This window comes from Anser cygnoides, chromosome 9, assembly GCF_040182565.1.
Source record: "Anser cygnoides isolate HZ-2024a breed goose chromosome 9, Taihu_goose_T2T_genome, whole genome shotgun sequence".
Classification (NCBI taxonomy): Eukaryota; Metazoa; Chordata; class Aves; order Anseriformes; family Anatidae; genus Anser; species Anser cygnoides.
Genome location: NC_089881.1, coordinates 26332755 through 26840339, shown reverse-complemented (window position 1 = coordinate 26840339; position 507585 = coordinate 26332755). Strand labels below are relative to the sequence as shown.

At 46.9% G+C, this 507585-nt stretch overlaps 19 protein-coding genes and 4 long non-coding RNA genes across 86 annotated transcripts; 10 read left to right on the top strand and 13 right to left on the bottom strand.

Moving 5' to 3' along the window:
- The first annotated feature begins 31680 nt into the window (after nucleotides 1–31680).
- On the top strand, nucleotides 31681–57477 carry TSC22D2 (TSC22 domain family member 2). 7 transcript variants are annotated; one of them, XM_048059479.2, is made up of 5 exons: nucleotides 31682–34325; nucleotides 44666–44739; nucleotides 48468–48539; nucleotides 54816–54867; nucleotides 55907–56148. In XM_048059479.2, the coding sequence occupies exons 1-4, from the start codon at nucleotides 32341–32343 to the stop codon at nucleotides 54854–54856; spliced, it is 2172 nt and encodes a 723-aa protein (XP_047915436.2). In that variant the 5' UTR covers nucleotides 31682–32340; the 3' UTR covers nucleotides 54857–54867; nucleotides 55907–56148. The 7 variants fall into 7 exon arrangements, with proteins under 7 accessions (XP_066858174.1, XP_047915436.2, XP_013054753.3 ...); XM_013199299.3 differs by lacking the exon at nucleotides 44666–44739 and having other exon boundaries at nucleotides 48468–48576; XM_048059480.2 differs by lacking the exon at nucleotides 48468–48539.
- A 7508-nt stretch (nucleotides 57478–64985) lies between these two features.
- On the bottom strand, nucleotides 64986–65791 carry SERP1 (stress associated endoplasmic reticulum protein 1). Its single transcript, XM_067002342.1, has 3 exons — nucleotides 65599–65791; nucleotides 65347–65422; nucleotides 64986–65250 (listed from the first exon to the last, which is right to left on the bottom strand). The coding sequence occupies exons 1-3, from the start codon at nucleotides 65680–65682 to the stop codon at nucleotides 65210–65212; spliced, it is 201 nt and encodes a 66-aa protein (XP_066858443.1). The 5' UTR covers nucleotides 65683–65791; the 3' UTR covers nucleotides 64986–65209.
- Nucleotides 65792–65883: 92 nt separating this feature from the next.
- On the top strand, nucleotides 65884–80522 carry EIF2A (eukaryotic translation initiation factor 2A). 2 transcript variants are annotated; one of them, XM_067002332.1, is made up of 14 exons: nucleotides 65884–66025; nucleotides 67912–67981; nucleotides 68418–68492; nucleotides 69166–69284; nucleotides 70489–70588; nucleotides 71002–71084; nucleotides 71780–71853; nucleotides 71997–72141; nucleotides 73074–73190; nucleotides 75302–75873; nucleotides 76732–76848; nucleotides 77731–77859; nucleotides 78942–79007; nucleotides 80061–80522. In XM_067002332.1, exons 1-14 carry the CDS (start codon nucleotides 65998–66000, stop codon nucleotides 80124–80126), a joined length of 1761 nt encoding a protein of 586 aa, XP_066858433.1. In that variant the 5' UTR covers nucleotides 65884–65997; the 3' UTR covers nucleotides 80127–80522. The 2 variants fall into 2 exon arrangements, with proteins under 2 accessions (XP_066858433.1, XP_047915431.1); XM_048059474.2 differs by lacking the exon at nucleotides 65884–66025 and adding an exon at nucleotides 66610–67042.
- Nucleotides 80523–81188: 666 nt separating this feature from the next.
- SELENOT (selenoprotein T) lies at nucleotides 81189–88482 on the top strand. The gene is made up of 6 exons (XM_067002341.1): nucleotides 81189–81378; nucleotides 82241–82351; nucleotides 83471–83597; nucleotides 85073–85160; nucleotides 85984–86135; nucleotides 87670–88482. Exons 1-5 carry the CDS (start codon nucleotides 81230–81232, stop codon nucleotides 86106–86108), a joined length of 600 nt encoding a protein of 199 aa, XP_066858442.1. The 5' UTR covers nucleotides 81189–81229; the 3' UTR covers nucleotides 86109–86135; nucleotides 87670–88482.
- Nucleotides 88483–89391: 909 nt separating this feature from the next.
- Nucleotides 89392–93547, top strand: LOC106047689 (glucose-dependent insulinotropic receptor-like). Its single transcript, XM_048059576.2, has one exon. It carries the CDS (start codon nucleotides 92567–92569, stop codon nucleotides 93524–93526), a length of 960 nt encoding a protein of 319 aa, XP_047915533.1. The 5' UTR covers nucleotides 89392–92566; the 3' UTR covers nucleotides 93527–93547.
- Nucleotides 93548–94074: 527 nt separating this feature from the next.
- Nucleotides 94075–103589, bottom strand: ERICH6 (glutamate rich 6). 2 transcript variants are annotated; one of them, XM_013199288.3, is made up of 12 exons: nucleotides 103324–103589; nucleotides 102881–102996; nucleotides 100586–100632; nucleotides 100360–100476; nucleotides 99409–99510; nucleotides 99173–99330; nucleotides 98112–98179; nucleotides 97067–97281; nucleotides 96892–96977; nucleotides 95942–96094; nucleotides 94944–95175; nucleotides 94075–94673 (listed from the first exon to the last, which is right to left on the bottom strand). In XM_013199288.3, exons 2-12 carry the CDS (start codon nucleotides 102990–102992, stop codon nucleotides 94410–94412), a joined length of 1554 nt encoding a protein of 517 aa, XP_013054742.3. In that variant the 5' UTR covers nucleotides 102993–102996; nucleotides 103324–103589; the 3' UTR covers nucleotides 94075–94409. The 2 variants fall into 2 exon arrangements, with proteins under 2 accessions (XP_013054742.3, XP_047915388.2); XM_048059431.2 differs by lacking the exons at nucleotides 102881–102996; nucleotides 103324–103589 and adding an exon at nucleotides 102594–102874.
- Nucleotides 97165–100866, top strand: LOC106047690 (uncharacterized). 2 transcript variants are annotated; one of them, XR_007161626.2, is made up of 3 exons: nucleotides 97165–97252; nucleotides 100320–100526; nucleotides 100728–100866. It is a non-coding gene; the product is annotated as an uncharacterized lncRNA (long non-coding RNA). The 2 variants fall into 2 exon arrangements; XR_001213899.3 differs by lacking the exon at nucleotides 97165–97252 and adding an exon at nucleotides 99401–99521.
- A 2312-nt stretch (nucleotides 103590–105901) lies between the features above and the next one.
- On the bottom strand, nucleotides 105902–116516 carry SIAH2 (siah E3 ubiquitin protein ligase 2). Its single transcript, XM_048059575.2, has 2 exons — nucleotides 115994–116516; nucleotides 105902–107395 (listed from the first exon to the last, which is right to left on the bottom strand). Exons 1-2 carry the CDS (start codon nucleotides 116399–116401, stop codon nucleotides 106838–106840), a joined length of 966 nt encoding a protein of 321 aa, XP_047915532.2. The 5' UTR covers nucleotides 116402–116516; the 3' UTR covers nucleotides 105902–106837.
- An 8108-nt stretch (nucleotides 116517–124624) lies between these two features.
- On the bottom strand, nucleotides 124625–133759 carry MINDY4B (MINDY family member 4B). 3 transcript variants are annotated; one of them, XM_048059506.2, is made up of 12 exons: nucleotides 132977–133759; nucleotides 132709–132736; nucleotides 131538–131684; nucleotides 130639–130758; nucleotides 129546–129637; nucleotides 128785–128950; nucleotides 128289–128354; nucleotides 127672–127742; nucleotides 126758–126830; nucleotides 126379–126483; nucleotides 125788–125968; nucleotides 124625–125140 (listed from the first exon to the last, which is right to left on the bottom strand). In XM_048059506.2, exons 1-12 carry the CDS (start codon nucleotides 133090–133092, stop codon nucleotides 124998–125000), a joined length of 1308 nt encoding a protein of 435 aa, XP_047915463.2. In that variant the 5' UTR covers nucleotides 133093–133759; the 3' UTR covers nucleotides 124625–124997. The 3 variants fall into 3 exon arrangements, with proteins under 3 accessions (XP_047915463.2, XP_066858435.1, XP_066858436.1); XM_067002334.1 differs by lacking the exon at nucleotides 126379–126483; XM_067002335.1 differs by lacking the exon at nucleotides 131538–131684.
- Nucleotides 133760–135781: 2022 nt separating this feature from the next.
- LOC106047680 (uncharacterized) lies at nucleotides 135782–143087 on the top strand. 3 transcript variants are annotated; one of them, XR_001213892.3, is made up of 5 exons: nucleotides 135782–135878; nucleotides 137684–137826; nucleotides 140058–140170; nucleotides 141959–142116; nucleotides 142222–143087. It is a non-coding gene; the product is annotated as an uncharacterized lncRNA (long non-coding RNA). The 3 variants fall into 3 exon arrangements; XR_001213894.3 differs by having other exon boundaries at nucleotides 140058–140216; XR_001213895.3 differs by having other exon boundaries at nucleotides 135791–135878; nucleotides 137697–137826.
- Nucleotides 136852–147720, bottom strand: CLRN1 (clarin 1). Its single transcript, XM_013199268.3, has 3 exons — nucleotides 144303–147720; nucleotides 138440–138619; nucleotides 136852–137936 (listed from the first exon to the last, which is right to left on the bottom strand). Exons 1-3 carry the CDS (start codon nucleotides 144553–144555, stop codon nucleotides 137671–137673), a joined length of 699 nt encoding a protein of 232 aa, XP_013054722.1. The 5' UTR covers nucleotides 144556–147720; the 3' UTR covers nucleotides 136852–137670.
- Nucleotides 147721–147767: 47 nt separating this feature from the next.
- Nucleotides 147768–293393, top strand: MED12L (mediator complex subunit 12L). 22 transcript variants are annotated; one of them, XM_067002328.1, is made up of 46 exons: nucleotides 148471–149939; nucleotides 154053–154615; nucleotides 154737–154841; nucleotides 156655–156846; nucleotides 158251–158410; nucleotides 161743–161912; nucleotides 162651–162761; nucleotides 163144–163413; nucleotides 165613–165762; nucleotides 166291–166390; nucleotides 167442–167578; nucleotides 178735–178866; nucleotides 180015–180141; nucleotides 182272–182486; nucleotides 183662–183766; nucleotides 184802–184978; nucleotides 244989–245136; nucleotides 245728–245846; nucleotides 246995–247138; nucleotides 247689–247852; nucleotides 248346–248477; nucleotides 249589–249816; nucleotides 251858–251999; nucleotides 252852–252972; nucleotides 253709–253810; nucleotides 255758–255871; nucleotides 259104–259303; nucleotides 259874–260062; nucleotides 261016–261090; nucleotides 261213–261403; nucleotides 261728–261889; nucleotides 264525–264636; nucleotides 265884–265973; nucleotides 268181–268290; nucleotides 268790–268925; nucleotides 269501–269668; nucleotides 271084–271446; nucleotides 272497–272653; nucleotides 273886–274109; nucleotides 276865–276915; nucleotides 281078–281167; nucleotides 281834–282054; nucleotides 283066–283222; nucleotides 284090–284167; nucleotides 288431–288515; nucleotides 288954–291109. In XM_067002328.1, the coding sequence occupies exons 5-46, from the start codon at nucleotides 158338–158340 to the stop codon at nucleotides 289004–289006; spliced, it is 6093 nt and encodes a 2030-aa protein (XP_066858429.1). In that variant the 5' UTR covers nucleotides 148471–149939; nucleotides 154053–154615; nucleotides 154737–154841; nucleotides 156655–156846; nucleotides 158251–158337; the 3' UTR covers nucleotides 289007–291109. The 22 variants fall into 22 exon arrangements, with proteins under 22 accessions (XP_066858415.1, XP_066858410.1, XP_066858412.1 ...); XM_067002314.1 differs by lacking the exons at nucleotides 148471–149939; nucleotides 154053–154615 and adding an exon at nucleotides 147768–148030 and having other exon boundaries at nucleotides 288434–288515; nucleotides 288908–291122; XM_067002309.1 differs by lacking the exons at nucleotides 148471–149939; nucleotides 154053–154615 and adding an exon at nucleotides 147769–148030 and having other exon boundaries at nucleotides 288954–293393.
- Nucleotides 186230–187744, bottom strand: GPR171 (G protein-coupled receptor 171). The gene has a single exon (XM_067002340.1). The coding sequence runs from the start codon at nucleotides 187742–187744 to the stop codon at nucleotides 186764–186766; it is 981 nt and encodes a 326-aa protein (XP_066858441.1). The 3' UTR covers nucleotides 186230–186763.
- On the bottom strand, nucleotides 194908–201066 carry P2RY14 (purinergic receptor P2Y14). Its single transcript, XM_013199267.3, has 3 exons — nucleotides 201027–201066; nucleotides 197810–197908; nucleotides 194908–195939 (listed from the first exon to the last, which is right to left on the bottom strand). The coding sequence occupies exon 3, from the start codon at nucleotides 195919–195921 to the stop codon at nucleotides 194908–194910; it is 1014 nt and encodes a 337-aa protein (XP_013054721.2). The 5' UTR covers nucleotides 195922–195939; nucleotides 197810–197908; nucleotides 201027–201066.
- On the bottom strand, nucleotides 213901–228746 carry GPR87 (G protein-coupled receptor 87). Its single transcript, XM_013199266.3, has 3 exons — nucleotides 228524–228746; nucleotides 216274–216406; nucleotides 213901–215019 (listed from the first exon to the last, which is right to left on the bottom strand). The coding sequence occupies exons 2-3, from the start codon at nucleotides 216305–216307 to the stop codon at nucleotides 213974–213976; spliced, it is 1080 nt and encodes a 359-aa protein (XP_013054720.2). The 5' UTR covers nucleotides 216308–216406; nucleotides 228524–228746; the 3' UTR covers nucleotides 213901–213973.
- Nucleotides 235947–238299, bottom strand: P2RY13 (purinergic receptor P2Y13). The gene is made up of 2 exons (XM_013199264.3): nucleotides 238146–238299; nucleotides 235947–237626 (listed from the first exon to the last, which is right to left on the bottom strand). The coding sequence occupies exon 2, from the start codon at nucleotides 237611–237613 to the stop codon at nucleotides 236582–236584; it is 1032 nt and encodes a 343-aa protein (XP_013054718.3). The 5' UTR covers nucleotides 237614–237626; nucleotides 238146–238299; the 3' UTR covers nucleotides 235947–236581.
- P2RY12 (purinergic receptor P2Y12) lies at nucleotides 241187–244043 on the bottom strand. Of its 2 annotated transcripts, none has more exons than XM_067002339.1 (2): nucleotides 243907–244043; nucleotides 241187–243190 (listed from the first exon to the last, which is right to left on the bottom strand). In XM_067002339.1, exon 2 carries the CDS (start codon nucleotides 242207–242209, stop codon nucleotides 241187–241189), a length of 1023 nt encoding a protein of 340 aa, XP_066858440.1. In that variant the 5' UTR covers nucleotides 242210–243190; nucleotides 243907–244043. The 2 variants fall into 2 exon arrangements, with proteins under 2 accessions (XP_066858440.1, XP_013054717.2); XM_013199263.3 differs by having other exon boundaries at nucleotides 241187–242227; nucleotides 243907–244039.
- On the bottom strand, nucleotides 291782–308475 carry IGSF10 (immunoglobulin superfamily member 10). 7 transcript variants are annotated; one of them, XM_048059481.2, is made up of 7 exons: nucleotides 308229–308475; nucleotides 306781–307027; nucleotides 304715–304844; nucleotides 303030–303420; nucleotides 297492–301901; nucleotides 295951–296851; nucleotides 291782–294186 (listed from the first exon to the last, which is right to left on the bottom strand). In XM_048059481.2, exons 2-7 carry the CDS (start codon nucleotides 306972–306974, stop codon nucleotides 292278–292280), a joined length of 7935 nt encoding a protein of 2644 aa, XP_047915438.2. In that variant the 5' UTR covers nucleotides 306975–307027; nucleotides 308229–308475; the 3' UTR covers nucleotides 291782–292277. The 7 variants fall into 7 exon arrangements, with proteins under 7 accessions (XP_047915438.2, XP_066858407.1, XP_047915439.2 ...); XM_067002306.1 differs by lacking the exon at nucleotides 308229–308475 and adding an exon at nucleotides 307807–307947; XM_048059482.2 differs by lacking the exon at nucleotides 308229–308475 and adding an exon at nucleotides 307263–307500.
- LOC106047695 (arylacetamide deacetylase) lies at nucleotides 292323–363039 on the top strand. 3 transcript variants are annotated; one of them, XM_013199307.3, is made up of 6 exons: nucleotides 292323–292456; nucleotides 314596–314692; nucleotides 355082–355304; nucleotides 356419–356488; nucleotides 360076–360247; nucleotides 361152–363039. In XM_013199307.3, exons 3-6 carry the CDS (start codon nucleotides 355109–355111, stop codon nucleotides 361758–361760), a joined length of 1047 nt encoding a protein of 348 aa, XP_013054761.3. In that variant the 5' UTR covers nucleotides 292323–292456; nucleotides 314596–314692; nucleotides 355082–355108; the 3' UTR covers nucleotides 361761–363039. The 3 variants fall into 3 exon arrangements, with proteins under 3 accessions (XP_013054761.3, XP_066858437.1, XP_013054760.3); XM_067002336.1 differs by having other exon boundaries at nucleotides 314596–314696; XM_013199306.3 differs by lacking the exons at nucleotides 292323–292456; nucleotides 314596–314692 and adding an exon at nucleotides 348993–349198.
- A 4919-nt stretch (nucleotides 363040–367958) lies between these two features.
- Nucleotides 367959–373441, top strand: SUCNR1 (succinate receptor 1). The gene is made up of 2 exons (XM_013199253.3): nucleotides 367959–368770; nucleotides 370707–373441. Exons 1-2 carry the CDS (start codon nucleotides 368768–368770, stop codon nucleotides 371652–371654), a joined length of 951 nt encoding a protein of 316 aa, XP_013054707.2. The 5' UTR covers nucleotides 367959–368767; the 3' UTR covers nucleotides 371655–373441.
- Nucleotides 373442–414045: 40604 nt separating this feature from the next.
- Nucleotides 414046–492914, top strand: MBNL1 (muscleblind like splicing regulator 1). 21 transcript variants are annotated; one of them, XM_067002748.1, is made up of 11 exons: nucleotides 414057–414303; nucleotides 437272–438071; nucleotides 465482–465652; nucleotides 470087–470287; nucleotides 476318–476575; nucleotides 477452–477505; nucleotides 478561–478714; nucleotides 483595–483630; nucleotides 484329–484423; nucleotides 487831–487905; nucleotides 489520–492914. In XM_067002748.1, exons 2-10 carry the CDS (start codon nucleotides 437898–437900, stop codon nucleotides 487885–487887), a joined length of 1200 nt encoding a protein of 399 aa, XP_066858849.1. In that variant the 5' UTR covers nucleotides 414057–414303; nucleotides 437272–437897; the 3' UTR covers nucleotides 487888–487905; nucleotides 489520–492914. The 21 variants fall into 21 exon arrangements, with proteins under 21 accessions (XP_066858863.1, XP_066858849.1, XP_066858864.1 ...); XM_067002747.1 differs by lacking the exon at nucleotides 414057–414303 and adding an exon at nucleotides 422031–422166; XM_067002746.1 differs by lacking the exon at nucleotides 414057–414303 and adding an exon at nucleotides 422268–422423.
- LOC125182282 (uncharacterized) lies at nucleotides 419685–421837 on the bottom strand. The gene is made up of 2 exons (XR_007161721.2): nucleotides 421088–421837; nucleotides 419685–420156 (listed from the first exon to the last, which is right to left on the bottom strand). It is a non-coding gene; the product is annotated as an uncharacterized lncRNA (long non-coding RNA).
- On the bottom strand, nucleotides 442480–450311 carry LOC136791482 (uncharacterized). The gene is made up of 2 exons (XR_010833713.1): nucleotides 449731–450311; nucleotides 442480–443045 (listed from the first exon to the last, which is right to left on the bottom strand). It is a non-coding gene; the product is annotated as an uncharacterized lncRNA (long non-coding RNA).
- Nucleotides 492915–507585: the final 14671 nt, after the last annotated feature.

Here is a 507585-nt window from a genome sequence, read left to right as displayed (position 1 = left end):
AAGTGGTCTGGTGACAGGAAAGCACCAAGCAAATCCACCAGAGCTGAGACTGTTTTTATTCTTCATTCAAAGCAAGCAGTTTTCCTTGGAGAGGTGAATTTGTATCCACTCGCGATCCTCTCAGTGCTCAGGAGCTGTCTTTGGCATTAATAGGCATCTAATAAGCATTAAATACCATATTGACAGAAAGATGAAGTGTCCCCCAACCCTTCATCCTCCCACACACAGTCCTGCCTGGCAGTGAGGGACAAGCCAGGCAGGTGGAGGGCGGCCAGCATGATGCACGAGGAGCCAGGTAAGCGTGGAGGCAGGAGCAGCAGTCACTGCAGACAGCATCTGGGATGCCCACGTTAACATCAAGGAGCAAGGAAGGAAGGCAAGAAACAGCACAATGGAGGACAAAGGTGAAGCGGAGGGTAAGGAGGAGAGGCAGAAGGAGCACTGTAGTCTTAGGGTGAGGAGAGGTGCCAAGAAAGGGAACATGGTCATCAGATATATGAAAATTGTCCTCTCTGTTGATGCATTCCAGACTTTTAAGCTTCACCACTCATTTGTGCCAAGGCTTTCCCCTTCATCCTCTCTATGAAGCTGAGCCTAGTCCTCCTCCTGAGCACACTCACCAGAGCTAACAGGACCTGTTGTGCCACCAGCTAAATGCACATCCATCCAGGAGCCAGGCTTTTATTTGCCTGTCCACAGTGCAGTCAATAAGCAAGGGAGGCTAAGGGATATTAGCAACTGTCAAACTGCCCGGTAAATCTGCTAGTTTCAGAACGAATAGAATTGCAAACTATACTAGGGCATGCAGCTCTTCAAAAGTAAACATTCATTTACAGCAGGATCATAAAAATCTTTGGGGAACTCAAGAGCAAGGTTGCCTATGGCTTTTCACCCATTCTATCTCCAGGAGCTGTTGCTCAATGAGGGAGTATGTGGTGTTTTGTGTGAACTGAGGGGTAACTGTGAACAGCTACTTAAATAGCCCTGATTATATTTGGAGAAGGCTGTTCCCTGAAAGTGGCTAGAATCTGCGAATAAACATGTTGCCACAGGTGACCACCTGATCCGTGCATCTGGGCCTAAAAAAAAGCCAGTTTACTAAGTTTAAATACCTCAAAATAAAGCTGAGCAGACACCAGACGCCAGTAACTGTGCCTGCTCCAACACTTAACTTAGTGCAAGATATAAAAAGCAGCATTGTACAGGGGCTTTGTAGTGGCAGAGCACGTGGCTGGGGTTCCTGTGGCATTGCAGACTGACCACATAACATTCAGTCGGTCCATAAGGCACTCCTGGGGAGACTGGTGGGCTTTAAAAATAGGCATTAAATACCACATTGACAGAAAGATGAAAAAGTGGTGAGGCCCCGTGAAGAGAGGGATGGAGAAATACAGTGGCTTATGTTATTTAATGTTTTTGCAAATACAGTGAATGTCTGCTTGGCAGGTCATGCTTGCAGGAGCATGGTCCTGCTCCATGTGCCGCGTGAACACATGGAGGGACGGCACCATCCTGCTCCACCCCCAGACCCAGGCTGGCTGCTCAGCCCTCAGGGATCACTGGCATGCAGTAGGGTACAGAGCCTGCACGAAGCATGGGGCACCCAAAATGTGCTTTCTCTCTCCGGTCAGGCTCTCTCGCCACCCAAGGCACCTACCAGGAGCCGGCTGAGCCATGTGCTCCCCTCCATGAGCTCTGGCAGGACCCAGAGGGCCAGCCCCACAGATGGGAAGCAGGAAGAAGCCACCAATGCCCAGGCCTTCCTTGCTGCTGATGGGCAAGGAGGGGGTGGGTGGGCTCAACCCAAACATTTCAGCTTACACGCTGTGCCTTTTGCACTAGACTGCTGAAGTTTTTGAAACAGCCTGTGACAGAGGGGACAACACTGAAGCTGTTCAGCATCTGTGAGAGTTGAAAAGTTCACGGTGACAGCTGAGATAAAGCCACCCAGGCTCCGCGCCCTGCCTGCACACCCAGCCTCACGGGGCGAATGCCCCACAGCCCTGCCCCGCCACTGAGCGTGTATGGCTTGAGCCTGACTTAAAATTAACATCTCTGTGTGAAGTCAGTACATCATTATTGTTTATTATGACAGGGAAGTAGAGAAGGTCTAGAAATATGCCTTGTGCTTTTCTGAATTAACCTTGTGGCTTTTTGAACATGCAGACAAATTTCTGAATATTGGTGGCAGTCATCACCCTGTGCTGCCCTCCCACCTGCACAGAACAAGGATCACCCCCAAGGTCCCTGCGCTCAGCGAGGGCCGGCAGAGCTCCCATGCTCTCTGGGCCGCCCGGTACAGCACAGGTTTGCCCGTGTGCAGCGACTGCTGGTTTGGCACCGACAGCCTTGCCCCCTGCCCAGGCCTGCCAGCCGGCTGGCCGCAGCTGCTTGCTCCCCCCCCAGCCCCATGGGCAGACGCTGTGTCTTGCTGCTGCTTCTTCCCCAAGAGGTTGTACCAGTGCCAAAGCCTTTCTCAGCCTCCACACGGACCCAGCTTCCCCATCAAACTCCTCTTACCTGGATGTTTCTCGTCATTGCTTCCCTCTGGTATCATTCCAGAGTTATCTCTGAACTTCAGCCCTGGTTTGCAGATAGCAATGAACTGTTTCAGAGAAGCAGAGGGCAGCGGACTGTACCTGGGTCGCCTCAGAATCTGTCATAGTCCAGTCAATTTAAAGATATTTTCCAATGAAATTAGGGACAGCCAGTTTTGAGTAAAACGTTCAACGGAGTATTTCTGTCAAACCGGTGCCCAGCAAAGCCCGGGGATAATGTGGGCCCAGCAAGCCGGTGACACCACCTATGTCACTGACAACAGCACCTGGATTTTGCCAGTCTGCTGGACGGGGAACACCACAGCAGTTTTGTGAGACCCCGCACATGGAGGAGCAGACAGCAAGGACATGAGATAAGCGAGAGAAAGGGAGAAACATTTCGAATACTGCTGGACAACATATTCTGGTCCTGCATACCTTGGGACCAGAGCCCATGTGTGAATGCCTGTAACATACTTCACGCCCCAAAATACATTTAAAATAGCTGTAGGAACTCCTTGCTCTGTTTTTTGGCAACAGAAAGGTCAAGCATCTATATTTTCAGATATGCTGAACTACAGTTACCTGGGATCTCTGAAAACCAGGCCAAAGAGAATCATTTCACTTGTGGGCTATCTTGCTAAGGATTCATTTTTGCTTATGAAAGGATTATTTAGATTCTGCTGTTTGCTGTTTGGCCAGCAATCAAGTATGACTTTTACCCCCTGACTGCATGCTCAGAGAGAAATAAAAGGTTTTGCTCTCAGAAATGAGGACTAGCTATGCTATTCAGAGTGAAGTCTGGACTTGCCCAAAATTTATCCTATACCAGTTTATTGCCTTGCACACAAAAATTGCAGAATTGTCAGCTTTAAGTTCTTTCTCTCTCTCTCTTTTTCTTTCTCTTCCTTCCTTCCTTCCCTCCCTCCTTCCTTCCTTCCTTCCTTCCCTTTCTTTCTCTTTCTTTCTTTCTTTTTCTTTTTTCTCCCTCTCTCTTTCTCTCTCTCTTTCTCTCTCTCTCTCTCTCTCTCCTTCCTTCCTTTGCTTGTAAAAGAAGATCTTAGAATCACAGTTCAAAATATACTGTAGACAAAACTTTCTAGTAGGAAAAGTTTTAAGAGCAATTACGGAATTACTGTGGAAGTAACTTAGGAAAGAAATATAGATGGAAGGGAAAAAAATTACATAAAAATAATAATAAGTTCTTTTTATGCAAGATAAAACTATGGGAGTAGAAGTGAGTTTTAGGGAGATGAGGAATACAAACCTGAGAGGTGAAAGGTGGGCATAAGTTATCTGAATGATCAGAGTTTATGAGGGTCTTCAGTCAGGGCAGCCCTTGCATCTGGAAAAACTATAGGCTGTTGCAACAGATCTGGGATGGATTCAGATCAGTGGAGAGCTGTACTGGTCTGAATTATGAAGGTTACAGCTCATAGCTCTGAGACTTTTGCAACCCTGTTATCTTGCTGCTTATGTCTTGAAGAGAAGCCAGTATCGCTCAGGCTATAGGAAGAAAGAGTCCATGAAATCAAATTGCCTCTTCACTAGACAAAATCCAGAAGTCTCATGCCTGAAATGTAAGGATTTTCCTGACAACTTCTAAATAATTGATAATTTTGTGTCTGAATACCAATCAGTGGATTTCCTAGATAATAAGTAAAGAGACAATTACTCATATTAATCAAAATATTTGTTGCTTTCTTTGCACACTGCAGAAGCTTTCAGCAGAGCCTTTGTGTAGCATTGCACCACACAGGAGAACTGTGTAATTCTGTCATCTACTAAAATCTGTGCTATTAGAGGACAGTTGAATCTCCAATTATATTTTCATGAAACTATACTGAAAAACATGTAGGATACCAGAACACAGTCATATTCAGTGAATATGCAGAAGTGAACCCAATGTACTAGCACAGTCATGATATAAATAAGTATACTGTTTAGCAGGACATCTTTTTTGATGCTATTCCTGAGACTAGAGACCTGTGTCATTGCAGTCAGCATATGAAAGCAGATCTGTCTCTCTTCTTGTTTACAGAGACTCTCACATCCGTGAGTGTTAGTGATCACTCAGAGCAGTGGCTCTAAATATCCACAACCAACACCACATCCCTCTTGGAGAAGTGTTTATGAGACACTCGTCCAGACTTTTCAGCAAGGAGCAACAATTATCAGAAGGGAAATAGCAACACAAAACTAGAAAAAAAAAAAAACACACCCATGGTGGAAAGAGTAAACTAAATGAGTCTTCAGCTCCATGTCAGAGATTTGTTTTGCTCTTAACAGATTCTCAGCAAGATTTCTACAGGCAGAAGGATGAGAGACTGGTTGTGTTTTAATGGCTTTGTATTTCTTGAAAGTTTAGTCTTGGGGTAGCAATTGTAGCTGTCTCAGCAGTGACAGGCCCATGTGGTGCCAAGCTCTAATATGATTCTTCATGCATACTTTGAACCCAACCCAGAGGCATTTTATGCTGCCTGTTCCTGGGTCCCTGCTAGAGATCAGTCTTGTTTTTCTTTCCTGGCTTCTCTGTAATTGCAGAGTGTGAAGCCGGTAAGTGGCACACAGGATCACTGCTGGCCAATTCCCTATGCTGGAGATGTGCAGGCAGGGGCTGGGCTGCACATACCAGCTCTTGCAGGGCAGAGGATGCATTCAGCTCCTCAGTTAATTTATCACGGTGCAGTTGGATGCAACTCGGGTGCAGCTGTGGAGTGAACTGCATGCCCAAAGTTCTTATGACCAGTAACTGCCTTCCACATTGCTATCTTGGAGGCTGCTGGACCTAAAGCAAGCACAGATGAGTAGGACACACATCAGTCTCTGAAAAGCCACACTCGATGGTCAGGTGTATGACATAACATAGACCATGCTGCATCAGACCAAGCTGCTGTGAGTCCACTGTTCTTAGCCCAGCTGTAAGCAGATACCTATAGAACAGTAAGAGAAGGGCACACATATCTGCCATTTTCCCTCAGTAATCTCCCTGCTTTTGATATTTTCAGTTCAGGATATTTTTATGAGCTAGTTGTAGCCTTTTTGGTAATTCCTACCAGCTCTATTCTGTGTACTTATCCTTTTCCCCTTGAGTCTTGGGAAATTTTTGCATGCTTTTGTAAATATTCTTTGCAAATCATTTTGCAGAGCTAGGACAGCTCTTTGAGGAATGACTCAGAATCACAGAATCATAGAATGGTTGAAGTTGGAAGGGACCTCCGGAGATCATCTAGTCCAACCCCCCTGCCAAGCAGGATCACCTAGAGCACCTTGCACAGGATGGCATCCAGGTGGATTTTGAATGTCTCCAGAGGAGACTCCATAACCTCTCTGGGCAACCTTGCTTTGAACTTGGCTCTTGTGACCCTTGGCTCCTTCTAGGCACTATTATCTACCCTCTCCACACTGCTTATTGTTTTGCAGCCCCGTGCAATCTTCTATCCCACCCTACCCCTCATTTGCCAGGCTGAGGAGTCCTGACCAGCACACTCGTCCTCCACACAGAAGCTGTTTGGTGGCTTCCAGCATCCTTCTTGCCTTTCTCTGCATCTTTTCCAGTTCTAATTCTGCTGTATTGCCCTCTTAGTCAGTTTTTCTAGGTCCTTACGCATTTCTTCATAGTCAACTCTTACCGCTGCAATATATTGCAGTAAGTGCTAGTTGCTTAACATGCTGGGCTGTAGCTTCACTGGGTCGTGAGGTGCTAGAAGTTTTCCCTCCAGCATTTTCCCTCCAGGGTAAGTAACATCCAAGGGAGTCAAGGCAGGATGGCTACAGTGTCAGTCATCTTAGTTTAATTTACTGTCAGATGTAAATCAACACTTTATTCCCATATATTGTAATAAAAAATCTTTATGATCTCCACAGTGCATAAAGCTCTTTGGTCAGGCCACGTAGCCAGTCACTACAATCCCCTTTTCCATCAAAGTAGCACAACTGATTTTGTAACCACTGTATATATTAGATCACATGAGGAAATCATTCTCCTATAACTTTAGCTGCAACAGAAAACTTACTTTGGGCTCTGCTAGTATACATGATGGGGTTGTTGGTTTGCTTCATTCTCACATCATAGACTGCACTAACACATAACATACAAAGCTAAGTTTCTTTGTGTACTGTTTGTTACATGTGAAGAAAAAAGATTAGAATAGCACCTTTCTAAAAACTGATGAGCAAGCATCTTGGTTTAGATGAAGACAGGAAGTCTTGTGGTTAAACGCCCACATAGGAGCCACAGGACTTGACTTGTTTCTGGTACCAAACAGACTTTTTTATATTATCTTTGAGCCCCAGCTTCCCCATTCAGGAATTCTGTGAAGTTCAAGTGATTCATATTTCCTAAACTGATTTCTCTCTTCCTCCTGTAATCATTTTAGCTGAGTACGTTCGCTCTTCTTTTCTTGTAACAATTGGATTTAAATATGAGTCAACCTGGAAGAAATCAGTAGCACAGGATGCACTAGCTTTCACTGAAAGAATACGCCAAAGTGCATGCATTTAAAAAATTATAGTTTAATTGTGGTGTTATGGTACTGTCCACATACAAGATCAACTTCACTCTTCTCAGGTGTTACAAATCCATTCGGCTCAGAAAAGCTGGGGACTCAGAAGACAATCATTAAGACAAGATTTGTTTCCCTCTTGGGTAGGGATGTGCAAAGCTGTTGTAAAGTAATGACTAACATGTTCTCCTGGTGCGTTAAAGCAGCTTTCCAAGGATTAACCCATTCGAACAAGAGAACTCGTGGGGCAGATAAGAAGCCTCTAGAATGTCTCTAGATCCCTCACTTATTCCCAGGAAACTTTAGTACTTGTATACAGTGATGAGAACCTCCATTACATTGCTTCCTGGCATATTTAACAAAGGATATGATTCAGAGATGGCCTCTTATTGTGGACAGGATGGCATTTCTTAGCTTTCACAATCGACTGCCATTAAAACATAGATGACTATACCAGAGCAGCCCCCCCCCCTTTTTTTTTTTAGTGGCAGTGATTATATTTGGCACATACATTAAGTTTCCAACAAAAGAAGCCCTCATTACTTTATACCAGAGTACCGCCTGTGCTTCCCTTCCCTCCTAGCTTGCCCATTTCTCACCTGCTTTACAGTGCATGCCAGTTGCTTGCAGTGGCTTTGGGTACTGCTGGCGGGGAATGCATCCCCAAGTGGCTGTTGGCACTGTATATTCAAGCCCTCCATATCAGCACATCAGGGTTTGTGACAACACAGATAAATTAATAAGGCCCCAAGTCTGCAGACCTTGAGTGCAATCAATGAATAAGTCTACTTTCAGTAGCTCAGTCTGGCTGTTTTTTTTTTTTTAAGGAATCAAAAACCCTGTCTGTGTAGTAAATATCTTGAGTTACTATGCAGAAAAGGAAAAAAAAAAAGGAATAAAAAGGAAAGAAAAAAAGCAACAATCACCTAGCCAATTAATTGGGATGTAGAGTCTTGAAAGTGTAAATGAGGTGGAAGCAGCATGACTCTCGCCTGGCGTACCTCAGTGCGTTTGCTGGTAGCACGCACAGTTGTGCGCTGCTGGTTGGACATGGGCCAAACCCACAGCTGCTCACCTGCCAGTCGCAGGATCTCTTTTGCTCCTTCCGGCCACGGGAGTAGCAGGGGTGTCTTGGTGGGACAACTGCCAGGCAAGAAGGAGGATCACTTAGGTGTATGGTTCATTTCATGGCCAGGGAGTACTTTATCCCCAGGTAGGAAGCACTGACTGCATCCAGTGTTCACTGTGGTGTTGCAATTGTCTTCTCAGGAGTGTGCTACAGTGCTTCACACAATGTGGGGACCGCCAACGGGAATTCAAAGAGCCAATGAAGCACATAAGATGACTGTCACTGAACTTTTTAGGGGAAGCAATTTTGGTACAATGTTGACCACCTGTATTTCAGAGTCATTCTTTGCAGCTAGGCAATGTAGGCTGGTAGAGCAAGCGTTCACATATGTATTGTGTAGGTCCGTTTGGCATTCCACAGGAGAAGCACATAAAATGAGGAAAGAGAGACTCAAAACTAAGTCGCAAGGCTGAAAAGGGCAGGGGGCTGGATCCAGCCGTAACTTTGACATGCAATCTGACAGACTCCATATATTTCAAGGTGCAGAACTTCAGCTTGTCATATTTCAGTTTATGAATGCTAGAGAGTGTTTTTCATCTATCACATTTCATCCATCGTATTTCATCTATCAGATTTCTCAGTTTTATTAAGTTTCCATCAGGGAAAATTAAGCCCCTAATTCGCTGCCTTTCCTCACTTGTAAGTGGATGTCAAGGTCAGCTTTGGAGAGGTGTTGTGATGATAATGTTGGAAGCAGCTGTGAAGTGCCCCATCTGGTGAAGTCTCAAATGAAAGACAGGATGGCTGTGCCAAGCATTATGAAGTCTTTGAAAATTAAGATAGCAACCAGGCATGTCCAAATGTGTATGTGAGAGTCAGAATTGCTGCTGAACAGCATTTTCATCCTAATAAAGTGCACTAGCTGCTACAGCTGCCGATCAGTCCTTCATTTCATACCAAAGCAAGGGGTTTGCTCCAGTTCTTGGACTCCTTCACCTCAGTGTCATCAGGATTTCTGCTACACAGTCATTGACAGCTCACACATACCTGCCACACCTAGCACACTCATCTGCATTCCTCACATGTTCCAAGACATGCCCTGTTCATGTACTTGCACTCGTGGAGCTCACATTTGCTGTCTTTCTTTCTCAAGTGGCACCAAGTAGTCCTACAAAGTGCTGCTGCATTACAGAAATGATGAATTTAGACCATAGTCTCAAAAGCCAAGTGATCCTGTCCTTGTGAGAACAGATTAAGGGTACATTATCCTGCCACCTAGCCAGTAGTTTCTTGAAGTATTTTACAACTTACTTAAAGAAAATAAATGCTAGAAATATCTGATCTGCAGCGATGACCTCTGGAGCTTAGTACGCATGTAACAGAAGTCCTTCGCTTAATGCATTTTGCTTTGATCTGTGACCAGCATATGCAAGCTTTCTCCTAGCCTTTTCTCAGTTTATAAAGCTTTTCCTACCGTCTTTTATGTTTACCATCGCCAGTTCCCAAGTGCTGTTCAGATTTCAAACTCTCAGAGTTTCTCTGGCAGACAACTCTGTCTTCCAGGTGATGTAGATTGGATGGAACAAAGCCTGAGGCCACAGCGTCTCACCTTGAAGGTACTTTGAGCCTGGACTCAGGCAGAGAGCAGCCAAAAAATGGTTCTCCCTTGCCCCCTTCTCCTCATTCTCCTCATGCAGCAGGGCAAATCAAAACATCAAAGCTGCAAAACCCCCATCGTTGCTTAATTCGCAGTCTAGAGGGGAAAAAAAAATCAAGCTCCTTATTTCCATACAGCAAGTGGGAACCAGTACTGGCTGGCAACTCTCTAGCCTTGGCCAAGGGCAAAGGAAATAGTTAATCTATCACTACTTTGAAACACAAATCTGTTTGCTTCTGTGATTGCTTAGGTTGATTTAATTTCCCATTTTTCTGTTCTAATCTCAAATCTTATGCCTTGCTTTTTAGTTTAATCCTTTACATTTAAGGTTTGCCTGGCATCAATTTTTTCTTAACACAGTTTATGTCCATTAAATAGACTAATTAACTGATGACTGAACATGTTACCTGATTATAATTTTTAAAAAAAAATCTGTTCTGGAAAAAAATCTATGAAGTGATCTCTCAAAAAGCGTTTGTTAGATTTGTATGGTAAAGAAGGTGTCCCTGAGCTCTGGGTGGGAAGGTTGTGTCACTGATCACCCTCGTTTTCTTCCAGTCACCTTCCTGCACATGCAGGTTCTGCTGGCCATCAGACATGAGAATTATGATAGATTAAGGTATATATTTTGAGAACCTGATTATAATAAATAAATAAAAGTCCATGATGTGACAAAGTTGTCTAGGGTAGTCAGAGGAGCTAAGGTATGGTGACACTGAATGATCGCTGGTAAAATGCTGTGGTTTAACGTGAGCCACACCAAGAGGTAAGGATGTTGCTGACAGATTCTCCTCAGACCCTTTGCACAAGCGCTACATTTAGGAGAGATGCATGGGAGGAGGAATTAAGGTGCACGGCAAAAGCTGGAGGCTGGCTGCTCTGGCAGAAAAGGATGTGTTGTTGTCTACGTGAGAGTTTGCAGTCCTGCTGCACTGTAGGTAATCTGCAAGCCTTCCTGAGGGCAGGGAAGGATTTAGGGAATGAGCTAGTGGTGGGAAAGGGGACAGATTAGGATCTCTGGGACAGATCCCAATCCATGCCTGCTTTGAGGCTGTGGATTTCTCTTGTTGATTTACTGCAATACTGTTTTGACTTAGGAAACTGACACACCTTGCGATATATCATATCTCTGATTACAGTAGAAGCTCCTCTGATTACACACCAGTGCGTGGCTTTCTTGCTTTCTCAGTTTTATTTTCTACACTGAGCTTTGCAGCCTTATGTCCATGCTATATTGACATACACAAAAATGCACTTTAAAAGTGTCCATTACATTTTAATTGAAAAAAAAAATAAAATCTATCCCTCTGCTGTTTTATAGCATCAGTCCCCAGAATGAAGTCCCTAGCACTGGGAATGTGTTCTCCACTGATGTGCCAGACAAAAGTTCATAGCTTTGTCTTACTGAAAATGAAGTCTTGACTATTCACACAGTTCCCAATGAGTCACTCCACACCCTGGAATTATTTCTGACAGATGTAAAATGCCTTCTGCTGAATTCCTACTCCAAAGAGCCTTTTGCATGACCGGTTTATCCGTGAATGCAAGCAGACTCATGATTTACAATGCTTCATCATCATGGCATGTGTAATACTAAACATGATGACTAGGGAAAACAGACCCACCTATTTTTTCTATAAGTTCACAGCCTGAAAAATCTCCCAGCAGCCGCACAAGAGTAGTTCACCCAGGGAAGGTGTGCGCACAGGGAGACCCTGCACTAGCTATATTAGACCCTTTTGATTCTCAACACAGCTATGAAGTTGAAAGAAAATTGATCAGCTGAGGGTATGTGAATTCACAGGCAGAGAAGACGTGCAGATCAAAATACTAACTTGGAGATCAAAATAACTAAGAAAATACTATTTCTGTCACTTTTCACTTTCTCGCTCTCTTTTTGCTGCTAAGAGTATGCTTACCACTGACTAGATACTCAGCTCTGATTCAAGTAATGCATGTTGACTGTCCTTGTTTTGAGCAATCGGGACAAGACACTTCCAGCTGAACTAGAACTCAGCTCTGTTCCTTCAGCCTGCCCCTGTTGACCTCCTTCGAGCTGGAAGCACTTTTTCTGCTGTGTTTACCCACAAACACAGCCCGCGAGCGCCATGCAATACACAGTCAGAAGACATGCACAGGCCATTTCCCAAAGCTCCACAGCTTCTTCTTGAAATGAGGGCTCCCTAGACTGCACCTGAGAGATTTTCACAGATCTTTCTTCCACAAAGAAAAGCGCCTTCAGGGGCTCCAAACTGGGCAGAACCTTCTCTGGAAGAGAACCTTCCCCAGAGCAAGAAGGCAGCTGCAGTAAGGATGCTTGGAGGGGTACCAAGAGTTGGGAGATCCCCTTGAGACCTTTTGTTGCTCTCAGGTGTGCCGGCTCCATTATGAAGCAGGAACATATCCATGGTAACTCAATCACTAGCTTTGAGTTGGTACTAATGCCAGGAGGTTTAGTGTTGATGTGGTCAGATGTAATCGATATCCTGTACGTGCCACTGCATGTGTCTCATGAGAAATGGTGTGGTTTCTCATTAAAGGGGAGCTCTATTGAATAGCTGAGTACTCACTGTAAGAAAAGACTGTGGAGAAATCACAATTGCCATACCTGCAGTTAGTGAAAGGAACTGATGTGCTTTCACTGGTGGCTGCAGTCATTTTGACGACATTCCCTAGTAGTTGGCCAGTTCTAGTATAATGCGAGAATGAAGACATTACCTCTGTGATGTGAGATTTTAGGCTGTGATTCCACATTCTTCTCCTATGGAAATCTCTGTCATTCCAAAACAAACCAACAGCACCCAACACCATGTTAAGCAGTTATTTTTAGCACTTGTGAAATAAATTATTAACCTGAGTAATTAAAAAAAGAACCACCACAACTCACTAGAACTTACAACTGTGAATTTTGTATTTCGAAAGTTGAAATTCCCTCCTTCTCTTTATTCACAGATAGTTATGATACCTTTGTGCAATACCGAATCATTTTTGTGTCAGGCTTGACTTGTTTTAAGGAGTTAAACTGAGTGTCTCTTCCAAGAAAATCTGTGATTGAAATACAAATCTCTGTGCATCAGGGCATGTGTGAAAGACTCCCAGATGCATGCAGACAACCAAGTATATGTTTTTAAACATATTTTACTACCTTAAAGGTAGTAAACAGGACTTCAGTAGAGGCTGATGTATCATTTCTATGCCTTGTCACTAGATGCACTGGATTCTGACAGCTGAACAGAGCCTATTAATTAGAACTGTCGTTTTTGTCAGTCTTCTGTCATCTTTACTAGTTCATTCAGTTTCATGCATTTCAAGTATCTTCAGCGGGAACTTGACCAAACCTTTTCAGTTAGCCCCTAAATTCTTTGCCTCTCTTTATGAGAAGGAGGATTTATTCTCACGTTTCTCACAGCAGTAGCCCCTGGCACGCTCCTGGGGGTCAGTGTGTTGCAGTGCCACATTAAGGAGCGCCTTGGCTTGCGCTGACTCCTCGGGAGAGCAGCCTCGGGCAGTCTGAGGCTGGGAGCAGCTGTGCAAAGGTGCTGGTAGGAGTGGTCAGGTATTAAACTCCCCACCCTCATCAAGGTTACAGAGGATAATGCCACAAGTTTTGCTGGAATACAGAGTCTTTTTTGTGCTCTTCTGAGAAGGCTCTGTGCTAGAATAAGCAAACAAAAATTGGACCTGATTTTGCATCCCTCTGCTCCCACAGCTATCCTCACTGGAGTCAATAACACTGCTCATGTGAACATATGATGTGGTATAATAACTCTCAGCTATTCATTCTTAAAGGAGAAGTGTTATTTTTGCAAATAACTATGACCTATTTTTGAATTTTGCTATATATACAAACTTTCTCTTCATAATGTATCAATGAATCATTTGAAATACATGTGATGAAGAGAAAATGATTGGACCTTACAGGCATATTTAGAAGATGCCAAGGTTTTGTTTATTTTACATGTTTTAATCATCTCTGCTTGTATTACCACTGATCACTTTCCACAGTAGCTTTTGAATATTGGTTTGTCTGGATATTCAATATTGCTGAAAAGCACTTAAAAGGTCAAACACAAGAAGAGAGAGCCATTTATTTTTTCACACTACTACAGCCTAATACAGATTTGAACCATGAGCCACCTTGTTACAGCTTCTGAAATCAAAGTAAAGTTAAATAATTTATAGCACAGCACAGACATAGCCTGTAAAGATAGAGGTATCTTTCATGAACCCATGCCATGCAAATGAACCGGCCTTATGATGTTTTCTCATCGCATTTTCAGTACATGTTTCCTTATGTTTCAAATTAATTAAAAAAACAAACAAACAACAACAACAAAAAAAAAAACTTTGGGGTTGAGATACTGGTTTAGGATGAGATGATAACCTGTAGTCATAATGCACGGGTCTTTTACTATACTGTTTATTTTCTGAATTATCCTCATCGGAACTTTTCCTTAAACGTCTAATTTTTTCTGGTCTGCTCCGCTCCCCAGACTTCTCCAGTAAGTGGGGACTGAACTGGGTTAGTAAATGGGTTCTTATGGAACATAAAAACAGTTGCTGGAGCAGAAACAACATTTTTGTCCCTGTAGCTGCACCCTAACAATTTTATAAATTTTATTTTTTTTCTGTAAAAGATTATTTATTGTAGCTGAAATAAAACCAATAAAAGATTCCTATTTAAACACGATGTGTACATATAATTCTGTTTGATTTTTTGCCTGTAGAGGTTTTTACTCAATCTCACCAGAGAAGGAAACTGATCTAAAGAAAATCCAGAATAAGATATTGTTTAAACTGGCAAAAGCATTTGGGGAGCACACCGTCATCAAGCTGTAACAGCCCGTGCAGAGACAGACCATTCCCCCCAAGCCTGGAGCCAGCTGGGAGCGGCACGGCGGGTCCCTGCCCCTCTGCCCGCAGGCACACAGCCCCTCGGCAAGATCAGCTCAGACGAGTGGCATTTCACCACTGCTCACTTACGCAGAAGGTGGTGCAACAGCACTGACCTTCCCACGCGCCGCCCTCTCTTTATCCCCTCCTGGAACACCCTCTGCGCATCAGCAGCAGGGAGCTCTCTCTGGCACATTCCTGGTGGGACCTTAAGTATTATAATTGATAGAACTAATTATATTAATTAATAGAATTACTCAGGGGTTGTAATATTCTTACATAATATCTGTGACTACCATCAAAGAGTCTACGCCTAAGTGCTGTTGAAGGTGGCCTTTGAGCACACAAGGAACCTCAGCACCTTGCTCTGAACTACCTACACCGTAGAAAACTGGAGATAAACAAGCTGAGTCAAATCATTTCTACCTTTCAAGGCCAGCTGATGCTTCCCAAGCACCCAATTTTATAGCAGAAAACAAAGATATATGATTAGATGTTAATAACCATCTTCTCACTGTCCTGGATTGCAATAGCAATCATTGCATATGGACAGCTTGTTCAACCACATACTGCTCATAAACAGATGGGTACTCTTCAGAAACTTATTCTCTGTCCAAACAGAATAAAAGGATATGTCTTCTTCTTCAGGAATAATGTCTGTTCAACTTGGATGCCAGAGATTTGCCTCTGGGGCCAACCTGAGCTGTGATAGAGAGGGTGGACGAAGCTGGTTTCAGGTAAGACTGTACATGCAGTTTATACACTCATGACATTGGTCACTGCTAGATTTCCATGTGGAAGTAACACCAGGAATGAATGCTTTTAAAAAGGAATTCCTATGGTGGCTTCCACAGGGGCTTCCACAGCAGAGGAAGCTCTGTAGGCAGGTAACTGGAGTCTCAGACATTCACGAGGGTTTTCCCACAAGCTCAGCTGTATTCAGGTGGTCTTCCCTAGAGACTCTATTGCCCATCACGCTTTTTCCTCTGCAGTGTCCTCTGCGTAAGTAATGGGGTAGCCAGGTTTTCTGTTCTGCGTCCCTTCTCATGGGCCTTCACCAGGAATGAGAGGCTCTGGTCCACCTTAGGCCACCCCTTGGGTAAGGGTCAGCTTAGCTGAGGAGCTTGCTTTTATTCTTGATGCAATGTTGGCATCTCATAAGGCCACTCGCTGCCAACTGCTGCACTGCATGATGCAGCGTGAGGGCTAAGCATAATGCTCAATGACAAAGTGGCGTGAATAAGAGCATCTGCCAGCGTCTGCATATATATGAGGTCAGTGAGGCTACATTCCTTCAGATCAGGAAACAGAGCCAGCCTGATCTCATCCTCATGCCAGTTTCTCCACATTACAAGGTTACCACAAGACGTGACGACACGTTCCTGCGCTGGGGGGGATGGGTCTGTGGGCTTGTCTCCACTGCTTGGTGAAACCAGCTGCAAGGAACAAATGTGCACAAGCAATCTGCAGGCAAGAATGCAGCAGAGAACAAGCTCTGGTTTTCCCACAGCATGAATCAGCCAAGCTCATGGCATATACCTCCCCAGAATCCTCATATACCTGGTCTTTACTATGTTTATACCATACTTGTTCATGCTCCTTAGCAAAACTACACCTTATTTATCAGGGGCTGCAAGAGCTCTGTGACCACATGTATTTGGTGCTGGCTGCCTATTTGGGAACAGTGGTCTACCACTTCAAAGTGATGTGTGCAATCTGGTGGTCAGCCCTGATGATCACAGAGGAAGATGAAAGCAGAATAGTGGAAGGCAGTTATACAAAACCTCCACATAATAATCATATTTTCCTACTCCCCATTTGTTATTCTGTATGGTAATGTATTAATTCCTTCACTAAACTCTTTTGATTATTTTTATAACCCTTCATGATGTCACTCTGAATATTACTGTTATCCTTATAAATACACAACCCCCTTTCTGAAGGAATTTTATCCATCCAGCCAACATGCCCTATGACTTTGAAATGAGAACAGTAAATTCATCAATTGAATTGAAAATAAGATTAGGTTTTGGATGAAAGCTACACTACATACCCCTAAGGCTTATAAATTTGCTCTGGTCCAAGGCATTAGTAGATGTCTCTGAAATGAGTATCATTCTGATGGGTTTTATATTTTTCTTAGGCAGAACTTGACAATTTTGGAGACATATATCTGTAGGCAAAACGAAGTTATGGTTATATTTTCATCGATACACACTAGGAACTTCTCAGGTCCTTTGTTTTACCAAAAGTCAAATTTTACAGAGTCAGAATGTGCATAGTTTCTCTGTTACTTCCATTTGATAGCACAGTTGTTCCACGTAGGTATCAACGGAATTGAAAACAAAGTATGACTTGCTCTATATTTAGAGAATTTGGAAGTAGACTTGACATCAAATTTCTCTGCAGCTGGTGTTTTCTTTTAAGCACCTATACAATGCACTATTATACATTTAAACTAAACTCATAAAATATATGAAGAAAAACACTGCTGAATTACTCTTCTCATTTTAGAACATGTGAAAATAAGCTTCTAAAACTCTAACATATCTTTCACTTCCACACCTTTCAAGATATTCTGATACTTTTTCTTTGCCACATAGCATGGAAGAGTTTGAGGACAAGTGCTTTCAAGTTTACTCATTATCAGAGCTCTGATGTGAGCTTGTAATTCAGGTTCTGTGTCATCTGTGGGAAAAATTGTAGAATGCTCATCTCTGCCCCTTGCACCCACCCAGATGTTGTATCAGATTCTGATCTCTTTAATTGTTAAAACTTATTATTTGATTTTGCATAGTATCTACGTAGGCTCATTATAGACCAGAACATTACTATGCTATATGTTCCCATCTTTTTCTGCTCTGTATTTGTAAACTCCTGAATGGCTTCAGTTGCTATATGATGTTCCATATAAACCTAACTTCAAAAATAAATGAAGAAGGATTGTCTTGCAGTCATGATCCTACCACCAGCACTGTCATAAAGCTTTTTCTGTCACAGCTGAGTGGACAAGTGCCCATAGCTGATGCACAGTGGAGTTCACCCAGACCGGGTGAGGGTCAGCGGGGACCATAAGGCTGCAGTTTTTCATTTTACTATTTTTGCAAGATGAGTTTGAAAGGTATTGTAATGATTTGCAAAAGAGAACATAGGGTTACAGGGTTCCTATCTACGTGTGACTGTTTATGAGTCACGGAAGGAAGCAACACACCTCACACATTCTAGAGGGTAAAGTCATTTGAACTTGTCGCTTGGGGTTTCTCGGCACATAACCCAAGTTCCTGCCGGGCTCCTGTTACTGACTTTTTCCATGTGCTACAGCTTAGCTACGTGTATACTGGCCAGCCTAAAATCCCAGATCTAGCTACCGCTTTCAATTATGCTCACATGACCTAAACATAGTCTCATGTAAAATCTCTAGCAATCCTTTGGGGCAGCAAGAGTTTGGCTTGCAGTCCTCAAAACACTCTGTGAGAGCTTGGATGACCGAGCACTAGGCCACCAGCTCCGGGAAGCCACTGCAGCCCCACGGAAGCCAGTAGCACTGACCACCAGTGGAGAACCCTACACCGCAAACCTGGCAAATTTCCTCCTGCTGCCACGCATGCAAAGGAGAAAGCAAATGTGATAGGGAAAGATATAAACAGAAAATGTGGGAGGGAACTCAGAGCATCGCCCTTCTCCTCACACAACTGTATCTCCTGTTTTCCAAGTTTCTGCTCTGCATCACCTCTGTTATAAGCACAACCTTGTTTCTCTTCTAGAGAACACGTGAATGATATGCTCAAAATCCTTTAGTAATTTAAGACTCAAAATCATTTTCCCCCCATATCTTGTGCATTGTCAACACATTTGCAAAAACACATACACAGAAACAACAGGCTAGTGCAGTGTGTATTATACAATCCACATACATGCTAAAGTTAGTTCACACAATACACTGTTTAGTGTTCACAGTACTAGGCAGGAGATCAAGAAATCCTAGATTTTAATTTTACTTTGGCCACGCTGACTGTGTCTGCAACTTTGAGTGAATCATTTGCAATTTAGGTTTCAGTTCCTTACCTAAAAAAAAAACGGGAGATTTCAGGAAATTTCTCTAAAATCTGTCTTTTAATTACATTTCACCAGAAGATGAAACATCAGTGCATGCCGTTCTTATATGCTGCACTATGGAAATGGACGCTACATGATCCAGAACATGGCATATTTCTTTTAATAATTGGGTGTGTGACAGCATAGAAGGCCTGGTTATGTGAAGTACACTGGAAGAAAAGTAGGTATTTTCTTAGGCATCTAGCTATAGGCTGACAAATTTGAACATACAAACTTTCTTGAAAAGAATCATTTTTTATTATTACGTGCATATTGTCATGCCAATTTGAACAGCATGCCTGCATGTACATTTTAACTTTTAAAACATCTGAACCCCCTTTCTGCTACTTGTGTGTACATCGCCTTTACATTCCTGCAGAGCTCACCTTGGGGTGAATAAAGAAAAATAAAGGGTAGCTGTAAGAACATAGAGGGTAACTTTCCCATATGCTTAATCTATCATACTACATATTTACTTCCCATTATAAAAGTCTTTTACTACATGAGTAATTATTGAAATATTAACATGGGTTAACGATGATATTGGCCTACAAAGAATAAAAAGAGTTCCATCATACTGTTATTTTGTATTTCCACCCGTCTCTGTCCCCTCCACTTTGTTCTGACCCACGCGTGCTTGTTCAGACCCTGCCGGCTCGCTAACCTTTGGGCTGGAGCAGGCTGTGACGGCAGTGCCCCCAGGGAAGAAGCTCCGGTTAACTGAAGCACGAGAGCCATCAGAGCTAGCTCGCAGAAGAGTGATGCCCTGTGTCTTTCACTTAAGGCAAATGCTTGACACAGTCACCCTCAGCCCATGTAGACGGGCACGGGAGCACGACCCATCATCTCCCCGCCATCACCGGCAGGGCAAGCCCCCACGCTGAAACAGAACGAGGGCCGCCCACACCCTGACAGCAACGTCTTCTCCTAGCCCACATCCTCTCCTTCATAGAACTCCCACTTATAGTTCACGTCTTGCGCTCAGCGTGTTTTGCATTGGTTTACACGTATTAGCATTCAGATAGCACCTCTGAGAAGCACCGGTTATTGGGTAAGAGCCCTGCAGCTCGCAGGCAAACTGTCCCGGCAAGGGGCCTGAGGTCAGGAGGGCTGCTGCAGGCCTGCGTTCAGAAATCTGCCAGAGACACCGCGGTGCCCTGCGCAACCTGCCCGTTTTGTGGGAACGGGGGGGAATGCTTCTGATCTCGCTTCTCATCTCTGCCCTTTGTTATTGGCACAAGGTAAGGAATAAAAATATATAAATAAAATAAATAAATAAATAAATAAACACAAGCTCTAAGATAGATGGAGAAATGTCCCAGTACTTAAAAAACAAACAACAGGGTCTTTGGTCTGAGGGGAAAAAAGTGCGAAACTGAATGGTTTTTATATAGTTGTTACTATGCAAATGGAAGGCACCAATGCTGAAAGGCTCAGGGATTCAGAAAGAAGCTTTTCCCTTTTCCTTCAACCAATCTGCTCTTTATCTGACTATCTAAAAATTGTGTATGACAATGCTGAAAAGAAGCCCCAAACCACTATAATGGAGAGAACACAATGAAACTGCTTGCAAGATGAATTAATTACCAGCTGTTGAAGTGAGTTATCTGTAGAGTGTGAGTATCAGCCAGTACAAACAAGTACTATAGTCCGAGAAGGGAAATCTAAACCACTCATGATATTCAGTGATCAAACCCTGCCTGTCTACTACCTACGTAACACAGATGATTTTTTCCATTTTCAATTATTTTATAAAAACTGGAAAAGAAAACAAATGGAAAATATGGGCCAAATTTGTGCTGACCTATAATAGGGTTACGCAAGTGGTAGTGTAACTGCAAAAGCATTTCAGAGCTATTCTCAAGGGAACTACGTTTAAGTGAGTCAAAATTGTTATTGTCTACAAAGAAGAAGGGAGAAAAGGTGAAAAAATAGAAGTGAATAGACATGTGTAAGATTTACTAATTCAGAGAGAAATAGTCCACATTTTTTTCAGAGGGTAGATTTCCTTAATAATAGATAATGCATGGCACAATAATTGCCTCGTGTCTCATTTTAGGAAGGTGGCTCATTCTCAAATGAATGTATTTTGTCTTTACAGGTTTATGACCACAACATTGAAGTAAAAAGAAATCTTGTGATTCACTTCAGTTAGAAGGGGAATGACCTCTATATTTTTTATTGCTTTCCTAAGCCATGTTTGGTTTTAATATAAATGCATCTGATATGTTTTCTAGTATTTGGAAGAATATTAAAAGAACCAGTCACAACAATCTGATGCCTGCAACTTAAGACAACTTTCAGACTGATATTTAATCTCTGTGTCATCTCCTGCCAAAACCAAAACACAATAGCACAATGTCATAGTATGGGAAAGACAATAAGAATCCATTGTGCTCATTGCAGTTCCAACAACTGCTATTACATATGTTACGTTTGAACACTCTGGGTGTGTATTCATCTTAATTTCAGATCCAATTAAAAACTTCTTGAGAATTCCACAAGCTTTAATCAGGCTTTGTCAGCAATTCAGGTTTGAGTTACATCATCAGCAGTGCCTGCACTTGACTAGCATTTTAATGAAAGAAAAAACTATGAATTTATATATCGCACAGTGTAGAGTGTCTACAAACTGTTCCTCACGCTAACAGACATCGACAAAATTTGCTAACTGCTTGCTGACATCCATTTCCGAACTGGATTTTGATTGGAATACTGCTTGAACAAGGATTTCAAGCTTAATTCCATATTTCATGTACATCTGCTAGTATTAATTTCAGTTACCCCACTCTGTAAATTTTTAGTGGAGAGCAATACAACTTCAAGACTCCACAAGACATTTGCACTATTCAGTAATTTTTTCTACAGATAAGAAAGTCATACCTTTGCTTCCATTTCTATCACTAAAGAACCACATAAGAACCACATTTTTGATGTTACAGAACTACTTTTTGGGCATATTTTATACAATAAATGTATCTGTTTTCCCTTGCCAAAATTTTTTGCTTATTTTTAATGGCTTTGTGTGTCATGTTACAGCAAAATGGTAGCTTCCTCTTTTGAAATGGAAGGATAGCAATTATATTTTTTTTTGTTTTATACACCAATACAGAATTATTATTAGTAAAATGGTCTCGCCCTTAATTTTGTTTAGTAGAAGAAGACAACCAGGAAGGAAAAATATTCTCAGTCACGAAGATTTGTCAAGCCAGGAACCGTATTTTGTTTCTCCATGTTCTCAGCACATTACTATTTGCTTTTGCAACCATTAATGTAAGTAAATTTAATTCATACAAATAGAGTAAAAAATTAACACCTGTACCTGAAATCCACTGCATGATTAAATAATCCTTTGATAATCAAAAGGAGAAAGCATAGCTGCTTATTAGAGTAACCTAAAACAAATGTCTCCCTTTTTGTAATAGAGTAATGTGGTCTGACATTAACAAGCTCTGGATGTGAATACATGGTTTTCCTATTAGGATTACACTCACGAGTGGGAAACAAATGTTTCTTTCTAATAAGTATTTTCCTCTGTCCCCTGATACAATACTTGCTGATGATCATAAAAAATGGGAAAATGGACTCACGTGCTTTTGTCTTGCTGACACCAGCTACAAAAGAAAGCCAGTTACCACTTCTCCAACCAGCAACTTATACATAAACCTGTGTTAGAACTACTGTGTTTCAGTGACTACAGTAAATGGCAACGGATCAGGAAATGAGAGAGTACTACATTAGGGGACTATTTCTGGTAGTGCAAAGGAGAAATGTTGTTTTCTTATCGGAGACTTCTGGACAACACTGTACTGACAGAGTGCTGTTCTGCCTTTCCCTTGATTCTGGTCCCGGTACAAAGCCTGCCCCAAGATCTCTCTGTGGCTTTCCAGCTGAGCTTCTGAGATCCACAATTACTATTTTGGGAATGGCAACAGAAAACAGTTTTTTTTTTTTTTTTTACTTTGTTGTACACAAAATGGGAAGGGCCAGGGACGATAGTGGTGTCAGTAACAGCAGGGCTCAAGGAAGAGAAGACTGCCCCTGGCACCACAGGTGGCACCTCGAGAACCTTGCCGGTCACCTGGCACTGCACGTGTAGCGCTGGGTGCATCCCAGATGCACGAACCCCGTGTTTCTGACGCCGCTACTGTTCTTTCCTTTCTGGCTTCTGCTGTGGCAAGGACGCTCGGCCAGCTCGGCACGGAGAGACGGGACATGAGCCCCATGGCTCAGGCTCTCTGACGATAGCGCTAGCATAGGGTTTGCTTTGGGGTGAAGCCAAAGGTGCCACTCTGCTGTGTCTGCACCTGCTCAGTATCTATTGCATATATTGTGCACATCCTTCCACAGTTACACTTGACTGCTGTGATGTCACGTTTGCTACAAAGCAATGCTAACTTTGTGCAGTCATCTGCTACTTGGCTTTAGATGCTGGCATACTCATTCAAGCATCAGAGAGCGTGGATGTGGCTGGAAAAAAACCAACAACCACCCCTCTCTTTCTGTAGGAGGGAGGAAGTCCCAACGATTCTCCACAGAGACCACAGCTCCTCTTGGTGACCCTTCCATACCTACAGTCCTCAATGATTCTCAGGTGCCTGATGCCTTAACAGAATACAAAGCCCATGAAGAGCAATGACTGATGGTCTTAACTAGCAAAATTTACAACCTAATTCTTTTACATTGGGAATTACATGTATTTATAGTGCAACTGAGAAGAAATACCCTCTTCCAAATGAAAATGCTGCCAGTGAGTTTTTTAAAGCATAGTGATATTTTTCATTTAATCCAGAAGTAAATTTGTAACACTTCCATTGGTTCACCCTGACAGGCTTTGGAATGCTCACTTCCCCAAATATTCTGTTCTCCCATTTTTCTCAGGCTCCCAAGACAGAATTCTGAGACCGTTTTGATCTGCACACGCAGATATACAGACAGATCACTTCTGCCACCCTAATGATGGACAAAAACTTGTGTCTGTTCTTTTAATCATGTTTATAATGCAAGTGTTCCATTATAAAATAGTAATTACAATACAAAATTTAGATCATCATAAACAACTATCGCTTCTCTACATCTAGCATTTTTGTTTTTGCTGAGGAATCCCTCAGTTTCACTAACAATTCTGTTTCAGTGGATTTCAGCGGAACTACTTATGTAAGCTTTAAAATTAACAGCATAAAAACTGAGACTTATGTGAACAGAATTTAGTTTTATACTCATCATGTCATTTTAGTGCCTAACAGCATGAGTATTTCAGAAAGTGTGAAGTCACAGGCTTTTATAGTATCTCTACAGTTTGATTAGAAAAGCAAGAACTAACCACATGAATATTATGGAGGTCTAGTGTTTTGGATACAGCTTCCATTTGGAGTCAGAAAGTCCATCAATCCACCATCCAGAACAAAAATAATGCTTGTGCTTTTGTAGAAAAGTTGCAGCTATTGCAGAATGTAAGTTTTATGTAGCATGTTTGTAAGAAGAAAAAAAAAAAAGCAAAAAAAAAAAAAAAAGCCAGGGAACCAGTTTTTGCTAATCAGTATCCCATGACATGGTAGCAATACATCTGTCAAAAATTACTCAGAACCTAAATATGCAGAAATTTTCACACACCTTTATTTATCTAGCTCTAATCTTTGCTCTTGAATGCATGCTTACCAAGGAAAAGGGGGAAGAAAAGGCATTGCATGCATTTAAGTGAAATGTGAGAGGCATAGATACAGGTCCACCTTTGAACCTGCATATCTCAGGTATTTCAGCCAAATGAATGTTGTCTCGGCTAGAGTTACAGAGCAGGCATCACCACACTGAAAAATCGGGGCTCCCTGGAAAGTCAATTTAAATATTTATTATTATTATTATTATTGAGTTACAATTGCTTTAATGCCTACTCTATGACTGTTCTCTCATCTTAGATAGAGATCTGTTCTCTCATCTTAGTAGAGATGATCTACTTTATACTTCCTTACTCTTATGCTACAAGTATTACATAAAGACCCTCACTTTATGAACTCAAACTGCAGACTGGTCTATAACTATAGTTCAAGTCATGCCATGGGTTATTTAAGTATCTGACTAGCTATTTGGAATTTGTGTTCCAAATGTTTTGTAGTCTTTACTCGATAGGAGTTTGAAATGTATGAGAGAATATGCTGCCGAATTCCTTGTATGATATCTGAAACCATTCACATTGCACTTTTAACTAGGTTAAATGAAACCTGATCTAGATTCCACTTGATCATAAGACTAGAATGCTGAAAATGCCATAATCTATTTATACATCAAATTGAAGACATTTTAAGTATCCTTAAATGTCATTGGATGATAGTATGTTAAGCAAATATCCATAATTTACAAAATGTTTCATGTTCATACTCAGAAAGAAAAGACATACCAGCCTGACGTATTTATCGTACAGCCAGGATTTATTTCTTGACTTTTAAACTAAACACTGAAACCAGGTCTGCTCTATGCATAACAAACAAAATCAGTCATGAAAACTTGAGAAGAAATTTTGCTACCATTATCAGTTCATATAACAAAAAAAAAAGCTAGATGATTATACTCTCAGCTGGTCATAAGAATACCTCCCTAGACTTAGAAAGTTACAACTGGATATGTAGGGTGATGGGGATATTCTACTCATCTCAACATGCTGAGTGGGTGTAATACCATAATTTCCTTTGAATAAAATTGTAGAAGTGTGAGCAATTTTGGCTTAATTCTGGACTTTGAGCATGTTGTATATGACAGAGATGTGCTGAAATAATTTTTTTTCTTGTCCAGCTGTTATCACATATCTATAGTTGCTCCTTACCAAAGGTCCTGAAGGATAAAATTTTGTCTTAGATTTCAGTGAACCCAAGAATACAGCTGTATTGCTGTAATGCTTTACAGGAATTACAGATGTTGCCTTCCCTGAAAGTGTTGTTCCTGAAGCAATAATTCATTGCTGGAGCCAGCACATGGGAGCTGGCTCATAATCACATCAAAATAAGTTTATTACTTTTTAGCATCAAGAACATACTGCAGTTCCAAGCTGGATTTACTGATCAGATTTGACTTATACTGCTCTTCTACCTCAAAACCACAAATGATTCAAAACACAGCTAAGAGCAAGGTTGAGAACAGCTATGGAAATATGAATAGCCAAATCAAACAGATAAAAACCATGCAGGGGCTTATACAGCCCAGAAGTAATTGAAAATAACTAGCCTACTAACAGACAACCTCAGACTCCCCTGGTGAAACAGAGCTCTTCAGGCAACAGTTCCATACTATGCTGTAATTTGCCTAAATTATTTACATAATGCTTTAGGTGTGCACAATGCTCTTTGACACAGTAGGCTGAACAGAGGAAAAGTCCTGCCCCAGACCACTCCCAGTCAAACAGCACAATCACGTGCAGCACAAAATAGTACGGAAAAAGTAAATGTATCCCTCGTGAAGAAGAGAATGTCACACTAAAGACCTGTCCATTAATTTGTGCAAATGTTCATGTTAGATTTTGACATATCTTATTTAAGTAAAACACAGATGTCATTGACATTTAATGGGCTTTGTGATTGACTTGAAAGGGGTCAGGATCAGGCTAACAGTAACTGGTGAGATTTCATATAATTTATTCAATTCCAATTAAACTTGAAATGTGTTTCCATGTGTGTAATGGTTTCCGCCTGTTCTCAGTTGTTTGTCATACTCTTTTTTTTGTTGTTGTTGTTTAGTTGTTGTTTTTAGTGCCTATTATTCTCTATATAGAAAACAGTGAACACTGCAAAGACAAAAAAGAACAATTTTGTTAGGGTCAGAGAAAAAGGAAATTTCCATGATTTTTGTCACATGAGACTTTAAGAAGAGCTTGAAGCTAAATACTGTTCACTGGTTCTCCTGATAGTGGCCTTTATAAATGCAAAAATCCTACTTAGACATTCAGCTAACTCATTTGCCCTTTTCTATGCCCTTCTTCCCTCCAGCAGTCTGTAAACTGGAATTTGTCTCCTATGTCTTCCAGTCAATGTCTTGCAGCTTGAAATCCAAATTACCATCACATCTCGGTGCAGTTTGAGATTGTTTGTGGTAATTTAGACAAGTTTTAAAAACAAGAATTTGGATGTACGTCTTACTGTCTAACACCACTAGCTTAATAAATTGTAAAATGTACAGTTTACAGTAAAAGAAAGAATTTTCTGATATGCCTGTTTATTTTTAAATTTGAGATGTTAACTTAGGATCTTCATAAAAGAATCACCTGAAAGGGAGTTCACTCTTAAAATATCATACTGCTAAACTTAATGTATGTAAAAGTTTAATTTTTAGTAATCCCTAAAATTCTGATCAAATTTCAACCTAATGATAAATGTATTTGCCACTTTTTCACTATTGCGCCAGTTTGTTACTATTTCTGAGACTATCACATATATGATATGAGGCTTTTGGAGGGGAAAACAAAAAGGAGGCACAAATGGGGGAAAAATAACTTGTAAAAGGCCACACTGAAGATAAATACCAGCGTCGGTGTAAGACCGAGGTTAAGACAATGATCCCCTGAACTCTTCCTACTGACTACCACAAAAACAGTATTTTAGCCTGGACTCCCGATGTGTAAATGCCCTATTTGTTAGAGCACACTGCTTCCCCAGGCTAGTTTTTAATCTTCTACAGTAATCACCTAATGTTATTAAAGGCTAGGAAATTTGAACCCATGAACTCTTTATACCAATAAATGGTCTGACTCCCTTTGGTAATTCCTATAGCTTTCTTTTAAAAGCATTGTATTTTTGATGTTATCATTAGGGATCTTCAAAATTCTAAATTTACATATACACTCGCTAATATGCTTACACATCTTTATACACACATGCATACATCTATAGGTGTGAGAGTGTGTATGTGTGTGTAAACTCTGTAAGTTTGTAGGTTTTTTAATGTTCAACTTGCATAACTGCCTGGATGATATATAGACTTCAGCCACAATCAGTGGGATGGACTGCCTTTTGCCCGTTTAAAATCACATAAACAAACACACAAACAGAACATTTTAGTACCATTTTCACTGAATCCATACATGTGGTAAGCGTCTGAATCCACAGCTTATGCTCAATAGAGGAGCTTCTTTTGTGGTCTTCTGTCATCTGTGATAACGTTTCAGCGCGTTCAGCCTCCAAGCCGGAGAGATTCTGTGAAAGAAGCATGTCCTTTGCATGACTGGCACCGGATCCCTAAATGGCAAAACATGCGAGTTCGCCTGCAGCCCCCAGATGGTAGAACCTCAAGTGTGGAAATTCACCAACTGTTCTCGTTGCTGAAGCTCTGCCAAGGGATCCTCGTAGTGAGACGCACAACGGCAGAAGGAGGTGCAGACCGTGGAAGAGTCGCACAACGCTGTGCGCAGCGCAGGAGCACTGCCAGAGTCTGCCCTCACGGCGCCTGCTGAACCTGCCCGTGCCAGACCTCGAGAAAACAGGGACATGCGCACACGCACACGGAAACCATTAGGACCCCATGCAGTTGATGCTCACAGGAAGTCAAATAGAAGTCATGTGGGAATTTCTTTTAACTAATTGTGGCAGATGTTATTATTGCAGGCAAAAAAGGAATATACACATGCTTGACGCTTAATAAAAATATCAGGATATTTGTGCCCAACATACTACAATATTGTTCAGCAATAATTCAACCTTGCAAAAATATTATCAGTGTAAAGCTGCCAAGGCCATTGTGTGGATTATTTGTGTGTATCTTGGCCAACCTGGACATGGGCTGCAGCAATTTTTATACTTGACTTTTCAGAAACCTTTCTGTTTTGTTAGTGAATCAGTTTATCCTGTTCATTCTTGTTCGTCATCCCTTGCCTATTTTACCTTTTATTAATTTCCAATTCTCTTTTGCTAGACCGCTCTAAATGTCAGCCAAATAGTCCATTCCTCATTACATTTTAGGTTCCATTAGAATGTTCATATATATGCAGTTCATGAATGGAGTGTTTAGCAAATGACTGCTTCTATACGGGATTTATAATTTTATAATTGCAAGTGTTAATTTATTCTGAACAGGACCGAATTAACAGACTTTAAAAAAAAACATCTTTGATGGTTTAAATTTCAGATGCATCTAAATCAGAAGACCATTAAATTTTACAAATACACATTTTCATACACTAAAAAGTAATATAATAATTGCATAAAATGCAAAGAAAATAACTCTTAATTTTGGATTACTGCACTGTCAGGAAAAAAACTTCTGTTCTTACAGCGTAGCAGCCTACTGCTGAACAGCTTACTGGTAGTCATTCAATACTCAATGTTGAAAAAAGCGTTACCCTATCTGTCATGGGTTTATACACCTATGTGGTGGGAATGAACTTCACCCCACTAATTACATATCCTTCTTTTAATCATTTGAAAGATCACACGTAGGGGTAGACCTAGTAGAATAACTTTTGCCACTGTTTTTAAGGCGCCCTTGCAGGTTTTTAAAATAACACTTCCAAAGAGAGTCTTCATCAGTTTCACTTGTTACTGCAGTGAAATAACCACACACCAATCCAATAGTTGGTCAATAAGAACCTTCACAACTACCTTATATCTTTGTATATTTAAGACGTACCACTTCAAAGTGAAGAAAATGTTAATGTTTGGGAGAGGTAAAGGTTGTGACACTTTTGTTCACAATAAACAGTCCTCCAAAGACTTATTGATTAAAAAGTATTTGTTGGGTTGGCTCCCTATTATGTTCTGGCATCCTGCATCCTTCCACTGCTATGCACACATTGTATTTATGTATTGTGCTATGCACACAGTATTTATCTGTGTCGGGACAATGTTTTAAAATTTATTGCTATCCAAAAAATGATGCATTATATGCTGTCCTGAATGTATTGTATTAATATGCCCAAATGCTTCCAATTTAAAAATTAAAAAACTTAAAAAATCTATATAGAAAAATTATCTCAAGTCTTGACTGTTTCCTGTAGCTAGCCATTACTTGCCCTTAGGAAATCCTCCCCAAAGATGATCACCATTTATAGATGATCCATGTCCCATACAACCCCAGATGCTTTGCCTCGCTACAGCTTTCATGATGACCTGAAAAAAAAACCAGAACAGAATTCCTGCTCACCCCATTGGTATCTGTGATATAAACGGTAGTACCATATAGTATACTGCACTATTATATACCGTCAGCCACATGACTTTCTCTTACCTATTTAATCCACCATTGTTGTAAGTAATTCAAAAACTCCCAGACACATCCAAATGCTGCCTGTTAAAACGAAACTTGTCAAATAAGCGTTACTCTCTCTTCTCTAATACAGAGTTCCTTTCTTTTATTAAATTGTACTCGATTAACTTGCAGAATAAGGAGTAATAGTTTTGGGGCTAAAGGCAGGTTTAAGGCCTAACACCTTATATCCCATGCCAAAAATAGACATTCTCATGGACAAAAGACATTTCTTAGACTGAAATACAAAGGTTTAACATTGCAATTCATTATTGAGATGACATTACGCATTTTAAAAGATCTTGCACCCTCTGCGTTACATTTCCTTTCTAACATTTGTATATCTGAAATCATACTGTGAAGAGAGTACTGGAAGCAAAGGAACGTATGTCGGAGGGAATTTGTTTGGGAGGAAGTTTGGGGAATTGTCTTCTTTCCTCTTCAAAGTCAGGGCTGAATATAAAAGACGAATTCTAAGAATGCAGGTTCAATCGCAGGGCTAGAGGAAGTACAACAGATGGCAGCAAACAGAAAATAGAGAATGTGTTTTATCCTCCAGTGGATACCTGGTAGAAGCTATTCCAGAAAGAGCTGCCTGGTGGAACTCATCTCATACCAAGAGGGAAAACTCCTGTCTACCAGAAGAAGATCCAAGAATTAGAGATGGAGTTCAGATGGGAATTCAAAATCATCAAGGGGGAAAAAGGAAAAAGGATGCTGCACTCTCAGCTCATCACCTCCTAACATATGCAGAACAAAGAAACTCTAGAAGGCAGACTTTGAAGAATATGAGGACAGGAAATAATGAGGGACGAGTTAGTGCAAAGAGAAACAGAACTGAGAATAAGGTTCAGAGTAGCGTAAAGAGGATAGGCAGAAGACAAAGTGCTAAGTAGTGAAGAAAAAAGTCTCAGCACACTGTATATGCCCAGACGGGGAGAGCAATGATTTTACGTATGTAAGAACCGATGAGGCTCCGCAGAACAGGCGGCTTTGCAGGGCGGGGTATACCCCGCGGCCTGGGACCTGAAAGAGACTGCCCAGTGCGTGTGGTGAACAGGCAAAGGGACGGTCCTCTGCCAGAGGAGACAGAAGATTGGGGGTTTAGTATCTGCAAGGATGTAGGCCGTGAAATGTTGGCTTGAGGCTAAAGGCAAAAAAAACACTGGTTATTGTGTACATGTGGTCAGGGACACTGCCGCTTCCACAGCTGCTGAAAACGATGGCAGTGCTCAAGGAAACGGGGACTTGGGTGACTGTCAGCAGAGTGCTTTCGCCCCTGAGAAGGCATGAGGAGACGTGACAGGACAACGGGGGCCACAGAATGTCCGGGGACGGGGGCTACGAGGGTGTGAGGCGTCGGGCTGCCAGAGCACGCTGACACCGCGGGCGGACAGCATCGCAACAGCTCCGCCGCCTCCCTGCAGCCGGGGCTGGCACAGCCGGTGACAACGTCGGGCCCAACACAGCGCCGGGGACCGGCGGCCCCGGCCCCGCCGCGCCCCTCGCAGCGCGCCCCCTGCCGGCGGGGCGGGGCGGGGGGGGGGCGGGGGCGGGGGGGGAGCGGCGCGTTCCGCAGGGCCGGGCCGCGCAGCCCCGCCCCGCCCCGCGACGGCCGCCCGGCGTGCGGCGAGGCGTGACGTCACCGCGCCGCGGCGTCGGGGGGCGGGGCGGCGCCGTTCCCGGCATGCCGCGCGGCAGGACTTGAGCCCCATCTTGGGCGAGGGAGCCGCAGTCGGAGCCCGCGCGCCCGGGGCCGGCGCAGCGCAGCGCAGGGAAGGGGCCGCCCGCCCGCCCAGGGGCCGCCGCCCGCCTCCGCCGCGCCGGCCGCGCCTCCTCCGCCCGCGGGGCTCGCCCGCGGCCGGTTCCGAGCAGGATGCGCCTGGCGCTGGTCTCCAGGTAGAGCGCGGAGCAGGGCGGGGGGACGCGGGGCCGCCTGGGCCTCGCCCGGCCGCCGCGGGGCCCTCGGGCGGGGCGGGCCGCGGGGCGCTTCTGCGGCCGCCCCCTGCCCGCGCCCGGGCCGCGCCCTGCGCCCCCCACCCGCCGGGCCGGGCCGTCCGGCAGGAAGCTCGGAGCGGGGCCGCGGCGGGGAGGAGGAGGCGGAGGCGGAGGCCCCGCGGCCGGCGGCGGGAGGAGGGCTGCGGCCGGGGAGGAAGAGGAGGAGCGGCGCCGCCGCCCCCCGCGCGGCCCCCGAGCGGGAGCGCCGCGGCCGGGCCCGGCCGCCCGCCGCAGGGCAGGAAGGCGCCGGAGGATGTGCGGCAGCGCCGGGGGCCCGGCCGGCACGCCGTGACAGCCCGCGCCGCCCCCGGCCGGCGCCGCGCTCGCCGCGCCCCGGCTGCCGGAGCCCCTCCCCGCGGTGGAAACATGTCCAAGATGCCGGCCAAGAAGAAGAGCTGCTTCCAGATCACCAGCGTGACCACGGCGCAGGTGGCCAGCAGCATCACCGAGGACACGGAGAGCCTGGACGACCCCGACGAGTCCCGCACCGAGGATGTGTCTTCTGAAATCTTCGACGTTTCCCGAGCCACCGACTACGGCCCCGAGGACGTCTGCGAGCGGAGCTCCTCCGAAGAGACTCTTAACAACGTGGGCGAGGCCGAAACTCCCGGCAGCGTCTCTCCCAACCTCCTCCTGGATGGGCAGCTGGCTGCAGCTGCTGGCGGGGGAGCTGCCGCTCCGCCAGCCGTGGCCCCCAATGGGGGGGCTGTGCCCAAGAGCTCTGCCGTGCCCCTGCCAGGTGCTGCCCCCGGCGCTGCCGTGGCAGGAGGCAGCGGTGCTCAAACTGCCTTGCCCTCCACAGGGCCTTCTGCATCTGCTGCCCCTGGGACGATGTCTCAGACAGTGGCTGCTGCGTGCAGCTCACGCTTCAGGGTGATCAAGCTGGACCATGGCACAGGCGAGCCCTACAGGCGAGGACGATGGACGTGTATGGAGTATTATGACCGGGACTCAGATGGTGGTGGTGTCCTGGGCAGGACTGGAGATTGCATTAGGCACAGCAGCACCTTCGAGCAGGCCGCTCAAGAGAGGGACAGTGGTCTCGGTGCCACAGGAGGTTCCGTCGTGGTCTCCGCTGTGCCAGCATCGGCACATGGCCCTGATTCCATAGCTGACAGTTCCCTTACTGCTGTGTCACAGCTGCTCCAGACAGAGAAGATGAGCCTACAGCAACCTAGTTTTGTCATTGGGCAACAACAGCAGCCGCAACAACCCATAGGTGGGGCCATGCCTCAAAGTACCGCTCAGCCTATGTTTTCTGGGGCATCAGTAGCAAATCAGCAAATGATGGTGCCACAGCAATCGCAGCCACAGGTGAATACGCAGAGTGTTGCGCAGGCTGGACCCAATGGCAAAGGCATGGCACCTCCAAGTGTAACAATAGGCCAGCCCAGCATGCCTGTGGCACAGCAGCAGGTGCAGCAAGCAAGCATACCAGTGACTCAGCCTCAACAATTTGCTTATTCTCAGTCCCAGATTCCACCACCCGTACATCTATTGCCGACGCAACCTTCTGGTCAGTCTGAATACATGCAACACGTGACAATTATGCAGTCTCAAGGAGCTATTCAACAAGCTACTGCAGGCTCTGTTCCAAGTACTGTGGCTTCCAGCCTCCCTGTGGGCCAGGTGACTGGCCAAAATCCCTCACCTGTGGGAGCACCTGTGATGGGGGTGTCAGCACAGCCGGGTGAAGCGGTCGGACAGGGATCGGGAGTAATGCAGAGCAGCCAGACACAAGCTGGTCAGACTGCCGTTCCGCAACCAGGGGGTGTGGTGCAGCAAGGGATTGGACACGCGGGGGTTGTGCAACAGAAATCTGTGACTCAGCATCAAATGGGTGGAAGCAGTCAAGTGTCTGGAATGCCTGGTGCTCCCCATGCCGTGGTTTCTGGAGTTCAGAACGTGCCTGCGGTTGTGCCCGGTACAAGCGTGCCTAGTGTGTCTACCACTTCTGTTACTATGCCAAATGTCCCTGTTACGCTGGTCCAGTCGCAACTGACTAGCCACACTTCTGTCAGTAGAAGTACCGGTGTTGTCCAGCAGCAGCATGTCGGACACTCCTTAATACAAGGCGCCCCTAACGTACCTACGAATCTGCCACAGTCAAACCTTGGACAGTTTCAGACTCAAGCTCAATCCATAGTAGGCCAGATCGATGATACTAGAAGAAAATCGGAACCCCTACCTCAGCCACCACTTTCTCTTACAGCTGAAAATAAACCTCTTGTGAAGCCTCCCATTCCAGATGCTCTAGCAAACCCTCTTCAGTTACCTGCGAGTACTCCTATGAACAGTCTTGCCAGCTCTGTGTTTGGCATATCTATTCCCGTTGATGGTGATGAAGACAGGTATGAGTTATTTTTTAACGCCATAAAAATACCTTTTAGTAAGGGGGTAAAAGAATCCTTCAACTTACTGTCAAGTTTTGTATCAGTTCATATTTTTCAAAAAGTCTTAACTGAAACTTTACTTTTTTTGAACTGTACAAAACTTAGCAGGGTGTTTAGGCAAGTAGCAAACTGTAGTTTTTCTCGGGCTGTGATTGTGATTATTTTTCTCTCAAAGTAGGGCAAAAAACAGCAAGAAAGCTGCCTAATGCACAAATAATTCATCTTCTGAATCAAAGTGACTGAAAACTGTCTGCCCTCCTACACATAATTGCTCAGTGTGTGGAGAAGTCTGTTCGCTTCTCTCCTTTCCCCTGAAATTAGTATAAAATAGCCAAATGGCAGCCAGGTTAGAATAACGCTCCACTGCTATACTGCACTGTGCCTTGCTGTCTTAGGGCCAACCAGTTGAGGTGTCTCAGAAAATTTACAGGCTTCTAGCACTGATTCCATTTTCTTAATTATCCTGCATTGTACATTACCAGTCAGTAAGGCAAGTACTTGCATCTGGACGGGAATGTAATGTGCTGACGTAGTGGAAGCACTACAGATAACAGCTCTTTGAATGAGAAGGATTACCACTTACTCTGCTTACTTGAGTGAAGATGTAGACACAGTGGAAAGTAAGAAAATGTATTTTGAGGTTGTAATCGAAAAATAATTAGGAACTGTTGATTTTAATAATGTAGTGTGGTGTGTAATATGAGAAGGCTTGCTGAAGGGCCTGAGAGAGGGACCATAAATTTCTTTGATTCTCGTAGACTTGTCAGACTGTTCTGGAGGGTAGCATGATGACTAAAGCTGTTCTTACTGACTGCTCCTTTGAGAGAAGACTTCCAAGGAAAGCAGAGTTTGAGCATTGAGTTAATGTCATTAACATTTATTGTTGGGGTTACTGCATTTCGGGGGAATAAAACACATGGGTTATACTTGTTTGTATCTTCAAAAATAGGAATAACACCTTTATGGAAAGGTCTGATGTGCCTAAATTATCCTTTAGGCCTTCCCTTCCTGTGGAAGAACACCAGACTGTGTGATAATGCTGTGTTGCTTCGAGTGCTTTTTAGTAAAGCTGCTGCGTGTGTGGGGTCAGGATGTCTTGGATGGAGAAGGTACCCCAAAGACAAATTAGTGTTTTAAGAGTTAGTTCTGCAGTAACAATGGCCTTGTGCTCACTGGAGCTTTGCCTAGCTTCGTTTGAGGTGGTAACCTTACTGATACCTTTATGCAAGCAAGAGCTGGCTTGAAGGCAGATGAGTTCTAATTAAAGCCATAAAAGACTTAGTTATACAGTTAAATTTTTCTGGTGGTCGTGCCTACCTTAGGAGGGTTCCTGAGAAACTCTTCATAGTGCCAATAAGGTTTGATTTCAGCCTGGTATTTTTAATAGCTCAGTATATTATCAGAAAAAAAAGCACGTTTTTAATCATGTTAATGACTTTCATTTTGCATAGCTTGTAATACTTAGTGTTTATGTAAGTGCAGTAACAGGCGTGACGGTGACAAGTGAATCCCTTACCTGATGGTGAGGGGAAGACTCGTGTGACTTAGAGCTGTAACCTGCAAACTCTGTGTTGGGTACTGGTGAGACAGGTCTTGGTAGCCATGCCCTGAACAGTGATTTTTAAAAGTTATTTTCGTATTGTTTTATTTGAGGTTAAGCCACCTTGCAGCACTGCTTCGTACATTGTTACCTTCTGAAGCTTTCTCAGAAGTGTGGCCACGAGAGCCGCGAGTGAGAAACAGGAACGGATCGGAGTGCAGCGCGTTCTTTGTACGTGCTGCCTTACGACGTGCAGTAGGGAAACTAACTTGTGGTTATCTTGAAAGAAATGCGTACTTCTCAGTTGTCTGCTTCTGCGCTGGGTGATAAAACCTAGTCATTTGCTGAAGTGGTGCACTGAGCAGGAGCTCTGTGGTGCGTGTCTGCCAGCTTGGAATAGCTTTATTTAGTAGCAATGCTGGTAAGTAATGAAAGCTTACTCTAAGCAGGCCTACGCATCGCACAAAGTAGAAGATGGAGATCTAAGTTTTTACTTCCACTGTTTCCAGACAAAGGAGAAAAGCCTAACAGCTTGTTAAATGCTGTTTTACCACTTAATTTATATTTGCTGTAGTCGCTGAGCAGGCTTTGTTATAAAATAACTGCTTGTTTGCTGTTTTCCTCCTTCTCCTGCTTTTTTCCTCTTTCCAGCCATTTAAATTACACCATTACTCCCCTGGGCTTATTCCCAGCTGCTTAATGGTCTGAAACCAGTGGTGAAATAGTTAATGAAGACCTTCAAGTGTCATTAATAGGCTGAGGGTTGACACTGCGATAAAACTAATAGGGCGCAAAGGGAGCTTGCACATTGTGAGTCACTGCTTCAGGCTGCCTGCGGGTTCAGGAAGTTAACGCTTGGGTTTGTGTAGAGAATTTACTTTGTGATTGCAAGAGCTAGAAATTCTGTGGAAGGCATTTTTCTTTTCAGGCTTAATGTGTGACATTAAGGTTGTAGGTAGGTGTCTGCATTTCTTCTGACACCTTTGACTATATTTAAACATTTTTACAGGCTTGAAACTTCACAAACTTGTATAGATTATTCTTACAGTACTCTTCTAAAATAATGATTCATCGAGGAATACTGTATAGCTCTAGATATCCTGAGTTCATCTAGTAAGTCGTTCACCACTTCAAATATGAAGAGGAACTATTTGGTAAAATAGTTTAGGAAGAGACCTCTTTCAAAACAGACCAAGAGCTATAGTAAGAGACAGAGGCCTATATAAAATGCTGATCAGCTCCAATGTTGTTTGAAAAAAAGTTCTTTGTATTATTCCTCTCTTATGGTCTACTGTTTTAAATTGTCCTACGTCTAAAATTGGGGTGGAGGAAGTGATGCATACACACATTGAGGTGTGAGGAGATGATACATATATAGAACTATTTATCTGTAGATGTAGAACTGATTTTTTTGCAAGATGTGTTGCCTAAAAACCTTCAATTTCCTGCCTTGATAGTCCATTACACTTTTATGATAATATAAATGAAACTGCAGTTCCTTGTGTTGACCTGCTGAATAATGATGAATTGAGTAACCATGAAATCTTACCGGGGGAGAGGGAGTCCAGAATAAAAAAGCCTTTGACACGTCACAGCCTTCCTTTAAAAAGCAAAGCTCTGTTACTTAATTTAGGTATCTAAATTGCTGAGATGTTAAAAAGAGAAATATATTCTGTACAAGTTATGAAGGATCTACTGCATAACAATTTTTTCCTCTCTGTGTGTCTACAAGTAGAATAAACTGCAGCAGTATGCAAGGATTGAGGAAATGCTACTCTTACTGAGCTAGATGTGGACATTGCAATCCACTTTGAGTTTAATGTCGGCCAAATACTATGAAAACAGAACTGGATCTTGTGTTCATATCGACTGGTCTTTACGTGCTGGTCTTTAACAGCGGTATGTTTCAGGATCAGTGTATGTCAGTTCCTCATTCACCTTTATGTCCATGTATACCCAAATTTGTAGCTGACAGGCATAATGTTCTAGCTGGTTTAATATTTTATTTTGGCTCTTGGGGGAAAAGAAATATGTTGCCTCTGTTAAAAGAATGTTACTGAGAAGGCTTGTTCAAACCTCCTGCATGTTTGGCAGGCTTTGGGGGCAAAATATTACTAGGCGTGTTGGAAAAGGAGCAGAGTATAGATCACTTTCCAGAGATAGCTGACCAGCTTGAACTGTGCCGGCTGTATTCCAGGAATGCTAATGAATGGCTGCAATTGTGGACTGTCTGCTACAGCAGCTAAACTGTTGAAAACCTGGCTATACAGACCTCTTCACAGCATACGTCTCTCTGCTCAGTTAAATCACTTTTTTGTGTAGTGTACTAATTGTTGCTGACAAAGTATAATTGTTGAAACTAAGCTCGTGAGACCTTAAGGAAGAAAGAAACGGCATAGGCATGGACGTAACTTTGGTATCAGCTTTTTATGTATTGCCCTCGATGCACATTTTGTTGTACTCCTGAAGAATGAGTGTTCTGCGAATGCATACCAGTAAGCAGTACTTGAACTGCATTATTATTGAATTCTGTCCCTTTCTTCACTGTGTTTGTGAACTTATTAAAACTCTGGACTCCACTGCAGCTACGGATCTGAACGTTTTCATCTCCCCTAAAGGGTTCTGTGTAAGAGGGTTTGCAGAGGCAGGTGAGAATGAAATGCAGGTGTGCTCTCAAAGCGAGTGCCTTCGGGTCAGTGGCCAGAACTACAGCACTTGGAACACAGTTGACATGGGACCTCTGAGGTGAACGGTACAGTTGGTGATATCAAACGATAGTTAACGCAAATAAAGCTGCAATTGGTTGTATTCATGTCTTGTACTTTCTATAGCAAAAATTCCATAAGGTAACACTAACGCAATGTTTTCTAGATTATGGAAAACTTACCATGTTTTGTATTCTTGAGTGTTGAAAGGCATTTAAACAGAAAATTGTGATTGCTTGTTTGACAGTGCTGTTTTCCAGCTTACACTTTTAAATGCCTTTGTTAAGGGCAAATCCATACAGTCTTAAACCTAATGAGGTGTAATTGTTTCAGATGAGACGGTTATTAAAAGGAAGAAAGGGGGAAAATACTTGTTTAAATTTGTGAAATTTTTTCAATTCGGCATGTTTTGAAGACTGCAGTATACCAGCTCTGAAATAAATGGTTCTCTGTACCTTATACTCCCAAGTATTTTGCTCAGCTGCTGTAGGTTTGTTTTTTTCTACTCACTACAGCAGAGTGCAAGTTTTCCATAGTCAGCCTCTTTCTCAATGCTGTTTTGTATGATAGAAATAACAGCATATGTTTCATGGGAGCTTTTTGAAAGCTCTTATTAAAAGCTGAATATTCAAGTCTTCAGGTTTGTTGAGCTAGGCAGGACTACTGAGCTACTGCCAAACTACCGGAACTGAAATTGCTCTCTCAGACTGTGTGTCCTCCCGAGTTCCTGATAATCCCTTACAGCCTAAAGGGACCGTGAAGGGAAAAGGAATTGTTCCCTGTGACTGTACTGGATATTGAGTATCAGCCTGTTACATTTTGATTTTTTCAGTTATAAAGCTGATGATTAATAGCTCCTGCTGCTCATGAAAAATACCAATTTTGTTTATGCATTTTGTGTGTTAGCAAAGATTCTTTAAGATTCTGTGAAAATTTTACTGCCAAAGTATGAGTATTGTAGTCCTGGTAGATAAATCTAGATTGTCAGCACAGGTTGCTTGAAGTGCAGTGTCTTCATTATTCGTCTTGAAAATCTCTTTATTTTTAAAATTAAATTATAAATTCAAACGTATTAAGTTCTAGTAAATTCTTTGCATTACAGGATAATCTATTTTTACTCACGTAAGGCAGGTGAGTTGCCTATTCTGCCACATGAAGGACAGCTAGATGCTTCTCTTCTTATTTTGCCTGAAAAAAATTATTCTGGGAGGTTTTTTGTATGTATGTTCACCCTTTGAAGCTAGGAATAATATTTGTATCATGACAGCTTGATTGAATTATTTTCTCAGTGCAGTGAGAAGGTGGCAATACTAATCAGTATAACAGAGTGCTGTCAGCTGTCTAGCACAATGACAGCTGGCCTGTTGGTGTGGTGCTCATTGGAGTTTACAAACTGAAAGAGATCTATGTCAATAGCAGAAGACAGCTACAGAAAGGGACAGGCTGGATTTGGAGGCACCTCCAGGTCCTTCTGCCCCAGCAGGGCTGCCCAGGGCCACGTCCTGGCAGCTTCTGAAGGTCCCCAAGGAGACCCCAGCACCCTGTGGCACCCGCCCTGCACAGAAGCATTGCCTGGGGGCCACAGGGAGCCTCCCTGGCTGCGGTTTGTGCCGGGGCCTCTGCCCCTGGTGCTGGTTTGGAGGTTGCAAGGTCCTTCAACACCTTGACCAACCTTACAGTGCCTCTTTAAAATAATGCCTTGAAGCCAAGTGGTAGCTCTTGTGCTGAGTGTGTGTTAGTTATAACTTCAGCTGAGCGTGTGCTTGCATGAAACAGGTTGTAAACAACTTGTAAATGGTGTAGAAAGGCAAAGAAGTAAACTTGCAAACTGTGCCATACATAGTCTAGATTCTAATATCTGCTTAAAAAGCTAAGTACTTAAACCTGTTCGCTAAGAGATACTTTCTTGACCCATGTCACATAAATAAGGACAGGATTGTGCTGAGTCTCCTTGAAAGTCTGTTTTCCTTTACTTTTTTTTCTTTCTCACAGATCTTGAAATAAATATTGTTGTCAAAGAACAGGAACTACTAGTATTTATTGGTAGCTAAAATATCTTAAACTGCTGTACTGTAACTTCACATGCAACATAGTTGGGGATTTCAATTTTGGGCTGTTTTCTATGAAAATTAATGTTCTCAAGCAAACTGTTCACTCTGCAATGCCTCTTACGTCAATAATCAAACTGTTTTTCCTTTCATCAATAGGTTTGATGAAATCTAGTTTGTGGGCAGAGCAAGCAGTAGGAGCCTAATCCTCCGTAGTAATAAGTTCGTATGTATTAATAAATGCTTTCTTCTTCACCAGCCAAGCAGAGAATAGTAATCAAGTAATTCTCTTATATTGAGAACTGAATTAGTATGAAAGGAATAGTTGAGTTTCAGAGTATTTTTCTTAAATGTAAATGTAAAAGGTGAGCACTACTTGAACTCTTAGGCAAAGTTCCCTCCAAGAATGATTGCTAACCTAGTGCAGTTACAGACCACTGTTATTTAGTTACATCTTATGATGAGGTGCCTCCCTTTTATCAATTCACAGCTCTGTATACAGGAAGCGTGCTGTCCCACTGTCCTCATTAATTTTTGCCAATATAATTGAGCTGTAACTCTTCCTTCATAGAAACATTCATTCATGCTTTCAAAGATTGTAATAAAATCAAGAGAAGAGTCTCCCTTTTCATGTTCCTGTGTTCTACTGATCTTGTATATACCAAAAATTTGGCAGGCAAAAGCTACAAAGTGAAATTAATCAGAAAAAGCCTTGAATTTACTGGTGGCAAAACTTGGTAGACCTGAGTGAATACTTAGGTATAGTTGCACCTAAGACATCTCATCTGGTTAGCTTCTGTAAAGCAAATGTGCAACAGACTTGTAGGTATTAAATATTAAACTACTTAAATCAGTTTGAATTTAATGTTGCCTCAAAAGGTTCTGGTATTTTAGACACGATTTTCCAGAGTTGGTAGTCAAATTCTTTAAAAAATAAATAAATAATCCTCACAAACAAAAGAAACACCACCATAACAGAAAAAAGGCATGAGAAAATCAACCAAGCAACCAAAGTGTACACGGGGAAAAAAACTTCCTATTTGATACTAATTGAGTGCGGAAGTGAGGCTGGGTCACCTTTTGTCTCACAAACCACTATCACCTCAGGTGTGTCTGTTCCATAATGCTATGAAATGGTATCTGGTCTACTTTGGAACAAGACTATCAAGGACTTTGAGTATGTTTTAAAATGTAATGGTGAGTCAAGTAGAAAAGTGTTTTCTGCAATTACTCATTGCTGTAACAAGTAGAGTAATTGTTGGCATCTCTCCTGTGTAACTCAGGAGAATGGTGATCCTCCTTGGGAGGGCATGGTGGAGGTACCAGTGACTGCCTTGTTCAGAGCTCTGCGCTAAATGCTCAGATTATTTGCTGTATCCCTCTGCTGTGACCATTATTAATGTTGATCTCACCTGCTCAGTCCATGCTGTATTCTCACTTTCAGTTCTTTTAAGTGTTTTTACTCTTTTTCCCTAGCGAATGTCGGGACTGAAGAATGTTACAAGTGTGTTTCAGAGATCCAGGCCCCCAGAGCAAGGGCAAGCTAATGCCATCATTTCAACAGACCAAGTAGATGGCAGTGAAATGGCTCTGTCAGACTTGCTTACTACGACCGCTTGACAGTCATCTCATTCACTTTCTCCTTAGAGACCTCTAGTCAGTACAAAAAAAAAATTCCAAAATCCTCTTGGTGGAGAAGATATGGGCTGCTGCTCTGATCTTTCCTATGGAAAGGAATAGGCAACTCTGGTAGGAAACTGTAGTTCTTTTCTCATACTTTAAATCCAAACATCAGGACTTTGAGATGCAGCTTAGTTGAAAGAAAGCTGTTAATGTCAGACTGTTGCATTTCAGGTGATACGTGCTTTAGCTCATTAGCTGCAGTTTCATCATTTCTGGAAGAGTTGAGAGGGAGTGCACAGCTTGTTTGTAAAGCATCTGAAGCATTGCTGGTGCTGCAGACAGTATCCTGATTGCTGCTGTACAGTACATCCGGCTGTTCTTTCATCAACATCTTAAATTATGTTGCAAAACTGCTGTTAAGCATGTCCTATGTTAAGTGATTTTTTTTTTAGCAGTTAAATTTGTTTCTCTTGATTTTTCTGGTGGAGGTCATACCTGTGCTGAACGCTTTGTTTCCACTTCATGATACTTTTATTCACAAGTAGACTATGAACCAAAAAGTCCATGGTGGTTTGGAGCCACTGTCCCAAAAACAGTCATGCAGGCTGCTAATTTAGTCAGCCTTTCCTGTCACAATAGTTAAAATGCATCTAAAACTGAATGCAACAGTCTAGTTCTTGCTGTTTTTCTCAGCATATGTATTTCAAATATAATGGCTTTAAAGAAGGATGTCAATGGAACTACATAATTAAACACGACTTGATAGTTTTAATCTTTTTTCTCCTCCTTTAATTCCACATTGACTGCCCCAAGTTTAATATTTGCCAAGTCTCTCATGTAAGCTTTGTACTCTGGTTACTATGTTTTGTAGGCAGAATATCAGGAGATCCCACAGTTGATTTATAGTAGTATAAATAAGAAGTGGAACAGTTTTTGAAAGAGGAGTGGAGAAGGAATTTTGTTATTAGGCTAAACACAAACTTAAAATACTATAAACTTTGCGGGGAGTTTCCTGATAAGCTGTTGTCAAGTGACAACAAAACCCATGGTTCAACTCCTAAAGAAACCACCCCAACATCTGAACAGCAATTGTAGTCAGTCCTTACAGGTTGTAGCTACTAGTTACATAGCAAGCTACTAGTGAAACAGCCTTTTGGTGATCAGTACAGCATGTAACTGAAAACTAACTTCTGTTTCAAATGCTTCTAGGCAATATAATCTTGTATAAATTTTAATTTTTTTCTGTGCTTTGATAAGTATGGCTAAAGAACGGTTTTATTTTACAGATGCGTAGTCAGGTTCCTATAAACTTCCGTGCAGAGGATAAAGAAAGAGAAGCTTGCTGCTGTATTTCCCATCCTTCTGATGCAAGAGCATTACTCTATAATTAATGACCTTCTAAGAACAGGAACACAAGAATACAGGATGCTTTACTAATACTTTCTAATCTTAACATGCTGCAATATGAGCTTTCTGTGCAACTAAGAAGCATTTTATGTTAGTGATCATTCTTCACTTTCCACCAGAAAAGTAAATGAATTGTACAATTGAAATGAAAGGCAGCTTGGTTTCAGAGTATAAACTAGTCTTTCTTTACCTCTTTCTATTCCGTTTCATAGTTAAATTTGATTCCTGTAGAAATTGATTCTATTCAAAGGAATAACTTTAAAGTTCTTGCTAGTGATCTCATGAATTCTCAGAGAATTGTGAAAGATGGGCCAATGGGCTCATCTGGGGCTTTAAGGGCCTGAAATCTTTTGGAGCAATGACTATTTGATCTCTTCTAGAATCACCAAGGATGGGAATTCCACCAGTACTGTAAGAATTCTTTTCCATTCCTTACTGTTTGCGTGGAAAACAATTCTGATGTGTAATATAAACTTCTTCTGCATGTTAAAACCCAAAAACTCATAGTATTTTTGTTGTGCTTATACCCAACAAGTATGAGATTTTCTTTTCCTTTGCAGATATTTTAAAGTACATGAAGCCTAGAACTGTTTTCCATCTTTCTTCAATGCTTAATTTCCCTACTTGTGATACTGATTAATGGGGGGAGAGGGAGGGAATGGGGATAACATCTAGTGGTCTTACCTGAACCTTGGTAGGTTTGTATCCTTCTGGACAGTTTGCAACTAAAACTGTAAGAAATCTAAGTTAGGGGCCAAATGAAACAAGACTTCAGTTAGTATGTGCATAGCTTGTGTAAGACTGAAGTATCACAACTTCGATACTTCTGCAAGATGTTTACTTCTGCTTAGATTCTCTTCTGTGGAATTGCACTGAACTACTGATTCCATGTTTTGTAGTTGTGCAGCTGATTATTGCTACCAGAGCATAATACTTCATGCTTATCCTTATTGAATTGCATCCTTTTTATTTCAGACCATTGCTCCAATTGGGCAAGATCTTCCTGAATTCTATTCCTGCTGTCCAGAGTGCTTGCAGATCATCTGCAGGTATAAAGATAGTCTGTACTCCACTGTCCAAGTCATGGATTAAAGTTTCTTATAACAGACTCGGAGGAGACCCCTGGAGAGCTCTGGTTGATGCATCCTTCCATTCTTCCACTGAACTATTGGAGAGCCACGTGTACAGAGTAGTTGATTAATTGTGGACCCACTTTGAATAAGCCATGATCTTAATTACAAAGATGTCATGCAAGGTGGCATTAAAAGCACTACTAATCTAATAATAATTAGATCTTCTGTGTTCTTTCTATATGAGGCCTGTTAATTTTTTTTCATAAAGAATTTTTGTTTCACATAAGCTTCTAAAATGGCAATCCGTGCTGGTTTGCTGCTGTATAGGTAATAATAGGTGGTTCTATTTTGCTTTGATTTTCATGTGAGGTATTGAACATGGGTTGTTTGACCTGTTAGTTTCATGTTCTTCACCTTCACAGATGGGTACTTTGGCGTTTTTAGTCTTCTGCATCATCCCTGTCCTCAGTTAATCACTGATCTTGAGACAGAACTGTCTGAGGTGGAGTGGTATGACCTTTTATTTCGACACCTTGAAAAATTCTTGGTATTCTTCAGGAATTCCTCCTTTTGTGGCCTTTAACTGCTGCTGTTGGCCAGTAGTTGGAACATGCTTGGTTGCGTAATAAGCAGCGATGCTCCTAGTCTTCCTTCGGAGGTGGGAGCTGGAAACAAGGCCTCTGTGGGTCGTGTTGGTAACTGGTACTTCCAGAGCCAGTAGCCTTATTCAATTGAAAAAGCATCTGTCTGTGTACCTGAAAATTTGCCAGCTTTCATGGGCATGCTTTCTAGCAAAGCAGAGCTCTCTCGAGTAAAGTTTCAATCTGGCACATGCTTGCCCTGATTAACAGCAGTGGGAGCGAGGATACCCTTCTAAATCCTTCCAAATGTGAGGTGAGAGTTTGGATATGGTTTAGACTTCTGTTTTAAAGGGACAACTTGATGTTTCAGGTATGCAGAGAACTGTTAAAATTGTCATCCTTTAAATTTAGATCAAGTTTCTGTCATGCTAAAACTGTTGTTAAAAATGGTAATTCTGGAGTGTGTAGAGAACGTTGGAGTTTGTGAGCGTTCAGAGGAAATAAATCTGCCGTAGGACTTGATCATAGAGAAACAGACTCTCACAAAGTGAGATGCAGTTTGAATGTCTAAACTTGCTATGCTAGTCATCTGTCATAGTCTCTGGATCTAGAATCAAGCCTTCCTTGGGAACACCTATTCTCCAACCAGAGATGGAGAAAGAAATGCCTGGCGTACCTCCTGTGGAAGAGGAGGGGGCTCCTCTGGTGAAGCGCTGGGGACCCCCTCTCTAGCTGGCTGTTGGGCCCCGCTGTGCAAATCTGCCAGCAGCTGGGACTGAACCGTGGTGCCTGCTGCTGGGGAGGGAGCCTTGGGAGTCGGCGTCCCTGGTCCGGGCCGCCCCTAGGTGCCGTGGGGACGGTGTCAGAATGACTTCTGGTGGTGTCAGAATGACTTCTGGTGCTCCGGCGGTTGCGCTGCAGGGTAGGCTGCACTGCTGCTGTAAGCAGTTTTCTTGATTGTTTCAGCAAGCTGAAAGGAGTTCAGATGCCTCAGCAGTCTGGAACTCAACCATCAGCTCAGACCTGCATGTCAGACATCAGTTACCTCTCTGGATTTGCTTTTTGGATTGAGATAGCGCACCACCCCCCACTGACATCTTGTCGAGTGAGATATAGCTACAGAGTAGAAAATGTTAGTTGTCTAAGGTAATATACCCTGCTGCTGAGATTTTTTTTGTAAAAATGAGAATTTAACAAGAAAACTTGCTCATGCTTTTCCAGATATTTTCCAGATACTTGCTTAAGAATTGTGAGAGTATAGCGCATATAGCGTATCAGTGCAAAAACAGATAGTGTGAAATACATGCTGTGTGGTTGTAAGCCACAACCTTTCAAAGCTAACAATAGCAATAGGGTTTTGTATGATGCAAGTAAATTTATCTTGGGAGATAAATGACTTTTTGTTTACAGTCAATTTATGAGGAAGAGACTTTTACATATGCATCGGATAACTTAATTAGAAGAGGTTGGGCCTCATCCTTCCTTTAAGCAAAGGAGTGCTGTTGTATCTGCAGATGTCAGTTGCTTTCTATGTTATGTCCCTGTATCACTCATATGTCCTTTACCTATTGTGCTGCTACGTACTGCTTCTCCCTATAATTACTTGAATTAATTGTCACTCAAGTGTGTAATACTTAGGAAAACATAAGTTCTAACACGAAAGCATGGTGTTTGGTCAGTTTGATCAAGCAATGTCTGTACCAGGCTTTAAGCTAAATTCATGGAGGGTAGAGAGTTGAAGGTAGGAGATGGAGTGACAAACACCACAAGCAAGTGATTCCTGATCTTTGCTGAGAGATGTGCGTTATTAACTACTAACCTTGCTAGGCTGTTTGTATACAGCTGTCATGGGAATCAAATTACTTCAGGTTAATAGCGTCTTATGGTGCTGTTTCTGTGATGTTTTCTTATGATTTCAAGTATACATACAGTAGTTGTGCTTAAATGGAAATAATTACCTTGAAGACAGTTGTTTTAAGAAGTGTTCTTGCTGCAAACTTAGAAAAGGGATGGACACCTGTGCTTCTAATGTTGGTATAAGCTTCTGATCTTAAAACTGCCTTCAAAAGGAAGCTGAGCCAATACTAGCTCTTCTGAAGATTGTTCAGCTAAGCTGTCAAATTCTTCTCCAGGGCTGGCATAGCTACACCAGTGTCAGGATAAACAGCAGTACTGATGAGTTCCTAAGCTTAGCTGTAACACTCTGATACAGCTACTAGCAATGGAGAGTTTTGACTTCGTGCTTCCTCTAGTATCCTATAAGCAGTAAGTCTTCAGATGAGTGTTTGGATAATTATGGTCTTCAAATTACCCTCTTGGTATAGCTGCTATCTGTGGGCAAATACACACCAAACAAGGAGGGTCAGGCTGTCTTATGGGTTTGGCACTGGTGACAGAACTTGTGCCACCGTGTCCTGTGTTCAGAAAAGTTACCAGTCTGCTGGAGCTTTGCGAGAACCAGGGCAGCAGCTGGTGCACTCAGGTTTACGGGTCGGCAAGGGGCCCCTGAACAGCAGTTGGCCTGTTGTACGTCAGGGGAAGCGCGAGGACAACTGTGACAACCGCTTACAAAGTGAGCGATATCTTAGATTCTGTATTTCAATTTTAACTTAACCTGTTTTTCAGTTTTAACTTAATCTTTAGTAGGTTGAACGTGGCCTATTTAGCTCTGACTTGGGGTCCAGTTAGAGAACTCCTGTGTTTCTAATATAAAGCAGGGTGTTAGGTAGAACAGATACACTGGGTAGTGTTCTAGAGACATTTTGTGAAATGCCTTGAATTTAGGTATGTATAGCACTAGGGTGCTATACAGGTTACCTATAGGAGACTGTCAGCATTCTATGAGATGTTTCATTAATAGCTTTTACTGTATAGTCCTTTACAGAAGCAACTTGAAATAGCATGAAAATTAGTAGGAAATACGGAATCAATGTGTCTTTAATGGAAACTCATAGAAACAGTAAGGACTTTCAGCCATTGAACTTCTAGGGATTCTGCAAAGTCTAAACATGTGGACAAAAACTTAACCTGTCTGGATAGCTAAATTATTTTGGTAGAATAAGAGTTAGTATTTATATTATATATCCATTTTCAATATCTCTGTTTGATTCTTGGATCTCATAGGAATCCGTCAACTGCATTCTACCAAGCGTTCCATTTCAACAAGTTACGTGAGTCAAAGACCTTCTGGGATAGGTATGAATGCTTAAATATGGAATGCATACATGCTGAGGTATGCATGAATGGCTTTGCTCTATGCAAGTTTCTCGTCATTTCATTTGCGCAGAACTGTTGCTTGTGTTCAGAACTTCATGTTGGAACTCTGCCTGGAAGTCTGAAAGCAGTCATGGAGTTGAAATATCTGTAATGAAACTTATAACTAAAGTCTGAAATGCTATTTTTCTTCTTCCTTTATTATGCATGTATAATAAAGTATAAGCTGAAAGAGTTTAATGCTGGTCAGCTAATAGCTGGCCTTCAATAAAACATTTTACAGCTTCCTTTTCAAAAAAAAAAAAAACCACAACTTTGACATTGTGACTCTTAAGTCTTATGTCAGAAAAAAGGTTGTGAAAATGTTGTTGATAAAGTTAAAATTTTTCAGGCATGAGGCCAGGAAAGGAAGCTTAGTGGCTTGTTTTCATTCTGCTTAAGTTAAACTAGATGGGTAACAAACACGAACTGTGACGTGGTATGAGGACAAAGTAAGCTTACTAAGTCGGCTTTGAATTCATGGCGAGAAACTGCAATGAAGTGCAACAAAGTCATATTTGTTACAGATATGACTCGCCAGAGATGCATTACTAATTCGTCAGTAGCTGCAAATGGTTTCTTTCCTGCACTTTAATGATTTTGAAGGTTTTTTTTTATTGTCAGCATTAAGTCCTAGTGATTATGTGACTTAATGTTTTGCGATGCTCTGGCCTGTCACAATACTGCTTAGCAAGCTCTGTGGAGTATAGATCTTTTTTTTTTTAAGTATTGGTAACAATTTCATCACTGTACTGGCTGCATTTGACTTGAGAGGCTCTTCAACTTGCAAAAGCTTAACTGAATCCTTTTAAAGTTTGCTTGGCAATAATTTGTATATTTTACAACACTGATGCTTAAAAGTAATGCTAATGCATCCTGCTGTTTTTTGTTAAAATGCTAGCTTTAGGCCAAGTTTCAAAAGCACATCTTTCTTTTCTTGTACAAATGAGTATTTCTGTGTTAAGCTCTGGATGATGCCATTTCTATGTATTTACGGGACAGTGGTAGTATTTATGTTCAAAGACTTATTTAACTGAAGCAAACTTCATGGCCTTGAGTACAAGTTTGGTACATAAACCAAAAATGCACTTTAAGGTCTATCATTTATTTGTTTCTCTTATTTTTGTCTATAACTTGAAATAATCCTTAAGATGCAGAAGTGGATTCAAAAAACCCAGACAACTAAAATTGCTAGTGATTACAACTGAGACAAATGTTAGATTCCTGTATAATGTTCAAAACAGGCACAGGAAATGTGGAATACAGGAGAAAAAAAGCAATATAAGTGGCTTCTGAAAAATAGTCTTGTATCTTTGTTGAACACTTCATAGTGAAAGCAAGCATTTGTAAAAATGTTGAAGTAACTTCATCAGGGTTGGTGCAAGTATTTCCAGTGAAAACCTGGCAGGGGAGCTGAAGCCCAGTCCGTGCTCCCTCTCTGGGCTGTGGGCACGCAGAGGGAAGCCCCAGCAAGGATGGAACCGGTGGGCAGGGGCAGCCTCCAATGCCAGCAGGAGCCTGTGCTCAGGCCTGAGTCGTCTGATGGCAAGTTAAGTGTTTTGGGGCTTCTGTGGTCTCAGGTTTGTGAAAGACGTCTCTGCTGCAAAACATGGAAGTCCTTCTGAGTTCCTCAGAGTCCCTGTTTCCTCATCCCAAAACTTAGGGGCTCACATACTGCGGAACATAATGATCTTAAACCTGGTCGTAGGCTTTTTAATTACCTTCTGCAGCTCCTTCAGAAACAGTCTGTGAACCTCAGGGATTTATCTGTTAGGAGAATTTAGAGCAAACGTAGAAGAAAATCTTCCTCTGTAACTGTAGTATTGTTCTGAACAAATATGGATTATTCTCCTGTGAGCAGCCATCTCCTGGGACTATTTGAAGCCAGCAAAGCTGGCTACGTGCGATCACAATAGATAGATATTGCTAAAAATTCTTAACTAAAATAGAGACAGGTATTTCTCACTAATACACGTTGGCAGGGAAGAGTGATGGTAACATTCAAACTGTTAAATGTTAGTGAAATGAGGAGCCCTGCAAATGTTTTCCCTTCTTAGTTTTCACCTAGGCACTGCTCAGGGCACGAGTCTCATCAGTCTTTTTGACTGGCACTATTACTTCAGAGGATTAACAAGAGGAGTAATGGCTTTTTGGCATATCCATATGAGTCTGGATGATTGCTCTTCTGGGGCATGGTTTCCTTTGTGTGGTAATGGTAGCATAGGAGCTTTATATGGATTTGCCTAAAACAGCCATCGTTGTTGGTAAACTTTAATTCCAAGCAATATGATTAAGTTTCCATTGCGTTTTTATGTGAAGCATTAAACATTCATGAATTTTAAGTGTTGCAGGAGATCAGTTAAACATGCCTTAACTCCTTAAAGAATAGATAAGGCTTCTATGGGTGGACTAAATAGCTTGGCTAGTGGTAAGACATCAAGAGGGGCATAGTTGACTATGGTAACTCCCCAGTGAGGGGAAAGAACAAGTTAACATGCGTATTGTTTTAGTTTGAAATTCACTGACAAACAGAACAAATACGGGTGTGCTTTGAAATACCTTACTTATCCTTTCAGAAAGGTTACTTCAAAGTTTCATTTAAAGTGGTAACAAGGAAGGAGCTAGGGGAGGTCACTTAGTTCAGGGGTGTCTCAGATTGTGGTTTATGATGCCATCTTTTCCAATTTCAACTAAAACAGGATAGATGTAGTGCTAAAGGAAGAGTTACCATGTGTTAGCCATGGGACGTGACTTGCTACCATCAGGGTACCTCTTGCTGTTTGTTCTGCAGGTAGTCTTTCCCGCTCTCACACAAGCTTCAAAATTGGCTTGCAACATCCTGTCACTAGGACTTGCAGTCTCATTTAAATGTGGGGTGCTATTACCTAGTGTAGTACTTGACAGTGCCAAAGTGGGACTGTTTATAACTCATGTTCCTAATGCATTTAATTTCGATATAAAATACGTGCACTACTGAGGACTGGAATCTGTAAAAATGAATGTTCTTTTTTTAAGCATACAGAGTGAGTTAAGTTGTAAATGCCTTTCTTTTGAAACTTAGATTCTTAGTCTTTCTACCTAGTTTTCAAAACGAATTTCGAAGTTGAGTACAAATCTCTTGGAAGGACGATGGGTCTATCTAAAGTCACTAATGGTGAAAATACTAGATTGACCACAGTGGTGCTTGTTGAATTCACCATTGAAATGGGTTATAATGCATACATATGTCAGGTAGTGCTGAAGGTTAAATTTTCCTCCAACCATTAATGAAGTCAACGTTAAGGCATTAACTTTTTTTGCTGTCTCCCGATCCACTGATCCTCAGTTTTTACATCACTTATTCACTTTCCTTTGAACAGTGTCATTCAACTTTTTGGAATAGTCTATAGTAAGCAAGTTTTCATGAACCATAGAATTACACTTTACAAAAAAAACACTTGTTTGATCACTATGGAATACCAATACTTCCCGTAATTTATATACTGGCATATGTTGTGCTAAGAGGCCTACCAAAGACTTGTTTCACATTATTAGAGCTTGTTGATGATACTGAAGCCTCTTCTTAGTAACATTTTTCCATACTTGTGGGATACCATATCTCCATAGGAGAAATTTTTGTAGCAGTGAAGTCAGAATTACACCAAGGTTTTAACAATGCACTGCATTGTGGAAAGTGCAATTGCTCTACATTAAATATAACGTACACTAGAAATCAGATGTGCACTTAGACTTACCAGTTCTCTTCTTGTTTTCTTCATTTGTATGTACATGGTTGTCCAAAAGGCTTCTTTTTTGTTTACAAGGCATTTGAAACAGAATAGTGCTGTTCTTGAGTTGTATATATATGTTAATATTTTTCCTATGTAAAGAATTATGAGGTGCAAGCTGTAAGTATTGGATAAAACACTTTTGGTCCAAAAGCTGCATACGTGATTGTGTGCTATAGCTAAGCAGTGTTATCAGTCAAATCTAATTTTGCCCACGGTCTTTTCAAAATAAAATGTGAAAACTATATTTAGGCCACCAGGATTTTTGAAATCATCTAAATGAGGATTTCTCAGATTAAGCAGGTTTTTGTCTATCTGCTGTGTATGATAGAAGGGCTTTTAGAGATAGGTGGTTAAAAAGCAAAACTGTAGCTGTGAAAACCGACAAAGATTACTGCAAGTCTCACCTTGGTGCGGTGACCTTCCCTGGCCGGTTCCCTCACCGCCCGTGGCAGGCCGTTACCCTCCACCCGTTCCAGGGGTCTCCCGTTCTGCTGCTGGAAATACAACACAGCAGAGACATCTGGGAAGTTGTCTCCTGTGAGAGCAAGTGCTAGCGATCGTGACGCTTACAGCTGCTTGTAGGTTATTTTCTCTGCTTCATCCTGGCTGGGTGCTCTGTAACGTACTCCAACCACGATATCTCCCTTACAGGCCTTTCCCCTGACTCTTACCCAGGGACGCTCGGCCCTTCCTAATGCAGAGGGCTACCCCACCGCCTCTCCTTCCCTGCCTCTCTCTGGAGGAGCCTGTAGCCATCCAGCTCAGCGCTCCAGCTGCACAAGCCGTCCCACCGCATCTCACCAAGGCCTAGGATATCGGAGCCCTGAGACTGAGCTGAAAGCGCCACTTCCCCCCGCTCTTTTTCCCCCTGCTACGTGCATTTGTGTAGAGGCATTTAAGTTGAGCCCCTGTACAACTGGAACACATTTCTTGTTAAATACGAGTTCAAGCATCGTAGTTGCAGATTACAGGCTTTGTTTACTTTACCAGTAGAGGCTGTTACTTTCTCAGTCTCAAAAGCTAATTCCCTTTACTTGTAAATGATTGGTGTTAGGTACTGGCTGTTTTTGTGGGACTCTGTAAAATGGGCTTCTCTAAATAGTGACATTCTTTCAGCAGCGAGGCTTTGTTTCATGTACGTAACTCATATTTACGACCACCTTGCTGATACTCGCTGTAAAAAGCCTTAAGTATTTTTTCTTAGTGTGTGGTATCAGCGAGTGTTACGTATTCTTAATGGGCAAGTTTCCAAGCCTGACTGAAAACCTTCCATTTTTCCTGCATGTTAACTTGTTTTTTAACGTGGCTGCACACTACTGATAGCAACTTCCTCCTCTGGTGGAGCGTATCAGTAGATACAACTAGCAGGCCTGGCAAGTAGTCCAAGAACTGCAGTCTTGTGTCAGACGTGGAGCTGTGGAGTAAAGTCGGATCACCAGGACCTAGTATAGGAGGTCAGGCAAGGAGAGTAAGGGATGACAGAAAATGCACGTGGTTTGAATTTATTCTGTGGCTGCTGTGGATGTGTTCCTCTGCTGAACCCTGTCGTATCCCCTGGGGTGGGCTACGCCTCTTCTCCACCTAGAGAATCAGTCTGGAGGAGATCAGGGGACACCCCCTGATTTGTGTTTCTATATTGTGACTTGAAAACAGCCAGCCTGCAAATATTAAGACCTGAATTGCTGTAATCTGGTATGTAAAGACGTAGTTCAACATCTTGTTTCCCACAGTAAATACCTGCTTTCTTGTACCGATGACTGAGATGTTTTGTCGGGCTGCACTGCATTAGTGTGTCTTTTGGAACAAGACTGGCTCATAGCTGTAAGCAGGCAAAGGGCAGTGCATTTTTTTTAGATCGTTAAACATGATCCACTGAGAATTCACTGAAACTGAGTAAATGTTCTTGTGGAGTTCCGGGTCTCTGGACATGTCTTACACTCCTATTGACTACTGCTGCTTGGTTGCAAAGTCGTAAAGACAATGCAGATCCAATTATTTCCTAATGGGAAGTAATCTTCAAGTAAAGCCAGAGAACAAATACTATACTTCTTTTTCTTCAGTGCTTTATAAAAGCAATTTAGCAGAAATTAAACTAGAGGTAAGGACCTCATGAATATCCCATGTATCCCTGTTTTCCGCAGGACAGAAAGCTGAAAAATGAGGCAAGGAATTAAAGTATTTATTCTACTGTCTATTCAAATGTACTTTCCTGTGTGTCATACATGTAGTCCAAGAAATTACAGACTGAAGGAGCAGTGTCTCTCAGGTGCTCTAACTGTACTAGGCAGTACGGCCATGGGGACAATATGTGATTATGTATTGAACCTTTGACACCGAAGCTCTAGCCTTTCAGAAAACATGTTCTAGGAGTCCTCTGGGTGCCAGTAGGTGCAGAGTTTCAACCAAATGATACGGTAATGCTCACAAAGTTTTCTGTTTATGTTTACAGTGCATCTGGTGCAAGTGTTGTTGCCATTGACAACAAAATAGAACAGGCAATGGTAAGTAAAGAAACCCAAGCTATTATTTCTAATAGGTTCAGCAGTTTGTCGTTGAGCATAAGTTTCCAGCTGTGTTGTCTTTCTACGAGTCAGTAACTTTCCTTCAGTTGGGTCAGACTGAGAAAAAAGGATTTGTTTGAAGAAAGGATTTTCTATATAAGCTATGGGATGACCACAAACAAGGTATTTCACTTTAACTTAAAGTGACATTTTGCTTACATACTTGTCACTTATTGTTGGCCCAAAAATGTTCTTAAATGAATTTTTATATAAATTTCTGTGAACAAGCTGAGACTGAATTTAAAGCAGTGCTGAAAATAGCACGGGTTTCTTATTTTAGTGATGTTCATTTCTGGTTTCTTCATCGTCAGTTCTACTGTGCCGTCCTTCACAGTTAGTTCAGCTTCAGTTAAATTCAGTTTGATTTTTTTCCTTGTGCTGATTTAGGGGCTTTCTTATTTCTTGATTTTCCGTACACCTCAGTGCTTGGGATTCAACACTGGACTCCTACCACCAGGTCAAAACTTCAGAGCTGATGCTTTCATTCTGGGTAGCTGCATAATTCTAGGGCTTTGTCTTCAGCGTGACTGAGGTGACAAGGCTTCACGAGATGGCAGGTGATGGTTTACGTGTACTGCAATCCTGCCTGTCAAAGCTGTTCATGGGAGAGAGCTTCATTTAAGCAGTTAACACAGGCCTCTAAGGCCATAAGGATAGGAAAGTACCGGAAGGTTACTGTTAACTTTGTCAATATTCCTTGTTCTTCAGTGGGGGGTGAGGTGGGATAGAAGTCAGTTATAACAGAAACATACTTAGGTTGCTGTGTGCTAGAACTTAGTTATTGTTGAATGCTGCAAGCAAAGCTTTGGATGTATGGGCCACTTTATAGTGAATTAAAGCGCTAGGTTAACTGTTCTTGAAGGCTAATTTGTTCAGGCTAATTATAAATTATTACTTATAGTAAAGCAGTGAATTCTGGGCTTGGGGTGGAACGGAACTGTTCTTTCAGTTGGAGTAACTGTCAACTTGTTCTTTGCAGGATCTAGTGAAAAGCCATTTGATGTATGCAGTAAGAGAAGAAGTGGAAGTCCTGAAGGAACAAATAAAAGAATTAGTTGAAAGAAACTCTTTACTTGAACGAGAAAATGCACTGTTAAAATCTCTTTCAAACAACGATCAGTTATCCCAACTTTCAACCCAACAGGCCAATCCTAGTAGCACTTCACAAGCGCAAGCAGTGATAGCACAGCCTCCACAGCCAACACAACCTCCACAGCAGCCGAATGTCTCCTCAGCGTAAAGCTTTCTTGCCTCATTTAAAAAACAAAAAACCTGAGAGCAGTCTGTCCTTGTGTGCCACTGATGTTCTTTCCACTTTATATGAAAGCAAGTAGCCATGCTTCTGTTGTGTGTTTGGCCTTTTCAGTATTAGACAATCATTCTCCAAGAGCTTTCCCTCACAGATAAGTTATGAAGTGCAGTTGGTGTCCATTATGTCATCAGTGCACAAGGGGAGTGGTAGACAGAGTTGTTAATGCAGAGGATGCATTTGCTTGGTGTGCCGGAGTGAGGTCTTTAAGAGCTTTGGTGGCTCTCCGAGGTTTCCATTACCCATGGATTACTTTGAGCCTTGCTATCTCGTAAGTAGTAACAATTCATCTTAAGAGCCACTGTTCTTTCAATATAAGTAACATTTGCCTACATTAGTTTCATTTATTTGTTTTATTTATTACAGGGCTGCTATTTTCATAATGTACATGAACAATGTCACAGAACTTTTTTAATTTTTTGATAAATGTATGTATCAGTAAAATGATAGATGGGATTGCGTTTAATAGATAAAATGTTTAGGCAATAATTGAACAAAAGAATCCTGGCATATTTCTAACACTAATGGCAATTTACCTTTGGTATTTATTTACGGTAGTAAAGATCCAGCTTGAATGTAAATTTTGTATAGAGTGTAAGTATGAAGACCATAGTGCATCTGTACAGGTAGTCACCAGTTATTGTGATATAATAAATAATTGATGGGCTATTTTGATGAAGAAAACTTCGCTCATTTCTGTTTCTACTTTCTAATAGAGAGAAATTGCCACGATTCCTCTGCTTTTTGACATTTCGTATAATTTTTTTTGGGTGGGAATAAAAAGCTGTGAAATTGTTCAACCTACTTTGTAACCAAAGAAGCAAAGCTGTGTAATTGAGTTTTTTATTTTATAATGCACATTCTTTATGTATTTTTATTTAGTGTTTTCTCATTCACAACTTTCTTTGCTGTCTAGCATGATCTGCATGACCTATAATCTTTGAACCACTTTCGTACCTCATGTTTTTATCCAGCACTCTTATTGTAATATGTAATAGTCTGTGAACAATGTCAAATAAAAAAGAAAGAACAGCTGGTGTTGGTGGAGCTGAGCTAGTGTGCTATGCACTAGTTTAAAAAATGAAGTGAGCCATCTTTTGTTCATTTAAAATGGTGTTTTGAATTTCGTATGCAGAAAACGTTTTGTTACATTGCAGATTTTAATGTATTTAATAAATGCAACATGCAGATTAAGTGCAGTGTATACTGAGTATTTAAATTAAAAATGTACATTTCATAAATACAGTTTCAAGCGAGACCATCATTTGTGTAAACTAACACAGTGTGTCAAATTGATGTATAAATATATATTTTAACACATTTTCTGAAATTAAATTGCAGTTTTGAAAATTTGTGGCTGTAGATGTGGTTACAAGGTAACTCTATTCTGTAGTTTTTTTATATTCTGTATTTTTTTAACAAAACAAAGACAACTAGGGAGCCAGTAATGGAATAATGCTGGCATTCTAACTGCTTTTCTTGCAATAATCTTGCTGTGGTTTTTTTTTGGTGTGGCTTTTGAGGGGTGTTCTGGGAAAAGCATAATTCTAATGCGGTCAGTGACTCTACTGGTTTGTTCTTGTACCAATCACTGTGTGCTGGGGTCTTGAAATGGTTTGGTATCTTGGTGACATAAAGCCAATAATTTACTTTTGAGAAGGTTCTACGAAGAGCACGCTGCACAGCGCATCTCCCCCAAGAGCAGTGTGGGGCACAGCTGCGAGCTGCTGTTCCAGAGCAGGCGCTCTGGTTCGCTTCTGGGCCTGCGCCTGTTCCTCAGCGTGCCAGCATTTACCTCCGTGTCCTCACCCTGTGTTTGTCTCAGCTCTGGTCAGGTTCATGTGTTAGGGGAAAAAAACAAAACAACACTGGAAACTGAATTTTGGTGCCTTCCCTTCCCTTCCTCTCTGGTGTTCGACGAGTTGACAGCACCACCCCTTTCTGGTAAGCATCTGTTCACAGCACAGTTCAGAAAAGGGTGTGTGTGCGTGCGTATAAAAGTACGCACTGGTGTAATACACTAAAATATCTTCAGTTGTAGATTGGTGCTCTTGGCCTGCTATAAGCATGCATGTAGTAAAATAATAGCTTTGCATACAAATTGGAAAAAAATATTTTAGTAGCTAAACTTATTTCCCTCAAGTGTGAGCAAAAGCTCTCTGGCTACACAGCAAGGATACGGATGTCTTGAGTTCCTGTCTGATATGATTGGCTGGTAAAATAGACAAATTTTAGGAATTATTTATACAGGAAGTCCCCCCTTCAGGTGAGTAATTGATTCAAACTTCTGTGAGGGGAGCAAACTATATATGCGGTTACACTGTGTTTCCTGTTCTTAAGGATTGTAAGCAGTAAGGAGGCACTTGAAACATTGGAGTTGTCGGTGTCCTGATGATGGTAGAAGTAGAAAAGCAAGCCTTTTGGACTGAGAAAAGTCCTACTCATTTCTGCATTCGCTTGGAGCTGGTTTCTATACATCTCTCCTTGCGTAATTCTGTAATCCTGTTGCGTGGAGTTGCCGTTGTGCGAGCTCTGCCTTGAAAGGACAAGTCGATCCACCTATGGGCAGGTGAAAAGAAAAAAACATGTAGTAAGGTTGCTGGAAATGGGGGGTGAGACAAAGGTTAAGCTGATCCTGTTTCTAATCCTTTGCTTGCTTTGCTCCGGTTAGGGGTTTTTGTTGTTTGTATTTAGCTTTTCTCCTGGTGTTAAGTTGTATTCAGCTGTGAATACCGCTGCTTGCCGTACTGAGAATGCTATAACGTGGCAGAACCGAGTTCGGAAGATGGTCTTTGAATTGCTGCTTTCTCTGGAGAGGACGTCTGAGGCTGCTGCCTGGAGAGAGGAAGGAGCGGCGGCTCCTCGGCGCGTGATGTTCGTCTGGATGTTGTTAAACGTTTGGAAGAAGGCCTCGTTCACCAGCGATCGCGTTGCTGTCGGGCCGTGCGGGCTGCGGCGCCGCTGTACGGACAGCCGCGGGCAGTCGGCTCCCCCCTGCTGCGCGGCCCCCCCTCGTCTTCGTGTGACCGCGGCAGCGCCGGCACCGCGCCGGCACCGGGGGCTGCGGGCGGGGGCAGCGGCGGGGGCTGCGGGCAGCGGCTGCGGGGCTGCGGGCAGCGGGCTGCGGGCAGCGGCGGGGGCTGCGGGCAGCGGCTGCGGGGCTGCGGGCAGCGGCGCGGGGGGGCTGCGGGCAGCGGCGGGGGCTGCGGGCAGCGCGCGCACGGCTGGGCCCGGCGCCGGCGGCCTTCGGGCGGCCTCGGGGACGCGGCCGCGTTAAGGGAAACAGCTGCGCGCTGCCGGGCGCCTGGGAGGCGACGCCGTCCTTCGGTAGGAAGCGGCGCCGCTGCGGTTCCTCGTCTCGGGAATTATCCCGTCGCTTCAGCGTAGCGAGTAGAGAAGTGATTCGGCGGCTGGACGTGTGGTGCGTAGAGGTTAGACGGACCCTGTGGCTGTGGGTGTGCCTGGCGTGGGTGAGAGGAAGAACGGTGTCCCCCTGCAGCGAAAAGCGTGCTAGAGCGAAAAGGTCTTAAAGCGACGAGCCTTAGTTTTCTGCCAGTTCTGAGTTAGTCCTGGCATCTCAGAAAGGAGGTGATAGAACGTGCAAGGAGAAGCTGCAAAAGTGATGGAGGATGTGGAGGAAACGCTTGCTGAGGAGAGCTGAGTGCTAAGGCAGCAGAACGTGTCCGGGGCATCTCCAGAGGTGCTGAATGAGGTGAGTGCAAACAGGGATTCACTGAAGCTCACGTATGGGGAGGAGGAGCACTCAGTGAAACTGGCAGGAGACTGGCTTAAGAGAAAAAGCAAGTTTTCATTTATTTCTTTATTTATTTTGAAGTAGCAGAAAGTGAACTTGGGAACGGGTTGCTGCAGGGTATGGTTGGAGGCAGGCACTGTGTTCTGAAACAGCTTAGACAAAGTCTTGGATAGCAGGTTGGTGAAAAGGGATGCACCCTTATCACCCCTGCGCAGCACTTGTGGCTGTGAGGAAAGGAGCAGGAGGGAACTCTAAAGGCTGGCGAACTTCCCTGCTCTTAGTAACGTTGCCTACTGGCATGGCGTGCGACAGCGTACCAGGCTAGCCAGGCCAAGTATGTAGCTTGTAGAGAGCCTATCTTTTCTGAAAAAGTTTTTCTCTTCAATAACGTGCTCACATTTTGTGGGCTCAGGTAAGATTTCAGTCAAGCAACAATCTAGTAAGTCACCCCCCTTGAATTTGGGGAGGAACAAGACTCATTGCATTTCTACCACTAACATGTCACAGGAAAGCAAGTCCCTGCAGTCTCTGAGGATGCGGCAGTTCTGACTCCCAGTCTCCAGTACAGCCATCTTTCCTTCCTCTTTTTCCCGTGAGCATGCAAGGGAATTTTTCTGCTCTCGTAGTTAACAACCGTGATTTTTATTTTTTGTACAGCCTGTGTTAGCAATACCCTGAGTCTTCCGCTTCCTTTCTGCAGAGCAGCGGAGAAACATCATCCCGCAGGGCCCCAGCTCCGCCGCCTCGCTGCAGCTTCTGGGCCAGCTCTTCCCCGCTCACCGCTGCTGCCGCCGGGGGGGGCGGCTGGGCCCGGCTGGCTCCCTGCTGCGGGCGCAGCTCCGGCCGCCGGTGGCCGGGGCCCAGCCGCAGCCCCGCTCCCTGCGCGTTTCCGCGGGCTCTTCGCCGCCGGTCGGAGCGATTTAACGCCTTAACGGCACCGGGGCTGCACCGGGCTGCCGGCAGCCAGGGGCCTGCGGCGGGGCGGGGCGGCAGGCGCTGCCGCCGGGGGAGCGGGGGCCGGAGGCAGGCCTGCGCTCGGGGAGAGGCGGAGGCGGGAGGCGACGACTGCGGCAAGCGGCAGCGCCGGCGCTGCTGTGCGGGCGCCCCGCGGCCTGCTCGGCGCCCGCACCTCGCTCGGGAGGAACCCCCGGGGCGCTCGGCCCGGGGCCCGCGGGCGCCGCCGCGCTGTGGAGCCGCCGGCCACGGGGCGGCGCCGCGCGGCGGGGCCGGGGGCTGCGGGCTGGCGGGGCCTCGTGCCGGGACCGGGACCGGGCCCCGGCGGGCGGCGGGCGAGAGGCGGCCCCGGGCCGCGGGGGCGCCCGCGGGAGCTCGCGGCAGCGCCCGAGCGGCACCGGCCGGAGCCCGGCGCAGCGATCGCCGCCGGAGGCGGGCCCCGCCCCGCCCCGCCGCGCCCTGCCCCCGGGGCGCCGCTGGGCGCTGAGGGGCGGTGCCGGTGGGCCCGGCTCCCGCACACCGCGGGCGCCGTGCCGGGGCCGGCCGCTGGGCCGGGCCGGCGGCTCCGCAGCACCCGGGTGGCAGCGCCCGGTGGGCACGGCGGCTGCGGCGGCCTTTCCGCTGCTGCGGGGCTGCGGGCGGGCTCGGAGCCGCGGGGCCGGGCGGTACGGCACCGGCACCGGCACCGGCAGCGGCGGGGCCACCCGCGGGCGGGCAGGAGGCGCCGGGCCCGCTGCGTGGCGGCGCGGTGCAGCCTCGCGGCCTTTGCGTGATTTGCCGCGGAGCCGCCGCGCTGCGGGTGCCGGCACAGCGCCCCGGCGGCACGGCCGGCTCGGCTCCCGGGGCCCTGGGTCCCCGCGTCGGGCCCGGGGGTTGCTTTGCCGGGCCGAGACGCCCCGGCAGGCCGGCGTGTCCCGGAACTCGCTTCCCGGGTCCTGGAAGGGGGGGCTGGAGCCCCGTGAGATGGGAGGAAGACGTGGGTACGGCCCGTGGGGAGCCCCGAAATAAAGGAGCCCGGCGGTTGTGCTTAGTGCTGCGGACACGGAGCAGCCGAGGCGGGGTGGCTGGGGCTCCCCGGCCCCCTGCCGCGCTCCCTGCCCCCCGGGCCCCTCTGCCCGGCCGCTGCCCCGGCCTGGTGCCGCGCGGGGCCTCGGGAGGGCCGAGAGCCCGGCCGCAGCCCGCCGTGCCGCCGCTCCCCCCTCCTGCGGCTGGCCCGCTCACCGAGCAGAGCTGCTCCACGCTGCCTCGTGTCCGCAGGGCGCCTGGGCGTGCTCTGCAGCAGGTTTCCTTCCATCAGCCCGCAGAGCAGCCAGCCTGCAGCTCCCCGGATCCTTTGCCTTGCCCATCCTGAAGACAAGAGGGACGATCGCTTCCCTCCAGGCCTCAGGAACCTCTCCCCTGGGCGCACCCTGTCAGGTCCCGTAGACTTGGGCCCCCGTTTGTTCGGATATCCCATAACCGGTGCCTCCTGCACCGCCGCCAAGCCTTCCTTGCGACATCGCCCCTGCGGCTGGTGAGAACACCGGCCTCACAGGGCCGGGAAGAGCAGGGTGCTGTTTGCTTTGTCCTTTCAGATCACGTAGTGTCACGCACTGCGGGATCTTCCCAAGTACGTAGAGTCTGCTGGTCGAAGGAAGTTTTTTAGCAGCTTTATACGCTGGAACGGAGTCAAGTTTTTTTAGCTGAATACGAAGTTGTTATGAAATAAAGACCCGTTCCCTGGAACCAACGACAACAGGGTATCAGCGTCTGCTTGCTTGTTGTTACCTTAGCACTAATACCACTCAATATTGTTTCTAAAGACAAATTACTCAAAGCTGGAAGGCCCACTATCAGATGGCCGACCACACGTTGTGATAAAGCTGGTCTCACAAATGAGCATCGTCCCTGAGCATTTGTTTGCAGGCTTGTGGGGTGTACAGGGCTTACCCTGCATCACGAGGTGTAGGACACCCCAATGGAACCGGGCAAGTAACGGAGGCTGGACTCGCAAGCAGTAATTGCTGCAAAAGGCAAGGTGGCTTCCTTGCCTTTCTGTGCTGCAGCCCTCTTTAGTTGTATCTTCCTAATATTTAATACCACGTCACCTGCAAAATGTCCTTGCTCTTGTTTTGCCAGCTGATCACTAAAGAAACCATTAACCATGGAGCTTCCTCATCCCGCACGTAACCAGGTCTGTTCTTGGCTCTGACGTTTTTAATGTAGAGAACCCCCAGCACACTGGTTTAAATCCAACGGCACTTTCCAAAGGGCACAACGTGCCAAGCCGTAATTATCCCACAGAGGTCATCGCTGGCACCAGCTCTCAGACAAGGACTGCTGCTCGTGCTGTACTTACAAGCAAGAGCAGCTACTGCATGCCCTCCCATTTAGACATGGCTAACAACATGCTTCTGTTTTTCTGAATCTGGTGATGCTAGAATTCGAAAGAGCATGCTCAGCTACTAGATAGGCAAAGCATCACAAACGCTGATGCGTTCTGCATTTGCACCAAAGCAAGCAGTCCTCTACAAATTTAATCAAACTCTGGGCACGTGGGGGGCCAGCACGGCCCATTCTGAGGCCGCCCGAGCGAGGCTTTGGGCAGAAGCAGGACCCCCGACGCCTGCCCGATGTTTGCGCAGCACCTGCCGCAGGGGCTGCCCTCGCCGAGGGGGGACGGTCACCGAGCTAAGGCTGGCGTGACGCGGCCCCGCCACCCAGTAAGGCACCAGTTTGCCAACCCCAAAACTAACACAACTCACATTTGAGAAGAACTTTATTTAAAATAAGAGATTATACAGACTTCCCCTCCCCCACCGGTTACAAAATATGAGCTTCCAGGAACAAGGAGCATACGTTACGCCACATGGCTGGAGTCTGGGGCACGGTCTGGGCCGTGCTGGTTTACACCAGTTCCAATGACTTCAAATGGAAACGTGACAACTCATACCAGCGAAAGGTCTGCTCCTTCACAGCTAACAGACATGTAATTCATCTCTACAGAAACTTTTTTCTATTACTAGTAATGTAACCAGATTTTAAATGTCTTCTAAGAAACCTGAAAAAAAATAATCTTTCCTTTAGCAACTGCATGCAACAGCAGGCCGATTTAAGACTGCCTTCATTTACCGCAATAGACACTGAGAGGCCGCCGCAGAGCCGAGGCCATCAGCAATAAAGTATGATCAATAGCAGCATTTCTATTGTGATTTTAAGTTACATTCTTCTATACAGGCAGGGAGGGTTTCGTTTGGTATTTCAACGTTACTAAGAAGGAATTGTGACGATCCACAGGGAAGCAGTTTAGCAGTGGATCCATCGTTAGAGGAAACAGAGCTGAAAGCAGGATTTACCTTAAACACGATTAGAATATATATCGCAAGACACACCACGCTCCGCAGATGTTAGGCATAAAAGCAGAACTGTGGGTAGGAGGGGCAGGGTCGCTGGTACCTGCACGAAACATCCCCGTACAACATTTTAAAATTTAAAACCACGACTTGTTGAAGGTTGTCCAAGAAGTATTTACAGCAAAGTCACAGCCTGCCGCCGGGAGAAGTTCAGTAGCTCTTGCCCTCGCTGATAAACAGTCTGTGAAACCTCAGCATCGGGTTATGTCAGGAACAGCTGCTGCTTGGTCACGCTGGCCTCTAGTTAAGTAACTCCCACTAGCTATACAAACAAGCATCTTCTATTTATTAGAACAAGAGGTATAGGATAGAGTTTTCTGTCACGATAAGCATTTGAGCGCTAGCGCACTGCCACATGCTGCAGTGCTGGTCTACATACACAGAGATGACGATTCACTTAGATAAGCAACAGAACGCCGTGCGGCCCGACTGCTTCGGTAGGAACATGCTTTAAGTCTGTACTCCGGCTACTACAGAAATCCCGGCTTCCGACTTTAAATAAAAGCATTTCCAGCTATACAGAGGCTTACACAGGTCTCGAGACCGGCGTGTACAACAGGTGCCGGATCCCAGGTCTCTACATTGCATACAGGTTAGCAGGTGCACACAGAACACGAAAGTAAGCTCTGCTGAATAAGTACGTCCACGATTGTAGATCAACAATAGAATTTTATTGCTTTATACATGTGGTGCTTTTCAAGGCACTGTGGCACGGACTAGAAAACTCGGAATGACTTGTGAGGGGACCTGGAATGAGGCATGGCCGGCGCCGGGCGTCGTCCCTCAGCGGCTGCGGGGGGGCCGGGGCCGGCCGGGCGCGGGGCACAGTCCGTCGCGGTCCTCGGGGGGCCGCGGTGGCGGCGGCAGGCGCCTTCACATGCCCATCCTGATGCTCTGGATGATCTGGAAGATGGCTGCAAGAGAGCAGACGGGCGGGCGGCTGCGCTCAGCGGGCCGCGGGGCCGCCTGCGGGGGGCGGCGGGGCCGGGCGGCGGGGCCGGGGGGCTCACCTGATCCGCACACCACGAAGATGAACAGCGCCAGCAGCCACGGCCCGACCGACGCCTTCTCCTCCGGGGCCGTCCTCTGCGGGCAGCGCGCAGCGTGTCAGGGCCGGCCCGAGCCCGGCGCCCGGAGCGGACGGCACGGGACGGCCCTCAACGGCCCCAGCCCCCAGCCCCCTGCCCCGGCCCCGGCCCCGGCCCGGCCCTCAGCCCAGCCCCGGCCCCCGGCCCGTCCCCGCCCCGCCGGTCCCCGCGCACCGAGGTCTTGGCGACGTTGCCGCGCTGGGTGATGTTCTTGCTGTGCTTCTCGTTGGCCATGCGGATGCGCTGCTTGGCCACCATGGTGCGGCCGCGCCGGGCCGGGCCGGCTCCGCTGCGCTGCGCTCCGCTCGCTGCGCCCCGCTGCCAGCGTCAGCACCGCGCGGCGCCGCCCGCCGGAAGCGCGCCCCCGCCACGTGACGCGGGACGGCGCCCGCCGCCAACCCGCGCGCCCGCCTCCGGCGCTTCCGGGGCCGCGCGCGCCGCGGCGGGCGGAAGCGCTCCCTCGGCGTCACGTGCCCGGCGGCGCCCCCCCCGCGCCGCGCGACGTGGAGCTCCCTGCGGCCGCCGCGCCGCCGCTCGCCCGGAAGCGGAAGCGCGCCCGGCCCTCGCGCCAAGATGGCGCCGCCCGCGCCGCTGCTGGCAGGTGGGCGCCGGGCCGGGGCCTGCGGGACGGGGGCGGCGGGGCCGGGAGCGGGGCCGGGTCCCGCTGTGCCGCCGGGCCGCGCCCTCGTCGCTCCGCGGCCGGGCCCTTGGGCCGCGGCCGCCCGCCGGGAGCTGCCCTCGTGCGCCCGCCCCGTGCTCCCGGCCGCTCCCCCCCCCCCCCCTCTTCCAGGCCTCGCTTCCCGGCCCGCGGCTCCCTCGGCTCGGCCGCCCCCGGCGGAGGGAACGGAACGGGCCGGGCTGGGCTGGGCCGGGCCGGGCCGGGCCGGGCCTGGGGGGGCTGCGGGCCCTGCGGGCTGCCGGAGAGCCGCGGGGCGGGGCGCGGTGCCGCTGCTGCCCCTGCGGAGCCGTCACGGGCCTCCTCGTGGCCCCCGTCCGTGCCTTTCTCTCCTTTAATTCGTTAAAGCCGCCGGTAGCGGGAGGGGTACCGGCTTCTGCCTTCCTCCGTTGCGAAGCTTTAAAAGCAGGGCCCGTTGTCTTGGGGTACCGGGGGCTACAGTTGTTCAGGCTGGTCCTGGCTCTGCGGTGCTGCCCGCGATCTGCTGTAAGGTCAGGTCCTGGTTTCTCTTTGGAGCCTGGTGCGGGAGCTGGGCAGTAGGCTCCAGCAGAGTGCTCAGAGTGCTGGAACGCACCCCTTTGGGGCACACGAGGACGTGCAATCTATCCGTGCAGTGGTTTGGCCAAACTAATGCTCTCGTGATTAAAACGTTCTCATCTTGAGCATTTCCGAGGTGCTGGGAGAGGGATGCATGGGGATGCGCAGCAAGTAAAGGAGCAGCTCTGGGGAGCGGTGTGAGGGGGGCGGCTGCAGGCAGCACCGGCTCCCAGCGCTGCGCTGCTATAGCTGCGTGAGGACCCCGTGGTGTGGCTCAGTACGAGCTCGGGAGGCCGAGCGGGAGCACTGGAGGTTTCTGGGCAGGCCCCTGCGTGCCGCCGGACCTGGTGCTCGCTGAGATAACCCGGCGGCAGCGTCTGCGGCTGTGCTGGAGCTGCTGTGAGGGTTGGTATCTGGAGTCCTGTTGGTGAGGAAAACGTTTTTCACCTCAGCTTTCATCCATAATTTGTTCAAACATCAACATTTTACACAGGCTGTAAGCCTTAGCTTTTAAGACAGAAGTGCTGTACCTTTTTGGTGTATACGTAGAGATATTTTTTTTTTTTTAGCTTTGATCGTTTCTGATCTAAAAGCCTTACATTAAAAGCTACTGTCTGCTGCTGCTGTAGGAATGCAGAAGTCAGGTTTGATTATGAAGCATGCCATAGATCAGTTGCTTTGATCAGCATCATGAGATTGAATCTTGTACCTTTTTGGACTTCACCTGTAAATCATCCACATGAGGAACTTTTACTGAAATGAGTAGGATCTCACCTACGGACTGCCTGAAACGTTTGGACTTTTTGTGAGAAGCATTTAACGTACAGTAGTTCAGACACTTGCTGGAGACGGTGAAGAACTTCTTATTTTTGTTAATCCCTGTTCATCTGAACAACCTTGTACTTTATCGTTCTGTCCCGTATCGAGAGTGGGGGGCCCTGCCTCTGACTCCATCCGACACACCCGGCTTTGCCTCCCCCTGCCCCGGCACTCAGCGTCTGTTCCCTTCTTTGCCATGGCGCCGGTCGCGCTGCGGGCGTCTGACTTCGGTCTGGTCCCTGTTATTTTTTTTTTAATCCTGCAGTTACCCTGGATGAAGCCAGGTCAGCATCTGATATTCCGAATGTCCCTTTACAACCTTCATTTTTGCTAACTTTAAACTGCAAGAAGAGGAAAAAGTACTTACGGGTTTCAGGGGTCACAAACTAGATTACGGTTTTTGTTCGGGCAGTTTTCTGAAGTTGAAATGAGTATACTTTTGTTTACTTTTCCAGTGAGAGGATCTGAAGGGCTTTACATGGTGAATGGGCCACCTGCTTTCACAGAGAGTACGGCATTTCAAAGGTACTGCTGTTCCAACAATTTGTGACCTTTCGTACAGAAGAAATACTCTAAGTTGGAGGAAGGGACCCACCAGGGCCATTGAGTCCAAATCTGGACTGGTTTCTGTCTTTCAGATTTTCTTCTGAGAAGTAAATGCAGACTAAAATTGAAAAATGTATGAAAAAAATGTGTTTTTTTTCCTTATTGTTCAGTGAACCTCAGTGGCTTTGAAGCCTTTACCCTTGCCTGACATCTAATTGCCCAAACAGTAATCACTGAACAGTTAGAATAGCGGAATTGGAAGGGACCTTCAGAGATCGCCTACTGCAGCTCTCCAGTTGCAGAGTAGATCGCTCTGTTACGAAGGGCTGCAGGAAGAAACTTGAGTTTCTTTTACTTTTTTTTGATACCTTATGCAGTGCGTTTTAATACTAATGTGCATTTCTTATTTCTCTAGGGACTCTGGAAAAAATTGCAAAGCTGTTACTTTTAGCAAGGACGGTTCCCTCTTTGCCTGGTGCAATGGAGAAAAGTTGGTTCATTTTATGATCCTAATCATTTAATTTGTATAAAGTAAATTGAGTCAGTTATGTTACGCTTACCTTATGTGTGTGAAGGCTATTGCTATTAATGAAAGCACTTGCACGTGCCTTAAGTGCAATTTAATTTGTATGTTGTTTGCAGTAATGGCTTTGTTTTCTGAATAGTTGATGAAAAAATTAGTTTTTCTCATATTTATAATGCTCCCATTTCTGTGGAATCTTGATATGACTTAGTTGGGGTTTTTGTTCCTGTTTCCTGATACCTCCCTTGAGACCTTTAAAAAGACCTTTAAAATATGTGGTCCAAATGCATGTTTTAATTCAGTTAGATCTTTGTTGGCCTTTTTTCAACTTTAACACTGGAAGCACGGATGGACTCTCCATGGACAGAGTATACCTGGTCTCCGACTCAGAGCCACAATGTGGCAGATCAAAATATGTGATATGTTTTGACCAGTGTTTCATGGAGCCAGTTTCTGTTGTGCTTGGATATCTGGTCTTAAAATGCGTTCTTTCAAAAATTTGGTAAAAGCGAGAGGAAAAATCAGCTCTTCAGCCAAATCTGGAACAGATCTAGGAGAGTCAAATACGTGAAAAGTTACCTTGGCAGTTAATTAACTGTTGTAAGCATGTTTTATTGACAATATCATTTTTTGGTTCCAGAGTGAATATTTTTAATGTTACCAGTGCTGAATTACTGCCTTCCTTTGATCTTCCAAAAGTAGTTTGCCTTGAATTCTCACCAAAGAATAACGTTCTAGCAACATGGCAGGCCTATACAAGTGAGTATTTTACCCACTATAAAAGTATGCAGGGTATGTGCATATTTTAATTTTGTTTGCAGACTTTCTTTTACCTGATTTGCCACTGTAGCATGTTCACTGCCTAAAAGAGCAGCGTGGAAAGTGTACACAAAAAGCTTGTGGTTAATCAAATATATAGTGGGGGAGGGAGGGACAGCATCTTCTGAAAGCTTCTGGTATTGACCGTTTCTTACCAACAGTAAATCGGTGCATGTACCAGCTATTGGTCTGTTAAGTAAATGGCATGTTCCCAAAAAATGCAAACTGCTCTTAGTGCAGAGTATGTTTCAGTAACACGCCGTTCAAGCAGCTTGTGTTTGTGTATAGACAAAGGCAATCATAAGCTGTCTCAGGAGTCATGTCCTCTGCTGGGCACAGCTAACGTAAGTGTTCTCCTTTGTCCAGAGGGATTTATTCTCTCCTCTGCCTCTGTGTGGAGTTGATGTTCCTAGTTTAGATATTCTCGGTCTTAACGAATTACGTGTCTAAAGTGCATGGTGTAAATGCTTCCTGCGATAGGAGGAGCTGGCCATGAGCTAGGCTTGTGGGAAGTGGTCTGGGACAGGCTGTAGGATAAGGTGAGGTGGTACTAGTGGCAGAACTGATGCCAGCTGTGGACTGTTAGAGAACTGTTAGGAGGTGGTTTTCTAATTGTTGGTAGTAACAGGCAGGTTGTAGCTGTAATCTGGAATGAGTTAAAAAAAAAAAAAAGTTTAAAACAAGCAGAGCTGTTTTATATGGCTTATAGATACAGCTGTGACTATTAACGTGTTGGACAAAATGTGTTGGATTCTTGTGAGAACACAGTGTAATAGTGGAGAATATACCTTCCATTTTTTGCCAAGAGAGCATATTTGATTTTGATTTAAAAACTAACAAACAAAAAACAACACAAACATGCATTTAAAAAGCTGTCCTAGCGTTGGTAGCCATAGTCTTGCAATGGGAGTAGAAACCCCATGCTTCCAAATGTTAGTTCTTTCTGCACACTGACAGACTGCAAGAAGACTTACGTTAATAGGTAAAGCAATTAATAACCTAGTAGTCTGTTAGGGAGTGGGATGCTTCCTCTAAGAAGTTTATGCGTGTTTAGATGCTTGTAGAATCATGAGGTGGAATGTTGTCGTGGTGAAGCAGATTTAATCCCAAGAGATCACCACTTTAATACATGTTTTTGTTGCAGCTGCTAAAGATGGCACAGCAGGGGTGCCCAACCTGCAACTTTATGATGTGAAAACTGGGAAGTGTTTGAAGTCTTTCATCCAGAAAAAGATGCAGAACTGGTAAGTAACTTTTCCCGGTGCTTAATGTTTGCAAAGAAATGTGGCTTCCAAGTTCTCGTGCTGGTAAGTGGAGCTTTTGGTGCGGTGTTGGCTTTCAAAATGTTTCCTGCTACTAGCTGAAAGTAAGTAACTGTGCTTGTTAGTACTTCTTACACAGTTATAGTTGTGTATTTCTTAGTGTAGATCCCCTATCATTTGGCATCAGAAAAAGAAAGCTGGGCAGGTGATAATCATAAGTTGAGCTGTATATTTTTTACAAGGTAAATTGTATATTTTTCAGATGGCAAGTGTCACTTGTCCATCTGAAATATATTGTGATTGAGCTTATTTAGATGTAAAATAGGAGGAAAAAATGCTGGACTGCTAAAGATGAGCAATGCTCATTGTTCCTAATTTTTTTTCTTTAAATGTAGGTGTCCCTGCTGGGCAGATGATGAAAGCATTTGTGCCAGGAATGTAAACAATGAAGTGCACTTCTTTGAAAACAACAACTTCAGTAAGGAAATGTTTCTATAAGATAGTTTAATTATGTTCTGTGGAGGCATCTTCTGTTTTTTTCACTTTCCACTTTTCCCTCTCATTTCTTCTGTTGCTTGTTTTTTATTTGAAGTATTGTCTGCATTCTATTTTAATTCTGGAAAATCAAAATCACTACATTTTAATGAAGTATGTTTTCCTTTTTCTTTAGTTTATCTTTTTAATACCTACTATGAAACACATTTTCAGATAAAAAGGCTTGGTTTTGTATTTTTACATTTAATGAGATTCAGGAAATAGAGAGTAGAAAATTGAGAGGAAATTCTCAGTAGAGAATGTTATCAATGATTACTTCTTTGTGTTGTGTGTATTTTGTCGATGAACTATTTGAAAGTGGCTCGTTAGAAAACTGATATTGATGGCAAAACTGAGGCTGTGAAGCTACGGGTATTTTTTCTTTCCCTCAAAGAATTTCACTACTATTGGTGGAATATTTGGATTCAGTAGAGGGAGACGTCAATAAAGAAAACAGGTCTAGTCAGACCTCTAGTTTATTGAAATCGGAAGTTAGTTTGCCTAGTGGAATAAATCCTTTGTTGTTACATATACTTCTCTTTGTTATCCATGATACAGACTCATGAGAAGGTATAGCTGAGTAATCCAGGCTGATGTTTTGTCATTAATGTCATCACATCTGTGACTTCTTTTTTGCAGACACTATTGCAAATAAACTGCATTTGCAAAAGGTTAATGATTTTGTGTTATCTCCAGGAGCACAGCCAACCAAGGTACTTCTGATGTTTTTCCAACTTTTTTTTGGTTTTCTTCAAAAAATACTGCAATTTTAGTACAGTGTATGAGTAATAAATAGACCAAGACTACGTGCTACCAAGAATATAGTCTGCAATAAAATCTCATGACTTTGTTTTAGGTTGCTGTGTATGTTCCAGGCAGTAAAGGTGCACCGTCGTTTGTTAGACTCTATCAGTATCCCAACTTCGGTGGCCCTCAGTCTGCACTAGCCAATAAAAGTTTCTTTAAAGCCGACAAGGTGACAATGCTATGGAACAAAAAAGGTATAGCAGCTCTATATTTAAACCTGGCATTCCGTTCATTTGTGATTTAATTACTTTGTTTACTGTGTGGGTTTTACATTTTATTTGCATATGCAGATGAATACCAAAGATAGCCATTAGTGCTAATGCAGTGTTAAGGTTACAATTCCCAGTACCCTGAAGAGCTCATAATTTTCCCATGTTGACTTCCATGATTATTTTTTTATATCATAATCCAGAGTATTTTATGTGTTGGAAAATTTTGCAATTGAATAACAAATTCAAATTTAATTTTGTGTTCTGTGGTAACATATTTAAACTGTAAACGTGAGATTATCTCAGAGTGTAAACTGTTCTGTAAAATTGTATAAACAGATGTAATCATGATTGAGATGACTTGCACAGTCCTCTGCATGCTTTGCTGTTTGTGAGCAACAAGCTGAATAATATTAAAAAAAAAAAAGTTCTTTAGTTCAACCCATGTTGTCTGGAATACAGGGAAGGTATTACATAGCCCACGTGCGGTTTCTGTGTGATTGCATAAAATAGACGTACATACAAAAGCTGTTGATGATACATTTTATTCAAGGACTGATGGGGATGCTTGTTTTTTGCCTTACATGAAAAGCATTAGACGCTGTTGCTGCTACTGAACATCTTTTTATGGCTGCAAAAGTTTGTTCACTTTCTTATAATCCAATAGTAAATGAATAGCCTTGGCCTGTACTCTTAATTTGAGAAAGGAAAATAACAGTTTTGTTTGGGTTTATGAAAAGTTCATCAAAGAATAGAATGATAAAAATGATAATTATGATAAGAATGATAAAATCAGCGGTATGCGTGCAACTGATTGTAAAGTTCATTATCAAGTTAATGTCTCTTTGTGCATGGTAGTTAGTGAAAAAGCTTGTTATTTTTAGTAATTGTATTGAAATAACTGTCTATTCTATTAGCCACAGCTGTACTAGTCATAGCTAGTACAGAAGTTGATAAAACAGGTGCTTCATACTATGGAGAGCAAACTCTGCACTACATTGCAACAAATGGAGAAAGTGCGGTCGTACAACTACGTAAGTAGCTCTTGGGAATTTTTCATTGTATTAGAGCTCTCAGTAGTGGGAATTGCTGCTTCACCAGCTTTTCCTTAATGTCTGATGGTGTTTTTTGTCAGTGTAAAGTAGTATTCTTTACAAAAATGAAGTGTTCTTTAAAAAGCAATATTATTTAAAAAGCCTTCTTTTAACCCGCAGTATGTTTAAATAATCTACTTGTGAGAATGCACAGGAAGGGAACTGTGTTTTCTTTCTGAGGAAGGACCTGGACAACAGAGGCAGCTTAATGTTTGAGGATCCGAAATAGGCAGGAAAGTATTTTACCAAATGGAACAATCCTACGTGCAGTGTTAGGCATGTGATTGATACTGTCAGTAATGCCCATCTGGAAGGAGCAAGCACTCATTTTCAGTGTCTTGTTTGTACTGAAATCTTCATAAATTTCCTCTGGGTAGTATTTTTTCCATTATCTTAAGTTTTTGCTGTTATGTTAAATACTTGTCTTGTTTGGGATTATAAAGAAGCTAGTTTGTTGTGAAGATTTCAAAACACTGGGGATGTGATGATGTAAACAAGTAATACCTAAGTGACTTTGGAAGAGAGATTGTGACTATGTTCCTTTCAATACTAGCGTTGATCAGGGTAACATCGCCAGCTTGCCTTCTGTAGTAAAACTTGTGGTTGCAAGTACTATGCCCTGTTTCTCTTTGTTGCTAACTTGACTGGAGGGAAAAATAATCAGTTATAATTCAGTGTCTAGAATCTCTCTGGGGGCAGTTTACTGCATTAAGAATGCTAGTTCTTAAATTCCATGCTTATTAAAACCTTCTTTGACCTTTGAAGTTACTTACTTCAAATGCATCTTTATTTAACAAGAGGTCTGTCATGAATTCTAATTAAATTCAGCTTCTCATTTTCAAGGGGGATAAAGGGTAAAGCTTTTTTTTTCTTTCCTAAGGAAAGCAAATACTGAGCACTTGGAGTGAGTGCTGCCTCATTTCCTATGGATCTTAAAAGTCTTTTCCAACCTGAATGATTTTATGATTTGAATCATCTGGTTGCTTTTGAGGTCCAGTTTTGAAGCTTTTTTTCACAGAAGCATGGGGGGGGGGGGGTGTTCAGTTTTGATTAATATGTCCTACATCCTTTGCCTTAGCTGTTGAAGCCCATATAAAGCTGCCATAATCTCTTCAGCTGCTTACTGTCATGAAACTTGTAGGAACATAATTTTCTTTCAGACCTCTATCTCTGCAATTGCATTTGGGTAACGTTATCTAAAAAGATTTAAGAGGGAAGGCACGCAGTGTGATTGCACAGCTGAAAGATACTGAGGTTCCTGAAGATACTGAGGATTTAGAATAACAATAAACGGTTCAATTCAGTTTGGTATTTTGAGGCAATGTTCGAAGTTAAGAATTAAGAATTAATGCACTTGGCACTTACCTGAAACGTACGTAAAGGTAATCAGATTATGAAGTGTTATAATGACCTATGGGTCTTATTCATTCTTCTGTATCTTACATGAATTGAGATCACTAATCCATCATTTTTTCAGTATCTCCTAATGCTCTACCCCCCAGAATAGCTTCCAATAATATCAAGTTTTAGTCAGTATGCGTGAAGCCATTTTTTGTCCTCTCCCACTTCAAAATCTGTCTTAAAAAATACCATGCACGAGCATGGTACAAAGGTAACTTAAATCAACATTTTTAGCTCTACAAAGCTGAGCTATTTTATAGAGTAGAAGAGGAACTAGTATCCAGCTGGTATAAAATTCCTGTTTTTGCAGGTTTCCAGTGGGAAAGTTTGAGATGGTCCTGAGATACCATTCTTGAATAACAAGGAAAAAAGATAAAGGATTTTTTTTACATGAAAACATATGCTTAAAGTGCTGATGCTGACCCCAGAGAGGTAATTTGGACTGGCTACAGTTATTGTTGCAAACCTTAACTAAAATTATGAGACAATTGTTTGTTTCTACTGTAATTGTTAGCAGAATTCATTTTCAGTCAATAATTAGATTATAGGATTTTAGCAAAGCGTGGAGTTAAGAATCATTGGTATCTTTTCGGTGCAAGTGAAATAGTATAATCTCGTAACAATGGCTGCATGTTTTCCTTTTCCTTTAGCTAAAAATGGTCCTATTTATGATGTTGTTTGGAACCCCAATTCTGTCGAGTTTTGTGCTGTGTATGGTTTTATGCCTGCCAAAGCAACAGTTTTTAATCTGAAATGTGACCCTGTGTTTGATTTTGGAACCGGTCCTCGCAATGCTGCTTACTACAGCCCCCACGGACACATCCTAGTACTAGCAGGATTTGGAAATCTCAGGGGACAGATGGAAGTGTGGGACGTTAAAAACTACAAACTCGTTTCCAAACCAGTAGCCTCGGATTCCACATACTTTGCTTGGTGTCCTGATGGGGAGCACATTGTAACCGCTACCTGTGCTCCCAGGCTACGAGTCAGTAATGGCTACAAGATATGGCACTACACTGGCTCTCTTTTACACAACTATGAAGTTCCATCAAATGAAGAAATGTGGCAAGTTTTCTGGCAGCCATTTCTGGATGGAGTGTTCCCAGTGAAAGCAGTGAAGTACCAAGCAGTTCCAAGTGAATTGCCAAGCGCTGAGCCAAAACCTGCCCAGGCATACAGACCTCCGGCCTTGAGAAACAAACCTGTGACAAGTTCCAAGCTTGTAAGTAGACTGCCATATATGTACTTAATTGATCTGTTTCATTGTTTTGCCTGTCTTTGAAGCTTGGTCTCAAATATGCGTATATTTTTTTATAAGGGACACTAGAAGAGTAACCAGAGTGACAGGAGTATTACATTTTTCTTGAGAGGTTTTCTTAACAGTCCTCTTTGACCAATTATTTGCTCACTGTTTGCAAGAGTTTGTGCTAGGAACAGAGTTTTCTTTCATCCAAACACTGTTCTTTCTCAAGGTGGTTTGCAGACTTTTAAAACCGTTCTCTACATGCACAAGAACAATAAACTATAAATTTAGTTTACAGTGGAACTTGGTACTTGAGTTAGGATAGGTCCCACCTTACCAGCCTGCTCTCTGCTCCCAACTTGTCATATGTGTTAACTGTTAATTGAGGAGGTGGGGAGGGGGGGCTAAAGAACTTCCTCTTTCCACTAACCAAAACAACAACTGTAAAACAACCCAGTTGTTTTTTCTTTCTTGTCACAGGGAGCTTGATTAAAAAGTTCTCAGCAAAAGCAAAACGCCAAGCTGTTCTATTCCTGTTTGATTTCCGCTCCTCCACCACCTCCATAAAACATGATGATTTTGCTTTTTTGCTGGACATATGTAAAATATTCAGGAAATATAAGACAGTACCACCTAAAAGGGAAAACTTGAGAATGGAGGAGTTTAAACTCATTTTCACCACAAGCCTTCCACTAGGAGAAAGGGCATGTACTTTTTTTTCTATCACAGTTCACCTTTGTCTATGGTGTTGTCTTAAATAAATTTGGAAGTGTTTTTTTCCTTCTTTGTACTAATATGGAATAGAGGTTTCAAAACTTAATTTTGCCTGTCCTGCAGCATGAGGATGAGCCACCTCAGAACATGAAACCACAGTCAGGAAGCAGTGAAAAGCCACTCTCTAAAACAGCTCTCAAAAATCAAAAGAAACATGAAGCAAAGAAAGCTGCTAAACAGGTACTGCAAAAGTAATTCTTTCAAGGATAATGTTAAACTAATTTTCACAATGCCAGTGATCAGTCTCAGAGCAGCGACATTAGTTTTACTGAAAGCCATCCCCACAGATTTTGCATGTGCTCACTTCTGGGGAGGGTGGTAGATGTGTTAATTATCCTTTCGCATCTGCCTTAGTCATACTTAAAAATAACAGCTGTGGTTAGTTGCTGCAGGTGTTAGATGAAATGAATGTCAATATGCAATTCTGCCTTTTCACCTGCAAGGTGAATCTGCAAGGTTCTTTCCAGACTTGGGTAGGAAGTGAGAATGGGCTTGCTCTGCAGGTCAGGGCTGAGGGGTGTTACCAGGGCAGACCAAAGAGAGCTTGTTCTTCTGTTTCATTTCTTTGCTGTTCTTCACCTAAGCAGATAAAAATCAGCTTTTGGTATTAGCACTCCAAATTTTACAGACTTCTGAAGTAATAATTTATTAAAATAAGAGCTTAGGTTTCTGAATTTATTACACTGTCTTTGAGCCTTTTCTTTGTCTTGAAGAGATGATGACCTGCCAGTCTCCTTTACAAAATATTTGTGTATATGTCTGTCATGTCATCCTTACTGGTGTTTTCCCATGCTATGTATGGTTGGTGTCTTCATGAAGTAGAAATTAAAGAAGAAACAAGGTGAGTGGCATTCCAAGGAAAACCGTTATCTATATAATAGGTAATACAAAATAGCATAGCAAGTCATATACAAATTTTAGAGAATATGAGCAAATCAGAGGAGGAAGAAATATTAAATGGAGCAATTCAAATGATGAAAAAGATTTTTCAGGCCTGCTGTAATCTAAGGTATTTCCTGTAGATAATGTGATTTATTTATTATTTTTTAAATCTGCTTACAGGAGGCCAAAGCTGATGGCAACCAGGAACCTACGCAGTCCTCAGCATCCCAGAGCACACCACGGAGTGCTGTGCCTGCTGTGACATCAGGAGATCCTGAAATTGATAAGAAGATAAAGAACTTAAAAAAGGCAAGGGGATTTCTTAAATGAACATCAGATTTTTCTAAGAGATGTTTTTTAAAGTCTAGTCTGACTGTAAGATGACCTGAGCTCAACAGGGTAGCTTTTACTTAGATCGTAATTTCCTGAATTTGTAAACCAACTTCCTTGGCTTTTTCATTTACTAAAATAGTAGAAGTCATCACTTGCCAAGACTCCTAAAGATCTTCTCAGTCTAGACAGCATAGAAGCCACTGAAAGGTGCATGGAAATGCATTCCAGCCTGCGATTTTGAATACTGTTGGATGTGCGACAAAATCCTCACAACTGAGGATTTTGAATCCTCACAACTGAGTATAGCTGAAATGCCTTTACGCTTATAAAGGCAGCTGTGGGAGTTTCTTGCTCTTGCTGCTTTCACCAGCCCAAGATGATCTGGGAACATGCCTTGATTCTAAGCAAGACAAATCTACTTTCCCTAATCTTAAGGCTGTTTTGTTTTGGTTTTGTGTTTTTTGAGGGAGAGAGAGTGAGCTTTTGAACATTGTTAAATCTTGAATCTGAGAAGGGAGCAGTGATATGTGGCTTGAGTTTCTTCCTAACCTCTAAGTGGTATGAGTGCAAAGTTTACTGCCAATTTCATAAGTTCTTGGATTTAAATAATTTTAGAATGGAATTTGCTCAATTAAGGCTAGAGAATCTTCCCCATTCCTGCAAAATCCATCAGGGCTTTTTTTCCTTTTCGCCACCTCCTGCTATTCATGGTCCTCTGTTACGTCCTGGGCCTCAAAGGAAAATATGTGGTGAAGAGGGATACCGATGCTGTAGGTGTCATTTCTGAAATGGATTTGGCCCTTCAGTCAGATGATGCATGGTGTTCTGGTTTCAGAAACTAAGCATTCCTGTTCTCTAGGTTGTCTCGTTCTTGGAAAAAAAAAAGAATCTCTTTTATTGGTGGGGAATTCTGGATTGAGCATCTGGAGATGCTTAAAGAAAATGTCCCTTCCACATTGAGAACTGCCTCCTGGTAAATTTAGCAATTGCAAGTGCAGGAACTTTTAAGACTGTTTTTTCTGTTCTTGGTTCACCTATATACATATTTATTTTCACAGAAACTAAAGGCAATTGAGCAGCTAAAAGAACAAGCAGCTGCTGGTAAACAGCTAGAGAAGAATCAGGTACTGTTAAGATTTGGGTAGCTTGCTTGAGTTGGATTTTTACCCCTGTGTTTGGTGTGTGTTGCTTTGTGATGATTATGCTTACGTTTTGTAAGATTGTGATGTGATGCATCCTTTCAATTTCAAAATCAGAGACAGTTCCTAGCAGCAAGCATTCAACAAAACGCACGGAGAGCAAACCTGATGTTTGTTTAGTTGGTGTCCCCACCTCTGTTGCTGTACCCCCATCAAATGACCCATTTGATTCATCATGTGGCCATGTTTGCTATTACCACCGCTCCTGTGTGTCATGTGGAAATGAGTACTAACACTGACCAAATGATGCCAATGTACAGTGGCCAAACAAGTGTGAGAACTCTCCTATGCTGCCCCCTCTGATATCCCTGTGCGCTTCTTGCACATGGGATCGCTTCAGCCTGCAGTACCCCTTGGCTCAAGCATGGAGTCAGGCTTTCTTTGAACTAAATACTGTAGATGTAAGGGATGATACCATGGGATAAGGCACCAGGTGTGCGTTTGTTGCTATACTTCTAGCTCTACTGGCTAACTCAGAAGTTGCCTAGTGGTGATGGCCATTAGTTTCCTGGTTTATATGGCAAGGATTATGTCATATTTTGGGAGATGTTAGATTGCGGCAGGACAATGGGAAAGAAGGGCAATGTGAGATTGGGGCAGAGATAGCAAGAAGATGAAGAACAGCAGTCAGTGCTTGGGGTAGTCTCGGACTGAGTGCATTACTGAAGAACACGCTGCAATGTAAATGCTCAGATGACGAAGTGTGTTGTCTGTGGCAGCCTCTCCTGTCTGCCGCTCTCCCAGCTAGGTGACACCTTCCATCAGATGGGCAGTGAGGCTGTACAGGCAGGATGTGACAGTGTTTGTTTCTTTGTCTGTTTCATCATCTAACCCAGTTTCCAGTGATTTTAAGGTTTATTTTAATCTCTCATTCCGCTGCAGAGCGGAGTTATACATAACTTAGTTTTACCTTCATAAATACAGCTTTTTTGATTTCCCATATAATAAGCTGTGTTACCTTGTGCTTTTTTATTCTAGTTGGAGAAGATTCAGAAAGAAACTGCTCTCCTTCAGGAACTGGAAGACTTAGAACTGGGTCTCTAAAACTTCATGGAACTCCAATGTGCTGTTAATAAAAACTTCATGCAAAATCTAATATATATTGGACATAATAAAAAGTTTCAGGAAATGACTGATGATGCAGAAGTTTACAGATTTCCTGCACGCATTCATTTTTAAAAGCTTTCTGAAAGATTTGTGCACATGCGAAATTGTAAACAAGTAATATCACAACAGCCAGTTCTGTTGCTGTTCAAGCCAGAAATGTGCTCATGTTCGTAAAGTATATCAAAAAAAATAAAAATCGGAAGCATTCTGTTGGGTATAAGGAGGGAAGGCGATGCGGTTTACCTACTTAATAGCTTTATTATATTTAAAAAGACATGATCTTTATGCAATTATGGGATGTAGATAAAAAATAAAGAGCATTTAATAATAAAAGTAGTTCTGTTCTTCTGTTACAAGGGAGGAATGTTTAAAATAACAAGGCCGTGCCACCACAATCAAAAATAATGCACCAATATAATGCATTTCCAGGTACTGCAGCAGCAATGATGCTAGTCTCTTTACTCGTGACTTTATTTTTCTTCCAATTCTCTTTTTCCCCTTTGCTTTTTTCAAGTCTTTTTGGTTTTTTGTTGTCTGTTTTTTAAAGGTCGCAAACAAAAGTCAAAGTATGCAGGGGAAAGGCGCTAACGGCTTTTACGCTGTGTCGTCCAGCGCCCAAACCCCAGCTGGGAGGGTTTGCTGACCACCAGGGGCGTTCGGGGCCCGGGCCGTGCCCCCTTCTCCCGCGGCGTCACGCCTCGGGGCCAGCCCGGGAGGTTTTTCGGTCCCGCAGCTCCGACGTCCGCCGCCCTCGCAGCGCACGGGTGGCGCTCGGAGCGGGCTCTCCGTTACCTCTCGAGCTGCTCCCCGGGCACAGCCGCGGGCCGGCAGGAGGGGCCGCCCGCGAGGAAGCGGGGCGCTCGGTGCCGCGTCGCGGCAACCCCGGCTTCGGCGCTGCAGCGCCCGGAGGGGCGGCGGCGGCCCCGCCTCGCGCGGGGCCCGGGGGCGGGGGCGGGCCGGGGCCGGGGCCGGGCGGCGCCTGCGCGGATCCCGGCGGCGCTCGCGTGACCTTGGCGCGGCGGCGGCGGCGCTGGGGCGAGATGCGGGCGGCGGGGCCGGGGCTGGGGCTGCTGCTGCTGCTGGCGCTGGCGGCGGCGCCGGGCGGCGGCTCGGCGGAGCAGGGCGGCCTGCCGGCCAAGAGGCTGCGCATGGCCTACGCCACCGGGCCGCTGCTCAAGTTCCAGATCTGGTGAGCGAGCGCGGCCGCAAGATGGCGGCGCCGGGCGGGCCCGGCCTCACCCCCCCCCCTTCCTCTGCCGCCGGGGCCCCGCTGCTGCTGCGGCGGCGGGTCCCGGCCCTCGGGTCCCGGTCCCGGTCCCGGTGGCGGGGCGGGGGCCGCGGGGGGAGCCCGGGGCCGGCGCGCGGGCGGCGCCCGCGGGCCTCAGCGCGGGGCGGGCCTGGGCTCGGGGGGGCCGCGGCGGGGAGGGGGCTGCTGGCGGCCCCGGGCCGTCAGCGGGGCTCGGGCGGCGCCGCGGCGGCCTGAGGGGGCCGGGGGGGGAGGCGGGGGGAGCGCCTCGGGGCTGCCCGCCGCCGGGAGCCGTCGTCCGGTTCTCAGCCGGCGCAGAGGCGCGGGCGGCCCGAGCCGAGGGCGGCTCTGCAGCAGCCAGCCCGGCCGCCCCCCGGCGGGGGTAACCGGGCCCGGTGCGCTGACCGCGGGCGGCCCGAGGGGCAGGTAAAGCCGAGGGCGTGAAGCGGCGCGGTGTCGCCCCGCGTGGGGCCGGCGGGCGCGGGGCAGGGCGATGCTGAGGCCGGCCTCGTGGCCCGGGGCTCTTCCCTGGGGACACGGATGAATCCTCGGTCACCGGCCTTCGGCGGAGCGCTCGGCCTAGCGCCGGTGGGCGACACGGCTTTGGGTAAGAACCGCTGCCTGGCCAGCTCTCAGGTCCTTGGTGTGCAACTGGGTTGCAAACAGTTTTCTTTGGCAGGAAGCGTTTTAGTTTCCTTTTAAATAAAAGCGATTCGTGAGCTGGGTGAGTTGTGGTGATGCCAGGCTTGCAGCGACCTTAGCACGGAGCGCTTCAGTGTCGGTGACGATTCCTGTCTGCGTTTAGTGTCTCCTGAGGCTACAGGCGGGTGTTTGAGGAGTACATGCGGGTCATTAGCCAGCGGTACCCAGACATCCGAATCGAAGGGGAGAACTACCTTCCTCAACCTATATATAGGTAAGCAAATCACGAGCAGTGCTTCTTTTTTTTTTTTTTTTCTCTTTTCCCCAATGTGCATGCTCATGGTGAGTGGTGAACGTGTGCCTTTGCAGTTAAATAAAATTGAAAATCGAAGCTTACAAAAGATTTTTTTTTGCTGCTGTGTTTGCTTGCAAGCATGGCGTTGTCTCCCTTCCAGATGCGTATGTGGTAACGTGTGTATGGAAAACTGAGGCGGTTTCTGTGTTACAAGGCCTGGTGTGCTCCAAGGAAATCTAAAGTAACCCGCATAGTCCATGTTGCTCACAATGAAGTTTTGCAGCTTTTCATCGTATTATATCTGGATATAAGTTCTTGTTTGTTGCTCAGGCTTGTGCTCTTAGTGTCTATTTCTTGCAGTAGGTCAAGGTTGCAGGGTAGGGAAAACCTGGTTTTTATCACGTAAATCGGGGGAGAGGATATTGGGGGATCTTAACCACAGCGCAGGGGGAAGGCAGGAAACCCCAAAGAAATCTGGAAAAATGAAAAATGAAAACAGCATTTACCGCTGTTATCTAAACCATCGTGTACACACTAGAGAGTGGTGCCATAGTTACTGTGGTGGCTTCTGAGCCACTTCTTGACCTACTTACCCCTAATAAGCACAGTGGTAAGATTGGTACGAGACTGAATTCCTCAGCGCTCGTTTGCGCTCTGGGTATAGCTCTAATTCCTGCAGAGCACCGTGGAGTTCTCTGCACCTGCTGGAAAGCTGCTTTAAGAGGAAGTAGCGCATACCAGTTGAACACATCTCTATAATATGGAACAGCTTCTTCAAGAAACTAAATGCATTCTCTAGTTTAGATGTATGTAAGTTGAAATTTCTGTTTAAGGTCTGGTTGGGAAAAAAGAACAAATCTGTATGTGTGGCATACAACGCTGGTATCCTGAGAATGCGTGTTTTTGTTCATGTGTGTTGCTTTTATGGGTTACAGGTATTTTTAAAGACAGATAAGTTTACTTGAAAAATTGTATATTTCCTCTGAAACTCTGGACTGTACATTATGAAAATTATTCTAATGAGATAAATCATAGCTATGTGCAGTAAAGTTGTAATGGGAACGTTCTAAGTCACTCTTATGTATTGTCTTTTGATAGGCATATAGCATCCTTCCTGTCAGTCTTCAAACTAGTATTAATAGGCTTAATAATTGTTGGCAAGGATCCATTTGCTTTCTTTGGCATGCAAGCTCCAAGCATCTGGCAGTGGGGCCAAGAAAATAAGGTAAACTGTTTGCTTTCATCTTTTATTTTTGAAAAGCAGTTTTAGAATGGCTTCATGAGGGTGCTGTGGGGGAACTGAACGTTGCTGCTGGCTTAACGTAAGCACGCTGTAGTCCTATCAGAGCCTTCAGGCTTCTGTAACTTTTGGTTTAATTCCTGGTATTTCTCTTTCCAAGCTGATGATGCTGTAGAGGGACAGATGAGGTCAACATTACTGATAAAGATGTAACACTGGTTGCTAAAGAAACGCCGCAGTTATTAAGAAGGCACTCTGCAGGTTTTTTTTGTTCTGGTTTGTTTTTTAAGGGCTCAGGTGGAGTTTCAAGCTGGTATTGTTATTAAAACTACAGCTTCCTTTTTCTGTTGTCTCATGGCTATTTTGCAGTGGTTGCTTTTGTCCAATTTTAATACATTAGGCATACAATTTGATCGTGGTTAGAAAAATCAAATTGAAATTCTGTGGGTTTTTTTTTTTTCAGAACTTACTTGGGTATGACAGACTCTGACTTGTGGGTTGAATATCCCCGTCAGTCAGTACTGATGATACTAACAGATCAATGGCATTGTACTCTGATTTATAATAACCCTATTCCAGATTTATTCTATAAAGCAAAAGCAACGTATAAGTCTGTTAACCTGCATACATTTCGCTTGTGCACAGACCTCAAACAGCTACCCAGTGCAGCTGGTCTGCGTGTGTCTTCAGTCAGGTTGAACGTACGGAGGCTGTAACATACCGCCTTAGTGAAATGGGCCAACTGCAGGACCGAGCTGGGCTGGCTGTGACGTGCCCGTGGTGTCCTCAACAGCTGGCATCTCCCACGCTAAATCCACGGGCATCGCAGCACCCGGTGTGACTGTGCCCTTCTGCATGAAGAGGGAATTAAAGCGGTGGTGGCCATGGGGTGAGGTGCTGCATTGCTGGAGATAGCATCAGTTCTTGCGGAGGCACCAGTGCACAAAGAAAATTCTAAATTATTAGTTTGAAGAAATGCTCCAGGGTTGGCAATTGCTGCGAGCAAGGCAGTTTGACTTTGCTGTGTGTCTAGGCCTGCAGTTGTTCAATTTCTGTGTTAGATTTAAGTGTTACTCTGAAAATGACAGGCAGTGTGTAGGAACATCTGCGTTCCCTTGTCATCCTGCAAGTGCCACCTTAACCACATACTTCTGCAGACGGGCTGTTGAGATGTGCGGAGATTTGTGGAGGAAGGGAGAAAGAAGGTGCAACTTTGCTTCCTTGAATCAGAACTGTGAGCTGGGTGCTTTCAGAACAATTTTCATACCTGTCGTTGAAAGACAATGTGCAAAATCTTTTTACAGAGAGGACGAAGGGATGATGGCTGTGCCACTTTAAGACTACTTAATAAATTGCAAAGGGGAGTACAAAGATGCCTGTGAACTTCAGCACTTACAAGTGAATAAAATGAGCTGTGCTTTGCACGGCCAGTGTCTGGGATTCTCTCTGTTCTCTTCCAGGTTTATGCGTGTATGATGGTTTTCTTCCTGAGCAACATGATTGAGAACCAGTGTATGTCAACAGGTGCATTTGAGATAACTTTGAATGGTGAGGCACGAACTTTCTCTTCTGGGAATCCTGGTGCATGTGTACACGGATCTGTGAGAGCGGTTTGTCAGCTGGGAGGGTGAGGGGTGGCGTTACGAAATGGGTGGGTTCCAAAATGCGATGGTGCGTGTAATGCCTCCCATCCTCAAACTTCAGATGTTACATGTCACAATACATGATGAAAATTGTGCATGTCTTACAATACAGTCAATTACATGTATTTAACAATTGCAGTGTAAAAAAAACATAGGGGAATTGGAGTAGCTGTATTGTGTTTTCTTTGTGTGTGATGTGCGTTAGGGAAGAAACGATCAACTAGAGGAACAGTTTCCAGTTAGATGCTTTCGCTGTCCAGTTTTTAAATACGGTTTAGACTTGCAGTCATGTTAAGTCTATTGATATTCCCAGAATTTCCAGTACTGGTAGACAGCAGTACTGATGTCTCTGATTAAGAGTCTGTGGACCTTCTGCCTTCAAATAATTCTATGGTTTTAAAGATTATGTAAGCTTGATGGTACGATTTTTTTCAGGCTGTAGGTGCAGGTCTGTAATCTAGTTCTGTGCTTTGTTTCTCAATTTATAATTGTGCAGGGTGCATTTCAATGTAGTAGTTCCTAAGTTGAGCTTTATACTCCAGAACCTTTGTAAGGACTGACTGCATCGTATCAGAGTAGTTGAAGCAGTGTTGATCCAGGTATTTCTCTCAACAAAAAATTAGTACCAACCTGCGTAGATTCCTAGATCTTTTAAAGTTTGTGTGTAATCTAGCCCTACATGTTTCCTTGTCAATTTAACTATGTTTTCTCCATGTGTTTTGTGGTAGATGTTCCGGTGTGGTCTAAGCTAGAGTCCGGCCACCTTCCTTCCATGCAGCAGCTTGTACAAATTCTTGATAATGAAATGAAGCTCAACGTGCACATGGAGTCAATGCCTCATCATCGATCATAGCCCCATCTAACAGCACTGAAACTTCTTGTAAGTCTTCTTCCAGTCGCCTGCTGCCTGTTCACTTGGCCGTAAAGGGCTGTATGTTGCAGATTGAACGCCGTATTTGATATTTGTTCATTTGAAAGTGTTTTACTGAAGAAAAACCCCAAACAGTTCTAGTGACTTTCAGTTAAATGACTTCACAGGTACTGTTCTGGTGGGAGGTTTTGTTTTGGGGTTTGTTTCAAAACTGGGAGCTGGTTTTCCTTTGGCCAGAAAAAGCCTCGAGTTAGTGAACTGTATTAGACATCAGAAAACACGCTTCATTATGTGCCTTCTGATAGTCTACGTGCGAAGGATTTGTCTACACTTTGTAACCTAGTTGAATTGCATGACCCTAGAAAGCAGAACATGCTTTCTTGCCTTTATCTGTGTGCTATACTGTTTTAGCCTTTTGCAAACGTTCCTGGACTGTTAGTAGCAGAGGTTGAGTGGTCATATCCATGCTTCTGTGCTTTATGATGGGCCGGTTCTGTGTTTCGGCATCGGTTGTGTCTTTCAATACATTTAGCTTACGGTTCTTCACAGGAACAGCGATGTGCCAGGAAAAAACTGTCTTGGTGCAAAAGTGAAGAATCTACATTTAAGGGACCACTCGTGAATTATTGATTGAAAAAACTGGGGTACAGTTTTTTTGCAAAAGAATGCTTCGGATTTGGAGACTGATTGCTTGGCGTTACCTTGCCAGCAGACACCCCACTCTCAAGTGACAGACCGTGTGCTGCCCAGCTCTTCTGACCTGTTGATGCCTCCCTCCACAAACACTTGCACAGCTTCATGAAATGGGGAGAGCAATTCAAGGAGGTTGATGCATCGAAGTAGCAGTGCAGGGAATATGAGAAACCATTGACTTCTGATTTTTGCAGACATACCTTATTTATTCAGTTAAGTCCAGTTTGTCTGCTGGTAATACAGCAGAAGTCAATTTAATTGTGAAGTTGTTTTGTATTTTAGAAATGTCATTATTTAAAAGTTTGGTATTTCCAGTACTTTTTAGATCTGCATGCTGAAGCCCGACATCCTGTATGTACAGATTTTACAAAGACAGCGTTCTTTGTGTTGCAAAGTAGATTTTGGCATTTTTAAGCTTACAACACGTGCTAAGACTGTTCTTTTGTAGAGTCCTCTTTAAGAGGATGTAAGTTTCAATATAAAACAGAAAGCCTTCAGTGGTGTTTCTATCCACATGGAAAATAACTCTACATGTCGAGATGACTGGTAGTGAGGCTCACTGCCTGCGTTCTAGTGTCTCCTTATGTAATTGATACTAACGTAGTATCACTCTGATCGTATCCTCGTAGATAACTGTTCAGAATAAAATAATAATAATCCCCTCTTGTCATGAGTTACAACCTCACAAGAGACACTGCTTATAATTCAGTTTTTTATTACCTGAAGCACACAGAGCCTGCCTTTCTTCCTACTTTACAGCAAATGCATTCTGTTTGGGCAGTGCTGACTACGGGCTTGCTAGTTTAACTCGGGAGTATTTTCCTGCTGTAACACTTCTCTCTATTTTCAGGAATTAAGTGGTGATTTCCAAGGGCCGCGTGTCTCGGACCAATGAAGGCCTGTACTGAAGACAGCTTGCTGTTGGTACAGACTGGATGCTTCTCTTGCAGTCACGTTGTGCCTCCTGAAAAAACCTTAATGAAAGACATCTTTCAGTGCTGGCGTGTCTCCAGATACTGCACATTCATGGAGTGCAATAATACTGTATAGTTTTTTTAAGATTTCATTCGACCAGTTCACAGCTCAACAATGCAGGCATTACTAATTGTAACTTATTTTATATTCATGTTTCACACGATGGCAGATTGAGTTGATACCTAATTATCCCTTGGAAAAAGTTTGTTTAATCTGTTGTATTTTATATGGATTTATGTTCTTTTTGTAGTTTAAAATGAAGTTATAGGAGTGTCTGATATTGTCCTAATCTGTTAAGTAATTGACAGCTGTCTTATCAAATATCTCTAATGTGGTTAAAGCAGGGTTGTATATTTTTCAAAATATATGGCAGAGTTGAACAGTGCATATATACTAAATTATATGAACAAAATTATATGCAGAGTGATTGCATCATTTTGTGAATTCAGTAAAAATTAAGGTCAACTGCTTTTTAAATTGTGTTGGCCAGCTGAAGAGGTTTTCCTGTGACCATTCTGAAGAGTTGAAAAGCTGGGCCTTTCTACTGTCCTAAATAGAAGCTAAGGAAATTAATTTAAATAAAGAGTTCTCATTGACTGTGTGAAGTACCTTGTTTGAGTCACTGATGGTGGTGATATTCTTAGAATTGTAACCGAAAAATACATAAAGAGTCCACTTCCCAAAGTCAGTGGTGTGTTCATTGTCTTCTGTGAGTGCCTTACAGCATCTGTGTCCTGTTAGGATTGTTGTGCACAGCTGTTTTCTCCCCACCGGTTCCAAACAATGTTTGCAAAAGCCAGACTCTGTCAGTTCTTCACTGACAAACCCACCTGTGCTGTGCCCGGTGCCTGCGTGAACCAGGGGGTGTTGGGCAGCCTGCATGCCACGGCTCTGGGAGTTGTGATCAGTGAGAGCTGCTTGATGTTTCGGGGCACTGCATTAAGCCGTGCTTCATGCCTGAGTTTTGAAATGTGAAGCAGAGGTCGGTGCCACGCTCGGGATGAAGGGTGGGATAATTCCACTTCCCACAGAAGTGGTGTGGGGTCCCTGCTGCCCAGGCCCCTCTGTGTGCCTGCTCCCCCAGCCTGGTGCCTGCGTGGGGCCACGGGGAGGCCGACAGCCTGGCTGAAGCTCTGTGGCACCCGTTCCTCGGGTCTGCCAAGCCTCGGTTATGATTGTGGTGCGGGTGCTGTGCTGGAAGAACCTCACTGGATTAAAGTAATGTCTCAGCTTTCTGGGGGGAGCTGAGGGTTCTCCTCAGCTGGGCTTCCTGTGTCAGTGTGACCGGTAGGTGTGCAGCCCCTGTCACCTGGCAGAACGAGCACGGTTGAAACCTGCAGCTCATCTTCATTTCATCTCCTGACCAAGGTAGGTAGCTGCTGGGGACCCGCTGTGGCCGAGGGGGTGCTGCCTGGCTGCTCCCGGAGGGCACTCGAGCTGCGTCCCACCGGTGAGCGGTGGCAGCCACCACCCCCTCCACTGCGTGTGGCACGGCCGGGTGCGGGGTGGCATCCACCAACGTGAGGCGCGAGGAACCACAGCGCTTGTGTGGGGATGGGGGTTTGCACGTGTTGGTTCAGCCTCCTGTGATGGCACCTCTGAGGGGGCTTCGGGGAGCTCCTGTCCTAAGGACCAGGCGGAGGCTGTAAAGCCCAGGGCTGCCATTTTACACCGTGGCAAGGAAGCTCCTGAAAGTTGCTGCTGCTGGAGAGCTGTGCAGCGAGCGCTGGGTGGCTACAGCAGGTGCTGGGTGGGATTAGGCTTCTGTGGAAGCTGCAGCTCTCCGATTGTTGGGGTGTTGTCCTGGGGCTGTCCTCAGGGCGGTGGCATCGCTATCGCTCCAGCTCGCCCTGCCTGGGAGGGAGTTGTGCCCGGGGCCAAGTCCTCTCCCTGAGAATAAACGTGCTCAGGTTTCCTGCTGGGTCTGAGCTGCGGTAGCTGCAGGTCCTGCTCTGGCCCTGCTCTTTCAGCTCGTACTGAGCCCATTCTGCCATCAAAACAGGCAGAAAACTGCTTCCAGTGAGGCTGCACAGCTGGGATCCTCAGGGCCGTGCCCCGCTGAGGTAGAGACATCTCATCTCCCACTCTGCTTTTTGTTCCTGCTCTGAGGTACTGGGTTTTGTCCCCCTTGTAAAACTAGTTAAAGTACTTCCCAGATCCTTCTTATCAAAAAATATCTTTGGATGGGGAGCTGAGGCTGGGAGATTTTCTCTGTTGGGGCAGTAAATCAGACAAGAAGGGAATCTGCAGAGCTGTCATGAGGGCAGTTGCCATGGTTTGTAAGAGCAGTCTTTGACCCACCTCAAGACTTTAAGGAATGCTTTAAGTAATGTTTCAAATAACTTCAAAGCTCTGTCCACCTAGAGGAAAGAAAAATTGACACCAATTGCTATAAAGGTGTTGCTAATCCCAACCATTAAACATACAATGGCCTCTTCATTCTATGATGAAATAATCTTTTTAGGTAATCCATAAAATATCTTCTGAAATATATTAACCAAAATGTCTAGTATGGATAGAGTTTTAGTTTCTCATTAGATATATACTTCAAACAGATCAGACAGAACAAATAAGTGCACAGATGTGTTGCTAGGCTATGACTTTCCGTGAGCTGTTTGTGGTATCACCCTGGTGATGTTTGCCCATGATCTGCTCGCTGCCCACGATATTCCTCTTCTTTCATCTCTGCAAGATTGCGTAACAACACGTTGGAGTTAGGTACGTGAGAACCTGGGCTGGTGTTCTTTAAATACACCAGAAGCACAGCCCTCTCTGCTTTTCTGCTAGGGGAGCGCAGGCTGGCTGTGTTTCAGTCATGTCTGTAATTGCTCTGGGTTGTAGGGTGCACAGAGCAGATTTGTTATTATGGGCTGGACCAGGCCTCATGAACATTAGTCATGGATCATTTCCAATTGAAAAACTGAACGACAAAATGGAAAAAAGAGCCTTGCTAGTCACTAGTCAGCAATATCTGACAGCCTCCCTGCAAACCAGTTGCCAAACACCAGATGACAACTCAATATTTGTGGCACTCCAACCAGGAGGACGTATTCAGCCTGAAGTCCGTGCTTCCCAGAATTTAGCTTCAGCACAGCGGGATGGGTTCAGACCATGGGTGCCCTGAGCCTGGGAACCCATCTCCAGCAGCAGCCAAGAGGACGTACCTCAGGCTGAGCGTACAATGTTTCCCGTTCACCCTCTCGAAGCTCTCAGCCTCCAAAAATATTCAGTGCAGGGCTTTCTGGACCCTCTGCATTTTCCGTGTATTCAGCCAGAGGGTACGTGCTGATACCCCGTTACCTCTAGTGCTCTGAGGACGCAGCTTTGCCCAGCAGACTATGTTACAGCCTTTGGCATGGGTTTAAACCTCAGTGATTCTGTTGAACATGCAGTACCTGCCCTTTCTCAAAGGTCCTGCACCATGTTTACACCATGGCGATGAGATGAGAACAAGAGCAGGTTACTGAGCGTGACCGATACCCTCTGCTTCCCTTTCCGCCCGGACGAGGCATTTTCCCAAGGCGGGCAGAGCCTTGCGGTGCTGTGCGTGACTGCCTGGCTGCGACAGCACGGCACGCACTCCTCCGCAGCAGTGTTTGCAGTGCCATTAGCAGAGCCATTGTGCCACTCATTAACAAGAGCTTGCAAGTAATATCTGTCTTGAACTGGTGAACTTAAATTCCAAATCTGTCATAAATGTGAATTTAATGAATATAGTATGTTTATCCTGAGCCTAATTTGACATAAATTGGATTTAGTATTTTTGAACTCGTTTACCATGTCACTTCCAATTAGTGCTGCATTTACAGCTACATATAATAAAAGCTAATTTCACACAAGCGTCTTTTCTGACCCACTGCCAGGAGAACCCGACAAGCCGTGGGACAGTGAAGAACTGTCCAGGTATTGCCATGCTCCCCTGGTATCTCCAATGCTCCCTTGTTTCTCATGGTCTCAGGTAGACCCTCCAAAACCTGCTGTGCTGGTCAGGGCCACCCTGCTGCCCAAACCCCGCGGGGCCGCGCGCGCTGCCCGGCAGCACGGGCAGAGGGGTTGCTGCAGCCCAGGCAGCCCCGACAGTCACATCTGCCATGCTCTGGACTGCAAACGCCTTAACAAAAGCATTTACTTAGGGTTTAAAATACTACTATGCAAAGTGCCAGGGCTGGTCTGCGGGCATCAGGAGAAGGAGGCTGCATGGGACAGAGCTCTCGGGGGCCTCTTCAGACCTCTGCTGTGGGCAGAGTGGCCTCACACCAAGTTCCTATCCCCCCTGACCACGGGTGCCCGGGAGCAGCTGCCATCCACCCGCTTCGGCTTTGTTTGGAAAGCTGCTCCTTATCGCTGTGCGTCACGGGCGTGCTCAGGAGCTGGCCAACCCAGCCAGCGCCCCTGCAGCACGCTCCTCCCTGGAGAGTTCACCCTGCAGCCACTCACACTGAGCATGGATGAGAGCGGCAGCTCTTCTGCATCGCTTGGAGCACCCTTGCGGGTGTGGAACACAGTCAGATGGGAAGAAGAGAGGCTGAAAGTGTTGAAAAAAACACTGGCGACTGGCGGCAACTGGGACGGTCCCAGAGGTCTCCTGGGATGGACTAAGCGCCTCTTAAAGGACTGACTTAGATGCTGCTGGCCTCAATCTGCAGCTGGAGAATCTGAAGCACTTCTGTCCCATCCCACCAGCTTGGCCACACATCTCCTCACGGCAGGGTTTCTTTGTGCTGGGGTCTGTTTATTCTGGGCATCTGTTACGACCCTCCTCATCGGGGAAGATGGTCAACATCCTGTGCACGGTGCTGCACTCCCTCCTGAGCTGCCTCATTCCCCCGGCCAACCTGCTGGTGATTGTGGCTGTCTACCAGCTGATGAGGAAGCAGCCAGGCACCAGCTACATCTACATCCTCAACCTGGCCACCGCTGACCTGCTGGTGGGCGTGATGTGCATTTCTGAGGCGCTGGACGACATCCTTGATGGGGATTTTGACCGCAGCAAGTCCTTCTGCCTCCTGCGCATCTCCATGAGCATGACGCCGTGCATCGGCTCCATCCTGACCCTGCTCCTCATCTCTCTGGACAGGTACCTGGCGGTGAGGCTGCCGCTCTCCTACCCCACCCTCCCAAAGAAAATGCCTGTGGTCCTTTCCCTCACTGTCCTCTGGATGCTCTCCTTCCTTTTTGGACACTTGCCTCTGATCTTTCCCTCTCTCCAGCAAAGCAACTACACAGGTTACTGCGGGCTCCTCTATGCAGCCAAGAGTGAGTATCTCTACATGATCTGCTTTGGCATCTTTGCTCCGTCCCTGCTGGTGCTGGTGTGCCTGCACGTCTCGGTGGGCAGCATCGCCTACCTGCAGCACAAGCGGCTGCAGCACGCCTGCGCCCAGGCTGGGAGCCTCCGCTCCCGCCTGCGCCACTTCAAGGCGCTGCGGACCGTGCTCATCGTCATCATCGGCTTCAGCCTCTCGTGGGGGCCGTACCTGGTGGGGGGCACTGTGCAGGCCGCCTGCAGCTCCTGCAACCTGTCTGACCCGCTCAAGGACGCCTTATTCCTGCTGGGCGAGACCAACTCCCTCATCAACCCCCTTGTCTATGCCCTGCACAGCAAAGACATCAGAAGCCACCTCGCGAAGCTGCTCAAATGCAGGGCAAAGTGGCGAGTGAAGCCCCTGGCTTCCAACGTCCGAACCGTGGGGAGCTGGGACGGGGGCTGGCCTGAGGCACCCGGATCATGAGGCGTCCACGTCCCGCTGCCTCTGCCCGCACTCCTGCTGTGGTTGTCGGGCCCTAGCAGAGGGTGACACGTGGTGCCGTGCGGGTGTGGAGTGGGGCCTTCCTGGTCCATCAGCTGCTCATGAGCTGCTGCCAGGGGCTGCAGCTTGTGCGTGCCGTCTGGTGTCTGCATTAACGGCCCACTGTCCCCCCACCCCAGCACTGCTGAGGCAGTGCCTTGGGATTGCTTTGGGTGAACTGTGGCCTTTTGTCTCCCTCTGCATGGGAGAATCGCTCTCATAGCTGCAGCAGGCTGAGCTGCCGTAAGGCGCTCCCTCCAGGGAAGTCCGGACATGCCGGTGGTGCAATGTCCTCGGCAAATGCTGGCTGCGCAGAGAGGTGCCTGTGCAGGCAACCTCTGAGTGAACACCTCTTCCCTGCCTTCCTGTCACAGGCTGTGCCTTAGCTGTGCTCTGCTTGTTTTCTTCTTTGTGCCAAATTTATGGGCTGAAATGACTGCTCAGCCTGGGCTGGTTTCTTCTGGGAGATGGAAAAGAAGCCACTCAGGAGCAATGCACCAACCTCAAGCATGGATTTATTGTACCCTGAGCAAAGCCCCTCTTCAAGCCTCACAGACAAGACGTACTTCGCCATGAGCTCACACCAAAACGTGAGCTGGTGCTTCTTGCACCACAGCCTCACTTACGCTGAGCAGGCACCTGTCAGGTGGGAGGGCCACAGGAGAGTGGCTGTGCAGAAGGGCTGCAGGCTGTCCTCGGCTCCACACCGCAGCGGGGTAAAGCTGCAGGTGGAACCCTGCTGAGCACATGCAAGCGCCACAGCTTCAGGGGCGTCTCTGTCTCTTCCCAGGCTCGGCTCGTTTTGCCTTCACACCATACATGCTGGTCAGACTTGAGCACTTAGTATCGCCCTAACTGAGCTGCGCAGCTCTTCACTTAGGTCAGAAGTTGTGCAAAGGTGTAAGATCTTTAAAGTCTGTGTCATAAGGTATGCTGGAGGCTTGATTTTGTTCCATTGCTCGTTGGAAGGAAAGCTTAAGCATCCGCGCAGTTTATCGAAGAGCCGCAGGATCCTCACCCTGAGGGCCAGCAGCAGGAGGTCGTCCTCACTCAGCGGGGTGGGCGGACGCAGCCGGCTGGCCGGGCTGACCTGGCAGGAGCGGAGGTGAGCGGTGTCAGCGGAGCCGTGGCCACGCGCTGGCTCCGAGGAATGAGGGCTTGGGGTGAGGCCTCTCGCCAGGAGAGAGACCTGCAGAGCTGGGTGACCCTGGGGCTGCGGGGCAATGCAGGGGGCACCCACCATGGGGCAAGTGTGATCCGTGGGCAGGAGCTTCCCTGGCTGCCCCGCTCCTGCTGCGGGGAGCAGCTGTGTGTAGAGCTGCCTGTGCGCTTGAGAAATGCCTGCGCGCTTGAGAAATACCTGCACTTTGGTTCCCACGTTGAATTTTGCTTGTTGTCCCATGGCGAGGAAGGAAACAATGATCTTGTCCTGGCCCACAATCCTGACCCCGACGTGCTGGTTCAGGGAGATGAAGATGGGGCTCAGCGGGACGCAGGGTCCTGATGATGTTAAGCTGTTTGGCCACGTCCACCGTCTCACCCTGCTGCCTGCCTTGTCCAAATACTGCCCTCCCTGAACATTCATGTTTATCCTAAAAGAGAGGAAAATCAAAGCTCCGCACCAAGATGGTGCATCCTGCAGCCTCCACTGCCCATATCCCTGGCACCCCACAGGGACAGGATCTCAAGTCAGTGCTCTGCAAGCCAAGGCACAGCCAGTTTTCGGTTTAAACCCCCCAGAAAACACAATGGGGAGCAGCTCTTCTCTTCACGGAGGCTCCCAGCACAAGGCCACAAGTTTGGCACCCCAACAAGAGTGCTGTTGGGCTCAGCCCCTGGAAACTACCCAGGCTGCAGCCAGGATACAAAAAAAAAAAAAAAGCATAAAAACGAGAGGCCAGTAGCACACTGAGTGCTTTCTCCTCCTTACCTAACTGTTTGGAAAAAACAACAACAACAACAACAACAACAACAAAACAGCAGCCAGTTTCAGAGTTTTGCATTTCTACACTACTGTGGGCAAATATTTCTCTGGTGCGGGGAGAGGAAATGGGTGGGTTTAATCTTAATTTCGTCCGGAATACCTCTGAGCCAAGGCTTCCTCTCTTCATAGGAAGAATTTCCACGGAACAAGGGGCTGCTGCATCAACTTGGCACACGCTGTGTGTCTCTGAAAGACTGCTTTTTCCCAATGGCATTACGAGTCTGTAAAACACACTCGCTCTCTCTACAGATCGCACCTCCCCTATGCTATATCTGCCTTTTAATTTCTGAGTGCTACTAAAAATACATTTTATGACCTTTGAAATATAAAATGTGCAGTGGACAGAAAAGATGCTATGATTGCCACAAACATACCATACAGATCCGTGTGGGTAATAACAAGTACTTCTGCCATTGGACTTAAATACTGCTTGTATTTCGGCGTTATTGTGCTTGTCTTCCTGTACTATGCAAATAAACCATTTTCTTTCTTGTATGACAATGATTGCCAGATTTCCAGATGGATAGCTATCGTCAGATAAGGTGTTCACAACGCCTTTGTTTGTGTGTTTGATCTGTTTTTACATACTAAATATTTCAGAACACTACTTTGAAGTATAAAAGTTGCTGTATTACCTGGATTATTGTGTTAAAGGCAGAACAGTGGTGTGCAGCCGGTATTACCTGGGAAAGGGCCAAAGTTTGTTTTCCTACATTAGTTTTCTGTACACTGACAAAAGAAGTGGTCAGAGTACACTTTTTTGTTGTTTTTTAACCAATAACCTGGGCAGAATTGCTTAGAAGCCTTAACGACACATCCGTGGAGCCTGTAACGCGTATTATTGAAAGTACAAGCCTTGCAACATGAAACGACCAACTTAACGTGAATGAAGACAGAGAAAGCAGGGGCAGGTCTCACACAGCTTACAAAAAAAAAGAAAAAAAAAAGTAACAACCAGGGGAAAAAAATGGCCCTAGCCCCTGAAACCTGACTTGAATGTATCTGAGCAGCAGGTATTTTGTGTCTCATTGGGGCTGGCAGCAAGGCTTCCATCCATGGGACCACAGCTTGGGAGTGGGTCTGAACACCAAGCTGGCATGTCTAAGCTGAGTATTAAACACACGAGTGCCATTCCTTCATCGGAGTTACTGGCTGATCTGAAAATATTTTACACCAAGGGCTATTTAAGCTGTTTCACTACTGCTTTTTTTTTGACAGTGGAAGTGGTGGGCCAGGTTATTCTGTGATAAAGCAGGCTAGAACACACTTAAAAGTACATTTCCAGCCCTGGACTAGTGCTGGCAGGTAAGCCCCGTAAGGATACAATAACTGCGCTGTTCCATCTGGAAGCATGGTAAGAAATTTCCCTCCATGTTTGTAGTATCTTTCCAACAATTCATTCTTCACTACCTAAGATTGGAAAAGAAACAATAAAATGAATGACAGAAGTCCTGCACACAGCTGCCCCTTTAAAGGCACCAGTGCAGGGCTCCAGTTACTCTGCAGTGTGGGTGCAATCCAGGTGCAGCTCGTCCCATCAAGCAGCAGCTACTTGCCCTTCCGCCCACAACGGTGAAATCGCAGCAGGTGATGCTGTAGGAGATGGGCTCCTCTTTGGGCTTTGCTGCTCTTTCACCAGGTACCAGTGTCCAGCCTGTTGGAGATGGTGGCTCCTGAGAAAGCAGGTAAGAAATCACGCCAGGTTGTCTTGAACCTAAAGAGGAAAGGGAAGGGTTTGTGTGCATCAGGTAGGGCTGGTACCTCTGACATCAGGGCTGCCTGGTGTCTCTGCAGGGAGACAGTAATTTGGTGGAATGCAAATCTCTGGCTGAAATGCTCTATCCTGGGAGTGTCTTGGGGTACTTTTATATCTAACAAGGATTGTCCTAGCTGTTCAGCTACTTCAGAGTCCAATTTTCTACTTTTATATGTATGTGTGTGTAAATAATGACATTTTTCAGAAAGCACTCATGGCTCCGTGCTCTAGAGGACTGAGAATAAGCAACCCTTGGTGACACAGCAACCTTATTGTCTTGACATCTTCTGTGGAAAATATGCCCATATTTGAAATCCCATTTACCTGTTCTTAGTCAAAAGGACTTTGCTATTACTCACCAGATCCCCAAAGCTGCTCAGTCACCTGTAGTCTGAGCTAGAAATTCACTGTTCACTTTATTAGGTAAAACCTTGATCACCTTAATTCTGAGAGTTCCTACCTTCCAAGGGGTTGGCTTTACAAGCTTATTGCTCTCTAAGGTCAATTTCTGTGTATCTCTGTGGAAACTTTCAGGTAGAAGCACTGAAAGTCATAGTAAGGTAGGTCCTCTCTGTGCCATGGCCACGTAACTGTTCTTGCTTTTTTCATGTGAGAGATTAAATTAGATGTTGCTATATTAATTAATGGGATTGCACACTGGACAATGAACTAGCAAGTCACTGCATAAATCTTCCTATCTGATTAGAGATCATTAGAGACAAGCAATTCCACCAAATTCATTGTTGTGATAAATAGATAAATAAATACGTAGATAAATGCAAACTCACATTCGGCTACAGTTGTTGGCTCAGCTGCCAGGAAAGCTAACTGTCTGGCCATTTGTCTCTCCTGCTGCCTGGAAAATCAAAATGTTCATGACACACACTTCATGTATCCTGTTTTAAATGCTAGCAGTGCTGGATATTGTTGCAGTAGGAATGTAAGTTTCTGAATCTGTTTTTCTCTCCACTACTGTAATTGCAAATAACTATTGGAAACAATGGCATATTATCAATCTAATATCCCAGCAAAGACAAATTTTTCCCTTACAGAGATTTCAGTGAATGAACTCTGTGATTGTAATGGTATCAACTGTACTAATAGCAAAGCTTAACATGTTAATGAATTTTATATGAGGATTTTTATGTAAAAGGAGTGCTGCCCGCTAGATGAACAAGACAGGTGATGTGCAAGAATATTTCACTATTTTTTCTTGCTTAGCTTCTTATAAACTTGACTATGCCTAACAACGGCTTTGGTTTATGTTCTGTGTATAATTTGAGGTAGTCACACCATCAGACTGCAAAAGATCTTTAGGGAAACTAGCAGTTTACTTCTAGGTGTGCTGTGTTACTTGTCTTTAAGCCTATGCCATACACTTAGCAGGAGGCCCTAAGTTTATGCAGGTATCTAAAGAACTCAGCAGAAGTCAAACTCAGAGTTCTTAAGGCTTCTGCAAATTGGAATCCAAATGCATGTCATGGTTTATGCAGCAAAATAGGGAAATAAAAATTCAAGCATTGTTTTGGCACATGGGGCAAAAGTGAGACACAAATATTGTCCCTGCCATAGTTGCAGTTACATTTTGGGCCCTTCCCGTGTCTGGGTATGTTGTATCTATTACGAACAGCAAGCACATGCTTTGCCACCCTCTCATACAAATTAGTAAAAGAAAAGCCAAGAGGGTCTAGATAGAATATAAGTGCATGTTGCCTGACTTTTTTTTCTTCTTCTTTCATTCCCCCATGTTGTAGTTTTATTTTCTTGCTACTTCTTCTCCCTCCAGAGTAGCCTATTGTTTCTTATACAAAAGCAATCCTTAGCTCTCTCCATAGCTGCTTCATGGTACCTCTGGTACGCTCTCTCCTTTGACAGGCGTCTTTCAGCTTCAGTGCCATGGGACTTGTGGGGTTTGATAGCAATGGGAACATTCCAAGCACTTTCGCGATTCTTTGTCTCCTTTACGATGAACTCGTAGAGGTCTCGATTCTGCTCACAGCAGAACTTCTGGAAGGCAGAAGAGCAGTGTCACTACAGCAGGACTTTTCACAGTAAACATCGGCTGATCCTTTCCCACCAGCTTACTGATTCATAATCCTGTGACTCTGGGCAAGTGTCCTCAAAGGAAGGAAATGTCTTCAGCAGGCTACCACAGAACTCACACTTTGGAGTGCAGTCCTCCTCTACCTGAAGTGGAGGTATGGATGACAGAAGCATAGTATCAGCACACAAATCCTTGTTTTATATTGGGGAAATAAGGCTTTGCTCGAAATGCAACACTTTAAAGCATGTGTGTAAGAACAGTTAAAACACATCTGTGTCTGTGATATCTTGGAACAATTTAAATCAGGCCATTAGGTTCAGGAAACTACTAAAAAGAAAAGCTGATCTGTAGCAATTAAGAATCTTAGTACTGCTCAAAGAAATGGAATTAATGTAGTGTTTGAGACCCATCCATCCCAAAGAGAGGGAAAGCTTTGGAAGGTGCAGAATGCTGCAGTTGAGCACTCTGCTGCATTAACCCTTTCAAATGCACTGCTTGTGGTTTTGCAGAGAAAAACCTTCCTGACTGCAGCTCTGTTGATCATAGAAGAATCTGTGTGGGATTTCATTAGGAATCACCAGCAGACTTGCCGATTAAATAAGCTGAACATATTTGACTAGATGCAAGTCATAGCTGTTGCACTGATGCACTTTAAGGATGGATGCTAGATATTTTGAAAGACTGATCTGTTTTTTGAAAACGCATTTTGAAACTGATGTATAAAAGATGCAGCTGCCAAGAGCACCTGCTAAATGTAGTGTTTAACGCCTCTGCTCACAAAGGCAGCACACCTGAGCTCAGCACTCTTCAGAGAGACAGCAGTTGTCCCCAACAGTAAGGGGTGAAGGGGTATTTGCTATGGCCGTTTGGCAACCACACTTTATTTACTATAGCACATGTTTAGCACTTTTGAATCAATCTTTTTCTGACCATATAATTTTTAAATACTTAGCTTCTCTGGAGCATGGTTTCTGGAACTGCCACTGACTCACCTCAATCTGCATGCTGTCCCACGATGATTCAGGTCTGTAGGCCAGAATAGTCGGCAGGCCAACAGAGGGGAGCGTCCGTAGTGATTGCTTGAACAGCTTCACAAAATCTTCTTTGAACTTGAAGAGGAAAAAGAAATAGCAGTATGGAGTCATATCTTTGTTCAAAGGTAAAAACACTAAGCATAAAATTCATATATAAAAAATACAAAACTGGGTGAGTACTTACCTCCAAGTTGCACAAAGTATCTAAACTGCTGAACTTGTCTGGCAGGGCTGCAAGTGATAGCAATAATGAGAATTATTGAACAGCAGTGCTGTGTTCCCAGAAAAAAGATCTCCTAGACTCTCGCATATCTCCTCTCTTCCAGCACGCCATCCTTTTCTCACCAGCTACCTCAGTGGCCTGAGACCTCCTCAACGCACACCTTTCTACGACTTCAGAAAGGCTGCCCGGGAGCTGAGGGTGACCCTTCCTAAATGCCACAAGGACCTGAAATGGGCTTGACCTTAAAAGCAGTCCCACTGAAGTCATGGAGATGGCTTATTGCTTACAGTCAATGACTTGTAGCACTCAACTAATATTGCATTGCACTCTAAAACATTTCCAGTCTCTGGTTCTGAGAAGTATGAGTCAGAGAGGCAATTGTTTTTTCTCATCTCCAAGTGCAGCCCATGCTGTGTGGGTGCAAGGAAGAGAGTTTTGGCCTCTGAGGCAGCAGGAAAAATCTCTTGTGATCGGGTCTCTGTCACTGTCCTCAGCAGCCCCACATTCACTCCAGGCAGGTGGTGTTACCAACACCCAGCTGCCCCAGGTGTGCATCTTACTGCTGCTCCATGTGCATCGCTTGCTGTTTTAATACTGATGTGGTCAGCGTGTGAGCTGCCATTGCTTCCCCTCCAGGCAAATTAAGCAGTTTCCTTGTTCTTTTAAGCATGATTTTCAGTTCCTTTTGCTGCCACACAATTTGTCTTGTCCATTTAAGTAAGCTCATTGTGGCTGAACGTTTTCTGGAAAGCAGATAAAGAAGTCCTGGGTAGGCTGAAATACCAAATGCATTTCTAAGTCCTTCTCTTCTGAAAATATGACAAAATCCAAGTGTGTAGTTGGAAAGGACGAGGTAAGAATCACAGCAGCCTCAGGTCAATTCCCAGGTCTGCAATGGAAGCTGCTGCTTGGTGACATGTCTGGAAGTGAATGCACTAGCGCAGGAGGAAAAGCAGAAAGCAATGCTATAGGAGTCGCATATACTTTTAAAAGACTGAATGATGTGGCTGATGGCTTGCTTGAACTTTTTTTTTTTTAAAATTGCAGTTCAAAGATATATGTAGTTATCAACCTCTGCGATCATGCTGCATCGCAGAGTGTAACCGCTCTCAAACCCCACCCAAGAAGTGACTTCAGGAGGGCAAAACGCAGCAGCAGCACTGTGCAGCCTGGGCATAGCCCTGCGTGTGCTGCGGTACTGAGGGCTTGCCAGGAAGCCCAGTACCTGGCCACAGTGCTGGGGGATATTCCCCCTCCTTAACCTGCCTTCTGTATCATCTCTATCTGCTGCTGCTATATTCAAACACAGGTAGATGATTTACTGCTGGCACATGTTTTTTTTTTTTTTTTTTCTGTACCTTGACCGTGACAGTGACAGTCATGCTGCAAAGATGTGAACCTCCACTTAAAGTAAAAAGTCTGTAACACTTTTCCCCTGCAAAGACATTCACAGTGACTTTCCAAATGTTCTCCAAGGGTTAGCAGAGAGCATTCTTTCTCTGTTGTAGGCTGTGCATGCCCTCTTTCTATTGGGATGGATTTGCACACAGCTTTCCCCACTACTTCCAGGTGGTGTGCTGTGTTTTACAACCCAGGTTGCTATTCCTGCTCCTGGAGGCACAGGAGATGTTCCCCTGCAGAGGACTGGATGCCATCCTGCACAATGTTCTCTAGGTGATCCTGCTCAGCAGGGGGTTGGACTAGACGATCTTCAGAGGTCCCTTCCAACCTCATCCATTCTGTGACTGCCTGGCATTGAAAATGAAGCACAAAGGATGCTCGATGGGGTGCTCAAACGGGATAGTTTTAGTTTCTACCTTATCTTAACACATTGCCTGCTAAAGTACAACCTGCTTCACCCAGTAAGTGAAGGGGCTGGTTACTGAGTCACACGTATGGTATGGATGACTCAGCTGAGCAGGAGGAGAAAAAAGGTTGATGTATTTTCAGCTAAGAGGCTTTGAAGTACCTCTCAAAAGAATACAATGAGCTATTCCTGCCATCTGCTGAGCACTTCCACACCCACTGGCTGGCGCAGCATTCCTGCACACGCCGTGGAGGCCCAGAGGTTCAGCTGGAAGCAGTTCTGCAGCGGTTCGTGAGGGGACTGCTGGGGCCGCCCCTGGGCTAGTGCTGGTGTGCAGAAAGATCTTGAGGAAATAGCAGGGTCCTCTACAGCAGGCATTTGGGCACCAGGCAGCCTGTGTGAAAGAATGCAGGTGAACAACCTGCTTCTTGAGAAAAGCTGTTGCTTACGTGATTTTTCGTAGGCATGTTCATAAAGCCAGCTAGCTTCTGTTTGCACGGACACTGAAATTCCTGGTGGCTTCTGCACACTGGTGGGATTGGTAATGCCTGACGTTTCCATCTCCCTTAATTTAAGACAGAAACCTGCGTATTAGTCCTATGCAATGACTTCAAAGCAGTTGCCTTTGAAGAATAAACTAATAAACAAAACTTCTCCAAATGTATGTAACCAGAAATTAGAACGGTTTAGACATAGGAAGTGGGGCTTGACTCTGGCTTTTCTGCTGTTGGCCAAGGACACCTGAAGCGTCTGGTCTAAAGGCTGCAGACGTGCCCCGAGTCAGGCTGTGGAAGGCTGGCACATGGCCTCACGGTGCCCATGACCCCGCTCTCTCCCGCAGTGCCTGGGATGCCCTGTCTGGGCTTTCGCTGCCCTGGCATCCCCAGGCTACCTCAGCACCGCTGCCCCGTCTCGCCCGGGTGTCACCAAGTGCCCGGCTCGGTGGCTGCGTGTGTCACAGCACCGGTGTCGCTCATCTCGGCACTCCCTGCAGGTGACGATACCGGCTTCCTCGGTGCGCCCCTCACGCGAGCAGGGCTGTGGGGCCGGCCCTCAGCCAGCAGCGCGGGGCGCGGCTGACCCTGTGCCGTACGGCTCGGCCCCGGCCATGGCGGACTCCGGTCTCTGCGCGGTCTCCGTGGTGACGCGGCGGGCGCAGGGGCTGCCGGGCTGCCCCGCCTGGGGCCGCGTGCCCTGGGGACGGTGCCAGCAGCGTGAGGCGAGCCCGGCAGGGAGCGGTGCCCGCAGCCACCGCTGCCACCCTGGTGGTGTGGTGCGGCCGTCTGGCGTGAAGGCAGCCTGGGGCCGCGGGGGCCTGGGCATGGTGGGGCTGCGGCCGCCTGTGTGAGGGGAGCTGGACCAGGGCTCACAGAGCTTGGTGTCGCTGGGGCGTTGGGGCGGGCGCTCCGCCGCACTGGGGTGCTGTGTGGGTGGCACAGCTCTGTGCCGTGTTTGCTACGGGCCGTCTGCCACAGGCGGTGTTAGAGCCAGGCTTGAGCTTTGACCCGCAGCAGCGTGGATGTGCTCTGCTGTTTGGACGTGGTGTCTGCAGCTGCGGTGACCTTACAAGCACTCATGTTACGCAGGATGATTGAGATGTACTCACTTTTAAAAATGGAGAGCGTGTTGGCAATAACACAGCCACAGGGTGGAAGAGCTTAGGCAGTGCCACACTCTTGTGGTGAACTCACTGGTCCCTCCAAGTCCTTGCATTTTCCCGTTTGTTTAAAGTGGAAATGCTTTTAGGAAAATTCTCAACAATATATTGTATCAACTCAACAGAAAAAAATTCCAAGGTGCAGCTCCTGATGCCTCGTATCACCCTGTCACAAGCTGCAGTCAGGTAGCGTTGGCAGCGTTGGCATGGCCATGCCGCCATGCCTGCTGGCACTGCCACGGTGCGGGACGTGCCGGCGCGGCCACGCTGCAGGGCCTGCAGACCATGGGCAGAGCTCTCCCCCAGCTGGCGGCACTGGCCCTGCAGTGGTCCCACTGCTGCCGGTCACCTCGGGTGGAGTTTTCCCAGGCTGCGTTTCTGTCTGTTTCAAAGTCAGATTGCTTTATTTGTGGTCAGGAGTTTTGTTAATAAAACCAGGCTGACTTCTGTAATGTTTTTGTGGGTATTCTGAGAAACTTCCTTAACTGATGTGCTGCTGCTTTCCTTGGCAATGTGCTACTGTCCTGCCCCGACCGTGGATGTCGCTCTCGGGACGTTGTGCCAGCTCCTTTGCACCCAGTTTTGTAGGGAAGGCAACAATTTCATCAGGTGTCGGAACCAACGTCACATGTTCATTCACTGATCTAAAGGGGAAACACACAACTTACTGGCAGTACAAGCTGAGGTACTCCTTATTCTAAACTCAGTTGTAAGAAAGATACTGGGTGGTGTCTCTTTTTCTTTTTTTCTTCTTTAATGTAACAAAAAGTATCTGTTCCTTCACAAGAACTGAATGGTGTAGGAAACCGTGGTGAAACTGTGTTAAATTATCTATTGTGGGTTATTAGCAACATTGGACTAATTAATTTCATTTCATGAATCCTGCTACAATCAAAGACTTGCTTCAGAGTTTTGTTTTACACAAAAAGCTCTTAAGCCCAAATTGTCAGTAAGAAAAATTGTCTTCCACTATAAACGTTACTGAGATATGGGAAAATGAATTAAATTCTTAGGAACACTTGCTTAACAAGTCCTGCTAAAAGCACAGGTGTTAACTCTTGTGAAAGCCAGAGCTTGACTTTGATCCCGCGTGAGCAGGAGTGAATTAGTACATTTGGCTGATGCTGCTGGAGTTCTGCCAGCACAGTGTAAATGAGATCAAATGTAGGATCTTTACAGGAACTGGATACAAAAAGATTACGGTAATTCCTTGTGTGTTTTTTTTTTTTTTCTCTATGATCACTTCCAAATTCTCAAGAACAGAACAAGCTTCCCCCTCTCTGATGCTTTTCTTGTAATTCTCTTGTGCTTTTCTATGGACTGCTGCCAACTGCTGTGTGATGTTTGCATAGGACTTTGTGTCATAACTCGAGAGATCTCTTCCCTGAATGCATATAGTTAGGACTGTTTTTCTTCCCCATGTATTATTTTATATTTATTCACACCAAGCTTCATCTGTCACTTATGTAGCTTTTCACTATCGTGAGGCTTACAACCTCTGAGTAATTCAGCAGGCTGTGTAACCTCACAACATATTGCCTCTTCCAACCGGCATCTTAATACTCTGCAAAGTCACATGCAGACCTAGTATTTTTCTTGATTCAGACAGAAGGCTTCTGGTAGCAGAGGGGGATTCGCAGGCAGATTCAGCTCCAGTGGCACGCTGAGATTTCAGTTTGCATGAGTCAGGCTAGGAATCAAATCCTGCAGCCCCTGAGTGGCTGGAGGAAGAGCTCAGCGTGTTCAGCGAGGCAGGGAATACCGAGGGACCTGGAAGCAATAGCTGCTACCACACACGCGCATTAGTGCAGCGTAGTTTTTGCAAAATATTTATTACAAAATAAAAGTAAATATGGCAACAAAACTTAAATAGCAAATGACATGACACTGGCCATAAAGCTCTTGCTATATTATTCTAATCAGTCTTTTACAATAATCAAGTATGTCTCCAAGGGAAGCTGCATGTAGACAGGTTGAATATATTTCTATATTATTGGCTCTAGCTGTTTGAGATGTATTAAGTCGTGTGCCTCCTGCTTTCACTAGTATCCAGCTGTGAGCTGCCGTGCCTTGTGCTGGGCTCCCTGTTCTCCCTAAAATGGACCAGAGCAGGCAATTCCCATGCTCTGTAAAATCTGCTATGCTTCAGCCATCCTCACTCCCCCTTTTTTTGAAAACACAGTAAATAATCTGTGCCCATCCCTTTTTAATATGGTAGCAGGAGATGGAGTAGCAACACTGAAGTACCTATTGATCTACTTTGAGCCACAACGTCTCTTGGGAGGTCTGTGAGAAGCTGCTTGGATTTCTTTCTTTTCCCACCTACTAAAAACACTTAAAAGTCACCAGTGAGAGTAAATCTGTTTTCAGACAGACTTACAGCCTAAATGCTGAAAGGGCTTTCAGGTGCACTCCAAACAGGAATGCAGTCCTTCAAGTCTTTTAAGTCATACGCCTAATGGAAGCACTCTTTAAATAAAATATAATTACATTTAAAAAGGTGTCCGTGTGGGGGGAAATCTTCCTAAGGCACCCAAGAATTTAAAAAAACCTTTTCTTGCTTATATTACTTACAGGACACTTTTGTTCCTCTTCTCTCCAAACTTAAAAATGTTGGCTAGTTAGGAACCTTAACATACACGAAGACATGGTTGAATATCATTTAAAAAAACAGAACAAAAAGAAAATTATTGGTAAATGTAAAGCACTATGTCAGACAGCCAAAGGTTTCACTAACTACACAAATATATCACGGACAACATGTAGAAATGGTCACATTAATTCCAAGGTTTCCGTTGTCAGCGAAAAGGTGTGCTATAGCTGTATCGAAAACTAGGCAGTCACTGTTGAGTATGGCAGCAGACACCCCGTCGTGGATGGAGCGGGGAGTTGCCTCCCAGGTCAGCCTGCGGCGGTTGCCGTTCAGCTCCAGTCTGTATGCAAAGTTCTCCGCTTGCTTACGGGTGCCGATGAGCAGCACGATAGCGAAAAACTGCTGATGACCTTCGTACTTCTCTTGTTTCTCCAGCACCAGCATGAAGTGGTGACCAAAGCATGACTGCATCATGACCCAGTCAACAGCACCTGGAAGGTTAATGTCTGTGGCAAGAAAAACGATGTCTTCTCCCTGAAGGGTGGTAATGCTTTTGTGGGCATGCATAAGGTGGGACATCACGGCTTCCAGAGATCCCTGCCATTTACAGGAGGCTCCAGGACATGGGCAGGAGTAGGGACGATACTCACATATGTCTTCGTGTTCTGGCTTTTCTGTGTGATGTAGTGTCAGAGAGCAGCCTGTCGTTGCGTACTGGAAAAAGACCAAAGACAAGGCATCAGGAAACACGCCCAGCAGAACTGTTCATTGCTCCCACCTGTGATCAAATAGAACTCTCGTTTTCGTTGCAAATTTTACATTAGATACTTTTATTTAGCTCTGAATTTAGAGCTGAGCTTATTTTTTTCCTCTTAAAAACAGGTTATTCCTGTACTTTTTTGTTGTTGTTGTTTATTTTTAATGCAAGCGCTTAGATAAAATGGATTATAAGGTTGAGTTGTAGATAGATTTGCTGTTGTAGTTAGATCTGATCAGCTGAAGTGGTCCTGGTATGAATTTTTCTTTTCTTTAAAATGAAAAAGGATGCTAGTTTGGGCAAACAGCTACTAGAGTGGTGTATTTTTAATAAATATACCTAATTACCATCACAGAGCAAATGCATTTCCATTAAACTAAAATGCAGAATCCCAACAGCTTTAACACTGGAACAGTTTCAACATTGCAGTTGTGAGGAGTGGAAAGACAGATGATGATTTTTTTCAGTGAGCATGAAGCCGGTGCACAAATAAGTACCATGCGACTTCTCTTAATGTCACTGGGCACCTCTGAAGGTTAATCTGCTTTAAACAAACAGGGATGCTTTTTCTCTTTCTACAGTGAGTTCAGTGGTCTACACTGACTACATTGCTTCCTCATTACCTCTAGAGAGAAAAAAAAAATCTTTCCTGTTCTTGCCAAGAGCATAGCTCCCGCAGCCTATAGATAGCTGTGGTGTTACCTACAACACTGCTAGTACTATCACGAAGGTTGTAACTTGTGCGCGTGGCGGCTTACAGATGCTACAACGCTTCCTTGAGGACAGGCATTCTTCTTTGAGACTAAATGTGAGGACCACGTTTGCCATCCTAAAGAGAACGTCTGAAGTGACAAAAGGCTGGCCGAAAAAAAAACAAGTCTGGATAGAATTTTGTTTTTTAAAAAGTCAACAAAGGAAACTCAAAATTAACCAACATTTAAATGCTTATTTTGGGGTTAATGCAAGTGCAAGAAGTTTCAGCTCAAAGGGTTACATGCCTGAGATGCAAAAAGCCAGAATCTTCTTCACTTCTGGCAAATCACCCAAACTGCAACATGGTGCTAGAAGTACTAGGACAGAAACTACAGCTTGGGCTTCTGTAGGAGCTTGTTTTATAAGCCATAATATGTTAACGTGAGCCTTCATTTACTGTGCCTGCCCCTGCTGCTTAATCCTCTGCTGGAGGATTTATTCACATATGTGAGCAGGAGAGCAGAGGTGTGCTGCAGTGGAATGAGACCGTCCTCCTGCCGAAGAGAGAAGCCCCATCAGGCAAACACGGATCCTGTGCCAGCTGCGTCGTCACCGTACATTTCTCTCACCGTTCTGTTTTCTCCCCACGTTCATCCCACTGTTGACACTTTAATCACACTGCACTGTGTTGAACAGCTGCTCTGAGTCTAACCTGATTAACAAAAACATAAGTAAGACTACATAAGCTGCTGGTTAGGCAAAACCAGATGTCTACATAGACCAGCATCCTGCCTCAAAAAGTGACCAGTGGTGAACATGGCAAGAGCATGAAGTAAACACCGGTGGTTTTTTCCTTCACTGTGTGACATACCTCCTCTCGTTTGTTCCTGAACACATTGCTGCTGGTGACATTTGGCAAGCCCTACTGACAATGCGAGATTGTGAACAGAATTATAGAATGGTTTCATTTGGAAGGGACCCCTAAGGATCATCTGGGAACAGAGAAAACTTGCTGTCTTCATGCTGCTTGGCAAACGTCACTGATATTCACCGTACCCCTCATTCAAACTGAAAAGTCTTTAAGTCTTTCCCTGTGTACGGGTTATACAATACCTTTGATCTACTTGCCCCTTCTACCTTTTCCACTTCTACTACATCCTTTCTGAGACAGGGGAACCAGGGCTGCATGTGGTATTAGCACACGTGTGCCACTAATGCCTGGGTTGATGTGACTGTTTTATGCTTTTTCGTTGCCTTTCTCCCCATTTCTAGTATACCAGTTTTTAAAAGTATTATGTACTTGTTTTCACAGTGTTTTATTTAGCACCATATTTGCTTTCCTAAGAGGAAACAGACAGCTCAGAAGTTATCACAATATATATAATTTAGCATTCCATATTTTTGCCATATACGTCACTTCACACGTGTTGGTCTGGACTTCACTTTTACAGGATATCTGAGTGTCTTAAGGCATTCTGAAAACATTGTCTAAGCTTGAAAGTGCTTGGCAGGGACAGGCCAGTAGTGCTGACCTCATAAATGCAGGCAGGCAGGGACACAGGATTAAAGTAACTTGTCTGGAGCCACAAGGGAAATCAGTAGCAGAGCTGGGAATAGACTGCCAAGTCCAAATCCCTATCCTGCTCTAGCCAACAGACTCTCCCTGCAGTATACAAGTAGCTTGAGATATAAATTAAGCTTCCAGGAAAGAAAAAGCCTTCCTGCTCCTGTATGTACGTAGAACAGCAGTGTTCAGGGCCCCAACAAGGATTTACACCCTCTTGTGCTTTTCCCTCCTCCTGTGTTTTGTAGAATATCTATCCCCGCTTTGAAGAGCCTTCCAGCCTTTCAAAGCATTCATTCAAGCTCAGTGACAGACGCTCAGCCCCATCTAGCAGTGATGCTAGTGAGATCTGCTGGAGATACACAGCGGGGTCCAGTCCGCAAAGCAGTGAGCCTCTGTGCCTTCCAGAGTCTTACGCGTGTGAGAAGGAACGTTTGGGCTGCCTTTAGAAACTCTGCTGTGCTAGCAGTGCTGTGTGTTCTGCTACAGCTCACCTGGAAAGGGCCAATGAGTGTTGTGCCATTAAATATAGAGTGCACAGGCTCTGTACATGTGCATATAGGGAAACATAGGCAGGCCTCCGTGTGTAAGGGCTCTCTGATCAATTAAAGACATTAAACAGTAAATATTAAGCAAAATAAACATGTATTTTTATCAGAAAGACCACTTTATTAGAGTTTATTATGTCTTAGAAATATGTATGATCTTGTTTTAGTTTGTTGAAATCTTAAAAATGATTTTTTTTTTAAATTAAGAAAACCTCTGAAGAGGCTGTATAGTAAGCATTAGATAACATACAGAAATTTACATACAATAATAACATAAATATGCAATTTGTCGGCAAGTGGTTTGCTTACGTAGCAAGCCTGTCATTCTTTCCCTTGAACTGATGGTGTAGCAAAAGTGGTCTAAGGACATACAGCATCTCTGCCTACCTCCCACTAAAGAAAATCTGAGGGAGTGATCAGTCTGATATATTTAAGACTTTTCAGTTTATATACAACCTTACCTCACCGTCCAGTTTTAAAATCCAGAATGTTACTACTGGCTGTGAGGTGCAGAAAGACTTTCAATTTACTGCTTCAAAATGGAGCCTAAGAGTACAATAAAATGAATTTACTGGATTCCCTTTTCTTCAAAGGATCAGAACCATCTGAAGACTCAGAAATATGGCAATACCTCTAGTTAGAGATGGCTGTATTAAAGGATCTTGGATGACCCTCTTTACGTGAGGTACCTCTGTCCTAGATCCCAAGATACAGAGAGACCACTCCTAGGAAAGCTAGAAAGAATGATGTTTCACTCCCCCAAAGAATCAAGCCCTACGTACGCAGATTTTTTCATGTATGTAATAACTAGAAAAGCCAATTTCTTTGTTATGTATAAGACATCTTTAAGTTGAATTAATCACACCACTGAGAACTCATTGATGTACCTACCCATGAGGGGTCACCCCCCCCATTATGCATTGCTAGATGCAATTCCACAAACCTGCCCAAGAGGGCTGCTAACCGTGTGTGAACAAACACAGATATTCTTGCCTTGCTGTTGAAGGTAAGTTCTACCATAAACTGGAACACAAACAGGAACTGCCTAGAGTTTTACGGAGCACAGATCAGGAGTGGCCGTCTCCATGTCATTTCCACGGCCACTGCCAAGGTAACTCAGGCATGAACAGCTCTGATTGTCAGGTCCCATTACAAAAGGCTAGCAAAACACGGCAGGACACAGATCTCAGCTACTACATGTGGTTATATGAGGACTGTAGTTCTGGAGATGACGATTAAGAACATTTACAGCTCTACTTGCTTTCTAGTATACTTTGGATTAAATGGTTAAATATAAAAATGCCTCTCCTATGCTATATTGCTCAGTTAGCCAGGTCACAGTCCCAGCTTTTAGCAGCTGACAATCACAATATATCTCACAAGATTGCTGTAAAAGTGGCTTTTGATGTCTGTTCATGAAGCCTTGAAGTCACAAGATTTTTCATAGCCAGTTTTGGACAAAAAAAAATCAATGTCGCAGAAGAACCTATTTACAAATTAAGTCAGCTTCATAACTAAAGAGCACCTTTACGTTATTCCACTTGCACTTATTTAAAAGATGAGGAAAAAATACTGTAGTATTCATTAATTAGGCGTTTGTGTGTGATTATGATTGCGCTTAATTTTCTGTATATTGCTTTGAACTCTAAAAGCTGTATTTTCAGTAACTTTACTGTGATTTTAAGATTTAAATCTCCCACAGATTTTTTTCCAGAAGTCCTGTAAATTTCAGAACTGCATTAACTGTAATTCTTTCTTAAACCATTTATGAACCCTCAAAGTGGCTGCAGCCACAGGCAGCACCAAATCCCCATTTTCTGTCAGCGCTATCATGTCTCAGCCCTACTTATTCTACATATTTCTAGTACCACTCACAGAGTTATTTCGAGAACTACACAGAACTATTCTGGAAAGACAACTGCTTTTATTTGTTCTTCCATGTCTTCTGGGGCTCTGTTTTTTTTTTTCTTTCCTTTCTTTTTTTTTAAATTAAAAAAGATTCCCCTAACTTTGTTAAAAATCCTGGTGATAAAGCAGGACCAGCTCCTCAGCACGGCAGAGCCGCTGCCTGCCAGCCGCAGCACGAGGTGAGGCGGTCCTCACCCCGCCGCCGGGAGCTGCTGCGGCGCGAGCCCGGGTGGGACAGGCCCCGCTGACCTGGGCGATGCCCACCTCCGCAGTGGGTGCTCGTGGCTTTGCAAGCACTAATGTGAGAATTAGTCTTGACAGTCTCCTTGCTGTTTCTGGGTCTGAGAAAGAACAGTGAAAACTATTAACATATGCTAATTTCACTTTGCTGCTCTTGGGAAAAGTGAAAGCAGCAGAACGGGAATTACTCATGGTGGAAAAAAATCCACATAAAAGAGAGGGCGTGAGAAGGTAGGTGAAGCAGAGCCTTGTTCGCCTCTCTGCCTCCACAAGGCACTTCCGAGTGCCCAGAGAACTGGGGGCAGAGAGACCTCGAATGGATACTGGCGAGTACGAAGGAAGCACGCTCCTGCCTGGGGCAGGGCCGGGACGCTGGCCGGGACCGGGCGGGCGCGCTGCCTGTCTTACCCTCTGTGCGGCCTGAGCTACACAACTCACCTGAGCGCAAGCACAGCCCTGTGCCAGAGGCACGCGTGTGGTCCTGGCAGCGTGGCCAGGGGCTGCTGGAGACGTCCAGAGCCTGCCTGCAGAGCTTGCCCAGCTCCTCTGTGCTGGGCCCCAGAGCCGCATGGACACTGCTGCCATCCCCGCACCGCTCCAGAGCCCCCGCCGTATGCTGCGGCTCCCAGATGGGCTCTGGCCTCCTGCTGGCACAACGCCTCATGGCAAAGCATACCAACCGCCGCTGGTTCAACTCTCACGTTCTCCCAGCTCTGCGTGAGGCCTCGAGCACCGTACCAAGAACCCAGACAAACCCCAAGTCAATACTAACCCAGCACAGTCAGTCCTGCGCACCTCGGTGGGAGATTCTAGCACAGAGCCCAGTCCAGGATTGTTTCAGAGACCACCAAACCACTGCTGGCTCAGTCTCCTCAGGGGAGACAGAGTCAAACCACTCCCAGTCCCGTAACCAAAAAGCTGAGCTATCTGATGCCCTGGGCTTCCTGCAGTCACTGCAAACCTCCAGCCTCACTTGCGTCCCTCCTGTCTGCAAGCTACTGCTTTGAACAGCATGACGTTAACCACAGAAGTAACACTTGGAAGTACTTTTGGAAATACTGCTTTCTTAATTGGTTTACATGTGCTGGTCTTTTTATTATTATTTATATTTAGAGAATGCCCATCTGCAGAAGTGTTTATAGCTGATGTACCTGAACCAAAACTTGACTGACAGTTGGGTCAGTTCTTGGGTTAGGCTCTTTTTTTTTTTTATTTTTTTTTTAATTTTTCTGAAATGTACTTATCTTTGTTGGTTTCTATTCCTCTACCCATGGAGAAAGAAATCCTAAAAGGGTGAACAAGCCAATCCCATCAATTAAGGGCTTTAGAAACCTGTTACCAATGGCGTAAATTAAAGTCTGACAGGCAAAGTTAGGAATGCCTTATCCTCTTTAAGGCAAGAGTCTGTAGGCTTTTTCTTCTTTTCCCCATATTTGTTTAACTGTATCATGTGGGTCAGAGCAGGTGTCCTGCCTGGTGGTTCCGCTGCTGGGCAAATTTGCATGCTGCATCTATCAGCGTTGCGTTTCAGTGCAAAAAACAACCGTAAGGATTTGGTCAGAGGAGCTGTTCCAATGTTGATGCATCAGTTTCACTAAGGATGACTAGAGAATACCAGTTGTCACAGGTTAGACTGACGAGACACTTCAGAAAATGAAAAGTAGGCCAGCATTTGTCCTAGTGGAAAAAAAAAAGGCAAAACAAAACCCAACAACACAGAAATGCCCTGACTGCTCTTATTCCCTTAGGCTCAGAACCAGCCACCGCTGGGCACCTGACCCGCTGCCCTTCCAGCAGCGCTTACCCGCGAGAGGACCTGCGCACCAGCACTACGTGCCGTCTGCTCTTGCCACCACGAGACCGCCTCCCACGCAGGAGCCGAGCGGTGAAACAGCCCCACACTACCAAAAGCTCGGTGCGGTGCCTGCAGCCATCCCGCTCTGCCTTGTGGCCCAGCCAGCTCTCAGACAGGTGCTCTCTCACCACCGCCTGCGCCTACAGAGCTGCTGGAACTAACACATGATTCACTCCGGAGGTGCCATTATTCCCGTTGCATCGTTAATGACTCCTGGCTCCTGCGGGCTGGCTAGAGAAAGGCTGTTTAGGGCCTGGCTTTGGCAGGCACATGCGATGAACGGCTGCTCCGCGGGCAGCTCCCACCAGAAACCTCAGGACACGGCTCCACCAGTCCTGCTTGGCTGTTGCTCCCCACCTTGCCACTGGCAGCTCCCTATTTTAGATCTTCCTTCTCATATTCCATGTCAACGATGGCTTCGGCAGTTCCTGTGTCTGTCCCACCATCACTCCAGCCTGTGGTTTTAAAGTGCTTTTGCAACTGTGGAGGCCTAAGCGTTGAGGGACTCCAGGAAGACGTAAAAAGGGCCCACTCAGCACTGCCCGCACACAGCTGCCACCCTGATAAATGTGCACTAGGAAGGACATGAACTCTACAGCAGTTCACCTTGTTCTTTTAAACAGAACACTTACTTGAAAAAAAAAGACTTAAATGTTTAATCTGAATACTTGAAATAGTACTGAGACAGAATGGACTTTAAAAAAAATAAATTCAGGCATCATTACTGGACTGACAGCTTATCAGACCCTGTCCTTCCAAAGGAGGATTGCAAAGAACTAATGAGAGGGTCGGGAACAGGATTTCTGCCGCCTCCATGAAACTTGCTCTTTCTCTCAACTAAGCATCACCATAGGTTAAAATATCTGGAAAACAAAAAAAGTTCTAGTCTTAGTAATTACTGATTATGCCAAACACTAGGACAAAATTTAGACCAGGATTTACAGCGAATTAGAAAGACTCATTACAGGTTTGTTTCCAAAGGCTGGTGATTCTCCCATCGCGATGTGTCACTTCAGAAATCTGCACAAACGTAGAACAGGCCAGCGGAGGCCAGCAAGTACTTTCTTTTCTGTTCTGTGTTCACGATGGGGAAGAAATAAAAGCTGGGGATGGGACAAAGACCAGCACAAAGCGCAGCCTTTGCAGAGCTGCAGCTTGCTTTGCACGGTGGCTCAGGACGAGGCCGGGTGCAGGAGGGCACTAACTCCCGGGGCAGCTGCAGGGAGCGCGCAGCCACCCGGCGCCCCCCCACCGGAACGCCGCCCAGCGAACCCGCTCTTGCTTACTCCGGGTTTCTCTCAGAGAGCTCCTTAAAGCCCTCTCACGTACCGTAACGCCGCTGGATGAGGACGAGACACGCACCCGCTGAGGAAATCCCGCAGCGGGCTCCCCTCGGCCTGCTGGCTGCTGGCGGTCCCAGGCGGTTACACCGGGACGTCGGCACCGCTGCGGGCCGGGGGCAGGGGGCACCGGGGGCACCGGGGGCACCGGGGGGGCAGGGGGCCCGGGGGCACCGGGGGCAGGGGGGGGGCAGCAGGGGGGGGGCAGGGGGGCAGGGGGCACCGGGGGCAGCGGGGGCAGGAGGCCGGGGGCAGGGGGCCCGGGGCAGCGCCGGGCCGCCCCCAGAGCCGCGCTTCTTCCCTCCGCGCTCCCGGGAGGGGTCCCGAGCCCAGGGCCAGGCTGCGGGCACGAGCGGGCCCCCGATCCCGGACGCGGCGGGCCCGGGGCCGGTCCGCCCGTCCCTTACCTTGCAGGGGAAGAGCACGGCCGAGGCCACCTTCTCCATGGCCAGGTTCCTGATGCTGGGGGTCAGGGAGCCCCGGCAGGTGGGGCAGAGGCTCAGCTTCTGCCGGCATTGGTTGCAGACCAGGTGCCCGGCCTGGCACTGCAGGATGGGCGGCAGCACATAGTCGAAGCACACGGGGCACTCGAAGAGCGAGGTCAGCTCGTGGTGCTGCGGGGACACCGGCCCGCCGGCCCCCGACAGCACGGCGGCGGGCACGGCCGAGGAGCCGGCGCCGGACGCCGCGATGGTGGCGGCGGCGGCGGGAGCGGCGGCGGCCGGGGACGGGGCGTGCTGCTGCTGCTGCTGCTGCTGCTGCTGCTTGCCGCACGGCTTGCTAGCGCCGGGCCCGGCGGAGGACGGGCGGCTCATCGCGCCGCGCGCCCACCACCATCGGGCCGCGGCCGACCGGGAGCCCGCCGCGCCCGGCCCCAACGCGGCGCTGACGCAAGAGGCGGCGGCGGCTGCGCGCAGCCTCCCCCGGCGCGGCCGCTCCGAGCATGCTCCGCTCCGCGCCGGGGCTGCCCCGCTGCGGCCCGGCCCCGCGGGTGCCGGAGGGCGTCGGGGCCGCGGGGGCGGCCGCGCCCCGAGGCGAAGCGCGGCGGTTTCGGCGCGGCCGCCGCCGCCCGGCCGTGACTCGGGCGCTGCTCGGCCGCCGGCCCCGAGGTGCCGCCGGCCCCGCGGGCGTTGCTGCGCGGGGACACGGGCACCGCGCCGCGGCGGGGCCGAGCGGGGCCGAGCGCGCCGCGGCCGCCTTGCGGAAATCCCTTCGGCGGAGCGGGCCGGGCCGCGGCCCCTGCGCCGCCTTCACCCGGCGGCTCCGCCGGTCGCCGTTCCGCCGCGCGTCCGCCGCGCGTGACGGGCCCGTCCCCGAGCCCGGGCGGCCCGCAGCCCTCCGGAGCGGCGCTCCGGCAGCGGGCGAGCCTTGCGGAGCCGCGAGCGGAGCCGGCCGCAGGGCGGGCTGTCGCCGGGCGGCGTCGCCCCGCGCCCGGGCGCGGCGGGCAGCGGCCTGTGAGGCGCGGGCCGCGGGACGCGGGGTGGTGGCGCTGGGGGGCCGGCGGGCAGCGCGCGGCGGCGCCGTTATCTGCGGGGCCCCGGCGCCGGAGCCTCGGCGGTTCCCGGGGAGCCGAAGGCGGCCGCCGGCGTGCGTGAAGGGCGGTGTGCGGAACCGAACGGCCCAAACGCGGCAGCGGCCGGCGTAAATGAGATCGCCCGGGCAAACGTGAGCGTGCGTGTGAGCCTTAGGGGAACCGGGCGCGGCTTGATGCCTTGCTTCAGGAAAGGCTTGTAACGTGAAAATGTGAGAAAGAATAAAGGATAGCTTTATTTAAAAGTGGTGCTTAGAGTGAAATACTCTCTTCTGCAGCCCTGTTTTCTATGTGAGGGTCAGATGGGGAAATAAGTTGAGCAATTTTAGTTCCCCAGACAAAAGAAGTTTGAATATAAAATGTGATGTTATAGACATCCTGTGTTTTAGAAGCCTTGGAGAAGTGAAGACAGTCTCAGGACAGAAAGCTTCCAAAGTCCTTTTTGTTTTATAGCAAGACCGAAGAAAAAATAAGTGTTTTCTTGTAGATGGCAGAGCTGTAGTTAAATGTGCATATTTTGTATAAGTTTAATAGTCATCCGCCTCCCGTGATTTTGTGGCTCTCCTTGCTCTGGGATTAGATGCAGTTCTGAACTTTCGTACAAAATACTGCTTCAGTGCCCCTGAGCAGCACAACCGATCTGCATGACCGTAAGTGAGTGCCGTAATACAAGGTTATTTACCCTGTCAGCAAAATATTCCAATTACACACATTGCTTTTGCAAGAGTTCTCCTTGTGACTTGACTCTTCATGTCCTTAAATGAGCAATACTTTCTTCTGATACCCACAGCAAGCATTATTAACACTTCCCTAAAAGGGTGTTATTATCAAAGTTCCTTTAGCATGTGCAACTGCATGACTCATTCGTGACTCTCAGCCTTGTGAAAATTGTAATGAAGGCACTATCTGTTCTCAACTTTCATTAAAAAGAAAGTGCCTTATTATCAGAAGTCTGTTTTTTTTTTTTTCTCCTGTTTGTGAAGTACTATTAAACCTTGCAAGATGACACAGCCCAAGATACCAAAAAAAAGAAATCCTTTAGTATGTAGTTCAGGTGATAGTGGTTTTTTTTGTTGTTGTTTGTTTTCCCTTTGTCTGGTATTCTGAGAAATCGTTTACACAGCACATTCAGACATAATGGAAAGTCTTGCACTTCACAAGAAAAAAATTAGCAGTGTTGTAGGGTAAACCTCACCAGGGAACATGCACCTGAATTCTTGCTGAATTCTTATAGGTATTAAACAGGCACTTCACTGGTTGAAGCCTGTGGTAGCCTTCTCTCCATGGAGCCTTAGAAAGCAGACACCACTAAGGAAGGATGTGGGTAAGTAGACGCCACTGAGGAAGGATTTGGGAGTTAACACTGAACAGTTTAAAAAAAAATCACAGGCAAAGAATGACAGTATTTTGGCATCTTGGAATAAAATTACACGTAGGATCTTCACCAATGAATTAACAAACTGGGTCTGATTAAAACTAAGTTCACAGCAGAAAGCCATACTCTTGATAGCTAACTGCTGAGAGGGGAGGGGAAATTGAATAGATTCAGGCATAGTACAGTTGAAATGCTTTATTTTCAAACCTTGTACCATTTTCGCCTGAAGTTATATGACTGAAAAAGGCTATAGTTAATAAGGTTTCAGTAAGTTTCCCTATATCTTCAGAAATTTTGCCACAGGTGATAAGTGTTTCTTTTGAAGTTAGAGAACTGAGGTTAATAGGTTCTGAGATTCTAGCCTTCATCCTGGTATGCTGAGTCCTTTTCTGACCACCCTCCCGCCCTCCCCAAAAAACACAAAAAAAACCCCACAAGCTCCCCACCCCCCAAAAACAAGCAAAAAAAAAAAAAAGCACCAAAACAACACCCAACCAAGAAAACAAACAAAAGGGAAAAACACCGGAACAGGATTGACTGAAATCAGTAGTTTATGAAAGGAAGCAATGGTAGCGCATATATATATAAATATATATATATACTTACCCTGTCCAGACTGGAACAAACCTGTATGAGGATGTAAATAACCACTTACGCGTGCGTGGGATGGGTGGAAGTCCCCAGAAGAGTGGTTCTGTGCTTGTGTTGCCTTTCTGTTTGAAGTGGAAAATCTCACACGTGCATTTTTGATGACTGATACCCAGTGTGTCAACCACCTTCTGGTAATCTTTCATCAAGTTTCCCGTGGTACCTGATTTTCTAAATTTTTTTTTTTTAATCTTTACTTATGTTTTCTTGTTTTCTCCTGAATTATTGGTGCCTGTTCACATTTAAGGACTTTTCTCCACCGTTAGGACAGTCGAGCACCGGGCTGCCCCTGGCCTGCCCTGCGACGCTGTGCCGCGTCCATCCCCAGGGCTTTCAGGGCTGGGCTGCAGAAAGCCCCGGGCACCCCCGGCAGCCCCCGAGGCCCTGCCTGGAGGCTGGGCTGCAGACCTGCCGAGCCCACCTCCTGCCCGACCTGTGCCTGGCTTCTCTGCAGGGCTGTGCTCTTCTGCCTCGGCCATGCCAAGCTCCTGGTCCGTAACGCTCACTGAAGGGTACTCTTACTTACTCATTTCTGAAGCTAACTTGTAGGTGTGACGCAAGGGCTTCTTTAAGGATTAAATTAGTGGCTGATGAGATGCAAAAAAACCAAGAATGAGTTAAGAGAGTCTATGAAGAAAGAGTGATTCTCTGTCCTGCTGCCGCTTTTGTTTTCAGTATGCATCAGCAACACACGGACATAGGCGGAGAGTGGCCGTGTGCGTGATACTGCTACAGGTGTGGGTGACCTCAAATCCAATCACTCTTGCAGTATTTAGGAAACCCTGTCCAAACACTGGGAGCATTTAGATAATTACAGAAATCGCATCAGGCTGGAGGGTCACCACAGGACAAAGGTGAAAAATGTCATCAGCCAAGAGGACTGAGGAGTCGCGGTGACGGGAGCGGGAAGCGTTGGGCAGGAGGCTGGGCGCCACGAGCAGAGGAGGTCACAGGCGAGAATTTCGTGACCCGCTGCTGTGCGTGTGCTTCCCTGGCCTGCGTAGCACTTTGGGTTCAGCATCCAGTTTGGAAGACCTGGAGGTGGTTGTCAGTTGGATAAACCCAAGGGGTTTTCTTTTCTGAGTGAAAAAACACAAAGCTGTTTTTCCTCTTAAAGGCTGCCAGCCTCTGGTGCTGTGGTGAGGTCTGGCAGAGCAGATTGTGTGGATGTGCTGTTTCCTGCTCCCTCCTGTCTTACACAAAGATGAGAGGCGTTAAACCTGGCACCTCTTACAGAGATTTAGGGGAAAGTTTATCTCAAGAAATCACAAGGTCAGGAACTGAACTATCTCCTTGGCAGAAAACCTCTGGAAATCTCATCTAGAGCACAGTGAAAGCATGACGTGGTTTTGATTTGTGGAAGAACTCTACAGCTCAAAGCAAATGAGTTATAAAGTAGCTATGTGGTTTATTTCGGCGCTGGGCGCATGCGGGATAGCTCCCAAAGGCATGCACACCCCAACGCGGCAACTTGCCTTCGTTTTATGCAGTTAAGAGTTACCTATGCATGAAGTTTCCCAGTACTCCTATACATATGCGTAACCTATCCCCAGTTTGAATTAAAATTAGCTCCAAGAAGTCATTTCCATAAACTCCTCCCATCTGCGCTTGCGCAGTGCCTTCTGGTGGTGGTCGTCAGGGGGTCGTGGGGATGAAGGCTGATAACTCTTCATCACCACTAATTGACCCCCTGCCTTTGTACAGACTCAGCTGCTCCTTGGCTCTTGTCCAAGCCACAAGGTCGGTCTCAGCTGGTTTTTGAGACAGGTTCCCCATTTTTGTCAGGAAACATCCTCTGTGAGGGGCCCCGAGACTCCTTGTTTCGGTTAATTTGCACAGTAGTAAGCAAAGACACAGCAATATCTACTTTTAATGCGATAAAGCAAGCCCCCATTCTTCCATTCCTGGCTTTAATAATAACGATTGTTTTATTTAGAAATCATCAATGAGATTAAGCAAGACCCCATTCTTCTATCCTTGGCTTCAGTTTATTTTTAGTTTATTTGGGGCTGGGGGCTTCTGGAGCCACCACAAGGCATACGTGGGTCTCTGCAGATCCCGGGTGTCCTTCCCCCGAGAGGTACTGCCCGCAGCACCGCGAGACGGGCACCTTCTCTGCTGCCACTGGTTCCTGTAACAGCTGTAAGAGAGGAGCAGCTGGGGCCAGCGTGAGGAGAGCAGCGTTCCTCTCCCCTCGAGCCAGCCCGGTGAAGACCGTGTGCTCTGGGGGCCTGCGCGTGCTGCGCACCCCGAGCACGCGGCCGCGCTGCGGCTCGCCTCGCCCCTCCGCCTGTCCGCGGAGCTGCCTGGGTGCCCCGGTTCCCTCTGGGGAACGTTTGTGCATTTTAACAGTGTTTAAGACTGGCAGATTGCCTCTCATCTCATCAGAAAGGTGTGCTTCATTTTGCTTTGGACCTAGGCCCTTATAAGAACCCTTTCACAATCCTGCACGAAGCGGATCTTTATTGTAGATTTTCTTCCGAGTGCACTGAATTTACCGGTTTGTTTATGGTTGCATTTGGCTTTGAATAGGGCCATGTTTCATGAAGCAGTCTATTAAAAAAAAAAAAAAGCCATTGGGTTACATTTTCATGTGTGTTAGTTCAAGAGCACATGTACGTAACGTGCGTGTTACTCAGAACCTGGACGATGCTATTTAAGGTCCATTTGCATTGCTATTAAGATGCTTCCGTAATCAAAGCCACCGAGTTTAACCCCCAAACGCGGCTGGCAGCTCCCAGCAGCGGTGCGAGGGGCGGCTGCGGCGTGCTGGAAGCGCCCAGCTGCTGCCAGCCCGCTTGCGGCCGGTCCCGCCGCGCCGCCGCCGATCAGCGGTGGAGCAGAAGGAGGGGTAGGCCTGGCTCAATAAGTAATGGTAAAAGTCTGTCTGAAGCGTGCTGTTTGGAAGTCCCCAAATACATAAGACCACTGCAGAATAATTTTACAGTGGCCTCTGTGAGTTAATTTAGGCACTGTCTGTGCTGCATGGTGCTCCTGTGCACCGCGCTGATGCTCCGTGCTTGCGTTTTAATTTGTTCACTGGATTAAATTTTAGTAGATCTGTAGATTTCTGGAGTACTTTTGTGGCACAGATTCTGCCACCACTTGCCCGTGACCAGTTTATCTCATGGAAATACCGTGGTCTTTCAGCGGCACTGTGGGAGCTGGAACTGGCTTTGGAGAGTTCCTCCAGGCTCCCGCAGCCCACGGCTTGGCTGGCTGCAGCAGAAGTATTATCGAGGAAATTGATTCCACAGCCGGGGGTGAAAACAAGGCGAGGATATTCCTACGGTCTTGGGGGAAGAATCCTCTTGCTTGTTTTGTGGTTTGTTGTGTATTCTGTGGCACAGGGAAGAGAAAAACTAAGAGCCTTTTCACAAATAGACTGGAATGGTGTGGATGTTTATACAAAGATTTTTTTCCCCAATACTGAGTAATTTTAAAATACATTATTTTTGTATATGTATATTTACACGTTAGAATGTGGCTTTTCCACTTTTATTTTTATTTTTAGCACTCCAAAGCCTCCTGTTAAATAAATAATGTACAAAACATCTTTGAGAAGATGGTTGTCTGGTTTAAATATACCCTGAACAGAGTCTGTTCTTCTGCTTGGGGCGGGTGGGAAGGCGCATGTCGGCTGAGCTGACAGGGCAAGTGCCAGAAAAGTACAAGGCATCCACTGGCGCAGCAGGATGCTGTGTCTAAGCCCTTGCAGTGACTGTTTCCAGCAAAACGATGCTTTATAAAGCCAGGACAAATGGAGAAAGGAGCCCCTGATGAGGATGGGGCAGTGGGGCGGCCCAGGGGCAGGGTGCTGCATGGGGTGGAGGTGGCCGCACCGCGTTGCTGCAGCAGCATCTCTGCGGATGTGGACACGCATTTCTTATTTCACGTGTAGGTTACCGGCTTTTCAATTTCAATTTAAAAAATCTGCGCCTCATGTACAGTCAGGCTCTAAGCACTCTGAAAAAGAAAAAAAACGAAAGAAAGGGTCCCTCGGGAGGCCCTGTGTGGCACTCGGGAGCCATTTCACACAAGTAATCCCATTTCCCCTCCGTGTCCTGGTCTCTTGGAGGCAAAGTCCTGCCCCTTGTCCGTGAGCTTTCAGGGGCTCCCATATTTCTTGCCTCTTTGAGATTGACTCATGCAAGGTGCCAAATTGTGGCATGAGTTTCATCTGCATGTCTGGATTTGTGTCCTGCATTTCTTGCCAATGTGTTAAGCAGTTTCTCAGGTAGCCCCTGCCCCCCCAAATACTCCTTGTTTCAGTGCGTGACAACGCTCCTGAGCATGTGGGGTGTGAGAGGGGTTTATTTGTCTTCTGCAAATAAATTTCTGGACTAGAAACAAAAATCTGTAGTTGTGCTCGCTGTCACAAGTACAGAGCTTTCTGAGGTGTCAGAGCTGCTGAATTCCCCCGTCCCTCACCAATTTTTTTTTCCAGCCAAGTTTAACTAATAGAAATGAGCAAGAACTTAGTTCTCATTGAGGGGAATTAGCACGTTGAATTTAGCCTTGCACTGCAGTTATAAAAAGACATAGAAATGTGGGGGAAGAAGGATGAAAGCCCGAGGGAGGCAGCGAGTGTGTTTCATCAGTCTGGTGAAGCACGGCTTCTGCTTTTTTTTTTCCTTTCTTTAGAAATCACGCATGCATTTCTGCACCTGTGTTCCTGCGTGCACAGGACGCGGCGCTGTGGGGGCGGGGGGCAGAGGCTGGGGCCAGGACCTGCTCGTGATGCCCCACGTCCCGGCCCGTGCCCAGCATCCCCCAGCACGCTCACGGCGAGGGGCCGCGCAGACCCGGCTTACCTCTGGAGCGGGAGCGCGCAGGCTGCGCCAGGCAGCGACGGTCACCTCGGGGTGCTGGGAGCAAGGCGGCCGCAGGCTCTGCTTCATCGCCCTGGCAAACTGCTCCAGGTGCTGTTGGCAGGGGGTTGGAACTAAAGGGGCTTTAATCCCTTCCAACCCGAGCCATTCTGTGTTTCTGTGGTTCTGTGAAGGGAGCAAGGACAAGTGCGGATCCCACGTTAGCTTGCTAACCAGCAGGCTCCTCTCCCGTCCCAGAGGCGCTTCTGGCTCATTATGGACCCTCTCTCTCTCTATTTTTTTTCCTCTTCTCTTTTGTCAGCTAAGAGTCCAAGTTTCGGGATCACTTGCAGAAAGGTTTATTGTTCTCAGTACAGTTGTGATTAGCAACACACATTTTGGTATGACTAACAGATCTTTTTTTGGGCAACGTCTAAAAAAGGAAGTGGAAGGCAGTCAGTGCGTGCGAGCAGCGGTGCGCCCTGCCCGCCTCGGCCGGGCTGCCTCGGGGTGCCAGGACCCCGCGAGTGCTGCAGGGGGTCTGGGCTCCGCCTGCTACCGAGAGCAGAAGAGAGGGAGCCACACACACAAGTCACAGCTGGGAGAGCTGGGGAAAAACCTTTCTTGTTGCAGCCAGATAAACTAGTTACCTACGCTGGATTAAATAAATTTGATGCACACAGTATTGTCAACACTCAATATTGTTTTCACTTTCACTGTGTTCAGCACATTCACAGCACTTCCTTTTTTTCTTTTTTTTTTTTTTTTTAACATCTCCGCCTGGAAGGAAATTGTGTTGCCATGCTCTTTTCTTTCCTCTGCCAACTTTAGTGAGAAGCAGACTGCATCCCACCACCCAAAAATCGTGTGCAAGGAGGTGTCGTCGCCAGTGATTGCGCACCACTGGTGCAGGCTTTCAGAGCAGGTGTGACGCCCCGCGCAGCAGGGCATCCGCTCGGCGTCCGCGCCTGGTTTTGCCGGTGGCAGCGCCCTTTCCCCCTCAGACCGCAGTGCTCTGTGGCAGGAGGGGGAGACGCTGGCATGCCTCAGAAGAAGGGATCCGTCCCGTTCCAGCTGACAGCCGCGCCTGGCCACCTGGTCCTGATTGCCATCTCTAGAGACGGAGACCTCTTCCCTGGGCTGCTTGTGTCTGCACAGCGGCCCTCTTCCCAGTGATGGGAGTGAGTGTCTGGAAAGGAAATGCAGTTAAAAAACACCTAACCCACACGGTCATCCCCTCCCCCCCCCCCCCCCCCCAAAAAAAAAAATTTAAAGGTTAAAAGCAAAAGAGCTGAGCTGCTGCAGGTGGGCTGCCCACCTGGTGGGGGGGGGCTGCGGAAGCGCTGCCCTGCAGCGTGTTTGCAGGTCACAGTTCTGCACAGGTGCACGCAGCCGTCTGCGGCCATGCTGCGTACTGTGACAGCGAATCTCGCTTCACCCCTCTTTCCTGCAGGCTCAGCCTTCAGTGTGATGTTTTTCAAGTTTCTTGTTTTTAAATGCCATGGTGAAAGGAGAGCCGAGGGCTGGGTGTTCAGGAAGTGGAGGTGACTGCGCAGTGCGTGGGGAGCACGGAACGCCCTTCCTGAGCGCGCCGCTCGGAGCAACCCGCACTGCCTGGGGCGTGTGAGGCTTCAGGGGCGCCTGGCAGCACCTTGCTCTTGGGCAGGGAAACGCAAACACGTGCTGTATGCATGTGTCTGTATCAGTGCACGTACACTGCTCCGTTGGGTTGTGTATGTAGGCAGATACACGCAGCGCTGTGCATACGCAGCTCCACGCACGCCTGTACGTGACACCTGCAGCTCGGTGCCCCCCGGGGTCAGGCTGAGTGCTCACCTACTGTGAGGTGGGCTGTTCTCGTCTGCCCTCGCTGCCCGTTGTAGAAGTACAGATGAAAAACGTGCTCCATCTTCCAGTCGGACAGGAGCAGCCTGTTGGTGCTGAAGAGGACGCTGTGCATCCCATTGATGCTGCACAGCCAGATAGGAAATTTAGGGGTTTTCAGCACGCTCCCAACCTAGGGGTGGAACGGGCAGTTCAGGTCTGCCTTCACTGTCAGCCGGTGCTCAGCATCGTCAGAGCTCCCCGGGAGCTCAGTTACACTGCTCTGGGTATGGATTGCCTTGCAGCGCTGCTGCCTGCTCGTCCTCATTGCCATGCAGGATGAGCAGGAGCCAAGGCAGCCCTTGTTGCCCAGCTGCAGGCCCCCTGAGCTGGCCGGGGTTTGGGAATGGGAGCGGGTTTGGGGATGGGAGTGGGATTGGGGATGGGAGCAGGGTTTGGGGATGGGAGCAGGTTTGGGGATGGGAGCGGTTTTGGGGATGGGAGCAGGGTTTGGGGATGGGAACAGGGTTTGGGGATGGGAGCAGGTTTGGGGATGGGAGCGGTTTTGGGAGCGGTTTTGGGGATGGGGTGCACAGGGCTCACCGGGGGCAGGCGGTGCCCGGCCTCCTCCCGGCTCCAGCACAGGAAGCCCACCTCGCAGCGGCGGCCGGGGCACGCGCTGCCCGCCAGCACGACCTGGAGCAGTGGCTGCAGGAGGGGGCCGCGGTCAGGCTGGAGCAGCGCGAGGGCAGGCGCTGGGAGCCCGGCCCCGGGCCCTGGCCCCGCACAGCGCGGGGCGGCCGCGGGACCCCTGCCTGCCCACCGGCCTTCCGATGGCACCGCCGGCAGGTCACAGGTAACGCCTACAGCAAATGTCGCCTTACGATTTTTTTAGGTGATTAACAGGTGGGGGTGTTTTCGAAAATCAAACATAGGAGGAATAACAATGACAAAAACACTTGGAAAGTTAGGCTGACCTTACCTGTGTGCAGATGACAGTTCCACAACTGAATTCTAACAGATGAGCTGTCGTGCCACCTAAATCTTTTTGGACCCTGTGCAACCAGACACAAAATATCGCTGTAATGTCCAGGTCAGTGACTGGAGCTTTATACATCATGTCTGACTAACAAGGAAAACAGAAAGAAATTTCACAGAATCATTTATTTTTCTTTTTTGAGCACAGCAGTAGTGTCCTACTACAGTAATTTTATGCTCCTCCTGAGCTCTCGCATTTCAGGCCTATTTCTGTTAAAATTCAAAGCGAGGGTCGGACTCAAACCTTCTGCAGAATGGAACAGAGATTTCAGTCAGTGCCTCAGTTCCACCCAAGTTTAACCTGGATATAACTATTTGAAGTAGCACTGCAATTTTTTTGCTAACTAGCCATCAGTGTCACGTTGGTATGAATCACTGGTGCAACTGTGCCTCTGTATCTCTCTATAGCATCTTTACACAAATGCAATTACATTGGTTGTAGAAAGACTGTATCAGCTTCCTTTGCTAATAAAGTTATGCTGATGTATTTTTCCTGTGTTTAAATAAACTTCTTGTTATTTTCGTGTTTAAGTTTAATCAGCTGTAACTCTGATTACGATTATCGGTAGAATAACTCCTGATTTGGTACAGTGCATTGTTCTTCCTGTGTGTGCAGCCAGGCACATCGCCTCTCTGCTGCTCCCTCCTGCCTGCTCCTGGACGTGTAGGCACGAGAAGGACACACATTAACGTACAATATCAGCCTCTTTCCTCAAAATTCAGCCAGTAGCTCTACATTCCTCTGACTGTTGCTTGTCCTCATTAGTCTAAGAGTGGGCATTTAACTAAAATAAGAAAAAGACTATTTCATAAAATATAACTAAACTAGAAGAAAATTATTAAAAAAATGAAACATACCTTTCCAGTGTCCTAGAGAAAAGTAAACTGTATAAAAACAGGATCAGTCCCTTACTTCCTTCGCTTTTGAACTGGAAAAAGAAAAAAGTAATCACAGGGAAGGAATTATGGCACGTATGTGATGCTTAATTAAAACAATTCCTCAGCTTAAAACGACCCTAGATAAATATAATGAGCCAAATGACTATGGTATTAATGTGGGGAGGCTTTGGCTTTGCTACTAATTCTGTTGAATAGGACCAAGCAAAAAAAACAAAACAAACAAAAAAAAACCTCAATTTCTTGACTAACCTATTTTTGTACGTGTTTTGTGTTTTTCTGTTTGTTTGTTTTTTTTTTTTTTCTTCTAAAGGTGCAAGAAACCAATTTGAATAACGTACAAAATGTTGCGCTGTTTGCCTGGCATCTGTGGTGAGGTTCCAGTGACTGCAGTGGCAGTGGGATCGTTTCCCATAGTAAAAAAAAAAACAAACACGGAACTCCCTGAACAACTGGGGCTAACAGCCTGGCCGTCCTGCTGAAGGCCCTGCTATTGAGCTCTGCAAGGTCCACTTCTGCGTGAGAGATCAGGTGCAAGCAAAAAATAACTCAGAATAAAGCAAATATTCCATACGTACACAATTTATGTGGTCGAAGATAAATTTCTGAGCTGCTGCTTTCTCAAAAAAGTTAAACAGCTGAATCTGTAGGGCAAAAGCATAAGGTGAGAAACCAAAAAGGAGACATTATGTCAAGAAGCAGAGCTTTTTAATTCAGTGTTTCCTTCAGACAAATGGAAGACTAACACAAGAAACTACTCTGACCACTCCTCAACTGTGGAGTTCAGGTTTTTGCAAATAGCAAAGGAAAGGCTTTAAGTCAACTCTTTTTTTTTTCTTCCAGAAGAAAGATCAGTCTTTAATGAAAAAGAATTACAGCCCCTGGATTCACCTAAAGCCTTCACAAGGTGACAGAAACATCTTCCAAGCTCCAGCTGGGATGTGGGGCCTGTGTGCTTATAATTTGTGATGCGTCGTAAGTTAGGGAACAGGTTTATGAGATTTTTTTTTTCTAAAATCTTCAGGCCAAATATCTTTAAAAAAAATTGTTTACAGAATGTGTTTTCATACTCACCCGTTCAGTGAAGTTGTCTGCTTTGTAGTCTGCGGTAGGGACGAAGTGGGAGGCTGCTGAGATAAGGCAGACGGTGGCTTCCCGACCTTCTCCTGCTGCCCAGAGGCTGTCTGCCAGGGCTGCAGCCAGGGCCTCTCCTTGCTCCTTTTGGCTTATTTTGCACAATCTGCAGAGCAGGGCAGAGCAGAGTGCGGCAGGCAGGCGGGGGCAGTGGCAGCAGGGGGTCTGTGTCCCCATCGCCCCATGTCCCCTGCAGCTGCCTGCTGGCTGTGTGCCCGTCCTCGAGAACATGCAGAGTCCCCACACCCTCAGGTTGGAGTGGTCCCGCTCACAGCCAAGCCCCCAGAGGCCCTGTCCTGCCTGAATATCCTGAGTCAGGCCCACGCTGCTCTAAGGAGCGGACCTGTAAAGGCAGCAGGGCATTCAGGAGGGGAGCCGTGCCTGCAGCTGTGCCCATCGCCCCCGGCGCTTCCAGCGGCACAGGGACCGTCCGAGTGCTGCGGGGTGCCCCGCTGCGACCACAGCACCGGAGGTTGTGCCGAGGAAACAAGCACCACTCCTGCAGCAGCGACGGTTTGGTGGGAAAATCCTTGCCTGGGAGCCCGGTACGGCGTTCCGGCAGGGTGCAAGTCCCCATCTGTAGCTGCAGCCCTGAAGTTAGTTCTCATCTGGTAAAACTTGGAGGCAGGTGCTAGTTGTATAAGTTCTAATAATGCAAGGAAACAGTTTTTGTGTTTCCCCAGGAAGGCTCATCTGCTTACCTTTCCAGGTGAGTATATTCTGTGTTTCTTACGAAGAGCAGATATTTAATGATGTTCCCTTGTACAGCCATCAGAATGGCTCTCGTTCCCCCCTAGAAACAGAAAGCAAACACTTGCCAGTGCTAATGAGCCCAAACAAGCTGAGCCGTGCAGGTCTTCTGGAAATTGCAGCCTTCTGACCGTCTGAGCCATCCTGCTGCCAGCATCAAGGGCAGTAGTGTTTCTTTTCTCCCTGGTAATTCAGGATGGCTGCTGACTTCTGAGATAAATAGAAAAGTAAGTTGAAAAAGATGTTATGTGCCTAAAAATAAGAAGTCTCTATGCAAGAAGAGCCTGTGGCGGCTCTGTCGCTCTGTTCATGCAGGGAGGATGCCCGTGTGCATCCTGGCGAGGCGGGGGTCCCAGCCCCAGAGAAGAGGCCAGGGTCAGCACCATGGGCTCTGCCTCCTCTCCTCCGCCTCGTGGCAAAGGGACCAGGGGCTGGCAGGAGCACGGCTCCAGCTGAGGGGGGGCCGCATGCAGGGCCCTGCCTGCTGCCCAAGGCAGATCTGCCTTCTTCGCTGCACTCAAGTGTCCTTGGACCTCAGGGAGCCTCACCTGCCTTTGTGAAAAGCATTTTAACCTCCTGGCAGGTCAAGAGTATTTGCAATTTTAAATGTGTATCTTGGTCTGCTGCTTCTTTGGGGGGTAGTATTATGATGGCAAATAAGGAAGAATAGAACCACCCTATTTTAGTAAGATAAAATGCAGATAAATTCACCTATTTCACTTCCAGGTGGGGCAGTAAGTAGTGGCTGACTATTGCCCCAAATAAATGGGCGAGTACGCCTGTACGTGCCCACCCTCAGCAACCCTCTGCTTGTCCCTGGATGCATGTAGTGCTGCGGTATTTTGAGATTGTGTCTGCAGCACGCTGCTGGATCAGAATAGCTGTTCCACTGAAATCTGCTCCAGTGTTTCCACCGTGTGTCACCAGAGCGGGTGCGGGAGGGGTGTGTGCAGGTCTGCAGGTATACGGGTGTGCGCGTGCGCACCTCTGGCTGCCACATCCCGTGGGCTGACCCGGGGCGAAGACGCGGCACTGGAGCATTACCTTGTCTGCCTCCAGAGCGTAGGCCAGGTCGGAGTGCGGCTCGCGAAACCTGAAGTGCGCTTGTGCCCAGTCACGGCTGAAGACGCGGGACGCGTCTCCGAACAGCACCTTCCGCAGCCCCTGGGGATGGAAAGGTGCCGGGTGCAGCTCCTGCAGGATCCGCAGCCTCGGAGCAAAAACACTAGGCACATATCCCTGAGCATGCAAGTTGTTTGCCCTGATCCACGTGATTTGTGAGTGGGGGCCCCTCATGGAGCAGGTGGAATCCCGTGAAGCTGACCCTAAGGGCGGTTCTGTGCCCACATCTCTTCAGGACGGGACCTTTTTTGGAGGTGTGCTCAGCCCGGCAGCCCTCTTCAGGCTTTTCAAGCTCTTGAGCTTTTTATTATGTTTGTGTCACAGTGACAGGTGATGGGTTTTGTATTGGAGGGCACAGGTGGCAAGGTCGGCACTGGGGACCCCTCTGCCTTTCCCCTGCAGAAAACCCGCCGAGCTTTTGGTAAAGCCCCTTGGTAAAAGCCCAGGGACGGCCGGCACCAAGCACTGATGCTCTGCAGACCAGCCATGTGGGCAAGCAGAAAAACATCCTCCTGCTCTCCTGAATTTCTGCCTTCTGTTCTGAGGCTATTCCCTAGGAACGCACCAAGAAGCAGGGACATTGTGTGCCTTGCCATTGGACCTATTATCTAACGTGAAGTATAGTATGTTGGTTTTGAGGTTGTGTTACAGCCGTGTTCTTTAAAAGTCCCATAAATAAGTAACTACGATGACGTGCTTCTGTAACCGATAGCCGCAGGCTGCAGCCCTCGGCCCGGCGAGACCAGCTCTGGACGAGGCTCCCGCGCCCTGTGTCAGGGGGACGAAGGCCGGCCCGTGCCCGGCTCGGCAGCCCTGCTCACCGTCGCCATGCCCAGCGAGAGGGGCTGGCCGCCCCGCCTGGGGGAGGCCGGGGGAGGCCGGGGCACCGCGGGCGGGCAGCGAGGCTGCGGGGTCCCTCCGGCACCACCTGGTCCGTGCCCTCCGTCCGTCCCGCAGCCCGGGCGTCCCTGGAGGAAGGGAGAGAGGGGCAGGTGCTCGGAGACGGCTGGCTCCTGGCGCGCTCCCAGGGTCTCCAGCCCCCAGCACAAGCACAGATGATGGCACACGGGGCCGAGGGGCAGCAGCAGGACTGCCCATGGTGCCTGGTGGCAGCAGCTTCGTCCCCTCACCCCGCCAGTCCCCGCACCACCCGTGCCCCGTGTGCCCTGCTCGCCTCCTTCCCCGCCACCGCCGCAGCGCGCTGCTTTCGGCTCTGCCTCCACCGCACTCCACTGCTGGCTGTGGGGATGGGCCCTGCGCAGCCGGGTTTTCCTTTACAGCCCCCTTCAACACTAGCAGGCTAACAGCAACCGGGGATATTTCTGCTTAAGTCAGGCCTGGGTAAACACGGTCAATTTTTAGTTACAAATTGTTTGTTTTAAAGGTGCATGATATTTACTCTCAAATATCAATTTTATGCTCCTAAGTTGTTATACTATGTATAAACTGGTGAGGGTGTGAGGCTTAGATATATTTCTGTTAGATAGATAAATGTGCATTTGTATATTTCACTTCCAACTAACTTTAACTAATTGTTAAAAATAACTCCCACACAAGCAAATGATTATAGTGTAGAAGAAGAATGTCGTGGTTGTCCGAATTTCAGGAAATAAGCTTCAGTGCTTGTCAACCTAAGGATGGAATAGGTTCTCCAAATACTTGTATTTTATGTTCTTCACTCACTATCTTTTTTTTTTTCTTCCCTGTCTTCTAAAATTGACCATTGACCATGAAAACTGTTATGTTTAGACAAAAAGGTCAATTTATGTTGAAATACTTTGCTATTTTGATTCAGATCCAGAAAACATCCCTTTAAATACCTGAAGAAAATGCATGTTTCTTAGAAAAGGAGCACAAGAAATAAGTCTCTATGAAGGCTGTTTGTTGTACTGCACACTCGGATGAGTAATTTCTGCAATAGGATAATGTAGCAAAACAATTGCAAAAACTGGTAGACAAGTACAAAATGTTATCTTTTAGAGAAATGCTTACCTGATGAGTAGTAGTACTGATTTCCAAACTGAAAAATAAAATATAAATCAAAAAATAAATTAGAAGCATTGTTAATGCATTAAGAAACAGGAGACTAGCTGGAGAAGAACGCCAGAAGAGAAGAGGAGGAAAAGCTGTTGCACTCACGTTACTAAGCACCTGAAGACCTTTTCCGCATTCACATAAGTCTTGTGATGAAATATAACTTAATGTTACAAAAAGTCTGGAATTTAAAATATGTGATAATGAAGGGGGACAAAAACCTTACCCACGGAAATGAAAGATTTCTCTCCATTTGTTCAGATCCGAAATTTTGTTGCAGATCTCGTCCAGCGCTGCCTGCGCCCCGGGGTGCCCGGGGTGCCCGGCTCCCCGCTCGCCCATCGGAGCCGTGGCCCCAGGCTCACCGTCACCTCCCGCTGCCACGTCGTGATTAAACTTTCATTAGTGCTGGTCGCGGTCTGTTCTCCTGCTCACTGCTGACGGCCCTGGCGCTTCACCCGAGACGCTGCTGGCTGCAGCCGGGTGCCCGCGGGGGCCCAGCGGGGGGACGCAGCGGGGCCCAGCCGGGCTGCGAGGGCTGGGGCCGCGGTGTGGGGCCGGGCACGAGCCGGCTCCGCAGGCACCTCGCAGCCACCGGCTCACGGGGAGCCCGGCTGGGGACGGGCGAGCTGCAGGAAGGGGGATGTTGGTCGGTGCCTGCCGGCTGGCCAGAAGGCCTGTGTTCCCAGGGTCAGCGGCTCTGCCTGACGGAGCTGTGGGAAACTCACTGGTTTCACGCCGCTGCGGTCAGGGACATTTCGTTAGTTTCCTTCTGTTTCGGTTTGTGGTAACCTGTAGACCAGGGCTATCCCTCTGAATTTTGGTGGAAAAACATGCGGCTGAGCTCACGTGAACGAGCTGAGGGGAGCGCGGGGGAAGCCGCTGGGGGAGCGCGGGCAGCGGAGCCCCGCTGGCAGCATCCCGGGGCTGGTGCGGGCCTGACCGGGGGGCGCTGCCCGGTTCTGGCCCCAGACTGGCTCCAACTTCACTGTGTTCTCCGCAGGATCATCTGAAATAACTCGGATTGCAGCTTGGTTTGTTAACGCTGAAGCTATCCAGGCCAGCTGCGCATGAGGCGCCCACCAAATGCTGGAGAATTTCCTTCTGGCAGCTGCCTCCGCCTCGGCCCCGGGGGAATCCCACACCCACAGCAGCGGGGCTCTGGGTTCGGCCCCGCCGGCTTCTCCGTGGTGCAGGACATGCTGCGAGATGCTGGAGGGGCAGCTGCACGCTTCCATTAACACCTTCTATCGCATGGCTCCAGCTCCACAACTGCTGGGGGCAGAAGGACCCCAGCGGGGGCAGCAGCAGCACCCCCCCCCCCCATGGCGATGCTGCCTGCAGGGACCCGGAGGCCTCAGCACCCCGCCAGGGCACCAGCCGCCCCTGCAGGGGTCTCCTCTGGCACCTCTCCCACTGCACCAACACCTTCATTGCTCCACGCCCCAGCATCTGCAGACACGTGTAATTTCCTGGCTGTGCTCTTTAGAAAAGTTTCTGCAAGTAGGTTTCAGTTTGGATATGCTGCCGGTGCCACAGCACAGAAGCTGACTGCATTTACTCTTTAAGCGGGTGCTGCATGATAAATCATCTGCTTGGCGTAGTACCTTCAACAACAAAAAAAGTAAAAGTGGACCTGTTTCAAAAGAGTCCGCCAGCAGAGGCACCGGTGCAGCCCTGGCTCCCCTCACAGCCGTGCACTGAAGCGTGGGGTCACCAGGCGCGGAGCACCCGCGTCTGCAGCACCTCTGGGTCGGCATTGCTGGGTCAGCGGTATAAGCCTCATACACACCCTGTGTAACATGTAGTGCACATGCTTGTGTTTATATGTATGCTCACTGCATGCACACACACACAGACACACATGCGTAGTATTTTTTTTATTGTGATAGAAAAAAATCTGAATTTTCAAGAACCTTCAAAATATATTTACATATTTCTCCTAACTGTATATATGTATTTTTTAATTGTGAAACCTAGTAGTCTCGAAATGATGCAGAGCAAAACTTTAGTTGATGCTCATGGATTAAAAGTGATCTGGTACATGCTGGTGTTGATCCAGGAGCATGAGCCGAGCACCTCATGCTCACTGCAACTGTTGCTTTCAGCTGGTCCAACGTAAATGTTGTCGAGATTGTATTTTGCTAGTAAGAAGTTATTATGTTTGCCTTGGGAAATGGACAAGCATGGCTTGAACAGCTGGCCTCCTACTTGAGAGTGGGCTGGGAGGGGATGGGGTGGGATGGAGAGGAGCTCTCTGTGAAGCGGCTCCCCAGAAGCAGGGCCCCTCTCCTCTGCACAGCAAACATGGTGAGAAGGTTGATCTTCTGCATTGAGGCAGGTCCGTGCAGTTCTTTGCCTTACAAATACAGGCTTGCTCCTTCTTCGGAGCTGGCCAGGGTCACAGGGCAGACGCAGCGCTGAGGGCAGCCAGTACCTCTCACCCCTGAGCTACCGGCCGCCAGCGGGGCAGCAGAGCTGAAAGCAGACTGGTTTCATAAAACACCAGGAACGAGGACAAAACTTTACTTCTCATTACTTGCTCTATGGTAAGTAATACAACAAAATGTAATGCAAACTATGTATTAGAAGATACATTAATATTAATTAACAAGAAGACACATTAACTCAGAAGAAAATTATGAAAAAAATGTTGGTGGTCATGGAAACTTGCAGTAGTGCTTACGCATTGTTAGAAACTAGGCGTATATGATACAGCTTGGGAGGCAGGGTTGTTCTGTACAAGGCTCGGTGGAGCAGGAACGTAGATGACACACCTTTCACAAAAATAACCAGCAGTCAGCATGGTTGTTCTGCCACTCATAGCAGAAGTATAAAAACTGGCCTAAATGTCAGCAAGGCCATCTTGTAAGATGCTGCAGCTCGAGGCACAAGGCTGGCAGAGACACAAGGTGACTCCAGGGGTGATGAGTGGGATTGCTCATTGCTTGCAGCTGCACCTGAAGCGGGCAGCAACTTCGGCAGATAAGTGGGCAGCTGGTGCAGCCCCCCCTCCCCTAGGGCACCTCCTCTGCTGTTAGCTTGGAAGAGCAGTTCTGTGCCATGCAAGGGGAGCCTCGTCTCCACGGAGGTGGTGTTTGCTGAGCTGAAGCTCTTTTGACCTGCCTGTAAGTAACTGGGCTGACGTAGCTGTAGCTGGGGTGAGTGGCCTGGTTGCTTTACCCGACCTGCAGAGGTTCAGGGACACAGGGGCCGATGCATTCATCCCCTCTGGCTTCCTGTGTGTCTTGAGTTGGAGAGCCTCAGGTGTTTCCCCATCAGCCTCTGCTGAGCTGCAGCGTGCCGTGTGAGTGTGTCCGATGCCTCTTTCCATTGCTGCTGTTTGCCAAGAACTTTGACTTTTGTTTATTTGCACTGCTTGATGAGAGAGCACTTACTGGCTGTTTTCTGGGCAGAGCTCTTTGTAATTGTGACAATGAGGCTTTGTGTGGATGTAGCACAGTGCGAAAGGTGCCTGGTTTGGAGCTATGTTGCTGTGCTCCTGGCTGTGCTCTTTGCCTTGCTGTGTTGCAGAGTGGCTGTTCAGCAGTGCTCGGTCAGGCTTCCTGCCTCATGTGAGCAGGAGGGAGTACTCTGCATCTCCTCTACATCTTATATTTATGTCCTGATTTTTGGCTAGGATAGTCAATTTTCCTCCTAGTAGCTGGTAGGGTGCTGTGTTTGGGATTTAGGATGAGAATAATGTTGATGTCCCACTGATGTTTTAATTGCTGCAGAGCAGTGCTTACACGAAGCCAAGGACTTTTCGGCTTCTTGCTCTGTCCTGCCAGTGGGCAGGCTGGGGGTGCTGCAGGAGCTGGGGGGACAGGCCCAGGACAGCTGACCCAAAGTGGCCAAAGGGGTATTCCATACCATCTGGCGTCATGCTGAGCAATTAATATGGAGGGGCTGGCTGGGGTGCTGCCCAGGGATGGGATGGGCATTGGTCAGTGGGTGGTGAGCAACTGCATTGTCCATCACTTGCTTTGTGCGTGTTATTATTAATTTTCTGTCCTAATAATCTGTCTTTATCTCAACCCATAAACTTTTTACTTTTTTTCTGATTCTCTCCACAATCCTGAGGGGAGGGAGGGGCGGCGAGCAAATGTCTGTGTGGTGCTGAGCTGCCGGCTGGGTTAAAAAACAACAGTTTGCTTGTGTAGGCCTTTAACCAATTAACCAAAGGCATGTCATACCTGCAGCTGCAGTGATTGCACTGGGGAATTCAGGATCAATGAATTATAGTTTGGGCTTTTGTAGTTTGGGCTTTTAAAATTAAAAACTCAAGAGAGGTCTATGGACAGAAATAATGGCATTGCCACAAATGACGCAAGCTTAAAGTGCTAGTGGTGGGTTCAGGTGCTTGGGTTTTGTCTGTGAGCCCTTGCCATAGCCATGTCTTCCCCTCTAGCGGGGTTTCTGGGGCAGTGCCTGCTGCCTGAGGCACAAAGCCCGAGGGCTTTCTCCTCTTGGCCCTGCTGCTCTTTCCCCTTGTGGTCTGCTGCCCTGATGTTGTGATGGTTGCATCGCGGCTCTTACAACAGGTAGAGGTGAAAACTGTGCTGCTGGTGATAGCAACCTCTTACATGGTTGACTACTTATTTTACTATCTAGATTCAGTTCAATGCTATTGATTAATTTTGTTCATACCACCTAATTCTAAAATAAGTTCCTGGAGGAAGGAAAAGTAGATATCTTGATAAGGCTTTACTCCAAGAAAGAAAAAGTATTTTGATTTAGATACTGCCAAATAGCAAGTTATCTTTTGTTTACTGTATATGTCACATTGACATTTATCTAAAACCTTCTCTTGTTTTTAATTTCTTTAGAGCTAATCATTTAAAAGTTAGTACGCTTGGTGGTTGTTGAAGATAGCAGTGATAAACCTCTTTGCTTTAAATGTTAATAAATTATGTAAATCTAATACATCAAGTCAACTGCTCCAGTGGTTGTCGCTGAATCCTTCGATTTTGAAAAAGGAAATTCAAATCCAGCAAAGCGGATCAAGAGGGCGTTCATGAAGTGCACCAAGGAGCAGCCTAGGATGATCCAGAAGGAATCTGCAAACTGTTCACTGTGAGTCTTAAATGTAAAACTTCCCTCTTTAAAATTAGCAATTTTTTCTGAAAGGTGGTGGATCTTCACCTCTGAGGAGAAGAGAATCAGGATGAGACAACCGCAGGAACCTGAAAGAGCATGAGAGATGCTCGCCACATCAGAAACCCTGGCAGCAAGGCTATATTACATCCATCACAACGAAATGCAGTATTGATGGTGTTATTATGGCCATCATGACTTAATTTTTACTGGGAGCTTATTTCTAGACCCCAACCCCAGGCTGTGTGTCACAAGCAGACCTCCCCACCTGTCTCCCTGTGCCGGGGGCTCACTGCCCACTGGCTGTGCTGGGGTCCCCATGTTCCTGACAGGGGACAGGGCAGCCTGCCCCATCTCTCTGCTACCTGCTGGCCTGTCCCGCCACCCACTGCTGTGGGGAACTTCAGCATTTGTCTCCTGACTCCAATTTGGAGGAAAGCCAGGTGTTAATACAGCAAAATTATCCACCTCTCTCCTAGATTTAGTTTGTCACTTTGGAGTCAATGCAGCCGTAGTCCTTACTAGTCTCCAGTGCTGATAAATCAGCCAAAAAAAATAATCCCAAATTCAGGTAATGTGGAATGGTACTTACATGCAATGAAGGTCCAGAGGTACAACCCTACAGGGCCATGCAGGGTTTCATAGGGGCTGCCAAAAGCATTGTACATGAAGAAGCCTGTTCCCAGCAGAGCAAAGACAATCAGCACCGTGCAGAAGAGAATGACACTCACATGGATACTTGCAGGGATAATTTTGAGCAGATCTGGAAAAACTAAAAATTATAAGCAATAATAAATACATAATAAAAATATAAACAATTTGCTGCTAATTTGTGCAAATTACTTAAACTGTGCTTTTCCAAATGCAGCAGATCTAGTCTCAAGTCTCTCAGAGGCTTGGCCAAAGATTTGTCTTTCAGGGAGGTGGACAGCAAATCCAGAAGTAAACTCCCTGCATTTATGCTCATGCAGTCTTACTGAGGGGTAAATTATATTTCCTTAGCTCATTCACTGACTGGAATGTCATTTGTATTTATTGCTTTGCCCAGACCCTTATTAGCATCCAAACTTAGTTACGATTGATGCGAGTGTCACTTGTGTGTCTGATCTTGTCTGGAGTGATCAGCAATTCATACAAAACATGTCTCTCGGACTGGATTGTTCTGGCCAGTGCAGTTTGTTTTCCAGAACACACACGCAGACAGAATGAGATGACATTGCTTACTGCGACGCAGGACAAGAAGCACCTTGCTGAGCGCTGTCACTCTCACAGGTGCGCTCTGAGCTGTGCCCGGAGCACCAGTGGGCCCCGTCCTGCAGGGGGGCCAGGGCGAGGCCAGGCTCTGCTGGTGTCCTGCTGGTGTCCTGCTGGTGTCCTGCTGGTGCAAGCCTGGTGTGGGGCGTGGGAGTGACAAAGCCCCAAGGAATGCCGTGGTCCTAACCCTGCAGGCATGCGAGGTGATTGTTGGGCGGGTGTGTGGCAGGTTCTGCTGTGCCTTGGGTATTCACTGGGTCTGGAATGCCACGTGCTATCCGTCTGTCTGAAGCGTAGAAATGTGAGGCTTTGGCTGCTTTGTCTGCTAGGAAAGCAAAGAACTGCTCCCAGCCGTAATGTTGGTTTCTATTACATCTGAAAGCAGTGATTCCACCTCTTTGACTCGTGCAAAATATTCACTGCTGTTTTGTTAAGCTTATACACGAAGAATTTTGGCTAAATGCTTTTTTTAACTGAAAATCTTAAGCTATAAATATGTTAATTTAAAGGTCCACATTTAACAATGAAAAAGAAAACATTAGTAAACCTGTGGTACTGACATACAGGTGGACTGCAGTGTGATCTGTTTCTGGGTGACATTAAAAGCTGCAAGAATGAATGATATTTGGGGGAAGGTAATGTGTGTGGATGTTTACAGTATGGAAATAATGGAAACTCCCTGTGAAAATCCATTAACAATGCCAAAGATTTGATTTGAAGACACCTAAAAGGATAGGTTTCCTATCACTTGATGTTTTTCTGTTTTTATTTTTTTATTAAAGGGTATATTCCTGTACTTACCTTAATCTCTTAAAGTAGTATCTTATTTCACTGTTTTAAAATAGAAGTTGTTCATAAAGGTTATGTCATAGGAGTACGTGCCACAAACTCCGAATGAAACTTTGAAAGATGCAGTGTTTTGTGTGATCAAAGTTTTTTCCCGTGTATTTCCACAGGTGAAAGATTTGAGGGATGTTTTTTTCTGGAAGCATATGGCCAAAAAGATGATGAATTAATGAGAAGTGGAGAAGTCCTACAATAAGACAGTAGGATACCAAGATAAAACAAGGTGTCAAATATTGAAGTGTGTGGCTATGAAACCCAGTGTTGCTCAGGTCTGTGCTGGTTCTCCTGCTGGCTGGCAAGATGCTGCTGCTTTTGCATCAGAGCTTTGCTCTGCAGGGTCAAGAGGAAAAACATTGTTGGTTATGTGTGAGCAGTGCCTGTTAGGCAGTCCCTGCAACGGGCTTGCTCTGTGCTATATAATTGTTTCCAAAGCCTGTGTTAGCACTGGTTGCATTTGCTGCTATGTCGCTTGCCCCAGCAGCCCACCCTCGGGAGCCCATGCAGCACAAGGAGACCCTCACAGGGGGAAACAGCAGCCATGCTGTGTGTGATTTGGCATTTACAGTTAATTACTGCTGCCTGATCTACCAGAGGCTGTGCTGAGGTTCAGCCGTGTAATGGCCTGTGTGACCATCATAGGCCAAATGTTAGGAATCATTTCAAATATTTTTTTCATGCAGTTTTTTAGCTATTATTTCAGAGCGTGATCCTGCTTGGCTGGGGCATGGGACAGTTGATCAGCCTTGGTATAAGAGTAATCTGTAATCATTCATGTTTGTTTAGCGACAATGGATATTTCAGAAGTAATCATCAAACACACTTAGCTGCTGCTGATCCACAGGGGCATGATTAAAGCAGGGTAATAACACCTTGGAGCTGCCTCACTGCAGCTGCAATGTGCTGGGAGGAATAAGCCTCATGTAAATTAACCTACCTTGCAAAATGTTTACCAGCAAACATTTTGTAGCCTGCAATGCAGTAAATACAGAGAAGCAGGTAATGTGGTGTCAAGCCAATTTATTGCCTGACTGAACAAAAGGGAAATTAATGGCACAAATGTTTGTGCATTGCTCCCGAAGCTGTGTTGACTGCCACTTTGTGCTGCCAATATCTGCTGAGAGCAGAGAGGGGCACTGCGGGGCCTGCGGTGCATGCACAGCCCTGTGGGCACGCTGCAGTGCGGTGCTCGCCCTCGGCTGCCCCGTTACTGACTGGGCAGGTTTGCCTGGTGTGCAGGGAGAATCTCCATGCGTGGAAGGCAGCTGCTGCTGACGGCCATGTATTGTCCAGTTGTTGCTGATGGCTAAATTGCTTATATCATCCTAGTAAAACAAAGCAGGTTTTGGAAACTAGACCTTGTGTCTGCTGGACTGCAAAATACTCCAAAAAGTTACAAATGCTATGTATTTACAAGTGTAAGGAACAGCTGTACTGCTAGTATGCTATAAAGTACAATTTTACTCTTGTACTATTCAAAATAGCCAGCAAAAGGCTGAGGAGTCCTTGCTTGTGCAGAATTTGTGCAAGGAATAGCAAGGGATAGCATTATTTCATGCAACACTACCTAATCCTTTGGGAGAACATGAAGAACTTACATAATAGTACAGATTTTTGTTTATTTTAAGCAAGTATGCTACTGCATTGTGCTGAATCTTTCCCTTGGCACCTGCATTTATAGTTTTTGTCATTAAAATTTTATAAGCGACATATTGGGAAAAATTAATTCCAGTAACAATGTTGTCTTGAAAGAAAAACATTCCTTCACTGTAATGAATGAAATAGTGTTTTAGTATGCATGCCAGTGACCTTTAGAAAATGAACTGCTGACCTAGAAACAGATGAGAGTCAGCAAGAGTAAATGAGGCAGAAGGCTTTCCCCAGCCTAACAGGGCTTGCTGGCAGAGCGAATTCATTTTACAATTAAGAGATACAGTGGTCAGAGGGGAGCGTTTAATGGGAACAAACATAGAACTAAATCATTTAGCCTATTTTCCATGTCTTTTCTTCTTAGACATGCTGAAGTGCACTTCAGTGCATTAAACGACAGACGTGTATATTGTACGTGGTGGTTCTGCTTTCTGGGACGCTCCCAGGGAGTTCTGGCTCAGGCTGAATGGGTTTCCTATAGCCTCAGGGAGTGTGAACCGGCCTCTGTGTCTGGTCTCTAAGGTGAATGCTTTTGGTAGACGCATACTTCGCTAAGCCACCCAACCATTGTTTTCTAAATATTAATTCTATTAAAATAACTGTTGCATTTGCTTTTTAATCTGAAAGATCTGAGAACAATTTGTGAAGAGGACATCAATGCTTGCTGTCAGTTGTCGGTGAAAGCAGGGAGGTGAAGCCGGGACCTGCTGCTGGGCTCGCGGACGGAGCTGTTCAGGCTGTGACTGGGCAACGGTTCGGGTGCACGCGCTGCCGGAGATGGCCTTGCAGCATTACCTCTTCAGCATGTGCTACATAAAGGATTCCAGGGCAGATAAACAACCTACAACGTGCTCGTAACATTGCGTGGGGCTTACTGAAGTATTTCACTACTAATGCTTGACTTGCATGAAAGGAAATTAAAAGGTAAAAGAGTGCCCTTGCGCAGGCTGGGCAGGCTGCTTTGGGTCTGCCGAGGCTCTTAGGCTCCGCTCAGACCTGCTCTCGCTGCTGCCCTGGGTGATGATCTGCTGTCGGTGGTGGGCTGGGCCACCGGGCACCTGGAAGGCAGCCTGCTCTCTCTAGGGGGGGATGCTGCCCTACCACAGGTGTACCACAGCTTCTCTTCTGGCCTGGGGGGTCTCAGGCATGAGATTAAATCCAGCATTAGGTTCAGATTCTGAGAACAGGCATTAAAGCACCTGCTTCAAACCTCATTTCTCCATGTAAAAAAAAAAAAAGACATTTACTGATGTTGAGTGAATTACTCTTCCATTTTTTCTTTATGGAATTCCTGAAAGCTTTGAATGCCTGTCTGTTTTCAGAGAAACTATTGGTAGAATCACCCTAGCAGTACATTAACATGTTTTAGCCATAACGCGATGAACTTAAGAAAGCAGAAGTGTACGGACAGGAGCTTGAGCAAGGCAAGGAAATGTTTTCAAGGTCCGGGAGTCTCAGCAGCGGATAAGGAGCAGAAGCCAGCTGCCTGCCCCTGGCTCGGGGTGGCTTTCCCCGCAGGATGGGATGCCCGGGTGGCCACTCAGCAGCACCAGGGCAGGGCCCCTGTCTGAGGCAGGCGAGAGCCCCATGGTCCTGTCAGCGCTGGCCAGGGGCCCCAGCAGGTCTCGGCCACAGGGCTGGCAACTGCTCACGGGAAGGGACAGCTCGACCCACGGTAGGAAACGAGTTCCTTGGGGCTCCGTGGACTGCTCTGAAAACTTTCTGCAGCCTATACCTGCAGGGCAGCGCAGCTTTCTTCACAGCCACAGCATGCAGCGGTACCGAGAGCTTCCAGCTAGCTAAATAGATTAGTAATGGAATTTAATTAGAGAAGGTAAGTCTTCATATTGTATTAAACGAGTCTAGTCTACTGCTTTGAAAAAAATATTATGTAGTAGACCATTTATGATGCCTAATCTGGTAACCTTACTTTGCCTTAGATGACTCATGTAAGCAATTTGCCAGTGCTGCTTTAGCAGATTGCTTCCAAATTTTGTTTTGTAATAATTTCAGGTGGCATACAGTATGTATAAGAAATGACTGTTTATCATCTGTTTAGTGTTGCTACATGCAAAATGTCTTTGCTTGATCACTTCATTGATCTTCTTATCCTTGAAGATGAACAGGTTATGAATATTACATGTAAAGCAAAACCACTGCTAACAGTCTTCCATAAGATATTGAATGTTGGTTACTAAGTTAAATTTACAGATCAATTGTCTGAATGTCAGCTAGTATCAACCAGATATTTTTCCAATTAATACAGCAAATTACTAATTTCTGTCTGCTTTGTTTCTCAGCAGCAGCAAAATGCTTCCACACCCCTATTTCTTTCATGAGACTCCTGCTAGTTTATTTTTCTTTCATGACAGAGTAGAGGATGTAATGTTGACACGTGCAGGAAGATGATAGAGATTAATTGACAAACAATATATGCAATTACTTTTAAAAAATATATCTTTTGAAATGTAGATATCTGTGTAATTAAAACACAAACTGCTGAAAACATTAGTCTGGCTTTGCTAGTATCAGAAAAGAGTAATTTAAACCCGAAGATTGAAATGCTGTAAGGGTAGCATTAGGCTTTAGAAAATTTCATGCCTGTTAAGGTCTGCGTACAAACAAGGGGGTACCAGGGCAGTTATCTCCTGGTTCCCTTAGCAGTGAGCAGCACAGTGCTAAATAATTCAAGCGCCTTTCTTACTCACATGAAAACTGAAAAGGTCTCCCCCCGAGCCCGCACTGTCTCACTCGCTCGCCATAGAAAAGCCCGTACTGGATTTCCCCGATAAACTTCTCCAGCTCCTGCCCGGTGGCGTTGACGAGCAGGGCTCCGGTCTGGCAGAGGATCGTTCCTCTAATCCACAGCTGAGTGCCGATGGCTGCTGCAGTCCCCAGGGCACAGGCGAAGCTGAACACCCCAGCTAGGCAAAAGATGATTCTCTTCTGCTGGGCTGGCATGGTGGCACGCGAAGTCCTTGGGGCGATGCAGCCTCAGCCAGGCAGCGAGGAGCTCTCCATCGCCCTGGCGGGCAGGCGCTGGGTGCCCAGCCCAGCCACGCTCCTGCCGGCAGCCCCCTCCTCAGAGCCCCCTCCTCAGGGGCTTCGGCAGTGAGGCACCGCAGGGCGCGCTGCCCTGCCAGGTGCTGGGGACGTCTGTGTTTTCCTTATCCCCTTCTGTCTACTGTATAACTCCAGTTTGCACGCTCCAGCCTGGAAAAAAGCAGTTTGCAGAGTGTTTCAGTGCATCCTGTGTCACTTGATAATGGTTTAAGATGACAGAAGGAACCTCTGTAATTCGAGGAGTGCTCTGTTCCTCCCTTGTCTGCCTGGCTGACCCAAGGATTTCAGGACCGGGCTTGGCTGCTTGTCTGGTTATCCCCCATCCAAAAGTAAAGTTTTTAGAGGGCTTTATTTTTCCAGGAATTCTTCTAGAGCCAGCAGTGTTGAGCAGCTCTCTCTCCCATTATGGGCGCTCCTAACGCAGCGGGGAGGCAGTGTGTGGTGCCCGGGCTGGGCCGGGCAGCCCCCCCTGCGACACCCGCCTGTTTCTGGGTGTTTGCTCTGCCCTGGCACGGTGCTGTCTGCTGGATCTGCTCCCGCCCTGGCTGCTGCATGCAGCAGGATGCTTCGGCAAACTCTTCCACCTGGTTTTCCAGGCCACGCAGGTGGGGTGCCCATGGCTGGGTCCCTGCTGCTGCTGCTCCTGGGGCTGCCCTGGCATGCTGCCTCACCGGGGCATCACCTGGGGTCAGCCGTGTGGCCGGCAGCATCGATTTACTGGCTGCTGGCAGTTTCTAGGCAACACAAGGGTTTTTCTCTATTTTCCAAACCAATTCAGCTAAGTACTTTGTTATCTGGATGCATGTCTGTGGAGGGAATACTCTTCAGATGTTTTAAGAGTATCATATCAATTAAGCTTAAAGGTGACTAAGTCTGCTTTAACTACATATGTTTTTAGACAAGCTTAGAATTAAAATGAAGCAAGGCTGGGTACAGACGTGGCTTTTTCTAAGCTAAAGCTTAAATAAAACTGCCTCATGCATGATCATGACATGTAACCAAAAGATGGCACTGTCACTGGAATCTGGCCCCTCTGAGCTTGCACAGTGCATGATGTTGAGCAGTAGGTTTGGAAATACGCTTATTTTTAAAGATGATTTTGAGCACCTACACAGAATGCACTTATTCCCTGAAGAAGTGTAGCATTTCAGCATAACCATCACCACATGGTAGCAGTGAAAGCAAGACTTGAACGTATGCATGTACATGCAACAGCCTTCTTCCCACCTTCTTCCCTTCCTAGGGCTTTGCCCTCGGCAGTGGCGGGTGGCGTGAGGGCAGCAGGGGCGTGGGCTGGAGAGAACTTTGTGCACAGACAAGCTGGAAACTGAACTTGAGAGTGGTCCTGGAGTTTGCTTTGGAGCAACTTGTCACAGGAACTTTCATTATCAGTTACGGATTCTTACAGACTTGTTCAAAAACCCTTTGATACGTATCTTGGTAGACAGTACAAATCACTTTCCACATCTAGCTGCTGAATTCCGGATTGAACACTAAGGAGATATTTACAGGATCTGTTTCTTCGTATTTGCACAGTAAAACAATGTTGCTTTCTCCATGGCTAAAATGATATTCCCTGGTACCTGGGATGCTTTGTTTATCAAACAAATACAGGAAAGGAAATTCACATGCTTTCATGTTAGACTGGCAGAAAAGGAAGGTCTCTTTCAATAAATGTTTTGACAGGTTTTTGTAACATCTTCCCTCTTCTAGAACACACAAAGGAAATAATTGGTTATTTTATCCCTCAGGTATTTAACTGAAAAAAGTGAAGCTGAGGTATCTGATGATCACAGAAAATATTTTATTGCAAATGCTGCATGCTCCACCACAGTGAATACTACATTGAATATATGACAAAACCAAAGAAGATGCAACAAGTGAAAGATAAAAAGGGGAAACAAAAATATTTGGTTTTGTTTTTTGTTGCTTTTTCCTCAGAGGCACTAGGCACTAGATTCCAGGCTTTCTGTTAATGTCACACTGGAACAAGAATTAAGGGAGTCACTGTTCGAGGCCAAGGTTAAAAAACAAACAGAAGTAACCAAGGAATATTGTAAAAGCGCTGCTGTGGCTGGTTGGCACAGGGGCAAGGGATGATAACTAGCAGCTGGCCTGACTGCCTGGATGCTCCTCCCTGAGGCAACGCATCTCGCAGCACCACGAACTGTTCTGCAGGCTGTGCGGCGGCCTCAGGTCCCCCCCGATGGTCCCCTCCCTTGCACTGGAAAAGGGCTGCCTTCTTAAGCTTACTTGTCCCGTTCAAGTCCTGCCTGGCTTGCATCCCGTTTGTGTGAGATGACACCAATTCCGTTACCGTTTTCTCACTGTTTTCAGTGTTGGAAATGACCACCCTCCTTGCCAGGATGGCAGGAGCCTTCGGGACTTAGCGCCGTGTGCCTCTGCTGCTGGTGGCAGCTGGAAGGAGACCGCGGTGCTGAGCCATGACCCGAGGGCCATCCCGTGCTACAGCCCGAGCGTGGACAGGGTGACTGCGGGCGGAGGGCACGGTGCCCCCGCTGCCACCTGGTACCTCCGGGAGCGGGACCGGGATCCCGGGAGGCACCAGGCAGGGGAGCGGGAGGGAGCGGGGCCTGCGGCCCTGGGCCTCGCTCCGTCGGGCGCGGGCCAGGAGCGGCAGGAGAGGGGGCGGCAGCTGGGGGCTCTGCACCCTCCTCAGGCGCCAGCTGGTGTCCGGGGGCCCTCCAGCTCCTCCTGCAGAGGCCGGAGACCCCTCGCCCCCTTGGAGTCACTGCAGGGATGCTGCGGAGGGGCTGCGCAGCGCCTGGCCTGGCTTTTGAGGGCTGCCCCGGGGCGGCAGGGGTGGCCGGAGCCCGCCGTCTGCGTGGAGCCCTGCTCGGAGCCGGGAGGCGGCCACATCTGCCTCGTCTGGGCGACGACTTCTCGTCCTTGGCCGATTACCCGTGCGCTACAAGTAACGATGCTACCAAGGGGAAGCCGGCTCCGTGCACGAGCGCGGGGCTGCGGCCGGCGCTTGGCACCCCGCTGCGGCGGGCAGCGCCGGGGGGCCGGGGGCGGCACCGCGCCGCCCTGCGCCGCTACCGGCCGCCGCGGGAGGCAGCGGGCGAGGCGCGCCGGGCCGAGCCGCCCCCGCCCCGTGCCCGTGCCCGTGCCCGGCCGTGGCGGCGGCGCGCAGCCCGCCCCCGGCGCGGCGGGGGCTGAGGCGGGGGGCGAGCCGCCGAGTGCTGCTCCCTGGCGCTCGGAGCCCGCTCCAGCGCCCGCCCGCCCGCCGCGGCGGCGAACATGAGCGATCATGGCCGCCTTCGGGCTCCTCAGCTATGAGCAGAGACCGCTCAAGCGGCCGCGCCTGGGGCCGCCCGACGTCTACCCGCAGGACCCGCGCCAGAAGGAGGTGAGCCCGGCCGTGCCGTGCCCGGCCCCCCAGCCCCCGGCGGGCCGCCGCCCTCGCCTCCCGGCCCGGCGCCTCCCCCGAAACTTTTGAGCGGCGCCGGGCGGCCGCGGAGCCGCCCGCTGACTTGCATTTTCTGCGGCGAGGCGGGGGCGGGCCGGGGCCGGGATGCCTGCGGCGGCGGCCCGCGGGCGGGCAGGGCAGGGCACGGGCTGGGCAGGGCACGGGCAGGGCAGGGCCGGGCCGGGCCGGCCGCGGCGGGGCGGTGCTGGCGGCACCCGCTGACCCGCACCCGCTGACCCGCACCCGCCCTGCGGGGCGGCGGCGCGGCCCGGCCGGCTCCCGGCTCGCCCCCTGAGGCCGGCCGGGCGGTGCGGGGCAGCGGCTGCGGGCGGTGCGGGCACGGGCGGTCCTGAGGGGCCGGGCCGCGTCGGGGGCCGTCCCGCCGGGGGCACCGCCCGGCCCGGGGCGAGGGGTCCGGCCGCCCTGAGGAGAGCCCCCCCGGGGGGCGCCGCCGGCTGCCGAGCCGCCCTCCCTGCGGCGGAGGGGAGGGGAGGGCCGGGCCGCAGGGCTTCGGAGGTCGGGAACGTCCCCGCAATCGGAGGGCCGAGGCTTGGGCAGCCACGGCCCGGCGCGAGAGCAGCGCCCCGCCACGGCTCCCGGCGGGGACCAGGGCCGGGAGCGGGGCGGCGGCGAGGCCGTGGGGTGGCCGCAGCCAGGCCGCCCGCTCCGCGCTCCGCAGGCGCCGGGAGGAAGGCTCCAGAAAGCCCGTGGGGGTCCCTGGGGTGCGCCCTCGTGCCTCGCACGCGGGGCTGCGGTGCCTCGTGCCTCGCACGCGGCCTCCCGGGGGGCTTCGGGCGGCCCGCGCTCCTGCTGTGCCTGTCCTGGCCGACTTCCGTCCCGCCGGGTGCGGTGCGCGCCGAAGACACCAGCAGGCCGGGCTCGGGGGTCACCTCCAGCTCCAGGGCGAAAGGCAGCAGGGCGCAGCGCAGTGTGCTTTGTGCTTGGCTGTCTGAGTGTTGAGACTTCCAGAAGGTAGGCCGATTGAGGCTAATTGTTAGCTGTTTATGAGAATTATCGTCTAGTTTGCGTTGGCCAGCCGGTGCTCATCAGAGGGCGACTTGGTCAGTGCCATAGAGAGGGGCTTGGAGTAACGTGCAATGAGATGTGTGTCTTTTAGTCCATTGCTAATCTTTCGAGCCATCTCTGATTTTTTTTTTTGACCTCAAGCATCTTTCTGCCTTTTTCACCCTTATGCCGCTGTTCTTGTTGTACTATAATAAAGTTGACAGTTACAGCACTTAGAAATACTTGTGTAGCGTGTATTTTTCATGCCTGATCTTGACCAGGCTTGCAGAACTGCTTCTGAACTGAGCTACGGCAGTGCATGGAGATTGGTTTTCAGCTCTGGACTGTTTCGTGTTTTTAGTCAGGTGGCAGATCGGTTCTTGTAGACACGTTTATAATCATGGTCACTTACAATACGAATGGAAGTGGCAAGTGCCCAGGTGGTTAATATTTAAAATGGGTTGCATGGGTGTGTCAGTGAGGATAAAATAACTGCAACAGGCTTATTGTTTTTTTCCTGTAACATAATTGATTGAAAGATGGTTTTGGGAAAGAGTCTTTATTTCACATGTACGTGTGGAATTAGTATGTATTGCATCGAGCATTTACAGAATATATGTTGTTTCTGGCTTTTTTTTTTGGCGAAGTCTGCCTATCATTTGAAAAAGGAGACAAACCCATAGCTGCCAGTCCTAGCAGAGGTAGGAACGGGCTGTCTGGTGATGCTGGTGTGGCAGACTGCTGCCCTGTGCCTCTCCAGATCCCTGCTCTGCTAGGAGCCAGCACCTCCAGCGACCTGGTGAGCTCCTTCTGCAAGAGTAGGCCAGCTCCAGAGCCTGTCCAGGTGAGCTGCAGGTGGAAATCTGGGTCCTTTGCTAGGTCCCCTCATGAAAAGCTTGGAGGTAACACGTTGCCGCTGAGTACTGGCATGTGCCACGTGTTTGAAATGTTCTCTGCAAAAACAAGGGGGTAGCCGAAGAGAAATCTTTGAATTGCATAGCACGTCACTTGTTCTTGGATGCAGGGTACCTGCTGGGGTTGCTTCTAACACCTGACACTGCTCTAAAAGAGACAGATCAGGAGGAGTTAGCTTTCCTTCTCTTTCTGTAATGTGTTTTCATTGAACGTTGGACAGTGCTTTGCGTGTAATTTCTCTGTATAATCAGTGATGCCTGCTCTTGATTTGGAGTAGGTTTGGAAATCATGACAGGAGCATTTGTAGGCAACTATTAGAATTTATTTATTTTTTTTCTAGCGCTTCCTATACTATAAATAGTTATTGACTCCCGAACTGGATAAAATATAATGGAAATCGTGTTTATTTAAAGACAAAGATATAAATACTGAATATACCATATCATCAGGGCCAGATCCTGATAATTTTACTCATGAGTAATCCTTTTAACTTCAATTTAATTTAGATTCAAAACATGAGAAAGCACAAACCACATCATTTTATGTTGAGAAATAGCCTTCAGGTAAGGAATTTCATGGCCTTCTCCACGCGTGGTGTACAGCGTTGCAGCCTCCCACAGCTCAGCTCACCAACACCTACCATCACGGACCGCCTTCTCACCTGGGCCGTGGTAAAACGGTTGAAATTTCTGGATATTTCAGTGGCCTCTCCAGTATTCCTTACGCTGGTTGGGAATGTATCTGTCTTTCTAGGCCCTTCAGTATTATAAGAGAAGGGTGTTCCTTTGAGCTCTCGCTATCCGTTCATAGCGTGGCCAGTATGTCATCCTCCTAGGCAGTGCAGAAACTTGCCCGTGCGCTCGGCTGCTCGGTACGGCTCGTCCTTGTTTGTGGTTCCTGAGCTGCGGGTGCCGAGGGGACAGTGCTCCTCTGAGCGCGGCGATGTTCTTCCTCATCCTAACGAATCCCAGGGTGCTTGCTAATCTGTAACTGGCACAGTATTTGTTGTACACCAGTCTCTTTTAGGGAGCTACTTTTTGATCTCACCGTTCAGAAGGCACGCACCGTTCAGTGGTGTAAGCCTACCCTGAGTGCAGGGTTTTTGGCACAGCGGTTACAGCACAGGGTAGAAGGCTGGACCTTCCTGCACAGGCTTTAGGCCTCCAAACCAACGCTGGTGTAGCTCCAAGCCGCTGAAAGTGGATGCCCTCTTGTAATAAGGAGACACAAAGCAAAAGCTGGAGCTTGTGAGAGGATCTGAAAGGAATGACTAAGTTAAGATCAGTTTTGTTCCTTTCATGAGTTCATGAACTTCTTTTAAGTTTCTCTTCTGAAGGAAAGTTTTGAGGTTAGGGAGAAAAAGAATGTATTTCAAATATTCCTCGTTTTGACTGTAAAATTGTGGTAGTGTAGCTCTGTACATTGTCTGCTCGGTTTAGATGTCAGAGTAAACTGGCCAGTTCCTAGTTTTTCAAAAATAGCTTTCCATTTTTCACCTACTGGCTGCAATAAACAAGCGTTATAAGTAATAAACAAGTAATAAGGAGGTAGGAAAACGTTTAAGTTGCCGGAGCTCATTTGTTAAAAGCAGATTAATCAGAATTACACAGTCCAGAACACGCAGCGATAATGCCTCGGTGCTTGATCGTTGTGGCAGCTTCGCTGGTGTAGGTGTGAGTGCCCTAAGCACGCCGGGCTGCTGCGTGCTGCGGGTCGCCTCCTCGAACAGGCTTTGCAGGGCTCGCTGCTGCGATGCGGGGAAGTAACGTGTGCGGGTTTAGTTTGGGGTCTGACTTCCTGTGGAGTTGCTGGTGCTCCGTGCCCGTGAACATTGGTCTGAACTTGTTAGGCTTTGTTTCTGTAAGGGTTGTGCGTGTTGGGTTCATAAATGCTCAGCAAAGGAAGTGCTGCAAATATATAGGTAGCTTTTAAGCATTCCACGGGAAACAATTAAAATGCTTTCCAAAGGAAATTAATACAATTTGGGCCTGGGTGTTCATTTGGCTATTTAAACTTCAAAACCATTTAAAGTCTTGATTGGGCTCGCTTGGGGCCCTGCTTGACGTTTGGAAAGAAAGCTCGACATCCATTTGCAGATGACACCAAGCTAAGTGCGTGTGTCGATCTGCTCGAGGGCAGGAAGGCTCTGCAGGAGGATCTGGATAGGCTGGAGCGATGGGCTGGGGTCAACTGCATGAAGTTCAACAAGGCCAAGTGCCGGGTCCTGCACCTGGGCTGCAACAACCCCAAGCAGAGCTACAGGCTGGGAGATGAGTGGCTGGAAAGCTGCCTGGCCGAGAAGGACCTGGGAGTATTGGTGGATAGTCGGCTGAATATGAGCCAGCAGTGTGCTCAGGTGGCCAAGAGGGCCAACGGCATCCTGGCCTGCATAAGAAGCAGTGTGGCCAGCAGGTCGAGGGAAGTGATTGTGCCCCTGTACTCGGCTCTGGTGAGGCCGCACCTCGAGTACTGTGTTCAGTTTTGGGCCCCTCGCTACAGGAAGGACATGGACGTGCTCGAGCGAGTCCAGAGAAGGGCGACCAAGCTTGTGAGGGGTCTGGAGAACAAGTCTTACGAGGAGCGGCTGAGGGAGCTGGGCTTGTTCAGCCTGGAGAAGAGGAGGCTCAGGGGCGACCTCATCGCTCTCTACAGTTACCTGAAAGGAGGCTGTAGAGAGGTGGGGGTTGGTCTATTCTCCCACGTGCCTGGTGACAGGACGAGGGGGAATGGGCGAAAGTTGCGACAGGGGAGGTTTAGGTTGGATGTTAGGAAGTACTTCTTTACCGAAAGGGTTATTAAGCATTGGAACGGGCTGCCCAGGGAGGTGGTGGAGTCACCATCCCTGGAGGTCTTTAAAAGACGTTTAGATGTAGAGCTTAGGGATATGGTTTAGTGGAGTACTTAGTGTTAGGTCGGAGGTTGGACTCGATGATCTTGAGGTCTCTTCCAACCTAGAGAAATCTGTGAATCTGTGAATCCCCGCAGGAGCGCGGCGGGTCCAGCGCAGATCGCTCAGCGACAGCAGCGTGCCGTGCTCCTCTGCTTGTCGTTAGGAAGGGGCTTGCGGATCGAGCCGAGTGAAAGCATGCCTAACCCTCCTGCGTTCAGCGCTGCACAGCTTAGCTGTGCTGGTGTCCCTGCTGCTTCGTCTAGGAAATGTTCCCCTGCTAGAACAGCTGTGCTCGTGGAAAACAACCCTGAGCCATTAGTGGGGCTGGCGTCAGACGTAATGAGAACTCCTGCGAACATTCGGCTGAACTTTTATTGTTGATTTGTTTGTATCTCTGCGTGTTGTGTTCATGGGTGGCATGTCTATTAATTTAATTTGTAGTTGGTGTTTGGTTATGCAACTGTCCTGTGTTCCATGTTTAAAATTTCTGAACTACGGCTGGAGGCAGGGAGAAATCTGAGCCAGACAAAACCAAAATACTGCTGTGTTTGTGTTGTCAGTCCATCCCCAGCTTGCTCGTACAGTAACGGTAGCTACAGCAGTGCCACATACAGTTCTCAGTTATTCTCAGTGTAGCTATATCTAGACAGATTTTTTTCAGAAGAGGAAGAATTTAAAGATAACAGAGCTGGGGTCATCTGTGGAAATGGCTCTAATAGTAACATATATCTCCATCTGTTTGCCATTTACCTTTTATTTATTTACTTATAATCCCTTTGATCACTTTCATCTCTGCCTTCATCTGTGTTTTCAAGGCTGTCTTGGGGATAGTGTGGGTGGAGGAGTGCTCCAGCACTTCTTGTTGATTTCATTTAAAATTTAGATGAGGCTTGCTAACTTCATAAACCCTAGAGAGCTAAGATTTCTTCTAAATACAGTGCTGTCTTCTGCGTTACTCACAAACTTTGAGAAAATACTAAAAAGCGAAATGCATTGCAAAGCACAAGAGAATAAACTCAGTGGAAGTTTCTGGGTCATTATTTTTGGGGACAAGGTGCCCAAAACCAGTAATCAAATCTTCTAATAAAGTTACTACATTCTTCTTCTTTTTCCTCCTCTTTTATTTTGTTTGTTTGCTCGGTTGCCTTTCAGTTGCTCTTTGTTTTCATGGGTCGTTTCATAGTCATCTCGGGGACGGTTTTTACATCTCGTCTGCTAGAGGTGGTCCGCGGACTGCAGGCTGGGCTTGATGAAAGTACGCTCGGTGGCAGGTGGCTGATTTGCCGAGGGAGTTTTCTGCCTTCTCTTCGGGAATAGACCAAGGACGAACCAAAGCAAGCTCTCCGGCCTGTGCAGCTCTGACCCGTGCTCGCTGAGGGCTCCCGCGAGGCCTCGCGGGGCGGGATGCGTGCGGGTGCTGTGCTCGGCCCGGTGCTGCTGGCTGCCCCGGCTCCAAGGCCCTCGTGCCGGCCACGTGTGCAGCCGCGACGGTGCCTCCGGATAAGCCAGAGATGATTCACTTCCAAGGAGGATGAGCCTTGTTTTCTGCTACCCTTTCTGTGGGCAGCACCCCTCCTTCAGCAGGACGGTTGCCATCCTTATCAAGTTATGGCCTTGAAGTCTGTAGTTAGGAGAACACTTAATGGGGACCGGAGAATAGGAGAGGCGCTGCATTTCCCTTCGCTGGAATCCTGCACGTACAAAGCATTTCAAGGGTTAGTCAAGTGTGATGGACTAGCGTACAGATAACACTTCTTTGTAAAAACATGCTTCTCAGAATGATGCGGCTTCTGAAATTGTCATTTCATTTTTTCATCCTTAAAACACTCTTTGCAGGATGAACTTACTGCAGTGAACGTAAAGCAAGGCTTCAGTAATCAACCTGCCTTCTCTGGAGATGAGCATGGGTCTGCTAGAAATATCGTCATTAATGCCTCAAAGGTAAGGCCTGGCTTTTTACCTGGAGTATATTTATTTAGCTTGCTACCAAGCTGACAATGGTTATACTTGGTTCTCGACTTCTTTGCTTTCTAGCTGGAAGTCTTCATGTTAAAGTTAATTACCGAACTAATACAGGAACACTGAGCTGTGGTCCTGCTACCTGGTGTTACCAGTCTTCAGAGGAGGACACGCATACTGAGAGCAACACATAGCTATTGCACTTCGTTGTAGAAGACATGTTAATTTTTGCTCCTGTTCTTTTATTTGCTTCACTTACAAAGCCGTTAGTGACTCTGTCCCTGGAAGTTCCTAGTGTTTACAAACCATTACCTTGCTTTGGTCTTGTATGAGTTTCATCAGACTGTTTTCTATTATATTCTCGGAGTGTTTAGTGAAACTTAACCTAGCTCTCCTCACTTAACCTAGCTCTCCTATGTTTTTTTGAGAGTTGAAGATATCTGAGATACAAAAGAGCAATGAAAATCACTAAAATATTAGCTATTATCTTCCAAACTGAAAGTTATAACTCTTTAGGAAAAAAAAAAAGGAGTAAGGAGTAAGCTATCCAGATTTGTATACTCTTTTTTTTTTTCTGTTGGAAAAACACAAAGAAACAATTTTGAATGAGAAATTTATCAAGAAGCTTAAAAAAATCTTTTCCAACAAAGAGACTTTTAAAATATATGATGTTTTATGGCTTATTGGAACATTTGAATTTACTTATTACAGTGATGCTCTTTTATTTTAGCAGAGCATAAATCTGAAATGAGAAGGAGTGATACAAGTAAATGACAAGGTTGTTATTGTTGAAATGTTAAAGGTTTTTCTGTTACGTACTTTGTTTGCTAGAATTTCCACCTGCAGGTACTTTTTAATTAGTCTTGTTTTGACTATTGAACATAACTGAAAAGTAAACCAAATTCATAAGGAATTGCTTATAGATGTTTGGAAGATGTAAGTGTAGAATTACCAAAATAAGTTCAGTATCTCATTAAAAACTTTTCATAGGTTTTAAAATTACCCAACTATGAATGTATTTATTTGAAAGTCAAACACCCGATTCTTACTGACAGGTTTAAAAATTAATTAAAATTTAATTTGTATTATAGTGATTTTGGTATGTAAATAGCCTAACACAGTAACTAAAACCTCTTTTGGGCGCTTCCCCCCCCGCTGTTTTGGTATTGAAAGTGCTCTGTAAGGAAATCTTACCATGTTTTCATTCTGAAGGTAGTGAGTGGAAGTGGAGGCATTTTGAATAGAAGTCAGGAAACTTACTAGCTTATGCAAATCTTTGAAGTTTTGCCTGCTGTAACTGACAATGCAAAGGCAATTGATACAGTTCTTGTGGCAGTGTAGTTTGTTCTTATTAGAAGTGAACAACTGGTATATACACTTTATGGCATGATAAAATGCTGACACTTGTAGAATATGCTGTGTCAGGTCCTAAGTCTGAGATACTCAACTCCTGGAGTGAGGTGCCTCTGGTGATTTACAGTGAAGTCATTGTAAGTGGTGGCTGCATTTCTGTTGTCTTTGAGGCCTGGTCTTCTTTGGCTTGGTTTTGCTGGCCTGCAGCTTTTATAACAATATTGCAAAAGCGTTGCACAGTTGCTTTAATATCAGGGATCTCTATCTGTTAGCTGCAGGGCTTTAAAGTGTAATCTTATTAGGCTGATAGCCTGGACTAGAGTGATGACTGCATCTATTCAGATAAAGACTTTATGTGCATTAATGTACAATAGATGCTTGCTAACTGGGTTGTCATATGTGTTATTTTCTTCTTTTTTTCCCTCCCTTTTTTCCCCACCAGATTGGCGCTTACTTTAGCAGCATATTAGCAGAAAAGCTAAAACTTAACACGTTCCAGGACACAGGAAAGAAGAAACCACAAGTAAATGCCAAAGATAACTACTGGCTGGTTACTGCTCGGTCTCAGAGTGCAATTCACAACTGGTTCACAGACTTAGCAGGAAGTAAACCACTGACTATTTTAGCAAAAAAGGTATAAAAATACTCCTTCCCCTATTTCTTGGATATTGGGTTGCACTGAATTGGTCTGTAAGGACAAGGCGATATTCATAAAATAAGTTAAAAGGTTAGAGCTTAAGCTATATCTGTTTTTAAAAAGATGTTTTATTATTTTGTGTTTTATTTAACACTAGAAGTAGCTTCTTGAAAATCAGAAGTGGGATGAAAGGCACATGGATACAAATCGGCAACTCTATAAAAGAAATGTGGCTATTGGGGATGTACCTTTTTTACTGAGATTAGGGTAATGGGTAATTAATAAGAGTTCCTATGAAATAATGAGATTTTGCTGCTGACTGCAAAAGAAATAGTAGTAAGATCTTAAATTCTATTTCCTGCTTTTGCATTCTGCAATTTCTCAACAAAGAGGAGGAGAGGCAAGCATACCACCAACTCTTAAGTTTCCCTATAACTTTATTAGAGGTTAACTTTCTGAATAAAAGCACCAGAGAGATTTCTTTTGATATTTATGATTTAAAAAAAATAATAAAAAGGGGCTTATGGACATACATAAGCGTGTTAAGAGCCCTTTGAAACTAATTGGGTAGACTAGACCTTAGAATGACTACAAAAGAGCATTACCGAAAATCATCTGTGTTTGGTTTGCTGTGCTTTTCTGCATTGATGTGCTTCTGTTCTCCAGGCACTCCCTTAGAAAGGTTGAAGACTCTTGAAGGAGTAATTAGTATTTTTCGTAGGCGGACAGCAAGCGTAGTATTTGTGCCTCCACTCCCTTCTATCTCCACTGGGTGCGAAATGTCTTTTACTCATGTATGTTGCTTTAAAAATACATTAAAAAGTTATGCGACCTTTATGCAGAAGGGCTTAAGGATTGCTGTGACGGAACAGAGTGGCTCTTCACGGGAAGTTTTGTGGGAGCAGCCCTGTTCTGTGCTGGGCACAGACACGTGTCGCAGCCGGCCACCTTGTTTCCCTGGTGCACTCCATTATTTTGGGCTCTGAGCCAGGGGCACCCAGGGTACTGACAGCACCTGTGTAACCGAACGCATAACCAAAATCTCAGTACGTGCTTATTTTCCAGAAGTTCTGAGGATCACCTTGCAGGACCCTTTCTGCACTTCGTATGTCTTTGGCTGTATTGGCAGGTTTGTTAGTGGCCCTGTAGGCACCTCAAAGATGGGGAAGGATGCTCCTGGTGTAACCTGGGGAAAGTGTGGGGCAGTACCTTTCTTTTGTTGTGCCTCTTTGTGTGTGCCTAAACACGAGGCTTTGTCAGCTTAGTGGTTTCCCAGGTTGCTGAAGAGGTCTGCCACTGTCCCGCTAGTTAGGGGTTGAGGAGAGGAGGCCTGGGCTTAACCCGCAGGTGCTAGCTGCTGTTTGGACTGTGTGCTATAACTTGCTTCCTGTTTTATTTCAGGTTCCAATTCTCAGTAAAAAAGAAGATGTTTTTGCTTACTTAGCAAAATATTCTGTGCCACTGCTACGAGCGGCATGGCTGATCAAAATGACGTGTGCCTACTATGCTGCTATTTCTGAAGCTAAAATCAAGAAACGCCAGGCCACTGATCCAAATATAGGTAAATAAACAACTTTAATGTCCAAATGAATAGTAATAGCTGAAAGGACCTGCTATTCCTGGTTGTGGCTTTTGTGTTACTGAATGTCCGGAGATGAATCTGTGTTGTGGGAAGGGGAATAAAAAGTCTTTTTAATTGTTTTTGCTTAGAATTGTATGTCAAAGAGTACAAAAAGCCATGCGGCATAAATACAGCCCTGTTAGCTTGTTTTCCTCCCGGCTGGTTTCTCCTTAAATCTCCATGCACGGTATCTGAGGAGCCGACTGCGCTGTGTCTTAACCACTGGTGCCAGTCTCTGTGGGGTTGCCAGGAGTGGCAAAGGCTGTGCTAAGATAAACGTTACCAAGGAGCAAACTGAGCTGCTGATTTAGAAAGCCTGGAACAAAATGAATTTGCAAGTGTATGTGTTAAAACATAGGTGGTAATGTATTTATTTTAAGTATTAATGTTAAATGACACTGTCTGGCACCAAGCCAGTAGACCGAACAGTGAGCACCTTTTAGAGATCCAAGGTATGGTAACTATTAGCAAAGTTGTAGTTCTACTCTCAGTTTGTATGCAATAGCTGCAACTCTTCCACTACGTGGTATGAACTTTTTCCTTCATTGTCCTTAAAGCATCTGTGATCAGATGCTGTTGTTTAGCAGCATCTCCATACTGCTGTGAGAAATTTTTACATGTTTCTACCAACTCATTTTGTTGTTTCTTTCACTTTGCTTCTTCTTGTTTGTTTGTTTTTATTTTTAGGCTTGAAGCATTCATTTTCACTTTGAATTTCTAATTAAAGCCCAAAAAGCATTTCCCAGCGAACATTTTACACCTATTTTTTCCTTATAGTTACAGATGTGGGGTCCTTGTGGCACGGTCTTCTGAAGTACTTGCTGAATATGATGTATTTATCCCTTGCTCAGTTATACGGGGGCGGCTGCAGTACTGACAGGCTTCCCTATGAGCATCTTTTGGCTTCCCTTGTGTGAAGTTTGCTTCTGACCTTGCCCTGCTTTGGGACAGGAGGGAGTCAGAGAGCCTCGTGGATTCAGTCTGGTGCGTGCCTGTAGCTGGGCAGTCCTGTGTGGCGCAGTGGACAGGGAGGCTGATACCTGCTGGTTCTGTTTCTCTCTCTCTCAAGGACTTGGTCTGGAGGATCTTTGTGCAAGCCTGTACCGTGCTGCTGGTGTGGCCTGTGAGCTGCTGTCCTTTAGGGATAGTCCTGGCTGGCTTGGGTGTATCGGCCTGCAGTTCAGCAAGTGGCATTAGGCATGCCCTAAACTCTGTCCTCTTGCCTTTGTTTTTTTCCCTTCTGTTCTCTTTAACCTCCTAGGTTGTCTTCCTTTTCTGTTGATTCACGTGAGCATTTTTTGGGGTAGACCCTAGTAGAAAACTTAACAGGTGGTGAGAGCAGGTGGATTGCTTTCCTAATCTGTCGTGAGTAGCACTGCTAAGGGTGAGAGAGCGCCTCTGACTGTGCTGGGGGACAGAAATGGTGCTGCTGGGTAGGAAGACTGGTGATGTTGCTTTGCTTTGGTTGCATGCTCATTAATGGTGTCGTTAAACACTCTCTTTCCTGGTTGTCTTGGAGTGGGGGAGAAAGCAAAGCAAGCAGGTAAGGCAAGCTAGGTTTGCCCACTCCGTTGCGGTAGGTACTAGGTCATCTGGTTTGCTCTCCTCTGAGCTGTAGCTCTTTTCTTCCTCGGACAGTGAAAGGTGGTGGTGTGTGGTGGAGGGGGGCACAGGGACTCCTGCTCCGGCTCTGCTTTTGGCTGGCCTGACGGTGGCATCTGCTTCACAAGGAGAACGGGTGAGGCCAGGGAGTACTGGTGGGCTGAGGGGCCTGTGATTTTTATCAGCGAGTGTTCTGAGGCAGATTTCCACTGTAACTGTGCCAAAAGTGATGCTGAATATTATGTCGTCTGTCCAAATTGTTAGGTTACTTGGAATTTTTGGGGGAAGTAATTTGATGTGTATTACTATGTAGTCTTTGACATTCCCCAAAATGTTCTGGATCTGTCCCCTAGGTAACAGAAAGGTGGTTGTGTTGTTCTAACTCAGTAGCACAGAGATTTTGGTAATTGCTTTGGGAAAATTATTCTTTCATACCGTGACATGAAAACAAGCGTGATATAGTGGATTTGGAATTGTTTTTCCAAAAGTGAGTGAATGTTGGAGGTAAATCTAGTTAGTACCTATATGAAAACACTGAAACCCACTAGCTTCATAGAGAAATTTCAGGTTTGGTTAGAAAAGCATTCAACGAATATTCTATGACAGAATATTCAGTTAACAGAACTGTCAGTTAGAAATTCAAAGGGGAAAAAAAACATAGAAGGAAAGCACTAGCTGAAATCTGAGGTGGGTAGCAAACAGTAAGAATAGTTGTGTTTGAGCCCTAGTTCCTGTAACTCTGGCAGTGAACAGGCTTAGGTTGTCAAAGCAATTGCATTACGCATTCGTGAAAGTGTGCTCTTCCAAAATACGCTGCATGTTGATCACATGCAACTCTGTCAGATGTTTGTGAGATAGTAACAGCTATCCTTGGTCGTCCCAGTTACACTGTTCAGAGTATGCCTTCTTTACAATTCCTATTTTCCCAAAGCTTTCTGTGTACGATCAAGCAATTTACTTTAGTTTACTAATTTCTCGCAGTTATACTAAGTATAGAATCACTGCTGGAGCATAGAGAAAAGCTGATAGTTCTGGGTAGGTTTGTGTATTTGGTGAACGGTACCTACTATCTTATGTATCACAAAGAAAAGCGAATCAGTCTTAATTGCAAACCTCCGCACTGTGCAGGTCAGTTTGACCTGAGGAGCTGCCTCTGAACTTCTGCATTCTCATCAGAGGAAAAATCCGGAGGAGTTGTCTGTTTCAGTGATTGCAGAAAGAACAATCTTACATCCCATTGCTCCTGCAAAGCGCTGTTTAGTGTTCTGGTGGCTGTATTTGGAGGGGGAGGGAAGAGGGGAATAAACCTCCGTATGGAAGCAAGTAATGAAGTATATTTATTTGATCTGTTTCAAAGCTGTTTAGTGGTTGAATGCTGAACTCTGATGAAAGAGACAGGTGATTCCCTGAAGGCATAGCTCGTATCTGCGCTTTTTACGTCACGCTAAGCTAGCAGGCTGCTTGCGTGCCTGACAGTATATATATGTGCTTTGGGAACAGCGCAAAGGAGAGGCACATAAAAAGCCCATTAATTCACACTGGGTGCTGCATTATGCAACCATGTGTTAATGCTTTGGAGAAATATTTTTCAACATGAATTTGTTTCAATTCTCACTGTGAAAGAAACCTTTTGTCATCTGAAGTGTTCTAATTGTGAACTTATTCTGTAGAATGGACTCAAATTATAACCAGATACCTTCGGGAGCAGCTGGCAAAGGTTGCAGAGTTCTACCATGTGACATCCAGCCAAGGCAACGGCTCTGTGGTGATGCCTCAAGAGATGGAACAGGCCTTGAAGCAGTGGGAATATAATGAAAAATTGTCATTTTACATGTTTCAGGTAATACTTTAAGAAGTGACTGGATTTTTTTTTGAGGTCACTGTTCTTGGAAAGTTGAATTTTAGATATTACTGGTAGTTTCTGTCATAAGGCTTGAATAAATTTTAAATGCTAATTCATTTTAGAGATCTGCTAGCTGAAGAAACTTTGATTTGCTTATTGTCCTTGATTGTGATTGCAGCAATGTACTCAATTATTCTTTCTCTTCCTATGTTATCCCATCTTTTAAGGGTGTGTTTAATGATTGTGAGTCAGGCTGCGGTCGCTGTGGAGCACGAAGCCTTGGGTGTTCGAGTGGCGACCTGGCTGTTCAGTTCCATGTTGTTCTAGCCCATGCCCACCTTTGCAGGCTGCACGGGCCAGGGAGCTGGGACACCTGGGGTCCCCAGTCACACAGCCTTCAGCTGAAGACATGTTGTGGCTTAGTGTAAGCAGAAGTCCTGCTAGACACTGACCCAAGGTCATCTGAGCTCGAGCAGTGACGGTGGTAGAAGCCTCCAAGGAAGAATGCTGCTTTGTTCCTGGAGTAGAAATAACTCTGAATCCCGGTCACGGCCCCTTATCCATGCGGATGCTGTGATGGTGGTTGTTTCTTGCATGTACAGTGATGTATGAGCGTCCTGGTAGCTGCCATGGCTAATGAGAGTTAAACCAGAAATGAAATTAAACTTGTAATTACACACCTTCTTGTTTAGTGCTCCCAGTTAACGAGTGATGCATTTATTAAAATCCTTTAAGGAAGGAATGCTCGAGAGACATGAGTATTTGACATGGATACTGGATGTTTTGGAAAAAATCAGACCTACTGATGATGATCTTCTTAAGCTGTTGCTGCCGCTAATGTTGCAGGTATGTGCGTGGTTTAAAGCCATGTGATTTATAGAATCAATGTAAGCATGACTTATACATGTTAAATGATTGTAATATTTGTGGTGTTAAAATCTGTGTAGGGATTTTTACGTAAGACAGTTGGGGAAATACATTGCGTGGTGCATGTTTGGAATATATAAACACCTTTAAACTTTATAATCCTTCTCAACTTGAATTGATAGGAGGTTTCTTTTTCTGTAGCTGGTCCTGCAGGACAGATGAAATTTTTAAAGAGACTGAACTACAGATTTGCATTTAGGATACTCCTTTGTAGTCCCTTGTAGTTTATGCATGTTATGTGTTAGATTGTTAATGAAAAATGAGTATGTGGAGTAGTAAACTCATTTTTTTTTAATTTCAGTATTCAGAAGAGTTTGTTCAATCAGCTTACCTATCCCGTCGCCTTGCTTACTTTTGTGCCAGACGCCTGTCGTTATTGTTAAGCGATGGTCCTAACCTTGTAGCTGCACATTCTCCTCATATGATAATTGGACCAAGTAACCCTCCTTTGGCAGCCCCAAGTCCGACCGCACCTGGTCCTGCGGTGAGCCCGGTACAGCTAGCCTGCTCAGATTTCCTCTCCTGCCCACAACATCGTCCTCTGGTGTATGGACTTAGTTGTATGCTGCAGGTGAGCCGGTGCTTTGTTGCTCCTTGTTTGTAAGGCTGTAACCATTCAGTTTGTTGGAAAACAGCGTGCTCCTGGGTTTGACAAGGTGTGGTGATCGTGGTCTGAAATGCAGCTGCATCAGGTAACCTGAGAGGACTGAGCGGATCTGGAGGGAGCTGGAGGGTGGATTCTTAACGCTGTGTGAGGAGCGGTGGCAGAACCGCCTGCAGACTCGGGCTGTCTGTGTGTCTGTCTGCACCTCTGCCACGAGAGGGAGCAGCTCTGCTGGCAGGAGCGGCCAGGCCTCCGCTCTGCGATGGAGTTTCTGGTTGCAGCAAGCTCTGTGCAGCTTCTTTTCATCACCAGTGAACCTGCTCATTTATGCCAGACCCAGTTTGTCTTTGCTGAGCGCAGCTGGACAGAAGACAGCACCATACTGACTCCTGCAAGCCCTAACCTTTGAGGATTTCCTTGCTTCCTCCAGCTTGTTGTGGGTGCTTGGTGCCTATGCCGACTGTTCAGACTTTGTCAGGGTTACAGACGGTTTGTTGCCTTACCAACTTTTGCAGTTTTTAGGACAGTGGGGCAGAAGAAACTTCATTTGTGCTTATTGGTCAGTGATGCTAGGATTGTCAGGAGTAGTTCTTTCCTAAAAAGGGTTTGTGTGATGGTCTGCTGCTGCTGTTAGCCTTCCTGCGGAGACTTCCTCAAACCCTCCTGCTGTTGCCTGCTCAGTGTCTGCCTCTGGGGATTGTACAGAGCTCTCCTAGTTGTGCTACCAGGAGTGTGCTGATGATTGTGGGATCACAAGATCGCAGCGTGGGTGAGGTTGGCAGGGACCCATGGAGATCACGTAGCCCATCCCTTTGCTTAGGCACAGTGAGCGAGAGCAGCCTGTCCAGGACCATGTCCAGTCGGGTTCTGAATACCTCTACCACTTCTCTGAGCATCCTCTTCCAGTGTTTAACTGCTGCCACAGTTTAAAAAAATAAAAATGTTTTCTTGTGACAGGCAGCTCCTCCTCGCAGGGCTGCTGCTTTCTCACAGCCGTAGCACCACCCGGAGGTTAGAGCCTGGAGGCTGAGCTGCACGCAGGGAAGGCTCAGCCAGTGCTATCTGAAGCATGTAGGTGGGGAGCACAGCTTCTCCGCCCCCCGCCACGGGTGTACGAGTGCAGAAAGTTAGATCCTGCCTGACTCTAAGCATTCTGTAACTTCTTTTCCTATTGAACGTAGATCTGTCACAGGAGCATCAGCGTTTGTCTCCATCATGGGCTATATTGTGTATTCATTTGGCAGCTTTACAGCTTTTCTCTACTAACAACACAGTGGGTGATCATTCTGCTCTTCCTGTACTATTCGTTTTATTTTTTTCTTTTGTGTGTGTGCTCTTTGTGGTTTTTTTTCACCCCTTTTTCTTGTGCTACCAAGTGGGTCCAGAGGACAGCTCTGTTTCAGATAAGATCTTTGGTTCTTCAAAGGACCGTTTCTCTAGGCAACCTTTTTGCTAAATTACTACTTTGCAGTTTGGACTGGGAGAACATCCCAACAAGTAATCCAGCAGTTTCAAAAATAATAATCCATAAGATGAACCAACTGCCATCACTTTAGATGATATTTAATGTCTGACCACAAAACATCAAAGCTTTCTGCTTTTGCTCTGTACATTACTAGATGCTAAAGAGTAATAGGTATCTGCCTTCAAGCTGTTGTAAAATGATTGTTTTGAAGCCTGTCAACGCAAAATCTTTCTTTTGAGGTAAATGTTAAGTTACTGGTGCATTTCAGTGACTTGTGGGTTTTAGAATCTTGAGAGAAGAATTCATTTTAATTAATTTCTTAAATTTAAATTTTTCATACGTAGCTTCTTTCTGAAAGCTAAACACCAAAAGTCCTTTTTTTCTGAAGCCCATTCATGTGTCACAGAGGGGATCTGACTGAAATTCACCTTTGGTGATGTTTTTCGGTGGCATTATAAAAGCAATACAAATGGGAATTGAACATGCATGTATTTAAATACAAGTTTTAATAATGAAGAAGGAAAATAACATAGTAATTTAATTTCTTCAAATGGATGTTTTAAAGTGATTGTGAATAGGATTGTCATTTGTTTCTTTCACTGTAACAGGCCAAAAATGGTTCTAGTCTCATGGACTCTTGTTATTGGTATTGTTGGTCTTGTCTATCATGTACTACTTCTGTTTTATCCTATTGCTTACAGACTGTAACTCTTTGTTGCCCAAGTGCCTTGGTGTGGAATTATTCCACAAATGAAAATAAGAACATTAATCCAGGCTCGCCTCTGGATTTACTTCAAGTTGCTCCATCTAGTTTACCTATGCCAGGTGGAAATTCATCATTTAATCAACAGGTAAGCTCTTTTTAATTTTCAGTTTACTAAGATGTATTTTATATCCCCAAAAGTGATTTGCATTCACGAGGACTATACCTAAATTTATATATTTCAGTAGTTCTGCTGATGTGCTAGTGTTTGATGACCTTAGTTTCTTCAGTCAGGTACCGATTTTGTGAAAATATCTGGGATTTTATTTACATTCAGATGTTTTTCAGTTACTTTAAGATGTAAAATGGCAAATAAGAGGAAGCTTGTCATACCATTTCTGAGATGTGACTTTTCAGACACATTGAAAGTTAACTTCCATTGGGTTGAATCTAAGGAGCTTACATGAAAAGATATTTTATTGTACAAAATGATTCTTAAGTGATGAAAGCATTTGAACAGAACATACTTTAGTTTGTTGTTCCCAAATGTAGGAAGTGCTGGGGAATGCCATAGGGTACCTTGCTGCTGGTGAGAAACCTGTCACAAACTTGAAGTGAAAATTGAGACTTCCTACGACTAGCTAATTAGCAACTACCTTTTTTTTTTTTTTAACAGGTTCGGGCAAAGATTTATGAAGTAGAACAGCAGATAAAACAAAGAGGTCGCGCTGTGGAGGTGCGATGGTCTTTTGACAAGTGCCAAGAATCAACTGCAGGTAAGACAAGTCAAAATGAAGAAAATGCTGGGAGTCTTAGGGTTTGCATCTGTTCTCCTTCTTTGAGTATGAACCTGGTGCACCGTGCTTAATTCTAGTATTAGAGTTGGCAGATGGATGTAATGTAACAGCCAGCCAGCATTTCTCCACAAAGTCCTCAGGTTTTGTACTTGTAATATAACACTAATGTGGAAGTGTTGGGTAAAAGCTAAAAAAAATCAGGTTTGGGCTTGGGTACTTGCAGCTCCTGGACGAGCTGGGTACCTAGGTGAGAAATGTGTCTGAAAGAGCTTGTTTACAGCTTAGGTAGGGTTAAGTAGGACAGAGATTCTTGCTTGAAATATGTTTGTAAAACATACAAAATTAGAAAATATACATTTACTCTTTGAAGCTTGTACTTGAGCTTTCTTTTCCGTGACCAAAAAAAATAAGTTATCTGTAGAAATCAGGCTATGGAGAGTACAAGCAGCCACCTAACAATGAGATAAACATCAAATAAAGATTTGTATGGGCTTTTAGGCTGCTGTCTGTTTCTGGTCATTCTGTGCTTGGAGAACTTTGGCGTACTAGCGCTATTCTTAGTGTAGGGGTTTTGTTTGTTTAACTTGCTCATCTGTTGATCAACAGATGTTACCATCCACATGTGTGTTAGGGAAGTCTCTCAGCCTAAACTTATTGGTGGTCATTCTCACAGATGTTTTGAGGGCCTCTGAACTTCAGTGTGGTACTGTGGCTCAGATTTGCCTTTTGCAGCTGAATTGCTTGTGATTTAAACCATTAGGAGTCCAGCGTGTCAGCTTTTTCCTCTACTAGAGGATGGCAGCAACATAAATGCTTACAGGTAAACCTGCCAGCAGTAGTGACGGCCCTCCACTGCAGTCACTGAGAAGTGGATTCCGTGTTGGTGGCAAGTGGATGGTTCCTGCTTCTGCTGACTCATACAGGATCCTGTGCTGTCCTGCTGCTTGTAATGGTTGTGACTGATAATGCCTTAAATCCCACAACATCTTCCTGTTTAGACTTTTTTTTCTCCTCTAACTCCCATATCTAGGGGTAACCATCAGCCGAGTTTTGCACACCTTAGAAGTGTTGGATCGACATTGTTTTGACAGATCAGATTCCAGCAATTCAATGGAGACGCTTTATCATAAGATTTTTTGGGCAAACCAGAATAAAGATAACCAAGAGGTAATGACCACTCTTCTCACTGTGTAATCTGTAGACAGTGGATTTTATTTTTACTTTTGAGAATTGTTTATGTGTGTGTGTGTAAGTATAGACTTGATACAAAAGCTTTTTTTTTTTTTAAAATTATTATTCAACATCTGGTTTATTAGGAGTAAACAGCTCTTTGCTCTTATAACTTCAGTGTAATATACTGTAAAACTCATTTAGGAGAATACATGTTTTTTTGGATCATCTTTTGGGTCGTGAATTGGGTATTGTCTTTTTTTTTTTTTTTACACTTTTACATCTATTGTAGAAAGTTTTACATTAATGGCTTATTAAATATATTAAAATATTCTAAAATCACGTACTTTGTTTTTTTGATATTTTTACCTGTGCTACTAAAACCATTTTTAGAGATCATAAAAATCATTATCGGAAGTCTTCGACATTTTACTTTTTTTTTTTTTTTTTTGCACAATGCAGATGACAGCATCATTGGGCCTATGTGTAATGTCAGACTCTTGAGCTTCCTTGGAAGGTGTTTGGGGAAAAGAATAACCAGCTTTAACAATACACTTACAAAGTAAAATTTCAAGTGGAAAATAGCAGTGAATCTGTCATAGCTGCTTATGTTAATGTTGTAAAAACGTTTTTTGCAAAGTGGTTTGTTTTTCTAATATACCTTTTTTTTTCTTTATAACTTCATGTTCTTAGTGGTTGATATTCATAATGCAAGGCCCTATACTGCACAGAAACACTGCATAGTAATAGTCATTCAGTATTATAATGACTTTTGCAATAAATGAACAGAATATGTTGGTGGGGAGATAAGATCTCTTTGGAAATATTTCCATACAGATATACCTGCCAACCAACTCTGCATGTGAAGCTCAGAACTGGTAGGTAGGAATGAAAGACTTGCCAGAGTTGGCTTTGTATTTCAGGCACATTATTGTGATCATGAGAGGAAAAAATACAGGTGTCTCATGCCAGCAACAATGGTTGTGTTTTGAATCATCTGGGATGAGCCTTTCTTGATTGCAGAGTTTCTACATTTTCTCAAGTTTAGTCTTATGCAGTCCAGCTCAAAGCATTAGAAATCTTTAGTTATGTGGTACTTGCAGTATTATGCATCTCATATAGCTGTGAAATTGCTATGTACATATATATATATTATAATGTTAGCTTCTTTGTTATGTAATATACATTTCATCATAACTCATGTTAAAAATTTGGCTTCAATTTGAAATATATTAACTGTATTGAAATAATAATTGCTAAAATTTTTGTATAGCTCAGATTAAATCTGGGTTCATTCAAGCTTTTTTTCTGATCTCATGTGGAAGAAAGGTTAACTTGCATGATTTCTACATTGAATTTTTTATCCCTTTGCCAGTTCATACCCTGGTAAGATTTGTCCTGTGGTCTTGAAATGAAAATTGGTGTTCAATAGACCGTGTTCTGGCACTCCTTCCAACTGTTGAATTCCAGTTCTTGTCTTCATACAGAGGTCTGTTGTGTTGGACAGCTGGCATTCAGAACAGCAGGATGAGGATTACCACTCTGTGCATTTTGAAATGCTTTATGCCTTTTGAGAGGCAGGTGATTAGATGGATTGTAGCCTTTCAGGGGCCTAAGACAAATGCACAAAGCATCTGCAAAGGTAAAATTTAAGGGTGGTGAAGAAATAGATAAAGGAGAGCTGTTATATCAGACAGGTGAAGTTGCTGAAAGTTCATGACATTGACTCTTGGATGCAGTCAGGATTTTTAACACACACGTGTCTTTTTTTTAATGGATAGGGTTTAATATGTTTTAAGTGCTAGCTTTTTGTTTGCATCTGTTTTTGGGGTCAGCTGATGTAGTTCTGTGTTGTTGCCCTTCTACATTTGTTTTTATATATATACTTTTCCCCTTCCTACGTTTCGAAAGGTTTTTCTAACTTCCAGTTACAATTGTATTTACAAACCATTTTTTTGTGTTTCAAGAGGCAGTGTTGGTAGTGAGTGTTCTGAAGGCAAGGTAATTATTCTGTTCTGTTCTTGTTGCGGGTTGTCTGCTATTATTATGTTTGTTAAGTGTTACTTTACGACCTGAGGTTGGGTTGCCTTGAAAATACGTCTGTTTTGGCTCCTGAACAGCTCTCTTAAAGATGTGTTCCCCGCCTCTGGTACCAAACATCTTTATCAAGGTCTGTCTGGCTAATTTGCAGGGCTGCCTATCTTTTAATGGCATAATGATTTTACTCTGAGATGAAGGATGATGAGTAGTAAGAAAGCATTGTCATACAAAAGCGATGACGTACCTGTGTTTGCACAGTTGTCACGGGATATTGTAGGGAAAGCAGACGAAGAGGTTTTTAATGTCTTTCTGAGAGAAGAAAACTTGACCTTGAAAGTTTCAGTTGTACCTTACCGGGTTTGGAGCTGGTATGAAATTCAACATTTAGATAATCTATAGCTTCTAAAGTCCTCTGGAGTTTTCAAGACTGTTGTTGCTTGCCTCAGGCTTAACTTTTGGCAGCCAAGTGAGGTTGCCTCATGTTGCTGAATATCTGATTTATAGTCCTTGCTGTGTGTTTTTACATTTGAACTTTTACCGTTACATTCACGTTTACTAGTTTTGTTAGCTGCTTACCTCATGGGCAGACTGAGTGCCCGTGGCCAAGTCCTCTCGGATGCTTCTGGGGCTTGCCTGCTTTCTCCAGCGGGCTGCGGGGCCGCTAGGTGGCGGTTTGGTGTCCCGTGGGCCTGGGGCCTGGCTCACGCTCTGCAAGTTGAAGCGCATGAGGATGTTCCCACATGAAAAGCTGTTTGTCTCTTTTTGTCTCTCTATTTCCTCCCCACTTAATAAACTTAGGCTGTTTTTCCTAGGCAGAAAAGGTCATAAGTCAAGAGGTCTTGTATGTTCTGATTTCAGATGGCAACTCGTGTAAGCCTGAAAGGACGTCTGCTGTGTGAATAAGATAGCTATCTCAGGGATGTCTGCCTACTGACGTAATTATCTAAAGCACAACATAGTTTGAAGGACAGCTATCTACTATCGCCTGTTGTGATGGGAATCCACTGGAATGTGTTTGGAACTTTTTTCCTGTCTGTTTTTTCCTGCTGGATTGCTAAATTTTGTTGTGAAGACTGCAAATGATGCCAGTGCTTGCATGTATCAGTGGTGCTCTGAAGTACTGGAATAGAAGGAGAGTGACTCCTGCTACAAAGTGCTTAGGTTCTGAGTGGGTCTAAACACACACAAATGTACTTCAGATGCTGCTTTTATATGTGCTGCTGATTTCTTCAGAATCATTTTAATATACAGCCGATTACTTCCAAGTGTTGGAGCAAAAGAAGACTTGGGGGAAGTGGCTGGAGCGAAGGAGGGTAGGTGGGTGTAGGTTAGCTGCAAGGCCACGTGTCCTAGGCCCTGGAGGAGTAAGGATTGCTTTTCATCCCATGGGGAGATGTGGAGGAATGATGGTGAAGGATAGGACCTGGTAACACTGGTGATGGGGCAGGGAGACCAAAATGGAGGAAGAATGTGGTGTGAGGGGCTGAGCTGTGGCTGTACATTGAGTTTAAGTGGGACAAACAGGACAGAGTACATTGAACAAAGCTCAGGCTTCGAGCATCGTGTAGCGGATGATGAAGGTGGCACACTGAAACTATGTGAGATGTGATGTTAAATCCACATTTTGACCAGACCTGGGACAAACCTTCTGGTCTTGACCTGCTTGAGAGAGGCCATAGAAGTGATAGAAGAATCTAGTGCTTCTCCAGTGACTTGATGCTGCATTATTAAGTGGACTCCAAAGAGGAGATAAGAATTATGTTGCAGTTTCTTGCAGACTGTCCCTGTGATCTAAGAGTGATGGTCCCTGCATAATCACACATGAGTAGCTTGGTTTGAACCTTAACCGTAGATCCCAGCCTGGGTTTGCTCTTACAGGAGGATTTCTTACCAGTGCAGGGTGATCACCAGGCTCTGTGTGCAGACCAGAAAGTGGTGCAGGCATCTGTGAGATGCTCAGCTTTTCATTCACGAAGTCCAACTGATAACAACTTCTTTTGCTGTGAATGTTTGGCAGCCAATAAAAGTAAAATTTCACAATTAATATGGTAAGAATGATATTACATTGTGAACATAGTGAGTACAAAAGTACTCAAAAGACTACAAAACAAAAGTAGTACATACAAAAGACCTTTCATTTCCAATTCAGTTTTACTGACTTGCATAGAGTTTCTCAGTAGATTAAGCTGGGTAGGTGGATTTGAAATCTAGAAATCAGTGACATGGCATAAGGCAGTAAATTCACTTTCATTTGACGGTATTGTAGAAAATACTATTGGTCTTAATTATAGCTGTGGGTATTTTCCATCTGACATCCCCTCGACATGGAATATCTCTTGTGCGTTGGGGATTAGCAATGAGGATGTTATTGTGCGGGTATCATTATGTAAAAGCCTAAAGTTTCATGGATATTTGTGCACTTGGATTGATTTTAAAGTTCAGGTCTCTGAAATCATATTTAGGTTTTGTGTTGTCTGCAACAGTCTGACTGCATGAAGTCCAACTGAATTCTTATGATGCCAAAAGTTTTTTTCATTTTAGAGTGAAAAACTCATGCTTTTAATCTTGGTTCTCACGAATGGGTTTGCTACAAATGTAGAGTTAATATTTGCCTTTCTGAGATCACTTTGCTGGAAATGAAACAAACAACCAAAAAAAAAAACAACCCACCACCCCCTGTGTCTGTGGGAAAGGAGGTATAATGATGCTGTTTTAGTTCCTTAAGCTAGAATTTAACAGTTAGTTTGATGCTGTCTGGGGGACCTGAATCTGAGTATGTTGGGATGCATGACGGGTAAGAGAAACAGGATGAGCAAAATAAAATGAATTTAAATATCTGTAGAATCAGAATCTGTTTCCACAAACACTGAGAAAATAGAGCATGTTCTGAACATTCTTGCAGTGTTTTTAATAATGCAGTTAGCATTAGTTCAGTTGCATGAATTGCTTATTTATCTGAAACTTGTCTGTGCAGGTGTTTTCACCCTTCATTATTTCAGAAAATTCAACATAATATTCCTGCTCACCTAGGTATTAAGGGAGTTAGTACAAAACTTGTCTGAGAGGGAAAAAATATTCTGTGACATAAATAACTGGCAGAGTCCTTAATAAGAACACAGAATTTGTTTTTTCTTTTTACATAAGACAACTACAGAGAAGTGGTTAATATTTTGTTGAACCTGGTCACATAAATTGTACTTCAGTAGAAAGGTTTGTCTTTGAGCTGTTGATAGTGCTGTGGTATAAAATAAAGCTTGCCTGCAACGCTGTCAGGGCTTTGTCCCTCTTGGGCTGCGGTCAGAGGTGTTTCTTTATGTGCCACATAGCCCGTACTGCTGAGGTCGGTGCATTTAGTTGGTTTAAAAACCCCAAACCTTTAAAGGGCAGTTTTTCCACAGCGACTACACCTTGAGAGCTCCCTTGTTAAGGATATGCAGCTGGGTGAGGAAGAGACCGGGCGGAATGAGCGTGAGGAGCTGCCTGCCCGCCGGGGGAGAAGGGGCGCCGCGGGCAGCTGGCTGCCCCGCAGGGAGCTCGGCTCCTTCAGGAAGGTGGTGGTCTGGGATTTGCAGGTTAGGGAGGCAGGCTGTAGTAATAAATGTTGCCGTGTCGTTCCCCTTCTTTGTTTTCTCTTTTGATCTAAAAACAGCCTTCAAAAAAAAAGGCTTCTGGAAACCATTTAGTGTCGTCTCAGAAAACAAATTTGGAGTTTAAAAATACCGGTCTTTTTCATTTGAAAATGCTAACTGGAATTGTGATTCCAAATTTATTATGTAGACTTGCTTAAAAAAAAAAAAAGCCTGGTTAGTATTTTTAAATGATAATTCTGCTACATTTGAAACAAAAAAGCTCATTTTGAAACTGAACTGTATTGTCCGAGGAGGCACTCACGTTCGTTGTTGTTTTGTTAACCTTCTTCATGATTTAAGGGCACGCTGGCTCCATCGGACGCGGACGTGACTTGCAAAAAGCATATGCTTTTTGTGGAAAGATTTGTTTGAAGACATTTTCAAAACGTTTTGAAAATAATAGAAATTTCCTTATAAGTATGTATGCTGTATATATACACTTAGGTCTATACAGCGTATCTCACCCGTGTCCTCCTCAGGCACCCCCGAGGCGCGGCAGAGCAGCTCCGCTACGCGCTGTTGCCTCCTTCCAGCGCGAGGCAGGGCGCTGTGCCCGGCGCAGGGCGCTGTGCCCGCAGGGCAGTGCTGGCCGCTTCCCGTAAGGGGCTCCCGGCGCGGTGGCGCAGCGCTGCAGGCGTGACATCGCGCAGGAGCGGTTACCACAAACGACGCCGGCATTTCCCAGCGGCAGTGAGTCACGCACCTGCTCCCCTTCTCGAGGGGTTTAAAAGAAGTGAGAGGGGATGGGGGTTTCCTCCCGCTCAGTGATTTGAGCTAGTTAGCGAACGCGACGTCACGCTTTCTGCCTCCGTCACAAAAAGAAATTCTGCAGTCTGAGTACCTCAGCGGTGGCCTTAGCTTGAGTAAAGTCAAACTTTGCCTTTAGTAGCAACTTTTGAGTTAATAGTAAAAGCAGGGGCCAGTGGGAAAAGAGCTCAGTGTTATAAAAAGCAGTTTTAATAATACTTTTGGCTCTCTATCTCCAAGTGTACCAGAAACAACCATGTTTAATACTTTCAGTGCTTCCCTTTATTAGTAGTTGTGCTTCTTCTTTTCTCTTTTTTTTTAATGAAACAAGTGACTCTGCTCATCCTCGCCCACCTTCTGCTCTACTTATAAACTGGTGGAGGTGAGACCTTTGGTTTTCTGTGAAAGGGCTTGACTAATGACTTTCAGAAAGTTACAGCTATTTTAAGTCGTAACTATAAGACCCGGAATAGCTAAATAACAAATTTGTGAGTGAGATGTTTTCAACCACACAGCTTCTATGTGCCTAAAACAGTGGGTATGGTTCTCAGGAACTGACATTTGCAGCAATAAAAAGGCTACGGGAATACAGGCAATGCTTTAAATCCTCTCACGTGGACTTCTGTTGGGCAGGTTGCCCAGGTTGTGAGTGAGGTGTCTGAACTTGTTGAAATCGTGCTTGGAAGGTGCGTGCTGCCAGACGTAGTTAATCTCTGCCGTCTGATGCCACCTTACAGTGTTTTTGTCTCACTAGGAATGGTGAGAGGTTTGGGAATTTTGAAGAAAGGGCCTTGTCTGCGGGAGAGTTCCCTCCTGCAGCTCGGAGTTCCAGGTCTCACCTGCCCGCGTCTGTTCTGTGCTGTCACATCATCTTGTGTCCTCCCTACAAAAACCGTAGTCATCAAGCAACATGTGAACTGATCTTACGGCTTTCCTGCCCCTGAAACTTTAAGGGTACAAGTGTGATCTCATTGCTGCTCTTCAAGGCAACAGTTTGAGCCCTTCTGAAATGTGGTCTGCGCTTTTCCAGGCTGGAACATCTGCAGATACAAAATCCAAATAAGATGAATCCAGAACCTGGTTGTTATTAAGAGGTGTTACTCACTTGCATTCTTGGCGTGTGTAAATAAACATTTACAGCATCAGAGGGGAGGAAATCGTGAGGTAAGCTATCGTGAGGCAGCATCAGGAGGAAGGAAGCCGAGCAGTGAAGCCGCCGCACAGTGGGGCAGGAAGCGAGAGCTCCCCATGCGTGCTCAGCAGCGTCACAGGCTGCTGCGTCCCCGGCTCCTAGGAGCAGCAAACCACGATCTGTGCTCAGCAAAGCAGCGAGCACCCAACGCAGTTTCCAGCACTGGACATTCCGACGTTTTCCTTTTTGATGCAGCTGAGCTGAGGGCTGCTTAGAAAAGTCTTCACCACGGCCTGTGTGTGAGAGGCTTGCTTACTGTGAGGTTTCTTGGATAATTCTTTACATTGCAGGGACTCGATATAGCTGTAAAATATATTTGTTATTTTCATTGAAGAGCAGAATGAAGTGTTTGATGGTTAGACACTTCAACTTCACTTTTCTCAGCTGCTGCACTTGTCCCGTGTTCTGAGAGCTTGATGTGTGTGAATAGTTCTGGTGACGGTATACTGCCCAAACAAAGTCTGACTGGGTTGAAATAGTTACTTGTACTCCGATAGCCTTTTTTATTGCTGCTCCTGTCAGTTCTTGAGAACCAAACCTACTGTTTTTAGGTACTTAAAAGTTGTGTGGTTGAAATTCTTAGATGGATAAACACCTCCATGTATTCTCCGTATACATGAAACTTGAGAATCCGCACCGTGATTTTTTTTTAATGTGAATAATCACTTCTAGCTGTCTAACTTGTAGCAGTGTTGGACTCTGCATCTCTGAAAAAATGGAGTTCTGCTTTTTACAGGCATAGAATTAGGGATTCATTTTTATATTCTTGTGCTAATAAATATCAGTGTTAGCAGATGACTCACTTAGAACAAATTGACTGTATTTTCTGAACTGTAGGGCTGTCTGTCTCTTGTTTGGGAAAGAAATCAGTTTGTCATTTGAAACAGGTCAGTCATTCAGCAAAATCTGATGTTCAGATAGAACAGACAAGGAATTAATCTGTACTTAATTTACGTAGACCTCAGTGCTGTCATGACCAGAGTAATTTCACGCGATTTTCTTGTGAAGTGCACAAACATCCATCCTTTATTAATTCCTTTTAATATAATTTTAATACAGACACATTGCAGTATTATGCAAAAGTAAGAGTTCATAGCATTTCTTGAAAAAATTGAACTAACTTCCAGCTTTACCACGAAAGGGTCAGCTTGTCCCGTGGTTTCTTGTGTTTGGGGTGTCAGATAAGTCAATTATACAATGTTTAGCCTTTTTTTAATTTAATTATTATTTTTTTTAAAATTAAATAAGAATGCAACTGTTGCTGGCTTAATACCTAAGACTAAATGGACAATTGAGCGCGGTGGGCGCGGTGCTCGCCGTGAGGTCCCTCTGGGGACATGCTGCTCCGAGTCGCCCGCTGTGCGGGCTCACCCGCTCGGGGCTGGTGCTCGTGGTGCGCTGCACAAAGGGACGGCCGTCGGCGATGGCCCGCGTGGTGGCGGCTGAGCGCTGTGCCGTGGTGGTGGCAGGCAGGCGGCACGGCCCCACGTCGTGTGGTGCTTGCTGGGGCCGTTTGGTTTGAATGGTGTTTGTGTGTGTCCTTGCCTACGGTGTCTGGGGTTTCGCTTGGGTTATTGTTAGGCTTGTTGTCGGGCTTAGCTGTAAGCGAGGCGCTCCCTCGTGCAGCGGGAGCCGGCAGCATGGGGGCGGTTAGCTCACCCAGCCCCAGCCCTGGTGGCTTCGCCTTGCAGCGCTAAATGCAGCTGGGTGCGGCAGTGAGGTTAGCTGGGCAACAGAGCGGCACTCGTGACCCACGGACACAGCGTCTGAAGGAAATACTGGTGTGTGCACAGGTACGTGTGCTTTACTGGCTGTGTGTTGGCAGTGTTTGTGCTGCATGTGTATTCCTTGGAGGAACAGCACCCTTGTTTCTCTCAAATGGAAAATAACTGATGGCTTTCCTCTGCTAGGATTTGACGTTTCACCAAGCAACTCAAGTCATTTTTTTAGGCCAGAACAAAAACGTGTAGGATCACTGCTACAGCCATTTTACCTTCAACAGAACCCCGTGTAAGCCTCCCTTTGGATCTTTTGTCCCCTTCTGTGTTGCTCCAGCCCAGTGAGCTCTGACCTGCAGCATTTGTGCCCCTACCCCATTCCCTCAGCTCTCGAAGGCTTTCCTCGCCTACTTTTCTGAACAGACTTGGTCCCAGGAGCATCACCTGCTCCTCACTCAAGAAGATAAGCTTCTCTGCCATTTCCAAGTGCAGTCCCCCGTGAGGAAGGAGGCAGGTCCTGTGCTGCCCTCCTTGGGGTGCCGCAGGGTGCGATGCAGCGCAGGCGCAGCCTCAGGGAGCGGGCAGCCCTCCCAGGTGGTGTCTGCCTGAGGCACAGAAGCGCTTCTGTTGTTGGCAGAAAGGGAAAGAAGTCAGTGTGGAGATCAGACCTTTTGAAAATGCACAGTATCCATACTTCGGTTGTCAGCCGACTGCATCTAACCACAGCAGAGGTGGCATTGTGGCGTGGCTTCGCTCGGGTTGGAGAGAAGCATTCCCCTTATTCCCTCCATTTCCCCCGCCCTCGTCATTTAGCGTCTCCTGATGGCCCATTGAAATGCATTTCAGGAAACGTGTGTGTGTATGATGTGTGTACATATATACATGTATACTCTAGTTGTTATTTGGCATATTACTGCAGTAACTTTCATTCTTAGGAGCCTGTAATTCTTAATCACTATAGAAAAAGTTTCTGCTTTCTGGGGAAGCTACGTTTAGCTCTAGCCCTTCTAATGTTTATCTGTAAATGTAGTTTCCATGAATCACGGAGGAGGGGAGAAATCGCATCTACTTATTATGCAGGTCTTTCTTATGTTCGATGTTCAGACGTAGTAGCGAGCTTGGGCAGGAGTGAGGAAGTTCAGCAGATCCAGTTCAGTAGCACCCTAGGAAAATACTTCCAAAATGTAGGTAGTTAGTGGAAACAGGGATTTGATAAACACTCAGTAGATACAAACATAATGTATAGCATAGCTCTTACTTGGTAAGGATGGATTTTTTTAAAGACTGTTCTTAAAAGGCCTGTTAGGCATGTACAGGTCAGAAGTAAGCTGAGCTTTTTGGTTGGGAGTTTTTTGACCTTGGTTGTTTGATCCTCACACCTCCAGAGTTGGTGGGTTTGGTTTTGTTTTTTTTGTTTTTTTGGTATGAGTTGGTGGTGTGCTATTCATGGTCTGGAAACGTGGAGGAGGTTTGGAAGAATTGTTATAAAGAAGACAAATTCTGTGTGGTTATTTTGGTTGAGAGGCTTTGTGGGATATGCTTTTCCTATTTTGCCCTTTACTGTTTTGTGAAGCAACATTATGATAAAAGACAGTTTTGATTTGAGTATCAGCAGTGTGAAAATTGGAACTTCCCTCTTTTGCTTCTAGGTTATGTTTAATTAGAAAATATGAACGAAACAACCTGTGCATCCATTAGTAGTAAAGAAAAAAACCCAGCTTCTTTTTCCTTCCCTCAGAACACCCCTTGCTGAAAGCTGCTTGCTCATAAAGAAGCCTGTTGGACGTGTAGGTGAAATGGTTTTCTTTTTGTTCTTGCACTGAACAGGTAGCCCCAAACGATGAAGCTGTGGTAACTCTACTCTGTGAATGGGCTGTAAGCTGTAAAAGGTCTGGTAAGCACAGGGCCATGGCTGTAGCCAAACTCCTGGAGAAGAGACAAGCAGAAATTGAAGCAGAAGTAAGTTCTTTCTACTTCTAGAATAGCATAAGCAGTATGCTTAAAAATAAAGATATTTCTAAAGAAAAAATCACTTTAATCTCTACTCTTTGCAACACTAAGTTTGATTGCACTTGGAGCACGGGAGATTTCGTTATCATTTACAGTTTTTGTATTCTAGATAAAATGACAGAGCTGTCTACTTAGGTAAGGAATTACAACCTGAGAGTGTTTTTATGCCTTTTTGTTTGAACTGTTTTACTTCTGTGAGCTACTTGTCCAAATAAATGGATGCCACAGTACCTGGAGTTCCTTGAAAAGTGGGGCGTACATCTCCCCTGCACGCAGGCGGGCGTACTCCTGCTTGGAGGACTTGGGGACGGCTCCAAAACAAAGACCATTTTGAGGCAAAACTCGAGTGTAATTTTCATCTTGCGTTCTGTAGAACTGCATTCGTTTTCAGGGGAAATGATAATGTTTCGCTGGAGAGGCAAAACACGACAGTGGTGTCTTTAATGTAAGCAACTGCCTGTCTGTAGTGGTCCTGTTGCAGCTTGCAGAAGCTGACGATGCTTCCCTGACGTTCCAGCGCTGCGCTTCGGCGTGCACGGGGCGGTGTGTTAGCCGCAGCCTTGCTGCAGGTCCCTGGGCTTGCAGCACCCCGCAGCCCCGCGCGGTGCAGCCTCTGCAGCCGGGCCGTGCGAGGCTTTCACGTCGTCCTCGCCTCGCCACAAACCGCTGCCGGGGGGAAGGGAGCTGGCGTGCTGCTGCCTCCCTCCCCGGCACCCACTCAGGGCCGAGGTGTTCGCCCTGGCTGTTGCTACGCTCCTTGTCACTTACACGAACGGGAGGAGTTACCTTTCGTCTTCACTTCGGTCGTGGAAGTTCTGGATCTTTAATTTTGTTGCTGTTTTTATATGAAATTGTGCCATTGCAGATGATGGTACCCGTGAGAGGTATTCCTTCTCAATAAGTAATCCAAAGTGAATAAAACGCTTCAGTAATAACCTACCTGGGGTAATGGGAGAAAACTGTCATTCTAGAGCAAGTCTGCATTTTATGGAGAGGTAGGAAACAATCCCACATATAGGTGCCTCATTGGCAAATTGTGGGAATACTGGATGTGTTTGTGTGCGGATACATGCTGTTTTATGTATTTAACTGTGCAGAGATGTGGTGAATCTGAAGTCCTAGATGAAAAGGAATCTCTGTCTTCAGCCTCCTTGACAGGTTCCAGTCTTCCTGTTTTTCAGAATGTCCTGCTGAGGTTTTTAGACACACAGGCTCCCTCGTTATGTGAGTATTAACTAACTTGTATTCCAAAGTAGGTCAGAAACGACTGGTCTGCTCTCTGGCTGCTGAAGTCATTGTTCTGTTATAGCAGGTGTTTCGCAGTTTCCATGATGACCTGCTTGACTTCCTTATGTATTTATTTTTGAAATTTCCTGCCTTGTTATAGGATTTTTCTGTGATTTTTTTTTTCTTCCACAAAAGGAAAATTGGAAGAAACAATGTTTATTTCTGTTCAGACTGTAAAAGATATCGGGAAATTACATGCACTACATGCATAGTTAAGACCAAACACTTGCCTCTTGTTGACAAATCCACATTCAAAGTGACTGACTTGAATATTGTGCACAAGTGTTGAAACCAAAAGCTGTTAGGTGGCAGATAGGTGGGCTGAAAAAAAAAGAATCTTTGTCCATTGTAGGTTGCTCTAAGAAATGTATTGGTCTAACAAAACCGCCTGATATTGTACCTCATGTTTCTGGTATCTGAAAGTACTGGAAGTTAGTGCTTTTTTTTTTTTTTGGTGCCCGTAAATTGAGGGGGATTTTAAGTGGTTTGAAACATGATATTGAAAACTCTCAACATCCGAAAAAGGAGAAAATTCTTAAAAATCTGTTGCAGACTCTGGAGTATTGGTGTTGCTCTATTTTCGTGTCATTGGTGACCCAAGTTTTACTAAACCATCCAAACTATTTGTGTTATTTAGACTTGTGTTTCTGATTTCCTTGTTTCAAATATGGTATCATCTTTCTTCACGTGGGTAGCTCTGCGAGACAGTGTAGGGAGAATAGCTGGGGAATGTTTTCCTTGCTTGAAATATTCCTTGTTATTTTAGAGGACTGGAATAGTTTTGTTGTGTGATACCGTTTTTATGGTGGTTGAGATTCTTTGTCTCCAAAAATGAAAAGCATGTGGCTGCTATATTTTGACTGAGGGCAAATCACTCAGTGTGCGGGTGTGTTTGTATGATGCTCTCTGTTGTGCCTTTCCGTGTCGCATCCAGCACGTGTGTCTCGGTGGGCAGCTCAGGATGGGTAAGGTTTGCAGAGAAGAGTTCTAACTTAGAACTGGTGTATTCTTGGGCTCACTGTTGCAACTTCTGTACTGCAGTGTAACGAGGGTTTCAACAAACATGAGAAGAAAGTGTGTTAGGGTGAAAATCAAAAGAATGTCTCCGTTTACTGTACGTGGGGGAAAGACTAATGTAGGTCTTATTGTTTATCTGTAAACTGCCTGTTAGTTTGACAACAAATGACAATTCTAAATAGAAATTGTTATATATTGAATTAATTTGAGCTTGTATTTCATAATTTGCTGTAAGTATATGTTGATGATTTAGATTTGGTAGTTTTGTAGCTGGAGGTTTTTATTGCTAAATAGAGTTGTGGTATAGAGCTATTTTCTGTTAACTGCAATATTGCAAACCTTCCTTTGTTATGGAACTAGTAAAATTAAATATAGCTGTGACAAACTTAATTTAAAAATTATATTTCTCTAGACTTTGCTTTGTCATTGGCAAAATAACATGCAGTTCTTTTAACAAGCCTTTTCCTGATGTGTGAACACACTTATTAGTTAAAATAAAGTACACAGAATAAATTCTTTGAAAATACTTTAAAAACGTTTGTATTAGGTATACAAAGCACTGTAGACAAGACAGTAATATTTACCCTCGTAATAACATTTTGGAGAAGAAGTACAGTCACTGGGTTGTCTGTTATAATCCAAAGCTTCACAGTAAACTTAATTTTTCTGCGCACAAGGAACATCCTTGCCCTCTTTCCCCCCTTTTTCTTTTCACTTACTTCAAAGGCAAATCAAATAAATAAATAGCAGAACATTGTGCTTAACTGCGGACATGCCCAGCTGCAGTATGTGGATGGTGTAGGATGTTCTGGCATCCGCTGCTGTCTGAAGTCCGTCGTTGTCTTGAGCAAACGTGCAGGTTGTGTGTCACTAGATGGGAAGTGATTTATTCTGCGGAGGCAAAGATAAATCTGTCCAGGATCCCTGAGACATTTTTATCAGGCCTCTAGAACTTTAAAATGAATTTGCTGGGGTTTGTGAGTTGGGTAGCTGAGAAACAGATATTTATATGTTGAAATTACAGTCCGTTTTTTTTTGGTTTTGGAATAGCTGACCCAAATAGTGATCATGAGAAGACAGAGTTTGTGAATTTGGTGCTGCTGTTTTCTGAATTCACTCGACATGATGTTTTCTCCCATGATGCGTACATGTGCACTTTAATATCACGTGGAGACTTGTCAGTCACTGCAACTGCTAGATCACGTTCACCTAATGGGGAAACTGTGGATGAACACTATTCTAAGGATCATGACATGAAAATGGAGGTAATGCTTCATGTTATTTCCCCCCATGTTTGATACTCAGTTTCATAAAATGTAGGTTTTTCACTAAAGCATTAGTATTTCAGATGTGAGTTTTTGGTGTTTTTTTCTTTCTTTACTGTTTTTTTTAACCTATCTCTTTATCTCTTTCTCACTGTGAGAAGACTGAAAGTGATTTGTTGGCTTCACTTTTGTGTGTAACTTAAGTATTGCAGTTTTGGTGCTGATGTGCTGAGCCATCGGTTCTCTGGTGATCAGAATAACTCAGGAGAAACAAAAAGGTGTAATGTAGGCTTCTGAACTTACCAGTGGAAAAACTTATTTGCAGGTATGCTTTAATGAAGAGTAGAGAGAGCTTTAAGCAGGTGGAGTCAGCAGTAAGCCTGGGGTAAGCCCCACTGCCCTGTGTCGCGTGGGATGTGATGGCACAGCGCAGCTATGAACAGTTCACAGCCTGGAAGTCTACTTGCAGATATCGGGAGCGTGCTGTGTGCTGAACAGCCATGAACTGACGATCATAAAGTGAAACCTCATGACTCCAACGTGCACAGTCCATGTGTAATCCTGAGTCTTCCATCAGCCGAGCAGTTCTTAATCTTTTCTAAAATGAGTCGAAGAGGAAGGTGACTTTAAAATCCAGTCCACGGACCACGTTTGTACTTGTATGATAAGATGCAGCCTGTTGTTCTGCTGCACAGTCCTTGTGGAGCTTGTGGCCAGCTAAAGTGTTCTCTCATTTATTTTTCATTTCGTGTGTACATCTCTTATGTAGGTCTCATGGCCAAATTTGTGCTAAGATGTAGGGGGTTTCTCCAAGTTGCTTTTCATATTACAACAAAATAGCAAATAAATTCGGGGCAGGTACAGGAGTCCACCTCCTGTTCTGTAGGTATCCCTGGGAGCAGAACTGCACGTGGGGGTGTACTGTGAAGTTTTGTTCTCCCCTTCAGCTCCTGCTCTTTTCTATCCCTTTGTGGATTTAGGCTTGAGATTGAAATTCACTTTTGTGAATTAAGGTTTTCATAAATATTTACAAGTAGTTACCTGAAATCTTCCTACCATCAGTCCTTTTTCCTTGATTCTTAAATAGGTGGAATGCTTGCGTTTACCTGTGATCAGTTGAATAGGTCTTCAGTAAAATGTAACTGATGCTTGTTTTTCTCTCCGACAATTATTAGGATCATAGTATTATGGAACATATGGGCATTGACTCAGGAACCACTAGTATTTTTGATGATGTAGACAAGAGTGACTTTAAGGCAGATTTTGGTTCGGAATTTCCAGTAGGTTTAACTTTCAACTTTCTGCATGCCTTTGCTGCCTGTGTCTGCTGCTTGCTGTTGTCACTAAGAATGCCTCTCTGTGCCCCTAGCACCTCCTCGCTTCTTCCATCAACAGCCAGTGTCATTTGGAGCCGGTGCCTGATGCATTCTGTCGGTGCATGACCTTCTGTCTGTACATCTCTGCTGTGTGACAACTGCGTTGCTTTGCTGTGCATCCCCTAGCTGTCCATGTGCACGCATGTGTGCACGTAAACACACACGTGCGCACACACTCTCCTCTCTTCTTTGCTTTCCTCTGCCCCCAGCATACTCAGAGTGCTATGTGGTACAGTTAAGCATGAACAAATATGCAGATATACCCTCTTCTTTAACATTGAGGGGCCCCAATTGATACCTTTTGCTTTTCAAGTGACTATTCTGTCTTTGCTCTGTCTTCCAAGTCTGTTTCCCCCTCTTCTTTTCCTAACTGTTAGCCTGATTCTGGATTACTCTTGAATCTCCTAGTTTCTTCCTTTGGACTGGTCCTCGTTCTGCATCGCATGGACTCCTGTGCCCAGACCTATTGATGCAGATCCACTTGCAGGATATTGGGACCCCTGTTTCTGCCTGACATCTGTCATATTGATGGCTTCAAGCATATCCATGCCTGCCTACAATGTCTCTTGTCTTCTGTCACCTCCCACTTCACCCTTCTCATTACGTTCCCTCGATCACTGGACTGTCTCATCGCATTTTTCATGTCACAACAGCATAAGCGTGGAAATTGCTCTGAATTGTAATGCTTTCTTTTCCTGACTGAATACTGCTAGTTTAAAACTTGTCTAGCAGCAATGAGATATGCATAGAGATATAACATATATGTATCTGATTACATTTCAGGCTAGAATACTGTTTCCCTTTCTTTGTCTGTCTTTGAAAAAACAGTCAGATATTTGTAAAGTAAAGTAAATGAGAACAAAATTGTATCTCTGGAATTGATGAATTTTGAAAGTTAGAGGTTACACTTATCTTAAATGTTTGTTTTACATGACTTAGATTTTTTCTCCGATGCCTGGGGAGTCTTGTGAGAATATGAACTCTTCTTTAGACAGAAGAATTTCAGTTACCAGTGAGAAGTCAGTGAAGAGGGAAAGACTCAGAGAACTGATTTTTCCATCCAATTATGACCTCCTTCGCCATTTGCAATACGCAACGCATTTCCCTATACCACTGGTGAGTGTATTCTCTTTGTGCGTGCAACGGTACTGCCTGATGTGATGGCAAAGCGTTTAAAGAAAGAAGAACTCACTGCGTAGAGAGCTGAGTGACCTTTGTCTGAAGGCGCCCAGCTGGCTCACGTGAGGCTATTTCTGCCTGTGTGCACAAGTTGTATGCTGCGGGGTGGCTGTAGTACGGCATACAGGCATCTTTATTTTATCCAGAGGACGTTAACTGGAAAAATGCGTAAGAGGCATAATAATATATGCTGACTTACTAGAGTAAGGAGACAAGTACCACATTGCAAACGCCATGTGCCAGGGTTTAATGAAAGTTTGCTAAAAAGGAAATTTGATAGTTGGACAAATGGATGAATAGCAACGTATCTGAAAGGAGTAGTTCTGCAGTGTGAGGGGTGGAATGGTGTTATTTCCTCCCACCCACTCCCTGTTGTTTGCAGTATGGATTTTTGTCTGCTGCTGTTATCCTGTTTGTGAGCTGTTGGGAACTGAAGGAAGCCCCGTGATTAACATTCCAGATACCAAACCCTTATTTGGTTGTTTTTTATTTATTCATTTTTTGATTTTTGTCATATTTTCTACTCCGCTGGAAAAAGGGCCCAAATACTGAAGAAGCCTGGATCTAGAGTGTATCTGTTTGGTGATGATGATGATGATTATTTTGAAACAACGATAACTTTTTAACAGTATTAAATCCTACCAGTAAAGGAAGTGTCAGCTGAGTGTATGATATGATAACCACAGTTTTCTTTGCTCTAATTTTCCTCCTCTACAGAGTTTGGGTTCTGACTTATTGAAGATAAATTGTTGTTAGGAGAATATTGAATGAGATGTTTCTGTTAAGCAAGCACTCAAAACCGGCCTTAAAGTTTAATTTATATTTTGCACATTTTAAGGATTTGAAAAATGTAAATTGATTGTTTTTGTTTCTGAAATATTTTTGGTTTACAGATGAAGCTAATCCAGGTAGTTATGCTTTGCCTATGTAAATTGATTTTTGACTTTAATTATTGACTATTTTATATATGAGTTTTTTTTGAAAGTGTTTGTAAAATACATTATTAATACACTTAGTTGCTGCTTTATACATTTTTATAAATACAACAAGCTAAGAGAGCACTGTATATTTATACTTACTTTTTATCTTCATTTTAAAATTTCCTTGAATTTTCTGTAATAATGCGTTGTTAGCTTTTTTTCATATTCATTGGAGTAGGAGCAAAGGAAGGCAGTGGAAGTTGATAAGAACAAGAACTTTATTTATGAAAATTGCAGGTGAAATTTAAGCGAATACAGTATTTTCTAAACAGTTCAGCTTAAAATTGCTTTCTAGAATAAGTAATACTCTTTAAAATGCTTTTAGGTTAATTTTATCTATGAAGAGCTGTGCAGGTAATGAACTCCTTTTTAAAAAAATCTTTACTTCATTGCACCAAGTCATTTAATATAGTATACAATATTTTACGTAGGGTGAGTTCAGGTGTTTACTGTAAATAATTAGAATGTATATTTGAGTATGAAAAAAAATATTCTGAAGTGTTGCTGATTCTTCATAGGTTGTCACTGGTACATTGAAATATTTCTGAAAAGCAGTGTCAAATGTTCTGCTAGTTCAGACCTACCATGTGAATGTATAACAAAGCAATTAGTACTGTCATTCAAGTTTTTTCCTTCTGCTTGGGCTTATGATTCAACAATAATGTTGCTGACCCTAGTAGCCATGCTTCTTATTGCACAATCGCTGTTTATATCCTGTATTTGCACACAGTTTCCATGTAGTTCAGAATTCGTATGTCTGCACCTGCTGTTTGTTTCTGTGTTCTGGCTCTTCATCTGTGAAAGCCTTTGTCTCTTTGGGTGCTATGAAAGTCTCAGTAACTTTCAATTTGAATGAATTGGAAAGGTGATAATACAGAATAGGGTCAAAACAGAGGTTTGATACTGCAAACAGCAAGGTAGATTCTTTTGCTTGAAAGAGTGTTTGCTTCAGAGAGCAGTTGGTTATGGCATCATTCTGGCTCAAAGTGTAGGGAATGCGGACGATGTGGTATGGAACAAAACACAGTATGTAGCCTGCTGTTACAAGCAATATGTTGATCAGGGCCTTCTTCACATTCGCGTAACTCTCACTGTATTTGTTTCTGTAGAGTTGTCTAACAACAAGGAAATTGGAAATCAGTATCACAGCTGAAAAGTTCAGGAATATTGCTGTACATACAAAATTTGTAAAAACGTGCCAGTCTCTTCCAAATTTTGTTTTGAAATCAATGCACCCTGCATTAGGCCTTTCTTCAATGGTTTTGATTGGAATAGCCATGTTAGGCACTGTTATAAGGAGAACCATTGTCCATACAACTGCAGACAACATCTTGGCAAATCCAGGCTCTTGAATGCGGTAGATCTTACAACTGTGCATTAGCTGAAGGCAACGATCCATGCTTACAAATCCCAAGAATATAATTGATAAATACATGTTCAGGTAGATGAAACAGGCTGTAACTTGACAGTGGAATATTCTCAGTTTCCAGGATGCAACTCCTAGGTCAACAATTATCTTCACTGGCAACGCCAAAGTCAACAGAAAGTCTGCCGTTAAGAGGTTAGTTAAGTAGATGCTCATACACTTCTGTTTTTGACCTTTTTGTGTGAATGCCCATAGTGCAAAACAACTCCCCAGAAAACCCATTAGAAAAATTAAGTAGTAAAAATAGGTAAAAGGTTCCATTTCTGTCTTGATATAGCATTGTGAAACGTTTGACATGGTAAACTTCTTGTGCGCGTTGGTTTTGCTGTCAGGAGATATCAAGAACCTACAGAAAAACCAAGAAGACGTCAACTTTTCCTGACCAACAGTAGTAGTTACCTGAGAATTTTGCTTGAATAATTTCATGAAAAAAAATGCAACCAAGAAGAGATATTTTTCTCACTATTCATGCTACTTCACAGATGTTTAAGAGAGCTTTGTTCTCGTTGGAAATGTCTAGAAATGTATGAGGATTTGTTCATGACAGCATATAGACTTTTGAGAAACATTTTCACAAGAGCAGTCTTTCAGGTTGTATGCTTAGTTCAAAAAAATACAAAAAGAAAGTTTCTAATCTGTTTATGCATCTAATTAATAATCATTGCTGTAACCTTTGTAACTCTGGAACAGTTTAAACTACATCTAAAACTAGTAATGTTTGTAGCAGTCTCACTAAAAAAAACAAGTGTATCAGGAGTTTTGAAGTTAACGTACTGTCAAACCGATATGCAGAGGTGTCAGCCAGATGACCAAACTGTTCTCATCAGTTCTAAGTTTTTGCCAATTACTGTCCCTCTTCCTACTTGAACAGAGGATAAATTAATTGCATATTTTAATGAGACCTTTAGTAAAGCTTATTAGAAGGAAGCAGCTACTAAATAATTTTATCAACCTCATTTTTAGGCTCAGTAGAAATTATTGGGAAGAAAAGTAGAAAATTATGGTGGTATTTTTTTTAAACTAAATCTACTAGTCCCCAGCCAAGTTTTGTTTTGATTTGCTCTGCCGTCTGAGTGCTGCACAGAATGTCAGCTGGGATGGAGGTATGTTTGTTAGAATTTCCTGGAACGAAGAACAACTCATTTATGTCTTACATAGCCTAAAACTGCAACACTTTTTATTTCACTGTATTGTTTCAGATATTAATATACAAGTGAACTACTGCATCTGCATATTTATTTTCTGCTGTAATATACGTATCCAGATGTATGGTAATTTCTGTTACAGTTCACATAAATGCAAATGATTACAAATACTGCAGTGGTTTAAAATGCAGGAAAAAAGTAGTTTGTGTCTTGTAGTTAGCTTTCCGCAGGTGACCTCTATTGTCCTAAAACCCGTAACAGAATCGTGTGAAGTTCTGGTGTGCGCAGCGTGGGAGAGGGGCAGGCAGCGCTCTCTGGCCCGCTGGGCTTGCTGCTGTGCGCCCGTGCTCGTGGTGCGGCCTCCGCCAGGCTCGGGGGTGGCATCGCGCCTGCCGACGGGCAGCCCAGCGGGCTGAACCCCGAAACGGGGCTGGAATTTGAGCCTGCAGGCGTACGGCATGGCCGCTGCCCAGTAACGCTGCCTGCAGGTGGGGCACAGGCTGGAGAGCTCTGCTCGAACCTGACTTTCGATGCGTTTGGCACAGTTGATACCAAGCTGTATATTCACATAGACCTAGGGAGACTGGAACAAAGACTGAAAGCACGTACCTGTCTTACTGCTCTCTGGGGTCTCCGGGGCATCAGGCTATTAATGCTCGGTGTCTCTCTGCGACTGTTTGCTCATAGTCCAATAGCATGTTAATCTTTTCCCCTCGCTGCCTCTACTGGTGTTTTTTGAATGCGTCTGTGGTTTTTAAATGTGCTGATTGACGCAATTAAAACCAGCATTCAAATAGCTAAACCACGTGGAAGTTACCTAGAAGAGAGGTGCCAGAAAGACGTAAGTGTTCGTGGAACTACCCGCGGGTGCCTTTGTTGCTTCCTTTCTCTAGCGCAGGCGTCGGAGGCTGGGCTCACGCCGGCAGCAGGCGGCAGCTCCCCGGCCCGGGGCCGTGACCGGGTGCTGTGCCGGGAGCGGTGGCAGAAGGGTGCTGCGGGAGGAGCCGGGCAGGCGCGGCGGTGTGACCGGGGGTGCGGAGAGCCGCAGGTCGGAGTGTGCTTCTGCGGCTTTTGGAGTGTAAGGAGGACGGTCACAGTTGCTTTCTCTGTCTGCATCAGAGAGCTGATACGGATGGCGAATAGTCCCTTAAAGTTGTTGATGTCTGCAGACCTGAAGGCAGTGAAATTTTCACTCTTCTGCTAACTTCAAGCCTGAAACTTTAAATGTCTGTGTGTTCGCTCTATGTACGGGTGACGAGACATTTACGGTTGGGTCTGCCTCAGCATGTGGACTCTTTCCTGTAGTCCTTAAAACTGCCTCAGGGTACAGATCGGTCCCAGGTTCTTGAACTGGGACTTTAGATGCGTGACACCCTATGGACTCCATCTTTTCTTTACAAAGCAATAAAAGCATCTCTTTCCTTCTAATATATAAGTCTTAGACTTAAATTCTATGGGCAATCACGGATAGAAGCATATGGATTTTGCAGTGTCATTGGTCCTTATTCATTATTTCCTTGAATGAAAATCCAAGCTTTGGAAATCTCATGCGTGTTTTTTCTAGAGTTGTAACCTAATTTACAGATTTAACAGTACGTAAGGATTATTTCTGTTAAAAATTAAAATTCTGAACTTTTGGACATTTGCCAGACACAATTAAAATAAATAAAATAAAAATAGCACAGCGGGGATATATAGGGAAAATGCTTGTAATTTACTCCCTTCCTTCCCTTTTTTCTTTTCTTTAAACCAAGCTAGGAGGGCTGAGGTACTGACAACAATACTGAAAAAGCAACATTAGCAGTCTGTTGTAGCTGAGAATCCACAGGAATTTACAAGTCATGTACCATAGCCTTGTGAAAAAACAAGTTAAGAATGTCTGGTTTTAGGTTTAGTCATAAGATGAAAGTTCAGACCATATTTGTTGAGATGTTTGCAAAGCTTCATAATCTGGAATGATCCTATATTCAGTTTTGAGCAAACGTGAACTAATTTTATGGTGTTATGCTCACCATGCAAAGCCAATCTTTGCATAGTTTTATTTATTTTTAACTTGAAATGCAGGATTCAATCTTTTTTTTTTTTAATCAGGTCAAACATCACTCAAAAATGGTCTACACTTCCAACACAAGTGTTTCAAGAGGAGAGGAAACATGAGAACATGAGACTACCGAGTTGTAATTGTTTATACTGCTAATTGTTTCATCCTGTCCCCCTGTCTATATATCTAATGTAGAAGGCCATTGTAGTTTGTAAATTACGGATGCAGGTGGTAGATTTTGCTGTAATTAAGGTTGCTGAGCACTTCTCATCATAAGTCAGAAAAAACGGGCTTAATTGGGTTTGAAATCTTCCATGATGAATGCTTAGGCTGACCCCTAGGGATTGGAAGGGTGGTGCAAAGAAAGGATGGGGCGCTGGTGTGAGCGGGATCTCTGCCAAAATGGTTAATCAGTTCTGAGGAAAAAGGAAAAATAACATCTAAACATGGAAAAAAATCAAAAAAATCCGGTGACCTATAAAAGCATGAGGTGCCTTGTGTTTCGAACTGGACGCACTTACGTGAGTGATCCTGGCGTCGGGATTACTTCTGACACGTCTCCACCTTCTGTGTACTCAGCTACGGAAGACTTTTTTGGAGGCTTTCTGGGGCTCAGCTGCAATAGCTGCTATTTTCTCTCCTGAGCACACACCGCTGCACGTGCGGCCGGGCCGTGTGCCTGCCTCTGCGGGGAGCCGGGCAGCGTGGGTCCCTCGGCTGGTCCGCGCCGTGGGTGGCTGCGTCTCGCTGTCTTCTGAGGCTGTGCGGCAGGGACAGGCGCGAGGGAAGAGCCCGCTCCTGGTCAGAGGGGCAGTGCTGGAGAAAGGCGTCTAAAGACCTCGGCGTGGTCTGGGAAGCATGGTTACGGGAGCGATGGAGGGAGACCGGTGGAGGTGCCTCTGAAGGGCTCGGGCTAGCTCCTCAAGGAGCGGGCCTGCTGGCCGACGCACGGGGTGGAGAGAGGCTGCGAGAAAGGGAAGGATACGAGAGTAGCTGGGGCGGATGGGGAATGAGTCTGAACGTACCCCTGAGCCCTTCTGCCTTCACCAGGCTTGGTTTTTTTGACTGTATAATACTGTGTCGCCAGCACTGTGCCAGGGCTGCGTGGTGAGGCGCTGACAAACACCGCGCCCAGCCAGGCCGCAGCACCTCGTGTGGCATCCCTTTCCCGAGGGCTGGCTCGGGTTGGTTCCCCTGGTGGTCCGCCAGGAGATGCTGCCCCGCGCTTCCTCCTCCCCGTGCGGTGGGCAGCGGGGGTGGCTACAGCTGGCTCCTTGCTGAGACTCACCTGCCGCCGCGCTTCTCCGCGGTGCTTCGCATTAGCGTTTGTGAATCGCTCGGACATCTGAGGCTTTGAAACCAGGAGAAGTGGTTGTACAAACGGGCAAGTCCAGCATATTCTCTTACAGTTTTTCATGGCTTTCTCTGGCAGATTAGAAATTTTTATTCCATTGCAATGTCTGTGTTGTGTATGAAAATATAACTGATCTTTAATTCTGAGCAGAAATACCTATTTCTGATTAAGAAAAAAAATTGTGTTTTTATTTAAATGCACAAAGATCTGTTCCGTGTAGTGTGTCACGGATCCCTATGGGCATCAGAGCATTGTTCGGCACGCGGCGTTGTGTGACCTCCAGGTATTAGGGGTAGACAACCACAAGCAGTACCTCCAAATGTCCTGGGGATGAACTTCAGCAGCAGCCACGAAGACACAGGTGCTATGAAATGTCAAGTAGCTCCATAGCCTCCGTTTAGCCTTCTGTCAATTAGCGTGATTTAGTTCTGTTTGAACAGAGCTTTACAAACATGCAGTGCCCTGAAGTGATGATCATTAGCACATCTAATAAACATACTATCATAGAATCATTAAGGTTGGAAAAGACCTTCAAGGTCATCTGGTCCAACCATCACCCTGCCACCAATGTCACCCACTAACCCATGTCCCCGTGTTCCATGTCCAGCCTTTCCCTGAACATCCCCAGCGGTGACTCCCCCACCTCCCTGGGCAACCCGTCCCAGTGCCTGACTGCTCTTTCTGAGAAGAAATGTCTCCTCATGTCCAACCTGAACCTCCCCTGGCGCAACTGGAGGCCATTCCCCCTAGTCCTATCGTGAGTTACCTGTGAGAAGAGGCCAACCCCATAAAAGATGATCTTATCTTTTTAACAACAATTACAGTTTTGGAAGTTCAGTGTCTGTTAAAAAGAGTCACTTTGAGTTGTTACTCACAAGGTGTTGGGTTACGGTAGGATCAGCGGTCACAGAAGTGTTTTCTGACTAGTGCAGTTATTGGAGGGAGGGGTTTTTGTTTTGTTTTTCAAATGAATCAAAAGCTTGAAATTTAGTATCGCTTTTGAAAAGATGTATTGGTCAGCATACTTTCACCTGGATTCCTGTATGCAAATTTTTGTCATTCTGGTATCAGTAAACTGGTGGGCTGAGGAGAAAATTCCCCAGTATAAATTATTTTTTTCAAAGTTTCGAAAGTAATAAAAATGTTTATACAAATATGTATTGTGGACATGGTTTTCATCTCTGTATGCCACAGTACTTTCTCAGACATAATTATTTAGATTTTATGTAGGCACATAAAGCCAAATATTTTTGCAATAAATAACAAAAAATCACCCGCAAATCAAACGATTCCCTTCCCTTGCAGGCTATTTTCCTTGCTTGGAGGGAAGAGCCTGCCAAGATTTAGTTTGATGTGTATCAGGGAGCTCTAAAGGAACCATATAGATAATCTTTTATGTATTTTCTTTAAAGAAAACAACAAACAAAAAAAACCAGACAGCCCTCTTCTGTAGTCCCTAAGCCCCAGTTCAGGCTGTGGCTTGCTGCAGGCCCCTGCAGGGGGACGTGCTCGTGCATCACCCTGAGACATTACCTGTTAGGACTAAAATGAAACATAGAGGCAGAAGGGTGTAGCACATGCTATTTTTGTTCCTATAACTTCTTTGTTAAGCAAAATGAGAGCATCCAGCTTCTGGAGCCATTGCCTTTTGTGGATATTTCCAGCATTGCTGTGTTTTTCCTGTATGATGATAAAATCAATCAACACAAGTGGCTGGGCTGAAAAATACCGTTAAAAATGAGATTACAGTTATACATAGAAGGTTGGGGGCTTTCAGCTCTTACCTTTGTACAGAGAGGAGTGTTTTTTCCTATGTTTATGGCACTATGGTAAACAGCCACCATTCTTTCTGGATTTAAATGTGCTGCCTTACAGTTCCTAGGTGGCTGTACGTGTGTGTTTTCAAACTGCTCCTTAACTGCTCTTACCTCCTGCAGCAGCACAGGGGGGAGTTACTAAAATCTCAGTCAATTACTAAAATCTAAGTCAATTGGGCATATGAACACTTTTGGTGTACACCATGTTATTTCAAAAAAGCCCTAAAGAATATGGTACAGTGTAGCTGTGCTTGCTAGTTTATAGAAGGAATACTTCTTAAACACCTTCTTGTACTGAACATTGCCTTTTAGAGAAGTTCTCTGACTTCTTGATGTCTAGGAGTGACAACTAGTCATGTTGTTTAATTCACTAGATTTATAGAATGCTTCCCCTAAGAAAGTCAGCATAGTTTTATAAATTTTAACAGTTTTTTTTCAGGCTCTGTGGAGATTGTTGAGGATTTGATCACTGTATTTAAAACAACAACAACAGCAAAAAGTGTTGTTTTTTTTTTTTTTTTTTCCTTGGCAGTTGTTGGAAGGTACCATAGCTTTGCTCTGTGAGCTGGTGAACACCCACAGAACTTCCCCTCAGGATCTCGGTACTCTTCCGCTGGCTGGTAGCGGCCAAGTCGGGGGGGGTTATGCTCAGCTTTTCGTGTTGCTTTGGAGCAGTCTGCTCCAGTCGAGGTGGGACAATCAGTCGTTCCCAGGCCCTTCAGGCTGTTTTCCTGCTACGCATGTGTGTCGTGCCTGGCTTCACGAGAAACAGAAGATCAATTTGATGGTTAGGATGTTGGATAATCGTTTCAGAGAACTGCGGACTGGAGACCCAGAATGTTTTGTTCCAGTTATTCCTCTCTTTTTTTGAGATCCAGACAGGTCATATCACACCATGATGCAATCATAGCATCAGCTGAAATAGCACATAGTAAATATACTGATAGCATGCAAAAATCTTTTTATAGAGAGAAATGCCACTTGGTATTTTACTCAGAAACATTTTTTTCTGTTTTATTGCTGTTTCTCATCTGTTCAGTTTCTTTCTGAGACATTGCGTTCTTGAGTAACTTTCAAGCATGCGTTATTTCACAGACCTAAACTTACAGAATATTCACACTTTCCTGAAGTGTATTTGATCTTCTAGATTTAGAAATGTCAACCTCACGTGAAGTTTTCAGCTTGAGGTGCAGTTTTTGATACAGCTTTTCTCTAAAAGGTAGGCAGAGGAAAAAATAAATAATGGGATCAAGGCACACGTTTGCAGCAGACAACACAAGAGTAAACTCCTTTGCGTAGAACAGAGTTGTTTGTGACTGGCAGTTGAACTGTGAGCTAGTTTGACTTAAAGTGTATGGTATTCTGCAGAAGTGATATGGTACAAAGCAAATGACAAATACAAACATGATACTGAATATATTACGACTGGTTTTTCTCTTGGTAATGTCTGAGTTCCTTCTGAATTTTTTATAGGAGCTATATATTTTTTTTGATATTGAAGTGTAAAAAATGATTAGTAGAAGAAAAACAATCCAGAAAATGCCCGTGCAAATGTAACTTGACACCTCGTGCCACTGTCTGCCAAGCTCACTTTTAAGACCAATACATTTTCTGGAATAATTTGCTTTAGAGACTTCAGTAGTTAAAATCATATTTGGAAGGGATATGAACATAAACAATAACCATATGATTATAGAGATAACCTTACTGTAGTTAACCGTGTGAACAAAGGAGGTGAATAAAGGCTTTACAATTTTATAGTATCTGTCAAAACCTATGAGGCCAAAAAATGTTATTCCAATATACATGTTTGTATAGAAAACAACTGCAGAGTATCTGCACACAAACATGTTGAGCTGTGGATGTGCAATTTCTGAATCAGCAAGAATTTTGAAAGGAAACGTCAAGCTCATTAGGAGATCAGCAACAACAATGTTTTTGAGATAGACAATAAAACTCTTCTCGCTAGAAACGTATAGAAAGATCCATGCTGCCACACTGTTCAGCAGGAATCCTACTATGAAAATTAAACAGTAGACCAGGGGAATGACTGTCTTAGTTATTACAGTGTCGTAACTGCAGTTGTTTCCCGAGGAGTTTGTGCTGGAGTTGAACATCTTACAATATCTTTGTTCCTAGAAGCAGAGGAAAGATTATCTCAGTAAGATAAAACCGTGATGTGCTTTCCATTAATTAGTATGAGATTTCTACTCTTGTTTCAAAGTAAACTTGGCATACTTCTGAGAAATCACATTTTCATTTCCAAGGGCGATGCATAGTAAGTGTTTTCCAAGTGATTCAGTCTCACTTTTGGATGATATACAAGGGCATGCTGCTGTTCTGAAAATCCGTTTGTTTTTAGATTGGACTTGAGTCCGTTGTCTTCGAGTCCTATACCCTTCTTTTCTGTGTGTGAGGAACTAGAAATGGGACTGAGCCACAATGGTTTAGTGACTCTAAGTGCATCACATTAAACCTTAAGGACCAGCATGTATTTTTAGCACTGGTTTAACCAGGAAACATGTGAGGGATATAAATATTCCTTGTACAAGTGTTCTGTTTTGTATACAGTCATGGTAAACATGCTTCTGTTAGCCGAGACTGGGAATAAGTAGTATATGCCAATGTTTTCTGATGCTCACTTGAAGGAAAGCCTTATGTGCAGCTAGCACAGTTTGCTTTAAAGTTTTACTTTTAGTAGCACAACATACAGGAGTCTGTGTATCAGCATGAAATAAAAGCTAGAACTGTGCTCCCAAGTCATTCAGACTTAAATTTTAGATGATCCCCATGAAGGCTCTGAGAAATCAAATCTGCTGTCTGCTTTTCTTCGACAGAAGGCTTAGGGGGATGGATGACCCTCTGTAGGAAAGGCTGAACAAATACAGATATATTGCTGCTTCATTGGCAAATGAAAACTAAGGCAACTGGAAACCACATGCCGCAGAGCTGGATGGAAAAAGAAAAAAGGGGGAGGGAAAAGCCCAGCCTGCCTGTTAGAAAGTAAGTGTTTTCCGTGTTGCCACAATTCACAGTCAGTGGCTGTTGCCTCTGTGTAGCAGGTCGGAACCTGAATTCAACTTTGCAGTAACCGGAAATGGGAACTCTGTTTCACATAGGTAAAATTGTTTCATTTGGTATTTTGTTTTGTATATCTCGTTTGAAGGTGCTATAAAGGCTGACAAGCTTAGTTGCTGGTTTGGAACTTGCTTTCCAAGTGGAATAATGGAGCATGAATTAACATTATTCACACCCAGAGCCTTCAGTTAATCTCTACCTGGTTGTTCTCCTGTAAGGAGACCTACAGTCCTATCTTTCAGTTTAAGCTCTAGTTGTTGTGGCATTTGCTTCTGTTTGGTTGGGTTTTTAACGGGAAAAGATGGCGTGGTCAGTGGGTGGTGGAATAAAACTGCCAGGTGAACAGGTGTGTAGGATTATGAGATAATAATGGGTAAGGTTTGGGGTGATACTGCTGGAAGTAGGAGGATCTCTGCTTCTCCCTCTGTGTCCTCAGTCAGCTGGAAAGCACCAGTAACAAATGGCACTTTTAGTTAAGGTGTTAACATACTGTATTTGAAAGCTGTTCTCTTCCCACTGCTGCGTGCGGTGTGTGTGTGCTGTTTGTCCTGTAAGGCTGCCCAAGCAGGACCTTCTCTGCATGTGGTGTGCTCAGACCTTCTCCCTGATCTGTAGGGCTTCCTAAACGAAGTACATGGAGGTGGGCTGTTTTATGCTTGGACCTGGTGGTAGCAGACATTAAATGTCTTGGGAAGTCCATGAATTATTACTTGCACTGAGGCATCATACTACAAAGGATAATTTCAAGAGTGTGCGATTAAAGATGTGGTAATTACAACTGTGTAAGTGCACTGTCTCTAGCAGCATGGAGGAAACCCTAGACAAATTTCAATTCTGGTGCCAGCACATTTGTCAACTGTCCATGGTTGAAAAAAAAAGGCCAAGGCAGACTTTGTAAATCTTTCAGTATCAATGACGTATCCTTACCTTTCTTGATTTCACTGCTGTGGTGGTTTTCGTTAAGGTATTAAGGGTCTAGAGAGCCTTCCATTCTCAGGCACAGAGCCTCTCCTCTTGCTGGGTGAGCTGTGTGAAACAGGACGAGACGGTGGTTAGAGCTGTGTGTGCTGCCAGGTGGGACAGCGTAACCCTGGGGTGCTGGGGGCTTCCCCAGTGCCACTCCTGTTTAGCCCACCTGGGGTAAGTACTGCGGGGGAGTCCTGGCTCTTTCAGCAGGACTTCACCATTTGTTAGGGACAGCAGCCGTGTTCAACCTGGAGCCCACCGCTGTGTGGGTAAGATCGGGGCCTCTTGTCCCTCTCACGTGCATCATGTCGTTTGTGTTCATGATAAAACGTATCTGCCCTTGTTGTCACCCGGTCAGACACGTAGCTCTTTGTGAAAGCCCTTGTCCCTGCGTGCTCTCTGAAGGCACCTGGCTGTGCTCCCCAGAGGACCGGAGCTGCCGGGCACACGGTGGGTCCATGGGATGCCATCTCCTGCCGCAGGAGGTCACTGAACTGGTGCGTTCCTCCAAATCAGCAAGTCCTTTGGGGTTTTCTTGAGACACATGACATGCCAGTCCCGATGTTACTGCCAGGGCTTCTATACTGTCCGTCCCAAGTGCTGTCTGCTTTTTCCTCCTGTATGCATCTCATCCCCAAGCCCTACACAGTCACCCCTTCCGTCAGCGTCCCTGCTTAGCATCGCCAAGCACCGTAGTCCCTTGACTGACCTGGTGGACAGGATCTCACCCTGACCCTTAGCCACCAGCTCTGTCTGCAGCCCTTTGCTTTGCACAGGACAGCAGCAGTCCTAGCCTGGACTTTTTTTCCTCCTCATTTCTACCTGAAGAGAGCAGCCAAGCAGCTCAGATTGAGAGAAACTGGCAGTATCTTGTAGCCAGTCAAATGTTATTTCAACAAAAAAAAAACCACACGTGGAATAAAGCCACGACATCTTTAGTGACATCTCTTTTTTAGGATTATATTGCTCCTGGCGGCGTGTATTCTTTTGGTTGGCTATATAATTCTTGTGGGGAAGAAAGAATAAATAGAATTTAACTTATTCGTGTAACACGATGTACATAAAACCTTACGAATTTATGATTCTGTGTCTGTGTTTCTCATTCCTTGTGTCTGCAAAAACAATCCCCAAGTTTGTACGTTCAGTGCATTCCCAACATTTCCTGCCAGTGACTGGGCAGAGAGGAGTCCCATTAGCATCCTTCAGAGTACTCAGTGTTGCAGTAGAAAGTCTTGACTTTTTTTTTTTTTTTTGTTACAGTTGTAAGTGAATTGTCATTTCAAGATGGATGTAAAACATCTGTTTCTAAACCTGACACAGAACTGAGTACTGAGCATTTGTTCAGTTTATTCCTCCCTTCCTTCTTTTCCTCCCCATCTGCTCACCATTTAGAAAAAAAAAAGAAAAAAAAGAAGCGGGCTGACATTTTCAGGTGACCTAGTGATGAGGAAAATAAAGCAACTTGTTATTTCCAGGTTAGATCAAAGCAACTTAGTCTGCTGCACCAGCCTGGAAAGAGGGCAGTGGGGATGAGTTACGTGACCGGGGGACTCGCGGAGGCGCTGAGCGCGCTGAGCACCCTGCCCTGCGGCTGGGCTTGGCTCTGGGGCTCAGCGCCCCCGAAGACCCCGGCGTTCCAGCTGCCTGAGCCGTGCTCCCTGCGCTGCCTCCCACGGGTGGCTTCTGGGGAGCTCGGAAACGGCTTCAGCAAAGAACTTGCTGCTGTTAACGGCTCAGGAGATGGTGCACCACTAAAATGGTTCCTTTCATGCAGACAGCATTTGGCATTGACATCATTTGACATCAGGTTTTCCTGACCAAAATTTCTTCAGACAATTAGATCATATGTTATGTTCTCTCAGCATTTATGATTAATTTCTGGTGTCCTGAAGGACAAAGCCAGTGAGGAGAGCCAACTGGTATAAAGAGCCGTTGTAGATAAGATCGTTTATTTTCTTGTTAAAATAGCAAGCTTTTGAAGGGCAGCGTGAGCTCGTTTGGTTGCAGGGTGAGGACACTCGAGGGGAGAATTTTGGTCTTGCAAAAACCACCAGTAATTGTTTCATTTCTTCTTACTGTCCAGGGGTCCCTGTGCTACTTTTTATGTATGAAATTTAACAGCCTCATTTTCCTGATGAGAAGTTGAAATTTTCATTCTGTTTTCATTTCTGATTTTTAGACGAGGCTCTAAACTATTCTGAAAACAGTCTTTTATCTTTGAAAGATTAGAGCCTACATCGGTGTCTGGTCCCTGATATTCACACTGAAACCTGGCCAATGCTTTGAGCTGTTTTGTACATGGAATCATTTTCAGATCTAACCCAAATATTCCAGGCTTTTTAATTAAGCCTTACAAAAAAATCTCCAAATCCTTCCTGTCTCCCATCAGTTAAATATTTGAATTAAGCAGCAATGATTCCAAAAGTTAGGACTGTGGTACTAGGAACGGTCTGTTGGTGATTTGATTAGAGGACTAAAGAGACCAGCTTTTAGTAGCAATGGATCTGTCAAATTTGGAATTATTCCTGTACAACTGTGTCAGTGAAATATTTTAATGACTGATAGTTTTCTTGTCCTAAAACTGGGTATTTGAAAGGAGACAAATGTCTCAAAAAATTGTTCCCTTTAATATTTTTTATTAATAGAACGTTTGCTTTTTAGTGCCATTTCTGATGTTTTATATTAGTTATGTTTCCTTGATCAAAAATTAAAACAAAAATAGTTGCTTAAGAAGAATATCTTTTACTGATTACACCTCAACTGTTTACATAAATCCAGAGCAGTCCTTGTCTGTACAGATCGGCAGCCTTAGGTGCAGCAGCTTTAGTCTGCTCCATGTCTCAGACTAATAGGCTTTTGCCTTGTCTGTTGTATTTATTTACAGTTCAATTGTGTTTTAAGTAATTTGTTTGTGGCTTGTATAGCACCTGAATGATTCCCTGTTGACCCTTGTTTGTCTATTACTGCTGTAATTTAAAAAAAGAATAGTTATTTACAAGTTTCAAAAAAATGTTCAAGAATGTTAATAACATAGAGAAATGTGTAATGAAGAGGCATGATCTTTCACCTGGAAAGACTTTTCAGCTATCAAATAAATTTACAGAATGCACCCTTTACCATTGCCTTACAATATGAATCACTGTAGGAACGCTATAAGCTGCAGCAGGTCGTTACTTACTGGTTAGAGTGAAGTCTCCTGTTTTTTCTGCTTTACCCATTGGGTTATTCCTTTGCAGCTGGGTAGTCTGTCAGTTCTTTCAGTGAATGCTTTGAAATATTATCTTCATTATCTATGTTGATAGTGATGAAGTTTCAGAATCGAGCTTGATCTCCACAAGCAAAAAGTTGGTGAGCCGCTTCACCAAATGTGGTCGAAATGTCAAGTGCTACAGATGGTCGGTGCTATTTTAGTGTACTTATACGTACTTCCACGAAGATCAGCTTTGAATTGGTTTCAAAAAAGACACATTTGTGCAGTTAGCCAAGCAGTAGGCTTAAGGGTTGCTGTTTTCTTTCCCCAAGCTGTTCCCAGGCCTTGCTGTGACCTTTTCTATAAAGCTTGCTACCCCGATAGCTTCTGTTTTAGTTAATGGGAGTGTCCTGAACAGGAGTTCATGGGGTTACGTCGTGTTTGCTCGGGGCGTGCTCAAATGCCGAGAGATTTATTCTTGGGGCAAGTGATAAATCCCTGGTGTATGGCTATTTTCTTTCTTTTTTCAAATTATTATTATTATATATTTTTTTTAACCTAGCCACATGTCCGTCTGTCTTCCTTCCTTCCTGTTCTTCCCATATTTTTTCTGGGAGGCTTCAAAGCCAGGCACAAAATTAGCTGAAATATATGGTAAAGGATAATCAAATATAATCTCTTATTAATCTGGGAACACATTGAAGTTTATATTAAAGTAAAATTTGTAAATGGTATACAGTAATGTTAATAAACATGCAGTACATGACTTAATCTTTGCTTCACAGTGCACGACCCAAGCCTGCCTTTGAACACACGATTTCCTCAGGGACTTTCCTGCTGTGAGCGTGCATCACCTTACTAGAAGGGGCCCAAGTGTGGCCTGCTAAGGCTTTGCTGCAGTGTACGCGTCCTGTACTCAGAGCCAAGGCTTGTTATCTTGAATTAGTAGTCTCCTTAATTGCATTGAATCTCTCTCAGTGAAATAAGGTGATATCTTCAGAGACCTTAACAAAATTGCCTTTCATTATCGTGAGTGTTCTTATCCCTCTTTTATTTCTGAGACTCCCTGGTTGAAGCCGTAACGGTCAATTAATCATTGCTTTCAGGCGATGCATTTGGAGGTTCATTTCATTTAGCGTTCTTATAGTGCCTTATATTTTGTCTCGGCTGAGCTTTGAGCATTCAGCTTCTCTGCGAGTCTGAGTGCAGGCCCGGTGGGCAGCTGCCGAGCCGTGGGGGTTTGGCCGCCTGGGGACTGCGGAGGGTCCGGGTGTCAGAGGCAGGGCGCAGCCGACCTCCTTCAGCAGCCTGCAGCTGGGCGCCCTCCTCTCCTCGCAGTCCCTGCTGCACTACCACACCTCTGGCTCTTTCGCCTGTGGCTCCTGCGGGGATTTGCTGGTAGCAGCATGCTTCACTGGGACCGTTCTCACAGGTTCTGTCGTGTGAAATACCCCGTGTGCTGGTGGGCGGCAGCTTTAGCATTCCTGTCCTGCGGACTTTGCGTGTCCTGTCTCAAGTCATCAGGCTTCCATCTTCCAGGCAAACTGAAGGAAATCCGTCTGACCTAAAGAGTCATTGCTCTTCAGATGTCTCGGGAGAAAAGAGGGTTAAGCTGGTAGCTCAGGAAGAAGCGGTGAGTGCCAGAGGTTGCAGGTTTTAACCCTGCTCTGACTCGCGCAGCCTGGGGCACAGCCCTGCAGCAGGGAGCAGACCCCGTCTGCCTGCATGGCTGCTGCAGTGAACCCGGCGGCCCGTGGTGCTCAGAGGAGTGGCTGCTGTGTCCTTTTACTCTGTCCTGCCGCCCCGTGCCGTGTCACGAGCGTGACCGTTCCGCACACCTGCCCTGCACGGCCTGGCCCGTTTTGTTCCCTGTGCCAGCTGCTTCCCTGCTCGTCCAGCGTCCTCGCAGTCCTGTGTCCCGCTCAGGCCCTCTCCCCTCTCTGCTGGGGTTTGAAGGGGCCCATTTTCCTGCTTCCCTGCTCTACGCGGGTGTCACGCGCTGCAGACATGGGCTGCGAGCAGCCGGGGGGAGCGGCGTTGTCCCGGGTACTTTGCCAGACCCGGGGGCAGTTCGCAGGGGGTGGCGGGCGGTGCTGACACGGTGTCACCGGGGCGCGTCCCCTTACCAGGGCTCCAGTGTCGGTGAGCATCTCAGGCAGGGCTGGGGTCCTCGAAGCCTGGTGGTCGTGGGATAGCACTTTGTTTCAGCTGAAGCACGCTTCAGGAAGGTACGGATTCTCTTTGATTGTTCAGAAAGCAGAAATAGAGCTTGAGAGGCATCACACAGGTCTGTGAGTCGGCAGCCGGGTTTCCTACGGTGAGCAGGACAGCACTTACTGGCAGCACACGCTGTTCCTTCTTGCAGCCGGGTCTGTGGTCCGTGATGTGGTCCCGAGTTCTGTCCGGGCTTGGCAGGAGACCAGGCCATCAGCTCTGCGAAGGCAATCAGGGGTGTGCTGCTGGGAAGCACTCCAGCTCCTTGCCTGCGCTTGGCACGTGCCCAGCCCTGGCTCCCGATGGACAAGGGTGCCAGGGTGCCGCCGTCTCCTCGGGAGACTCCTGCGAGGCGCCGAGGCTGCCCGTCCTACGGGTCTGCGGGCCGGCAGCCGCACAGCCCGGGCAGCCCCGCTGCAGCCGCGGGGCCCGGCCGAGGCAGCTCGCCCCAGGGCCTCAGGGCAGGTCCTGCCCTGCTTGCTCCTCCTCTGGCCGGCGGTCTTCTGCACCAGGGCAAGGATCAGGCAGGATGATGCAAAGGGCTTTTCAGATCGTCCCCAGAAGGCACACGATCAAACTTCTCATCTCTTTCCATCTACCCTATTGTCATGTTATTTTTGGAGCAAGGAAAAGAGGAGAGGGTCAGATAAGGCTTTGGCTGATCAGAAGAGCTTTACAAGCCTGTAGTTCTCTGAGGCAGGCAGGCTTTGTAATTCCTTCTGTAAAAACCTTTCTTTGTTTTTCTGTTTTATTTTTTTGCTGTTGTTTGGTCGTGTCCTTCCCCCCCCCCCCCCCCCCCCCCCCCTTTTTTTCTTTCCCAGAAGCAGCAGCAGCAGAAACCTCAATATCCCTTTTGGGACCAGGATCAACTTTCACATTGTGACTCACAACAAACTTTTTCCAATAGCTTCCTCATCTAAACCTAAAATTGCAGTAAGCAATCGTCTGTTTGTGTCCGGAAGAAATCCTCGCAGAGGAGGAAGAAAAGTGTAGTCTGCAAAAACAAGCAAGTTTGAAAGGGAAACATAAAATAAGGATAAGAGGAGCTTAACTGCTTAAGAGGAGCAAAGCAAAATTGCCCATAAATTCCTCATCTGCTCCTGGATGCAGGAAGCTTGAGCTGGAGCTAGCTTTTCTGTACAGTGTATAGCATTTTCTTTTATGTTTTTCTGAAGCATAATGTTTCTTCTTGAGCTAGTTAGCTGAACTGCAGTGCGATCACAGGCCTCCATCCCTGAGCGGCTCAGTAATTTGTTATTTTTCAATCTATAAAGTAGACCTTTCCTAGCTAACTGAGATGGATGTGAACACAGGCGAATTGTCAGGACTGCGTGTGTGCTGACCGTGCAGTACTCCTGCCTTGGTAAAGCCAGGGCTGAGACCCAGCCGTCCCATCCTGCAGCAGCTGAGCACGGTGGTCCTGCAGGGCAGGAACTGCCCTTTTCCTCAGCTTCGTCCTGTCCTGGGACTGCTCGTCTGAGCAATCTTGTGCTGTGGTTACAGGGAGAAATGCGTCACACTTACTTCTTAATCTGATGCATGTAAGAGAGAAGATCTTAGCTTTCTCTGGGATGCCGTTGGTCAATAAGTACTCCTCAAGGTAATAACCAAATAAACATTAGGAAATGGTCACATTTGAGTCTTGTACATAGGTGCATACTGACTTTCCTTTTTCAGTGAAGATAGCTATGAAAACTTTAAGTCATGTGAATCTGTTGTTCTTTTATTATAAGTTAAGAACAGTTAATTTCGATGGTTGGCCTGAAAACTTCCTTTTTTAGAGTCATAAAATCCAAATACCCAGATTCTGTGCTCTACATTGTCTTAATCAGAAAGCCCATGAAATTATCTGTTTGCACTCAAAGTTGTTGCCCATTAAATGTCTTGGGGCACTGGGGGATTGGCCTGCTAGGTTTTAAAGTTTAATTCTCCTTACATACCAGAGGTTTCCTGGAAGCATCACATCTGGCAATCATCTCAGCAGTGCAGTGTCATGTTCCCTGCCATCTGCCGTGCTGATCAGCTGATCCTGTAAGCCTCTAAGTCTGCACAGGGCTGAAAAGCCACTGCGGGGTGTGTGTGTCTGTGTGTCTTACTCTTCCAAGAAAGGAGTTGCTTCAGGGAGAAACCTGCTGATTTTTATCCATGGTACCCTTAGTTCTTGGCATTGCGTCAGGTAGGAGTGTAGGTAAGCAAGAAATCATTGCAGTGGTATCAAGACCAGGCTCCAGGACTGCAAAGCGGTAAATAGGAACTGCTTAAAAGATATGCCAGTCCTGCAGGAACTAAAGCAGAAAGTACACAGAGAAGACACAGGTGCCATCTCTAGATAGGAATGGTGTAAATCTGTCAGATGTGCATTTGTCAGTGGGATAGAATTTGTGGTTTAGGCACCTCTGGCTTTTAATGAAAGCACATGGATCGAATGTGCTTATAATACACAAAGGTGCCAGGGCAGGCATCTGTAAAGTAGATGCCGATCTGAAGTTGTTGATTTCCAATACAGGACAAATTCTAGGGCACTTTTGGATGCATGGTTTTTGCATATTTGGGTTTTGATTACAGGTTGTTCTCTATTTGAAAGGCTTGATTTGAATCGAGAGTCCGCCTTGAAAAATTCCTGCCTGCATAAAAGAGGTTCTCTGTGCTTTCTAGAATTTGGTTCCTTTCCTTGTGTCTCCTATCAAATCCTGAGTTGCCCTTATGCAGCCTAGGAATGGAACTTCGATGTTGTGAAGTACTTCTATTCCTTAGATTGGTTCGTTGTCATTTGGCTATCTTTTCCCATCCTTTTCCCCACTGCTGCCCCCCTGAAAGAAAAAAGGAAAAGAATGCTTTGAAACAGAAAGTGAAGCATCTTGTTCTTGTCAACCCTGATAACATTAAAGGAAAGCTGTCTTGTGTAATGTGCATATGGTGGAGATGGCTGTTGCTTTTCAGCTGAGTGTAAGGATACATTGAACAACGCGTGCATTGCAAATGAGTGCTGGCAGGACTTTTTTTTTTTTTTTAACTTTGCATAATAGGGTTCTGGAAGTGAGCACTTTCAGCTTTGATGTTGAGTGAGTGAATGTTTAACGAACTGTAGTTCTGCAGAGAGAGACTATTTCTCTGAAGAAAACAACACTAGCACCATATTTATGTAAACCTGCTGATTTAGACTGAATACCTCAGAGTAACAGTGTAAGCAAACTGATACTGCAGTTGATTTCCACCATTTGCATTACTGGGGGTCCAGGCTTTCTTTAAAAAATCTCGTTTGCTTCTTTGTGACATAGCGAAGACCACAGCACAATACTCCAAGGAATGCAGCATGCTTGTTCTCCGCACCGGCAGCCTTCGTGTTAATCCTTGATGACTGTTCCTACTTCCATGACTTCTCAGAACAACGTCTGCTGAAACTTAACAAGATATTTTCATAACCGTTTTTGTTTGGCTCTACTAATGTAATGCAATTGAGCAAAATTCCCAGAATGAGGTATGCAAAGGTTGTTAAATGCAATCTGCCTTGGAGTGGAAGCTTAATCTCATTTTTATAGAGGGATTTTTTTTTTTTTTTAGATTGAATGTTGCCACTTATTTCTTGCAAAGTCAAGGGTTGTTTTCTGTACTTTGCCAAATATTTCTGGGAGTTGCACCCAAAGTATTTTAAAATAAACTGAGTGGGAATTTTGGATGGGCAGCGTGACCTTGCTGCTCAGGCTTGCAGTCTAATACTGTCAGTCACGAACTTTATTGCCCAGAAGGAAATAAAGACGATGGTGTTTGCCTTTAGTAACGAGTGAGGAACATGATTTTGCCTATGTGTTTGAAGTATTGAGGTGAAGGAGGAAAAGCTTATAAACAACCCCTAAAAAGGGGCTTTTTCATGCTAAATGTTCAAAGCTGTTCCTGCAGCTTTAAATAGCCATCTTGTTTTCGGACTGTTAGGGATATCTCTTTTCTCCCTCTTACTTCATCTTGTGTATCATTTTTTCCATCTTTATTGTTAGGAGAACAGTAGAAGCAGAACATGATTTGCCAGGAAACCAGAAGTGAAATGTTAGCGGTCTTCCTCTCTGAAGATCGCAGGGAGCCAGCACTTACTGGAAAGGGAAGGCAATTCTAAGTAGGCAAAGTCAGCTCAGACACCAGCTGAAGTGCTAGGATGTGTGGGTGCTTGGTAGTTTCCCTGAAGCTGTGCTGGTCTCATGATGCAGCTCAAACTTCATAGTATGAAATTATTTTAAAACGTGGTAATATGCTGGAAGGTAGCAGAATCCAGGGGTGAGCAACTGTGGGGATGACTTTTTTGTGTTGTATGTTATATTATGAAATTATGTCATTGTAGGATTGCTTAAAGGTATGGCTGTACTTTTTGGTTTGCAGTGTCATTCTTGGTTAAAGCTTGCCAGAGTTGTTAAACTAAAGCTACCGAAGTACGTCGGTCAAAATGCTGCCTTCAGTGCTGGTCTGAAGTCTGCAGCTCCACATGACTGTGTGAGGTCCCAAACGAACAAGAAATGCAGTGCTTTCGAGTGCAAGTTGCAATTCTGTGACGGATTAAATGTTGCGGCACAGAGAGCTTTTTGCATGCTTCAGAGAAGTAACCAGTTGTCCAGGGGCAGGGGATTAAGAGCTCCGAGGGTGGGTAGGAAGTCTCGGCTCTGTGTGCAGTTTCACCCCGCTGGAATGATTCTAGACATCAGGGCAAACTGAAGGGTCGCTTTGTTATGCAAACATGGATGTTTTTCCAAAATACCAGCCAGTTTTAGTATATAGGGATCTACAGATACGGCTGCTGTGTCCAAGGCGTTGGAAAGAAAGCGGTGAGCTTGATTGCCAGAAAGACTTCTGCTGTATGTCGTATGCTTTTGGTGTCTTAAGAACAACTGATAATGTATTTTACCCTTAGCCATATAAGCCTTTTTCTTTCCCCAAATCACACATCTCCTAGTCTAGTTTTTTTCTTTATTAAAAAAAGTCATTTGAAGTTTTTGTTTGAGCTCAGTGCCTGTGAAAGGAAACCATTTTATAGTCCTGCTGATTAACTTCTACATCAGAACCAGAGAATACGTGCTCACAGAGACGGGAGAACACTGACAGCATATCGGGGCACATTGCTCACTGAAAGGGCTCTGCTGGTGGTGGTGGTGATGTAGTTCATGTCTGATGAGGCTGCTGGCAGCAGCGAAAGCTGGGCTGGTAGCTCTCACACCTTTGCGAACAGGAATGGGGCTGACAGGTTCAGATTTTTTTTTTTTTCTAAATATGTCTTACCCCACCAAACTATTGCCATATATAAGCAATGTCTCTGTCTACCAGACTTATCAGAGGTTTGTGCCTCATTATCAAAACCTTCTAATGAAGTAGTCAGTGCTTCCAGCCCTACTAAATGTGAAACCACGCAGATTGTATTATATCTGTGGCCAAGCGCCGTGAATTAATTAAAGCAGGATGAACAAGATAAATGTTTGTGTAGAATAATCCCGCTCCAAGGCACGCTAATTACAAAAGCACTGCAGGACTTACGGGTTTAGTTTTCAGCTTATCAAAGCTTGCCAGCAAATATTTTCTGCCTAGTTTTGTTTTGCCGACTGGGAGATGCCTCTACATCATTGTTGGGTAGGCTTCGGAGACCTGACGGTGATCTGTCTCAGGCTGAGCTGGCAGACCGCTGGCCATACCCGCGCGGCACCGCTGTGGCTCGCCATGCCCACGGGGGGCGTTCGGGGCGGCCCAGCGGGCAGAGCTGAGGCTGTGCGAGGTGGGAGCTGGCGCACGTCGCAGTGAGCCCCGTCTGGGTGCTCTCGCTGCACAGCGACAGCTGCACAACTCACGAGATTCTGTGTGTGTCCGTACCAAGGCACTTCTAGAACCTTTGGGGGGTTTACTTTCCTTTTTTAAGATGTTTAGGAAGCTGCACTGGAAAGCCCTGGTAAAGGTAACTGCTGGAAAAACCTCGAAACCAAAGGGCGTATTACATGTAGCGACAAAAGCCTTGTGTGGGTCTTGGCCTAGAGCCGTCTCTAAGTACGTGTTCAAGTAACTTTTCTTCCACGGTAGCCCCGTGGCGTGGAGACTTCTGGCAGGGTTACTCAATTACAGCGTAATGCAGAGTTTCTGAAGTGAAAACTTCCACCGTTGTTCATGAATTGTGCGCTCCTTGCTTTCTTGGGTCTGATTTGCTGTCATGTCTCCACCTGAAAAAACACCTTGCACATGTGTAGTGTCCTGTTTAAAAAAAAAAAAAAGGAATTTAAGCTTCATGATCAAAACTTGGGGCATGCTTCTGTCCTGACCTGTTTCTCTGGAATAACAGCTAGAGATCAAGATCTGAGACTTCCTGTGAACTGCCTTGCACCTTTTTATTTCAACTTGGGCAGTACAGAAAATAAGGAACCCCAGAAGTACAACTGAAGGAGTGGGCAGTGAGTCATGCAAGGCCCTGGGGGGGCTGTGAGGGGGAATAGTGTCAGGCCAGTAAAACTTGTATCGCGGGAGCAAGAAGTAGCGTGCGTGCTGAAGTACGGCCGTGTGTCAAAAGCGGACTGGTCTGGGGGGAAAGCAGCAACAGGAGTTTTCAGTGCATTATCACTTGACTCTTTTAACCTTAGTGCTGTTTTTAATTTTTTTTTTTGGTTCTAAATGGAGCTTTAATTAAAAATCTAGCAATTTTAAATAACCTAAGCAAGTAATAGACATAGAGAGGATTGAAAGTTCAGAACAGAGAACAAAGCAGAGGATGTATCTGAAAGCGAAGTCCTCAGGCCGTGCTCGTTGAATGGTGATCGTTACCCAGGTTTCTACCAATAGCCGAGAAAAAGTTTGTTTCAGCAGTGGACATTAATAAACCGGTGCTACGATCAGGAGAAAAGTGCTTTGAAGCACCAAAATTCCATGTAGAATACAGACAGGGGCTCAAGCTTTCTTGCTCTGTATGTATACGTATCTCTATGGTGCAAGGCAGACAGTGGTTTGGGGTAAATCGGGATAGCCTTTATGGTAGGCAGAACAGTTCATCTCAAAAGATTAATGCTGGAGAAGGCTACAGGAAAGTACACGTGTGATGATAGCCACTTGTTTGCATGCTAGGCCATGGGAAGATCTGGGAACCTGCCATAGCGTGAGCTGCCTGCCTTAGCCTTGGGTGGTAAGCGGCACGTGGTGAGCGTGGCACGAGGGGGGACACGAAGCTGTTGCAGCCTCATAGTGAGTGATCTTGTTACTGGAAGGATTTGTCTAGCAATCTCCATTAAAGCAGAAGACGAGCTGTCTGTACCTGCTGCTTCCTGTAGCTATGCAGACGATGCAGCAGTGACGAAAGGTGCAAAGCAGAGCCCGGGGAGGGGTGTGCGTGCGTTTCTCGGAGTAATTGTCTGGTGCAGTTTAACAAGCCATAAACCCTTCTGTGATTCCCTATTACCTGTGTCGTGAAAGGGAGACCAGAAGAACTCGGTCATCACTTTCTTTAACCATGTAAGACCTAATAAGAAGGTCTTTGATTATTAGTGTCTTAGTGTACATACTGACCTTGCAGTCCTAAATATTACTGTTTCACAAAACCAAGCCAGTAGTATGCAGTTCCACTTAATTTGGAGCTTAAGAGAATTTGAACTATGCAACCCAGTCCCCAAAATGGTTTTCTTAATATAGTTTTGTATATGCATAAACCCATAAGAGTACAAAATAGCAAATTCAGTCCCAGAACTAGCCTTTGATATTCTGTGTGCAAACTTAGTTTTCTACAGAGCGATTGGAAAATAGGGCTTATTCTGTGGTATTTTGGCTATTTACAGTATTTGTACTTTAAGTAGGATAAATATCCGAAGCATCCCTCCTTTCAAGAAGTGATCCCCCCTCAACAATATAAGTATTTTTATAATACTTGTTTTAATTCAGCTATGTAATCCAAATATTATCTATAGTACTTACACTTCAGCTTTTTCACTGTGCATAAAATAGAATATAAAACTAAACTAATTGTTGTTTAAAAAAAGAAAGAAACACTCATTTCTGTATAATACTTCATCAGAGGTATTTTCGTGGAATATCTTTCTTATTTGAAAGCTGCATTTTCATTTTTTTTCTATCCTAAAGGGCAAGTCCTTATATGAATAAAGCACTTGATGATGGACTATTGCCATCTTCTGTTTGTGCAATTTCACTACGTTGCATAAGATGCATATCAAAAATACATTGCTCAAAACACCCGTCAGCTCCTTGCAATCTACATTTTTTGAGTTGGCCGTTCGTTTAGTTTACAAGGAGCTTTTACTCTGAGCAAATCCGATTTAATCCCCAGTGAAATAACAGGACAAAACGTTTCATGTAAGCATTGCTCGGTTGACCGCCCTAAATTCAAACACACCCTCGTGGCCTTGAAAGGCCAAATGCGTTCTCCCTGCAGGTCTCCCCGTGCTGGCTGTCGGGGGCTGCGCGGCACGAGCAGAAGCCTCGCGGTGGGGTCCTGCCCGCGGGGTGCCGGGCGCCGCCGAGCTGCGGGTGGCGCTCACGGGGGTGCGCCCACAGCCGCCCAGCTCTGCCTCGGCGTGCTCTGAACCCGCAGCACTCCGTGCTGGCTGCCGTCAGCTCCAGCTCCTCCTGGGGCTTCCTGGGGCAAGGAGGCACGTGGGGTGTGCGCCGGCGCCGTTCAGTGAGAGCAGCCCGTCTTCGTAAAACGCAGCTGTCAGGGGAGCAGGAACTCGTGCTTGCAGCTCTGCGCCGTGCGGCAAGGCGCGCGCGCTTCCCGGGGCGGAGGAGCTGCTGTTGCAGCCTTGTGGACCTCGCTCAGCCCCGGTCCACCTGGCTCCCAGGGTGTGCCCCGCAGCCTGCCCGACCCCGTGCCACCGGCGGGACGAGCTGATGGTGGTGAGCACGGGGATGCTGGCACAGCCCGCTGCGAGCTCCTGACTGCCGGCTGCTCCTCCCGAACGCTGTCGGCTGCTTGCGTGGTGGAGGCCCCCGGGCCCGGGGGAGATCACTTGCAGTGTCCCAGTCAGCGTGAGCTCTGGTGGGGACTCTTCAGGACTTTTTTCTTCCCTTGAGTAGTTTAGTCCTTAGTCAACTCTTTCTCACGCAGCAGATTCTGCGTTGGTCCTTTATTACTCCTTTCTTCTTGCCTTGGCTTTGGAAGCTCTCCTTTAATATTTCCTCCGGTCGGGTTGTGTGTCCCACAGCGTGAAATAACAGCCCAGAGGTGCTGCCTGAACTGTCCGAAAGAGGATTTCACCTGCTTATCGGACACCCTGTTAGTTTTTTTTGATTTTTTTAGATTTGCAAGCAGCCAACATAAATAATTTTGAACAAAATTTCCTAGTACCTTAAGTTTTATTCATGCTTTATTAAGCAGGCACAGAAAGTGCTGCGAAACTGAGTTTTCAGCTTCGTGTCTATTGCTCGGTTCTGTCACACGCGAGTCAGTTAACGAATGTTTTCTGTTGTGCCCTCCCTTAGCATGAGGGAAGTGAGAATCTAAAGAAGTAATGTTTTTTGTTTTGTTTTTTGAGAAAAGACCTAAACTAGGATAGTATTTGAATTTCTCATGTTGATATTTTGAAAAGGGATGGGAAGCGCTGCAGCAGGCTTGACCTGTGGAAAGGAGGCTGCCGCTGCCGCCGCAGGCAGCGGAGCGGAGAAGCCGAGGAGCTGTCGGCAGGTAGCTGAGCGCCGCTGCACAGGAGCAGCCCTGCAGCTCTCCTGTCCCCTGGCAGCAGCCCCCTGAGACCCTGCTCCAAGGCGAGAGCACGCCCAGCTCTGCTGGACCTGCCTGCAGCTCCGCATCGCTGTCCATCACGTCCTTGTGTCTTGTCGGGGCCCTCGGGCTCGGGGAGAAGGCGTGGGAGGCGTGGGGCTCCAGAGCCTTTCATGTTGGGACGTTAGTGCCACCAGGCAAGCAAAAGCAGCTTCATTCTGATAACGTTTTCTCTGACATTTGACATTGTCTGTGTTTAAAAACAAACCCTGTACATTGTTTCACCAACCGTGGTCCATGTCAAGAGCGGTGCTGTGGTTTGGGCTTGCCAGTGGTGAAACCACCCTTGGGTATGAGTACTTCCCTGTCCCCATCTCTGGAACAGATGTGTGCACAGGTTGGCGTGGCCTGCACCTTCAGTGGTCACCCTCTTCCTCCTCCTCTGTAACTGCACATGATGCCTCTTGTCTGGCTTCAGTGTCTGGCATCGCCAGTACAACCCATGCATTTTTTATTTGTTAAGCAAATTTTTTGCCGTTCTCACATTCTCAGTAACTATTTTAGGTGAAAATATCAATTTTACTGTCTAAAGTATTTCTGCTAGAAAGTAGAAAGGAAGAACTGGTATAATATCAATAAGAGTGAAAAATGCATTAAAAATGAAATGAAAATAAAGGAGCATTACTAGAGTGAAGTAATTATTGGAATTTGAGCCATAAGGGAAAAGAGCTTCTCTTGGTTAATGAGAACATTCTTTAAATTACAAGATATTGACATTGGATTTCTTTAGTTTCTGTTGACCTTAAGAAAACAAAACAAATTTAAAAAAAATAATAAAAAAACCCAAATCCCTCTGAAGTGAACCTGATCTCTGTGTGAATCCAGGCTTTGGACATTTAAGATAGATGTTAGTAAGCTGAAATGAAAAAGCTGTACATGTCTGCACATTTCTTAATGAACATCCATGGTCAGATACTCAAAGATACATTTTATTTACATGCTATACAAATACTCTCAGAAATTAGCAAAAGTCTCTGTGTGGGTGACTTCAGACATCGGTGTATTCATGATATATGCGCACTTCTGACCGTCTGACGCTCTGAAGTGACCTAATGCTCTCGCTCCTGGTTCTCATGTTTGATTTTCTGAACAGCCTTCGGGAAAATGATCTACACATGAAAAAGTAAATTATTGGATCCAGACAAACATTGCATGCAGAGAGGAACAGCGTCATTTCCTTACAATAATACAGGATTTTATGTGCAGAGTCATCTAGCAGCTTGTCTAGATGACTAAAAGTAAAGGGTATTCTGCACAAATGGTACGGCAGAAAACAAGTGAAAAATACAGCCACTACAACCCTTATACTTTGATTATGCTTTCGCTTTCTGCTTGATGAGCTAATGAATTGCTTGCTTGATTTATAAATGTACCTGGAGATTGCAATATAACATCCTATTAGTACTATCAGGACCACTACAAACATGCAGGTATTGATGTAAATGACAGCTGTATGCCATTTGACTCCCAGGGGTGATTTAAGTTTTATGCAGTCGTCTATGTTTTTCTTTGTCGGGTAGCCGTTTGTAAGAATCAGGTTTGGCAAAGCTAGGAAAGCCATAACTACCCACACACAGGCAGATAAGATCTTAGTGAAGGTGATGCTGTACATCCTGGAGTCTCCGAAGGGCTTCACTACTTTCAGGTACCTGTCAATACTGATGAGTCCGAGGAACACAATTGTGGTGTACATGTTGGCGTAAAATAAAACCGTGGTGTATCGGCATAGGAACGAGTTGAAGTGCCATGGTCCCAGCTGGGAGTCCTGAATTATCTTAAATGGGAACGTCAGTGTCATGAGGAGGTCTGCAACCACGATGTTTTTGAGGTAAAATATAAAACTTGTTTTATTTCTGATGTGGAAGAAAATCCATACTGCTAGGCCGTTCAGCAGGATGCTTGCCAAGAAAATGACGAGGTAAAGCACAGGCAGAACAATGGTCGTGAATTCGTTCTGCGTGGAGTTCCCAAGGAAGCCTGTCGTGTGATTCGATGCGGTATTGTTGTCTTGGCTCAGATGGTCGTCTATAGGAGCTGCGGAAAAGAACAATTTTGAAGTATGTTTTTAGTGTTTTATAAATGGAGCAGTTTTAGAACTGTCCTCTAGAAAATGTCACTTCTCTGGGCAATCCCGGAGGCTGCTCAGGTCAACCTGCTCAGAAAACCTGAACTTGAAACAGCAGTCCTGAGTATTGCATGTGTTAAAGTAAATGCATCTGTGGCTTTTTAGCCTCTGAGCACAATGGCTGCTGCTTCCTGCTGGAGCACAAAGGTGCCTCTGCCAATACTACAACAGGAGAAAAATGCAGTGAGTAAATGAATGTCCGTTTTGAGCAGTTCTTGTGATACTCATAAGCACCCCTCCTGCCCTTTAAAAGGATTCAGTGAACTTAATATGCCGCTTTCGTGCTTTGTACCATGCTATTTTGTATGAAGATAGTCGTAAGTTAAAGTTGTAAATGCTTAATGCTTTCATCCCTTCTTACCACGCCTGCTCCGGTTTTGTTTTCCTAACAGTTCAGGAATAATTCTTTCTTCTGTACATTACCAAAGTTTTCAGGAGAGGTGTTTTCATACAAGAAACTTGATAAATGAGCTTGATAAATGTGAGGATAATGGGCGTTTGCAGTGACTTTATAAAATCCTGCGCTAGGTCACCTAATCAGGGAACGAAGCAGGGCATGTGCGTTCATTTTGTAGGCCTGTGCTGCTGCCTCTCCGCGCCGAGGTGCCGGCACAGGGAGGGTGCTGGCAGCGGGGTTATCCCTGCTGTACGATATCCCTGAGTAGGCCGTAGGACGTTACTGACACCTGGGTGTGAATGTTGTGTAGCAGTGCAAGGAGAATTAATGCAAGAGCGGGGTGTGCACTCTTGGTTGTCTTGGCAGAAGACAACGTTTGAGCTCGGTTGGTGTTTGTCAAGAAACGGGACTCTGGAGAGTCTCTTTGGGCCTATTAAAATGATAATTTAAAACTTAATTTACTTAAATGTATTTAAAAAGCACAGCCTCTGGGGATTTTAAGGTTTCACATATAAATATTTGTGAGCAAACTTCAGATTGTTATAAATTTTCTGTTTAGTTTTTTTTTTTTTTTTTTTTTCCCCATCAAGAAATTATTTGTGCTGTGAACTTGCATGGCGAACTGGGACTGCAACCCACGGGGGCAGCACATGGCAGCATTCAGACAACCTTTTCTGAAATGACTTATTTCTTTAAAACGTTGGTAGGAACTGGTAGTAATACAGTAAACGCTTCTCAGGCACTTCAGTTTCCAACATTATTTTACCTGGCAGTTTTCCATAGGACAAATTGTACCCCATTATTTGCGGTGCTGTAGGTCGTCAGCTGGAACGCCTCTCAGGAGTCCCACTGGCGGCCGCAGGTCCTGGAGTCAGCAGGGGCTGCGTCAGCTCCGCATTCTGGGGAAAAAGACTGAAGTTAAAGCAAACCAGAAGTTCCCGTCTTTCTCTCTGCAGCATGGAGAGCTCTGGGAAGCAAGTATTGGCCAGAATTCCCTAGGAAGGGACTGAGGTGGAGCTGATGGCTGGCCTCGGCGGGCTGCGCAGCTGCCCTGCTGTTAGGGTCTTCCCTACCGCTGCTCGCTTGGGGCTGGGCATCTGCTGCATCGCTGCAGGCAGTCCTGCCAGCTTAGTTTTTGTAAGCCCATGCATTCACTGTAAAGCTATTTCCCTTTTTCTTCCTCACTAGCACAGCTGTGCTGGAGCTTTATTGCTGTAATACTTAGAAACATTACTCTAGCTTCTAAGCTGGGGATCTCTGTGGCCACTTTCTATCTCCTTTATTCCTGCACCAATGCCTTTCATTTAATGAAACCTTCCCCGCCTCTGATACTTGTCCCTCTGTTTATAGAGGGACATTTCTGTATTTACTGAGACTTCATTTATTGTGTTTAAGCGATCCCAACTCTTCTCTCTTTTTTTTTTTTTTTTTTTTTAAGACTTGAAGGTACCAGTCCTTCTCTGCATCTGCTTCAGTTAAGATGATTTTCCTTGAACCCCATTGACAGATATTGTTCGCTGTTTTGCAAATGAGGTTTAATAAAAGCTTGTTTCATGGTGGTTTGGTTCCTTATCACTGCTGAAACACCTCAGGTAATATTTTCTGGGGTTTCACTTCCTCACTCCCTCCTTATGTCTGCACCAGGCAAGTGGCTAGCGGCCACACTGGGGTCAGCTCTGCCACGCTTTGTCCCCTCTGCTTCCCAGCAGTTGGTGCCAGTGGGTAGCAAACTTGCATTGTCCTCAGCCTCATGATCTTGTGGAGTTTGTCCAAGAAAACTTCATTTAAAGTTTGTTAACTTCTGTGAAAATATGTTGTATTCAACTTCTTAAAGCCTGTTTTCTTTCTTTCTTTCTTTCTTTTTTTTTTCAAAAAGTTGTACAGGAAAATGTAGTCTGACTAATGAGCCTCTAATGACCTGGCCATGAATTGGTCCTGGCTTTGGTACTGAGCAGGTGCGTATCTCTACACCACACTTTTAGGCTTTAAAAATCGCGTAGTGTACAAGGAGATGCAAACATGCAGCCCCCGTTCCTGCAGCAGGCAAAGCTTGTCTCCCAACTACCGGAATGTGCTGGCTGGAGGACTTCGTGCCTTTGGTCTGCCACTACCGCTGGTTCCTTACTCTGTGATAAAGGCTTGGCCTTATTCCTGACAATTCATGTCTGGATGTCCCGTTTGTTTGTTTTATCTTGGACATTTCAGTGCCTGATTCCTGACAGTAGCTTATTTTCTTTTTATAGACTTTATTTTTGAGCTTCTCATTTCTTGAAGTTAAAAAGCTTCATAAAGTAAATTTGACAGTATCAATTTATAAGGCAACATCCCAGATGATTTGTTTATTCTTGTATTATTTGAGTGCAACGATTTTTCCTTGTTTCACTTTCTGATTACCAGTTTTGATAAGAAAACTAGAGCTAAATAGTTCACACCGCAGCAGGACCTGACTGCTTCTCCTATGGTTGTGAACAGAGGATAAAATTACTGATGTCTTTTTGCAGATCTAAATTGTTTTACGTGATTATCACTGTATTAGGGAGAGGGAGTGAAAAAGTTTTAAACAGTCACTAGATGGCAGTAAAGCAAATCGTTACATCTTAAAGCCTCAGTAAAAAATGTGATTGGTATTTTAGGCTTTTTCTCAGTCTGACTTCTTTTGGTATGGCATTATTTGTTATTGATAAATATTTGTTCTGATAAAAATTGGGGTCCCTAATGGGACTGTTGGGTATTTTAGGTATTTTGTCTTCTATTGAGGGATGTGCTGAGAAGCAGTAGCCTTCTTCCTAGGGAATAAGAAAAATCTCTATCACTCGTGCTGTTGTTTGTAATTCACAGCTATCCCTTTTTACCCAGGAGGCACTGAGATCAAAAGGACAAGTGATTTTATGAAAAGATGCATATCTCTCTATCTTATGCAAATAGAAGCCTATTTCCCTGCATTTCAGAGTTCCTTTTAAGTCTGTGTAATTCCTGGTCCCAGTCCCTGGAAAGCTCCCTGCTCTAGGCTCTTCAGGCAAGTGCATTCCCAGATCCTCGGCATGGAGGAGTTGGTGAAACGCCAGTTGTGTTGCCTGAGAGCAGGGTGACGGATGGCTCCGGTGTTCCCGGAGTAACCCTGGGAAACGCTGTAGGATTCGATGGGGCTGAAGATCAGATCTGTGCTAAACAAGCTTCTCGTGGGCCGTCAGTTACTCCAGGTCCCAAAGGAAATTGCTCTAAGTTCTGTTAAAAGAGGCTTGTGCCCGTTTGCGCCTCTGCCTCTGTCCTTTTAGGCGGATGTTGTCACTAAGAGACTGCACAAGTCTGACAACAGGTCAACACATTTTTGTACAGAAACAGCCCCAACGCTCTCCAAAGGTTCTGTCTCCTGACTTGCATCCAAAAAAGAAATAATCCCAAAAGATGTTTTCTGACACTGATGACAAAGCTCCCTTGCTGCATGTGATCTCAGCCTTGCTTTCTCTGGGCTCTCCTTTTAGCTTGCACCATTCACTTTCCCATCTGTATCCTGGGGTTTACTGTCAGCAGAGATGGGGCATCCACAGCAGCTTAAGACTTTAAAGCCCCTGCTCTTTGTGGACCTTCCTGGTTTCCTTCCTCACTGCGGACAGCATTCTGTTTCGTATGTACTGTGTTTTGAAGGCACTAGTCTGAGTGCTGGGGTTTAGTCCGTAATTTTATAGCTGAACGTTGCTGCATGGGACTGACTGCAATCACTTGGACCAGTGATGTGTAAATCAGTGCCACAGAAGGCTCTCCCCAGACAGGCATGTATCTTACCACTCTGGGGCATGAAATACAGTCCCCAGTCCCTGATGGGCCCAGCTGTGCCTGTCAGGTTTGATGGTATCAGCGCGGCTCCCGTGCTTGCCCTGTAACAGGTCTGCTCGGGTGCAGTTTGCTTATCTCCCCAGTCCATGCAAAACCTCTGCTTGCTGAAGCAGCCCAGCCACTCGGTCCCCGTGCTCTGTTCCCCTTCCAGGTGCAGCAAGGACAGCAGAAGCAGCAGCAGCCCTTCTCTTAAGCTTTTCAAGTCAGCACTTCTTTTAGCAGATCCCGTATGGGCTTGCTGATTCCTGACCAGAGCGCTGGCCGTGAGAAGTCCCTGCCACGTGCATCTTCCTGGCTGCTGAAGGTGTGAGAACAGTTAGATTGCCCAGGGAAGTACAGGTCACCTTGAAACCATAGTGGGAGCTTGCTCCTTCTTCTTGCAGACCAATTAGCCCCTGAATGGATGTCTCTGCATCATCTTACTCCTGATGGTTTTCATGTTAAAACATATTCCAAAAAATTCCCAGTAAAGCATGGGCTGGAAAAAGCAAGTGAACTGTTCACAAACTGTGACAGCTAGCCCATGTTAGCAGCACCGTGTATCCTGCCTTGCCAGCACAGCTGAGCTCACAGAGAGGCCTCCGTGCGTGCATGGGGTGGAGGTTAGAGAAGACACCTACTATTGGCTGCCCTAATTATGTGTTACAGACTTTCCCTTACGCTATTGTAGCTCTGAAGCTTTAATATTTCAAACAGGTTTGTGCAGGGCAGCAGAGAGGTGCAGGCATGATGGTCCTTGCTGCACAGAATTGGTTGTGTGACCAAATTTCTGGATGCACAGAAACAATCCTGCTTTAGTCTCAGAAGTCCAAAGGTGTTCGGTTTCCCATCAGAGTCTATCAAGCTAAGGAGTACTGTGATAGAGCACATTAAGTGGCACGGCTTTGTTATTTACGCTGGTAGGGTGAGAGATCAAGGCTCAACAGAGTCAAACCTGGTGTATCCCTAGGCTCTGAGAGCTCTGGTTTTTCTGATAAAGACCACTGTATTGTAGACTTGAGGAACTAGATGAAGGTTATCACCTATGGAGAGTTCACAGTTTTTCACGTAGAACCATAAAAGTTGGAAAAGATCTCCAAGGTCATCTGGTCCAACAGTCCCCCTACCACCAATGTCACCCACTAACCCATGTCCCCAAGCACCACGCCCAACCTTTCCCTGAACATCCCCAGGGATGACTCCACCACCTCCCTGGGCAACCCGTCCCAGTGCCTGACTGCTCTTTCTGAGAAGAAATGTCTCCTCATTTCCAACCTGAACCTCCCCTGCTGCAACTTGGGGCCATTCCCTCTAGTCCTATCACTAGTTACCTGTGAGAAGAGGCTGACCCCCAGCTCCCCACAACCTCGTTTCAGGTAACTGTAGAGAGCAATGAGGTCTCCCCTGAGCCTCCTCTTCTCCAGAATAAAATGTTCTCTTGGAACGGTGAATGAAGACTGTCTTCTCTTCAAAGAACATTTTAAGGTATTTTGTAATCGTTCACTGATTATGCACTCCAACAGAGACTTTTTCACTTGTTTGAATGTGGTATTTCTGTGCCGGATAAGGTTGGTTTTTAACTCTTTTTCCAGTTCTTTACACATTTCTTCTGACCAGTTTCATCCTAACCATGTTTCTCCAACGTCCTGCCTCACACTTCCATACAAATGTGTTCTGCTTGGATCCTTAGAAGCTGCTCCTTTATTCAGGTAGCTTTTTAAACCAGAATACTTCTTGTCGTTTATACATTTGGTTGGTTGTTTTCTCTATCATTCCCCTAAAGGCTGTCAGTTGCAGCAAATGCAGGTTAATTACATGCTGTTTTACAGATGAGGTAATCCTGTACTGCTAATGTTGATAGACTGGTTTATATGCATGACTGATAGAGCCTCAGATGAGAAATGAAGTAATAGGCTGAATGGCATATTTCAGTGTCATACGGGTACAGGATGACTGCATGGTTTTGCTGATGACTAAGGCTTTGAGTTGCCTCACTATTGAAAGAAATTCTGTACCCTCAAATCTAATTATTCTTCTTTCGTCTCTTATTTGCCACTTCTCAAAAATTAGAAAATTCTCTTTGTGAACTTGAACGAATATTCTAGCTCATAGGCCTGTGGAGTTAAGTGATGTTTGTTTATTTAAGCACCTAACTTCTTGGTGTCACTCCTTGCCAGTCAGTCTGCATTTGTCAGCATAAAGTCTGGTAAATGGCAGAATTAAAGCAAGCATTAGAAATGTGGGGCAGTTTATTCAATTTGTACTTGGCTGGCTGCAATTATGCTCTTTTCTGTTGCCCATCAGAACCAAATCACTGACAGTTAATTGTAAAGATTTGTGGAAAAAAGACACTAGTGCAGGCTGCAGTGTACTTGCGCACACTGCTTCTGCAAGCTGACAAGTGGCAGGTGCGGAGCCTGTGTACATGCTCTCTTCGGTGTTTCCAGCCACTCCTTTCCTGCATCGCTTGGGCAAGCCTTAATGTTATCTCTTCTCTTCTCTGGTGTTTCTCTGGTATTCTCTTCTGCCGTGCTACTGGCATCAGCGTGAGCGCTGATGGAGCTCGCGTGGTGCCAGGGCACGCGCCGGGCAGCCTGCTGCTGCCCATGGCACTGCTCGGCGGTGCCCGCTGCGTGGGCAGGAGGCACCGGGCGCAAGCTGAAGCACGAGGCCGCACCTGGGCATAAGGAGTCGCCGTTCTGCAGTGAGGGCGGTCAGACACCGGCACAGGTTGCACGGAGAAGAGGTGGAGGAAGGTGCCCAGCAGTGGGTGCAGCTGCCCCTACCTGAGCAGGGCCAGCCCCGGGGTCCCTGGGGGCCCACCTCGGCTGGTTTCTAACTCGGCGATAGCGAGCTGGGTTGCTCGCTGCTGCCTGCCGGCCAAGGGCTGAGCGAGCCAAGGGGTGCTGCCTGCCAGCTGCCTGCCTGTCCGGCTGGGCCGGCTCTCATGCCGGCCGCTGCAGCCTGGGGACTGCTTCAGTGTGGGCTGGCTGGGAGGAGGTTGAAAGCAGCCCTCCTCGGGGAGCCCTCGTTGGGGTTTCGTGCCCTCTGCTCCCCCTGCCCGCCTCCCTGGGGGCCTGCTGGCAGAGAGGCATGCCAGCCGTGTCTGCTGGTTCTCTGTAAAGCAGAAACGCTGCTGCACCTAACCAGCTGGATTGCAAAGAGGCAATAAGAAGGTACAACCGTCTTCAGCTGTGCCATCTGCTTAGTCATACCCACAAACAGGAACCAGTGCCTTGGCTCAGAAAGCTGCTTGTCTGCCTCAGTATCTAATACAAAACCCCCTTCTTGGTTTTCAGGTTCCTCCTTGCACTTCCCCCTCCATCCCAGACTTCTCTCTCACGCGTCTCTGAACAGCAGCACATCCCGTCCCCAGACGTGCTGTGGTGAAACTCGCTGCCCTTCTGCCTTCAGCTCGTGGCAGAGCTGTGTCTGGCTGACCCCCTGTCCTGCCCTATCCATCGGTCTTCAATAAAAGACAAGCGGCAGTAATGGTTCGGGAGCGGAGCTGTCCCGTGGAAGGCTGTGCCCAGCGCTGTGCCGACACCTGCTCCGGGGGAAGCCGTCCCCTCACACGGCTAACGGGGACTTCCTTCTCCACGGTCGTTTAGCTCAAGAGCTGGCCGTGAGAAAAATTCTCTGTCAGCTATTCTTGTAAACTGCAGAGCTTCCCACGTGCAATCACTTACTCAAGTTTGGGTTTTAGTGCTTCTTAAGCCTTTGTACGTGAAGGTAAAAGTACCATACCTGTGTCCAGCCAGTTTCTGTAGCAGAGGGCAATCTTGTGCCAAACAGAAACAAAGTTCTGATTCTAAGCCTTGCAGGTGCAAATCTCAAATACTGAGAGATACATTTTCTTTGGTTTTGGTCAGTGTAACTTTGTGAAGCAGATGTCCCCAGCTCTGCAGGATACGGGCTGCCGGGCGCATAGAGGGCTGCGGGCACTCAGGCCAATTACGCTTCTCTTGAAATTTTTAATCTGCTACACTCAAAAAGTGGGGGGGAGAGTGACAAGATTCTAGGCATCGGTTCTTTGGTGGCCAGCACTTTGAATGCCATTTCTAAAGCAGCATAATATGAAGCGTAGTGCTAAATTTTGTTTCTCAGGCTGAAGTTGCTTTACACGAAGGTTTAGGAGAGAACTGCCAACAAAGGCACCCCACTGGGCAGCAGGTAAATGGCTGTTGGTGGCAGAGGAGTTAAGTGTTGCAATTATTACTATTATTATTATTTTTATGTGAAAATGAAGAGAGGACAATGCAGTGGTTGGCAAGTTGGGATAATTAATGTTTTTTTTTCAGTATGGCAGCCTCTAATTAGGAAGGAGGAAAGGATTAACTCTGGAATGTTTCCTTTGTTTCTGTCGAGAAGATGCTGCTGATGGCTGTTTCTGGTTGCGCAAAACCTGCCGATAGTAGAAGCTGTATTGTAGCCCTGTTAAACTGCTTTCTCTGAACCCCTGTTAAGAATCTGCCATGCAAGATGCAGCTTCCACTGGCTGCGCTCTGAGCAAGGCTTGGTGAGGAGGCAGTTCTGAAGCTGAGCAGCGCAGTCCCAGCCTCTCCCCCAGCACCACCACTGGGTCGCCCTCTGCCTCTCCATCTCTTCTCCTGGTCCCTGTCACAGTCTCCTTTGTTTGTCTGGCAATTGCTTTTCAGCTCCTTAAAACGCCAACCCATTTGTTTTGGCTCTCTCAGTGTCTTTGTCCTTGTGCCGGGTGTCTTGGATCCTTCCCCTCACCACACCACACGTCTTAGCTGATCTCTCACATCATGTCAGCATCTGGATGCCAGTGATGAGTATGAAGCTGGAGACAGTTTCATCCTTTCCCTTCCTGTCAGCAGCTTGTACGTGCTTTTCCTTTCAACTGTCCTTCCTGGGAATCCATGACCGTTGTGCTGATAGCTGTGGAAATCTTTTTTTTTTTTTTTTCCTCCCCCTCTCTATTAACTTCTCTCGTTTCATTTGTGATGGGGTAAGAGAAGGGCCCCCTTTACACAGTCACAGAATAGGTGAGGTCGGAAAGCAGGCCTGGAGATTGGTTGTCTAATCCAGCTCCCTGCTCAGAACAGCATCAGCTGCAGCCAGATACCCAGGCCCACGTCCAGTTGGTGGGAGGTGGTCGAAAGCCTCTCTAGTCAACCTGTGCCAGGGCCTTCCCACCGTCACGGTTGGAGGGGTGGGGGGGGAAGGTTCAGACAGATTTACTGTGTTTCACCTGCCCTGTCCCTGGGCACCGCTGCACAGAGCCTGGCTGTGTCCTCTTGTACCTCCCTGCAGGTATTTCTGGACACGACTGAGCTCCCCGTGAGCCTCTTTCTCTGCGGTGAGCAGTCCCAGCTCTCTCAGCCTCCCCTCATAGGGAAGAATGCTTCAGTTTCTTAATTACCTTTGTGGCCCTTTGCTGGTCTCTCTCCAGTAGCTCCATGCCTCTCCTGTGCTGGGGAGCCCAGAGCTCAGCCCCATCCTCCAGGCGTGGCCTCAGCAGCTCTGAGCAGAGGGGGGGTCACCTCCACCTGCCGGCAGTGCTTCACCTAACACAGCCCGGGAGGCTCTTGGCCTGTTTTGCTGCAAGGGCACTTTGCTGGCTCAGGTTCAGCTTGTCCACCAGGTCGTTCTCTGCCCAGCTGGGTGCCCCAGCATGTCCCAGTGCCTGGGGCTGTTCCTCAGGGGCAGGACTTTGCATTTCCCTTTGAACTGCAAGAGGTTCTTGTCAGCCCAATGCTCCAGCCTGTCCTGGTCCTGCTGCATGGCAGCACATCCCTCTGGTGTATCAGCCGGTCCTCCCAGTCTGGTCACCTGCAAACTTTGTCCCCTTTCCATCCAACTGGATTGCCGTTCTTTCGCTGCTTGGAAGATGCGGTTTTTAGTCCCTTGCCAGGTCACGTTTCTAGTCTTCCCTTCTAAGGGGGAGGCCAGAAGCAGGTTCACGTTTACATGTACTTGCCCAGAATAACTTAAACTTTTCCCTCTTTTAATCTCTTCACAAGACTCTCCCCCAGCCTTTCTATTCCTGTTCTGCTTGTGTTTTTGCGGGCTCTGTTCTTGGCACAATAGGCAGCCTGGAAATTTTTGTCAGTTAATTTCCTTTAATTCCATGGGCTGTTCCTTACTTGTCCTATATACTTTATTATCCTGAAGTCAGTCTTTTAAAAGTTAAAAACGTTTTATAAACACAGCAGCTGAGGCAGTAAGCAGTCTGGTGATGAAGTTTCAGCAGTTGGTGTTTGCGTGGCCTTGAGCTGCCTCCCGAGGAGCAGGCAGCCGGCGTGGGGAGCTGCTGCCGGGCTGGGCAGGCGGCCTCTGCCTCTTCCAGGTGGAGACCGACTTGGGGCTGCTGTGCTGGAGCTTCTTGCACGCTAGGCTGTGAGTGTGGTTGTTGGCTTTGTGCAACAAAACAGTAAGCTGAGAAACTTGAAACTTTAAAAACAGTCAAGATGATGTCTAGGTCTAGAAACAAGAATGAGGATGTGTGATTGATTGCATTGTACCTTCATCTGTTATAGCTCTGGCTATTGTACACTTGTCTTGTCTCTCAGGTGTACAGGGGATGCTGTGAAAAATCTTGTAGTTAAAAATAAAAGTGCTGGTACATGTGTGTAGGTAATGTCAATTATTTTTATGCAATTCTGGCCTCACTTTTAGGTATTTTACTTTGCATTGAAACAATTTCTAGTATTTTTTAATATGCAATTCTAGTTCGCATTGCAAAAAGGGCAAAAAATTCTCATTTACTGTAGTCAGCTGGGTTTTTCTGTGCTTTAGTATATATTGCTGTGACATGGGACTAACCATGCTGGCTACTTGCAGCAAGACCAGTAGTTCAAAAAGGAAGGAAAAGGACGTGGGGATTTTTGGGTATGACTGGGAGAAGTTCAGCCTGTTGCAACCCTGATTTTTCATGAAGTGTTCTCAGCCTGCCTGCCATTCTCAGAAATCGACAGACTGCAAATCCCGGGCATGGTTTCAGCATGTGGGACCCAGAGGGCTTTTCTTCGTCGTCTGGCCCAGCTGCTTTGCCAGCTCCCAGCCATTCCTTGTAGTGGCAGAAGCCGCTGCTGCACAGAAGGTGATACAAGGCCGATTTATAATGCTCCTTATCAGTTGTCACTTCCTTGTGTCAGCAACATTTTCCCCAGTAAAACCAAGAACTTGTAGCATACTGTGATAACTTGTATCTCTTGAGGTTTGGTGTTGGTCAAATGTGGAAACCTGCTTTTGGTAATGCAGGGCCTGGTTGGTTGTTTGTTTGTTTTTAAAGAAGGTACTGGGGTATTTAATGTTGGGAAGGGTTAAGACAGCTGAAATGTGGGACTTTGCTCACTTCCTCTAGTACTTTCTTGGCAGCGCCTGGGTTAGTGTCTCTGGCAGCTTGGTGGAGCACTGGCGTGTGATGGCAGTGTGGTGATCAGTAGCCACTGGTGTACGTCAGGCACGTTTTCACTTGGTTCCAGAATTTTAATAAGTATTTCATGCCTTGAGTTTCCTGCTGCAGTCTTACCGCAGGTGCCTGGACTGGTTTTCCCTGGCACTCATGTGGCTGAAGAGGAGGAGAGGAGGCCCTTCCGAACTCTGCTGTGCAAAGCTGAGCTGCGACTCCTCGTAAAAGGAGGAGGACTCTCCCGTCTGTTACTGCCGCTGTTGTCCGGGTCTCTCTCATCCCAGGCTACGTGCAGCAAGTGTGGCAGGTTTCCCGTCTGAGACGAGCACTGGGCCAGCGAAGGGCCGCCTTGGCAAACGCCAGCCGTCGCCACGCAGCCGCCGCCCGGTGCTCGGTGTGGGCCCGGGCGCCTGCCCAGAGCAGCCGGCGCGGGTGCGTGCCGGCGCAGGCCGGGCTGCGGGCGCGGGTGCCGGGCGAGCTGGTCTCCCCGCTCCTCCCCGCCCTGCCCTGGGGAGGCCCCGGCAGCCAGGGAGGGCGCGGAGGGTGAGACAGCAGGGCCGTGCTGGGAAATAAACCCTCCGCAGGCGGGCAGGCAGGAACCGGCGGCCGGCTCGGTGCTGCTGAAAATGGGCTGCTTCTTTCTCACACGCCCCTAATGCAAACAGATGCTTTCTGCCTCTAAAATCCCTTTACGCCCTTCAGCTTCTCTCTCGTGCGAGAGCTGATCCTTGTCGTTCCCCACCGTGGGGTTGTCCCCGGGCTGGAGGTCCTCCCGCGCGGGCTGCAGCCGGCAGCATGGCGGCCCTGCAGGGGGAGGCCTGGTGGTGCAGGGGAGTGAGAGCGGGGTACGGGGAAATGCCGGACGGCTCCCGGCCAGAGAACGGCCGGCAGCTTCCATGCGGACAGGGCCTGCGCTTCTGGAAGTGAGGTAGTGACCTCGGCTGAGTGTTTCCTGGTTTTTTTAACAGGGAGATTGCAAAGTGTTTAAAAAGATGGAAAAAAGTGTGAAGCTCTATCAGAGCAAGACCAAGCCTATGCAATGAGAAGACAAACGGATGTCTGCAGTCCCCATAGAGCACAAACACCAAGCCATTTTTTGAAATATAAAATATAAACTCTTTTAAACCTTCAATTGCACTGCTGTTTTCAGTTGTTCGTAGCTAAGAATAATCACTTCAATCTAAAATACTTGTTAAATGACATAGTTTTTTGAAAGTACCCCATATATTTCCCTAACTTTGAGACTAATCAGACGCGTAGTTTGAGTTGCTAGTTCAGAGCTATGTGGTTTTTCCAGTGAACCTGACAAGTTTTAACATGATCGGAGTGAAGTATGAAGGAAGAGAAACCTTCATTCTGTATAATGTAATTAAGAGAATTCACGTATGCTTTCCTTTACTGAAAGAGGCAAAAAGGATAGAATACAAACATTTCACATCAAATTCAGATGTTATATTTACTGAATCTTACTTGATATGACTTTAAGCCCTGTCAAGACATAAACTATTAAAACCGTGAACCTTACTGCACTTTGAATAGTATGTTAGAAGGAATAACTAAGAGAAATATATATAAATTTTTGCCGTTGGGAAAAAGATAACAAGTGACGTTTGCCATTGAATGAATAAAAGATTAGTTAAGTCTCACTGTTTGAGACCTTTTCACATTTTTAATGGATCTGATATTCCGTTTATGGTTCCATGTCCAGTTTTCAGCAACTGCATCTTAATTCCCGCTTTCTTTTCAGTTAAGGGTGATTAAGAGCAAGAAGATTTAGAGAACAACTTATCAAATGCTTTTCAGACCATCAAAAATCACTTACCTGTCACCATTGTCGCCTTCCATTTGCCTCTTAGCTGCATCTCGAAAGTGCCTTAGACTCCTCCAGAGTGCATCTTGAAACTAAAATAGTCATGAGAGTATTTCTCGCGATAAGGTACTTAAATAAACCATATCTGGAAGTAGGCTTCTTTGCTTCCAATTGCTTTTTTTTGTGGTACCTGATCAGAGAGGCAAAATTCCCCTGGCCAGGAGCAACTGGAGCAACTGGCTCTCTCATTCCCGGGAATGACTCACATGCCAGGGTAGGCGAGCGCGCGCTCCCCGCTCACTTCCTGGCTCCAGAGCAGCTCGAGCGCCCAGGACGCAGACAGTGATTCACCTGAGAGGTGGGTTGGTGCCTGCTCAAGGCAGCAGCCGTCCTGCAGGGAGACGTTGCGAGCAGTCTGAAATCACGTTGTACTGCAACCTGTGCAGCCGTGCCTGTGCCTTTCGGTTAGTGCTGTTCTGTCTGCAGGGTGAATGTGAATTCAATGCGATGTGTGTGATGTGATGTGTGTAAACTGAAAACTCTTGTGCTGGGTAGATGCAAATATCTGCTAATGAAGATTATCATGTCAATTATTAATTTAACTATATTTAGACATCTTTAATGTTGTACTTTGAACAGATTCTCTCTTCTAAATAGCACGTAGGATGAAAGTGAAATGTTAAGTCTGTAACTAAATATTCCAGCTAAAATGACTAGACTGTCTGTTTACTTCATACTTTGTGCTGTCACGGTGTTCTTTGAGACTCTGACTGCGGGCCCGCTGCCTCCTGCAGTCCTACTGCCACCGGTCGTGGGTGTACACACGTTTAGAGGAAGATATCTTAGTGCCTTAAGAACACTGAAGTAACCCCAGAAGTAGTTACATCAGGACAAAATTTTGCTGTGTGTCAGTAGAGGACGAAGTTGTTAATTTCCCATTTCTGCAGCCTTCTTGAATAGAAAACAGTTATAAACAATACCCTCTCTCCATTAAATCGACAGGAATAAAAATAATCTTCCCACTATTAAAGCAGTGGCTGCCAAGTCACGTTTATTGGACTTCTGTCTGTTCTGCCTACATTTGTCCATACACTTTTTGTTTTCTTTTTTTTCCTCGAAGCTCTGAGTAATTGAATCCCCAGCGCTGCTCTTCTAACACTGGAGGAGGTCTTCCGCATAGGTCCCTTTGACAGCTGCTTAGAGGCCTGGGAGGAGCTGGAGACGGAGCAGGAGCCAGACTTACCAGTTGGTGTCCCCATGCTGGTGAACTGCTTCCAGACTGCGTGTCCAGGGGGAATCCTGTGATAACTTTCACGTTTCTGCTCTCTGCTCACTAGCAGGCAAACCGTAAAATTCCCTCTTGCCTCAGGACCTCTCCCTTCAATCAGATACAGTCCCTGATCTTAGGAGACTTCTGACATGGCTCATCTTTGAAGACCAGCTTTTGCAAGGCAAAACAGATGATGCAAATGAAGCCAGCAGGAACATGTGTTATGTTTATCATATGTTTTTAGATTTATTACTAGAAGTTGCAAAACTGATCTCAGGAGATGGAAGTTCTAACGTTAAGCGATAGTCGCTATTACATGCACACGGTGGAGTGCCTGTATCACGTCAGTGGAGGATGAAGAAGGCTTTTTCTGCAGTTAGGTAGAGGAGACTTGCCTAGATTTCTGCCTCTCTCAGACCTAGCACATGGCTAAGTAGAACGGTGTGCCTGCCACCATTTCACCTTCTTTCAACTCTGCCTTGTGTTCCACAGCTTAGCAGCTCCATGTGTGATTTTTTTTCCTCTCTCAACTGCTTTTGGGTTTCTAGACCAATGGTGCCTTCTGTTTTCTTTCCGTATGTGGTTCACCTCCTCACTGGCTTTCAGTCATTTTCCACTCTTAACGTTAGGTGTTCAGATCTAGGTCTTTCTCCTCAGTGGAGCTAGTGTGAAACAGGAGCGTGTTCCTGACTGATGGCCTGGCATGCTGCTCCCTCCAGCTGAGAAGTTCTCCAGCAGAGAAGGCTGTGGCAGCCACCCCAGGACGTGCTGGTAAGTGCTATCGTCAGTGCAACTCAGGTACAGTACAGCTCGCTGCATGTCCACGCAAACAGCTTCATTTCTCAGTATTAGATCTCCTCTGAGGTTCCCTCTCCTGTCTCTGTAAACCACTGCCTTCACGCTCTGCTAAGTGGGGACGGTGCTCTGCTGGGGAGCAGACAAGGCAGTTTGTGTTTCTTGCCCTTTTCCCTGTGGCTGAACGGTAAGTGGGAGGCTCCAGAGCTCTGAGAGCACCTGCCTTGGTTTACCATGCTCTGGATGAGTGTTGTACGTCAAGCTCTCTGGTTGGCTTCCAGCACATTCTGGTTTACTTGAGGGCAGGTAATGTGCAAGTTTTGTGCTGATTTTGGGGATGGCCTTGTCTCCTTCCTTTTGAGAATTTGGGGGATTTAATTTGAATAAGTTTCTTTGTTTCTTAGCTCTCTTGGGGATTTCTCAGATCTCTTCCTCAGTACTAACTGGTGATGCTGGAGTCAGCTCTGATTAGACTCAGATTTGCATCTTACCCTGGCACCACTTTTTCACCGCTGTGGTTTCCTCTGCCTTTGTCAGTGTCCAAAGGACCTATAAAGTAGCCTTGTTGCAGCTTAGACCTGTTAGTGCCTCTGAGTTTAAGCTCTAACAAGGTGATTTCTCAGTCTTTTCCCTCAGGTATTACCAGTGGTGATTTTTAGTCTGTACCTTATGGGGCCTGGTTGTGCAAAGGATTGCAGCTGAGTAATGTCATGGTCTGTGACTGCTGTTCTGTGCGCAGATTATCTTCAGGATGTCTCAGGTCAATTTCCTACGCGATGTTGTCCACTTGGCACTGCAGGTAGTGCATCCTTTCAAAAAGCTGCTTGGAGAGCAGGCTAGCATGTAAGTGGGTTGCTGTTGGCAGGTGCATGGGTCCTGGAGACAAGGCACACGAGTGAGGTTCATACTCACAGTCCTGGTCTGCCAAGCTGTGTCCGCTCTCCGGACAATTCTCCACAAGGGAGAGCTGGGTGAAGCTGAGTCCTCGTGCTGGCTTCTCACAATCTAGGACTTCACCAGCTTGCTCAGCTGTTCGCTGGTCTCAGGCACAATATTGCATCCTCATTTCCACACCTGGAAAATTGGCTAGGATTAGCCTCTTCAAAATACCCATCTTTCAGGAACCTGGCTCTCGAGCTATGTCTGACCGCTCACCCAGATGCTGACGTGGACACCTACCTGTTGCAGGCCACGTGGTCCTTCAATTTTCTTGAAGAGAAATGCTGTCAGTGTGACATTTGTGAGGAACGTGGCAGATGTTGCAGGAGAAATCTGCCTCTTGTTTCCGTTGGGATTTCTTGCAATAGATGGTCCTACTTGGGATGCTTGGACAACCCAAAATTCCAGGATCTGAAGTCTCTGCTCCTCTGAGGACCTCTTAGTTTGGGCACTGAACAAAATGTGTTGGTCTTGCTGTGTTGGTCTTGCTTGCAGCGTTTGTGCAGCCTGCCTGGCAGCATGCACTGCAGCTGCGGGGAACGATACGCTCCCGTCTGCATGATTTGTGCTCTTCTTCAGGTGTCTCTAACAGTGGGGTTGTCTCTGGGGTCTTAAACAGCTCTGAGGGATATGTCATGGGGAAGAAGGGAAGAGAGTAGAAGGGAAAATAAAAAAGTTTAAAACAATTTCTCGTAGAGATCCAATAGTTTAATAGGCGGTGCCCTGTATTTTTCTTTTTCAATATGATGCAGTGGAACATTAACTTTCCTTTAAGATCTCTGTATTTTGATATATCAGCGGAACTTAATGGATTAGAAAGCACTGTCATAGCATCCCGTAGCAGGCTTTTAACTCAGATGTGTTTTTTGGCAGCCCTCGGACGCGAGCAGGTCTGGACTAGCCAGCACATAAAAAGGAAATGCTACAGAGCTTGTCGTAAAAGCAGCACCGCAGAAATGTGAAGCTGTGGTGTGAAGAAATGCTGAGCGCTAACCTGTAACTTTGCTATTGTTCACATTATTCAAAGGCTGGATGTCCCTTTTTGTATTCTGGTGATTACAGAGCAACTCTCAGATTACATAAGAGCCAGAACAACTTTATTACAGCAATTACTGTGTTGCTTTATTCTAAAACTCCTTTACTATCACATTTGGCGGTACAAGCTATGGGTTTATTTTTAAAGCAGATTAGCCACCTGGATAATGCATGAAACTAGCTTTTTTATTTAATAAATAAAAATAGAAGAAGGGAACTAACTAAAGGATTCACTTTTATAAAGCTCATTTCTTCTTCCTTCATCCTCGAGCTCCTCACATTGTGTTGACAGATTACCTGAAGGTGCACGCCGTGGCTGGCGGATCCTTTCTGTAGGTGTAAGGCAGTTCTAGAGCCTTTAGTCTTCACATGCACCCTGCTGGCCCTGTGTGATTGTGTGTAGTCGTATGGGTAATATCTTGGTTGCTTGGCTTGGCTTCCCAGTTCTTATTCATGATGCAAATTGTTTTTTTGCATTTCTAATTAACTGAGGTAGTGGTGTTTGCTGTGAGAGTTTTCTCGATGCTCAGAGTCATATGAGCATTGTTGGAGAGGGTTGTATTGTGGTGCCAGAGAGCCAGGGCACGAATGAAGCGCAACATTTGTCTTTAGGTGTTCAGGTGTTTATTGTCCCTCTGAGAAGAGGCAGCCTGATGCAAAACCTAAAGGGCTAAAATGGTGGATATATTAGGCAAAGGTATAACATATTTTATTTTTCTTAAAAGCAAGTAAAATAATAAGTACAGTTGGCCTTTGTGGACCCAAATAAGATTGATTTCCTACAAAACTTGACTGCCTGGTGCCCTGTAGTTCCCCTTTTGGTAACCCATCAACCTGTAGAAAAATGTAGAATAAGCATCGATAGTTTTCACATGAAGCCAGGAGCTTGGGAGCCTGGAATAAAGTTCATTTGTCTGAACAAGTTTTAGGCCTGCTGCCAGCTTTCTAGTTTCTAGGTTGTGTGTTGTTTGTAGTCTGGAGCACAAACAAGCCAAGTAAATGAAAACTTGGAAGTGGAAGGGAAAAGCCTCACTGCTGCATCATGACGATGACGGACTGCAGTAAGCATGTTTAAGGTTGAAATGTCACGTGTTTGCTCTGGCTTGTACAATTGCTGAACCTAGAAGCACAGGTTTCTCAGCGGCTCCAGGGGCGTGAGTGTCAGTACCAGTCTTTCCAAATTATGTTGGGAGAAAAATCAGATTTTGAAAAATGGTGACTACCATTGAATTTGCTGGTAGACTAAATGGAATCACACAAATTCCTCAGGGGCACTGAGGAACTCTGGAGAGCCCGGCCAAGCAGCTTCCTGTGCCGCGCTACTGGTACTCGCTGCGGTGGTCCAGCCTGCTGGCTTCCTCATCTCCGAGACAAGCCTCTTCCTGAAATATCTCTGTTTGTGTAAGATTTAAAATATTGTGTTAGCCTTTTTTGAACCTGAAAAAAGGAGAGACCTAAACGTTGAGATATTTTAACTGTTACAATTCTTACTTCTGTCTGGAGTCAGGGGTCTAAAAACTGACGGAAAAGAAGTGCAAGATCCCAAATGTTAGAATTTAGGGGACTTTTCCTGAAAGCGATATCCTTGCAGTCAGCTGGCATTTCTCTGTGGCAGATTTTGGTAAATCTGTCTCCCCTTTACCTAAGAAGCCGCCGCTGAGAAACAGATGATTAAGACTCCTCTGAAACCTTTGGCACACCCCGTATTTAAGGAGCACCTCATCCCATTTTGTGGTTACACCCACCCTTACATACAGGCTCTTGGTGCTTAACTGCGTGTGCTGCCAGGATGGGTTTGTGCACAGCGTGAAATAGGAATGTTGTGTTCCGAGCAGTAGAAACGACAAGTTTTGTGCTAAGTTCTGCCCTAGTGTGCCCAAAGCTCAGGAACGCAGATTTCCTCGGGAGGTTGCTTGCTTGAGTATCGCAGCTGATTTAAAAGCTGTCTTCCCCCAGTGCTGAGCTTCAGCCACAGCATCAATTGCCGTGTGTGTCAACAGGCTTAGTGGAACATTTTCAGACTCCTCTGTACTTTTCTTTATGCAGTTGCTACAGTAGTGAGTATTTTAACAACTAAAATTTAACATATTTGCTTTAGCTAAAGTAGCCAGATTAATCCTGTTAAACACTGAATGTGTGTGGGAGAGAAGATTTAATTCCTGAGTAGTATTTAATCCTGAGAGGAAGACACTGTTTGAGAGAACGCTGATTTATAGAGAAGTTCAGAACCAGTTGGAAGCTGACCGGGGCTTTCCAGTTTCCAGTTGTGAAAGGGTCTTATACTTACGGAAAGTATGTAACGTGCCTAGTAGAGAAGATACAGAGTTGAAATTGCTAAATAACACATCTACCTGTGTGGTAGAGGCTGGGGAAACCTAAAGGCAGATGTAATTAATACACAGTAGTCTAAACACAGCTTTGAAAAAATCAGGGTGTATGGAGCAACCTACGTGATTGCATTAGGCTTTTGTAAATATTTAAAGTTATAGAAATAGCGAACAGGTAGTAATCAAAGCATCTGGCACACGTGAAAACGACACAAAGCTAGCAAGAGAGCTTAAGAAGAAGTGAAGTTTGTTGGTAACGTCCGAGACGGTTTCTCAGCCAGGTGCTGGGGACTCTGCCATCTCTGTCCCACAGTGTCACCAAGCAGAAGGGCCACAGGAGGTGAGCGTCCAGGCACAGTGCAGTGGGGCAGGCGGGGTGAAGGCGGTTACAAGAAGCTGTAGGGGTGATGGAAGAGAGCAAGTTGTGGTGCTTTCCCTGAGGCCCCTTCTGCAATGCCACATCGCCTGGGCAGCGCATGATGAAGAGGTGGCCCCTGGGGTGGTGGGTATGTCAGGGACAAGTACCAGTGGAATAAATGTCAGGGTTTTGGGTTACAAGCAGTTTCTCTTTAGGCACGGTAGATTTGGACTCCCCTGGTGGGATGGCTAATGGAGAGGTGAGTAGCACCATGAGCCAGCTGGAGCTGGATTTTTGAGTGGGGCGACAGCGCTGCTTGCTGCCTTTTCTTCACCACTCAGCACTGGGAAGGGTGAACATGCGACCGAGGGGACGCTCCTCGGCACTCCCTGCTGGTGAGCAGTGAGGTAGGGTGCGTGCTGCACGGCTCAGGGTTTTTGCGGGGAGCAGTTTTGGGTCCTCTGCCGACCAGCCATGGCATGTGCCTGGGGGCTGAGGTATTGCAGAACCGTGTCCTCCCCAAACATCTCCTCAGAGGTGGAGAGGAAGGATGAGGAAACAGGGTTAGGTGGCAGGAAAGTAATTATGTGTATGAGAGGCGGGGAGGGATGGGAATGGGGCATGTCCCTCTGTCAGGTACGGCTCCTCCTCCCTGCCCTACAGCCTGCCAGCTGAGCTGGCACCCAGGGGGAAAGTTACAGACATACAAAATCAAGAGCTCTGCGATTTATTCCCAAATAAAGCTAAATTATCATTAGAAGCATCTATAGTCAGTAAGATGTTCAAGTGTTAATAAGAAAGGGTTTTTGTTTGTTTGCTTAAAGCACATAGAATTATTCGGTATCTCGTTCTCAAGCGAAGGCATTTTAGTTCTTGTTAACTTTGCAGAGCCAGCACAGCAATGCAAGACTACAAGCTGATCACTGTTAGTTTTATGCATCACCAATGCAGTTTTTTTTATTCAGACTGGTGTGGTTACAGCTGTGAAGTCGCATTAGTGTCTGACTGAGGTGGTACGGATCTCTGTGGTGCGAGTGCAGCCGAACTGTGGCCGGGCAGGCACAACCAAGACGCAGTCGGGCTTCCCCAGCTTTGATTAGTGGCGGTGATCCCAATGAGAGGGCAGAGCCTGGGGGAAGATCAGTGTTAGATCTGGGGCGGCGATGTGAGTGACAGCTTTTCGCCTATCAAAGCTAAGCTGTGAGCATAAATATGGAAATCCAGTGTGCCACTTTTATTTAGTAGTAGTATTACAGTACCACTGCCCTTTAATTTTCTACAGCAGAAGTAAAACATTATTTTTTAACTTCTCTACAAATATCCGCATATGAATATGAGCTACAGAATCAAGGTTCAGTTGCCGATGTTCGTGTGTCCAGTTCGGATTTGGGGTTTGTATGAACTGTTTTCTGAAGTGTGTCTACTCTCCTGCATAATATCTTCTCTACAAATGGTTTGCACAAGAACATGTATATCAAAGGGTCCATGCAGATGTTTGTGGCAGCCAGCCAAAGAGTGCTTTCTTTAGCGACAAAGAGCTGGTTCTGCAGACGGCATTCCATTCGGGTTGTCGTTTGACTCAGGGTATAGGGAACCCTGCTGAAATGAAAGGGGGCAAAGCATAAAAAGAACACAGTAAAAATGATGAATACTTTCCCCTTGACCTTTTTTTCCCTTTTGTTTTCTTTCTTCTGTGTTTTCATGTAAGACTCATATACCTTTTTGGCAATAATTACATAAAATAGAAACATAAGAATGAGAACAGTCCAGAAGACGAACTGACAGATGTAATTGACGGCTTCATGCCATTTGAGTCCAAAGTAGCTCTTCAGCGAGGCACACTTCTTTACGGACTGCGGTGTCGCTTTCTTGTTTGATAAGATCATGTTTGGTAGAGAGAGAACAAGGAAGAAGAGCCAGACCAGACCTGCGAGGATCTTTGCTGAGGTCACATGCTGCACCCAGAACTTCCCAAAGGGTCTCACGATCTTGAGAAACCTGTCAAAAGCAATGAGACCAAGGAGCACTATGCTAATATACATGGTGTCATAAAATACTACGGCTGAAAAGCGACAGACAAAGGCTTTGAGTTGCCATGGTCCCAGGCCAGAGTCAGTCAGGATTTTCAGAGGAAGCATCAGTGTCATTATAAAATCAGATACTAAGGTGTTTTTCAGGTAGACAATGAAAGTTGATGTGCTTGGAATATAGAAGAAAGCCCAAAGAGCCAGGCTGTTCAGTACAAGTCCCAGGAGGAAGACGAGTGTATAGAGTACTGGGAAGACCACGTGGGTAACTCTGGTGTCTCGGTGGCATGGGGTGGAGAAGGGTGCTCCGCTGGAGTTACTGGTGGTACTCTCGTTCGCAAAGTCTTCCATTTTCCAGAATAGACTTGAGTGAAAAGGAGAGAGAAAACATACAGCATAACAGTTTGTATTCAAGATGACATGTTCCTGGCAGTGATTAGCAGGTTTATACAATTTACACAAAAACTCTGGAACATGCATTAAACAGACTGGCTGATATTAAATCTAAACCTTTAAGTTTAAGTGGTTTACAGACTAATGTCTAATGAAAAGTTGAAATGGTATATAATCATTATAGAGGCCTAAGATAACATAATAGCAAGGTATAACAGCACAATGCCTAGAGAACCATTTGTCTTTATGTAGGCACGTATTTTAACATTGAATACAAATTTTATAGTTGTGGCTGATAACCAAGGTGCCTCTGGGAAGGTGAATTCTGGTGTTTCGTACCAAGCATGTACCGTTTTTCCTTTCTCAGCGCATATTTAAATAATGTTTTTGAGAATAAGATGCACACCGCTGGTTATCAGCCTCTTATATCTGAAAGCCAGATGCCCAAGTGCCCCGTCATACCAGATGAGCGCTCCAATAGTGCAAGTACCTGAGCAAACTTGGCAGCAGCTGTTTTGAGAGGGGTCTTTGGCTATCTCCACTTCATCTGCTGTTCCTCTGCTGACAGAAGCCTCAAGCAAAGTATTAAGAATGGGGAAATGTGTAGAATGAAGAAACTTTTTCTGCTGGTGGTGATGTGTTGTTTCCTTCCTCATTTCCACTTATCATCCGAGTTAGTTAATCACGTTTGCTGTTGCCTCTTTCTCTTCCTTTCAGTCTCTGTCAAAAAGTATACTACCTTCTTCTCTACTGACAAAGAAAAAAACGGCCATATCTGTGAAGGTGGGTACGTTGTCTGGATTTTTGTTTATGTGGATCAACTACACTGTGCCATTACTATTTGGGTCCTTTAGAGATGTGAGAAGAATGAACAAAGAACGTTTCCTGATGGTTTCCCAGGATAATCTTCAAATGTAGCTTGTGCGTGTGAATGTCCATGATCTGGACAGTACTATTTGGCATTAAATCCATCATCAGAAAGTCTGCTCAAAGCTACCCTTACAATGGGATGTGAGAAGCACCGTGGGGTTACTTGGCTACAAAATCATGTACACTGACATTTTCAGAAATGGTACCCTCCCTCTGTAGCTTGAGAAATTGGCTAGATAGACCACTGAAGGCAAGAAAAAATGCATTCCATCTTTGTCTTTTATGGTTTACACTGAAATGAGCAGTTAAGGTTTGAAATCGGTTGGGCAATAATTAATATTTGAATTCCTGGTGAAGATTCAGAGAAGAGAAGAAGGAAAAAAAAAAAAGCAGTCTTAAAATGTGAGGTGTATTTTCTTTGTGGGATTGTTAATCCCACACAGGAACCCAAGCTTTTCTTCTGATCTTCAGAATGGCATTTCTGGTTCATTTTGATGCCAGTGTGGCCAGGTGAGATGGCATGCCGAATATAGAGACTTTCCCTTTCTGGCAAAAGCTGCCTCTGCTTCATGGTGTGCTTTGTATTTGTTATGTGTTTATTATGTATTTATTATGCATTATGTTGGAATCTAATGCATTTCTCTGTAAACAGAATGTTTTGAGTAATGTGATTTATCTTCTGGTTTTGTCAGCTGTTTCTGGCTTCCTGCTTGGTGTGGGAACGGGCTCATGTTGAAGCCGTCCTTCTGTGGGCAGATGCGGATTGCTTTTTGAGGTTCTCAGTCTGTGGCTGTACTGATAATGTCCGTGTATTGGCATATACATTTTGTTTAACGTACATGCACATGCTGATGTTGATGTTAAAAGTCTGGCAGAGAGCGCAGTGCCTTGAGGATGACCAAGTGACGGTCACCCTCGCCAACATCATCAGCTTGACGTGTCCCTGGCTGCCTGACCTGACTTCTGGGCATGCCTCGAAGACTGTATAAAGCTGAGATGGACTGTTGCAACATCCTATTACCAACTTCCAAGTCAGCTTCTTCCACGTTTTCTTCTCTTACACCCTGACAATGCTCCCAACTTCAGAGGCAGGTACTAAGTGCCTGCGTGCGGCATCAGCGACATCTGTGTGGTATGCAGAGAGCTGCAGTATCTGTTGTTTGAACACACCATCTGATCAGGAGAAGCAGCTGGCAGATAATTAAATAATAAATCTGTGTGTATGTGCAAAGAATGTGGAGGATGGATGTTGGGTGGAAAAGGAGCATCCCACAAGTCCCTTTCAGGCATCAGCTGGGAGCTGGTCAGTCTCCTGGGCCCAGGTGGTTGCCAAAAATGCACTCAGAAGTGACTGGCAATGCTGCTGGTTTCAGGGAAATAATGGTGCCCCATTTTCTGCAGCGTAACCCAACACTGATTGTAATCGGTGCTGGATTGTACACCAGGGTAAGCTGTACATGAAAAGTTTGTGAAATCCTTGATTTAGGCAGGCAGGTTATAAGAGATGCATCAGCTCCAGGGCTGAGTGCTGAAGTAAGTGAACTGTGTTCTGATGTTTTAGGAAGTTGGATATCAATCTCGAAAGCTCCCTGTGCCCTGCCAGGGACCAGATGACTGCTGGAGAGGTGTAGGCAGGACATCGGCTTGGGGCAGGTCTGAGCTCTTGTTTGCTGACGGAACGTTTTTTCTGACTGGGAGCTGTTTTGCAGCTATGCTAAATGAAACATAGTTTATTACATTAGCCTTGCATATTTTTCATGTGTAATTATAATGATAATTGTTCCTGAGAATACCTTCCTCCTTTTTCCCACTTTTCCAAATGGAAAGGTGTAAGTGGTTACAATTCTTGTATAGTGCAAACAGGCTGCCCTTAATAATTAGTAAAGATTTTACAATTAATTTTTCGTTCACTAAGATCTAAGTATTCTGTAGATTGAATCTTTGTGCATTTTCCAATATAGTATTTTGTTCTCTGTAAAAGTGTACATTTTTTATTTTTCATATAATAAGGTGAAGCATTTGAAGACTGAACACACATCAAGGTAAGCCTGGTTATGAAATAATTTCCTCTGACATAAACCAATTATTGGTCAATGGATTAAGAACTGCAAGCATGTAATGAGGTAAACAAAATGTTACTCTGTTACCAAAAATCTGCACAGATAAATAGTTTACCTACGTATGTCCTATATTTCTGTTTATCTTTTGGTTGCATGCAAGGTAACAACTTTGTGTATTTAAAAACTATGTTTATTGTGGATTTTGTTTGCATCTGTTGGCTCTTGTGTTGTCATGGACTTTACTCTGGCCCAAATTAAGCTATTTCTGCAAAATCTCTGCAGGTCATCTTCTGTTCTGTAGCATTTCGTGACTGGTTTATTTTTTTCTTGCAGCTCCAACTATAAATTCTAACTTTTTCCTAGAAATTCTGACAAGCATGGGGTCTATGATCAGATGGTGCTCTTGTTTTATTCAAGCTTTCTAATTTTGCCATTTCTGCAACCAGTGATGTCGGTTCCAGTGTGTTTGTGTGTCATCGGTAGGGCGATTTGTATAGGTGATGGCAAAATTCTAGGTAACTTTCAGCAGGATTTTACTGCTTTCTCCTTGCCTTCCAAATAAACGTACGTGGCCAGGTAGGGACATGGTTAGTTCTTCGTGCTAGAGTGGTGTCTCGTCTGTGTCGTCTCCTTCATTCTGCACTGCCATCTGTGCTCGGAGTTCTGGCGATTCTGTGTGCTTGCATAGCGTGTCTAGCAAGGATTTTCTAAATGATTTGCAAAGGAAAAAGTAAATGAATGGATCTAGGCAAGCATTTAGTGATGTCAGCCACAGCGTGCTCTCTTTTAAGTAAAACAAGGTGTTCTGAGCAGAGCATTCAAAAACGTCTCTTGTTTGGCTCAAAGTGTAGGGAATTCTAGTGAAGTGGAATGGCACAAAACAAATAAAAAACACTGCAATTATGATAAAAACCTTTAGATTTACATTTTTTTTAGATGCTTTTCCTGTGCATCTCGTCCTTTTGTAGGATTTGTACAGTTCCTTACTTATAAGTATGTAGCATACAACTATGACTGCTAAATTAACCCAGAAGATAAGTTGGCAAATATAGTTCACGATTTCATGCCAGACTAAGCCAAACTCAGATTTCAAGAGAGCACACTTTTTTACATTCTTAGGTGTTTTTTCCTTGTTTGTTAGAATCATGTTGGGTAATGAAAGAGTAAACATCGATATCCAGATTGCTGTGGACAGGATCTTGGCACCGAAAAGGCTTTTTGTGGTTGATGTTCTGAATGGTGAAGTGGCTTTCTGATAGCGATCGATAGTTATTAGCCCAAGAAACATAATGCTAATGTACATGGTGAAGTAAAATATGACCTGGGTGACCTGGCACACAAATCCTCTCAGCACCCACGGTACCAACTTTGCGTCACTAAGGATTTTAAATGGAAAAGTCAAGATCATGAGGATGTCAGAAATGACAGTGTTCTTGAGGAAGATGATGAAATTGGATTTACTGGATATTTTAAAGAAGATCCACGTTGCCAGGCCATTCATAGTGAGACCCACCAGGAAGAGAAGTGTGTAAAGCAAAGGAAAGATGACCTGACTGATTTTGTTATCGCTGCTGCAGTTGCTGCCGTTGCCAGAGTAGCTGAAGTTTGTGGCCTTCATTTGCATTTTGTCTTTTCCACCCTCCTTGTGAAAACAAACAAAAGAAAAAATAAACAAAGTGGGGCTTATATCTATTGCGAGACTTCAGCCTTTTTAGTTTATTTTTAATTTTTGTATTGGGGACATTTCCAGTGGGACTTTGACTGCTGCCAGGTGGGTTTTCATCTAACCAAGGATGCTGGGTTTGTGCCGGGGGAGAGCTGGCACTGGGCACAGCTGTCCCTGTGAGGCGGCCTGGCCTGGTCTGCTCTTCTGTGACCCAGGAGCCACGGTGACCTGCCATCCTGCTCTGCCAGCGTTCCTGCCCGGCCAGAGGGCTGCAGGCAGGGGCTGGGCGGGTGGGACCCCCGGGCGGGACCCCCCCCAGGCCGAGCTCCACCTGGCTGGGCCGGGCGGCGAGGGCCGTGAGCGGGGAGGGCGGCCTGCAGCAGCTCAGTGCAGCAGCAGTGAGGCCGTCGTGTGGGCCGGCAGGGCTGCCATTTCACTGTCTGGTATGCGTCTGTACAAACTACCTCCTTTTCTTACAAGGAAGAAGGAGAAACATCCTTTTCCACATCCTCTTCTTAGTGTGGAAAAGAGATGGCAGTTAAACTCCTTTTGACTGCAGATTTAACAGTGCCAGGCTGAAGTAAAGAGTAATCAAAAGTCCCTTTTTTATTTTCTTTCTGCTTGGCTGGCTGTCTTTGTTTCCCAGAGGCACTACTCCAGCCTGGCTGTTGGTTACCCTTGAGGCTGCTCTCTCCCTTTCCCCCCATGCCCCTTGCCAGGCAGTGGGAACGGCCACTTGCAGGCTGCCGCCTGTTGCCCTCAGACCTGCTTCCAACACGGGGCTGGGTCCAGGGGGTGTACGTGGCCCCCCCGAGTCCCTGAGTGCTGCTTCCAGGGGGAGAGAGGTGAGACACGAGTGGCTGCTCTTTGGGTGTGCATGCCAGCAATTAGGTAGCGAGCGGCACCTTACTTCAGTGGTTCCACAACTGCCAGCACGGTCTGTAAAAGGTGTTTATATTATAAGTATTAATGTATAACTTCACTACTAGTTTATCCTGTCATTTTTCTAAATCAGATGCTTTATCAAATGTCATGTTGCAGATAGATCTCAAACTTCGCTGGCTTGAACCACAGTGCCAAAGCAGTGTGGGAGCGCTGGTGTCTCACGGGCCTCCGGCAGCGCTGCTGGCGCCCAGCCGCTGGCGCCGTCCCGCAGAGCGCATCGCCCGGCCTGTTACCGCAAGCACCCGCCCGTGTGCACCCACGTAACTCGTAGCAGGGACTCAGTGGAAAACTTGCTGCTAATCTGAAAGCCTCGGTCTGATCGGGTTTGATCCAAACTGGTTGCAAGAAGAAGCCAGGCAGGGGTGTTGAATCGGTCAGTTTGGTATTACAAAAGGAGCGGCTTTCGGGTGTGTACTGATGCGATTGTAAAAATTGCTATCTTTCAGAGCAATCTCTGTCTTTGTAAAATAAGGCGCCTGGAGGAGCTGAAGCTTTGTCAGCCAGTGCCTGAGCATCCCCCGCATTTTTCTCACAGATCTGCAAAGTTTTATTTCTGTCTGTAAGACTTAGAGAGGAATTTCTAAATCTGCTTTGCTGTGAAGCACATGGCAGATTTCGCTGCTGTCATTCTAACAAAATAAGTATTCACTAGGTATACAATATCAGGAAAAAAAAACACAACAAACAAACTAGAAAGCAGAGGAGGTTACCGTAGTGTGCTGTTGAGAAGTGATGAAATCTCGTGTATTTCCTGTGATGGGAAGCTTGCGTTGCTGGCAGAGGGTCGCCTGCGGTTCCTCTCGCTCCGCACTGTGGCAGCGGGCAGGAGTGTTCATGTGCAAGTCCCTGGGAGCCCGGAGAAGCTGGAGGAACAGCTTCACATCCCAGTTCTGCCACTTAGACCTTCCTCTGGCTTGAACTGGTTTCTCAGCCAGAGAGACAGCTGCAAGTTCCAGGTGATGCTGTCAGTGCTTCTCCTTTTGTTTCCTCTAGAACAGAGAGTGAAATAGAATTTTATAGATAATGTGAGGTTTACTTCCTGCTTTTGACAGAGACACTATTTTTAAAAGAGGTCATGTATTTTGTAAGACTGCAACTTTCTGAGCGTACAGTGCACTTCCGCCTACTATCTTTTTGCCTTGTGATTTGTGTGGTGTGTGCTGTTTAGTATGACTTTTGTACACAGCCTTATCTCTTTGAAAACTTTAAGTAGTCTCATTCTGTAAAGAGAAACAGTCATTGGAGAAGGTAACTGCACGAAATATTTACACCTTATATGACTTGCAAATCAGTTCTCCAAGTTTTTAAGTTATTGTGCATCAACATTATAGAATATATTTTAGTAGAAGACTAAATATAACCATTTAGAATTTAAGTAAACTTAAATATGTCTGTTTCTTTTTTATGTACAGAACACAGTTTTGTTGGGCTGCATCTTCTTTTTAATGGATTTGTACATAGCAAGAGAAGTGATACAGTTTCTAGACATTTTGTCTTTTATTTACTGACTTGCTACTGAATATCAATCCATGGGGCAGCTAAGGGTGATTATCCTTAAGCATCTTCTGACTCTGTCTTCATAGATACTTATAGAATTCATAATACCAAGTTACATTTTTTCCCTCTGTATTTTAACCCTTGTCAGTGACTTCCTCCATATGAATAATCACATGAGGTGCTTTTTGTGATGAAGAGTTTGTTATTGTTTATTGCAGTCTGGGCTATTGGGTTTCTGCAACTGATAACAGAAACAGATAAAGAAAAGAGGCTTCACTCCTTCTGGTCTTTTCAGGATGAATCTTCAAGTCATGAGTGTAACCAGCGCATGATTCTTCTTTACGGTGTCGGTAAGGAGCGTGACGAAGCGAGACATCAATTGAAGAAGATTACCAAAGACATCCTGAAAATTCTGAATAAGAAGAGTACTACTGAAACGGGTGGTAAATGCTTTAACAGTGCTGTATGGTAGCCTGTAGAGAAGGTCATGGGAGCTGAGGTGCTCAGCAAGTTGGAAGCCGCGCATGTTGATCATGTAACTTGGCTTTCATCCCCTTCCCCATCACTGGGCGAGGTACCGCGTTCCCACAGCACGGGGTGCACCTGCTGTGCCGCGGCACCGGGACAGGAGAAGGCTGCTGTGGTTAGAAGTCCCTATGCTGTGGTTAGAAATCCCTATTTGACATTATAGCAATTTGGCTGTCAACATTGCCGTTAGGTTAAAGCCTCAAATACGAGATACTGGCCAGCCCTTACATACATATTCCTTACCTTCCTAGTAAAACAATGTGACTGTTTTTCAGTTATTATTGAATGGCGCCTTCTTGCACTGGAATAACCTTAAAGTAGCTTTTACATTGTTACCTGCTATGCTCTGTATTTTCCCCAAGTATAACGGAAAACTGAGAGAAAAAAGGTTTTATGTAGTCATGAGTGAAGCTTTAAATTTTTTTAATTGTGTAGCAGTAATATTGCAGAGCTACTAGGGCTCCATTAAATATAAAATGACCAAAATAATATTTTTATCTGTTAAGTTGGGGATGAAGGGCAAAAAGCCAGGAAGAACAAACAAGAAGCATTTCCAACCCTTGAGACGGTATTCACAAAACTACAGCAACTGTCATATTTTGATCAACATCAGGTGACATCTCAGGTACTTCCCATGTATAAAGTTGTAGCCTTTTATATTCTGCCATAGAGAGATCAAATAGGAAGCGAATCTAGGTTTTTAGAAATGTTTTGTATGTACCAAGAATTTTGAGAGCACTGCTTCTTTGAAGGCAAGAGAAAAAAATGCTGCACTGGTATTTTAAAATATCTGCTTCAGTAGGTATTTGTTGTTTTGTTTTGGTTTGTTAGGACTTTTTTATTAATTTTAAGAAGCTTTGAGGGCTGTTACAGGTGTCATGATTTTTTAACTGAAAAATTTGAATTCAGTTTTACCTTTCAGTTAACATCGTTGTTTAGGGATCACTGGTAAATTAGATACCTATCAGTCAATCTCTCGTGTATGTAAAAGGTATGTTACTGCATCTGCGTGCATGAAGGATGGTGAGATATTTTCTGTGTATTTGTGCAACAAACTGTCTGAGAAACAGATGGATAGTACAGTTTGTTCTTTTCTTGGTATTTAAATTTATAGTTAACATTTGCCGTTAAAAAACTGTATTAGTGGCTGACTTGAGAACATAACTTATTTTAAATGACAAGCCTGTTTTCCTGGTTTATATCAGGACTTGTGTGCAAATGTATCTGCATAGGTTTTCATTACTTCTAGTTACTGTTTTAAAGTATTTTTCAATAAACTCAGGCTAGCCTAAGAAACAAAGTAAAAGAAGTTCATGTTTGATACTTAATTTATAACACATCACTAGATCTGGTGTTTTGAATGAATTCATTACGTTTTGTTTGCAGGACATCGTTTGAGTAATTATTTCAATAAAAAAGCACAATACAGTAGGATGAAAATAGATTTTGTTTCTCCTTTAAACAAAAATTGAATTTTGAAAAGATCCCACAGAGTAAAATTAATTATTGTAGATATTAATAGCAATTTGACATTTAGCTGTAAAGCAGTAGACCAGCATTTTTCTGCGTTGTCTATGTAGCAAATAAAAGTGTTACAACTGACTTGCATGATGGTAAAGATATACTCTATACTTAGGCATGATTTGTTAGTGCTTTTATCTGCAAAATGCTGTAATTTGCTATTACCAATTAACAAATTTAGGATTTTTGGAACAGTAGTATATCTGAGAAGTCCTCAGTTACCATACAACTTTTCAACATTTATTTTCACAGATCTCCAGTAATGTTCTCGAACAAATAACTAGTTTTGCCTCAGGAACATCATACCATCTTCCCTTGGCTCACCATATACAACTTATCTTTGATCTCATGGAACCAGCACTGAACATCAATGGACTGATAGACTTTGCAATACAGGTAAGAAGAGTTAATTTTATTAATAGGTACATCAGGCAAAGCTGTGATACATTTTTAAGTAAAACCAGAAAAAAAAAACACAAACCAATTATATTCTCCTGATCTGCTGTCATAGGACTTTCTCTGTTTCGGTTTCCTAACCTCTGAAAAAACTACCCAGATACTTCCCCTTCTGTCCTACTCTCTGACCATTACGGGCAGTGGACAGATCTACTTTATTTTAAAAATATATATATATAATTAATAAAAAACTGGATTATTTTAGCACAAAGTATTTTAGTATGGGCTTCACTGTTTCAGGTGCAAGCATCTTATTACACAGTAAAGCATGTAGGTGCCAGAAATGTTGTGTTCTTCTGAAAAATAGTTCTGAGGGACGTGTTCTGTACTTTAACAGTTGATTTTGCTGCCTCTTTCCCTTGTTCTTTAGCGAAAAAGATTTTGTTTTGGCTTGCCATATAGTATTTCCTTATTTTTTTTTTAACACCTATTTTACATGTTTAAGTTGGAAGTTATTTTCAGCTGGTTGTTTTTGTGTATGTGTTTTTAGCTGCTGAACGAGCTGAGTGTTGTGGAGGCAGAGCTGCTGCTGAAGTCATCCAGCCTGGCAGGAAGCTACACAACAGGACTGTGTGTTTGCATTGTTGCTGTCCTGCGGCGTTATCACGCCTGTCTCATTCTCAACTCAGAGCAAACTGCACAAGTATTTGAAGGGTATGTGGCAGCTACACTTTTCCAAAAAAGTATTTCTGCTGTTCTCTTTTAAACAAAAAATGTGTGTAGGTTCAGGTAGTGAGACCAAGCAGTGCATGGCACTGGAAGCTGCTGCAGCAGCGCTGGAAGGCTGCAAGCAAGCTCAGGTCTGTGCTTGCTCTAGTGTCGAGCAGATGGCTCAACTCTGCAGCCTGCTCCTGCTGGTAGGACCTGCACCCTTGGTAGCCTAGGAACAGGTCGGAGTTGTGTATCTCAGTTTGCTACCCATTCACCCGATCCTTCCCTGGGCTCCCCTGTCTGGAGGGAGTTCTGTCCTCTCTGGAGCCCATGTAAACTCACAGGTGACACCAAACTTCAAACGACCCCATCAGTTTGTAGATGCAACATTTGTAATCGTGTTACCTAGCTAATGGGGTTTATACAATATGTAACAGTATGAGATGCATTTCTAAGGTGTGTTGGGATGAACTTAGAATGGTTTCTATCTTTGCAGGTTGTGTGGGGTGGTCAAGCATGTTGTTAATCCCTCAGAATGTTCCTCCCCAGAAAGGTGTATTTTAGCTTACCTCTATGACCTGTATGTATCCTGTAGTCACCTGAGAAGCAAGTTTGGAGACCTCTTCAGGTGGGTGGAAACGCGATTTTTCTTATTACTGCCTAACCTGTAGGCTGATGCAGACTCCTCTGTTTTCAGTTCGGTTTGCTTTCCGTGGAAAATACACCGTTGCCTTTGCTCCTTTACCTTTATGGATGAAATCCTATTGCATGTGCCAAGTGCGGCAGCACAGCACGTGGACCTGAGCCTATGAAGTCCTTGTGTTTGTGCCAGTACCTGCCGTGGAGGAGCAATGGCCTGGGCCCTCCTCGCTGTGCTGTGGTTAGCAGTGCAGCGAGCACGTCTGGTGCAAGGGCAGTGGGGACCATCGGCATTGGGTCAGCTGCTGAGGCAACCGTGACACAGCTTTGGACCCTCCTCTTGCCTTCGCTTTCATAGATTTTAATGTGGCTGGTTTGTTTTCCATAATGCTGCAACAGATTGACCAAAATTCTTCCAACATTGGATGGAAAATAACAAAATCAATGAACTTTGTGTGGATGCTGTTCCCAGCTATGGTATAAGATCTAACACTTGAGACAAACACTCCTTAGACTATTTTGTGTGTGAAATTTATGTTCTTCTCTAATAGTATTTTTCTGTTTCCACCACCACCACCACCACCACCAAAGAAAGCAAATTAACATATAGGTATTGCTAGCCTTTACTATTTCTTGGTCTTTTGTCATAATTTTTAACGCCAAAACATGACCTTTGTGTATCTTTTCTCTATTTACTGACCTCACCCTTCAAAAAGTTGTCAATTGTATCACATTATTACTAGATATGGGGCGGTGATTTAGATAAGTTCTTACATTTTTCTGTAACTAGTTCTGCTTACCACTGCTCCAGTTCATTGTGTCATAACAAATGAGGAGGGAGAGCAGTGTTAAGAAGCACCACTATAGCTCACTGGAAAGGCCTGTGGTGTTCTGGGAAGTTACTGCACAAAAGGAATGCATGTGCGTTCCTTTATCCAGCCACTCACCATGGCAGTAGATGTCATAGAAGCTTCTTATAAAAACGAGATTGTGTACAGAATGGTAATCAAACTAGGACTTTCTGATCCCACATGGTATGTTCAATAATATTTGTGCAAAATACTTTTTTTTTGGGCAACTCTCTCTTTTTTGGTCCTCAGTAGTGCCTGTTCTAAGGTGAAGCAAACAATATACAGCAATGTTCAGCCTTCAAATTCCAATCTGCTGTGGGACCCAGAGTTCATGCTAGATTTTATCGAGAATCCTTCAGCTCATAGCATTAACTACTCAATGCTGGGCAAGATCCTGAGTGATAACGCAGCCAACCGCTACAGCTTTGTCTGCAATGCACTAATGAATGTGTGTATGGGGCATCAAGATGCAGGAAGGTAAGGCAAACCCTTCTGGAATTGGAACTGTATGGATTTTTACATGGTACAGGTGAGGTTTCCTTTTGCCTGTTTGCTTTGTGTCTTTGTTGCAATTCTTTGTGTCTTTGTTGCAATTGTTTTCATTTGTTACTCTTTGTTATTGCTGAAAGTTTATTTTGTCAGTTTCCCTTGACTTTCATTCATAGAATCAATCTGCATAGTTTAACGAAAGGGATTAATGAGTAGGAAGTACTCACTGTAGGACAAGCAGTAAGCTTTTTGTATCAGTAGGTGTGCTGCTTCGGGTAGGATGGCCCAGCACAATGCTTACCCATCAGATGCCTGTAAATGAAAGAAGGTTTTGCATTAGGTTGCTTCCTTCTTCTGATGCAATTGATGTTTAAATCGTTAAATGTTGTAATTTAATTTTTCATAGTGAAATTCATCTTTGTGGGTAATATGTAATGTGTCAAAAAATCTTTTGTAAAAAGTATTAACTTTTTTTAAGTAGAAGCTACTAGGGTTATAACAACTGTCGGTTACATTTTAAGAGTAGTTTAGACCTCATGGCGCATGGTTCCATCAGCTCTCCAACAACTAAAGTTTAGGACGAGATCAGCACTTAGCAGGTTTTCCTGCTTTGTCTTGCAGTGGCTGTGTTCTGACACCAGCAGGTGCTGACTTTTGTCACCATACAGTGCAGCTTCTGTCTGATCCTGTGTGTCACTTCTTGGATCTTACGGCTGTTAGATCTTTCTAGATGATCTCAAAGTACTGACAAGAAGTACAGTGAAGAACTCGTGAAGTAAATATACTAACATCAGTGTTGAGGTTTACACTGACAGTGTTTTCTTTCATAATTCATACATTCTTTTCTCAATTGCTTCCTCCTTCCTCTGTATATAGACCGTCTTCTTGTGCAAATGCGGCATTACAGTGTTGAAATTTTTTGCCCTAGTTTCTTGTTCTGCAGTCCCTGATGCAGGTTGAAGTGGGCACCGATTTTGGATCTAGCATTTATTCCTGCCTCCAGCACTTTTATTCCTCTTAAACAATGAAAATCACCAGAATTTGCTGTTCTGTTCTAATTATGTTCCAATTTTTAGTAAGGAATTCTTAGTCTTGATAGTTAGGCCTAGGTGCAGCAGTAGCTGACCATCTTTGTTAAGGTTACTGACAGATCACAAAACCGGAGGAAATGGGGATTTTTTTTCTTTTCCTGATCGGCTTCTGCCCAAAGCGTGTGCTGTTCCTGTACCCTTCTCCTCTTCCCCAGCCTGAAGCCATCCAGGAAATGGGGGGCATCTTTGGAGGGCAGAGCAGCCAAGAAGCGGCGATTCTGTAGACCAGCAACATCCAAATGTGGCTGAGCGAGTTTCGCTGTGCAACAGGGAAAAAATAACTTGCACTGGGATGAGTCAGCTCTGCTCTGTTTTCTGAAGTGTTACCCAACTCTGAGTCACACACTGAATCACACGCTGCGCAGTATGCAGTCGGTCAAATGAAATCCATTCATGCCGCCTGATTTCGTGTCTCTCTCCTTCCCCCTAGGCCGCAGCACTGGCCTGGCGCCGTGCCCTGGGGGCTGGGGCCACGCACCACACGCTGCCCGGTGGCACCGCGGCGTGAGCGAGGACAGAGCTGCTGCCTGCAGGGCAGTGCTGAGGGGAGGGAGGGCGGGCGTCCGTCTGCATGGGGGGCTGCGGGCGGCGGGGCTTTGGCTCTCCGGCCCTCCTTCTGGGCAGCTTAGTGCAGGCAGGGGAGCGAGTACCAGGGCAAGGTGTACAGAGCTGGGCTTACAGAAAATAAAGGCCCCGTGCTGCTGTGTGTGAATGCAAGCTGCGGGCTACAAGTTGCGTGTTGTTTGTAGGTGCGGCAGTTGTCCGCAGCCGAATTGCACTAGGTTACATGTACCAGTAGCAGAATCACCTTTGGACATTACCCTACCCTTAAGCAAGGAAACACCGGTTCAGCTGTCAAACACCGATTTCCTTTGACCTAAATATTAATTGTATTCAAAAGATCTTGCTTCTGTATTTGTTTTTCTCTTCTCTCGTAGGATTAATGACATAGCAAACCTTTGTGCGGAGCTGACGGCATGCTGCACGGTGCTGAGCTCAGAGTGGCTAGGGGTTGTCAAAGCTCTTTGCTGCTCTTCAAATCATGTGTGGGGTTTCAATGATCTGCTCTGCAGCGTCGATGTAAGTCCACGCTGTCTTCTGAAGTATCTGTTAAACTTATTTACCTCGGGTGCACTTAGAGGTATAGTAAGGTCTCCATTCAGTGCATAATGCTGGGCACAAAGTTAGTCCTATGTCCATTAGTTTTCAAGGCATTTCGTGAGATTCCTGATTGATTTTTATTCTTTCCTACATCTTCAGCATGAATGTAAAATTTGAGCAGTGCTTAGGGATTTCTCTTTATCAGCATTTTTTTCTTACTTTAATATGGAATGTTATGGAATATTGGAGGTGCTCTTGGAAAGGAGTAGATGTCAGCATACTTTTTCTGAAGTGCTGATGGATGTGTAAATAACTCTTTATTTTAAAGACCCTGTGTCTGGTGTTGGCTCTTAAATTGTAGAGTTTGTGGTACATTTTGCTGTTCTTTACTCACCTGATACAAGTTACCATAGCCTTGTTAAGTCAGCAGGATTATGGTGCCTAATGTTATTCAATATCTGATCCAATATATTGATCTGTAGTTTAGGAACAGATTGCAGCTGTGTACATTGGAGACATATTTTTGTCCTTAAGCTCAGGAATGAGTGTTGGTGTTATCAATTTTTATAAAGTGATAAAATTTTCCCAGGTTTTTGTAAGACGAGTGGGTTTTATTTTGGAATTTATTTGTGCTGTTTGAAATAGGTCTGTGTTAAAATTAAGTTCAAAGCTATCATTATTTGTCATTAAAAGTTTGGTAATGCACTAAAATGTGGAGACAGATCCTTATGTGTATACATTTTACTGTTTATTCTAATAGTTAATTCTGTAATAATCATGGCAGCGAGGTGTGCACTGTCATGTGAAGCATCGCAATGTTTTTCTTTCCAGGTGAGTGACCTGTCATTCCACGATTCCCTGGCCACTTTCATTGCTATATTGATTGCCCGGCAGTGCTTTTCTCTGGAGGATGTAGTTCAGCACGTTGCACTGCCTTCTCTTCTTGCAGCTGGTAAGAATGTATCAAGAGAAAAACTTAGAACAAAAAACTTAAGACTTTTTAGCGAGCTTCCAATGATTGAATAAGTAGTGAAACACCACCTGTTGTACGTTACAGCATGTATGTCCCCGCAGTTTGCAGAAGGAGTGATGCCAGGTTAGATCAGAGAACCCACAGCTGACAAGTGCTGTCAGAGTTGCTGACAATGCTCTGTCCTCTTCTGTTATGCAGTATCACCAAATGTCTGCCAGATCTACTTGGGTTGTGCTATGAAACATTTTGGAAGCTCACCCATTCTATGTATCTTCTGTAGCCCACAGTGTGCATTTCTCTCTCATTTCCTTCTGGCATCAGTGCCTGATGTTGACATTTTCTCTCTGGCACCATCTTTGCATCTACCCAGGAGTACAGTGGCTATGGTCCCCGTTGTTGGCCACATTACATTTCTTTTCATTTTCTGTCTGGATTTGTTTTTCTTATTTCTTCATTGGCTATCAAAAGCCAGTTTAGCCATGTATTCTTTTCTGCCATTAATTAGGTCTCTTGCTTAACAAAAATCATACTATTCTTTCCTGTGTTTTTTTTTTTTTCTTTTTAATGACTGAAGGCCATAAATGCTGATTCCTGTTGATGAAATTATTGTATTTGCATTTAAAATGGGGCTGTGAATTAGAACCTTTCCAGGCCTGCCAGCGTGACTTGTGAGGTCCTGGGTAGATGCCCAATGTCCATGTCCCATATTCCATAGCCTGCGGGGATCCAGATGCTGAGCCTGGGGCCAGGATGACCTGTCGGCTCCTCCTGCACCTCTTCAGGACACCCCAGGTCTGCCTCTTTCCACAGGAAACGGGTAAGCTGCCTGCTGCATGGTCCTTTCATTTCAGAATCTGGATGGTTTTTGGTGGCTTCAGATTTCATATGTGAAAATATCCATGGTGCAATTAGAAATTACAGCCTGCTTAAAATCACGGATTTTTCACTAGTTAAAAGGTGATGTATGCTATTCTTATTTGTTTGAAAAATGTCCTGTGTGCCCGTGCTGCATGTGGGTCATCCTGCAGTGATACAGAAACTGATAGGGATACACATAACGCAGTTTGGTAGCCTTGTGTGTAAACTGAAATTATATGTGATTTTAAGTAAGGCACAGTAAAACATCTAGTCCAACAGAAGAAACACGAGGAAAACATTTCTCAAAATCCATTAATGTATCTTTCCTTTTGGATTTTTTGGATTTTTTAAATAATTTTTTAAAATTTTAATATTCTGTGGTCTGACTTAGGTGGTTTTGCCACAGACCAAAAGAGGAAGGAATAGGGCAAGGAACAAGCACCTGACAGTTAAAATGAAATAACCATTGAAATAACATGTGTTTTGACTTCTAAACATTTCAGCAAACTTGATGACAAGACTATTTCTATGGCAAAAATAAACTGAAATAGATTATTTTAAATAAGGACGTCTTAAGTGACGTCAAGTTTTTCCATCTAAAAGCAATAGTAGCTTCTTTTTCAACATTCTTCATTCAACAGAAATGAATGAACCTCACTTAACAAGTTTGAAAAAAATAAGTAAAGGCTGTGAATACTGTCTGAATAACAGAAATACATTACGTGGCTCCAGGCTTCCCTAGAAATAGAAATTAATTTAAATGGAAAGGGAGAATCATGTTAGAACTCTAGCAGGTAGTACAAATCAAACAAGATGTGACTATGTTGCAGACTTCTATTGCGTATGGCTCAGCTGACCGTGTCAGAAAGGTGGTAGATTGGTCTTTCCTTTCTCCCTCCCTATCTTTCAGTCTGTGTATCTTCTCCTTGAAGTCAGAAGAAGCATTCACTGATGGCTTTTGCAGTCTGCTTCTGAGCTGTAGGATTAGGCTTAACTGTGCAACAGGCATTTATATTAATTAATTTTGCCTCATTTGTTACGAAGACTAGGCAAAGGAAGTCATTTCCTACATCTGCGAAGTCAAAACCAAAATACACTTCAGCGTCTCATTGTGGCTAAATTCGCTGTTTATATAGAAACAGTGAAATGACAGGCTCCTTTTTCTATTTAAGTAATTATAGCTGATTTTAATATTTGTTATTAATACATCACAACAATGTGGCATGGGTTAACCCAGGTGGGCAGCTGAACCCCACTCAACTGCTCACTCTCTACACCCTAGGGGAGTAGAGAATTGGAAATGCAGAAGTGAGAAAACTCGTGGGTTGAGATTAAGACAGTTTAATACATAAAACCAAAGCTGCACATGCAAGCAAAGTAAAACAAGGAATTCATTCACTACTTCCCATTGGTAGGCAGATGTTCAGCCATTTCCAAGAAAGCAAGGCTCAACATGCGTAAAGTTTTTTTCGGAAGACAAATGCCATCACTCTGACATGCCCTCAGTGCCCTCTGACTGTCCACCCCCCACCAACTTCTTGTGCGTCCTCAGCCTCCTTGCTGGCAGGGCAGTGTGAGAAACAGAAAGGCCTTGACTTTGTAAGGACTGCTCAGCAGCAACAAAAACATCACTGTTATCACCACTGTTTTCATTTCAAATCCAAAACATAGCACCATGCGAGCTACTACGAAGAAAACTAACTATCTCAGCCAAAACCGGAATACCATGTACCCCACTTGATTTTAATGACTTACCCATTGGTCTTCAGCTTCAGTTATGACATTCAATTCTTCATTCAGTTATTGTGCTTCTATAGCTGTTTTGGATGAAAAGGATTTTGTACGAAGGAAATTTTAGATGCTAAAGCATAAACATTTTCCACAAGATTTGCTCTTCTTTCCATAGGGAAATTATTTCCTGGAATTCGTTCTTCTTGTGATCGTCACCTCTTGGCTGCTGCTCACAACAGTATAGAAGTGGGAGCTGTATTTGCAGTCCTAAAAGCAATTTTGATGCTTGGTAAGATTATGCAGAGTCATGCATAATGTTTTTGCTCTAGGGCTTGGGTTAAAGTTGTACAGTGCTACTTCACATATACTGGGAAAGAAAAGCGCCGGTGACAGAAGAAAAACGTAGATGCTGTCTGTGCTTCTGTAGCATGTGAGTCGTGTTTCCCCCACAGGTCAAGAGACAGATTTTTCTCTGGTGAGTCAGCCCCAGCTGATGAACCTTTAAGCAGATGTGGCTTTTTCACATTTTGACCTCCCCTGCCACCAAGTCCCAGTAGACTTCAAATTCAGGCAAGTCACGCTCAAGTATATAGAGGAAATAAGGTCTCAGATCACTTTTCCCACCTTTTTCTGTGCTTTCCACAAATTGTGTCTGTCAGTCATTGAGAAACTTAAAAAAGAATCACTACTAAGCAACTCTCCATGAACAAGGAGTGTATTATTTATTCAAACAAATAACTATCTCAGAGTTTTGATTTGGCTTAAGTTCAGGTAAAGCTCTGGGGAGCTACGGTGATGTGTATTTTTGGAGCTAAGTAAATGTCCAATTAAACAAACAAGATCTCCCAGATGTGCATATACCAGCAGAGGTATACCTCCAGCTAGAGTACTAATGTTATGTTCTCTGTTGGCCAGTGTCTCAGAACTCTCAAAAACCTCATAGTCCTTAATGACGTGACTATACTGGGAAAGAAGTTAAGGAAATAGCTAGCAGGGATGGACTGATAGATTGAAAGTGAGCTTGGAATACGTTTATGGCCATTATCTATGTTCTCTTGCTTTTCAGAGTGCTGAGATCTGCTATTTTTCTTCACTAATACTGTGCAGTGTGAACACTTGCTGTTTCATCCCTACACAGGGACATGGTTTGAATAGGGTCTTGATGCAGGGTGATAAGAAGGAAGATCTGGACACAGAGTTTATTTTTGTCTTCACTGCAACTCATCTCCTATACTCAAAATATTATATTTGGAAGATGTCCCTTTTTGGTACCCTGCATTGTTTAAAAATTATACTTGATAGGCTGAGAAAAAGCAACAGATATGTGATAACTGTTTTTTCTAACATGGATTTCTAATCAAGAAGCTTCATCAGCACAGAATTGCAACAGTCCCTACCCACAGTGAAAGATGATGTTGTGCAGGTAACTGCTCTAGGGTGTAATAAATGTCTTCACAAGTTTTATCAAAGTGTTCAGGGATGGTGTTAGCTTCATGTGTGCCTCGGTATCGATCTCTTCGTCGTATTGTTTGCCTGCCAGCTTCCTCCCACGTGTCCATCACAGGTGCAGATTTCGGGCCTTACATGGTTGCCTGATATGGTTCACAAGATAATGAGGTGCTTGAGTGCAGGGAGGCTGTGGGTGGCCATTTCGCTGCTGCTGTCTGTTCACACGTGTTGTCCTTTGGCCCAATTCCCATATCCCTCGTAATGAGCCTGTCCTGCTCTTTGGGTTCTGCAGGGCTTATGTGTCTGCTCTACCTGCCATTGGTTCAGTGGTACACGGGTGTTTGGATTTGCCTGGATTTGGGGGAATAGGAGGATAATACCTGCTTTCACTTCGCAGGATATGTTCTATTTTTTTCTTTTGCTATTGGCCTATTAGAAAATGATTTATATTCTGTCTCAGGAGTGACAGCACTCCTTAATCTGTCTCACCCCTCTGTAAGGAGTTGATCCCTGGTGCTGCAGTGGGCCGGTCAGGGGAGGTCAGGGCAGCAGCGTGCTCGCTGCAGTGAGGGCTGGGTGAGCCTGGTGGTCCAGTTGTGCAGAGCTGACCCAGGGAGGGGGATGAAATGTCACAGCCCGTCCTGCAGGCTGGTTTGTCACAGCACATTGGGACTCTGGTTTTGATAAGGTGTTAGATATGAGATCAGTCTTGTTACAGAAGGATTGTGTGCCATTTACCTAAGAGTCATTCTCTAGTTAAGAAACTAGGGTGGGTTTGCAGGTATTGACTGTTTTTGTTAGCAGTACCTCTATTAAAAACTCATTTTTTGTCTGGGATAATGCAGTACCAGGGAACACAAACAGAGATGGGAAAACTGAGTGCACAGGAGGACCCGGTGCACCATGGTGCTTTGGGCACTCTGTGTAAGTGTGTGGCAATCAGGCATGTGGCCACAGCTCCTGAAAGGCGTATTTACGCCGTCAGTCTCCTTATTTTAATATTTTGCTGGTAGTTGTCGATTTTAGGAATATATCCTAGCATAATGTATAACCAGAGGCCATGGTGCGGAAGTGTGTGTTTAAAAGAGTAAATATTTAATGTGGCACTGAAACAAACCATTTTGCCTTGTCATGCCATATTAGTTGATAGTAAACTGAGAGGTTTTCTGGGGGATAACTATCATATATGGTCAAACAGGTATGATCCACAGGAGTTTGTGCTGACTGAACACATTTGGCTATATTAGCCTGCTTCACCTGCACGCTCCTGGAAGGCCTCGCAGGCTCTAGGGTGTTATGTGCAGTAGTTTGGGCTATTTTCTCCACTTCTACGTGCTGTAGTTGCATCTACTTTCTTGTCCACGGTTGCAAAGCCTTACACATCAGTTTTAACATAAATTGTTACAGGTCTGATTTTTTGTGTCATGTCCTAACTGCTTTTCCTTGCTCCATTGGTCACCCTGGCTTGTTTCAGGCAGATGATGGCGTAGAGCTGAGCTGGTGCCTTGTGGGGAGGATCAGCTCTCCCATGTTTGCCAGGGCTCCCTCACCATGTGCTGCCCTTTTCCATTCCCATGAAGGTCCATCCCTCTGGTGGAGAAGTTCATAGTAAGATGACTGAGGGCACCATCAGTCGAGACTTGTCTCTTGATCTGTGGAGTGTTAATAAATCAAAGTAAGAGAGAAGACTTGGAAAAATCAGACATCTGAGAACAATGAGTAACTCAACACTTCCTTATCTGCCAAAGCAAGTCCGTGCACTCACAGGTGCTCCACTTTCCTGTGGAGCACGGTGGTTTTAGTTGTGTTTGATCTGTATAAATCTTTTTCTGCTTCTGAAATATCCATCAAAAAGATACTATGCAAAATGAAGCAAACGGACAATACTTTGGCCGTAGTGATTTTCAGATCACTAAAACTTATTGCTGCCTTTTTTTTTTTTTCTTTTTGAAAGCAAGTGCTTCACTCCTGTTTTATTCCTCAGCTAGCCTGTGCCTGTGCGGATGTCCCTGTCTAGAGGCATGGGGCCTTGGATGAAGTTCACTCTGTACTTCTGTGGTTCTGCTCTGCAGGTGATGCCGAGATTGGCAGCAACAGTGTCAACCCCATGAAGAGTGAGGACTTCACTATGAGAGGCTTATTAGAAGACCTCAATGAGGATGAAATGTGGGGTTCCTCTCACACACTGAAATCTTGTGGAAAAGCTGTTTCCATAGAAACCGCTAGTTTAAGCGAGTATGCTAGATATGTGCTAAGAACTATTTGCCAGCAGGTAATTTGTAAAAACTACTCTTCTGTCTTCATTTAGAGAATCAATGGTATTTTATTTGAAAAGGATAACGTATTTTGGTATAAAATGAATGCTGAAATATTTAAATATTTGAGTTCTCTTTGGGTTTCCTGTTTTGGAGCAGAGACATTTAATAGACTGAGTAGTATGTTAGTGGGGGAAAAAATGGCTTAAGTTAGTTGTTGGCATCTCCCTATGCTCTACCAGATCTGAGGTATTTTTCCTACCTCGACTCTCAAGCACTTTGAGAAGACAGTAGGACCACTCCATCAGCTGTCTGTTCAAAGTGCTTTTACAGTAGTCTTTGTTTTATTACAAAGTTGCTTTCAAACTATAGAAGTTCTTCAAAGCTTGGAAGAAATTCATTTTTGAAAACAGTTAACAGTCATACTTTCAGGTGGTACTGAATGACAGGTGACATTTCTAATCTCAGATAAACCATATTTCCCTTTAAGTTTTGCATGTAGAAAATCACTTTTCTGCTTAGCTTAACAAAAGTTAATATTTGAACATTGAAACTATCTTCTGAATCTGTTATCTGGTTACTTACAGGAATGGGTTGGAGAACACTGTTTAAAAGAACCTGAGAGGCTGTGCACAGACAAAGATCTTATTTTGGATCCTGTTCTTTCAAACAAACAAGCACAGAAACTTCTTCAACTTATCTGCTATCCTCATGGTATTAAAGAATGCACTGAGGGGGACAACCCTCAGAGGCAGCACATCAAACGCATACTTCAGGTAATGCAGTGGAGAAAAAGAAGGTGCAAAAACCACCTGTGAGGTACTAACTCGTAACTTGTCATTCAGCAGCAGCACAAAGTGATGTTGATTTGCAGTTCCTGGTGCAATCAAGCATTAGATTCTTCTTTAAACATTATATGTGCTCAGGATCTCTAGTCTTTGCTGTAAACATCTTGCAGAATTCTGGTACCTCTACCTCTGATTTCACAGTTCTGGAGGAAACAAGTGTGCTGCATGCTCATTGTTACTGTTTATCATTGTCAGCCATTAGGGAGCTGCTGAAAAGGGAGCTGCTTTTGGGGATGTTTAGGTGGAGATGCATACTGTCTCAGTAGGACTCTATGACAGCAGTGGCTTGAAAGACACTCCTGCTCTGTGGAAAAGGCTCAAATGCAATCCACATGGTCCTTAATTGATCACTTCTTCAAATTCAACTATAGGACTATTTCATTCCTCAAACTTACAAAATGGATTTTCTGTGAAATCTCAACTGTGTCAAGTCAGCAATAGCCAGACCAGGACAAAAATTGGTTGGTGTTCTGCAAAACAGTCACTTTGGCTGCTGGGTTTACTTTAATCATGTCTAGATGGCCTTGTACTAAATACAAACGTGTCTATTTGGATGGCAATGCCATGGTTAAATATAATTGTTAAAGAACAAACTAAGTGCATTTTCTGTATTTGTATTTAACTAAACTCGTGTTTTGCAGAGAGCAGGATTTTTATTCAGAAAAGTTGCACAGTTACTGAGTAATGTTGGACCATTAACGTAGTTTCTTGAACAGGTCTGATGTTCTGGAATGTCATTAGATTGTTAAAAAGAGTATTGATTGTGATGATCTGCTTATAAGAAGGCTTTTGCATATAATACATTCAATTATGAGATATTTTTTTCCCCTTAGACCTTTGAAGTGTTGACACCTGTATTTGTAATGTTAATTCTTTCACAGAATTTAGACCAATGGACCCTCCGTCAGTCTTGGCTGGAGCTGCAACTAATGATCAAGCAGTGCATGAAGGAGTCTGTGAGTATTTGTTTTCAAACTTACTTTTTTGCATTAAATATTTAGATAAGAATGTTAAATTTTAACGTAGTCCATGAGCAAACATACCATGAATGTGCTAGTTTGCTTATGTTTTACTGTAGGGTTCTGGGTCTGTGGCTGAAATGAACAGCTTGTTGGATAATATTGCAAAGGCGACAATAGAGGTGTTTCAGCAATCCGCTGATCTAAACAATAACTCTTCTAACTCTGGTATAGGCCTCTTCAATCCAAACTCTGTTGGAAATGCTGACACAAGTAATACAAGACAGAATGGTAAAAAGACATTCCTAAGGTATTTTCTGTAGCACCTTTTTAATTATTTTAGCCAACGTGATGCTTAATTGTGCATAGATTGCCTAGACTTTTTGCACTTGAAGCAGGAATGTACAGAAACGAGTTACCTGAAGGTTACTTCTATTTACTTTTGTTTAACAATAAATATAGTTGCTATTCTTGAATTTTTGGAAACCAGAAATTATGATTGTTCAGTCCACACTAGTTACTCCAGACGTGTTGTGCCAACTGCTTTATTAAAGCAGTTCAGTTTTTTAACAGCTAGTACTGGTTGCAAAACTACATGGATATTTTGGCTGAAATACGTTTGCTCTGTTTCTAGTTCTTCTGAGCGGCGAGGAGTGTGGCTGGTGGCTCCCTTGATTGCAAAACTGCCTACCTCAGTTCAAGGTAGGGTCTTGAAAGCTGCGGGAGAGGAGCTGGAGAAAGGACAACATTTGGGGTCATCTTCTAAGAAGGAAAGAGATAGACAGAAGCAAAAGAGGTATGACCTTGGGAGATCTCTGTAAACAGAGCTGGAAGGTATTTTTGAAGGAGGGGTATATTGGGCACTGGGTTTTTGCTTCACAAGACCTCACTGGCTCACTTCTTTGGAGTAGTAAGTTATCAAACCGAGACAGGTTTCAGGTTTCATTTAGTCTGAAAAATGCCATTGGTTTCAGAAGACAAAATGTGAAAGCTTTGTAACTTGTCTTCCAGTGGCTATTCTGCAGCTTGCTGTGGGGTAATGTTGGAAATTAAAAAGTACAGTCAGAGGGCTTGTTGTGTCTTCCCTTCTATGGCGGTAGGCCACTTCCTTGCCAGTAAGATATCGTAACTGTCCTAAGATGTCACTTAATTCCTGTGGGGAGTAGTAGAGCTTGAAGTTCATCTCTAACTTTCCAAACCAATGAGAATTTTAATGATTTAATAGTTACTGATTTTTCCTTTAGTAAAATATTCTTGTACAGTGTTTATTATTTGTTTTTACTTTGTTCTAGTTATGATGTAAATTACGTTAAACACTCTACACAACAAAGCCTCTTAGCTTCAAATACTGACCATCTTTCTTCTTGGAAAGCTCTTCCAAAGTACACTGGTTAGAGAAAGCAAATCAGTTCCTAAAGGCTCATGGTTTTTGACTGTTACATATGATACCACTACAAGTTTATTGTTCTTGTGTTATTAGTGAGCATTGTTATTCATCCTCGATGTTTTTCATGCTGTATATTTTCCCTGAACAAGGGACCAATAATTGGGCATTACGACTTTATAGTACTCCTGTAAATCTGTGTTGTGTGTATTGATTTTTGACTTATGGTTGTCATTTAATTCTGCAGAACCTTTTAAATCTGCTATTTTTCAGCCTCTTCCAACTAGGTTATTTTACCCGTAGGGTTAAAAGATTTATTATTATTTTTTCTTTCCCTGATAATTGCCATATGCCTGTTACTCTATGTCATGTTGGACCCTCCTAGTTCATTTGTGCCCTTTCTTTAAGAAGCTTCTCACGTAACAAATATATCAGTCTAGAGAGGTTTGCCATGTTCAGTTTTTGAATTAAATCCTTCCTTGTCCTTCTACTTCATTTGTAGTACCTGCCTGTTCTACTGATAGACAAAAATGACATCTTGCTTTACTGATCTCTTTGCTAGGTATTTCTGCGTATTTCAGCACTCTTCTGTTATTCACTGGCTCTCTTGCAATTTGCCAGTTTTTTTGCATCAGTAAAAGGGAGTGTGGAACCTCTCTCTGCCTTCTTTTTGTATGGGAGAGATCATGTCTAGAAAACATAAAACAGGAATCCTTTCAAAATACGAATAAAATGCTGTAGAAACTGTTGAGCCCTTCCTCCATGACAGGTCCCATGCACAGAAGTGAAAGCATTTACAACGTTGTTACAGTTCCAACAATAAATGACTTCACCAGGGGCTTTTTGAAACCTTTCAATCTCAATCAAAAACAAACTTTACTACTCTGTTAGTGACAAAATCTTACACGGCGTATCTGTTGTATCTTTTTTCAAACTCCACTTTGTGTAGCAAGGATAACAATTGTGATAGTAGTTGTCTTGCAAGTTGTAAATTTTTCTTATGGAAATGAATGAGTAAATGAACACGTGTTCCTACCATGGTGTTCCTAAAATATGAAAACAAAACAAACAAACAAACAAAAACAAACAAAAAAAAACTGTTTAACATGACTTCCATAAATGCAGACTTTCTAATTTGCTTGTTTTATGGAACCTAGAGATTTTGCCATTCCTTTATACTGGTTGTCACATAAATCTCTGAAGTCAAGTTAAATGCCAAATGAAAATAACTGCTGAAATGAAAACTTACAATAAATGTATGTGTGTATGCATGGATACGTCTCTATTGTGTTCAAGGATGCATGTAATTTTCTAGGAGCTTACATGCCTAAAACTGTAAAAATCATTGCATGAACTGTTACTCAAATACCTTTGCTGACATTTTTGACTTCTCTTCTACTTTACGTGTCGTAGTTCCAGATTTGTCTCTGTTTCTTTCAGTTTGTCTAAATTTTATGTTCATAATGGATACCCATTACTATATATATGTATGTATGTATTCTGAAAGCCCTTACAAAGTTGCCTAAAAACATCTAAAGCTGCACCTCAATTTACATACACTAAACCCATGTTAAAATTTAAGTGGAATTTAGGTGGCTTACATCCTAATCAGTGCTTGTAGGGGAACCTTGGGATTCACTTCAGACCACTAACATGGATTAGAAACTTTAGCTGCTCCTTAGCTGTAGTCTCCACTACAATTATATCCCTGTTTAATGAAAGTAGTCTTCAAATACCATGTTCTGTTCCAGAGTCAGGCCTTCAAGTGTCCATGTAATTCTTGGTCATTCGATGCCTTGAGCTAGGTGGGTTCTCAGTAATGACATGCATAATGTGTGCATTTATACTGGCTGGTGCTCTTCCTGTTTATGTGCATGTTCTTTTAATTTGTCATGTGAGGCTTTAATTTACTAAAACAGAAACAGACATAGATGCAGGCAATGCCACTTCCAGAGGGAAAAAACAGACAAAACAAGGAAGGTGGTGAAGATTGGGGGGGTATTAAAATAATGTTACTAACTGACTTCTGTGTTTGCTTCTCTTAAAGCATGTCTCTTTTGAGTCAGCAACCTTTCCTTTCTTTGGTACTTACTTGCCTTAAGGGACAGGATGAGCAACGGGAAGGGCTTCTAACATCACTGCAGAATCAAGTTAATCAGGTAAAACAAGCACATAACCATAAGCACCCTTCACTGGATGTTTGTGTCATCAGTTTTATGTTTATAGGACAGTTTCAGACCAGGAAAATTATAGTGCATGGCCTACCAAAAGGAACAGTCCAAGGAAGAAAGAATGGGGAAGTGTTTTATCAATTTATGAGAGTAATTTTTTATTTTTTTTAAAATTGTTACAGAAAAATATATTGAACTTGAATCTGGTTTCAGTTCTTTCCAGGAAACACAGTAAAAGATGCTTGTCATGAGAGGAAGAGTCTTCTCAGTCTCTAGCTTGGTCATAAAAATGTTTTTATAAGTTTGAAACTTTACATCTTTGGGAAAACCTTTCATCTTCTCCAGTTAGTACAGTTAAGTTGTGAGGTTTTTTGTTTGTTTATTTGTTTTGCTCTTGTTTGTTTGTTTTAATATTGCTAGTCCCAAACTGGCCTATTGCCCACAGAAACTATCCCTACAACTTTTCCTTCACTTATGCTTATTCACAACCTCTGACTCTGCTGTAGCCTCCTTGTTCCCATCTGGTTGATGCTGTAGCCTACATGAATATTACTAGCTCCTAGAGACTGTCCTCTAAATGAACATATGCAGTGCCCGGTGTAGTGGGAATACGTTTCCTTTTTCTGTCTCTAGTTTCTCTAACTTACTGTGGCAGTGAAAATTGATACTTGTAGGGCTGTTATTTGCTCATACTGCCTCTCACTGCAGGTCCGGGCTCAGACTTTGGTCCACATCCTAGTTAAATTCATTCCTTTGATCTTTTTTTCCCTGGTATTACTGCCACTTGGATTCTTCTTCAGAGGTATGGTTTCTCCTCTGAAATGCAGCTGGTCCAGGTTCCCTAAGGTTTTGGTCATTTCTCATCCAGAGCACCCAACACGGTTCTGTTGGGAAGCTGCATCCAGTACAAGAGATCCGTTTATATGGTGAGCAGTTAAATAGGATGTTTGAAACTGTATTTTTCATAAATACATAATGAAGATCCTTATTTTCTTTTTGCTACAACAGGGAGATCTAGTCCCATAATTGATAGCAGAGTATCAACCCTTTATAAAATCAATTTTTACCCTCCTTTATTTTATTTAATCTGCTCTGAGCTTTGAACAGGCATGATGATAAAAAGGTTAATAATCTTTTATGGCTCCTTAGAGGTAATGGTCACAAATACTTAAACTTGAAGGGGAGAAAATTCCTCCACAGGGAGAAAACAACCTTACTCAAATGGTTTCTTTTAGATCCTTAGTAACTGGAGGGAAGAACGGTACCAGGATGATGTTAAAGCTAGACAAATGATGCATGAAGCCTTACAACTTCGTCTTAATTTGGTAAGAAAAACTTACGTGCTTCTGTTGGTATAAAGAGATGTAGCAGCTACTTGAAGTGCATGGTAAGGTGCAAGAACTACTGTGTCTGGGCAGCGCGGGGGCCAGGGCTCCCAGAGGAAATCCCAGCCCTGGGCACCGGGCACCTCCACCAGGATGGGGACAAGCCGAGGCCATACCGGGGTGTCAGCCGGTTGGTGGGGGTGTCAGGACCAGGCCCGGTGAGGAGAGGCATGGTCAGACACAACCCTGAGCTGGGATTTCTAGGCAGGGCTATGGGGACGAGCTGAGGCTCCTGACAAGCTCCTGGGCTAGGGACAGGCTTGGGCATGGGGGTTGCCCCAGGTGGGGCTGGCCAGGGGCAGCAAAGGCCATTAGTGCTCCCCCTGCCTCAGCGTGGCATCACAGGGGGTCCTCTGCTTTTCCCATCTCTCTTGTTTCAGCTGATGCTTCCTGGCCATAGTGTTTGGGCATTGTTCGTATAAAATGAGTAGGAAGAACAGCCTATGCCTGATTCACGCCTTGTTTTTGTGCTGCTTTCATCCTTTCAGTGGCACTGGAATATCAGAAATTGTATCACCTTTTTGTAGACACTGAAGGTCATTGTCTACTGATGGGCTGGTTTATCCTCTTGTGACAAGCAAGGGTTTTATAGAATTAGGCAACATAGTTGAGATTTTTGGAGGTCTCGGGAAATGTAATATTTGGCTGTTTAATTTACATGTGCAATTTCAGTTGCCACTACTTGGATATTAATCAATTTAGAAAGTTTCCATCGAGTCCTTCAATGTCTCACATCTCCTGAAACTTCTGTACTAGATGTCAGGGTCGCTGCAGTTCGTTTAGCACAGTGACGTAGGTGTATAGAGACTACGTGTAAGGCCAAGTGAGGGAGCTCCAAGGTAGGAGTAATACTGCAGCATTGTTCTTCTCCCACCTCTTTGGAAGCTGCTCAGGTACAACCAGAGGGGGAAACCGTATGCCGCCACTGGTTCAGGGTAGGGGGACTTGAGCCAACACTTGATATGGGTAATAAGTGGTTTATTACTAAAGCAGTAAGATTTTATCCCTTTGTAAACAATAAACTACATATGTAGTCCAAGGAATAATCTTAGACATAAACTCAGCAAGGTGTAGGAGCTAAAAGCAGGTACTGGGATTTGAAACAGTCTCTGTGTTTCCTGAGCAAGGTACAATGTCGAAATAAGCTTTAAACATTGGGAAGAATTGTGAAGTGAAACAACTACAGGCATAAAAAGTGAAGGATTTAGTGGGATTATAAACATGAAAAAAAATATTTTTGGAAAGTTTTAAAATGGGAAACAGGCAAGATGATTCAAAGCAGATACTGGGTGCAGGGAAAATACACAAACCAGCAAAGCTGACAGTAGCATCATGGTAGAGCAGGAGGACCCTGGGCTGCAGTGCACCAGTGAGGAAAGATCAGTGTTGGTTTGCTGTTAGCTCCCTTAGGCATCCTGTTGTGTAATAGGGAGATATTTTCTCCTCTCTGAAGGCTTGAGCTGTGCTTGCATTAGCTAGAAGTGTTCTATCTTTGAAATGTGGGGTTTGGGCTCTATTCTGACTGGTTTGGAAATCAGGCTCATAACCTGAGCAGGTATCTTGTGTTGATGCAGGTTAATCCTTTGCAGGAACAGTTCTGATGAAATGGCTCCTTCTCAAAGAAAAGGCATATTTTACAGTATCATAAAATACTGGTAGGAATTGTGAACAATTGTTCGTGGGGTCAAATGCGTCATGTGGCAGTTTTTATTTTCAGTCAATGCTATCTTGTTCTTTAGGTCCTTTTCTCTATGCAGTGGATTTTATTGTCTAATTTTTGTATGTGGGAGGAAGGCAATAACTAAAAGGTTTTACTTCAGTACCTTTTCAGTTCTGAGAATCTTTTCATTCACTTCAAAATTTGTTGCGTCAAACATGAAAGTGAAGATAGGAAACTGAAGGAGCAGTGCAATACTATTTTGCTTTTCTGCAGTTCCTTCATAGGAGAAGCTTTTTGGAGAAGCTTTTTTTCTGAAAGCATGGGGTGGGGAGAAAAAGGTATTTTAGCTCAGTACATCAGAGTGGCAGTCAGCACACAAGAACACATGGGACTGGATGGCAGTTTTATTCATAAGTAACACGTGATGAGGAAGCATGCGTCTGTGAGATACATGCAGAGCTTTGCTATCTGCTGTGTTATTTTGCAGGTAGGTGGCATGTTTGATACTGTGCAGAGGAGTACCCAGTGGACCACAGACTGGGCACTTCTGCTCCTTCAGATAATCACTTCAGGAACTGTTGATATGCAGACCAACAAGTATGTCTGCGCTGTTTAAACAAGCTAATCAATGTCCTTCGTGCTTTTAAGTCTAGATTGCATGGATGTTACTGTTATATTTTTCTTATTATTACCATGTTAGTGCTTGAGTGCAACTTACATGCTCGGTGCTGGTCTCAGCTGGGGAACATCTCTATTTTGGAAAGCACTGGAAACACTATTTACACTGCTCCTTAACAAGCATGTTTTCCTAGCAGTTTCCCAAATTGGAGCTGTAGTTCCTAATGACTATTAGCAGTTTGTGCTGTCTGTAGCTCTGAGCTGTGGTGTGTAAGATTTGTGTCTGTATCTTGACAGTTCACCTGCATGTATACACTGGGGCCCGTGCATGCGAGCTGAGTTGTGTGTGCATGCAGAAAGCACTGAAAAATTCAGCTTGTCTAAAGAGCTGTGTTTGTGCCTTTTGCTGTGAATATCTGTCCCTGGATCTCTAAGCAATCAGTAATTCCTTGGGTAACACTTGTAATTTTACTCTCAGTGAATTGTTCACAACTGTGCTTGACATGCTGGGCGTTCTCATCAACGGGACACTTGCCTCCGACTTGTCAAATGCTTCTCAAGGAGGGCCTGAGGAAAACAAAAGGGCTTATATGAATTTAGTGAAAAAGTTAAAAGTAAGTGTTACATCTCATCATTTTCAGCATTTCTTTTGAATCACATTCTCAACTTTTCATCCTGTCATTTCTAGTGTCTGGGAAGGCCTCGGAAAAAGAGGAGAGAATGAAGCAGCGCTAGTGGTAATAAGGAACAAAAGAAGGAAATTAAATAAAACAGGAATGCGAGGGTGGGGAGACAGTCTACTAAGATTTTCTTCTCATTACATTACATTTAGGGACCGTGAAAGGGACTTAATTACTTTTATTAATGTTTGAGACACTGAATTTGTATTTAAATTGTATTATATAGTTTCTGTTCTACTCAAACAAGAGATGAAATAACAACTTACATTCTTAAAAAACAAAACAAAACACAACAAGACCAGAAACTAACAACAAAACCACCCCCCCCCAAAAAAAAAAAAAACAACAAAAAAAAACAGCTCTGCAAAACCATTTGTTTAAATTTAGTATAAGTACAGGGAAATGATTCATTCAGAAACTGGACATTTTCTAATAGTGAAAGCAGTGCAATGTTTCTCTTCCTTTTTTCCCCCCTTTCTGTTTGATTGATTGTTTTATTTATTCTTTAGAAAGAGCTGGGAGACAAGCGGTCAGAAAGCATTGACAAGGTTCGCCAGCTGCTCCCTTTGCCAAAGCAGACATGTGATATTATTACTTGTGAGCCAATGGGATCCTTGATTGACACCAAGGGCAACAAAATTGCAGGATTTGACTCCATTGATAAGAAACAGGCAAGAGTAAATGTTTACTTTCATCTATTTTTTTCATGATTTTTTGATGCATGGGAAATTCAAGCAAACAGGTACAGCTTGTAGAGTGCATGCATTTATACACAGTATCAAAACCAGTATCGTATTTCTGCTGTAGTGCAGCTTTCTAATGCAGTCATTACAAAAGCTTCAGCCCCAGCAATGCAATCTGTGTTAAACAAGTAGGCTTTCTATGAGCAATGATGAGAAAATTGAGTGATTCTGGGCTTGTAAGAGCAGCACTGTTACAAACAGTTGCAAACGACTGACTGCTTTTTTGTTACCAGATATAATTCTGTTTGAAATACACATGCACAGTTTTTCTTGCATGATCCATGTGAAAGTTCTTGGACAGTGTGTGAAACCAGGACTGGATTTATAGAGGGGCACTCAGCGAGCTGTACGAGTCCAAGCAACCTGGTGTGACTTGTATGGTACAGCAGCACCACCAGCCCTGCATTTGTACTGACAATGGATCTGTCCTTCTCTTCCTGAATATTCACCAGTGCTTGCAAATAGCCTCAGAGCTTTTGATGTATGTGCTTTTTCAATGGAAACAATTTTATGCCACCCATACAAGTTTGGATAACCCAAAGTTTGGATAACCTTTCACTTTCTGATTTGTTTAAAGTTTGTCCATCAACATCTATACAAACTAGAAGTGAATGATGTTTGCTGCATGTCCTTCCTCATTAATTCCACAGGGTACATGGCCTATTTGTAGCTGCTAATGTAATGAGTGTTGGCATAAGCTTGCTTGATTTTGCAATCTGGGGTCTTGACTGGTATCAGCCAAAAAGGAAGATTATGTTTGACTTGGAGCTGAACAGCAGCAGCTCTTACAAAAGTGTTTGTTTTTCAGGCAGAATCCTACATTTGAGAGCTCATTTGACCTGGAAACCTTTTGACCTGTTACGTGCTGAGAGGAAGCAGGGGGTGATCCTGCTTACAAAAGACAGGAAAGAAGGGGAAAATAAGTGTGTTAGCTGGTTTGGAATTTTTGGCAATATAAAAGGATATGTATTTTTTAAGGTGAATTTATTTAAGAGAGAAGGATGGAGCTTTTTATTCTTATCCCCCCTTACTTAAATATGTAAACTTCTAGCAAGCGTATCTTCAGATTAACAATTCTTTATAGATTATTTGACTTTTCCTCTGAAATGCGATAGATGGAACTTGAAACATTTAGCATGTCTACAAGCAAATAGTACTATAGAAATGTAACTGCTTTTATCTAGTGGTAGCCTTGATGGAGGTTAAAATCCCACCATTATGCAATTGATATATTTTGTGGAGGAGAAAAAGTGTTACTGGATTTTCTGACTCAAATCATACAAAAGCAAGTAGTTTGCTCTAGTGTTCAACTTTCCTAAAATGCTAACTTCACTTTTATTTTGAAACAGGGTCTTCAGGTTTCAACAAAACAAAAAGTGTCCCCTTGGGACTTATTTGAAGGCCATAAAAATCCTGCCCCTCTCTCCTGGGCATGGTTTGGTACCGTTCGTGTTGATAGGAAAGTGATCAAATATGAAGAGCAGCAGCACCTCCTCCTGTATCACACACACCCCAAACCCAAGCCACGGAGCTACTACCTCGAGCCCTTGCCCCTTCCTCCAGAGGAGGAGGAGGAAGAGCCTACCACACCTGTCTCTCAGGAACCAGAAAGAAAGTCAGGAGAGCTCTCAGACCAGGGAAAACATGCCATGGATGATGAGAAGAAGACAAAAGGCAGGAAGAGAAAGTCAAAGTCAAGCTCAAGGACTGATGTGAGTGGTTGATGCCCTGTGCAAAGCTTGAAATAGCTTGCTGGAGCATCTGACGTTGCATAGTGCTCTCTTAGCTACCTTCAGAAATTGTCCCCCACCTGGAGACCTAGGTTGTAATAAAGGGAATGAATAGAGATGGTCAGCAGGAGGGTGGATTGCTATCAAAGAGAGCTTCCAGGAGAATCAGCGTAGAGAAGTGTACAGTGCTTAGGACTTTACGTGCGATATAAAATATGCTAGACTGGAACTTAACTCACTAATATTATTCAGGTTCCATATGTGCTTTCTCTTGTTTGGTGTAAAATTACAGCACTTAGATTCTCTGTCAATTTCTAAAATACTTCCTGCTCAAATTATGTCCAGAGCAAGCATGCTGGTTCAAACTCAGGTCCCATTCAAATAGAAACCAATTTGAAAAAAGCTCTTCCACGCAGATAAACTGTTTTACTGTGCAGTTTGTTCTGGCTTTTGAGCTGCTTGCCCTGTTGGCTTTAATGTCGTTTTGAGGTGTGAGTTCCTCAGCTGAAGAATCCCATAGAGCCAGGGGTTTGAAAAACATACCCGGCACCACCTGAATAATAATGTACATTTACAATAGCAGCATTTTGCACGATTGCAGCCTTTCCATAGTGCCGCCAATGTAGTTGTATGTCTTGTAGATGTGATAAGTATTCTGACAGCATCCGCTGGTTTGTCATTGTATTGTGTATGAAACAGGTATATTGTTGACACAGTTTTCTGGCCTTTTTGATATTTCTGTTAAGTTCATCCCGTTATTGATAAACTGATCCAGTAAGCTGTGCTTGTGCTTTGCCTAATTATAGCCTGCAGAAAATACTTGCTAATAAGGTAAAAATGGATGGTGTCTCTGTGAAGTTGTTAGTGTTAATTACCTGTGGGCAGCCTGAGACTTAATCTGTTTTTTACATCATTGCAAACGACAATGGGAACCGTCTCTATCCTTTAATAATTTAGTAGGAAAATTGGCATTATTTATGAGTTAGTAAGGTATGAATGTCAGTAACATTCACTTTTACTGTGCTTTTTAAGGAATATCCACAGAACAACTTATACAGAGTGCCTCCCAATTATTCGCCTATTTCCTCTCAAATGATGCACCATCCTCAGTCTGCCTTGTGGGGTTACAACATCATGGGACAGCCGCAGCAGCCTGGTTTCTTTGTGCAGAACCAGCCTCTCCCACCAGGTATGTGTAAGCTTTGAGGTCGCTCACTGGGCCTTTTTAATTTGATCTATGATAGAATTTGACTTACTACGACCAGATTTTGTTCCAAACTTTCTCTGAAGCAGGTTGTGATGGCTGATGCCATTGGTTTTATTCCTTTAGTTAGACATTTTTAGAAGAGCCTTCCATTAGCAGTTGTAGGTCTGTCTCTTAAGCTGTTAAACTCTCGTGATAGATAATCAAAAATGACCTGCTGATGGATTTTTTTTTTTTTAATTTTTTTTTGGGGGGGATTTTGTGGTGGATTTTTTGTGATGCTGATAGATTTTTCTTATAAGAAAGCTGGTAGAAGTTCAGTGAGGAGCTAAATGAGAGGGATGATTAACAGGAACAAATGACCTTGGGGTTATTTCTTCTGGAGTTATTTCTTCTTTGATTCACATCAAGAACCATGGTGGGTAATTTAACATCTGCTAGATGGAATAAATAAATCTGTGGGCTAGCTTTTTTCAGCATTGGAGATATGTGTTCAATTTTTGTATGCTTGTTTTGTTTCTTACTGTTAATGTGTATAAAATTTAAGATACATATTTTAGATGTTCTTGTGGGCAGCAGGTGATTTTGAAATAGATGTTCTGTCCTTCTCAGGTATTATGTACAGAAGCTTGGAAGTTTGTTTCCAATTATAAATGTTAAATATTTTTTCTGAAGCTCCAAATATAACTCGATCTGCATTTAAGATGCATAAAAATCTTCAGAAAATACCAGAAAGTGTCAACAAAATTAAGAAAATTACGATTTTCAAAAAACGTATATAAGATGTACCTTCCTAAATCTGTTGACCTATACGTATGTGTTATTTCTCAAGTAGTGCCGATGCATAAGTTATTGCCATCTCATGATAAAATGATTTGACATAATGAGCTGTTTGTATCATGCTTTTGATGTGACATGCAAATTTTGTTTTTCAGTAGTAGTCAAACATCTTAGCTGATGTAGAACATGTAAGAGCCCATAGCCTTTTTACTTTTCATTCTCATTTACAAGTGGTAGTCTTCAAAGATATTTTGCCCTTTCAATTTTTCAGGCCAGTAATCTGGTTTAATCCGGTTCCCTGTCTGCCTTTACAAAGATGAGTTTATCATCATTATTGGAGTTCTAATCAAACAGGAGGTGATGAATTAGCAGTGATCTGTACTAACAACTTTCCTGCAGATGGCAGAGAAAACATTTGTGTTTTTGGTGGGTTTTAGGTGGTTCCAGACTGGATCCAACAAGCTCATTTGTTCCAACTAATACGAAACAAGCCCTGTCGAACATGCTGCAGCGACGCTCTGGCACCATGATGCAGCCCCCCTCTATCCATGCAATCACACCTCAGCAGCAGTTGCTCCAGATGAAACTCCTGCAGCAAGAGCAGCAGCAGCAGCAGCAGCGGCTCCTCAGGCAGCAAGCACAGGCACGATCTCTCCAACAGGTTTGTCCAAACTCCGAAGGCTGAAGAGCAACACAGTGTTTTTGCCTTGTGTTGGGGCTGCTTGCCCTGCACAGGCACGTGGAGTGGAGAGCCAGCTGACGTTTACACTCACAGTAACACCCTAAATATTGCTTAAGCAGGACCATCTGCTTTTAAACTTCATTTGCCCTTTGGTCTTTTAGCCCTTTCTATTTTTAGTGTGTTTCATAAAATCAGGTTTTGCTTCTGCTACTTGATGTTACTCTAGTTCCCTGTTGTTCCACCAGTGACTTTCATGACGGAATTAGCATGGTGCTATGTACCTCCAAACAAACCTCCTAAAAATTCCAGGAAGTCCAACAGAAGCCGTTTCCATACACATGTGCACATAGATGTGCATGTTCTGTAGAAGCAGCTGGTATTCTCCTAACATTTTTACAGAGTACTGCTGCTGTGTGCCAAACCACACATGCCTGTTATGCAACTCCCTTCTGAGCCTAAGATAATTTTCAGAATATGGTTACGGCCAGGCTGATTTTGAATTGATGGCATAAGAACCAAGGAAAATATTTTTTTTTCTTTTGGATCCCAGATAAACAACATGTGTGTACAGTATTTGGCGGTACAACCAGTAACTGCTCACTTTTACTTTTAAAGACTTGCTGTACCCATTTCTACCCTCACTGCAGTCATCTGTATTGTATTGCCTTATGCTGAGTTCTTGCCTTCAAACTTTATGATGTGCCCTGGTTGCTTAAAATAATCAAAATTTTCAGCAAGTATTCTCATAATTTCTCACACGCTGTGTCTGTTTCTTTAGAGCTCCCTCATTGTCCTTATCATCCCTCCTTCAATCTCCCTGTTATGATGCACATAAAGCCCTCTGCAGTGCTTAAATTGCTGACGGGCTAGAATAGTTTTATATGGGCTGTTCATAATGATGAAACCAGGGTTTTCCTGTATGTGTCATATAGTACCTTTCTTTAAAAGAAAAATCAAAATTAAAAAAAAAAAAAAAAGCCTCCAGAAGTTCTTACTACATGTTTTGTAAGGTCAGTGGTACAGTGGATATTTGATCACTCATTGGTGTCCAATAGGCACTACCAGGTACTAAGGACTAGGTGCCCTAAATGTTAGGGTACTGGCCTCTACAGTGAGCCATTGCTTCCTGTTCAATAGGAACCTTGAATTACCCCTTACGTTAGACAGTACCTCAATATTTGAGTGTTAGGTCAAACTGGTTTTCAATTATTATGATAGAATGCAGGTTTCAATAAGAGCCTTTAGTAAACAAATGATGTTCACTACTTATGGCTAGCTGGATTAAAAAGTAATGATTGAAGATCTAGAACAACATATTATTCTCGCATTTAAGAAATATGTTGTTTAACATTGTCATCTTTAGAGGACAGAGGATGTTGGATTTGCCTTTTGGTTTCAAACAAGACCAACATCTGCAATGTTAAGAACAGTGGTTAGGTTTTTCTCTGAAGTACTGCCTAGACAGTTTGTCAGTAATGAGAAACAGCCTATCAGGAAGATGTGACTCCAGGCCTAAATAAGTTTAATAAGGTGTCCGTCATGAACTTTTTCATAAAATATGGTTCATACTGTTATGAGGGCATGCCCAGTCTAACAGTTGCACTAAAGTTCAGCTGGGTAGGTTCAAATGCATATCTCAGCGAACGTATGTCATGTTGGGTGTTCTTCAATCCACTCAGCAGGTCTGTATCAGCTCTATTGTTGTGTCAGCAGTAAGTCAGTGCAAATTAAGCTGAGATAAACCAAGTTAAACCAGTCTTTTGTCTCCAAACTACCTCTACACAGTGGCATCCTTTTTAGCATCCTGGGGAGTACCACAGACAGGCACGTTTTCCTGTGTACTTCTAGCTTTTTGCCTTATTGGTTGTTTGGGGAGATTCATTCAGGACGTTATTTGAAAACTTTCACCGTGATAAAATGAACGAGCAATTCACCAGGCCGTTCAGTTTGCTTTCCTTGTTTGAGCGTACGCTGGCAATACTGATACCAGAGAAGCCCCTCCAAGGTACTAGAGGCACTGGGAATGCTCTCAGACTGCAGGCTGCCCCAGCAGGACACCCGCCTGCACGCATGGCTGGTGCCTTAGTTCAGCCAAGTGGCCTTTGGGAATTTGCGGTAGTTCTTTCTCTAGTCCTGAATTTAGAGCAGGAAATGCCGTACAAGTAGAAGCCTGAAGGTAGTATTTGGAAATACAGGAAGAAGATGACTTGTAAGTATTATTACTATGCAGTGTAGGTTGTTAGGTTGAGCTTAAACAGGGAAGATTTCCTCTTTGGTTTTTATGTCTCAGCAGCTGGAGAATGAAGTTACCTGTGCAGCTTGAAATTATTAGGACTGGTGTTTCATGAAACCTCCAGAGAGAACAGTTCTGTGAAACCAGTCCACAAAGACTCTGGCCTTCAGTGCTGTATCATTCATGCTGTGCTCTTGAAAATTAGTAACTATGGTTTGTCCAAAATGTTGAATACTATATATAGAATAAATAGGCTCCGGTGGGTGGCAGTTTCCTTTCCATGTTTTGAGTTTCTGTTCATAAATTTTATTAAAGTATGGAGATTCATTAGCGTCATGAAACACTTGAAAGGGTTCTGTCAGTGTTTCAGAACACCGGCATTCTTTCAATACATTCAGGTGAGCACTGTAAAGGTGCTGTACTACTGTACTAACAAGCTGAGCCTAATCATATATATTCTCTGTATTGTTTGCTATTTTCTCGCCTGTCCTTTTCCTTTAGGATGTCTGTAGCTCTGCTGTATCCCTTCAGGATGGCTTTGACAACGTAATGGTAACCAATCTGAGATCACGAACTTTTCTTCTCTTTATTTTCTCTTTTGCACAAACATGCATTTCTTTCAACACATAGGCTGCACACTTTGCTTTTGATGAGAATGATACGCTTTGGGTACTCCTTGTGGCTAGGTAGTGCAGTGGCTGCATGCGGGAAGGCTGTGAATATACTTGCACACAGAATATTTTGTTCTTACGAATATTCCCGATGACTGCATCATTGATTTATTTTTTTTTCTCTTCAGAAAATGTGTTTCTCTCTGTGAAAGATTAGAGTAGCTGCAAGATAGCCTGATGCCATGTCCATCCAAGCATGACCTGCCCCTTCCCATTTTGCCCCTGTCTCCTTGCTGGTGCCTGTGTCTGCTCCACTCTGCCACCTTCCACCGTGGTGGCGTTCGCCGCGCTGTGCAGTGTGGTAGCGGTGGCTGCTGAGGCAGCGCCGCCCTACGGGCTGGCTAAGAGGCAAAGGATGGACCACGCAGGTTTTACAGCCAGCACGCAGAGCCACGTGAACTGCAGTTTCCAAAATACTTCGTCTCGTAGGCACAGCAGTATAGTGCCTGGTGGTGCGTTCCTGAGCTGCAGGACATGCAGTTAGAATAACCGTGTTTTGTTTCTTCCAAAATAAGAAACAGTTAATAGCTAGATAATAAATTTTCATAGAATTCAGTCATTTGTGGAGAGAAGAGATGACATCTGTCTTTGTGGCCTGAAGTTTCATCCCTAATATCCATGTTTGAAAGTTTGCCTGATATGGTCAGTTAGAAAAGCTGCTTCAGAATTAGTTTGCAGGACTTTCTTCCTATCCTAGGGAAACTGCAATGCTGTCAAAAACACTAATTGGAAAAACAAAATTTATTTTTAAAAAGGCTTTTCTGCTTACCCTGTTTGCCAGTATTTTATAGATGTGCAGTATTTACAGTTACTACTGGCAGCATGGCAGAACGGGGTGTAGGTCACTGTATTTACAGCTGATCAGGCACACCTAGATATGCAGCAAGTGTGCGGTGAAGTCTGTCAGGTTTATCATCGTAGGATGTTATTCTTACCTAAATAAGTGCTAGTGTTTCGCTACCTACTTTTGAAGTCAGATTTGATCAGATTTGATTCATAATCAGGGTACAATACCATAGCTGGTATGATTACCAGTTCACACACCGCATAGAGGAGCAAATGCATTCTAAATACAATATGGTCACATACTTAGTATGAAAAAGCAGTAAGTTGTGTTTGTTTCAATTTAAGGTGTAAGTAGAACAAAGAGAACAATGGTTATTGCTGTAACATTGCATCAGCATTGAATAAAAGTGGAGGGGTTTTTCTCCCTTCTTTTCCTTCGTCCTTTTTTTTTTTTTTTTTAATGTGCATGCACAATTCTGGCTTGCAGCAATTGGCTTGCATGTTCAGTTAACTCTTACTAAATTATGCCTGAAGGGAGAAGTCCCTTTGAATTTAGTAACCCTGCTGTTGCTGCTCGGGAATGCAGAGCTCTCACTCACAACACGGGAATTTACTCTGTTGCCATGTGCTGCAGTGAAATAAATTGATCCATCTCCTGCCTGATGAACAGCTTGTTGCTTAAATTTCACTCTTGGATTTGTCTGTAGCGCTTGTCTGGCCTGGGTGGCGGTGCCTCGGGTGGTAGTCTTTGATAAGGGTGTTCTGCTCTGGGATTCGCAGCCCCACGGCAGCTCTGCTGCTTTGTCTGTGTTTAAGCGGTGGGAAGAAGGCCTGTGGACAAAAGCCATTTGTGGATTTCACCACATATTGCTGGGATCACGCATCTGCTCGTTTAGTATTTTCACACATAATTACGGCCTAATCCAATTTCCATCGATATAACTTTCCATTGACGCTAGAGGGGCACTGTTTACACCCATGGGCATGAGTGGAGAAATTCTGGTTTGGGGCACGCAAGGTGAGCTGTCACTGGGAGAAACAAAAAGAAAACAAAACACGGAGCATGTCTCCAAGTCTGTCTGTGGAAACCGACTTCCACTGAACCCACAGGGTCGTTTGTGTTACTGCTAGGCATATTTCAAGGCCCTATTTTGTGGTTGTTGTTGTGTTTTGTTGTTTCGAAAAATTGGTCATGGTTTTATCAGATTTCACTGTTTACCTTTGGGTGAATTCAAGTTACATCTTTATCTGTCTCATGGTTTGCACCTTACGAAGAAGTTTTGGAAGCAGTTTGCTCAGAGAAATGATTGGTTATTTTGTTAGTCTGTTTGTTGTTTTTCTTCTTCTTCTATCTCTCTCAAAAAAAAACCAAAACTTAAGTTTTTGAGCACTTTCCCCTGCCCCCAATACCACTGTACTAAGTGCGTCTTCAGCTGCTCAGTGTTTTATGGGCATCCTGTGTGCAAGGCATACCGGCTGCTCAGCTTTTCGGTTCCTCACCTCCCAGGTTGTTGTTTTGAGAGCTCCCCATCTGATTTTGCAGATATTTTTCCAGCTAAATTTGCTTTCAGTCCCGGCAGTAGTTAGGGATATAGATGTTTTTTCTGTTCACACTTCTGGTACTCCCTGATTTGTTTTTCAGAACTTTCCCGGAGATATTGGCTGTTTTTTAAAACAAATCCTTAGCGTAGCTTCTGCCTGCTTAGCGTAGCTTGCCGTAACAGAGCTCCCTTCCGTCTTGTCTGGCCCTTGTGGCTCCTTTAGCAGCGGTCCCAGAGTCCTGCACCAGAGCCCCAGCTACGTCAGTCGTGGCTTTAAAAGGCAGGAAGGCATTAAAAACAGGCGCCGTGCCAACCCCGTGGCATCCCTTGGCAGCTTTGCCCCTGGCTGCGCCACCTGGTTGGTGACCCCTCCTGCCCGGTCCCTCCCGGCGCCCCGGGGGGACCCCAGCCCCAGGTGGCTCCGCGCGGGGCTGGCTCTGCTGGAGCTGCAGCCCGCGGGCGCTGTGCCCGCCGCGGGCTCACAGGCCAGGCGGCTCTGCTCATTTCCCGGGTCTGTTGGCGCAGACGACCTTATTTTTAAATGCAGTCCAAATTAACAGCCGATCTGCAAGACTGCTGGTGGCACTTTCAGACTTGTTATCCTTTGGTGTATTTCCTGCTGAGGGGCTGGGAGCAGATAAAGAAGGAAAGTTCCTTCGGTGGTTCAGTGGTTTTATCCATTGTTATTCGTATTTGTTTTCTTTTCCAGCTGGTAGCCCCGATTGTGGTATTGCCGCTTGCAGTGTGTTATCAAACTGACTTCTAGCCTTAAATTACAATATTTCTCTGTATGGATATCCAGATTATAATGTCAATTGCCTTTTTTTTTTTTTTTGTGGTGAACTGGACAGCTAAGTGGAGGGAGCACCATTGCTTCCAGCTTGTGTCTGCTACTAAGATTCCTTGAGTAGAACAATTTTCAAAATGATCAATTGCAACATCACAATAACACAAAAAACTGTGCAGGCTTGATTGCATTTCTGGCAAATTCTCATTCACCAATTTTTTACAATCTCGGTCTTGAAGTATGTCTAATTTTTTTTCCTCTTTTCTTGTGCTTCAAAACATACTAATGCAATCTTTAAATGAGTTGCTGTTAGTTTGGCATAAATTTGGAGGCAATTTGAAGCAAACAAGCTAGGCTCTCTGCCGATCACAAATACAAAGCGTATTTCCAAGCTGCTGGGAGCTGGAAATGTTTGCATAGCCATTTATCGTACAAGTATTTTGCACGTCATCAAGAAATCTGCAAATGAGCATTTGGACTGCTTCATCTGTGGAAAAACCAGCAGTCAGGTAGCTTGAGGAAGTTATCAACTGTGTTTTTAAACCAGAGATTATCACTCTCTCTAAGTTTCCAGTGCAATTCTGTGTTCTGTCTGGAAGACCAGCTAGATTTATTTATTTTTTTCTAAAGCGCAAGAAATGCTTTGCGAATCTCCATTTTTAAAGGGTGTCTGTGAAAACCCCTGTTCAGTAAATGTCTGTTTCTTCACCGCAGCAGTGTTACAGCAGTGTCAGAAATCAGAAGGTCAGTTCTCCCACCTCCCCGTGAGCGAGTGCAGTTCAGCAGACAGTTTGGTGTTGCAAAGTGCCGTTTTTTTGAAGGAAGTGGTGAAGCCTCTCCCTGGCTCGTTATTACACGCGGTGGTGGGGTTTGGGGGCGGCTGCTGCTCGGGGCGCAGGGGCTGTTCCCGATCCGTGTGTGTCTTTCAGGGTCAGCCCATGGACCAAGCTGCTATGTTCACCCCACAAGTTCGACCCCCGGCTCAGCTTCCGCAGTACCCAGGGTTGCAGCAAGCACAGGTACTGTGCTGCTCAAGTGGAGTGAGTGCATAAAAATGTTTTTTAAGCAGAGTTCCTTCACTTTCCAGTCTGCTTGTCCCTGCTGAAGGTTTGCTTGGGACTTGTCTCATGCATGTGGCCTAGGGCAATGGCGTTGCCCTGTTCTGGGGCGTTCACTGCTCTCTGCACGCTGCAGCTAGTAGATGTAAGGTAGCCACTTCGCAGTTTCTCCCCTAATGATGTCGCTGGTAAAGACAAGCATACTTCTGAGCAAAGTCTGAAATTTGACCTTTTTTTGGTGAGATATTGACACCAGTAATGCTTTAAAATGAACCTCTGTTATGCTGTATTCATTCTGGAACTTGGGGTTTTGGGGCAGGGGGAGGAGAGAGGTGCAGCTGTGAGCACAGCCCCGCTCTTGCTCGGTACCTCTTGGGGAGGGAGGGCAAAGACCAGGCTGGGTCCTGCTGCATGCGGCCACGTTTTAGCTGCCTGAAGCTGCAAGCAGAAGCACTACCAGCATGGTAGTGGCACTACCAGCATGGGGGACCCTGCCTCGTACTGATTGCTTCCAGTTGCTGGGTTTCAGTTCTTTGATAAAGGCCATCTCTTTCTTTTATAATGAAGCTAATTTAAATAGGGTTAAGTTACACAGTGAAATCTCTCTTTTGTCTGCTTCCCATGCAGAGCATGCCTCACGGATACACAATGTACAGCACACAGATGCCTTTGCAGCAGCAGCAGCCCGGCGGCGTGGTGCTCTCCCCCAGCTACAACCCCCGGGCGTACACAGCAGCTCACTCCGGCCCCGCGCTGATGGAGAGGCTGAGGCAGATGCAGCAGCAGCCGAGTGGATACATCCAACAGCAGGCTGCTGCATACATCCAGCCTTTGACAGGCACTCAGCGGTGAGGTTCTGCTGTTCTCGTAGCTGGTGACATTGCAAGATTTTAATGGCAACTTTAATTTAGAGGTCTAAAGTTTTGCTTAAAGTTAATCAAAATGAAGCTAGTGCTGGGTCTAACTAGCAATAAATTTGCCTTTCTCTCAAGTTTCCCCCTAGTTGCTCTTGGCACAGGTTGTAGCCCAGTTATATCCTGTGTATTTGTAGAGCATAAGATTTCATTTAAAGGTGACTGTTGGGTCCTATTTCCTGCTCCCCTCTCCCTATTCTGTAAGCTGTATCCATATCATGCAAATAAGTGTGCAGTATTAAACATTAATAAATATTTCAGGTTCTGTAGTCAAGAAAACACAAGACCAATTTGGTAGTTTAACTAGCAATAGACAAATGAATTTCAGTTCAGCCTGAATACACTAAATTGACTTGAGTTTGAAAATAAATCTGAGTTGTAGCCTATAAAAAACAGGAAAAATACAGTGGTAAAGAAATGTAATGAAACAGAAAGCAGATGAAGCAGGAACAACATCTGTAAACAGGATTGTTAAAGAGCATCCAGAGTGGAAAACTAGAGTTTCCGATGAAAGTCTTGAATTGGAGATTTTTTTTTACTATAACGTTCTAAGATAGCATTTCTTGCTTGGTGGTTTTTTTTCAGTATTTTAGAAATTAAGAAGCCTAATAATCAGTTTTAAGTTCACGGAAGTGTAACTAAGAGATGTTTTGGTCAGGAGAACGTTTTAGTGCTTATATGGAAGTCTTGCTTGAAACATAGAAAAGCAGGAGTCAAATTATTACCTGTACCAGTTGCCAGGCAATAGGATGGTACAGCTTCTCTTATGGGATATTTTTCAAGGCATTCATATTTGGAAAAATAGTCTTCCTGTAAAACTTAACATCTTCTAAGTCCGTAGAAGTCTAATGTCATAGCTTGTAGTTGAGTACTCCTAGACTAACTTTTTGCTCTGTTTACAAATGGAGTACAATTCCTTTTTTTATTTTCTTATTTTTCAACCAGATTGACCCATCAGCCTTTGCAGCCAAATTCATTGATAGGAGGGGGACTGGACAGCGCATCAACCACAGGTCCTCATCCAAACCTGAACTCGGCACAGCTGCCTCAGGAGCAAATGAGACAGAGGCAGCAGCAGATTCGACAGCAGAGACTCTTCCAGGTGAGGGACCCAACTGCACCAAAGGCAAGGGATACTTCATTGCAGGGAATGTAAACATCGCTGTAGCAGGGGATGGAGTTACTCGCTCACTTGTATGTGCATTCAAGTCTAAAGCAGAGGAGCTGGGTGCTGTTAATCCTGACTGGTTTCACTTGAGTGCAATAATTTATTGCTTATGTCTGGGACTTCCAAAAGAGAGCTCTAGGCATACGTGTGAAAATCAATACTTCAGTTTTTCAGGATAGTAGAACGCTTTTGGAAAAGGTAAATTTGAGAATAGCCTAGCTGAAAGAACTGAGACAAAAGCAGTGGTTATGCTCTGTCTACCCTCTCAGGCCTTATATACTGGAATTAAATTGATAATTAAATTAAATAGACCTGGTTGTTCTATTATCTTTATTCTGATTTGATAATATATTTTTAGTCTGGAGATAAGCATTGGTTTATCAGCTAAGTATGTAAGGCTTGTCCCAGGGGAAGTAAATTATATTAGAAATCCTTCCCATGGCCCTTTGATGGTTGGAATTATTTTCACATTTTTGTTTTAATGCAATAGCTATCTGTGCCAGTTCCTGTCAAATGATAACGCATTTTGTCTAGATTTTTTTTTGACATAATAAACAAAATACACCAGCTTTTGTATTATTAAAAATGTCCTCGTGAGCCTTGGTGTGGCTGATGATGAACAGAACTGGAGCGCTGGGAGGCTCGTCTCCCACATGGGGCCTTCAGTGACCAGTGCTGTAAGCAAGGCCAGATCCCAGCCTGTAAAGCAGTCACGAAAAGCCATCTTGCTGGGCTCGTGGTCGTTCCCTGAGGCAGCGTGCGAGCAGCAGCACCCTCGTTTCAACACCCACCTTCTTCCAGTTGCAGCAGGGGCAGCAGCAGGGCCCGCAGCAGCCACAGACGCTCGGTCTCCAGCCCGTGCAGCCGCAGCAGCCCTTGGTAAGCAAATGTGAGGCTGGGGGCGGGCGTAGCACAGGGTGGGCTTTGTCGCTTCTGAGACGGGCAGTGGGACAGGCAGGTGGGACCTGCACCTCGCCTGCCGGCCCGGGGCAGGGGGCGCGGGCAGCTTTCAGCACAGGCCCTGGGCTGGGGGCTCACGCACTGCCCCGCTCAGCCCCTGCAGCATCGCTGTGTGTTTGCTTTTCAAAGGTGCTCCTTCCAGGGCCGCGGTGCACAGCTGCCTCCTGCACTTCTGTGCTCCATTCAGTGGTGTAGTCAGAGCCGTTACCACAGCTGGGCCAACTATGGCAAGGTGTTTTGCTGAAAAAAGAAAGGATTTGTGTGTGTTGGGAAGGGGGAGCGGTTCAAATGCTTCACTTCAACATATCTTTTCGAAATTATACTTAACAATATTGAACGAGAACTAATGGTTAAGATCCCAAACAATAAAATAACTACCCGTAGCAGTTCTTTTGAGAAGAGAAGTGCTTGGGGATGCAGTTACGAAATGAGTACTGGTGCTTTTCTAATTCGGTACATCTCTTTTCCATCACCGGTAAAACAAGACTGATGAGACTAGCTGCCTTATGTCTGTGTGCGAGTTCAAAGAGGGAAAAAAATGAGAGGTTGTGAAATTATCCTCACCCTTGCTACTATTAAGGCATAAATAAATGATTATTTTTAAAATCTGGTACAGAACCAAGTACTCACTGAAAAGTCAGGGATCTTTTCTTCTGGAAGTGTAAAGACTTAGTTTTCCCACAGCAGCAAGGTAAGGTAAATTAACCTCTTACTTCTGCAGGATTTTTTTTTCTGTTTATAATTGCTGTGCTATGTGTTTTTACAAGCGTTATCCTAGTTAAAAAAAAAAAAAAAGTAATAATGAACAGCCCTTGCTAGCTAATAACTTGATGAGAAATATATAGCTGCTGCTGATGCCTATAAATGGGTGGATTTTTATGTCTTTGTATTGTAGGCTTTTAAGGTGAACACAGGATAATGTATACATGTGAGGCTATTTGTGGAAGAAGTTTTTGCTGTAACGCAAAGAAAAACCTTCACTTTGAAACATATGGTGCTGATTGTCAGCACTTTCCTGTGTTGCCAGGCTTGTGCTGTGTTTGTGTGAGCATCTGCACTCCCTCTGGTGTTGGCTGCGGATCGTGGCTGCTCCCCTGCTGCCAGGCTCCTGTCCCTGCCTTAATTCAGTTCACAATGACTGTTGGTGACTTCAGGCCTCTGATTTTTAGGTTGTAATGCCAACATTTTTTGGGAAAAAAAAAAAGTTTCTGTTGTTTGAAGGTCCTTTTAAATTAAATGATTAGTCATATAAGAGAGCTGAATGAAGGCAACTGTACAAACAAAATTATGTGTAAGACATTCCTTTATGCAGCCTTTCACAGATTTTTGTATGATTTTACTAAATCACTATCACTACCAAATAATTTTTATGGATGCTTACACTGAATTTGCAGTGCTGTTGTCCATGTTTCCTGTACTTTTTCATTTTTTTAAGACACATTTAAGGTAGTTGAGGATAATTAGAAAAAGGTTGTTCTAGAAAAATGGAAAAATTGGAATTGCCAACTGCTGAGTTTCTGCATTAATCAATGCAATCTTATGGAGAAACTGGAAGGCAGCATGTAAGTGCAGGAGTGAAGGATGTTTATCTGATAGCTATTGAAGGATTATTTACATCCGTTTTTAAGTTTTTCCTAATAGTATTTTTATCTTGAACAAACAGCATGTGAAAGGCTGTCTGTCATGGAGACCGAGCACCCGCCTGGCTGCTGGCTGGCTTTTCCGACACTTAGCACAGCAGGATGCTTTTTGCTGGTTTCACGTCCCTAAGAAGCCCTGGTACAGTTAATGCTTTTGACTGACCTCAGCATTTACTAAGGACTGTTCGCCAGAAGATTACACAATGTATTTTAAGTAAAGGATTTGGTTTCAGAAAGGGAAAAGAAGCTGAGGTCTTACTAAAACACTGAAACTCCCTTCAGTAAACAGAAAGTTTCACTGAAACAAAGCACGGGTGTATTCTGTAGGGCATGTGATGGACAATAGTATCGAATATTTTTATTCAGTACATCAGGTTTTCAACTTGGTTGGGTATGTTATTATGCAGAATCTGTGGATGCTGTATTTAAAAACAAACAAACAAAACCCACCACTTAATTAGAAGCGCTGTCCTTTCACCAGGTCCAATGAGAAGGAAAGTTACAGGACGTAGGAACGGACCAAGAGAAGAGCTTAGAGGCCCTGAAGATAAGTAATACAATAAATGATGAAGGTTTTGTTTTCAGCACTAGCGTAGCAGTGTCTGATTCATCACGATTTTTCTCCCTGGAGTAGGGAAGTGTGAGGGCCGTGCCGTTGGCTTTCTGTCCTTGCAGAGCCTGAAGGTAACTGTTACACAGGTATTTCTTCCCTACAGGTGACACCTGGGTTTTCAGAGGGAAGAAATGCCTCTTGTGTATGCAAAGCTTTGGCACCAGACATATCCATCCTAACGGTATCTTTGCTTCAGATGGTCTGTGCCAGATCTGTCCATCATAACTCAGTAGCTTGATTTGAAATATATCCACTACTGTGACATGTCTGATCAGTAAAAGTTAGTAATATAGAATGATTTTCTCCTGAATGACAGGCAGAGGTGTTAAAAACAAAGTGGTGCTTGTTTTCCTACCTAGTCTTATGTGAAAAATAGACTTCATGTGTCATCTAGCTAGGGAATAGTGCAGGCTGTCAGATAGACCAGTTAGAGATTAAATTCTGCTTTGATGCAGGTACAGATAGTGCGCAAATTGGTGAAAGTCGGTGCATTTATACCAAGGGTGCTTTTGAAGTGATCGAAGTCATGATTTAGTTCATTAACAGCAGATTTCTTTGGATGCTTTTTGTGTCTAATTTCATTGTGCTTAGTGCCACGCACTGGGAGGGCTTTGCCTTGATCCCTGCAGGTTTCAGGTCAGGGTCAGAGCGACGACCGGTTTGCTCTGCGGATGAGCGTGCCCAGCTGGGCGGGCACTGAGCAGTCCCCGTTCCTCGGGAGCCAAGAATCAAGCACGCAGCTGCAGCCCTGCAGCGGACCAAACAACCTGTGCTTTGTGCTTATCCCTGCTGTTATCTGAAGTGCCATTGCCTTGGGAGAAACGTTTTTTTGGAAGCTTAAGTTTCTTTTGAGTATTACACTTCAAATACATGCAAGTGTTTAAAAGTGCCCAAAAGGCTGTTAATTTTGATTAGCAGTTTTGATTTGCCTTAGCTGTGCACAAAGCAGACAGTAAAGCTACTTAAAGTGGCTCGCAGGATGAATATCGGCCTCTCCAGAGGTGGAAAATATGAGCTTTTTGTAACAGAGACTGGACACACGTGATACCTACAACACCGTTGGAAAACTGTAACATTTCAGGGAATGAAGGAAACAAATGTTTTGTAAGTTTTAAGTGTGCTCCATGTGTCCTTACTGTGCCATTAAAATTTACGGCAGGTCTGCCTTTTTTGTGTTGTCCTTCACCTGTGCAGTCAGCAGCTCGCGTGCTTGTGTTTTCTCCTGGGTTAAGTGGCTGAAATAGCTCCCCACTACAAGGCCAGGCGAGAGCAGCTGCTGGTAAGATCAGGACGTGAGCATCTGTGCTACTCCCTCCTGTGAAGCCATTGCTCTTCCCGGGCAGCAGCAGCTTTGGGGCTGCCTCCTGTTTGCTGCCACCTCCCAGCACTTCTCAGCCTCATCGCCACGCAGTTCTGTGAGTGCTGGCAGAGGAGCTAGGCAGGAAATTTTTTAAAAGACCTGGAGAAGAAAGTAGCCTGGAAGAAATGCTGGGATCTTCTCCTGGTGGGAGCTGTCAGCCTGGAGGTGGATGAGATGGGTCACGGTGTCCCCGCGGCCTGCAGTGCCCCGCTGCTCGGCGCTGCGACCTGGGCTGCTCCGCGGCGGCCTCAGCAGTGGTGTTCCTGTGCCAGCCGTGCCAGGAACTCAGCAGCGCAGCTCTCAGGAGGGCACTGGGACAGCTGCCAAGGAGGGTTTTCTGCTCACTCAGTGCTGTGTTTGATGCCTATCACAGCCCTGCTGGAGAAGGTGGGGGGCTGACCCCCAGACATCCTCGTGCTGGGGACGCACAGAGCTGAGTCCGCCAGCACCGTGACTGTTCATGGTTGCACTTCTGTAGCACGTGTTAAGGCACAAGTTGAACGCTTTTTGCTGTTACTTGACATGCACTTATGCTATGCTCCTTTCTTCCATCTTTCTCATTACTTCAGCAGTTTCCGCGGCAAGGCTTACAACAGACACAGCAGCAGCAACAGACGGCGGCACTGGTCAGGCAACTCCAGAAGCAGCTCTCTAGTAAGTAGGCGTTGGTGTGCATCCGCGTGTATGTGTCTGTACTGGGATATGGAATTACTTTTCTGGAGACATTCTGCCTATTTAAGTCCTGCCATGCATGCACGTAAGTAATTTAACAGCAGGTTACAGGCCCCAGCTGCAATGCAGTAGCAAAATTCTGGTGCTTGCACATCCCCTGTACTCCTGTTGGTCTCTGGAGGCACCTGCAGGACGGGTGGCCCGTTCACGATCTGCTGCCCGTTTTCTCCCCTCACTTCCGTAGCCATACTGCAGGCAAAGTCCCTGAGGGACTTAGCAAATCGTGCGTGCATTAGACAGGTATATAAGGGAATGTGTTGACTATTACTTGCTATTGCTATGTGAAATATAGGTGTTTTTCTGTATTTTTGTAGAGTACAGTCGTGAGGCACAAACACTTCCCTTTACTTTGTCAACCAGGTAACCAGCCACAACAAGGAGTGAATCAATATGGGCATCCTTCACACTTCTAAATGAAAAAGATGGAAAGGAGACGTAGTGTTACGTTTGCACTGAAGAACAGAACATTCAAATTTCAATGCACTAGTTATTGCTAGAAAGCAAACTTTAGTTTTCTTCTCTTATTTCAATAATTATTTTTTTGTGCTGCAGTTGATGTGAATATGTAACAAGGTTTTTTGGGGTTTTGATTTCTTTCGCATTTAATTAGATTTAAATGTAGGGATGTGTGGGCCTACTTGAAGAACGTTATTGCAGATTTTATGAATTTGGTGCTTTTTAGGTCCTGTTACTTTTAAAGAGGACAAAGAATGCTGGATTTATTTATTTGTGGGAAACACTTTCTTGTTATTTTTTTTTTTTTTTTTTTTTTAAGAACTGCACTGGACCAAACTACTGAATTGCAAGGCACTTCCAATTTTGGCATAAAAGTTGATTTGTTCATTAAAATGTTCACCTCTTTGTTTGATGGTAGAACAAGTGTTAATTTAAATTGTATTCATTTGACTGTAATTTTCATATGCACTTTATAAAGTTCTTCGTTTAAAGTACCAATTCTCTCTTGCTCTCATTGTGGTAAGAAGGTGCTGAAGTGGGTTTATTGCTTGTATTAGAACCTCTTAAAATTTATATTAAAAGCCACAATGTAATGTTAATAAACCTACTAGAAGTAGCAGTGTATCTTCATATCTGGTCCTTTCAATATAAAGTTCGTTGGTGATCAGTTGAAGGACTACAAAACATAGTAACAAGGACTCACCAGTCAAAATAGGTTTTACTCTGCTCACGTAGGGCAGTCTCCGAGTCCTGGTAAAGCCTGACGGGAGATGACTGTATCTCAATGGGTTCGGTACGAATATCTCATAGAGGGCTCACAAAGAGAGGGTGGAAAGCCGCCAGAGTCTTTCTTGCTGTTTCAGTGTTTCTGTAGCTGACACGTGTGTATACTGAAGTCGCCCTATATGAGTTATTCCTGTTATATATGTCTACTACTACTTACTTTGTATGTTAACTATTTAAAATTCTGGGTTTGATGCTTGATTGCTAGGTGAGTTTCAGTGGTGTAATGCATTATTTATCATCAGCTGAGTGCAAAAATACAAGTAAATTACAAATCAAAATTACTACAAACCATTATTTAAACCTGTTCAAATATGTCCTAATTTTGAGTTAAAAAAAAAAAAAAAGAATAAATTTGTTACTATTTTATGTAATTTAGGAGTCAGTCTACTTGATTTTTTAAATGCTTTCATTTTGAATATGGAACATGCAGGGCATTAAAAATATACATAGGAATATTTTTTTGCTGTTCTGTATTAACTCAGTTTGCTTAATTTGCCATACATGGAGTTTACAGGTGGTGGTGTAATCGGGTGTCCTGCAGGGTGGGGGACAGATGCATTGCACACACCGCAGAGAGCTGCAGAAGGCCGGGCAATGGTGAGTGAGGGAACACCCCCAGCACAGAAATCTCAGGAATTTGTGTCACAGATATCCCATATTACAAGATTATTTCTATATTCTTTACAACAATAGTAGTCATTCGACCTGTACACTGTTATACTTGCCTTATATGATCCCATCCAGGAAGATTTAATAAATACTTAAATTCCGTATGTTTTGATTGTCTTTTAGAATAGTCAGGTAAGTTTTACTTGCATAAATTTCATTTTATTTTTTAACAGAGATTTACTTATCCCTTGTGTCAGAGGTCACTGTTCTTCATAGCAGATGAAGCTATTACAGGTATTACATAGTGAGATTCATGTAATCCAGACAATTTGTGGGTACTCTATCAACACTGCGGAAGGAAGGAGCAAGTGAACTGCAAGGAGCATGCACACAGTGAACTGCATGTATGCAATTGATGTCAGGAAATGATCAAGCCAGCACAAAAGTAATCCCAGCTGAGGTTATAGTCTTAAAAATAAATCCCCAAGCTGATTATAATGTGATTAAATGAGGTAGAATCTGCATTTAGCTCTTGGCACTAGAATACTTTCTCACCCCTGAGTATCTTATGGGTTAATCAGCTGCTGCTGAGATGTTAATGCAGGAGGTTCAGCTGCTGTTACTGCATTATCATTGAGGAGTTCTACTGCAGCCTCTTCTTAGAAGTGGTAGATATTATAGGCTGGAAAAGACATGTTACAATTCTTCATTTTTTTTTTTTTAAATATTATTTTAAAGATGTAAAGAGACAGAGCTCACGAGGCGGGGATGGTTGCACTGAACCCTTTGTATATCCAGCAGACTTCCTGCGATGGATAAGGACGGTGCTCTAGCCAAACAGCCATGGCTTCAGCTGTTCAGTCTCTGCTCCTCCCCGCTGAGGATGCGGTGCAGGGTGCAGCAGGCTGCTAGAGCAGCTGGGACTGCAAGTGGCAACACAGACTCTTTCACGATCTCTTCCATGATACATGTATGTCCTGAATTTGCAAATCTGACCCTTCTATCCTGCCATTAATCTCTTAGGAAGAAAATGAGTAAGAAACTCAGAGCTTTACACCTACCTACTGAAATGAGAAAGCAAGATGCTAAATTTACATGCAGACTGATGTAATTGTTTTCTAGTGAGAAATCTTTAAAAGTAATTTTGTGACAACTGGAAAATTATGCCAACCTGGACTGTTACATATGCAGTCTGTATTATTTTTTTTAAACCAGTGTTAAGCAGAGCTTACTCTCTTTTTAAAAATTAGAACAGAATTGTTCTGTAGGTATCTTTCCAAAATTCTACAAAAAGACTATGAAACAGAGGTGTATTATTAAAGATAATTCACTACATGTTTCACCATTGAATATTTATTAAAAAAAAAAACAAACAAAACAAAACATACTGAATAATCAAACATATGAAGAAGGTAATTTGTATCACAATAAAATCTGCTCTTTGGTTCTCAGATACTCTTGTTTTATGTGATCCATGCTCATGATAGTCATACAAGGTGGGCAATATTAAACTATTAAAAAGTCTATGCTTTTTTGAACATCTCTAGGTACATTTCTAGAAAATAATTTTATTGACTATTCCAAGTTTGTTGGCAGAGCAAAAGTGCCTTATTATTTTTAAGTCCATTTAATCATGAAAGAATCAACGCTAGATGGTAACGCTAGATCTAATTTTCCCCAAGCCCTTTCTCTCTTTTTTCCATGGTCATTGCAGAGTGAATACTGTAAATGTATTTAGGCACTTACATGCCTTTGGCTGCCTTTGATTAAACTTATTCCAAGAATAAACTCAGTCCATCTGTAGACTTTGCTATTCATTCTGTTTTTCTTATCTCAAATGACGTGAATGTACGTTATTGTGAAGTCACTGCCAAGATGGTTCTTCGCCGTGCACTTGTACATGCCAGAATCTGACGGCCGGGGATCCTGGATGACCAGTGTCCCCGGGGGATGAAGCAGTTTGTTCCTGGATGCTTGGCCTTGGTTACCTGTAGAGAGTATCGAGTGGTCAGGTAATTCCCACATAATTTCTGGTTTTGGTATTCCCAGTGCCACGCAGGTGAGTTGAACTGCTGCACCAGGCATCGTATGTACGGTCTGTGGTGGTCTATTTGTAATCCTCGGGGGATAGGCTACAATAATGACAGGAACAGTTATAGATGACTCTCCAGCGTTATTATGGGCCTTACACACATAATTCCCTCTGTCGTGAATGGTAGCTTCGCGTATAACTAGAGTGCCATTTTCCAGCAGTATGTATTTCCTATTGATCTGAGGTCGATCCAGCACGTAGCCACCTGGCAGGGTCCATGCTGTGTTTGGTTTGGGACTCCCGTCAGACAGGCAGTGGAGCGATAACGATTCCCCACTAATGCCCTTCACTGGCCCCTTGGGGTGCACCAGAATACTGGGCTTCTGCCCGATTTCCAAGATGATCAGCCTTTCAATGTAGCCAACTTTATTCTTAGCTGCACAGCGATACTTTCCTGCTTTGTCTCTGTTGGGATTGTAGATGGTAAGAGTGCCGTTGCTTCCTGTAAGAAACTGGGAAGTCTTGATCCCCTTGGAAAACCATGTGCCATTAGGCAACATCCAGCTTATTTCAGGTGGAGGGTTTCCATCCACAGAACAATTCAGTATGGTAGCTTTTCCAGGTTTTGCTATTATTTTTTCATTGAATGGATTTTTAAACGTTGGTCGCCTTAGCATTTCCAATACCTCCAGCCGCACCACCAACATACTCTCTCCCCAGTCATTACGCGCCACACAGATGAAATCTGCTGTGTCAGAAGGCCTTAGGTTCCGAATTTCAAGTGTTCCATTTTTGTGTACTACAATCCTACTCCCATAATATGGAGCTGTTAGGAAAATGTTATCGGGCATGATCCACATAATCTGAGGAGGAGGTGTCCCTTCTGCCCTACAGTCGATTTGTTTCTTCGAATGCCTCACTGCTGTCACTTTAATAATTGTTTTGTTCGTGTATAAACCATTTATGATAGGTGGTTTAGCCTCAACATCCAGTTTATACAATTTTGTATCATCCCCTCCAGCGTTACGGGCAACACACATGTACTCCCCAGCATCCAGCAGTTTGACTTGACGGACTGACAGGGAACCATTAGTGTGCAGGAAGTATCTGTCTGTCGAGGAGGAGATCATGTCACTGGAAGGTAGCAACCAGAATATTTTTGGCTTGGGTTCTCCAACAACTTCACAGTCCAATAATGCCGTATCTCCAGCTTTCACTTTTACGTATGTCTTGTAACTGTGCTTTATCTGAGCAGCTGCCATTACGACAGTGATGTGTATTTTCATTTCATCTCTTCCCAGCGTGTTTTGGGCATAGCAGGTATAATCTCCCTCTTCTGTTATGCCAACTTTGTTGAGATACAGAGTTCCATTGTCAAAGAGGACGTACCTGCGAGACCTGTGTCCGCTGTCATCGGCCAGCATCACGTTATTGATCACTGTCCCATCTGGCAAACTCCAGGATATTTCTGGTGCAGGTGACCCAGAGGCCTTGCAGTCCACTTTGAAGTCTTTTCCATATGGTACCAGTTTCTTGAAATACTGTTTCTGGTCAATCTTGGCTGGTTTCATTGTGATGCTGACTTTCATCAGTATCAGATCATCTCCGATTTTGTTTCTTGCAACACACAAATAGTCACCTGCATCCTTTTCAGTAACTGCCTCAATAACCAAGGATCCATTGGGATACACATGGATTCGACTTCCCATTCTGTTGTGGGGAAAGAGGAAACGAATTACAGAACAAAATACTGAAGGTAAATACTGAGCATTGGAAGTGACTTAAAATATTAACTCATTGAATAGAGCGTAGAGTTTTTTCCTTTTCTTTTTTCCTAATTTAATTTCATAAATTAATAAATCACCACGATATATACACTGTATATAAAAAAAGAGACTATTATAAGCAATTTTTAAAGGCACTATTTTTATATTTCCATCTTTCTGTTTTCCTGGACTTCCTTCCTTTACTGAAAATACTTCAGTGTTGAAATATAAATGCTGGTAAAATCAAATTTGGGTGCTAGCAGTGAAGAACAATCCAGGCAAAAGGGTTAGGGTCTTTCAAGTCTCACCAAGTGCATACAGATAGACTAAACTGGTATGCATAGTATTTCTTTACATCCTTGCTAATGCACCTGTGCTTCATGCAATTCACTTCTTCCTGTCACTGCACACTGCTCAGCGCAAGCCTGCGAGGCAGCAGAGGCTGAGAACACAATCAGGCACCAGGAGGACGTGCTGTTGTTTGCCCAGCTGCAGTTTCAGCCAGAAGAGTGTTTGCACAGGAGCCGTGGCCAGTTCATTGCTAACATCTGCCGGGATATTCTAACCAGCCCCAATGTCAGCAATATTGCAGCAGCGTACAGGCTGTCCTAACGGAGCCCCCGTTCCAATTGGTCAGGGCCTCTCTGAAGCACTGTTTGGGCTGATCTACCCTCTTTTGCTTCTTCTACCCTCTTCTAACTTAAAGCTGTTTTCCTTTATCTTATTTTGTTGTTCAGCATTTGGGGATTTAAATTTGAAAAATTGTGATAGTCTGATGCATAATGCCACACCACGGTATGATACAGAGGCTGTCTCCAAAGGTGCTGTGTCCACGCCGCCCACGTACCCCGTGGGTCGTAACCCGGTGTAGTCGCTGCTTTTGTTACTGCGTGGACGTGCGTGTGCTCGCTGAGCTCTGCGTGGGTACGTAAAGCCGCACGATGCCGCACTGTGGAAAACCGTTCTGTGAGTGAATGAGCGTGTTGGTGCTTTCCTTGCTATTTGTGGTGCCTAACCTACAGCCTCCGCTGCCGTGACAGGCAGCTGTTACCTAGCATGAAGCCCTTCGTTTCCATAAATCTAAATGTTTGATTGGTATGTATTTAAATGTGTGCATGTTGCCAGTGCCAGTACTTTGAACCATCTGGGTGTTACGTGAAAGCACTAGCACTAGTCACAATCTGATTTTTATAAATTTAAATTAGTTTCAACAAGCAAATTTTTATTGTGCACCAGATTTATGGTAAAAGTGCACTAAATGTTCTACTTGTGGCTGTCATCAAGTAAACTGAATTACATTAAATTTTGTTAGAAGTAGTGGTATGGAAAGATCTTACCACTGTTTAAAAATGCTCTAATAAATCCTGTTTATAAATGTCAGTTTTTATTAAAGTGCAAACTTTGTTCTATTAAGAATTAAGAATTCATCCTAAAATCACAACAGAATAGAATGACCAAATTTCAGCCAATAAAGGACTAAAATCAACTGCCTTAATTCAAATAAGATTTGTATGCATTTTGGTAGGACGTCACCCACTTACAACAAGTTAACAATACATCACCACAGATATTTCGCCACTGTTAAAAGTTCGAGAGTGAATTTAGTTCACAATGTATTGTTTCAGTGATGTAACAGCCCCTTATATGAGCATTGGAGAAAACAGTGTTTGAATTTTTCAAAGAGATGGGCAACAAAAACGACTCCTACCTGTGCCACTGGTCTACAACTGCCTTGGAAGGTAACCTCCAGATTATCCTGGGCTTTGGCTCCCCGGTCGCTGTGCAGTTCAGAAGCAATTTATCCCCGAAATTCAACCTCGTCATCTCTTGGGAGGCAGCAGCTATTTTTGGAAGTGTATCTCTCTGTTCCACCAGCAGGCTTACCACCCTCCTCTCCGAGCCAGTCGAGCTTGTAGCTATGCACTCGTAGTTCCCGCTGTCGGAAGGGGCGAGGTTGCTGAGGTGGAGGGTGCCATTGGGGAACAGGAACAGCTTGGCGTTTATGAACTGCAGAGGTTTCACCACTGTTCCGTCAAACAGAACCCAGTGGACACTGGGATGAGGATTCCCTTCCACGGTGCAAGGGAAGTTCAGGCTTTCCCCCATCATTCCTGCAATTCGTTGTCTCTTTTCCTCCAGAATAACCGGAGGTGCCGCAATGACCTGCAGTTTTACAGGCAGCATGTCAGTGCCTGCTGGATTTTTGGCCACGCATGTGTAGAGGCCCCTGTCATAAACAGTGACTTCCTCGATAATTAGAGTGCCATCTGGCTTCACGTGAACTTTTTTATTTTCCTTAGAAGAGCTGGAGATGTACGTTTTGTTGGCTAGCACCCACGAGACCGCGGGAGGAGGCCTGCCCTCAGCTTGGCACTTCATTGCCACGGCCTTCCCGGAGTGGGCGGTGAGGAGCCGCGGCCTGCTGCCGGCGATGCGGGGCGGGTAGGCCACCACCGACAGCGTGACCAGGAGCCGCGCCGTGCCCAGCGGGCTGCCCGCGGTGCACAGGTACTGCCCGCGGTCCTGCAGGCCTGCCCGCGCGATGGAGAGCGTGCCGTTGGCAAACACCGTCCGTCTGCCGCCGTCCTGGCTCTCCGCAGCAGGGGGCCCTGCAGAAGTGGGGGGAAACAGCACAGCACATCAGGCCCTCACCGTTCTGCTTCTTTTTCACGCCGCACATTTTCCTTATCCTGGTCTGCTTTGCCCAGATAACCAAGATGATAGTGATAAGAAAGAGAGAAATAATAACATTCTGCATATAAAGTAGAAAGTATTGCTTTTTGCAGTAAAAAACCTTTAAAGTAAAAGCAAAACCTAGTTCCTCAGTAGAGACAAGGTTTGGATAAGGTAGATAAGGCTTTGCACATCCAAAAATATTTTAGCGTGGTTGTAACTTGGCTTTGCATGTTCAAAAATATTTTGCCGTAGTGGTAACGTGATTTGATGGTTTGTTACCGCAGACAGTTTTTTCTATTCATTTGTCTCATTGTTCTGAAATAACAGGTAATAAGCGCAGAATTATCATTAAATATAGATTATATATGTATGCTTAAAATTTACATAAGCAACTGTTTTCATAATTGGTGTTAAGACAAAGTATCATTTTTCTCACTATTTCCAAGTTCATGTTATCACTGATACTTCACAGTGCTCCTAGATGAAGCAATATTTAACTCTGTCCCACAAACCATCTGCCAAATTACAAGATTAGAGCAGAAGGTAAGTTCCAGAGAGGCCTGTCAAGCTTACCTGATGATATCTTGGTCCACTGTATTGTTGGCTGGGGGTTACCAATAGCTTCACAAGGAATAAAAGCATCTGAATTAGCTAGCACGGTAAAAGCAGCTAATTTTCCTCCAATTATTCTGGGCTTTGCAAAATGATTTCTGCTTAAAGGCTGGAAGGACATAGGACTGCTGGTGGTAGTTTCTTGATCTTGCCTCTTGTCAGACCAGACTTTGGCAGAATTGTCCTGGTCCCTACCCCACGGAGGAGCGCACGGAGTAGCGGTCTGGGATGACTTCAGAACAGTCAGGGTGCCGACAGCTAATATTTTGCCTCTCTCTGTGGCTTCGGTAGGTGGCTTCTGCCAGAATCCGATCCCGCCGCTCGGAGGTGAGGAGGCTTCCGCCGCGGGTGCGGGTGGCCTGGCTGCTGCTGGGGCCGGCAGCGGGGCGGGATGCGGAGCGCGGGGGGCAGCGGTGCCTGCGGCGGCTGCAGGAGCTCCGGCACTTGGCTCCGTTCTTCCTGGGAACGTGGGCTGTGCAACGTGGTTTTCTCGGGTAACTTTCTCCTCCGTTTTCAGGCGTGACTGTTCACCTGCCGTTGTGGTGGCTTTGATCTGCTGGGCGGGTTCTGATCCAGCACGAACTGGAGTGGGTTGTGTGCTTGTGGCACTGAATGGCTTTGAAAGCAGTGGTGAGGTTTGGGTTGTTGTGGTGGGGTTCTGAGGAATAAGCCCACTGGGTGGTAACTTAACAGACTGGATGTTCATCCGTGTGCTCGGGGTTGCTGATGTCTGCTTAGCTGCTGTAGGCACGTGCTGAGCTGTATCTGATGTGGTAAGGCTCCATAGCACTGGCATTTCTGTCACTAAGACTGCACTTGCAGTCTCAGGGAGAGGTTTTGCAGGTGTAAGACTTGCAGGCGTAGCTGCTGATATAACTGTTGCCACGGCAGGTATGGCTGTATTCCCAGGAGGAATTGCTGCAGTGCTGTGGACCATGGTCAAGCTTTGTGAAGTGGATGTTTTAGGGGGCCTTTTCCTCCTCTGACCTCTCTTTCTTCCCACTCGGAATGTTTTACTTTTGGTGATTTTGGTGTCAGTTCGAGGAGTAACGATAGGTATAACTGTTGGCTTCAAACTTGCTACATCCACTTCTTCGGTTGTGCTAGCTGCAGGACTAGAATAAGAATGCAGCTCTGCGGTGGGAAGATGGTCTCCTGACTTTCCATTGTCATAACGAACGGATTTGTTTAAAGACAGGAAACGACTACTGTGATCCCCACCCACTGAAATGGGCGTAAAGGGCAAAGGAGAAATTTTGGACATAGATAATGCTGCTGTAGTTTTAGGAAGTAAGACTGATACCTCCGTTGATGGAAACACATCCGTCTGGTGTTCTGGTAACTTTTTCAGTACTTCCTTCTGAGTGTCGTTTCCAAAGAGATGTTCCCCAGTAATTTTTCCTCCTTGGGAATTTTTTGATGAGGCTCTAGACTTAGTGTTGGGTGAGACTGATTCAAGAGTAGGAGATATCTTAGTGCTTACTGTGTGTGTAATTTCTGCAGCAACACGAGCTGTGTAGCTTGCTGTTGTTGGTGGTCTGATGCTAAAAGGCTGGACTCTGTAAGTACTTGTCTGAAATGGTGCACTGGTCTCTGATTTCTCTTGAGGGGTATCCTGGGTGCTTTTTGTAAAGAAAGGCGTAGAAGTAGTTCTTTGCCTTGCAGCATGTTCACTGTTCTCTGCCGTGGGGAGTGCTGTGTTTTGAACAACACCTGCTGGGTGCTCTAATGACATGTTCATGGTGGAGGGGGAGGACAGAGGTGCTTCTGGGCTAACTAGGTTGATGGAGCTGCTTAAACTATTTAAGGTAGGTAAGTTTGATGTATATTTTGAAGTCAAGGGGACACCTGGAGCTGTATTTCCTCTGACAGAGCCTTGCTTCCCAAAACGGTACCTGTGCTCTTTCATATTTGGAATACGTCCTGGTCTGACAATTTTTCTCCTACCAGAAATTTTTCTCCTCCTTCCATATTGCTGCTGAGGTGCATGAGTTGTAACACCCTGAATAATTTGAATTTTCTGATGAGTAATGGTATTTGAGCCCAGTGGCAGCTTAGTAATTACTGGTTTCTGGGTGCTATGAAGGTAAACGTGACCAGTTTCAGGATTTGGTTCACTGACTGTTGACACAGATACCTGATGATCTGTTTCGGTAGAAATCTTATTAGTAGACTCTGTAAAAACGTGTAGCTTGCCCACTGTATTTTCAGATGTTACAGGTTTACTGGTGTCTGTAACATCTGTCATGGGTGTTGAAGACACAAATGTTAATTGCTGGCTAGGACTTTCTCCAGGAGACACCGATCTTTGCTGAGCACTGAAGCGTGTGGACGTTCTACTTGTTCCATTTGTTACAGTTGATTGTTTTATAACATTTGCTGATATTTGACTTAAAGCACGTCTTTCCCATGAATTTGAATTTGTAGTTGTAGGGTTTAGATATGTTTGTGGCCTTCTGCTGTCAGACGGGACAGACTGTGAAGAAGGAGAGGGTAGCGGAGCTACAGCCTCTGCAGCCAGGAGGGAGGCTGTCCCAGCAGGACTGTTACTTGTGGTCATGCTGGGCCCTGCAGATATCACACTTTGTGTTGCTTTCCCCAGAGGAGATGCAGTGGCACTCTCTGTTACTGGTATCATGAATTCTTGTTCTGGAGATGAGAGATCACCAGATGTTTCCTCCTCATCCACAGGTGCTTTTGAAAACTGACGAACTTGAATAGCTGGTTTTATTTCAGCTTCTTGGTTTTCTACAAAAGTCGTGTTCCTCTTTGTTCTTTCCAAAAAGGCTGCCCAGCGCTGCGGATCTACCCTCCTGGCTGAGGAAACAAACTGTCTCCTCTGCCCCCTAAACCTCCTGCCCATTTTGTCCCTGTAGTGGCGGTAGGATGGTTTCCCATAACTGTTCCTTTTATAGGCACTCTGTGTGACCTGGTTTCTAGATGCTGAGGCAGCAGATTCCTGATTAGCTATCAAGGGAGCCAGAGTAGCTGAAGGATTTGTGTGTCTTCTAGCAGAGGCCAGCATTGCGTTTCCAGAGCCATCACTCTCTTCCCATTCTCCAACAGCTACATGCATTTTCTGTGGAGTGGTTTTGTCCTTTTTAACTAGCACTTGGAAAACCAAAAGATCAACGCCATACTGATTGGCTGCAACACACCTAAAATAGCCACTGTCTTGCTCTGTTACCCCGTGTATTCTCAAGGTACCGTTGTCAAAAATGTGTTTGTTTCTGACAGAATGATGAAGAATCTCACGCTCGGGTAACACCCAACTAATAGCAGCATCTGGAACAGCAGCAGCTGTACAGGGAAGGTATAGTGTGCTGCCAACAGATGTAGAAAGGTGGGCTCCATTTACACTACTGTGTTCCACGTAAGGGTCAACCACCGTAATTCTAAATGTGAGAATATCTGCATCATTGTAATTCGTGCCTATGCAGTGATAAAGCCCAGTGTCAAAGGTGTCAGCTGTTCGTAACGTAAATGTTCCAGTTTTAACTACTATAATTCTGCCATCCTCACTGATATAAGGGGCTCTCACTTTGCTCCCATCAGCTAATATCCACTCTATTGCAGGAGCTGGATCTCCAGTTGCTTGGCAATCTAGTTCCACGGTCCCCCCAACTAAAACGGTGTGCTGTGTTTGTGTTTTGTTGTCCCTGGAGATGATTGTCCAGTTATTTCTCACCTTTTTTTGGTCAGGACTGGGCAAAATAATCTGGGCATCAGTGAAGTACTGGATGTGCAACGTGTTAAGTGTGGTTGCTGTCCTGTCTAGCTGTAGTGCTACTTTGCTTTGCATGAACCAAGACGGTTCGGCTCTCAGCTCTGCCTCTATATTGGTGTAAAGTTCATCTTTTTCAGAGTAGATTTGTTTATATTGGTAAGCAACAGAAGGCATTTTAGTTGCTAGGGCATTCCTTTCTAGTTTTAGGGGAAAATTACTGTACAGGGCCAGTATGCTCCATAGCTGCTGGATATGCTCATAAGCAATATCGCACACGAGAAATGCTGCGAATGACGTTTTCAGTACTGTGTTGTTGCCATCTTTGTCAAATGAGAGTGGAGACATTTCTTTAGGTTTCTGGATGTTACAAACCAAGTTACCGCGACTTCCTGCTTGGTCAGTCATGTTCAAAACTATGGATCCTATAGGAGCTATGAAGTCCTTGGTAGACACAGAACTGAAATCCCCATCGTCTGGCACTGTGAGGTTTTTAAATTTCAGGGAGTGATGTATGACGGGCTTAGTGCAGGTTAAAGATGCAGAAGGAATAGTGACAAAGTTTCTTCCTTTATAATTTTGGGGGCTAGCACAAACTGGGCATTGCTGACCACCAGAACTTCTGTCTTTTTTGCACTTTACGACATCTGGAGGGAAGAAAAACCCAGTAAGCTTTTGTGATACAATTTTTAGCATTAAGACACACACAGTTACCAACAAGTTGTTCTCTTGAGTGAAATACAAAGTTTGTCCTACAGTAGCCACCAGCCTCTGAGTTTTCTCTCATGAAGCTGCCCGGTGAGCGTTCCTGCTGCCGCCGAGTAAGGTGCCGTTCTGCGGCAGCGGTGTCGCACCGTGCAGGGAGCGCTCTGCTGGGGCACGCGGCCACCGCCTCGTGCCGAGGCTCGAGCAGTTCGGGGGTAACACTGGGCTACCACCTGCAGCTTCTCAGGGCAGAAACAGGAAAAGTCCTCAAGTCCTGTTTCTCATTTTTTTTCTGAAGAATCACATACAATATGTCCTTCACTCCTGTGAGTTACGTAAAATTAAGCTTCCTTATTCCCTGTGGATTTTCCTAGTGCATAGAAGCTTCAGAGTGGCCAAGGAAAACATTTTGTTATGGAAAGCTGTACCTGGGAACAGATTAAGGACACTAGATTCATTTAACCCAGGAAACTGGTGGGCATTAATCTGTTTATCCTAATGACATGCGCCTACAAAAATCTTGTTAACCATCACTCCTGAAAATAATAGAGAGAAGAGCTTAGAAGAATATATATATATATAAATATATATATTTTCCTGAGGGTGCATGGCACTATCTTAGGAGTTAAAAAAAAAAAAAAAAAAGAGGATAGAAAATAACATTTTAAGTAGAGGGAAAAAAAATAAAAAATTACAGAAGTGCAAAAGAAAATACCAGATTCGTGGCACTGTGCTATAATGGTTACTATACATAATCAGTTAGTGGCAGGCTATAAAAGAGTGACGTTTCATGCAGCTTCTTATGCTTTACATCTGTTACTTTAGTTTTTAATTTGCAGTGATTTTCACGTGATGTGGTACAACTGATAACACATCCAACACACTTTTAAAAGATCAATATGTACATGGTATGAACAAGCCAGTAATTAATGTGAAAACAATTAAAAATAAATCAGATGTAGTTGCATTTCCAGTTTTCCCTGGAAGAATATTTAAATAAAATACAATTGTATTAGAAAGAAGAAGATTCATAATGGGGTTAAAAAGCATAAACAAAGCCTTCAGCTCACCTGGTCTCTGTTTCGACCATTCTGCAAACCACTGTAGACTGCAATCACAGGACCATGGGTTTCCATGGAGGTAAATACTCTCTAGCTCAGACATGTAGGAAAACATTTCTTGCGGTAGTGAAGTCAATGCATTTTCAGACAAATATATGTGCTTTATGGAGGATATTTTAAATATTTGTACATAGTTCAAGGTGACAAAAGTATCTGGATGAAGCTGCTTAAGTAAATTTCCTTCCAAATGGACCAACCTTAGCGATGTTAGTCCGTAGAAAACGTTGGGATTTACAATTTCAATTTTATTGTGGTCCATATGCAACCGTACCAAGCTCTTCAGACCATAAAAAACATCTTGCTGAAGTACACTGACCTTGTTATAACTCATTTTTAAGACCTGTTGACGAAAAGTAACAAGTGTATGTTATTAACCCATGTTATATTGCTGTAACACTCCTCCTATATAACTTGCTATAAACTCCTAACAAATTTTCATTGATAGTTACCCTGTGAAGTGAAAATACTTCAATGGGTCAGTAATACAAGCGACTGGAAAAAAAAACTTAGTGGGAGAAGGTATTTTTAAATGCAATGTTAGTTGCAAGGACTACAAGGATACTTTCTTGTTCCAACCATCCATCAGGGTGACATTTCTGCAGTCACATTCACAAAACGTAGTGATTAAAAACAAAATAAATCAATGCTTAGTTACTCACCCAAAAAATCTCAATTAAAGCAGTTGTTCCTAGTTTCAGGATTTGTGTCATGTGAGATGTGTACTTGCCAAAGCTAAACTCTGAGGTGACATTTTGTTGCTGACAGGTTCAAATTCAGTAACTATGAGATGATCAAATCTGGCATATCGCTCAAGTATTAAATAAGGTACCTAAGACACCCTTTTCATTGTTACTTTTACTGTTAGAATTATACTGTTAGAGTAAGGAATTCTGTATTTTGAAAATTAGTGAAGAAAAAAAGTACAAAATGCAAATAATGTGCAAGTTTATTTGCCAAATATAACACCATTAAAACTATATTTCAGTTAAAGAACAAAACAGGCATCAAATAATAGATTTTTTAAATCTACATGCATATATAATTATAAAACCAAGGAACTGTAGTTCTTTTTAAAACAGTAAAATGTTTATATGTAATATATTCAGTTTCTATTCAGTAGGAGCCTTTTTTTGATGAAAGATGGAAAGGGACAGGACTACACTGTACTGAAGGGAAAGGGATATCTGAGTGGAAAACTATCATCAAAAAAAAAAACAAAATGCAAAAAAAAACTATGACAATAACTGTGACAAATTAACTAAAAACAAGTTTACTACCATAATATAGTACTTGGAGCTCTATAATCTTTCTCATGTGAAAGTCTCAGTTGTGGTTGCCAGTTAAGATACTGTTGACAGACATCTACCAACATCTTCATTACACTTTTTATACCATAACTGAATGTCCACCTGGGAATGAAAGACATTTCCCACTAGGATATTGGCTTTTGCAGGCCCTTATCTTTCACATGGGTACAATTAGAAACAGGAAAGTAAGAGGCAAGAGACAAGGTCTGAGGTCAAGGCAAGAGACAAGAGGCAAGGTCTGCCTCCACAAATTAGTTATGACTGTCAGGTTGTTTAAAGGCCATAATGAAAACTAAGATCAGGTCATCCCCAACATTTATTTCTTACCTGTAATGAATGCAAGTCAGTGAACGCCTTGTCAGGAATTGCACTGATCTCATTGCTGTGCAGCATCAGTAACTCCAGTTTCTCCAGGCCAGCAAAATCTGTTTCAGTCAGTTTAAGCAAGCTGTTGTAACTGTAATGAACATTTCATCCCAGACCTGGGTTTAGTCAGACAGCTAAATTAAAATTAAATTAAACTAAACTAAACTTGACGAATTTTAAAACAAACAAAACAAAAACAATAGAACAACTCTTTGGGTATGTATAAAGGCAGGGAGCACTTCTGATGGCGAAGATGAAACTTTAAATCATACCTTCGTGTTAGCACAAAATTTGGTAACTTGTCCATTGCAGCTTCCTTAAGATTGTATTCAAAGTGGATAGGGTAAATAACTGCAAAAATATGCAGACAAAAATGACGGTTTTGGGTTTCAGTCTAAAAGGGCTTCATGCAATGGTAGAATTTTGCAATACATTGATGCCTCTTTTAATTGAGGGCTTTCCCAACCCTGCAGTACCACAGAGAAGACTATGGACAACAGACAGCTTTCTCTGGGGTCAGAGAACTACATACAACTAAGGGGCCTGGGCCGTGCCCTTCCTCTGCCGGCACCTGAGTAACGATGGCTGAGCCCCAACCGCGGTGCAGGTGGGGTCTGCCGAGTGTCTCGCAGCCCTGCCTTTGTCCTGCTGTCAGGAGATTTGGCTGGACCACGCTGTCCGCTCTTCTCAGTTGTACATCTTGAGTTTCATTTCGACTCCACAGGTCTTCAACAGTGCATGCTACTTGTTCATGTAGACAAAGCCTCTGCCTCCCATGATCTCAAGGAGCGTATGTACAGCCTGGATAATCTAGGCTGAATTTAAACAGGAAACCAAAAATGAAACACTGAGAGCTCTTTAAGTGAGAGCTCTACCGCTATAGGAGGTTTGACCATAGGTCACATCTAAATCTAGCCAGCGTGAGTACTGAGAGCGTTGACGCTTCAGTATCCTGGAAGTGGTGTTGTGCAAGCCTTCCAAGTACAGAGCACCTGCTCGTGATGCCTTTGACATCATGACTACCGTCATGCTTACGTGACCCGATGGGAGAACTCGGGGATTCTTCTCATGCTGCAGTCACACCTCCTACGTCCAACGGTAACAAGTGAGTGAGATAGAAGGCCTGTCCGTAGCAGCAATTAACGTATTTCAAATATTTGTCCCGCACCTCAGGTGACCCATAGTCATCTAGAGGAATTGGTACTTAGTCTTCATATACAGCACTTTGGGAAAACGTTGACAAATTCAAAGGAGGAAAAAGGCAGACAGGAATCAGGAGCTGAGATCACGTCATATTGCCTAGCAGCAGAGGGGGGGGAAGACTTCCACGTAAAGTTCCTTTTGTACTTTTTGAATACACATACGGACAATTCACAGGTTATGTGTATCAAAAGTGATACCAGGGTCAGTCAAATATTGCTGATTGGTTTTATCATTTGATTGTATGACAGGATACTTACAGGAAACTACATTAACGGGCCAATTGTACCTGGGTAAAATCTACTCCCTGTTTCTTTTGACCACTTAAAAAACAGAACCATTTTGGAGGCTGAAATATTCAGACAAGCATTATTTCCATAAACTGGATGGATAAAAACATAGAAAATAAGATTATATGACGTTCTGAAGTCACATCAGAAGTCTCTGAAGATTTTAACACACACACTGCATTTCTAGCCCCCTGTCTGAGCTCTGAGCTATCTTTTTGCAGTAAGAATTAGCTCAATTTCAAGCTCTTTCAGAGTTCCATGCTAAAAATGCAAGGTATTCAGGTAATATAAAAGAATTCATTTAAGTTCCAAGCTTTTTAACGTTCTTGCATCCCCCAAACTTCCACCCAGTGTTGGAACTCTTAGACTTTGCTAGCTCTCATTGCAACCACTTCTGATTAATGCAAAACATCCACCTAAGATTTATTCCTTGCCTTGGCTAATTTGTAGCCCTAAATTTGAAAACTCTTCATAATTATTTGCAAAGTGTTGCAAGGCAACTGGTCAGAATATTTGAAATCTTGGCATTAAACGTACCCCAGGTTGATGCGCTCCACGTTTGGAGGGATGCGTGGTGGGACAGCCGTGAAGTAGCGGAAAGTGCAGTGCACCTCGGTGGGGACGTAGCAGGCACAGAGCCGGGGACAGGCGGTGCTGCTGGGGAGAGCAGCCAGGCAGGCACCGAGGAGGATCTCCAGCCACCAGGGTCTGCGTCTGGGCATTGCTGTCATCCTGCAGAACACTACACCACCATCCTTCACAGCGAAAGGGAGCAAACGGATTCCTACAAGGAAACAAAACACAAGCGTTTACGGTGCTATCTGTGCTGAGCTGCTCGGTTCTAAGCCACGAGCACGAAGTCTGCAACTTAAGAGAAGAAAACAGCCCGCGGAACAGAGCCGCCGCTTCGGTTTCCCCTGGTTTTAGATCTGCAAACCGAAACGAAATATTCGCCGTTTCGAAGAAGCGGCCTCGCGCTTCCTTCGCTTGCTGAGACCGCCCCGTGAGCTGCTGCTTACAGGTGAAGTTCTAAGGTCGGAACGGAGAAAAGGGGGAGCCGTGGCCTTTGGCCGCCGTTACCCCCGGCTCCGGCTGTCCGCAGCGCTTACAAATCTGCTAGCAATTTCTCCTCGGGAAGGAACACGTCAGCTCCTTTCTTGCCAGTAATTATTCCAAACAAAATTAACCGATTTCAAAGCCCCGCGCGCGGAGCCGCCGGGGTGCGGGAGCGACCGGCACCGCCCCGCCCCGCCCCGGGCCGGGCCCCCCGCGCCCCGGCACCGCCCGCGGCCCCTGCCCGGCCCTGCCCGCCCGCCGGGGCCGATACCGGGGCCGATACCGGGGCCGTGCCGGGCCAGCCCAGCCCAGCCCAGCCCAGCCCCGCCGCCGCCTGCCGGGGGGCTCCGCCGCGCTGCGGGTGCATGGCCCGGCCCGGCCCGGCCCGGCCCGGAGGGTGCCCGGTGCCCGCGGGCGGGGTCCCCCCCGGCCCGGCCCGGCCCGGCCCGGCCGCGGAGCTGCCCCGGGGAGCGGCTGAGCGCTGGGCGCAGAGCGAGCCGCCGGTACCCCGTCTCCGTGCTCCGCCACCTGGGGTGCGGGGCAGCGACACGCTTGGCTGAAGGCGTGGTGCCGTCGCCTTAGAGAAGGTGAAGGCGTGCTTCTCTCACGGCTTCCTAGCTCTCCGCTCTGCTCTCGAGCTGCGAGACTTTTCTGTGGCAGTTTAATAAATTATCATTGCCAGATGATTATATCTTTATGCAATCAGCCTTCGATGAAGTTAAACACAACCCCCCTCACCCAAAGGCAGTTTCTCATCCATCACCTCTTGCACTAAGGTAACGTTTAGGAACTGTGCGGTTACGCAGCTTTCAGGTGGTCCTGGAAGAAGGCACGTGGCTTCCTACTGTCCTCCCAGCCTCTTACTCCACATTATTCTCCACCACCAACACCCTGCCTGCCAGCAAAATCCACCGATTTTTTCCCAGTACCTGAATTTATCCCAGTAAGGCCCAAATCCTCTTGGCCCTCTTTGCCCCTGATTCTTTTCGGTTTTGTAGTTCCTCTGAGATCAATTGGCTGGAGGTGCAGCGCGTTGCTGGTTGTGTCAACACGGCTGTTGTTCTGTATGCTCTGGCCACAAAATGATTTCTGTCTTTGCAGAGCAAACAGCAGCTGGGTTTAGATACCCTGGGTGAGACACGCAGATTATCCAACCCTGGCTCAGGATTACATCAGTTCTGTCTGCAGCATACATTTGTTACTCTGTCTCTGTTCCAAATTAGCAAAGTATCAGTCTTGTCGCAGAAAACAAATCCCTTAGCAATGTCACATAAACCCCATGTTCTTTTGCAGAAATACTCTTGTTTATCTGTCCGAAAAGTTATGCCTGAGAAATTACTGCTATTTGATATAGTTGCTAAACTTGCACCAAAAAATTTTATGTAAGGAATAGCTATGTTAGTACACAGCAAAGTCACTACAGTGCAACTCTCTAGATAGGTTTGGACAGACAAACAGCCAGTTGTTGCTTTCTTACAGATAAATATTCAGGCCTTTGCATCAGTTCATAAACAAATCTGACTAAACAATTTCTAACAGTGTCTTGCTACAGTTTTACATATATTCTGCTGTCAGATTAAAAGATAAGACAAAGACTGTTTTCAAGGCATAGCCTGAGATAAGACAAAACCAATGTAATTCACGTAACATAAATGATGCTGGACTGCACTTTTTGTGTGTAAGAAAGTCTGTAAGGAAGGTGACACCTGGCTTCGAAATGAACCTTCAAACAAGATTGTCATTTATGACTTGAACTGAGTAAGACTTTTCAACCCAGATATGTTTACTGAGATTTTTCACTTTCCCCAGAATTTGTATTTTCTTGGAGACATATTAACGTTGCTAACTGTTCCAGTTTTCTGTGAGGAAAGCCAAAGCATCTGAAGTCAGCATGAATCTACTTACATCTGCCTTTGTGCCATGGTGCCAAACAGAAGCTGTGGAGTGCGTACAGAAGGGATTCTCTTTTCTTGTCAGCTTGGTTCTGGAAAAAAAAAAAAAAGACAAAAAAAATCTTTTAGAATGTTTTGGTAATAATATATGAAGATCCCTGTTCTTGCAGAATCTTGAACATTAATTAAGTCCTTCACAGATATCAGCAATACTTCTCTAGGAATTACAAGGTTAAAATAACATTTTCAGTTATTCAGATGGCTTGCCTCTTATTTCTATACCGTGCTATTTTGATAAAACTTTACTTTAGGTACCTATGGCTGAGGTTCATCATTGCAGTGGTTGTCCTTGTGAAACACATGGGTGGTCTTAGTGCGATTCAGCATGGGAACTTATGTGAAGAAACACTAACCTACTTGTGCTGCCTGGCACTTTCAGTCTCAGAAAAACAACAAAGCCTCAATTGAGCACCTGGCATTAAATTATTTGCTGACATTTTTAGGTGCTACCTTGAGAGAAAGGAAAAAAGGGGAGCGATCATAATGTCCCATATGTCCCTAGTCCTTCCAAATTCCGTTCCTCTGAGAGATAAAAAGAGGATTGGAGGGGTATCATTAGGCATATTTCTAAATCTTAACTTCAGTCTGAAGGGCAAAGCTGAATTGCTTTCATGAGTTATTTTGTTCTTCTAGATTACTGAAGTCAAGACTTCTGAAGTGATGCCCTCTGATTTTATTTATTTATTTATTTATTTTTTTGGCGGGGGGGCTGGAGAGAGGTAATTATGATGTAAAAGACATTTCCAAATGATTTGTACTAGTCTCCATAATCTGTGGTAGAAAAGGGAATGAAGTTTCTTCTGAGAACATTCTTCCAAAACACATGCTTGAAAAACTGCATTAGAATTAAATACATACATATACACACACGTATATAAACTACACAATGTACCTTGTCAAAGCTTTAAGAAAAGCATATTCACCTAGGGATACACTATGTGTATTGTAATTAAAACCCTGTTCTTACTATGTTTCTGAGAAACACGGTATTAAATTACAAAAACTACAAAGTTCTCCCTCCATAAGGTTGCTGAAGAACATGTGGAATATTTTCCATTTTAATGCGGTTGTGATTTAATGGGCCTGACTTATGAAAGAATACAATGGTTCTACAAATCCATGCTGATCCTTCTGTTTTGCTGGCAAATTCTGGAGTGTCTGATATTAAAAGACATTGCTTTAGATGGAAGTCATTATTAGGAAAAATCAAGGGAGCTTTTTGTTAAATGAAACTATATTTTGGCAAGAAAGTGTGGTTGAGTGTAAACTGAGTAGCTCTAAGAGGAAAGTAGAGTGAAGAAAGTACTTTGGAGATGGGTTTTCGCAGCACATTATACATACCAAAAATGGAACCCAATTTCAGTTTGTTTTTTGCAGTTCATTTCCTAATATACACCTATATATATTAGGTATATATATAATATACCTATATCATTTCCTAATATACACCTATATTTCCTAATATACACCTATATGATATAACACATGCATAAGGAAGGCGGCAAGGCAGTGTGTCACTGTTTGTGTGCTTCCTGAAGCACAGGTAGTTCACCGTGGCCAGATTACATTCATTAACTTTGTGTTGTTTCACCGTCGCTGCCATCGTGCTTTTAGCCGTGCCTGGCAGCAGCAGCCAGCTGGCGTACCCGGGGCAGCCCTGCGCGTCGGGGGCACCCGGCGAGCTGCCTGGGCGTGCAGCGGGGCACGCCTGACGCCAAAGGGGCTCCGGGCAGAGAGGGGTCCCACCTGCAGGATGGTTGGTGCAGAACTACAGAAATACCTGTGGCACGGCAAGGAAATAAGCCAGCTCTCCTGAACGTTAGTTCAGTGTTGTTAGTGTAAAATTCACAGTTCCAGATTTCAATTCTGAGATCTTTTTTTTTCAGGCAAAAATACCATTCCAACCAAGCAGAAGTCTAGACTCCGGAACTAAACACTACCTAGTTCATTACGTATTTCAACATTACTTACAACTCTGTATCCTTGAAGAAAGCCAGGCCTATGAAGTCAAATATACACAGGCTTTTCAATCCATCTTGTATTAGAGTTCATAATTAAGTGTTGTTATTTTGGTTTTCGACTTTTTGCTTACTTTTTAATGAGCATTTTCTTTTTCTTCTTCCTCAGGGTGAATAAATGTAAATATGACTCAAACTTTAGAGAATGATGTCACAGAAAGCAAATGATATATGAAAGGAATCATCCCTTTTTTTTTTTCTTTTTTTTTTTTTTTTTTTTGGAAAATGAGAATACTCTTACTCTTCAGGCAGCAAGTCTGCATCTCCAGTGGGCAACCTTGTTAATAAGTCAGAATACTAGAATACTACTATTCCTGGTGTGGCAGCAGCAGAAACCAGCAGAGGGGAGCTTTATGCTGTCTATGCACATTAGGAGCTGTTGCCCAAGGCTTCTATATCTTTTAGGTATATTACTGGTTTCTTTCAAGCTAATTGTGATGAATCACAACGCTGAGATCTTGGAGGAAATTGTGAACGATCCCTTTATTTATAGTAGTTGAAAGACATTACATTAACGGGGCAGGTCATGATTTTAAAGAACGCCCTAAGGATGTGTTTTATGCATCAATGATAGCATAACTTTTTTGGTGAAATTCTAGTCTGAATAACGTACCTGTTTTTTGTTTGGTTGTTGTTTACTTTGTAATTTGTTCCTCCGTTGCAGATACTGGCCAATCCCCCCTCCCCGCCCCCCGTTTACTGTTCCCTTGTGAGACTGCTCTGGCTGATTTTGATTTTGCTGACCCCTACTCCTACTCCAGGTGTCTCAGCTCCCACCATACAACATTCCCACTCTGCCTCGTTCCATTCCTCATAGCATGAAGATATCCTTTCTCTCCACATCACAGCGGTTCTCCTTAGAGGCCCTTTGCAAAATGTTTTCATGTTCTGTCTTTTTCTTCACAGCTTCTTGCCGGCCAAATTTTCCTAATACATTCCGTGCCAATTCACTGTATGGTACCAGATCAAGTGTCTCACTTTTCAGAACTGGATTGTCTTACTGTTTTCTTAAACAGGAGAGTGATACCAAGCAAAACAAAATATTAACATTTGTGATACAGGAGAATGTTAGCTGCTTTAGGAATATGTTATTTTAAAATTCATGTTGAAAAAATAAAGCGTATAGAAATGTAGAAGATCCAAATCTATCCAAGAATTGAATCCCGTGTGTACTTGCTTCACAGGGCACAAGGCTGCCTACCGTCTCATTTTTCTTTAATAATCAAGTAGGAGGGTAGGAATCTGTTAAAACCGATCAAATGATACATGCCCAGTGCTAGAGGGATCACTCAGCTCCCAGAGCCCTCTATTTGTATCCAAAACTATTTTCCCGTGAAAAAAGTAAAGCTTCTACCATAACTTACATGTGGAAAAAACTGCAGATGTGACGAGGCAGTTACATCTGCCAAGTTTTTGAAGCCTGAAACAAATGTACAGTACGAGAACATCCGATTCACATCTGCAGCAGTAACTACTGCTGCATCTGGAAGGGAGTCCCTGCTGCTACCTGTTTCTCTGGGAGAAGATGCTGTACGTCCATGCTCCTCCGTTCCTAACGAAATGAGTCAGAGTCCTGGGATGAGGCTGTAAGCAAAAAATTGCGTGGCACTTTCAGCAGCAACTTTCAGTAAGATCTTCTCAGCTTGTCTTAACCTAAATGCTAAACCTAAATGCTCCAAATTAAATCTTCAATATCAGAATCTTTTATGCACAGTTAGGCATTCTGACCCATTCTGACAGACAGAGCCAGAACCAGACTGGTATTTTACATTTCACTGTGGTATTTCCAGTGTACTCTTCAGAGCTATAGGTCTTAGCTTCAGAGGCTGAGCGCCTAAGAACATAAGTAAACTGGACTTTAAAGAGCATGCAGAAAATTCTAATTTAATAAGTAATGTGTTCAAGTTCTTAGACATTAAGGGGAAGTTTACTTTTACTTAGAGGGTACACTCTCTGCAAATCTTCAGGTCATCCTATCTGGTTTTCTAAAGCAAATATGGCAGTTTTTAGACGTGACCACAGTACCTCCAGGAGCAGTACCATAACTCTGGCACCTGATTAAAGCATGTGATATAAATCAGTTTCTTTAAGTAAGTTTTAAAGCGAGTCTTTTTCTCCAGACTGTGAAATGCAGGTTTCTAACAGAGCAACTAACATAACTACGGAAAGGTTTTGTTAAGGGCCGACTCAGTGGGTTGTTGGACAGCCTTTAAAAGAATTGCACAACTCTCTGAGTGCCTCACTGGGGATTTTCAAAATAACACAGTTAGGTACACTTCTGTGGCTCAAGGCCATGGTTAGGCGCTTTAGTTTTATTGTAATGAACTGGACAAGTTCCCAGTAAAGCATCCATTGATTCTTAAAATACAATTAGTGTTTTTAAATTGCTAGTGTATTTATGCAAATATTAATATGGGGACTTTTAGTCATACCTGCTTTATGCAATGCAGTGCTATATACAACTCTCCAAGAAACCAAGCAATATGTTAGAGGAGTAGATCTATAGAAGATTGAGTTTTTCTCATACATACAAGAAAACACATTCAGGCATACAGTTTGAACCTTGGTGTTTTAGTACTGAATGCTGACAAAGCTTAAATAAATGTTTCTATTGATGCAAAGAGAACAAGGCAGCTAGTCTATGGGCAAATGGATTCCACTCTCATTTCCTACTGCCAAAATCTCATGACAATAATCCTGTTGGAGTTCAGTTTTACTTTGATTTAAATCAGTGGCCTTGTTAATTTTCAGAAGGGAAAGTCTGACTTCACAATGCACCTCAGATTTCCTGGTCCTGTTTCCATTCCTACTCCTCTGTTACTGCTTAAAGAAATACAGATGATTTCAGTGAAACTACAGCAATGTAAATGCTTATCAGGAGACAATAGGTCTCTTTCCATATACTGTTGAGTATGTATAGCAACAGAGAACGGCATCTAAACTAAAACAAGCTGCTTTGCAGTTAACATCTACATTAAAAAGTTGGTCCTTCTAAATATCATCTGTATTGTGACAGGTATTAATAGCTAGCATTTTACCAGAGGACACAAATTACAGGGACGCAGATTTTGTCAGGGCGATCACTAGAACCAGTCAAGGTATAATGTTTTCTTTTTGATGAGGAACTCAACAGCTTCTGGCACCTATGTTGATTCTTCCCAGCTGTTTGAAATGCTCTGAAATTCAATTAGCATAAAATTAGTGTAAAAAGCTAAGTGACTGTCACTGTAAACAACACATGCTTTGATTATTTGTTGCCTCTGCTTTTCCTTGCTTTTCTGTATTCTCTATATATTGTATTCACCTGTTTTATACTTCTCCTGCAGGTTGATTTCATTACTGTTGCAAAACCTCCAGTGGTGCCCAGGTTTCTCTTGGTGATGCAGCAAAGGCCCTGTGGAGACTGAGGTCCTTCTCTTAAAGGCTGGTACTGTAATATACAATGCAACTGTTCTGATTTTTTATATATGTGTATTTTTTGTATTCTAGCCAATAATTGAAAAACACTATAAGGTATGTTGCTGCTTGGTTAAACATTGCTATCAGTTGCTAGTTTGTGACCATCATTTTGTATCAGTAACAAAGACTTAAAATTTAAGGTAATAAGGCATTTTCAAGGATTCCCCTTTTAGGGAAAGGTGAAGCTGTAGGTCGGGTACGTTAATTTCCAAGTTTTCTATGCTTTTTCAAAGGAGTTACTGTTAAAGGGGATGTGACAAGTAAATTAGCATTGTTCTTGGAACCTACAGGATGGAGAACAGTGTAAATATTTTGTAGTATTTTTTTTTCCTTTTCTGCTGGATAAGTAACTCTTTCCCCCCTATAAACAAAACAAATGCAAACTTATAAGCATAGATAGAGCATGATTTGAGAACCAGGAGCAAAGCGTAAATCGGGAGTTACATTAAAGTCCTTGGAGTATTTGTTTCAGATATTGAATTAATTGTAAAATGTAAAGATGACTTTAGTCAATATTAACACATTGCAAACAAACATGAACTTTCACCAACAGCTAAACTCTTATGTCCCTTGTAGGATTCTATTAACCCCTAAGAAGGAGAATTGTTCTCTTCTATAGGGTGTGGAGAATGCTACGTGGAGTTCAGCTGCCTTGCTGCTCTGTACCTTGACCCTGCCTTTTCAAGTCATTTTAGTTCAGATGGGTCACAGCAGAGAAGCAGCTTTGTCTGCAATCTTCTTGTCACAAGCTTAGGCTTTCTTTTGTTCTTGCTGTGTACCCTTCTGACCTTTGAGCGTCTCACACATGAAGCCAGAAAGTAATTGATCTCTTCTGATTGGGATAGGTTATTATTGATGTCTGCACTGGCTCTGAGCAGCCAAGGACACCCGCTGACTATGGCTTTTGAACTTTAACCATATCAGTTAATGTGGGGCCTGATAAATCATCCACAGTACTGACAGACGCATTAAAAGCTCCTGCTTAGTGCATTCAATACAGGCACATACATAGTAACATACTTAATTAAGAAAGGTCTGTTTTCTTGCCTTGCGAAAAGTTGTAATATCTTTCTCTTTCACCTGGGTGGTTATTAGAGATGGGCATAAAGAGGGATCACCTATCAGGTATTTTTTTTTAATGAAAAAAAGCTTGTTTAAAACTCTGTTTGCCTTGGGAAAATCTGCTATCCTCATTATTGGAACATATTCTCAAACTGGGTGACTAAACGTGATCTATAATGAGATCTTCAATCTCCTTTCAGACCACCTTGCAAGCAGAGGTGTTAACCTGCAAATATATTCAAGCAGCAGATGAACTGAAATGCAGATATTGCTGTTAAAGTAATATTGCAGATGTAGACTGGATACTTCCAATGTTAATTTCAAGCATTAGTTAAAATATCTTTATTTTAATTTCAAAAGCAATATAGAAATCAGATTTAGAAGAGCCTTTGTGTTGCTTTCTGTAGGTAATTATAAAGATACCTAATCAGGCATGCCATCACTTACTGATGTCCACTTTATATTATGAATTTACATGGATAAGACAAGGCAGCAAATTTTCTTTCCTTTTTTTTTTTTTTTTTATTGAAGACACTATGATGATAGAGCTATTTTATTTTAATTTGAATTCAAAGAAGCATTTGTACTGTCTTAGCTACTTGCTCTGGAAAGGAGTATTTCAGCATAAACAGCCTACCGGGACGAATACAAGATCAGATATAAAATCCTGTGAAACTTCAGGGGCCATTTCTGGATGACACTTCACAGAGAAAGAAAGTTCTTGCAGTTTGTCTCAGGTCCCAGCATGGTAGTCTGTTGTAGTAAATTGTTTTAGTGCCTTTGCCTTTGAACAGGAACTGTGGCTTAGGCTGCTGTTGCCCACTCTGCTTTGGGTTTAGCATTGCAAGTTTAAGTCATTGTCAGGGCAAGGTAAGGAATGGCCATAATAAAATATTTGTATGAACAATAAGATATTCTTTTATTCTGAAATTAAACTAAGAATCAGCAATAATCACAGCACCTTGTGCTATTTTATAGGTTGAATACTGAACTAGAAAGAGTACATGATATTTTCCTCCTTTTATGGAAATTTATAGTTATTAATTTCTATAATCTGATATGGATGAAGAGTTTGTATAAATGTGTGGATTTTCTTCTGCCTGCTGTGCATTTCAGAGACAATGCTTTATTGAAATTGGTAAGGCTTCTGGGTTGGATCCTGGATGGTAGGAAAACTTGGTCCACGTGCTTTACAACAGTTTCAGTTCCTCAGGTTGGTTTCTGTGCTCTTTTGTTAAACCAAAAGGCAATGTGGGGTCCCCTGCCTCTTTTGGCTCAGAGGCCAATGCACTGGGAGAAAGAACCCATCAAAACCTGTCTGAGAAGAGCTGGACTTCATGTAGCTTGATGGGAACTGGGCAAGCCAGGCAAGACATGGATTCGAGTCTGAGTTTTCAGAGATAAGCCTTCTCAAGTTCTTTGCTTGAATAAATTCCTACTCTAAACTCCTGCCAAAATAATCTCTGGTATTTCCATTGTCTTCTGTGTACTTCAAGGTGTAGTTATATAATTTGGGTTGGAACTGAAAGTCCTTAGACTGCCCAATATGATAGTTTAAAAAGTGTGACCTGTAAATGCGGTCACTGAATTGAGGGTACTTCACCACCAGGAGGCATTCAGCCACTGGGCAGTAGATACCAATTCCTGGAGATAGCAAAGTAATCAGTTCAAAAAATATATGATTCTCACTTTTTATTTATTATAATGGTCTGGGTAAGGTTGTACTTTCTTATGCTCTAAGGATAACACTAAATTAACTTATAAAATGTGATCACAGTTCCTGTGATGCAAAAATGTCATGACTACGCACACAAACACCCCTAAATAGGTTCTCATTACTGACATAATGTATCAGTGGGAATTGGAATAACAAAGTTGTTTAATAGACGATGCCATCTTTAACTATGTGACAATTGCTAAGTGGAGTTTGCTGGTGTCTTAAGTAAAAATAAGTGAGTGCAAAGAGCAATATATTGTTGCTTAAAAATATATAAGCCTGTGTAACCTGTAGGTACAGTGCAATAGTTAAAGGAAGATGTTCCGGCAGTTAATTAACGAGAATCTTAAAACCTATCTGTAAACAAAAATCATTGATTGTTGGTGCAAGGCATGGATATTTTTTGCTTGTGATGAAGTAAGAATTTGTGATCTCCTTATGAAGATGGACCTGCATACTGTCCTTTATTTTGTCTGTTAAATAGTGTTTAAAACAAATAATAAAAATAGAACACCCCACCTACCTCCTGAAATAACCAGATACCTCTCAGGTAAAAGAAAGGAGTTGTGGTTGTTTATTTCAAAGTAACAGATGAGAGTATTTCTAAATTGTATTATGTTTTATTTCACAATTAAAAATTTAAAAGTGGAATGCTTTAAGGTCATGTAGACTTTTTTCAGTTCTCAGCTGCAGTCTTTCTTCTGCAGGGCTGGTAAACTTTGCTATTTGTCAGCATTTTTAATTAGCCAGAGAACTTCATTATTTTCAGATGTTAGAAAGGTGAGTTAGACTGCCTGATGTTATGTACACAAACCTACTGGGGCTGCTTTAAGATAAGCGTATGCTCAGCCTATGCTTGGTCAAGCGCTAACGCTGTTCTGTGTTCCATTCAATGAAGTAGTGTGAGGCTTAGAACTGAAGACCAGCAGCAGCAGGACATAAGATCTCTTGCAAAAGGTGTTCTTTTGCAGATCTTGCTAAGTCGAGGTCAACGCTAGAAAACTGGAGGTTTTTCTGTATTGAAATATGGGGAGAAGGGAAGGGAAGATGCCAGTTCTACAGGAAAAAGCCTGAGAACACTGTTCTGGAATATTCTTGTTCTTACAGTATAGGAAGTAAGAATGTTTTAGCTTATATATATATGTTATTTCACTTGCTGAACGTTTATGGAGGCTCGCATAAAATAAACTTCCACAGGAAAATATACTTTTTAATTTATACTTAAAATACTTTTTAATTTACTTTTTAATTTATAATATAAAGCTTTTCTGCTGTAGCTGTACTAGTAAAAAGTGAACATACAGATTCTGGGGACAAATACGTTCAATGAAATCATGCTGGTGTTGGTCTTACAGAGTACTTGCATCAATAAGCTAATTAAAAAGGCGCATACATTGGTATGACTTCTTAAAAACCTTCATATTAAGTAGTTGAATAATTTCTGTCTTGAATGAACATCTGAAAATTTTGTGAGAAGGGAAATCAGTTTGAAAGTGACATTTATTAGAAGAGTGAAAAATTGTGTTTAAGGTTGTCATTTTCTCCTTTGTCTCAAATTGTTCAACTGAGTCTAAATATAACTAAATAACTAACTAAAATATAACTAAAATATAACTAAATAACTAACTAAAATATTTTTTCAATTTTAATTTTTATAATGAGGTCATGAGATTGTAGCTAAATAAGGATCGCTGCTTGTCTCTTGTGCTACTTTTGTCTTAATACTGTCCTGCAGAGGCTTTAGCGGTATGCAGGGACTGTTGTGTAACGGTTGTCTTCTTCCTGGCGTTCTGCTAACAGTTGTCTTCTATGACAAAACTAAATGAGAAATGGCTGACCTCCTTTGAACTCTGCTTTGAATGTTGCAGATCAGCTTTTAAACAATGTTAAAAGCTATGTTGTTGTTTATTATATTTAAAATGTTTGTTTTATGTTCTTCTACTTTAAAATTAATCACCTCGGGGAAAAAAAAGGTCTCTTCCAAATACTACTATACAAACATCTGAGTGTGAGATTTCTGAAGTCTGTGTACTTAGGTTGTAGCGTTGAATAATATTGTGCAGTTTCTTGTTGTCCACAAGTCCAATCTAGTACTAGTACAAAAAAAAAAAGAGCCATTATATAAATCAGATGCAACTCTGCAATTACTTTTTTTTAACTGGATTGGTACAGATGTCTAAAATCTGATGAAGTGTAGAAATGTGTTCAGTGCAGCAGTAGGCTGTAATTCAAGTACCTAAAATGTTGAGGAGAGGTGACCTTGATAGTGTGTGAGGTGGGACGTACAGAAATATAGGCTACTGGACTCACACTTATACTAACGAAGTCATCGGTATAATTTCCAATACATTCATAAAGGCAATGTTTAAAAACCTATGCTACTTGTATCATGCTATTAATTTATTGATTGAAAGGAAAGGTGGGATTTTTGAGGTGATTGTATGACTCAAGGCATCTCAAGCTTTATTTCAGTAGGATGGCCCTGAGCTCTGGAGTTGTAGGCAAGTACATAGCTTTAGGTTTCTTGGGCCCAGAAGTTCATAACTTGTTTTTACCAGAGCAAATTTCATTCCATTTTCATGAATCTGGAGTCTGATCAGGTACAGCCAAAAAAGCTCACTTAAATTTGTAATAGCATTTATTTAGCTGTGGAATACTTTTATTTTATTTTTAGACAATACTTCATTTAAAACACATTTGGAATCAGGTTTTGCCCCATCAGGGTGGACTGTTACCTTTAGACATTTGCAAACTGGCTCCACCAGTGCTAACTTCTGTGGGTGTTTATCAGGGTTTAGGGGAAACAGAGGAGGAAATGCCATCTCTCTGCTAGCTCTTCTAGAGCCGCTTGCTGATCTGTAGCTTAATGAAGAGAGGAATAAGATGGGGGAACTTTTGGGGTGCTAGATGGAACAAACGATTTTTGTATTAGCATGTATGTAGGGCAAGAACAGACTGGTGGAGCGCAAAGCATTTTCTTACTGGTTTCCTAAGTGACTGCTATTATGTTCCATTTGTTTTGGAAACATGCTGTATATTTCAGCCTTAACTGTATGTTTCTGTTGGTTTGTGTCAGAACCATAAGTCAGTTCAAATGACCTTTCCATTACTGAATGTAATATGCTCTCCAAGGATGAGTGTTGCAAGCATTCCAAATCAGTTTTCTTCCATTAAAAATTTCTTATAGAATATCAGAGTGCTGTCCTAACATTCAAGAAATCTGATGCTTTCATACAGATCAGAGAGCAATAAAACTAAGTTTATCTTGTACCTTACTCCCATTTCTTGTCTCCTTGTTGCTGCTGGCATAAGCCTTAATGCCAAATCCAGTCCTTTTGGGAAGCTGTAGAAGGTGCAGTGACAGACCCTCTCTGCCTTGCGTGCACTCCTGCTCTACCTCCTGGCTCTGCTTCTCAGTACTGAAACTGCAGGGCAGCTCCTGGGCCTGCCCTCCTGCAGCAGCAACGGGGGGATTGCTCGGTGCCTGTGGGGCATTTCTGCAGCTGGAGGTGCGGCAGGACCCGCGGGACACCTGGGAGACGCAGTGATCCTCTGGTGAGGAGTCAGGCTCTGAGCCTTGGGATCCCTTGTATTCGGCCCAGCATAATCTGGTTTGTTTTATTAGCTTTCTGTTAGGGATGTGGAATAGAGAGCATTTGGAAGTAACTTGACAGCCACTAAAATAAATGTTCTTTTCTGTTTATTCCTTGGCTTACATTCAAAAATTAAATGGTGATGCATTAAGAGTCTAAAGCTTTGTTTCACTAAGTCTTTAATTGAATACAGTTCAAAAACAAAAGCAAACCTTCATTTTTTTATTGCACTAAGAAGAAATAATGATTTTTAAAAAAAGCTGACTATACTTAGTATTGCATGTGAATCTGACATCTATGTGATTTCACTTTTTTACTGAAAAAATTAACATGTCTGTCAGTTGGTGAGTAGCTAAACTTTATTTATAAAACTGAAACAAATCCAGACAAGTAATATAGCTTTTTTTTTTAAAGACATCTTCATTCACAATGCGGCCTATAAACCACAAGCTTGCTGGGTAGGTATTCACTGTTTTGGATTTTTTGTTTCATGTTGTCTGTTATGTATTAAAAGAGTAACCACAGCTAAGGAATGCTTAGTGCCAGGAGCCTGGCTTGCCAGCAGGGCGAGGAAGGGCAGGATCTTGCCACAAAGGCAAGGCATCTGCTATGGGAAGAGACAGACGGGGGTGAGGGAATGGGAGCACACAGGGAAGAGTAAGGGGGTTCCTCCATCCTGTCTGCATCTTTCAGTGGTGTAGAAGTTTTATTGGCACAGGGAGGAATGGATTCAGTTTTGGATTAGAAAGCCTCGGTGATGATGGGGAGTGAAAGGAGCAGGCAAACTTGTGCCTCCAAGAACAGGAGATGGAAGCAGAACAATTAACAAATAAAATGTGCAAAAGCAGCAGAATACCAGACTCGCTCAGCTGCTGTTCTAACTTTCCCAGAAATGCTGAGATGGATGTTCCGGAGCCTGGCTCCCTCCTGTCTGTGCTCAAGGCTGCTCTGTCCTGGGGCCAGGCGTGTTCAAAGGCGGCCCGCTGCTTCTGCAGGGGAGCAGCGCCGGCAGCCAGACCGCATCCTGCTGCGGGGCGGTGCGGGGCGGCCGGAGGGGCTGAGCCCCGCCGCGGGGGAGCCGTCGGCGGGAGGGTGGCGGGAGGGTGGCGGGAGGGTGGCGGGAGGGTGGCGGGAGGGTGGCGGGAGGGTGGCGGGAGGGTGGCGGGAGGGTGGCGGGAGGGTGGCACTCGTTCCAGGCCTGAACTGCCACCAGCCAACTCCCCAGCCGTGCTTCTGTGATGCGGGTAGCTGCTAAGCGTGTATCTGTGTTATAAACCACGAGTGCTTATAAAGGCTTTAAATAGTGTTTCCAAGAACATAAATTTTAAAATCTATTAGCTAGCTAAAGCTCTTGTTTCTCTTTGTGTAATGGTTTGATTTCACAGCACCGAGAAACAAAGGCTTTGAGACTTGTGCCTGCATCCGCATGCTAGCTAGTCCTATCTGTGTTTTCAGACGCGTTTGTGCTGCAGGAAGGTTCCCAACGTGCACAGTTCAGCGTGGTTCTCCAGAGGCACGCAGTGTGCTGAAGGAATGAGACACCCACACATCTGTGAGCTTTGCAAAGAGGCTGGGCCAAAACAGCACAACTGCCGTCCTAACGTCAGCAGGAGCGTCTGTTTATTAAATGCCTGGTAACCCTTTATTTTGCACTCCTTTAGCACAACATGCTTTAAGCTTTGGATAAGAAAATAAGTAACATTGCACTTCATCCTATTGCAGAAGTAATCAACAGTAAAGTCTGTAACATCACTAGGAGTAGGAATGGACTTACTGCTTTACCTCTGAATGAATAGCACTTTGTTCTATTACCACCCCCCTCCCCTTTCCCTAATAACCCTTCCGTAAGAGATGAACACAGTTCTTAATTACAGGTTCCTTTTGTTTCTTAGCATTCTGTGACTAAACCCTTTTTTCTTTTTCCTCTGGCATGCTGATGAAATGCAAAATGAAATTAAAAAAATAGAAATTGTATGATGGTTATTGACTCTATGTTGATTACAGAACCCTACAATTAAAAAAACATATATACTTGTGTTATCATAAATCTGGTTTGTAGCTTGCATTTCTGAAACAATTGCATTTCTCCTACGCTTTGCCATATGTCCCATTCAAGGTAGGACATCAGTGCTGATGCCAGCCAGTGAGAGATTCTATTTCACTTGACTGGCAAGGTTACTTATTGGGAATGTCCTTAGGAGGTATGGGGGTGTCTTGTTTCCCTAAGAACTCTCCTGCACGTCTCAGGCTTTCTGCTTGCTGTCGAAGCAGTGCTGCGTTGAATGATGGCTGTCGGGGGCTCCTGTGCTCAGCGTGGCCACCAGGTCACGGAGCAGTGTCCCCAGCCCTGCGTGGGACCAAAGCCCCAGTGGGCTGTGGGGTACGAGCCATGGTTTGACCTCATGTATCTGCTCCCCACTCGCACTGCCCCAGCTCTGCTGAGGGACCTGGCATACGGTGCTCCTGGGCTCTCGGCCGGAGCCTCAGAGCCGTGGCCTCGCTGGGGACAGGTCCTGGGCAGGGCACCTCCGGAAGGCAGGGGCTGACCTGGGGCTGAGCACCAAGCTCGCGGGGAGCAGGCACTGGCAGCACGTCCAGTCACCGCGCTCTGACGCCGTCTCTGTCACGTCGTGGCCTCTGTGTGGTTTTCCCAACAAGGGAAGGTTATCAGACGTGCTCATTTCAGCTGACCGTGAGGAGGTACCTGTAGGTAAAATACATCAATGTTATAAAAATAACCTTTTTTTTTTTTAGGTCAGGATGTTGGCAATACTCTGTTCTTGAATGACAGAAACAAGTGACTGTAGATAGTTGGACCAGTAATGATTTTAATGTATTTCTTGGGTAAAGCTTCATTAGATAGTGAACCCTTGGCTGAAAGCTTTACATTAAAAGCTATTAACTCTCTATTAAAAACTAGTAAATGTGTTTGCTTTCCACAACAGTAAGCTTAAAACAGTAATTTTTATATGAAGAAAATTGTTGACTCAAGTGGAAAGGAATGTGCCCTTAATTCTTTCAGCAGTTCTTAAACCACATGCTCGACAGCTCTGTAAGGAAATCTCTGAGCAATGTTTCTCTTATTTCTACAACAATGTTTGCCTCTAATTTTCATGCTTTCCAACATTTTTCATGGTATGAAGAGAAAATGTCTTTCCTCCCCAAGCTGTCTTAGTGCTGATGATGCTTGGATAGTATAATTGGACAAATTATTTCCAAAGCAAGCTTAGCTCTCTGTAACATGATATAATATGGGCTTGTATAGAAGTTACAAACTGGAAACTGGTTGTCATAAACTGTTCTTCATCAAGAAGCCCATACGACGTTCCTTTGTCATGCTGAACTACTCCCCCGTCAACCAAAAGCCAATGTTAATTTATGAAGTGGAACATTTAACCCTGGCTGAAGTTTAAACACTTTCCAGTGTATTTATAAAGTCTTGTTTCTGTTCAAAGCATTTGAAAAAAAAACAAATCTGTAAATACCAGATTTACTTCTAGTAAATATTGCATTTAGTCACAGAAGACTTTCATCTTAATTTGAGAATGTTTTGCACATTTTTCTTTAGTTTTGTAACAGAGGCACTAGCTACCCATGAGAAACACCAAGTTTGTTGTTTTAAAGCAACTTCACTGTTCTTTTTCTCTGTGCTTTGACTTGTACTTGATACAGGACAGAACTACTTCGAGGATGAACACTTACCTTTTTTCTTCCTTCAAGCAGAGGCCGTGTCCCCTAGAGCTGCTGAGGAAGGCAACATTTACTCAACACTGAAAGCAGAGAATAGGTGGAATAACCTGTGGCTGCACCCTGCCAGAATATCAGTTTCCTACATTTGAACTCAACTGCTCTTTTCTTTTCACAAAATCACTGACTGGTCGAGGTTGGCAGGAACCTCTGGGGTCCATCTGATCCAGACTCCGCCTCAGCAGGGCCACCCAGAGCAGGGCCGTGGGCCACGTCCAGGTGGCTTCTGAAGGTCCCCGAAGAGGAGACCCCAGCACCCTGTGGACAACCTGAGCCCATGCTCAGGGCCATCGCAGTAAAGTTTTTCCTCACGTTGAGGTAGCCTTCTGTATTTTGGTTTATGTCTGTTGTCCTGAGAAGAGCCTGGCTCCATCCTGTCTTCACCCTCCCTAGAGGTATTTATACACATCGATAAGATCCCACCAAGCCTTCTCTTCTCCTGGCTGAACAGTCCCAGCTCCCTCAGCCTTTTGTCATAGCAGGCATGCTCTAGTCCAGCTGTGTCTTATACTGGGGGTGCTCCGAGCTGGATCCAGCACTTGAGGTATGGCCTCAGCAGAAGGGAAGGATCACCTCAGCCTGATGGCAGGGCTGTTAATGCAGCCAAGGATGCTATTGGCCTTCTTTGTTGCAGGGGCATACTGCCTTCCTTTTCTTGAAAATACTTTTTTCCGGAATTTTGTTCACTGAAAGAAAAAAGTAAACAACTTGGCTTTTTTTTTTAAAGATGCAATACATTTTTGAATCCTGCAAAAATAAAACATGCTGCAAAAAACACTTTCTGACAGTGAGATTAGGCAGGACCAGAGTGTCACCGTCTGGAAGTACTTAGATTATAAATTCACATGCTTTTGGCTTCTAGCATGCTTTATCTGCTGTGTGTTTAGCAGATAACCTTTGGTTTTGTTCTGGTTTTGTTTACAATGTGAAGTCCAGAGTGACTTCACAAAAACAGTATTAAACAGTTGTAAGAACAAAGTCATGCATGTTGGACTAAACTGAAGACTTCCATGCTATGTTCGTCTTGTAATAGCAGTAAGAATAAGAAAACATTCTAATTTGGTTCCTATGTTGGCCCCAGGGCAGTATCAAATGTCTGACTCTTTCACCCAGTGCTGCAGCATCAGGGGCTTAATTTGGGGTGACAGTGCAGCAGGGGTGCGTGCTGCGGGCTGTCTGCACGGTGTGCTGCCTCTGAACGAGTGAGGCGGTTGGAGACGAGGTGGTGGAGCTTCTGGGGGCCCCGGCCCTCGTGGGAGTTCCTCCCAGTCTCGCGCTGTCCCGAGGAAGCGGCCACTGTCACAGGTGGGCTTTGACCTCCGAGCGCCAGCCCCGAGGCTGCAGCCGTTCCCTTCTGCCCAGGCCTCCAACCGCTCTCGTGCGGCCACGCTCACACATGGCAGCTGGTTTTGATATCCAACCGCTGTTTTACCAGGGAAATCACTCCCAGGTGAAGGCAGAGCCCGACGGGCAGCCCCAGCAGCAGGGATCGGGCTGCTTGCCCCGCAGGGCCAGGTGGGTTCGGGGGGAGCTGCTGCTGGGCTGAGCCTGCGGCCACAGCCCTGTGGGGCAGCGGGACAGGAGGAGGATCCCTTGGTCTGCGTCTGCGAGGAGTGGCGTATTTATAGCTTTTATTTGTGTGGGGAGGATAGAGCCCAGGAAGGTGACAGTAGTTTTTAAAGGAAAACGGAAGAACGTGTTCAGAGAGTTTGAACAGTAAGCTGCATGTATGTAAATGTTAGTTAGGAGAGGAGGTTAAATGGTTGTGAACACAAGGGAGAAAGGGTTTGGCAGAGATCAGCACAGGCCTGAGAACCGTCTATTTCAGTCTCTGCAATTATGTGTATGTGCACATGAACGCTTTCTGGAGTTGTGGCTTTGAGCTTTCCTTATTTTGATACTCCTGAAGCTCACAAGGTTACTTGACCTGGTGGTAATTAAATCGCATTGACTTATAAAAGGTTTCATTCCTGCATTGGGGAGGGAAACTACCAACATTTTGTTCACAAGCAGAGTTTTGGTAATTGTCTTCCAGATTTATAAACCTGATGTTAACAAACACTTCTAATAAACACAGGTCTTTACAGCTTCTTTCAGAACCCTGCAGGAAACTGACAGAAGCACGAGGCAGGTGTTCACAAAACACAGGGCTGAGAGCACACACCACATTGTAAACGTACCTGTCTTTCCCTGTAGCTGATCTCCCTCCATTTCCCTCGTCTGGACACCTCTGAGCAAGCTAGTCTTGCTGGTAGAAGAAGAAGAGGAAGTGTTGTGTGTGTGTGTGAGTATTGGAAGAGGTCCTTCATGCACATCACTGCATAAGTTTAGCTGCTGGCAGGGAAGAGAGTGCTTTTTTTGTACCTACATTATGATATGCCTTCAAATAGAGATTTGATTTCACAGCAGGTGAGATTCTTGAGTGGTTTTGGCAGGAGGACTCTACTCCCCAGTGTAGCACAGTTTTTCTCAAAACTTTTGTTTTGTGGACTACTTGGATTTTGTGATGGAAATATTTCTAAAATTCATGTAATCTTTTTCAGAACTCTTCAGTGAAAAATGGTTAGAAATTTGCTTTACAACAAATGTAGGAGTTGAATACAATTATTTGCTCAATCCAAACCAAATCTTTTTTACTCACATATTGAAAATTGTGCAGAACAGCAACAATCCGTGATTTGGATTGCTTTCGTGCCAAGCCCTGTGAAGCTCAGGTTGCCTCCAAGGCAGGCAAGTGGGAATGCAATCATTCCCATGCAGGCTGCTCTGAGCAAAGAGATGTGCTCTGCTTGTTCTCACCCATCTCTGCTACAAAAAGTATAAGAAACATCTGGTAGAGAGGCCAGATGGATCAAATCTTTTAAATGCAGATGCTTTGGAAAGTAGTGTAAAAAATCGAGCTTATGTTTTCTTTATTATTCAAACATATTACATTTTCCCTTATGCTGAGCCTCTGCTCTGTGGGACATTCTTTTATGGATGTTTTTTGCTAGTGTTGGCTTTTCCCTTTGCCCTCAATTTTGATTCAAGTTTTCTAATACAGAGTTTTCTAATACAGAGGATGCCATATGCTTCCTCCACTGTTTCTGTAGACTTTTCCCCTGGGAATTTGTCCCAGCGTCTGTCGTCCATAGTGTTAGATGTAAATTGTGCTTGCAGAATCATAGCATTGGATCCATGAGCTTTATCTGCTTTTGGCAAACTGAAGAGGCAGAACTTACCTGTCCCTTTGCCAGTTGCCCAGATAAGACAAAAGTCCAACCATTATGAATTTGCAGAAATGGCAGGGATACATACAAGCCACTGGGGAGACCAGTTCTGGATAAAATAAGCTCTCTGCTCTAGGCTTCCTTCTTGGGTTAGGAGAGCGTGTGTCCTGTAGCAAGTGTGGCAGCTCTTCAGCTGCAAGCTGGTCCTGCCTGCCTCTTCCTGTCCCTGCTCTGCCACCCTCCCAGCAGCTTGACAGAAGACATTTCTGAAAGCACTAACCTCCCCGTGTAAATCTGACCTTACTTGCAGTGCATCTTATGGTCCTCATTAGAAAGCTGAAGTGTAAAATCTGTTTTGTCTCGCACTATTTTCCCCTAATTTGCCATCTCAGTTGTCTGTTATAGCTGCTGTGAGTTGTTTCATGTGTGGCTGCTGCAGCCATGTAGCAGAAATGACTTTGTAATTAAAGCCTTGCAACTGTAGAAATAACTGCAAGACTTCCTGGAAGATAACACAGCCAGAAATACTAGTGAGGAGTGTGCTTTGCATTTTCCAGTGACAACATTTGCAAACGTTTTGTCTTGAACTACCGGAAGCGTCTGCAGTTACTTTGTGGACAGAAAGGGATGACCCCAACACCTATAAAGACTACGGAATTACGCTTCAAGTCCACTGTATCAACAGCCATAATGGGAATACCATTCCAGAAGGAAGGGCTGTGAGAGGGCCAGAAGGAAGAGTAGTGCATAAATGGCCAGCAGTGGGTGATCCTTATCACCAGGCTGAAACCTTCCAGGCAAATGGGCTTGTTTGACCTGCAGACTAGTGATGTTCCACTACCTGCAGACATCACATATCTTAAATGGTTGCTGTGATACCGTGAACAAGAGGAAAAATGACTAATTCTCAGCGTGCTCATTGCAAAAATTATTCGTCTGCTTCCACAGACGAGTGTGTGGGCAGCGTTCCCAAACTGAGGGGTGTTCCACTGAGACAAAATATTTGGCCTGGGCGTGTTCTCCACCAGAGGATTTGATTACATTTGGTTTTGTAACTGACACAACAGGGTAGTTCTGAAGGGACAAAATAACAAAACTGGTATCAGTTTAGTGGTCCTAGGAGGCAAAAAGTAAAATCAGAGTAAGAGGATGTGACTCCTTCAAGTGTTCGCCTCATATGCTTCAGACTAATGAAGAGCAGAAGACATTAATGCAAAAAAGTATATGAGGTGACTCCTCCAATTTTATAGTAAGTCATCACAGACAAGAGACAGTTGGGCGATAGTGAGGCTGAAGCTGTGCGACTTACCGGCTCGGCTGAGCCCACGCGTGGGCTGTGGCTGGGGACTCCGGGGTGACCTGAGCTGTGGGGGAAGAGCCCTGTGGGCCGGGTCCCTGGGGGCTGTCACCGCATGTGTAACGCACCTTGCCTGTCGTGCACGCCTTTCGAGCAGGAGTCTGAGTAAGAAATGTTTATTAAAATACACAGGGATTTTTAAATAACTTTCAAGTATTTAAAATTATATGACTGTTAGCAATAAAGTAGTAAAAATAAGTATTGTGATAGTGTAGAAATTTGTCATTTAAAAAGGACAGGGATTCAAGTGAGACTCGTGTTTTCTTTGAGAATGGCGCTAATTTTTTTCCAGGATTTTTAGAGATCCATGCCGTGTCCATTTGTCATGTATAATGGCATATCTTTTTTCCATTTAAGCTCAGCCTTCCTCCCATTAGATTTCTTTGTTTTGTATGCAGTGCATAAGGTGGGCGACATTTAACCAGCTCATCAGAACTGCTGTACGTGACGGTTTATTGAATATCTTAGTTTAATAGGTAGAATCAGATTCGGCTTTCTTCCAAAACCATGCTGTCTTACACTTTATGCTGTTCAAGAGGAAAGCATGGGTGATATGCAGAGTTAAGGGGTTCAAGGACAGTTGGCAAGGAACTGTCTGAATGTGCAAATATCTGATTTTATGTGCACCTACCCTAAAAGCACTATCAGTGTGCCCAAGTTAGGCACAGAAGTACAAAGATCTTTGCACTGCACTTTTTGCGAGTTTGTTCCTTCAAACAATATGTGCTCAGTAGCTCTGAAGAGTCGTGTGGGATGCCTGCACAGCGTGAATGTTTCAGCTTCATTTCCATTCTGAACCGACTTCACAAGCGAATGTGGAAATTTCCACTGTCTTTCTGGATGTACACGCTGTTCTTTGTTACGTTTCTGTTCACCAATACTATGAGCTGTAGTTTTGTGTTGAAGCTGAAATACTGCACAGAAGCTATAGTCAGCAGGGAATTCAGGAATGCTGAACATCGCTCGCTTTTAAACTTCTTAGGCCACAGCACTAGGACGTTTGACTCCTCTCACTTAAGCCTCCTCCCTGTATGTGCCCAGGCATCCAACACTCTTCTGTGCTCGTTTTCTCCCCAGCCCTGTAGTTGCTGTGGTCTCTGCCACATACGTGGCAGTCAGCACTTAAATTGCATATGCAAAATCCATTGCATAAATCACATCAGCTTATGATATCGTTTTGAAACTTGTTCTAACTACAAACAGATCAAAGTAGCTACTTTACATACGCATGTGAGTTCAAAACCCCTTAATTTATTTATTTCTGAAAGTAGCTCAGGTGGTCTTAGGGTAATGGTTGGAAGGCAGAAACAATGCACTGAGAATGATCAGCACATGTCGGAATTACTGCAGCTTCTGCTAATTGGCATCTCTCTCTTCAACTGCTTTAATCAAAGTTCAGAGGGTGTCTGAGACGTTGGATAAAAATTATATCTGAGAATCAAAATTGTTTTCTTTGTGAACCAGATCACTGTTTTGTCATCTGTTTTGTGACATTTGGGATATTTCGTGTGAACAGTACTCTTTAATACTTTAAAAATTTTCAGTGTATTGGCAAATGTTTATTGTGTGAGCTAGGACCAATCCACCTCCATGTGCTTTCAAAATGATTGCTAGTTGATTTTTAGTGTCTTGTATAAAACAGCTGTCCAGATAAATGCAGGAAAAAGTGCATTAGAAGTGCATTCAGAACTAACAAGGCTTATAACAAGCCATTAATACTACAAATCAGAGTTGGGGCGAGAGGAGGGTAGTTGACCAGATGCAGACTGCAAACGGGCTTCTTGGATCAACTTGTTTGTTTCTGAGTATCAGCAGTTTGGCTAAAAGGTGAGAAATGGAAAATCTCTCACTGATGAAAAATCAAGGGTAGAAAATGCCCAGAGCCTGGAGCTGAGATGGTGAGGGTGCCATGGGCTGTTAACCTGCTTGTCTGAACCTGTACCATGTGCCTCAAACCAGGCTGAGAAAACCCCGTCCTGTGTGCATGTCAGGTTAAAGCGCAGCAGAGCATCTTGTAACCTTACGAAATGCCTTTTGCATCACAGATCAGCGATCTGATTTAATAATTTCTCAAGACCTGGAGCCTTCTATGATCCTTTTGAATAATCTTGTGTTGCTGAAAATTGGCAGCCTGAAGGCTGAAATTGGACAGCCCTCTGCTTTTGCTGGTCTGTCATGAGACTTTATTCAAGAGTTCAGCTGATATTTCAGATTTTTCACAACGTCTGCCACTATTCATAGAGAGAATCAGATTTATTTGTTTTATGAATATCTACCATTTCTGAGGTAATTACCCTGAATGATTGTTAGGAGACCAATAACTGAAGACAGTGAGAAACCCGAGCCTTCGTGGAAATTGATGCTCTGAATGGGAGTTCAAAGTTCCTAGCACTTTGGCTCAATTTTATCAGGTAGGATTTTTTTTTTTTGATCTTCAGAGCATAGTGCACCTTTTCTTAAAATTTATGTTAAGGCTGACTGCTGCAGCAGCAGAAAATTTGATGACCTGTGAGAGACTTTCCGTGCTCTTTGTGAACACTTACCTCTAGGCTGTACTTCTGTTTGGCTTGGATTATTACTTTTTTAAATCTGGGGAGGCAAAAAGGGGCAGAAATAATCCTTCTAAGCTTCAAGTGTCATGGAGCTCTGTCAAACTTTAAAGAAGTTACGTTAGAGCATGCTTTGTGTAATATCTATCTGGCCTCCTGTTTTTTCAGTGTTGTATGTTCTTTCAAGTATCAGTTCTTCAGATGCTAAATGTAGCAGTAATGCAGAAAAATGTTTGCTTTGGCTGTAGATGTGGCTGGCATTTTCTCTTTTAAGTGAATAATTAAGGTAAAAAAAAAAAGGCATTGGGATTTTGCCAGGTCCCCAGCTTACTGTTCGTAGTGTAGACCCCTTGAAGGAACTGGAAATAACGCACAAAGGACAAAAAGTTTGTAAGGGCTGAAAGGCAGCGTCCGGCACCTGTGGCAGCCACTGCCCCCGGAGGGGAGGACGCCCTGGGAGAGGGGCCGCAGCTGCAGCCCAGGCTGCAGGCAGGAGGCCAGGGAGCCCCCGGGGAGGTCTCCGCCAGCAGCCAGCCGTCACGAGCCCCATGGCCGGGAGCACGGCTGAGCAGTCAGATCCCAGGGCTACAGAAAGTGTAGGCAGACGAGCAAGGGAGCGATTTGATCTGAAGTGGGGGGAAAAAAAAGCAATTCTCTTTTAATACATGTCAGATTTCCAACAGCTAAAAATAGGGATTAAAAGCCCATAAGCAGGTCAGAATGTCCTGAAGTATGCCTCTGTTTGGGGGGCAGCTGGGCTGACCCGGTGAGTTCTGCATAGTTGCAGCTGATACCCTGTGGATTTGGTTTTTAGTTTTGTATTTTGTTAGTCCATTTATATGTCAGTTAAGATGGCTTTAACAGTACAGAAATTTGGTAGCCATGGTACTCTTCCTGATAATGAGTGTAAGTCATGCTTTTCACTCTTTTCCGGTGTATTTTTAACATGAATGTGTTTAAACCTATAGCGTACCCTGTCTGTTAGGGCTTGTCTCAACTCCTACTTAGACACCATGGTCTTCCTTTGCTTCCCAGCAGTAGGGTCTTCTAGATAAATCTGTCTATCCAGAGATACTGTCTGTCTCATTTCCTGCCATCCATTTAGCATTGCCCACCCTCACACCTGAACCACTCGCCAGCCCTATGCGGGCAGCTCCAGCTGCCGCGGGTCTGGTGTGCGGTCAGCTGCGTGCTCTCGCCTTTCCCACGAGTGCAGAGCAACAGCAAACCACGCGGGAAAAGTGGCTGTGTTAAATAGGAAGAAATGTTGTAAACAGATGTGTTTTATTTATTTATTTTTCTCCTGGCACTGCTTGTAGTTTGGCCTTATTTTAGTTAGCATGTCACTTGTCGTTATTTCATACCGGTAGTAAGTGGTTTGTACTGAAAGAAATTAGGTCCTAGATCTCAATGGAAATGTGGGATTTTAATGGAGCTGGAATTAAAAACCTTTAGCATTTGTAACAAGGTTTCTGGACTGAAAAGTTTTGTTGTCAGTTTACACCAAGTACCTGAATATTGGGCCATTTTATCATTTCTAAAGGCCCAGGGAGACTTTTTTCTTTTTTCTTAATTCAAAGTAACAGTGTTGGACCTCCACTGGTGCTGTGCACTCTGTTCCTGCCTCGCAGCTCCCTGCTCTGCTTGCTGTTGTGCCTCTGCCCTTCATACTGCAAGCCTCGATCTCTGAAGTAGTTGAATGGGATAGAAGCCCCTTGTCTGTAACTATGAAATCATCAGTAGCCTGTCACTGATGCACCAAAGTGAGCGTAAGCCACGAGCAGAGGCTGGACAGCACGTGCGTGTCAGTAAGCGGCTCGGTGCATCCTTTCCCTCTGAGTCTCTTGCAGGTCCTTTCCTGTGTTGCTGCTTCTTCCTCCTGCAGGCATACCCTGCTGTGGAGGTAAGCCCAGAACATCCCATGAAAATTTTCCTCCTGAGTTAGCGGAAATGTGCTAAAAGGAGAGTCTTTTCCACTCGCACAATGGAGCTGTGTTTAAATTGTTTGTAGGCGCCTGGCCTGTTGCAGAGGTGGTCAGAGGCTGCGTTACGTTTCCAGACATAGCTTTTCAAATAGCATTTGTTTCAAGACCAAGACGAGCCAAGGAGGCTGAATGACATTTCTAATACGTTAGCTCATTTCCAGAGATAGTAGTTTTCTTGGCTTTGATGATTAACTGGGACCTAATTCTCAATTCTGATTTCTTCTGACAACCTGACAAAGGAAAGTGCTGATCTTGCTGAAGTGTTCAGTCATGTAGGAGCTTCGCAGCAGGCAGGCGTCTGGGAAGAATTGCCAGGAGGCCAGGTGAAGGGTAGCGAAGCCTGGAAAAACACATGGGGTCACATCCATTCCTGGTGTAAATCCACTGACTCTAATGACTTTCAGGCCTTCCCTGCTTTTTCTAGAACTAGTAAAGGAACTAAATGCAGAAAATGTCCCATTTACAGGAAACCAGCACAGAAACACTATAGACACAGTAAAATGCCTCAAAGGTTGCTGGCTGTGCACAGCCAAACACCGACTGTCAGCAGGTCTGGTTCGGTGCTCCCCGAGGAGCTGCAGCGAGGAGCCGGTCCCGGGGCTGGACGCCGTGCCCGGGGGAGCGGGGCTGCACCGCGTTGGCAGGGCACGGTGAGCTGCTGCGGCCCGCAGCGCTGTGCCTGGCTCCCAGGGACCGATCTGGGACACGGCTGTTCAGAAGGAAGGTGGCAAGGTACTGTGATGTTCACGTCACGGTCTGTGTTGATTTGCCTACTACGTTCACTTCACGAAGTATAGAAAAAAGCACAATTGTCACATTAGCTGCTGTCTTCTGATGTCCACTGGGTCTGCTTTGTTTTATTTATTTGGCTTTTGTGAAACTGATGGGTCTTGTGCTCTGAGAAGGTCTTTGTCTTCATTTTGATGAGCCATGTGGACTTCAGGAGCTCTCAGAGCAATCTCTACAAGCCAGAAAGCTGTACCCCTAGGAGCAGGAGCGCACTGCTCAGTTTGGGCGCTGGATTAGTGCAGAGCAGCAACTTCCATGTTGCTTGTCCTGAGCTGTCCTTCACCTTTGGTGCCCTTCACCACGGGAGCTGGGCTGTGCCGTACCTCCACATGTGTGCTTGTGCCATGCTCTCAGTTTTGCGCCGTGGGGCTCCCCAGGGAAGGGGAAGGACCAAGGCTGGCTGCAGCCCCCGCTACAGAAGCTTATCAAACTCTTTTGCCCTTTGCAAATGGGTGCTCTTTGCTCACCTGTGCAAATCCAAGCCGATTTTTCTCAAGTAGCTTTGTGATGTTATGCTCAAAAGTGCTAATAACTTGTAACAGACATCTTGGCATCAGCACAGCCACCTTGTTTGAGTGAGTAGGTGGGCCCACGGTGCAGGGACCCTCGCCCTGCAGAACATTCAAATAAGCCATGCGTGCTCCCCTGCTGCCTTTTAGCAGCTCTCAGTTAACTCTGGGTGCAGAGGCTCCATTTCATGGCCCGTGGAGGTTAGGCCCAGGCCTGAGGCTGCCGCCCGCACCCCTCCAGCACCGGCTGCGCTGCGCGGGGCCTACCGGCAGCGGTGCGAAGGCAGTGGTAGGAGAAGGGTGGGACACCGGGGACCTGTGCCCACCGACCAGCACAAGCTGGAATTGTTTTCTCGTTCCTGCTCCCACAGTCAGCTCTTGGCCTCCTGCTGCGGCGCCTGGCCATTCTGGGGGGAGGCTGCTGTTTCCAGGCAGCCATCAGGAGGAAGAAGGGGCGAGCCGTTGTCCCTGCCATGCCACCAGCCCCCGGGCGGGTGCCTTTCACTGCCCCCTGGGTGCGATGAGGCCAGAGCCGCGGCGTGTCATGAGGCTGGTGTAGTTCATGTCCAGTGTGTTTCTGAAAGCAGCTGCCAGCAAAGTACTCCGCAGTGCTCTCCGTTTTAACATCGTTTTTGTGATCACCTCTAGGATAAACCCGCTTGGGTAGCTGAAGCCAGAATTTACGTTTCTGGCCAGAAAGAATTCACTCTATGGAAAAACAGTAAAAGTTTCTGGTTGTGGCAGGATTACAGCAGGGATGACAGTAAAAGTTTCTGCTTATGGCAGTAAGACAGAAGGGATGAAGTTTCACAGGAACTCAGAGTTTCCACTTACACAGACTGTGATAATTTTATATTTGCTGCTTTGTGGTTTTAAGAAAGACTCCTTCTGAAGTTGATTTCTGTTTTGTAGAAACTAACTGTAACTCATTTTACAATTTAAAGAATACCCTTTCTCTTGTAAAATTGGGTTTTTATTAGTTAGCAATGCTGCAGACAGATCTTTTCTTTCTATATTAAATGTATTGTACGTGCCACTCGGTTACTCTATATTTAGATTCAGTCCCACAGTACTTCAAAATTGGCAGTTTTGTATTGCTTAAAGGGTGAAAAAACCTCTTGCTGTGCATGAACTGTGCTGCAGGTATGTGGTTCACCCCAGGATCTCTTTCCATCGACTCCCACGAAAGCTGGATGAAGCCCCAGGCTAGCATGGTTAACAGAGGCTGCCAAGACGCGCTTTTTTCCCAGGATCTGGCGACCGCCACTCCCGTGCCTTGCTGCCTGTGTGGCCTCCCCTGCGCGTACGGCTCCTGCTTCCCACGGCACGTGGGGGATGCCGAGAGGCGGTAACTGCACGTTACCCCTCAGATGGAAGGGTGCCAGGAGCTTGCCAAAGGACGCTAGCCTGTGATGGGCTGAGATGGGAGAAGCTGGTTGCAGATTGGTGGGATTATTTACAAAGGAAGCGATATTTTTATGTAGTCTTCAGACGCATCTTTAGTCTTTGGTGCTGGTCACATTCTGAGACTATTTCTTGGAAGTTCTTGGTCAATCCTTTTCACCCATTCTTGGTCAAATCCTAGCAGTATTTTCAGTCTTGTTAATATTAAGAGCATATAATTTGACTGTATTTAGTCACTGGCAATGGCTGCAGATTCTCTTGAAGTTTGTTTTTACACATGAAAAAACTACCGGGTGCGCCTCCTGAAATGCTTTTGTCACTGCCTGGGCCACAATGCAGGCTGAGCTGTAAGAACGCAGCCTGCCTGCAGGTCAGCAGGTGCCGACATCCAGGTGTGTCTCTGCTGTTATTTGGTCTGCACGGAGAGGCGAGTCACTTCGTTCTTGTCTTCATTTTCCCATATGCAAAGTACAGCCTCCTGGAACCTATTTAGCATTTAGAGAGGTGGTTTGAGAGCTATTTGCTTAGCTTGCACTATTATTATTGGAATCAGAAATGATTTTTAAAGGTCTTAGTGAGCTACAGTTGTAGCTAATTTTCACTTCATAACATCAATGAGAGGTATGGGGGCTGGCTGTGCTGTAGCTGAGGACACTGAGTCATGGAAGATGGAGCTCACGGGCTCAGTGGCACTACTGTAGTGGTGGATATATTGAAGGGACTTCAGTTTGAGCTGGAGAAGCTCGAGTCTTTTGCCAAAGGCCTCACAGGAATTCTGCTGCAGAACTGGAACCAACTGGATGCTGTAGGTGCTTTGAAACACAATAAACTTCTGTTTAATGAACCTTCAACTAATAAACAGCTATTGCAAATCCACGCCTGTAGTGGTTACTAACAGTATCTGATATAGCAGCATTTCTTAGAATAATTCTGAGCCTAAAACCAGTGCATAGGCATTCTAAGCACTAATTCACTCAGAATAAATGACATTTCCCATTAAAAATAGTTACGTTGCTCTGGCCTTTTTTATACCAGCGGTTAGACTGATAAAGCAGCACTGATTGAGATTAACCCTTGGAAAAGACAGGTTGGCTACGAAAGATACATCAAATTAATGCATGATGTGGCTTTTAAAAAATTCCATATCCTTGGTCAGCAGTAAAATAAGAATATAGATAAACTAAGGACAAAAATCCTATTTATAAGGATTTACAGAAGGAATAGCTAAGAACTGCTTTTCAATTTAATGAAAAGAATGTTTCTATTAAGTGTATTGTTTATGTAGTGAAAGCTCTTGTCACTGAGATCAGTTAGTGGCAGCTCTGAAAGAAATAAAATGTGAAAGAGGCACTCTAAGAGCCTAATCTTTAGTCTGTGGGAAGGTCAGAAGCAGCCGTTCAAATCACAGTGACAAAACATGCACTACACAAAGACTCTCCATTTTACTGCTCATCCAGGTGGTGCTGGGGTTTTCAGGCTGCATTTCAGGCGAGGTTTAGGTTGCAGATCACTGAAGCACTCTGGTTATGATTAGGCTGTTGGAAAGTAGGACAGAGTCCAAAGCTGGAAATTAGCGTAGCATTAAGCAACCTTAAATTGTGGTTGTAAGTGCAGTTTGATACCACTGGGTTGACTTGAGCTGCATTTTACCCATGAAATATGCTGTAGTATAAACAGACATTTTCTGGCATTTAACATATGGAGTTTTAATGCTAAAATAAATGTTCAGGTGGCACATACGAGGCATCCCCTACCTGGTAGGCAGAAGTGGGCTTCCAGGAGCCTCCCCGTGGTCTGCATTTCCTGCTCCGTATGCCCGTGGCCAGCAGCACTGTGGGGCCACACGGGCTGGGCTGGTTCTGGTGGTGCTGGGCTGGTGCTGACAGCGCTGGGCTGGCAGGCTCGCTCCTCCATGCATGGCTGCGACATCTCAGATCTCCAAATACATGTGTTTTTATCACACTTGATTTAGTCTTCTCTCCCTCTTAGCCTCCATCTTTATGTAGTTCATTTTTTTATTCATCATAGTTATTATTTTACACTTCTTCCTTGGGCCTAAATTTGCATAAGAAATGAAGCAATAAGGTCAATGTCAATAGTATACTGATATGGTTATGTTTACAGAAAAGTTTTTTTCTCTTTGTTTTTCTTTCTTTCTCTTTTTTTTTCCCCAAGATATGTTCTGTTTACACAGATCACATTTTTTGCTTTGGTTTTAAAAGGTTTGATTTTTAATATCAAACAAATACTTTCCACCTTATTATTGTGTCCTAGTTCTCATAGAGGTTTTGTGTGAATGATGGAACTACTTGAAGTGGACCTTGCTTGAACCTTTGCTCTTTTGGACCTTGCACTGGTGAGATTTTTCCAGAAGGTGTTTGTTGGCTCAGCTCTGTCATCCTCCAGCTTTTGGAGTGCAAGCTGTAGCACAGGCTTCTGCCTGCTTTGTTCCTGGATGTTATCTCTATATTATTAAACTAATGTTAAGTGCCAAGAGCTTTGCAGATGGTCTGTTGTGTGGTGTCATTGGTCAGCTGCTGAGAAAACTGAAGTATCCTGACTAATAAATAGCTCAACAGTCAATACATGGCAGATAATCAGGCATTAGGGAGCTAAGATTCAGAGGAGATAACTCAGAGCAAGTGTACCAAATAAGCTTCTTAACGTAAACAACTAGGTATAATCATTCCTCCAGAAGTCAACATTTTCCCTGAGGCTCCATACTCATTCAGCATTAGTAATATAATGAATTTTAGGCTGAGTAATACTGTCTAGCAAAGCAGTATCTTTAAAAGATATCTTAAACTACTGCTTTGCTCTCACTTTCAATTTAAGTTCATGAAATTTTCATACTTACTCAAAATCCAGTTAGATACAGTTGGGATAGACCACATGCTGATATTGCTGATGGAACTTAAAAATACTGGGGTCAGGTTTGTGGTATGACAAAGTATGCTGTCTACAAATGTTCCTGTAAGAATAAAATGGAAAATCAAAATTGAGTATTAATATGGGAAAAATGAAGTCTAGACCTAGGGTTCATGGGCTGGTGTTTTCAATAGGTTTTGTTTCATATTCCATTTGATTTATTGTTTGTTTAGGAATCAAGCTGTAATTCCAACAGACTGACTTCTTTTAGCTCTTGTGTAAGACAAAATGATTTTAGACTAGTAGACGAGCAAGTAATTATCTGCATTCTTTAATGTTCCCTTTGTCTTGACCAGTTATCTCATAACTTTGCAGCTATATAGTTTTAAGTTGGTGATTGAAGTCAATCAATCCAAAACAGATTTGAAGAAAGAAATGCTGGGGCTTTGCAATGAGCACTCTTTAGGGATGCTTGCCTGTTTCCTCCTGCGCCTCAGCTCCGAGGCAGGCTGCGTGTCGAGCTGCCTGCCTGGGTCTCTAGGTAGGCAGGCTAGTCTGTTCCTATGGTTTAAAAAGCTATGGCAGCATTAATGCAGGCTAGCTCCTGAATGTTACCGAGTCTCTGAAGGGAGATTATCTGTTGTTGGACTGTCTAGATCATTGCAGACATTAGTGGAATACAATTTGAAATAAGTAGTATTTGATGCATATACAGCTATACTCCTTAAAAATTGTGTGAGGTCTGAACCTCAGGAGTGAAGAGACCAGAGGAGCTGGAGGAAGTACGTATATATACGTCTTCAGCTGTTAAACAGTGGCTGGTTAATATACACAATCTTTTTTCAAGTGCTACAGATCAGAGAAACTGAGGCTGTCTGCTGCCTCTCCCAAGTGGAAGCTTTATGGTCACGAAATTTTTGAGTGGAACCAAAGATCACAGCTTCGTACAGTTCTGTTTTAGGATGCATAGGCTGCTGAAAAGATCATGTTCAGTCTGAATTTACACTTAATAAAACAAACTGCAAATTATGGAAATGCTGAATTGTTATCTTAATTTGTACTGTATTTTAAAATATCTCTTTCTGTAGATGCTTCTTGTAAGGCAAAGAGATAAATCTAGAAGTTGAAGGTTTTATTCCTTTGGCAACATGGCCATATGCTGTCTTTATTTTGACAAGCTCTGGAAAGGTAGTAATGCTGTAGTTTAATTTGTGTTGACAGTCTTAACTCCATCACAGCAAGGCTATTTGGTTTGGGAAGTACTTGTTTGGTTCCACTTTTTTTTCTCCAGGAGTGGTTCACTTCCCTTGAGTAATCTTAAATGTCTAATTTGAGCATTTACACTGAACAGTGGTGCAAGAGATGTCTTGGCACCAGATAGTTAAACTGTTTTTACATAGGCAGTGGGAAAGTAGCTGAAATCACAAGGGTAATGATTTACTCAGGTAGTGATGTTCTGTGTGGTGTTTTTACGATGATGAAGTGCAATGGTATATACATATGGATAGGCTCAGATAACATCAAACCATATTCCTTCCCTGCTTTCCATTTGGTCACTGTTACCCAAAGCAGAGATTTCAGGAATTTGGAGCAGCAGAATGAAGAAGATTTCTGTTTTAGCTGCTTGAGCATAGATTATTTATTTATTTATTTATTTATTTTTCAGAGCAGGTCATAAACAGCAGTGCTGACTTTAGACAGCACTACATTAACAGGAAAGTTGGCACAGAAATTAGTTTGTATCTGTCACACTCGTCTGCAAGAGACACAAAGCAGAGCACCTGTGACGATGTGCTCTCCTGCATACGCAGTGCTCTTCTGAACGCTGCATAAAGCGAGAGCTGTGCGGAGCTGTGACCGCTTCTGGTGTAAACACATTCTTCCTCATTTAATTTGCAGTGTCAAAAGCACAAAAAATGATTCACATTAGTGTTTGTGAACATGCCTTAGTTATTTTATTTAAGGTCATTAGTTTCTCATTGTTGAGCAGCCTTACTTGTAAGGGCTGGCCACATTCTAGGAGGTGCTAACATGAAGAGAGTCTGCTGGAGAAACAAGTGGAACTGTTCGTGTTCATACCTCCTTGGTGGCCAAGGATTGCCAGGGCTGTGCAGGTACAGGCAAAGTGTAAGTGGTTTCACACTGGTGCTTATTTTCTTGCCAATGAAATTACTGTTAGTACTGCATATTTCTTTTAATGAATATAAGATCCTACAGAAATGATTGCTTTCTGGTAGCCATATTCATTGTGGCTTTATCTGCGTATAGAAGAGTCCCTCCAGCACATTTAAATCCCCATCTTTACTTCATGAAGGATGGGAACTTTTTTCCTAGCTTTGGAGATGAGCGGAGGGGCAGTGAGAGCACCGTGCCCACGAGCCGTGCGGCACAGGCTGCCCTCCACGGCTGCCTGGGAGAGGAGCTGGGTGTTCCCGAGGGTGGGTGCCTCGGCAGGACAGGCTGCCTCCGCACGCGGTCACGCTATAGTATCCTGCAGTCCTGTTCCAGTGACTGCTTTTGGTAGGCTTGCTGGCTGTTCTGACCCCTCGAGGCTGTGGGAGTCGGGATTACCATGAACTTCCCTCTCTTTGAATTTTAAGGTTGTAATGTCAGGAAAGAACTTGCAATCCTTTGATCTGACCTCATGCACAGCATGGGTCCATAGGACTGCCCTGAGTCAATGGTCTTGTTGGGCATCTGGAGCAGCAGAAAATATTCTGTCCCCCACACCAGAGAGCAGTGGGAACTCCTTATACTCTTGTAAAGGTGTAGAGCCATGGGCGGAGATGACTTGTCACAGGTTTCTCCAGGTTCTTGCCCCACTGGGCAAGAAGATCTGACCCTTGGGGATGCAGAGTTTGAACCACTCTTATTTTCAGGCCTCTACAGAACTGAGTCAGGCTTTGTGTAAAATTCAGGCAGCAGCTGGTATTCTGCGTGCATCTCCCTTGGGCCCGTTCATCACATCTGAGTCAGCTTCTCCCAGGCACCTTCGGTGGGAAGGTGCTTTGAAAAGCTGCTGGTTTGTTAGGCAGAGCGTCAGACTTCCCATTATATTGCGGCTATAGAACTCAGCGTTGTTTGATTAAAAACTTCTCCAAGTGTTCATTTTGAAAGAGAAACAGCAAAAGTAACTACATTCTGGTTTTCATCATGCTTTTGTCTCATCTGCTATTGAAATTACAGCTCAGAATGGCTCTGATTTAGCAGCAGTATGATTCCCCTCCCCCCCCGAATTCCACAGCAACTCAACTGGAAAAAGACCTCTGGTTTGAATAATGTCTCTTCCATTCATCATCCTCAGCATGTCCATTGACTCTGCAATCCAAAAGGCTTACTAATTTCAGAAATCAGCCTTAAATGCTTGTGTGCCCACAGCTGTATATCCATACATTCATAAAATCAAAGGTATATTTGAGCAAACCTAAATATTCCATTGCTGAAAATATTTAGCAAATGGTTTATTTAATCATGGTCTGTCATGCAATCATTCCACTTTTTGGAAAGATCACTTTCTACTTAAATGTTATCAGTACTACTTTAATTTTGTACAAGATTCCTGCTGACTGTTACACAGGCATTATTTCTTCTCTAATAGTCTCTGTTCCCCCGGGATGGCAAAGTGAGATTTCCAACAATCTGCTTCTGGGTCATGAATTCAAGAATTGTGATTTATTGTTGTAAGAACTAGAAAACCTAATTATACAAACTATGTGAACACTGAGAAGCCAGAAATTAAAGATGTAAGCAAAATGAACCTGTTAATACTTTAAGTTTGGGATTCTTAGGTTATTTTGAACATTGAAACTTGAGGTACAACAGAAGCCAGTGAAGGTGGCTTGAAGTATGTCTGGATTTCTGGTTTAGTATGGATCAGGTAAGGGAGTTTACTGCCTTGGTCTACCTCTGAAACAGTCACTGCTTTGTGATGGCTCCTGTGAAACAGTGCATCCGTGCGACAGCTCTGCAGCTTTTCTTTGAGTGCATTTCTTCACTTGGGAGAGTGACTAGGTGCGTAAAAAGGGAATTTCACTTGCTGCCGACTTCTCCTCAGCATATTTCACTGGGGTAACGAGCCAAGCCACAACTGCAGTCTTCCTTCTGCGCAAGGCAGAGGGACTCTTCCTTGCGAGATTCTCAGGGGAGGCATTCTCTTTGGTACTTAATGAAAAGCAGATATATTCTGCATTAATTCCTAACCTTTCACTGTGTCTTCTTCAGTTATGGACTAGCAATTTCACCTTTATAATCTCAAGAGTTATGTCTACATAATAATCTTAAATTGGTTTAGTTTTTGTGCATGGAAAAAAACATCAGAATGTAGGTAATCAAGGAAGAGGTAAAGAAGGAATTCAGGTAGATAAATTTAATGCCTCTCTCCAGTGTTCATGACAACTGCATGCTCCTTCTCTAACTGGAAAAATGATTGCTTTTTCAAGTCAGTGGTGAAAATGAGAATAAAGTTGGAAAATAATATTTTCAGAACAGTAGAAAGACAAAAAAAAGTTGATAACCTTTCTTCCAAGAAGTAAAAAGTGATACGCTTGAACAAAATATCACATTTTGAAAACTTCAAAACAAAATACTGATTTGGAATCTTCTGTTGTCTAATTATGGTGATGATATGCTTTTTAGACCAATTTGGAAAACACTCTATTGAATATCTTTGTGCTGTTATGACCCTAGCATATTTCTGGAATTGTTGCTTTGTCATGTATTCAGAAATACTGCATGTGTTAAATTTGAGCTTATTTAAATTTTGGTGAATTGCTTTTTTGAGTTCAGAGTATGAATATATTCAAGACAAACATTTGTTTCCATTTATACAACTTAAAATTCAGTAATAAACAACAGATGGGAGAACTATATCCAAATCCTCTTTTATAAAACATCTTGTGAGTGCCATGTCCTCATTTTATGAAAATAGGCCAAAATCCGTTTCTATAGGCATCATTAAAAAGTAGAGATAATAACAAAGAAAATAAGATAAAAGTAGAAATCACTTTAACTAGGCTGCAGTTTTATGATTCAGTGAAATACAGTCCTAGCTACTGAAAACAAAGCCAAAAGCTGTTTAATCCAGAGTGAATCCCACCATATATATTCAACAGTGCTGGCATCTTCAAGCCTGTTTTGTAGAGGATGGGTGGAGGTACACTTGAGCCTTGTTTGGGCAGAAAAAAGATATAAGGAATAAGTGAGCCAATTTGTTTTTTGTCAGATTCACTATTTATATATTTCTGTCAAAAAAAAAAAAAAAGCCACAAACCAAAACGCAACAAGAAGTCCATCCAGCCGTTGCTGGCTGGGGCAGCTGAAAGGCCTGAAGCCGAAGAAGAGGGACACCAGCGGAGGGGGGCTGCCGCCCCCCAGGGCCCTCCGGCACGCTGGGCTTTCCCCCTGTGCCCTGCGTGCTCCCCACTGGTGAGCCCTTTTGAGCTGCCCCAGGTGCAGGCAAATTCAGCAGCTGCTCAAGGCACAGATCCACCTCCTGGCTGCCTGATTTACCCATGCCCTGGCCATGGGACAGCTGGCTATATCGCGTCCCAAAAGGTGGGGTTGGCGGGGGGCACATCTCTAGCTGCTCCCAGGAGAGCCAGGGGGGCGGACGAGGAAAAACGGCTGCACTGGGTGATGCTGTGTGTGTCCTGCCTGGCTGGGAGCAGGTCTCCTCCTGCCTTCCCCCACTGGTGTCCCTGTGGGTTTTGCTGGTCTTCGGACGTGTGGTCCTGAGTGGTGCTGGTGCCCCTGCTCAAGGCCTTGCCTCTCTCCTCAAACACACGCTGTGTTCTGGCATGCCAAGGATTTGTTCTCACCTTTGGGCAGTGAAATCCTATTTCATCTTTGTTGCTAATACCTCTTAATCCCCTAAAGAGAAGGACACGGGTCTCAGCTGCCTTATTTACTGGGGCAAGATTAAAGGGTGATTTGATTGTGCGGTGAGAAGTAATATGGTACTGTGAAGCTGTTGAACGTGTTGGTACGAAATGCAAGCATTGGAACCCTGACAAACGCAACACCAGAGTTTCAGGACAGTTTGCAGCTGAAAGGGTGCATGTCGTTGCAGAGTAGTATGCAGCAGCTCAGCACCGAGGGGAGCATGGCTTGATAAATCACAAAATATACACTGCTTGAATTCTTAATAACTGTGTATCTGGGTTTGGTGTGGATTTTATGTTGTTTGCTCTAATATCCAGCATTTTTCAGCTGTTTCCCGACTAGCTGTTGGTGCCTGTTTGTGTACTGGATGAAGACCTAGTTACAGCAGATGTGTGGCTGCTGCCTTCCATGGGTACCTCCAGCCTCGCACTGTTCTAATTACAATTATAATCGCGCAGTCGATGTCAGTCAGATAGTGAAAAGACAGCAGAGGAAATTTGTGCTTTTTACTACAAGTTTGCAACTTGTCTCACCATGGGCACCATGGGCAATCTTTATTGGCCCCGGTGTGCCTTTTTCTCATTTCTCTTCATTCTCTGCCCCTGGAGGATGGTCACAGATGATCCTCACTGCACTGAGAGAAGCATTTACAGAACCAGTACTTCTTACCAGTACGTGAGTGCTCTTGAATACGCTAGTTTTAGTGGAAAGAAAAAATTTTTAATGTTATGCTGCCTCCCGGTGGCTTTTTCGTTTATTTCTTAAAATCTGGCATTAGAACAGAAAATTAATTTCGGGCCGGGGCATAACTAACCAGGGCACTGCTGCCTTTTCTCTCGCCCCAGTGCCGCTGGGCGGGATGTGGGGACAGGGGTCTGCAGGGGGCCACTGGTGGCCCCGGGAGGGAGGGAAGGGGGACAGACAGCCGTAGGTGGCCCGGTGGCTTTGGCGGCTGCTGCTGTTCTCGTCAGCCTTTAGCCCACACCCGAGTGAAGACGTGACCCATAGCACGGACGTATGGGAACACTGCAGTCCTCATGGGATCAAGCTAGCGGCCTATCTTTAACAGCAGGGCCCCCGCAGCCCTGGCCACGAGGAGCACCCCTGGTGCAGCCAGCGCCGGGGGGCAACGCGCCCAGCGAGCCCCATAGCGCCTGTCCCGCAGCCTGGGCTTGCTCTGGGGCTGTCCCGGGTCAGCTTGAGGGCGTTCACTGCCCTCCTGCTCTCCCGCAGGTGCTAGTCCACGTGCTGTCAGCTCATCGACCTGCCCCTGTTGTTCAAGATCTGCTTTCAGATGGGGGCTGGCAAAGTTTCCATGAAATTCCTTCACAGCTTCCTCTAAAGGGTGCTCCGCAGCCCCTTGCTGCCCCACGGAAATCCATGCTCAAAGCAAACCAGCCTGTACAGGGACCCCGTGGCACAGCCTGGGCAAGCACTGGGTGTCCGTGGTGCGGGTCCCGGGTGGGGCTGGTCAGGGCCAGGGCGGCTGCAGGTGACCATCCCACGCGACCCAAGAGTCATCATCTGCTGAATGTGTCTCAGTCCAACTTTGGGTACGACAGCAATTCAGACAATCAGTCTACTACATTTGTGTATAGTTCCTGCAAATGATATGCAAAATACCACCTTGCAAACAAACTGGTGGAAAAAACGAAGGCAGCAATGGGGAAGCGAGGTGGCATGGGTCCAAACTGGTGTGTATTAGGGACCTACAAATTGCAGTAGAGTTGTGAGAAGACAGATGCTGAAAGTTTAAAACTTCAAGAATATTTGTTATTTCAAAAGAAACAGAGAATTAAAATTGTAGGCATGGAATAAATGTAATGATTGATACATAAATATGATAAGCTTATACCACCCTTGCATTTCGCTAACAAAAAACAAAACAAAACAAACAAACCCACAGATGAGGTCATGTTTTATCTTTCCAGAATGTTGACATAAGGAGCTTTTGTACTCCTGCACTTCTGTATCCTAACCCCTGAGCCTGAGTGCCCCAAAACCTCTACTGAATCTACATTAACAAACAAGCAAAAAGAACTATTTAGCAATAAAAAGCTAATATCTTTCTCAAACTTACTCGGTCTTTTTCTTTAGAAATATATTGTACTGCCAACAGCAGGCCTTAAATGTGCATGAAAGGATTATACTACAGTCTTTGATCAATTTGTTTAGGTCTTGTACTTTGGACTATATAATCATTAAAGCTCAAGTCGCAACCAGGTTGTACTCAGTAAGGACAGCACACAGAACCTATGTGTTCAAAATTTACACCCATATTTGAGCTGTAGAAAGCTGTATGGCAGAAGGGGTGAAATATTCCGTAAGTGTGACAAAATGCTAAGAACAGCTCTGTGGTAGTCTGAGGTCTGGCCACGTCTTTCCCCAAGCTATTCGACAGTTCTGAAACAGTGAGAGCTGATCACACCAAGAAATCTGTCCTGAAAGCGCGTGTCTCTCCTGGAGGGGGACAGGGCTTTTTCCTCCCTGCCTCTTCCCTGTCAGCGCATGCCTTCTTCCTCTGCTGCCTGAGATACAGCTCCTCCATCTGCGTTTTTCTTCTGAGCCTCAGAAGAGAGTCCCTGAGAAATGGGTGATCTGAGCTGGTAAACAGAGGAAAGTAGGGTTTGTCCTAACTCTCCAGGGAGAAGCTAACACCATTTCTTTCCTCTTCAGTTGTGCTTGGGGGAGAGAGGAGGAAAAATCAGCTCAATGCAAAGGGAAGACATTTTCTGCTCATGTCTGTTGGGTTATTTAACTAAAATCTGCTCGGCACACTCAGAGGAGCTCAGAGGGACAATGTGGGAGGAGCCTAAATTTTTTTTATCTTTAAAGCAGGACTCTTACCCACTCCTTGTGTGTGAGAGCTTGTAACATTTCCTTAATGGAATCATTACCTATTTTATCTATTTCTCAATTCAGTCTGTGCAGAGGTGGTTACCTGTGGGAGATGGATAGAAATCTCTTCATCCTGAGAATAGCAGCAATTAAATCTAGTCTTTCAAATATTACCTAGAAGCATATCTAGTGGTTTTTTTTTTGCCGCACCTGTTATTACACAACTGATTTGATGTATTAGTACACAATAAAGGGAGCACTCCTGCCAAAGCAGTGTGTGTTTGTTTGAGAAATGAATGTGGATATATGTGGTTTTTGTCTGATGCTGTTTGGTATCTCTGTAAACCGGGATGTGTTTGAACAACTACATTGTGATGATAAAGCCAATAGCTCCTGGATATTCAATACATCTCTTTGTCTTCGAGTGTCACTTTGCAGCAGCCCTTGGTTCACAAGACCCACCCAGTTCCCTTTTTTTTTTTTTTCCCAACTGCCTTTTTTCCTCTGAAGCCTTCCTGCTGGTTACTGTTCCAAATGCCAAAAAGGGGGTGACTGCAGTATGTAAGCCTTGATGTTTAATCTGGAGTTAAAGTGCTGACTCTATGTGCTTTGAGTGCTTGAATGCCTTGCTAAAGAACTGTGTTTTCTCCCAGCATGGCAGAATAACCTCTGTGCAGAGTGATCAGATGAGAAATCACCTCCTGGGCGGGATCCAAACATAACATGGGATTAACTTTGCCCTATCTGTGTGTGCTGGCTTGTAGCTGTTAAGAGTCAGTGAGAGCACTTAATCTGATCAGTCCTGAAGAAAAGTTCACGTAGAACATGGGAGCTAAACTGCTGTGCTTCTGCCTCGCCTCTGCCCTTGTCGCATACTACATCTATACCCCTATTCCAGAGAACATTGAGGAGGGCTGGAAGGTGATGCTCGTAACCACTATGTTTCGGACCGTCGGGCATGTGGTGAGTTCAGTCCTCTCTTTGGTGCGGGCTCAGGAGAGCACGCTGGCTTGGGGAGAGGCAGGTACAGAGCAGAGGATGTTATCAGTGGCTCTGTGGGTAATAGATATATGGCAATACATGTGTAATACATATATAAGTTAGTATATAGGACAGTAGTATCTAAAATTGAGCATTGAACTTTGTGTAGCTGACTATAAAGAGACTGTTAGAAAAGGTTAACGGCACAGTCTTGGAAAAAAAGGACAATGAGATTAACTAGAGGTGTGATATATAATGTGAATATGGATAGATAAATGCAAGCAAGTGTATTTTGTGGTATGGTCCTTTGCAGCTGAAGCACTGCCCCTTGAACTTTGTGTGTCACAGAACCTGTATATCGAGCTCCCTCAGAAGCGTTTTGTTGGATGTCAGCAGACGGAAAGCTAGAGTACTTCTTAAATGCTGTTACCTTTGTGGTTTCTTAGAAATCTACTGATAGCATGAGCCTAAAAATAAACAAAGCTAATTAGAGGAGTGTTAAAGTTAGAGCACGAAGAAATTACACTTTTTTTTTTTAAAACTGATATGAACTAACCATAATTTGGCTTTAAAAAAAAAAAGAGGTTTCTGGCTAAGCAGCACAGAACCATATGTTGCAGTCTGGAAAAGCAGTGGTATTATACCCTGTCTGCAGTTACACGGCAATATTTACTGACAGTGTGGTCCTTATGTTGTTCCATGCTATTTTTACATATTACATCCTTGGCTCCTGCTTCATTTCAGTCATGTTGTGCAGCTATTTCATACGTATTTAAATAATTTGCAAACCTGTACGTGAAGCATAAGTAAGTTCTGTAGTTCCCACCTCTGAAGTACATTGCACTTGGAGCTGTTTTGAACCCAGCCTGCACCTAACATGCAGCCATGGCTGCAGCAGTGTGACCACACTAAAAACAAGGTCAAAGATGAAGGTTAGGGGGCAGCAGGGGAGCGCAGTGTTGCAGACATCTTTCTGGATGGCTGCAAACATTTGGAGGCTGCTTTTTTCTCCACCATAAAAATCTATTGAAAGGAGGCTTTAAGGAGCCATGGGAGAGGTTTCTAGTTTTGCTTGACAGGTGCTCCTGAAATGCTTGCTTGCTGTGGACCCGAACTCTCGGGCTGTGCTTAAAAGTGCGTGATGATGAGTCAAGCTGGGCAGTGGTTTTGAGTCATGTTCTGTCACCAACTCTTTCATTTCTGCATTTCTTCTCTGCTTCCCACTGGTAGTACAAGAATTCTTAATTGATTCCTGAGGGTGGGATTAATCAGGTGTTGGGAAAATGCTTGAAAGCTGTTTTCTGTTGTGAAAGACTATAAAATCATATCATATCATTTTCAAATAGAAAGCTGTTGGTTTCTGTAAGACTTTTGATATAGGGACAATCTGCTATTCATCTATTCATTTTTGTCAGAAGCAGGAGAAATGAAGAAAAATCCACGCTTAATGCGTTTATTCATCTGTTAATTATGTCACCGACGAAATGTGCCAGTGGTGGGTATCCTTAATGCATCTTCAAAGGCTGATGCGTGGCTGTGCGCGCACACAAACAGCGTGCTCACTGGCGATGGTTCGCGGGCCCCTGCAGAGCACCTGGGCCGAGCGCGGCGGCTGTGGCGGCCGGGACGTGCCAAGCAGGGTGGGCTTCCCCCCATCCCCGCGCTCGGCTGCGGGGAGAAAGTGGCGTGTGCGGAACAGCCGTGCGCCTCGCTGAGGGAAGGGGGGCAGCTGCTAAGCACGTAAGGGCCCTCCTGGCAGGCAGCCCATGCTCGTACAACAGTACGTTCATGGAACTGGTACGTTCATTACCTCTGGCAGCTTTTGATATGCTGGCTTGCTTCTTCCCCTTCTAAATCTTCTTTCGGAAGTAGCCTGTAAAAAAAAAAAAAAAAAAAAAACAAAATCAGTTCATTTGTGTAGCAAAGCTTTGTGCCTGGTCATTTGGTCAGACCTGTAGCCTTCAGCACAGCAGGGCTAAGTGCTCAGCAAGCAGACGCAGGCTCTCTCAGTGTTGGAGCGTTTTGTGTTTTCACTTTAAAATGGAATTGGTGTCTTTCGTGGCTGTTGCATTAGCTGCCCGTTAAACCTAAGTCTGCTATCAGTAGCAGTGGTGTGGAGCAAGCATGTTTTATAACTGTGCTCAGATCTCAAGCAGAGCCAGAATCCTGTGGGGCTTTGACAAAGATAGCTTCCTTGGAGTTTTTAAGATGTCTGTTAAGCCTCCTAAATACGTTCTGAATGGTCATCCGATTACAGGGCAACAATTTGTAATCACTTAATTGTAGCTCTGGATTTGAAGAGACGACCTATTTTAGTCTAAATCCCTCAGTTTGGTTTGAGGAAGGGCTGCCACCATCGAAAACTCGTTCCGGGAGGGTCTCCTGTTGAAACTCCCAAGGTGATATACAACAAAAGCTGTCAAATAGCAGATCTCAGTCCTCCTCCTCCCTGCTTTAAAAAGTACCTGGGAGCTGTCCAGATTCTGAGCCAAAGTGTGCAAGCTTGTCTCTGATTTTGGGCTTCCTGACCCAGACTGCCGGTGCTGTCAGAGGGTTCCATCTTGTGGGGTCTTCACTCTCTGGAAGGCGTTCGCTCTCTACATCGGCTCCGTTCTGTGGATGAGTAGCTGATGTGCATAAAGCCTGCGCTGGTTCCAGGCCTCTTTTGAAATCTGTGATTTCAAAATCAGCATTGCAGTGGGTACTGGAGTTCCCCAAAGGCAAGTCAGAGGCTCACGATTAGATTTTGCAGCTGGTTGACATGTGGAGGATTTCAGGCGGGTGTGGTTTCACTGGTACACCCAGCCTGTGGCACAGAGGAGATTCCACTTGTACAAATCCTATTACAGAAGAGAGGCTGGGAACGTCTCAGTTTGCATGTTTATGTTATAACAAATCAAGCCTGCTTGCTATCTAGGTTGGGAATAGCCTTTGAGAATAAACTGGCTGTTTTCTGTGGTGGTAACGAAATTCTTCACGTTTTCAGGCAGTACTGTATGCACATAATATAAAATGTATGCACTGTATAAATTGCAAGACATCTTTCTTCATAGCTAAATGTTTCCCTAGCTGCAGCACTGCAAAATCCCCCAAAGCTTTCTCCATTATTTGTCTTGCTGCTCAGAAGCAGTGAAATCCTTATTTGAGTTCTGTACAGCCCATCTCACAAAAATTGCCTGGCTTCATGCTCGGCTGTCAGAATGCGTCCCCTGGAGGGGTGCCTCCACCTGAATTATTACCAGTTCAGATGAGTAAGACTTTAAAAGTAATGTTAGGTTCTCCGCCTGCCAAAGCACAACCTGTCTATAAATAAGGTTTTTTGTGTGTGTTCTTTTTCTTTGCTGTCATGTAAGGACCTCAACATGAACAACGAAAATGAACTTGCTACCTGTGGTAGAAAGCAACTGTGAAAAATGCTTTCTAAGGCATAAGGAACAGAAAAAAAAACTAAAGTGGCTGGTTTTCCTCTTACCCTGTAACATGCATTAACCTCGGATCTGTGACAATGAGAATTTTCAGATGAAAGCATGATTTCCTTTTGTCTTTCATTTTTGAGGGAATTTCTACCATCGTGTGGGAGTCTTTCACAAGCTCAGACGAATTACGACAGAATTCACTTTGACCCGTATATTTAATTTTACAAGATGCTAATCCTAAGGGAAAATACTACAACTAAGACATACTTATGTAAACTGTGTAATCTCTATAGATAAAAAGGTGCAGTTTTTGGCATGTGTATGTATCTGTCTCCAATGAGCTTATAAAATGTGGAAAATTATGATTTTATGTATGTATATAACCATTTACAACAACCGTAATCAGGAAATAAGACCATATTCAATTCAAATTTATTACTATGGCTTGTATGGTATGAAAACAGTACTAAATCTTTGCTTTTGAAATAGGGAACATCTTAGGAGGAAAGCAAAACATTCTGAATATTGTAAACTTATAGCACAAAACTGCAAATGCTGTTGTTTCCTCACAGAAAGCCAGTCAAAGTTATCAGTGCAATTATGGGATTGTTTATGCCTGTTCAAACAAATAATTATATGCTGATCTGAAACTTAAGTAAGTTCTCCTATTATCACAGAACATCAGCCTTTCACTTTTCAGATGTTTAACTAGAATATGTACAAGAGCAGTGCATGTTAAACCAAAAGGTAATAATGTAAATTAGTTTGAAAATTCTAATTTTGCTTGAAATGAGAAATCTGAGTTCTTCGTTCACGTTCAGATATTCAGATAGCAAATGGCTTTCGAGCAAATTTGAAGTTGTATTCTTTAATACACTTTGACTTAAATAAAACTCAACAACAACAAAAAAAAAAACAAAAACCTCCTCCTTAATGTATTAGATAATATAATTCTCCCTAATATGCTCTTTAAACAAAAATTTAAGCATCTTTAACAGTGTAGAAAATGAAGCCTTTATTTTTTTTCATTGTGACATTATTCTTTTGTCATTTTTTTGTATTTCCAGGATATATTTCTAATATCTTATAAGCAATGTGAGAAGTGATTTTCTTTAAAACACCATTTAATCTAATGAAAAAAATATTAAAAAAAAAAAAGTGAGATTTATGTATGTTCAAACTCTGGCCACATCTGTATTTGTAGCAATTCTCCCAAGGCAGCTGTGAGGAAACGTGGCACCTCCTTTGGTGTGCGAGTGCTTTTGGAATGAGTAGCAGATCTGCATTTCTGGCACAGTTGTTAGCAAATGCCCTTAGGAATGTTTTTGCTTAGATTCACTCTCATATACGAAGGATTGAGTACAATTAAAGCCAACACAATTCTTGAAAAATGTTTTAAGTTCAGGCTATAAAATAGTCTGTGAATAAGAGGATTCTGAAATGTTTTAATCCATGTAAATTGTCATGATATTAGAGAAGCCAAAGGTGATAAATATACTTTTGAAGCTTGCAGATTGCCTGCAGATTTCCTTGTTAGGGTTTTTGTTTGTTTGTTTGTTTTAATTTTATTTAGCATTTTAAAATAATTGTGATCTAATCTAGAATCATAGAATTTCATAATAAATGTTTTGGAACATGACTTCAAAGGAAGCTGCTGTAACAGTATTAAGGGTTGGCAGTTCCCAACTCCCTGAACCACATCATTTTTCTTCTGTTAGGAAGTTTCTGTGAAGTCTGTTTGGAAAGCTTTCCCCGCCCTTCCCATAGGCACTTTGACCCCCCGCTTTTCCCACCTTGGAGGTGCCAAAGGTTCCAGCCCTGCCGTACAACCAAGCTAGGGTCAAGAATCCTGGGAAAAAGAAACTTTCTAAAGGCACTAATCTTACGGATATTCTCAAGACTAGTGCATTTATTGGGCAAACAGGTGCTGGTTAGCGTCATCCTAATTTCCCCTCTTGGTGCAGGATTCTCTGCTGGCCTGGTGGAATTTCTCTTCTGGTCAGAGACTTTGTGGGAATTCTTGGTCTGCACTGACACAGGCTGCTCATTGAGCAGACCCTCGTATTGGGTCTGGGGAGGCTTCAGTTGGTTCTGCTTTCTTCCAGATCCTCTGTCATGTCCTTGTCCATCAAGGCTTCTAGTCAGCTCACCCCATTTCATACCTGGTGTCTTAACAATGACAAGCAGCCATGTCCCCCGGGCTGCCTTCCAGGCACTCCTGCGACTGAGTTTCACGTGGAAATAGTGGGAGAGAAGGGAGCTGAACAGCTTGGACTGGGCAGCATTGACAGTCTGAGACAGTAACTCCTCTGAGTCAGCGATGTTTGGCTTAGGGACTTCTGCAGCAACTTTATAGACTTGTGCAACGTTAAGTGGCTTTATGGAAATGTGACCTCGGAGTGACTAAGACTGCATTTAAAATACTGTTTTCTCTTCTCTTGGGCTTTAGGCTGAGGTTGCTGATCGGCTGGGTCTGATGCACTACATGGAAGTTCTGTCGCTGATCACAGTTGCTGAATACGTTGCACCGACCTCTGATGAGAACGTCACCGTGACGGACACAGAGTTCAGCAACGTGCCCGTCCGTCTGTATCTGCCCAGGAAGCCAGCTGGTGGACTGAGGAGGGCAGTGATCTACTTTCATGGTGGAGGATGGTGTGTAGGGCAGGCAGGTGAGCTCTGTCGTTACTCGGGCTCTGGATGGAAGGTCTTGATGGCCCAATTGCAACAGAGAGGATTGGAGGCTGGTATTTCACCAGCTTAAATGCAGCAGCTTAGGAGAGGATGGTCATTGTCATGAGGAGGAGTATGAACCGCTGGTTCAGGGGTCTACTTCTGTCATGGTATTTTACGTGCAGCTACTAGCATGGTTAGGGTGTATTAGTTGGGGAAAAGAGCAAAACTGAGTATCTTCAGGGAAAAAACAAACAAACAAGAACAACAACAACAAAAACCCCTCCTCTCCATGTAAGGATAAAAAAAGAAATGGAAATCAAATGGGGATGCAGTGACTAAAGGTCTTTGGTTCCCAGTAGCTTGATTTCCAGGAGCTTCCCCATACCTCTTGCTCAAGGAAGGGCATGGGGTATTTATTGTCCCCTGAAATATATTTTAGGGAGTTTTGACATATCAGAAGTCATCTATTACTTAATCTTTCATTCTCATGAATGTGATTCTAGGAGGGCAAGCACGTTTCTTGTGCTTCGGCTACAGTTGTGCTGTCAATATTCATCTCATGTTCGGTGTTCTTCCACATTAATTGCAACAGGGTTTTCTAAAATGTTTTAATGGTGTGCTATGCTTTAGCTATTATTATTTCGTGGGAATGTTTCATGTTCCATCTCAAGCCCAGTCACGTTCTCCCCTAGAGCATATCCTCTGCTTCTCTTTGCCGTAGTTCAGTGCTGTACATAAATGGACAAGTTATCATCATTGGCCATCACCCAAACTGGCATCAGAGCTATAGTAGATATGGCTGAAGTTCCCAACAACCAAGCCATAGCTCACTTAAGTTGTTGGGCTGCTTGTTTCTTGTGTTGTGTAGTGCTTGGAGATTTAAATAATGTATAGTATATTTTTTTCCATGCTTAATCCTATTGGATAGCATTCAAGTGATGGCTGGATCTCTTGTCCAATTCATGCTTTGAGATAAACCCACATGTGTCACAGTCACATTATGCTGCTGCAGAGTCACCTGAAAGTTTCTGCCAAGAGGAACACGCAGCTGTATATGTATTTGTTCTTAAATGCACTGAGATATATTTTAAGTGACTCATTTCATTTCAGGCATGAAATCCTATGACCTTCTGTCAAGGTGGACTTCAAACCAGTTAGATGCTGTGGTCGTATCAGTCGAGTAAGAGATTCTCCCTCCAGATTAATGAGGGTTTGGAATAAGTTAATCTATTTCAATTTAATTTTGCAATGTATTTTATTTTGATCATGTGCTTTCCTTCTAGTTTTAAGTATTTGTAAACAAAAGCTGTCAAGGTTGAAGTGGTGAATTGTGATTGGTGGTTATTTTGGATATTGCTTTTTGATGTTGGGTGGGTAATAAATCCTGTCTCCAGGATAGACAGATAATTCCCATTGCTGTGGGCACAGACAAATAGCAAGCGTTCACTAGCTAGGACAGATGCTAGCTGTCCTTTCTGTTTTTATTAACAGCAGGAAGTAACATCTGCAGTGTTTGATCTCCTTGCTGTTTTGTATAAACAGTAATACTAAAATCATCTGCTTGGTATTCACTAGTAACTTTTAAAAGAGGATTTTAATTTTAGATCATTCTCAAATAAATGATATCAGATAGCTTTTGTGTTGCTGGGCAAACCACCTGAGCAACATCTCTATTGATTACAGCTGTGTGCAAAGAGAATAATAGTGCAGGTAATTCAAGATACCTTTCTTGAATTGCTTTTGTTGCTGCAGATTTCCTGCTGCACTAGTAAATATGCTTGTCCTGCTAGATCCTGTTGTTGCTGTCATAATTACATTGTCTATTTAAGAAAAAGGGTTAACAAGCTCCATTAACTTGTTAAAGCTGATCTATGCTCCAGCTCCAGTTTTGATAGGAAACAAATCATTCAGCTGAGGAATTATTCCTTCTCTAAACCCCAGCATATATTGATAACATTTTTGGATAAAAAGTGAAGGGCTGTGGGACTGCGTTTCAAAGAAGGGGTGTGGAGAGAACCTCAGCCATTGCTTTACTGAGGCGAAGTCCTGTCTGGTGGACTGAGGGAGGTGCCCGCAGTTACTTTCTGGCACCCCTCGGTGCAGCGGGGCAGGCAGCAGGAGCGTGATGGTGCCCAGAGCAGGTCACGGCAAGCAGCCTGTCCCCAACCAAGGACCCTGCTCTGCTCTGCACTGGCACGGGCAGCTGTGGGCACCACAGGAGGAAAACTGTATTCCCCACTCCTTTACAGACGCACTTCCCTGCTGAGTACAAGATTTGGAGGCATCATAGGGCAGGTTGTCCCAGCCTCTCCGGTGCTGCTTGCTTTCCTTTTGTTGTTCAGATTCTGAAAGTTGTTCAGAAATTCAAATTCTAGTGTGAAGTGGTGCAGGAAAACGGTCCCTTCCCACTCAGCAGATTTGCTCCCGGTATGTATCACAGAACCGTAGAATCATTCAAGTTGGAAAAGACGGCTAAGATCATCTAGTCCAACCTTTAACCTAGTACTGACAAGTCCACCACCAAACCGTGCTACTGAGTTCTACATCCACACCTTTCTTGAAGACTTCCAGAGATGGTGACTCAACAACGTTTCCTGGGTAGCCTATTCCAATGCTGCACAATCCTTTCAGTAAAGAAATTTCTCCTAATATCCAACCTAAACCTCCCCTGGTTAAACTTGAGGCCATTTCCTCTCATCTTATCACTTGGTGCGTGGGAAAAGAGCCCAACCGCCAACTCTCTGCAACCTCCTGTAAGGTAATCGTAAGGTACAAGTAAGGTATCTCCTGAGCGTCCTTTTCTCCAAAATAAACAACCCCAGCTCCCTCAGCCTCCCTTGTAAGACTTGTTCTCTAGACCCTTCACCAACTTCATTGCCCTTCTCTGAACACAGCACTCGAGGTACAGCCTCACCAGAGCTGAGTACAGGGGTACAATCGCTTCCCTAGTCCCACTGACCACACTATTTCTGACACAAGCCAGGATGCTCTTGGCCGTCTTGGTCACCTGAGGACACTGCTGGCTCATGTTTAGCCAGCTGTTGACCAATACCCCCAGATTCCCTTCTGCTGGGCAAATTTCCAGCAACTCTTCAGGCACTTTCCAGCCACTCTTCCCCCAGCCTGTGGCATTGCATCAGGTTGTTGTGCCCCAAGTGCCTTGTTGAACTTCATACAGTTGGCCTTGGCCAACTGTATCATTTTGCATTAGAGTGACTAGAGTAAATTTTACTGATTTTTTTTTTCCCCCTTTATTGCTTTCCTGAGCAAAAACAGCTGCAGGAAAACACTAGAGTTGCTTACTTTTCACAGGCCAGCAGAATTTACTGAGTTTTAATAAGTTACACCTTTATGATTCCACTTACATGTACATTTTTTTATTACTGTGCTGGGCCACAGCCCTGTAGGAAGATGTCAGGCTGCATACACACAGAGAACAAAGCAGCACTCTCCACCCCACGCAGTGTAGGGTTTGAGCAGTAAGAAATGGTCAGAGTTGGAATGCTAAAATGAAATAATAAGAGAGTACTTGTCAAGAAGAAATTGAAAAGCTCTACATACCAGTTGCCTAACTTTTGCCAATTCCTTAGAAAAGCAAAGGAGTTTTTTTAGAAGGGTTTTTCAGGAAGATATCAATTTTGTGCGTGTTTATGGGGAGATCCCCATCAGAACTGGAAAAACAAAGCAAACCAAAAAACAAAACATACTTGGCTCATGAAGGCTGATACTATGAACTAGCTGCAGATGAGCTGACTTTACAACACAAAACACAGTGATATAAAAAAGATGAAAAGATGCATAGAAAGGTACAACATACTCAAAGTGATGTTCTGGGAAACTGATCATCACAGAAGTGTTTTTGATGGTGCACAGCAGGGCTGCAATAAAAGGAGATTGCAACAGTGAGACTATAAAATGATTAGAATCTGTCGAGTATTTTTGCTGTTTGGGTTGGAAAAGAATGGAGATGGCTGTATGGGAGGAATCTGCTTGATGCAGACATCTTCTTTATGTAAGACCTTGAAGCAGGTCCAAATCCAATATTGTTGATATTATTGAATGATACTGAAAGTTATTGGATGTTGTTGCTGAGTGGGGAGGTCCTGGGGAATATTTGTTGGAAGGAGAAGAGTTTTTAGACTTAGAGGTCTGCTTAGATATTTATGGAAGGAGAAGAGTTTTTAGACTTAGAGGTCTGCTTAGATATTTAGCGAAGCATAAGGAGAAAAAGGCAGATTGTTGTTATTTTTATTAGATGCAGTATTTTTAGGAGTAAACTGTAGGATAAAAATATCCTAGATATTTTAGACAGAAAACACAACTCCCTCCACAAATCCATGTGGGTATTTCATGGAAATCAATAACAACATAAAATGCTTTCCCCAAGTATCTCCAGCATTCACAGAAGCAAAAGGGTTTGGGTTGGAGGGGACCTTAAAGATCATTTAATTCCAGCCCTGCCATGGGCAGGGACACCTCCCACCAGACCACGCTTCTCCAAGCCCCATCCAGCCTGGCCTTGAGCCCCTCAATGAATGGGGCATCCACAGCTTCTCTGGGCAACGTGTTCCAGTGCCTCACCACCCTTGTAGTAAAGAATTTCTTCCTAATACCTAATCTAAATCTACCCTCTTTTAGTTTAAAACCATTATCCCTTGTCCTAACACAATACTCCCTGACAAAGAGTCCCTCTCCAGCTTTCTTGTAATCTCCCCTAAGGGATTGGAAGACTGCTATTGAATAACACATTTCTGCTTGTCTCAACAGTTACAGGTTGGCACCTAAATACCATTTTCCAGTTCAATTTGAAGATGTGTATTCAGTGACAAAGTTCTTCCTCCAAAGCAGTGTGCTCTCCCAGTATGGGGTAGACCCAAACAGGGTCTGTGTTGCAGGAGACAGTGCAGGTGGCAACTTAGCTGCAGCTGTGGCACAAAAGGTAAATGTCTTGTTTTCTAGCTCGAAACTTTTTTTTTTTTTAATTTCATGACTAGTTAGAAAAGGCAGAAAACAAAACAAAACAAACAAACAACAAAAAAAAACAACACACCAACCAGCTCTGCTTATAACAAGTGGACCTCCCAGATACCTTTCATGGTTGCTGTAAATGGGTTGCCATGCAACAGGCAGGACTATGAGGTTTCTGAGTTTCCAATTAAACAAATTTACTTTATTCATTTAATGGCATCAAACCATCCTTAAGTAAATTTTAACTGGCTTAGCTTTATTGTTTGGACAGGGAATTTGAGAAATTTGACTCATAGAGCTAAATAATAGCAGGGATGAAAAAAGACAATGTTAGTGTCATTTGATCACAAGCAGTTTCAGTGCCTTTTGCACTTCTTATTCAAGTTTATATAAGTCAGTACGATATTGTTATTCTTGAAGTTGTTCAGATTGTAATGAATCTTGCCTGGAGAGGTTATGAACTGTGTGAAATGTTAAATGAGCTTTAGAAATCTGCAACTTTTAAGCTATAGGAATAGGAATTTTCTATATTTACAGAAAATTTAGAAAAAGTGTGTTACTACTTAGGAAAGTATCAATACTTCAGAAAGTCTCAATGCTTCAAAAATAATGTTGAACACTGTCCTTCAGTATAAGAAATGAGATGAAATTATATTTAATGTTTGAGAATTTTTAATACAACATTCTGTTTTAGGTGATCTGCCTATGAATTTGGAATTTCTTTTAATTTATCATGTTTTAACTGGCAATCTTATTTTTCTTACCTTGTAAAATGTGTGCCTTAATTCTCTACTTTGAAGGTCTTATGTCAGTGACAGAATCAACTCTTTTTAACTGACTTTGTGTAATTATTATTATGATATTTTTTTTTACAGCTGCTAGAGGACTCTGAAGTCACAACTAGACTTAGAGCACAAGTTTTGCTTTATCCTGCTCTTCAAACCCTTGACCTGAATTTGCCATCTTACCAAGAAAACGAAAACGGTCTGATTTTACCCAAATCACTTATGGTCAGGTTCTGGAGTGAATATTTTACTTCTGATTCATCTCTCAGGGAAGCAATGGCCTCCAACAGGCATGTCCCAGCTGAATCAGGCCATTTGTTTCAGTTTGTAAACTGGAGTAATTTGCTACCAGAAGAGATGAAAAAGGATTACGTTTACACCAGTCCTGTTTTTGGAAGCTCCAAGATTGCAAAAAAGTACCCCGGGTTTCTGGATCCAAGAGCGGCCCCGCTGCTGGCCGAAGACACCAGGTTACACGGGCTGCCCCCTACCTACGTCCTCACATGCGAGTACGATGTCTTACGGGACGATGGAGTTATGTACGTCAGTCGCCTCAGGGCAGCAGGAGTTCGAGTCACACATGATCATGCCAAGGACGCTTTCCATGGGGCTCTGATGTTTGTATCAAGTCCAGCTAGTTTACCTGTAGGGAACAGGTTGAGAAACAGATACATTGAGTGGTTAAATGAAAATCTATAACTTGAGAAGGGTGTTTGAGGATGCCTGGCTCATCACGGGTGAAATTGAGATGTGTAGGAAAATGGAGACGGTGTGAGTTTTTGGGTGTGATTGCCATATTCATTTTGTTGCCCTGCAGTGTCTGCATTACAGCATTTCTCATCATCTCCGGCAGGAAAATTAGTTTGATTCATCCTACGTGTTCTTTCAGTGTTTTCTTCTGAGCTTAAAATGAAGTGACTGGGATTTCTCTCCTGGCCAAGGCCCAAAGGGTTGTTGTGCCTGACCCTGTCTCTGCACAGCTGCCTGGGCTTGAGGAACCCCCGGCTGAGCTCCGCTGCTTACACCGCAGGCTCGGCTGGTGCGGAGTGTAGGACTTGAGGTTGGTTTTCTCATTTCTTCCTGTTGCAATGTCGTGGCAATAGGCTTGTGCAAATGTGCACTGTAGACGTTTGCACACAAAAGGCGATCAGAGGCCGCTTGTTTCCTGCCCCCTTATCCATGGGGCCTGCTGGCGAGGACCCTGTGCTGCTGTCGGCAGGTGGTGCGAGCAGAGGTGCAGAGACCAGATCTCATGAAACAAAAGGCAACTGCTTGTGAAACCCTGTCCACTGCACGTGTCTGGTGTTTGTGCTGTTGTCTCTGCAGCACAGTTCGAGGTAAGTGGTAGAAAACTGAAGGGGATAGCTGTGATAGAGTGCAAATGTTAAAAATGTGCATCGGTCTTACTCAGTAATTACCTTCATTAAGCTCTGTACTAGAAGGAAATAGTGTAACAGAACAGCACTGGATGCCCATCAGATAAAGAAAGACTGCAAAGATCCTAGCCTTAAAGTAACACTGCTGTGTAATTATGTTCTACTTACTAAACAAGGGTAATTAGAACACATAATACTTAAAGCTGTTTAGTAACTTTTGCATATGAATTTTTAAAAATGAAATTAACTTAGCAGTATTGTAGGCTTGAAGAAATACAATTTAGTTCTGTCTTGAACAAATATCCTCAACAGAAATGTATTCTGTATTAAACATAAGTATGAAAAGTTGCGAATGATGAGGGCACATATTGATTAGCTATTGATTTTAGGTTGATGGCAAGATACCAAAAAATACTTCTAGCATCCCGTTTCGTCTTTTGTGTAAAAGATATTGAATCTGCAAGAATACTGGTTTTTTTTTTTTGTTGTTTGTTTGTTTCCAACTGTGTATGCGGCCTGTTTAGATGGAATTGTCAGATTGCTGTATTTTTTCATCTTTATTATGTTGAATATAAAAATTAAACTTTTCTGATTGCAGTGTACTTCTTGTCAGTCATGTATTCCTTTTATTGGAAAACAATAACAAACTTCCTTTAGTATACAAGGTAAGGTGGGGTATTTCCAGCACTGCAAATGTCAGTACAATGAAACAAGTTGGCTTTTATTCAGTTAGGTGATCTCTAGATTTCTCTGAGTCTTGCTGTTTATTCTTACTGTTTTATTATTTCTTCCATATAAGCAGCAAAAAAAGACTGGCTTAAGAGAACACTTAGAGAGGGAAGTTACTTCCTTTGCATCTGAGGGGGATGTGCCCAAGCCCAGGGTGTGGATTCAGGCATCCGTCCCCACCTTACGGTGCTGTTGCTGCATTTTGGCTGTGTTTTCCTTTTCCATGGGCACCACTGTGCTGGGCCCCTGGAGGCCTGTGCTGCACGGGGGGATTCTGAGCGAGGGTCCGGGTGCCCGAGGCCTGCTGCCCGCATCCCGAGCCTCGCGGTGCGGCTGTGGCGCGGGGCGGCCTGTTGGGAGCTGCCGGAGGAGCTGCGGCCGCGGAGCCTTGCCTCCGCTCAGTTTCTTTGGGCAGTGCTCACGAGAGGAGAGACGCAGGGAAGCGATCAGCAGGGGAGGCGGGTTGGCTGTCAGCAGGTGGTTATCACGGAAAGGGGAACGTGGAGAGGCAGTGGAGAAGGGGGAGTTGTGCCTTAATGCAGCGTGGTTAAACGTGGGGAGTGCGAATGTGCAGGCATCAAGGAGATAAAGCAGTAAAGGTGTTGGCAAGGAGACGAGTGAGACACCTCTAGAAATGATCGTTCTTACCTTTGGGAAGGCTTTGTGCCTGCAAGGTAGGAGAAAAACTTGTTCTAAACAAGAGAGCTAGCAGTGTTACCAAACTTGCCGTGGATGCTTTGGCTGGAACGTGCTGGGAGCAAGGAGAGAGCGAGGCTCCCCTTTAAGGGCTAAGGGCTGACCGCGGCACTGGCATGGCCTGGTCTAGTTCCCACTAACAGCGGCGACACTCGTGCTGGCTGCAATGCCAGCAGAGGACAGAGCGCGCACCACGGCCCTGCGGCACCCTGCGGACAGGGAGCTGCCCCGGCCGCGTATCCCAGCTGCTGCACACTGCTCTGGACACAGCTACTTTGGCAGCAGCAAAAACTGCCGCAGAGACACATTTTAATCCAGGTATGCCTTATCGGCAAGCCTACTGGAAGCCGATGTGAGTACAGAGGCCGATATGGTTAGCCCATGTAACTAACAGCTTTGTGAAGTCTGTGGCCTCAGGATAGTCAGGGCTAGGGAACTGTGCTCAGAAACAGAATGAATCTATACAGTGTTCATAGATGCATTAAACTGGGACAAACGTGGAAAAACAGTGATATTAAGAATAAAACAGTGATATTAAGCATATTTTCTCTGTTTAACAATTTTTTGAAATGTATTTTTTGTTGAGATAACTTTTCTTTCCCGTACTTTTTTCATGCTCATAACACTGAGGAATAAAGCTATGAAAAATGAACACCCCCCGTGCAACAAATCCGGTGTATTCACAGCCAGAAGGGCGGAGCTGTTTGTAGTCAAAGGCAGTGGCTTTCCTATTCCTGGTCCTGAAACTGGTGGTCACACACATATGAAGAGCGTTCATCTTCCCTGAAAATTGCTTTAGCATGGAGCAGTTGCGCGTGACTCTATTTGCAAACGCACCTGAGGTTGCCTGTTTGCGCATGCAAATCCTGGCAGCAGTAAGTGCATGTACATTTCTGGAAGTTTGTCTTTATTGTTCTGTTACTATTTCTTTGGAGTTGTGCTGCTACATAGAAGAAGAAACACTTCATATATTCAGACTTTTCAGTGCAGCAGCAGTTTCCTGAATGTGCAAAATATTTAGAAGCTGGTAAGTGAGAAGTAAATACTATTTATCAACCACTTGGGAGATTTTAAAGCAGTTTTTTAATGCTTAAGTATTAGCTGACTTACTGGACTTGTCTTCAGAGAAAAACTAGAATACATTTTTCTATCCCAGATACTAATCAGGTTAGTAGTTGCTAACCTGAAAAGGCATCCCAAAGAAAAGGAGACAACAAGAAAAAAGAAGGTAGGATTTTAATTAGCCAAATCATGTTTTTCTCCCACTTGAAAATAATCATAGTGATATTCAGGATCTTTCACTGTGTTTATCAAGATCTTGCATTTAACTTTTCCGGGATTTCCTTTTTCTTTTTTTTTTTTGGATTTATTCACAAGGCCTTCCGTTACATGCAGCTGTCATTTATGCTTCATCAAAAAGAAATAGTTATGTGTATGATACGTATAGGCGATATGTTATACGTAGGTACAATATGGTACGGAGGAGGGGGAAGGTTCCAGTTTGAATCTCCCATGCAGCAGCTGAGGGCAGCAGGTGCCCCTTCCTCCCCTTCATGGACAGGGGTCAGCAAGAAGGGCTTTGTGGCTTGGAGGGAGCCAAAGAAAGCTGTGTTAGACTTTTCGAGGCATACTTTGTTAATAAAGATCTGTTCCTTCAGGGAACAAAATTTAATTGAATAATTGAGGCAATTTCATGTCTTTCCTCATTTTCACACCCTGGATATAATTAGTACAATTCCAAATAACAGATGGCAAAGTGCTAAGGGGGACTGTTGCTTACGAGATGTGCATTATGGAAGCACTTTATGCAAATAACATTCTACGCACAGTCATAACACTGCAGGTTTGCTCATGTGTTCCTGTCGTAAAAGCAGAATTGCATCCAGATCATCCACAGGAGTGGATTCATTTGGGTTTTATCTGCTTATCGCACTTGCTGCGTGTCTGCCCGCAGCAATTGTAGAGCAGATCCGTGCCCGCCGTCCCCGGGGTGCTGTCTGGGGCTGGCAGCTGCAGGAGCCGGCCGGTGGGCTCGCTGCTGGGGTCAGCCTGGTGTGCCCGGCCCTCCCTTGCCCTTAGCACAAGCACGCTGTCATCCGCCTGTGCTCTGTGCCTCCCTCAGGCGCGAGCGGCTTGCTGCTGCTTCCTAGGCCTGGCACCTGCCTGCGCTCCAGCATTGTGACCCAGCTGCTTTCACGAGCTGGAGAGCACTTGTCCATTGTGTCTTCAAGCCAATGGTGAAAAAAAATGTACCTGCTGGTTCACAGAAATGGCTTCAGAAGGCTCCTGTAGTATAATGCTCCCTGTGCTTGGGTTAATTAGTCAGCTATCAAATATACTACGCTATGAAAATGGTTACAGGGTTTGCCAAACACTGCAGCAGGCTGGCTCTCCTGCTGTAACTCCTGATGTTTTTACACCTGAACATGCAGCCAGATACAGCAGCTCACCTCTTTGAACAGTGTCTTTAGCAAAGCCTCAGCGCTGCAGAAGGGGGCTGGCGCAGCTCGGGCACGGGCTCTGCAGGTCCGCGGGCGCTGCGGCGCTGGGGCTGGCCTTCAGCAGAGCCCGAGGCCTGGAGGCTTTCCAGCAGAGAGCTGGCAAATGCACCTCTGAGTTACGTGCTAAGGGTCAGACTTGGGGACTGAAGCAGAGGAGAAACAAGTCACATTGGTCCTGAGACACAGGTAAACCCAGTGCTGCTGGGCTAATGCAAATAGGTCACAAACAAACAGAAGTAAAGACCTTATCCCACCTGTTCTTTGCACGCAGGTAGGAGCAGTACTAGGCTGCTACACTTTACAGGCTCTGCCCAGTGCTGTGTGGGCTGGTGTGCAGCAGCAACACACGTTGCTGGCCCATTTGCACTGCACTTGTTATCACAAAGCCCTCTTCTGTGGCTTCCTAGTAGCCAGACCAAGGTATAAATTTATTGCACCCAGTATTAATTTATAACCTGAAAGAAAATTCCGTGCTCTGTTTTCCTCCCTGGGACAAATCCTGAGCTGGGATGAGCATCTCCTGTTTAAAAGCCTTTGCAGCAGAAACATCACATTTCGCTCAAGGTCAGCCTTAATGACGCATTCCAGTGAGTCAAATGCAAATTCATCATAATAAACCATTAAATATGCATGGCTCGTTTGATAGGCCTCAGTCTTAATATAATCCAGCTAATGGGTATTTAATGACAACAAATGTGCCTGACTTCCTTCTTTAAGGCCTCCAGGATGCTGAAGAATCCAGTGAATTTAAAGCATAGCGTTAATTTACAGCCCGAGTCTGCCCTCATCTCCGATTAAATGCCTGTCAGTTTTTGAAGACTTGCTTCAGAGTGACTGGGAGCTGTAGGATTAAATCTCTGGAATCAACATTTCAGCAGCTTGCCTGAGAAACACCATGTACATCTGTAATAATAGGGGTGGATTGCTTTTTGACTTGGTGATGATTGCTGCGGGTTGTTTCTCAGCGAGGAGGTTTGTACCGAGGACGCTCTCTGGGTGACCAGCTGTAAGAGGCTCTGGGAATGAGGGCTCCTAGCTGAGGGACGTGTGTCCCTCGTGCCAGGCCAGCAAGTTTTGCGTCCAGGCCTGCGCCCACTGCTGCCAGCTTCCTGCGGGACACTGTGGTGCGCGCTCGCCGGGCTGCAAGAGCGCTTTGGGATTGCTTGTGCTTGCTCCTTGTACCTCTAGGCTGCTCTCAACCCAAATGATCCTCTCCTCCCTTCCAGGCCTGGATCTCGTCTAGAAGGTTAGAGCAGTTACTTACTGGTTGCCTGAGTATTTAGAGGTACCAGACTTGTGGCAACGTTGTGAAATTAAAGTCTCTTTATTACCCATGTTGGAAACCTTATCAAAGAAGCACAGGTCTGTCTGGGTGCCGTAGAAGCACACCACATGTACATCTGCTATTCTGGCCACGTGATGCTATTTTCACTGTAAACACTTTCATTGAATACTTTGTTCAGTTGTTTCATGCAAAGTTTTTTAGCAGAATAAGAATATACCACAACTTGCCATGGAATGCTGGATGAAAATGCTTATTATAGAAGTTGTTCTCAATATTCTGAAGAGCTCTAAATCTGTTGTGACCAAGGTGTCAGTAGAGGTGGAGACAGAGCTAGAAGGGAAAAGTTAAGATGTACTACTGTATAAAACCCAGGTGTTTTTCTTTAGCGCAATGCTTAATATAATTAAAACATCTGAGTTGGCTTGCTAGCTGTAGAGCCCCACTGAGCTGTTGCACCTGTTGTGCTGATCTCAAAAGGCAGAAGCCCTGCCTGTTCTGCTGCTCTCTGGGATGCTGAAGTTGATCAGGAGGCCAGACACCGGGATTTCCCCTCCTGAAGCCTCGGCGAGGCTCCCGGCATGTTGCAAGCAGCCGTGCGCCCACCACGTGCCCGGGTTAGCAGGCGCTCTCCTTGCCTTTGCTGGGAACTCTGGCACACGAGGGGCTCGCACGAGGCCGGCCTGCTGGAGCAAGGCCTGGGGACCTCGGCTCTTGACCCCCGGTCTGGGATGAGCCCCTGCGCTGGGCCTGAGCCAGGACTGTGTCGGCCAAAATCAGGTTAGTGGCTCGGGCCTCCCGCAGGTGCTCCCAGCACTGCCCAGCCCCGCTGGCAGCTCTGCCTCAGCCCTGCCAAGCTGCGGGCGGCTCCAGGGGGCCTGCGAGGAGGAAATGCGTGGCTGTTCCTCTCCGCTCCGTGCAAATTTGCAGCGTCTTCCTCCTGCTGAAGCTGCCCCTGGGCGCTGCTTAGCCAAACAAATTGCTCCTTCGCCGTGACTCATTAATGACTGAATCATATGCAAACGAGGTTAAAGCAGCTATGCTGTGCTGCGCTCCGGTGATCCAAAAGATCCAAGGCATGGTCAGCGTGTGCTTGTCAGGACGCAGGGATCAGCCCTCGGGATGGTAAGCTGCGCGCCGTGCCCTCAGCCGCTGCGCTCCAGCGGCCAGGCTGCTTCCAAGGGAGCTCTTGCGCTGCCTCACCCTGCTTGGAAGTCGGCTGGCCCATCTTTAACAGCCACCTACATCAATGTGTCAGTCAATACACTGACTTTCTAATTGCTTGCATTTAAAATGCTGATGACTGTGCAGTCATTTCTGTAAATAAGCTGGTGCCGAAGTCTGGAGCTCCTTCGCGGGGCTCTGATGAGCCGGGGCTGGGTGCGAGGCTGCTGGTGGGCTTGTGGGACCCCGGGGAGCGTTTGTGGCTGTAGGGGTTCTGCTTCTGGAGGGACACGGTGCAAGTGCAGGCTTTTGCTGTTTGTAGCTTTACGAAGTTTTCTGTGTGCTCTGCATATTCTAAAGGCAGATCACAAGACCTGTGGTTTCAGAGTTATACGCTAGGCACCAGAACAACTTTGAAAAGTCTTATGCCATGCAGATGGTGTCTTTATCCTATCTTAAGCAGATTTTGCAGTGATCACACTGGTGCTCGTTCAGAGCTGAAACTTAGCTTGATTTCAGCTCTAGTCTATATTTTTTCTAACATTTTCTTTTCCCCTGCTTTCTAATTGTTTTGCTAATGTTTTAACAGAAGGCTCTTGCTAAAGCTTATCATCCTCTTGTAACACCGCTGCAGGTGAGTATGTGCACATAGACCTGAGGAGGAAGGGTAGTGAGCACCTGCGATTCTGCTCTGCTTCTTTGAAATGAAAGCATTCGTTGAGCCAACCTTAGAAAAGAAGCAAATTTTTTTCCTCAAGCAAATTGACATGTGGTGCAGCTTCCTAGGAATCTATGCTCCTTTTTACTCACTGACTGTGTTACTTCCAAGCAAAAAGGCAAAGATTTTTGTTGGGGGTGTGGCAGCAGAGCGGGGGCTTGGGGCTCGGCTGCGCCCCATTGCGTGCTGCGGGGAGGGACGCGGGGTGCTTCGCCACGCGCTGGGCGCAGCACATGAGTTACCTGGGATTTTGTTTTGTTTGCGGAGGGTTTTAGCAGAAGTTATTAGTTGTGATTGAATAAATCATACATGGAGTTTTCCCATCAAAAATAACTTAAAAATTTTGCTTTGAAAGAGTTTTATCCTGGACTTCACTGTATTGTCCTGTTAACCACAGTAGCTTTCATATCAACTATTACTCACCAGTTGTAGTTTAACCATCCATTCTTGAAAGAGCTTTTTGTAGAAAGATATGAGAAAAGAGTTGCAAAGCCCCAGGAGCAGAAACACCCTCTTTCCACAGGGGTGGCTCAGATCTCCTCCCGCAATGCCTGTCGCAATGCAGGGGACACGTGCTTCACCTGCACGTCTTCCATGCCATTCTGGTGCTGAGTTACCAACAAAAACATATAAAGTACGCAACGGATGGCTCAATCGATCTAGTAAACAGTCTTCTAAATTCTTAGAAATTCTGAGAAATGTTGTCAGAGCTTAGCCATGCTGCTGCCAATGAGCTCATTCTTTATTCTTCTGGAGAGTGGACTTCTGCTTAGTGATGAGAGAGGAGACCACGGGTCGGAAGTTGAGTAAGAGGGGGGCAGATGACTTCCAGCAAGGGCTGTGACGAGCTGCTGGCTGGTAAGCCTCACCAGCCTCTGCTCCTGCTTGAGCCTGGCCGAGCTGTTGTGCTGCAGCAGATGCCTCCAGGTTATGCTCTTACCTCAGTATCCTCGCACAGTTTTTTTGCTCACACAAACTGTTTGGTAGCCCTGGTCAGTAGCTGAAAGTACAAATCTTGTGTGCATAAGACATGTTCTTCAAGTTCAAACATCTAGTTACCATCCAAGCTGTAAGGAAGCAGCGCACTATATTCACCTGTTGCAGCAGCAATATAAAAATGGCAATGCAATGATTTTTTTACTGATTTTTGGTGGTTTGTGTTTTTTTTTTTATTTCCAGGCTGTGAATGAGACAGATGGCTGTGAGATCAGCGAAACCCTAGAAAAGTATTATCTTTCCACCATGTATAGCCTTGAGTTCATTTTAGGCTTCATTGGAAACAGTATTGTGGTGCTCGGCTATATTTTCTGCCTGAAAGACTGGAAAAGTGGCAACATCTATCTGTTTAATTTATCATTATCAGATTTATTGTTTTTGTGTACTTTACCAATACTTGTGAACGGCTACTCCAGAGGCTACTGGGTAGAGTCGAACACGTTGTGCTATAGCAACAGGTTCCTGTTGCATGCAAACCTGTACACCAGCATCCTTTTCCTTACTGTTGTCAGTATTGACAGGTACCTGCTCATAAAATATCCTTTCAGAGAACATATTCTACAGAAGAAGAAAACAGCCTTTATCGTGTGTATCGCCGTATGGATCTTGGTGATATTGGAACTGTTGCCATTGATGGTTTTCCTGGAGACTGAGAAGTCTATCAATAATTACAAATGTCTAGATTATGCAAGTTCTGGAGACCCCGGAAAAAGCATTATCTATAGTATGTTTCTGACTATCTTTGGGTTCCTTATCCCTCTGTCTATTATGTGCTTTTTCTATGTGAAGATGTTTCTTTTTCTTAAAAACTGGAGGGAGCAAATCAGTTCTTTCTTGACACTTGAAAAACCCCTTACTTTAGTCATTCTCGCACTGGCCACCTTTTCATTGCTTTTCGCTCCCTATCACATAATGCGCAACGTCCGAATTGCTTCCCGAATACCAGCCTTGAATATGTCTGCGTGCACACAGGACATCATCAATGACATTTACATCATCACAAGACCCATTGCATTTTTAAATAGTGCCATTAATCCTGTTTTTTATTTCTTAATGGGTGACCACTTCAGAGAGATGCTGATGGCAAAAATAATGCAGCTCTTGACCAGGTTCACAACCCCCAGCAAATGAACTACTAAGGAGAACTCTCACACTGGGAGACAGGGGAGGGAAACTGGGAGAATTTTCACCAATGTAGAGTGCAATTTTTGTAGATAGCTTTATTTAGACTATGGAATATGCAGAAGCTGATTGTGTTTCTCTAAATGCACTTGTTACCTTAGTGTACAGGAAACCTCCTGCTACTAATCTAATTTCAGCAGGACAAAAATAATGTCAATGACAACAGACAGCAGGACACCGTACTCTCATAACAGGGTATGCTGTGGTCTATTAATATTCCAAATAAAATATCATTGTGGCATTTCTTAGAGTAAAAAATTGTTCTATTACAGCTCCTTTGTGACCCATAAGTTGATGCTGAACTGGACCTAGACTTGGATAAAATGTCCTGGGAGCATTGATTTTTGGCTCAACGCTGTCTGGGGCTCAGCGTTGAGTTTTCTTTGCATAAGTGATTTCCTTGCCCCCTCTGCGAACTCTGCAGCTCCTGGAAGGTTTACTTTTCTGAGTAAAAAGCTGAGCCACTTTACATTCCTGGTTGGTTTGGGCTGGCATCTAGGATGTGGCAAGAAAGGAGGATATGCAAACAGCTAGGTGGAGTTCTTGTTGGTGTTGCCAGCAGGGAGGTGGTGACCAGGTTGCTATTTCCATTTGTGATGATGGCAAGGAGTGCAGAGCCAAAAGATTTGGCTGCTGGACTTAGAGGCATTTCACGGAAGCGCTGTGGCTGTGATGATGTGTGTGCACGTAGGCAGGTTCCTTCGCACTGCCAGCAGTGACTGCCAAAATGCCAACGCTGGCTGGTGTCGAGGTCCCAGCGATGCACAAAGGCAATTCTTAGTTAAGATGTAAAACAACACATTTTCTTATTTTTACTTCTTCAAGCTGAATCTGGCTTTAAAATCAAAGTTTAAATTTACTTAACCTCAATGTAATTATCTCTAAGAGAGAGCAGAATGTACAGCTCGGGGCAGCGCTTGGACCTCACACTTAGGACTCCGTTAACTGTTCAGTAATGAAGTTGGAGCTGATGAGGAGCCAGTTCTCTGCCTGGTATCCCTGCAAAATCATTGCAGCGGGGAAGAATAAAAGCAGTAGAAACTTGCTCTCCAGTGACTGACCTGATTTCAAATATAAGGGGTGAAAAGACCTATGAAATGGTCAGAGTACGGGATATTTGCTTTTGTGAATACAGCTGCTCTTGTCTGGGCAGGGCTGGGGGGGAGGCAGAGCAAATGCTAAAAGTATTACAGGAAATCTACCAGAGAGAAAACAGATACTGAAAAGACTGATGCAATCATAGTGTAAAAACCAACAAACAAACAAAAAAAACCAACAACATGTGAAATGAATGACAACTGGAAAAAAAAAAAGGAGAAGTGAAGAATGTGTTTTATGCAGTGTTTGCACATGAAGTGAAAATGCACTTGTGGACCCTGTCGCTTTGCTGGATCTGTGCTGGTGGCATCACGGATTTGCCATTTTGGTAACTTCCACTCTTCCATCACGAGAGGGGCACGGCGTGGGCCCATCACAGCAGTACCGGCGGCGTGGGAAGGGCCTGGCACGGGGCGCGGGCAGCCCCCTCCTCCCGGCACAGCCTGGGGTGCCGGCGGTGCTGCCACCCCTGTGGGTGCAAAGGGAGGACCTCCAGCCGTTGTTGTATCAGAGACAACTTCATTTCTGGCTTCCAGTGTGTCGGTAGTGTGCAAATGTTTCATTGATAACTGCCAGATAATAAACTCTGCACCCTGTTAAAAAACATAAGCCTCCTTTGTGCTATTGCCGTTGATGTCCATTAGCCTATTATATCTACAATTTCCCTGTTCAGCCAAATGGGGGGGGGGGGGGGGGATCTGGGGCCGGGCACCCAGCTGCCTGCAGGAGCCCAGGGGTGCTGCAGACCCCGCCGGGTGCAGCGCTGGGGTCGGCCTCACCCTGCGCCCGTTCCCTGCAGCGTCCCCATCCCTGTCCAGGAGACGGCCTGCCCCGGGAAGCGGTGCCTAGCTGTCAGCTCCCACCTCGTTCCTACCGTTTGCCCTGGAACCCAGGTATGTGGCAAGTTGCTAACCTGGGTTTTGACTAGGAGGAAATGAGCATAAATTGTTCTCTTCTTTGTTTGTTTGCCGTGCAACAAATCTGCACACACAAATCTCTAAATTGCTCTGTCAGCGATGGAAAAAAGATCCATCGTGTGTTATGACAGCATGGCCCGGGATAGATAAGACTGCACTTGAATTTCCATTATAAATATTTCCTGTTTATTTTTTTTTAAGGACCATTGTACATACCACTAAGTAGTAATTATTCAGCTGAGGGTGCCGTTATAAAGCTCCAGCCCGGAACCAAGGAAGCTATGACCAGAACATCCACGATTGGGTTAAGTATCCCATTTTTAGGGTCAAATGGATTGATGAAGAATTTTCTTCTGGGGAAGAGAACTCACAGCAGCGCCTGTTAGGCTGGAACACCTCTCGGAGAATCACCTTTGACTTGTGTAGCTGCGGGAGGCGGGTGACTTGAGGGCTGGGTGCTGGCTCCGAGCAGCCCAGCTGGCGGCGATGCAGCTCCCCAGGCGGCCTGTGTGTTGTGACGGGCACCCCAAAACTTCTGAAAATCAGGGTTATAAATTTCAATGCTTTTGAAAACTGCTTTTCCCAGCACTACTTATGATACAGGTTTATAGCGTTCACAGATCCAGGCCGTACGTAAAACTGGCATCTTCTGAGTTTTCTCAGGACAGGTATTTGCTATTGTTTTTTTTTTTTGACAAAAACAACTAGCTTTTGTTTAATCCCAGGAAATATTTTCCACCTAATAATGTAAAAGTATGCAATAATAGGACATCAGGAGATAGCCTAAACCAGCCTCCTGCTCAAGGCAGAATGGCAAGTCTCACTTCACTGCATGTGAAGAATTGAAGAATTAGGCATAAAAACATATAGCCAAACAAACAAACAAAATGTTATTTATATCACTAAGTTTTAGAATTTTTTTTTTGAATGAAAGCGAACAATGAATTATAAATCTTGAGCAGAACGGACTGTTCTTTGTAGAAGGAAAATTTAGCAGAGCACATCTGTGCTCTGCACATCGCTAATGTTAGACAACACGGGTGAGAAGAGATGGCAATAGCCGCGTTAAACTGCGGATCTAAAGGAGAGCTGGCGTAGCGCAGTGGGCACCGAGGCTCTCGCAGGCCCGCCCCGGCTCCGGGCGCGGTGCTGGCTGCGGGCAGAGCGCGCTGCGGGCCGGGCTCCAGCACCCGCTGCCGGCTCCGCTCGGCTCCTTCCCAGCGAGCGACACCTTTGTGCTCTCCTGTGGCTGGAAACAGCATTGCAGCAGGCTCGACAGGACTTGGAGCAAAAGCAAAGAGGGAAAAAAGTTCAATATGCTCACAAATATATCGCTAAACTCTGTGCAACTGAACACAAATGAAGAAAAAGAATTTTTATGATTGAATGCAGCCACTTACACGGTTAATGCACCTATTTGATACTGCTGTAGTTCCCCGCTTCCGGATTCGCTCTTCCAATTATAAACCTTTGTTAAATTAGGAAAATTGTATCTCTCCGTTAAGACACCAATAACGTTTTAAGGCTGCACCTTACCTGTGGACCTTTTCTGCCTGCAGCTCCGGGAGCAGGGCCCACAGGGCCCCCCAGGAGAGCGCCGCTGCCCCCTGCACGGGAGCGGGGCTCGTGGCCCCCGCGGGCTGCGGAGGGCGGTAAGAGCTGGCTTTGGGACAACGTGGGGCAAGGGGCCTCCGTGAGTGACAGAGCTGAAGAAACCTGGAGAGGAATTTGGATGACATTTGTTAGCCGGCCGTGCTTCAGGACAGGTGGCTCTGCGCTTCCCATCGGGGTGGAAGCAGTTCAGGTAAGCAAAACCAAACAGGTCCCGAGCTTTCTTGGAGCCGACCAAGGGCCAAACAACCTCGTCGGCAGCAGTGGGGTACTGCTCCCCCGGGACTGGGACTGGGGCTGGGACAGGTGAGTTGCTTTAGCTTTTAGGTATTTCAAGTGAATATTTAAATACTATTCCAGTGGAGATATATTTCTGACTCTGTTCTTACCGTGATTAGATGATACTGATTAACAAAGCATATGAATTCTAACCCTGATATTTCAAGGTCGTGCCCATTTGCAGCTTTTGTCCTGCCTAGCGTAAGCTGAATATTGTACCAGTGGCCACAGCCGGCTCTGCTTAGCCTGTTTTGATTTCTAACGCTGCTGCAGACACTGACCATTTTCTCAGACCTGGCAAAAGTATTTTCTTTTTTGCTTGGGTGCTCCTAGACAAGGCCCAGGCATCTCAGGTAATTTTGTGACCTGTTGGGCTCTGGTCCCTTTCACTTGCTAAGATAATCCCGCTTCCTACTGCAGGTTAAGCAGCATGTCAAAAATCCCTATATACTTCCATCTCCCCCAGCCGATTAGTGAAAATTCTGATCATTGGACATCTTACTATGGTGCTTCTGGTCTTTCAATTAAAAATAGCACAAATGAAATAATAAAGGACTCCTTACAGAAATTCTCTTGAAAAGGAATAAATGATCCATAGCATTTGATTAGAAAACGTGAAAGTGTCTTTCCAAAAAGGCTAATATTCAAGGAGAAATTTTCCCTCCCTATACAGTTGCTCTCTGCAGATGCACATTTGTGTTTTTCGAAGGGCAGAGCTCAATGCCCTTACGTGAATGACCGTGTCTCACCGTACAGGCCAGGTGCAGAGCTCTGCATGTGCTGCCCTGCCTCGGGGCCACGCGTCAGCCGTCCCCTGGCGCTAAGGGCTTCGTCCCCCCTGCTCCGCATGGTGCTAAGACTAACGTCTCCATCCGAAAGCAGTGTGCGGGTGCTTGGTCAACCTTTAATTCTCCTGAGCAGTTAACAGAGGAATTTGAATTAAAAAACGAACCCATTTGAGTTAAAAACCGAACCATCGCCGGAGGAGCGATGTGCGGGAGGGAGCCGCGGGCAGCAGCACCCACTGCTGCTGGGGCTGCGTGCGGGGACAGACGGTGACACCAGCCTCCGGCCACCCGGTGACCCGGCCACCAGGCGGGACAGCTGCCATGCCTTCTGCTGTGGGTACGTGGTGGAGGGGCCGTGGGCAGCCTGCGGCAGCTCAGGCGGGGACAGTGATGGGGGTGCTGTGAACATGGGGCCGAGCAGTGCGAATTGCCCCTGCTGCCACGGTGGCCGTGCTGGGGGCTGGGGGTCCTCTCTGGGTGCCCCTGACCCGGCTCTGGGCACAGCGCTGGGGCGGCTGGAGGCTCGCTTGCAGGGCCTTGGTCCTGGTCCAGTTCTTTTCGTTTCGTTTTGTTTTGCCTTCCTTCGCTTTGGGTGGGGACAGAGAACTTGGCCTCCAGAAGAACAGCGATTCAGTGGTGAGTCAGACTGAAAATAGTCCAAGTATGTTTTAATGGTGGTCAGCGGCCTAAAAATAAATGTTCCGTGCAGTGAGCGAGGCCGGTGCCAGCAAGGAGTCGGCTCCGCGAGCCGGGGACGCTCGGCTCTCCAAAACGGGAAGGGAGCGGTAGGGCTGGGCCCTGCCCTGGAGTCGCAGGCAGGCCCGCTGCGCCGCGCTGGCTCTGTGGGGTCTGCTTTGTGGGAGACGGCTGGTCCCGGCCACGGGGGCTGCAGGGCAAGGGGAACATCCCTTGGGGGAAATGATAGCACGACTCCAAAGCTGCCACCAGAGCAGCTGCCTGAAAAATGTACAAGTGTCCTTTTTTTTTTTTTTATTGAAAAACCTAGCAAACCTCAGCCCCCCAGCTCATAGTGCTGAAAGTAAAAGCACAGCAGAGGAGGGACAGCACTGGCAAGGCGGCCACCAGGGCTGAGAAGTGACAAGTGGAGCCGTGGCTGCACAGAGGAACGGACTCCTAGAAGACCAGGACGTCCGACTTGTTCTGAGTGGCAGAAGTGAATGAAACCAGTTTTGTTGTAACAGCCAAACGTGCTTCTTGTGCAGACTGGGGCAGGCACTTTGGAAGGGGTATTTCAGTGGGCTTGTGCCCCACTTTCAGATGGTGCGGAGGTGGCAGTGGAGGTGCTGGGGCGCTGCCCGTCCCCAGGGGCCAGCACCAGCAGGGCCGTGCCCCCATTCAGCTGGCGGTCGAGCTGTGCCCATTGCCACTGGCGCCTGTGGTGGGACAAAAAGAGCAGAGCACCGCCGCGCAGTTCCTGCGGTCCCTCACCAGGCCGGCTTTGCAGAAGGATGGGATGCCCGAAGTGGCTGTGGATTTAGTGCAGGGCCACGTGAAGGCTGGCTGCCTGCGGAGCTGGAGACAGGCCTGGAAGCCGACCTCCAAACGAGCTCCCCCCACTGCAGCTGAGCCGCGCATCTTGTGCTCCCACCTGTGCCGCGAGGCTGTTCCTGCGCGCTGGCGCTGCTGGCGAGGGTCAGCACCGCGCCCCCCATGGCACAGCTGGCGCAGCCAGCCCATTTTTTAACTGCTGACGTTGACAGAGATAGAGATATTCATTCACGTGACTTTTGCTTACTTTCAGTTTGATTCACGCTTTCTAAAAGTATTTAAGCTAAATACCCCTTGTGAAGCCCATGAGGAACTTAATTCTTTAAGAGCCTGTAAGCCGGCCAAATGCACTCTTTTATTTGTTTATCACCTCAACAATACCCCAAGGTCCATGAACGGCATATGAAGTGTGCAGTAAATCACACACTTAAATACTTACATTTTTATTTATTTGTTCAAAACTGCTTTACAGCAAGTAATCAGCAACACCAGGGTCTGACCTAACTACTTACACACTTTCACCCTGAGGATAAGATGTTGCACATGGGGGATGTCACAGGCAAGGTAGCTGCGAGGGTAGGCTTAATTTTTTTACTTTTCCATGTCTTCTCTTGATTTTAGTCCATATAAGTAAAGCTGAACTTTTAACTGCTGTTTTTGTTTCAAATTGTCCTCAGATTATGCATTTCTGCACTGTTACTTCACTTCCTGATATGTTCACGCAAGAATTGCAGAATAGAAAGTCTCACAAATAAGCTTAGAGTTGAAATAATTGTCTTTTGATAAAGAAAAGCAGTTCAGCAACTTGCAGGCTGACTTTTTAAATAAATCGTGCCCTCTCAGCTACCGTAAGGTGTGATTTTAGGATATCTTTGTCCTTCCTGGGCAGTTGCTTTGTTTTGGCGAGTGTTGTTGGGAAGCAAAGGAAGTGTCCCACCTGCTGCCAGCTGGATTTGTTCTTGCTGGTGGGAAGAATTACAGAACCATTTAGGTTGGGAAAGACCTCTAAGATCATAAAGTTCAACCGTTAACCTAGCAAGGAAGAGAAAAGGCTGTGCCACATGTAGCTCTGCTTTTCAAAAAGCTTAGAACCTGAAACTACAAAAACCAAACCCAGCTTTTCCAGCCCAGGCTGTGCCGTGGGGAGCCCGCTGCCGTGGGGCCAGCTGGGGGGCGGCTGCACTGCAGCAGCAGGAGCGGGGGCCCCACTGCAGCCCCTCGGCTCCAGGAAGCGCAGGGGTGGCCCTGCTGCCCTCACTCAGAGGGGACGTTAAAAAGTGCAATGCAATGAAAAAGGAAGAGTGTAGTAACATTTCTGAAACGTCTTTTTCTAAGAAAGTAACAAACTGCAGCAGGAATTTTTGCGGCGGGATTTCTTGGGAAAGTCTTCTCAGGCGGTCTTCTGGAGAGACAAAGCCCATAGATGAGCATTTCAGTGTGTTGTTTGGCGGGGGTGCGAAGCACCACGTTAAAATAGGAGTTACTATAGAGAAATGGTGTGACTCGGTCGGGTGTGTCTAGCTACGGGCAAACATACTCGGTGCTCATGCAGCAGTGTAAAAGAAACGGCCTTCGGCAGGATGCTGCTTGTACCACAAGCGGGTGGATTCTGAGGCGTGGCGCTGTGGAAGCAGAAGTAGGGTGGGAATAGAGGCAATCCATGGCTTCCCGCAAATGCTTGGTGCTGGCCGAATCAAGATTTTGATGCATGAAAGCTCAGATGGCTCCTTTCACAGCATCCTCTCCTTAACGTCTTCCTGAGGCAAATGTGGTGGAAACCGTAAAGCCATTAGTCTTCCAACGCTACATCACAACATTAAGCAACTTTAAATAAAACGGGCTTGTAGCGAATCAAAAGGACTGGAGATTAATGCTCACTGTAAGTGGCTGAAGCCAAAATCCATCGAGGAACACCAGAAGCGGCACCACGGCAGCGGCCGCAGGCCGAGCCCCACAGCAAGGCCCCAGGGCTCACCGCGTCCCAGCGGGGCCCGGCCTCGCCGCCCGGTGCCACCTCCCCACGCCGAGCGGGGCGGGGGCAGCACCGGGTGCGAGGCTGGCGGCACGGGCACCCGGGTGGCCAGGAAGGAATTCCGCTGGTCCGAGCCACGGAAGCACCTCGGACACGGCCTTTTCTGTCACTATGTGGAGTCTCAGAAAGCTGTGAATGGGCTCGATTTCCACAAGGCACCCAAGCAGTCAGGCGGCGTGCTTAGATGCAGCTCTGCCAGCTCCCAAAGCCGCTGGTCACCGATAACTTCTCTGCTGATGGAGAAATACGCGATACAAACACTTCTCGGTACATTGGCTGCTCAGTGGTGTTTGCTTTCAGGCTTTTCTCTTGATGTTATCTACAGATGCTTGCCTTGTGCAAATATAAGTGCTTTAGACTCAGAAAAGATTAGAGCAAGTGATGTAGAAATGGCAGCGGTTCCGTGTTTCTGCTTAGCAGCAGGGGAAGCTCACAGACTCGCTAAAATATCTGTGCTGCAAACAGGAGAGCATAGAGGGGATAGCTCTGAAAAGAGCACTCAGCCTCTATCTACACTGCTCTCTGAAAAAACTCGATTTAACAGCAAGATAATCTAAATCTTGCTAATCCCCTTTGTTATGATTTCATATTAACAGATCAAAACCTACTCTTTGATGTTGCCTAATGACATACTTAAATTGCTAACTTGCTAACCTGAATAATGTTTCCTGTTTGTGAAGCTGAGAAATGAAAACACTAAGTTTAAAAACTGTTATAATTCTTAAGTCTCTAGATTTGGGCTATAGGGACTGACAATAAAGAGCTACCGAGGATCAGCAGAGATGATTACAGCCTGGTTACTTTGCTTCTGGGAAATGGAGAAGCTGGAGCAGCTGCACAAGCGTAGCTTTTGGTGATTTAAAAGATGCAATATTGAGTTATGTCAAAAGGTCACTTAAAATGCTTTTTCTTTGAAAAGTAAACCTTTACAATAGGGATAAGGTGACTTAAACTTAAAAATATTTGTGCTGTACGGAATGTTCCACTCAATTTAGGAAGAGTGCTTAAGGTGAATGCTTCTTGGAGAGCTGGGGCTTTTTTCCACATGCAGAATAAGGTGCTGAAATCTGCCATTTCTTTATGTAATATTTTGTTGTAATATTTAATATAAATTTTATATTTATATTTATATATTTATGTGCCCGGGAGCAGCTGTCTGTCTGTCCATCCATCCATATATCCATCCATCCGTCTGTCCACCTGTCCATGCCAGGCGGTGGCCTCGCAGGGCCAGGCAGGCTCCACTGCCGGCTGGGTGCAGCCCAAGTGCCTGCGTTCCCACTCTAACACCAAGGCTTTTCGCACGATGTGCTTGTGCTTCAGCCTCTGGTGAGAGCGGGCTGCAAGGCTCCCAGCAAGCTGTGTGAGTGTTTATGGGCCAAAAGGTATGTTCAGTTTCACATCTTCTTGGAGCTGGAATAAGTTTATATATACAAACAGCAGCCTCATAACAATATTGATTTTAGTGAAAGCAAACGCGTCTAGGATCTGGAAAAAAAGAAAAAGAAATCTGAGCTCAAATGGATTTCATTTCTCAATGCTTAAAATGCGTTATAAATGCCCAAATCAGTAAATTAAGCATTGACCTATTAATGTATTGGTTGTTTCATGATTTATCATGTGAACTTGATTAAGAACATCCTTGGCTATTGACCTTTTTTTAGTGATGTGTCATCAGTTTATTTTAAAACATTGGCTTCTGCTTATTGCAGCATATCACAGTAAGTATCTTAGAAGATGAAGAAATAAGAGTAATTTTATTACATATATGTTGTATAACTGCACAGGTTTAAGGAAAATGCTCACCACTGCAACAGCAATGCAACAATTATTTAGCTTGTGCACTGGTCTCTTAATGGCAGCCTCAGTTTCCCTGCTGTCTGCTTTACAATTGCTTCCATGCCTCCTCCCTTGTAGTTGGTGTAAAATAAGAAATGTCCGTGCTGCACTGCTTTGTAAGTCACTGGCTGTCTTCCTCCAAATCCCCACGGAACTCTTCCACAGACGAGCGATGACAAAGCTAAATGTCATGCTTGTGCCTGGGAGGGGAGGTTACAGTGAAAGCTACTGGAAAATAATGTCTGTAATAAGAAACTGTCACCTGAACTATGAGTGGCTGTAAGATTATTGCTTCTTAGGAAGATACTATCATGGATAAAGAGAGAGTAGAAAGGGGTATTTATTTCCATGGATTTACTTCGACTTTGAGTAATCTCTTCTAAAAAAGAGTCTATCCTATGAAACATTTAAATACTTAGCATGATTCATTTGAGCAGAGGGTGAATGACACTCAGCCTGTCCCAAGTCTAACGCTTGCCTCTTTGCTTCCATCAGTCAGCCCTCTCCCCTGGGGCTGCAGCCAGAGCTGCCCTTCGGGCTGGGCGAAGCGTTTCGTGGGCAGCCTGGCAGCAGCGAGGGCCATGTGGTTTTCCTGAGAAAGGATGAAGCTCATCTCTGGAACGTGGTTTTACTTATTTGCAATCAGTGATGCTTGCAGCATGTCAGATGTGTAAGCTCGCAGGAAAGTGTGGTTTCTGTACCAATTTAATTTGTTTGCTGTGTTTACAAACCCACACAATTGTCATTTGAGCTTGTTTCAAATGGAAGAAGTCATTGTGGCATACAAATTAGTTTTATTGGACTCGTCTAACACTGAGGTCAGGAAGTGGGAAAAATTTTCATGATCTTCAATAAGCTGAATTTGCAGATGATGAAATGTAAAAACAAAATTGAGTAATAGTATTAGGCTAGAAACTATTGACTAAAAATTCACTTGATGAGCATATGAGTGTGAGCAATACTCTTGTTTGTATGAGTAGTTGATGTTGAGCAAATCAGACGTTTTTAAAGGCATGTATTTCTGTCCACAGACTCCGAAGGTCTGTATATGTTCTCCTCCTGTTTTGTCAAGACTACCTTGTGACTCTGAAAGCATGACAGCGATGAAGCAAAGGAGATCCCTGAGCAGATGGCAAGTGATTAGAACGAGATAAGGAAATGGCATGTCATATACTAAAAATACAGATGAGGGGTCAGCGACATATATAAATGCAAAGCATCTTTTATTTCAGTATTGTTGAAGGAATTTACCAACATTCATACCTGAAATTTGGAAACATGCTACTGTGTTTTTAGATCAGCCCTGTGAAGTCTTTTTTTTTGCATTGGAATTAAACTGTGATTCTTCACTGTGCTCTAAATGCAGTCAGAGCTGGTATGCCACCATGCCCCAGCGGAGGGCAGGCCACAATGCATTATCGTAACTGGAGGACTGTAATAAAGCATGATTTAAAAACCCATTGCTGCCAATGTGACCTTTAATATAATCTGTTACAACCAGTAGCATTATAGAAGGGATGCTTAGGAGACGGAAAAATGAACCCACCAAGCTTTTGTTAACCAGGTCATTTAACAGCTACTTACTGTTGTTATCCCTTCCATTCTGTTCTTTAAATACCTGGTGGTAATAATTTGATTAATTCTTTTCTTCCCTTAAGGCTTTTTATGTGTGCGCATCTGTAGACTTTTCTTACCATGAGTTTGGTGACATATGCTTGTCCCTGGAGGTGTGTGTGCTGTGTGTGTGCCTCCCAGGCTCGGAAATGCCGCCTGCGTTTGTGAGCTGGGGGATGTGGAGGCTCTGAACACCCCGCGGTGCGTGCTGAGCGGGGCTGAGCGGACCCAGCAGAACGCGAGTCCCTCGCCCCTGCAAGGGAACACTGTTCTCTGCCGCCTCCTTACATACATACAGCTTTTAAAGAATCTCCCGGGCCTTGCAGTTGTTTCGCTTTCCTGATCGCTTCTAGCTGTCCTCCTTTGTTCTTCTGCACCTGCCACGCTGTGCTCTTTTCCAGGCCCAGAGCTGCTTTCTGTCACGAGGCTCCCGCGAAGTTCCCTGGAGCTGCTCAGCATCCCCTCGCACCCACCGCGGGGTCTGCAGCGAGCGCTCTGGCAGGGCTGCCCTCCAGGCAGGGTCGTGATCCAGGAGCCTGCTGTGAGGAACCTCTTCTCTTTCTCCATGGGGGAAAGAAAGGAGTTGAAATGCGGTACGTGTCGGTTGTTGAACCCGAAGCCTGAGATGGTGTTACGTCCAGCCCATGAGACTGCACGATAGAAAGTTCAGAGAAGAGCTGCATTAAGCACAAAAACAACAGCAGTAAAGCTAGTGGTGAAAGCACATGACTATTTCCATAATAAAATCTTACCTTTATAGTTTTCTAAATTAGCTGGGAGAAAATATTGCCCCAGGCTCAAGCTTAGTGTTCACATTTAGCTTTCATTTCTGTAGACTGCAGAGCTTTACGTGTGTGTTAGCAGCAGCAGATTGAAATTATTTATTTTAAATCATTGTCTAATTCAGCTGTGGAGAATTATTTTTTGTAAATGACACATGAATTTTAAAGACATGTGGTACACATGTGCAGCATTCATTCTCACAGCATAATGTGTTAAACTCTAACTGGCCCGTAACCCAGACTGTACAGAGTGCCAGGATTGACATAGTATGGTGGGCTATAATACCTTTGAGGTGACAATATGCAGTGTAACGTTAAAATTCAGCTTCCGAATCCCTAATTCAGGAAGCAAGAGAAGAGCTATGATTGTGTCACGGAGAACTGGGGAACCCTGGGTGGATGATGGCCAGGAAATGCCAGTGGCGTCCTGGTGCAGCTGGGGCAGGCGGCTGAGGGCGAGGGACAGGCTGGGGAGCGGCGCTGCTGGGCTTGGTGGGGTGGAAGGGGCGAAGGGGGGGCGTGCGTTTGGCTCAGCTCCTGGCTCTGCGGACAGGACTGCCTGCATGTCTCCTGCTGCAGCCACAGGCACGGCTAGGGCTTTGTCAGCACAGCAGAGAGCCGCTCTCCCTAAGGGGTTTCTGTTTGCAAGGTGCGAAGCAGCAGCGGGGCGTCCTAGGAACTGGGGCGATGCTGTGATGGGCACCGTGCAGGCTGCCTGGGAGCTCAGGCCGTTGCTCCCCTGGGTTTTGGTTGCTTTGAGGCCCCACAGTGGTGTAACACTATCATGTTGTCGATCGTAACCGGGAAACACTCAAACTCCACGCTGGAAGGTACGTCTGAGCAGCATCACTGATTTGTTAGGGATTTCCTCTGGTTTCTTCTCCGTCTGATTTTTTTTTTTCCCCAGCAGAATGAATATTAAAATGTAATTGGACTGTATCCAGCTTACAAGATTGCTACATATTCATGCTATGTATGATTAATAGCGATTTGCTAAGATACATTCAGAGGGATTCTGCAGGAGTGTGTGTTACAGAACATGTAGCTGCATGCTAAGTATTAGCAAGCTATTAGAGGGTTTTTAGAGAAGTTTATAACTTCTTGATAGAAAATTATATACTGTGTATCTTGCAGTGGAAAATACTGCTTTAATAAGCATCTCAATATTAAATTTAACACAAAATTAGAAATAGGAGTGCTTTGATATGCTATATTGCTTCCTTCTGCTTTTTCAGCAACAGGTCCCTGAAGTATACTTCAGATATTTATTCAAATCAATAAGCTTCTACAAGGTCTCCCTTTTCTAGTCATATAAATACTTGCAGATGCAGCAAATGTGATATAATATCCAAAAATACTATACTATAAAGTTGGTTTACAAGCAAAAGTACTCAGAAATGTCCTGTGTAAATGAAAGTATGGAATCAAATGTAACCCAGACTACCAGCCAGGAGCAAGTCTGCAGTAGGCTACGAGAGGGGAATGCACGCGTGGGAGCTTGTGCTGTGTTGCACCTCGATCCTCTGCTTATAAGGCAAATGACTCAAATGTGTGAATCATTAAAATGTGCCATTTCCATGTGCGTTGTGGTAGCTGATGCAAGCTAGCTTTAGAAAAAAATTGACTCTCTTTTTTCCTTTAAGGAAAAAAAAAAAGGCCAAGAAAATAAATATGTCTTATTTCCTATAATCAGCTAATGGAAACTTTCAAACTGATGTTACTTTAAATGGGTGAACCTTGGGCTGCCTACATCTAATCTTTTTCTATGGAATAGCTCATACTGCCTTACGAGTTTACCATTCTTATAACCAAATAAAGCTATCGGAATGTGTGATTGTTTTTGTACTGGCAAGTTTACTAGAGGAAATCCTCCTCCTGAACGAGCACAATGGCTCCTGATTTCTGCAGGGCAAGTAGCAGCCAGTAAAAACAAACATTATCCTGTTATAGTACATTGCTACAAAGGCCTGAATTAAAAAGATTATGTATGTAGTTCAGATTACCATAACTTTAAATCTAATAATGTATTTTTCCTTCTCTCAAAAATATTTTATCTTTCTAAGATTTTTTCTTTCTTTATGGTACAGGGAGAAATTCTGGTTTGTGTTGTGTATTTCAAAATGTATTAGAGTGTTTGCAGGGAATAATTCATGAATCTGCTACCCTAAGAAAGGTTGTTTTGTCTGAGGTTTCATGTATGTGGTTCTGTTGCGGGGAAATAACTTTTTCCTGATATGGGAAAGCAATTTATTTTCAGTGCCTATTGGATTCTCAGGTCGTTTTTTCTTATCTCATTTTCAATTAATTTTTGTGCGTTTTAGGGAGGTCTTCATGACACTACCACCCAATGCATTTGATCACCCTGTGGCAAGTTTCAGTCCCTCCTTGAGAGCTTGGCTGTGCCTCCCTGGTGGCGCTGGGGCCGTGGCACCCCACAGCTGCCCTGGTGCCTGTGGGGCCCGGCCGCGGGGAAAGCCCGGGGCAGGCAGGCAGCGCTCCCGGCCCAGTGCTCCCGGCCCAGCGGTCCCTGCCCGAGCAACACGTCCGGGACGCCTGCTACCCCCCGGCCATGCGTGGACCCCCGGGTCCTGCGGGGGGAACGAGGGTCAGCTCTTCAAATGCCCGTTCCTGTCACAGCGCCCACGGTTCATGCTTTGTGGGGCTGGAAGTGTGACTTTGTGCCTGTGGTGACCTGAGGGTGCACCTGAGAAGCTGCAATAGCGTTGTGTGTGGCGCCATTGGGTGCTTAAGTGTTTAAGGAGTGTTGTTGGGAGGTCAAAATGCAGATCTCGCAGGGATGCTTTGTCCATACATCAGCTCACTGCTGCATATGATTTCCTTGTCATTGCCAAAGGTATTTTGGGTGGCTTTACTGAAATTTGCATGAAGCAAGCAATGGTACCCACAGCTACAGGTGGCTTTGCAACAGGAATGTAAACAGGGTAGGAAATAATTCACTGCTAAATTGGGATTGAACGGCATGAAAACAACAACTCTTGATCTTGCAAAGGCTCGGACATCAGCTTAGCATCACATTGCATACTCACATAGAGGTTTTGGGAGGTGCTTTTCCTTCCCTGCTCAGGTTTGCAGGGTTGTGCAGGCAGCGTGAGGCCAGGGCACAACTTGCCCAAGGGCAGGTGCTGCACCAGCCTGTGGAGCACGGCGCTGGCGAGTCACGGGGGAGCCTCCCTGCAAAGGAATTTTGGCCTTGGCAAATGCTGCTTGTTCTTGGCATGGATCAGCTGAGAGGGGAAACAAGAAGAGCACTTCTTTAGGGAGTTCTCCTGGAAAACTTCAGCGTCTTCTGTGCACGGAAAACAGAGGTGCATGGAAAGCCTGAAGGACGATTCCTTGCAAAAATACTGGCAGGCAGTGCTGAAACCTGATGCTGCCTTTGAGTGCCAAACACCTTTTTCCTAAGGTGTTTGAAAAATGGGCTGCCTCCTCCTCTGGTAGAGGCTGTGTCTGCTTGGTGGGTCCTGTGGCGTGAGTGTCCCCGCCATGCCTGGTCGCACACGTGCTGAGCAGGGTGATGTGGTGGTCACCGACCCGAGCGTTGTAATGGGGTACTGACCCCGCCTGGCCGCTCTCCATTCACATCCCTGGGTAGCGGATCACTGGAGTCATTCATGCTTTTACAAGGTGTCATTCTGACCACAGTGGCAGCACGGAAGCTGCGTTTGTATTTATCTGTCTGCAGCCGTGCTGTAGTTACTGGGAGGCGGCACGAAGCTGCCGGCACCCCTGACGTAGCTGCCCCGATCTGAAGCCCATGGCTTCGCTGTGCGCCGTGGTTTTGTGTTTGTTTGTGTTTTCCCGGGGAGCCATCTGGTGTTTGCAGCCTCCCCCAAAACCCTTCTCTGCCTGAGTGCCCCAGCAGACACTTCGTTTGTTCGCTTTCTCGCGGGCCACCGGCGGCCCTGCAGAGCGAGGACAGGCAGCTGTGTGTCGCGGGGAGCCCGGCTGCTGCTGGTGGGGGCGCCGGCTGTGGCGGCCTGTGTCTGCGGCTGGGCCCGGGTTTACGCTGCTCAGCACACGTCACTTGCTTATTCCTGAGCCTGTCTGCGTGTTGATAAGGAAGCCTTTTCTTTCATTTCTCACTTAGGCAGAAGTTTGTGATTTTTACAAGTAAATCTGGCAATAAAGGAACCAAAATAGTCATGTTAGACTTCAGTAACTAGTAATACATGTTTTTTTGGGGAAAAAAAAAGTTATTCAGAATTCCAGGCTTCTGTTTTTTGCCTGAGCTGCTCAGCTGTCCCTCAGGGAGCAGTGCATTCATTACCTTGCAGAGAATCTGGACCTCTTACAGGTGTCAGATGGGGTTAAATACCTTGGAAAATAAGGAAAATGAGGCGTGTGGGCGTCACTTGGCCAGGGGCAGCAGGAGCACTGCTCTGCACCAGGAAGCAGAGAGCCGTGGTCTGGGCACGGCCCTGTGCCGCACGGGGTCTGTGTGCCCGGAGCAGAGGGGGAGGAAAATGAGGGCTTCCATGGGGGAAATGCCTGCGCAGCGTAGTGGTGCACTAAGGCTAAAAATGAGTGTTTCTGGGCTGGCCAGAGCAATGTGGTTTGTCTGTCCCGTCTGCTGCAGCGCTGTGGGAAAGGCCTTCCTTTCTCGGAGCAGGCCCTCTAACGTGGGGGAATGGGCGTGCTGTTGCGTTGTGTTCCCCGAGACTCTGCACGTTGGACAATGCGGATGTGTAACAGCTCTTAGGGGTGCACAAGAAGCCTCGCTTGATGAAAATTTTTGGTCTTCAGTGAGCTGCATGGCGTACAACGAGCAGTGTGCATAAAGGGAACATGGCTCTCTGCAGGTCCCACGGTAGCAGGTGCCCGTCCTGGCTGTACGTCCAGCCTGGGCTGCGGAGATGGCGGTCATCGTGCCCGGCCACCAGCTGGGCCGAGCTCGGGCAGCAGCGGACGCGTCTCGCCAGCACCGCCGGTGCTGCCCTGGCAGGGACAGGAGGCCGCGGGGCGACCCGGCTCTGGCTGCAGGATCGTCAGCACCCTGCTTCTCACCTCACGTTTTGCTTCACCTACCTGAGAATCGTGAGTCATTTTAGGTGGTTTAAGTTCTGTAAAAGCACTTTTAAGTCACAGCTTTTGTTTGTGCACCGTAGGACAAGGGCTGTGTTTTAGGGTAAGCTCCCTCACCCAGAACCAGCCACGCATCTTTCATCGTTAGTCCTGGTGTTGTGTGTGGAGCAGTTCTGTGAGGCCCTCTCCTTTGTTTTAATTTCTGTTATTTCCCAGTGTGATTTCAGTGGTGTACTCAAAGAAGCCAGAAATTAATTTTCCAGTTACCATCAGAGGTTAATACATCCTTTGTTTTCTTCCTAACTGAGCTACAATACCTTTGGGCATAGTACTTGATACAACTTGGCAAGGGAAGAAATAATATCAGAATTGACCTTGGTACCAAAATAAATAGAGGGGAATTAATGTTTAGGTATAACTATCCTGTTCTCATTAACAGTTCCTCTGATTACTGTAAAATATATGAGGTTCCAAGGAGTTTTGTGTGACTCTTGTTATATTTATGAAAATGGCTTTTCAAGACCTACAGCCTGTGCAAGCAAGAAAGAACAAGCTTGCATGCTTCTTCAGACGGTTTTCAGACTGCCGCGTACACCTCGGTATTGCTATACACAAGACAAGGATCAAAATAAACAGTCTTAAATGCTTCCTATTAGCCACTTTATTCTTAGTTAGAATTACATCAAAGAGAAATCAGATTTCTATTTATTTATTTATTTATTTATTGCTGAGAACTGCTGTATATCATTATAATGATTCAACTAGTTATATAATACACTTAATACTGAAAGTAATCATTTTCTGAAGCAGAATTTCTTAGCATGTGGTACTTTGATTTGATTCCTTGTGCTGGACTTACATCTTATTTTAAAGGAGGTTTCTGGTTTATACAAGCAATCTGTATATCTGTTTTAATGGACTTGCTGTCTGGATGTGTACTTTATCTTTCTGTCATTTCATTTTTCATATCTTTTATCTGCTTCTAAAACATATGGCACAAATTTAAAAAATGCCTACGTGCTTTGGTGTATCACATAGTGTATTTTGCATGTGATTTTTATCTATAGAGAAACAGAGTTCGCCATGGACAAGACAAAACAGCCTAGAACAGCAAAAGGAAACTGGCTGAAAATGCAGAATTCGGAAGCTTGACTTATCTCGTGGGCAAGAAATGTAATGTGTCTGTGACAGCCATACTTTTTCTATACTCCTCCGTCATCCATCGGCTGTGTGCGGGTGGCTGAGAAGCTGGGCTCCTGCACCACTCTCTGTTCCATTGCAACAGCAGCGCGTGACGGTGATCCCTTAGCACGAGGATTTTGTGCTCATGACACCAACTTCCGAGGGATTTAGCAGGCCTCGCTTTGTGCTGCTGCTGACCACACACCTCAAAGGCTGGACATTGCCTTACAAGATGTACCTTTGTTTTTCCCAAAATGTCAAAATCTTTCAAGACAGAGTATTCAGAGAAAAAATAGAAGCCCAGGTCTGCTGTCCTCCTTCGCGCCCTGTTGATGGCACTGGTACTGTTCTCGGTGATAGCCAGCATCTCTGCGGACTCTGGGTCGGGGACAGACCAAGATGAGAACGTGCTCCAGACTTATATTCCAGATGTGAATTTATTTTCAGTTTGCAGAAGAGTTTTTGAGCCCAGCAAAAAGTGCTGACCAATCTACTGGTCAGTTCATTTTCCAGCTTACACTGGTTTCTGGACATGCCTTTCCAGAGCAGAATGAGCCTGACAAATCGTTAACAATTTCACTCTCAATGGAATGAAGTAGCTCGACGTTCTTGAAATGGAAATTCACAGTTGGCAACAATAGCTCTGCTTTTAGTATTACCTAATAATGTGAGGTTTTTGTGAGGGAAATCTAAAAGGAATTTATTTTTGTTTTTCTTCATTAAGTCAGTGTTTCTACCTTGCTGTCATTTCTGACCTTGGAAGCAGATAGGTAAATGCACTTCACATCCATCGCAGCTGCTGCCATGGGAAACAACCGAGTAGCAGCTTACAGTCAGGTGGAATAAAACCCGTGCCAGGCCCAGAGGTCGAGCACGCCATCGTGACGCGGGCTGGAGACTGCAGCACTGCCTGCCCAGAGCGGGGCCGGAGCCGGGGTCGGGCAGCGCCTTTGGACAGGCGCTCACATTGCTGGGCACTCGTGCCTGCCAGCCATCAGTCAGCCAGGCGGTGTCTTTTAAAGAATCGAATAGTCTGTGTTTATAGTTTCCTACAAATTAAGCTGTTCATAGCAAGTGCCTTTGCGAGTCCAAAAAAGAATCAGACATGGGATTAAAAATTGAATCATTCTCTAATTCGTTAACTAATTCATGGTGAAATGCTGTTTTTCCTTTTCTGGTCCTAAAATTGATTCCAAATGATTGGTTCCTCTTTTCTGCACTGCTTTATTTCAGAGTCTGCGTGATTAGTGTAGCATTGTGTGCCTAGTGAATATTGACAGAAATCTATCTAAAGCCCATTCACTCAGATCTTGAACAGCTGCTTATTTCATGCTTATTTCTTTTACTTCTTGGGACCATCTTATGGACAGATTTTTTATTGGTTCAGATATTTGCAAGTGCTTGTCCTTCATGGATGAAATCCTGACCTGCTTGTTGCAATCAGTGGGAATTTTGCCATCAGCTAGGATTTCACCCTGTGTAAAAATTGTGTGCTGTCAGACACCAACGCATGAGAAGCATTTTACATGGTAGCATTTCTTCCAATGTCCCTTGCTCTGTTGTCACATTTAAAACTCAGCTTTCCATGGGCAAAGACTTCCTGTGGTCATTGCACAGAAATAAGCAAGCAGCAGGCAGTAGATTCCTTTTTGAAGCAAAGGCCGTTTTGTTTGCTGAAAGCAGACTGTGTGCTTATGCACTTATAAATTGAATTATTCACTGTCTTCATTATCAGCAAATCAGTCTTCAAATGAAAGTCTTTCCCCTTCAGGTGGACTGCTGGACTCCAACACATCCTGCACTGCTTTGGAGTAAGCTTGCTGGATGTTACCTCTCTATTTACTGCCCTCGGTGCTTTGCTGGTACAACCAGGCTACCGTGTCAGCCAGTCGTCTGCAAGGATTGCTGAAGAGGTTCTGGATTTTATCGCCATTTCTGTAGTTGTGTGTTCAGTTCATTCTGGAGTGAGTTACAAGCTGTGGGTAACTATAACACACCTGGGGGGCAGCTAGGGAGATGGTGAAAGGACTCTGCTGGAGACGGCTGCGGTGCTGTGCCGCAGGAGATGCAGAGGGGAACCAGCCCTGCTGGGAAGCTCTGCCTGCTGCTCTGGAAGTGGTGCCGCCCCTGCTCCTGAGCTCTGAGCTCTCTCCAGGAGCATGGCAGCTGCACCAGGAAACACTGGAGTGGGGTTCTGCTCTTTGCAGCTCCTTTGGAGCTGCAGAAGCCACATTAAGCATCCTTTTGTCATCCTGAGGTTCTGCTTCCACTGTTGATCATCTCAGTTTCATATCAATATCCTGTTTCCCAAACCTTCTGTCACTCAGCTGAATCCAGATGTGGCATTTTCCAAGTCCGACTTTTCAGTTAAAGCGATCTTTAAAAGTGCTGTTGAGTTTGACCTTCCTTTTTTTTTTTTACTTCTTCTTTCTTTATCAACGTCTGAAGTTACCTCCTCTGGTGCTGTGGGGCACACTGAGTAATCGCCCAGCTGGGAGCAGCCGGAGCTCGGCCTCAGCCCAGTCCCCTGTGGTGCTGCGTGGGGCCTTACAGGTCGTGGGGGTCTGTGTGGGCATCCCCCAGCGGCCAGCTCCTTTTTCACTAGGAAAAAATACAAAAAGTCATATTAAATTACCTGAAGTCTGATTTTTATGACATGCTTCTGTGCTTACTACGCAAGTATGAAGAGTACATCTTTAAATACTGAGTTAGAAATTCCAGCTTATGTTTAAGGAATAAGATAATCATTAACCCGAGGCTATGGAGATATTGCCCTATGCCCTATTATGTCCTTACTTTGTAATGATTGCATCAACTGAACTTTACTGAGGTGAGTGCTGCTCTTTTTTATTTAAATGGGATGGCATGTGGTGGAAAAGCTTGCGCTGTGAGGCGAGCGTTTCCAGAGTAGGGTCATTAGCCTGCACAATTTACGAACAGGCTGACTCTCTGCAAACAGTTGTGTCATAGGAAAGGATAATGGAATTTTTGGTTTGTGTAAAAAGAGCGGTGTATTTTCTGTCTGCTGCGGTCTCTGTTTGTCACTGCATTTTGACCAAGCGGCAGGTACGTGAGCCCGTTTGAAGATCTCGTGCAATGTGCAGCTGCAAAAAAAAGCCTGGAAATTGTTTTTTTCGATGTGATCAGAATCAGACCCCAAGCATGAGGAAGGCAGAAATGACACTCGTGTCACCTCCCATTCTTTTACTTTGATAGCTTTTAATTTGGGCATGAAGGGATGCATCTGTATGCGTGAGCTCGGGCTGCGGGGCAGGAGTTTGCCTCAGGTCCCCCCGGCCGGGGGTGATGCGTGGGGGCACGGCAGCCGCTCGGCTCCCGGGGGCTCGTCCCGCCGGAGCTGCGCGGCCGTGGCAGCTGAGAGCGGCACCGCCTGCGGCGGGGCACGGCGGGTTTTGTGGGGCTCCTTGTCTGCCTCAGGCGTTGGTATCAAAATCAAGGAAGGCGACTGTTCCATGGGCGGAGGTCTGCAAGCCGTGCTTTGGGAGGACCGACTGGGAATGCCAACAGGCCGGGGGAGCAGCGCTGAGTGCGGGCTGGTGGCAGGAGGTGCACAGGGCCGGTGCAGCCGCTGGCATCGTGCAGGTTAGCGACCTGCCTTCCCCCGCCTCTGCTTCTGCCCATCGCTTCTTCCTCAAACAGTGCTGAACTGGTGGTAGCACAGCAGTGCAGCCTCGTGAGGTTCTGCACACCCAGCTCCAACCCAGAAATACTTGATCTGTGTTGCTTAATTCCTCAGACTGGGAAAATATGCACTATAAAAATGCTTGTTTGGAGGGCATTTCATAGCAGATGATGTGTTGGAAAGTAGGTCTGAACTAGACCCAGGAGAATTAACAGCATCCTCCAAAGATACCAAGGACTATGGTTTATTTAAGAGACGGTTATTGAGGGACGAGGCAGTAGCGATCTCTGCGGGAAGGGGAGTGTGAGCTGGAATACATTGGGATTGGAATTTGCATTCAGCAATGACCGAGAAGTTTCCTACACGCAGCAGATTCTGATGTCACTTTTCCACTGGGAGCCACAGCTGACTCCTGGCATCCCTGGGAAGAGGAGCGTAGCTCCAGTCATAACACTGCGGAGCTTTTCTTCAAACCCATAATAGTATGCTTAAGTAACATCTAAATATTTGGTTTAAGCCACAATATCCCATTCTGTGCTGTGCGCCACACACCAGCGTGCTGCGGCACTGGGCCGCGGGGCGATGGCGCGGGGCGAGCGGCGGCCAGGCGTGGGCCGGCTGGGCCCTACCCCCGGTGCCGGTTTTTCTCACAGGCAGTTGCGTTGTTTTATGGCAGCTGTGCGTTTCAAAAAGCCACTCACAGGCTAGGGGGGTTGTCACGTTACCTTGATACCTCCTTTATTTAGATCTACCCTTGAGTCACATTAGCAGCAAACGAGCTCCCGCTGTGTGCCCGGGGCAGAGTGCTGTCCCCCGGCGGCCCCCATCATTGGCAGGTGCTCTGCCTCCTCCTTTATGTGGACCAGAGCACCTGCTTGACTCTCCCCCGGGAGATGTCCCGGTGTTGCTGAGGGCATGCTCCTGCATTTCACATACAGGGGCTTTGCCGTGAGTTGCCCTACTAAAGCTGCCAGCGAGAGCCTGCTTTCACCCAGCTCCAGGCTCCCCGGTCCCCCTGGCAGAAAGGCCTCCTTCCACGGTGCCTCCTCGCCCTTCGGCTTCCCTGTCCGCCCTCGGGGCCCTTAAGGTGTGTTTCTGTGGACTCTGAAGCTTGATTTTTTTCTTTAGATGATTATAAGTGAAAATGATGGAGTGGAGAATGTACTGTTTGCATTAATTTTGTTTATAAGAACATTCTTTTGCTATGGGCCAGAAAAGTATGCTTTTATGTCCATCTGCAGAGCTTCTACCTTACATGTAAATGGCTGGTTTGGCCCCGGGCCACGAAGGATTCTTTTGTGAGCTGAGAAATGCTCTTGTGAAAAATATCCAGTCCTAAGTCAGGTGGCCTTAGAGCTCACCACCCCAAAACGAAAATATGTACACAGCCTGCTCCAGAGCATGTGTAATCCATTGCTGCACTCTTTAGGTACAGAATTATCCTTTTTTCCTTTTTTCTGCCTTGTTCTCATCTTTTAAATGTGCCATAGCACATTCAGATGAGGGCTATTGTTATCTGCTACCGCTATAACAAAACCTTGGCTTTAGCATAGATTTATTTGTGTATGTATTTATTTATTTTAATTTGAAAGGTCCCAAAGGCAGGCTGCTAGTTCTTGCCACTCTTAGCACCTTTTGGGGGGCAGGCTCTGCGGACAAGCTGCCAAGAGCAGCGCCTACCCTGGGCATGTGCTTCGTCAGTGCAGAAGGGAACCTCTGACCTGTGGGAACAGCAACTGCACTGTTCTGAAACTCAGAAATTGGTGCCCAGAACGTATAGAGGTTTGACTGCTTGTCATTTAGGGACTTAATCACTATGGTAATGTTGTGTAACTTCTAATTACAAATAATTGGAGAGTAATTCCGTTACTGTCTGAAGTAATGCAGTCAGCAAATTCCCCCATATTCTTGTGCAGCCTTCTGTAGCCTATGCAGAAAATGTTTTTCAACAGGCGGATTTTTCATCGCGTTAGTAACAATATTTGGTCGAGGGTCTTACTTGCCACGGTGAATGCACCTGCAGAGCGCAGCCCCTGCGGGCCGAGCTTGCGGTGCCGGCAGGCCGGTGCCCGTGGCCGCAGGGCATGCGGTGGAGCCGCGGGCTGGCAGCAGACGTGTCCCACCAGCCGCACCCAGTGCCACGGCAGGGCAAAGCCCTCCTCCTCAATACCTCGTGTTCTAGGAGTTTTAATACAGATTTGTGGGTTGAAACGCCCTATGTACGGTGAGGTCAACTTTGTATTGATTGTTTTGTCAGCTGCTAGAAGAAAAAATAGCTTGAGCAAAATGTTCTGTGGTCTAGAGCACTACCCTTAAAACCTTAGCTATGAAAGGTCCTTAGCTTTTAAGATAAGATAGTCATTTTTGTCATTTCGTTTCGGTATTTGAGACCATTCTTTTTGTCCTAAAATCACAGAATGGCAGAATCATTAAGGTTGGAAAAGATCTCCAAGATCATCTGGTCCAACAGTCCCCCTACCACCAATGTCACCCACTAACCCATGTCCCCAAGCACCACGCCCAACCTTTCCCTGAACATCCCCAGGGATGACTCCACCACCTCCCTGGGCAACCCGTCCCAGTGCCTGACTGCTCTTTCTGAGAAGAAATGTCTCCTCATTTCCAACCTGAACCTCCCCCGGCACAACTTGAGGCCATTCTCTCTACTCTTATCACTGGTTCTCTGTGAGAAGAGGCTCCCCAGCTCCCCACAGCTTCCTTTCAGGGAGTTGTAGAGAGCAATGTGGTCTCCCCTGAGCCTCCTCTTCTCCAGCCCAAACACCCCCAGTTCCCTCAGCTGCTCCTCACAGGACTTGTGTCCCAGGCCCTTCACCAGCTTCGTAGCCCTGCTCTGGACACGCTCCAGGGCCTCGATGTCCTTCTTGTGCTGAGAGGCCCAAAACTGAACACAATACTCGAGGTGCAGCCTCACCAGAGCAGCATACAAGGGGACAATCGCCTGCCCGGCCCTGCTGGCTGCACTATTCCTGACACAAGCCGGGATGCTGCTGGCCTTCTCGGCCTCCTGGGCACGCTGCCGGCTCACGTTCAGGCGAGCATCAATACTCCCAGTACTCCTAGTCAATATTAACAAGCAAGAAAAAACGATTAAATGACGACAGAAATGTCTGTTTTCAAGAACTCTTGTTACTGAAGTAATTTTCAAAATGCAAGAAAGTATCAGGCCTGAAAACTGGGAATGGCAGAATTCTACTTGTTGATCAGCTACTGTGAGCTTGCCGTTTGTTGTGTGTTCCCAGCGTGCCTCAGGGAGATGCTGCCTCCCGTCTGCCAGGGTGGCAAGTCCCATTTAGTGCGTTCCGTTTCTGACATTGATTCCCTGCACCCGAGGAGGAGGCCACAGAGAAGGCAGCCAGGTATTCTGAAACCAAACGAGGCTGAAATGAAGTACGTAGTTCTGCGAAGACAGCTGAACCAATCTGCAGAGGCGATGTGTCCTTGACGGATTGCAGTTCTGTTTCATTTTTCATGAAAGCTGCTATAATATTGAATGTATAGAAGCGTTTGGATCCCAGGGGTTCAGAGATGCTGCTGCTCAACCTGATATCATCTGCGGCTTCCTCTGCCTGGTTCTCAGGCTGGAGGGGGAAGTGCAGTGCAGGAGGTCCCCGCCACGTGAAGTACACGCATGGGGAGCAAAGCTCCTCCGCTGCTGCGGGCAGAACGTCCCCGCCGGGAGCTGGTCTCAGTTTTTGCACTGCTCTGGTGGTTGCTGTAGGTAGACTGCGCTTTTGTGATTCATTCCACATCAGGGAGAACCATCAGGCTCATCCTTCCACGGTCCCCGTCTCCCCTGCGTGGGCGCGTGAGCCCCATGGTGCCTGCCGTCCTGACGCGTGGGGCCCGTTCGGTGTGCACAGGCCGGTGGGACGGATGTCAACCTCGGTCAGCCTTGTTCAGATTATTTCCTGTTAATAACATGACTGGAAAATTTAAAAGTTCCAGGGCCCCAAGGAGGTGCTGATGTGTACCTTCGAGGCCATGTTCCTCAGTTTTACTGCACTTATGTTAACAGAAAGATAGGACTTCCCCCACATTTTGTCAGCTCTTCATCTTAGTCATTTAGGGATGAGCGAACGTGCTATTGCATTTCCCCTAAATATGCAAAATAATCTTTTTTTTTTCTGCACTGGATATAGAATGGTCTCATTTATGTATAAAACTTTGTTGTGTTTTTGAAGCTTACAGTCTCACTGTATCTGAATGCCCATCCATTCAACGAGCCTCTTCCTTCTACTGCAACGCTGAAAACCGAGGGTTTTAAGAAGTAGGCCAAGTGACTAATAACTAAAATAGACAAACCACCATTAAATAACTGTCACGTACAGAAATAAAAGCAGGAAACAGTGTCTGACGCCATAAAACTGACCTTTCTTTGGCTATTTAAGCAACAACTGAAGTGAAACCGCTACTTGGAGCGGGATGGGCGGGTGGCTCAGGGCGGCGCAGGGCTGGCAGCGGGGAGCAGGGTGTTCCAGCTCCTGTCACAGCCGCAACAACTCTGCGTGGCTGGGCAACAGCGAAATCTTGTTCTGCCTTAGCAGGAAGTAGTAGGAAAGTCTACTACCTTGTAGAGCATCCCCTTCAGCTGCAGGGCCTGCAAGCAGGACACAGCACTGGAAGCACTGACATCACCGTGCTAACGAAGTGCGTTCACCTGTCCCCAGTGACACTATCCCCACATTACGGAATTGCTAAAAAGCAGGTAGTGCACCTTGTGTGGTCTGTTCCGACACCCACCCATGTGATACTTGAGCTGGTTCTTAATTTTAAAAAATGGCATGTAAAGGAAGAAAAAAATGGGATGGAGTGTGTGTAGTAGATACATTGATTTGAGTAATTAAATATGCAGGGTAGGAGGAAAACTTTAAACACCAGTAAAGAACAAAAAGTGATGGGAAATAAAATATGTGCCAAGCCATCGAGAGAAGCAGTATGAGATAAAATGAAGTAGTTGCAGCTGAAAATTAACAGATTGCACTGCTGAGGACAGAGAACCATGCAAGATTAGCAAAACTCAGTTTCGGCCTGTTTATTCGGAAGGAGAGACCACCGGACATCGCGCTTGTTCCACGCAGACCCTCGGCTCCCCTGGCCACGAGGCGGGCGCAGCGACTCGCACCGTGCTGCTCCTTCCTGGGGATGTTCCCCACCGGGAGCACCCCTGCCCGTGCGTGCGTCTCGTGGCTCTGCCGCTTTGCTCCGGGTGTCTCACTGCGGGCCTCGCCTCGCCCCCCGCCCTGCAGCCCCCCAGCTGCCCTCCCCTCCCCAGGGCTGCCAGAGCTTGCGGCGCGTTTCATCCGGGGCGTTCGGCGGTCCTCCCCTGAAGACAAAGGAAATATGCAGAAGTTGAAATGTGGAAGTAATCTACTTGCCACATTTTTCCTTTCCCTGTAATAAATTGTGTCATTGGTCAAATGCATATCTAAAGACAAATGCCTTTTATGGAACTCGCCCTGCCTCGCACCGCTCTTCCCCCATCCATTTCCTCTTTAAAAAAAAAAAAGGCAAACCCAGAACACCAATTAACATGCATTTCTTCTGTTTAAATGTGTATGGCTACGCTTGGACAGCGGAGTTCCCCAAACTCTCTCATTTTGGCACAGCACGGACTGCATTTTGCTCTTTCGGTGAGCGCGAGCGGAGCAGCAGGGCTGTGCCCGCGCCCGGTGGGGATCGGCTGCGCGCGTCCCCGCGGAGCCCCCCGATCAGCAGATGCAGCGCAGATGGAGGGAGGGCAGGGCGTTTTCTGGCCCAAACTCGGCTATTTGTTGAAAGATTTATGAAATGACATCTACAGTAGCAGACAAAGAGACTTTGAAGTGTTTTTGGGAGCCCTTGTTTGTGCTGCGCCGTTGTTGTGTTGCTCTCTCGCTGCAAAGGCTTCTGTGCGGCACGCGGGTGTTTACGCAGCCCGGCGAAGCATGTGTTGCAGGCAGGAGCTTCAGCTATTTCACATTAGCCTGCTGGAGATTCATCACAATCTACCAAAAGCCGCCTGTTCAAGCCAGGACTGAGCAGAGAGCCATAAAAGGAAAGGAATATAATTTCCTTGTTGGCTCATAGTGCTGAAATTCTAAAACGGGAGTGAAACAGAATTTGTTTTTGCCGGAGCTGACAGAAGGGGTGTGAAACAAAATACCAGTATACAAAAATGTGTAAGGCACTGTGACGAGGCATCTAGCTGGAACCAGCTCCTTACTGTCACCAGAGTTTTGAACCCTCTTGCTAAAAAATTTAAAAAACATCACTCTCTCTATTTGGCTAAAAATACGTAGGACACAAATTCATGTATGTTATGCCCATTATAATGTAATTATTTAAGTGCGTGTGTAGGCTAATCTTCAGTAACTTTCCATGTGCACATCAAAGTACAATCTGACTTTCAAACATTATTTTTACTCTCCCCCACTGGCAGGAGAGGAGCCGTGTGTCCTATCTTATCCTTCCTATCATATAGGATCGTGTAAGTACCGGTAGCCTGACTGCACGAAATGCTGTGTGTTGTTCCGTAGCCATTCTGCTACTCACAGTGTAAAAGTGATCCAAAAATATTAATAGGCATCTGTACTTAGGCAGTAAAAATCAGCTGACGGCACTCCAGCAAGGTACTGTTTGTTAATCGGTTGATGCTTCTGTAACAAATGTTAGGAAAAAATGATGGCTATCCCTTGGATTCAGAGCTGCGATCCTTTAAAAAACATCTCGGCTCCTGGAACTGCTGTATCCTTTGTGAAGGAATAGTTGCTACGTACTTCCACTTGTGCAACTTGACAATTTTGCAACAAAATACTTTTAAAATGTGATTGCTTTGCACCACAGATATATCCATAACCCTCTTGTGAAGCAAAGGAAATACTTTGATAAAATGCCAAAATGCCAGAGCTTTCAAACAGATTAGCGCTTACTGCTTCTGTTAGCACAGCAGCATACGTACTTCTAGTTAAATATTAAAAGCAACTAGTAAGTAGTTGGCTACAGCATCTTTCCATGAAGTATTTGTTAGTTTCTAAATGTGGCTGTTCAAGTATTTAATGCCTCTGCTCTAGATGCAATTCAAAATGCCATTTAATTGCTGAGGCATACAGCGGTGTCTTGTTTATTTCGTAAACGGTGATGAGAGTTAGCAAAGGAAGTCAGAAAGCTATCCCTCAGAGGATTCTTGCTTTGCTCCTGGCAGCCGGTGGCCAGGCTGTGGGCTCGGTGCAGGCGGGAGGGCAGCGCGCAGCCCTCCCCGCGCGGCACGGCGCTGAGCGCCCGCTGCAGGCTCTCACAACTCTCCGTGGCCAGTATTTGAATTTCTGCAAGGTCTCTGCTTAATTCAGCCTCCTTCGTTTCAAGCAAACAAGCTGGAGTCATTTAAAGTGTAATACTTAAGATATAACAAATTGAAGCTGTCGCGTTGTTATAATATTTTGGCATAAATGGTATTTTTCCGGGGGGGGGGGGGGGGGGGGGGGGGGTTAGGGGGAAGACAGGAAAATAACTGTTGCAGCAGGGGCAGCAAAGCACCTTCACCCTGTTCCAGCGGGATCCCCTGAGCAAAGAGAAGTTAGCAGAGCGCAAAGACAGCCCCAAATTGTCTCGTGTGACTGTCACGCTCATGAGGAGGGGTCTGGTGCAGGCTCTGGAGCGCAGTTAGTGCTGCGCGAGGAAGGCAAACCTCCCTTCACCAGGTCTGCTCTGCCACTTACTGACGGAAGAGTTTTGCAGTTTTGTTACCAGTACTAGTTCCTCAATCTTTTTTTTTTTTTTTTTTTTAATAAAGTGGCTATAGGACATGCTTTGTTGTTACAATAAATGCTCTTCCTAATATATGGACTGAGCACTTGAGGTCTTTGGAGGGAGAGAAAGAAGGCTGGAAGGAATATTTCTGTGATAAAATACCATGGTTTTAGTTTGGGTTTAGGTGAAAGGCCTAACTTGTGCAAATCATGTAGGCCTTCAAATGCAAAATAGCATGCATGTTTAATACTTTGCATTTAGTTAAAAATGAAAAAGAGCACCAGGACTTGGCCCATGAGGGCCGATTTACAGTGGTAGAGTGATGTCTGGCACAAAGTAAAAAAGGCTGGTTATGGGTAAATAGACATTTGTGGTAGTTTGCTGGGCTTTTTCCTTTTTTTAGTAGACACACAAAAGCTGCTCAGTGGCTGTTGAATATGTTGTTTATATTAAGACTTGGGAACCTACATCTCGTCTGACAAAAGATGGTCATAAAATGTAAAGAGTCAGATTAACGGGCATCCCTATTAAAAAATCGAGAACAAGATTTTTTCTTTCTTTTTGAAGATATTTCTTTCTAAGATAAAGGTTTCAGGGTTGTCTCTACTTCTGGTTAGCTTCCAATATCAGATATGCCTAACTCCAGTAATCATTTAAAATTGTGATGTATTTGAACTGTACGGTCTTTAAGGTCCCCTCCAACCCAAACCATTCTGTTATTCTGTGATACTCTGACTTTATGATTCTGTGAGTGCCTCTCATAAGCACTGTAACTAGGGAGCTAAAATTCGAAGTAGTAGATCTGGTGTCTGAAGTTATGGTTATTCAAGCTCTGATCGGTGATGTGGCCTGTGCGAGCACGTTTAAAGGTCTGGCACACCTTGGTAGAAGAGCTGCATCAGCACTGACTTGGGGGCCATCACCCCAGAGTTCCCCCAGGCCCTGCTCCCTTCTGAGTGGTTTCAGCAGGGTGCAGAGGTCCAACACGCCTGAGCAGCACAGCAGCTCCTCGCTGCCGCAGTGTCGTCTGCTGTGAAATGCTGGTGCCCGCAGGGGTGGGGACGCCTGGGGCCGACGGGGCCTCCCTGGCCTGGAGCGCCCGAGGAGGAGCGCGGTGCCTCCGGCCGTGCACAGCGGGAGCAGGGGAGCGGGCAGGGGCGCGGTGCCTGGCTTGGCTTTCCTGGGGGGGCTGACCATGAATTGGCTTCTGCAGATGGTCTTTGTGGCTTCCTGGTAATTAAATGAAGCCTCGGGATGGTCTGCTCTGTGGTTTCGTGAAATCCAGAGCTCCCGGATGGCTCCAGAGGAGGCGAGCTGCTAAAATCCCGGTCACTGTATCCACGGCCCTGTAGGGTGGTTAGCGGAGCGAGGGCTCTCCGCTTGCTTCAGTCGTAGGGCCTGCTGTGAGGTGCTGCTGGTGTGAGGCTGGCGTAGCAGGCGCTGACAAACAGGTCTGTAAGGAATAAAGAGAATAAGGAAAGCTCTTATACATAGAGCACATTGCTGACCCTCTGCTTTAGTCTTGTGTTGAGTTGGAAATTCCATCCAGCACACACACAACCCTCCCAAAATAAGCTACCAATACTGAAAAAGCATGAGGGCAGGATGCCTGTGAAACTGAAACCCGTCAGAAAAATGCCAGAAAGGCTGGATGACATGTATCTCCGTTTGTTAAGGATTAGTGACTTTTGTAAATGCTATAGCAGTATTTTTGGTTGTTTTCAAAAGCCTTACTGAGGAATTTGTATACTACCACCTTGGATTAGAAGAATAATCTCCCTTTATAGTAAATTCAGTTCTAGTTCTCCTGCTAAAATCGTGGAACAAATAATAGGAGAAAGAAAAAATGAACCTTTTGACAAGTTATAGCCAGTGAGGGTCTATGATGAATTTAGTTTTATACACTGAATACAACATTTGACAGCGTGCCTTACAAACTGAATTGAAGACACAGTTGCATGCGGGTTTATAGGAAGGATGAAGGACTGTTAAAGGAGGTCAGTAATAGATATCTCATCATTATGATATCCAAGTAGTGAAGTTAAGTTAAATCTATGTTCGTATAATTAAGGATGTGGAAGGGAAAGATAATTGCATTGTCAGATGACACCAGCTGGGCAGGGATCGCAGAACACAATGCCATCCTTGTGCGTCGGGGAAGAACTGATAGGTACAGGCCAGGAAGCAAGCTAAAAATCTACTTAAAAAAGTCATTTGTGGCTATTGGCAATTAACTGTTAACACAAGCAGTCCACGGAAAAGAGAAACCTGGAAAAAGTAATGTAAGGGTAAACAGCAGGTTAGATATTAATTTGTAATGCCGCACAGCAGCCAAGGCAGCTCAGGTATCTCTGGCTGCGTACACGCATGTACATAACTCATACATCCGGGGGCAAGAGCCTTCCTCCGCAAAGCTACTGGGTGGCTCCGGGAACGTGTTGTCGGCGTCATAAACACCGTGATACTGGCAAATTGCAGAGCTTCGGAAGAGCCTTGTCCAAAAGATAAATGGGAGAGAGAAATGAGGAACACTTCCAGGAGTTAATATTTAATTTGGCTGGGTTGGCACAGACAGGAATGTGGTATTGCTCTGGAAGAATATGGAGGCTGTGAAAAGCAAGGAAGGCAAGGAGTTCTGCAGGCTGTTTGCCAGGGAGTGGGACTGATAACAGGTAGAATTGGGAAGAAATAAAAATAAAACAACACAAAAGTACTAGACTTTAAAATCTGCAGAAAGCTTCCTTGCAGTGTGTTGTGCTGCAGAAGGATTGCCTGGAGAGATGATAATGAAACCATCGTCAGAGGCATGCTAATGTACAACTAAACGAAGCTCTAGAAAATGGAAAATGTACCAGAAAGCTGTAGCTTCCCTTTAGCAAACAGAGATGAACTTTTTTTCATTTCTAAAAGGGCTGCAGCTCTGTGCTGTATTAGGCATCTGCGTTTCTGTGCCGTGTGAGTGAGGCTTAAACCGCTAAATTGTCAAGAAGTCTGTCCTTCAAAAGTTCAGCAATAACAGAATTGTTGCAATAACAAAACCATACTCTTCAGGGAATAACAAACTCTTATGGCTGGTGATCCACTTGAGTAAAGTCCTTGGGATTTAGGAGAAATGGAATTAGCTGTGAATCTTTGGAATAAGTTGGCATTTTGAAGGGTATGTTCAGACTTGAGGTCTTCATTATTCCAGTGGCGTGGAATGAAATGGTGAAAGTAATGTCGAAGAGCATCATAGTGACAATTAGTTGTGTCATAGGTCTTGTACCAGAAAAGGTTTTTCAGGAAACAGAAGGTCAGGGTGGGGGGATGAGCAGGTACCTCAGCGTTAATGGAGCACCTTAAAACTGCTCCTGATACAAACCGAAAATGTTCCTGGTTCCAGATTCGCAGATCAAGTCAGTCAGAAGGTGAAATAAAGGTATTCTCCTGTGTTACTGAGTGAAATGCACAGGAGCCTGGCTGGCCTGCCTATTTTAAGTGCCATGCTTACACTGCCAGCTCTTCAAGGCGTGAAGTGAAAGTGAACCAGTGTTGAGTATGAACGGGCTGGAGGATTTAGAGCTTGCAGGACTTTTCAGCCTGCTCTCCAAAGCACTCCCTGGCTCAAAATTCATGTGCTCAAAAGATATTCTAGCCACCTCCGTAAAGTATTATGGTATGACTGCGTACATTGATTAAGGGGAAAAAAATCCTCCCCAAAGTGTTTTAATAGCTATCAGCATGGTTTAAGATTTAACTTGTGAAAGGCACAATGGGAAAACACAGAAGCCAAGTAAGTATTAGTCATTTTACCTCGTGTATTTTTCATCTATATAGTTCCCGTCTTACACATTCAGGAATTAGATATTTTACTTATTTGAGCAAACCTCCTCCTTCAGCACATGGAGTTCACGTATATTCAGTTGCTGCAGTTGTTGCCAGCGTATACCAGAACATCGGCAGTGTGTCCATAGCAGAACTCACAGCAAGCACAGGTATATGTGTATGAAGACGTGCATTTAAGCTACACAATTTCTAATGGAAAACAGAAAAATTTCCTAAACAACAAAAGGAGGTACGAGAGAGTCTTTTGCAGCCTGCATTTATTATTGCAAATTACTTTTTTTTTTTTTAAATATAAATATGTTTTATACTAGTTAGTTCCCGTATCAGGAAAGAGAACTTTGCTTCCAAGTCTGGATCTGCTAGACATGATATACAGCAGGAAGACAAAGCTGTTATCTCCAAACACTGAGATGAAAATGAACAGAGAGGATACTTTATCTCCTAACTAAGGAGAAAAGAGATTGTCCATATGTTTCCCACATTTCCTCCGATTCAGATAACCATTTCCAAATTAATCAGTGTCCTTATTATTTTCAAACAAAACAAAATGCTCCTTGCCCCTGAAAACTTTTAGAATCACTATTTTTTTCTGAATAGAACCAAAGACCTAAATAAAACTCAGAAGAATAATGAAAAGGAATAAATGTCAGCTTTGATAAGGAAGTATTAAAGCTATTGATATGTTCAGAAGACAAAACCTTCAACACAGAAAGAGAAAATCGCATGGTAGAATCAGTTTTGCTCTGATGGAAGTGGGTTGGGTTTCTGCTTTTTCACTGGGAAAAAAGTCAAATTCAGGAAGTTCCAACTGTTTTCTTGGTTTTATATTTTACTAGATCAGCATATGAACTTGTAGCATCAGCTTAACATATTAACTTCCTTCCTCCCCCCCATTGCCATTCATCATCATTCTTATCCCACAGACAAAAAGATCGGATTGAATTGTGAGGCTTTTGCCTGCAGCACAGGGCCGTGTACCCCCTTCTCCTTGTGCGCAGTAGCTGGTGTGCCCTGCGATTCTGTGTGCTTTCCAGATGGCTTCTTATCTGATCAGATACAGCACCGGTGTCTCTCTGATCTGCAGTGGGGGCTAGCAATTTGTTTTCCTTACTTGAGCAAGTCTTGTCTTCCACCAGCATCTGCAGGCCGAGGTGTTGGCTGGCCACGTGGGATGTCCGCCGTAGCCTCCTGTGCCCTGCGTGGGCTGCGCCAGGCGCCAGGGCTGTGCGTGGCTGCGGGCAGGGGGCTGCGCATCGCCCGCAGCACAGCCCCGCGCCGCCCGCCGGCAGCGCCCTCTGGGATATGGCAGCGGGAGAAATGAAAACGTAAATTGTTCTGCCGCAGCAATTGTATAAAACGGGAAAGAGGCTCGTCTTCAAAGGTCGCTAGCAAGACTATAGTTAATATCAGGCGGTTAGGATCACGTAGTATATAAGCGTTTTTGTACTGTGCTGTCTTAATTCTTTTAACTATGGATGGAAAATGATGGAAATGGGATGGAAATACCATTTGGTAAGCTGCGCGCTGGTGGAGCTGTGTACTGGAATTTAGTTCAGAGGGCACTGTATTTTTTGTTTCTAATCAGACCCACACGTGCCATTATTGAAGCACAGGCGCAGTTTGTGTCTAGCTTGTTTATCAAAGAGCAACGCAGTTTTTGAAGATGTTGGCCAGTTTTATAAAATTCCAGTGTAAGACAGCACTGATATTTTTAGGGGGGTTATATATAGCATAAAGGTCTGCATTCCTTTCTAGCTCTTTTTAGCCAAGCAGTTTTCAGATCTTATGCTGAATTTGGAAGCTTTATAAATGAGCTTTGTGACAGAAGTGGCTAGTGCTACTTTGTGAGATCGTAGGAACAAACTGGGTATAGAGAAATATCATCGTATACGGTGCCTATCCAGGTTTGCTGTGTATATGCAGCTTTCCACTTTTGGCACTTCTAATTATTTTTGATGCATTTTAGAAAGACGTTTGCTGTTTCAGTTGGCCTTCTGTGCAAACATACTTGGTATTCCAGTGAACTGGCTGAATCCCTATTGACTTTAGCACACAGTTTCCCTAGATAATTATTTAGTTTAAGCTCTTCTACTTCTTGGATATTCCATTCTATTTCTGGTCCTGTTGAATATTGAATGTCCTAATTGGGAAATACATTTTTTTTTCCTGGTTTAGAGAGGCACATATGCCAGTGATAACCAGTTACATTGTTTGTAACATAGATTCACAGAATGGTTTACGTTGGAAGGGACCTTAAAGATCATCTAGTTATGAGATCAAATGTCTTTTAAGCGCAAAAAGGTATTAATGAGAATTTTTACCTCCCCAAAAAAGCAGAAATTCCATCTAAAAAAAATACAATAAACTTGAAGTCTTTCAGGTTTGTGGAGGATACTCGGTTTCAGAAGAACCCTTTGCTTTGTGAATTTTTTATCTATCCTGAAGCCACTATAAATGGCATAATTATGAAATCTTATTGATTCAAAAAATTAGTAATGTAGGACTGTATACAAACTACGTGCAATTGTATACCTTGCTTTTGTATACCTTGCTAATCAAATATATTCTCAGTATTCAAAATGTAAACCTTCAAGTCATAGTTCTCTAATTTTCAAACCCCCTGATTCATTTATGAAGTGGCATCCCAAGCAGAGTAATTAAAAATACAATGCTGATCTATTAGAGTAAACAATACCAGACCCCCTCTGTGTGACACATGTTCAGGCCGGTATTAGCAATGTTGAGGTTATTATCTCCACAGCCCTCCTGAGTGAAGCAATCCCCACCACAGAAACACTCCCACTGGGCAGCCAGAGCTGCGGCTCGTGCATTCGCTGGCCTCCCCCTCCCTGCGCTGGTCGAGCAAAACCTGCATCACCACGTGCTCCTCTAACTCGGAGGCTTTCAGATGGCTGTCACGCCATCTGAGTTGCTCTTTAAGGCTTCACCAAATGAATTATGAATCGAACATCTCAACGTGTTTACACTTTCAAACTGGAAAAACCAAGTCACAGCAAATTCCTCGCATTTGTGGCACCGACGGCCGTGCGCGCGGCACAGAGCTCGCCCTGCGCCTGCAGCCCTGCGCTGGCCACGTGTGCGCACAGCGGCTGCCTGCCACGCAGCTGCGCTCACGGCCGCATGCACGGCCCTCAGCACGCGGCGCTGGGGAGAGAGAGATTCACGGTTCTCTCTAAAGATCTTTTCTCCCCAGGGTTATTAATTCTTAATGACATTTGTATGGAAAAAAAAAAAAAAGGCATTTTGTTCAGCTTCTGCTTTTGCATATTGTTTTGCTCTCTGGAATCATATTCCTGTGTTGTGGTGCAGTTATCTCCACAGCAACAAGTCACAAACAGAGGACTATGACTTCAGCCGAGGAACATGTAGAAAGCATTGATGAGCTGCCAAGCAACAAAGATTTGGTTTCAGTGTGGATGCAAAAGCCAGATAGTGACATTTTTCCTTGGTTTTAGTCTGTCCTCCTTCCGGTGAATTCCCTCTGAAGATAATTTAGGCTTAAGAGAGAAGAAAGCCCTTCCACAGGAACTCGTTATTTTAGTAACAGCTGAATAAGGCCTAAGGAGGTCCTCAAGCTTTGGACAACTCTTTGGAAGTAATAATAATAGAAAAGGAAAGAAGCTAGACAGAAAGTATTGTCATCTGACCTATTACCATAAACCTCGTTAAGCAGTGTGGTGCTGGTGACGCTTCAGCTCGATACAAAAGCAACACAGCAAAGCAAACAACAATCTGAGTAAAACTGTGCCAACAAGTTCATCTTTAATTAGTAGTTAATGAATTGTTTCGCTCGTTCATCAGAGCATGAACACTTCCATAGCTGTATATCTGGCACTGCAGGAAAAGCAGACTGGCCCTATTCTCAATATTTTATAAACCCATATATTAATATCACACCAAAATGAATTACCTGAAGAGATAAGAATGGGCGATATTTACTAGCAGGTTATGCCAAGCTACACAAGAACTGTGTGATCAATGGGAAACATCTCTGTCATTTTTGTCTTGCTTTTTTTTCTGACTAGAACATGTCTGCTTTCCTGGGTTGCCTTAATTCTGATCGAGGTCTCAAGGACGTGCTGGGCCTCCTGCACAGACAGCTGGCACACGTGGAAAACTGTGAATGTGGTGTACTGTGTTTGAAATTTCTGGGTGTCTTGCACCCTCATCAGGGGTTGCGCTCTGTCCTGGCTGGTGAACACCTGCAAAACGCAGGCAGGTGGGCAGAGTGCCTGCGTTGTGTCCGAGAAAAGCTTTGCAGTGGGAAAATGGAGATCTGTCACACACGGCATCCACATCTTTGCCAAAATGCCCCAGTTTCCACATTAAGAATAGGTATTTCTTAGAAGACTGTTTCAAAAACCTTAGTAATGTGATATTTTGCAATATTCAAACTTCTCCATTAATATTATTTTCTTCCGTACTCCATCTGCTAAATTAAGAAAGGCACGTTCTCTGGAGTGCTGTTTGCATGTTCATCCTCAGCTACCAGTCCTTTGGCTAGTGAACGCAAGACCACAATTGCTTTTCTCAAGCTGTGCCATATTGCTGGCTTACAGTAAGCCTTTACCATTTAAACGGCGTTTCTCAACATTTAAAATCTGGTGTCCTTGCGGTTCTTCTGTCTCCCCATAGCCCTTCGAGCTCCCAGGTCCTCCTGGGCTGGGAGATCTAGGAGGGTCAGTCACTTCTGGCTGCAGGTATTTCCGCTCACTCCTCCAGTCGTGAGGAATGACCCTTCAACAGCTTTGGGGGCTGCTTGAGTGTGTCCAGTAAAAGGCTTCCCGGTCCTGACCTGGCTGGGTGCTCCCCCGTGGCCATGGAAGTTATCAGTCTGGGCGCCGAGCACTGGTCGCGCCGCAGCTCTGGCCTTGTTATGTGGCTACCTGTGGTAATAATTTTCTCCCAGTCCTCTTGCAAAAGAGAATAATGCTTTAATTGAAGCATCCTTAGCCGGCGTATCTGCCTCGTGGAGGATGGTTTTGCGGTCTTTTAAAAATCAGTCATGAAATAATTGAATTAAGCTTTCATGAAATAGATCTTAATTTTATATTATAGATCTCACAGAACTGAAATTCTAAGATACTGATGACCGATGAACTTTTACATGGATGCTTTTGCTTAGAAATAGGATTATAGTGAAGCTTTTCAATGCTTGCAGTGTAATCCTGCAGCGGTACGGTTTTTGAATAAGAACTGAAAGAAAATAAAGGGAATATAAAATGAAATTAACTCTGTCATAAACCCAAATAATAGTCAATCAAATCACATTATCATTTAAATTCTGTGATTTATGCTGATTTTATTATTTATTAGCAATCAAATTTGAGACACAAGATTTGGGATGTTTGCAATGTTCTAGACCTTTCTTTGCATTTGAACTCCCCATCTAGGAAGGATTGCTTGGTACCAAAGAAGAGTAATACTTTTTGCTGGAGAAGGTAACTACATTTTTTCCTGATACTTTTACTATGCTAATGGCATAAGCAGATTAAAATAATAATGCGAACACTGGAACTGGAAGAGTTTACTTTTTAAAAATGACAGAAATAAATTTTACTGTATACCTCCCAGAACATCTAATAACAAAGAATATACCTTTATATTACATGAACCTGGTAGACTTGGGGTAACTGCAACACTTTCAAAAAGAGAAGAGAAACAAGATTTTTGATAGGATAGTTCTTTTATTAAAAAGCCTCATATTGGTGAAAAAATGCATAAGATCATTCAGGCACCCCAGGCCATTTTCAAATTTCTTGATTGCTTAACTAGTCGGGTGGCTCAAGCGAAGTTACTTAGTAATAATATTTATAAGACTTTTATCTTGTGAGGACTTTGCTGCTAAATGCATGCGCAGAGACGGCACGTGCTGCTGTCTTGGGTTAGCATCAAGCATCGTGGCATTCGTAGGTGCGTGTCCCAGGTGTGTCTGTACCCAGGCACACAGCATGTCCCCCTCCTCGTGCACCCTTGCACGAAGGTGTGGAGAGAGGTGTGCTCTGCACGGCACCTGTGAGCACCGGGTCGGAAGGTGTTACATGAATTAAAAACCCTTGCCCTGTGGAGTGGTAATGTGGAGTAGATAACATTGTCTCGCTAAAAGCGGTGTGACAGCTGGCAGCACTCTGAAGGGCAAGAGACGGAGCACTCAGTCACATCTTTTTAACGCTGAGCTGCATGATTAGATGAGATTAGTGGGTCAGAACACAAGAGCTATTTACCTCCATCAGCTACAGGTTGTGGGACAGACAGCATTTCTCTCACCTGCCTCCTCTAGTGGTGCCTCTTCCCCTCAGCCCTGTTCCTGCAGTTGTGTTTAACGGCTTGCATTTTTACACCGGTAATTTTTAAAGATAAGTTATAACCTATGCAGTGTACATTTCCATAACATTTTCAGTCTGAAAACCTAGGAACACGTGAATTTTGTGGGCCTGCGCTGTCCTCCCAAACAAGTGAGCTGTATTAATACATCACCTAACAATTCACAGCCTATTTTGCGCAATGTTGGATATTAGGAGAAATTTCTTTACTGAAAGGATTGTGCAGCATTGGAATAGGCTGCCCAGGAAAGTGGTTGAGTGGTTGAGACCATCCCTGGAGGTCTTTAAGAAACGTGTGGATGTAGAACTCAGTAGCACGGTTTAGTGGTGGACTTGTCAGTACTAGGTTAAAGGTTGGACTAGATGATCTTAGACGTCTTTTCCAAACCTATGAGTCTATGATACTATGATTCTACGTCTGCGGAAGGGATTTTCTTAAATAGTGTAAGTATTTTAATTTAATATATTAAAGAGCAATTAACACTTAAAGATTAAATGTGTCCTACACAGCAGATGCTGTGGACTAAGAACTTGCCCATGAACAGTTAGTGAACTGCTGCAGCTAACAGCATCTGCATCTCACTCAGTTGTGTACCTCAGCTTAAGTAATCTTAGCACAATTTAATAGCATCCACGCAAAGGTTTTGGCAACCTCATTAAATCACATTTTAACAGAAGTAGAGCTTGTTGGCCGAGGCGAGTGCCTGATAACACTCAGTGTAGCACAAGAGGGTATGTTTCCTGAAACGTGCCATTAAACTAAAGCTGCCCCACAAAATACCTCCTTGCAAATCACTAAGAAAACAATTCCTAAGATTGTCCACTTGAAGGTATATTTAATTAATAGGTTTTGCTTGTGTTTCTAATGTGGAAATTAAATGTTTTTAAATGTAATGAAATGACAGTATTTTGTAAATCATCCCCTAACTTCCAGGTACGAAGGTGGAACATGTTTGTTGTATACAGTGCTGAAGTATTGAACTTGGAACATCCTGCTCCCTAAAAAATGTTTTGTTTGTTTGTTTTTGCTTGTTTTGTTTTGTTTTGTGCTTCATCCTGTAGGAATAGTGGTTAGGTCCCTCCACCTGTGAAGTGGGTGTAGCCACGGTCCAGTAAATGTATTGTGCTAAGCAGACTGTTTATATCTGCTCTGAAAGCTGCACCTTATCTCCTGACAATGGACGCCTGAGGGATGCTGTCCGTGATGCACTCTTTGGCAGAGCCTTCCCCGCTGCCCTCAGCCAGGCAGGCCGCGAGCACGGCCGTGGCAGGGCAGGCAGCGTGGCGAGCCGAGGCCCTGCTCGCCATACCCCGCGAGCACGCAGCCCTCTTGGCCTGCATGCAGAAAATGGCTTAAAAAAGCGCAGCGGAAGCCACACAGCGTTTCCGCCACAGCCGTGCCCGCGCTGCTTCTCCTCAGACGCTGCCCCTGGCACCCCGTGCCCTGGCCCGGTGCCGCCCTGGTGTGGGCGGCCATCCCTGGCCCCGCGGCCCTGCCCGGCGGTGTGACCGGGGCAGGCGCAGCTGCGAGCCGCGGGTAACGTCTGCCTGGGGGCTGAGCAACGAGCAGGTGCTTCCAGCAGGTTCTGTGGCCCTCGGCACGTTCTCCTTCCGCACCGGCTGCCGGCACAGCAGCCCGGGGCTGAGGTGCCTGCCGCAGAAACAACCGGGGTTCGCCGGCTGCGCCGAGGGCTGCGCAGCAGCAGAGCAGGCCGGTGCCGGCGCGGCGGCCGTTATCTGTGGCTCGCAGGGCCCGGCGCAGGAAGGGAGCGCGGCTGGTGCGGCGGGGCCACCGCCCGCAGCCCTCGCCCACCCCCGGGCGCTGCCTTGTCGGTCGGCCAGCGCCTGTCCCCAGCTCCAGGTGCCAGCGCCAGATTAGCAGGCCGGGCTGCGGCACTTGCCATTGGGGGTTTTAAAACACGCGGCCATGCCCGGCAGGCAAGAGCCTTGCCCGTGGCGCGAGCCACGCGCGCTGCAGCGGCCTCTGTCATCAGGGACGTGACTGCAATGCAAAAGCACTTCCCCTAACATTTTTTTTTTATTAGCTGACGGTAATTTTTACTTCTTTAAGAAAATATATATGCAAACCGCAGCCCGTCACCATGGTTACTGCTGAATGCCACCGAGAATAGCTTATTTCACGTTCTCAGACCCATAGGGTTCAGAAGGCACGATTATTTTGGCCTTTCGCCGTTTCCCCTCTAGCTAGGCCACTGTCCCGCTGTTGCAAAGAGAGCATGTTGTAATTAGCCCAGCGCCGCCGGGCCCGGCGCGGAGGAGGCGGTGGCTGCGCCGCCGCAGCGCTGGAGCCGTGCTCAGACGAAAGCCACGCAGGAGGCGAGGCAGGTAAGAGCTGCGCTTTTTGTCCCGCTCTGTAGCCCTTGCAAACTCACGGCAGAATGATACATGATGCTTTAGGAGGTTATGGTAAGTCATTTAGGAAGCTAAAGAATTTTATTGTGCCTACATCTTATTGCACATACTTTACGAAATAAGTTGGGGAAGATTTAAACAGTGTGCTAAAAAACCCTCTGAACTTAAAAATTTCGCTCCTCAAAGTTTACCTAAAAAACTCTGCAGTTACTAGGATCACTGAAGCAGTGGCAGTCCCCTAGGGTCGGACTCCCAAGCTGTTTGCCAAGCAGACCCTTCCTTGCGGGCTCTGCACGAGGCGGGACGTGTGGCGGGGACACGAGTGGCACGCCTGGCCCCACGCACACGGCCATGGCGCAGGGGGAGCCTCTCCGTCTTTTCTCGCGTTCTGTTTGTTGATGTTTTGTCAGTTCGTCTCGTCCGAGGTTTGCTTCTCTGGAAAAGTTGAGACAGATTTTCGTGTGCTGTAGAGAGCCCGGTCAGTTTCTTCACAGCGGCTCATTCCGCACGGTTAGCAGAGCCGGGACGTGGTCAGGGGCTTGTGCCTGGAACAGCGCTGCCTCAGCCACGTAGCAGCAGCACCCGGCACCCATCCTCCCCGGGCGGCCAGAGCCGGGGCCCTGCAGCTGCCGTGGCCTTGGTTGCAGCGGGTGGCTCGTGGAACCCGTTATAAACTAAAATGGCGCTAACCCCCCTCGTGGTGTGAAATGCGTTGCTGCCGGCGCGTGTCCCACCAGTTCTCAGAGCATATATCGCAATTATTTGCTGTGAAATTAGCAGGGTGGAGTTTGCTCATTTATACACTTGTAGACTTGTAGAGATTTGTCTAAATATTTTATTACTTTTAATGAAATATTTTATTACTTTTAATAAAATATTATCACTTAATATTGGTATAAAGCTTGAAAAAAAAAAGAGGACCATGCAGTGGAAGTGCCGAGTGTGAAATACATATATTGTCTTTACTAAAATGTACATGCAGATAATATCACTAAAACAGAAAAAAAAAACAAAAAACCTCTTAATACTGTAGTGTGAGATCGATTGCCTCCATGTTGCTGTAAAGCAGAAGCGGAAGTTCTTTACTAAAGAATTTGCACTCTGTTAAGAGATGTAAGAATTACGTTCTTTACTGGCAACACTGAAATTTAATGTCAGACCCTTTGGAGAATGTAAGTTTTATGAGTGCTGAACAAACAACATAAGGAACTGAATAGCTTCTCGAGAGCCACAATCATGTTCAATCTACATTTGAAGTAACTTGTGTATCTACCTTTCATAATGGCCAGCAAAGAAATGGAAAATTAGAGCCCGATGTTTATTCTGTAACTATTGTACTCCAGCCATTTGGTGCGATAAAGTGAAACCACAAGGCGTATTTCAAGCTTGACTGATTGGCACTGCGATTTTTGTTTTTGTAACAGAGAGAAGTGAGAGCACGCTGCAGTCCCCCAGGTGCGAGCCTGGCAGTAGCTCTGCAGCGAGCAGCAGCCTGGTGCTGCCTGGGTACTGCCTGGACCCTGAGGGAGGCTCCTAGGGGCGCTCAGGGTGTTTTAATTTATTTGTCCTTTCAGTGATACGTTATGATAAATATTAAGGAGAAAAGCCTTGCTTTCAGCTGTACAGCGGGAAGTGTCTGTGAGGCTGAACAAAACTTTGTGCTCATTGCTCATCCATTGGTGTTGCTGGCCTTGGTAAATGGACAAGGAGGTGGACGTATCACTGCACACCCGCCTGAAATCCTGGGAGCTGTTCAGCTAGTTCTGAATCAAATCATGCTCTTAACTGTTTTCTTTTTTTGTAACTTCTTTAGCAAAAGGTTCCTGTTGTTTCCCAGTCCTTCTCCGACAGGAGGTAGGGCTCGGTGCTCAGTGTGCTCTGGCGCCTGGTGGCCGTGAGCAGCAGCTGGAGCGGGCTCGGACCCAGGTCCGGGCGCCCCCAGGGCCCCGCAGGGAGCCCCGGGCTAAGATGGCTGCTCCGGTGGTGCAGGGACCGAAAAGCTGCTGCTGCTGCGCGGGCGCTTCAACAGGCGCGCTTCATGCATCGCTGGCTGCGTCTTCCTGCCCGTACAGGATGTCTTGAGAAACTGCGGGATGGCTAGAAATGGTCTGTAAGGCTTCCTTCATCTGAGTTACTGTATTCTACGGGCTTGAATAATCCCTCAGAATAAGAAATTTGCAATTACAAAGAGAAAGTTTAAATGTATTTTCATCCTATGTCCCTCGTGGCATGGCTGTTACAAGGTAAACTATCGCTCAAAAGTTTTCCCTCTAAACTTTTCCCTTTGGGTCATTCTGAAATAGGTTCTGGAAGTGGGAAGTGCTTATATTCTGCTGAAGGCGTAGCTGTGAAGATGCCAATAACCATCCTCATTTATAACACCCAGGAAATGTGGGTGTTGCAATGCTGGACTCGCAGTGCTTCTGCCAGTCTGAACTTAATTCTCAGCACTGCAGCCTTTCGTGCTTGGACAGCAGCAGCGCGGTTTCCAGAGGGAAGGGCAGGCAACCGTTTCACAACTTTCAGAGGTCAGAATCTTACTTCGCTGCTGAGAGCTCTGTGTCAGCTCAGCCAGTAAGGGGTTCCTCTTTTTTGCTCCAGTTGTAATAACACATAGTGACTCTACCGCATAAAATGTTTTTCAGAATACTTTCTGTGTACACAATATACTTCTTTTTTTCCCTCATCTCCTAATTTATAGCTTTTTCTTTGAATGACACATGAAGCTGGAGCATACAATGAAATATTTCTTTATCTCTGCTGGGAAGATAATTAGTCCATTGTTCTGTGTGGTATCCCAGACGATAATCTGGGAGACCGCTGAATCTGAGATTTCCTTATGATTTCCTCTTTACCGTGCCCTGCCTGGACATCTTGTTACTGCAGAGCTTGTGCTTGATATCTCGAGGTAGTACTCCACAGTTTAATCTGCTGAAACCTATGAAACCTATATAATAGAATACACGAGTTGTAGGATATAGCAAGAAATCACATCGCATACGAATTAGGCATCAAACCAGTGATAAAGCAAACTAGACCTCTATCTTGTTGAAGGAGTGCTTTGAGGCCCAGCACAGGGACACAGCCAGCAGTGGCAGGTCCCCAGCGGGGCAGGACTGGCTTGGGCGGCTGCAGGTCACGGGCAGCCAGGTCAGCGCGTGCTTACAGGAAAATGAAATTAAGTAAATCTGAAGTGCCAACGCAACCAAATAACAGCTTTGGAGCGAGGACCTTTAAAGCTGCGGGGAGGAGGGGGCACTGGGTGGGGAAAGCGGGGGCTCTGCGGCAGCCGTGCCAGCTGCCGGGGCTGCGAGCACCTCGGTGGCCACGCACCCACTTTGCTACTGCTACTGGTCCTGCGCGAGGAGGCGCGTTTTAGTCACTGGTCCATTTTTAAAGCTAGCTCCGTGTATGAAAAGGATCATCCGTACAGATGCTGGTCTACTGCAGTTATTTGGGGGACATCTGGGCAACAAAGAGTTTGCGCAGAAAACTTTGTGACCGGAACAACTGCTTTGTAAATGCCCAGTGTACTGATGTAAGCATGTGAAGAGGAAACAGACTCACGTATTCCTTTGTGGTAGAACAGAAACAGGAAGAGCAACAAATGATCCATTACAATATTCATTCCCAGACACTGCCAAGGCGTGTGCAGTCAATGCTGCAGTTATCTGAGCGGTGCATCTGTGCCCTTGCTTTATGTAATGACAGGCAAAGTGAGCTAAGTCAGGCAAATGAGAAAATAAGACGGGATACCAATTGTCACAACATCTTTACCCATCTAGGTTAAGGTTCTTTGAAACACAAATGTAAGTTCATGGCATACTATCCTAAAAGGAAAATGATATGTCCTTTCAGTTTTCAGTTTTTGTAAGAAAAAGTAAAAGGTAAATAACAGAAATAGCAAAAAACTCTCCCTTCCAACAAAGTGCCTTTGCTTCCCTGTACCTTCAGTACTCCGGGATGCTTCCCCAAAGCTGCTCTGTCTGGGCAGCTTTGAAGGAGGGACGTTGGAGTCATCCCGTTTTTCACAGAGGGTTTAGTAGTGCTGCATGGTCTGTTGTGGGGTGTGATTAGAGCACACAAAATGAAAAGTTGATTATATTAATACCAGAGTATACAATAGAAGAAAAAGCTTTAAGGAAACAGCTGAGTTCAGACCTCTTGAGAAGTTACCGTTTCTCTCCCAAAGTGAAGGAATTATTCATTAAAGCTGAAAAGCACACTGTCAGCTCATTTCACAAAACGTAACTTAGCTTAGTTCAGCCCTGAGTACCGATGGGGGGAAAAGGCAAATTCAGGTTCCTGTAGTCCCCAAGCCTGACAAATTTCAAAGCAAATAGCAAAGTGATTTGGTTTATTCTGTTTAAGATTAAAGGATATGAAAGATGTAATTCTGAGCAATCACTTGAAATTTCAGAAGCCTACAGAAACTCAGTATCAATAAATGACCAAAAATAGCATTCAATTGCAACAGATATGTTACTTTAGTACTTTTTTTTTCATTCGTAAGGTAAAAATAAACATATACTGGAACAACTGAGTATGGAGAGCAAGTGATGCTCAGAATTATAAACGCAAAGTGCACAATTTAGGGGGAAAAAGACAAGGATGAGGGGGAGAACATAGAAAGACGAAGCTCTAGCAGACCTACAAACCCCGGTGTGTTTGGTAGGAAAAAAAAGTTGAAACAAGGTGTCTGCTGATGGAGCTATTTGACAGGAGAAACCTCCATGCCTGATACCTGAGATAAACCCTTTGTCTTTTTCACTGTTTTCTCTAACGTTGATTTCCCTTGTAGTTTCCGTGTAGTTTGCTATTCGTTTTGACTGCGAATGAACACCAGTCTCACGGCTTATAAGAAAATAAGTTGGTTGGGAATTCCAGTCTGGGGAAACAAGGACAGGCTGAAATTCAACCAGGTCTGAAAATGGGAGACTGTCGGGGGGGGAGCGAGCACTTGCGCTTATTTTTTAGCAGCAGGCACCGCTGCAGCGTCGCTACTTGTGGCAGCACCCAGCCGCAGCGTGTTGCTCTGGCAACCGTTTGCTTCAAGTCCAAAGCATCCGGCATGGTGTAGTAACATTTAAAACAGTTGTAGAAGGGATCAGAATTCAGAATAAAGTCACCTAGGAGCCCCTGGCATTCACTCTAACTGTTTTTTCCACGCCAAAAGAAGGCAGGCAGGAAGAGATGTGCGAACGTGCAATCCCAACCCGCACGTGCGCGGCGGTGTCAGCACAGCCCCGCCGGGAAGTGCCCGCACTGGGATGGAGCAGCGACCGGCGGTGGGGAGGTAGCAGCAGTTTCAGACCAAACACAAAAACTTCACGACACGAGGGCCTTCTATAGCCTTTGTGTTTTAGTTCCCGTAGCACGTGGAACCGAGCTCTTGCGTGGCCCGTGGATGTGGCCAACTCCAACGCTGAGCGTCTGCGGCGCCGCGCTCCCCGTGGGCGAGGGACCGATGTGTAGCGGTTAGGGACGTAAGAACGGCGTGCCTCCTCGTGGACATCGCCGTGGTTCTTGGCGTGGTCTGAGTCACGCTGGCAGCAGAACGGGACTTCTTTACCACAAGCGTCCATTTCTTTGATGAACTAATTTTCCAAAGAGAAAGCTCCGTGGAAGTGGAGCGCTGACTATTTGCGACGCCCTCTAAATCTAAAGGCAGTCGCGGCCTCTGTGGAAACTTCCTGCTGTAACCCTGGTTTCTGCCGGGAGGCCGGGGCTGTGCCCGAAGCGGCCTGCGGCTACATCACCAGGGGCCGGGGAGGTACAGGAACTGCTGCAGCACTAGCCATAAGGTGACACCGTCTGAATTCTTCCCTGTGGAAGAAACCACAAACTGAAAGTCTGAGGGATGAAACAATAACTGAAAGTGAGGTTTTTGAGAATGCGTGTTTGTATCCATTCAAATATACTCGGTCTTATCAATGTTCCAGTGTTTCACAGGGTACAGTATTTTAAAACACGAAGCTAAGCAAGCCGTCTGCTGGAATCAGTGCAAACATTCAGAGGGGTTTGGCCTAAGTTCGGCTCAGACGTGATTGGTGCTTTGATATCAAAAGACAAAGAGAATTCTGCCATTGATTTTATTAATATAGCAAAATATAAAGTAGAGAACTTAAAAAACCATGTTTTTCAAAGGCATGGGAATATTTAATGGAAACTGTCAAAAAGAAGTGAAATAAAAACATGAAAGGTAAACTGTAAGCCTTGGGGATGGAGCAGACTGCACATTGTAGAAGTGGGGATCCAAAGGAGGAAGCCTCAGTGAGGCAGAAGGGGCTGGGAGAGGGACCACAAAAGGTCACTTAATCCACTCGCTTGCCCCAGGGCAGGATGCAGGTACCTAAGTCACTCACCCAGATGAGTGTCTAGCCTTGATTTAGTATCCTGGGCAATCGTCTGTTTTATCCAGGTCCAGCCTGCATCTCTCTCACTGCAGTTTAAGCCCATCTTCTTGTCCTCCCCGCCATAAATGCAGAGACAAGGTTATGCCCTGCTCTTATACCCTCTTTAAATCTTGGGAGATTGTTGCCATGTTTCCTTTCAGTCCTGGCTCTGCCAGAACATTTCCAGTTCTTCCTACCGTCCTGCCCTCTGCGTGCCCACGGGCTGCAGTTGGAGGGGCCGGCCCCGTGCGTCCCCCCAGCTCAGTGCCGCCTGCTGCCGTTGAGCTCCCTCTGTGCACGGACATCAGCACCCTGGGAAGGGGCACGTTTATGCCTGACTGATCTACATTATTGCGGCTCACCTTTCTGTTAAATAGCGCTGCCATGCCTCTGCTGCAGAAACACGATGAGCTTTTAGAGATGAGGCACGGCCGCTGCGTCCTCTGCGGGCGGGCATCGGGGCGCAGGCCAGCGGGGCTGTGGCTCCGGCCCAAGGACCCCAGGCGAGGCCGGTGGCCTGCAGGCCCTGGCGTCAGGCCGGGCGCATCAGCTGGACAGTGCTGCTGCGGCGGCTCCTGTCAGCACAACCACGCCGCCGGCAGCGTCCTCCTGCCCCTCCGTCCGACGTGTGCCCGGGCAGGACGGGCTCCTGGCCGAGCTCCTGGAGGGAAGGGGGCTGCTCGGTGGGGAGGCTCAGCGCAGCACCCCGCGGGTGCCGGCCACCTGCTCTCGGCACAGCGCGAGCCGGGCCACCAGCTCGTCCTGGTGGGTGCCGGGGTTCCTCTAGTGAACGTTCCGTGCAATTTCAGGCAACGTTTTAATTAGAGCTGTAAATGAGCCGATCGGATCGCCTGCCCTGAGCCGAGCTGCAGCCCTGTGCGGGGTGCTGGCTGGGGGGCGCTGGATGTAGGGTGCTGGGTGTAGGGTGCTGGCTGTAGGGCGCTGTCGGGGGGGTGCTGGCTGTAGAGTGCTGGGTGTAGGGTGCTGGGTGTAGGGTGCTGTCCGTAGGGCGCTGTCCGGGGCTGCGCTCGGCCCCGCAGCGGCTGCCCCGTGCAGGCCGCAGCCCCCCGGGCCGGCGGGGCAGGGCCCGGCCCCGTGCCGGGCGCGGTACAGGCGCGGAGGGGGCCGAGGGGAGGCGGGTGAGCGCGGGGGGAGCCCCGAGAGGCCGGGCGGCGGTGCCGGAGCAGCCCGGAGCAGCGCGGCGGGGCCGTTTCCCGGCCCCCCCCCCGCTTCCTCCCCTCCCGAAGCCGGGGGCGGCCGCGCGGGGCCGCGCACGTGTGCTCGGCGGCTCCGCACCGTGACTCATGAGCCGCCGGGGCGCTCCGGCGCGGGGAGGATGAGGCAGGCCGCTCCCCGCCGAGGGGGGGCCCGCGCCGCCGCCGCCGGTTACCTCGTCCGCGCCATCGCCTCGCCCGGCTCCCGGGGGCCGCGGGCGGCTTAGGTGAGGGGCCGGGGCCGGGGCGGGCCGCGGAGGGGCCCGGGGACCCCGCGGGGCCGGGGCCGGGGCCGGGGCCGCGCTTCCGGGCGGGCGGGGGGGCGGCGGCGGAAGCCGGGCGCTGGGGCCGGGGCCGGGGCCGGCGCGGGGAGCCCGGGCCGCTGCCACCGCCCGCCGCCACCGCCGCCGCCACCATGCTGCCGTGACTCGGCCGCGCCGCCGCCCAACGCGCCGCGCCGGGCCGGGCCGCCGGCATGACAGAGGTGAGCGCGGCGCGGGCACGGCTCGGCACGGCGCGGCTCGGCCCGGCTCGGCGCGGCCAGGCCCGCAGCGGCGGCCCGCCAGGGGCGGCGGCGGCCCGGGAGGGGCCCGCGCGGCTCGGCGGGGGCGCGGGGCCGGGGCCCCCGGGGGCCGGGGGGGGGGCTGAGGGCGGCCCCGGGCTGCGGGTGGCGGCGGGCTGGGGCCGGGGCTGGGGCTGGGGCCGGGGCCGGGGCCGGGGCCGGGCGGGCCGGGGGCAGCGGGGCGCCGCGGCCGCCCTTCCCTGCCGGCCTCCTCCTCCTCCTCGCGGTGTTGTTGCTGTTATTATTGCCGTTATTCCTGTGGGGCGGAAAGTTGAGGAATGCCGAACTTCACCCGGCGGCCGCCCGCGGGGCAGCCCGTCACGGTGCCCGCCTGGCGCGGGAGGGGGGCGCGGGGACGCGGTCGGTGTGAAACGCTGGGTGAGGAGAGCTGCGAGCCCTGCCTGCCTTCCGCCGGGGGTGCTTACTGGGCCCCAGGACGCGGGGCAGCAGCGGAGGGGCGCGGGTGACAAACGGAGCAGTGCAGAAAGTGAAGCCGCGGGAGCAGGTGGAGAGAGGAGAGGTGGCGGGAGGGAGGCAGGAAACGAGGAGCGGCGGCACGGTGAGGAACTGGGCTCCCTCTTTAGTGCCACGGGGAAGAGGAGCCCCGTGAAATTACAGTGCCTTCCAGAGCCACAAGGAGCCGAGTTGCATAACGCGTAATTACCCGCGGAGGGGTTAAGGAGAGGAGCAGGCAGAGGCAGGAGCGCTGGGCCTCCCCAGCCCAGCTCCTCCAGGAGAGGAGCTCGCTCCTGGCGTCGCCGAGAGCGGCGTCGAGCCCCCGGCGCTTGGAGGCTGGAACGTGGCACCGGGCCCGGCGGCACCGGGCTGCCCTCCTGGCGGGGGGGCGCGGGTCCAGCGGCAGGCACTGCCGCCAGCCTGCTGCAGGCTGGGGCCGCTGGCCGGGGGGTGCCGAGCGCCGAGCTGAGCGCCCCGCCTGCAGCATTGCGCTTCCTGAGGCCTCTGTCGCAGCCTTCCTCAGCTCGCGTCAGGCCAGGTGTCGGCTAGGCGCTGTAAAACGAAGTGGGGCTTCCCTGGGTTTGGAGGGCAGGCTTTGGAGCTGCAGAACTGCCATGCTAGGCTGAGCGTGAGTAAAAGGTGCTTAAATAAATACGTGATGGCTATCGAACGTTCAAGCTTTATAGGCAGTTAGTCTCTAGACTCGACGTTGAAAACATACTATCCTGTTATGTTGTGTGTATGAATTTATGGTGGTTGTGGACTCTGCCTAGCTTACATGACAACCGAAAGCACAGGATCCTGCAATTGTTATTTAGTTGGGTACCGAGAGAAGATGCACAGGCAACAGATTTCTTAGTCTGATACGTGAGAGAGAAATCACAGGGCTTATTTGTTGTCTCATTCGCTTTGTTTTGATTGGCAGGAGAGGATCTGAGTCCAAGGATGCTTAGTTGTACTATGAGGCAGATGAATGAATGGGTAAAACTGAGTAATTTGTAATTCACTCGAGTCGCAAAACAGTGCAGAAGCCGTTCTGTAAAAGCTCCCGTCAGCGGCCACCGAGGATATCGCTTCCATACATCCACTTCACAACGCTGGCGTTTCCCTGCGGTGGGAACAGCGGTGCTTAGTAATTTCTTTTCATTTACCCAGCAAATCCTCCTTTAAGTTCATTTTCTTAGAAGTGTTGTGAAGTACAGCTGAGCCACGTGCCGGATGGGCACAAGCTTTGTGTTTCTTTTTTCTGGTTTGAAATCTCTGTTGCAAACACAAGAAAAGGGGCGTTCAGGTGTGCCTGGTGACACGCTGCGCTCCCTAGCCTGCTGGGCAGATTGGCCACCCTGCTTCACCCTCGTGGCAGAAAGAGTCTGGATGTTCAGTCTGGTGAATTAACAGAGGTACTCACAGGTAGCATCTCCCGTAAGGAGCATCAGCAAATCAGTTTGGTTGGTGGAAGCGGGGAGTTTCACCGTTACGTTTCCCTGGCGTGTGATGGCCTGGCTGCAGAACAGGCTGCGCGCTCCGCTCCTGTGCGGGCAGACGTGGCCGCGGGGCGCCCTCCTCCTGGGTCGCGGTGTGCGGTGCTGGGATGGGGGCCTTCAGCCCAGCGCCTGTCGGTCGGACGCGGGAGATCCCCAAAACCTAGCTCTGAGCACGGTGCTCGAACGGGAAGGCAGCAGGGCGCCGTGGCCAGGCGGTTGTGCCAAGGCCCCTCTACGGGCTGGCCCCGGGGCGAGGAGCAGCGCCGGGCCACGCCGCCTCTCTGGGGCTGCGCGGGGGTGGCGTGTCTGTGCCTGCAGGTCTGGGACTCCATGGAAAAGTCTCAGGGGAATTTGATGACTTTCTTTAAACTGGAGCTGATGTTGATTCGTCCCGCTTTGGAAAGTTTAAACAAAGTAGTCAAGAATAAGCGTGAAAGGAGCTGCTTCAACCTGAGGTGCAGGCTTTCGTTTTCAGTTTTGGGGAAAGCTTAGCTTCCCGTGCGTCGTTCCACCTCTCGGATCCTAGTCCTCGGTCACTTCATGAAGTCAGAGATGCTGTTTATCGTTTACTAGTAATACTTAGTAATAATTACCGAGTTTAACTTTATTCTGCTTCCTGTGGTGAGCCAAGGACTGAATAAGCCAACATTTTTTAGCCCCTACGTGACAAATATCCCACGTCGACTCACGTTTGAAAGCAGCCCGTACCCTTGTTGCTTTCTTATAAAACCCCTCTTGTATGGAGGGTTCTGGGGCCTGACCCGTTTGCGTGTGAGAGGGGCGCTGGAAGTGCCGCCTGCCTGATTTCACAAGCAGGGGCTGCTGCTGAGGAGGCGGTAACGCAGTTCGCTGCAGCCCGTCCTGCGAGGAATGCTAGCGGGCGATAGATGTACCGCCCTGTGGCCTTTGTATAGCGGCCAAGCTGCGCCGCGTTACCTCACTGCATCCTCTCTATTTTTATTTCCTTCAAGGACTTGTTTTATTCCGCTTCCTCAGAGTGAGCGCAGGGGTGGTAGCAGCACAGGGATGCCCGTGATGAGGAGGATGAGCCTTAGCACCTCCTGATGCCCGGCGCAGCGGGTGGTTGCTGCCTGGGAGCTGTGCGTATAAACTGTGGCCGTCGTTCTTCTGCCAGAGCCAACACCGAGGAAGGGGCACACATTGGGTTATGTCAGGCACCTTCAAGTAACAATTCATTGCCTTCAAAGGCATAATAGGTGTTTTCCTTTGCATTATGCACATTTTAAATGCAAATGCCATGAAAAGGTAATTTTGCTGTGAACAAAGATCAGCTCATTAAGATAAAGCTGCATAAAAAGTTGTTCCCTTTTGTTGTCAGTTTTGTTTATTTTTTTTACAATATTTGCCCACGCTGAGGATGACTTCTGTAATTATGAGCATTTATCAACAACATCTTGCCACTGCTGTCAAGAAGAAGTTTTACTGTGGCTCTGTTTTGTGTATTTTTGAGGGTTTTCCAGTGTGAGTGTGGAAGGACGCTCATGTCGGTGGCCAGCTGCTGGCGATGGGGTGGGTCTGCAGCACCTCGTGGCACGGCACCGCCGCGCACAGGCACCGCACGAGGGCCCGGATCCCTGCAGCGTGCGGGTCCGGGGCTTCGATGAGTGAGTTTGTACGCTAGCAGCCGCAGGAGAGAGGTCTGGGTGGGACGCCTGCCCCAGGTTTGGCGGCTCCTCGCTGTGCAGCGTCCCCCATCGGCTCCGCGCGGCTCCGTGGCTGTTCCCTGCCGGCGGACACGGCAGCCTCCACTGCTTGTGCTTCTTGGGGCTTAGAGCAGTTGCCCCAGATTTTTTGTTAACAATTACGTATTGTAAACTCAGTTTCCCAAGTAATGCAGCAAAGTAAACAACATTTCCTTCCTATGAGCCCATAATTATTTACCAAAAGGATAAACATGTGAGTGCTTTTTTGTTGCTGTCCTTGGTGACGTTTGGAGCCTGCTCTGCCACGAGTGTGTGCGATGCAATTCCCGTCCTGTCAGCGAAAGTTTGGAGCAATTTGCAAGGGAAGAGAAAAGGACCATTAAAACTGTACCACAGTTGTGGAGAAACTCGAGTACATCGCAAGACAACGAAATACACCTGCAGTACAGAGAGCTGGGAGGTGAGGGGCGTGCATACGGTGGTTCGTGATGGCGCTTAGTTCCTGGCCGGGCGTTGGAGTGAGCGAGCAGTGTTGCCCCATCCCATCCCATCCCATCCCATCCCACCCCATCCCATCCCACCTGCGGCGCTTGGTGCCGCGTGCTCGCCTCTGTCCCGGCTTCCCCTGGAGAGCAAAGCCAGCGGCAGCTCCCGTTAGGCAGGAGTAACTCCTGCTGCACGTTGCCGTGCTCCGCTCGGGGGCAGCAGTAACTCCTCTGCCTCGGAGGCTGACCTGAAAGCTCTTCCTCAGCCCCCGCTGGCCACCACCGGGGCAGGTACAGGTCGACAGACGTGAGGCTGGCCGCGCCTGTCGGGCTGTGTGATGGCTGCGTGGGGCTTGGTGGGTGCTGACCTCCGAGTGAAGTCCAGCTCTGGATCAGGAGAATCGCTTTTCCTCTGGTATCAATTATTTTTGAAAATGTTTGCACGCTGTCAGCTGTACCCAGTGAAACAGCCCATGGTTCAAATGAAGTGCCTATGGTACAGGAGTCTATTACCTTCTAAAATGCCTTTGTTTAGGTATCTGGGAGAGCTCTCTTCTTAACGTACTCTAAAGGAAAAAAAGGCTGCGGTAGGTCTAACCCCTTAGCTCTTGCTAAGGCCTAACCGTGTATTCACTAAATGCAGCTTGGGTTTTCAACGGGGTGATTGCTGTTTGCTATTAATTAGAGGCAACGGCAGCAGTTTGTAAGCTAAAGACACACTTGTGTCACTAGGCTGCGAAGGAGTGCGCTCCGAGTTAATTTGCGTTCGAATCTACAGATTATGCAGAAAATCTGAGGAAGCCAGGACAGAGTAAACCCAAACTACGTGAGCTTTCCGCAGCCGTGTTCCCCTTTCAGTGAGCCAGGTGCATGCCAGCGCTAGGCCCGGCACGGCGCGGCGCGGGGCCAGCCCGAGCCGCTGCTGCCGCGGGGAAGAGCCGGAGGCGGGAGGGCGCCAGCCGGCCCCGGGCAGCCCGCGGGCACCGCGGAAAGCGCCCCGCCGCACCCAGCGTGGCGCCGTGGCATGTACACCAAGCGCTGCCGCCGTTTTGGGGCGTCAGTGTGCACGCTGTACGCCTTGGTGGCTGCCTCGGAGTGAGCTTGGGGACAGCGAAAAGAAAGAAGCACGGGACAGCTTGAAGTCTGCGTTGCGTGTCACTCGCCGTTTCGAGAAGTGAGATTCCCCGCAGCCAGCCCAGCGGGGTTTGCCTCACTTTATCGGTTCTTTGTCTGAGTTTACAGGTGGCAGGTGAAATTTCAGAATATAGTCTGGGGTTTTCTGCTGGAAGCACACCTTACTGCCTGCCTCCGAGAGAGGCTTTTGTTGTAAAAGGAAGTTTTTTTTCAGTTACATACTTGTCATAAAAGGAATTTTTTTCTCCACTTAAACAGTTGCCATTAACATTACATTCGGAGCTGGTTCTTACAGAAAGTGCCTCCGTCTTGCTCGCAGTTGCCTAAAAAAAAGAAGAGCGCACACTGAATTTTCCCTTATCTCACTGTACCACATTTTATGTATCTCGTAGTAAGACGTTTTGTTTCTACGGTTTCAGACTTGGTGTTTTAGCAGATTAATAGACTTAGCAGCGCTGTTTATTAAGCTCAGTGATGATAACAATGTAATAAGTCATGAGACAGTCACGGATCATTTGGCAAAGCAAAACAGGCCTTGAGGTTGAACTTAGAGCAGGTATTTTTTGGAAAGAGAAGTAAAATGTTGCAGACACCGTAAATAACACTGCCAGACTTGGGTGGAAGCTCACGCTTGCCTGAGGAGCGCGATGGCACGTGCGTTCGCTCTGCGTGCACCGCACGCTGAGGCACAGCAGCGCTCGAGCAGCGCGTGCCCGCTGCTGGGTGCCGCACGCATGAAGCACGGCGCCGCTCCCTGCGCAGCCCCCGTCAGCGTGCCGTGCCGTGCCGTGCTGTGCCGGGCCGGGCCGTGCTGAGCGGGGCCGGGGCCGCTGCAGCCCTGTCCGCATGTCCGGTGGCTGGGGCTGTGCCTCCGCGCCGTGCTGTGCTGCTGCTGCCTGCCGCCAGAGCCGGCCTGGCTCGGGAGGCTGAGTAAGGGCTTGGGAACCCAGTCCAGCTTTGGGCTCCGGGCCCAGTCCTCCTTCCAGAGAAGTTAATGGGAATCGTTCCTTCTAAAAAAGGCAGAGCGGCCGCAGCTCGCCCGCGCGGCCCGGCGAGGCCTCGCAGCCTGGAAGCCCGCAGCCCAGGCCCGCGGTGGGCCCGGGGCGGTGCCCGGGAGCAGGGCTCCTCGCTCCTCGCCCGACGTGGGCTTCCCCCGCTGGGGGCAGTTGCTGGTGGGGAGAGCGGAGCTTGCTGCGGGAATTGGGTCTAGGTATATCCGAGGTCTCGAGCCCGTAAATCCCTCTTTACCCGTGCGTACCGAGGAGTCTGTCAGGCTGGGGAAGCTCGATGGAGCGGGTGCATTTGTCAGGTTTTCCAAGCAGGTTGCCAAGCTGAAGGCAACCGTAATGAGGCCAGGATTCGCTGGAGAAAAAGAAAACAAACCACAACCAAATAAACCCAACCAAACAAGCAGCATACCCCCCAACTGCACCACGTGCCCGTGTGAGTGAGTGCACGTGCCCGAGAGCTGGGGTCAGGCGTCTGCCTGGTTTTGCCCGCACAGAGGCGGCCCCGAAGGCCTGCAGCCGGCCCCCAGGAGCGCTGCCCTTCCTTCCCTGCTGCGCCCCGTGCTGCGGCGGGGCTGTGCCGCCTGCCTTCCCGGGAAGGGAGGTCCTGCCAGCCCCACGGGCCGACAGACACGGCCTGCCTTGCTTAGCAGAAATAGACCGGTCGGTTTTTTTCTGCGACTCTCAGAAACTGGAAGAAAAAAATCCAAACAAAAAAATGCTCCTTCCCGTGTCTGGAAGCTTCGTTAGTGCCTGAACGGCGTTTCTGTCTTTGGGTATTTGCCTTTGTTTTTAAGCGCAGTCCTTTCTATATGCGGTTTTATGTGGGAACCCTTCAGTACTCGGTACGTAGGCAGAACTTAAAATGACTTTGAGACTTCTTCCCAAGCAGTGGGAAAGAAAAGGTAGTGAATCAGTGACATTAATAATGCAATTATGTGCTCCTCAGCTTGTGATGTGTAACAGTTAAAAACGTTCTTCTGGGGGTGCAGACGCTTGCTTTTATGGCATAGCTGTGCCAACTGCGTAGAAGAAAGACCCTGGAAAAATACCTTGCTGCTTATCAGCGTTTTGTTGAGCCCCTGTGTTTATCTGTGCCCATATATTCCATAAATTAACCTTTATGATGTGGTTTTTTGTGGAAAGTAGGCACAGCTCTGCTCCTTTCTTCTAATTAAATACAGCTAATGGTGGCATCTCAAGTGCCATAATTTGAACTTTTTTCACTCATTTTTCTGCATGACAGAATTATTGCTTTGGGTTTTTTTGTTTTGTTTTCTACAACTTGTAAGCATTCTGTCTTTTGTCTCAGTAAGTGTAGAAATTACTTTGTTTTCCTTAAATCTTTTCAGAAGCTCTGTTCAAATATTCTGTCTTTTTTATGACTAGGATTTTTAACTTTCGTACTCACTATTTTTAAATGAGTTTTTAGAGGTAAGAGTGAGAATTTGAGGAAAACAGTAATCTTTCTGAGCTTTTTTAAAGGTGCCTCACTGCGTTGCTCGATTTCGGCAGCTTGCACAGGTGTTACTGAAAGAGGAGGTAAACTGAGATGTTGAGCAGAGGGCAGAGAGGAATCTTCCACGTGGGAAATACGAGGGGAAAGCTGATAAAAATAGTGGAGGCAGACAGTTATGATGGATGTTTGGGGTATTATGCAAGCCTCTAAAATCGCCGCGCAGCGCGGAGAGCATTAATTGGAACGTGGCTGGAGGGCTCGCGGGCTTCAGCGAGGAATCACCGGGTGTTCTCTGCCCCGGAGGCCGAAGGCTCGCTCAGCGCCGTGCCAGCCGCGGGGGCAGTGGGCCCTGCGCCACGCCGCGTGCCCCTGGCCGCAGCGACCCGTGCGGGGAGGGGACGGGCCGAGCTCCGGGGGCGGTGAGCGCTTGGCGCAGGACTTGCCCATCTTAAAAAAGACGGCCTTAGAGACGTTGCGCTTCTTTCCCAGAGTGAAGTGTAGTCTCACGGTTCTTCTTATTCCTTCTTGCTACTGTTGAGTGATTTGGAGCTTTAGCTTGCTATCTGAAGGCACACGTTTATTTAGCTTGCCTGAGGTTGTTCACGTGTTGAAATGGGTCACATCAACAAGTGTTCTGTGCTCCTGGGCACTGGGTTCGAAGGGATCTTCTGCTCAGTCAAGGCAAGTTTCTGCCAAACTCGGTTTTGCTGTGCACACAAATCTGTTTTGCTCTCGCATTAACACATGAGAATTATCACAGGTACCCCAGGTGGTGGCAAAGCGTAGCATTTAGATGTTTATGTAAGTAACACATACATTGTTTGAGTTTCCCTGTATTTTCTGGTAAGTTGTGTAACTTTTTGCTATGCTGGAAGAATATGCCCGCTACGAATTAAATGTAAGGCCGGAACGTGTTCAAAATAGAGTGCTTTCTGCCTTCTGGTCAGGGTTTCTTTGGGACAGGGACAGCTGTGAGCTGGAGTGCTGCCGGCGCTCCCTCGGACCTCGCAGCGGGCGCGGGAGCGGCCCCAGCACCGCCGCCACCCTGCGACCCACGCTCAGACCGCGCGGGCTGCTGCAGGCTGCCCTGCCTCCGGGCGCGCGGAGGGGCAACCCGGGGCTGGGCTGGGCGCTGCGGCCGGGGCTGCGTCCCTCGGGGTGCTGGGGCCTCCCGGAGGGTGCCCCCGCGCAGGCTGCACGCCGCCCTGCGCCAGAGCAGCGGCCGGGCCGTCGCGGCTCCCCTGTCGTTACCCCGCGTTGTGGCAGAGGCACGCGGCCGTCACAGCCTCGCTGCCACCCCGGTGCTCAGTGAAAGTGCCCAGGCTGTCGGGATCGGAGCATAAGTTGCTGCCGAAAGCAGAACCGCCTGTGGCGCGTTCCTTGTTATCTGTACGCGCATCCCGCTCTGTTTGCCCTCGAGCTGGACGCACGGCGAGGCCGGGCACGGCGCTGGGTGCCCTGGGGGGGCGCACGGACGGGCATGCGGCAGGCGCTCGGCTGGCGGGACGGCATGCAGAGCCCTCAGCTGGCAGGACGAGTGTGCGGAGCTCCCGGCTGGTGGGACGGCGTGCGGAGCTCCCGGCCGTGCCCCGTCCTCCGCAGGGAGCAGCGGAGCCGCGGTGTGACCTGGAGCGGGGAGCAGCGGCACGGCGCTGCGGGGAGGTGGCACGAGCGGCATGCCTGGTAATTGAGTTCAGATTTGATCTCGCTAATTAATCCGGCGCGTGCAAGGGTTTGAAGGTTGCATCCAGGCTCCTAATTCGTCGCTAATCCCGTGACAAAGCGATGACTGTGCGCAGGGGCAGGGCGTGTGACATCTGGAGTCGGTGACCGGCAGGCACCGCGAGGGAAGGGTGGGCAGGGGAGCAGAGCTGAGCAGGGAGGCTCGCCGGCTGAAGGCAAGGCTCCTCGCGGTGAAACGGCCACGTCAGCACCCAGCCTGTGTGCCATGGCCCTCGGGTGCTCACCAGGCCGGCGGCCCCGCTGTGCCCGGTGCCGGCAGGCAGCCGTCCTGCGGCGGGAGGAAGCTGCCCTGCGCAGCCGTGGGAAGGGCGGCGACAAACGGCGCGTGTGTGGTGCTGGGACTGGGACCCTTCCCGGGGCAACGTGCCGCTTCGGTTTAGAGCCGTGGCCGCAGTGAGGTGCCAACGCGTTCTCCTTCGCACTGAAGTAGCTAGAGAGGCCTCGAGGCCGGGTGCCTGCCGCATCTCGCAGCGAGAACGCCTCCGGGTTGCTTGTCCTCCCTGAAAGCCCCAGCCCCAGCTGAACTGGGGGTTAGAGGCAGCGGCTGCTTCCCTTGCCGAGTCACGGACACGGCTTTCTTTCTGTAGGGGTTGTTATTTCTGTAGGAGTTACTGTGGATGGTGTCAGTACCCACGTCCCGTATTGACGTGTCTCATACGAAACACGTGTGCGTACCCCTGTGTTGTGGCAGGTCACTGCCGCTGCGGAAGGGTTTCTCAGCGGCGTGCAGTGACGCTTCCCACCACGGTTACAAATACCTCCCGGTTCTGAGCCTCAGCTGCGGGAGTTCTGTCCCGAGGCGTGTCACATGGCCGTGCTCTGGAGGAAGACGCCCCAAAACTCTGCTTGCTGCACCTTCTTGCTAACACCGGGTGTGTAACCGGCAGGCACCTCCGTCCCCGTCCCCCTGAAGCAGGCAGGAGGAATAACAAGCGTTTAAAAAATCAGTCACCTGCGTGAGCTAGGGGGGAGAGAAGAAAGCTTTTTTTACCTAGAACGGGACAGCCGTGCCCGTCACCCTCCTGCCCCGGGGCAGCCCCCAGGTGTGCAGGAGCCCCCGCTCCGTCCGCGTAGGGCATCCCGCCGGTCCCCACAGCCCCTGGCGTGTGGCCGCTTGCAGCTAATCAAACAGAACGGCTTCAGTGCGCGAGAGGCTGATTAATGAGTAACTTTTTTACTTTTGGAAAGTGCATCGGGTTTTGTTGTTGTTGTGGCAACAGAAGGAGCTTTTGGTTCTTACAGCTTTTGGTTGTTTCGTTTCTGGTTAATAAAAGAGCTTTTAGTTATTTCAATTGAAAAATACTTCTCAGAGCTGTAAGGTAAATCACTGGATTACTTTTGTTTTTAAAGATACACGCTTCCTTTCAGACTTGCTTGGGAAATGGCCCTTGTTCCGTGGTTTAATTTCCCCTGTAATTCCCAGGAAAATACGTGACTGCCTATTTGTACCATATATTATGTAAATGTTATGGTAAAAGAATTATAATATGGGTATGGTTTTACTACCAGGAACAATAGTTGCAATTTTAATGCTGTGGATGGGTACGTGGGTGCGTCGTAGTACATAAATCAATAGCAAAGTGGATTAATGCAGAGGAGTCCTTCCTGCCATTTTGTGTCTCTGGCTTACAAGTCGAGAGAGCAGGGCAGTAGCTAATGTGCACGTCTTGCTGGCCTAGAGACAGACACTGACCTTTGCCTATTCTCAGTTATTAGTACCCATCCATTTAATGCTCTCAGGTAATGTGAAGTACTGCCAGTTTTGAGGAGGAGATTGATACATACGATAGATCACAAAAACACCAGAAAAAAAAAGAAACATTTCAATAGGCATGTTTCTTTATTTTGAAGTCTTTTAGTTGTAGTAGTAGTGGCTAATTTGTAACCATATTTTCTTTAAGGAAAAGGGAGTTTATGGAATTTGCAGTATAACTTTCTGACTCGAAAATAGCATTACTCTAATCTAAAGTAAGAAAGGATTGGGCTGTGGGATTTGTACGTCAGTGCTGGAATGACCTGGCTGTTGTTGGGAGTCGCGTCAGTGTGGTTAGGGACGTAAAGCTTGGAGAACTGATTCCAAGAAAGTGCCTTGTTTTGCCCAAGGTGGTAGTGCACGTGCGTTTAGGGCACACACTTCCTGATGTTGCCTCTTTCCTTACTATTTATCCAAATTTTATGAACCGAGTGTGCTTGGATGCCTCAAGTTCAAACGTAACGTCACATTTAGGTGTTTCTGCTAAAATGGTTTCAGAAACTGTGCAGTGTGCTTGAGACAAACACACGCCTGATGAGGAGCTGCCTGAGAAGCCCACTGAAGCCAGTGGGAGGTGGCACTGCCTTCCCCAGCTTCTCCGTCAGAGCCGAAGCAGTACAGAAATAGCCTTTAAACGCTGCTGATACTACTACTACTAAAACTATGTGTATTATGCAAAATATCTGGGTCACAGAAGTAACGTTGGCAGATTTTTCACAAATCTGGTGTGGGGCTCGCTTTGTAGTTTAATGCTAACGCGTGCCTGTAGGCTTAGTAAGCTCTGTCACAAAGCGCTGGGGGGGGGGAGCTGGGGAGTACCTCGGGGCAGCCCCGTACCAGGGCACTGCGCTCAGCGGCCGCTCCGTGCGCTGCCCTCGCACGCCGCTTTGCCCGGGGGTGTGCAGAGCCCCAGGCTGAGGGGGGTCTTCCTGCTTCCCTCGCACGGAACAGCTGGCGCAGCTCCCACAGATCTGCAAGGCAGATCTGGTTTGCTCAGCAGCAGAGTGGACGAGAGACTATTTCTCTTTAACCTATCCTTCACTGTTACGGGCCAAGATGTTAATTAGCTCATTGTTTCAGCTTAATTTTGTGACAGCGCTATAATTACGTCTCTCCGTTCTGCCATGGAGTAATTGCTGTATCTTTTCCATATTTTATGTTGAGATATGTTATTGGTAAACTTTGCATTTGGCAGAGGTGTTTTGAAAATACTCTAAGGCAGTCGGTAATTTCTGTATTTCTTTATTTAAAAGACAGCTATTTGGCAATTTCCAGCTTTGAGATTGTACCGTCAGTGTAAATAGAATATTGACTTTATTCCATTTCCTATCTCATTAGAGTCATTGTCATGAGGATGGATTCATGTTGTGTAATTATCTGTTCTTGCTGACAGTTCCCGTGTCATTGAGACTGGCGTTTGCAGCTTCCACTTTCTGTGAGCATAAAAATAGCGTTCTTCACTGCCGTGTTCTTCTGTACTGTTGTGCTCTCTGATTGTCCAGCTTTATACATCTTGCTTTAGGAGACGTGTGTGAATTGAGATAGAGAAGACAGGAACGTCCAGCAAACCCAGTTACAGGAAGAGTAAAAACAATGGCTCTTCTGGAGCAATTTCCAGTGCAGTGCTCGGATGCCTTGTTTCTGTGTCAAGGACTGTAATGAGGAGGAAGAACACACCATTAACCTAGCTGCACAACATTTCTTTGTGGCAGTAGCGGGAAGTAATAAAAACTGAGCATATTTAATCAGAACTCGGACACCACAATCATGTGGTCCTTGTCCTGTTAGTTTCACTTTCTCAGGTGTTTTCAAGTAACTTTTCCATTAATTCGTGAAGCTGTTTCTTAATCATTTTCAGTGACCCTGCTCAGCGGACAGCTAGGTCACCTCTGTTACCCTCTTAAGGAATGACTGCTCAGTGCTATTTCTCTCTACATCTGCTTTGTCTTTTCTGAGAATCCTTCTTTAATTCACTTTCAGTGTTTCTAACCTTGTTTTCCTCACTTGTATTCATTTCTGTGTCCTTTCGCGTTCCCAACAATCAGTGAATACAAAGTTACGCTGTGGCCAAATATATGTTGCAGCATTCAGTTGCAACCTTTAGTATGGGATGGAATGGCCTGGTAGGTAGACTCTGGAAACTGCCAGCCCCCAAATAAACTGCAAATAAATTAAAAAACAAAACAAACCAAAAACTATTCAGCGCCTTTCACAGACAGTTCCTCCCTCTGGATTTGTTGCAGTGTCTCATAGCTGCTCGGAGACACCCCAGGAAAGACAGCAGCTGTACCTGCTGGTTTTATGCGGACCGTGGTATCCTGATAGCATTTGGGGCTCACTGGGGACTCCTTTATTGGCTTGGAAAGTAGTTTATGCGGATCAGAAGTTATGATCCTGTACTAATGTTGTCCTCTGGTTTGTTCAGTGGAGACATCGACCACCTCTGGCCTAACGTGGGTCTTTGTTTCTGCTAGAAGACTATTTTTAAAGCTGACATTTCTGGGTATGTTTTCGGGGAGATAAATTCCAACAAAACAACTTTTCTTCAAGAAGCTTTACTGCCAAACTGTGCACCTGGCATTCCCTCACGTTGGGAAGAGTTGCCTCTGAGGCATCGCAGCTCCTTGGAGTAACGCTTTTCAGCGAGTAGCCGGCAGCCTGAGGAAGGGAGGGTGAGATTCAGCCGTGTCCGTGTGGTTACGGAGGTGTCTGTCACTGACCTCGACGGGATCGGGATTGCTGCACCTGCGGTAGTGCCTAGTCCAGCTCCAGACAGACAGCTTACCCCGGCCCGGGAATAACGCGTGCTGTTCCCTGAGCTTGAGCAGCCTGGGCTCTGTTCACAAGGCGTAGCGTTCGCCCATTGTCGCTTTCCGTAAGCTGTTCCTTCTCCCCGCGCGTCTCTCTCTCCTTCCTGAGGGGTGCCTGCTCCCGTGGCCGGCGGTGAAGTTACCTCACGTGCCCGGCGGCCCCTCGGCGGCGGCTCTGGGCGCGTCCCGGGGCCGCTCTGGCTCTGTCGGCGCGGCGCGGTGCGGTGCGGGCCATGCCGGGGGGGGGGGGGGGGGGGGGGCGCTCCCAGCCGGTTCGCAGCCGCCTCGGGCAGCACAGCCCGGCCGGGGGCAGCTCCTCGGCGGAGCCCCGGGACGGGAGCCTCGGGCGGGGCGGGACGGGGCGGGACACAGGGGGCGGGCGCGGTGCCGGGGCCGTGACGGGCAGCCCCAGGTGGCGGCGCGGGGCGGGGCGGGGCGGGGGGGCTGTGGGCACGGCCGGGCCCCGGCCGCACCGGGAGGCTGGGGGGGCACGGCCCGGGGCCGGGCGGGGCCTGCTGGCGGCCCGGGGCCGCTCGGGGGGCGGCTGCGGGCGGGGCGGTGCCCCCCGGCCTGCCCCGGGCCGTGCCCCCCCCCCGGGCCGGGCCGCCTCAGGCAGCGCCGTGCGGCGGCGAGCGTCTGACAGGCGCGACCTTGCATAAGACGGCCCGCGCCATTGGCTCGCCGCCCGGCGTCCCGCTGCAACGCCGCCGGCGATTGGCCGGGCGGCGCGGCGCGCTCGGCGGGGCGCTGTGTAACGTGTCTCTTCTCTCCGCAGGTCGGTACCGGGCTGCCCCCGACGGCTCTGCCGCTGCTTGGGACCGCCGCTAGAGCAGCCGCCGCTGCCGCTTTTTGCCTTGCTTGCCGCCAGCCGCACCGCGACGACAGCACGGCCGCCCGCCGCCTCTAGCCCCGGCACCCCCGTCCTCCTCGCAGCCGGGCCGCGGGCGCGGCGCCGAGAGCCCCCCGCTGCCGCCCGGCCCCGGCGGGGGACGCCGAGAGAGCCCCGAGCCGCCGGCGCCGGCCCGGAGGCTGCCCCGCACACGTCCGCCCCGCGCACGGCGCCTCGGCACGCGGGTGCCCCGGGCCCGCCGCGCGCCCATGGGTGCCTGAGAGCCGCGGGCCGGCCCCAGGCACGCAGCTCGGCGCGCCCCGCGGCACCCAGCGCCCCGCCGAGCGGGGGCCGCCGCCCGCCACCGGCTCCGCGCTGCGAACCGCCGGCGGAGCGCGCCCCGGAGCCCGGCCCGGAGCCCGTCGGACCGCGCGGCTCCCGCACGTACTTCTTTACAGAGGGAGCGGGGCAACGGCGCTCCGGAGGCGGCGCTGTCATCGCTCCCGGTCCCCCGGTTCGGCCGCTTGTCTGCCCGGTGCGTGGGAAAGTTTAACTACCTGTAAAGCCTAAAGATGGCTGTGAGCGTCACGCCGATTCGGGACACAAAATGGCTAACGCTGGAAGTGTGTAGGGAGTTCCAAAGAGGGACTTGCTCGCGGCCGGACACGGAATGTAAATTTGCACACCCATCGAAAAGCTGCCAAGTTGAGAACGGACGCGTAATCGCCTGCTTTGATTCATTGAAAGTGAGTAACTGTTACATTATTTCCGAGGACGTACGGGTAACGAAAGAGGCAGTTGCAGCTAGAGAAACCCTGGAGCCCGAAGGGGAGACGCTGCTGTCTGCCGGCAGCCAGGTCTGCTGCTGCTGCTATTTTTATTGATGCTTGCTGGTTTGTTTTGCTCTTTTCCTCAGGGGAAGGGGAAGGAATAACGGGGAATAACGAGAAAATAAGCCTCGCAGGGTTGGAATCGTCCGGCACGGCTACAGCTACTGGTCCTTTGGCTCCAAATTATTCCCTGTGTGTAGATAGAATAAAGGGCATTTCACGTAGAAACAGCTAAGTCACTGTGAGGATTCTTTGTTTTTAATAGCACAGACCACGTAAGCAATATGATGATTAGTTTCCACCCTGTAACTGCAAGTGGGTTGGTGGTGTCCCCGCACAGGGGGAGTGAACCTTAGAGAAGTGTTTTCCATCTCGCGTTATTTGGGTGCCCCTGAACGCTGCGGTTGTGTTTCTGTGCTCGGGACTCTGTGGTTATCCTTTCCTTTCTGCAAACGCACGGGTTTCAGGGAGGGAGAGCGCCCCGCAGAAGGCAAGGTGCCTCTGGACAGGCGAGCAGGATGGGCACGGGGAGCTGGCAGCCTTGCTGGGCTTTTTGGAGCTGCATCTGAGCCGGGCCCTCTCCGTGTGGGGCTGTTGTTTCGCTGCAGCTGCGGTTTCAGTGATAGGTGCTGAACGTGTGGGTTTCCAGCTCCTTCTCTTCGGCTTTTACAACTTGAATTACGCTAGCGTTCAAAATACGCATCCCACAAACAGTACCTTAATTCAGCAGGATCACTGAAATGAAAAGTTGGGAAACAAGAACGTGTCTGTGTCGTCCTGCAGCACGATTTTCTCTTCTTGGGACCGAGTCCTGGGAAGCGGAGCCAGCCACAGAGCGGGGGATTGCTGAGCGCGCTGAGGGGGAGCTGCGCGCTGTAGCGAGCTCTGCAGGTTGCTGGTGCAGGCAGGAAGTGGGCTGCAGGGGGTTTGCAGAGATCCTGCAGCGCTCTGCCTTCGGAAATGCGAGCTTCCCAGATCTGGATGGAAGGCGAACCCTCGGAGCGTCCTCAGGTCCCAGGTACCCAGCCCCACCGCCCGGCCTGTGTCAGCGTGTGGCAGTTGAAATGCTTTAGTTAATGTATTCTTTATTTTTTTTGTTTTTAAAATGACAGCCGTTACAATGCACAGGAGGAAAAAAAAGCATTTTAAAGCCTGGGGATGCGGTGCTGGTGTGCGCTAGGAGTTAGCGGAGGGCACGGCACGGGCGCTGCCTGGGGCAGAGCTGGCGGCATCGCGCCGGCCGCTGGTGGTGCTGGGTGCGGGCGCAGCGTGGGGGGCACGAGAGCAGCCGGCAGCTGCGGGCACGGGGTGCAGCCGGGCCCTGCCGTGCTGCTGCTCTGCACAGGGGAGATTCAGCCGAAACTGAGGCACCAGCGTTATGGCCACGGGCACCCCGCCGGCAGCGGGACACCGCCGGGCTTCACTGAAAGGCAGCGTCCCGGAGTTACCGAGGCAGTCAGAAACCAGCGCCGAGGGCGTGGAGGAGCCCTTCCCGTCAGCGTGGTTCTTCCTTCCGTTTCCATCCTATTAACGAAGGAGGTAATTATCACCTCCGTAAGGAGCTGCCAGGCCTGTGGCTAAGGGCTGTAGGAAATAGTCGGCGTTGTTGCACGGCTTCAGAACGCCCTGTGGAAGAGGGCTCTGTCACCACGTGAAGGCAGCGCAGCTAACGGAGCCGGGAGTGAGTCCCGGCCAGCTCGGCGTTTAACAAACGCAGCGCTCAGCAGGTACGTGGGTGCCTGTGGTAACGCCAGGGGCCTGCGCTGGGCCCGGGGGCTGCCTCCCCGCTCCCTGTGCCGCGGGTCCCCGCGGGAGCCGGGAGGAGCGCAGCCGGGCAGGGTGCTGAGCGCCTGCCCCCCTCCTTCCTTCCTGCCTGCTGCTACCCTTTTAGTTAAGGAGCTGTCTAATGTGTGAGAGTGCCTTCGACAAGGAGACAACGGACCGTGTCCCAGCGCAGGCTCCCTGTCCCGGCCAGGCGGTCGTTGTTTTGTTTATGTTTCAGGTTTTTGCAGGTTTTTGTGTGCGCTAAGCTAAACAAGCGGGGAAAGCATAACAAAGTAACTGGCGCTATCACAAACACGAGATGTTATGCAAAAACAACTTAGGGAAGTGTTGTGCCAGATTTATCTCCGCTCTTAAAGGTCAATGAGTCGTTTACCGAAAGCTAGAAGGTTTCTGGTGGGGACATGTGAAGGCAGTTTGCTCTGTTCCGTGCTTCCGCGTAGAGGCAAACCTTTACTAAGGCAGCCGTGCACCCGAAAGCTGACATCACACTGAACCGACTTCTTGTAGATGTGCCTGATAGCAGTGTTGGCGCTAACTGAATGGCTGCTCCTGCGTGGTGCCTGGCGCACAGGGCAGGTAATTCAGTCGCTGCGATTTTCCTTACAGGCCCCTGGCCCGCCGTGCCCCCGCTGCAGCGCCCGGGGAGCGCAGCGCCCGCAGCTGCTGTCACGTCGCTGCCGCCCAGGAGCTGCGCCCGAGCGCGAGCCCCTGCCCGTGAGCCGGAGGTGGTGCCCCGCTATGTTTAGGTGGCGGCACGGTGCACCCGCGGAGCGCTCGGCCTGGGGACGTTCTCTTTTCTTTCCATTTCGCAGGGAAGAAAGAAAAGAGGAAAATAAGCCAGGGTTACAAACGCCAGCCTAGGCCGTGAACGAGGGGGGCACCTCGTCCGGAGCCGCTAGGGCTGCGGTGTCCGCGCGGGAGGGCCGCTGGTCTCTGCAGCGCGCCGCTTGTTAGCACCCAGGGCGCCTGCGTGCGCTGCGGGCTCGCTGTGACGGACGGGCAGCTGACCGCTGACGGGAGGGCACAGGCCTGGCCGCGGCACCGGAGGTCGGGGCCGCCTCGGTCCGAGCAGCCTCCGTCCTCCTGCGGTGAGTCCTCGCCTCGGGTCAGGCCCGGGGGCGCCGCGGGGCTACTCGAGGCGCTGCTAACCAACGTCAGCGTGTGCGCGATAACCTCACCTGCAGGTAACTTTAGGGGGATTTGAAGACACACATGATTATGCAGCATGTTCAAATTGTCAGCTAAAGCTGGGTCAGCCTTAGCTTTGGCTCTGCATTGTTTAAATTCCATCAGATTTTCTTCCTAAATTTGGATGCCTAAAAGTCTGTCAAAGTGTCTACAGCAAAAGCGAGCTGTTGAGTTCCTAAGTCAGGAAACCGGTTTGCGGCAGAAGTTATGTTTTAAGCATGATACTGAAACATCGGTCTTTTTTTTTTTCTTGGAAAAAAATGCCCAAGTAGGATTCATTTCTGAAACTGCGTTAACTGCATCAGCTGTTCCGATAGCTGAGTCACCTGTCGCTTCCTGAGCACCGAGGGGCAGGTGCCTCCACAAAGGGGAGATGGGTGGCAAGGGCAGAGCTTGTGGGAGGCTGCGGGTGCGCCGAGGACACCCAGGCGAGCAGAGTGCAGTTGCTGTGCATGCCGCACCCTTCGGTTGCCCCGCTGCCTCCTCTAGCCGTACGTTTTTGAAATTACAAAAGCACTGAGGGAAGAGGAGGGATCTGGGTTCAGACTGTTCCAGTGCCGCTGCTGGCAGGCGCTTCCCCTGTGCACGCAGCCAGCTTCCTGCGGGGCGCGCTGCCAGGACGCGGGGCACGGCGCGTCGTGCTGAGGGACCTCCGCGTGGCTCCGGCGGCCCCGGTGAGCTCTGCCGGGCTCGGCCTGAGCCACCCCTCTCTGCCTGGGAGCTGGCGGGTGCTCTGCGCGCCGGCGCTTGGCTACCTTTCCGTTCCCTCGGGCTCGCGCTGCCACTGGGGCTGCTGCTTCACGTTGGGTTGGATGCGCCATTGGAATGCAGAAGCCTGTTCCTCCTCTTCCTTCGGCAGAGGAGAAGCCCTGAACACCCCCGTTCCTCTGGGTGTTGGAAACTAAGAAAAAGCCCCAAGTTCGGGTCCGCTTACTGAGCGGGGCAGCGCGAGCTCTGGTGCCCCGTACCTATTCCGCTGGTACGTGGTAGTGTGTTAGTATTTTATTGTCTGTTGGAGGAGGGGTTATTTTTCAAAAACGAAACTCCTCAACTCTTCAGTAGTGACACTTCACTTCTAATCGAGAAGCCTTAAACATATATAAATGTGTTAGTACTACAGCTGAACCTGGTGAGTGCCTGATTGCTGACACCTCAGGGATGTTGTTATTAATTGTTTAAATCTCTCTCGTTTGTCGCTGCTTCAGAAAACAAGAATGATTTTTGCACCTGTCGTTGACTGTTTTGTTACAGTTGCATAAGGATAAAGGACCCCACTTACGTATTTCAATGCAAAGAAAAGAATCACTGAACGTATGTCTCTAACAATATTAGAATCGTTGGTAACGTCAGATCGTTGGCTCTACTTCACCTTTAATTAAGCAAGAATAAAAATCCAGAAAATTAGTAAGAGACCGTTCTAGCAGGGGGCTGTAGGAATGTTATCGGGCTTTGTGGCGTGCTGCATCGCTCCAGTACGAGGCAGGAACAGCACCCAGCCTGCGGGGGTGAGGCTGGGCTCGGGTGGGAGGCAGGGGGAACGCGCGCGGTTCCGAGGGAGCTCATAAAGCAACCCGGGGAAAGGAAAAGGGAGAGCAATGCAAGCAGTGTTCGGACTCCTCGGTCGGATCTGGTTTGCCATATCGGCTGCAGCTGGGTGGGTTTTTCTCCCCTCCAGGCTGTGCCCGCCTGCCGGTAGGCTGAGCTCCAGCAGAGGAAGCAAAGTGGCGAATGGGCTGGGGAGGTGGTGCGGTTGTGGGGCTGAGCGGCAAACAGCCCAGTAGAAAACAAACAGTCGAAACCACGCGTGTTCCTCCGGGGGCGCAGAAATGGCATTTCGAAATCTTATCAGGTACTCAAACAAAAGAGTTATGCCTCGCTGAGGTGTTCGGAGTTCAAATTACAGCTTGAGCTCTGCGCCTGCAGGAAGAAATTAAAAAAAAATTAAAAAAAAAAATTAAAACATCGCATTGCAACACTTGCAACTGCTAGAGACTGCGTAGCAGGCACCAGGGCGGGTTTCTGCTGTGTATGGCCGGGGATTCTGCTGTGTGCACTCAAAATGAGGAGTAAATTTCGGAACTAATTTGCAGGGAAAACTTACAGTGGCATAAAATAAGAAACCTCATGTCAAAAGTATTCAGTCATTTGTCCTAAGTCTTCGACTGAGCGATCAGAAGCCGTCTGCGAGGCCTCTGTCCTTTTTGGGATGACCCCAAGTCTCCGTTTCTCGGTTTTTCTAAATACAGACGCCTTGTTGCCAAGGCTCACTCTTAAATTTGTTGGAAGCAACAAATTACATTCAGGACTGAATGATCACATCTGGTTTTTGACTTTGGAGAAGCTAATGTTTGTTCGCTGGGGCTGCGTGGTGCTATTCGCCCGACTGGATGCCGTGTAGGAAATAGTACCCGCGTGTTTCTTAGAAATCTGCGCGTCGCTTCAGGGCGAGGAGCAGCCTCTGCAGCCCGAGCCTGCTCTGCAGGACGGGCCAGCAGCACGGCGGCTCACCCGCTGCCCCCCTGCCCGGTCCTGCCAGTGCCAAAAACCCCGCTCAGCGAGAGAGACGGCGTTGTTTTGGGGGCGGTTAGTAGGACACCTCTGTAATCCCCTCCTGGTTTTCTCGTGCACCGTGCTGTGCCAGGCGTCGTGCCGCGTTGCTTGGAGCAAGGCAGAGGGAGGTCTTCCGAGCTGCCGGGGGGCGTGGGGCGCCAGGCCGTGTCCGCGCAGTGCCAGCGGGGCTACCTGCCTGCTGGCAGCCTTAGGAGCGAGAGGCCGGACTTGTGCGCGTGAATCTGCCCGCGGGGGGCGCGGCGGCAGCCGGTGCCAGCTCTCGCAGCCGTGCAAGCCGCGTGCAGGGCAGGTGGGGGCACACCCGGACGTGCCGGGCAGAGCGGTGCGATGAACGGAGTGTCTCAGCTGTCATTTTTCATGTCGCAGTCACTGCACAAACTTCCGGACTGATAAGGGTGCCGAGCTAAGCAGCCTGCTGTGCGCTCAACTGCTCTCGGCGCTGGAGATCCTGAGAAGTTGGCTCGCCGTTCGGAGCGGGGATGCTGGGCACACTCGTGCTGCCCCGCTGGGGAGGCCCTGGCGATGGGAAGGAAGCCTGCCCTGCGCTGCTGCGGAGCGCGGCTGCCGTAGCAGTGGGGCCGGCGTCCCGTCCGCGCCTCGGGAGCACCTCCGGCCCGTGGGGTGCCGCGAAGAGGCCGAGGGAAGAGGGCGCCGCGTGGAACGGGGCGGTTGTCAGGGGAGCAGAGCCGTTTGCCTCTTGTCGGCGTGACTCCACCGAGGCGGAGGGGACCGCGTCCGGGCTGACCTGTGCGTACCCGTAGGGCGGCTGTGGCGACGTGCTGAGGGCGCCGCGGGATGGGGCGCGGGGCGGTACCTCCACGGGGCAGGGGCTGGCGGGAGGCCCTGGTGCTCACCTTCCCAGAGGAAATTTTAAAGGTTTCCCGGAGGAAATTTTTGAAGGTTAAATGGGGAGGTTTCTGCGTCGCAGGAGCCCGGCAGGTTTCTAGCCGCGTGCCTCGGGTGGGGAGCTGGAGCACCCTCATCTTGCACAGCCGGCTGCCCGCGTGGCCCTACAACACCCCTGAGTTCCCTCCTTCCGTCGGTGAAGTGGCTGCGGGTCAGGGCAGGGCAGCCCGGGGGGGCTCGGGGGACCTCTGGCTCTGCTGGGAGCTCCTCGTGCGGCGGGAGCGCGCGGAGCCCAGGCAAAGGGCAAGCGTGGTGGCGGCAGGGCTGCGTGCCTGCTCCTGCTGTGCTGGCTGCGCCGAGCAGCGGGGAAAGGGGCTTTGGAGCAGCTGCACCACGCGACGTGCTGGCCGTGGCGGTGCTTGCACCGGCAGCAGGAAAGTGGGTAAAAAGGTGCTTAAATCTCCAGCTGGAAAAAAGGGCAAAGCAAGAGAAAGGAATTAAAGGGAGGCGAGGGAGACGTAAAAGATTAAAAGCACGACACGAGCTCAGAGGAAACCCGATGCTGCTGCACAGCCCGACAGACGCTGGAGGAGAAGCGGCTGAACGGGGTGAGCAGGCAGACGGGGAGGGAAAGGAGGAGTAAACCGAGACCGAGAAGGGAATGTTCAGGAGCTCGCTGGTCCCACGCAGCACAGAAGGGCTCAAACGGCTTGAGGACGTGCGTTTGTTCTCGGCTCCTGCCAGCTCCGTGCAAGGCCGTGTTTGTAGCGGGGGGCAGGCAGGGTTACTGCTGTGGCTTCACCTGCGTGAGGAGGGGGCTGACACACACTGGTGGGTTTTTGAGTACTGGTGTGGGGGAAAGTGCAGCTGGTTGTGCCTTGCTGGACGCTTCCCATTTGGCTTAGCTAGGTACGGCACTGAAAATCCAAAGGGAGGCAGGGCCCGCCTTTCCGTAGTTCAGGCCCTTGCCTGAAGATTCTCGTAGCGCCTCTTACAGCTATCACGCACGTACCCCTTACGTGTTTCTGGTGGGTTTAGGTGGTGCTGCCTAAGTGATGAGGCAATGAAAAAATGACTGCAGTGTACGCCGAAGTTGTTTGCTATAAAGCTGTGACCTAAGTGTTTCACCCCGCACTGTGCCTATAAATGTGTGATGCGCACCGTATCCCATTCCTGTCACCCGCACGCTGTGTCCATGGGCGCACAGCATACACCCTGTCTGTCCTGTACACGCGTACTGAAGCAACGCAGACCCGTGGCGTTGGTTGCCACTGACTTGAGAGGATGGCGATGTGGGCAGAGCGGCTCTCAGACTGCTCTGAGGTGCGTGTGTGTACGTGCTGGTGTCCAGGGGGAGCGGGGGGGGGAAAACACCCCTGCAAGTAATTTAATTTTGATTTTTTTTGTGTTCCTCTCCCTTATTAAGTGCAGCGGTTTGAAAAATAGCTAACTTGCCATTAATCTAATTTATTTCACGTGACAATTTTTAAAAATTAATCTTTATAATGTAAATTATGCTGTCAAAATGACTTTCTCGATTTTCTACTTTATCCACCACTGATTCCAGAAACTTTCTAGAACCGAAACGTTCCTTTCCCGGCCTTTTTCCCTGCCCGCGTGTGGATGCGTTCCGGTGAAGCTGTTGTTTGCGGTGGCTTTCCTTGGATTGCGCGTGTGGGCAGGCACTGCTGCTGCATGCGTTTTGGCAGGGTGTTGATGGTTTGTTCTTGATATTAAAAACCAAAAAGAATGTTTTCATCGTTTTGATGCTGCCACTGCCTCCTGTGAGCTCCCTCTGGCCGGCAGGGTGGCGGCAGGGTGCGCGGTGAGCCTGCCTGCACCCCCGGGTGCGGCCGCCCCCAGCCGCCGGGAGCACCTCCCGTCGGGCAGCAGCAGTGCTCCTGGAGTCACTGAGGGCGGAGGAGACCTCCGGGATCATCCGGTCCTGCCGTACCGCTGCCGCCAGTGTCACCCATCAAGCCAAGGGTTTTGTGCCCTTGCCTCGCTGTGGATGATTCCAGCGATTGCTGCCGGTGGCTTCTGCAGGTCTGGTCAGAGCGCGGCGTTTCTGTCGTGCCTTTGGGTTTGTGTGTAAAAAGGAGCCTGCAGGGTCACTCCAGTGGCTGGAAGGGCCTTTTGTGAGTTGACAAACTCTGCTTTGTGCTTATACAAATTGAGAAAATATCAGTTGCTAAAAATACCCCCGCGTTTAATCCGTAAGCCTTGGTAAGCGCTGCTGGATGTCCCTGGCGTCCGGGGCGCAGCTAAAGGGCAGCCGTCCAGCGCCGTCCTGCTGCTGAGCTGCCGGTTGTTCGCACTCTTCTCTCTGCTCCGTTCAAGTGACCGTTAATTAAACGTTACCAAGTGACTCCCTACGTTTTGTTTGGATCCTCTGAGGAATTATTCCGTTCACCTTGCCCTTAACTTCGCTGAAAAGCGTTCTTAGCCCCCAGGAGCCGGGAAGTGCCGGGCAGAAGTCAGGGCAGGCAGCAGCGCAGGGCGCTGAGCCCCGGGCAGGGCCGGGAGCTCCCTGGGGCCTGCTGCAGGGCCAGGGCTGCTGGCAGCGCCCAGGAGCACGGCAGGAGCACGGCGGGGCGCCTGCGGTCACCGCCTCGCTCCCTGGTCTCAGTCCCTGGAGGGATGGGGGGAGGAGGAGGAGGAGGAGGAGGCCGATGCTTTCACCTCCGTGACTGTGCTGTGGCCTCGCTCGTGCTGAACTTGGGGAAAATTGGCTCCTCAAAGGAGACGATGCGCTGGCCGTCCTTCTGAATTTACTGTTTGGTTCTTTACTTCAGAAGGCTCCCACACATGGAAAAATTTTCGTTTCCCCACCAGCTATGTGGCTCTCGCTTCAAGTGAGAGCAGCTCGAGTCTCCAGGTCGGAGACGTGTGTTTGTGCTCTGCAGATGTTATCTGCTCGGCTTGTTTGCTCTCTTGTGCATAAGGGAGAGGTAATGGAACTGCTGAAATGTCTTAATAACGAACTTAAACTGCCATTAGCAAATGCCACTTCCTCCAGAGAGATTGCCAGCGCCAAACGCGCGCAGCCGAGCCGGAGAGCGGGGTGCTGGGAGCGGAGCTGCCGGCAGTGCCCGGCCCTTCGCACCGCCCCGCCGGGGGCTCGGGGCTGCACGGAGCCGCCGCAGCGGCACCCGGACGCCGCCTCGCGCCCTGCCCGTGGGGCAGGCTGGCTGCTCTGCCGCCGGCTCTGCCTTTCGGAGCTGTCTGCTCTCGCTGGGGATCTCCGAGCGCCTGGTGCGCGTCGCCGGCTGCTTGTTGCAGAGCGCAGGGCAAGGTTGCGTTTCCTCGCGGGTGTCCGGAACCCCCCCTCGGTCTGCAGCAGTTATTTTGAAGGGCGCCTGGGCTGTGCCGTGCTCCTTAAGGCCGTGTCCCTCCTGTCCGGCCGCTGCCCCTCACTCTGCCGGCCAGGCTCTGCGCCCTGCCAGCCGCGGCACTCTGGGGGCGCCCGGGCTGGAACCTCGGCCGTGCTGCTGCGGGACCGGGACGGTTCGACTGTCAGCGCCCCTGGTAAAGTAAGCAGTTAGAGGGACTTCTGAGCACACAGCACCATTTTGGCAGATTTTGTGACTCTCTAACTTCAGAAAAACAAATCTTGCCGCCTGCATTTTCCACCAATTCGTAGCCATTGACTGTCGCTGTTCAACAGCCCGCGCAGGGCAGCGAGGGCACGTTCAGCCTCACGTCTGTCTTCTTTCAAAGCCCAGGTGTGCTGTAAGACCTCACACATACCAAAAAGCGCCTTTTGCTGTTTACGTCTCTCTTCTGCTCCTCTTACATAATTGTCGTGTGTTTCCTAAGCTTTTTTGAGCTCTCAGTTCCTTTTTCCCCCCAATACTTCCCTTGGAAGAGTTCCGTTTTAAAGACTTTCCTACCAACCGTGTGGCAAGACCTTTCGTACCTGCCCGGCGCTGCAGCCGCCGCTTGGCTTTGCCACAGCCTGGTTCGCTGCAGGGACCGCAAGGCCCCCAATTGCTTAGAAGCTTTCGGACACGTTTGCTGGTTAAAATAACCCCGACGTGTCGGCCTGTATTTGCCCACCACGCTGCTCGTTTGCTGCCCTTGCCTGCGCAAAGGGTTTCTTTTTTTAAGGACTTGTAACTCCCCCGATCCTCGCGTTAGCAGTATGGCACTGTCACTGGTTCTCTTGGTCTGCCGCTGAAATCTGAATCGCATGCAGGCAGATCGGTGCGGTAAATTTTAAACTGTGACCTTGGTTAAGTCTTTTCTCTGCTGTTTAACCATGTGCTCATTGTGTCTGTTTCTTCCCTTATTTGCCTATGCCATAAAAAACTATTCATCTAGCGTGTCTTCCTTCTGCCTTGGTCTGGCTGCTTTCTTTATCTGCTGTCTGATTATTTTAAACTTTCCTTCCCTTTCTGCTGTGCGTGCAGGCCCCTCTAGGTTCTGTGGCAGAATACCGAACGTGCATTTCTCTAGCATTGTCCCTCGCTAACGCCCGGTGCTGTTGTCCCCTCGTCGGAGAGCCCCGCACACCGTACTTTGTGTCGCAACGAGTACTTTCGGTGTGGGAGATGATCGGCAGGGTAACCTACTCCTCTCTTCAGTGTTTTCCCCCTCTTCTGAAGCTTCTGCAAAATGCCCTTCCAGCGTGACTCGCGTGCTGCTCGCAGCCCTCGGAGATGTGTTGTCAGTACAGCAGCAGGACGGTTTGCAGCCTGGGTGAGTCCCGCGGTTACACTCGGGTGCGAGGCCCTGCCGCCTGCCCGCCCCGCGCCTCTCCAGTCCCGGAGCACCGCGGGGTGCCCGCGGCACGGCGGGAGGCGCTCGGGGCTCTGCCCGCTCGCGGCTCTGCCAAGGCCGGCGCTGCGCTGCCCGCGGGGCTCGGCCGGCTCCTGCGGGCCCCGGCGCGGGCTGGCTCTGGGCGCCCAGGGGTGACTAAGCTTCCTGTTGTTCCACGCCGTCAGGGTTTCCCCAGTACCCGTCTCTCGTTGAGCAACATTCACCGGCCGGCAGCTTCCTCGGCCGTTGCCACACCGCCTCCCTCGTGCCCTTGCCGCTAGCAGGCTGTGCGGGCGTTCCTGTGCGCTCTGCTGAGCTCAGACCCGCCCAAACCCGCGCTTACAGAGACACGGCAAGCTCAGGAGAGCGTTAAGTTACTTCGTGAGCGTGCTGTGAGCTGTGAGAGTGCCTAGGAAGAAATCACCTTCTGGCCTGCGGGAGCGAGGGCCGGGCTGTAGCTCTCCGTCTGAGGCAGCAGCGCTGGGTACGCCCGCGGCCGGTGCCGGTGCCGTTGTCCCGGGGGGGCCGGTGCTGCTGCAGGGCTGGCCGGGCGGGCGGTTCTCTGCTGGGTATCGCTCACGTAGCCCCGTCCTGTGGGGGCGAGGGGCTTTGCCTTGCTTGTGGGACTCCGGCAGCGTCCCTGCTGCTCAGGGGGTGTTGTGCCAGGGCCTTCTCGCCCGTCCCTGTGGTACTGATGGTCGGCGCTTTTCACGCGACGCCAGCTCTGTGCTGTAGAGAACCCCTTTACAGGCGTTACAAAACCCAGAAGCAGCTCTGGCTCGCAGGTGCCTCCCCGGAGATCCACGGGGCAGCTCGGGCACTGCGTGCGCGTTCAGAGCGAGGCGGCCTGGGGCGGCTGTGGGGAGCGGGGCTGGGGGCTCTGCAGGGAGCCGCCGCGAGCAGGGCAGCGGCACCAAGCCACCGCGGGCACCCGGCGCTGCCCGCACGTAAAAATAACACGGAGGAGCCGTAAACAAGCTATTTTTGTCTGGGGGGGGTGACCACGCGTCGGTGACTCAGGGCCTTGCTGTGCTCGGCCACTTGGGGCTCGCCCCGTGCCCCCGGTGTGCGCAACCGTGGGGGCCCGGCGGGGCCACAGGCCTCGGGAGCCGAGGTGCGGGGCCGGCTGCCTCCCGCCGCACGGCCTGGTCAGCAAAGGCGAATTTGGGTGGTGCTCGCGGTGCTGCCGGCCCCGTCACGCGGCAGGGCAGGACCCCCCCGGCGGGCAGCGCGCTGCGGGGAGCGTGCTGCTGGGGCAGGGCGGCGCTGCGCCTCTCTGCAGCGAGACCTCTCCTGAAAGCGAGCGGGGGCAGCCGGCAGGTAGCGAGCGGCGCCCAGCGGGGACGGGGCACGGAAATAACGGAACGTGAAATAGTTCCTCTCGCCCAGGAGTAAAACGTGTGACCTGCAGAGTACAGGAGGCCTGACCGAGCACGGGCGAGGTTTTAGCTGGGTGTGCTGAGTTCTGTATGTTATTAACACGCTAATTCGGGATGCGTTCTTTCCCATGTCAGTTCCGTAGTTTCTGTGGCAATGAGCAACGCCACAAACCAAGGCACTCCTCATTTTCTGTACACTTTCTCCCTGTCCCATTCCCCAGATTCTCATTTACAGGAGACGGCAAGGCTTCCAGGGAGCCACAGCTGCCTGTAGCAGGCCCGTATTTTAGCTTAGCTGTGCCCCGTGTCACGTACGCAGATAAACCACTTGCGCTGCACGTGAGGTTGCCGTGGCTGGAGAAGGGCCCGTCCGCGCCACGTCCGTTGCCGAGCGCTCGGGTTCCCGCGGGCGCACGCAGCTACCGCGGCTGGTGGGGCCGAGCAGGGGGCTGAGCGGCTGCGGGTCCGGAGGGAAGCGCTGCTTCGTGCCGGGGGGTGTCTGGGCGAGCCCCCTTGTCGCCCGCAGCCGCGCCGGGAGCTGCCCCGGCTGCTTTGGCTGGCGCTGGAGGGGCTGCCGCCCGCCTGCCCCGGCTCGTGCGGGCGCTGCGGCCCCCTTTGCAGCTCCTCGGGGGCGGACCCGAACCGTGCCCGTCTCCTGCGTCTGTGCCAGAGCAAGAGGAAGGCGTCTGCTCGCTGCCGGAGGTAAGGACCGGGGTGGCGAGCGGGTGCTGGAGGCGAGGGTTTGACGAGCGCTGCTCGGGGCCAGCTGCGGGGGAGTGGGGCAGCGCGAGCCCCGCGCAGCTCCCTGGGGGTGGCCGGCCCCGAGAGCGGGGCTGGGGCAGGCTCTGGGCGTTGCTGGGTGCCTGCTGTGAAGCTCCTGATGCCCACCAGCGGTGACCTGTTCTCCTTCCCGCTTGTGGTACGCTCTCAGGGCTGGCACGGGAGCTGTCTGCACCTCTCCTGCATCCCTTCCCGGCAGCTCTTGTCCCGCTGCCCTCCAGAGCATCCCGGCGTCGCTTTCCCCGTGTGAACGCCCCGTTTCCACGTCCCAGCCCCACCACTTCCGATCCGCATCCGCGAGGCATCGCAGCGCGGGTCGCAGGGAACGAGAGGCGGGGAGCTGCCGGGGCCGTGCCTGGCTGCGTGTGCCTTGCCGCCTGCAGGGGAGGTCAGGGCTTCGGGCACCTTTCGGTGGCGGTGGGCCGTGCGGGGGGAAGGTGGGGCCCCGCTCCCTCTGTGTAGGTGCTGGGCAGGGGGAGGCAGGAGGGAGAAGGCCTGGCAGAGGTTCCCCGGTGCCTCTCCGGGATGTGGCGCAGGGGCAGGACGGGGCTGGCCCAGGGAGTCCAGCGGGGCCGTGGCCGTGGCCGGACACACGGAGCGATCCCTGGTAACCACCGCTGCCGCCTGGCTTCCTGCCCACGCTGGAGGGCTGCGGGAGCAGAGCTGGTGGCCCTGCCACTGCGGGGCAGAGCCTGAGCCCCATGCGCCCTCCTGTCCTCGCCTTCGTCTTCAAAGCCTTGTGTCTTCCTCATGAGTCCCTCTCCCTTCCTTCTCATCTGCGTTCCTCGTGGTGTGCTCCCCGCGGTGCTTTTTCTCCTTGCTGTCTTGCCCTACCTATCTAAATCAGCCGTTCCTATTTCCTTTTTTATTCCTTGCCCCCTTTCTGTAGTGCCGGGGGGTTTGACCAGAGCTCTGCCGTCGGTTTGTGGTCGCTCTCCCTGTGCCTGTGGCGGGGGCGCCTCTTTCTGTGGGCACGTTCCCGGGGCGTTTCGCAGGGCTGGGCTCCAGGTCTCCCAACAGCACGACTTAACGCGTGTCCCTTGTGCTTCAAATTTCACGTGTAATCTCTTTTTTCCAGCAAGCCCTCCGCTGTCCAAACACCTCCCTCCCTTTCATGCCCAACAGCCCAGCAAGGAGAGCGGGCGAGAAACTGCGGCTGGCTTTGTGCTGCTGCTGGCCCCGCGCGCGCCTTAGCTCCCCGCGCACGATGAAGGACGTTGGCCCCTGCGTGCGGTCTGCGGCGTCGCCTGCGCTTGCTCTGCGCGCCGGGCCGGGTGCCCTCCCCAGGTACGTGCTGCCGGCGGCACAGGGGCTCGTGGCACTCCAGCGATGCAGCAGGTGGAGGGGCTCGCACAGATATGTTTAAATGTCCGTTCCGTGGAGAGCAACGGAAGGTTGCCTTACACCACCTGCCTTACGCTGGGGTAGGTGGTATTTTTATCATTTATTTTATCACTTATTTTTAATCTGAGAAGCCTCTGTGAGAGGTGTGTGTCTCACAGCCCTCAGAGCCAGCCCTTCCTTGCGTTTTCTTGAAGCGCGCTCGCTGCTGCTTTACACGGAGCTCACTCGTGTGTGTGATCTCCAGAGCGCAGTGGAGCTCAGGGAGAGAGGTCTCGCTGTGGGGCGGGGGCGAGGCGCGCCGGGGCTGAGGGGCTGCAGGTGCCGGCCAGCTCCCGACACTGCAGCGAGCAGCGCCCGCGGCGCCGGGTGGCCGAAGGGGACACGAGGCGCTGCTGGTGCCGTGATCCAAAGCCATCAGAGGGGTCGCAGCGGCGAGCCTGCCTCCGCGAGTCCCGGTGCGTATCCTGCCTGGGAGGTGTAGGCGGGATTTCAGGGACCGCACCCCGTGCCTGGCTACCCGCGCTGTGAGGACAGAGGAAGGTGGCTGGGATCGCACAGGCAGTGATTTTTTTCGTTTCAGGCGTTTTATGAGGATTTTAGCATGTGAGTGATTTTGTGGCCAAAGCAGTCTGACAGAAAGTAACTGCTCGCTTTTCCAGCCGCTTCCTGCGGTGCCACCAGCCCGCTCTTGGTTGCTTGTACGAGGTCCAGCAGAGCCCCGGCCTCGCCTTTGCTGGGTGCAGGTTCCCGTTCTGCTTTTCACATCCAAACGAAAGCAGCGTCTCAAAGCACGGCTCAGTGGGAGACATTCAAAATAATTTCCCTGGGCTTTGGTATCGATTCACAGAACAGCTCACATTTGAGCGACTGACCTTGAGTTCAGGGAAACGTTTTATGTACCTGAAAATAATTTTCGTATTGATACCGAGGAGCTCAGGCCCTGGCAGGTTTCTCACTGTGTCCTTTCCCAGAAACCCGTCCTCTCGCCCCGCATCGACCAGGGCAGAGGCGAGGCAGCGTGCTGGTGGCTGCCTGGGAGGACCCGGCCGGGACAGGGCTTCGGGGAGGTCTGGTGGTTCTGCATTTTTCGTCAGCGATGAATTTAGATAAGGCACATTTTTTCCTAACAAGGGATTTCATGATGTCGAGAAGAGCTGGCGCCGAAGGAGCTCAGCCACCACCAAACGGGCTGCGGCGGCCAGGCGCATCCCAGGCCCTCACGGAAATTGGGGTTGTGTCCCGGCCGCGCTGGAGGTGGTGACGGAGCTGCCTCCGACCTCAGAGGGACGAGGACGTGGCGAGCAGGGCTGGGAGGAGCAAGCGGCGGTGTGCTGCCGTACAGCGAGAGGTAACGCAAGGCCGGTCCGCGTCGCAGCGCCGGCACCGCAGTGCTGCAGGCAGAGCCCTGCTGTGACGCGCAGGTTAACGTGCCCGTCAGCTCCTCTGGCGCTGCGTGCTAAATCATCTCCTGCGCACAAGGAGAACGGTCGGTCCTCCCAGCAGGGACGTCAGCTGCCTCTTTAGCGGTGGAGATGGCCGCTCGAGGGGGAGAGGTCTTCAGAGCCTGAGTACCAGTTTTCGATATTTGACTGGAACATCAGACAGTTTTTCGGCGGAGCTGCCAGGTGCCAAAATCAGCTGGAAGCAGCCTGTGCCCAGTGGGATCCTTTCCAAATGAGGGAGTCCAGCAGGACTGACGCAGATAAGTCTTGCCAAGCGTTGAGTGTCTCCTACAAGGCTCTGCAGGCCTGCGTCTTCCCCAGTCCCTGGCCAGATCTGGGGCTGGCTGCACCCGCAGAACTCAGCTCTCCTTTGATCGGGCCAAGGTGAGTGGCCCCCCTTGTCTGAAAGTGGTGTTAGAGCAGGTCCTGTGCCCAAATGCAGCGAGAGCTCGGGAGGCACGGGTCGGGTACGTCCAGCCCCCAGCCGACCCCTGGCACAGCCGCCCGCCTCCAACTTGGCCGGCTCGGAGCAGGGGCACACAGCGCCGGGGCGGCCGGCGCCGATGCGGACGTGGAGCTGGCCCGGCACCTCTTACACCTGAATTTGCTTGAAAGAGATTTTGCTGGGAGCAGCAGCTGAAGGTCCAGAGGCGCAGGAGCGGGGCTGCGACGCAGGTGGTGCTGGGGACGGGGTGGTGGGGTGGCACCGCCACCGCCCGTGGCTGGGCCATGGGGCAGGTCGCAGGGGAAGGCCCTGACTGGGCTCTCCACTTCGTGCCCAAAATGCAAAGCTGGGAAGTTTCGTCTCACTTGTGCAGAGCTGAATTGCAGAGCTAACTGATACCTTGAAATTAGTCATTTTCCGTATTTCAGTTGGCATTTGCCATTCAATTTTAGTTCAATGAGTTGCTCTATTGACAGCTGTTTCCCTCGCCGATACTGTTAGGTGATTTTGAATATAATTTAGGAATGGTTTCAGTCAACCCAAATTCGTTATTTTTCCATCAGTAAACTACTTGCTTGACAAACTTATTCCATTTGTATTTAAAACAATCTGTCTGGGTACTGTGCTGATAAGGGAAAGGAAAAACACTACAAACGGGATAGCGAGGCTTTAAAATACTCAGTCTGCGGGGCAAAAGAAGAGGATCTTACAATTGTTGTGCAGACCGCGTCCGTAAAGCCCTGTGGGTACGGTGGCGTCCTCAGGCCGTGCTTCCAGCGGTGATTTGCAGCGCTGCCGCGACGTGGGGCACTCGGCCGCGGGTCTCACCCTGCGCTGACGTCAGCCTCTGCAGCACAGAGCAGGCAGAGCTCCTGCCGGTCCCTGACCCCCGGGGGTACCGCGGGGCTGCCGGAGAGCTGCACGGAGCCCGGTGCGTGGCCGTGACGTTAGGTCTGGTGTTACTCAGCAGTGACCTTACCCGTAACGGACAGGATGCCGTGCGGAGTGCCCCAGGCAGAGCGGAGCACTGCAGTCTGCGGCCTCGTTTCTCCGGGCCTTCGGCAGCCGGCGGCTGGGGGCTCGGGGGCTGCCGCCTGCCCCCTGCGTGCTCCAGGCTCGCCCCGCCGGGGCCCAGTGTGTGCGGGAGAGATGAGACGCTGCCAACGCCTGACGTGCCGCGCGTCGTGGCGGTAGCGCTGCGTCAGGGTTCCCAGGGGTCGCTTTTCCCAGGGCGAGCAGATGCAGAACGAGCCTCGCGGTGACGGAGGGGACGGGCCCTGGCGGATCTCAGGCACGCACAGCACAGTGCTGCGGGGAATGCCTGAGGGGGGGAGAGCGGGGAAAGCCCTTCTCTCTCACTGCTGTATGTCACAAACGTGAACCACGCCATGTGGAGGCCAAACGGGAGCCTGCTCCTTCCAGCTCCCCTTTCAGCATCTTCCTGCCTGGTCCGCAGGCACCCGCGTTCACGCGTCCCTTCCCGAACACAGCTCCGCGCCGCGTCTCGTTTGGGCGTTGTAACAGCCTGCTCCCAGCTCCTGGGGTCCGTCTTTGCCTTGTGAATCGGGCTCTCAGCTCTACAGTGCTCTGCAGGTTTGTGCCTTGAAAAATGCGTACATGTTTCAGCAGTCGTGGCAAGGCGTAACGCAGGGTAGCTCCGGATACCGTTCCGTTACTGACAGTTCAACGGCTTCTGCTCAGTTTCCCGCGTTAATTTTGCCCGTTGAAAAATGCTTTTACAAACTTAACCTTCCGCTGCCTCAAGTGTTTGCACCCCGACCTGTAACAGCCGCTTTCCGCTTCTCTTCCCTGCCGCGGGCAGCAGCAGAGCGCCGGAGTCGCAGCAGGGACGACTCGGGCAGTGAGGTGGGAGGAGAGGAGGTGCCGGTCCCTGCGGGTGCCTCTGCCACGTAGCTGGGGGGTGCCCCACGCTCAGGCCAGCAGCCTCCTGGCACCCGGGTGCTGCTGCGGGCGCGGGCAGGTCTCGGTCAGGGCTCGCGGCGTTTGCTCTGAGACCGCTGCTCCTGGGGCCGGCTGGCGAAGCTGCGCTGCGGCACGGGGCCGCTCTCGACGTTTTCCAGCGCCAGGAAGTTAGGATTTGGACAGTTGCACAGAATTATCTGAAGAACCGCCTTCAAATTGCTGTGATTAAAAGCCGGGCGCTTTGCAGAAGTGGGAGTGCAGGCGGCGCAGCTGCGAGCGCAGCTACCGCGTGGCGGAGAGCCGCCGGAGCGGCGTGCTGCCAATGAGATGCAGAGCTCGAAGGGGGAAATCGGGCGCTTGCGTAATTAAAGCGAAGCGTTCTGAAAATATTTTAGATGTTTGTAAAGCGTGTTCTTGGTTTCGCAGCGGATGTATTGTGAGCTGGTTACCGAGTCGCTCCCGTTTAGAAGGAAGCCTGGCGGTGTGCAGCTGCGCCCTGTTGGTGGTAGCGGCGCCTCAGGCGTGATGCCACGTGACGGCGTCGCTGCCACGCAGCCTCGGCACAGCTCGAAGGAGGGCGAGCTGGTAACGTGAGCGGTTTGGCTTGGGGACCGCGCCGTGCAGCCGGACCGGCACCAGCCAGGGCACCGTGCTGCCGCGCGTGTTCCAGGTCCGCGCTGTGCAGCGCTCTGCGTCGCGGTGGTGCAGCTTGGCCCCAAGGCGAGCACCATGAGCGGCGGGGCGGGCTCCTGCCGCGGGGCCGCGGGCTGCTCTCTGCACGGGAGACCTCCCCCAGCTGCCCCTGCGCGCTCCTAAAATCACAAAAGCAAGGCTTTATTTTTAAACAGCAGCAATTCCGCTTTAAATATAGCATCTGTAACGGAGATTGCTCCTGCGTGGTTCCTTGGGGTGAGGACGCTGATTATCCCATTTAGATCACCAGCCAGCCACCTCCTGGCTTTCACCAGGCGGAGGAGCCTTTTAAAATATCAGAGTACTGCAAAAGCAAATGGAAACAGTTGCATCTGTTTTTTTTAGTCCTACCTATTCATGTATTACTTTAATTAATTACCTTAAAATCTACGGTTGCTTTCTGATAGGGAACATACCCCCAAGTCCGAGGGAACGCGAGGTGCGCGGGCAGCAGCGCCGATCCCGCTGCAGCAGCGCCGATCCCGCTGGAGCTGTCGGGGCAGGACCTGCCCTGCACAGACCGTGCACTGAGCTGGAGGTAGTTGCTCATCACCTGCTGAGGGCTTCACACCCTCCTCTCCCAAGACAGAAGGCGATTTTTAAGTATACCGACTCTTCAAAGAGCGTGTGATAACGTTCGTTGTCGTCCCCCTTGTGGCATTCCCTTCTCAAGTCCGGCTGAGATGACCTGAGCCGTTCCCCAAGCTGTGCTGAGCAAGGGCTGCGTCCTCTCCGTTGGGATGTGGGGCTTGACAACTCGCCCGCTTCCTGTCGTGTAACACCAGAACAGATCGGCATATCGCCGAATACTGACTGTGCTGCAGTGCGTCCCTAAGCCGTGTCAGGGGAACCTGCCAGGCCCCCAGCTTGCTGCTGGTTTTAGTCGCTTACCTGGGAACTACCCGGCTCTTGTGGAGAGTGGCTGGGCGGCCGCGAGGCTGCTTTTTGGGCCGAGGCATTGGCAGGGCAACAAGAAGCTGTGAACAGAGACGGTGACGGATGTCCTGTTGCGTACCCGCAGCTGCCGAGGCTGCAGCTCCGTGTCGTGCGCGGCCGCTTGGCGCCGCGTGAGGCTGCGGTGCCGGGCAGGTTACATCTCCTGCCTGTTTCGCTTGCTCCTGGCATAAAGTCGCTCCTTTTACTCCTAAAGCGTCGGTTATTGCATGCTTGAGTAAGGATCATGCGGATTACCAGAGATTGCTGTAAAAGGATTTGATGGCTTTAGGAGTTTAGAGAGAGGGTTCCTGAATCCTGCCCAGCAGCGTTCGCTGCCCCCGTGCCCTAACGCGCTCGCTGCGCGGGGCCGGGCGCCTGGGGTGCGGCAAGGCTGGGGGACGTGGGGTCCGGGGCTGGGGCGAGCTCGCTCCTCGGCTTTTTTAAGGCTGCTGAGTTTCAGGGTAATAAGACCGATCCTCGGCCTGTCTTCCCGTACAAAAGCGATTAGCACGGTTGATAAGTTAGGATTTGAGATTTGTACCTATGAGGTGCGCACACGAGGCTGCCGTTACGTGGCCACCTCAGCGTGTTTTATGGCTGTGCTGGGTGTGAGAAGATGCGCAGAGGTCATTGAAAAATATAAAACTTGTAGCTGAATCCATTTAATTCTTGCAACCGAGATCACATCCTGCCGAAACAAAGCGAGACGGAACGTCGTCACAAAGGAGTCACCAACTGGGTGATGCCGTCGGCTGGGGCTCTTCCTGCAGCACCCGAGAGCAGAGACAGCGATTATGGGGTCGGGTGGCATCGCCTTCATGGCACACCGCGTGGGGACCCTCGGGCCTTGGTTTGCTGCCGCAGGTGCTCAGCGGGGGCACTGCAGAGCGTGGTTCTGCGGCGGAGTCGCCGCGCACTTGGTGCCCTGTGGCACCGGGTTAGGAGAGACTCGTGTTGCTCCTGGTCCTGCAGCGCTGATTTTGGCACAGACCTCCCGGGGTGACCAGGAGCAACACAAAAAGGCCTCTTCCTCCTCCTTTTCCTTTCCGCAATAACAGCCATAAAGCTGCAGAAAGAAATACACGGCACGGAAATAAATCGGTGAGAGGTGCTTGGCAGCAGCCCCGCTGGCCACCGGCGACTGGACTCAGCCGAGTGCCCCAGCCGGGCTCGCCGCGGTTCCTCTCCCCGCAGCACGGCACGCGCACCACTGCCGGCTGTGCCGTGGGGAGGAGGGCGCCCGCCCTGCGCCCGCTGCCCCCAGCACCGTCGGCTCCTGCTGGGCCGGGGCGTCCCACGGGAGGGGCTGCGAGGGCAGCCACGGTGTCCTGGGGTGGGCGGAGGGGTGCAGAAAGCGGCCGTGCGCCTTCCTGCCCCGGTCCGTCCTGGCCGGGCAGCCTGCGCGGGTGGGCTCGGGAGCAGGATGGGCACAGCAGGAACAGGGGCCTGCTGTGCCGTGCTGCGCTGTGCTGCGCCGTGCTGTGCTGTGCCGTGTTGTTGTGGGTTTTGTCATTTTAGACATCAAAATCACTTGCAGAAACAGAGCTGTGCAGACGAGTTTCATCTTTGCTAGCAGGGCGCAAGGCACTGACCGTCCCACCTTGGCGTTTGCCATCTGCTAAGGCTCTGGAGCTGCTCCGTGTCCCTGGCGTCTGCCCGTGCCCCCGAGGAGCAGGCAGGGTAACAAATGCCCTGTTCGAGTGGCTGCAGGACCTGCCGAGGGCAGTAACGTCCCCGGTGATCCGCACGCAGTGAAAGCACTGCTGTGCACAGGGCTGGAGCAGCGGGGCCGGGCATGGGCCTGGTTCGAGGTGCTGAGTCAGGCTTCGGGCTGCAGGTCCCACACGTCCCCTGTCCTCCTGGGGCTGGCGGAGCAGCGCAGGCCCCGTGCTGCTGGCGAGTCTGGGGTGGCGGCTGGGCTGCCCGGCTGGGGAGCTGCCGTTTCAGAGCGTGCTTGTGTTTTCACAGAGGGATCCTCAGGACGGTTTGTGCCGTGTGGAACCAGAAGCGTCCATCACCAGCACGTCCTGGTTGTGCCCGGGAGTTGTGTGGGAACACCCGAGGCCGTGCCGTCTGCTCGCCAGCTGCGAGCCTGGGTCTGGCTGCGGCGTGGGGCGGGACAGATCTGCGAGGGCTGACGTCCCTCGGCACGGTGCTGGTGGTGCCGGCAGCGACCCGGCGTTTGGGCACAGCACGGGACGCTGTGGGGAGAGCGCAGGCTGCGCCGGGCAGGGGTGTACGTGGTTTGGAAGGCTTCGGCTAGAGGTGTGCCGATGGGTAGCGGCCTGGTTCGGGGCAGGCACAGCCATCGGCTCACCGGGGCTGGAGTTTGTACCCGTCGGGTCAGGTCGGTAAAGCCCTCGCAGTAACTCTTGGTTTAGTATTTCAGAAACTCCTCTGAATGTGTGCTCGGTGGGCCAGAGCACAGCTACTGCCACAAAGCGAGCGCGAGCAGTGTAGTTTGAAAGGCAAACCCTAGCCTGTGTCTGAGTGTTCCCCTGCATGACTCGTGCGCATCAGCACAAGCAGTTTCATTGCTTACAGGCAGGGGCTGGGCTTTTCGTAACAGCCGCCCTCTGCTTGGGGTTTAGTGGGTGGGCTCTGCTGGCAGGAGGAACTGATGCTCCCTAAAAGAGACGTGTTTGGTTCGAGCCACAAACCCTTAGCCTGCGACAGCTCTGCGGCAGGATTGCTGCTGCTCGCTGGGTTCGGGCGTTAAAGGCCTGAGCAGCGCGGCAGCCCCGGCTGGGTGTGGGGGCTGCTGGGGTGCGGAGCCCGCGCTCGGCTCCTGCTGGGGCTCCGGGGCAGCGCGGAGCCGTCCTGGCTCGGCTGGGCACCGCCAGCATGGGGACAGGGACAGGGACAGCGTTTTGGGAGGTGGCCGGCCTCTCAGGTGCGGCTGGGCTCCCGGGCTGCTGGCGCTGCTTCGGCATGGGGAGGGAGCAGGGCCGGGGCTCCCCTGAGCCGTGGGGGCTCCTTGCACTGGCGCTGCCCGCTGGCCATCGCGGCATCCTGCGCGGTGCCGCTAAGCGACGGTCCTTAATTGGAGAATTAATTTGGCTCCGGGCCCCGGCTGAGCAGCAGCGCGTGGTACAAATCCCCACGGCGAGAGCACGTGGAGGCCACGTGGAGCTCCCGGTGCGGGTGTCCCCGTGCCCGCGGTGCCGCCGGCAGCGGCAGGGCGGGAGCAGGAGCCAGCTGCGGCGCATGGCGAGCTGCAGGGCCCCGCTCCCGCACGTCTGCAGGGGGGCTCTCGCGGTACGGGGCCAGCGGACTTCTGACAAACCAGCAGCCTTCCAGCCCGCTTTCCGTGAGCGGCCGTCCTTGTATAAACAGCGGCGGAGCGGTACGGCAAGCGCTCTGTAACCCGGGCCGTGCTGCTGCAGCGTTATAAAAATAGCATAAACAAACAGACCCAGCGGGCTGCCGCAGCGTCGCTTCACGGCCTTCGCAGAGCAGCTGCGTTTCTGGAGCTTGGCCGTGCAGCTGGAGGCACCTCGGGCATGCGGAGGGCCGGCGGCGTTACCCGGCTCTGGCAGAACAGAGGGAATCTCCCGTGGCATGGCAGCGCTCGGCGCGGCCCAGACGGGCGGCTGGTGCCACGCTGGGTGTGCAGGGCCGGGAGCGCGCGGCCGAAACCCTTCCTGCCCTGCGCTGCGGGGGGAAGGCGCCGGATGGCCCTGCGGCGGGCGGCTGGGGGCCGCGTCCCTGCCCCCGGGGAAGGAGGGAGCTCAGTGGGAACGGGTGTTCTCTTTCAACAAATGGATAAGCAAAGCAAATACGTTATTTTCCTATAGACATGTTTTTGTTAATACATGTTATTGATTCCTGTTTCCAACTAAAAACTCCTCAGCACAGTAATTCGGCTAGTGGTTTTTGAGAAAAGGCAGAGGTCTGTACGAAACTGGCTAGACCGCAGGGTCTGGAGCACAGCTCATAGCAAAGACTTGAAGTTAGCAGTAGGCAGCGTGTGAGGCATTCTGCTCTTTGCATCTCTGGGGCTGTATTGTTCAGGGAGCTGTGCAGGGGCCGGGCCCCCCCGCACGCTCGCAGGGGGGAGCTGCGAGTGTCGGGGGCAAGTCAGGGCCCGGGAGGTCGTGCTGGGACCCACCTGGGGCCCCTGCCACCGCCCCCCGCTGCCCCCACCAAGGCCAAGGCTAGGCGGCCTGAAGTACCGCAGGCATCACGCTGCCCTGATTTAACGACGGCCGGGCTGCCTGTTCCGTTCTTCCTGGGCTTCCTGCCCGGGGGTTGTTGATACGATAGCCAGAGACAAACAGCATGTGATGGCAGCCTGCGCTCCCCGCCCCGCGCTCCCCTTCCTGCAGCCCCCGGGCCGGTGCTGCCCTGCAGCCCCCTGCCCTGCCGCCCCCTGCCCTGTGTGCCCCCACCCTGCCGCCCCCCGCCCTGCCGCCCCCTGCCCTGTGTGCCCCTGCCCTGTGTGCCCCTCGCCCTGCCGCCCCCTGCCCTGTGTGCCCCCACCCTGCCGCCCCCTGCCCTGTGTGCCCCTGCCCTGCAGCCCCCCGCCCTGCGTGCCCCCACCCTGCCGCCCCCTGCCCTGCCGCCCCCTGCCCTTAGCGTGGTGCCGGAGGGCAGCAGCGCGGGGAGCAGCCCGGCCGCTCGCTGCTGGCCCTGGCTGCTGTTGAGGCTGTGCCGGGAGGGACGCCGCCCTCCTCGCCACGCCACGCGCACTTGCTGCTGTTGCTCGCCTGTTGCCCGGAGGATCCAGACCTTTCCCGTGCCCCGCAGAACCGCTGCCGCGGCTGCAGTGCGATAGCGTCGGGGCCCAGTAAAAATTGCATGCCGGGAGCAGGCGGCAGCGGCCTCGTCCTGCCAGGCACACGTCCGCCTGCCCGCGGCACCGCCTGCCTGCCCGCCCGCCTGCCTGCTGGGGTGCTGCCCACCTGCCTGCCCGCCCGGGTGCCGCCTGCACGCTGCTGGAGCTACGAGCACCCGCTGGACTTGTGAGGAAGTCTCCAGGGCAGACGTAAAAGCAAAATTATGACAACATAGTTTTGCCCCGGGTGTCAAAACCGGGTTCTGGTGTTCCTTCCGCCCGTGCCATCGTGCTGTGCGCCCACTGCTTTCCTGCTGCCGCTTTATACGAGGGAGGCGGGCACGGGCGCGTTTGTCTCCCGTGGCTGCCGGTTCACCAGGTGGGATCTCCGATAAAGAGTGTTGCACGTATCGGGAGCATACGTACTTCTAAGAGAATCTATTTTAATCCTGTAGGACTCAGTTAAAACGCTACCAGAGTGCTGGCACGGTGTTACAAGTGCTGTGCCGCTGTGCCCGGCTTCTGCTCCTCGCAATTTGTTTGCTTGCAGTATTGGTGCTTTTATGCTTGAAAGAGCAGAAGAGGGTTCAGAAAAGGTCCACAAAAAAGATTCGAGGGGTGAGAGGGTGAAAGTCTGCCTTAAACTTTGTTGTCTGAAGTTAACTGGGTCTAATGAGAAGGTAATTAAGAAATGACTTGCTCACAGCACAGAAGAGATTAATGCAGACCTTGTTATGGGGCAGGGTTTTTGACGGTGGCTTTCAGCCTGCGGTTCCTGACTGCTGGGCACTCCGCGGACCGTTTCTGAAGGTCCGTGGAATGCAAACAAGAAAAGAAGGCCTGTTCCCAAGCAGAGAGGCCTGCACTTCTTCTGGAAAGTTTGTTCGGACCTGAAAATGCAGAACGGTTGGAGGCAAACAGCGGCACCAGGTGCCAAAGCAGCAGGGAAAAGGATGCAGGCCTTTCGGCAGCAGCTAACGGCAGCTGGGCACGGGCACGGCTTACCCAGGGCTGTGGTGCGCTCGTAGCTTTTGCCCTAAAGTAAATCGTCCTCCTTAAGAGCAGCTGCTGAGCAAATGGCGACGGGTTTGAGCAGGAAACGACAGAGGGAGGCTCCTGGTCTGCCGGGAGCCAGCGGACATCGCATCAGACCATGGCAGTGGTCCCTTCTGGCCTGACAGCATTGGAGCTTACAAAGTCCATTAGAAGGCCCTGGTGTACAAAACACAATGCCAGGCTCCAGGATGGGTCTGGGGCGGCACGGAGCAGCCTAAAGCCCACCGCCACAGTAAGAAAACTGAATTTAATTGCATTTCTGAGTCAGGCCTCTGAAATGGAACTGCTCCTCTGATTCAAGGAGCACACGTTGTAGCTCCTTGTGGCTCACTTAGCAGTAATTAAACCTGATTTCTACGCTGTGCTAATGTAAGGTAATCATCTTCCAGGCAACCAGTAAATTACAGTTTGGCCCCACGTTCGCCGGTGGCACCAGTAATTAGCCCAGGTTTTAGTATCAGAGGAAGAACTGCCAGGAACAAAGCAGCGCTCTGCTCTGCCTGTGCGGCGGCGCTCTCCGTACGCCAGGGCTTTGTCGCCGGGCTGCCTGGCCTGCAAACAGCGGCAGGGTGTGCGTGCTTGTCCGTGACCGGGTTTGTCTCCCTGTGCGGGGATCGCTCCGACGGCAGCTGGCTGTGGAGGCGAGCTCTGAGAAACTGGGGCTGCCAGCAAAGAGCCGGGCGGGGAGGCGGGCAGCGCGGGGCCGTCTGTCCTGCCCACCGGGGAGGCAGGCGGGCGTGCAGGTCAGATTGCTGGCGGACCTCGTAACAAGGATACGTGTCAACTTCCTGAGCAAAGTTGCAGCATAAGGTCAAACTGTACTGAATTAATTTGTTTCCCCATAAAGATGGTTTCTTACTGAAAGTAAAGCTGCCTTCTGCGTTGTCATTGCTCCCGGTTGGATTTATTTCAGAGATGAATGAATAAAGGGAAAGGATTGCAATTTAAGGGACCTGTTTTTTCCAGAAAAGGATTCTATTCTCCTTTTTATTTTTATATTTTTGTTGTTACCATCCCCGGTGAGGGTTGGGGCTCCAGTGCTACACTTCCGAAGACCAGTTAGTGCACAGAGCTTCCCCAGGACGGAGCGGGGTGCTCCCAGCCCACGACTCGTTGGGTCGTGCCCCTGCCCCGCCGGGCTCCTGGTGGGGGCACTTCTGGCTCCGTGGCCGCCTTGTTTTTTTAGGGTTGTATTGCAGAAATGTGTAGTTTGGAAAAGTAAAGCAAGGAGCTGATACCAGAGTTGTGAAGTTGCTCCCATCGGTACGTGATCGTTTCAGGAGGTAGCTGGCGCCTCTCCCTGGCCCTGCCGTGTTTGCTGGGTTTGGTTGAGCCAGAGACGTAACGAAAAAGATTTGCCTTTAACCGCCTAAGCCACTTATGTTCCTTCTCTTCCTCAGGGTCGATGTTCAAGGGAAAACTGCAAATACCTTCACCCACCACCACACTTAAAAACGCAGTTGGAGATAAATGGACGCAATAACCTGATTCAGCAGAAGAACATGGCCATGCTGGCCCAGCAGATGCAGCTTGCCAACGCCATGATGCCTGGTGCCCCCCTGCAGCCTGTGGTACGTGCGCTTTGGGGCTCGGATCGGTGCCTACGATCTGTTGTAGGCTGAGGGGGTTAGCGGGTGCGGATGGCTGTAAGAGCCCACAAAAGTTGGTAACTGGTGGAGAAAGCGAACAGCAAATGGCTAGTCTGTCTTTGTACTGCTTCCTTCTTCCTTGCCTGAAACAACATCGCTTCATGTTTTGTTGAATTAATGCATCTTTGTAACATCTTTCTTCATTTTGAGAAAGTGAGTGATCTGTGTGGGCTTTTAGAAAATAGACGTTTCCGTTGCAATTTCATGTGCTCGAGGAAATTCCTGGGTTTGAGAAGATTCCCACTGGATGTTTTCCATTCATTCAGGGCAACCTTCTCAGTGTTACTTGCTGGACCGGACCTGGGTTTTCACGGCCCATTGTAAGCAGGGTGCAAAGCTTGCCCCGAGAGCTGCGGGGCGTGTGCCGGGCTGCTGCGTGCCACCGGAGGTCAGGCTGGGCAGGAGGAGCAGCGCGTGCCGATAACCAGGCTGCCTGGAAGAGACAAAGGAGGGGAAAAGGGGACCATCAGAAATCTCTCGTCTGGCCACAGTGAAATGTAATCACACGCTGCACGACATGTGCTTCTCTTCAGTACGTGTGCGCAGTGCAGGGTTTCGCGGCAGCCCGGGGATGGGTTTCGTTCTGCCGTGACCCGTGGTGTCAGCACGCAGGAACGTGGTGGGCACCCGCCAGCCACGCGCTGCGGAGCGGAACGCCCTGTGCTAGTTCTCTCGGTCGCAGTCCAGAGAGGTCGGTGGAGCTAACCTATGGACAAAGGTGGCCCAGGAAGCTTGGGATACACACTTGTAGCTCAGACGTTATGGGGCACCGAATAGCGCACGAGGGAGGCTGGCGTGTGCTACGTCAAAGGGCAAACAGTGCTTCCCCGGCTGAAGCTCTGGCTTCTGACGGGTGAAATGGCAGCACGGGAAAAATGAGTTGGGAAATATGTTATATATATATATGTCTGCGTTAGCACTTCCCTGACAGTTCTTTGGGTTCCTTCCTTACTGGAGAAGTTAGAGCTTAGCGAGTTGTGTCTACCTGCAGATACCTTCCAGGAGGAGACGTGCTGTTAGGTGAGGTCTTCAGCACTGCTTTTATTTGTGACGGGTTGTACTCCTCAGAATAAACGCTTAGGAAAAATCAGCAGAGCAGAAAGGGCTCGCGTAGTTGTGCTAAATAGTGATTTTGGCCCCATGTTTTGGGGGTCTACAAAATTCCAGTGAACACCCTGTAGGCTATCTGATTTGGTTAATGCAAGCTGTTACTCTTCCGCAGGGCTTTATGCCTCGGCTGTTTCAAGAAAAAGTGTACGTGGGGGAGAAAAGCAGAAATGTTCTGGAGGGACCTTCACAGTGAATTGTTGGCATCACTTACCACAGTGTGAGAAGACAGGGCGTGTTATTTTCTCCTTTTGGCCATCTTTTTGTTAAACAAAATTGCATGCATCACCGAAGGAAGGAAGTGAGCTAAGGCAGCGTCAGCGCGTGAGCACCGAGTGCGGTGGCACCGCGCTGCTGCAGGGGGCCCGAAAGGCTGGGGCGCAGCCTGGCCCGGCCTCCCAGCGCCGGGGGGCTGTGGGGGGCTGCCGGGGGCTGCCGGGGGCTGCTGGGGCGGGGGCTGCCGGGGCTGGTGCCCGCTGCTTGCTGCTTTCTGATCGGAAACCAAGTGCAGCGTGTGTGCAGCCAGGCAGCTCAAACGCAGGCTATACTTTACGTGCCTTAACTTCAGAGCAACCTCAACATTTTTCAATTTCCAAACAGACGTGTACATCCGCTGCGATTTTATTTTATTTCCTGGTTTGAGTACAGCGACACAGCACCGGTGCCAGCAAACTCATATCTGGGGCCATGAAAAGGCTTAACAGTCAAGGTGCTGCAGACAGTAAAAGTCACTACTTCAAGTATTCTTCCCCATTAACCTGTTCTTCTCTATTAACTTTTTGGTCTGCTTGTTTCATAAACGATAACCTGATACATCCCCTTGGTTTTATACAAAGCAGTGTGTAGCTAGACACCAATATTTAGGTAAACATGAAAAAATACTTGGTGCAGTGCTTGGGAGCGGCATTCCTTTTTACTATAAAGAGAGGCTGGCAGGAGGACAAGGGTTAAGTCGAAGTTCTGCTCCGTGTTGCGCTCACCCTGACTGTACAAGGAGCAGCCTGAGTCGGCGCAGTTTGAAGCACGGCACAGATCTCCACCCAGCCGCCTGGGCTCAAGCGCTGCAGAGCTTGTGGGTTCCGAATTCAGCCTCCTTCAGCACGAGGGCGGGTGGTGAGGCCCTCCGGCTGTCCCAACACGCTTGCTCCCAGGTGGATGTCAGCCTGATAATTCGGCTTTACTTTGTAGCATCGTTGGAGTGTGGATGTTGTGTCGGGGTGTGACAGGAGGTGGCTTACACCATCCCATCCGGTGCTGCGCCAGTCACTGTGTGCTTCGTGGTACGCAGACCGAAGCCGTTTGTGCTCTTGTGACTGTAAAGTGACCTGCCGTAACGAGGGGCTCCACCTCGGTGAGGGGGGCGGGAGGGTCCTCTCCTGTTCCTGCCCGATGAACGCTTTCACGAGCGTAGCCGCAAGCAGTGTCTGCGGGGTGCTCCCGGGGGCACCGCCTGGCCCCTGCGGCAGGCACCGGGGCGGCAGGAGCGCTGCCGGCCGCCCGCGGGGCAGCGGGGGCCCGGCCTGTCCCGCGGCACCGGGGGGCGTGGGGCGGCCGCTCGCTGCCCCCGGCTCTCCAGAGACCTTCCCGGGGCAGCGGTGCCCGCGTGGCCCTGAGCCTCGGAGGGCGCTCGGCTGCTCGGAGCGATCGGCGCTGCCCGAGGTTGGTGTCCTCGCGTCCCGCTGCTGCCAGCAGCCAGCCTCGAAGGCGGGGCGCGCGGCCCTAGGGCCGTTTTTCATCTCCTGCCCTACGAGCGTACAGCTGGCGGCAAGAGACCTGCGAGCCCCGGCGCAGTACGAATCGCTGTGGTAAAACCGGTGGTGCTCTGTAGGGCTCTGAAGGCTGTAGGGCATTTATATAAACGTAAGGTGATCCCGGTAGCAAACAACCAGGGTGGTCTTTTGGTGCTGTATTGGCTGGGTTCATTGGGCTGAAGTCAAATGGAAATCAAGTCTCAGGTTACACACGAACAGTCTCACAGTTTTATTTTGAACGTTCGTTATTGCGCAGATGATAACACGATAATGAAAAGTATGGTTAACTGATAGTGTAGCTAATAATACTGTTTTATTTCCTGTAAAATTTCCCTTTTTTGTTGTTCGCATGGATGAAAAGGCAGACACGTTAAAGAAACTACTCCCGTTTGCAGACATTTCAGGCTTTTTTTTCTCCAGTAACCTTTGCATGTGTTTTTGTCCAGTGTTTCAAATGGACTTGCTCCCTGCTTCCAAACAATTCGGTCATTTCCTCAGAAACACAAAAACATGTGGTGCTGTGCGCTGTCTGGCTGAAAGAGATAGGAAACAGAGCAAGAGATCTGCGTTAACTTCGTTGTTGTTTTTCACTCTAAAAGTTACTTTGGAAGAAAAATCTAAATGCCTTGAGTAACTACTTTATTTAGATACTAAAGATAAACACTCCAGACGAAGTTTTATTTGGCAATTACACTGCTAGCACAGCGCCTCTGGATTCAGTGGGGCAGAAGCGTTATTTAATCGTTACCGCAGCGAACCAGCGCTGCGTTTGGGCTTACAGCGTTATTTGGTCTTCTCCGTCTAATTATCTGCACAACATGTGACAGCCTGCAAGGGCATCTGACTGTTTCTTTTTTTAAAACAAACAAACAAAAAAAACCACCCCACAGTATTTGCATGGCCTCTCTCTGGCTCAGTGATTTAGCCTAAATAAAGCGTACCCCCGACGTTTCTTTCAGAGTGTCCGCCTAATTTTATAAAAGTCACTGGTTACAACCTTCTGGTCTTGTTCCTTATGGAACCCCAGCGGTCCGCGAGCCAGCGCGGGTTGGCGTCAGGCTGGGAAGTGCCCTCACCTGTGTCCTGGAGGCGAGCGTGGCTCGGCGGCGTGCGTTGGAGCGCTCGTGCGGGTCGCTTGCGCACTGCCTGCGCGTTTGGGCCGTGCTCCTCCGAGACCCTGGGGCTGCCCCCTGTGCCGCGGTGCCGCGCTGGCTCACGGCACTGCCAGGGCGCGGGCCGGACGGGCGTGCTCCAAGAGCTGCGGTTGTGCGGGGCGAGGCGTGAGCAGCACCTGGCGGTGCCCTGTCCTCGTGGGCTGGCTCGGGTGGGGGGTTCCCGTGGGGGCTCCTCCCAGCCCACAAGCACCGCAGGCGCTTCTTTTCCTTTACTAACGCACGTAAGTGGCCGTTGTGCTTCGGATGGTAGCCAAAAGGCTACGATGCTGACGGCACGGCGGGTGTCAATGTTTAAGTGTCTTTCTCCTTTTCTCTGATTGCAGCCGATGTTCTCAGTCGCGCCCAGCTTAGCCACCAACGCCTCGGCCGCCTTTAACCCCTACCTGGGGCCCGTGTCCCCGGGGCTGGTCCCGGCGGAGATCCTGCCCACCGCCCCCATGCTGGTGGCGGGCAACCCCGGCGTCCCGGTTCCTGCCGCTGCTGCCGCTGCCGCCCAGAAGCTAATGAGGACAGACAGGCTGGAGGTAGGAGCCGACAGGCACAATTTACCCTCACGAGTTATCTCCGTTATTGTGTCTCCTGCACAGACAATATTTTTCTTGTGAAAGAAAACTGCGAGTTTCACTGGAGCCGGTAACACCCTGTCTTGGTAATGGCTAAGGCCAAGGAGGGGGTGTGCCACCACGGCTCGTGCTTGCAGCTCTGCTCCTGGCCCTGCATCGCGGAAGGGGGCGGGAATACTGGGGGATGGCCGTGGGAGCAGCGAGAGCGCCCCGAGACTGCATTACTGTGTGTCCAGCAGCTGCTAACGAGCGGGCGCGGGTAACGAGCGCCGGGAGCTGGTGCAAGGGCCGTGCTGCAGCCGCCCGGGGGGGAGCTCGCTTCCAGCCTCTGGCATGTTTTTGCTCTGGACACATGCTGCTGGCACTCCCCCCGCGGCCTCCCGCGCCTTGTTTATCATCCTTCGCTACAGCCCTGACAAACGCTAGTCCTTGCTAGCTGTTACTCTCCCCTGCCCTGAATCTTTCTTATCTGAAGGCCTGACCGTGTTTTCGGCACCGTATCAGCGCTGCGGCAGCGTGGGCTCGGAGCCAGCGCGGTGCCACGCGCTTGGGAGCGCCGCGAGCCGGGCGCTGGGCAGCCCGGGCGACGCCGTCCCTGCTCTGCGCGCGCTGTGCCGTCGGTCCCGGCATGGGCGCAGGGCCCGGCCGCTCTCATGGACCTCGGCCCCGCGAGGTCTCGTCCGCGCTGGGACAGCACCGGGGCCTGGGGGTGCGGCGTGAGGTCGGGCTTCTGGAGATGGTCCCTGAGCACGCCGGGAGCACGGCGGGAGGAGCGACAGGGATCTGCCTTAAAATGCAGCCAGTCGTAATTGTAGTGCTCTTCTCCTTGCCTAGGCATCTGCAGTAATAGGGTATGTGTCTGCTTACAAGGAAAATTAATTCCTTTTTCTCAGGGGTTTCATCCCTGGCCGACAAGCTGCGGCAACAGGCTGCAGGCGAGGAGGAGCGTGGGGCAGGGCCGGGCAGCGAGCCCTCCCAGCACCGCTGCCACTATTCTCGGAGCTTACATCAGCGCAGGTTCCCCTTCCGCGGGATCACATCACTTCCCCTTTTAGAGTTGTTTTCTCCGAGGAAAGAGTTCCCCGAAGCGTGTTCAGGTTACAGGAGGCACAGCCTCCCCGAGCAGGCGGCCTCGCTGGGCTCGCCGAGGGGCGCTGTACCTCCCGTGGCTTTTTATTTCACAGTGGAGACTTGGCAGAGAGGGATTGAAACCAAAATACAATTAGATAAATTCATAAATAAATCACGCTGTGTTCAGAAACGAGGCCTGGAGAGGAGGATGCTGGCAGCGGGAGCCCGTCGGGTGGACACGCCGAGGTCGGCTGCAGTGTGCGGCTGTGCTTCCAGCCGCAGAGGCACGGCGTGGGCCGGCGGTGCTCGGGCTGCGTGGGCCCGAACCCTTCTGTTCCTCGCCAGGCGCGGGGCAGCCCCCGAGGCCCCCAGCGCTGGCTCTGCCCGGGGCGGGGAAGCGCGTGGCGGCTGCGTGCCGCCTGCGGAGCCGAGGCTGGGCTGGCCGGCAGGCTGCGACCGAGGCGCGCAGGGAGCTAACGAAAGCTGGGCTGCGGCAGGGGAACCTTCACGCGCAGGATTTGGTCCTCCGGGGGCTCCGTGCTGTCCCTGCCTAGCTGCCGGGAGGAACGCCCAGCTGCTGAGCCAGGCGCCTCTGTGCGCGGGGGAGCTGTGAGCGGTTCTCTCACAGAACACCCAGAGGCAAAGTCCGCAGTAAAAAGCGTTTCTAACCATTGGGGCAAGCCCGCAAAACCGTCTGAAATCGGTGCGATCGAAAAGGAAGGCCGAGTGCTTTTCCTTTGAACTCGAAGGCAGGAGGGACGGTGTGGTGAAGGAGGGACGGTGGCCGAGGTGCAGCCCCGCAAACGAGCTGTGAGGCTTGGGGGAAGGCCCCGCGGGTTGCGGCCCTCCCTGCTGCACCCGCGTTTGTCTCCGTGGGCCCTGCTCTTCGGAGATGGCCGTGTCCCTGAAGGAGGGCCATCCCAGCCCGCTCCGCTTTCAGCCCTGCCGTTCTGCCAGGGCCTTGCCTTGACTCTGCCAGAGCTACGCGGATCACTTTAAAACATCCAGCTTCTTCCCCCCTTTCGGCTGTTCAGTTTTGCTGTTTATTTTGGCTGGGACCGAGAGCATTTTGCAGTTTACCCAGCAGCTCTGCGATTCCACACTGAGCCACTTGTACAAAAATAGTGCCTGTTGCGGGCAGGGGGTGTCTGCTCCTCCTCCTGTTTTCCCCGCAGCAAATGCAGTTCCAATAGTTCAATGTGTGGGTGAGAAGATAACTGGCCGGTGCTTCCCAGCGTATGGCCATTGAATCAGAGATACCCAGATTTAGCATACACGTATCTAATAAGGACATCATTCTTATGAACAACAAACCGTTTGTATATTTTTTTGATTACAAAAACGCAAAACTGATTTGAAAGATTTTACGTGGACTGTTCCTTACCCTCAGAGAAGGTGGCATGTCCTGGCTGCCACGGATCTACCTGCTCTTTAGGAGAGCTCGCTGCTGTCGCTGTTTGTTATTACGTGATTGCAGAGCTTTATATGGCTTAGCTCTCCCTCCCTTGGAATGAACTGTCCCCTGAAAAAAAATAACTGCTGTGATGTTAGTGTCTAATCTTGGAACATGATTTGTTCTGTTTAGAATCTTAAATGCTTATTTTCAAGAATAATGTACCCGGTCGTTAATTAAATTAGCAAGCGTGTTCTGGGCTACTGAGGCAGACCGACACACGGCTAATGTCTCACCATACGTGTACCAGGGCTTTAAGGAAGGCAGGCAGGCAGCACGGACCCGCCAGGCGCTGAGCCTGGTCTCCCGAACAGCTCCGAATGTCCGCAGGACGGCCGGTCGCTGTTAGGAGCAGCAGGATGGATTTCAGAAGTACTTGGACCGTGCCGCCCGTGCAGACAGCGCGCCCGTGCGTGGCTGTTCGGTGCGTTCAGGCGCTCCCCTACGGAATCTGGGTCTCAGGGTGGAAACGTTGAGGGTTCAGACTTCTCCTGCAGCTTTCTCCACGTTCCTCTCCTGCCAGAAATACCGTGAACAAAAATACAGCTCTTCTAGTGAACTAGAGGAGAACCCGCAAAGGACGAGGAAGTGAGAGAGAAAGGAGTTGCCTGTTCGCTTTTTCTAAAAGCGCGTGTTTCCCTCTGAATGCCGTCGGTCTCTGTTAGAAGTGTTCGAGAACCAAGACTACTGCAACCAAGCTGCCGTTTCCTGCGTGTTTCGTATGTGCCATGTTTCTGCCAGAAGGCAGAATGTACTGGATAACAATATACAAGTTTTGATAAATTCAGTGCAAAGGAGGAGGCAAAAGGTGTAACTCGCTCGGGAAAGGCCAGGGATGTCAGCTGTGAGTTCATGTGCCCGCGGCCAAGCCTCGTCCAGCTCTGGGCGAGCAGCTCGGCCACGGCTGAGGTTTCGGGGCCGTTGTCTCTCCGCCAGGCTGGGCAGCTGGAATCCCAGCAGGGCGATCGAAATAAACTCGGCCCCAAATTAGAACAAGTGAAGTTCACGGCGATGACTGGCTGACATTGCAGTACTGGTTCCATTCCCTACCTCAGCAGTTTTCTGACAGCCGGGAATCATGCGGGTCGTTCCAGCTTCTTAAGTTCAGCGTATGCTTCTTAGCTTCTGTTATGCTCCTTCACTTACCAAGTGGAAAATTGTGATGCTAATTACAGGGCTGCTAATAAACAAACAAACAAACACTCTCCAGATCTGAAAGGCTAGACCACATATCATGCTTCCGTGCCTCCCTTTGCTCAAGCGGATGAATGATATATTGCTGCGTGCCTGTGGCAAGCAGTAACACCATTTTCAGCGCTTGCTTGTAAGTAAACAAGAATTGGAAACACTCTTGGCTAACATCACAGTGCTTCAAAAGCCATCGCAGGTCATGCTGGTTAAAAGGACCAGCGGTTTTATGGTTTGCGTCTGACTGCTGCGAACCATCACTCAGAGATCTGCTCAGGACCTCTGTGAGAGAGCCATTCATTGCCTTATCTCAGCGCCGCATGACAGCTCTGTGAAAATGTGCTCAATGCGTGCCAAAGTTTATCCGCCGGACTATTGCAGTTCTCTGGTCAGTTTTCCTGGCTTTTAACTGGGATAAAATTACCTTACCTCCGCATGCATTTTCTTTCTCCGTCTCTCTTTGTGTGTGTGTATATCTACATACTAATTTATTTATATCATCTTTGGTTTATTAATTGAGGAGTTCTTGCTTACATGTAGAGTTGTTTTGAGGCCTCAATTTTGCAGATCACCGATGAGAGGTAACGAGCAAAGACAGTCAGCTCATGCTAGTTGCATCCTTTTCTTTGTCTTCAGAGCAAAAGGCTTCAGTTTGCTGAAAACAAATAATGAAGTGAAATTATCCATTCTTAGCTATTCAGGAGGTCTGTGTTTGGGTAGAAGACAATGATTTATTGCCCAGAAAGTACTCGTAGCAATAAAAGAGAACAAGCTGTAGTGTAGGGCTGACCAGGCCATCCCCGCTCGCGTTCGGAGAAGCAGTGACATGCCAGCTCCGTTTGGAGTATGCCTGGGAGTAAGGGGGCAGGGAGAGCAGGGGCCAGGAGTGAGCAGGGGTGATGCTAGCACGCGGCTGGTACAAGGAGCAAACTTGTGTTTTGTGGTGGCTCCAACAGAGGCCGCGTCCTGGCCCAGCCCCTGCCTGCGTCGTGGCGGAGCGGCGCGTGTCACTGCGCGGGGACTGGGCCAGGAACCGGTCCGCCTGAAAAGTTCCCCAGCAAGAAAATGCTTCTTTGAGCAACCTGCTTCGTGTGTGCCACGAGAACAGCTCCACAGGCACCAGGCTGTGAGCAGCAGGGCCGTGGGGATGAAAAGAGGAAGGGAGGTGCCTCAACCGGCTTCTTTGGCCAGTATGTTTGCTGCCAAATATACATCCAGCCTTTGTCACCGCATGGAAAAAGACTATAAATAGGGCCGTGCTGGAAAGGCCACGAAGAAAGGGGTGCTTCCTGCGGGCAGGTTCACAAATGGCATTGCTCTTGTCCTTCAGGGGTGTCTTTCACAAGCCGTGGACAACGGGCAGCCGGCACGTAGAGTGGCACAGGGGTTAAAAAGCAGCTAAAGTGCTAGCACAGATGGAGACCAAATAACAGCCGAGTTTGGTTTGTTGTAGGGATCAGAGCCAAGGTTCTTGAGGAAGTACCGATGAGCCAGGCTCATGGGCACCCACCTTTAAAAGGAAATTCCATCTGCTGCAGCGGCTTTATTTTTGTACAGACTTGCCTGGTTTGGGCCCTTTCTGTTTCCTATAGCCTTTTGAAAACTAAGGTGACAAACACGTTTTGTTCGTGGTTCGTGCCCGTGAAAAGAGCGTGCGTCATTTTCTCAAACGGAGCTTTTTCGAGGCGTGCAGGGGGGCCTGGCGCTGTGCGGCGGTGGCACCGCTTGTGGCGCCTGTGCCGCCGGGCTGGAGCCCGCGCGGTGGCGGCGGCGATGCTGCAGGTAGCGCCCCGAGGCCACGCGGGTCCCTCCCGCGCAGCGTGGCGGTGCCAGGGCTGGCAGGCCTGCCCGCGCCCTCCGCCCTTCTCCCGCGGCGTTTCGGGTTCCCTCTCGCGGCAGCCGCCTGGATCGCGGGCCTCAGGGCACCGCGCGGCTGGGCAGCGCTCCGTGACCTCCGGCTCCAGGGCTCGGGGACGGCCGGGTCACGGCGGCGGGCGAGCGCTGCTGAGCGCTGCCTGCCCTGCCTCGGGCGGTCTCTGGGAATCAGCCACCAGCACGTTTCTTCAGGAAGCAGCCGGCAGCCCTGGGGGCGGCCGAGCTGCGGCCACGACGAAGCCTCCCGTGCGCGCGGTTTTTCGTGCCGGAGCCGCTGGCGTCCCTCGGCGTCGAAGCGCTCTGGTGGGCAGGCAGCGAGCCCGCCGCCCCCACGGCCGCGCTCGGCGAGGAGGCCCCGCGGCGCAGGGCCCGCACTGAGCGGCTGTCTTCTCCCGGTGTTGCAGGTGTGTCGGGAGTACCAGCGTGGGAACTGCAACCGGGGGGAGAACGACTGCCGGTTCGCCCACCCCGCCGACAGCGCCATGATCGATACCAACGATAACACCGTTACGGTCTGCATGGATTACATCAAAGGGAGATGCTCACGGGAAAAGTGCAAATATTTCCACCCTCCGGCACATCTGCAAGCCAAGATCAAGGCTGCCCAGTACCAGGTTAACCAGGCTGCAGCTGCCCAGGCAGCAGCGACGGCAGCTGCCATGGTGAGTTTGGGAAACGCATCCGAGGGTGCGAGTACGTTGGCGAGAGAGTAAGCGATGTGTTAGCTGGTGTCGCTGACAGCGTGTGTGCGGGGCCCGGTCGGTACCCGGCGCAGCGAGCTTTCCCAGCATGCGGTGCCAGCTCCGCTCTGAAGTAGTTTCAGGCCGTGACGGCGTTTCACTAATCTTGCCTGTTGGTGTACGGAGTACCTCTGTGTACATATACGTGTGCATACGTGTGCGTGTGTGTGTGCGTGTACACGTGTATATACAGTGTGTCGTGTGTTCTTGTGTGGGTAGAAGCGGCTGTCTCGTTGCGCAGAGAGATGAGCCCGTACGTACGAGCCACCGCGAGCCCGCGTGCGTACAGCCGTAGTTCGCGACCGACCTCGGCGCGCGCGGCAGCCGCAGCCGACGGCCGCCCGCCTTCCACGTGCCCGCTGCCCGCAGCGCCGGCGGGGCTCGGGGCAGCGCCCACACAGCCGCGGGGCGGCGGGGCCGGTTCTGGCGAGCCGTTCAGGAGGTGCCAGCCGCGCTCCGTCCCGCGTGCGGCGAGGCCGCGAGGGTGCGGTGAGCGCGGCCGGGAGCTGGGGCGCGGCGCGGGGGGCGCGGGCCGCCCCGGGGAGGCGCGGGGAGGCTGGCCCGGGGGGGCCGCCCCGTCCCGCCTGCGTCCCGCCGCGGCCCCGCGCCGCGGGCCGTACTGTGCATGCCTAGTCTTGTTACCGTTGTACACGGCATCCGGTGATTTGTTTTTATTTGTTTTTTCTCACCTACCCAAATGCACTGCTGCCCCCATGATGCACCTCTGCTTGCTGTTTATGTTAATGCGCTTGACCCCACTGGCCATTGCCATCATGTGCTCGCTGCCTGCTAATTAAGACTCAGTCGGCTGTCAAATCACTGAAGCGACCCCTCGAGGCAACCTTTGACCTGGTACTATGACCTTTCACCTTTTAGCTTGGCATGTAGCTGTATCGTAGAGTCGAGTTGGGGGTTAATGTGCAGAACTGGAACACTCCCGGTGTCCCTCCCTCCCTCCCTGCCTCCCTGCCCGGCGGGCGCGGGGGTGGCAGGGCCGGGCCCCAGAGCAGCCCCTGGCTGGCACAGGCCCTGCCGCCCCCTGCCCTGCCCTCCTGTCCCGTCCCGTCCCATCCCATCCACTCCTCTCCCATCCCGTCCCATCCCCATCCCCATCCCCATCCCGTCCCATCACCATCCCCATCCTGTCCCGTCCACTCCTCTCCCATCCCGTCCCATCCCCGTCCCCATCCCATCCCGTCCCGTCCTGTCCTGTTCCGTCCCATCCACTCCTTTCCCCTCCCCTCCCCTCCCATCCCCTCTCCTCCTGTCCCTTCCGTCCCGTCCCGTCCCTTCCCTCCCTTCCCATCCCCGTCCCCGGGAGCCGCGAGGGCCCCGTTGCGCACGGCGGGCGCAGGGCGCGTTGGCATGGCTTGGCGGCGCTGCGGCGCGGAGGCGGCCGGGGGAGCCGGCATGCGGCGCGCTCTGCATGCCAGGCAGGCGCTGGGGCTGGGGGAGCGGGGCGGCGCCTCGCCCGCGCCGGACGATGACTATTAACATCGTTTCTACGTGTTGATCCTCATGGAGCTAGCAGTGCTGCTTCCCCTCCCCGATAGCCTTGCTCCTTACCCAAACCCCAAAGCTTTACCGTAGCGTAATAGTTACGCCAGTTCCTATAACGTGCGGCTCCGGCACGTCTACCTGTATCGCTGTAATGGTAGGCTAAAGTAGTGCTCCCTCGTAAAGCTTTTACCTCGCCTTTTATTTGGTAGTTAAGTCTGCTATGCTGCTTGCTTGCTCATGGTTAAACATGGTGCCGCCTGTATTTTTTTAACCTTCTACTGATTTTTCTTTTCTCTTTTCTCTCTTTCCTTTTTGTCTCCCACCCATCCTTCTCCACACCCCACACCCTCACCCTCTTTTTTTTTTTTTTTTACTGGACTTTATTTTTTTGCCCATCCACCATTCAGGGAATTCCTCAAGCTGTACTTCCCCCATTACCAAAGAGGCCTGCGCTTGAAAAAACCAATGGTGCCACCGCAGTGTTTAATACTGGTATTTTCCAATACCAGCAAGCTCTTGCCAACATGCAGTTGCAGCAGCATACAGCCTTTCTCCCACCAGGTAAGTGCTGCTTGTTCGCCTCTCGGGGCGGGAGGAGGGGTGTCCTGGGACCAGCACACAGGACAGCAGCCGCGCGTCCGTCCCGGCCGCAGCTCCATGCCGGGCGGAGGCAGGCGGTGCCGGGCGGAGGAGGCGCTGGTGCAGGGAGGCTGGCTTCTCTGTGCTTGTCTCGGAGGCTGGGCGGGTGTTTTCCACTCTAACATAAAAATCAGCATCGTGCTCTGTCATCCCAAATCAGAACTGGAAATCTCTTCTCTCCTTCCTCTTTCCCTCGATTAACTTTTCTCCGTTACACATCTTAAGCTCTCGTATCTGTTTCCGTTTGCTGTAAGACCCCTCTGCCTTCGTGTGCTTAGAGGCAGTTGTGAGCCAGGTACTTGAAGGCTTTGATTTCAGTTACGGTGCAGTGATCATAAAAGGCACAGACAGGCAGTCTCACAGGTAACTGACCATGAACCTACACAAGAAATCAAGATTCAGGCTTCTACCACTAAAGCCCCAGAGCTGATTTCAGACTAAGAGGAACTGAGGTGTGCTTAGTTTTGTTCCAGAATGACCAAATTTACACTTGTCCTAATGTAGTTGCTGAAGAATTGATGCCTGCGCTATGCACATAAGCAGAATTCCCTTTGGAGTAAGTGGGACTTAAAGTTTAAATATGTGCTTTGGTTCTGCAAAGAACACTTCATGCGAAAGCATAGTTTAAATGTGAGGTGAATTTGTGCCGGTATTAACACAGGTGAGTTAGTTTCTTACATACGAAGCCCACGTTAAAACAGCACTATCATTCTAGGAGGTAAATGATGAAAAGCAGAGGACATGCGCAGATCCATACCCAAAGAATTTGAAGGAGTCTGTGAGGACAGCCCTTTGTAATGCAGACTAGCTGAGGGGAGGATAGAAAACTTTACCAATAAAATTTAAATGTTTTATCCTAAACATTTTTAGCATGCGCATTTGCAGGAAATTGGTGTAATGCTTTTTACCAACCTGGTCTAGTGGAAGGTGTGCCTGCCCGTGGCAGGGGGGGTGGAATTAGAGGGGCTTTAAGGCCCCTTCCAACCCAAACCCTTCGGTGAGTCTGTGATTCTTTCTTAACAGTGCAGTCCAGCATAGAATAATTTAAGTGGCACAAAAATCAGTTGCTTTGCTTGATGTAGTAGGTGGTAATAACTTTTTAGGTTCCAAAAATTCATTGCAGCCACTGAAGTACATTAGTAAAAGCTGTTTGCAAAGCTTGTTGGAGTCGATAGAAGGACTGAGGGAGGAGGTTTAGGTCAGGTCCGTATACTAGCCCGTATACCACAATACGTACTGAAATGCATATGCGATCAGGGTACATTCTGTTGGTATTAAACAGTTTCACAGGTTTGTTGGCAATGCTTAACTGATGTAGTTAGTAAGCGACAGAGTTTTCCAGCTTCCATTAAATCAGTGAGGGTTGGATCATTTCTGGAAGTAATCGAACTGCTTTGAGTCATGTCCTTCAAACTTAGAAGCTCGGGTGGTAGTTCGTGTACATCAGACCTCAGCTGTACAACCTGCCTCAGTTCTGACTCCAGCAAATCTGTTCTGAAACCTGCAGGAACTTGCTTCGTAGTTCTTGTTGCCTGACTTGAACTTTCCTGACCGCTGAAGTTTAGTGCGTGTACAACAAGAAGGGTGAGGGTCAGAGCAGTAAGGAATTGTCCGTGCCATCGCACCCCTTGGGGGGACCTGTTCTCTAGGTGCCAGGAGGTTTTTTCCCTGGGGCATGCGGACCTGTGTGGGAAAGGCTAGCTGCAGCTGTGTAGGAAACGATGCTACGGGGTGCTGCTTCGCTCACATTCTTAGTTAAGGAGAAATTTGAAAAATGGAGCTGAGATTCTGTTCCCATCTCTGAACCCAGCAGGGCTCTTGAGGAAGGTTTAATTTGAATGCTTTGATGAAAAAAGTAGTTTCAGCTTTACAGTTCACAGCTTGCTTCGTACTTCGCTCCTGGCTGCCGACTCCTGGTGCCCCGGCAGCCACGCAGGTGGACGTTTGGCCCTGCGGCCGTGAGCTCGCAGAGCACCGGTCGCTTCGTGTTCACTGCTTCTGTACGTGCTCTGTCCCGCGGTCACGGTGAGCTGGCCGAGGCATAGACCTCGTATGTGCAGCTGGATGAAATCCCGCCCCGGTGCTCGTTCCCGTCCTGTGCCGCAGGCGGCGGTCTCCTCAGGTGTGCCGATACAGCCGGTCCTGGCTTGTGCGAGCCACCGGGTGCCCGAAGGGCCGTGGAGAAGAGCAGCCCTCCCGCAGAGAGGCACCCGCTTTACGGGATGCTCCCAGGAGCCCTGGGCTCCAGGTGCACCAGATACTTGCCCAAAGAGATGTCTGCTCAGGCACTTCCCTCCTTGGGGCTTTGGGTGGGAGGCAGAGACCCCGGAATGCTAGGGAGGGAAGGATCGGGCACCGTCTCCGATTGTTCTCCCAGCCAGCAGTGCTTGTGCTCTGCTGTGGTGTTTTTCACTAGGGTTTTGTAGACTGAACAGAACAGACTGAAAGAAACAGTACGAGAGGGAGAAGAGGAGAAACTGCTTAAAACACCAGTAAACTTAGAGTATTTATCAAACCAGCTTTATTCCACTGCTGAAATAATCTGTAAGCGAGGCTATCATGAGTTAACTGAGCGCATCCCTGAATTAAAATTCTGCCCTGTGCTGAAAAACTAGGGAATGTTTGAAACCGGGTATTTATTATTCATGCATTCCTATTAGTCAGTCAACGCTTTTGAAGTCAAGATGAATATTAAGGTCATAGCAAAAAGGTTGTTATGACTGGTAAGAGGGCCATACAGCAGTATGTCTTCGTATTTGCAAGTTATTGCACCCTAGCTAGGATCTTCATTTCTGGCTTATGTTCATTTGCTGCAGTTCCCATTAAGGACTTTGGGCACGGTTATAATGCTAATGATGGTAACTCAGGCTACAGGTTTGAGCTGAAAAGCTTTACAGGGGTATTTCAAAGAATCATTACAAAAATCTAACTTGTTTTTACTGTGTAGACCTAATTATGCATGGAATGACACAATATTCCAGATACAGTGAAGTTTGTGCTACCTTGTAAATAGGGCACTGTGGAGAGGCAGAACTCAAAGGTTCTTCTGTATAACCTCGTTAGCACCCTAAGTGTCATCAGCAGGACTGAATTTTACTCCCTGTAATTCACAGCCAAATTTTGCTCCAGTCTTTAATCTTCTAAGCGGTCAGTTGACTTCAGCAATGATTCACATAGTGGGAAGTCAGGAGAGCTACCCGTCTTTTAACCTTTCTTTGTGAATATCCCCAGTCTTCCCTATGACACAGAAATAGAACAGTAATTAGAATTATTCCCTTTTCTTTGTAGCCTTACAGACACGGTGATGGCAGAGAATAACCTTGTCCCCAGCGGTAGTTCTGTTGACTGACTCTTTCCCTGCCCAGTTCCATGCTCCTGAGGTTGTTGCTGATGCCACTACAGTACCTGGCTCCAGCTAAACCAGCTCCCGGCCCCCCTGGTGCTGTCACGGAACGGCAGGGAAGCGGCGCTGCGGCAGCTCCTGCGGGCAGTCTGCTAGGCTCCGTCCCCACGTCCAGTTCACTGTCCGCTCCAGATTTCAGGGCTTATTTTAGTTTCTGCTGCATCGGGCACAGCATTGTTAATAAATGATAGTTATTAAATAGAAAGTATATCTTTTATTAAAAGGGTTGTTCTGAAACATCACTATTCAAACCAAAATAGAATCAAAAATAGAAAAATCTGAGTTTGGTCTGGCGGAAGGCATTTTGCTGTGTAAGGTGAACAAACACCAGCTTATTGACATTTTAAAACGGATACCTTGATGTCTATAAAACACCATACTTCTGTTGGCTCTGTAGCTGAAGGGAAGAATTCCCAAGGTGCTGTCCCTTCAGTACTTTTGTATAGCCTAAGGAGGGTTGCAGGTTACGAGCACGAACTCTGGCAGCTTGAAATCTGTCCCATAATGTAGAAAAAAAGCCGAACGAGTACTCCTGGGCATTGCCATGCGCTGCGGGGGCGATCTAGCTTTCCAGTCACTCCCCTGAGGTGCGTGGTAAGCTAAGGGACAGGGAGACAGGCAGAATCATTCCTACTCCACTGCCAGCTCACAGGGCTCACCCAGATACGACAAAAATACTGTATGCCGAAGTCACTTCTTTTCCTTTTCCTTTCCTTTTTTTCCCCTATCTGTTACCTGAACGTTGGGCCGCCAGATGGCAAGTAACGGATCAGTACAATCGTGTCACTGCTCGGGGGCAGCCCAGCTCGGCGCGGCCTTCCCTCGCCGTGCGGGGCAGAGCGGCTCCGCGGGCAGAGCTGTCGCTGTCCTCGGCAGCGCGGGGGGCATATCCCGGCCCCCTCGTCGCTCTGCGGCCACCAGCAGCCTCGTGCTGCCTCTCGGGGCACCTTTGGGCAGCGATGGCCAAAGCGGCGCCCGGGCCCCGCTCCGGCTGCTCGGCGTCGGGGCCCCGCAGGCGGCGGCACTTCTGAGTCTGCCGTGTCCGAGGGACCCCTTCTAACAACCGTTACAGAGCTTGTGCCAAAAGGCAGAGCCATACAAGACACAAAGGGTTGTGAAGTAAAGCCAGAGGAGCTCTCCTGGCCACGCTCAGATTTCAGTCCCAGAGGCAATGCACCAGCACCCAGCTCGGCCCGCTTTCCCTTCACTGGAGACTAGTTCTGACGGATCACTGTGCTATTGTGTGGTTTGATTGTGCTGACGGTTACGTGCCACTGTTCCCATAATAACAATTTTTCTTCTTTGTTCAAATGAAATTTTCTAATGACACGTGTGATGGGTTGTTTTAATTCTTTTCCCTTTCCAAATCCACCTTCCTGTTGCAATGCATGATGGGCAGGCTCAATATTGTGCATGACACCCGCTACAAGTGTTGGTAGGTGCCAGCTTTGTTTCTTGATTATCTTAAACCTGTGGTGCAGCTCACGGACCCTCAAAATCCACTGCTAGATTTAACTTCCAGCTCTCGTGCCAATCCATCTCCCTTAGCCTCCTGCACTAACACCTGTCAATTAAATGCAATTGTTTTATTTAATTGACATGGATACATAGATGTTGTTAATTTTGTACAGCAGTTGTTTGAATTGCACATTGTTCCTTGGTGGATTTTGATTGGACTATGAGTTCCAGTGTTTAGAAACTATCTCGTGTTAAATAAAGACTGTATCTTGCTATAGCGACGTAGAAGTATACTGTCCTTCAACAAGATTAATTTCTGTTTGCAGTAAATATCTGGGTTGGATTTTTTAAAGACAAAGAATTGTAAATATAAGGGCATTTTAAAATTCTTCTGTTGATTTTGGTATTGAAATGATTAAGCTTGTTTGTGTCGATTTTCTTGATTTGATGGTAACAAGCGTTTTCCCCTTTTTTTTCTCTTTCATATCCCTCCCCTCTTTCTCCCTGGAATGTTGTCCTGCTTTGCACTGTGATTGCATGTCACGCGCTGGCAATGATGTCTCGGGCTTTTTGCTGTGATAAATACCATGCTCAATTATCCTACCACATGTCGCTCTGGTTCCCATACTGCTACACTCTTCTGTATGTTTGCTTATATGATTTTCCTTCCGAAAGTTCCCATGGTGCACGGTGCTACGCCAGCCACTGTGTCTGCAGCAACAACATCTGCCACAAGTGTTCCCTTCGCTGCAACAGCCACAGCCAACCAGGTTTGCTAATTTACAGCTTTGTTCCTTACAGACAACTTGAAATCGGTGCTTTTAATGAGCATGGGGGTTTTGATTTTACCTCTTGTTGGCCTACACATTCTCTCTAAGATCTGCAGCACAGCTTAATAAGCCTCTATCCATGCTCAAAAGGTGCTGCAGTTCCATTTCTGATGCTAAAAATAATTGATAATAGAGTTTCTGACTCAGTCTTAACATTTATGGGCTGTGCTGCTTATTTCTGCTCTCAGAGACGTAAAGAGAAAAGGGATAATACACGGAACCCATTATTTATTTCTATTTCTGTCCATAAGCCTATGGTTCCTTTCCGTGCAGAAGTCCAATCAAAACCAGTAAAACTTTTGTGCGGAGGGATGGCAGGATCAGAATTTTAGCAGTCTGAATTTAGCAGTCTGAACATGTTCTGACTCTCCTCAGCTCTTCCAAAAGCAAAACAAAAACATTTGAGCGTGGGCCACACAGAAGCATGTTTTAAGCCTTTGTTTCCACTTGTGATTCTACTAGGAGAGAGCTCGGTGCTTTTTGCAGTAGACAAACCACAGTTAACAAAATGCCCGTTAAAATCTGTTTTTATTTCTAACTAGCTACCCCGATTATTTCCATGTCTGGACGTATTTTAGGGGGGAAAAAAAATAGCGCTTTGCTAAATAAGTAGTCAGAAGTCCTCCCAGAGAAGCCACAAACTGTGCTCTAAAGATAAGCACCGGGGCCGGAGCAGCCGCAGTTCCCACACCTGCCAGCTGAAGCTGCTCCTGAGCGCGGGAGGCAGCCTCGTGTTTTTATCTAGCTAGGCTGTCAGAGTGCAGATTCCTGTAGTACATCTGGCTAAAAGGGCAACAACAAAAACTTGTAAAAGACCATCTTGTTTCTTTTAGGAAAACACATGATTTTGTGAGTTTTACTAGAAATTGAGAAGTGCCTTCTGTCATTAATGCATCAGTTCTGGTCTGAGATGCAGGTTTTACTCCCAGCTCAGTGGGAACCACACGTGCCTTTTAGAAGAGGGAACTAAACACTACCTTCAGCATTTTGCAAGTGTGGCTCTGTATTTGTAATTGATTCTGGCGATAAAGGTCCGATTTCAAGGTAGGCTCGCCTGAGATAGACACAGCTCCGACTGAAGTCGTGAGGGCCGCCCCCTCGAGCAGTTCTGAGCTCCCACGGTGCAGCCGTCAGGGCTGCACCCGAGGTTAAGCAGCGAGCGCGTGCCTGTGTCCTGCTGCACCGTGCCTCTGTGCCTGGGGGTGCTCGCAGCCCCGGGAGCGGCCGAGGCTGCTCCTGCGGCGTGCCGCTGGGGTTCCTCGTGCCGCGGGCGCCCGCTGGGCTGGCTCCAGAGCCGTTGGGTTCGAGCCTTTCCAGCCTCGCCTGCTGGGCACGACCATTTTGTGCTACGCCCAGCTGTACGTTCTCCGTTAACCTGTCTGCTTACTGATCTCTCAAAAATATTACTCCAAAAATTCCGTTACTGCAGTGATACGTGGGTGTGCACATCCCAAGTCCCAAAAGTGGCCTGGGTGTTTTACAGTTCCAAACACACCTCCATGCAGTCTGCTTACCACGTAGCGCTTGCTGCTTGTGGGAAATGTTTGCCGACTTGGCCCCATCACTCCTGGGTGTAAACCAGCGTAAGAATTGCTTAGTATTTTGGAGAGGTAGCTTATAGGTATGACTACCTCTGCATACGCGTCACCTTAGCAAACGAGCACTCGTGTGCCCAAAGTATCGTAGTACTGTAATTTGCTGCACTGCACAGTTAATTTAAGTATTTATCCTTACATTCTCCATAAGTCCACAGAGTAGCAAGAACAAGCCAAGCCACAGAAAACCATCATTATTTTTTTCAAATCTTCTTTGTCCAAATTACCATGCACTTTCCCAAATAGATTACAGGGAAACTTTGTGTTGTAGAATCAGATCATTTCACGCATATCCTTCCTGGAGCCTCATAACACACGTAGTAAAGTACTGCAGCCAAACCTCAATATATACATATATAGCTAATATATGTATATACCATGTGAGCAATGCTGAAGTTACTTAATGCCACACGACGCAATGTGCATGCATGCCGAAAGTCTTAAGATCTGGCCCTTCATCTTCATTGACTGGTGTTGAAGGTCCTTGGTATGTCTCGACAGCACTACCCCTGATGCTTCTACACAGTTGGGTGCAACAGCCTGTCCTGCAGCAGTAGACAAAAATGGTATGAGAAGCTTCATTCCACCTGAAGCGCGTTTCTGTACAAGTTGGCAATGTGGCAGGGTTGCGTGAAGTTGGCAGGGGAGGAGTGGGCACAAAGGGTGGAGGAAACAAGACCAAGACCTGCAGGTGGTGTAGCTGAGAGTAAGCCTCTTCACGCCTCTTCCTGTGTGGATTAAGAGATCAGCTAGTACCCGTTAGGAAGAAAAGGCTTTTCAAGTGCAGCAGCTGTTTGTGATCATACAAAGCAGTTCTGTGTCATATGCCCAAGCATGTCTTCCTGTACATGAACGCATCTACTTGCTCCCTCCAGCTGGACTTCCTTGTCCCGTTTGCATTGCAAGATCATACACAGCTCTCCTGGTATTTGTGTGCATTGTTGTTTTCCCTTGTTAAGGGCCTGACCTGCAAGGTCTGCTTAGGCTCCCTCGCACTGACATTAGTCTGTGTACCACACACCAGAGGGGTACAAGACTGGGACCCAAAAATGAGGTGCAGAATATATGTTCTGTTATTTGTGCTGCTTGTAATCTACTGTGATTTACATTAAAAGAAAAAAAAAAAGGAAAATGAGTTGATGGGACACCTCCAGAGAGCCATGTAGTGAATTCTGTTTATGCAGACTAAGATTTTGAGAAGTGTTCCGCTGCTTCGGGCAGTCCTAGCTTCTCAGCCGATGAGCCGCGACGCCCCAGGCGGCTGTGCAGTGAGCACGCAGCCCGTCCCTGCGGTGGATTTTCACCCGCCATGAACATCCAGCTCAGGGCATCTTAGGGTTGGCACTCAGAAAACAAGACAAGGAAAGCAGTGAACACTTCACAAAATCAGACTGAAACCAAGCCGTTGTAGAATTTATTTTAAATGATACGCTGAAAGCACAGAATTTTGTGTAGGCCAACAAAAAGGGCTATTTTCAATTACTGCACTGCATGACTTTTATAGATTTTAACTTCTCTTATTTCCTGAACGACCAATAATATTTGTATTTGTCAGTAGTACTTAACACAATGTCTTCCAGTTTTAAGTTGCTATTGTAGCACTTCAGTTGACTTTTAACTTATAGTTACAATATAAAATCCACCAACTCACAGCTGAACCTCACTTTTCCAAACTGTTATGTTCTGTAGCAAACTGCTGTGTCTGGGTTGGCTCATTGCACGTTATTCATTGTTTAAATTTTTTGCCTATAGATACCCATAATATCTGCCGAACATCTGACTAGCCACAAGTATGTTACACAGATGTAGACATTTTGTCATCAAACAGTAAGTTTCCAACGTGTTGTTGCTTGCAGTTTTCATACTTACTATGTGTGCATAATTTGTCTTTTTCAGGGAGAGCATGTTTTTATTTTCTTTCAAAGAAGGCTGATGAGGTATGGGTGGGGAAAGAGGCTGAGCTCCCACTGGCACAAATCTTTGAAAGGAGATCCCGTAGTTAGCAGCGACCACGCTAGCTAGCCTTTTGGCCCAGGTGTCGGTATTTGTTTGTATGTGCAGAAAGAACACGTTACACGTACGGATGTACTTCTGAATACTGAGGCTCTCTAATTAGAGCCTTACTTCTTGTTTACAAAGGGTGATGGCTCCAGCCACTAAAGTGAGCCAAGGGCTGGCAGGTCTAGGTGAGAGGTGGTTAAAGCTGAGCTCACTCTAGAAAGAGCTAATTTTAAATCTCCAAATTTGGGAAGCCAGCATCTGTGAAACTACAGGTTAGTCAGCAAGCTGAAGCCTGATTTCTTTTGAACACAGATTGTCAGAAAATGATGCGTTATGTATAGTATGTTTCTGGCGTAGGTTACATGGCAGAGGAAGGTCACAGAACGCTCAGGTTATGCTTGCATTGACTTGGGCTGAGCTGTGACTGCAGGCAGGGCACGTCAGCGTTGGTACTGTAGCCTTTCTTCCTGCAAAGCTTGAAGGTCAGTGTGCCTAAGCTTGAGAGATTTTTTTCCCCTGTATCTTCTTGCGAGTAAATTGTAGTTCCCAAACTCTCACTAATTTGCATGTTGTAATTAAGACCATCAGCAACACATCACCTCCTCTAGGATACCCTGTGATTTGTATTATCCTTCTCTCTCCTGTACTCCATTTCTGCTGTGTTTTTCATTGAATGGCTTGACCGTAATGGAATTGTTACTTAAGGTGAATATTAACCGATTTGCCACAGTGGGTTTATGATGATCATTATTCCTTTCAGCCGAGCATAAACGTTTTTTAACTGCTTAAGGGATCAGGTGGGATGCCTCTCCTCTGCAGTGTACGCTTGTTATCAGACTTCCCTCTGCAGACAGCTGGGAAGAAAAGAGCTCCTACTTTAGAGCCCATCCTGCAGTGCAGGAGGAATTCCTCTCTAGAGGTGTCTCCCGTGCAGGAGTCAGCAGAGACCAGAGAAATAGCTACCCCAGATGGGCGGTTAAGTAAGGAGGGCCCAGATTTCCAAAGCAGTGTAGGTGCCTCTCAAGTAGAGGCTGGGCTCCCATATTTTACAGGGGCAGAGGCAACAGGACCTGGGGAGAGAGAGGAGCACCTGGCTGCATGGGCAGCGCTCACGCAGCGTTTTTTGTGGGGATCTCTGCTTTCCAGGGTCTGGGCTTTGGAGTCTACGAAACTCCCCCCAGATTCTGATCCAGTGGCTGTAGGCTCGGGAACGCCAGGAGGCCGGTTTATTGTGTGCTTTTATCACTGCATATTTTGTGTGTAAAGTGAACTTTTGCAACAAGAGCATATTGAAGGCAAATCCTGAAGGTTTTTGGATGCAAACTTCCCCAGTATTGAGTGGCAGATTTCCCTTTCATTGCAAATACAAAGTTTGGGCTCATGTGGTGCTAAAAAAGATTCTGAAAGTGTTGAAAATGATTTATCTTTTTTCCTTTCCAGATCATAACTAAGGAGAAAAGGACAGTGTGTTTGGGTTGAGAAAAGGACAAGTTCATTAGCCATAATGTATATACCGTCAAGCAACACTCGGAAACTCCCTCAGCAGTAAGACATCCACACATTGCATGTTAACGAGATGAAACAAGAACTTGGAAATCCACTGCACACTGTTGCCTATATACTTTGTACATTTAATTGATATTTGTGCTGAGGTGATCTTATTGTCTAAAAACTACAACATCGTCTATCTTTTCTAGCACAGAAGTATGCATATGTATTTGAATATGCATATGTAGTCTATTTCCTACATAATCATGTATGTCACCTTGAAAAGACAGACTATGGTGTAACCATAAATCTATTATGTATTGGTACGTCTGTAGACCAAGATATAATTTTTTAAAGTAAGTTTATTTCTTTCAAGGTTTACAAATAACAAAGGTGCACCTTGTATTTAAAATTGCCATTATAGATGAGAGCGTGCATGCACAGTAATTTTTGTTTAAGAGTAATATTTTTAATGTAATAGATTGTAAGAAGTGGTAAGAGAGGTATCTGACAGAGATGAATGTGCCAAGCAAAACCACAACTGTGTATATTTTAAAGCACATCAATGGCTTTAAGTACCATGTTGTTAAGGATTCTCATGAAGTGCCATAGACTGTACATCAGATTAGAGTATTATTTCTGCAGTGTTATTTTCAGAACCACATTTTCACTTACTTTACTAGTATAATCAGTCAAAGGGCACCATTCTGTTTCAAAACCAAAGCTGTCTCAGAAATGGCCAATTACTCCTTACAGTAACGTTAGACAGCACAAGAGAGATATTCTAGCCGTACAAATTAACCCATACTGGACATATATATAAACTATTTTAAGGCATTATAGTGTAATATTTATGCGTATTTTACTGTATAACATGATATATGAAAGGGAAAAGCCATTTCTGAGACACAGTAACACACGTTTGAGGAACTTATTTTGCTTCTATTTATAGCCTCTGTCGAAAGTCAAAAGGACTATAAATGCTTTGCAGAGATGGGTTTCACTTTTACTTCATCAAAGTCACGCATTAAATAGTGACTCTAAACAAAGACGAAAGAAGCACTGACATCAGATGCATGACAAACCAAAACATGAAAAAATGGAGATGTTAATTAGCATAGAAATTGGGTGGGTTAAATACTCGGGTGAGTTTTATATGTGACTTTTTTTGTTCAGATTAACTGCTTATAGCCTTAGAAAGCCTTTACAAAATAAAAACAAAAAAATAGATGTGCATTCAAGTTCTAAGAATGGATTCATCCAAAGGAATTCCTTTTTGTGGTTTGGATGTTGCAGCTAGTAAAGGATATTTTTGCTCTGTTCAGCAAAGTGCTGAAGTGGGGGCCAGGTCACTGGTAGCATAGCGTGGAGTGGAAGAAGCGCGAGTTCGGTTGTAGAACTCTCCATACTTCCAAGTTTACTGCAAGTTTTTATGCTTGAGAGAGATGCTTTATAGTATAAGAATGATGTGTTGATTTTACTGATTGTACTGTACATCTATTAAAGCCTTAGATTATTACATTACGGGTTAAAACCCATACCAATGTAATTTCAATCGTGTTAAGAAAGTATAGGTGACTTCACATGTTATTGTAGTTACTTAACATTATAGAATATTACTTATTTTTTTCTTGTTAAAAGTGTAGTTTTTATTTCTTACATTTATTAGATTGTTTTCATTTTCTATTACCAGTTGAATACCATTTCAGTTTATAGAATTTTGTTTTATTAGAGTTTACTGATGAATTTTTCAAAATACAAAAAAAAAGTAGTTTTCTTCATAACATACTCAGTTTTGAATTTACATGTAGTGTCATATGAATATTCGTATTATTGTTGACTAAATGATTTATATTTTACTGATTTAATATTACAATGTAAGAATGTCAGTCATTGTTAGTTCTTGTCTAGTTTTCATTAAAAGAACAAAGATCTTTTATATGGATATCTTATAATTATATAATCATTGCTAAGTAAGAAGTTAAGTTGTTGCTATCGCAACAATCCTGGCAGACAATTGAGTAATATTTTGATGATTTATTTTGTTTGTAATTAGTTATTATGAGAAAATCTAGTTCCTAGATATTAGAATAAAATTTATTTTCTACTGTATCCATTTCAAATGTTAAAATATTGTTTAAATATTTTTTGAAATCCCTGAATATCAGGCCTTGTTATAAATAAGCTGCATAATCAATAGATCAAGGGACGTTTTGTGGATAATCCAAATATTCAAAGTTTACGTAACAAGAATTATAGTGTGTGTGTGCAAACTCTTGAGGGTTGATTATGCTGCAGTTTAGCATGTGGGAACGTATAGAGAGAAGGTTGACTTTTTGCACTTCTGTATATAGTCAAAAAAGAGAGAAACCTGTATAATAGTAAGATCTTATTTTGAATAAAAATGTCTATAATTACAAGGAGTTTTGTTAAGGCTAATAAAATGACAGGCTGAACAAAATTGCTTGCAAAAGTGGCACAGAGTTAGCACTCCATACCCCTTCAAAAAAGTTGCTTTGCTTTATGTGGACAGCTTGTAGTTTGCCAGGATTTTTTCAGCTGGAAAGATATGCCATCCTTCCAAGATCTCATGACTGACAAAAGCTCCACTGGTTCAAATCTGCCTGAAAATCATTAATAAAAAAAAAAAAGAAAAAAAAAAAGAAAAAAAAAGAAAAAAAAGCAGGTACTTCAAACCATCAAGGTGAAATCATGGATCAAATATTCCGTACATTATTCAAAAACTACTGCATGTTTAAAGTATCAAAAATATATTAAAGGTATATACTATTCAAACCAGTTTCTGACAATTTCAGTGGTTTATTGTTCACAAAAAAGATTCTTCAAAACAAATACTGACTTTCACAAAAAAGTTAAATCATGAACAGGCAAACCAAACAGCACACCGTAGCTGTAGTTGTTATGTGATTATTTTTTATTGCTGTAGTGGTCCTGTTCTTTTAGCAGGTGAAAAAAAAAAACCAACTATGAAATTTTACAGTTTTAATGGAAAGCATTCAAGAAGCCTTGTCATTATTTATGCCAAAGCTGGAAAGAAAAAGTGATCGGGCCATTCCTTTATCTGATCTCTCCAGTATTCATACTGAATAATGAATAAGTTGCACTTATTTGCAACCCCGCAACTTTCATCTGCTGAAAGGACAGATGTGCTTGGTTTTACTATTATGTAATCACAGACTTACTTTTTGCTTGTAGTTGCTCCAAATTATGTACTCTGTCCTGGGCTGCAATTTGTTTTTATGCTTATTTTATTATTACTGCTATAGTTGACCTTGCTGTATGGAAAAATAAAGTGAAATTGCCCTAATAAAAGTTCTCTTTCTCAATTATGTTTTTCTATATCAAGTTAAAAAGCCGCGCAGCCGGGCCCGACGTTAGAGGGAGCCCCATTACACCGCTTCCTTGCGCTCGTGCTGATAAATGACTCCTCTCATCGGAGTTGCGACTGAAAAACCCACAGGCTTAATTCAAAAAATTGACCTTGAGTGCGTGTCTTGACCTCTGGCACACCAGAAGAGCCGCTTCTCACAAAGGCTGCCCCGTCTCCGGTGTTCGCTGTTTGCAGAGCCGGGGAGCAGCTCGCGGAAGAGGCGTTCAGAGATGTGCTGCCGGCCTCGTTCGCTCCTCGGCTCAACGCCCAGAGCCCTCGGTCTTAGGGCCGAGCACCCCGCTCAGCCCGGGGCTGCGGGGGGCCAGGCGCGAGGTCTGCTAAAGCCGCAGGAGGAAACCAAGCACAGCGACGGTTCAGGAACGCACCGGAGACAAAGGTACAGCCGTCCCCAAGAGCCCCGGGGCACGGGGAAGCATTCGTCGCCGTGCTCTCAGTCCCATGGAGCAGCCCCCTCCTGGGGGGCTCGCCCGTCGCGGGGCTTAGCAGGCTGCCTGTGGCACGAATGGGAAATTGTCCGTCGCTGACAGGGAACGGCCGCCTTCAGATAGAGGAGGGGAAGTGTGACAGCTATGGGGTGGGAAAAGACAGGTGAAGCTCTTCTGGGAGCACACGGCTCGTGGCAGAGCGCTGCATGTTCGATGCCCCTTGGGGTGACGAGGGCTGGGGGGGCTCTCCCTTGCAGGGCCCTGCGAGGGCTGGGATGGGGGCAGACTGTCCGTCAGGTTTCGGGACGGAGAGATCAAAACCACTTTGACTGCTTCCACGTGCATTCAAGGACAAGTGAGGGCAGCGCTGGGAGGCACCTGTGGCACTTCCCAAAGGAGCTGAGTGCTCAGGAGGGCGCCCCTGGGGCTGGGGGCAGGGGAATGCAGGGGCCGGATGCGGGGCGTTTGGGAGATGGCCAGGGGTGCTGGGCCAGGAGGGAGGTGGGGTGCTGGTGCTGGAGAGCAGCATCTGCACGAGAAAAAGCATCTCGTCAGAACAGAACGACTTTCCCTTTGCTCGCCCCTCGGTGCAGCCATCAGCCCTAGGCCGCGGTGCCCCGGCGGCGCTGGCTGCCCAGCGCGGGCGCGTCCTGGCCGCGGGCTGTGGGGCTGCTCCTCCTGCAGGCGCGTAGCCCCGCGAGCAGCCCGGCCTGCCTCGTGGCCTTGGCACAGCACGGGGGGATTGCAAAACTCAGCTTAAGGAAAACAAAACCAAACCAAGCCAACCCTTCTGCAGAGCAGTGTTGCTAATTGCCTTGTCCACCCACTTCTCGTTTTTCTCTTCTAAATGCATACCTCTAGTCCAGGAAAAGGAAGTTTGCATTTTCTACCTTCCTCTCAGGTATTGCTGCCTTTTAAACGCTTTATACTAAACGAGCTGTGTACCTTATTGTTAGTACTAACAGCACGCAGAGCCAGGGGGAACTCGTGCTGCAGCCGGCTGACCTGTGCTGAGGGGGGGCCCAGCCGAGCTGGTCGGCTTGGTAAGGTCACAGATAGGCCTCCGTGTCCTGCAGCTTGGTGCCATCCCTGTGCGGAAGAAAGGCAAGCACCAGAAGGAGATTTTCTTCTGCACAGGGTGCCCCGAGGGCCACCAGCGCCCCAGCGCCGTGCAGCAGCGCCGAGAGGTGCTGGCAGCGTGCAAAGGGCGCGCTGAGCCCGGGCGGGCTGGAGCTGTGCCGGGCTCCTGGGCCTGCAAGCTCCCGGCTTGCTCCCGCCTTCCGTGGCTGCTGAACTCACCGCAGTGCAAGTGCGAGAAGTGTTGAAATCATTAAAGGGAGCGTGAGGAGAGGCCTGGCTCGGTACCCAGCTCCCTCAGTCAGCGCTCTCGTTAGCGGAGGATAAAAACCGGAGTCAGCCACTGAGAGCCGCTGCGCTCCCGGCCTGCGGGGCTGGCCGCGCGGGGCACGGTGCCGCGAGCCGGCACGGGCAGCACCATCCGGCCCCGTGCAGGCAGCGGTGCCGAGCACCCGGGAACTGGCCAGGGTCTCTCCTGGGTTAGGAAAGCATCCCCCTCCCAGGGCTTCCCTTGGTTCTCTCCCAGGTTTGTTGCCCTGACGCCAGCTCCTCGGTAACTTCCCCAGCTGCCGGCTGCTCCCGGCCCCGAGGCCCAGGCCCCATCCTGCAGTGCTATCGCAGGCTGTCGCGTGTGATCCTGACCACCCACACCTCGCTTGTTTCTTAGCAAGGCTGCAAAATGGATGGTAGTGCAAAACAGGGAGAGTTCTTGGGAGCACAGCAATACCTTCTCACTTCTGCACTCGGGCAGCTCCTTGAACCTGCAGAGGGGTCTCTGCAAGCTGCCACCGATGCATTTTCTGCGCCGTGCACACACACGAGCCCAGTGCTCACTCCTGGGGCCGCAGCAGTGCGGGTCGGGGCGGAATGGTGCCTGCAGGTACCAGGGCACCCCGGTGCGGTGTGTGCACCCGCCATCGGTGTGTAGTGCTACCTCGGGCTGCTCTTCGAAGCACTTGGGCGAGGCTGGGGCAGCACCGCGGGGTTGGGTGTCCCTGCGCCCCCAGCCCAGCACCCGCTCACTGCCGCGGAAGTGGATGGAGAAGGGACTCGCTGCTGGGCCGGGGGGCACCGGGCGCTGCCGGAGCCCAGCCCAGTGTGTCTGGTGGTGGCCTCCTTGTGTCACAGCGCTCCAGAGGTGGTCTGGTCGAAGAGGGATGCAGGAGGCGCTTGTGAAGGTGGCTCTGAGTGTATCACGGGCCTGCCGGCACCCGCAGCACTCATCCAAGGGGGAAAATGTATTCGGTGTGTCATTCCAGCCACTGACAGCCAGCTCTGGCTGCAGCTCTTCCTGCATTAGTAATCTGGAGTGCAAAAAGCAGAATGATGTGAAAAGATTGTTGCTGCATGAAACCCGGTTCTGAACATCTGTGCTGGGTTGAAACTTTCCTCCGAAAATAGAGCTGCAGATACAGAACAGAAAGGAGCATGGAGGGGAGTTTGGGGGAACTAATCTGAATCTACCCTGCCTGATAAAGCTGGCTATGGGAGCTGCTTTGCTTCTCTCAGCATCCCCTCCTCAGGTCACTTGGACAATTAATTGCTCCATTAATTTTTCCTAAAACCAGGTATATTAATCCCTTTAGGTATATTAATCTCTTTAGCTGTATCCATGTGATAAAACAACCTTGTGCTGTTTGTGAACATGCATCATTAAAGCGTGGGGCAAGCCCCGGGGCTGTGTTTCACTTCTACCTGTGCTGTCCTGAACTCCGACCGGCTTTGCCAAGCGATCGCTGCGAGCTCCGCAGCCAGCAGCACCGCGGGCACCGGCTGCCTGCGGTGAGAGTGGAGCGACACCGACTGCCACCGCCCTGCGCACCGCTGAGCCGTGGCTCGCTCACAAGATCCCGTTCCGACAAGCCCTGTGCAGCGGCTCTGCGGATGCTGCCAGGGCCGCGTGGGCCGTGGCCGGGTGGAACCGAAGCGCCGTGCGCGTGGGACGCCCGCCGGCAGGAGCCCCGCGCCTCGCCAGCCGCCGCGGGGGCTGCAGCAGCTCGCCCGGTGCGGGTGCATGCACGCACGCTGCCGAGGCAGGACGGCCCCTTGCTTTCCAGCAGGACTGGCACACTAAAAGCCAAGAGGCCTACAGGCTACAAGGAAATTACAGAGGCTGTAACGTGCCAGGATGGTAACGTGCCCGGCCATAGCGCTCCTCTTCAGCTGGTGCTGGTTTTCTAGTAGCTGCTGCAGTGGAATTTCCATTTAGTCTTCAATGAAATTATTTCTATTCATCTTTTGGTTGCAGCTTGGAGTGGCCTGTTTCGAGAGCTCCGTGCTTTCCCTGCAGCCTGTGCCTTAATGACATTTTATAGGGCCGACTCAGAAGCCGTCTGTTTGGGTTTAGTCTCGAGACTGGACAGCGAGCAGAGGAGGAAGCACAAATGTGCTGGAGCAGCGGGTGGCAGGCACTGCACGCGGGTGCAACGGTGGTATGAAGCTCGTGTGGTGACAAAGCTCATGTGGGTGCCAGCCTGGTGGTGCCAGCGAGGTGCCCGGGGCCACCAGGCTGCCTGCACCCGGGGGAGGGCTGCTGAGTGGCGCTGTTCGGGGAGCGGAGGCAGGAGCTGTCAAACCGCGGCTGCCGGCACTTCGGCAGCCCTCGCCGGGTGCCCGCGCCCCGCAGGCAGCCACGTGCTGGGGCTGGCAGCGCTTGGCTCTTTGGCAGTGCTGTCCTCGGGCGCTTCCACCCCAAATCCTGCTTGTGCCAAAGAGGCTCCTTCAGCAGCCGTGCTTCCCACAAACCCACAGACTGCCCACAGGCAGAGAAGCAGCTGCACGGTGCGTGGGGAAGGTGACCCCCTCGCGGGGACGTGCGCCCACTCGTGCAGCACCGGGGCTGGGAGCACACAGCCCGGGGGAGCGCCGTGCTGCTGCAGGCAGAACGTGCTCCTGCTGGGCTGCGAGAGCTGCCTGGGGGCCTTCGGGGCTGTGGGGTGCCCCTGCCCCAGCAGCGCTCGGAGGGGCAGCAGCACCTCGGGGCGGCACCGCGAGCGCAGGGACCCGGCAGCTGAGTGCCATGGGCTGGTGAGTCAGGCGGCGATGGTGCCGATGAGTCAGTCATTAGCGAGCGCCGGGGCTTGAGCCAACTGCGGGCTCTCCGATGGCACCGCGGTGGGTGTGCAGATGGAGATGAACCAGCTGGAGGTGGGCAGCGCACCGGGACACTGCAGCGGCAGCAGCGATGCTGTCTGTCCTGACACTCTCACTTTACTGACAAAATGTCTAGATGCAAGTGACAAGAGAAATATTTACACGTATTCCTTAATGAGCAACCCTCGCTGGTGGGTGGAAGACCCCACTGAGGCAAGGTGAGGAGTTTGTATGGGGATGCAATGCACCCGGTGACGCTGGTGCTCCTGGAGCCACGCCTGCCCTGCCCGGGGCACCAGGGGCTCTGCAGGGGCTGCCACCGTCCTGCCACCATCCTGCCACTGTCCTGCCGCCATCCCGCCACTGTTTTTTTCTTTTTTTGTATTTTTTTGTTTTGATTTTCAGTGCATATTATCCATAAAGTCTGTAACTTACAGCGTTACCCTGTTCTCATTTTCCATAAGTTGAAACTGGGAGGCGTGCTGCCACCGGGAGGCTCTTCAGCATTCCCGCTCAGCCAACGCACGGAAAACCTCCTGGAGATGCAGCTAACACTCGGCGCATGTTGTAGAGAATTGCTTTGGTCTTTACTACTTATAAAGAAAATTCTGGAGCTCGACTTAAACATGCCAGCTTAAACTGCTTGGAGAAAAGCCAGAATTAGGAATTTATCACTTAAGTAGATAGGCGAGAGTAAGTGCATACATTAGGGAATTTGCCAAAACCATTTGAGAAAATGTTTGTTGTCGTTTACCTATTATATTCTTGCTAAGGGCACGCACTTCCTAGGATTTCTGAACACAGAAAATCTAATACAGCCTAAAACTGAACAGCTTTTAATTGCACCTACAGCTCTGTCCCTGAGTTCAATAACTGAGCGGGGAACTTGCAGATCAAGCAGCTTCATCATTTATCCGAAGTAACCCAGAAATTGGGCACAGCTTCCCTGGCCATGGCGGAGGTGGCAGGGGCTGGAGCACAAGGGGCACGGATCCGCCTGCAGCTGCAGGTGGGCACGGCCCGGGCTGCCGGCGTGCGGTGCAGTGAGGTGCAAGGGGCTCGGGTGGCTCTGGGCACCTCTGCGCCCTCCCCTCCCCAGCGCTGGGGTTAAGGCCCGTCCCCGTCCGCAGGGCTGCCCCAGGTGGCTGGCAGGCCTTGCAGAGCTCAGCCACCCCCTCCCTCCCCAGCGCAGCTTCCTGCGCTCCGGCCGGCGACGTGCCCCCGTCTGCTCACCTGCGGGCGCCCAGCAGCCGCCCCAGCGCCCGGCAGCCCGCAGCACCCCGGCTTTGGGCTGGCCCCAGCGCTGGTGGGGGCGCTGAGAGGCCTCCGGGCTCTGCCTCCCCCCGTCCTGCTCTTCAGCACTGCCTGTTGGCCTCCACTTTTTCTTTCGGCCTCCAGCTGTTTTCTTCATCCCCCGCTTTTTTCCAGCGTCCCACTCTTTTTCAGCCTCCCAGTCTTTTTTGGCCTTGCTTTTTTTTTTTTTCTCATCCTTCCATTTTCTTGGTCTTCACTTCTTTTGGCCTCCCCCTCTCAATGAGCCCCCTCCTCCCCTTCATTACCCACCACCTTTCTGGCCTCCCTCTCCCCTTTGGCCTTCCCCTGCTCGGGCTCCCCGCTGTCTTTCAGCCTTCTCCCGCTCTTCTCTGGCCTCCCACAGTTTGTTGGCCTTTTTTCCAGAGAAGAAGCATGACGCATTTTGAGCTGTAAATGAAAACCACTCATTCTTGCCTTTATTATTATTTTTTTATTATTTTTCTGAAGCCTTAAATCATTCCCTTCCTCTTTCCGTGGCTAACACTGAGCACTCCGGTTTGGCTGCAGGTCCATCCCCATGCCCCGTGGGCACAGAGCTGCAGCAGCACCCATGCACGCTCCCGTTGCTGTCTGTGGCCGGCATCTGCTCCCCTTGCACGCCCAACGGCCCCTGCCACCAGCCACCGGGCACCCGGCAGGCTCCAGGAAATGGCTCTCAGCTGCCAAATGCCTTGGCAGTCAGAAACAGAAAGAAAAAAAAAAAAAAAGTATTTGCAGAGTGGGTGTAAGAAGTGCCGCTTTGTTTATCATGGGGAGAAACTGGGGCACAAGCCCTCCGTGCCAAGCCGCTGCTCGTTTCCCCGGGGCTTGGCGCTGCCGGTGTGCGGCGGGGAAGCCACGGGGCCTCGTGTCCTCCTGCCTTGGAGCAGCCACGGGGCCCTGCCGGCCCTTCCCTCCGAGAGCCGGTGCCAGGCACCTCCCGCAGGGCTGCCCAGAGGGGCTGCGCGGGGTGCTGGCTGCTGAGCACCCGTCAGCACCCCCGAGCTGTGCGCGGGTGCTGGCCCACGTGCTGCCTCGGCTGCCCGGGGCTCTGCAGCCTGTGCTTCCCACGTGGCTCGTGCCGCGGCGCAGGCTCCGTGCGTTTGTGCTCAGAGCTACCTCGGCGGCTGAACTTTAGCACCCAGCACGCTCAGACTGACCCGGGTTGTTTTCCTTTGGCGGGACCTCGGGTAGGCGAAAGGACCGGCTGTTGGCAAACGTGGATATTGGCCAGCCGTGTGAGGGAGCCTTCTGCGCGCTGACACTCGGCAATAAACGCCTTAATGACAATAACGAAGTGACCGCCGCGAGTCTCTGGTTGGTTAGTGTAAGTGCTGGAGCAGCCCGGGCAAACACGGCACCCATGCACCCACTCACCTCCCTCGCTGTCACCCCGCCTGCCGCCGTGTCCCAGGGCCACTGCACACGGGGACAGCTCGGTGTGCGAGGGGCCTGGCGTGCGAGGGGCCTGGCGTGCCTGCGCCCACCGGCAAAGCCATGGCTCGGCTTTGTCCCGGTCACTTCCCAGGCAGCAACCAGCCCCCCGCGCGTGCACGAGTCGAACACAACACTTGCTGCTGGCGAGCCCTGTGACTCACCGGTTGGTATATTGGGCAATCTCCTATTTCCCAATCTGTTTTCCTTCTCAGGAATTCAGTCTTTGCTCTGCTTTCAGGGCAGCCAAACCTAACCCAGCTGCCAGTCCGCACACGCACGCATCTCCCTGCCCAACAGATGCGGGCAGCACTTGGTCACCGGCAGCCGATGGCTTGCCGTTGACAGACCGGCAGGAGACCTGCTCCCCACGGCCCTTCGGCAGCCGGGGCGGCCTCGTGGCCCCCGCCAGCCCCCAGGGCTCAGAGCGAGCTCGGTGGGGGCTGCTGGGCGCTGCCGCGGGGCCAGCGCTGCCTCTTCGCCCGGCGGGCCGGGGCAGGACGGGGCTGGTGCCGTGCCTGGAGATGCCCCAACACGCGGGCGATGTCCCATGGGCAGCACCGAACATCAGAGAACGACAGATCCTCACTCTGCTTTTCACATGCCTCTTATGAATAATTTCATATTCAGCGCTAGGATGCAGGCCTGGCTAGCTCCCGGTTTATTTTCTGGCCCTGTGCATTTCGCCCTGTCTCAGCAGCTCCCTGAGCTGCCCCTCTGGGTGCCCTGCTCCTGGTGCCAGCTCCCGCCCCCCGGCCCCGGCGCTGCCCGTGCCCCCTGCCCACAGACCCCACTCCCCGGCCGCCACCACCGGACACATCCCCCACCCACCTTTCGCTTGTCTCCTCTTTTTATTTCCAGCCCCTGACAATGATGTGTAGTGCTGCAGTTTGAAGGTATCCACCAAGGGTGGCTGGTCGTGCTTTCTTGTTTTTCGTTCGTAAATTCATCCCCCGTAGCTTAGATACCAATAATGGCACAAATCGAGGTGACACTTAAGCCTCTTGTTTTTCAAGTGGCATCAATTCAGGCCACTAAAGGGCAGGAATCAGCGAAGAATTTGGCACCTTGTTTCAAGCATGCTGTGACAGTCCTCCCAGCAAAACAGAATATTTATTAATTTTTAGTCCCCGATGCCTTACCCTTCTGAGATGAGTACTCATTCTGGAAAGAAATCTGTTAAACAAGGCACATGATTTTCTAGCAGCACCACTTGCAGTTCAGTTTTGAATGGGAACAGGAAGAAATGTGTCAACAATTTCGTGTCTCTTCATGTCTGAAAAGCAATGTACCTTGCCAAATTGGTAATGTGTTTCTGCGAGGCGCAGCGCCTGCCAAGCCCGTCCCCGCGCAGCACGCAGGAACATCTCGCGCCCTGTGCTCGGCGCACCCCGCGCCCGCTGCCCGCACCCATGGGCCCACAGGGCCCTGAGAGCCCCCGGAGCCACCGGCGGGGTCCCCGTGCCGCGTGTCCCCTGGTCAGCACTGCGGGCACTGGGTCATGCCCGCTCCCAGCGCCGAGGCGGGCCCAGCTCTCTCCCCGCGAGGCACGGGGCATCTGCGCAGCCTCCACGCGTGACGGCTTCTCACTTCGTAATTAATCGCATTGTTTCTGCGAGGAGGGCGCGTACCGGGAGCGTGCCCAACGTCTCACAGGTCACTTGGTGGCAGTGCATATGTTGGGATGGGTTTAATTAGGGCTAAAGTATGGCCGTGTTCACACCTCTCTGCAGAAGAAGAGGGGGAGATGAGCCTTAGAACCATGCTGGACATCCCACTGGCGGCCCTGCGCCCCCCACGCTGCTCCAACACCTCTCACCGGGAAGCTGCTGGTGTTCGCCGTCCACGTGTAACCAGCAGCAAGAGGAGCGTGGAGGTGGCCCCACCATGGGCATGGAGCCGGCTCGGCTGTGGCGGTGCCGTGCTCCCGCAGTGCAGGGCCGGATCCTGCAGGCACCGCGGGCCCTGCGGCGCCTGAGCCCCCGCAGGCATCGCCACTGTGTGCAGGCGCTCGATTGTCCTGACGGGCTTGGTCTGGGAATGTGCCTGCAAGGTTAGAAAGGATTTGTGGCAACTGTGGTGGGCTCCCGAGGTTCCCTGGCCGGTGGGGAACGGCCCCGGTGTCGTACAAGCCTTTAAACACACTACTCTGGTGGGCGACGCACTGTAATCAAAAAAAAAAAAAAAAGATTGTTTGCAAATCATGTGGGGATTTGCTTTAATTAATTGTTGCTTTGTCAGATGTGTGCCGGGTCACAGAGGCTGCAGGAGCCGAGTTTATGTTTTAATTAGCCCGTGAGCTTCCCCCGCTGGAGGAGGACGGGCAGCACCTGCCGATGGGGCGGCTGTGGGGTGCTGGGCCCGGGCAGAGCTGGGGTGGCGCGGGGTGCAGGGGCACACGGGCTTCGTTCACTGTGGGTGTCGGGAAGGTAACGCACGGCACGAGCAGCCCCAGGCTGCCCGAGCGCGGGGCAGCCCCCCTGAGGTGACGGCCAGGTCCCCAGCTCTGCTCAGCACCCTCCGGACCCCGGGGTGCCGTAAGTGCCACCCTGCAGCAGCAGCAAGAAGGTGGTTTGCTCTTCTTCGTTGTGCGGAACTGCGCAGTAAATGCCAGAGCTCAGTCAGAGCTGCACTCCTGTAGCACGTTGGACATTAAATGCATGCAGAATCAATGTGATAAAATACAAAATAAAAATAAAAATAAAAATAAAAATAAAAATAAAAATAAAAATAAAAATAAAAATAAAAATAAAAATAAAAATATGTGATACATTTTTCAGGGAAGAAGAGACCACCCTACTCGCTCTGCCCAAGAGGCTGGTGCTCTCCTAGCTGCTTGAAGGACATCTTAACTTCGGCATGGGAATGGCCTAACCGCCTGGGCCAGTTGTATTAAACCTGGCCTGGGAAGGAGCTGCTCTGATTATGTTTTTATTGTTTTTTTTTTTTTTTTTTCCCAGCTAGGCTGAATCCCAGCCTTGCCATCTCTTGTCAGGGACCACAGCTAGCACGGGAGTAAACACCATGTGATAGGAAAAATACTTGTAGATCATTCTGCAAAACTGTACGGGTCTTTTTTTTTTTTTTAAAAAAAAAAAGTCATGAAAATTTTCAGTCTTTTAGAAAGAGGGTTAAATAAGGAAAATTCCGGAGATAAGACTTCCAGTCTAGAATGAAGTGGTGGATGGGAGGGCTTTTATTTCCTGTTGGTTTTGCTGATGATCCTAGGTTACTTTTATGGAGTAATATGGCATACTTTGTCTAGTCTTCCCTATTTACAGGAACATTTTGGCATGAAATGTTGTCAACATCTTGAAATGCTGCCATGTTCTAGCATTTTTTGTTTTAACACCATTCAATGCGAAAAAATTAATATTTTGACTCAACCTACTGAATAGCAAATCTGAATGCTGGAAATTCACAGCTCATTTCAAAATATGTCACAATTTCCCATGGAACAGAAATACCGAGTTTTTGACCAGCTCCGATTTTAATCATCAAATGTAACAGGTCTCTGAGGCGGAGCTGCCACGGGCCTGCAGCAGGCTGTCGGGATTTTCCCCACGCCTCCCTGCAGGTCCCCGGGGAGCGGCGGCAGCGAGGGCAGGGCTGCAGCCCCGGCACGGCTGCACCTGAGCGAGGAGCAGCAGCGCCGCGAGGGCCCCGTCCAGCCCTGGGCGGCCGCAGAGAAAGCAGCAGCGAGCAGCACAGAGGAGTGCTTCCTGCTGGACCTCGCCCTCGCGCTCCCTCTGGTTCCCTTATCTATCAGCTCCAATTAAAATTCAGAGCGCCGGCCGCTTTCCTGCCTTCCGTGCACCCGAGGAATCTGAGCAGCATTCCAGGAGGAGAAAGAGTCATCAGTTATTGAGCAGACATGTGTCCGGGGTCAGGGAGATAACTTAGCCGAGCAGATATGGCACTGTTTGCAAAGCTATTTGTGCAGAGCATCTGTTTCTCCAGAGCGGCAAACTGTGGAGGAAAGAGCATTTATAAATAAAAAGGTTATTAAATGTAAACAAAGGCTCTGGTGTGAATGGCCAAAAGTTCAGATAAAACAGGAACTTTTATGGACGGCTTTTCTCAGCCTCTGAGAACCAACTTGGATTTTTTTCTAGAGTAAAAACAGCTTTGTCCGCCCGTGAAACCTCCGGGGTCACCGTGCGTGCGCAGCTCAGCTCCCTGCTCCTGGGGCCGCCCACCCGGCACAACGCGGGAGCTGCGCACAGCGGCAGCGCCTGCAGCTCCCAGCCTGGGGCCTGGGGCCCTGCCAAGCCCTCGGCGGAGCAGAAACCCAGGGGTTGTGGCAGGGAGGGAAATGACTCCGAAATGTGGTTTTGGACTGTGGGAACCACAAGTGTACAGCCCAAACGGCATTTCTTACATCACTGCGAGGATGGGCACATGCAGGTGTGGTTGCCAGCCACGCAGAGAGTAAAGCCCTTGGTTATTGTTTAAATAACAAAAATGATCTGCTATAAAATAAATAAAAAGCCCTATATGGATGTAAGCAAATTCCTTCACCTGGATTGCAGGGAGATCAAAGAGCAGCAAAGGACAAAGGCCCCCTTTCCTGCCAGGTTGCTTTGCCTTGCTGCTCGGCTCGCCCTGTGACTTCACGTTACAGGAGGGAGTTGTCTCTCCGGCAGCGAGAGCTGGCTGTTTTTCCACCGGCTGTAATCACAGGTCAGAGTGGTTTCAGGCGCGTAGCACAAAGCAGTTTCCGGCATTAATAATGCATTGTCAGGGCTGGTAGGCTCAGCAGATGAATGCTGCAGGTCCTGGAGGTGCTGAGGAGGGTGATGAGAGCACGGATGCAAAAGGCTCCTCAGACACACGAAATAATGCCTATTTGCCTCACCAGTTAAACACCGCGTTTGTCTCTGAAACTGACCTCGTTAATCGGGTTCAGAAACCCCACGGTGCTGCCGTCCTGACCAGGCTGGCTGCCCTGGATGTCAGGCTCTTCCGTGTAAGTGAGGAGAAAATAGCCGTAAACCAGTTGTGGTCGGGCACAGCAGTCGCAGAGGCCTCCACACGCGGCGTGAAGCTGCTTCCTGCCCGCTGCGGCCCTGCCTCGCGCGGCAGCTCGAGTGCTCCGGGTGCTGCAGGGAGGAAGGGGGATCTCTTGCTCTCCAGAACGACTCGGGGGAGAGCCGCACCGCAGCCCGTGCTGCCGGCCGGGCCCTCCGGCCCTCTCCGGAGCTGGCAGCAGAGGCACCTGATGTCCAAGCACGGTCTCCAGAGAAAAAAAAAATAACAAAGAATTTGGCTACACGTAACTTGAAGGACACCCAAGGATGATTTGAATGAGCTCTAACGCTGCTTGTGTGCCCTCAGAGTGGCCTTCCAGGTTCTCCTCCTCCTCCTCGAGTCGCTGCCCCGCTGAGGGGCTGGGAGCTGGGAGCTGCGCCCTGCTCGAGCCCCCGGCGCGTGGTGCTGCGGCTTTCCTCGGTGCACCCCCGCTGATGGACCTTGTTCTTCGTTTGCAGCTCTTAATTCTTGTGTAATAGAACAAATATTGGATGTTGAAGTGGCCCGCTACAAGAGGCCTAGCTCTTTTACAGCCCTTCTCATTTCTACATCTCTGTGTTCTGGGAGGACAGCTAATTCTGATTGTCCCTGTTTACCGAAGTGGGGCAAGTGACGTTCCTTGTGCCATGTCAAAGCGGGTCACGGCCAGAGGAGAGCACCAGCCTGCCCTTCAGCTGCCTCCTGCCCTCCCTCCAGCTACCCTGCCTCCACGTTTCTATCAGAAAAGCCCTGCATGGCCAACCATGCTGGAATTAGTTCTCCTTTTAAATGAACCATTCTAAAAAATTCATGAATCAAGATTGGAAGGCTTATTTTTCAGAAGAAGCCTCCCCTGCAGGAGGCGCAGGCCCTGATGCAAAAAAAAACCTCGATCCTCTCAGCATCCTGCAGCCGGCAAACTGCATGAATAACAAATAACAAAAACCTACCCGGGCCCGGGGTGAGCAGCCCCAGCGCTGTGCCGGCGCCTGCCCCGCACAGTCCCGCAGCGAGAGTGCAGAGCCGAGCGGGGCAGCGCCCACCACACTGGCTGCAGAGGACTGGCAGGCTTTTTCCCCACAATCAATAGCTGACTCGCGACTGTAATGCATGCACGAAAGTCTATCAAGTTTCTTCCTTTATGTAATGCTCAGCATTTTCTCTGCACCTTGGTATCTAGAAAAACTATTAGATACCTAATGCACCTCGCTACAGCAAGCAGCAATGCACCGGGGAATTCACGGAGGAACTCTGACATCGTTATCTTGGTAATCATGCTGCCGTGTTTCTTTGCTGTTCTGCAAAAACTAGGGCAGATAAGAGGCAGCCTTTCTAAGTTTTGGCTGGCTTTTCTGAGGTTATAGCCCTTTTACAACACGTTGCCAATGGAGAATGTTTGACTTAAATACAACTTTTTCCAGATTGCCCTAGAAAATATCATAGGCTCCTAATCTGTTTCTCTTTTGTTTTGAGTCTTAAAATGCTTTTTCTGATAAAGGATGCTATCATAAGGAAAAAAAAAAATCCTCCAGAATTCATCTTGCCTAAGGGGTGAAGAAAAGCATGTAGTGGTTTGTTTTCATAGGAAAATCAGTCTTTGTTCAGAGGATGAATCAAACATGCAGAGACTTTGGCTTGGATGAGTTAATGGCGCATTTAGCAATAGTTTTATAACGTGCATGATTTCTAATGAGCTACATTGCAAGAGGTGTCCAAAACTGTGATTTGCAAAAGTAGAACTGTATTTGGTGAGGAAGGTCTGCTTCGGTATCGGTACCGCCTACAGCCAGAAACTCGCTCCCTGGTCACAAGGGCTTGTACACGACTTCCAAGCATGTATATACAGTACAAAGCATTGGCTGCCCTGGAAAACTCCTGCATTTGCCTCAGGAGTGCTTCCCCCAGTATTTGCCAGTTGCTGTGTGGCTACGTAGGGGCTGGGTCAGCGCATCCAGCGCTGCGGCTGGTGTGGAGGGGCTCAGCTGGCTCCGTGGCGCCACGTGAGATGTATTCCCGACTGGAAAACATCCTTTCTGCCCTCCTCTGTTCAAAACAGTCCTACTGTGAATGTAATACTTTTTCCACAGCTCTAGTAAATACAATAATAGGTCGCACATCCAAACCAGCTGCTCATTTATTTTTTTCAACTGCCTCTGAAAAATGCTTGTAATTAGGAAAAATCTATAACAAGAAGCACAAACAAATCGAAGTCTGTCATTAGCCAGAATGAGTCTGCTCTCTGCCTTAGCTATGGTTTTATTAAATTAGAATAAT

Coding starts and splice junctions, on each gene's coding strand:
- TSC22D2 (XM_013199297.3), top strand. CDS start 32,341: ATGTCCAAGATGCCGGCCAAGAAGAAGAGCTGCTTCCAGATCACCAGC. Junction 34,326..48,467: donor GTTGATGGTGATGAAGACAG/GTATGAGTTATT, acceptor TGGATCTCATAG/GAATCCGTCAACTGCATTCT. Junction 54,868..55,906: donor ACAAAATAGAACAGGCAATG/GTAAGTAAAGAA, acceptor TGTTCTTTGCAG/GATCTAGTGAAAAGCCATTT.
- SERP1 (XM_067002342.1), bottom strand. CDS start 65,682: ATGGTGGCCAAGCAGCGCATCCGCATGGCCAACGAGAAGCACAGCAAG. Junction 65,423..65,598: donor GCAACGTCGCCAAGACCTCG/GTGCGCGGGGAC, acceptor CGCTGCCCGCAG/AGGACGGCCCCGGAGGAGAA. Junction 65,251..65,346: donor CTTCGTGGTGTGCGGATCAG/GTGAGCCCCCCG, acceptor GCTCTCTTGCAG/CCATCTTCCAGATCATCCAG.
- EIF2A (XM_067002332.1), top strand. CDS start 65,998: ATGGCGCCGCCCGCGCCGCTGCTGGCAG. Junction 69,285..70,488: donor AACATGGCAGGCCTATACAA/GTGAGTATTTTA, acceptor TTTTTGTTGCAG/CTGCTAAAGATGGCACAGCA. Junction 70,589..71,001: donor CAGAAAAAGATGCAGAACTG/GTAAGTAACTTT, acceptor CTTTAAATGTAG/GTGTCCCTGCTGGGCAGATG.
- LOC106047689 (XM_048059576.2), top strand. CDS start 92,567: ATGGTCAACATCCTGTGCACGGTGCTGCACTCCCTCCTGAGCTGCCTC.
- ERICH6 (XM_013199288.3), bottom strand. CDS start 102,992: ATGGAAACGTCAGGCATTACCAATCCCACCAGTGTGCAGAAGCCACCA. Junction 99,511..100,359: donor GGGACAGCATGCAGATTGAG/GTGAGTCAGTGG, acceptor CCTCCACTTCAG/GTAGAGGAGGACTGCACTCC. Junction 96,978..97,066: donor GATTGCACCCACACTGCAGA/GTAACTGGAGCC, acceptor TTCCAATCTTAG/GTAGTGAAGAATGAATTGTT.
- SIAH2 (XM_048059575.2), bottom strand. CDS start 116,401: ATGAGCCGCCCGTCCTCCGCCGGGCCCGGCGCTAGCAAGCCGTGCGGC. Junction 107,396..115,993: donor CCGTGCTCTTCCCCTGCAAG/GTAAGGGACGGG, acceptor GTCTTTTTCCAG/TACGCAACGACAGGCTGCTC.
- MINDY4B (XM_048059506.2), bottom strand. CDS start 133,092: ATGGGCGAGCGGGGAGCCGGGCACCCCGGGCACCCCGGGGCGCAGGCA. Junction 126,831..127,671: donor TTCTCTAGGACACTGGAAAG/GTATGTTTCATT, acceptor CTGGTTGCACAG/GGTCCAAAAAGATTTAGGTG. Junction 126,484..126,757: donor GAACTGTCATCTGCACACAG/GTAAGGTCAGCC, acceptor CCCCTCCTGCAG/CCACTGCTCCAGGTCGTGCT.
- CLRN1 (XM_013199268.3), bottom strand. CDS start 144,555: ATGCCAGCCCAGCAGAAGAGAATCATCTTTTGCCTAGCTGGGGTGTTC. Junction 138,620..144,302: donor GAGACCTTTTCAGTTTTCAT/GTGAGTAAGAAA, acceptor TATAATTTTTAG/TTTTTCCAGATCTGCTCAAA. Junction 137,937..138,439: donor CCTCTGGACCTTCATTGCAT/GTAAGTACCATT, acceptor ATGCTCTTTCAG/GTTCCTGCGGTTGTCTCATC.
- MED12L (XM_067002309.1), top strand. CDS start 147,932: ATGGCCGCCTTCGGGCTCCTCAGCTATGAGCAGAGACCGCTCAAGCGG. Junction 167,579..178,734: donor AGAATAAAGATAACCAAGAG/GTAATGACCACT, acceptor TGCACTGAACAG/GTAGCCCCAAACGATGAAGC. Junction 255,872..259,103: donor AAAAGCAATTTTGATGCTTG/GTAAGATTATGC, acceptor TCTGCTCTGCAG/GTGATGCCGAGATTGGCAGC.
- GPR171 (XM_067002340.1), bottom strand. CDS start 187,744: ATGTCAAACGTTTCACAATGCTATATCAAGACAGAAATGGAACCTTTT.
- P2RY14 (XM_013199267.3), bottom strand. CDS start 195,921: ATGTTCAACTCCAGCACAAACTCCTCGGGAAACAACTGCAGTTACGAC.
- GPR87 (XM_013199266.3), bottom strand. CDS start 216,307: ATGGGGTACAATTTGTCCTATGGAAAACTGCCAG. Junction 215,020..216,273: donor GTCCTATGGAAAACTGCCAG/GTAAAATAATGT, acceptor TCTTTTCCGCAG/CTCCTATAGACGACCATCTG.
- P2RY13 (XM_013199264.3), bottom strand. CDS start 237,613: ATGGAAGACTTTGCGAACGAGAGTACCACCAGTAACTCCAGCGGAGCA.
- P2RY12 (XM_013199263.3), bottom strand. CDS start 244,032: ATGAACACTCCTGCCCGCTGCCACAGTGCGGAGCGAGAGGAACCGCAG. Junction 242,228..243,906: donor CTTCTCAACAGCACACTACG/GTAACCTCCTCT, acceptor TGTTTTCACAAG/GAGGGTGGAAAAGACAAAAT.
- IGSF10 (XM_048059481.2), bottom strand. CDS start 306,974: ATGACAGCAATGCCCAGACGCAGACCCTGGTGGCTGGAGATCCTCCTC. Junction 304,845..306,780: donor GTGGAGCGCATCAACCTGGG/GTACGTTTAATG, acceptor TGTTCATTACAG/TTACAACAGCTTGCTTAAAC. Junction 296,852..297,491: donor GTGGACCAAGATATCATCAG/GTAAGCTTGACA, acceptor CCACTTCTGCAG/GGCCCCCTGCTGCGGAGAGC.
- LOC106047695 (XM_013199306.3), top strand. CDS start 349,061: ATGGGAGCTAAACTGCTGTGCTTCTGCCTCGCCTCTGCCCTTGTCGCA. Junction 356,489..360,075: donor GCTGTGGTCGTATCAGTCGA/GTAAGAGATTCT, acceptor TTGTCTCAACAG/TTACAGGTTGGCACCTAAAT. Junction 360,248..361,151: donor CTGCAGCTGTGGCACAAAAG/GTAAATGTCTTG, acceptor TTTTTTTTACAG/CTGCTAGAGGACTCTGAAGT.
- MBNL1 (XM_067002748.1), top strand. CDS start 437,898: ATGGCTGTGAGCGTCACGCCGATTCGGGACACAAAATGGCTAACGCTG. Junction 438,072..465,481: donor CCTGCTTTGATTCATTGAAA/GTGAGTAACTGT, acceptor TCTCTTCCTCAG/GGTCGATGTTCAAGGGAAAA. Junction 470,288..476,317: donor TGAGGACAGACAGGCTGGAG/GTAGGAGCCGAC, acceptor CCGGTGTTGCAG/GTGTGTCGGGAGTACCAGCG.